This window comes from Pelophylax lessonae (genome assembly GCF_965119305.1).
Source record: "Pelophylax lessonae genome assembly, chromosome: 13".
Taxonomy (NCBI): Eukaryota; Metazoa; Chordata; class Amphibia; order Anura; family Ranidae; genus Pelophylax; species Pelophylax lessonae.
The window spans coordinates 122,727,943-123,213,369 of record NC_138780.1 but is presented as its reverse complement, the minus strand read 5'-3'; the positions used below and the strand labels follow the sequence as shown (position 1 = coordinate 123,213,369).

At 43.1% G+C, this 485,427-nt stretch overlaps 2 protein-coding genes across 2 annotated transcripts in view; one reads left to right on the top strand and one right to left on the bottom strand.

Annotated features, from left to right (window-relative positions):
* The first annotated feature begins 3,493 nt into the window (after positions 1-3,493).
* LOC309569260 (putative N-acetylated-alpha-linked acidic dipeptidase) lies at positions 3,494-260,264 on the top strand. The gene is made up of 18 exons (XM_082275019.1): positions 3,494-3,780; positions 22,061-22,260; positions 44,786-45,074; positions 45,283-45,408; positions 45,492-45,675; positions 48,094-48,184; positions 52,338-52,433; positions 119,175-119,260; positions 121,542-121,661; positions 140,045-140,127; positions 158,520-158,583; positions 169,877-169,944; positions 209,679-209,779; positions 218,184-218,274; positions 220,828-221,080; positions 224,443-224,524; positions 245,995-246,087; positions 259,980-260,264. Exons 1-18 carry the CDS (start codon positions 3,778-3,780, stop codon positions 260,206-260,208), a joined length of 2,259 nt encoding a protein of 752 aa, XP_082131145.1. The 5' UTR covers positions 3,494-3,777; the 3' UTR covers positions 260,209-260,264.
* A 224,075-nt stretch (positions 260,265-484,339) lies between these two features.
* Positions 484,340-485,427, bottom strand: part of SSTR1 (somatostatin receptor 1) — a 1,786-nt gene continuing 698 nt past the window's right edge. Inside the window, exon 1 of the mRNA XM_082275207.1 lies at positions 484,340-485,427. This exon is cut by the window's right edge and continues 698 nt beyond it. Within this exon, the coding sequence (XP_082131333.1) occupies positions 484,348-485,427 (1,080 nt within the window). The 3' untranslated portion in view covers positions 484,340-484,347.

The window sequence follows — 485,427 nt, the reverse complement described above, 5'->3', positions numbered from 1 at the left end:
CCCCTTTGTTTATCGTTGCACTTTATTTCAGCCTCCGTTTTGGCAATCATACTTTTGCCAACTATTTATTATCTATTTATCTTCACTTCTTGCACTGAATTTTTTACTATTTTTGCACTTTATTTGCACCTTACCATATTTTTATACCAATGCATCTTAATTTATTCATTGTAAGAGTTGTATGATCTGCATTTGTTAGCATTTGATTATTTCCTTTATCATTTTACATACCTGATTCCTTTATTTAACAATTTATTTGTTTTAAGCTTGTGTTTTAAGGTCTTATATACTCTACGATCTTACCACTATATATTTTTATATTAATTTACTCATTTATCACTGGCAGCGCCATTTACCTCACTTTTGTTTATTTTCTTTTGTACACCCCTTAGGGGGTTTACTTTTGAGGTGGGCAGCAGCCTGACTCTGTTTTTTATCCTAAGTGCGGATTTCTACTCCTTCCGGCTTCCTGATTGGCCAGGAGGAGGAACAGTGTGACAATAGGGAATTTTCATTCGCTATTGTCACACAATGGGTGGGCTTTGGGCGCACTGCTCTGCGCCCCGGGACCACCCTTTGCATCACCCTATTAGAGCCTCTGGCTCTAATCAGGTGATTGAAAAAAAAAATATTAAGCTCCATGCGTCCGGCGCCCTGCATGCAGATTAGGATGGGGGGGGGGGGGGCGGCGCCCTTGCGCCCTCAGTACACCGGCCGCCACTGGTGAAAGACCCCGCAGCACATGTGCTCTTGGCTCTTATACAGTATCCCAGAATGCACCAAGACAACCTGTCTCCGCCAATCACCAGGACTGTATCAAAGTCTATGCATCCATTGGTCAGGTTTCCTCCCACTGTCCAACATGACTCCCTATTGGACCAGAATGAATCACATACTAAGCACAATGAGCAGACCTAACTCACAGATCCTGCTCCCTGTTAAGCACAGAGCAATATATAATTTACCTGCTGCTCCTCTGATAGGCAGACAGAGCCAAAACTATACTCTCCTATCTAGCACCTACCTACGAGCAATGCCACGTGTGTTACTGTGCTATGTGTTAATACATCACAAGGAACCACAGTAGTCTAAATGTGCCCTATGGAAAAGAAAAAAATTCTAAATAACAGCATTGTCCTTTATTACCTGGATCGCTTGAAGTTGTTAAAAAGCAGTATTAAACCCTAAATCAAAAATGTAACAAATTGCAGCATACCAATCACTAAATGTGGTGGCTGCATTCATTTTCTTTTCTTAGAAACTTTTATTTTCACCTGGTGATCTGGCAGGTAATACATCTCTTGTATTAGAGTGCCCCCACTCTGGATGAAGGAGCACAGAGGGCACCTTTGGACAGCAGCATTGTAAGTCGGGGGGAGAGGAGTGTTAGATGGACTAGCAGATTTAAATACATTGCCAAATTGAGGCCAAGCTCAGGTTAAAACTTTATAAGCAGTTACAGCCAACGGCTTTTCTTCTTTTCGGATACAGGCAGTCCCCTGGTTACAAACATCCAACTTACAAACAAATCCTACTTACAAATGGAGGGAGACAAAAGGAAGTGAGAGGAAATCTACCCCTAGGAAGGGAAATTCACTGCTGTAAGAGTTCTCATGGGGAAAAAGGGGTCTCCACTGAAGCTTTATCACCAATCCTTGTTTCCACAACAACCCAAAATTTTCAAAATCCAGTTGTCATAGGGACAGAAAGTGAGGTGCCAGTTTAGTGTAGCAGAAAATGTATTGGGGATAAATAACAAGACCCTTATAGTAAGGGGTCTGTTAGCATAGTGGGTGGATGAAAGTTCCTCTGCTGCTGTCCTATAAAGGCTGTGACGAACGGTTGAGGCGATCCTGTGTAGGTGCTGATGGCAGTCAGTGTCTTCCAGCAGTATGTAAACCGCAGCCGTATTCCGGCTACAAGGCAGATAACGTCACGTCCGGGTGAGAGGTCAGCAGGAAGTGCGCGCATTCAGAGCATCCATGCTCCTTCCTCAGGCTGACTACCATCAGCACCTAAACAGGATTGCCTCAACCGTTCCTCACAGCCTTTATAGGATGGCAGCAGAGGAACTTTCATCCACCCAATATGCTGACAGACCCCTTACTATAAGTGAGTGTCTTGTTATTAATCCACAATAAATTTTCTGCTACACTAAGCTGGCGCCGCTCTGTCCTTTTGTCATTTCTCCAGAGCTTCTCCTCGCTCCAGCCGCAGAGTATAGCCTCTCCACCACGGATTATGACTGGACTTTTGTCTATCATTTCATCATGTCATCCCTAATAATTGCTTACTGAAACTACCTATCTTTTACTAGTAGTGCACCATGACATATTGTTTGACAGAAAGTGAGGTGAAATCTTCTGAACAGGGGTGCAGACAGCAAAACAAACATTACAGGGGTGGTAACCCTTCCCTATGATATCCAACAAACGTGGAGCTACACTTAAAAAATGTACCTATCCTGACCTACAAACAAATTCAACTTAAAGAGTTCCGGCCTCAAATACCTTTTTAACTAAAAATACCCCTATAAGACTAATCCATTGCCCTTTACAGAACCGTTATTCTCATACTTACAAGGTGTACAGGATTGGATTTTAGTCAAAATCTTACTTTTAAAGACGCTGTCTGGGCACGGCCATCTTGGATGTGGGCATCTGAAGCCGCAGTGTAATCTGCTGTGTCCTTCTTCCTGATTCCAGGGAGTGTTCTGGGAGTTCTTCCTGATTCCAGCCTCCTGGGAGTGATGACAAACAGCTCCCAGGATGCAATGCAAAGGCGGAAGTGATGTCGGTGGCCGTGGCCACAGAGGGGGGAGCAGGAGGAAGTACAATCAAAAATGCCCTGAAAATAAGGTAAGGGACCCCCGAAAAAAAATTGAAAATTCCCAATTGTTGATCAGCATAGCGAGCACTCCAGGAATCACTAAAGTTGCGAAATAGGCCGGAACTCCGCTTTAAGAACAAACCTACAGACCTTTTCTTGTTTGTAACCTTGGGACTGCCTGTAAAGGTTTTACATAAATTAGTAAAAGCTAATCATTGTAAGCACCACTGCTAGTGTTAACTAGCTTGTCTCATCTCTGTAACTGATACATTCTGCTGGAGTGCTTGGTTGAAATAAAACAGACATACTGGCTGGATCACCAGGTGAAAATAGAAGAAAGAAAGTCTAGAAAAAAAAAAATGAATGCATCACAGCCATCACATCTAAGAAGTGGTAAGCTGCAATATAATAAATGTTTGCTTGTGGGTTTATTAATACTTATACTTTATGTAATGAACACTTGATAAAATTATGAATAGATCCAGTTGAGTTTTAAGGACTTTAGGAATGTCTTTCTTAAGTACATAACCCGTGACTATAAGACATTCTTTTGTATCTTGAGGATAGAGCGCTCAGGTTCTAATGAAGGTGTGTCACCTTCTGTCATTGTAAAGTATCATTTAATTGTGAAATCTGGCTTTTATTCCCCTGGATGCCTCCTCCCTGTTTACCAATCTGTTTCATTTGGGACTCCTGTCTCCAGTCAGCTATCAGTGCTGCAATCTAATAGCATTTCCTGAACTTTGGCTACATCTGAACAGTTGGGTAGTAATAAACACTAGAGAAAATAAAAGTGTTCATAAATCAATTACTAAGAGATCAGCAGAGGTGACTTCAGGGAGAAGAGGAGGCAGGAGCCACTGCAGAGCAACTGTGATCCTGGGACAAGGACGCGTTTACAAGACTGCCGCAAGGATATCACATCTGATGTGAAGAGACCTACACTGGATGGTATTTACTACTAACAATTATTATTCTTTTTATATAAAGTGTAAAATTTTATATAGCAATTACATATTATTTAACTTTATAAAGGTCATAGTTTTTAGAATTACAAATTAACCACTTTAGGACCGGAGGATTTTCCTGCTTTACGTCCAGGCCACTTTTTGCAACTTGGCACTGTGCGAATTTAACTGACAACTGCGCAGGCATGCAATGCCGTACCCAAACTAAATTTACGTCCTTTTTTTCCCACAAACAGAGATTTCTTTTGGTGGTATTTGATCACCTCTGCGCTTTTCATTTTTTGCGATATTAATAAAAAAAGAGCGACAATTTTGAAAAAATAACAATATTTTTCTACTTTGACAGTTAGAAAATATCCAATATATTCAATTTTTGTCATATATTTAGGCCAAAATGTATTTAGCTACATGTCTTTGACAAAAAAATTCTCAATGAGCATATTTTTAACCGCTTTAAGACTGGAAGATTTTACCCCATTCCTGACCAGGCCATATTTTGAGATTCGGCGCTGCGTTACTTTAACGGACAATTGCGCGGTCGTGCGATGCTGTACCCAAATTAAATTGATGTCCCTTTTTCCCCCACAAATAGAGCTTTCTTTTGGTGGTATTTGATCACCTGTGCGATTTTTACTTTTTGCGCTATAAACAAAAAAAGAGCAACAATTTAAAAAAAAATAACAATATTTTCCACATTTTTTTATATGAAATTCCCCCCCAAAGAAATGTAAAAATCTAAATTTTTTAGGCCAATTTGTTTTCTGCTACATATGTTTGGTAAAAAAAATCGCAATAAGCGTATTTTGATTAGTTTGCGCAAAAGTTATCGCAGCTACTAACTACGGGAAAGATTTATGTCATTTATGTCATTTTTATTGTTTTTTTTTTTTTAACGAGTAATGGCGGGGATCTGCGATTTTTTTTGCAGAACTGCGACATTGCGGCGGACAGATCGGACCCTTGACTGACATTTTTGACACTTTTGGGGTTACCAGTGACATCACTGCAGTAACCAGTGCTATACATATGCACTGTTACTGTAAAAATGACACTGGCAGTGAAGGAGTTAACTGTATTGGAGAGGGAGGGGTTAAGTGTGTCCTAGGGGCGTGTTTCTAACTGTGATTGGCTGTGGCTACTAGTGTAAGAACAGAGATCAACGGTCCTACAGTAGAACCGTGTGATCTCCATTCTTACACAGGGGAGACTGGCAGGCAGCTGTGTTTACACTAGCCGCCTGCCTTTCTCCTGCTCTAACGGACGATCGTGAGTGCCCAGCGGACATCGGGTCCGCCGGGCACATGCGCAGAGGGGCCCGTGACCGCGTGGGAGCGCGCCTCCGGCGGCGCGCACTCGCTCCCTAGAGCCTCACAAGCTAGCGACGTAGCCCTACGTCGCTTTGCCTGTGAGGGGCTGACTGCCGACGTAAATAGTCATGCGGCGGTCGGCAAGCGGTTAAGGACTTAATGACCCTCATGAGACATGAATAAAGATATATAAATCTTTATTGAAACATACACATAGAAAATATATAAAAACATGAGATCCTAAAAGTCCTAAATAGGAATAGGATACTTTTAGGATCTCATGTTTTTATATACTTTCTATGTTTATGTTTCAATAAAGATTTAATAAAATCAGGACTGTTGTTAGCTATATAAAGCACAGTGTCATTTTTATTTTTTATTTCTGCTTTCTGTAACAGCCCGGTACTTAACCAGTGAAATTTCAGCATTTACAGAGCTGTTACAGAATGCAGAAATAAAAAATAAAAATCTGCCATCCAATAGATTCCTTTCACCAGACGCTTATTTGTCTGGGGGAATCTGATTGACTGCCTGCATCCTGACGTGCAAGTTTTTAAGCTTTAGTCAAGAGTGGGAGAAAGGCAGGCGGCTAATGTAAACACAGCCGCCTGTCAGTCTCCCCTGTGTAAGAATGGAGATCACACGGTTCTACTGTAGGACCGTTGATCCCTGTTCTTACACTAGTAGCCACAGCCAATCACAGTTAGAAACACGCCCCTAGGACACACTTAACCCTCCCTCTCCAATACAGTTAACTCCTTCACTGCCAGTGTCATTTTTACAGTAACAGTGCATATGTATAGCACTGGTTACTGCAGTAATGTCACTGGTAACCCCAAAAGTCCGATCTGTCCACTGCAATGTTGCAGTCCCCCCAAAAATAATCGCAGATCGCCACCATTACTCGTTAAAAAAAAAAACAACAAAAATGACAAAAATCTTTCCCTTTGTTGTTAGTAACCGCGATACCTTTTGCGCAAACCAATCAAAATACGCTTTTTGCGATTTTTTTTACCAAACATATGTAGCATAAATTAAATTGGCAGAAAATGTTAAAAAATTTTGATTTTTACTTTTTTTTTGGGGGAATTTCATATAAAAAAATGTGAAAAATATTGTTATTTCTGCAAAATTGATGCTCTTTTTTTGTTTATAGCGCATGATCAAAAAATCGCACAGGTGATCAAATACCACCAAAAGAAAGCTCTGTTTGTGGGAAAAAAAGGACGTCAAATTTGTTTAGGTACAGCGTCGCACGACCGCGCAATTGTACGTTAAACTCACGCAGTGCCAAATCGCAAAATAGGCCCTGGTCAGGAAGGGGGTAAAATCTTCTGGGGCTTAAGTGGTTAAGGGGTATTTAGACACACATTTCTTTGTGTCTTCAATTTTTTGAACATTGAACAGATGACAAATCCTCTACTGAAGTCTGCTGGGAAACGGACTCTTCGGGGAGTGTAGCTCTCCGGTGTTCTCCGCCACTCATTGGCTCCTCCTGCTGGCTTCCATATCCTTATCGTATACTATTTTGCACATTGTTCCGTACAAGATGAAAACCATTCGTGTATGTAATCTTACAGACTTTAGTAAACTGAAGACATGCTTTTTCTGGGTTTTTCCAAAGTCTTCATTTCACCTGCAGGAAGTACAAGAAACCACAAATACAGGTGATTGGTAGGTAAATAGTCAGTTATAAGAGATTTACCATGATCCTTTATGCGTTCCCATTCACATTATCAACTTCTGAAATATAATCTCATAATGCCCCGGCACTGACCTAAGTAGGAAGTCTGTGATGACATTTGTAAATATGAGCTTGGCATAATTCAATAGCAAATTACATTGAAGTAATTCCTTATCCAGCCCATTGCCTTTTCTAACCACAGGGCATATAATGCCTCTGAAGCTATTCCCTAACTGGTACTGCTGTGGACAAATATTGAGAATCATTCAAGCCATGTTTATTTTCTTAGCATATCCTGGAAACCAGCGCTGCCAATCCTTATATGTCCAGTCAGCTGCAACAAAACAAAATCAGCAGTATGTGGTATCCATTCTGTGTTCCAGCAGAGGGAAGTGGAGGGTGTAGATTCTGGAGGGAAAGAGAATTTCAGCCTGTGCAAGTTAAGCAAGAACACTACCCCATCTAGAAGCTACAATGACTCTGTTGCTTTAGGCTCGGTTCACACATCTGCGATGGCAGACATCGCATGTGATTCGGAGCGTACTGCTCTGAAAATCACATGCGATGTCTGTGCGATGCAAATTTAGCCATACAGATAGTATGGCTGAATTTGCATCTGGTTTGGCACAAACACGCACAGGACCCTTTTTTGGGTCCGCAGCAGAATCGGATCGCATGGTGGTTCACACCAATGCGATCCGATTCTTGTCCGAATGTCAGATCGCACTGCGATATGCGATCTGACATTCGGACATGAATCGGATAGCATTGGTGTGAACCACCATGCGATCCGATTCTGCTGCTCCGATTCTCCGATATGCGATCTGATCTGGGGTGTCGTTAACTTTGAATTGACACCCCCAGCGATTCGCATATGGCAATGTGAACTGCCTGTGCTGGGAATGTGATGCGGGAACCCGCAGTAGATTTGCAGGGTTCCCGCATCACATAAGTGTGCATGTATTAATGAGGAAAACTAGAAATTCTACATACAGTAGGTAACCAGGTCATTGAAGCAAACATCTGTTTAGAGAAGCAGGCTGCCTGTTAAGAGTAACCCCTTCAGGCTATAGGTTAAGTTAGGTCAGGGCCTACTATAAGGCATACCTCCCAACTTTAAAACTTGAAAATGATGGACACTTCAGGGGGCTGGTGACCTGCTGCATACATAGTGTGCCATGGCAAAACATTTTTTCTGTTAAGAATCTCACAGACACATGTAAACCCCAGCACATTCATTAAGAAAAAAAAAGCTCAAAAAACAAAACAGATGATTTGTCTACATTGAAATTAGACAAATAACTTCATTAACATCCAGGATGGGGAAGATGTCCTAAGTGCCCCTGATAATGCTCCCCTGTCTTTGCACTGGGCTCTGGGACTCTAGCCTGGACTCATTGAGTGCCAGCATTTAGTTGAAATCTCCGGATGGTTCCACCGAATCCAGGACAGTTGGGAGGTATGCCGCTGTCTGTGCAAACTACCCTCTCCTTTTACATAGTTACATAGTTAGTGAGGTTAAAAAAAGATATAAGTCCATCCAGTTCAACCTATGATGTGTGTGTGTGTGTTTGCTTTTAACCGTACATTGTATACCCCTGTATGTTGTGGTCTTTAAGGTGTCCATCCAATATTTTTTGAAACTATCAATGCTCCCCGCTGATACGACTGCTTGTGGAAGAGAATTCCACATCCTTACCGCTCATACAGTGAAGAACCTCTTACGCACTTTAAGGTTAAACCGCCTTTCCTCAAGTTTTAGTGAGTGGCCACGTGTCTTATTGTATCTCCTTTCTCTGAATAGTTTGTTCCTTATGCTAGGGTCGCCAGTACAGTATTTGTACATTGATATCATATCCCCCCTCAATCGTCTCTTCTCCAGAGAGAATAGGTTCAGTGCTTGTAGTCTTTCCTCATAGCTGATGTCCTCCATTCCCCTTATTATTTTTGTTGCCCTTCTCTGGACTTTCTCCAGTTCCAGCACATCCTTCCTGAGGACCGGTGCCCAGAACTGGACAGCATACTCCTGCGCACATTATCCCCCTCTATGTACACACTACTCCCTCCTGTGCAAATTACTGCTCTCCCTGTACACACTACCCCCTCCTGTGCACATTACCCTCCTACATGTACACACTGCCCCCTCCTGCACACATGACCCCCACCCGTACACACTACACCCTCCTGCACACATTATCCCCCTTCATATACACACTGCCCCTCCACTTCCTGTGCACATTAACCCCCTTCTTGTACACACTACCCCTCCTTAGCACATTTTCCCCCTCCCCATACACAATGCACCTTCCTGCACACATTACCGCCCTCCCCTCCATGTACACACTGCCCCCTCTGCCTCCTGTGCAAATGTTCCCCTTCCCTGTACACACTGACCCCTCCTGTGCACATTAGCCCCCTCCCTGTACACACTGACCCCTCCTGTGCGCTTTGTCCCCTTCCCTGTACACACTGACCCCTACTGTGCGCATTATCCATTTCCCTGTACACACTGACCCCTCCTGTGCGCATTATCCCCCTTCCTGTACACACTGCCTTCTCCTCAGCACATTACCCAGCTCCCCGTATACAATGCACCCTCCTGCAGACATTACCCCTCACCATATACACACTGCCACCTCTTGTGCACATTACCTCCCTCCTTTACACACTGCCCCCTCCTGTGCACATTACCAATCCCTGTACACAATGGCCCCATCCCCCTCCACATTACCCCCCCCCCCTCCTGTACATTTTGGTGCCCATCTCCCTCTACAATCCCCTATTTTCTCTTGTACACCCTGGAAATCTAAGACATCTTGTTGCTGAGACACTGCACAATTTACTGCTCAGCATGGAAATGGTTAAAGCTGATCCTGGGAAAGTGCGGTCTCAGCTCAGTCACTCTCTGCTTGCATTCCTGACATCAAGGGCCAACCTGCCCACCTTTCCAGCTCTAGTTCCCTAGTACACACCAAGGACGCCAGAGCAGTTGCAGTGCCACCTAGTCTGCAAAAACTCAGATTGGCTGCAGAGCGAGAGTCCTGATTGGAGGCTTTCTGGACATACGTTTTTTTTGTTCATCTGTGGCAGTTGGCAGTCACAGAGGGAGCAAACCAACTTCTGTTCTTCAGAGCGGCTGCAGGTCCATTACAGAGTAACTCTACTAGACTTGTAACTGCTGCCTATATGACATGTGGAGGTGCAGGACAAAGCCCAGATCTGAGGATGGTGGGATTATGTTGCAAACTCCAGACTGTTGTCTAAGGTGGAAAGTGGTAGTCCGCCCCCTCAGGAAGTGGGTTGTTAAACCAGTTTCCATGACAAGGCCTATCATGAACTATTTAGCAAGGAACGTCAGAAATCTTTAATATTGCATGTGCCCACTCTCTTTGGCCTATAGGCCTTTCAGGAAATTCACAGTTGTCTGAGCTCCATGGGGTTCAAATTCTTGTAGGTCAGGTCTATTGGGGGTGACAGCAAATACCTGGCCGAAAGCCACAGGGCAGGCTGTGGTCATGGCAAATACCAAGCCCAAAAGTAAGGGGGAAAAGGGTTATAAAGTCCAGATGAGGGACTTGTCACCACTGCCAAACTAGCTGACCCTCGTTCCTCTGGGCACCATCATTTTCCCATGCAAACAAATCCCAGCATTAGTTTCTCAGGTATTATCCATCTGATTGCATTACTAGAAGGTATTTTTGAGCAGTCTAGCAATTACAGTAGTAAGATCATCTTCCTCATCCTACTTAGCCTTGACCTCCCTCATACTGGCAAACTTCACAGGGCACTTTACAGAGACACATATTGCTTGAAATGTTAACTTGAATCAGTAACTATGTACAAAGTCCAAATAGTTGGAAACAGAAAAGGCACTTTCATGAAGAAAACACAAATGATTTCTTGCATTTGTTTCTAAATCCACATTTCTATACTTAGAGCAAAGGTGGCCATATAGGGTTATATTTTTTTTTTTTATTCATTTAGTTAGGAGGCTGAACGGAAAAAAAAAAAAAAACATTGATCAGTGTAAATCTAAAATTGGTTTAGAGGCAATCATAAGTCTTGCAAAGGAGGAAGTTCAAACAGCAGTGCTTTTATTGTCAGCGTTTCAATGAAGGTCAGTCCATCTTTCTCAAGATACATTGATCATTGGGTGCAGCTGAGTGGCTGCAGTGGTTGATCGAGCAATTTTTTTCAACATATCCCTTCAACAAAAGTCAATCAAAATGATCAACTTCTGTCAATCGGGTACAGCCGCACACTGATAGAATAATGGCCAGTCCCTGTTGAACCAGACCATTTTTGATCAGTGAATGGCCAGCTTTAGTATGTTCACCGCTGGTCAGGTGGTTTTCCCAGTCTCATAAAACCACTTGAAGACCAAGCCTTTTCTGTGACTTTTTGTTAACATGAAAAAATATATTTTTTACTAGAAAATGAACCCCAAACATTATATTTTTTTTTTTAAAGCAGAGGCCCAAACGCAATTTTTGCGGAAAAAAACACTTTTTTTATATTTAATGCAGAAATACACTATATAACTCCTAATTGTTTGGTAAAATTTAAAAGATGATCTTATGCCGAGTACATAGACACCAAACATGACATGCTTTAAAAATTGCGCACGCCTGTGCAGCGGCAACAATCTACGTACGTTTTTTTTTTATTTATTTTGCTTTTTTATGTTATTTTGACACCTTTCCTTTCATTTTTTTTTTAAATCATTTTTATTGTTATCACAGTGAATTTAAATATCCCCTATGATAGCAATCTGTAGTGACAGGTACTCTTTTTTTAAAAAATTGGGGTCTTTTAGACTCAAGATCTCTCCTCTGACCTTAACGTATCTGAGCACACCAAAATTGGCGTGATAAAATGCTTTCCCAATTTCCCAATGGCGCTGATCATTTCTGGCAAAACAGAAGTCATGAAATGCTCGTAGCTTCCGGTATCTTAGGCCATAGAGATGATTGGAGCCATTCTCATCTCCAATCAGCTCTATGGTTAATTAATTGAACCACCGGCTGCACTCTTGGGTTAACCGGTGGGACAGGAGAGCCCGAGAAAAACCATGGAAGGCAGCGGGAGGGGGGAAGTCCCCTCCCATTGCTTGTAAAAGCAGTCTAGCGGCCAATTATTCGCTAGGATTGCTTTTGCATGTAAGCCGACCGCTGGCTTTAAAAAACGATACCATGATGATGCCAAAATCTGCAGGCATCATCCTGGTATAACCACTCGAAGTCCAGCAACGTACCAGTACATTGCTGGTCCTTGTTTGGCATATAGTGTAGGTTTTTTTTTTTTCATGCAGCCTGTGGGCTGAACGAAAAAAAGAGAACCTAACAGAAATCTCCACAGGAAAATTGTGTAGTATACCCACCATTAACCGCCCAAACATCCAAACCCACTTATTTAATGGCGGGTATGACAATATTCCACGTTTACCTAAAGGTATTTTAACTGCAGCAGTGAAATCAACCTACCACAGCGCTGCCATCAGAGGTATCCATATATGCTGAGCGCAAATGCTGTTTGTGTCAGAATATATAAAATCAGTGTGGCAGCCGACGAGTACCTGCAAGGGAAACAGGTTAACAAAAGAATGAAAAACAAACAAAGTGCAGTAAAAGTACAGTAGGAAGAGTAGAAGAACATAAAAATAACTGAGACGACAACTGTTTTTGGCTTTTTTATTTTATATTTTTTTTGTAATTTTTATTTTATGTTTTATGGGGTTTTTTTTGTATTTTTTTACACTTTTTTTTTTCTTCAACGTTAAAGTTCCAGGTTCCAGGTTAGGGTCTCTCAAAATGACGATAGCCATCGAACATCTTTTGAGACCCTGTGTAAGTGTGCCCTAAACTGTGCCGTGCTGTACCCTACGCTAATATTCCACTAGTGTGTGGTAGTGACGGAAACAGTCACCGTGGCAAAGACCAGGTCGGTCAGGACAGTCGGAACAATAATTATGGGTGTCACGCCTAAATCCGCGCTTGTTGCAGACACGGCATCTTTTTAGGGGGTATCTTTGGGTAGGGGTACTCGGGAGGAATTCCGGAAAATGCCTCTCATGCAGCCAGCTCACTGCATCTGGTTGGGGAAGTTGGGCAGGAGCACCTGCTGGAAACAGAAGGGCTCTGATTATCTCTTTCTGGTAGTGAAAGAAGGACAATTTTCCGGCAGACGCTTTGTATAAGACAAAAGCGTTGTAAATAGCCAATTGAAATAAATATACAGACACTTTTTTGTACCAGCGTCTGGCCTTACGGGCAATTAAGTACAGTCCCATCATCTGGTCATTGAAGTCCACCCCTCCCATTTTACGGTTATAATCATGGACACAGAGGGGCTTCTCAACAACAACACTGGTGACCGTAGTAATTTCGACTGCCGTGTCTGGGTGAATGGAGGACAGAACGAAAACGTTCCATTTGTCCCTCCACTTCACTGCAAGCAATTAAGCGCACCTCAAGCAGGCTCTCTCTCCCGGACTCAGTGGGGCATTTACTAGCCGTTGGGGGAAGCCCCGGCGATTAGATCGCACGGTGCCACAAGTGCCAATTTGTAATTGAAAGAGGTGTCTAAAAAGTGGCACGCTCGAATAAAAATTGTCCACGTACAAGTGGTACCCCTTTCCGAATAAGGGTGACACCAAGTCCAAAACTACCTTACCGCTGCTTCCTATGTAGTCTGGGCAGTCGGGGGGCTCCACAGTGCTATATTATCCCTCGTAGACACGGAAATTAACTGTATAGCCTGTGGCCCTGTCACACAGCTTATACAGTTTGCCCCCGTATTTGGCACGCTTGCTGGGGAGATACTGTTTCATAGCATGGCGGCCAGTAAACTTTATTAGGTACTTGTCAATGCAGACATCTTGTTTGGGGATAAACAAGGCTGCAAGTGGTCTACGAGGGGCCAAATTTTTTGGAGCCGATCATATTCATGGTCTCCCCGAGGACGACAGAGTCGTTGAAATGCATGAACCAAAATATTTGTTCTTATTGAGCCCTGGACATAGAAGCAGAGAACACCCGCATTTGGTGAATTGGGTCAGTGGACTAATATAACCGCAATTCATTCTTTTTTGTAATGCCCATGTTGAAGGATAGGCCCAGAAAAGTCTTAAATTCAGAAACCGATATAGGATTCCAGCTGAATTCTCTGGCAATGGGCGAATTTGGATTGGTGGTAATAAATTGACTAGCATACAAATTACTTTGATCCACAATAGATTTGTAAAAATCTTCTGTGAAAAACAGCTCAGAAAAATGAAGGGGATTAAAACCAGCTGTTTCCACTCAAATTCCGGGTTGGGCAGTGAATGGGGAAGTACAGGCGCTGTAGAATCTGTGGGCTGCCAATTAGGATATGCCAGAGCTTCAGGGAGGGTACTATGGGCTCTACGTGCCTGTCTTTGAATACGCGGTGCCTGCAGGCCACTACTCGTGCTAGCCACTGCACCAGCTTCAACTGCACTTATGGCACTCGCCATGTCACCAAGTCTTACTGCAGTGCTGGTATGTCTAGGTCCAGGGTGTACTAGGCTTGCCAGATCACGAGAAGTGTGAGTGGCACTAGTACTGGCACTCTGCTGCATACGAGAAACATCCGGTTCTTGCATCTTAGCAACTCCAGAATGGGGTCGGGTACACCTGACCTTAGCAGGGACCCATCCATCGTTGGAGCTATCTGTCAGATTCGTATACTGACCCTGATTCTGCCAGTGAGGCTTCCCCATCATTCTCATCATCAGTATACTGTAGGCCTATGCACTACTGTACCACCGTTTGGACATTTTATCAACTAAATTTAAAGGTACAGTAGTGTGACTAACAGGTAAAAAAGCACCTGGTTGTGAAGGACTATTTGGTCGCTACAAAAAAAACTGCTAGTGCTAGCAGAGATCAGGCCTGACTCTGCTAATGCAGCGGTTTTATGTGATTTGTGTTTTTTGGAAGTGACAGTAATCTATTGATTACTGCACTTGCCTGGGAAGGGTGGGCTGGGCAGAGGGGCTAAACGCAGGTGCTGGCAGGAATCAGTGCTGATCATGCAAACACTGCGTTTTGGAAACACTAAACTATGGGGACGCTAGTATAGTTCTGATCAGATCAGATATTGATGTGTTCAAACACTATATTAGTGATGGAGGTGTATGTATGTGTGTATGTGTGTGTATGTGTGTTAGTGTAATTGCCTCTAACTGACGCTAAATAATGGTGGTGTGGTGGGACCCTGACGCTAACTAGCCTAACTAGCTTCACCCGTGACACTAATACAGTGATCAGTAATCACTGTATATAGTGAACACTGTGACAGGGCAGTGAAGGGGTTAAGTGGGGGAGATCAAGGGGTTAAACATTTTAGGGGATAGGTGGCTTAAACCTATTTGGGCCTAGCGCAAGCGCAAACTGGGGTCACAAGTGACACCAATACAGTGATCAGTAGTTAGCTGATATACTGTATATATTAGTATATATTAGTGCACTGTGTGATAGGGAGTGAAGGGGTTAACTGGGGAAGATCAAAGGGTTAAAGGTTTATTAGGGGATAGATGGCGGGTGCCCTAACACTATTTGGGCCTAACGCAAGCGCAAATTAGGGTCACAAGTGACACTAAATACAGTGATCAGTATTTACCTATATACTGTATTTAGTGCACAGTGTGATAGGGAGTGAAGAGGTTAACTGGGGGTGATCAAGGGGGTTAAAACTTTATTAGGGGATAGATGGCGGGTGCCCTAAACCCATTTGGGCCTAGCGCAAGCGCGATTTAGGGTCACAAGTGACACTAAATGCAGTGATCAGTAAAAGATCTGTATACCACTGTATATAGTGTTCACTGTGAGGGGTTTGGGGGGGTTAGCAGGGGTTAAATGTGTACCTATGTGTGTTAGTGTCAGTGTAGTGTTGGTGGAACGTTTAGCTGTCTTTCCTTCTTCCCCTGGAACCGAAAGGGCTCCAGGAGGGAAAATTACATCACTTCCCCTGCCTGTGTTTACATTACACAGGCAGGGGACACAATGCCATTGGCCAGAACCGATCACCAGATCCAGACCAAAAATCATTGGTCTGCATCTGGTGACTGATCGGTTCTGAGCCGAATCAGACCAGGATCGGCTCCCGTGCGCCCTGCGAGCCGTGAATGCGCCGGACGTAGGTCTACGTTCCTGGACCTAGCCGAGCCGCTCTGCTGCAGTAGTAGCAATGTGAGCGGTCAGCAAGTGGTTAAAAATCTTTGACTGTCATTGAGAATGTAAGCCAACTCTGTGTATGAGTGCCTCTGGCCCCTCCAAGTCTAAATCTGGCTTTGGGGGCAACCCTTGTCACCAGAAGGGGGGACTTGATGTCTCTCTGCCTACTCATATTGGCATGTTGCCTCCTCTGTTTCTTCCCATCTGAGGCCCTCAGATTCCTCTGACAGGGCCCTTACATAATCTCCTAGTTAGAGCCCATGAACATAAAGATTACCTGGTGGACATCCTCTGCATGGGACTACCTATAACATATAATGGCACAAAGTGGCAGAAACTAGAGCAGACAACCCACCAGAGGTATAACAATAGTATCCTAACACTCTGGTAATTACCAGTGCTAAACTAGTTTCCAGGTTTTTAGGCTGAAAGTCCCCCTGCAAGTTAAGAGCATATTGTGCTGTCACATACCATCACATTATGAAAGACTTGTCTTAAAATGAAGCCTTCTGCCCCAGCCGATAGAGTTTCCATCTTCCTTCCTGGTTTGCGGTCTTTGAAGTCCATTGTGGCTCCTCCTGTCCATTGTGGCTAAGCCACGATGATGTCACTCACGCGCATGCAATGGGACTGGCTACAGAAGTACTGAATATCTCCTAAATGGTACACATGAAGGAGATATTCTTTGTGCCTACAGGTTAGCTTTATTATAAGATTACCTGTAGGTACAATTGAGCAAGCGATGTTTACTACCACTTTAAAAATTTAAAATGTAAAAACATGCTATAAAATATAGATACTTAATGTGCAAGCCTAGTTAAAATTTAATTTTTAAACAGTATTTCCCTTGTATTTCAGTTGCAGCCACCATGATTTTCAAAAACTTCCAATATATTTCAACTATTACTTCCTTGCATAATGCCAAACTAGAGGGATATGCTGTACATCATTTAAAGTCTCATTTTAATACTTTTCCTAGAAGTCTTCAAAAAGCTGAAAGAGTCAAAAGTCAAATTAGAGGCATCTACCACATTACTCACCATGGCTAAAAACGGATGTGAATTATGTTCCTTTTCTTATTAAAATACAGAGCTGGTTCAGTTTATGATAATGAAGGCATTTAGCCATCATTTTTTGAAAGGGCATGGTAAGGCAGGCATCCTTTAGAGCAAAGGCAGGTAAGAATTTGCAATACAGTTTGCTAAAGTCCTTGCAGTATACAGTATATACGTTTATCTGGAGACAATATATTTTCAGCAAAAAATAAAAATATAAAATAGCAGCCATTAAGAGAAGATTCAGAGAATGTTCTCAGAACAATATGTGCTATTATGTTGTAGAAGAAAAATTAAAGTAGTTGTAAACCTCAGACATGAAATATAAACAAAGCAAGCATATCCCTCTACATAGTGTGTACTTGTCACAATTGAGAGCACATGTGTCATTTCTGTCTGCTGCTTTGTTCCTCTGCTATCAGCATGAGTCACTTCTGACAATTTTTCCTGACACCAACAGAAAAATAGTGACAGGGGAGGGACATCCAGCAGATTGACAGCCTCGGCTCTATTCCTGTGAGCTGTGTGGAGGGAGGTGTCTCTCTTGCCTCCAATCATTTCTCAGAACTCTCCTCACTGAGCTCTGAGGAGTGTAACCACAGCTCTCTGCCCACTTTTTTTCAGAACTCTCAGACAAGCTTTTTGAACAGATGTAGAGAAGGGAAGACTGCAGATAAACAAGTACATCTTATGTAGGATGATTTGTTTCATCTCTGTGTATCACCTGAGGCCAGTCACTTCACTAGGTATATGTAAAGGTTTACAACCACTTTAACCACTTCCTTACCGCACGATAGCCAAAATATGGCTACAGCATGGCCCTCTCATTCCAGGAGGGCATCCATGGATGTCCTCCCTTGGGGCATGCATTGGGAAGTATCTGTGATCACTGTGTGCCTTGGACACAACGTATCACAGATCGGGTTAAAGGGCCAATCACAGTGGCCCTTTACCATGTGATCACTGTGTCCAATCACATGCGATCACAAGTGTAAATAAAGCAGGGTCATAGGGGGTTTGACAGGTCTCTTTTCCTCACACAGAGATGGAGTATGAGAGAAAGGAGATGATCTGTGGCAGAAACAGTGTGTGCATTTATTAGAACGTGCTGCACTTGTCTTACACTGCCACTCAGTGCCTATCAGTGCCAATCAGTGCCCATCACTGCTGCCTTATTATTGCTGTCTCACCAATGCTGCTTCACCAGTCCCCATCAATGCTGTCTTATCAATGCTGCCCTAACAGTGCAGCTTATCAATGCCCATCTGTGCCGCCCCATCAGTGGAGCCTCATCATTGGAGCCTAATGAGCAACCATCAGTGCTGCCTCATCAGTGCCGCCTTCGTGAAGTCTCATTAGTGTACATCAATGCAACCTCATAAGTGCAGATCAGTGTCCATTAGTGCAGTCTGATCAGTGCCCATCAGTTCAGCCTGATCAGTGCCCATCAGCATCCATCAGAGCAGCCTCATCAGCACCCATCACTGCAGCCTCATCAGCGCCCTTCAGTTCAGCCCTAACGGTGTCCATCAGTTCAGCCTGATTAGTGCTCATCAGTTCAGCCTCAGTGCAGTGCGTTAGTGCACATCAGTGCAGCCTCGTTAGTGCACATCAGTGCAACCTCATACAGTAGGGAAAATAATTATTTGATTCCCTGCAGATTTTGTAAGTTTGCTCACTTACAAAGAAACAAAGGGTTCTATAATTTTTATCATAGCTGTATTTTTAAATGATAGAGACAGAATATCAACCAAAATCCAGAAAAAAACACATGATACAAATGTTATAAATTAAGCTGCAGTTCAGTGAGTAAAGTCAAGTTTCAGCTTCCTCCATAAATTCTCTATAGGATTAAGTTCTGGAAACTGGCTAGGCCACTCCATGACCTTAATGTGCTTCTTCTTGAGCCACTCCTTTTTTGCCTTGGCAGTATGTTTTGGGTCATTGTCATGTTGGAAGACTCCATGACCCATCTTCAGTGTTCTGGCTGAGGGAAGAAGTTTCCCTTCCAAGATTTTACAATACATGGCCCCGTCCATTGGCCCCTCAATGCGGCAAAGTCGGCCTGCACTTTTAGCAGAAAAACAGCCCCAAAGCATCATGTTTCCACCTCTGTGCTTGACTGCAGGGATGGTGTTCTTAGAGTCATAGTCAGCATTTTTCTTCCTCCAAGCACGGCGAGTCCCCCTCCTCAAGAAGGCACATGTACAGTCATGCCAATGAATATCTAAATAATTCAGAGAAGGATTGGGAGAATGAGACCAAAATCAAGCTTTTTGGCATTACCTCGACACGCTGTGTTTGGAGGAAGAAAAATGATGACTATGACCCTAAGAATTAGTTTAGTTTGGTTTCCAAATTCGTTTAGTTCTTTTTCTTTTTCATTAAATTTAGTTTTGTTTATTAATTTTCTAACAAATTCCAACTTTTCAGAATGATTAGAATTTGAATCAGTCGAAAAACGATCAACCAATTCGAATTCTGTGTGAAGAATAGCTGGTTGTTAAGTAGCAGGCTCGGAAGCAGAGCCCCCCTGTGGTATTTTTCTTTATATTTTTTTAAATAGCCGGGCCAGCAATTGCTACCGCAAGTCAATTTAAATGTGATTTGACTCTTAAGTTTTAAGTATAAAAACAGTGTCCCCTAATGTAAATCTATCATCTATCACATCGCCCACCACACCCGAAAAAGAAAAAAAAAGGACGCTCTTGCTGCCTGCCTACTGCAGGCTAAGCCATTTGACATTTATTTTATAGGTAAAGGGGGAGCCCACCTGGCTACGTCACCTGGTGGCACCGGCCCCCTTATGATGTCAATGACTGGCGCATGCTGGGTCCATGGTGTCAGAAGGGACTGTGCCACCAGGTGATGTAGCCAGGTGGCCCCGCCCCTTAGCTATATCAGAACTGTCAAACAGAGGAGCCTGCAGTAGACAGATTACCTTTTTTTTGCGGCGTAATTGATGGATTTACATTGGGGGACACTGTTTATTTTTTATTAAAAGATTTGTCAAAAACTCTGTTTTTATTGCTTTTTGACACTTTTTTGGTGAATAGGTAGGGATACTATTTTCCCTTATACTCATTTACATATGGGGGCCCACTTCTTAAAGCAGGCTTCTAGATTCCGATAAGCCCCTTGCCCGCAGACCCCCACAACCACTGGCCACAGTTGTGGGGATGAGGCCCTTGTCCCTATCAACATGGGAACAACATGCTTTAGGGAGAGGGGGGCAGAGCTCACCCCCCTTTCCTGACCTGTGGGTCTGCATGCTTGGTTAAGGGTCTGTTATGGATTTCGGGGGGGGGGGACCCCGCACCGTTTTTTTTTACATTGTGGCGTGGGGTTCCCCTTAAAATCTACATCAGACTTGAACGGCCTGGTATGGACTGGGGGGGGGGGGCCACATAATTTTTTTTTTAATTTTTCTATTGCCAGGCAAGGCATTCTTTTCTTACAATTATCTGTCAGTATGGAAGCTAGCTCACAGATGTTGAGTCATTGGGTTGGTAGGGGGGCGGCGGCCTGCTTCCCGGCCCACTGCTTAAAAACCAGCTTTTCTTCACACAGAATTAGAATCTGTAGATCTCTTTTTTCAAATCCGAATTCTAATAGTTTTAAAAAGTTGGAATTCGTTGGAAAATGAATAAATGAAACAAATTTTAATGGATTTCAACTAAATTCCTTACAATTGGTTACTGTTTCAAATAGAGTTTCTGATACATCCGAATCTCCGAATAGCCAAAAAATTAATCGGACCAAAACTAATTCCACATGTCTAGTTTTAAGGTTTAATGGTTGTGCGTATTGAGCCCATGGAAAGCTGTATGCCACATCCATTTTGTTCATGTCCCAGCTCATCTCAGCCATGTTGTCATGTGAAGGGCATAACCACAGTGACCTTGCCCCCCCCCCTTTTTTTTTCAGTTATGCAATACACAAACTGTCAACTGATGACAAGACCTTAACTGTCCATTGATCTGACACACACAGACCCTTTCCAATAACCAATCCACATTCCCATCTGGAAACCCTAATAAAACCATCACCCTTGCAAGCTTGAGCGACTGGAGTTTTCCAGACACTTGCAGCTCTTTCCTCTATCATAAACTCTGTAGCAATAAACATCCCTTAAAGACTGGTTAGCAGCCACAACTCTAACACTTCGGCATATTTCATAACTCATGAAATAATAATAGCACAGCCAGAATTTGGACATATTTACCTCCCTCAGTTAATTTACTGTACAACATTTTGACCCAAACAACGCTACTGGGAGCAGAACCAGCCCAATTAATTTCCTACCCAAACTTGGCATCCAAAACCTATCAAAAATTTTAATAATTTCAAAGCTAAATTCATGTTGGACAATAATCTGCACGTTAGCAGGCTGTACCCAGTAGGTACTCAAAGATACCTATAGAAAACTGCAATTAGGGCATAGTTTTAAACATAATGGCATCCCAGAAACCACTCAGACACTTAATCGGTCAGATGGCCTCTGTCAACACCCTCTTCATACCAAGAAAAGGGAATGCCAGGACAGTTTGAATTGACAGCTCTTGTGTACCATCAAGAACAAGAGTTCTGAGTTATGAGAGCCAAGGTGAGAAGGGCAGGGGTCTGACATCCACTTTCGTCACAGCCAGGCTGTGGAACATTCTCACACATGTGGTATTGCTATATTCAGGAGGAGTAGCAGAATGTATTTTTGGGTGTAATTGGTGTGATGGACAGTCGCTGAAGGATATTTTATTGTTATGGTCATTTATTTGTTTTGTTTTTCTTTATAATTTTTTCATAATATTTTTATATGGGATTCACTATTTTTTGATTGTTATTTTGTTTCTTTTCACATTGGATTTATTTACTCGTCTTTCACTGTGAGATTTAAATATACCACCACTATCTACTTCGACTCTATAAATTATGGTAGATACGTTGTGACTTTTTTAAATTTATCTTATCTTTCAATAGATTGTATACTATAACAAATGCCTCTGTCCCACTCTGACTTTAGTTCATCATGCATCGGATGAAAGTCTTGGGAGTAATCGCTTTGGGTGTGGCTTCTCTGGTGATCGGGATTCTAATTGGACATTTTGCTATTGCGCCAAGGTTACCCACATGGCTCCGGAGGATGAGCACAGATGGAGACCCCAAACACAGTAATCAGCTTCACCAAGAGATCCGAGCAGAGGAAATCCACAAGAACTTGCAGTAAGACGAAAGGTTTTTTTTTAAAAAAAATATCACACCACTGGTGCTGTTTTAATGTGCGTCATCCTGTGTATGTTTTATTATCTTCAAATTTCACTTGCATAAATTGTACATACCAAGAACAAACCAGTTATTACACCCATTACAAAGACTCTGCATTTCCATATTACATAATGTTAACCACATTTAGTTCTTTTATTGATTTAAATGAATGTGCTTTAATGGCTAGACATTAGATGTTAGTGACTGACATCACAGATGTGCTGTTGAATTGTTTGCAGCCTATTATTTAATCCTTCACAAAAATCAAACTCCTGCTCAGTAATCATTTCATTAGATGTACTTTTATTCAAAGTTTACTCATCTGTGTTGCAGAGCTCTATGTATTCATATACTAATCATAGATTATCTTTGTGAACATAAAAAGTAAGGCTCGATTCACACGAATGCGTTTTTTCATGCTTTTTGCAGAAATGCATTACATTTTTTTAACATGGGCTCCTATGGAACACGTTCACATCAGTGCATTTTTGTGCCTCTGCATTTTTGGAAAGGGTCTGGGACTTTTTTTCATGCAGCGAATTGCATGTAAAAGACTTCAATGGACCTGCATTCAAAACGCAAGTATTGCGTTTTTACCGCGACTTTGCCGCAATTGTGCTGCAATTTGCATTTTTAGATCTGCCCAACAACAAATTTTCCAAGAAAATCCCAAAAAAACCGCAAACCGCAATCCGCAGTATAATCTCGGCAAACGTGGAAAGCGCAGCAAAACGCACTACAGAAATGCTCAAAAGCAACATGCAGAGGTTTGAATCAAGCCTAACTGGGCACTCCAGAAGTGAGCTATTGCCTTTAGAATATTTATATTGCTGTACATGCCCCACTGGGGAGATTTTCTGTTTCATTGACCAGTATCTGTGGTACAGGAAATGGGGAAATTATCCCTAATGCAGACACTGCAATCAAAAAAACAAAGGTTATGACTCTTCCCTGCTCTATCCATAACTCTCATTGGTGGTGGACTGGTGAGGAGGGGGGGTACCTTCTGAATACAGGGGACACAAGAGTTTGAAAGTCACTCATACACTCATAATTGGCCCACTAGCCAATTAACTTGACTTGGTCACCCTAGGGGTGCTCTTAGTAACACTATGGGCCTGGAGAACCCAATGTGTGAAAAGGCAGAAGGTCACATCACCACTCTTTTTTTCTGCAGTTCGCCCCTAAGGATTAGGCCTTTTGGCTAAGTCAAACCAATCTGTTAACATTCTACGAGGAGGCGAGCTGTGAGCTAGATAGGGGGAGACCAGTGGATGTGGTGTACCTTGATTTTGCTAAGGCGTTTGATATAGTTCCCCCCAAATGCTTAATTTAAAAAATAAGGTCTGCAGGCATCGACCACAAGGTTTGCTCTTGGATACAAAACTGGTTAAAGGGGCGTGTCCAAAGGGTGGTAATAAATCACGCACACTCAGACTTGTCTGGGGTGGTAAGTGGTGTCCCCCAAGGCTCAGTCCTGGGACCAATTTTGTTCAATTTATTCATAAATAGCATTGAGGACGGGATCTTTAGCTCAATCTCAGTTTTTGCAGATGACACAAAATTAACTAGGGCAATAACTTCACATCGTGAGGCAGAAATCTTACAGAATGACCTGAACAAAATAACAGAGTGGGCAACTACATGGCAAATGAGGTTTAATGTGGAGAAGTGTAAGGTATTGCACTTGGGGACTAAAAACATAAACTCCCAATGCGCTTTGGGGGGAGAACCCCTGGAGAAATCAAAAATGCAGAAAAATCTGGGAGACTTAGTGGAAGATAGACTTGGCAATAGCATGCAATGTCAAGCTGCAGCTGCCAAAAGCCATCAGACTGTTAGCATGCATAAGGAAGGTGATGTATTCCAGAGATAAAACTATAATCCTGCTACTTTATAAAACTCTGGTCCGACCACATCTGGAGTATTCTGTCCAGGTCCGGTCGCCAATCCTCAGAAGGGATGTGAAGGAGGTGGAGAGAGTCCAGAGAAGAGCAACTAAACTGACTAGGGGATTGTAGGACCTTAATTATGAAGAGCGCTTACAAGAGCTTGATTTATTCTCCCTGGAAAGGAGACGCCTGAGAGGGGACATGATAGCAATTTACAAGTACCTCAGCTGTGATCTCAACATAGAAAAAAACTGTATGCATGAGGACACAAGGCCATACAATGCGATTAGAGGAGAAGAGATTTAACCTTAGGTAAATAAGGGCTACAAGATTGAGGAATTCTCTACCACAATTGGTAGTAACTGCGGGGAGTATGGCTACTTTTAAAAGACTCTTGGACGTACACCTCAAGGATCAAAACATTCAGGGGTATGGGAAATAATTACGTCCATACACACCTACACAGGTTGAACTGGATGGACTATTGTCTTTATTCATCCTCAACTATTATGTAACTATGTAGATCAATTTTTGCTACCAGGCTGAAATGCCTAGCCAGTACACATGCATCGGCACCATTTATTTTTCTCTCATGTTTTGTCACTTTGCACTTTTGTCTGTGTTTCTTTCACTTGGATGGAGGGTGCGGGTCGTCGGGCCTACCCTGAAGTCTAGGGGGAGGATGTGTGGCTATTAGGTTCCTTCCTCTCCTGAACCCAGGGTCTCTCTTTGGGAGCCCCTCACTAAGTTGGTCAGCTTCAGCTGATTATGGTGAGAGGGGTCCGCCATGCCTTTTGCCTAAGTGGAACAAGTTGAGCTTAGCCTTTGTCAGCCTTGTGCCCCGTGGGTCAAGGTAGAGTCCTACTTCTTTGGGAGGTGGACTAGAGATACACCCTTTTCTCTGTTTGTTTTTCACATGTGCTTTTTTGTATACTTAGGTGTTTTTTCAGTCAATTAACCTGAGAACCTCTAGAGTTCCCCCTGGAGCAGACCTAGTTGTCTGGCACTGTGCAAATGAGATAATAACAAAATGATGGAGATACTTTCATTCCCAGGCTTCAGATAAACACAGTAGCTGTAACAGGTAAACTATTAGATCACAGGAACACTTGCCTAATAGTTTCTGCTACAGCAGCAGCAGCAGCACTAGCTACTGCATGAAAGGCCGTTTTATTCAATTCTGTGTCCACTTTTTGGAAACATTCCTCCAATACCCTCCAGATCACTAATCTGGAGTTTTAACCCAGCTAGCAGGGACAATAAGTACCTGCTAAGCCTGTGATAATTATCAAGCAACAGCTGTTAACAGATACATATACTAAAGATACTAAGCTCCCTACACCAATACAGCAGCATATTTAAGCTGACCATACATGATACAACATGATTGGGAAATGTCCATCAGATCTACAATCAGCTATGTAGTACAAGGGCTTGCCTGATTTGGTACAAATTGAATTGATTCTTTAGGTGTTTCCTCATATACAGTTTTCCTAAATCTAAAGCACGATGCTAAGTAGCAGCCATAAATAACACAGCATGTACACACTATACAGGCTTGTGGGGAACCCTGCACATAAACCTGAACTCTTTAAAAAGTCCTCCCTTGAAATGGGGTTGCAATGAGGGGACTAGATACAGAAGTTTTACCTACCTGATCCTCCCGTCCTACTAGTTCCTCCACGCTGCTAGAAGGGTCTCCACATTCTCTTCTGCTCTGAGCTCCAGCTGGTCCTCTAAAGTCTTTAAGACCAATGCAGGACAGATAGCCCTGCACTTGATGTGAGAACCCCATGGGAAGGATACATCACTACCGGAGGGTAGCTGCTTTGATATCCAGAATAAAGGAATATTCACACACATATGCATTTCAGCACTTTACTGCAACTTTTCATCTTCATATAACTTCTTGTAACATATCACATTTGACATAATGGGAGAATCTTCAGGGCAGACCGCTGCATGTGGGATTAGGCATTCCGTAGTAGTCACACACCCTTTTCCTCCTCGGGAGTGCCACAGAGTTGGGACCAATTCCCTACATATAATAGTCCATTAAGCTTCCATCACCAAGTCACGAGACCCACAGCTGAGGGTCAGGGAGAACAAGGTACTTTCATTCTTATAAGCAATATATCACACAAAACTGGCAGCTATAAGGTGGACCATAAGGAATCAATAACAGGGGGGAAAAAGCAAAAAAACAAAAAGATAAAAAAGATATACTCAAAACGAATTATGTAAGAATTAGCCCATACAGTCCATAGTGGTAAGGAATATCAAGGAGAAGTCCGCAGGATGGATGGATCCACAGGTGGATGGGAATTGCACACACAGTCACCTGCAGCTCCCCAGCAGGAAATGGGAATTCCCTCAGACACAAACAAAAACAGGCCTGAAGAAGGAGGCGGCACCTCAGAAATGCGTTGCAGGCCGGCCTTTTGTGATTTGGTCTCTTGATAGCTCTGTGAGAGCGGGTGTGAGACCTGGAGACGCAGCCAGTTATATACCGCCATATGGCGGGTCCGAGCTTATCCCCACAGTGGTCTTCTCATCCCTCATGACGGCTGGCTGCTTAATGGGTGATAAACATCCACCCTGTGTGCAGCTTGCAAGATACTTTTATGTAAGTGTATCTGAATGAAGTGTTACTTGTTTTTACTATCACACTGACCCAGGTGCCCTATTTCTGCTGTTTTTGTACTTTCATTAGTATACCAGTCTCTTCCTAATGTCCCTTTTCCAGCTCTGCCCAGCCGGGCACACTGTATGATTATACACTCATTCCTAGGCTTCCCCTCCTACTCACATAAGAGTAGTGTTCATTTCGCCAACGAAAATATTTTGGTTGACGAAATTAACACTATTTTAGTCGACTAAAATAGGACTAAAACTGAATCGAAATTTGATGTAAAAATTAACACTGCACTACCACATAAGAATAAGTAGGGGGCATCTACCAAGATGCAAAAACGAAAAAAAAAAAAATTAAGAAAAAGGCTTTTCTTGTTTTAGATTCTTAATATTTAATTTTGGCAATATTTTCACCGGCGGCTTTATGCAGATGAGCACCAGACTCATTATTGCTGGATATTATTTTTAACATTGCGAGTGTCATTCCACTTTTTTTACATTAAAACTGTTATCATACTACTCAACGCTACTCGTATAGCAAAACATCACTCTTTATAAAAGTTAAATTGCAATAAAAATTTTGTTTGTCTTGCAAAACACTCGTATACCACTACTACAGCACAGATGCAGATGGCGCTGCTCTTTTTGTTCTTTGTGTCACCTGATTAGGACTTTTCAACAGAAACAACACTGTTGAATCTTTTATATGAATAAATGGTTGTGGAACGAATCATCTGAGATTCCATTATTTCTTATGGAGAAATTTGCTTCGATATACGAGTGTTTTTGGATTACAAGCATGCTACTGGAAGGAATTATGCTGGTAATCCAAGGTTACTGTATTTTAAAGTTGCACTTCTGTTTGTCAAAAAGGAATATTTTTTGTTTGTTTATGAAACTTGGTTTCATTTATAAAGATGTTATATATCACAACGGTTCACACTACCGCGACCAGAAAGTCGCCCCGTGACTTTGAAGAGACTTGTTTAGAGAGAGACTTGGAAGAGACTTGGAAGAGACTTGTGCACTACTTTGAAGAGACAGGCGACTTTGTCTGTGGGGAATGCCTGGCTAATCTCTTTCTTCTTCCTGGAAAGTCTGATAACAAGTCACTTCAATTAAGATAAGGAGGCGACTCCCATTGAAGTATATGGGACAAGTCGGATCACAGGTCGCCTCAAAGTAGTACAGGGCCCTTTTCTGAAGTTGGAGCGACTTCAGTAGTGCCAATTAAGACGGCACTGATTGATTAACATTGCTTTTGTTATGTCAAGCGACCTGGGGCGACACAAGTCGCCTCACAAGTCGTGCTAGTGTGAATGGGCTCTAAATCTCTGTCTGCAGTGCATGCTCACAACCCTAAGGCAAAATTCACAATAATGTAACAAATAAGCAATGAAAAATTATGATAATTACATTTTTGTGCCAGCTTCTAGTAGCATTTTAGCAGCTTTTAGAAGCATTTAGAAGCTTAGGAGCATTAGCATTTTATTAGTGTTTATGCAGTAAATGAAGGAAAAAAAAAGTTTTAAATAAAATCTGTTAGGAGCACTTTAGTAGCAGGTTTTGAAGAAGCACGTTGTCAGTGTGAAACGCGTCAACCTTTCCATGGTCTGTGTCCTTCTCTTGGTGGCAGTTTTATACATGTTTCAATAATCTATTGGGTCAACGGAGGTGTGCAGCCAATTTCTTTCCCATGCATTTAGAAGCAGTTAGGAACATTTAGGAGCATTCAGCTTTTTTTTCTGCTGGAAAAACTCTACAAAACATTTTTTTTCTGCTCCTAGACACTGAAGCTCAAAAAATGCTAACAGCTTAAAATAGTGTGCATGAACACATGGGATAACACTATTTAGCTTCTAAGAGCCTAAAAAAGTGTGCATGGAGCCTAATACCATAAATAATAACATGTTATTAGATTTTTACTTCAGGAGTAAATAATGATTTTGGCAATTCTAGAGAAATGTTTAAATAATGCATTACAACTTAACTAAACCCTTTCAATTTTAGTCAACTAGCATGTACTGGATGAAATCAAATATAGGGGCGCCGGCTGCCACTAGTGCTGACTGTGTTTCTCCTATTCAATATAAGGCTGCTGTCTCTTTTAAAGTGTTACCCTACCTATAGTAATACCAAATAAACAAAAAAGAAAAGGCGCTGCCCCTTTAAACCAAGCTAAAAAGTGTGTGTAAATAAATCTAATTCAAAAAGCTCATACATCATTTAAAAAATAATGTAAATGTTATGAAATAAAATACCATATCATAACAAATCATCCACAGCATTAAGGCCCCGTTCACATAGGGGCGACGCTAGGTCGCGGTGCAGCGCGCCGCGACCTCGGAGCGGCCGCCACGGACTTCATAACATTGAAGTCTATGGCGGTCGCCTCCTGGTCGCCCCAAAGAAGCTCCAGACCCTTTTTCTAAGTCGGAGCGACTTGTGTCGCTCCTATTAGAGCAGCTTCCCTATGGGAGGCGACCTGTGAACCGGGACTTAAAGTCCATATATTTTTAAAGAATAGCCATGCACTGTGCTCCTTTAAAAGTAATAGTGTTCAAATCCTCCAAATATTGTGCTCCACCAGGTGAAAAAAATGTATATGCGCTCACCAGAACCTTTTGGCCACCAGGTGACAATCAGGCAGAAAATAAACAGATCCACTTCTCAAAGGAACACATTTCACTTCTCCGGCAAACTTCTCTCTCTTCATACCAAGGACATTATCCAACTTTAACCAGAGCTGCACAGTTTTTTTGTATCTACAGGTACCCCTGACCTGCATAGACAGTTTTTGGTAACCCTTTAAGCGGAGTAAGGAAGAGAATGGTGATATTTTTTCATTATTGTCTATGTCTTCCTGTCCTGGTGGCTCCTCTCCACCCTTTCTTGTGTGGTGGTCACAGACACAGGAAGGGAAGAAATGTCTCCCTACACAGAAATTATTTGTGTTTTTTATACAGACATGCTGTACATAGTTGCACCAAAAATGGCCATATAGTATACTGGAATTAGTATTTCTGCCATTAGATGCTTGTGTCTAAGAAGGGATCAGCCATGAGTCCAGCAACATCTTTTATGGTCATATCTGCAGCATCTTCATCTCTATCGTGCAGGAAAAAACTAAAAGAAATGCTTAATGTTTCTCCACTCTATGCAAAAATAGCAAAGGCTGAGGGTCATGGAATTTGAGTTCCATGTAAGCCATATTGTAGAGTTTATGGACATTTCACACTATAATTCCCAAGAGACACAGGGGCAAGCAGGAGGAGTGGACCTGTTTTTCTGAGACTGTTCAGTTAGACCTATCTGTTGGCAACAAGAGAACGATGAGAGCTCATCTGCAGCATACTGACCAGACTGCTGAGAGGCCAGACCAGTGGACACACCCACAGTGATCCTATCTGCACTGTTGCTGCAGAAAGACCAGACTGAATCTCCATAGGCATTCTGTAGAAAAACTGAAGGGGCCCCCCTTTTTTACGATGAGAGTTTACAGCCTCACCAGGTGGACTGGTAAAAGGGCACTGCCCATTGTTCACACTGCTAGCAGGGACTCAGTTATTGGAGGCCAGACAATAAGTATACCGCACCTATACTGCATGCTGGTTTATCAAAACTTTCATTAAAAGCACCAGTGCCCCAGTGGTAGCCGGCAGAAGAACAGCATAAAGAATTGCCTCTCCTGCAAATCCATCCTGTAAAACCCCCTTGTCCCCATTCCTTAATTTCTATGGAAAGTGCACATTCAGTAGGTCCAGTACCGTTTATGCTGATCTGGATGCCAGGTGTCATCTTTTGTCTAGTCCTTATCTCTGAACACCCTGTATGCTAATTTTTGTTATTACCATTGTTAATCTATGTCTATGCTATGTCCTCTAGGAGGACTATGTTTTATGGAATTGATAGATTTGTGGGCCTTTGGAAAGGGCCCAATTTCAAAAAAGAAATCTCACAAAATGAGATCCAATGAATTCTTGGAGTGGATGCGTTGAACCCATCAAGTCTCAATAGAGATCGATTTAAATATATATATATATATATGTATATATATATATATATATATATTTTTTTTTTTTTATCGTATTTGTATTTTTTTATCAGTATTTTTTATGGACCATGTTTGCTGGGGGGGATATAATAAGTATATTTATTTGTAACCACTAGATGGAGCTATTCTAATTTTGGAAACTGGACCTGCCAACGATTTTAGTTAATTTGTATGTACATGTTCTTAAAGTGTTTTTTACAAAGCGGTATAAGAGAAGGAAAGTTTATTGTATCCTATTTAGCTTTTTTGGGAAGTGTAACCTGAATTTGCCAAGTGAATACAATTTGGCCAGCAAGTTGAAGGCTAAGTGGAGTGCATTTAATGAGCGAAGTGAACAACTGGGTACAGCTTCATGAAGACATTCAGAAAAGATGAAACGCATTGGGGCAGAGCTCCTGTTTGTGATGTCACATCCACTCAAGGTGGAATGCACATTAGCTCCATAGAGGGTAGACAGAGCAATGGGGCTTCCCCTAGAGGAGTAGGCACAGTATATCGAGTGCCAGATTAAGGCACAGGCGATGTGAGCAGGTAATTTACTTATGTTTCTGTGAATTTTATTAATTTATTTATACAATAAGATCCCTTGTTGGCCTGTGTCTTGCATATTGAACCTGGTAGGGAGGAGAAGAGCTTTTCTGGGGGATGGTGGATTCCAGGCTAAGGAGACCAGTGTAGGAGGATTTGATACACTTGGTAAAAGCAAGTGTTCTGTTCATGAATCAAGAGGGGCATTTATGAAAAAGCACTCTGGATTTTCTTTTAATTAGGAGGTCATATGTTTTCTGGTGAGTTTTCCATCCTGGTGGGGTGAAGGCACCTGAGCATTAAGATTTGGCACTGAATAGTGATTGTGTGTCATCACTTTGCACCTGATTCACTGGACATTTAGTATATGGACTGTATTCTTGAGCACAGAGACAAGAAAAATACTGGTTTTACATGTCTCTTTAATAATTAGAATCAGAGCAGCGAGTATTGCACTTTATCGCAGATTTCACATTGATTTGCCACAAATGGCAACCACCCCATTTGTTTGTACTATTGGGTAATTGGTGAGGGGACGCACCAATTTACTGCCATTGTGCTACTGCTGGCAGGGCCAGAGCCTGCCACCCCCTTTCCCTCTCCTCTACAATGCAACCCCCCACCCCCACTGTCTACAGCCTCACTGGTACTGCCGTTTTGTTGCTCTCATAATTTGATGGAGCGCAGCGTGACGGACATCATACAGCATTGAAAATTTGAGCTGTGCTAAACTGGCACTAAATGGCATTGTGTAATGAGGGAGCATTCCAGTCCCTGGCTACGGAGCAGCTGGCAGGTGACAAACTAAAACTTTGATGCTGTGCCCAGCAGGAGAGCAGACACAGTTTTACGGAATGCAAACCTGCCATCTTTTGAACTTCAGAATAAGAGACACTCAGGGGAGGACTGGGCAAGGGGGCAGGGGGGCAATTGCCCCCTGGGCTGCTCTGACACCCCATAAAAAGACATGCCTAAAGGATTCCTGGTGAAGAGAAGTAAAAAGTCCCTGCCGCTGACCTACTAAGTGTGGGTTGAAGACAAGTACAGAGCGCAGGCCTCCCCAGGGGAGGACTGGAAATGAGGGGCAGGGTGGAAATTGCCCCCCGGACCACTCTGATGCCGGGTAAAAAGGCCACACTCAGGGCTGAATTAATGTATGGGCCAGACACTATATACAGCTGCCGGTCGCCGCTACACAATGTTATATTTGCAGAGCTGCGGAGTGGTATGAGTGTGCAGAGTACGCTCCTGCACAAGGTTGCCACAATACTAACACAATACTAACACAGTCACTTCCCTGTCAGGCAGAGTGATCTCTGCCCAAAAGGAGCTTCCTAGGCCCCACCTTTGTTAAACCTCCTTTGTTGCTACTAACAATAAGTTATGTTACCACACTGCATCATGTTTTTCTTGCTTCATAACATCAATATCCGTTATAAAACCAGGTGGGCATGGATGGTGAGCTGATTTGATGGTTCAATGGGCCACTTGACTGGGCTTGCCCCCCAGGCCTAAGGCTACCAGCCCTCCCCTGGAGACACTTCAGGGAGGAAGTGACTGGCGGTTTACATAGCTTTAGGGGCATGGTTAAACAAAAGCTGGGCATCCTTGTACCTATAAAATATGCTTTTACTGCTATGCCACAAGCAAGAGTCTCACAAATACATAGAAACCTCAGCACAATCATCACAAAAACAACAACAAAAAAAGAATGAAAAGCTTCCATTACATATGGTTTTGCATGCAATGAAAATCTACAGAAAGCTAACACTTTGAGTCTATCTTAACCACTTTAAGACCGGAAGATTTTGCTGCTCAATGACCAGGCCACTTTTTTCAACTTGGCACAACTTGGCACTGCATGACTTTAACATGCAATGCTGTACCCAAGCGAAATTGACATCCTTTTTTTCCCACAAACAGAGCTTTCTTTTGGTGGTATTTGATCACCTCTGCGATTTTTATTTTTTGCGATATTAATAAAAAAAAAGAGTGAAAATTTTGAAAAAAATTGACATTTTCTACTTTGACTGTTAAAAAATATCCAATGTATTCAATTTTTGTTTTTATATTTAGGCCAAAATGTATTTAGCTACATGTCTTTGACCCAAAAATTCTCAATGAGCGTATTTTTATCCATTTTAAGACCGGAAGATTTTACCCCCTTCCTGACCAGGCCATATTTTGCGATTCGGCACTGCGTTACTTTAACAGACAATTGCGTGGTCGTGCAACACTGTACCCAAACGAAATTGACGTTCTTTTTTCCCACAAATAGAGCTTTCTTTTGGTGGTATTTGATCACCTGTTCTATTTTTAATTTTTGCGCTATAAAGAAAAAAAAAGCGACAATTTTGAAAAAAAAAAAAAAAAAACAATATTTTTCACATTCTGATATATAACATTCCCAAAAAAAAATTAAAAATCAAAATTGTTTAACATTTTAGGCCAATTTGTTTTCTGCTTCATATTTTTGGTAAAAAAATTTGCAATAAGCGTATTTTGATTGGTTTGAACAAAAGTTATAACGTTTACTAACTAGGGGAAAGATTTATGTAATTTTTATTGTTTTTTTTTACTAGTAATGGCGGCGATGTGCGATTTTTTGCGGGACTGCGACATTGCGGCGGACAGATCGAAACCCTAACTGACATTTTTTACACTTTTAGGGGGCCAGTGACATTACTACAGTAATCAGTGCTAAAAATAGGCACTGTTTGTAATAATGACACTGGCAGGGAAGGGGTTAACACTGTTGGTGATCAAGGGGTTAAATGTATGCCTCATGCTTTCTGACGTGTGTGGGGGGAGGGGGGTTCTGTGACACACACGGAGATTGCAGGTTCAGCTATGCTGAATCCTGTGATCTCTCCTTGTCTATCACAGAGAAGATCCTCCTGCTTTGTTTACACAAGCAGGTGGATAGTCTCACACTTTCCCCGATGATCGGGGAAGAGAGGCGGCGATCGACGCCTCTCCTCCTTTGACACAGCGGGAGCGAACCTCAGGCAGCGGGCATGCCGCCGAGACCACTAGGAGTCCAGCAAAGTAGGTCTACGTCGCTGGACCCAGGGGAGCCAACCTGCCGCAGTAGTATCACTGTGAGCGATCTGCAAGTGGTTAAAGACCTTCTTTAAAATAGCTAGGGACTGCATAGCAACCAGCAACTGTTAAAGACAACAAACACTTTGGAGAGAAGTATAAAATGTACAGTATTGTGTATATAGTACAGGAGTGTGTAAGGCGAGGGGTCGGCTATGTACAATGCACAGGGTGCTGCAGTTAATGTTAGACTTGCAAAACGCTGACGACAAGGGTCCAGGGTGTGTAAGGCAATTTGCTCAAGGATCAGGAGTATGTAACACACAGAAGGCTGTAGTCAGTGCTGAGTTTGTAAAACATGACACACAGAGAGCACGGCCCAGCAAAACATAATGCACATAATGTAGGGGAGAGGAATGTGTAATGCACAGAATGTAGGGGAGAGGAGTGTGTAATGCACAGGATGCAAGGGACAGGAGTGTACTGCACAGAATGCAGGGGACAGGAGTGTACTGCACAAAATGCAGAGGACAGGATTGTAATGCACAGAGTGCAGGGCACAGGAGTGTAATACACAGTGTAGCAGGAAGGAGAGTACAAAATCATCCCCCCGCCTTCACCCTTTTATCATAAATCACAACTTCATTCCCCCCCCCCCCAAAAAGAAATCCAGCACTAACTTGTATGCCACCCTCCCCAAATCCCCAGGCCCAGCACAATCCCCCCTTCTTCCCCATCCTAGCACTTATCCCCACACCCCTCAATGCCCCCACCCAGCACAAATTCTCCCCCCCCCCCCAATACCCCTCTCAGAATAAATCCTCTTCCCCCCCTCAAATCTTTCCTCCCAGCTTGTCGCCCTCACCCTCCTTCCCTGTGTTCCCTCTCCCAATACCCCCTGCAAGTGTCATTTATAGTGTATTAATCACAGATCTCAGATTATGGTGACGCATGCTTAGCAATGTCTTTCCTGGCTCCTGTCTGTGTACAGGAAAGAGGAGGAGGCTGCGGCTTCAGTGCGCTCTGTGAAAGGAGACCAGAGAGTGGGAAGAGATGCCGGGTGCCATTAGGAGTGGAGATCACAGCGTGTGTGACACTAAACACCCTGCACAAGCTGCGAGGTGGGTGACACTGGTGCCCACACTAGTGCGCCCCTGCCGGGCAAGTGACTGGATCTAAGTGCCAGAATCTGTTCCAACACCTAGCTCTGGTCCAGGATTCAACCTGGATTTGCTAGGACTCCAGTACTAATCCAGGAGCTATGGGAATTTACCACCCCCGTCACCCTGGCCCCCGCAGGGGGCTGCCTGTGTGGCTCTATGGTGGCGCTGGCCCTAATTGCTGGGTGTCCAGTGTTTCCCTTCATCTTTAACCACTTAAGCCCCGGAGGATTTGGCTGCTCAAAGACCAGGGCCTATTTTGCGATTCGGCACTGCGTGACTTTAACGAACAATTACGCGGTCGTGCGACGTCCTTTTTTTCCCACAAACAGAGCTTATTTTGGTGGTATTTGATCACCTGTGCGATTTTTACTTTTTGCGCTATAAACAAAAAAAGAGCGACGATTTTGAAAAAATAACAATATTTTTCAAATTTTTTTATATGAAATTCCCAAAAAGGAAAAATGTAAAAATCTAAATATTTTAATATTTTAGGCCAATTTGTTTTCTGCTACATATTTTTGGTGAAAAAAATCGCAATAAGCGTATTTTGATTGGTTTGCGCAAAAGTTATTACATTTACTAACTACGGGAAAGATTTATGTCATTTTTTTTTTTTTTTTTAACTAGTAATTGCGGGCGATCTGTGATTTTTTTTGCGGGACTGCGACATTGTGGCGGACAGATCGGACCCTTGACTGACATTTTTGACACTTTTGGGGGGACCAGTGACATTACTACAGTAATCAGTGCTATAAATATGCACTGTTACTGTAAAAATGACACTGGCAGGGAAGAGGTTAACTTTATTGGTGATCAGTGGGTTAAATGTATCCCTAGGGACGTGATTCTAACTGTGGGGGGGTGTGGCTTGTGATGTAACCACAGAGACATACGATCCTACATACCAGGATCGTATGATCTCTGCAGTTACACCAGGGAGAATGACAGGCGGCTTTGTTTACATTAGCCACCTGCCTTTCTTCCTCTCCAGCGGGAGATCGCGAGTGGCCGGCGGACATCGGAGCTGCCGGTCACTCGCGCGGGGATGTTAGTGACTGAGCGGGGGCGGGAGCGCGCCACCGGTGGCGTGCGCTCGCCCCCTAGAGGCTCGTGGGCGAGCGACGTAGTACTACGTCGCTTTGCCCAGTAGGGGCTGACTGCGGCAGTAAATAGTCGTGCGGTGGTCGGCAAGTGGTTAATGAGGAATGGGCTCACTCCAGGCATACCTGCCCTTAACCAGTTCGGCTTCAGAGCAATTTGTTTTCTTTTACACATACATGTATAAAATCCCAAATTTTTGGCAATAAAATTACTTGTGCCCCCTGGCTGTACTGGACAGGAAATGGTGCATCTGAACCTGGAAGTGACATCACTTCTGGTTTCATTGTTTGCATGCGAGATTGAGCAAAGGCTTTGAAAGGCTTCGGTCTGTGAAAGTGGTCGGCAGCTACTTTGACTTCATCATTTTCACTTTGAAGCCAGGAGCCGGCAAAACAAAACCTGCATAGGCTGATGCAAAGTTTGGAGACTCTCAAAATTTATAGCATTAGGACTGCAGTAAACTAGGGTGCCATGAAGTTGCCCTGCAGCTTACGCATGTATTTGTAAATGTGTGCTAACTAAACCCCTGATTTTAACATGAACTGTTAGACAGGACAATTCAGTTTGTTGCAGGCTGGCTGGTAAGTGAGTTGGGAATTTTTCTTTGTTGTTTTTTAATATGTGTCATCCTTCCATGTGTTCCTTGCTGCAAAGACCAGTTGTAGGTTGGGGTGGTTGCCATTTGTTTGTACTGTTGGTGAATTGGTGAAGGGATGCACTTGATACATTTGCTGCCATTGTGCTTTCCTACACTTTAAGGCGAGGTGTGCTTCCTCCAGGCATACCTTCCCCCAATCTATTCATTATTTATGTGCTCCAACATTGGAGACTCTAAAAAATTATAGTTAGGACTGCAGTACACTAGGGTCTTGTGAAGTGGCCTCTGCAGCTTATGCATAAGTTTGTAAATGTGTGCAAACTATACTCCTGGTTTTATTATGAACTGTTATATAGGACAATTTGGTTTGCTGCAGGCTGGCTGGTAAGCCACCTTTGAATTTTTCTTTGTTGTTTTTTGACTTGCGTCATCCTGCCATGAGCTCCTTGCTGCAATGGCCAGTTTTAGGTTGGGGCGGTTGCCATTTGTATGGACTGTGAAGGAGAGCAGCGAAGCTGGCAACAAGGGAGTCAGGTGCCTAGACATTTTTGTTTGACTGTTGATATTGATGTGGAAGAACCCCTGCGTGGGCAACTAATGTCTAAGTGAACATTCTGTTTTATTAAAAAAAATCGACAGAAGCCAAAGTTAACTAAAAATGATATAGGACTTTCATTTGACCACAATCACATATATGTAAAAATGTTACATAATAAATACAAAAATATTGTTAAAACATGACATTCACAAATAAAAATCGGTCAAATTGTTCATCATCTGGTACACAGTCTTGGTGTTAAATCCTACATTTAATAACTTTATACGGTCATATACAGTATAAATAGCTTATTACTTCATCCCATATACAGCATAGATAGCTTGCCACTTTCTCCAACGTGTTTCACGGGTCAACACCCGCTTCTTCAGGAAGATACAAAGCAACAGAGGCTCTAGTATGGATGAGAACACAGATCAAAAAATCAATAAAGTAGAATCAGTAACTGAGAGAGCAGATCCACGAAATTCAGGTATTCGGTAAGGTTGAAAAAATTGATAGATATAAATTTACCACTCAATTCAATGGAATAAGGCTGTGAGCCAAGTATCAAAACATGCTCCATAAGGCCAATGAATTGCCCTCGGTTTGAAAAAATTTGTCAGGTTGTGTGTGATGTTCTTTGTGATTTATTTAATAAACGTGGGCTACCATGCTGTAAAATACAGTTTGATCTGGGGCATCTAATTAAAAAGTACGAGTTTAATCTCCCCAATACCACAACTGAATACATATACTATATATGAGGAAGTGGTTGATTACATTTATTTTCTGACAACAGGGTCTCTTTAACAGACAAATTCAATTTTAGTGAAAGTAATTGTGAGGTTGCTTTAGTTGCCATTCAAATCTGTCTCACTGTATGATTTGGCTGTATTAATAAGCATTTATACCGTTTGCTTTCCGTTGGTTTTGCAATGTTATGTTTACTTTTGAAATTACATTGCTCAGACATTGCTGACTTGATCTTCTAGTTTTTCAACATTTTTATTTTTCAAAGATTTATTTCTTTCATTCAGTTCTAAATTGCTGAATTAACTAGGAAGGCCCAGGTCCTTTTGTTATGCTGTAATATTATTTATAATACCCATATACCCATGAATAGACTCGTCCTTATGTTTGACTTTAGATTTGAACAACAAGATCATTCTTCTTGATTAGACAGAAACACAATGACATCCAGCTCTTCAGGTAATTAGTTGGATCTTTTCCACCTCCAGTGGAAATGACCCAACTATTTAGCTGGAAAGGATACTGTTCAGTGACATTGTAGATATAACACTACAGTGTATCCCAAATGCCAACTACCATTGTACTTTCACACTGATGAAGACGTGGCATTCATGATGAAGGTTAGAACTAGCGATAACACAGTTGTTTTTGTTTTTCTCGACCTCTCGATCTGTAACATTGTTTTATTGCCTTTTGATTCAGCCAGTAAATCATTTAATTTCATATGTTCTTTTCACGTGGTGACTGTTCCATACTTTTCAACTATCCTGGATTTGCCGGGACAGTCACAATATTTAATACGTTTTCTCTGCATCAGGGCCGTGGGAACAGCAACAGTCTCCTAAAAGTGAAATATGTAATAGGTAAGCTATTATCTATTATATCTAATAGGTAAGCCGGCAGATGTTCATGTTAGGAAGGATTTCTTTTTAGGGAGGAGAGGAAGCAAGTTAACATGTCAAAGAAGGTCAGGAGAGGAGGGAGCCAGCTAAGTCTATAGGCAGGCAGTGGGCACTGTGTGCAGCTCCTGCATACTGCTCACCAATCACCATCAAACCCTCCAAACTCCTCTTCTACACATACTGCTCACCATCATACCCTCCACACTCCTCTCTTGCACATCTGGCCGTCACCATATACTATGTATTTCATTCCTACTCATTAAAACCATTAAAACATTATATCAAATATACACAACGTTCCTTTTTCTGGATTGGACACACTTGCTAGTTCAGATAACGAAAATCTTCCATATCTCCAATTTCTTTCTGCCCATTATTAGTATTCATTTATTTAATAATTTCTACTAAAAATAATTGTGAATTTTAAAAGGAAAATGGCGTTGTGTTAAACAATTATAGTTCCCTGGGTTCAACTGTGCTAGGTTTGTCAAACACTAATACAGCAGATGTTTTAGATGAACGGGACAGCTTCATTGCTTCATTTTTATGCATGTAGTGTTTTTCCATAATTTCTTTACTGTGCAGAATGATTATTTACATTAATGTTTGCTCCTTGCAAGACTTGGGATTAGTGTAAATCTTTGCTTTTACTGTTTTCTGTTGATTTTGTTTTTCTTTTACCATGATAACTACAGCTTTGTTATATATGTTAAATTAAATAGAGGCATTAGGTTAATAGTATGCCTTGTGTAAAACCATACCCATTTAAAACGAATGCCCCACCCCTAATTAAAGTACATTCTTCACCTAAACTGACTATATGCTCAGCAAAAAAAGGTGTCCCTGGCCTTTATAGTACAGGTTTAAATATAATCAGAAGTACTTACAGCCCTCCTACCTATCCCTATCAATACAATCAGCTGTGTCAACACCCTTCACCCCACAGGTTCATACTTACCTTCCCTGACAGTTGTGGCCACTCGCACTGTCTGCAGCTTGGCTGGTAAAATTCTAGCAGCAGGCTGTCCACGCCTTCGTACTAATGTCCCATAGACTTGAATGAAGTGTACCCGTACGGCAAGAGCGACCTCCCATTCAAGCTCATGGGAGGTAATGTGCAGGTGCGGCAGTAGGGTTGCTACCCTTTCTTCAAGCCAAACCCTAACACTATAGTGGAGAACAGCAATTTTTCTTTCTTTTTGTAATACACACTATAGGATTGTAAAAGACCTTTGACACTTTTGGGTGGCTTAAGGAGAGTAACAGCATGCCACAACGAACAGTGGTGTGGCCAAATGGCATTAACAGTGGGAGGGGCTTAAAGTGGCCCACCGTACATACAGCACCCCTTACTACTCACTGCACCCCAAAGCAGATCAACCTTCCACTGACAGTCCAAAGTAGTCCACCCTACCTACAGCAACCCAAACTATCCACACCACACCAAAACTGCCCATTCTATCTAAAACACCCCAAATCAGTCCATCATACCCATGGCACCCCAAAGCGAACCACCCTAACCACAGCACCCCAAAGAACCCCACCCTACTCAAAGCACCCCAAAGAATCCCACCCTACTCTCAGCACCCGAAAGCAGACCCACACTTCTCCTGGCACCCCAAAAAATCCATCCCACCTACAACACCCTAAACTTCCCCCTGGCATTCCTTAGTATTCCACCCTACTCCTGTCAGTAAACAGCTAATAACCCCACACCAGCCACCTCACCCCCACCTCTGTAATACTGCCACAGAGAAGCAGACAGGGATGACTCTCGGTTTCAGGCGAGGAGAAGAAAAAGTGCCAGGCTCCCCTCTCTGCCAGCAACCGTCACTGCGAACACAGCTGTCCCTGTCCCCATGACAATGCCACTCCTGCCAGTCCAGCCAATCACAAGTGGAGATGGGAGGGCCTCCCATCACACAGCAGTCGTGAGCCTTATCTCCCGTGAGTGTGCAGTCACCTGTCACTATCTACTAATGATGCACAGGTGGGTGGACAGGGGGCAGTAGGATGGACTCAGGGTCAGTGGGGTGGATAGGGGAAAATAAAGTGAACTGGGGGACAGTGAGATTGAAGAGGGGCAGCAGAGTAGACAGGGGGACAGTGAGGCGGATGGGGGGCAGTAGTCAGGTGGACAGTGGGGTGTACAGTGAGGAGACAATGATGTTCAGTGGTGGACTGTATACCTTCCTCATGCTGTCCTGTTCTGTAGTCTGTAGGTTTCTCCTTCTACTGAGGCTGTCATAAATGGGCTTCTGTCATGTGGTACAAGCAATAAGTGATCAGCTGCAGTTGCTGCTCCTTCTGCTGGGCTCATGTTAAGCCCAACAATCTTTTTAGCACAGGAGACCCACAGACAGGGACTTGGTGTTGGGGAGAAGAGGGGTCCTTTAGCTGCTGGGGGTCTGTCCTAATAGATGCCTGCCGTTTTTGGGCACTTAAAGCTTTGAAGCGTAAACTCTGAACTTTAGTGAGGGACGACAGAAGCTGGCACTAGAAAAGAGAGAAGTGTGGGCAGTGTGTGGTCACTGGCCTGGGGACAGAGATGAGAGGCAATATAATGTTAAAACTACCATCACACATGTTCCTAGGTCAGGCTCAAAAATAGCGGGTGCAGCAACATCCAGCGGGCAACTGGAACAATCATACATCAACGTTCATATTTTCCAGCACACCACGGATCCCCAATGTCATCCGAAAAGCTTTTTTATTGAATAATGATCACATCACAAAATAAGGAAAAGTGCAACGTTTTGGAGCTGCGCAGGACCCTGCGAGGTTCTGAAACGTTGAAACACATTCTTCATGCGCCACAGGCTTTTACCTGCCCCAAGTGTCCCTCATTCTCAAGTTTGAAAGTCGGGAGGTATTGTTATTAAATAAATGTTATTTTAGAACCTAATGTTGTTTACAGCCAGATGTCACCACAGCTTTAGCCTGTGAAACACCACATTAAGAGTTTGTCTACACTTGAGGACATCAATACTGCCCCTCTGAAAAGTAATTTGTGGTGGATCGCTTCCTTAGAGGCATGACAGACAGTTCAGAGGGGATATGTTGCCTCCTGGATGCCTGTTTTTACCTTTGATAACCTGAAGCATAGTTTTGCAGCCACATACATTACACGGGTATAACACTAACTCCAAAAGAGCTGATGATGATGGTAATTTGGGTTCTCTGTTCTGTGCTTCGACTCCAAGAAAACCCTCAAACCCTCTGACACACCTGGTTGAATAAAAATTACTGCAAGCCCTTATAAAAACATGAAAACAAATACCTTTAACTCAGCTGTGAATTAGCACAAGGAAATAGACACAAGACTGTTTACCCAGATAGCAAGGATAACTTTCCACAAATTTGTTGCAGTGTTGAATTGTAAGTCTGTTAACCACTTAAGCCCCGGAGGATTTTCCTGCTAAACGACCAGGGGGTATTTTGCGATTCGGCACTGCGTGACTTTAACAGACAATTGCGTGGTCGTGCGACGCTGTATCTAAACGAATTTGGCGTCTTTTTTTTCCCACAAACAGAGCTTTCTTTTGGTGGTATTTGATCACCCGTGCGATTTTTACTTTTTGCGCTATAAACAAAAAAAGAGCGTACATTTTGCAAAAATAACAATATTTTTCACATTTTTTTATATGAAATTCCCCCCAAAAAAATGTAAAAATCAAAATTTTTTAACATTTTTTACAATTTTTTTAACAATTTGTTTTATGCTACCTATGTTTGGTAAAAAAAATCGCAAAAAGCGTATTTTGATTGGTTTGCGCAAAAGTTATCGCGTTTACTAACAAAGGGAAAGATTTCTGTCATTTTTGGTGTTTTTTTTTTTTTAACGTGTAATGGCGGCGATCTGCGATTTTTTTGCGGTACTGCGACATTGGGGCGGACAGATCGGACCCTTGACTGACATTTTTGACACTTTTGGGGTTACCAGTGACATTTCTACAGTAATCAGTGCTATATATATGCACTGTTACTGTAAAAATACACTGGTAGTGAAGGGGTTAACTTTATTTGGGAGGGAGGGGCTGTGTGTGTCCCTAGGGGCGTGCTTTCTACTGTGATTGGCTGTGGCTTGAGCTGTAAGGACACTGATCAACGGATCTACATAGTAGATCCATGTGATCAGTGTTTTTACAGCGATGAGAATGACAGGTGGCTTGTTTACACAAGCTGCCTGACATTCTCCCTCTCCCCCGCCGATCGCCGAGTGACCGGCGGACATCGGGTCCGCTGGTCACATGCGCGGGGGGGGGGGGTCCGTGACCGCGCGGGAGCGCGCCTCCGCGGGCGCGCGCTCGCTCCCCAGAGCCTCACAGGCGAGCGACGTAGACCTACGTCACTCTGCCTGTGAGGGGCTGACTGCCGCAGTAAATATACTGTGAGCAGTCGGCAAGCGGTTAACTTGCTGCACATTTTCACTGGCAAGTTGTAGACTTGCAGAGCACTAGAAGCACAAGTTCCAGTTGGCACTTTTCCAATTTGTAGAAAATTTGCATGGCAAGTCTCTAGCAAGAGCAAAGTTGTAGTTGTGAGTCTACCGCAAGAGCTCTGCAAGTCTACAGTATGAAAATTCAGCCACAGTGACCCCTGTGGTGGGATGACGATTGAAAAACATAACTGAACTTGCAGCAGACTTGCAGAATGTTTTCAAAGAAGTTGATCTAAAGTCATGCAAATGCGGATTTGCTACAATTGTGCAACAAACTTGTGAAGCCTGGTAAGTCTAGCAATTACTTAGCAAGTCAATTCCAAACTTGCAGCACAATTGCTTGCTATCTGGGTAGTGGTAAATTAACTTTTTAGGTTAGAATAATGGCAGGATTGAGCATAAATGAAAATACAGAAGGTAGGTTCAGACATAAACATTGCATATAAGCATTCATTGGCAAGCACCTGGCTGCACACAGTTACAGGTTTGCACTGTGTCCCTATTTCCTTAGAATGGGTCACATTTGGTCTTGCAAACACAACCTATGGTATAATTTTTGCTGTGCCACGTCACAACCTCGGCAGTGTGTACTAACATGGATATGGTAGTCACGTTAACTTGCAGCTGAGTGGTTGGGGGTGGTAAAAACATGTCTCCAATGATTATTTCTTTCTCCTCCCTCCCAACTGCCCATGTAAATGAGGCCTAAACCTGACCAGAAATAAATACAAGAGCTTATCACAAAATCTAGCCTGCATTAAAATGATAATTGCATTTTTTCAGCTTACAATATCAAGTAGTTATTTCCACACTAAACACCTGGAACGTGTTTTTCTCTAGGTTTTTCGCTGGCAAGCCTCATATTGCAGGAAGCCACCAAGAAGAAGAAGTTCTTGTCGACTATATGTACAAGACATGGCAGTCAAATCTACATGGAGTAAAAATATACAACTATACAGTTCTCCTCTCTTACCCTAATGCAAGTGATCCCAACTACATCGCCATTGTGTCTGCTGATGGTGTGGAAAGTGACATATCACAAAAAGTCGAGAAAATACTTAGCCCTGATCAGAATGATTCCACTGTGGTTAACCCTTTCAATGCCTATTCACCATCCGGTGTTATTGTGGTGAGCTATTCAGAAAAACATGTTATCTTTAATGATAAATATATGATAAAAAAAAATAATAATAATGAATTTCTAAATATAATCTATTTAGATCTCAAAATTAAGCCTTTTTTTAATAATGCAAATATTGTATTATTCTTAGTTCCATTTTACTACATTCATGTAAATATAAAGAACCAACCTTAATGCAACCGTTTTGTTCTAACAGGGAGATCTAGTATATGTTAATTATGGTACTGTGGAAGATTTTCATTTTCTGACCCGCAATCTGTCAATGAATTTAACTGGTACTGTGGCAATTGCTAGATATGGACAAATATTCAGAGGAGACAAGGTCAGTAGAGTCAAATAAACTACAGCAGCTTTGCAGGGGTATAAAAGAAAATAAATATATTGTCAAATCTCAATCTTTATTAGGTGAGAAATGGAGAGTTATTTGGCTGTGCTGGGATGATAATATACTCCGATCCAGCGGACTATGCATTTGGTGACCAGGAACGAGTATACCCAGATGATTGGTGGTTGCCAGGCACAGGAGCTCAGCGAGGAACAGTTTTAAGAGGAGATGGAGATCCATTAACCCCCTTCTACCCCTCAATTGGTAAGAAGCTTAAAGTCAAAATGCCTATTAACACAAAATATTTTTTAAGTATGGATAAATTGAGAACTACATTTTTTAATTATGGTCAGCGAAGTAGAGATTTCACATTTTTATAGCTATATTTCTGAACAGATTGTACAGAGATTTTTGATCATGTTTGAAGAGGTTTTCATTGTGACATTTAAGGTATTTTTTGTCAAATTGTACACTGCCTAATTATTTTTAGAGATACTCAGATCATGTTTGAATTTGGGTGATTATCGCCAGACAGAAATAAAACAAAAAAAATTGCATCTGAAGGGGTTACTATTAACATGCATGAAAGCACCACTATGTCTAAATCAGTTGATTGTGATTCATCCTCTGGTCCACCATGTGACTGTAAAGGCCCGTACACACGTAGCGATTGTCGGCCGTAAATATTCGGCCAACGTCCGATCGGCCGATTGTCGGCTTGTTAGTATGATGCTTCCGACAACTGACTGCGACTTTTCGGCCGAACAGAATCTGGTGTGCAGGCTTTAAAATTTTTGTTGGCCAACACCAGAACGGCCGATTGTTCCTCAGTCAGTACAGAATTTGGCCGACAAACAGCAGATGAGCAAGACTGGGCATGCTCAGAGAAGAAAAAACACACGGAAAGTTAACCATCACATTACATCACTTCTGCAGTCGGCTGTTGTTGGCCCACAAAATTCGTGTGCTGTCTTTAGCACTTTTCAACCGACAGGACAGCACCGGACAAAAGACGGCCGATCGTTCGGCCGACAATCGCTACGTGTGTACGGGGCTTTAGGGTTCGGCATGTTGCCTCCACAGTTGATAACTCTTCAGTTGTGGCAAAGTATGTACTGTGCTGCTTTCCACTCTGCTTTCAGAGTTTGAGATTGTCCATTTTTTGCCATGGTCATAGTGTAGCAATATTTGAAGTTGGACATGATTTTATGCAGTTCTAAAGTATTTACACAGTCAAGAAACAAACCTAAACTTTGCAAATTGATATTTTAAAAATTTAACCAAACCTGCATTTCCTAGTTTTGGATAGAACGGAGAGGGGTTGGAAAGTTTAACCTTTTTTTTTTTTTTTTTTTTCTGTCTCCATTGTGGAGACCTGACCTTACTCTTTGTCCTGATGACCACTGACACCAGGAAACAGTGATAAGGAATGCAACTTATCACATTTTTAGTGTAGCCTGTGAGCTGCTATAATATGTTAGTGTGTATGCTGCAATCACTTTGTGTTTTCTCTATATACACATACAAACAATATAATATAGTTATAGTGCTGTGCATATACAAATACGACCAATGGGTGAATGAGTTGGTGGTGTTACATTGTAGAATATATTAATAATCCATACAAAAATAATCCCGTGCTTTAAAATCAAAATACATAGAAAGTTACTATTCCAAGTGTTTGCCTTGGTGTGCCAAATAGTAAATATTAAAATACGTAAAACTTTATATCAAAATGATCAATTCGAAAAAATCTACAGTGCAACAGTGAATAATATATATAACAATGTAAAAAAGCAATGTGACAATAATACAGTTCGTGCGATTTTTATAAATTATTTGCTGCTCTGTGCTCTATGGGTGTGACATCAATATTAATAATAAAAATGATGTCACATGCAACACGTGGGATAGTAACTTTCAATGTATTTTGATTTTAAAGCACGGGATTATTTTTGTATGGACTATTAATATAATTTACAATGTAACACCACCGTCATTCCCCCATTGGTCGTATTTGTATATGCGCAGCACTATAACTTTATAAACTTATCACATTTGTTACTGGAACAGAATTTTCCAATGGGTATACCTGTTTCAGTTAGAACTCTCAGAGGTGAGATTTATTCTAATTTTTGAGGAATTTCCAACAGATTTCTGCCCCTGTCGAGTATATCTAAAAGTAAATGTTTAGGTTTACAAACCAAGTTTTCAAAATGTAATTATTATTATTATTATTATTTTTTTTTTGTAATGATCAACACTAATTATGTTGTTTTTTGAGTATTTAAAAGGAAAATATTGGCACTTTACGCATCTGCACCAAGATAGAAAAGAGATATGCTAAAATGTGCACTGTTTGTATAAACAGAGTAAAGTTTTTACCCACTAAAGATTTTTTTTTTCCATTTGTTAATATATGAAGCATTCAAGCAAAATGATCCTACAATTTTTATCAATGATCACCAGAATAAATGTAATTGTTGCCTATAGTTTTGTATAGAAGTAAATAATTTGCAGAAGTCAACTTCTGGAAAAAAAATCAATGTTTTGCAAGACAACATAAGGAAAATATTTCACCCTGTTCTGTTCTAGTTTCAAATTGTTTCCTCAGCTTGATCAATGACTGAATGATTTTATGAGTAGGTCATTAGTAAAAGCACTATCCAATTTCATTTTTAGGCTCTGCGTTTTACATGGATGAAAAGGATGTACCGTTACCAAAGATCCCGGTGACTCCAATAGGCTACAATGATGCAGTCAAGTATCTCGGGTACTCTTATGTAACAGAGCCATTAAATCCAAATGTTGGGGTATTGTTGGTTATGCCCAGCAGAGTAATGCTGGCCATACACAGTTATATTTTTGTTCAAATGTTTGTAAAGAAATGTAAACAAAAAAAAATCTTCTGTCAGAACATTCTTTCTTGCCATGAGAAAACAAATTTCCTTCGAAAGCCCTTAAAAATTAGTTCAAACCAGCTTTTTTTAAGTAGAATCCCAGATGTATTAAGCAGGTTTCATTACAATATATACAATTTTTCCAGAACAAAAACTTCATTCACAGTTAGAATGTCGTTCATTTGAGAAACTTTTTCCATCCTGCACCTGTGAATTTTTTCATCACTATAGTTGAAAACAAAAATTGGCCCTATTAATCATTAGAAAATCAAATAAACATTCCAAAAATGAAAATTTTCTAACTAAATTCTACTGATGTTTGGCAAGCCTAAAGCAGGCCATAGATTATGCAATTTTCTTTCCTTCCACCATGGGTGGAAGATTTCTGGATTCCCCCATAAACACAGTCAGTGCTATTGTATTCTGCCAGTGGGGAGCCTTCCTTGCTGGCAAACAGTATGATTGATTAGGGTTGCTGGCTATAGCCGTCAGCACTAATCGTTAAGGAAAAATCTGGCATACTGGTTGTACATACATGGATCAAAATCTGTCCGGTCCCTGCTGAATTTCGATCCATGTACTGTATAGCTGGCTGAAGCAAATTAATAATAACAGTGGTCTCTTTGCTACATACAATTTGCAGTTTATATTCATATATAGACTGACAAATAGACTAATAAACAATGATATTTTGAAAATGACAGTAACCCATAGTAGCAAGATTTCTATTTATTCTTGTTGCGAAAGGAGAGATTAATTGTGATTGGTTGCTCTGGGTAAAGGTACACTTCTCACTTCACTCTAATGTATTAGGTAGATGATCAATAAAAAAGATAAGCAATTTATATTTGTCTGATAATAAAATACAAACACAAGGTTAAAAAGTAGAACCAAGCTTAGGACTTAGTCAAACACACAGCTCATCACCTCTTTTCTTCACACATTTCTCTATGGTAGATAGAGCTGCCCTTCACATAGAGTACTGAGTAGTACTGTATTAGGTATCAGCATGATATTTTATGGATAGTTCCACTAAATTTGGTTCAATGTATAGGGAAAGGTGTAAGCCCCCATTCACACTTGAGTTTGTTAGTTTTAAGGTGATTTTGGAGCACTTTTTTTTTCTTGCATTATAGTATGTGTGTTTTAGGTTTGAGTACGTCTTGTTTTAGCCAGAAACTAGGCGAGGGAGAGGCAAGGAATTACATGAAAACAATGTATTATGCATGTTCCTGAGTGGTTTTTAGGCACTCCTATTGAAGCCTCTAGGAGCCAAAAATGTGTGAATTTGCCCCAAAGAAGCTCCTTTACTTTTTCCAGAAAATGAAAAGTTTTAAGTGACGTGACATTCAGGCGGGAACAGGGCCGGATTAAGAGCATCATGGGCTTGGTGCTGAGGATTTTGAAGGGCCTTAAGGGCTGTGCCTTGGCATGCACCCAGAGGAGGAAGGGTGCAGCCATGCATGCCTAATTCAACATGGGATGCTGTCTCTGAAGCCCATAAACACATCCATGCATCGGCAACTGTCCCTCCTTGTCCGGCCTTCGTGCTGTGTGGGGAGGTTCTGAGGGAGCTGCCTGGGGAAGCGAGCATAGAAGCCAGACTTCTGTGTTTACAAGTGACAGAAGAGCGGTAACAGTGAATATGGCCAACCCGGGGCCTATATTAAGGTAGGGGCCTGGAGCTGCAGCTCCAATAGCCCCTATGTTAATCTGGCCCTGGGCGGGAACATGCAATTGAATGTATTACATTGAATGTATTGAAAATCTTGATGTTGAGCGTTGAAGGTCTTCGGGAAACATACCTAAAAATCACTCAAGTTAGAATGGGGTCTAAAGGTCTTTTAACCACTTGCCGACTGCCTAACGCCGATCTACGTCGACAGTCAGCCCCTCACAGGCAAAGTGACGTAGGGCTACGTCACTAGCTTGTGAGGGTCTAGGGAGCGAGCGCGCGCCCCCGGAGGCGCGCTCCCGCTCCCGCGTGGTCACGGACCCCCCCGCGCGTGTGACCGGCGGACCCGATGTCCGTCGGTCACTCGGCGATCGGCGGGGGAGAGGGAGAATGTCAGGCAGCTTGTGTAAACAAGCCACCTGTCATTCTCCTTGCTGTTAGGATACTGATCACTCGGATCTAGTATGTAGATCCGTTGATCAGTGTCCATACAGCTCAAGCCCCAGCCAATCACAGTAGAAAGCACGCCCCTAGGGATACACACAGCCCCTCCCTCCCAAATAAAGTTAACCCCTTCACTACCAGTGTATTTTTACAGTAACAGTGCATATATATAGCACTGATTACTGTAGAAATGTCACTGGTAACCCCAAAAGTGTCAAAAATGTCAGTCAAGGGTCCGATCTGTCCGCCCCAATGTCGCAGTACCGCAAAAAAAATCGCAGATCGCCGCCATTACACGTTAAAAAAAAAAACAACAAAAATGACAGAAATCTTTCCCTTTGTTAGTAAACGCGATAACTTTTGCGCAAACCAATCAAAATACGCTTTTTGCGATTTTTTTTACCAAACATAGGTAGCATAAAACAAATTGGCCGAAAAAGTAAAAAAATTTTGATTTTTAAATTTTTTTTTGGGGAATTTCATATAAAAAAATGTGAAAAATATTGCTATTTTTGCAAAATTGACGCTCTTTTTTTGTTTATAGCGCGTGATCAAAAAATCGCACAGGTGATCAAATACCACCAAAAGAAAGCTCTGTTTGTGGGAAAAAAAGGACGCCAAATTCGTTTAGGTACAGCGTCGCACGACCGCGCAATTGTCCGTTAAAGTCACGCAGTGCCGAATCGCAAAATACCCCCTGGTCGGAATGGGGGTAAAATCTTCCGGGGCTTAAGTGGTTAATTATACAGATCCCCTCATTTTAAAACCATTTTGAATTCCAGCATCCTCTTGACTTTCTACTTTGCTCAGTTTGAGACCCATATAATAGTTACATTGATGCAGGTTTAAAATAGATTGGGGATGATTGTGGCAGATTTGGTCTTCATTCAAGGCTACTTAAAAGGAGGGTAGACCTCTCTGATGGAGGTCCTTTGTATCTCTAAATATTTCAAAGTGTAAGAAAGCCAACTACAAATGGTCTGTAACCAGGATTTTAAGCAGGGCCCTGATTTGCTGCCAATAACAGCCATGCTGGCTAACAGCACCTCCTGCCACCCTCCTTCAACATGAACAAGATAGGGTACACACACCTGTAACATGGTGAAATGCCCCCGTCTTTGGTCGCTGAAATTCTCCATGCCTTAGGCCCACCTCTGGAAATAAGAAATACGGTATCTACACGTCTAGCCTTTCAACAATTTTACTATAGTAGAAGTATAATGAACAGTTCTTTGCAATACAACTTTTATCTCCGCTCTCCCCCAGACCCTGATATATGTATTCCACACATATCCAACATTAACACAGAGGATGACTGCCCAGCTCTTCCACTGTTCTCACTGCAGGTCCCCTATAAGTGTCTTCTCCAACTGGGACTGTCACAACCCTACCTCGAAGAGTTCACTTACTAAGGCTACAGGCTTACATATCAGTATACCAGGAGTAACTTCTTCCCATCACTCTCTGCTCCCAGGTTCTTCTGGTTCTGTAATATGAAAGGCCATACTAATCCCACCCTCCATACCCACCCAGAGGAGGGATCTGACCAAAAGGGCACCAACCCCTACTTACAGGGTGATTACAATTTTAATACTTTTATTTGCTCAGATCTTCATGTAACTTGCCAAACACAGGTTTGCTCCGCTAATTATCCTGTTTTTTTTAGACCTTTGTTTTTGGGGCTCCTGCACTTAGATATACCTAAATTTGAGAGACAGATAAGTTTCTAGGAAGTCTCTGGAAGCCAGACTGGTTGTTATAATATGATAAATATAGCATAATAATATGATTTTTATAGCATACTTTACAATGTCTTATTACTTAAAAGGGCAGTTCACATAATTTAGGCTAAACGCATAAAACTCCTTGAAAGTGAAAGCTTATAATGCTTTTGTATGTTTTTCTAGAAAAATGTCTGGAATAGAGGCACCAAACTCATGGAAAGGAAAGCTAAATGTCATATACAAATTAGGACCAGGCTTTGCACCTCCTTTGGAGAACAGGTAACTTATTCAAAAAAGTGTATTAGTTGTATAAACAAACCTAGTATGTAGGCCTTATGTTAAGTAAATATAAAATCTAAGAGAATGATTTGCAAAGTGTTCTTACTGTGCATCTGTAATCTCTATAAATCAAAATGTATCTGTATGCCGATTTGTAACACTGAGTAATGTAAGTTACTGATTTACAGATCTCAGAAATTCTGAGATCTGTAAAACCTCTACAGTGTGGACAATTTTAAGGTTTTATAATATATTTGTTCAACTAGACATCTGCACAGTAGTCGCTAATGGACTATCTTACAATCAGAGCCCATCTACTAGATTTTATTGTCTATTATACTATAAGTACCGGGCAGACTATTGCTTACAAAAGGCATGGGCTGGCAACATGGCATCAAAAATTCTGTTGAAAATAGTAAGTAGGAGTATTCCCTACTTAAAAGATAAATTCACCTTTCGTAACATGCTACACCCAAATTCAGAGCAGAGTGTAACATTTATCATGTTACAGATGCAGCAGCCCCCCCCCCCCCATTATTAATCCCACCACTCAGCCCAGGTGGTGCATGCGTAATGCAGGACCGGTCAGGCCAAGGGAGATCTCTCCCTGTCAGCCCTTGCTTTCCATGCATGGCCTGTTCTTTTTGGATGGCTTGGCCTAGGACCACAATATAGGGTGGGCGTGGCCAAATTGTACAGCGGGAATGTCCTAAAAAAACATTGTTTAATAAAACCATTAATGCATAACAGACAAGCACAGGGTTCAGGAGAGCGTAATACACAGAGTGATAGGTTCAGGACAGCAAAATACACAGAGCGCTGGGCTCAGGACAGCAAAATACACAGAGCGCTGGGCTCAGGACAGTGTAATACACAGAGCGCTGGGTTCAGGACATCGTAATACACAAAGCGATATGTTCAGGACAGCGTAATACACAGAGCTCTGTGTTCAGGACAGCATAATACACAGAGTGCTGGGTTCAGAACAGTGTAACACACAGAGTGCTGGGTTCAGGATTGCGTAATACACAGAGCGCTGGGTTAGGAGAGCATAATACACAGAGCGCTGGATTCAGGACTGCATAATACACAGAGCGCTGGCTTAGGACAGCACTATACACAGAACTCTGGGTTAGGACAGCGTAATACGCAGAGTGCTGGGTTTAGGACAGCATAATACACAGCGCTGGATAAGGAGAGCATAATACACAGAGCGCTGGGTTAGGACAGTGTAATACAGAGTGCTGGGCTAGGACAGCATAATACACAGAGCGCTGGCTTAGGACAGCATTATACACAGAGCTCTGGGTTAGGACAGCGTAATACGCAGAGTGCTGGGTTCAGGACAGCATAATACACAGAACGCTGGGTTCAGGACAGCATAATACACAGTGCTGGGTTAGGACAGTGTAATACACAGAACGCTGGGCTAGGACAGCATAATACACAGAGTGCTGGGTTAGGAGAGCATAATACACAGAGTGCTGGGTTAGGAGAGCATAATACACAGGAGAGTGTCAGGCACAGAGTGCAGGATTCAGAGGTTTGCTATGCAGAGAGAGCACTTCTGCCCCCACATCCAAAGCTTACTCTGCACCCTACTCTCACACATCTCTGCAGTCTGCAGCTACTTCCTAACCCTCCCTCAACACCTATGTGCTGCTTTCTGCTGCTTCAGCTTTCAGCCCTGCTTTCCCACTGCCCTCATCTTTGCACAAAGAGACCCCCCCCCTTCCTCACCTTACCTTACCTTGGAAGCAGCCAGTCTAAGACTCCCACACAGCCCATTTGTGTCTCTGCCTCTCCTTCTCTGGGCAGTGGCAGTGGGATCATGCAGCAGAGGGCATCGTCATTCGAGCACCAGGCTGTTTCTCAGCAAGATAGCCCTCTCTGATGCCCATAACACATCAGTGCCCTGGCAGCTGTTTCTCTTTGTCCGTCCTGAGTGCTGTGCTGGGAGCTTCTGAGTGAGTCGGGCTTCTGTGTTTACAAGTGACAGAGAATCTGGCTAACCAGGGCCTATATTATGGTAGGGGCCTGGGGCTGCAGCTCCAATAGCCCCTACGTTAATCCGGCCCTGCAAGCACCGTCAGCCTTAGCAACTTGTAGTTCTCAATGAACTACCTGAGAGCTGTTGAGCACTCTAGGTAGTTCATTGAGTTTTCCTGTCAGCGTGTAACTGCCTGCTCCTACAAAGTATGAGCAGACAGCTTACACAGACTATCTGCAAGAGCCCTGCATTGCACCCACAATCTGCTGATTGCGGGTGAAATGCTTTGCAGGCTCAGAGAAAAAAATAATAAATGCACTTTTTTTTATCTGTAAAAATATGTGCATTTATTTTTTACAAGGGTGAACGTAGCCTTTATTTCCCAGCTCAGCTAGTTTGTCTTATAAAAGTAGTAGAGGATATTCATTTTTCAGAGTAATTGTTTAATTAGCTTAGTAAATAAGGAGAACATGTTTTTACTTTGAATGCCAGATTTTGTACAAATTAAATTAGACGAAAAAAAGTTTTGCTTGCACATGATTGGATGAATGAAGTGAACACCACTTTACTGTATTCACTAAGATAAGCAAAGATTCACCTTGTAAAATGTACAGTCTCTAGTCTATTCCTTTATTCAACTTTAGTCACAATATGTAACATTTTTCAAACCTGTAATTGGTTAACATGTACATCTACACTCAAAACCAAAATGTAATACATTGCAGCTTACTAGTTGTTGGTGTGGTGGGTGCATTCGTTTTTTTCAAGCTACTTTTGCTTTTTTTCTCCTTTGAATTGTAGAAATAACACACTTCCTGTCCTGAGTGGCTACATCACTCCTCTAGTGCATCTAAGGAGGATACCATGATTGCCACCTTATGCTGCTCTGCTGATATGGACTATAAACATGTCCATGTCTCTTCAGTTCTATTACATGGGTTGCAGGGAAATTGGTGGCTTACAGAAGATAGGTAGGAAGAAATATATTCTTCGGTACAGCTCACAGGAAGTGAAAAGTACACTGCATTTCTTGCAGGATCAACAAGTATTTTCTGTAGATGCTAAAAATGTTCTTAGGTTGAAAAAAAATGAATAAAACTAATACAGCTACTACTTCTAAGGACTGTGGGTGGCCATATGTTACAATTTTGTTCTTGGTTTTAGTTATGCTTGACTACATACAAAATTGTGATCTGGGGCCTCTCACGGGCCAAATATCGGATGGCATCAGCTGGCTTAATAGAAACCGCCCAACATTTGGCCTGTGTGTACAACACTGATGAAGTGCCATGATCGAAAAAAAAAGGTCTGCCTATCGATATCTAATGGCTGAGAGCGTTGAGTGGTGTGTTCTGCACAATAGCTCAGTGGGGGAGATCGCTGTACTAACATCCCTCCCCTAGTACAGTGACTCCTCCCAAGCTCTTGTCTTTTTTTTTTTTTTGGTTCAGCCTGCTTGGTTCAATAAGAAACAAAAATAATAGTGTGTACTAGGCTGAACCACTACCTGATCGGGCCATAGCCTACAGTGTGTTCAGGACTTCCTCCCAAACTCGTGCTTCCCACGCGCCCTGGTGCATGTACCTGGAAGCGTCCATGATCAACTGGTTCTCCAGATATGGCGCATCATGGATCGGGGTAAAGGTCCAATGACAGCGTCCCTTTACCATGTGATCGCTCCGTCCAATGATTGAGTGATCACTTGTCAACAAACCGGCGCATGTTCGGTTCAGCTCTCTCTTCTCCTCACTCGCGATCGTACAGTGTGTGAGAAGAGAGAAGAGGGGGGAGCTGATGAAGCAGCACTGTGAGCTAAATGTGAAGTGCCCACAGCGCTGATCTGTGCCCATCTGCGCCTGATCCATGCCCATCAGTGCCTCATACGTGCCCATCCATGTCTCATACATGCCCATACATGCCCATACGTGCTTCATACATTCCCATCTGTGCCTCATCTATGCCCATCCATGCCTCATATGTGCCTCATACATGCACAGCCATCCATGCCTCACCCATGCCTCATATATGCACAGCCATGCCTCATCCGTGCCCATCCATGCCCATCTGTGTTTCATGTGTTTCTGGGGCATGTACCTGAAAGCGTCCATGATCACCGGGTTCTCCGGATATGATGCATCACGGATCGGGGTAAAGGGCCAATGACAGCGGCCCTTTACCATGTGATCCCTCTGTCCAATGATTGAGTGATCACTTGTCAACAAACCGGCGCATGTTCGGTTCAGCTCTCTCTTCTCCTCACTCGCAATTGTACAGTGTGTGGGAAGAGGGGGGAGCTGGTGCAGCAGCGCTGTGAGCTGGATGTGAAGTGCCCACAGCGCTGATCTGTGCCCATCTGCACCTGATCCATGCCCATCAGTGCCTCATACGTGCCCATCCATGTCTCATACATGCCCATCCGTGCTTCATACATTCCCATCTGTGCCTCATCTATGCCCTTCCTGCCTCATATGTGCCTCATACATGCACAACCATCCATGCCTCATCTGTGCCTCATACATGCACAGCCATGCCTCATCCGTGCCCATCCATGCCCCATCCATGCCCATCTGTGTTTCATCCGTGCCTCATACATGCCCACCTGTGCCTCACCCATGCCCATCCATGCCTCATTAGTACGTCATCTGTGCCCACCCATACCTCATCTGGGCTCATCCATACCTCATCTGTACTCCATCAATGCCACATCGGTGCTCATCCGTGCCTCATCCATGCCTCAATCGGGACCATCCATACTTTATCCGTGCCTCATCCATGCCACATCTGTGCTCATTCTTGCCCCATCCATGTCACATCAGTGCTCATCCTGACAGTGCTCCCTGAATGTTGGGCCTCTGTATGTGACCACGCTGTGTAAAAGTCTCACACATGTCAAATCGCCAAACTCAGGATTCAGGAGGAATAGCAGAATGTATTTTGGGGTGTCATTTTTGCTATGTACATGCTATGTGATATAAATATCTTATAAATAGACAACTTTGTTAAAAAAAAAAAATGCATTTTCTTTCCACGTTTTCCAAAAACTTGTGGAAAAAATTACATGTTCAAAAGACTCATCATTATGCCTCATAGAATATACATTGGGGTGTTTGCCTTCCAAAATGGGGTCATTTTGTGGGTATTTCCATTGTCCTGGTGCTCCAGGGCCTTCAAAATGTAAGGGTCCTTTCACACCAACGATCCGATCAGATCCACCCGTCAGTTTTTTAGGTGGACCTGATCGGATCCTCCATGCATCCCTATAGGGCAGCGGATGTCAGTGGAGACATCTCCGCTGACACCCACTGACACCCGCTGCTATCCGCTTCCAATCCTATCCGTGAAATGTGGACGGATGGAAACCCTATTTTCCATCCATCCAGCGGATCGGATCAGATGAGAATGGACAGGCGGTCCGTTCTCATCCGATTCCCTCATAGAGGACAGCGGGAATCTGACAGCTCCATCCCCGCACACAGGGCGTAGACAGAGCTGTCATCCGCCTGCTCAGCGGGGATCGGCGAGGCATGGGCTGCAGATAGGTACTCAGGTACATTGATCGGCTTCAGAAAGGTACTCGGGTACTCTGATGAACTTCACAAAGGTACTCGGGTACTCTGATGAGCTTCAGAGAGGTACTCGGGTAATATGATGGGGTGCAGATAGGTACTCTGGCACTCTGGGCTGGAGACAGATACTCGGGTACTCTGATGACAGGTACTCGGGTACTTCGATGACAGGTACTCGGGTACTCCGATGTCAGGTACTCAAAGTACCTGAATACCTGTCATCAGAGTATCCGAGTACCTGTCATCAGAGTCACCGAGTACCTGTCACCAGCCCATTAGAGTACCCGAGTACCTGTCATCAGAGTACTCGAGTACCTGTCATCAGAGTACCCGAGTACCTGTCACCAGCCCATCAGAGTACCCGAGTACCTGTCATCAGAGTACCTAATAGGCTAGTGACAGGTACTCGGGTACTCTGATGGGCTGGTGACAGGTACTCGGGTACTCTAATGGGCTGGTGATGGCTGTTTACCTTGATCGGGGATGGGCTCAGTCCAATGGACAAGCCTCATCTCTGATGGACCCCGGGGGCACGCGGTAGCGGCGAGAGCGGGCCACCATCATATGACGTCGGCCCGGATCGGATTTTCAATGACGCAGTATGGAAGTGGTTAAAATGACCAGGCCATATTTTGCGATTCGGCACTGCGTTATTTTAACAGACAATTTTGCGGTTGTGAAACACTGTACCTAAATAAAATTGATGTCCTTTTTTTCCCCACAAATAGAGCTTTCTTTTGGTGGTATTTAATCACCTGTGCGATTTTTATTTTTTGCGCTAGAAACAAAAAAAGAACGAAAATTTTGGAAAAAAAAAATATTTTTCACATTCTGCTATATAATATTCTCAAAATAAAAAATGTTAAAATCACATTTTTTTAACATTTTAGGCCAATTTGTTTTCTGCTACATATCTTTTTTATTTTTTACTAGTAATGGCGGCGATCTGCGATTTTTATCAGGACTGCGACATTGCGGCGGACAGATCGTACCCCTAACTGACATTTTTGACACTTTTCGGTCGGCCGATTGTCGGCTTGTTAGTATGATGCTTCCGACAACCGACTGCGACTTTTCGGCCGAACAGAATCTGTCGTGCAAGCTTTAAAATTTTTGTTGGCCAACACCAGAACGGCTGATTGTTCCTCAGTCAGTACAGAATTCGGCCGACAAACAGCAGATGAGCAAGACTGGGCATGCTCAGAGAAGAAAAAACACACGGAAAGTTAACCATCACATGACATCACTTATGCAGTTGGCTGTTGTTGGCCGACAAAATTAGTGTGCAGTCTTTAGCACTTTTCAACCGACAGGACAGCACCGGACAAAAGACAGCCGATCGTTCGGCCAACATTCGGTACGTGTGTACGGGGCTTTACTTTCAGCCCACGTTCACATTGGTCTGATTTGCCATGCGATTTGACATGCAATTGCACTGTCCGAACCGGTGCGCTGCCTACTTTGCGGTGCCGCACCGATTCCCAAAAGTAACTTGTGTACTACCTTTGGCGACTTCGGGGGACAATTTCAATAGACATCTGTGCAGGAACCCGCACAGATGTCTGTGAAATCACCCCCGAAGTAGAACTGAAATGCCGGCTTGAAATTGAGCTAGTTCAGCTGAACTCCAAAGATTTCAAAATGGCCTCCGTGTGATCCTAGGCTCACAAAGACCAAAAAATATATACTGATTATGGTTATTTTTTACCAAAGATATGTAGCAGTATACATTTTGCCAAAATTTGTGAAGAAAAATTACTAATTCGCAAAATTATATAACAGAAACAAAGAAAAATGCATTTTTTTTAACAAAATTTTCAGTCTTTTTTTTAATTTTAGCGCAAAAAAATAAAGAACCTAGTGGAGATTAAATACCACCAAAAGAAAGCTCTATTTTTATGGAAAAACAAAAGACAAAAAATTTCATATGGGTTCAGTGTTGCATGACTGAGTAATTGTCATTCAAAAGGTGAGAGCGCTAAAAGCTGAAAATTGGCCTGGTTAGGAAGGGAGGAATTGCCCAGTGGGTAAAATGGTTAACCTGCAAGAGTTTCAACTTACCACTAATAAGGCATTGTTTCTATTTTTCTGTAGTTGATAAATGCTGATATCTAGTGGATTGTTGTGAGATATACTGTGGGGTCACATCCAGTAGCTGTAGACGCTAATTTACAACTATTTGTTATTTTATCTCATATATATTATTTTTCTCATATAAAAATGTATTCACACAATAAAAAATAACATAGATGTGCAATCATCCTTGCACTTAAAAGATAAATATTAAAAGCCTCTATTCATCTTGAATTGATATTTTATCTCATGGAACTTTTCTTTTTTTTTTTCAGTTAGCTGCAGGAAAAATGTAATTCTTTGTAAATGTGACCATTTTGCCACTAGAGGGCAATGGATAAAGATGTTCAATGCAAGTAACGTTGCTATTCGGATGATATACTTATCTACTGAACAAACAGTGTTATTGTTCTTATAGCACACCTAAAGTAATAGAAGATTCTTCTTTGCCCTCTTGCTCACCTTAGTTGTAATTAAAATAATTTTACTGAACTCTTGAAATACTTAACTGTTACAATGAAAAGATCAATCTTTCACACTTCTTATGTTTTAGATTCATAGGCATTTGGTCAAATCATCTTTGTTTGGAAAATGTGGCATTGTAAACTAGGTATTGGCGCCTTGGGTGGAATGCCAGAATACCCCTGTATTTTGAGTTGTTATTTTTGTTTTTACGACTAATATATTTTTTTGGTTTGATTCATGTGAACAATGTGGCTGTACAACATAATTGAGCCATCTGGAGCTGTAGTACAGCTTCTTTGACTGGTAGGGTTGCCACCTTTTCTTCAAGCCAAACCCAAACACTTTAGCGGCACACAGCAACTTTTTTTCAGTAGTATACACTAAAGGATTTTAACCACTTTAGGATCGCTCACTGTGCTGCTACTGTGGCACAGCGGCTCCCCTGGGATCAGCGACGTAGACCTACGTCGCTGGACTCCTAGTGGTCTTGGACTCCTAGAGGCTTGCTCCTGCTGTGTTTAGACACATCGGGAGTCGGGCCGGAGGAGGAGAGGCGGCGATTGCCGCCTCTCTTCCCCGATTGTCAGGGAAAGTGTGAGAAGATCCGCCCGCTTGTGTAAACAAAGCAGGCGGATCTTCTCTGTGACAGACAGGGACAGATCACAGGATTCAGCATAGCTGAATCTGCGATCTCTGTCTGTGTCAGAGAACCCCCTCCCCCCACACATGTCAGTAAGCATGAGGCATACATTTAACCCCTTGATAACAACAGTGTTAACCCCTTCCCTGCCAGTGTCATTATTACAGTAACAGTGCATATTTATAGCACTGGTTACTGTAATAATGTCACTGGTCCCCCCAAAAGTGTAAAAAATGTCAGTTAGGGGTTCGATCTGTCCGCCGCATTGTCCCAGTCCCGCAAAAAATCGCAGATCGCCGCCATTACTAGTAAAAAAAAACCCAATAAAAATAACATAAATATTTCCGTAGTTAGTAAGCGCAATAACTTTTGCGCAAACCAATCAAAATATGCTTATTGCGATTTTTTTTTAACAAAAATATGTAGCAGAAAACAAAATTGGCCTAAAGTGTTAAAAAATGTTGATTTTTAAATTTTTTTTTTGGGAATGTTATATATCAGAATGTGAAAAATATTGTTTTTTTTTTTCAAAATGGTCGCTCTTTTTTTCAAAAATTAAAAATTGCACAGGTGATCAAATACCACCAAAAGAAATTTCTATTTGTCGGGAAAAAACGTTTTAAATTTCATTTGGGTACAGCATCACACGACCGCGCAACTGTCCTTTAAAGTAACGCAGTGCCGAATCGCAAAATATGGCCTGGTCAGGAAGGGGGTAAAATCTTCCAGTCTTAAAGTGGACAAAAATATGCTCATTGGGAATTTTTTTGTAGTCATGTAGCTAAATACATTTTGGCCTAAATATATGACAGAATATATTGGATACTTTTTAATAGTCAAATTAGAAAATGTAAATTTTTCGCTAAATTTTCTCACATTTTTATTAATATCGCAAAAAATAAAAAGCGCAGAGGTGATCAAATACCACCAAAAGAAAGCTCTGTTTGTGGGAAAAAAAAGGTTGTAAGTTTCGTTTGGGTACAACATTGCATGACTGTGCAATTGTCAGTTAAATTCGCACAGTGTCAAGTTGAAAAAAGTGGCCTGGTCATTGAGCAGCAAAAAGTGGCTAAAGTGGTTAAAAAAACCTGGGACACCTTTGGGTGTCTCAATGAGAGTAGTAATGCAGCATTCGTAATGCGCCACAGTGAACAGTGGGTGTTGCCACCAGCTCCGTGCCCCCCTCTCCCTAAAAAAGGTACATACCCAACTCTGTGCCCCCCCTCCCCGAGAATTTGCATACTAAGCTCTGCCTTCCTCCACCTCCAGAATGGTACATAACCAGTTCTGTGTCCCTTTCCTCCCTCAAAATGGTACAGCTCTATGTTCCCCCTTTCCCCAGAATTATACATTCCAAATCTGTGCCCCCCTCCTTCAAATGGTACATGGCCAGCTCTGTGTCCCTGCAATAGTGGTTTATACATAGCTCTCTGCCCTCCTTCCCTTCTCCCCCAGAATGGTACATACCTGTAACGCTCCTGCGTTTTTGTAGTAGGCTGGATTTGCAGCTGCAGAATCTCCACTCAGTAGTCATGTAGAGATGTGTTGAATAACCAGATCCAACTCTCCAGACTCATCACTGTGGGCCTGTCAGCTTCAGCATACAGATATACACACTCAATAAGATGTTCCTGGAGTGATAGGATGTATATGATAGTATGAAGATGATGTGCTGAAGGGACAGGTGTGAACAGTGACAGAGATGGTAAGCACTTGATAGAAATGTTCAGGAGAGTATTAGATGGTATTAGGTAGAATGCAGATAGGTTAGTAATCGAGTATGGTAACAGGTGGTAAGGACAGCAGATGACAAATTCAGGATAGACTAACCCAGTGCAAGGATAGATGGTAGTAGACTCAAGAGCTAGCAATCTATGTAACAGTGCAGATGATAGAATTAGTATGCATAGATAGTAACAGTCCTTAATGTGCAGAGGTAGATAGTGTAAGTAAGGTTATGGAGGATTCCCCTGTGGGGTACTTATCACTAATAAGGTTAGTAGTAGAAGGGTCCAGTAGTGAGGGAGTGATCCAGTAGCGAGATACAGGGATCAGTAGCGAGGTTCCGGTCTGTTCCAAGTAAAAGAGAATAGCTGGAGGTTCCGGCAGCAAGACAAGCTTGTAAGCATGTGGACACACAGGCAGGCTGAACGAACAACGTGAGAGAGAATGCCGGCGGTTGAAATAGCCGCTCTGCGGCGCTCGGCGATGACGTCATCCGTCTTAAAGGTGTATGCGTACCGCCTAATTAGAAAGGTGGGACGCATATTGAAAGAAAATGGAAAATAAGGGTACCAGAGGTACCAGAATCTTACAATACCCAGCTTTGAGCCCTCTGTCCTTCCCTGTAGTAGTACATACCCAGCTCCTCCTCCCCGAAATGGTACATACACAGCACTGTGCCCCCCCCTTCAGTATTTGTATATTTCATGCTCTGTACCCCATTCTTCCCCAGAATAACACATATTCAATCTGTGCACCCCTCCACCCCTATAGTGGTACACACAAAGCTTTGCCCCCCTCCCCGAGAATGGTACATACCCAGCTCTGCAAACCCTCTATACTCCTCCATAGTGCTACATACCTAGCTCTGTGCCCCTATTTTCTCAAGAATGGTACATACCCAGCTCTGTTCCCCCTTCTCCTCCATAGTATTATATATCTAGCTGTGTGCCCCCTCCTTCTCCCGAATGGTACGTGCACAGCTCTGTGCCCTCTCCTCCATGATGGTATACACCTAGCTCTGTGCCCCTCCTCCTCACCCAGAATGGTACATACCCAACTCTGTAAATGGGCTCCTGCAGGACATGATCTTGATAGAAATAAGCACACAGACAGCCATCCCCTACTCCAGCCAACCAGAGAAGCAAAGGCTTGTGTGACTGACTGCTTCCAATCCACAACCAGCACTGGAGTCGGATTGCCAGAAACTGGGGGTGAGGGGCCCAGGAAAGAAGGGGAAACACAGACTATTCATCCCATCACCACCAGCAATGGGCACCCCAGCACTGCCCATTCCCTAACCATAGTCTGAACCGAAACCTGGACACATGATTCAAAACAAGGATTGTCTATGTGAATTCCATACAGGTGGCAACCCTAATGATTGAGGCAGCAGGACAGAAAAGGATGGGCATAGTCTGGCTCTCTTGAGTAGAGCCTGTGAAAACCCCTTGGTTGTATTAACTCCTAACTTAACACAAAAAAAAAGGCATCAGCACAAAGGATCTATCCTACGGGTTGTACATAATGTCACTTGTGCTGATTTTTCTAGTTCTTATTTTATCTGCACTTAGGCTTTAAGAGAATGCACAACAATGTTTTTGGTGTCATTATAGGGTTAGTGTGAAGAGTGGAAACTGACTTGTCTTACTGACCTCTTGGGGGGATTGTGGATGAGACATCCCCATGTAGATGGTGTTTAGGGTTCCCCACCCCTGGGGAAGTATGGCATAGTTAGTTGTGCTTTTTGGAGTACTTGGAAAGAATAAACATTTGTAATAAAGTTTCATAAGTAAGCACATGGAATGGTAGGAGTACTAAATAGGGACAGCTAGAGCTAATAAACAGCATGTCAAGAGCTGGAGAAGTGATCGTCTGTAACTAGTGATGAGCAAATCTGCCAGGGCTCAGTTCACAGAGGATTCGGCAAAACCTATTTAAAATTTGGCATCGTCCATTGAAATTTATGGGGGCAAATCCTGTAAGTAAATTCTGGCTATTTTTAGAGCTAATAGGCAAATTATTGTCTAAAAAAGGTGTGAAGAGCTGAGTATTGCCATGGGAGAATTGTACCAATGGCAATTTTTTTTTTTTTTTAAACTGAAGAGGGTTTTAATGAGGCTTTCAGGGCAACTTTGAAAATCCACAAATCCTTTAAAATGCAGGCTTGGGGGAAGCCCTAAAACTGTACATGATACTATGGAACAGTATGGTTTTCACAAACAGCCTCAGAGACAGTAATCTGGCAGCACATATTTGGTTGTGAAATTATTTTTCTTTCTTTGCAATTACCTTAGCTTTCATACGGCACCAACACACCATAAGGATACATTTTAGCTTGGAAAAAAAGTGATTTTCTCAGGTTTTCTCTGTTTTAGCAGTAACACATGCTTTTTCAAGTGGCAACAGGCCCGCTTTGGCTGCATGCAAATTGGACAGTAGTATACTGAGACTGTCCATGTTTTCACTGGTGAATAACTGACCTGCTGCTGGCCATTTTCTATAAAGCTATCATTAAGAATAATAAAAGATGACAGATGATATCGTAGTGTGGAATTGACCAGCAACAGGACATTTTAATTAGTAAGAATCAGCTAAATGAGACCCAGGAAGATAGAGCAGTGTAAAGTTGGCAAACAGCAAGACAATTTTAAAGAGCTAGACTAGGCTCAAATGTACTAGGCATTAAAGAATTGTTTCTAGGCATTAGCATGTTATATATTGTTACATTGGTCCAGCTTGGCCGATGTTCTTTGAAGCTGGAAATCACAAATGTTTTAGCTACTCCAGTGATCTCTCCTCTTGCTTCCATGTTCTGCGCTGAGAGGCTGGCCTGATACATTGTAAATTCATGAGGTCAGCTGCCATTAATTAGAGAATGCTTTGCAAAAATTCAGAATGAGCAAAGCATTCTCTCAATGGCACCTGCATTGATTGGCGACCTCCTGTGCTCACAATGCAGAAGAGCAACCGCTCAGCACAGAATCCAGATGCAAGTGGAGCCTACTGAAGTAACAATGTCTACTTGAGTGATTTGCAGCTTCCGGCAACATCGGCCAGGTATATCGTATACATCTCATATGCATAGTTACATTGGTCCAAGCACACAGGCAGAGGCTTTTTTATTACATAGTTACATAGTTACATAGTTACATAGTAGGTGAGGTTGAATAAAGACAATAGTCCATCCAGTTCAATACTGCATAGGATACAAAAGTGTAAAATTAGCAGCAGGACAGGTTTAATTAAGGCCTAACCAGTGCTTGCCTAACTTTTATTTTTACTATAGGAATTGGGGGGGGGGGGGGTGTTAATTGTGAGCAGGGCTGGCGCCAGCAAAAGGTGGCTTAGACAGCTGCCTTAGGGTACCAGGATAGGGAGGGGCAATCAAATTGGAATCCCCAGATTCTGATTTTTATAATAACAGTCTTCAGTTCCCGTTCTGTTCCCCTGAACACTGGAGCCCCAGCCTCAGCAGCAATCAGTCCTTGTCAGAGAACTGGAGAGATTACCATTGAAGAAGGCAAATGTGACAGGAGACTAGCAGTGTGGTTGCTAGGACTGCCAGCTTCCCAGCAACCACTGACATGCTTTTCAGTTGCGCACAGCAGGAGAAAACCTCGTCTGCACAGCTGCTCCAACTCTGGCTCCAGATTCTTGCAACCACATATCTCCTGCCACCAGGTAAGGTAAGAGTAAGGTAAGAGCCCTTTCCTGCAAAGAGTGCGGTAGCCTGCAGACAGACACTGTACATTCTCTGCCACAGCAAATTCCTGGCTCTGGAGGAATACACAGTGCCCAGCACCTGATTGCCTTTAGTGTGTGTCCAAGTGTCCTACTGTCACACTGCCCCCCATCTGTCACAGTGCCTTCCGCACCTGTCACACTGCCCCCCTCCTGTCACATTGCCCCTCACCTGTCAACTGCTCCCCCCCACCTGTCACTGTGCCCTCCTCCTGTCACGCTGCCCCTCACCTGGTACACTGCCCCCCTCCTGTCACTATGCCACCCACCTGTCACTGTGCCCTTCTCCTGTCACACTGCCCCCCACCTGTCACACTGCCCCTCACCTGTTTCACTGCCCCCCTCCTGTCACACTACTCCCCCCATCTGTCACAGTGCCCTCTTCCTGTCACACTGCCGCAGTGCCGCCCACCTGTCACACTGCCCCTCATCTGTCAAACTGCCCCCCACCTGTCTTAGTGCCTTTTTTCCTGTCATACTGCCTCCCACCTGTCAAATTACCCCTCAGCTGTCACACTGTCCCCCACCTGTCACAGCGAGTCACATTCCAGGAGTGCGTTCCAGACACCAGGAAGTGCCGGCAACCACCGGCAATTACTCTGAGGATCGTGACCGCTCGAGCCATCCTGACCATTGCACCGGAATGATGGACCCTTTTTACACATATGGATACCCCCATGCTCATTCACATGGTTTATTGTGAGTACCCATGAATCTGATGTCAATAAATCTATATACTGCACTTAGAGTGGCGCCTGTGTTCTCCCTACAGAAAAGAGGTGCTGAGCAGCCTCCTTTGCCGAGTGGGGGTGGGAGGCCGCCGGCTGGGAGTGTCAGGCAGAACATGAGGGCCCTGTCCTCTCTAAGCCATGCAGGACACAAATATAGCCAGCCAGAGGATGCAGAGACACAGGGGCAGTCGGTAGTGTTGGTTCCAGAGTGATAAAAGGAAGGATGGCGGTGCTAGATGAAGGATTCTGCAGGATTCCCGGTGGAGCTCTCAAAGACACATCTTTGACACAGAAAGATGCATGCCTCGCTTGGCCACAGCCTGACTACTCATATTCTTAATATAACTTGTTATCATACTCCAAGGTTTCGAGTTTCATTTCAGGGGGACCCTGAGGCATTTACCAAACCTTGTCAATTTGTGTTTGTTGACGGGTAGTGTTGACCGGTGTCAGAGATACAGAGGTCTTTGTAGAGGTCAAGGTAAGAACAGAGGACCCAATTCAACCAGCAGCTCCTGTGGGGGTAGCACCACATGTGGGGGCTCATCCAGGGTATCCTCTTTTTTGTCAGTTAGACCCAAAGACAATGAGCCAAAGACGATCGACATGGATGCTGCTGCTGCAGCTCAGTGGTGGGAGGAGGAAAATGGCTGCCTGGAGTTAAGCCTGGTGGCAGAGATTCCCACGACTGCATGGGCGGAGGTGCAAATCCAACAAGCAGTGGGGGCTTTAGCTTCTGGGTGGAAGGTGTTGGTATTGGATCTGAAGATGAGTCAGGACTTTTCCCTCACTCTTGTGTTATTGGAGTGGAGGAGGGGAATCCCTGTCGGCTTTCAAAGGTCAAACATCCAACTAGCTGGCATTGAAGCTCGCTTAATGCAGTTGGGGGGGGGGGGTCAGAAGTAAGTCAGGAAGGCTCAAGTAATGAAGGCTTAAGCCAAGAAGGTTCAAATCACACTATCCCAGTCCATGAAATGCCCACATCTATGACCTGAGGTACTCTGGGCGCAGAGATTTCCACTGCTCTGGGAAACTTCATGACTAAGTGTAATCAGACCACTCTGGGGCTGGATAAAGAAAGCTTAGGCTCTTTTCGGGAGAACAGCCACTGCCAAAAGGGAAGGAAGAGTATGAGACTTGGATGGAGCAGGCTCTGCAGGCCCTCGAGGAATGGGATGGTCCTAAAGAACAGAAGAAACAGCAGATCACGAGAGCGTAAGGGGAGCTGCTGCTGACGTCATTAGAAATCCTAAATTCAGCGAAAAGGCCTGCACAGCCTATGATTATCTTATTATGTTGCAAGAAGAGTTTGGTCGAACAGAAAAAGCTTCTAAACTAATTTATCAATTCAAGCACTCCTTTCAACACCAAGGTGAACCTTTGTCTGAGCACATCAGAAGACAAAACAAGATACTGTATCAAATTGTATTAGCGAAGGGGATGGAATTTATAGCTCTAGACCAAGCCAGAATAAAACAGATCCTGAGAGGCACTCTACACTTCAATCCAATATGGATCCAGTTAAAAACCTCTGAGCAATGCCAATCCTTAACATATCCGGAGCCTATTAAGATTGTGAGGGAAGAGGAAACTCTGTTGTAAAAGAAAGACCTGAGCTCCTGCATCACAACAAAACAAACATCCAGGAAAGAGAAAACTCATACATGCTCTACCCAAGCAGGGGGGGGACCTTCTGGATAATGGAGATGAGACAGATTCTGGGCAGTCCAAGAGAACTACAATCCAAACCTCATCCACTACAGCAATGCCTGATATTCTAGCTCAAGTAATGCAGGCGCAGCTTGAGATGCACAAAACCATTATGCAGGTAGTGGAGACCCAGGCCAACTTGTAGAAGTCTCTCTCAGATGTCCAACAGGAAATGTCAGGGAAGAAGTCTGAGAAGAACTGGCAAATATGGCAATGCCCAATTTTGCCACGCTAATTCATGCATGCACATTAGCAAAAGGCGCACAATGGCGAATCGTCATACGCAATGGGGCATTGGCATACGCAGAACATGCTAATTGCCAGTGTTCACTGGCCTATATAAAGACATCAGTGGCTATCATACATTGCTTGATTATCTTCAGCTTGTATCCTGTGTTCCCGTGCCATGTGCTTTTGTTCGATTACTAGTTACCGATCTGGCTTATCCCTGACCTGCTCTGGCTTCTCTTCTGGCTCTGAACCCAGATTGCTTCACAGATCTGCTCCTGTCTATTCCAGATTTTCTTCCTGTGTTTGACCCTGGCTTGACCTTGACTACTCTACCTGCCTCTGTTCCTGATTTACTTCCAGTGTTTGACCCTTGGTTTGGCTTCTGACCTTGCTCTTGTTTTTCCTACTGTCAAGACCCACCAGCACCTCCAGAGAACCATTGGCTGTGATCACCTTCTCTGCCATGGGTGTCCTCGCATCTGGCTTCATCAGGCAGCTTCACCTGTAGGCAACCCATGCATCTTTGAGCATACCACCCTCTGTCACCACCTTCAGGGGTACTCTGCACTCAGCCGCAAAGTGGAGCCCTCTCGTCAGCCTCCAGTCAGGTACGTGACAGGCAATGGTGGGTTTGAAAGAAAGAAAGTATCTGAAGAAGTCAGGCCTAGTTCCACTTCAACCTCATCTAGTATGAAATGCTATGGATGCAGTGAAGTCGGTCACTTCAAAGCACAATGTTTCAATGTGGAGAATGTGGCCGACCTTACAGCAGAAGTTGTGAAAGCATTAAAGAAGCTGTTCCTCGGGAAACAGGAGGAAAACTTCAGGGGGGGGTCTCATGGAAGAACAAACTGAGGAATAGAGCTGCATTATTCTGGATGAAAGGAAAATCACAATTTTTTTGCTTAGAATAAAGATCATGATTCTCTCACGATTCTCAGCGTAACATTATCTTTTACATTATACAAATAATTTGGGCTAACTTTACTGTTTAGTTTTTTTTAAATCCATTAAGTGTATTTTTTCCCAAAAACTGCGCTTGAAAGACTTCTGCGCAAATACAGTATGACATACAAGAGTGCAATGATCGCCATTTTATTCTCTAGGGTCTCTGCTAAAAAATATATAATGTATGTATGTATGTATATATGTATATAATGTTTGGGGGTTCTAAGTAATTTTTTAGCAAAAAATACTGATTTTAACTTGTAAGCAACAAGTGTCAGAAAAAGGCTTAGCCTTTAAGAGGTTAAACTGCCCTCACTTACAGACAGAAGTTCAATCCTTTGTTCTAAAAGAACGAAATGATACATTGTAAAGCATTGTGTTTATAGTTATCTAGCAGCCTTAACAATGTTGATAAACATTTGTGGAGGCTCTTTTTTTTGACAGCTGTGAGTGAGCAGAGAACAGCTCTGTAAGAATCAAGAACATGCTGTTTTAAGATCATGGGGGGGGGGGGGGGGGGATGAATCAAGATTGCGATTTTTTAGCAATTAATTGTACAGCTCTACTGAGGACCCACAGTCTGAAAGCTCCCTGACTAGAGAAACTCAGACAGAGATGGAGATTGAGAAGCCGGTCCCAGAATGCCCACCAGGATGCAGCCAATTTCTTGCAAAATGCCCTTAGGTGAACAGACATGGGTACTCGATGCCTACCATTTTGCCAGGCTCAAGGAAAGGCATCAGCAGAGACAAATAGGAGGCAAGAATAATGTGCGGGTGCAGAATACAGAGCCCATTTCCAACAAACTGTCCGAACGATTAGTGGGCCCCTCCCCAGTAATCTCTATTCAAGTTGAAGGAATATATACAAAAAGCTCTGTTAGATACAGGCGCCCAAGTGCCACTGTTGTATCGAGATTTTTATGATAAATACCTGAAACACATACCTCTCCAAAAGCTACAGGAACTAGAGATTTGGAGAATTGTGACACAGAAGTTTCCTTATGATTAGTACATCCCCGTGAAGCTGACCTTCAGCTCTCTAGTGACAGAGAAATCTAAGACCTTTGACACTCTAGCGATTGTGTGATTGTATTGCAATCTGGTGAAATCCCCTGTTTGAGAGCCACTGCTAGGCTAACCTGGGATCAGCCGGGGCCCTTCATTGCCCTTGAAACCGATTTCCAGGGAGGGGATGCTGGGATTGAAGTGATTCCAGAAACAATCTTGACCAAGGCTCGGAATCAAAGTTGTGGGAGGATACCAGCGTGAGGAATATCACTAAATCTCCATTTAGACTGATGCTACTCGGACGCCGGATGCTACTCGGACGGGTGAATGCAGCAACCGCAGTGGGAGCTGCAGATATAGTGGGGGGGGGGGGGACTCAAGAGGAGTGGGTGAAGATTACTTTTCGCCTAATGACTCCCCACTGTCAACAGAATGGAAGGAAAGGGTTAGGGAGAGACTCTCGCAATGGAAGGAGCTGTTTTCAAAGAGTGACTATGATGCACAGCGCCCAACATAGAATTTGACTCAGCAAAGATAAACCCTTTAGGGAGAGTGCCCAAAGAATTCCTTTGAGGAACTTGGAGGATCTTCTAGAACAACTGGCCTGAGCTGAAGCGGACAGGTGTTATTAGAGAGTCTCAGAGTCCGTATACCTCCCCTATAGATGTAGTGAGGAAGAAAAATTGAACCCTCTGCATGTGTATCAATTATAGTACCCTTAATCGGAGGACGATCCCAGACCAATACACCACTCCATGAATTGAAGATGCCCTTCAAAGTGTGCTGGACGTGAAGAGTGGGTATTACCAAATACCCATGCAACCCGAAAATCGGGAAACAACCACCTTCATTCGCCTTCTGGGATTTTTCTAATTTAATAGGATGCCGCAGGGTCTGTCAGGAGCTCCAGCCACCTTCCAGCGTTTGATGGAGCGTACAGTGGGAGACATGAACTTGATCAAGGTTTTATTGTACTTGGACGATATCATCGTATTTGGGAGAACTCTAGAAGAACATGAAGAGAGACTAGAGAAGGTGTTGCGAAGGCTACAGGAGGAGGGGTTGAAATTGTTCCTTGAAAAATGCCAGTTTTACCAATCCTCTCTCCTGTACTTGGGACATGTCGTTTCTGCTGAAGGAGTCGCTACAAGAAGATTGAGGCTGTTGCCACTTGGCTCAGATCCAGAAATGTTACTGAACTGAGATCCTTCCTGTGGTTTTGTTCATACAATCAAAGATTTGTAGAGGGATTCACTAAGGTCGCTTCTCCCCTCACTGAATTACTGAATACCAACGAGGGAGACACAGAGATGTCTGATTCAATGAAACCAAACAAGGGTCCTCATAGGCCTCAGGGACCCACTTGTGACCAATGGACAGACCAGTGTGAGCATGCATTTAAACAGCTGAAAAGATGTCTAACCAATGCACAGTGTTAGCATATGCCAACCCCTCGAAGCCCTATGAATTACATGTAGACAACAGCAGAGATGGGCTAGGAGGAGTGTTATACCAAGAGTATAGAGGGCACCTACTACGAGTAGAAGTCTAACTCCAGTTGAAAGGAACTATTCTACCCACAAATTGGAGTTCCTGGCTTTGAAGTGGGCTGTGGTAAAGACTGACAACAACCTGCTAACCTATGTCCTCACCACTACTAGGTTGGATGTTACCAGACCGATAGCTGGCTGCGCTATCTGGATTTAGATACAGCCTGAAGTATCACCCAGGGGTCGGCAGTAAAGAACAATTTATTCTGACCCTTCTGAACATGCTTGGCACCCACTCAAGTGAGAAGAAGCAACAGTGGAGTTGACACATTGCCGCAATGGTGCCTGCATACAACAGCACTGAGAATGACGATACCGGTTATTCGCCATACCTACTAATGTTTGGCAGGGAAGCCTGTCTACCGGTTGATTTGGCTTTTGGCACTTCAGTTGATCATACAACCACAGCCACTCACCGAGGATATGTAGAACATTTAAAGAAAAACCTAGAATCTGCTTATGGGAAATCTTTGGAATCATCAGATGTATTGAGAAAAACAAAATGAATTTTGTTGCAGAGCGATAACAGTCTGAAAGCATTTAGACACATGGATCACCTAAGGCTACCTAAGGGAGCAGGATAAGCTAGCATTGATTTCATCCTCCTATCATTCTGTCATGGTGCAGCTCTGCAGCAATGAACCAGAATAACTGGATTCACTATGCCTTGATGGGTAACTTATCTAGAAGGATTTAAAAAGAAAACACACTGGAGGCATTACTGCCTACAATATCAGACAGCCTGAAAATAAACATTCATAATTGATTTATCAAGTGCATTGATCAAACCTTTTAGAATAACAAAACAATCTTGGCAGCACTTATTTCAATGTGTACATCATTTTAATAACGACCTAATTTATCACAGTAGAGCATGTTTTCATTCTCTGTAATTATATTTCAGTTAGACAAAAAAGCCATTCCAGCTCTCTGTTATTGACATGCATTCGCCCAAGGAGATAAAGAAGATCAAAGGCAACACATTATGCAGGTTTAAAGGAAATGTACAGTAAACATGAGCCAAGAGATAATTTTCTGACATATCATGTAGAAGAGGTAACTGATGCCGCCTTTATCATCAATAAATAGACACACAGGCATTCTAGGTGCAATTAGAAGGAGAAGGCATAATGATTGCAGGATTCGGACGTTGGTTGATGTTACCGTGACTCTAACACGGTACATTTATTTCTGGCATAAAAAATGGTATGGGAGCTTTGAGTAGATCAGTTTAGACCAGCCTTTTTCAACCAGGGTGTCCAGGCACCCTGGCATGCCTTGGGGTTTCTTCAGGAGTGCCTTAAAAATTGATCAAACATTGTATACAAGCCAGCAGGTGGATCAAGCCTACCTTTTATTCAAAAATACATTTTTATTAAAGTTTTGTGCATAATAGATATAGTACAAGTAATAAGTACATAAGAGTACAAAACAGCAGTATAAAGTAGATGATGTTGAAATATAATACCATAACAATGTGGTCTAGAGAACAAGAAGTGACCAAAAGTAACCATAATGACAAAAATAACAACAATAATACCAAGGGGAGGGTGTGTCAAAGGAAATACTGAACAGCACACCCCCCTCCAGGTTCAGAACCGACTGCTTAGATGCCCAATCCGGCACACCCTTCAACCGCTTCACATTTACGGTCCCGGAGGGCACGCCAGGTCGGCTAAAGACCACACAATACAGAATCTCTAATAACAGCAAAAGCACTATTCAGCAGTAAAGATACATAACAGTAAATCAACTTTCAGAAAATATCGCTATATTAGACCATTTGCAATCGCAAGGTACCAATGGGACCAATTGGTTAAATATGTAAGGACATTGCCTTCTTTATAGGCTAAAATTATTTCGTATTCAGCTACAATTTTTATATGGGATACAACTTCTGTCATGGAGAGGGTGTCATTTGTTTTCCATTTGCGCATAATAACTGATCTAGCTGCAAATAAGATTTGCAAGATGATAGATCTGGAGTTCTTTGGGTATGAGGTTATATTTATCCCTAGTATGGCTTGTTTTATCGTAGGCGTGATACGGGTGCCCGTAATTGTGGTAATCAGGTTGAAAACATCCCCCCAGAAGCTGCGCAGACGAGTCAACGTGCCCACCTGCCCGCATCCCCGCCAGCACTGATTCGAGTTACTATTAGAGAATTTAGCTGTTATGTAAGGGGTGTAGTGCCACCTAGCGAGGAGTTTGTAGGACAATTCCCAATAATTAGAACACCTGGAGTATTTGTAAGTGGTCGATATCGCTGTTGACCATTGTCGATCTGTAAAAGTCTTGCCTAGATCTGCTTCCCATTTTATATATGTAGTCGATTTAGAAAATGTGGTTTTAGAGTTAAGCATATTGTAAATTAGGATGATACCCTTGGTTTTCGTAGAGTTTGCATGCCAGAACTTCCAGAGATCTTCCGGTATGGGAACATGCGTGGCGTGCGATGTCTTGTAAAAAGTGGAGATTTGATTATATTTAACAAGCCTACCTTTTAGTTACACAAAGCAATACATTCTCATTATGCACCATTGTGAGTTTCTGGAGACTGGCATCCTAACAACCAATGAAATCATCAGTTGATAAGGAGGATGTCTCTTGCCTCCACAACATCCTTGTTCGACTATTAAATATAAAATAGTGTTGCGCAAAAATAAAAAACCTAATAAAAAAGAATATATTGGTGATAAAATCTGTGAATAAATATTAAACTGGGTCCTATTTAAAATTGTATAAATCTCTGTGCTCACATAAATAAAATAAATACCTATATTTCCTCAAATGTGTTCAATAAATATTTCATAAAACCAAAAATCCTTGTTCAACCGTGGTAGTGAATAAATTGTGGTTCATAAAACAATATAATAATGATAATAAATGTACAATATCACCAGTAAAAATATTTGTGCAAATAGTTAGCAATATACCATTAATAGTACAATATCACCAATAAAATTATGTGCAAAAAGCAAACAATATCATAAACGAATATGTATACATAAATTAATAGTGTCCAATAAATTCCGTGATATAAAGTGCCAATAAACAGTCCACTATATGTGCTCAAGCCACCAGATGTGTGGCTGTGCTCCCGAAAACCAAGTGAGTGACCAGGGTGTCACAGCTGTTTCCTAATTGTGCACCCCCTTGTGATTGGGCGCTCACCTTGTGTATAAAGTAAATACTCTTTAGCAATCTCGTATTGGATATGATTGGGTATAAATGCTAGATATCCGGCAGATCCCGGTGATCTTATCCCCTTAGATATACCATATATCCTCACAATGATCTGCAGAGATCAGACAGCTAAGCTTTACTTTATACACAAGGTGAGCGCCCAATTGTTTTATGAACCACTATATATTCACTACCACGGTTGAACAAGGATTTTTGGTTTTATGAAATATTTATTGAACACATTTGAGGAATTATAGGTATTTATTTTATTTATGTGAGCACATAGATTTATGCAATTTATGCAATTTTAAATAGGACCCAGTTTAATATTTATTCACAGATTTTATCACCAATATATTCTTTTTTAATAGGTTTTTTATTTTTGCGCAACACTATTTTATATTTAATAGTTCAATTGCACTTGTTTATGAGAAGTGAAGTGTCTGCGGCAATTTTAAAAAATCTACCATAAAAAGGTTGCTCGTAGGAATTCATATAATTTTATCCTTGTTCGACTCTCCTCAGCCCCTCTCCCTCAGCACTGGGGTCACATTAGCTGACTTATGGAGAGAAATTGAGGGGGAAAATAAACATAGGTATATTAGTCAGTACCAGTGTGCAAAAGTATGTTGGCTTTGGAAAAATAAATCACCTCTAATGTTGGGTGTCCTACGTGTGGATGTAGCTGCATTATGTAAAACTATCGGAATAGTTTTTTACATTTTAGAATGGGGTGTCTCGAGACTGTCCATAATTTTAAAGGGTGCCTACTGCCTTGAGATTGTCTATGATTTTAAAGGGTGCCTTAAAACACTGGTTTAGACAATATAAAATGTATCCTACCCAAAAATGGAATTTATCACAACCAAAAGAGCAGGTTAATCAAACTTGGTAAACTATCCTCAATGTGATTTTTGACCTAACCCCTAAATTTAACCCCTAACTTTTTACTGCCACCATTATAAGTACAGCATCAACCCCCTTGTGATACCAAAAGGTTAGGTGAAAAATGAAATTATTTGAAAAATGCTTTAAAGGACCTATGGAGTGAGAAGAATATTTCTAGTGCTATCATTTATGGTTATCTCTAATTGATGATCTGTAGAGGTTATTAAAGTGGCATTTTGGGCATTGACAATTTTGGGTACCATAGCTTTTTGCTGTTTCACAGGCCAGAGATGTCCTTAGCACCAGGCACCTGGGTCATATGCCCCTCATCTTTTAGTGAGTGCCCCTGATTCTTATGCTGTGCATTATTTCCAACTTACTCCTGCACTCTGTATTTCAAACACACTCCTGACCCATGCACTCTGTACAATACACAGTCTTCTCCTCTAAAACCTACTCTTTGTGCGTTATACTCTTCTGACCTCTGCACTCTGTGAGTTACTTATTTCTGACCACTTTACTCTGTGTATTACTTACTCCTCAACCCTGTACTCTGTGCATTACTTACTCCTCATCCCAGCATTGTCTATTACACACTCGTGCACTGCATTGGATACTTGCTCCTGACTCATTTACCCTTTGTGTTACTTATTTTTTACCTGCAATTTCTGAGTTACTTATTGTTGACCCCTGCACTTTTTGCACTACTTACTCCTGACCCCAGCAATCTGTACATTACACACTTCTGATGCCTGTACTGTGCAGGCTATTTACTTCTGGCTTCTGTACTTTGTACATGACTCAGTCCTGACCCCTGCTCTCTGTGCGTTACTTACTCTTGACCACTGCACTCTGTGTATTAACCACTTAAGCCCCGGAAGATTTTACCCTCTTCCTGACCAGGGCCTATTTTGCGATTCGGCACTGCGTGACTTTAACGGACAATTGTGCGGTCGTGCGATGCTGTACCTAAACAAATTTGGCATCCTTTTTTTCCCACAAACAGAGCTTTAAACAAAAAAAGAGCGTAAATTTTGCAAAAATAACAATATTTTTCACATTTTTTTATATGAAATTCCCCCCCAAAAAAATTTAAAAATCAAAAATTTTTAACATTTTCGGCCAATTTGTTTTATGCTACATATGTTTGGTAAAAAAAAATCGCAAAAAGCGTATTTTGATTGGTTTGCGCAAAAGTTATCGCGTTTACTAACAAAGGTAAAGATTTTTGTCATTTTTGTTGTTTTTTTTCAACGCGTAATGGCGGCGATCTGCGATTTTTTTTGCGGTACTGCGACATTGCGGCGGACAGATCGGAGCCTTGACTGACATTTTTGACACTTTTTGGGTTACCAGTGACATTACTACAGTAATCAGTGCTATAGATATGCACTGTTACTGTAAAATTACACTGGCAGCGAAGGGGTTAACTTTTTTTGAGGGAGGGGCTATGTGTGTCCCTAGGGGCGTGATTCTAACTGTGATTGGCTGTGGCTTGAGATGTATGAACAGTGATCAACGGTTCTACATAGTAGAACCGTATGATCGTCATTCATACACCGGGGAGATTGACAGGCGGCTTGTTTACATTAGCCGCCTGCCTTTCTCCCTCTCCACCGACGATCGCGAGTGACCGGCGGAAGATCGGGTCCGCCGGTCACACGCACGGGGGGGTCTGTGACCGCGCGGGAGCGGGAGCGCGCCTCCGGCGGCACGCGCTCGCTCCTGAGACCCTCACAGGCTAGCGACGTAGACCTACGTCGCTCTGCCTGTGAGGGGCTGACTGCCGCAGTAAATATACTGTGAGCAGTCGGCAAGTGGTTAAGCACTCCTGACCTCTGCTCTCTGTGCATTACTTACCCTTGACCACTGCACTCTGTGCACTATGCACTTCTGCCCCTTCACTGTTTGTTGCATACTCCTGACCCATGTAATGGTGTGCTTCTAACACCTGTACCCTTCACTCTGTAGTTTGCTTCTAGTTTACTACTAATGCCTTCACTCTATATTGCCTACTCCTGCCCCCAGCACTCTGTGTGTGACTTACTCCTGGTCCCTATACTCTTTGCATTTCACACTTCAGACTCCTGTATTCTGTGCAATACATACTCCTGTCCACTGCATGATGGCCATGTCCCCTACTCTCTGTGTTACACACTTTTGACCTCTACACCTGCGTTACCTACTTCTGACCCATGCACTTAATGCATTACTTATTCTGAGAGTAGGGTCAAGTTTTTTTTTTAACCATCTCTCTTTAAGCCCCTCCCCCTGTGGGTACAATTTGGCCACCCCCACTACTCACCCCCACTACTCACTGAATAATTATTCTACTCAGTGTGCCCATTGGTGACCTAGGTCTTTCTCAAACCTTGAAATGCCCCTTGCGCTAACACATACAAGTTTAAATCCTGAGATATTTGGTATCTATTTACAGTCTTATATCTTATATTTACAAAAAAAAAAAATTGTGTCTGTGTGCACTCAAATAATTTTGAGTATGTTTTACTGAAAAATATACATTTGATAAACAGTTGACAAATATCAATACATTCAGAGTAAAAAATTTCAGTACAGGAAATGAGACTGTACTACTGCAAGACTGAAGGTAAGATGGGAGTCCAGCTTTAAAGTGTTCTTAAACCCATGAGCATTAAAACGAAATGTGGCTGCATAACTCATGTGCATGGTGGATTGCTTTCTCATTTCTTCTTCAATCCTTCCTTTTAGCAAACAGATCTCGTTAAAAACGTGAAAATTACCAGTGATAGACTGGCACCCTTATGTGCGCATTGTCAAGCGGTGCTACTGCTGTATGTTAGGAAGCTCTGTGATCTGGCACAGAAAATAGTGCATGACTGGCAAATTCAAGCAGTGTGGAAGGGGTGATGGAACATGTAGCCCAAATGTAGATGCTGTGCACAGTGCATGCTTGTAAGCAAGGGTTAGCATATCTTTTAGGGAAACTCCTCTCCCTAATAGATACTGTGGGTGGAGCAAGTCTCTCCCTATATAATCTGGGACTGGAAGAACTTTAGGGCAGGTTACAACACAAGTGAAGTATACCTTTCGTGGTTGGCCCGGTATAGGCTTTGTAGCCTGGTCGCAGGTTTCATCTGGAATTGTTCAGTTTGTTCTGTTTTCATTATTAAAGTTTTTATAAGGCAATGGACCATTGAATTATGAGAAATGTAGTTCTGGGAGGAGTAAAGACTGTGGATCATCTGTTTGGCTGAACTATCCTCCCAGGGAGCATTGGGACTCACAGGGTCAGATAGGAGTGTCTATATAAAGGGGGCGGGACCAAGATTCACTCTCTTGCCTCGAGGACAGCGCCCTGCGAGGAGGGGAAGAGCTGCTGCGGAGTGCAGAGAAGGATAGGCCGGAGGCCTAGTGGACAGACAGAGAGAGAGAGAGAGAGCGGTGTGCGGACGGAGCTTGGTGGCAGGCCAAGTGGAGAGACGCTCAGAGAGACTGCGAGTGCTTCTGAGGAAAGCTGGACGCTGGTGGTGTAGACCACGGGACACTAAGTTCGTCATATTGGGTGAGAGACATCCAATATAGAGTGTACTGTAATTACTGGACGGAGCCAGGGTGGGCCTGAAACACAGTTTGAACAGAAGGCTGCACTAGTTCTATAACGGTCGCCACAGGACACTGCAGAGCTGAATAGTGCATGGTGGATCAGAAGGCCTCACCCCGCCTTACCAGTGTTATAGATTGGGTACTATTTGTTTGGGCACAGGAATCTATCTTCCTTTTCAGTTTGGATTACAGTTAATTGTTACTCTTCAGTGTGGATTACAACTGATCATCACCTTTAGCGTGGATTACAAATACTTTCCCTGGATTGGCTAAGGATACCTTTGCCGGTGAAGACTAGCAATGCCTTGCTCATTCAGGAGACTCTTGCAATCTAAAGGGGGCCCCCTATAGGATACAGAGTGCACTCTGATATATATATATATATATATATATATATATATATATATATATATATCATAATTTCAGGATATTAGAGTCACTAAGATTGGTTAGAAATAATTTGGAGTTATTCCTTCTTATAGTAAAGCATTGATTTTGGTTGGTCACTCTCGCATTGTAATTGAGGAGTAATCTATTTACAGATTATTGATACATTAATCCTCAATTATATAGCAATACATATATACAGTGGGTACGGAAAGTATTCAGACCCCCTTAAATTTTTCACTCTTTGTTATATTGCAGCCATTTGCTAAAATCATTTAAGTTCATTCTTCTTCCTCATGAATGTACACATAGCACCCCATACTGACAGAAAAACACAGAATTGTTGACATTGTTGCAGATTTATTAAAAAAGAAAAATTGAAATATCACATGGTCCTAAGTATTCAGACCCTTTGCTGTGACACTCATATATTTAACTCAGGTGCTTTCCATTTCTTCTGATCATCCTTGAGATGGTTCTACGCCTTCATTTGAGTCTAGCTGTGTTTGATTATACTGATTGGACTTGATTAGGAAAGCCACACACCTGTCTATATAAGACCTTCCAGATCACAATGCATGTCAGAGCAAATGAGAATCATGAGGTCAAAGGAACTGCCTGAAGAGCTCAGAGACAGAATTGTGGCAAGGCACAGATCTGGCCAAGGTTACAAAAAGATTTCTGCTGCACTTAAGGTTCCTAAGAGCACAGTGGCCTCCATAATCCTCAAATGGAAGACGTTTGGGATGACCAGAACCCTTCCTAGAGCTGGCCGTCCGGCCAAACTGAGCTTTCGGGGGAGAAGAGCCTTGGTGAGAGAGGTAAAGAAGAACCCAAAGATCACTGTGGCTGAGCTCCAGAGATGCAGTCAGGAGATGGGAGAAAGTTGTAGAAAGTCAACCATCACTGCAGCCCTCCACCAGTCGGGGCTTTATGGCAGAGTGGCCCGACGGAAGCCTCTCCTCAGTGTAAGACACATGAAAGCCCACATGGAGTTTGCTAAAAAACACCTGAAGGACTCCAAGATGGTGAGAAATAAGATTCTCTGGTCTGATGAGACCAAAATAGAACTTTTTGGCCTTAATTCTAAGCGGTATGTGTGGAGAAAACCAGGCACTGCTCATCACCTGTCCAATACAGTCCCAACAGTGAAGCATGGTGGTGGCAGCATCATGCTGTGGGGGTGTTTTTCAGCTGCAGTGACAGGATGACTGGTTGCAATCGAGGGAAAGATGAATGCGGCCAAGTACAGGGATATCCTAGACAAAAACCTTCTCCAGAGTGCTCTGGACCTCAGACTGGGACGAAGGTTTACCTTCCAACAAGACAATGACCCTAAGCACACAGCTAAAATAACGAAGGAGTGGCTTCACAACAACTCCGTGACTGTTCTTGAATGGCCCAGCCAGAGCCCTGACTTAAACCCAATTGAGCATCTCTGGAGAGACCTAAAAATGGCTGTCCACCAACGTTTACCATCCAACCTGACAGAACTGGAGAGGATCTGCAAGGAGGAATGGCAGAGGATCCCCAAATCCAGGTGTGAAAGACTTGTTGCATCTTTCCCAAAAAGACTCCTGGCTGTATTAGATCAAAAGGGGTCTTCTACTAAATACTGAGCAAAGGGTCTGAATACTTAGGACCATGTGATATTTCAGTTTTTCTTTTTTAATAAATCTGCAACAATGTCAACAATTCTGTGTTTTTCTTTCAGTATGGGGTGCTATGTGTACATTCATGAGGAAGAAGAATGAACTTAAATGATTTTAACAAATGGCTGCAATATAACAAAAAGTGAAAAATTTAAGGGGGTCTGAATACTTTCCGTACCCACTGTATATATGCTTTTTAGGTTGCTCTCTGAGATCCTGAGTGCTAGCTCGCATCCAATTCTGAGTTGAGGATTCAGGATCTTTCCTGTATTATTGATCCTTTACATTGAATGTTTTATTGAAACTTTTTGTTTGTTCTTTTAAACACAAGTCAAAGACAAGTAAATTTGCTTATTTACCGCATTCTGGTAGTGTCTAATCATTCAATATGTCAGAGGCAGAGCCTATAGCAGGGATCCTCAAACTTCGGCCCTCCAGCTGTTGCAGAACTATACATCGCATGAGGCATTGTAAAACTCTGACAGTCACAGATTTGACAAGGCATGATGGGAATTGTAGTTCCTGAACAACTGGAGGGCCATAGTTTGAAGACCCCTGGCCTATAGTGTCAAGTGGTTTGGACAACACTCAGGGCAACAGAAGTGAGGAGGATGTGTGTTCACTTTGCCAGTCCCCAGGGGGCAGGGCTACAGTTTCATTAGAGAACTCATCTAAAGCAACGTACAGCGAGGGAACTGGGAGTGCTGGTTGGCATTCCTGTGTTAAATTTGAGCTTGAACTGTACACTATTGTTAATTTTGGGTACATGGAGGAAAAGACATATTTGCATTGTGGAAAGAATTGTGCATTCTGATCATGCTACAGTAAAACATTAAAGCGACCGAACGCATGGACATTCCTTTATTTCTGGAGGTGGGCTTTGGGCTAGCAGTATGCGAGTAACCAAGATGGTTAGTTCCTCCACATTATAGGTGAATGGTACCTCTTTCTGTTCCTGTTGCAGGAGGACGGTGGGAGGTGCCTTTGACCACCACAGCCGCTGCTGGTAGGGATTTAGGGTCTCATTTACGTGCTCCCTGATCAGAAGTTTAGGGAAGCACCTAATGATTCACAGAGTGATGAGGATGCTCTTTAACCTCCCTGGCGGTATGATTCTGTCAGGAATTCTGTTCCAAAAGCGGTACAATTCTTTTCATGGAAATTTGGCGTTATGTATTATAGGCCTACAATTCTTAGTAATTACTGACTTAAACCTGACCAAAACAAGACTCTAGTAGACATCCCAGATGTGATAAATTTGAAACACAAACAAGTGAATTATAATTGAATCAATAATATTATTTTATTATTTAATATATAATATATAATAAAATTATATTATTGATTAGATTATAATTCATGCGCTATATATTATATATATATGTGTGTATATAGATATATATATATATGTGTGTGTGTATATATATAGGTATATATATATATACCTATATATATATATATATATACATATATATGTATATATATATATATATATATATATATATATATATATATATATATATATTTGCATAACGCATGAATCATAATCGAATCAATAATATAATTTTATATATATATATATATATATATATGCATATATATATATATATATATATATATATATTTGCATATAGATATATATGCATATATATATATATATATATATATATATATATATATATGCATATATATATATATATATATATATATATATGCATATATATATATATATATATATATATATATATATATATATATATATATATATATATATGCATATATATAATATAAAATGTGTTATGTGCAACGTTTTTTTTTTTTTTTTTTTTGATTTTCCCTCCCTAGTTCCGCTCCCATGCAGCATTGCTGCTGCAGGGAACGGAACTAGGAAGTCCTCCTACCGACAGACGAGCGGCGGAGATCTCGCTGGCGGTCACAGCAATGAGAGCTCATCGCTGGATCGCCAGGATAAGGTAAGAGAAGCTCCGCTGCGCTGTCTGCACGCTCTGCCCATTGACCCCGAGCGTGACTCGGGGATACCGCTAATAGCAGAAAATTCCTACCCCGAGTCACGCTCGGGTTTACCGCTAAGGCGGTTAAAGACAAAATTAAAATTTCTAGCAGCATCAACAGTTATTTTTTGCACTTCTCAAACAGATATATAAAACACTCTCAATGGTATATTTAACAGACGGAAAGGAAATACCAGAAGTTAACTGCTAGGGTTTACATACACTTAACAAAATTATAAACGCAACACTTTTGTTTTTGCCCTCATTTTTAATGAGCTGAACTCAAAGATCTAAAACTTTTTCTAAGTACACAAAAGGCCTATTTGTCTCAAATATTGTTCACAAATCTGTGTAAATCTGTTTTAGTGAGCACTTCTCCTTTGCCGAGATAATCCATTCACCTCACAGGTCTGGCATATCAAGATGCTGATTAGACAGCATGATTTTTGCACAGGTGTGCCTTAGGCTGGCCACAATAAAAGGCCACTCTAAAATATGCAGTTTTATCACACAGCACAATGCCACAGATGTCGCAAGTTTTGAGGCAGCATGCAATTGGCATGCTGACTGCAGGAATGTCCACTAGAACTGTTGCCCGTGAATTGAATATTCATTTCTCTACCATAAGCCATCTACAAAGGCGTTTCAGAGAATCTGCCAGTATATCCAATCGGCCCACAACTGCAGACCACATGTAACCACATCAGCCCAGGAACTCCACATCCAACATCTTCAACTACAAGATCATCTGAGACCAGCCAGCCAGACAGCTGCTGCAACAATCTGTTTGCAAAAACAAAGGATTTCTGCACAAACTATCAGAAACCGTCTCAGGGAAGCTCATCTGCATGCTCGTTTTCCTCATCGGGTTCTTGACCCGACTGCAGTTCGTCGTTGTAACCGACTTGAGTGGGCAAATGCTCACATTCAATGGCGTCTGGCACTTTGGAGAGGTGTTCTCTTCATGGATGAATCCCGGTTTTCACTGTATAGGGCAGATGGCAGAAAGCGTGTGGGTGAGCAGTTTGCTGATGTCAACGTTTTGGATCGAGTGGCCCATGGTGTCAGTGGGGTTATTGAATGGGCAGGCTTATGTTATGGACAACAGACACAGGTGCATTTTATTGATGCCATTTTGATTGCACAGAGATACCATGCTGAGATCCCGAGGTCCATTGTTGTGCCATTCATCCATCACCATCATCTCATATTGCAGCATGATAATGCTCGGGCTCCATGTTGCAAGCATCTGTACACAATTCCTGGAAGCTGAAAACATCCCAGTTCTTGCATGGCCAGCATACTCACCAGACATGGAATAGAGGCAAAAACAAAAGTGTTGCGTTTATAATTTTGTTCAGTGTACAATTTAAAGTGGAGTTCCACCCATTTTTAATAAATTGGATTACATAGATGTATGTAATCCCCTTTAAAACGACTTTTACCAATGGAAAGTTAGGATATAATGCTTTCACTGAGCTCACTGAGAGGAGGCAGGGCGGAGGCGAGGCAGAGCACGCAGTACAGCTCATCTCCTGTGTAATAATGCGAGATTTCTTGCCCTGAAATACATCCCAGCACACACTGAGAATCGCCGAATGACGTAATCGTCGACCGGACCCGGAAGTGAGAAGAGGATAAATAAAGCAGAAAATAAGGTATTTACTAGCAACAAAAAAAAAACTTTCCATTGGTAAAAGTCGTTTTAACCACTTAAGCCCGGAGGATTTGACTGCTAAAAGACCAGGGTTTTTTTTGCGATTTTTTACTGCGTGACTTTGACGGACAATTGCGCGGTCGTGCGACGCTGTACCTAAACGAATTTCACATCCTTTTTTTCCCACAAACAGAGCTTTCTTTTGGTGGTATTTGATCACCTGTGCGATTTTTTGATCATGCGCTATAAACAAAAAAAGAGCGTAATTTTTGCAAAAATAACAATATTTTTCACTTTTTTTTTATATGAAATTCCTCCCAAAAAAAATGTAAAAATCTAAATTTTTTAACATTTTCGGCCAAATTGTTTTACGCTACATATGTTTGGTAAAAAAAATCGCAAAAAGCGTATTTTGATTGGTTTGCGCAAAAGTTATCGCGTTTACTAACAAAGGGAAAGATTTTTGTCATTTTTGGTGTTTTTTTTTTTTAACGAGTAATGGCGGCGATCTGCGATTTTTTTTTGCGGTACTGCGACATTGCGGCGGACAGATCGGACCCTTGACTGACATTTTTGACACTTTTGGGGGTACCAGTGACATTACTGCAGTAATCAGTGCTATACATATGCACTGTTACTGCAAAAATGACACTGGCAGGGAAGGGGTTAACTTTATTGGACAGGGAGGGGTTAAGTGTGTCCTAGGGGCGTGTGTCTAACTGTGCAGGGACATGGCTATTGGTGTAAAAACAAAGATCAACGGTTCTACATAGTAGAACTGTCTGATCTTCATTTTTACACCAGGGAGAATGACGGGCGGCTTGTTTACATAAGCCGCTCCGCCTTTCTCCCTTCACAGGAGCGATCGTAGTGTGACAGGCGGACATCGAGTCCGCCGGACACACGCACTGACTTGTCTGTGAACGAGCCGCGGCGGGCGCGCACCTCGGCGGGCGCGCGCCCGCCCACAATAGGCTCGCAAGTCAGTGACAGGCGAGTGACGTATCCATACGTCACTCTGCCTGGCTGGGGCTGACCGCCGCAGTATATAGTCGTGCGGCGGTCGGCAACCGGTTAAAGGGGATTACATACATCTAAAGTGACTAAAATGGGTGGAACTCCACTTTAAGGGGTCTATTTTTAATGATTTCACACAAGATTTACACAACCTTCATCCAGGATTTTACAGATTTTGCCAACAGCCAATTAAAAAAATCCGCGAATCCTAGGTGAAAATTGGGTGAATCTTGTGTGAAAAGCTTTTAATTTATTAAAAGACAGCATTGTTTTTTATCAAACAGACCTGTCTGGTAGACTCACACTTGCACTAATTAGAGCTCATGCATTGTACAGAACTTCTAAGCAGGAAGCAAACATGGTTGCTCTCTATACATATATGCTTACAAGCTAGAGTATATACTGTACATAGGACAAACAAATTAATTAAGATTTCTTTTCATCAGACTCATATACTAATGCATTTAGCTTATAATAGAATTAACGGGACTACAAATTTCACAGTTTAAAACAATGATGAAAAACATAATTCTGTGCTACACTTTAGTTGCTATATATCCTCCCTATGTATTGATTAATTACACTGTGTGTATTTAGAATATAAGGGCTAGTTATGCCTATTGAAGGAGACGGGCTCCCTGGGCTCATTCTGCACATTACAGAAATTATTCCTAAAGGTTTAAATTCTTATGATCACTGGCCTTTTTTTTTAGAACTGTAAACCTCTATGTAGGACTGCTGTGCAATCTGCCGAACAAAGAAACTAGGCAATTACTTGTGGCTTCTGTGTCTGTCTTATTTGCCTTTGCTTCCATAGGAGGATCAGATTTGACTGTTCAAACTATAGGGCCAGTTTGCTAAGATATGAGTTACTTTGTAAATTCAAGGGTCACTACGCAAACATTAATATTGCATTGGGCATATAAAGGAATTAAAAATAGGTATACAAAGTGTATCTAAAGCCAAAGCATTTTTCTAGTTTTGTATAGAGTAGGGAAGGGTTAGAAACTTTGTTATTTTATTGCTATCTGTGTCCCTGTTATGGCCAGCCATACACGGTTCAAATCTCGGCCGGTTAAGCAGAAACTGTCCGAGATTAAAACCGGTAATGGGCAGGCTGAATGTACCAAGTTGATTGATCAACCTGGGTACAACCAGCCTGCCCGATTCTCTTGCAACTATCGCTAGTGGCTGCTACAGCCGATAGCAATTATCACTGTTTTCTATTGGTGGAGGGAACGGAAACTGTCCCGACAAGTTTTAAACCTTCCCTACCCCATCCAAAACAAAATTGGCTGTAGATATAACTATTAAAAAAAATATATAGAATACACTGGATTGCATAGATTAACTTTTAATAATGACAGGCTCAAATCATTACACTTAAAAAATAATTTTGAAGGCCAACCATATCCCATAAAGGAAACAGCAGGGTTAATCATTACTGGAGTAACCTCTCCATCTGCCGGTCAAAGAGCGAAGAACCTGATAGATATAGAACCATAGACTGAAAGTCTGTTGATTTAACAACCAACGTATCGCTCTCCTCGAGAATTGCAGAGAATCTGGTGTATTGAGTAGTATGTGCCCAATATCCTCTGGCACTTCTGCATTTCAGGATTCATATTCCATCATCAGAGAGGTGGGCATATTGGAAGTACAGGGATGTTAACCAGAATATTTCTGATGAGTGACCTGGGGCCCTTAAGCGGGGCATTCAAATAGCACCCAAACCAGTGTAATAGAAGAATCCGACAACAATGACTTGTATTTTAGTATCGTATACAAGCAAATATTTGCCTGTTTGGTGGCAAATAGCACAGAATAGTACAATGGTGGTGGAGTGCTGGGGTGTGCATTGATGTATTGGCGTTGAGCACAAAGGCAGGCTTTGATGCAGTGGCAAGTTAAGAAGGAACATGTAGGGAAGGTGGTAAGAGCAAGGTGAGAGGATAAAGGTTAGACACAGTGGTAGGTAACAGTTGAGGATGGCATGCAGGTGTGGTATGGGCATGTGGTGAGTTGTGCTTCTGCAGGAAGCTGTCAGCAGTTACTTGAGATGCAGTTCTTCCAGAAAGCAGCAAAGGTTGGACAGGGACAGTTGATGGTGTAATCTGGCAGGCCAGAGAGATTACTGTATCACAGCAGAAGCACGGAATAGGAAGGATATGTGTGATGACTGGACCAGAAATTTGAAGGCCATGTCCCATTGCAACAAGGACTCACGTGCTGCAGGGACCACTCTGGATGTGCCTCCTGATGTAAATGACTGCTGTGGATGGTGCTGGTCTACATTTTTATGTGGATGCTATTGTGCATGCATAATAATGACACAATGACCTTCCTGTTGCTATCACATATGCAACAGGTATTTGCGCCATTTTGGCATATCCCAAAAACTCTACACTACCCCCATTGTGGACCTGAGGAACTGGCAGTGAATGTTGCTGATCTCCCCTAATGTGCAGCAATCTTTGCATTTACCAGCAATCAGCTCTTAACATGATCTACTAAAGAAAGCTACAAATAAGTTTGGGGAGATCCCCGATTGCTGGGATTGCAGAAGAGTACAGGAGATTGGCAGCATTGTCACTAAAGCCTAGTACACGTGGGAAAAATGTTGGGCGGCATTGGCTGGTTCAATAGAAACCAGCTGACTTCCATGTGTACTGCAGTTGATATGACAGAAGCTGGTTGTTGCCTTGAGTGTTCTGGCGGTGAGGGGGGGTAGCTATCCCCTGTCTGAACACAATAGAACAACAGGGGAGATTGCTGTACTAACATCATATAGTTAGTACAGCGGCTCCTCCTGAGCTGTCAGTTTTCTTTTATCGTTCAGCCCTGCTGGGTTGAACAAAAACAAATCTACTAGTGTGTACTAGGCCCAGGTCCAGCTTCCTATGCATGCACAGTAGAACCCCATAAACTTCCATAGGGCCAGGAGACAGATTAATCTCCTGGTCCCATAGAAGTTTATGTAGTTCTACAGCACACGCGCAGGAAGTAGAAGATGCAGGTAAACACTTGCAGACACTAGTAAATATGTAAAATTAATTTGGGCACATTTGTTGCATGGCCGAGTAATTGTCAGTCAAACTGTCATGTCATTGAAAACAAAAATAGCCTAATGCAGAGGTTAGTACTAAAGTGGTTATGAAAGGGTTCATGATCTTTTTTGGTTTTGAAAATGAAGCCATACAGGGAGAATAAAAGAAGAGATCAAATGTTTTGTCTTGGGAGAAACAGAGAAAACTAGAGGTGAAGTTCAAAGATAAAATACAGTGCAAAAATAGTAGGTGTGATACTATAAACAGACTAACGTGCATCTTCAGATTCAGTTCGCCTTTGACTATTGTATGGTGGAAATAATACATAGAATAGGTTCAATTGTATCTGACAGAATCATCTCCAATTTTACTAAATCACCCTCATTCCGTCTAATAGTTTGCAACTGCAATGTGTATGATATAGCTAAACATTACTTGCTTGTCATTATTAATATTATTATTTTTACTACTAAAGTGATAAAGTAAAAAAAAAATAAAAACTTAAAAAAAGGCAGCTTACATTTTGGAAATGATCAGAAAGTTTTAAGGCACAAATAGAAACGTCAAAAAATATCAAACCATAATTAAATGCCCAGGAGTGAATTACTCATAATAGTGTTTGCCGCAGTAGCAAAGGCCTTTTGTATCCATAGTAACCAGGAACAATCTGTTAACAATTCACTCCCAACAGCCCCCAAAACAAGACTGAGAGATTTATAGTATATAACAGTCTACAACACATGCTCTGGGAAGGATGAACTGGATTTTTGTACTTACCGTAAAATCCTTTTCTCTGAAGTTCATCGACAGACGCAGCTCCATATCTTCTTAGACCATTGGGTTATGCTCCTCCAATCAGGAAAAGGCACTAGGCAGGAAAAACTTTACCACGCCTATGGGGGCTGTCCCTGCAGGCATAACCCCACACACTCTGCTACAGCAGCCAGTTTCGTTGCAAGCAGTGTTTAGAAGACAAAGCAACCCCATTCATTTAGAAGCATAGGGGCGGGTGCTGCGTCTGTTGATGAACTTCAGAGAAAAGGATTTTACGGCAAGTACAAAAATCCAGTTTTCTCTATCGTTCATCGACAGACGTAGCTCCATATCTTCTTAGACCATTGGGATGTCCCAAGCAGTATTATTATGAGGTGTGGGAAGACAACGTAAAGAAGAATGTAACTCCCCAAAGATTAAACGTAGCCAACCAGGTAATATGGAGCTCAACCAGGAAAAACTGGAGCTCACCTAGGAAAAGCATACACCCCCAAAGAGAACAAAAACTATTCTATTTAAACAGCAGCCTACAAAACCTTGCGGCCAAAAGAGGCATCCCCAGATGCCAACACATCAACTTTATAGAATTTTTTGAACTTGATCTCTGACGACCAGTCACCGCCTTGCAAACTTGCGTCACTGACGCCTGACGATGAAAAGCCCAAGAGGCATTTAGCGCTCTAGTAGAATAGGCCGTCACTGGGAAAGGAGGAACCTGACCCTTCAGCGAATAAGCCTGAACAACTGTCTGCCTGATCCACCTGGAAATGGTTGCAGCAGTCGCAGCCAATCCCTTAGGAGGTCCCTCAGTAAGGACAAAAAGAGCATCTGACTTTCTGAAAGACTCAGTAACAACCAGGTAAACCCTGATCGCTCGAATCACATTCAAAGCATGCAAGGCAATTTCCTTAGGATGATTGGACTTGGAACAGAGTGAAGGCAGCAAGATGTCTTCATTCAATTGAAAATCAGAAACCATTTCAGGGAGAAAAGATTGAATTGGTCGGAATACCTCAGTATCTCTGTGGACCACCAGATAAGGTGAACAGCAGGACAACGTCGCCAATTCAGGCAACCTGTGGGCAGAAGTGATAGCCACGAAAAAGGCAACCTTCTGAGACAATGAAAGCAGAGGAATCTCCCAAATGTTCTCAAAAGGAGGCTTTTGAAGAACAGATAATACCAGATTTAGATCCCACGGAGGTAGCGGGGACCATCTCGGAGGAGCCATATGGCCCACTCCCTGAATGAAGGTACCAATCAAGACATATGTAGCTAACAGGCATTGAAAATATATCGCCAAGGCCTACACTTGGCCTTTGAAAGTGCCCAAAGCCAACCGCTGTTCAGCCCCTTTTTGCAGAAAGGCCAAAACCCTAGCAATCGAATATACGATTTCCACGTACAATGATATATCTTCCTGGAAGTCAACTTCCTAGCCTTCAAGAGCATAGGAATCACAGAGTCAGAAAGACCTCTATTTCTTTAACACCTGACTTTCAACAGCCATGCCGTTAAAGCCAGCGACTGTAAAGCAGGATGGAAGATCGGACCTTGAGACAGCAGATCTTCTCTGAGAGGAAGTCTCCAAGGAGCATCGGCAACCAACCTTACTAGGTCTGCATACCAAGACCGGTGAGGCCAGTCTGGAGCCACCAGAATGACCAGAATCCCTTCCACCTCTATTCTGCGTAGAAGCCTCTGCAGAAGTTTCAGCGGAGGAAAGGCATAAATCAGCCGATACCGATCCCAAAGAGCCACCAGTGCATCTGTGGCGTTGGTCAGAGGATCTCAAGATCTGACTACGAACCTCTGCACCTTCTTGTTGAGACATTAGGCAAACAGATCGACCTTGGGTGTCCCCACCTGACACACAGGAGATGAAACACCTCCGGGTGTAGGGACCACTTCCCTTGATCCAACACCGACTCAGGTAATCCACTTGCCAGTATGCCACACCTGGGATGTGCACAGCAGAGAGGGCTGGGACAAACTGTTCCGCCCAGGCCAAATTTACGGCCACCTCCCTGGCCGCCAAGACACTCTGGGCACAGAACTTCACCAGCGCTCAGTGGTCATCACCGTCCAAAACAACGGGAGGAAGAACTTGCCCTGGCATAGTGCTGGAGAGTGAAACCACCATAACAGAGCAGATCTGGTGTTGCGGCTTAACCAAGTCAAATTGTCTAAAGACTTTGGATACTTGTTCCATTTGACCAGAATCTCTCTTTGCAAAGGGCTGGTATGGAACTGACCAAAAGGAACCGCCTCGAAGGTTGATAACATCAGACACAAGGCCTGCATGCAAGTTCGAAGAGAGGACAGATTGTTTGCCAACGACAACTGGATCGCCTCCTGCCACTTCTGCAGCTTGTCCGGGGGAAGAAAGACCCAGATAAGCCAGTCTCAAGGAAGGTATCAGGGCGGATTTCTTGAAATTGATGGTCCACCCGAACTGCTGCAGGGAGCTGACCATGATCGACAGGTCGCCCAACAGGGCTGAATGGGAGTCTGCTCACAATAGAAGATCGTCCAGATACCCCAGTACCGCAATCCCCGGTAACCAAAAGGTCCTGCAGCCACTCCAAGGGGGTCTATAGGTGAAATAGTATCCTGGGACTCCATGTTACACTGATATAAAAAAAATGCAGTGTCACTTTAAAAGTGCGATCCAATGCAAGCCGATAACAGAGTGGGTGAGTAAAACCTACAAGGGACCCCAGAAAACATTATCAGACCGCACAGAAGACTGCCAGCACGATCTTGTGAAAGTGAAAGTAAAATGTTCCTTCACAGGAAATGACAAGCCAGCCTGTCATATATAGATTTTTTAGGTTACAAGCCATTCCCCTGTCCAGCATTGTGGATTACAAGAAAATGGCCGCCCCATGTATTCCTATGGGGAACTAACAAAAAATGGCTGCCCGTGTAATTCAATGAGAGAATAAAAAGCATGAATCTACAACAAAATGGCGGCCCCCACGACAAGCCATATGGTCTCCCGAACCCCCCCCCCCGAAGGGGTCCAAGACAAGAAGCATCAGAGGGGCCCTAGGAAGGGACCCCACCAGGACAAGGCCACCCCCGAAGAGAAACGCGGCCGCGGCCGCAATTTTTCCGCCTTTCCAGAGTTAGGACCTACTATGGGTAGGGGAAAGGGGGAGGGGGTAGGCCTAATATCCCAGAGCACAAACAAATGGTTACCGCCAAATTGTTACTGCTAATAACCCATAGGCCAAGGGAACCGAGGGAGCCCGAAGGTCCGACTATTCCAGGGAGGGGGCCCATGTCCACCCCGAGACCGCCAGAGGATTGGGGGGGGGACAGTATTACTCAGCATACCATGGTACCAGGTGGGCACACAGACCACCTCGCACCCGAGGTGGGGGTGCACGAGCCAGGGGGTACGCTGCGACTCAGGGCGTTCCAGGTCGATCGCGTCTCAGCGAGACTTTCCACTCACAGGTTCATCCCCATCCATTGGGGCTCTGTTGTGGTGAGGCCTAGTTCTGGACTATAACCTGCTCACGCTTGTTGGCCAGGCTGGGAGACCATAGGGATCTAGCATATCCAGTCCAAAACCACAGCCGGCTGTTGCTTGTAGTTCTGCAGGAACTCTAACTAGTGAAAATAAAAAATCACAATATAACAATTTCCCTATTAATAGCTAAGACCGAAGTCCCAGCAGGGAACTAGGTCCTATTCCTAAACTAGGCAGAAACCAACTGGCTGCTGTAGCAGAGCCTGTGGTGTTATGCCTGCAGGGTCAGCCCCCATAGTTGTGGTAAAACTTTTTCCTGCCTAGTGCCTATTCCTGATTGGAGGAGCATAACCCCATGGTCTAAGAAGATATGGAGCTGCATCTGTCGATGAAGGATAGAGAAATGAGTTCCTCAAAACTTTGTTATGGCAATACTGTAGCTTAGTTTAATTAGGCTCCGTTCACACCTAGGCGTCCCGGATAACGGGCAGAATCACTGCGATCACCACAAATAGCGGGACATGTTTGCGATCCCATTATTTTGATTGACACCCAAATCGCGGCGTGATTCGTTCAGCGGTAAAATCGCACAATAGAATTTCCTTAGAGAAAATTAGATAACTATTAAAACTAGGATCTTTCTGCTTTCACACTGCTGCACTGCAGTTTAACCATGGTTTCCTATAGAATTTCTGTTATGTCCCACGTTTTCGGAATATTTTCTGAAAGCGCACCAAAGATGCAGCATGCAGGACTTTTAGTGTGCTTTCAGAAAAAGCACCAAAAACGTGGGACATAATAACAAGTCTATAGGAAACTGTGGGTAATCCACACTGCACCTGTGCTGCAGCCAAACCGCAGTAGGCCAGCGTGAAGCAGCTCTAAGGACTTTTGCACATGACCCTCGCACATTTAAAAAAAATGTTCTTTGCATACAACTGTACACTGTACTCATCTTTACAATATCACCGCCTAATACACAAGTATGGCAGCGCACAGCTATCCATGTCAAATTCGGGGCTATTGCCTTCACCTAGGCTGCCTGGGAGGGAGAAAATACACCAGCAGTTATGCTGAATAGGCTCTGTCGGCCCATGTGCAAGAAACCTTATTGTTTTTTTTGTGTGCTTAAAATTGGAGTGCAAACAATTCTCCTGTGAGTTAAGATGTCAAGTGACTTTCCTCATTTAGGAGGGGATTAATCAATTAGCTTCAAGTGTTAATAGTCTAAATCCAACTGTTGTAATAGTGACTTATCCCTTGTTGAGACCTCTATGCCTGGCCTGCATAAGCAGATATAATCACCGCAGACAGCCATTATCAGATAGCTGAACTCACCAAACACCATTTCATCAGCGTGGGTCTTACAAGATGCAGGTATAGCAGACAACAAGATGAGGTAGATGAATAAAAGACATTTTTGCAGGTAAAAACATAGTAATGTGTTCCCGGATGCAAACAGATTCATATCTCCCAACTTTTGAACTTCAGAATGAGGGACACTAGAGTGAAAAGACCTGCGGCACGCTACGGCGCAATAAATTGTGGGCATGATCAAGCACCTAGCAGTGGGAGAGGCTTAACAGATATGTTTAAACAAAACCCCGGCTTCCTTGTACCTATAAAATATGCATTAATTGCTTTGTCTGAGCCTACCAAAAGAAGAACTTCATTAAAATAATCAGGGACTGCATAGCAACCCGCAACTGTTAAGACAATAAAGAGTTTGGTGAGAAGTATATAATGTACAGTATTGTGCATATAGTGCAGGAGTGTGTAAAGCAGAGCACAGGGGTTGGGGAGTGCTGCAGTCAGTGATGGGTTTAGGATACATAACGCAGGCTGTAGGGGTCCAGGAGTGCATAATGCACAGAATACAGGGTCCAGGTGTGCATAGTGCACAGTATGCAGGGTCCAGGAGTACATAATGCACAGTGTGCAGGGTCTAGGAGTACATAATGCACAGTGTGCATTGAACAGGAGTGTGTAATGCATAAAAAGAGTCAGGAGTACAAAACAGAGTGCAGGAGACAGGGGTGCATAACTCACAGTGTAGGGGTAAGGAAAGGGCAAAATTCATTCCACATACAAGAGATGGTCAGAGACTGTGGGCATAATACAAGAGACTGTTGGAGACTGTGGGAATGATACAAGAGACTGTCGGAGACTGTGGGCATGATACAAGAGACTGTCGGGGACTGTGGGCATGATACAAGAGACTGTCAGGGACTGTGGGCATGATACAAGAGACTGTCATGGACTGCGGGCATGATACAAGAGACTTTCAGGGACTGTGGGCATGATACAAGAGACTGTTGGAGACTGTGGGAATGATACAAGAGACTGTCAGAGACTGTGGGCATGATACAAGAGACTGTCAGGGGCTGTGGGCATGATACAAGAGACTGTCAGGGACTGCGGGCATGATACAAGAGACTTTCAGGGACTGTAGGCATGATACAAGAGACTGTTGGAGACTGTGGGAATGATACAAGAGACTGTCAGACTGTGGGCATGATACAAGAGACTGTTGGAGACTGTGGGAATGATACAAGAGACTGTCGGAGACTGTGGGCATGATACAAGAGACTGTCAGGGGCTGTGGGCATGATACAAGAGACTGTCAGGGACTGCGGGCATGATACAAGAGACTTTCAGGGACTGTAGGCATGATACAAGAGACTGTTGGAGACTGTGGGAATGATACAAGAGACTGTCAGACTGTGGGCATGATACAAGAGACTGTTGGAGACTGCGGGAATGATACAAGAGACTGTCGGAGACTGCGGCCATGATACAAGAGACTGTCGGAGACTGGGGGCATGATACAAGAGACTGTCAGGGACTGTGGGCATGATACAAGAGACTGTGAGCATAATACAAGAGACTGTCAGAGACTTTGGGCATGATACAAGAGACTGTCAGACTGTGGGCATGATACAAGAGACTGTTGGAGACTGCGGGAATGATACAAGAGACTGTCGGAGACTGCGGGCATGATACAAGAGACTGTCGGAGACTGCGGGCATGATACAAGAGACTGTCAGGGACTACGGGCATGATACAAGAGACTGTCAGGGGACTGCGGGCATGATATAAGAGACTGCAGACATGATACAGGAGATGGTCAGAGACTGCAGACATGGTACAGGAGATGGTCAGAGACTGCAGACATGATACAGGAGATGGTCAGAGACTGCAGACATGATAAAGGAGATGGTCAGAGACTGTGGACATGGTACAAGAGATGGTCAGAGACTGCAGATATTGTAAAAGATATGGTCAGAGACTGCGGACATGGTACAAGAGATGGTCAGAGATTACGGACATGGTACAAGAGACGGTCAGAGATTACGGACATGGTACAAGAGACTGTCAGAGACTGCGGGCATGATACAAGAGACTGTGGGCATAATACAAGAGACTGTCAGAGACTGTGGGCATAATACAAGAGACTGTCAGAGACTGTGGGCATGATACAAGAGACTGTCAGAGACTGCGGGCATGATATAAGAGACTGCAGACATGATACGGGAAATTGTCAGAGACTGCGGACATGGTACAGGAGATGGTCAGAGACTGCGGACATGGTACAGGAGATAGTCAGAGACTGCAGACATGATACAGGAGATGGTCAGATACTGCAGACATGATACAGGAGATGGTTAGAGACTGCAGACATGATACAAGAGCCTGTCAGAGACATAGACATGGTACAAGAGATGGTCAGAGACTGCAGATATCGTAAAAGATATGGTCAGAGACTGCAGACACGGTACAAAAGTTGGTCAGAGACTATGGACATGGTACAAGAGACTGTCAGAGACTGCGGGCATAATACAAGAGACTGCGGGCATGATACAAGAGACTGTCAGAGACTGTGGGCATGATACAAGAGACTGTGGACATAATACAAGAGACTGTCAGACTGTGGGCATGATACAAGAGACTGTCAGAGACTGCGGGCATGATACAAGAGACTGTCAGACTGTGGGCATGATACAAGAGACTGTCAGAGACTGCGGGCATGATACAAGAGACTGTCAGACTGTGGGCGTGATACAGGGGTTGTTGGGGACTGTGGACATACTTCAGCAGTATGTGAGAGACTGGAGACATAGTACATGACATATTATAGATAAGTGTTTGTCTCCTAAAACATAAAATGCTGTTAAAGTCCAATTTGCTAGAAGTTGAAAAGAACATGAATGATTCCTTCCAGTGAATATGTGCCAGCAGTGTAAGGGTTACCTGCAATGTACTCTCCTCTGGCAGACGATCCCCGGTCAGGCAGTGATGTACCTCCTCCCCCCGCCTCCCTGTAGAGAAAACCATCACAGCAGGAGGAGGAGGGGCGGCTTTGGTGTACTCCCACACACACTGACTGCAGAGGCATCCCTTGAGACATCCGGCTGCAATGCAAAGTGTTGTCCGCAGCGTGCGAGAACCAAGACATCTCGCACATGCTGCGGGCATTCCGGGACTCAGCCCTGATTGGCCGGGATCGCGGGCCAGGGATCACTTTGTGGGACGGTCCCGGACAATCAGGGACAGTTGGGAGGTATGCAGATTGCATGAGGCCTATACAGAAATGGCCATCTTCATCCCCACAAGCATAATGGAAAAAGGAATAGGGAATCCATCACAGGTGGGAGGGAACACAGAAGGGAAAGACAGAAAGGGCAGGTGCAACAACCACAAGATGGCAGTATAAGAACCAATTACAGTAAAACCTTGGATTGCGAGCATAATTTGTTCTGGAAACATGCTTGTAATCCAAAGCACTCTTATATCAAAGCGAATTTCCCCATAAGAAATAATGGAAACTCAGATGATTTGTTCCACAAGTCCTTCGGTTTATAGTCTATAAACAAAGATTATAGCAATGTGATAGGTTGTGTAACCATAAAATGTCCACCCACAATATGCAGTCTCCACAAGGGGATTAGAAGCAAAATCTAGCAGAGCTACAGAATAAAGGAGACATGAGAGGCGCCTCTAAGTGTAGCAATATGGTTACATTTAATGAAGATTCAACATTTAGCAACTCACTTGGTTGATGATTAAAATAGGCACATCTAAGTATGCAGGCATCGGGGGTAAAGCTGACCATCTTCTGAACCGCCAGCTCTCACCACTGTCAGTCTGCAATCCTGACCGGAAAGAATAGCCTGCAGTAGAGTGATCTGAAAGTGAGGCTTTGAATCACTCATGGAGTGCAGCGGGGGAAGGGATAATGAAGATGACAGTGCAGAGGATGGTCTATGTGGACAGCTTTACCCCAGATGCCTACATACTTAGATGGGCCTGTTTTAATCATCAACCATGTGAGTTTCTAAATATTGAATCATCATTAAATGTAACCATATTGCTACACTTTAGAGGCTCCTCTCTTCTTTTTTATACATGACGCTACTTGTATATCAAGACATCGCTTGTATATCAAGTCAAAATTTATTTAAAAAATTTGCTTGTCTTGCAAAGCGCTCTCAAACCAAGGTTTTACTGTATATAGAAGTCAAATAAAGTTCACTTTTTTTTTTTTTAAATCCAGCTCCTCTATGTACTATTATACTATTAATGTACCTCCATTGCAGAAAAATAAAAGCTTTTTTGATTTTGAGAACAAGGCCTTACCTTAGCCCTTGCTGTATTTCTTAGATAGCTTCATTACTTGCTGGTATGTAGATTGGGACAGAGAAACCAGTAAGACACAGCAAGGAGTTTACCAGGTGACCAGATTAGCACACACCCTTCACCCATCAACTATGTTTGCTCAGCATCCCCGGGATCCCTTCAAACATGCATTTGCCTGGCTTCCCCAGTGTACCGCCAGACTGGCTCAGGCCACATACTAAACTCCCTGGGGCCACATGCAGCCCATGGGACACCCCTGCTGCAGTGCAAGGGCCTGTCTGATTGGATACAGAGTGATTGGATTGATGGTGTGTCCTCCTATTATAAAGTTTTGTTAATACTAAAGAAGATTGTACAATCAGATTGTATAGTGTATGGCCACATATATACACCTAAAATTACCTACAGTAGTTGCGCTTTTAGTGTCATTTATTGTTAACAACACACCAAACACAGAACACAGAAGCAAACACACATTTTGCCACATAAAAAAAGCGAGTGACAAACGATGCAAAACGTAAAAAAAAACAGCACTGCGCCAAAATGTCCCATGAACTACTTTGTCACATGTAGGGCAACCCACTAAAATCAACAGGCTGCCCTATGTGTGCCACTGGAAAAACAAACCAAAAAACATGCGTTCCCACTACTCTAGGTGTGAATGGGGCCTGAAAGTGAAATTGGTTCGTTTACACAAGAACAATGAGGCTCCATTCACATCTGTGTGTTTCCAAACGCATGGCAAATTGCACAGAAAATGTGTGCTTTGCCATGCGTTTCAGAAACACTGCAATGTACATGGTGTTTGTTTTGTCATTACATGTTAAAAGCTCCCCAAGTGTAGCAAACGCACCGGAAACTGCAAAAACGCACAATGCACCGTGCCAAAAAAAAGTTCTGGAGCGTCATGCATAGGGCAGCCCATTCAAGTAAAAATGCTCCAAAACACCCAAAGAAATCCATGCGGGAATGTAAGTTTTCCCTACGTGGCGATGTGAACGAGGCCTGAAACTGAGTATCTTCATCCACTCCCTCCTATTTTCCTCTTATAAAGATGACCATACACTATGCAATCTGATTGTACTGTGTGCTCCCCTGGTCTCCCCCCCCCCCCCCCCCACAATGTGCTCCCTCACCTCTCCTGCCAGCTGCTGCAGGGGATGTGTCACAATAGAGAACCAGGAAGGGGTCGGTAAATATGTAATTTACCCGCTCATTACTTTTCTGAATGGACAGAGTCATAGTCAGTGACATTGTAAAAAATGAAATAAAATGATAAAAAATAATACAATTAAAGTACCAAAAAATGAAAACGACTGACACCAGTGGGTGAACTTCCAGGATCGCAAAGGTCATACTTGCAACCGGGTCCTGGCATTTCACCACCGTGGGGAGGCCCCATGATGGCAGGAAAGGGGCCCACAGCAGAACTTGTGAAAGGGTCCCGCTGTGGCCCCGCAATGAGAGTAAAGGGCCCCAGTATCAGTGGGAAGAGCCCCAGGCTTGAAGGGAAGGGCCCCGGACAGGGGTCGGGGGGGGGCCCTTCATGGTTTCTTGCACTGGGGCCCTGAAGGTTCTAGTTACACCTCTGTCCTGTGGATAAGGTAAGTGAGAGAAAAGTACATTGGGATGGCCGGGCCAGAAATGGCATTGGAAACGCTTCTATTTATTATGAAAAGTGAAATTCTACTTGAAAAGGTGAACTTATCCTTTAAGTACCATATTTAACTGCTGAAAAGCTAGGTGAAGAGCTTTATGAAAGTTTAGGGAGAGATTAGACTTGATCAGTTGGGAGTTTCGCTTCTTTTCTAACACAAGTTCACTAATAAATGAATTTGGCATTCACATTTTCCCTAAATATACACCAAATTGATTTTACTTAAAATGTTACTTAACTCAGGGCCCTACATTCACTATATCTGGTCTCTCACAGTACAGAGAACATGGAAATGCAATTATATTAGTAAATATAAACTGCTAAATACCTTTTCTCATCAGCAGTACATAGCAGTCTTGTGACTTCTATCAGTGTCCAGCCAAGCAATGGTTAAAGCTTGTAGGAGGAGTTTTCATTCTCCTCTGACTGTCCTTTTGAGGCTCCAGGACCCCTGACATTCTGTCTGGACAGTGCTGATTGGCCCTGTGCTGATCACATGCACCCTTCCAAAAAAAACTCTAGCAATACACACCAAACTGAGCATGTGCAGAGTGCTTCCTAGGGCTCTGTTCTATCAGCAGATGAATTGAGGACAATAAAAGAAGGGGAGGATCAGGGAAGACAGGATCAAACAGCCTTTTTACACAATGTGGAGTATTAACCCCTTAGGTTCCACAGTGGGTATAACAAGCATGTTTTACTGCATATACAGCCTCATTTTACTGTTTTGGGTTAACATTTTAAGCATTCAATGGTTGCACTTAAATTTGTGGGTTTAGTAACATTTTAAAATCATAAATAGTAATGGTCAAGTGGTTCGGGCCAAGCAGCGCCTGTTCAGGTGTTCGTCGAACACCTAAATTTGCAGGGCACTCAGCGCCGAGCTACCCACAATACACTGTGTGCTGCACAGTGCATTGTAAGCCCTGATTGGCCTAAGCACAGTAAATAGCTTTTTGTTAAGAAGCGGGCTAGGAAACTGGCCACTGCATCCTTAACAACAAATGAGTCATCAGCTGTCAGTAGACTTCCCCACTGGCAGCTGAATGGAGAAAAAAACTTGTGAAAAAATGGCATGGGGTGTCGTCAACCCCCCCCCCCCCAAATCCATATTGGGCCCTTTGTCAAGGTACGTCCTCCCGGCATTTTAGGCCCGTGCTGTAGCCAACCTTCGGCTATAACGTGGGAATGAAGTGGTTAAAATCCATACACCAGTAAGCAACTGTGAACTGTCATTTACCAGCAAGTAAAACTAATTTTTTCTTTGTAAATGTCTATTTGCTGTAGTAGGTTGTGAACATTATGTAGATGTTGCCATTTCACAGGCAGGCTAAGGGCATCGCCCATGCGTGTTATTTAAAGGAATTTAGCATTTTTAATGTTTCACTTTAGGGATCAGCGAATGTTTTGCTTTGGTACATGTTCCTTAGGGCAGTGTCCAGCTTCCCAAACCATATGTTGACAATCCTTTGTCTATTAGCCTAATAAATGGCCATTACGGATTTTGCCAAATTCCCTCCCATTGACTTCTAGGACCCAGATTTGGTATCTAAACTTCAGTAAAGTTCACTGAACCTTCCCTGGCCAGGTACATTTGACTCATCACTAATTCTAACTTGCTTAATTCTCTAGGGGCTAGAGGAAGATGTGTTTAGGCAGATTAACTGAGGTGAATGTATAGGTGAATGAATGTATAAGGATCTCACTGGTTTTTGCTTTTGGCTAATGTTGACCATTACAGGTATCTAAATGCATGAAAATTAGTGTCTCCTGTTCAGTGTATTGCCTTTGGTTTCAATATATTTTTGCATCATTTTCATTTTTTTTTTCAGTAATGGCCTAAATGTTTTTCTTAAATTGCAAGAAATAAATAATTCTGGGAAAAAAAATGATTTACCTATAATGTGATGCTAGATTTGCACCTCTTTGGGAATAATTATATATATATTATATTTGATCCTATTGTATGTTAGGTCCTTGTAATTCCGTTCACTGGTTACTATTTCATAGCTCTGTTCATAATAATTAAAAAAAAAATCATAACTATTATTTTTTTTCTTACCGGTGTACAGCAGTTTCCTTTTCCAGCTGCTGTATTTTATCCTAACCTTTCACAATCCATGTAAAAGGCACGAGTAGGTGTCTTAATAATTATGTGGTTTTAATTAACTTGCGGCTATATTTGTACAATGCATTATGTTTGGTATCAAAAAAGCCTATAGTAATTACATCGGAAGTGATTTCACATTTAGAATAGTTTGTATTACGAAAATCATTTTGTTTCTGGCTACAGATTACATTTTCATCAAGCGGCAATAGAAAATCAGATTATGCAATGGTTGTCTATTGCTGTATTTAGCTCAGGCAGAGAAATGTAAAAAAAAATGTAATGTAAATGTAATAATGAGAAAAATGTAACTGTAGTTTGTGTGCATTAAACATAACAGCAAAGTTGCACATTAGTCGAACAGCTAAATACATATAAGGCTCCTTTCACACAGGAGGTGCAATCAGGTCTGCTTGTCAGGTTTTCGGGTGGACCTGATCAGAAGTGATACGTAAAGCCCCGTACACACGATAAGAAATTTGGAAGGGGAATTTCGTCCGACGACCGATCTGCCGATTTTCGGATTGTTAGTATGATGCTTTCGACAGCCGACTCCGACTTTTCGGCCAAAAAAATCCTGGTGTGCAGGCATTGAAATTTTTGTCCTCCGTCAACACACGTCCGATTTTCGTCTCATTAGTACAGATTTCGACGGGGAAAAATCTTATGACCAAGACTAGGCATGCTCAGAGATGAAAGAACACATAGAAAGCAATCCAACACATGACATCACTTCTGAAGTAGAATTCTGTCGTACGGAAAATTCGTGTGCAGTCTAGAGCACATTCCAACCAACGGACACGACTCTGGACAAAAGATGGATGACCGGTTGGCAGAAATTCATAGCGTGTGTACGGGGCTTCAGTCTACTGGCAGGCTGATGTAAACAGATGTGTGTCCTCTTCTCTTTTTTGCAACCTAAAAGTGACAGATTGGGGTTACAGATTTAAATGGTCCATATACATCAAGTCACCTATAGATCTAATAGCGGTCCAGAAAGCTTTATTGTTTAAATGTAGTTAAACACCAAATGGACACAACTGTCACAAAAGTGACATCCATCCTGTTCTCCTCTGATCTGTTCATGGGTCCCCTCCTGAGTGGACTGGATAGCGTCTGTGAGAAAGGAGCCTAAAATAATTTTTTTATCACAAAAGATTTGGATTTCTGTCCATAGGGTCCTGAGGTTTAGACAGCCAGGTTTTGGTGACCTGGCTGTTCTCTACTGCAGACTATTTAACCACTTAAAGACCAGGCCTTTTTCTGACATTTGTTGCTTAAAAGTTAAAATCAATATTTTTGGCTAGAAAATTACTTATAACCCCCAATCATTATATGTATATATATATATATATATATATATACTTAGAGTGAGAGCAATAATTCTAGCACAAGACCTCCTCTGTAAGGCCCCTTTCACACTTGCGGACCTGTCAGTTTTTTAGGCGGATCTGAACGGATACCCCATGCATCTCTATGGGGCATCGGATCTAAGCGAAGACATGTCCGCTAACATCCGATCCGATACTGTCCATCAAATCCGGACGGATGAAAACCCTATTTTCAATCCATCTGACAGGCAGTCCGTTCTCATGCGATTCCCCCATAGAGGAGAGCGGGGATCTGACACCCCTGTCTCCGCACACAGAGCAGAGACGGAGCTGTAATCCACCTGCTCAGCGGGGGATCAGAGCCTTGTGAAAGGGGCCTAACTCTAAACAGATAACCACAAAAAATTTTTAAAGCGTCTAATATGCAGGTTTTTAAGTACCGTAGTTTGTTGCCATTCTATGAATGTGCGCAATTTTAAAGCATGACATGTTAGGTATCCATTTACTCGGCATAACGTCATCTTTCACATTGTATCAAAAAAATTGGGCTAACTTTAGTGGGGGACATAAAAAGTTGCAATGACCGCCATTTTATTTCCTAAGCTTTCTGCTAAAAAAACATATAAAACATATATAATGTTTGGAAAAAGGAGAACCCCCAGATTGGTTGGACTATATAGGTGACTGGACACCCAACAAAATCAAAATTGTTTGTAAAACATAAATTGCTTTATTGATAACAACATAAAAATTGATAAGGAAATGTAACAATCAAAGACATACACATTAAAAATTTTGCATGCAAATCGCGGCTTATACAAGGTATGGGGAACCCAAGGGTACATATGGTAAGGAAACAGACCCTACACGTTTCAGGTAGAAAACCCTTCTTCATGGGTCAACAGAATTCAAATCCATATGACTTCACCACTTGAGTATCCAAATATACCAAGAGGAGCCATGCAAGTTTAAAATCCAGTAGAGATTACCAGAGGATAGAAGGATGCCTGGTTTGGGGTTTCCATGTAGTGTGAGCTGGAGTACAAAGAAATATAAGGAAAAGGCCGCAAGACTGCTGACCAGCAGGTACCACAAGGATGCAAGTAGGTCCAAATTGTAGTTAGAGTAAGAGAGAAAAAAACAATCCTGTGGTATGAAGCTACCCACACAAAAAGAGATCATATAGATCAAAATAAATGTTTTTTTTTTTTTGGAGTAGACAAAAGTTCCATGTTGTTCATTTATGCAGCGTAATAATTTGCAGACAGTATGTGTGTGTAATCACCATGGCATCCTCTGCTAAAAAAATTTTAATGTGTATGTCTTTGATTGTTACATTTCCTTGTCAATTTTTTATGTTGTTATCAATACAGCAATTTATGTTTTACAAACAATTTTGATTTTGTTGGGTGTCCAGTCGCCTATATAGTCCCACCAATCTGGGGGTTCTCCTTTTTCCTATCAAATAGGGATGATAGGAAACTGGCACCTAGGTACTAAGTGATAGGGGACCATACATATATAATGTTTGGGGGTTCTGAGTAATTTTCTAGCAAAAAAATTATGATTTTTAAGTCATTGAAGTGTATTTTTTCCAAAAACAAATTGTGTTTTAAAGACTGCTGCTCAAATACAATTGCCTTGTACACACAGCCTACAGTTATTCTTCACATTCCAGTGTCAGAAGTTTCTTATTGTGTTCAAACATGAGGCATGCTGTATGATACTGCACAGATAATGCATGACCTCTGTCTGTACTCTGAGAACTGACATTTACTGTGAAGAAACTATGTACATATCCCACAATCCTTGGGTCTCTCAGTCTAGTGCTGGTGCAGGTGAGATCTTCACAGTAATTAGATCTAACAGCCACAAGCAGGCAGAGCATTCACAGGCACACAAAGAGCTCACTATTGCAGCTGGAAGATGTTTATTACATTAGCACTTCCACATTTGTGATACAATACAGAGCAGACAGCATTGCATCTGTTGGAAGTTGTGTGACCTGGAACAGGAAGCAGACTTGTCTTGGTAGATAGGGACACAATCTTTTGCATCTCATGACCAACCGAATTATTTCTAAAAATAAAAGTTTGGTATATGCAGTATAAAAAATAAATGGGGGGGCGCTATAGGTGTAGCAGAGGAGACTGGAGACTGTAATTGGGCTTTTAAGTGGAACTAAGGTCAACTAATAAAAAAAGTGTGAGCAGGCAGCACTTCTCTATCGTATACGATTATTATATACAAAAATTGCAGCGCTTGTTTAAAAGACAATATTTGAAATAACAGTGATATTCTCACAGAAACATATATCCTATGTACCAATATAGTGCAAAAATGTGAAATAATACCATTAGTAAGAAAAGAATTTCAATACATAAATATAAAAAAAAACTCCAAAGTAGAGAAATTCCAGGTGTAGTTGAAGTGATTATAGATGGCAATAGTAACAGTCCATATATAACACCCGTATGTGAATATCCACCACCAAAATGGGTGATGCGCTTACCGAAACATATGGACTCAGATACTGTAGTACTGAGTCAAAAAAGCATGTGTAATCCAAGTATTGATTAGGGAAGCAGTTCAGAGGGTCTCACATCACCACCGCACAACAGGATTACCACTCACTTGATTATTTTGTGCATTCCGATGGATCATGAAAACATAAAAGAGCCTCCACATAAAAAAGGTAGAACACTTACATCACATCCAAAGAAAAAGAGCCTGTCATGAGATCCAACAAGGAAAGGACACGTAGAATGCAATGGGCTGGATAGAACTTGGAACTAACACGTTTCGTCTGCTAAGACATAATCTTAAACCCATACGAGACAAGCTATGTCACCTTTGCACTAACAAACACCCGCATGCTTGTCGTCTTCTCCTAAATGCATGTTGAGCTTCTCATGCGCAGCTCACTGCATATTCCTGGAACACTCCTACTGCACCGGAATGATGGACTCGGGATGATGTGATTCTGCCACCGGCCAATGAAGAGGCCGTAAACCTGACACCTGGAAATATTCTGGGAGAAGATGACAGTGGCTGGTGGAGGACTTAATCACTGCATCACTGGAATGAGGAGGTCAGTATTTGTTTCAGTTTAGTTCAGTTTTAGGTAATACAACTTGGCTGCCTTCCTTCACCAGCCTATGATTGGACAGTAAAAGAATGACATAAGGCTGATGAAGTCACCATTCTCCTATTTCCCCTCCCCAGCATAGATGCCTGTGGCAGAGCCTAATTGGCTCCTACTAGTGCCTCTCCCTTTTACAGCCTGAGTGCTACTGCAGGGTAATATGAATACAGATTAGGCTGCTTACACTGGCTGCCTTTAAAGTGTTAGTAAACTTTAAAAAAAAAAGATTTCTCCCTGCAAGGTTAAGGCATAATGTGCTAGTATTCATGGCACATGGGAATCGTGGCTGCGGCATAGAGCTCTGAAGGAGCGGCACGGGTATGTAATTTCTTCAGAGCGTATGCGCTGGTGACACCACTGGCTGCTGCTCACTATAATATCTCCTAAACAGTGCGCGTTTAGGAGATATTAATTCAACCTACAGGTAAGCTTTATTATAAGCTTACCTGTAGGTAAAAAATAAAAACCATAGAGTTTATTACTACTACTACTACTACTACTGCTACTACTAGATACTGAAACCTTGCCATGTAGGGCAAAGTGACATTCCCTGGCCCAATTATTCTGACCTTAGCTGTCCTCCCTCGCAGCTTCTTGCTCCTCTGCAACTGCAGCTTTAATCAGCGGCATCAGTGACCCCGGCAAGGTGTGATGTCACTGCAATAAATGATGTTGTATATGTGCCTGGAGTTTGACAAGAGACTTGTTTGCGAATTTCACAAAGAGGTATTTAATTAGTCATAAAAATAAAGCAGAAGTGCCGCACAAATGTAATAACAAAATGTACTGTGTCCTTGTGCACATCTCAAAGACACTCAGTTTAATCTATTGCAGAATTATCAGGGCATGTAATCTTCCACCAGATCCAGAATTGCACACATTTGGATAAAGCTGGCCAATATCCAGAATAAAATCTCTATAGTTAGTTTTAGGTCAATTGGCAGCTTGTGCTGGAATTCCGCCACAGTGTAGAATAGTACTGTGAATATTCTAATTTGTTATACAATGTAATTATGGCTTTTTTTCCATTCACAAGCAGTTTTAAATAGTTCTTTTTCTATGCCTGTTTCATTTTTACCAGAGACCTTTAAAAGAAACCTTTTATAAGAAAAATAATTAGGATGCCATTGTTGGTTTCATTCTGTTTGCTAGTTTTCTGGCTGTTATGCCGATCAAATTGCTTTTTTATTTGATGGATAAGAGAGGAAACCTAAGTTCTCAGAGCTTTTCAGAGCTCTATTGTTGAGGGAACATGATCAAAGGAGATACGCTATTGCCCAATCATCAGGCTGGGGCTTGTTTTTGGCCAGGTCGTATTTTACTGCAGAGTAGTCTTCACTGACCTACGGTAGGTATGCTGTCTGGTCCATGCGTCTAGACAAGATATGTGAAATCATATATAATCAGCACAAATACGTACTCAAATAAGTGCAACAACCAATAAAACCAATAAGTGATGTATATAACATATAATAACCAATGGCCTATGCTAAAGGCCTACTGTGATTGCTGGCAACACTTATTAGAGCATGTCCACCAGTGACTCTATAATCTTCAAAACTAATGATATAAATGTTAAGTGCAGCACAAACGCGAGTATGAATAATCATTAAAAACAAATCAAATCATAAGTCCAGTGTGCATCGGTGAAAAAACAGCCCAGAAGTCTGTAGAAATCTGTTCCACTTCTATGAAAACGCCATGTGACAGTTCAAATTATTAGTCCAGTGTGTTCAGTGACCACCACCTATAGACAGAATGCCTGCTCACCTCCCAGGTATGACCCCATGTTGGAACACTCCTGTAGAGAACACCCTTGAGCCCCGTTTTCCACTTCTAAGAACTCAACCATTCATATATGACCATGTAAGGTGGAAGGAGCCCTATTCCAGGATGTTTTATACTCTTGTATCAGCATAGTGAGCTGATAATATGCTTGATATTAACTTTTTTATATGAGTGTTTTTAATCCCTTTGTTTAGTTTTTAATAAATGATTTTTAGAAGAGAGCACTATAGTTTTCCATTTTGTTTTTATGGTTATATATGGATGATCAAGTTCTTGGCGTAACGTGGCACAAGGGTGTTCTCTACAGGAGTGTTCCAACAGCTTCCTATAAAGGCGGCGTACCAGGCGTACCAGGCGATTGTGACACTGTTATGGGGTCATAACTGGGAGGTGAGCAGGCATTCTGTCTATAGGTGGTGGTCACTGAACACACTGGATTAATAATTTGAACTGTCACGTGGAGTTTTCATAGAGGTGGAACAGACTTCTACAGTTTGGACTGTTTTTTTTTTTTGTCACTGATGCCAATTGGACTTATGATTTCATTAGTTTTAATGATTAGAATTCATACTCACGGTTGTGCTGCACTTAACATTTATATCATTAGGTTTGATAAGATATGTTTTGGTGGAGCCTTGGACTCCAGAACAAGCAGATGTTGAGGTTAAAATACACATTTTAGAGGCAGCTCTTTGTCACTTGGTGTGTCCTAGAGGATCTCTGGAGCAGGGGCGTAGCATGGGTTTTCAGCAAGGTCATTTGTGCCCCCTAACCCGTGGACTTTTAGCATTCCTTTCCACTAGTACAGTAGTTCTGACCTACTTGATTCCTACGCTGACCTACCTGATTCCTACACTGACCACTAAACGGACCTACTCGATTCCTACACTGACCTACCTGACCATTACACTAACCTACCTGACCCCTACACTGACCTAGCTACACTTACCTACCTGATCCCTACACTAACCTATCTGACCACTACTGTACACTGACATACCTACACTGACCCCTACACTAACCTACCTGGCCATTACACTGACCTACCTACACTGACCTACCTGACCCCTATACTAACCTATCTGCTCCCTACACTGACCTACCTGACCCTACACTAACCTACCTGACCACTACACTGGCCTACCTACACTGACCTACCTGACGCCTACACTGACCTACCTGACCATTACGCTGACCTACCTGAACCCTACACTAACCTACCTACACTGACCTACCTGACCCCTACACTAACCTACCTGACCACTACACTGAACTACCTGACCCCTACACTGACCTACCTGGCCACTAAACTAACCCCTACACTAACCTACATGACACCTACACTGACCTACCTGACCCCTACACTAACCTACCTGACCACTACACTAACCTACCTACCCTGACCTACCTGACCCCTACAGTAACCTACCTGACCACTACATTGACCTACCTGACCTCTGCACTAACCTACATTAAACATACTTTCTGCACTACTTACACCCCCACATCCCCCATACACAGTATGATGTAGATGGTGGATCCATCATCCTCCTTACCTCTCCATGGCCTCATCGTCCATTTGATCAGAGCTCCCCCCAGCGCCGGGTGGGCGGTATTGTAGGAGACCCTGCCATCCACCCGCTCCTTAGTATCCCCTCCCCCGGGAGGTCAGCTAGCAGCCACTGCTTTCTCTCATGGCCATGATCTGCTCTGAGCATCGCCCCTCCACCTCCACTGTTTCACAGGCCGTACCAGAGGGACAGGCTGGACCAAAGTAGCCGCGAGGCAAGTGGTGCTGGAATAGGATGCAACGGAGAGGAATGCCTTAATGCCCCACCGGAGGTATAGGGGTTCAGGGGAGGCAACAAGCTGCAGCACAGACCCTCGGGACAGCAGGGGAATAATTTTGCGCCCCACCTAAATTTCACACCCGGGGCGAGATGACCAGTTTCCCCACCCCCCCCCCCCAATTGCTACGCCACTGCTCTGGAGTGATTTGGAGAACATGGTGAGAGCACCACAAAACTTAAATGCATCCAGTAAGATTTTATTTTTTACAAAAAGAGGTCAAAATGCGTATGTGTTTGAGGGATTTGACCCCCTAACCCCTACATCAGAGTTAAAGTGGTTATAAAACCTCCAACATGAAAAATGAACAAAACATTTCTTTCTCAATCCAAAGCACTGAGTGTCATTTCTCTCTGAGCTCTCTACCCTCTGTTATCTGCATGAGTCAATGATAATACTTTATGCTGACTCCACAACCAGCTCCCAGCCCCCGCAGCACACAGCAGGTGACTGACAGTCTCGGCTCTGAATGTTTCCTATCACAGTGTGTAGGGGAGGGTGTATCCATACCTTCCACTCAGGTTTCATAGAGCTCTGCGCTATAGCGCTGCAGTGAGTGTGACATCAGTGTGACATCAGATCCCTGCCCCCTGCCTTTTACTACTGATAAATAGCCTTTGATCTGTACTTTGAACTGATATATGCAGATAAACAGGTACAACTTATGTAGGATAATTTTTTTCATCTCTGTGTATCACCTGAGGCTAGTCTAAGTCTAGACACTTCAATGTGCATATGTAAGAGTTTACAACCACTTGTAAAAAAGACAACATAAAATAATATAAACTAAGGACCTAAAATTGCAAAGACTCAATTAAGTTAATTTACTAAAGACAAATAGACTATGCACTTTGCAAGAGAATTTACCCCGAGCACAGTGAATGAGGTGAAGCTCTACTGACGTTGATTATCCAATCATGTGGAAGCAAAAATAATGTTTCTTGCATGTGATTGAGTATTCTTGCAAAGTAAATTTTGCCACACTCACTTAGCTCTGCGGAAAATTCTCTTGCAAAGTGCAGCTTCCCTTGCAAAGTAGGCATTCTTTTTGCCTTTCGTAAATCAATTCCGATGTATTGTAATATAACCTAATGCAAAAAAATGATTAAATTACAGTATGTAAATATTAAATGCACTGAAAATAATCACTATAATCGCGTGGGTAAACAATACATACCAAAGGTGATACAAAGAATAACCTGAACATGGAGGTAAACATCACATCCTACGAATTAAAGTTATGAAAATATATAATATTATTATATAGATAAAACATATATCTGTTATTATATTGATTAAAAATGTACTGTACTTATACATACATGTAAAAGCAATCATGCATATATTTATATTAAAAATTACTAAAATATATCTATGTAGAAACAATTGTGCCCAACAAATCAATGAAACCAAAAATAAGACTATATCTAGTTATGTGATCCAATAAATCCCTAAGATATTTGAAATGTGTTGTTCCACAAAATAACATAGTTAAAAAAATTATATAAAATTAATTTAGAAATACTACCATCAGCATGACGTTAGTATTAACCACTTAAGGACCGCAAGCCGCAGTTATTTTGCAGCAGGCAGCCCCTCCTGCACAAATCAACGTAGGTATACGTCGGTCGCTCGCCTGCAGCTATAGGGCGAGCGCGTACCGCCTGACACCCGCGATCATTCCCCGCTGAGAGAGAAGAATGGTCAGCTGTTGTAAACACAGAAGGAAGAAAAATATTGACTATGACCCCAAGAACACCATCCCTACAGTCAAGCATGAAGGTGGAAACATTATGCTTTGGGGTTGTTTCTCTGCTAAAGGTACAAGCTGACTTTGCCTCATTGAGAGGCCAATGGATGGGGCCATGTATTGCAAAATCTTGGATGAGAACCTTCTTCCCTCAGCCAGAACACTGAAGAAGGGCCGTAGATGGGTCTTTCAGCATGACAATGACCCAAAACATACCGCCAAGGCAACAAGGGAGAGGCACAAGAAGAAGCACATTAAGGTCATGGAGTGGCCTAGCCGGTCTCCAGACCTTAATCGTATAAAAAATGTATGGAGAGACCTAAAACGTTGAGTTGCTAAGCAACAGCCAAGAAACCTTTAGGATTTAGAGAAGATCTGTAAAACTGAGTGGACCAAAATCTCTTCTGAGATGTGTGCAAATCTGGTCACGAACTACAAGAAATGTCTTACCTTTGTGCTTGCCAACAAGGGCTTCTCCACCAAGTACTAAGTCATATTTTGCTTGGGGATCAAATACTTATTTTACTCATTGAGCTGCAACTCAATTTATAACATTTCTATCGTGTTTTTTCTGGATTTTTGGTTGATAGTTATTGTCTGTCTTTTAAAATACACCTATGATAGCAATTATAGTCCCTTTAGACTTGATCGAAATTCCTAGCACTAAATAATGCATCTAGTGCTCACACATAAAAAGTTGACAAAGCTCAGAGATGCTCAGTCCCAAACAGAGAGGTCCAGGGCAGGCTATCCCAAAACTAGAGAGTGGTGTATCATTGGCAAATACAGCAATCAGGAACCCCCCCCCCCCCAAAGGGCAGTACACCTCCTAATAAATTATAATAATAAATATAAAATTCCTATATCCCAATAAGGAGATTCAAACTAAATAAAAAAAATCATCTGTGCAATTATGTTTGTCTTTAGTTCAGTTTTTAACAATTATGGTTTTTAATTTAGAAAATGAAATGCGCATTTCTTATAAAGTTGTTTTTTTCCGCTTCATCATCTCAATATGTACTGTAAGTCTTCAACTCTATGTTAATATGTTTTAGGCTCAAATGATAACAATAAAAAAAGATTGTTATTTAGCTTAAAGTGGAACTTTAGGCTAAGGAAGTAAACTTGGCGGACAGGCAGGATATTTAATGCAGAAGAGACATGCTTTGTCTCTTCTGCATTAAAGCTACTTACCTGCCTGTCCATTCCTGTACAGTGAGACATGCGTGCGCAGCCAATGATAGCGGCCAGGGATCGAGACCTGGAAGCCGCTCACCCGAAGATGTCAGCGGGGCGGTGCATCGCTGGAGCTGAGGTGAGTATTATTCTGCTTTCATTTTTATGCATTGCTGTACTGTATATTTCCACTGTACACACTAGATGGTTGTGTACTTTTTGCTTGACCTACTATTAAAAAAAGAGTATGTGGATGCTTTAAAGTATACAGTGCCTTGCGAAAGTATTCGGCCCCCTTGAACTTTTCGACCTTTTGCCACATTTCAGGCTTCAAACATAAAGATATAAAACTGTAATTTTTTGTGAAGAATCAGCAACAAGTGGGACACAATCATGAAGTGGAACGAAATGTATTGGATATTTCAAACTTTTTTAACAAATAAAAAACTGAAAAATTGGGCATGCAAAATTATTCAGCCCCCTTAAGTTAATACTTTGTAGTGCCACCTTTTGCTGCGATTACAGCTGTAAGTCGCTTGGGGTATGTCTCTATCAGTTTTGTAAATTGAGAGACTGAAATTTTTGCCCATTTCTCCTTGCAAAACAGATCGAGCTCAGTGAGGTTGGATGGAGAGCGTTTGTGAACAGCAGTTTTCAGTTCTTTCCACAGATTCTCAATTGGATTCAGGTCTGGACTTTGAATTGGCCATTCTAACATCTGGATATGTTTGTTTGTGAACCATTCCATTGTAGATTTTGCTTTATGTTTTGGATCATTGTCTTGTTGGAAGACAAATCTCCGTCCCAGTCTTAGGTCTTTTGCAGACTCCATCAGATTTTCTTCCAGAATGGTCCTTTATTTGGCTCCATCCATCTTCCCATCAATTTTAACCATCTTCCCTGTCCCTGCTGAAGAAAAGAAGGCCTAAACCATGATGCTGCCACCACCATGTTTGACAGTGGGGATGGTGTGTTCAGGGTGATGAGCTGTGTTGCTTTTACGCCAAACATAACGTTTTTGCATTGTTGCCAAAAAGTTCGATTTTGGTTTCATCTGACCAGAGCACCTTTTTCCACATGTTTGGTGTGTCTCCCAGGTGGCTTCAAGTCTTGTGGCAAATTTAAACAACACTTTTTATGGATATCTTTAAGAAATTGCTTTCTTCTTGCCACTCTTTCATAAAGGCCAGATTTGTGCAGTATACGACTGATTGTTGTCCTATGGACAGAGTCTCCCACCTCAGCTGTAGATCTCTGCAGTTCATGCAGAGTGATCATGGGCCTCTTGGCTGCATCTCTGATCAGTCTTCTCCTTGTATGAGCTGAAAGTTTAGAGGGACGGCCAGGTCTTCGTAGATTTGCAGTGGTCTGATACTCCTTCCATTTCAATATTATCGCTTGTACAGTGCTCCTTGGGATGTTTAAAGCTTGGGAAATCGTTTTGTATCCAAATCCGGCTTTAAACTTCTCCACAACAGTATCTCGGACCTGCCTGGTGTGTTCCTTGTTCTTCATGATGCTCTCTGCGCTTTAAACGGACCTCTGAGACTATCACGGTGCAGGTGCATTTATACGGAGACTTGATTACACACAGGTGGATTCTATTTATCATCATTAGTCATTTAGGTCAACATTGGATCATTCAGAGATCCTCACTGAACTTCTGGAGAGATTTAGCTGCACTGAAAGTAAAGGGGCTGAATAATTTTGCACGCCCAATTTTTCAGTTTTTTATTTGTTAACAAAGTTTGAAATATCCAATAAATTTCGTTCCACTTCATGATTGTGTCCCACTTGTTGAGTCTTCACAAAAAATTACAGTTTTATATCTTTATGTTTGAAGCCTGAAATGTGGCAAAAGTTCGAAAAGTTCAAGAGGGCCGAATACTTTCGCAAGGCACTGTATGTGAACACTTACCCATTCAGGTTACAATAAAAAAAGTTTGCTTATACGTATATTAAAAAAAAGAAAAACCATTATAAATACCTTTTTTTTCCCCTTTTTCTATAAGTCATCGCATACCCTCTTTTCTCAGCTGCATAAAAGCACAGGAGACTTGGGGAGGGGAGGAAAAACAGCAGCACAGGGCATATCAGCATAAAATCTAATCATCGGAGGAGAGCAGGCTGGATTTCCAGCACAGCCAGAAAGTTAACGATGTTGTGGGAGAACCATTACTAGTGTGGTCAGTTTTTTTGTAAATAGGAAAGCAGAGAGACTGGCAGGAAGACCAGATATTTCACACAAAGAAAGCAATACAAGGAGACAAGGATACCTTTTCATACAGGTACATGGAACGGCAGACACATATCAGGAATATGAAATGTTGGGGTAACTTTCTTTAAATGTGTCTATTGTTGATATGGTTTAAAAATGATTTTTATAGTGGCAAATATTTAAAGCCAGACGTGGACCTCCACTGTTACTAGGCAGTTCAACTTGATCCAGTACATACAAAGAAATAGTGCAGCGCTTCATAAATCAAATCAAACATAAATATTAAAAGTAAAAAATGAGTTGAAAAAAGTCCATGCAAGACCCGCGGGAAGGAGGTGAATCAGACTGATCCTAAATGGGGCACAGGTGCTATCCAGTGCACGATCGACCACCACCATAAAGATTGGCCTCGGCTCTCACCTCATATCAGTTAAAAGCAAGCCCAACTATCCTCTATCAGTATGGAAGAAGCAATCCTGGATCGGTTTTAGACAGACCTCCACAGCTCCACTTAATAGCCTTTAGAAGCACAGTATGACAGCCAGAACTCTCCTCTCCCAGGATAGAAGCAGTGAACCTGGATCAGCTTGGACCTCCACAGCTCCACTCATAACCATAGGAGACATAAGATGGGCAAACACATAGTGTAATCCTGATAACAATTTTATTAAAACGCAATATAAAAGAGCCTCTTACTCTGTGTTGAAGATAAACAGGCAAAACGAATGTAACAGGCGGCGTGACGTCAATGTTCCAGATAACAGCGGGTGACGTCAATGGCTCCACCTTTCCCCCCGCACGCGTATGGGCGGGGACTTCGTCAGCGGTGATTGGAGGCTCAAAGAAACGTCACCCATATAAATGTGCTGAACTAATCGCTGATTGGCCACACTGTAACGGTCTCTTGATTGGCTAATCCGGTTGCCATAGCCGCAAAGACGCCGCTGTACCCGAAAGTGGAAGTCAGCGGGCTTAAACAGGGATTAACAAACGCAACTTGTTAATTGGCTAAGCTATAGCAGGCTCGTGATTGGCTATTCCCAATTGCCATAGCCACAAGGACGCCGCAATATGCAACGGCGGAAGTCAGCGGGCTATACAAGCTTCTAAGGGGTAAATAGCCACTATAAACGTAAAACTCAACAATATAGAAAGTATACCATATAATATATATTTTATAAAATCATATGCTGAAAAGGTCTCTGAAAAAAAGAGAGTCAGGCTCCAAAACCTATTTCCTCTCTAATGGACCAAAGTAAGCTCTATAAAAAACAATATAATAGACAATATATAAATAGTAGACATATAAATATGTTAAAACTATAAATCCCATAAGTTAGGGATTAAGCAAAAGATCCTAAAAATGAAGGATAAAAATCTATATTAAAGGAGCAATCAATGCAAAAGCACCCGCTGTCATCTAGATTACAATGTTAAACATAATAAATCACAAAACTAAAAATGACAAATTATATATATATATATATATATATATATATATATACATACATAACAAAAAACAATTAACGATCAGAAATAAAACAATTTCCCACAACCCCTTCCAACTTGATCCAGGACTCACCACCAACCTGGAGATAGGACACTGAAGGAGCAGCAGCGCACTGATGGGTCATTCTGCTGTTCTTTCCTTGCATATCAAGTGTTAGACTGACAGCACTGTGTGCTGCAGCAGAACCTCATTGGCCCCCGGCATTGACTTCTCTCCAATTCCAAAGTCTTACTGTGCAGGGGACTCAGAATGTATTCAGGAGGCTGTAATACTGTCTAATTCTGGTATGATTTGCCTTTAGAATAATTATATTTACTTTTAACAAATTACAGTTATTGATCTTATGTTTACATATGCTTGGAGCTTAGCTTTAAATTACACATTTTATGAATATCTGATCCTTTTAACAGGCATGGATGACACAAAAGCTAAGCTATGTTAATATAAACTAATAGTTACATGCTATGTTTATATATATATATATATATATTATATTTTATAATTACAGTAAAATAAAGCTTTATGTGAAGACCTACAATGTAAAGAAAACCATAAGAAATGTCATTGGATTCATTGAAGGACAGTTTGAGCCTGGTATGTAAGTGAAATATTTGTTTCATATTTACCTTTAACCAGGACTTTGTTTCTAAGAGAATATGTACAGGAATGCCCCCCTTCTGAGTAATTTCTTGTCTCTGCCCCCTACCCACCTCTGGGCACCGTTGCTTCGTTCATCCCCCTACCCACCTCTCCGTAGCACCCCCATCTAGAGAATACAGAGCCAAGTATCCTTTTGTGGTGCAAGGTAATTTGTTAATGATATTAAGAAAAGTAGTAAAAAAGATCCCCCACAGCCAGCAGCAATAGACCCCCCTAGCAACAATAGATTTGCCCACAAACAGTAGACCCCCAGCTACAACAAAATACCACCCCAGCAACAGCAAAAGATCTCCCAACAGCCAGCATCAACAGACTCTCCTGCAGCCAGCAACAATTAAAAGAATGATGTCAGCGCCCAATAGGAGTGTCAGCAGCATGCAATTAGTGTCAAAATACAAACGCTAGTGTACATATAAAAGGAGAAAGATTGCAGGGCTATTAACAAGAATGAATGCATCACAATAAAGTATGCAACGTGAGACAAAAAAAAATATCAATGCAATAAAGTGTCCATTATTCATACACAAATGTTCATATCTGTGAATAAAATGTGACAAAGAAAGTGCTAAGTAGCTCAATAAAGCATAGAAAACAGGTGTAATGAAGTGTCCTTGATTATAAAGGTGTCCAGTTAAGATAAATCCAAGTGTAAAAGATTGAAGGGCTCTATAAGAAATCATTAGTGCACAGTATGCCTCCACCGAATGACTGAAATGCAGACTCACCAGAATTAATTGCTGTCTAAATTATAGGACAGCAATTATGGCCCCAGATGATGATATCTTTCCTCTCGGACTGTGATCAATATCCCAAAGCCTCCAGAAAGAGGGCGAACAAAGATGTCTCAGCCAGTCACACCGGATAAATCATCAGATGCAAGAGAAAATGCTCATAGTGTAGTATTTTTTGTAAAACAAATGTAAAAACAAACTAAAAAAGTATATTCCCAATCCTCAAAAAGCAACAAACAGGAAAAACTGTCGATATGGTAAAAATAAAAGGTCCAATAAAGTGTAATAGAGAACTGGTAGTGCAAAAATAGACTTACATCTGATGCTGCCAATCTAGACAGAATGGCGGCTGGACCTTGGTGATATGCCTGAGGTCCAGCCGCCATTCTATGTCTAGATTGGTGGTATCAGATGTACAGTAAGTGTATTTTTGCACAAAAAAAAAAAAAGTCTGCCTCTTCCATTCATAGAAAGCTTTTAATTGATTGAAGCTAAACTACAGCTTTTATGAATGAAGGAGAATGGCTGAAAAGGTGGTCATAATTGGTATTGTTGAAGAGTACCTATGGCAGGTCTAAGTTGTATTAACCCCTGCAACACCAGAAGATTAGAGCTGAGGGGGTATGGGGGCACAGAGGACTTTGGATTTCAAAGAAGCCTACAGCACAAGGGACATTTCTCATCGAATGTAAGTAAAATCCCTTGTTCTGAATTGTAAAATTTAAATAAAGCTTTAACCACTTTCCTACGCAAGTCCCGTTACTGCATCTCATACACACATACATATTGTATATACACATGTTATCTTTGTCTTACAAATAAACATTTAATACGTGACAAATGAATACCTTACCAATATGAATTATTAAAGAGAGAATACAGCAGAAGTCAACAGACTTGATGAAACAATATAACTTTTAAGGTGTTTTGAGGATGAGGTAGATAGGGTAATTGTTTACTACTCTGGCCTATCCACTAGTGTGTGTAAATTACAGCTTGAGTTACTGTAGCCTGTAAACATTTTTTTTTTTTATAGAGGGAGGTAAAAAGATATATTTGAAACACAGATTAAAGCTCAACCTGCTAGCTGAAAAGGAATGCAAAAACATTTACAGTTTAATATTTCAGCTTTACCTGACCTAAAATGTTTAAATCGTATTCTAATTTAAACACTGAAAATATGTACAAAATCAGTAAATGTTACTTTTAAATTATATTAATAAAAAAAAAAAAACATTTTAATGTAGTAGGCTCTTCAAAGAACAAAGTCAGGCACTAATAAAACCAAAACCTAACTAGCAATTCCCACAACCCCTTTCAGGCAGATTCAGTAGGGCTATCAGACTGTTTGTGCAGGAGGCTACAGCCACACACATTACCACATTATCACATTATTCTCAGGCTATTTAGGAGGGAGTAAAGATCAAGGAGTAGAACTGTAAATTGCAAAATGAGGCTAACAATATTCTATATTTTCTTTACAGATCGCTATGTCGCTTTGGGTAACCATAGAGATGCCTGGGTCTTTGGAGCTATTGATCCATCCAGTGGCACAGCTACCATGATGGAAGTTAGCAGAGCAATGGGTGAACTTCTCAAAAAAGGTACGTGCACAGATTGATTGATCAGCCTGGTTCCTCTGCACATGTTATTGAAATGCCAACTCCAAAAGTCTTTTTATGCCTAATGAAGATGTTCCAATGTGCACACTAAATATAAAGGATCAAGATGATTTTAACCACTTAAAGTCCTTTACAGGTGTAGCGCTATCCCCTCAGGAGCTGCTTGAATTCTTGTTTGCCCAGGTCTCTCACTAATTACGCCACAGCCAGACACAGGGTATTTTCCACAGCCTGGTGCACACACTCACCCTGGTGCACACACGCACACAGACCAGTCTAGGGAATTTGTTTTGATGTTTAATTTGGAGACCTTGGAGAGGAGAAAGGATTTAGTAGGATACTCCAAATTAACTATTCACAGGTGAGGACAACTTTCTCAGTAGAACTGTGTAGCAGATTATCAGTAGGACCATACAGCAGCTGTTCGGAATAAACAAGTCTCTTTGTAGCAGAAGGAACTTAGTGAACTTTTCCTCTTCAAGACACTAGCCAGTGTCCCCTTTAGCTTACACCCAGAAATTGACTTCTAGCACCAGGAGGGGGATTTGCACAAGTCCCAGGGATTTCCTTTAGGGGGTCTTTACTCACAAGGCTTCTGAAGTACCAGTGGCAGCCTACCTCAGTAGTAACAGACAGGATCTGTGGACATCCTCCCTCAGTCAACTCTCAGAAGAATCATGGGTTTCAGCTTCAATGTTTCAGGCCCTCAGGTTGCCCACCTGAGGTCACAAGGCAGGCTGTGCCTGAGGAGGAGAGGCAGGCCCCCCCCTCCCCACCTGGACCTCTCTCTGTAGAGGAAGACCCAGAGCCCATGTGCTCATCCAATATAAATACTGTTACCCAACATGCATTGGGGCACATCCCCTTTTAATTGGCCAGGGCTGTATGCTCTCATCTGCAAGGTTTCCTCTCATTGTCCAGTACATTCCATAGCTACTAGACCAGTGTAAAACTTCTCAAGACAGCATGAGCAGCACCAGAGCACACTAAGCGGGCTCTGCTAAACAATCACAGCCTCTGTTAAGCAGACAGCACATACATTTACCTACTGTCTCTCTGTCAGGCAGAGAAACCAAAAATGATATACATTCACTCTAGCACCTACCTAGGAGAGCGCTACACATGGATTTACTAAAGGCAAATAGACTTTGCACTCTGCAACTTTAGTTGCTCCAGAGCTTAGTAAATGAGGCAAAGCTTCACTTTGCAAAAATACACAATCACATACAAGGAAAATAAAAAAAACTGCATTTTTTCTTGCACATAATTGGGTGATGGAAATCAGCAGAGCTTCACCACATTTACTAAGCTCTAGAGCAACTGCACTTGCGGAGTACAACTTATATAGTTACATAGTTACATAGTTACATAGTTAGTGAGGCTGAAAAAAAAAGACACAAGTCCATCCAGTTCAACCTATGTGTGTGTGTTTGCTTTTAACCGTACATTGTATACCCCTGTATGTTGTGGTCTTTAAGGTGTCCATCCAATAGTTTTTTGAAACTATCAATGCTCCCCGCTGATACGACTGCTTGCGGAAGAGAATTCCACATCCTTACCGCTCTTACAGTGAAGAACCCCTTACGCACTTTAAGGTTAAACCGCCTTTCCTCTAGTTTTAGTGAGTGGCCACGTGTCTTATTGTATTCCCTTACTCTAAATAGTTTGTTCCTTATGCTAGGGTCGCCAGTACAGTATTTGTACATTGATATCATATCCCCCCTCAAGCGTCTCTTCTCCAGAGAGAACAAGTTCAGTGCTTGTAGTCTTTCCTCATAGCCGATGTCCTCCATTCCCCTAATTATTTTTGTTGCCCTTCTCTGGACTTTCTCCAGTTCCAGCACATCCTTCCTGAGGACCGGTGCCCAGAACTGGACAGCATACTCCAGATGTGGCCGGACCAGAGTCTTGTAGAGTGGAAGAATAATCTCTTTATTTCTGGAGTGAATCCCCTTTTTTATACAACCCAGTATTCTGTTGGCTTTGCTTGCAGCGGCTTGGCATTGCATGCCACTTCCAAGCCTGTTGTCTACCAGTACCCCCAGGTCCCTTTCCGTCCTAGACTCACCCAGAGGTTCCCCCCCTAGTGAGTAGCTTGCTTTCTGGTTTCTGGCCCCCAAGTGCATTACTTTACATTTTTCTACATTAAATCTCATCTGCCATGTAGTTGCCCACCCCGTTATTTTGTTCAGGTCTGCTTGCAAGATTTCCACATCCTGCATAGAAGATATTGGCATGCCTAATTTAGTATCATCTGCAAATACTGAGATTGTACTAGATATCCCCTCCTCTAGATCATTTATGAATAAATTAAACAGGATTGGTCCCAGGACAGAACCCTGGGGGACCCCACTTTCCACACCCGCCCAATCCGAGTACTCCCCATTAATCACCACCCTCTGTACTCTCCCCTGGAGCCAGTTCTCTATCCAGGTACTCACCTTATGGTCCATACCTACCTTCCTTAGTTTGTACAGTAAGCGTTTGTGGGGAACGGTGTCAAAGGCCTTTGCAAAGTCCAGATACACCACATCCACAGGCTTACCTTTATCTAAGTGGCAGCTCACTTCATCGTAGAAGGTTAATAGATTGGTTTGGCATGAACGATTTTTCATGAATCCATGCTGATTACTACTTATAATACCGTTTTCATTACTAAAGTCTTGTATGTGGTCCCTTATCATCCCCTCCAAAATTTTGCAGACTACAGATGTTAGGCTGACCGGCCTATAGTTACCCGGGATATATCTCGGCCCCTTTTTAAATATTGGTACCACGTTGGCTTTTTTCCAATCAGCTGGCACCATACCCGTCTGTAAACTATCCTTAAAGATCAAGAATAATGGTCTGGCAATCACCTGACTGAGCTCATTTAGAACCCTTGGGTGCAAGCCATCCGGTCCCGGGGATTTATTTATGTTAAGTTTCTCTAGTTTAGCTCTAAGTCTATCCTCTGTTAGCCATGGCGGCACTTCCTGAGGTGTATTATTTAGTTCGGCCTTACAAGCGGGGTTCGTGTAGCCCCCCGATTCCTTTGTGAAGACTGAAGAAAAGAAATTATTTAACACTTCCGCCTTTTCTCTGTCCTCAGTGGCCATTTTTCCTTTATCATCTTTTATGGGGCCAATGTGTTCTGGCCTCGCTTTCTTACTGTTTATATACTTAAAGAATTTCTTGGGGTTCTTTTTACTCTCCTCCGCTATATGTCTCTCGTGTTCTATTTTAGCCGCCCTGATTTCATCTTTACATTTCTTATTACACTCTTTGTAATGCTTAAATGCTGCCAATGACCCCTCAGTCTTGTATTTTTTGAAGGCCTTTTCTTTAGCTCTAATATACATTTTTATGTTGGAGTTTAGCCACCCAGGGTTTAGTTTTGCTCTTTTAAATTTATTTCCCTGTGGAATGCACTGGTCCACCCCCTTGTTAAGTATGCTCTTGAAGCACTCCCATTTTTCCTCCGTGTTCTTTGTTCCCAGGGTTCTATCCCAATTGATATTTTCTAGCAGCGAGCGCAGTTTAGGGAAATTGGCTCTTTTGAAATTCAGTGTCCTTATATTACCCTTGTGTTTCCTATTACTGTAATTAATACTGAAACTTATTGACCTATGGTCACTGTTCCCTAAGTTGTCCCGTATTTCTATATCCGTGAGCAGGTCTGTATTGTTGGTAATCAGTAGGTCAAGTACCGCATTGTTTCTTGTCGGTGCATTCACCATCTGACCCATGAAATTGTCCTGCAAAACATTTAGGAACTGCCGAGCCTTGGCTGAATGCGCGGTTCCTTCTGCCCAGTCTATATCAGGATAATTAAAGTCCCCCATTATAATGACATTTCCCATCCTTGCTGCCAATCCTATCTGTAACATGAGGTCCACCTCACCCTCCTCCCTCTGGTTTGGGGGCCTATAGCATACGCCCAATATTACCTTCCCCACCGTGCCTTTCCTTTGAAGCTCTACCCATAGGGATTCTGCCTCGTCCATAGCTCCATTATTAATATCATCCCTCATATTTACCTGTATACTGTTCTTAATATACAAACATACCCCTCCCCCTTTATTACCCTCTCTATCTCTGCGATAAAGGGAATACCCCTGAATGGTCGCCATCCAGTCATGAGAGCTGTCAAACCAAGTCTCAGTTATCCCCACAAAATCTAAGTCCTCCTCAAACATCAGCAGCTCCAGCTCTCCCATCTTGTTGGCCAGGCTTCTGGCATTGGTATATAAGCCTCGTAATTTTGATGTTTTTAGGCTGCTCTCTTGATTTTTCCCCGTACCCACCCTGGGTATAGGGGCTCCGAACACCCTACCGCTAATGCCCCCATTTCTGCCCTCTGAAACTTGCTTTCCACTGGCTAATTCTACATCTGTACCCTCCCCCCCATTCCCTAGTTTAAAAGCCCCTCTAACTTTTTGGCCATCCTCTCACCCAGTACGGCTGCACCCACCCCATTTAGGTGCAATCCGTCCCTACCAAAGAGCCGGTGACCGACTGAGAAGTCGGCCCAGTTCTCCAGGAACCCGAAACCCTCCTTACTACACCAGCTCCTCAGCCACTCGTTAACTTCCCTAATCTCCCGCTGCCTCTCTGGTGTGGCTCGAGGTACCGGTAGTATTTCGGAAAATACTACCTTGGAGGTCCTAGTCCTCAACTTAGCGCCTAAGTCCCTGAAATCGTTTAGGACTCTCCGTCTTCCTCTGCCTATGTCATTGGTACCCACGTGTACCATGACAGCTGGGTCTTCCCCAGCCCCACCCAATAATCTGTTCACCCGATCCGCGATGTGCCGGATGTGCAAACTTCATTTGCAAAGCACACAGTCTATTTGCTCCTAATAAATCAACCCCCTTGTATGTTATACAAATGACCGCAAACTATGTGTAGGCGGAGCCTATATTAGGTGCTTTACTTGCGAGCAACCACTATCACACCGTGTACAATGTATAAGTATCCTTCATCTAAGCCTTTGGCAGATTCATTAAATGAACAGATAAACTGGTCTTTGGCACAGATACATTTACAGTGATGCAGAATAGTACAATCCCAGCATTAATTCAATGCATTACCAGAGGATAGGTTCAGTTAGCAGGGGAAGCATCTCTTCCTAAGGCCTTTTAAGTATAATTATACAGTTTGCACCGGCTCCTCACCTCTGTAGCGGCCACTAGAGTATAAGCAATAACCAAGGAGCCTGCCCTAACCTATCCCTTCTCTATTAGGTACCTTTCCCTAGGATGAGTACTGTTCCTCACAAGTGGGTTTCTATCCTTGACCATCTAGTCACCAGAAGCGTGTCAGAATTATGTGGGGTCCCTTATTTAAAAGGTTCCCTCACCCAAAATGGCTGCCAAAGTCTTGAGAGTTCAGTTTCCAATCAGACCACTTAACCTCTCTCAAGGCACTGTGTGGAATCACCAGGGGACCAATTCTGTTATGAGGCTCCCCTTTCCACACCAAAATGGTGTGAGGCCACCTACAGGTGGAAAGGCTAACTGCCTATGCATGCCTAACCTGCCTACATGTGCTTCTAAACTGGAACTAATGCTAATTTTTTTATTCATTTTTTGTTTCAGGCACAGTGGGGATGTGTGTCCACATTGGGGTGATTTCCTCTCACTACTTGTTCGATGACAGGGTGTACAGGGGAGAAAAAGTGATGGGAAATCTTTGCAGTAGGGACAGGAACAGCAATAAAACATTTTAGTAAAGTGGGAAAGCAAAAGACCTGCTGTGAGATTTCTGTTTCTGACACCTGTTATTATCATTTATTGATTTGTTGTCCAGGATTTTCCCAGCAAGGAAATAAGTGGAAACAGTGGTTACAATGAGCAGTAAAACACAGAAATTGTTTCTAACCCTCCCTGTGATATACAGAATATACAGTATGTGTGTGTATAAATAAAAATATATATACATACAGTATATACACTATTTTGTCAAAAGTATTTAGACACTGGGGATAAATACCCATACCAAACTCCACTTGCAACAGCAGTTCCCCTATACCTGGGCCACACAATCTATTCCTTACCTAGGAATTCAAATTGCCGCTGATACGGGCAAAGTCGTTGACCTCAACTTCAAGCCTTTAATCGCCAAGATTCGGCAAAATCTCGTTTGCATGGCTAAGATTGAACAGTCCTGGTTGGGTAGAATAGCCTCATTCAAAATGATAGAACTACCCAAAATCCTCTATCTATTTCGGACCATACCCATCCCTATACACCATAAATATCTCAAAGAATTGACGTCTATTCTAAAACATTATGTCTGGCTGGGAAAGCTACCCAGGTGTTCACTGGCTCATCTGGGGAAACATAAAAAAGTAGGGGACGTGTGTTGGCCAGTCCTGGCAGACTATTTCAATGCTTCTATTTTATCCCAAGCTAAAAAGTGGTTCCTCGACTCCCCAGAAGCATTGTGGGTGAATCTGGAAGCTGCTTTATCACACTCGCCCTCGCTGCACCCAGTGCTGTATCTTGGCCTAGGCCAACAAGGCCCAGGCCTAGGGCGGCACTTTGAAGGGGGGCAGCAAAAAAGCTGCACCCCGCACGAAAAATAAACAACCTACTCCCGGCTCCCGCACGAAAAGGGTCCCCACTGGCTTGCGCTACACTTTTAGTATAGTGCCAGTCTTATGGGGCAAATTGGGCCAGAGGGCAGGGTCCAGGAGGCAAATCGGTCTGGCACCCCCATAAAGCAGTCACACTGCTACCTGCGCTGTGATAATATCCACCGGTGAGGACATTCGGACAGACCACAGACAGGAAGGGGTGGGTCGTATTTAAATTAGGGGGTGCCCAAGTTTAGTCAGGCCTAGGGCAGCACAAAACCTAAATACACCACTGGCTGCACCTGCTGCTTCTGGCGGACGCATGGAAACCCCTTACCCTTCATTCGTTCCCTCCCACTACACAGGCAACTATTCTAGCCTGGAGGAAACTAATCTCCATCACTCCCCATCAGCCCTCGTTGTCACCCCTAAGTATCCCTTTTCAGACTCTCGAAGTCCAGATCCCTTACCTTAAGACTGCCAAGTGGACAGACCACGGGATCTTTTGGGTGGACGATCTCATATCATCCCAAACTATCAAACTGTGGTCAGATCTCGTAGAGCAGTTTCAACTACCCACCTCTATGTCCTACTCATATCTCCAGATCAGTAGATTTCTCCTTAAATATCCTCCCATGATTCTCCTCAACGAGCATCTATGGGTATTCCTCACCACCCCTGTTGAGCAACGGAAGGGTATCTCCCTTTTCTACAATTCCTTAGGAGACAAAATGTCCTTTTCCAAAACTCCACCCATGACCAAGTGGGAAAAAGACCTAGGGACGCAATTCTCGCCGACCATTTGGTCCAAATCATTCCAAGCAGTTGCTGCCGCATCCCACTGCACAAATCATTGGGACCTTGCCCAAAAATTTGTGGCGAGGTGGTATAAAACCCCGGTTATACTAGCAAAATGTATTCCCTCATACTCGCCCCTCGGCTGGAGAGGCTGCGGCCAACCTGCTAATATCCATCACATCTTTTGGTCATGTGTGGGCATATCTAGTTACTGGAAGCAAATTTTCCAGAATGGCCAGAATTTCAGGTTTCCTCACTAAACCCAACCCTGCCCTGGCCATCCTCCACCTAGGAATTCATGATTACCCTAGAGAATTCCGCTCCATTGTGATCCACATACTTCTGGCTGCTAACCTTATTATAGCTAGACACTGGAAAAGCAGCATAGCCCTGAGCCATAAAGAGGTGTTAGCCCAAGTTAACCTGAACCACCAATATGAACGCTTATTGGCTCTCAGGTCAAAGGACTCAGTTGCATCTTTTGACTTCCAATCGGCAGCATGGGTGTCCTGGTACGCCAAACAATCTGAGGGAGACATATTCTATACTACCGCTGTTAATGTTAAGGTTGTAACTATGCACATATTTATGGTTGTATCCTTGACAATTCCCTTAATGTTCATTAATCTTTGTCACTGTTTAAATATACCACCCCGGTGCGATTGCATTACTGCTGTACAACGTATTTTCTCTTTTGTTTTGTTGAAATTTCAATAAAAACTATTTGGAAAAAAAAAAAAAGTATTTAGACACCTGCCTTTACACGCACATGAACTTTAATGGCATCCCAGTCTTAGTGCGTAGGGTTCAATATTGAGTTGGCCCACCCTTTACAGCTATAACAGCTTCAACTCTTCTGAGAAGAAGTCCACAAGGTTTAGGAGTGGGTCTATGGGAATGTTTGACCATTCTTCCAGAAGCGCATTTGTGAGGTCAGGTACTGATGTTGGACGAGAAGGCCTGGCTCGTAGTCTCTGCTCTAATTCATCCCAAAGGTGTTCTATCGGGTTGAGGTGCAGGCCAGTCAAGTTCCTCCACCCCAAACTGGCTCATCCATGTCTTTATGAACTTGCTTTGTGCACTAGTCTAAATAATTTGATAGGATGGGGGGGGGGCGTGGGGGTTGGCAGGGTATTATGGTGTGGGGTTGTCTTTCAGGGGTTGGGCTTGGCCCCTTGGTTCCAGTGATGGGAACTCCTAAGACGTCAGCATACCAAGACATTTTGGACAATTTCATGCCCCTAACTTTTTGGGAGCCGTTTGGGTAGGGCCCCCTCCTGATCCAGTGCACAAACAAGGTCCATAAAGACATGGAAGAGTGAGTTTGGAGTGGAGGAACTTGACTGGCCTGCACAGAGTCCTGACCTCAACCCGATAGAACACCTTTGGGATGAATTAAAGCGGGATGCCATTAAAGTTCATGTGCATGTAAAGGTAGGCAGGTTGACAAAATATTGTATATAGTGAGTATAGATTGTGGACAGTGTATATGTGCTACCTATGTTTCTTGTGGTAAGGGGATCCAAGTTATGACTCAAAAGGAGAAAACAAACCTTTTTATTTTATCTGATTTTTAAAGTCCTGTTCTGAGTTCTGGAGGTTTTGTAGAGCTTTGGATCTGATAAAGCTCCTATTCCTAGGTCTACATCGTACATGGGAGCCACACCTCCATCATTAATAATAGCTGTCCACAGGCCGCTATGTATGTTAGCTGATTGATGCACAGAGTTCTCTCTTGCTCTCTCTGCAGCCAGTAGTATGAACCTGCACTGTGCGGACAAGGCCAGGACAAAGAGGGGCAGAAAGGGAACAAGCCCTGGACGCACTGGCAATATGTGAAGAGAGGGGCATTGAGAGCCGGTCAGTACTCTCTCTAATTGCCTGAATAACAAGTGATGCTGCTGTCACTGTCATTCGCAATGGTGCACACTGCAGAGGCTGCAATAACTGCTAGAGGAAGGATTCCTCTCTCTTCTCCCTCCAGCACGGTGTAAAGTGGATGGGAGAGAACTTGGTGGATGCCTGCATGAGAGTGAGGCAAGACTGCATTTCTTGCTACCTCCTCTTGTCATGTGACATATCACATGACCAGAAGAGGGGGAAGAAGACAAAGCTGCCTTTAATCCCAGGTCAGTGCTGCTAAAGCTTGATAGATCCAGGGCCGGTGCTTCCACTAGGCAAACTAGGCAGCCGCCTAGGGCGCATTGCCACCTAGGGGCGCAGCCATGAGACAGCACTCTATCTCCATCATGAATGATCCTTGTGAGCTGAGGGGAGGGGCGGCCGTGGGGGAGGAAGAAGTGGCAGTGGTAGATGCCAGGTGTCTTGGGCAGTGCGGAACTACCAGGCCCTGGCTTTCCAACACTGTTAGGGGGCCCAAAGAGGCAGGAAGTGAGTCCACCAGCGTGCTGCCTGAATGAAGATCCTCTTCGGCTGGAGCTGAATGGCCTTAACCCAGGGCAGAAATTGACTCTCTGCACTGAGCTGATGGGCAGCCGTTCATTTCCCTGGGTCGGTATTAAGCAGGGAGCTGAGGAGAGCTGAACCTGAGCCAGAGCTCGGCAACGGAGGGCTGAACCTTTACTGGAGCAGAAGCGACGAGGCCCTGGAAGGGTCTGAGGAGGTTGGCGATGAAATAAGTATGGAGCTCTCTGACTGCTGCTTTTCCCTCCACTAGGAGCCAGTTGGAGCTGTGGTGAGCACTGTGGTCCAGGAGAGGAGTGTCCTGGGAGAAGGAATCAGCAGAATCACAGTGAAGGAGGGCAGAGTGCGGGCCACTCTCTTCATACCGCCCAGTGAGTGTGCCCAGAACAGGGGATCGGGGTCCCTGGGTGTTACATGGAGCATCCCTGGTATGAAAAGGAATCGGGGTCATCAGTTGTGCCATGGGGAATCGGAGTCACCAGGTGTGACATGGGGGATAGGGGTCACTGGGTGTAACAGGGGTTCGGGGTCACCAGGTGATCCATGAGGAATTGGGGTCCCTGGGTGTGCCATGGGGGAATGGGGTCCCCAGATGTGACACAGAGAAACATTAGGGTCCCCAGGTGTGACATGGAGGAACATCAGGGTCCCCAGGTGTGACATGGAAGAACATCAGGGTCTGACATAGAGGAACATTGGGGTCACTGGGTATGACAGCATGACATGGAGGAACACGGGGTCCCTGGGTGTGACATGGAGGGACATTGGGGTCAGTGGATATGACAGCATGATATGGAGGAATATTGGGGTACCAGGGTGTGACATGGAAAAACATCAGGGTCCCTGGGTGTGACATGGAGGGACATCAGGATCCCCGGGTGTGACATGGAGGAATATGGGGGTCACTAGGTATGAGAGCATAACATGGAGGAAGCATCAGATCAGGGTCACTGGGTATGGCATAGAGGAGTTTTTAACCATTTCCCTTTTTTTTTCTTTTTTGGGGGGGGGCGCAAGTAGCTGGTCTTGCCTAGGGCGTAAAATAGTCTAGCACCGGCCCTGGATAGATCATGTTTGTCTGTGGTCCTGGTTTTGAAGTTTGACTTATTGGCGGTCTTATTCACTGATACTGATGACACCTGGGTGGAAACTTTGCATCATATGTAGATTTGTTCTTTAATAAAAAGCCCAGTAAACTTTAATCTATTTTCAGAAAAAAAATAAAGTGAAAACTCCTAGGATCGTGTTTGACATAATGCTCAGTCTTACCTGGAAAATTACAGCTGTTGTCTGCAGCATTAAATCTGCAATAAAGGAGTTCGCTTGTTAATAATCTGCTCTTGGGAATGGATCTGTAAAAGCAAGGAACATATTTAGGCAATATTTTCATCTTACAATGAAAAACAAGTTATTTTATCTCTGTCTTCAAAGATAATTCACTCAGGCAACACCACAGCAGGAACAAAAATCACTTGGAAGCAGATATTGTCAGATATTGAGAATTTATTACATTCATTACAGAAAAATAATGCTAAAAACAAGCTTGGCTTTAGCTGGCATGAGAGAAGCAAGCGTTATGTAATTCATTCTGTACTTTTCACCAAATATATTGGTAGAATAATCTTGATCTGCCCACCAATGCTTGTAAACAGGACATTCAGAAAATGTATAAATTGCCGAAGGATAATGGATCGGCTGCACCCCTTTTTATTTTAAAAGGTCAATGTACCCAAAACGAATAATTGAAGGTGGTGGCAATACTGTAGTACAGGGGTCTCCAAACTTTCTAAACAAAGGGCCAGTTTACTGTCCTTCAGGTTTATGAGGGGCTGGACTGCGGCCAGTGGAAGTAAAGAAAGTCCCGAAGTCAGTGAGAATAAACAATGCCTCATCTTTGGTGTCAGTGAGAGGAATAGCACCCCATTGATGATTCCATTGGGAGGAATTTTGCTCCATCATTGGTTTCATTAGGCCCCATTGTTGGTGTCATTGGGCGGAATATTGCTCCAATATTGGTGTCAATGGGGGGAATTATGCCCCATTGCTGGTATCAGTGCATGAAAATAGTGCCCCAAGGCCCGAAAAAAGCAAGCAAAGGGCCGCATCTGGCCCCCAGACCGCAGTTTGGAGACCACTGCTGTAGTATTTTAAGTTTTGAAATATTACGTTTTAAATGCCTCTGGGAAATCCACTTGTAAGATTTCTGGGCCTAAAGGAAAACTGTGCAGAAAAAATAGGAGGATGCATTTACTGAACTTCCCTTTCTTAGCTGCTGCCATGACTGAAGGGGATGTGTCTCCACCAGAGGAGAGGCAGCTATTTAAAGGAACACTTTGAAAACACATCAGATCTCAATGGGGAAAAATATCATGCTGGATATCTATACTTATATGGACTGGGTAATGTGTTAGGAATGAAAGGATGACACATCATTTTATGAAAATTAAAATTATCAGAGGTCTGAATTCAAAGACACCCGAAAATTAAAGTAAAAAATGATGCAGCAGGCTAGTCCATTTTGCTGAAATTTCATTGCAAAAACTCAAAATGGTACTCAGTAGTTTGTATGGCCCCCACATGCTTGTGTGCATGCCTGACAACATCGGGGCATGCTCCTAATGAGATGACTGATGGTGTCCTGGGGTATTTCCTCCCAGATCTGGACCAGGGCATCACTGAGCTCCTGAACAGACTGAGGTGCAACCTGGCGGCGTCAGATGGACCGGTCCCAGAGGTGTCCTTTGGATTTAGGTCAGGCGAGCCTGGGTATCAATGGTATCAATTCCTTCATCCTCCAGGAACTGTCTGCATACTCTCCCCATATGAGGCCAGGCATTGTCGTGCACCAGGAGGAAGCCAAGACCCACTGCACCATCATAGGGTCTGACAATGGGTCCACTGATTTTATCCCAATACCGAACGGCAGTCAGGGTGCCATTGTCTATCCTGTAGAGGTCTGTGAGTCCCTCCATGGATGTGCCTCCTCAGACCATCACTGACCCACCAAGAAACCGATCATGCTGAATGATGTTACAGGCAGCATATCATTCTCTATGGCTTCTCAAGACCCTTTCAAGTCTGTCACATGTACTCAGGGTAAACCTGCTCTCATCTGTGAAAAGCACAGGGCGCCAGTGGCAGACCTGCCAATTCTGGAGTTCAATGGCAAATGCCAATCAAGCTCCAAGGTGCCAGGCAGTGAGCACAGGGCCCACTTGAGGACGTCCAGCCCTCAGGCCACCCTCATGAAGTCTGTTTCTGATTGTTTGGTCAGAGACATTCACAAAAGTGGCCTGCTGGAGGTCATTTTGTAGGGCTCTGGCAGTGCTCATCCTGTTCCTCCTTGCACAAGGGAGCAGATACCGGTCCTGCTGATGGGTTAAGGACCTTTTTCCAGCCCTGTCAAGCTCTTCTAAAGTAAATGCCTTTCTCCTGGAATCTCCTCCATGCTCTTGAAACTGTGCTGGGAGACACAGCAAACCTTCTGACAATGGCATGTATTGATGTGCCATCCTGGAGGAGTTGGACTGCCTGTGCAACCTCTATAGGATCCAGGTATCGCCTCATGCTACCAATAGTTACACTGACCCTAGCCAAATGCAAAACGCATGAAAAACAGTCAGACTCCTACATCGCTGATGTTGGGCTATGGCAGGAATAGCTGTGGACAAGGAGGCAGATTTAGCCACTCTGGTATATGCAGTGGACTGCGCACTAGTCTCTGCTTGGTTGACGGAGGATGAGGATGGTTTAGTAAGCAAATCCACTACCTCCTCTGCATGCTGTGGCTGGATAGCATGGGCAACATATCTAAACAGAGGAAATGAGTCCCTGCCTGAGGACTGACAACATCCACCTTTTCCTTCAGACACAGACACTGCTGGCCCACTCAGAGTGCCATGAGAACGTTTGACTCTCCTTGTTGGCCTCCCAGACATGATGGGAAGGTGCTTATTAACAAAATTGTAATAAAGATGTGGAAATATGTACGCGGATGCACTTTAATTAATTGAAAGTGGTGTTTGGTGCATTTTAACCTGAGTACGCACTACACAGACACACTCCTCCGACAAACTACAATATAATGCAGTAAAACTGCACTAACACACAGAAATATGCTGCGTTAAACATGCACTAACGCACAGAAAAATACTGCATTAAATGTGCTCTAACACACAAAACTATACTGAGTTAAATGGCACGTAACGCACTGAAATATACTGCATTAAACTGCATGAAACACACAGAATTATACTGCGTTAAAAGTGCAGTAACGCACAGAAATATACTTCGTTAAATGCGCACTAACACACTGAACTATAATGCAGTAAACCTGCCCTGACAAAACAAACTGACACTAAAGTAAAAATGAATGGTCACTACACTCACACTGGCTGAACTATCGCTAGATTCACACTAAACTGATATTCTTCACTAACAATCAGAATAGCACACTATAACACTAACTCTCCTTTAGCACTGCACTGAACAGAGTCTTGTTCTATCTCTCACCACGCCGATATCACACTACAAATGGCCACTATTGAAAGAATACTTTTATAGTGTGGAGTGGGACTAAGCGCAATGACCCATGATTTGATAGAGTCATCATTACTTTTTCCAATCATGGCTCTGACAGTGCTATGTGCCCTGATTGGGCAAAGCTTTCATTATTTCAGCCAATCAGGGCTTCCATTGCACTGTGCAGCAGCGCAATGCATTGTGGTCATTCGGCGGGCAGAACAAACGGTCGAAGGCCCTGATAGTTCAGGTGTTCATCCATCTCTACTAAGGAGTGAGCAGACTAGCATTTTAGAAGATCAGCACAATCAGACTCGATATTTTTTTCTCAGTACATGCTTCTTTTAAAGTAACTCTTTCTATTACATTTTGGTGTTAAAGCTGACAGCAGCACCTAAATGTAGGTTCTCAGTGGTGCTTGTACAACCCCTCAGTTTTCATCCATGGTCTGAATATTTTTTGGATTCCTGCCTTTTCCTGGGGAAATGGGTCCAGATGGTGGTGAGAGAGCTCATACATAGCCTGAGGCCTGGCAAGCAGCAGCATGGTTCCTTGGTTCAGTTCTGCTGGAGGAGACCCCTGTGCAGGGGCTCTGCCCCTGGGGCAGCTTTCTGAAAGGATCTGTGAGGAAGACACCAAGGTCCCAGCTAGTGCAGGCTGACAAACAAGTATCAAGTAGGATCTGGAGAAGCTCAATGGAGAGAGCCAGGAAGAAGTTGGTGAGAAGGAGTCCAACTGTCCTATGGTGGTGAAGAGAGTGATGAATATCAGCAGAAGGCAACCGATGATTCTGTGGCTAAGTGAGTAAGCAACCCTATTGCTGAGGAGTTATTGACTGTATGTAACTTTTAAACTATGGAAGGGGTATAGGTCACAGTCAGCATAGAGATCCTATGGGACATTCGGCAGTTGTGCAGTACAGCCAGCAGTTGGTGAAGTGAAGCTTACAATCTGTGAAGTGCAGACAGAAATTGAGGAGTCCTTAAGTTATCCAGTTCTACAGTTTTTAGAGTATCCCATGCTCATTTTCCCTATCCCAGTTCATTGTTCTCAATAAAAAACCCAGAGCCCCTGAATAGCAGTAAATCTTTAGGCTGTCAGAATATCAGCCTCTACATTTTCAGCACAGTGTCAAAAAACTGAGAGCAACTGAGCATGTGTAGAGCAGACACATGGGTGGATTTACTAAAGGCAAATAGACTGTGCACGTTGCAAAGTTGCACTCTACAAGAGCAGTTGCTCCAGAGCTTAGTAAATGAGCACAAGCTCTTCCGACTTCAATCATCCAATCATGTGCAAACAAAAATGCAGTTTTTTTTTATTTTCCTTACATGTGATTGGGTATTCTTTGCAAATTTAATCTTTACCTCATTTAACAAGCTCTGGAGCAACTGCACTTTGCAATGTGCACAGTCTATTTGCCTTTACTTAATTAATTTGACAGTGTATTAGTGCCGGTTCACACTAATATGACTTGTCAGACGACTTGGTCAGCCTGGCAAGTCGTGCACCGTCGCAGTCATTGAGTAGTACAGGACCGGTTCTAATAGGAGCGACACAAGTCGACTTAGAAGACTCTGACTTAGAAAAAGGGTCCTGTATTACTTTGGGGCGACCTGGAGGTGACTTGCATTGACATTCATTTTATGAAGTCCGTGCAAGTCGCGCTGAAGTCGCGCTGCACGCGACTTCACAGGTCGCCCCCTAAGTCGGAGCGACCTAGTGTGAACCGGCACTTACTGGATTTTAAACAGTATACAATAGTATTTTTTTTTTTTATTGTTTTACATAGCTATACCTGGCTTTAGCCTGAAGTGATTTAGCAAGACTTAATTTTCTGTTTAAAGTTCCACTTTAAGAAAATATATTTATTTTTTATTTTTTGTGACAACTGTTTAGTTAAAATTTCTAAATATTAACTATAACATCATCTTCACTTTTTGCGTTCAGGTCTATTTTAATATGTAGGTACAGAATTGATATACATTTATGTGTGCATGCACCAGAGATAGGGCTTACAAGGATCCCGGTACCATTTTGCTTCCTTTTTAAAAAAAATAAAAGATTACATTTTTTTAAAAATATATTTTTTATATAATGTATTAAGAATGATGACAATTCTATTGTAGTAGGCAACATGAAACTCTAAGGTGGGAGGGACCAGTGATAAATATTGCTGTAACAACTCAAAATGCAGTATGTGTTCACAGAAAATTCATTTTATATATATATATATATATATATATATATATATAGGGTTTAAGAATCTGTGGTGTTATCCGATGTCTTATTATCAGAATTTAAATCCTCCATTCTTCTGGGAATTAAGCATTCCTTAACTCATTCATTGTTACTACCCTCTTATGTGCTGACACGGAGAGAACTTGGGAATAAAGCACAGTACAAGCAATAGTGGACGCTTACAGTAACCTCATACTCCAGGCATACTACCTTTGGTGACTATGTTTGCCCATTTCCATCCAATACTAACAGAATGGAGGACTCCCTTAACCCTGCAGCATGAAAAAATAAATTTTACAAAAACAACATCTTTACTTATAATCCTATAGTCTTAAATATGAACTCTGAAGGAAACAGATGTATTGATTTGGAATGCTTTAAAAGAACAATTTCAGCTTAAGGGCTGAATGGAGATAGTTGACAGTCTTCGAAATCCTGGCAGTGTCAGCATCCTGTTAGTCTATTTTCTCTGCGTTATGTAGTAGACATTCTCACCCAGCAGCTTACAATAACACCAGGTGGTGGTTTTGCTCGTCTTGGATCCTCCAGTATGGATGTACCATACAAGCCTTTCGTGTTTGCTCATATATCTAAACATGTATACTGCTAAGAGAATGAGCCAAATGTGTAGGAATATGCCATTTAAAACTGGTACATTCCAGTGCAGGAGCACTTAAAGGATAATTCCACTTTCTTGGGGAAAAAAATAGCAAATAAAGAAAAAATAATATAGTGCATACAATTGCGACACAAGTCATATTGTTATTAAAAATTACCTTTCCTTTTTAAATCTACAACTGCGGTAATTTTTGAAAAATGCAATGCAATATGGCTAATTAGAGGTGTTCTGTACACAGAATGTGCACTGACCACACCCCAGAAACATCTTCTCCTGCTTGTGTGATTGGCTCACTGATTTCTCCAGAAGTCTGCCTAAGATACAAGTGTTTATTGTACCTAGGTGTTCAGCAGCTTTGATTTTACCTATTTATGCTATATTTTTGTGGTCACTTTAAGATACAAGTCAGATTTCTGGCATCCCCTGGAACAAAAATTTTATTTTTGGTGAGATACTGCCAATAGGAACACATCTAAAGGGATGCAGGCCCAGCAGATTTTCTCATTAGTGCTCTGCAGCTGCCACAGCTGATTTATAATTATGAAACCACTCCCATTAGACCCACTTAGCACAGAGGAACAAGCAGTGATTTCTTCAGAAAGACAAAAGGTAGGAATCTGCAAAAAAGTTTGTTATAATCCTTGTAATGTACAGAGATCACCCAGAGGGGAATGCTTTTTTTTCAACAAAACTGGAATTGCACTTTAAAGTATAGGTAAACCTTAACAAGTAACCTCTCTTAATTGCTTCCCTTTAATCTATTAAATGTAGCATTAAAAGCATGGTGTTATATCTGTTTGAGAAGTGCAAAAATACCAGTTGATCCTGCCAGAAATCCATAAATATGCAATTATCATTTTCATAAATGTATGATTTGTTTTTCTCTTGGGTGTCTAAATATAAAACATAATTGCTGAATGACTTAAGCATTCGTACAGAAGTCAAAAATAATTGTGACAGTGTGTATGTTTATTTCCTAGGACCGTCAACTCCATCTAGTCGCTATAATTTGACATTTTCTTGAAATACCTCAATCAGTAAAATATCACATTACAGCCATTAGCTGAAGCTGGCGATCATAGTAAATAAAAATATTCAAAACACAATACAATTATTATTTGAGACTGCTGTATGAATGCTTGAGGCATCTGCACAGTGAGTGTATTAAATTATTAGACCTTTGTGTATTTTCTGCATTGACAGGTTGGCGCCCAAGAAGATCCATTTTATTCTGCAGTTGGGGAGCAGAGGAGTATGGATTAATTGGATCAACAGAATGGGTAGAGGTGAGTAACCTATCCCTCAAAAATTGCCATCGATATATACCGATTTAGTCCCAACAGAAAAGTTTAGTCTTAACGTCCGATCGGCCGATTGTCGGCTTGTTAGTATGATGCTTCCGACAACCGACTGCGACTTTTCGGCTGAACAGAATCGGGTGTGCAGGCTTTAAAATTTTTGTTGGCCAACACCAGAACGACCGATTGATTCAGTCAGTACAGAATTCGGCCGACAAACAGCAGATGAGCAAGACTGGGCATGCTCAGAGAAGAAAAAAACACACGGAATGTTAACCATCACATGACATCACTTCTGCAGTCGGCTGTTGTTGGCCGACAAAATTCGTGTGCAGTCTTTAGCACTTTTCAACTGACAGGACAGCACCGGACAAAAGACGGCCGATCGTTCGGCCGACAATCGCTACGTGTGTACGGGGCTTTAGAGACCAGTATTCCAAGTCATTATATGAGCAATCTGAAAATACTGATCATTGGAATTTGCACTTGTCCACCGACAGTGGTCTTAAAACATGGTTTCACTAGATTTTTGGTTCAGACAATAGGCAGTAATTCAATATTGTATTGGAAAATGGCAAGGGGTGGATAATTAATTTTCCCAGGGGGGCACATGATAAACTGGGAATGTTGTGGAGGGCCAAACTTAATTCTGCACAATACTAATTTTGGACCTGGGAAGGTCCATAAGTATGTAAACATATGGAAAACAAACACCTGACAATTGTAATAAAAAGGTACAACTGTTCATGAAACAGATCTCTTTCAGTTGGGTGGTCAACGGTAGTAAAAATGGACAGCTGAACCTTGGTTTTTGCCCAGTTCTGTAATATGGCATGAGCCAAATAAAATATCGCACTGCTGAGGTAATCTTGTTACAATGAAAAGCTCCAATCATGTAGCTACCCAGGGACCCAGCTGTGGATCATGGCCTGAAGCCTGGTTCCATGAACCACGTACAGACAAAAAACATTAAGAGGTAATCAAGGAGATAAAATTAGCACACATGCGTGGCCCCAGAGCACAAACTGCTTGATAAAAGGGGCATATAAGCTCTTTTTTCATCTGTAATCATTAGTACATTTTTACATACATTTTTAAATGCAAATAGTGTAAGGCCGTCCTAATGCCCCGTACACACGCACCGATTATTGGCCGGGAATTTTCGGCCAACGTCCGATCGGCCGTTTTTCGGCTTGTTAGTATGATGCTTCCGACAACCGACTCCGACTTTTCGGCCGAAAAAATTCTGGTGTGCAGGCTATAAAATTTTTGTTGGCCGTCAACACAACGGCCGATTTTCCGTCAGTCAGTACAGATTTCGGCAGACAAAAATCTGATGAGCAAGACTGGCCATGCTCAGAGAAGAAAAAACACACGGAAAGTAAACCAGCACATGACATCACTTCAGAAGTCGATTTTTGTTGGCCGAGAAAATTCGTGTGCAGTCTAGGCACATTCCAATCAACAAAACACCACTCTGGACGAAAGTCGGACGATCGGTCGGCCGATAATCGTTGCGTGTGTACGAGGCAATAGACCAAGCAAATTTCATACACAGCCTTCCCCACGAGAGAAGAACCAGATTATTGCCAGCGGCTATAAAAGCAGCTAGCAATAATCGCATGTAAAATCTGTCAGGCTGGTTGTACCCAAGTTTATTGATCGATCAACTTGGGCACATGCAGCCTGCCCATACATGGTTTGAATTTTGGTCGGTTCTTGGTGAACTGGGATCAGATTCAAACCATCTATGACCGGCTTAAGTACCTGAATTTGACCTGGTATCAGCCTTTTGCAGTCCACTGCATAGCAAAGCTGGAGTGTGAGAGGAAACAGCAGCACAAGGAAGCAACTCAGATCTGCAGTTGCAAAAATAAGTAGTGATCTGAATTTTTAAAACTGAAACTCTAGTTTAGGGTTATGACATATACACAGGGCCTTTTTTCAGCGGGAACATGGGGGAACGCAGTTCCGGCACCTCCAGTACTGTATGTAATGGAAAGGGGTGCTGGGGTGTGCTGCAGTGTCTATTGATGCTGGCTGCTATGGGATCTATTGTTGCTGGAAGGGACTTGTTTTTGCATAGTGATCTATTGTTGCTGGTTTGCTGGGGGAGGAGGCGCATGTTGCAAGAGGGTCAATTGTTGCTAGAAGGGATCTGCTTTTTAGGGAGGGGTCTATTGATGCTGGCTGCTGTGAGATCTGTTGTTGCTAGGGGAAATCTATTGCTGCTGTGGAGGGTCTATTGTTGCTGGAGGGTCTACTGCTGCTGGCAGCAGGGGATTTATTCTACTGCTTATCTTGTTATCATTAACAAATGTCATAGAAATGACTTAGCATCATAAAAATACTTGGTTCTATATTCTCTAAAAGGGGTGGCACTGAGAGGTGGGTGAGGGTGTAATCAAAGAAGGGTGCGTGAAAATGGGCAGGGGGCAGAGACAAGAATTAACTCAGAAAAGGGGAGTTCCTGCACCTATTCTCTGAGAAAAAAAAGCCCTGTGTGTGTGTGTGTGTGTATATATATTTATATATATATATATATATATATATATATATATATATATATATATATATATATATATATATATATATATAGGGTCTAGACAAGGGGTGGGCAGGAGGGGGCAGCTTCCCTGGGCACTATGGTATCATGTAAGGTGAGGTAGAGGGGTTCTATAAGGAGATTGGGGATTTGTGTTAAAAGGAGGATTTTGGGGGGGGGGGGGCTATAAGGTAAGTATTGTTCTAGGAAGGGAAATTTGGGTTGGGGGAGGGTGCTAAAAGTGGTTATTTAGGGGGATTTGTGCTGGGAGGTGGGATGGGAAAAGAATATTTGTGCTAGGAGGGGGGGATTTTGGGGGAAGTTGTGCTGGGAGGGGGAAATTTGACAAGGTGGAGAGAAGATGTATACTAGAAGGGGAAATGTTAAGGGTAGAGGATTTGTGCTAGAAGGGGGGAATTTTTTGTTTGGGAGGGCAGTTGAGCTTGGGGGATTTGGGGGATGGGGGCAAATATTTGTGCCAAGAGGGGAGATTTCAGCAGCGGGGGGAATTTTTCCTGGGGAGGAGGGGGAATTTATACTTAGGGGATAAGCATGCAGATTAGTGATTATTGCTGATTATTGCTGACACATGCTCATACCTGTACATATTGGGGGGGCATGGTTTGGCATGTTTGTCCTGGGTTCTAGATGACCTTGTCCCAGCACTGTGTGTGTGTGTGTATATATATATATATATAATTGTGGAGACAATTCCCTGTGACAGTTAGAATTGTTTCATGATTTGATAACAGATTTATTGTGGTGAGTGAAGAGTTGTGTTTTCCATCTCCTGTATGGAATATATAGACATTAGAACATCCTATCTTTCTTACACATATATCCTGCCATTATGGAGTAATTTTCATCCGCCTGTAACCTAATACATTGCAATGACATTAAACTGGAAGAATGACAGGTAAAATCTAATAAGACCAATTTAGACTCTTGCTTTTTCAAGGCCTAATCTTTCAAAGAAAGGTGATATGCCCAGCTGACAGTTTGATTTATTTATTTTTTTTATCCTGACACTGAGATTCTTTGCATTATGATCTCATTTCTAAATCTTTAGTGTAGTTACGCTTATATCAGAGCACCCCTGCCCTCCCATCTCAGTCTAATACTAACCTGTCCATAATCCAGCAAGATACAGCTGGCTAGATTCCCCGACCACTTGGCAACATCTCATGCATGTGCAATCTGCAATTCTATTAATTTAAATGGACTTCTGAACTTGAGGAGGAACATGTAGTAAGAGAGCTATACAGAACTTAAAAGTGTCCACTGGGGGATACAGTAGAGTACTCACAGGGTGCAAGACGAAGGCATGCTGAGATTGAAGATGGCAGTGTGTGAGTGTTAGGTGCTAAAAAATGGGGCATAACATCCTTGGGTGAGCCTATAAGAGCTTTAGAAGGGGAGAGTGTTCCACAGTGCAAGATATACAGCAGGAAAACACATATTTGCTCTCTTTGGCATTAGAATATAGCTAAGAAGAGGGCTTCAGTAGTGAAAGAACAGGAGTTGAAAAGGATGCAGATGTAACTAGGAACCTGCTCCTGGGGGCCCATAGTGTCTACTTAGCCATATCTAAACTTCCACTCCATCACCTTGAAAAAATGTTAGGGTAAATTGATTCTCTGGTAGGAGGTAGGATTTACTGTAAAGGAAGGGCATATTAACTGCAGAAAGAGTTATAGAGGTTGGGGATGTTCGATTTGGACAGTGGATATGTTATTGAAGCCCAAGGTCCTGGGCTGAAAACTTAATTGGGGGCCACGTATGTTAAGTTGCACCATAAGCCTTCATAGTGTCAATTGGATGAAATGCTTGGTAATCTTGATTTTGTAAATGCAAAATAATTTATATTATTAATATTAGCTTTATGGACTATTTTGTTGTACATTTGTATATTATGTAGCCTAGGGACCATTCACATTAAAGAGTTCTGTGGCAGTGCGTTAATGTATGCATGTTAAACATCATTACTTTGCGGTAACCAGTTCAATATGAATGGGCTGCCAATGCATCTCACCACAACAATGAGCGTTGTGGATTTGTGCTGCATTTTACTGTACAGGGTGTTGAGGTGCACATCACAATGAATGGAACCACAACAAATAGAGAAGGAGAGCTGCCATGCATTGTGGGAATGTGCTTTAAATTGCACATTTTAGCGTGCAGTGCATAAGTGTAAATAAATGGTGCCGTGCTCCCAAATGAGAATGTGCTAGTATCCCTTTAAATCTGTTTGGATAGCAATTTTCAGAATCAGCATATCATATCAAGCCATATATAACATTAACAAAACAAAACAAACAATTTATCAGTCCATAAAGTGTCCTTTGGTATGAATTCACTTGCATATACTAAATCTTTCATAAAAAACAGGATTGCGTTCACATATCCTAACGACTGCTTCCTTAACCACTTAAGCCCCGGAGGATTTGGCTGCTAAAGGACCAGGGTTTTTTTTGCGATTTTTTACTGCGTGACTTTAACGGACAATTGCGCGGTCGTGCGACGCTGTACCTAAACGAATTTGACGTCCTTTTTTTCCCACAAACAGAGCTTTCTTTTGGTGGTATTTGATCACCTGTGCGATTTTTTGATCACGCGCTATAAACAAAAAAAGAGCGTAAATTTTGCAAAAATAACAATATTTTTCACATTTTTTTATATGAAATTCCCCCAAAAAAAAAGTAAAAATCAAAATTTTTTAACATTTTTCGGCCAATTTGTTTTATGCTACCTATGTTTGGTAAAAAAAATTGCAAAAAGCGTATTTTGATTGGTTTGCGCAAAAGTTATCGCGTTTACTAACAAAGAGAAAGATTTTTGTCATTTTTGGTGTTTTTTTTTTTAACGCATAATGGCGGCGATCTGCGATTTTTTTTTCGGTACTGCGACATTGCGGCGGACAGATCGGACCCTTGACTGACATTTTTGACACTTTTGGGGTTACCAGTGACATTACTGCAGTAATCAGTGCTATACATATGCACTGTTACTGCAAAAATGACACTGGCAGGGAAGGGGTTAACTTTATTGGACAGGGAGGGGTTAAGTGTGTCCTAGGGGCGTGCTTTCTACTGTGTAGGGACATGGCTATTGGTGTAAAAGCAAAGATCAACCGTTCTACATAGTAGAACGGTCAGATCTTCACTTTTACACAGGGAGAACTGACAGGCAGCTTGTTTACACAAGCTGCTCTGTCTTTCTCCCTTCACAGGAGCGATCGTAGTGTGGCCGGCGGACATCGAGTCCGCCGGTCACACGCACTGACTTGCCTGTGAACGAGCCGCGGCGGGCGCGCGCCTCGGCGGGCGCGCGCCCGCCCGCGATAGGCTCGCAAGTCAGTGACAGGCGAGTGACGTACCGATACGTCACTCTGCCTGGCCGGGGCTGACCGCCGCAGTATATAGTCGTGCGGCGGTTGGCAACCGGTTAATTAGTGTTCACCACTATGTGCTTCAATCATCCACATACATTGGTGATAATCCCCTCATCTGGTGTGCCCTTACCTGGGGGATAAGACCAACCAATGGTCTATATGCGCTTTTGTCCCTCTCTGGGGATCTGTTTTTTTATTGCTGTTCCACTTCTTTGGTGGCAATCTTGAGTTTAGAATCCTCCTTCCCTTACACTTATCTTTATACGCCCAAATGATAAAGAGAGAAAGCTGGACATAATACTTTATCTTTTAAAACAACCAATTTATTAAACACTAAATATAAAAACATTCACATTTTCCTGGTGCGTCGAGTGCACCAAACTGTAAAAAGAATTCAGTCCTCACAGTGCGGGTATAAGACAATCAGACAGTATTACCATGGTATGCTCACAATGCGTGCCTTAGCATGACAACAGATTGTCCCCTCCCCTACGCGTTACGCCACAGGGTCACGTGGCTTCCTCAGGAGGATATAGCTGCCATCACGCTGTGTCAACATATATATAGCCCGATTGGGCACCCTTTTCCTGAAGCTCTGATTCCACAGCAGCATAAGGTGTCGTCTTGCCTTAGTCCCCAGACCCTTTAGTGGCCAGTGTTAGCACCATGTTGCCATGGATCTGGAGCTCTGCATAATATTTTATACACAACAGAGTGGTGAGATCTGATGTACAATCCCTTCATGATCTCATCTGTGTTGCATATATGTGTCCCCAAGAGACACCCTGCCATTGTGTAAATCCAAAAATGACATACAATATACAATGAACAATATTCCATCCATTTTATGATTAACCATGTGTGGTTCACTTTTGATGTTATAGAAATCATGCTTTTGATGTTATAGTATAACACATAGTGGTGAACATGTGAACACAGGCCGGGTTTTATGAAAAATTGAGCAAGCAAGCAAAGCAAGCAAATTCATACCAATGGACACTTTATGGACTGATACATTGTTTGTTTTGTTTTTTTGATATTATATATGGTTTGATATGATATGCTGATTCTGAAAATTGTTATACAAACAGATTTGAAGGGATACCACTTTTGAATAGGATTTTGCACATTGATACACATTTAGAGAGTGTATATAGGTGTGAGCGATCCACTTTGTACATTTTGTAGTCTTATAGCACTCAATAGCACAACATACAGTACATTCGGAAAGTATTAACAGCGCTTCACTTTTTCCACATTTTGTTATGTTACAGCCTTATTCCATAATCGTTTAAATTCATTATTTTCTTAAAAATTCTACAAACAAAACCCCATAATGACAACATGAAAGAAGTTTGCTTGAAATCTTTGCAAATGTATTGAAAATAAAAAAGAAACAAATCCCATGTACATACGTATTCACAGCCTTTGCTCAATACTTTGTGGAAGCACCTTTAGCACCAATTACAGCCTCAAGTCCTTTTGAGTATGATGCTACAAGCTTGACACACCTATTTTTGGGCAGTTTCTCCCATTCTTCTTTACAGGACCTCTCAAGCTCCATCAGGTTAGATGGGGGGCGCCAATGAACAGCCATTTTTAGATCTCTCCAGAGATGTTAAATTGGGTTCAAGTCTGGTCTCTGGCTGGGCCACTCAAGGACATTCACAGAGTTGTCCCACAGCCACTCCTTTGTTATCTTGGCTGTGTGCTAAGGGTCTTTGTCCTGTTGGAAGATGAACCTTCACCCTAGTCTGAGGTTCAGAGCACTCTGAAGCAGGTTTTCATCAAGGATGTCTCCGTACATTGCTGCATTCATCTTTCCCTCAATCCTGACTAGTCTCCCAGTTCCTTCCACTGAAAATGGTATTTTTCCAGGTAATGAGCGGTGCCTGGTTTCCTGAAGACATGATGCTTGCCATTCAGACCAAAGAGTTCAATCTTTGTTTCATCATGGTCTGAGAGCCCTTCAGGTGCCTTTTGACAAACACACTAGGCGGGCTGTCATGTGCCTTTTACTGAGGAGTGGCTTCTGTCTGGCCACTCTACCATACAGGCCTAATTGGTGGAGTGCTGCAGAGATGGTTGTAATTCTGGAAGGTTCTTCTCTCTCCACAGAAATGCTGGAGCTCTGTCAGAGTGGTTATCGGGTTCTTGGTCACCTCCCTGACTAAGGCCCCTTCTCCGCCAATCGCTCAGTTTGGCCGGGCGGCCCGCTCAAGGAAGAGTCCTGGTGGTTCCAGAACTCCTCTATTTATGAATGATGGAAGCCACTGTGCTCATGGGGACCTTCAATGCTGCAGACATTTTCCTGTACCCTTCCCCAGATCTGTGCCTCTATACAATCCTGTCTCGGAGGTCTACAGACAATTCCTTGGACTTCATGGCTTGGTTTGTGCTCTGACATGCACTGTTACCTGTGGGACCTTATATAGATAGGTGTGAGCCTTTCCAAATCATGTCAAATTAACTGAATTTACCACATGTAGACTCCAATCAAGTTGTAGAAACATCTCAAGGATGATCAGTGGAAACAGAATGCACCTGAGCTAATTTTTGAGTGTCATGGCAAAGGCTGTGAATATTTATGTACATGTGATTTTTTTTTTTTTTTTTAATTTTGCAAAGATTTCAAACAAACATCTTTAACAACGTCATTATGGATGATTGTTTGTAGAATTTTGAGGAAAATAAAGAATTAAACCCATTTTGGAATAAGGCTGTAGCATAACAAAATTTGGAAGAAGTGAAGCGCTGTGGATACTTTCCAGATGAACTGTAGCAGTGCGCAAGCACACCCATTTTTTTAAGTGTATATAAGCCCTTCCATTATTTATTTATTTTAAACAAGACATAGGATAACTAATAAACTAGGTAATCAAGACACCGTAAATAAAAAATAAACTCTCTTCACAGAGACTAAAAAAGCTCACCTTGAAATTCTGGACCTAAACCCCTAAAGTTTTCCACATACAGTACTGTACAAAAGTTTGAGGCAGGTGTAAAGAAATGCTGTAGAGTAAGAATAATTTCAAAAATATATATTTATTGTTTATTTTTATCAATTTACAAAATGCAAGGTTAGCGCAAAGAAGAAAAATCTAAATTAAATCAATATTTGGTGTGACTACCCTTTGGCTTTAAACCAGCATCAATTCTTACACTTTCACACTTTGTATACTTGTGCAAAGTCAGGGATTTTGTAGGATTAGAATCAGGTGTATGATTAATGAATTATACAAAACAGGTGCTAAGTGATCATTAATTTTATATGTAGGTTTAAACACAGTCATTATCTGAAACAGAAATCGCTGTATAGAAGGCTTAGGATTGGGTGAGGAACAGCCAATCTCTGCTACTAAGGTGAGGTCGTGGAAGACAGTTTCATGTCACAGGTCATACATTATGGAAAGACTGAACATAGCAACAAGACAACACAAGGTAGTTATATTAAATAGGCACGGTCTCTCTTAGGGAAAGATTTCAAAGCAGACTGGGGTTTCAAGATGTGCAGTTCAAGCTCTTTTGAAGAAGCACAAAGAAACTGGCAACACTGAGGACCATAGAAGCAGTGGTTGGCCAAGGAAACCTAATGCAGCAGATGAAAGACACATCCTGCTTACTTCCCTTCGACATAGAATGATGTCCAGCAATGCCATCAGCACAGAACTGGTGGAAACCAGTGGAAACCAGGTACACCCATCTACTGCCTGAAGAAGTTTGCCAGAAGTGGTGTTCATGGAAAAATTGCAGCCAAAAAGCCATACCAAAAGCCATACCATAGCCATACCAAGACATAGAAACACGGCTAAGCGACTCAACTATGCACGAAAACATAGTAACTGGGGTGCAGAAAAATGGCAGCAGCTGCTCTGGACTGATGAGGCAAAATTATAAATATCTGGCTGCAGTGCTGGGACAAGGTCATCTAGCACCCAGGGCAAAGATTCCAAACTGCGCCCTCCTCCCCCGCTCATGAAGTGCAAGCTTTTGGGATCTTACACTCACCAGTCACGTGCTTGTCAAAATCATTGCCGCTTTCACTACTCCTGTCAGCCTTGCAACAGAAGCAAGGCACCCCCCCCCCCCCCCCCAGTAAACCATTGTGCCCAGGGCAGCCGTCCCTCCGGCCTTGTCTGGCTGTAGCAGGAGACAGTTTGTTCACTGAAGGGATGGAGAGCGGTACAATAATGAGTGTGTGCAGGCAACAGTGAAGCAAAGTGGAGGTTCCTTTCAAATTTAGGGCTGCATTTCTGCAAACGGAGGTGGAGATTTGGTCATTATTAATGGTGCCCTTAATGCTGAGATATACAGGCAGATACTTATCCATCATGCCATACCATCAGAGAGGCGTTTTATTGGCCCCAAAATAATTCTGCAATAGTACAACAACCCCAAACATACAGCCAATGTCATTAAGAACTATCTTCTGCGTAAAAAAGAATAAGGAGTCCTGGAAGTGAAGGTTTGGTCTCCTCTCCACAGAGCCCTGATCCCAAACATCATTGAATCTTTCTGGGATTACATGAAGAGAGAGAAGGATTTGAGGCAGCTTACATCCACAGAAGATCTGTGGTTAGTTCTCCAAGAGGTTTGGAACAACCTAACTGCTGAGTTCCTTCAAAAACTGCGTTCCTTCGAATGTACCTTAAAGCGGTAGTATCCCGCTTTTTGACACTTTTACCTACAGGTAAGCCTATAATAAGGCTTACCTGTAGGTACAAATAATATCTCCTAAACCGGCATGGTTTAGCAGATATTTACAGTGCATGCACCCGCTCTCGCGAGCGGCGCATGCGCTCTGAAGGTCCGGGGGGACCTTCAATTAATTTGCCGGGAGCTTGCCGGAAAAATCACTAGCCCATTATGTGTAACTTACCTTAGAACGAAGCCCCGACACGGACCCCCGGACATCGCTGCGGGCGCTGCCATGATCCCTCGCCGTCTCTTCCGGGTTTGGCGGCTCCGGCGCGGTGAACCATCGCGGCTCCGGCCAATCATCACGCCGGAGCCGTCTCTTCCGGCCAATCACCGCGCTGGAGCCGCCGAACCCGGAAGAGACGGCGAGGGATCATGGCAGCATACTAGCCCATTATGCCTTTGTCTTGCAGGTTTTTTTTTTTTTTTTTTTTTTACCAAGGGTTTACAACCGCTTTAAAGAATTGATGCTTTTGTGAAGGCAAAGGTTGCTCATGCCAAGTATTGATTTGATTTTCTCCTCTGTTCATTTACTTTCCATTTTGTTAATTGATAAAAATAAACTATTACCCCTTTTATTTCTGAAAGCATTCTTAGTTTGATTCCCCGGACAATATCCCCCCTGGACAACATCCCCCCGGACAATATCCTCCCTGGACAATATCCCCATTGACAATATCCCTCCTCTAACCCTAACCCTCTAACCCTAACCCTATGTCCAGGGGGATGTTTTCCGGGGGAAAATGGTCCCGGGGGATATTGCCCGGGGGATATTGCCCGGGGGATAATGTCCGGGGGGATATTGTCCGGGGGGATAATGTCCTGATACCCTTAGTTTACAGGATTTTTTTTTTACATCTGCCTAAAATTTTTACACAGTAGTGTACATTTTAATCTGATTGTACGTTCTTGGAACCTATCAACAACTGTGTAATGCAAGATCTTACCTAAAAAGTCCATCTAATCCGAAAAGCCTGCGTGGCCGTCAGCCAATCTAAAGGAGATTTTATTATCAGATCATAATGTAAGTGGCTAGCTTGATCCTGAGTTCTTAGGCGAGGTGATTTTTTCCCCAAAACAACCAATAGGTTTCCCTTGATTAGATGAGACCCCTGTATTTCTCCTGCCAACAAAGGCTCCCACTTGTCTATACAGAAGACAGAAGAGCAGGATAGGGATGCAGTGTATTTGCAGCTGTTTTGTTTCTGAAGCCAGTAACATTGCGCTGCATGTTACCGGAACTGACACAATTACAGAGCTGGCAGCACACCCCAGTCAGGGAGCTTGCTAGCAGTAGACTCCAGCAAATTTATGTCCTTGGGCACATAGAACTCCTCCTCCTCCTGCAATTCAGCAGCACAGTGCAGGCATTGATATCACAGCAGGCAGCCCGCTGCAGGAGGGGAGCGGGCTTTGCTGCTTGTCCAGGCCACTGTGCCACTGAATAAATTTGCACCACAGAGTGGTGGTTCTGGAGCAGCAGTGACAGATTGGGGGTAAGGAGCTTTGGTAACCAGGGTTAGCACGTGCTGCTGGTAAAATATAGAAATGTAATGAGGACAGCTGGCCCTGGGTAAGCATATAAACAACATCATATAAACACAAAAGAAAATAGTTTTTTTATCAAAGCAGAAGAAGAATATGATCCGCTTAGCCTTGAGCTCCTCGATCTGTACGAGAACACAGGAGACCAACTTTAAGATCCTCACACGCTGGTACTATACGCCTGCGCATATACATAGCTTTTTCCGGAACGCCTCGGACAGGTGCTGGAGGTGTCGGGGTGCCAGGGGTACGTTATTGCTTATCTTCTGGTCCTGTCCCTTACTATTGCATTTCTGGGGGGAAGTCAGGAGAATATTGGCAATGTTTACGGAGAGAGTAATCCCGGACGATCCGTCTTTCTTACTCCTTCAGGTATTTGACATTCCATATGGGACTTTTAAAAAGTCACTGCTATGCCCCATGCTGAATGCTGCCAGAGCATGCATACCCCTGCTATGGAAGCAGACTGCCCCTTCATGACTTGCTCATCGGCTCCGGAAAATTGAAGACATTAACAGGTTGGAGAACCTGATCACGTTGTCCCAGCATAGGGGGGAGGAACACGCGGACAAGTGGAGAATCTGGGATCTCTTTGTCATGTCCAGAGAGGGGGCACGCCTGATGGCGGAGTTACCCCTGGGATGGGCGATTGCGCCTTGGACGACCTGGCGTCCAGTGGCCGTGTAGTCTGTGGCGTGGGGGGTGCAGGCCCCCCTCCTTCCCCCCTTTCCCCGTCCCCCTTCTCTCCCACCTCTCCTACCCCCTCTCCCGACCCCTCCTACCCATCACTTGCCCTGTTCTTTTCTTTACTTCCTTCATCTTTCTATTCTTTCTGCGGTTTCTGAAAGGGACCATCTGTACGTAATAATGGAAAAGGTTACGTGCTGGTGAGGGTTTCTTTCATGGCACTTATGAGGAGCATTGTTTTGCCCTGATGTCATTCATTGAGGGATTTTCGGTTGATTTGCTTTTCCAGTCGGTCATTACCAGTTATGCTGAACTGTTGTTTTTTGATCACTGTGGCTGTATTCAACTTACCTTTGTCGTACTCCTCATGTATGATTTGTGTTGTACCTGTATCCAGCTGTTCTCAATAAAAATTATATTTGCAAAAAGAAAATAGTATTTCTGCAGGTAGTAGATGTTGTCATGTTTCTTTGAAGGAACAGTTTGCATGTTCCTCATTATCTGGCAATACATCATTGCTGAACAGCATATTATTATAATATTTTGCCATATCAGTTAAATATATTGCTCCATAATGGCTCTGGTTATCAGTTTAATTTCCTTCTGTTTATTTTATTGGGCAGTTTCCTCCTATTCACTCTAATGTCTGCTGCTCATTGTCTGCAGCATGCCACCGTGCCAATTTTTTGTTCAAAACACTCTAATAGCTCAAAGGAGACACAGCTGAAAATCTAGTCACAGCTTCTCTTCCTTATGTGACAGTTCTGTGCATCTGAGTTATAAAACTGGAGGCATTAAATGATTTACGTGGCTGTCTTACTTTTCTGATGCTTAATGCTTTTTAATATGAAAGCTGAGCCAGTAATGTGGTCTACAGAATTGCAGAAACACATTTTTAGTAACCCAGTCGATGCGAAAAAAATCATTAGGCATTTAACATTCAGCGCATATTTTTTCATCTATGCGTTTTGGTAACCCATGGCAAAGCTCGCTTTTTACCACTTATTAGGGCAATGCATGTTCTAGGTTACAGTGTGCTTGTACTACCATTCATTTTGTAAGGCATCCCAATGTGCATGCACAGTACGCCACAATGTACAGGCTCACTCTAAATACGACTCTCAGCACACTGGTGTTTGAGATGATATCAACAGAAAGACTGTACAGTGTAATAACTCTGATTCCTTTAATTAAAAGACATACTGTATAACAAATTTAATTCTAAAGCTGGCCATACATGGGTCCGTTTTTCTCGTTCAACCAGCGGGTTAAACTGACCTGATTTTCTCACCCACACATTCGATGTAGATGCAAGAATCCCTCCCACTGTGTCATTGTATTCTGACAGACGGGAGCCTCCCCCACTGTCAGAATACATGGATTAGTGCTGAAGTCTATTGCCTGCAGTGCTGATTGAGTGAAAATATAGTGTCAGGGCGGTTGAACAGATGTTGATTGGTAGATCAACTTCTGTTCAACTACAGTGGCCACAGATGGATTGAAATTTGGCTGGTCACTGCTGAACTTGCTTGTAGGGGTATGGGGCAGGTTTAGGGTGACAGAGTGGTTATCGCATCCTCCATGATTCACTCCTCATTGGGTGCCAAGTAAGGGTCTCATTAGAGGCCTACCCCAGGGTGGGTTTATCTGGCTATGCTAGGCACTTTGTACAGGGTCACTGATATACACATTGGTACCTTTGCTTTGTGCCATTTTCAATAATGCCCTAGGACCAGGCTGAGGCTGCTGCATGGGAATACTTGACCTTAAAGTGGGCTTCTCCTCTTATAGATAAATGTACACCATGTACATTTACACTGCAACTGTTATGCAGTTAACTCTCGGGGCCCCGTGGCAATGCATACCTTCTCTGTAACTTGCATTTAGAAGGGACATGCCGAGCCTTGTCCACATCCACCTGTCCAGTGTTTTCCACTACCATTCCCCAGTAGGACAGTTGGCCCCACCATGTACCTTGGGTGTACTCCACATGTGTACTTAACGTGGCTCTTGAACTTCTGTACCTCTGTACAGGATGGAAACCTCTGCGATGCAAATCCACTCTCAAAGTTATGGGAGAAAGACCACTGGGGCATAAGGAGTGCGCACAACATCTCCCTTGCTGCTAAGGGCCATTCCACCTAAAATTCCATTGCTGAAAGTAACTACTTGCATCTTCATACCCCAGTGTGTTTAATACCCACTCTGTTTTCCTAAAAAGCAGCAGGCACTCCTGTCACACCACAAGCCTTGGTTAACCACCTGCTATATGTCTGCCAGACGAGCTGTTCTCAAACACTGGACTACGCCTACCCCACCCACTATCGCGGAAGTTCGTTCTGAACTACTTTCACTGTATAGTAAGGATACCTTTGACTTAACCTGTATCCCTATGCCTAATCACAAAGCCTTCCAGCGCAAATGGAACTGTTTCATCTCCTCCTTCGACACACCTCATGGTTCAACTATCCGCCATCAGGCTATAACAGGTGTCTGAAATCCTCACCTCCTGTGACTGTCCGTTATTCCTTTGTTCTATGCCAGTTACTATATTTTGGGATGTGCCACATATATTTTATATTTCAAACCTTGTGTAGTCTTGGATCCAGAGTACCAATAACCAGCCCAGTTGATTTTTTGTGGTATTAACCTATATCTTGCTATTTCCTTTACATCTGCCTCACCCCAACCCCTATCTCTCTCTCTTTCCCCCCTCTACCCATTTCCCACATCCCCTCCCCCCCCCTCCCTTCTAGGCCTCCACAATCTCACATGTTTATAATACAAAGTTTTTCTATTAATCACGGCCTGCAGGCTGTTCTGTGGTTTTGTTTGGACTTCTGTTATACTATACCAGATTTGCTATGATATTCATGAGGTTTGTCAAAGTATCTTTCGTGTATCTACAGTGATTTATCTTATACCCAATTGCTGTTTACTATTCTTGCGATACTGTATATGTAACCGTGTTATTTTGACAAACTTCAATAAAATATTATTTAAAAAAAAAAATACCCACTCTGTTCACTATGAATGCTGGTTACTTGCATTAAACCCCTTTTAGTAACTTCAGACCAGGCAAGGACAATTTTTCAGAAAGCTTAACTCAGAAAAGAGCAAAAAGGCAATTAAGTCTAATGTTGAAAAGCATACTTCTTCCCTATTTCCCTAATCCTAACTACAGGCTGTGTGCTGCCCTGGCATACCTGTGAAGGTAGTGTTCGTGTAATACAGAGTTCATCAGAGCCATTCTGATGGAATGACAGGTGTTATTCTCTATCTTATTCCCTTACGAGCATTGGGCCTGGTGCAATTCCTGAACCTCTTTGGATCTCCCAGCTCTCTAATCCTGGGCTCTGAATGCTCCAATCCCAGACTCTGAGCTCCCCTGTGTATGGACCACTATCCCTTTCATACTACACAGAACTAGTGGGTCAAACCCAGAAAAACTGTCAAAAGACCAAAGAACTGGGAAAGGCATTACCTTCTACCCTCCCATCTGGGACAACGTATAACTGGCTATTTCAACCCACTTACATGCTGAATTTTGATCCATGTACGGCCAGCTTAAATGTTTAAAGCTGTAACAAACAGTTCTACTATACCTCTCTCTTCTTCCTCCCCCACCCCCCTTTTGCCAGATCCCTCTCCTTTCCTTCTTACCTTCCCTGACCCGTAATCCCTTCCAATAGTTCCCCATTATGCTTCTCTCATCTTCCCCCTTACCGACATCCTCCCATCTTTCTCTGTTCTTTCTCTAATCCTTTCTTTTTCCTTTCTCGTTCCAAAAGCTCACATTTCCCTTTATCAGGAGCCACACATTTTCTTGCTTCTATATTTATCACTCAGTCCATATCTTGTGACATAGACCCTCTGGTTGTTTCCCAGACTTGATGGTTTATTCATTCCGATTGCAACAAAATCTAATGTTTTGTTCCTCCTGTTATAGCATTTACTTGTTTTAAACTGATGTTTATTTTATTCAAACGTTTGCTTCCTTCATGCATTTTGATTCTATATAATGTGAATTCATATGTAACCTTTGGGCTTACACTGTAAATTTGTTTTCTTCCTAATAAAGCTTTGGTAATTTAAATAAACACTTCTGGTAACTACATTAGCCCTACAGACCAACTGAACACTAGGATTCTCATTATGAAATGTGCTAAAATGTAATGAGACACCAGGATATTTTTTTTGGACATTTTTTTTGGACATCTAGCACTACATACTGTACCATATAAGCCATAAGCCAATTGCACTAAATGTGTTACACGTAATGCAGAGCTTGATTAGAAAATATTGATTTGTGGAGCCAGATGCAAAAGATCAGTTTTCTCCAATTATTCTTACAAGCCCTACAAGCTACAAAGGGTAAATGATTGGTAACACTAATGATAGGAAAATGGACTGTAAGATTTACCTTATTCCTCACTCTGGCAGGCTTCTAGCACTCCCCTCTTCTCTCTGACACTTCAAATTGTGGACAGGCTTTCAATGTCCTCATGCACAATGCAGAACTATTGGTCCTGCATTGTACCTAATAAAGTTAGCTTGTGAGCACTGGCAAAAGAGCTTTAGAAAGAAGACTTTAGGGTACCAGTTACATAGCGTGGAGGAAGCTTGCCCATCTGCCCATAGAAATAATGAACAGGTAGAAGACAAACGACTAGTTATCAGCATTGTCTGTGGCCACCCTACAGCTGATATTTTACCCATTACTGACTTACACTTAACCTAACCTGTAAAACCAGCACAAAAAAACAAACAAAAAAAAAAAACATTTAACCATTACCCCTAATCAAACACTTAATAATAACTCCTAGCAATTAGTTATAATATTTAACCATTAACCTGAACCCTAAAACTTAACCGAACAGTTATGTTAACAGTTAACATAACTATGCCTCCTAAATGCTAAGCCTAATCATAACCCTTTAATTCAAGTTACACCACACATGCCCCTCAGATGGACCTTACCTGAAGAGCCTGATGGGGAGCGGGTATGGTTTGTGCGCTGCTCTCCCCCTACCGAGGGCAGACGCACTTCATCACAAGGCCTACCTCGGACTGTTCAACTTACTTCTTGGATGATAAAACATTCTCCCCCTACCCAGCTAAACCACATTGCATATGTACGTAACTGTTCATTTTTGTACCATGTTACTCATTATACTGTACTTCTGTGTTTCTTTTGTTAAAAATTTCAAAAATAGTTTTCAACAAAAAATATTTTGGAAGAAAAAAAAAACCTTTAGCCTTTGACCATACCGTTAACACTAATCTAACCCTTAACCTAATCCTCAACTTTAATTTTACCTCTAAGCATGTGTACTGACCTTATAAAACTACAGAACTATCAGTGCTGACATTTAACAGTCACAAGACAAAAACTACCAGGGCTGAGGTCTCAGGGCTAAAAGACACTGGTCCCCATTTTGTATTGTATTTTCTTCTTAGGTATTATGTACTTATGTGGAGTGGATTAGAATAACTGTATTTTACATTCCACAGGAAATGGAAAAAGTTTTGGGATCCCGAACCGTGGCCTATCTAAATGTGGACATTGCTGTGGAAGGTAATTATGGGAGGGTAAAAGACGTAGTTTTACTTTTTTATAGTGATTTTATCAAACGCAATAAAAAATGTAACTTGATCATTTTATAACTGTCTGCATATTCCCAGGTGAAGGAATAGGAATACTGGCAGAATATTTTTTTTCACTAGCTTTTAGGTACTGCATAGAAATATGAAGGCTAGGTGAGTCAAGGAAGTTTGACACCAGAGATTTACGTCTACTTAGACATTATTTTCTGACCTTGTTGTATGTATGACTCATTTCCATACACTGCAGGGTCTATTTTTATCCACTCTGCCATCCCTCTTTTTATTACAACATATTACAGAGGCAGCAAAAGTTAAACCTGCCATATACCAGTAGATTTTGTATGAACATGTTCATTGTCAGAATGTTCATTTGATTGTCTGATAGATAATGGGATCAAATTAACAAACATTTTCAAACGTAGTGACAAAAAAAGAACTGAAAGGAGCAGGATTGAAAAATTTAAATTTTACCAGTGAATGTGGTTTTCCTTTAGTAAATTCCATTGATTCAAAAACTAAAAAATATTTAAAAAAAAAAAACCCTATATGTGACAAAGTTCACAGGGGTATATGTAACACAGGTTAAAGCAGAACTAAACTCTATCCGAGTGCCACAAACTGAAAACCTTATTTAATTCATTTTTATTATTGAAATCAAACCCGTCCATCCATCTGTGTCTCCATGCTTTATTTTGCTGAGAAACCAGTTTGAAAACACCCCCTAGCATTTCTAGCTGCGGCCATCTTGATTAAGGGCAGACAATTCATGTAGCATTTGGTTCCTATAATCTATCTGCCTTTTGCTTAGGCATACAAGCAGACTTAGCTGACATATCCCCCCCCCCCCATTCTCCAGATCAAAAAAAAAAAATGTTCTTGAAGACTTCTGGGGTGTATGACATGATTTTGGCCTAGGCCAGAAACCTGGAAGCAACTGAATAAATGTTTTAATGTTTTAAAAAAAGGTTGAATCAAGTAAATATGATATACCTTCCTACCTATTTACTAATGTTAACAGCTTTAGGGTTAAAAAAAGGAAATGCTGATTGAGAGAGTTTAGTTCTGCTTTAAGATCCACTGGGTTATATGAATGTCAGTTACTAGTAAATATTATTATAAATTATTGTTTCTATTATTATTGTAAATTCATATTTTAGGCCCATATAAATGGAAGAAAACATAGAGGAAAGAAATTGTGTGGGGATGTGCCTGGAAGGCGAGGTTTTATTTTCCCCACTCATGGTGATGTCTAGGGAAACTTTGTCCAAAGTGTCCAAACTTTTCAGTTGTGTTTGGTTGCTTTTCAAAATATCTATATCCCTCCCATTACACCCTCCAAAACATTATTCCTTGTCATTTTAAATATTATATGCTATTAAGGGAACAAATCAAATATCAAATCTATACAAGATTTAAATATTGCATGTATTCTTAATTTAGTTAAACCTATCTTATTTAGCAAATGTATTCTATTTTGCAATTTTTTAGCACTTAATATAATATTATATTGTATTATAGTATTATTTTTTATGTTGTTTTATCTCAATTAATGACAGGCTTTAACGCTGCACCAGAGTGAGATCATTAAGAATTGTGAAACAATGAAAACATTCTTAGTGGGTGGGTCTTAACTCATGGAGTGATGTCCCTCTGGTAGTGGAACAAATTATTTACATTCCTGACATTGCATTTCCCCTCTGTCTCACACTTTCTTCTTTTGACATACCAGCCACTGCAGAATTCACTGATTGTTATTTCCTACATTCCTAACATTTTAAATGCCTATACCATGAGATAAATATTTCTTTTTTAGGCAAATTGAAATTTTGCATTTTAAAAGTAATATTTTTCAATATTTTTTGATATTTATCCCACATTACATATTTTCATATTCCATAATGAATTTTCTCCTAAATTATCTCATACAATAATTTATTCAAACACAACACCAACATTGTATGTAATAAAGGTTAGTGAATTGACCCCTTTTTTGTTTTCTCTTTCATTCATCTATGGACACAGCTCTTCATAAATCATAACTAGTGGGTTATATTGCCTTCTCCAGGATACCTGGCTACGCCCATGGGCCGTCCTTGGCTGGTTCATAACCCCCCTGCTCTAGGTAATCAGTTTTAATCTGTCTAGTCAGAAGTAAGGACCTAGGCTCCCAGCTGGGATCTCTGGTCCTAGCAATTTTCTACTTCCTTACATCTTTTTTGTTTTCTCATGGGAGATCTACAATGAAATGCCGGGCTGGACGACGGGCTGGATAATATAGATCCAGTGGTCCCCCCAGCCCAGCCAGCAAGTGCGTTCAGACCGCAACTAAGCCCTAGGTCGGCCGCGACATAGCCTCACAGACAGAGGCTGACTTGCGAGTTAAACATCTCATAGGGTCGCATCTGACCGGGCTTGGGTCTGAGTCGCATCGGTCCCTTGGCCGACAGCTCCCCTACTTCGATGGTGAGGAGTTCTGCGTGGAGCGTTATCCATACCATTGAAAGGTAAGTACAGTTCCCCCTCTCACCTTTTGGTGGTTTTCTTTGGGGTGGACGTGGATAACCTTCAGGGATGGTCGAACCTGCCTGCAGGTTTCCTCCTCCAATCTTTAAATCCCTCACCGAGCTGGGCTTCTCCCACTCCCATTCCCCCCTGTCTGGACCTAGAGTCTGGTGGGGGTCCCAGGGCAGAGAATGCAGCAGAGGCCCCTGGGGTCTCCCCCACTATCCCCACTCTGTAAGGGTCCTGGGATAGTATGTGTCCCGCCCTGGTAGTCTGGAGGGGTCCCAGTGTAGGAGACCAATAGGTGCATGCCCTGCAATTTGCAGTGTGGGTATAGTGAGGGGGGGTCCCATTGCAGAGACCGGTGCAGAGTGCACAGCAGAGTCTCCTCTAAACATGTGTCCTACCTTTAGGAGGGATAGAGGTCTGTCTGGAACTCTGGATCAATGATCCCTACTATGGGGAAGGTGAGGAAGTTGTCTTCCAGCAAGATATACCATCATACATGGAAATCGTACATTTCTTGGTGTGAGTCGATTGGTGCTCATCCTCGATCCTTTTCTATGGCTCGGATCTTAACCTTTTTTCAACAAGGCGTTGATCAGAAGTTGCCTTGAGTACCATGAAAGGCCAGATGTCTGCCTTGGCAATCTTCTTTCAGTGACCCCTATCCACGCACTCTTTCGTTCGTACCTTCATTCAGGGGGTTTGACATGTGGCTCCGCCTGTACGCTCTCTTATGCTGCCATGGGATTTAAATTTAGTACTTTTGTTTCTCCAGAAACCTCCATTTGAGAATATTTGGGAGATTCCCTTGCCTACGTTATCCTAGAAGGTGACATTCTTGGTGGCTATTACCTCGGCCCGCAAGTAATCTGAATTGCCAGCATTATCCAGTCACAGTCCTGATTAGTGGTCCATAGGGATAAAGTGGTTCTTCGTCCTTATCCATCATTCCTGCCCAAAGTTGTCTCTGACTTCCATTTAAATGAGGACATTGTGTTGACTTCCTTGTGTCCCAAGCCGGCTCAACCCACAGAATTTGCTTTGCACACCTTGGATGTGGTTCGTGCGATTTGGGTGTATCTGGCAACTACTGAGCCTTTTCGGAGGTCAGACTTTTGTGATTATGGACGGACCAAAAAAAGGGCTGGCTGCTTCTTTGACTACCATCTCCAGGTGGATCAGACAGATGGTGACTCTGTCTGTCCATTAAAGTTTAGGTTCCACCTTTCCTTGTCACGGCGCATTCTACTCGGGCGCTGAGTGCTTCTTGGACCTTCCGTCATCAGGCTTCAATATCGCAAGTTTGCAAGGCGGCCACTTAGTCCTGCGTGTATACCTTTACAAAATTCTATAAGGTACATACTTTGGCATCTGCGGATGCTACCTTTGGCCGCAAAGTTTTGTAGCCTGCTGTTTAAGAGGGGCTGTTCCCTCTTGAGGGTTTTTTTTTTTTAAACCTTTATTTTTCAGACGGGGCTCCTGTGGCCCGTTTAAGGCTTCTGTGTCCTGGTTAAGGGCTCTTATGTTGAGCCTTGGGTTATTTTCCCCACCCCTTATTTTCCTTTTGTCACTGCTTTTGGACGTCCCACTAGATATGATTTATGGAGCGCTGTGTCCATCGATGAATGAAAGAGAAAAAGGGGGATTTTTGTACTTACTGTAAAATTAATTTCTCTGAATTCATTGTTGGACATAGCACTCACCCCTCTATGAAGTTCTGATACTTCAAATACTGCTTGCTACTTAACTGATTACCTAGAGCATAGAAGGGGGTTATATACCAGCTGAGGACGGCTCATGGGCATGGCCAGGTGTTTTTTGTTCCGCTTAGTCCTACTCCTGGAGGAGGCAATATAACCCAGTAGTTATGATTTATAGAGTGCTGTGTCCATCGATGAACTCAGAGAAATTGATTTTTTTCTGTAAGTACAAAAATCCAATTTTTCTGGAACAAAACAACGTACGATGCAATGCAATGAATTGACCAGCTGATACATTTCTTTTGTACTTGCTGTTTCATATTGATCCTCTGTCATCTGTTTTCTTTCACATTATCCTTTGACTTGAATCTATTGACCAATAATGCATAAGCCCTTGGAGGGTAAATTAGTCTACATGGTTTACTCTGTACAGATAAACAAATGAAGATTAATTGCTATAATCACTGCGTAAGCTTTTTACTGCTAATGTAAAAGGCTAAATCTGCATATGTTTGTTCAGCTAATTTCTGACTCTTGTGGGCCATTTATGCCTTCTTGGGAATATTGTTGACATATATTTAAAACGCCACTATAGCTTGCAAGTTTGGCCCAAGCTGTGCTTGGAAAAGAGTAGGAAGTACTTGTAACTCCATTAATGGGAAGGGAAATTGGTCTGGAAAAGTTAGATCATTAGGCCCCTTTCACATGGATCCACTTGGAGGCACTCCGCTTGCTCAGGCAAGGTCTATTTCCACTCACTGTGCAGAGACGTATATGACAGAGTCCTGCTCGCCTTTATGGGGAGATAAGATTAAAACAGACAGCCTGTCCGTTTTCATCCTATCCCATCTGACCCCACTAGCTGGACGGATTGCGAACGTATAGCCTTACGTCTGTTTTCAGGGGATCTTGTCGGATCGGATGCCAGGCGGGTGTTAGCAGACATTTGCCTCCCCTTAGAGGTCAATGGGTGGCCCGCTCGGGTCTGCCTGAAAAACGGACAGGCGGATCCAATCTTGTTGAAACGGGCCTAGGGCTTGCCCCATAACTGAAGAGGGGGAGACTTAGTTTTTACCAAGAAATAGAATCTATATAAAGTGAAGGGTAAACAGTATGTCCTGCCAAACCTTTTTCAGTTTTGGATAGAGTGGGGCAACATTCGAACCCCATCAGGTTTTTACTGCTCTCTAAAACTCTGCTACAGAGATTTCCCCTTTCATCAAACAAGTAGTGCAATAAAATCTCCAACAACCACATGGATAGAATTACAAATGTAAGGGTTTTTTTTGTTTGTTTTTATAAAGTAGGTGAAGCTAGAAGTTTTGTCAGCTGTTTATTGCTTAGTAAAGAAATAGCCAACATGCCAAATATGAAATACATGTTGGGCAGCATAGTAGCTAAGTGGTTAGCACTTCTGCTTAGCAGACTAGGGTCATTAGTTTGAATCCCAACTACAGCACTACCTGAACAAAGTTTGCATGTTCTCCCTGTGCCTACAAGGGATTCCTCCCACACTACGAAGACACGCTGGTAGGTAAATTGGCCCTAGTATGAATGTGAGCTTGGAACATTTGATTGTAAGCTCCCTGAGGCAGGGACTACTGTGAATGTACAATATATATGTAAAGTACTGCATAAATTGACAGTGCAATATAAGTACCTGTAATAATTTTTGAGGTTCACATATGGCATGCTAGATATTTCTTTACCTAGCTTCAACGTATATCACCATAAGCCATGCACCCATTATTTTTGGCAAAAGGGTAGGTTGCTGGATGGATTGGATGGTCGCTAGCTTTTTATTGCAGTTTATGATCCTATTGCAGTTTTTCCTTTCCTTCCTGTCTTGTGAAACTTTTGTCATTGTGACAGTAAGGCCAGCCATACACGGTTGAATCTCGGCCGGTTTAGCAGGAACCGGCTGAGATTCGAACGGTTAATGAGCATTTTGAATGTACCATGTTGGTCTATCGATCAACTTGGGTAGAACCAGCCTGCCAGATTTGCTTGCAGAAGACAATGGCAGAAGACAATGTCCCGGTAGAAGGGATTCCCCCATCAACACTCTGTGTTGATGGGGGAATCAAATGAATTTCTTTCCTGGAACCCGTGGTTGCAGGAAAGAAATTTGCTCCTTGTATGGCCAGCTTAAGTGAGACTCAAATAGTGGCAAAAACTCAAACAGAATCTCTAATCCTTCCCCAAAAACTAAAAAGAAGAAGTGTGGGCTGGACATAGATTTTAATACATTAAAAAAAATGAAAGAGTATGTTTTTCAAAGCATTAAAGGTCATTTTAAAAATGACTTTAAAGGAGAGGTAAAGGAAACACAATTGGAAAGTAAATTGGGGGTAATTGTATTGTTTTAGATCCAGCATTTCAAAATTGGTGAGCGCAGCAAAAATATTAGCACAAAACTTTTTTGCAGTTTCTACTTCATTCCATGGCTGTTTTATATACGGGATTAGTTGCTGCAAATAGTGGCCCCATAGATATCATTCATAAAATATTAGAGGTAAGAAGAAGAGAGCTAACAGTAACACTGTGCTCCATGCTTCATTTAAAGAGAGCTAGATCTTGGAAATGACACAGTGGGGGTTATTTACTAAAAAGGTGCAAAATCTGGTGCAACTCTGCATATAAACCAATCAGCTTCCAGGTTTTATTCCCAAAGCCTAACTGAATAAGCTGATTGGCTACCATGCACAGCTGCACCAGATTCTAAGTGCTCAAGGTTTTGTAAATCTACCCCCTTGCATTTACCTCTTGCTGTTCTTATCAGAAATAATTAATGGAACTCTTCTTCAAAGTGGAACTTAAAGTGTCTGTAAACCTCAAAAATGAAATCTGAACAAAGAACATATTTCTATAGTGTTCACTTGCCTCTCTCCAAAGCACAGAGTGTAATTTCTCTCTGTTGTCTAACTCCTCTGTTTTTAGCATGTGTCGCTTCTGATAAGTTTTCCTGACACCAAGAGCTAAAAAGGTAACTGGGGGGGGGGCACATAGCCTTTGATTGACAGCCTCAGCTCTATTCCTGTGTGCTGTGTGAAGGGGGTGTGTCCTTTCCCTCCAATCAGCTCTCAGAGATCTTGTACACTGTGTAACTGCAGCTCCCCACCCCCTGCTTAGCAAGTCTGAGAAAAACATTTTTATTCTCTGAGTTTTACATGGATGTACAAGACAAATGGGTGCAAAAAACAGGTAAAACATATGTAGGAGGATTTGTTTCATCTCCGTATATCACCTGCTCACTAGGTAAAGGTAAGGGTTAACAACCATTAATTGTATCTGAGCACCACAAACTGAAAATTATGATAAATAAATGTTTAATATTCAAATCTAACTCACCCATCCTTCCATGTCCCCATGTATTTTTTTTTGTTGAGAGATCACTTTTAGACCCCCCCCCCCCCCAACATTTCTAGCCGTGGCCATCTTGAATAAGGGCAGGTGATTAATGTAGCGTTTACTTCATTTAATCCATCTACCCTTAGCTCAGGTAGCCTATGCCAGAAACCAGGAAGCAATCGAAGAACAAGTAAATATGCTATATCTCCCTATCTATTTAATAATGCTAGCGGCATAAGGATTAACCTCTTCACGCCAAAGTAAAGAAAATATGCGTCCTTCGGCTTCAAGGGATTGTATTGGGGTGATGAATACAGCTGCAAGCATCACCCCAGTACCGTTTTTTAGAGCAGACAGTCGGCTTTCTTGTGATAACAACTGATGTGGCTAATCAGACGCTCGGTCATTATCACAAGCATCAGGAGGGGACTTCTCCCCCCCTCCCGCCACATTCCGCTGCTCCGCCCGGGTCTCCCATCCCATCAAATTTTGGCACAGATTTGGCTTTGAACAAATCTCGTAACCCAGAAGAGATGTTATGACATCACTTCCAGGTACTGAAGCCTTCAAAGCGCCAGATTTAAAAACAAATGACAGTATTCAAAACAGCCAAACTTGGGGTCTTGTAAACCCCAGATCCCTCCATAAAGAGTACATGTTACTGCCTATTATTGTCACAAGGAATGTTTACATTTCTTGTGACAGCAATAAAAGTGATAATAAAAAAAAATGTGAAGGTACGGTGTCAAAAAAAACACCCTATCCCTCGGTGCTTGGGAACAGTCGCGCCCACTAATGTAAACAGTGTTTAAAGCACACATGTGAGGTATCGCCGCGATTGTTATAATGAGAGCAATACTTCTAGCACTGGACCTACTCTGTAACTCTAACATGTAAACGTAAAAATGTTTTAAAGCACCGCCTATGGAGATTTTTAAGTATCTTAGTCTGTCGCCACTCCGCGAATGTGCACAATTCTTTTTTTTTTTTTTTTTTTTTACGTCATGAAAGTGTATTTCTTACAGAAAAATTGCATTTGAAAGACCGCTGTGCAAATACAGCATGACATAAAATATTGCAATCATCACCGCTTTATTCCTTATTGTCTCTATATATAATGTTTGGGGGTTCTAGGTCATTTTCTAGCCAAAAATACTGATTTTAACTAGTAATCAACAAGTGTCAGAAAAAGGCTTAGGCATGAAGGGGTTAAAATAGTTATTGTTGATCGAGAGAGTTTAGTTCCACTTTAACCACTTAAGGACCAGGCCTATTTCTGACACTTGTTGTTTACAAGTTAAAATCTGTATTTTATGATACAGAAACTACATATATATATATATATATATATATATATATATATATATATATATATATATTTTTTTTTTTTTTTAGCAGAGACCCTAGAGAATAAAATGGAGATTGTTGCAATACTTTGTCACACTGTAAATGCACAGCGGTCTTACAAACGCAATTTTTGTTTTGGAAAAAATACACTTTTTTCAATTCAAAAATAAGAAAACAGTACAGTTAGCCCAATTTCTTTTTATAATGTGAAAGATAATGTTACGCCGAGTAAATTAACTAACATGTCATGCTTCAAAATTGTGCACGCTTCTGGAATGACGACAAATCTGGTACCTGAAAATCTCAATAGGCGACGCTTTACAAATGTATACAGGTTACCAGTTTAAAGTTACAAAGGAGGTCTAGGGCTAGAATTATTGCTCTCGCTCTAACGATACCTCACAAGTGTGGTTTGAACACCATTTACATATGCGTCCTCTTCTGTAACATCCCTTGGAGTAGAAATAAGCAGGACAGGTCCTCTTTAATGTGAGATCTGGGGTCAAAAAGACTTAATTTTTTTAAATCCCCAATAAAATAGGCCCTTTAAGGCCGTTTGGTGGAAGCGACGTATGACGTCTCTCCGGTCCTGTGAAAGAGGACCGCCGGCTGTGTAGAGGAATACCATGGTTATGGCAGCTATCTCCTGCCATAACCCTGGTATTTAACGTCAAAGTAGCGATGAAAATACAAAAGGGGCGGTCTGGGAGTGGTTAAATTAACCTTCTTCCTGTAAACACTGCTATAATATTTTCACTATACACAATAATATGTATTAAAATATGCTATGCTTTCCCTTTAATACGCACTAGTGGGGAAGCATTAGGCTCCTTCTCTAGCAGTGGTCAGCATTGGTGCAAATAGTATATACTTGACTGCCTTTATAAAGTAACATAACAGAAGTGTTAATTTTGGTAGCAAATTTTGATCTAGTTTTATTTATAGTCTTTTGAGTCGTATTTTAGTCATCTGAATTATTTTCGTTTTAGTCATATTTTAGTCGACTAAAATCTCCAGTACATTTTAGTCGACTAAAATCTCATACGTTTAGTCAACTACAAATCAAATGGGTTTAAGTTAATTGTAATGCATTATTTAAACATTTTTCTAGAATTTCCAAACAAATTATATACTCCTGGATTAAAAATCTGTTAATACGTTATTAATTATGGTATTAAGGTTTGAACATGCACTACAGACACAGATTAAGTGTCCATTCACACTGGTATGACTTGTCAGGCGACTTGGTCAGCCTGACAAGTCGTGCACCGTCGCTCCCACTGTGTAGTACAGGAGCCGTTCTAATAGGAGCGACACAAGTCGCTCCGACTTAGAAAAAGGGTCCTGTACTACTTGGGGGCGACCTGGAGGCGACTTGCATTGACTTCCATTATGTGAAGTCCGTGCAAGTCGCGCCGAAGTTGTGCTGCACACAACTTCACAGGTCGCCCCCTAAGTCGGAGCGACCTAATGTGAACGGGGGCTTAGCCATCGTGATATATAACGTCTTTATAAATAAAACCAAGTTACATAAACAAACAAAAGTATTGCTATTTGACAAACAGAAGTGCAAGTTTAAAATGCAAAAAAAAAAAAAAAAAAGTTGTAAACTCTTTTGGCTGTGCTGTCATTGCACATATTACCTGAATATATTACCAACATTAATATTGAGAAAAAATATAAGAAAAGCCTTTTTCTAAATTTTTTTCTTTCAGCGGCTTAGTAGATGCCCCTTACTTATGCTTATGCGGTAGTACAATAGATGTTTAAACTTTAATGTACTATTATTACAGGCTCTGGATGGAATTGTGTTGCCAATTTAGAAATGGTCAGCAGAGGAGTATTTAATTTTGATGTCAATTTTCAATTTAGTTTTAGTGATAGTCTTTTGACTAAAATGTCATTTTAGTTGTTAGTCGTATTTTAGTCTTATGTCTAAAATGCCATTTTAGTTTTAGTCATATTTTAGTCATCTGAATTTAATTTTAATTGTATTTTAGTCGATTAAAATAGTGTTAATTTAGTTGACAAAAATATTGTAGTCGAAGAAATTAACACTGTATAACAGGCTGCTTGAACACAGTTAATTTAAGTAGTTTAAAATATGACGTGACCTCATCTATTTAGCAATTCCTGCTGGAACTGTATTTAATTCTAGTACGTTGTGAGACTGTTTTTGCTGGTTTTCCGTGTAGCCTGTCTGAAGTGCTTGACAAAAAAGATAATAAATTCAAAGTCTCTAATTCCATATTACCATAACTTATCTTCTTAACATTTAAGATGTGTTTTTCTTGGTTGTGACATTATTTGTTTTAGTGAAAACACTTCTTGATTCATGATTACATCTCTTCCTTACAGGAAATTCCACCCTCCGTGCGCTTGCTACTCCCATCCTGCATAAACTACTGTTTGCCGCAGCCAGAAAGGTACATCCATTACCAGGCAGTACAATGGTCACTAGGTTGTAATATACTATAGACTTTTTCCTTGCCAAATCAGTGATTCATCACGTCAGCACTTTAACAATGTTGCTGTGAGTATAGTTGCAGACTATTTATAATATCAAAGACCATACCCAGGATCCATTCCTTATTAGGACTCTGGTCCATGGGTACAGGGGCCTAAGTAAACTGTGTTAGGGGGGGGGCACCAGTCCTCCTGTAGGTGGCCCAGGCACATAGGGGGGCCCGAACAGCACAGGGAACCGGTGTGGTTGGGCGAAGGGGCAATTACAGAAGGAAGCCCTATGTGACTCTCTGCAGCAGCTGAAAGCCTGCTTCTCTCCCTCTGCAGGGAGAGACACGGACACAGGGAATTGTTCCTGTAATTGCTTCCTCGGCTCCCTCCCAATTCTGTCTGATTCTGATCCCCCCATGTTCCCCCCTGTCAGTCTGACACCCCCAGACTTTTAAACATTGTAATCAATAATTTTTTAAAATTGTAAAATAAAATTGTTTTAAAAATTGATAAAGGGTTAATTTACATAGGTTCTCTGTTATGTTTGTGTCCGCTAATAATGATTTTAGTGTATTTTAAGTGAAAATTTTGCTTTGATATATTTGGGGGGGGGGGGGGGGAGCTGCTAGGTAGGCTGTACAGGGCCCCATGATTTCCAACAGAAGCCCTGCATGTCCATAAATGTGTAACTTGCTGTATTGCTGTAACATCCTGATGCTGATGAAACTTAGGAAATATCCTTGGGGGGGGGGGGGGTGGTTACTAAAACTGATGCGCCCAGAATCTGTGCAGCTTTGCATAGTGACCAATCAGCTTCTAACTTCAGCTTGTTCAATTAAGCTTTGACAATAAAACCTGGAATCTGATTGGTTACCATGCAGAACTGCACCAGATTCTGGGTTCACCAGTTTCAGTAAATTTCCCCCTAATGTGTCTTTTTTGGGACAGAAGGATGATGACTATACAGGGACTCATTAACATTGACTTTTCCTTACACTGCACTTTCTGGTTGACCTGCAAAACTTTCAGCTGGGCAGGAATATACCTTACAGTACAAACAACCACCCCAACCTCTAACTGGCCTTTGCAGCAATCAGCACATGGAAGGGCAACACGTGTCAATAAACAACAGAGAAAAATTCCCAGCTCACAAACCAGCCAGCCTGCAACAAACCAAATTGTCTTGTCTAACAGTTCATGTTAAAACCAGGGGTTTAGTTTGCACACATTTGTAAATATATGTGTAAGCTGCAGAGGCAACTTAACGGCACCCCAGTGTACTGCAGTCCTAAGGCTGGTTTCAGACAGGGGGCGGTCCAATCATGTCCGCCTGTCAAATTTTTAGGTGGACCTGATTGGATCAGCCACTGTTCTCTATGGAGAGGTGGATGACACCTGCCAGCATCCGATCCCAACCTGTCCACCAAAAGCAGATCCATTCCCCATCCACCCAGTTAATCAGTTGACAGTGGGATGGAAACGGATAGGCAGTCCGTTTCTATTTGACCACCCCATAGAGAACAGCGGAGCTGTGTCCGTGTCCACTCTGTCACAGAGAGATCCCCTGCTGAGCAGGCGGATGTGCATTACAGAATCCGCCCTGTATGAAAGGGGCCTTACTCTATAAATTTTCAGAGTCTCTAAAGTTGGAGCACATATATAATAATGGATGGATTGAGGGCAGGTATGCCTGGAGGGAGCTCCCCTCCTTAAAGGTATAGGGGTGTGTTGGACACCCAGCAATAGCATAATGGCAGCAAAGATATCGAGTGCATCCCTTCACCAATTAGCCAACAGTAAAAACAATGGCAACCACCCCAACCTAAAACTGGCCTTTGCAGCAAGGGGCACATGGAAGGAGCGATGCTTGTCAAAAAACAATAGAAAAATGCCCAGCTCATTTTACTAAGTTAGTAAGGAACATGCCTTATCCTGACTAATCTGAGTGCCAGGTGACATAATTTCCGACACAGTATGAAGACATTGTAGTACCATTCTTTCAAGTCTTTTTTTATTCATGCAATTTGGAACGCTCCATAAATGTACCTATGCATGGTGCAAGTAGTAAGTGATCTTTCCCAATCCACATCACATTTGAACCTCATCAAGAGCAGGAAATACATGCTGAAATTCCTAAATACCATCACAGAAGCCATATAGTCTTGTACCACTTGTAAATGTGATAGGTTAACTATCGCATTTGGGAACTTGTAGGGTGGCAGGGTGAAAAAAATAGTAAAAAATATTCATAACCAATGTTGCTCTAATAGATACACACAGGGGCATTATGGTTAGCTGGCAATCTACATTGTTGCCAAGTGAAAATGCAATATAATCTCATGCGTTAGTTAACATTCCATAGTAAGCTGTAGACATTTGGATGATTCCATGCCATCAGGTTAAATATGAACTCAGCGGGGCATAATAGAAACTATATAGGGGGGGCGGGGTCTGAACATGGCCACGTGAGGACACTCTGAAACAACGAGCTCCAGACCTTTCCCCGCCGGACCCGATAATCTACAGTGTACTTACTCTGGCATGACCCCCGGTAAAGAGAGAGGAGGAAAGCGTGGGACGCGCTCCACTGCCCGTACACCAGGCAAAAAGAGGAAGGGGGAGGCGATAGCCCAATTCTTCCGAACCCCTCAACAAGCAAGCGGGGTAGACTCGGGCGCTATCCCAGTGGGAGACAGCAGAAGGGAGAAGGGTGGAGAGAGAGAGAGCTGAGCCGCTCTGAGACACCTATGTCAAACACGGCACCTATCTCCACGATGGCTACCTCCCCTGGCTCAGAAACATCAGACCTTCAAATGCAGATATCGCAACCCCAAACAGATCCAGAGATCCGGGCACTGCTAAGGGCTCTCCAGACCCGTTCGGAGATAGAGTCACTAGTGCTCCGTATTGAGGAAACACATCGGCGGGAACTGCAGGCGGTGAAGGCGGATGTACAGGCAGCTTCAGAGAGGATACAGGCAGGTGAGCTATCAGCCTCTGCATTGGAAGCAAGAGTAACAGCACTGGAAAAAGCACAGAGGGAATCAACCAGTACGGCTATCTCTATCCAGCTCCACTTGGAGGATATAGAGGACAGGAGCAGACAAAATAACTTACGGATCAGAGGCATACCAGAGACCATAGGAAGAGAGGATATGCAGGAGACAGCGGCGGCCATCTTCCAAAAAGTTTTGGGCTCGGCTACTCCGGAGACGGTTGAATTGGACAGAGTCCATAGAGCCCTGGGACCTAGATCCATCAACCCAGACAGACCGAGGGACGTGAAATGCAGAGTGCATCATTATACTCAAAAAGAAACAATACTACGGAAAGCATGGGATCTGAAGACAGTGGATCTGGATGGCGTGGCTATTAAAATCTTGCCAGATCTATCAAAAAGCAACGCTGCAACGCAGAGCCATTCTCCGTCCAGCATTAGACGTTGCTCGGCGGGCAGGGTGCACATACCGATGGGGATACCCTCTGGCAGTATTTTTGCGGAAAAGGCACCCTCACATTCACGTTGAGGATGCCATCAGAGTTACCAGCTTTTTTTGCCTTCATAGGAGTGAATCCTATCCAGATGCAGGACTGGCTGACCGTACCACTCCGCATAGAAGGAAGACAGAGGGAAGAGACATCTCATAGAGGTCACAACAACCACCCCCAAAGGCAACAGGTGGAACCCCAAGCGGAGCTGGCAGATGGGTCGTGTGAGTCATAACTTTAAATCCGATAAACTATACCGTTTGCAAAAGTATCATACTTTTTATCGTAACTATGGAGCTCGAGGTTATCTTGAGTAAAGCAAGTCTCCGGATTTGGGGGAGTGGGGTGGGATGGAGGTGAGGGGACTTGATGTCAGTTTGATGTCCTCTGATATGGAACTAGACTGTTATGAGGGGCCGATAATTGATAAGAATAACAGGACTTGAAGAATATTGCCATATTGGGAGGGAGTGGTGAAGGATGAAAAGGATACCCCAAAATAAGGCAGCATCAATGAAAAGTTAAATGTAGAAAAGGGGGACTTGTTTGTTGATCTGATTACACGTGAACTGGGGGGTGGGGGAGGGGAGGGCGGGGATTAAGATGGGGATACACTTTTTGTCTTCTTTCTGAATGCCCAGCTCCTATGGAAATGAATGCATAATAATGTGATGTCTGGGAGAGGTGCTGTGGGTGGTTGGGGGAGGAGGGGGGGGTGGTTCTCCCCCTTTTTTTTATTTCTCTTTTTGGAGACAGGGGACACCCTGGGAGGTGGGGAGGTAAATGGAGCCCTTGCCGGGAACCCTTACATCTAATGAGCCAGTAGGTACATGTGGGGAACTTAAACCGAAAGAGGATAAATATATTGGAAGGATTAAAAATAAACTAATAAAATAGATCGGACACCGGAGCCGGTGAGGGGGGGACGGGGGGAGGGGTGGGGGAATGGGGGTGTAATGTTCCGGTACCTTTGGTACCCTAAATTACTCTTTTCACAAGTGTATGCGCCCCACCATTCTCTTTTGGAAAGGTGCGCATACACCTTTAAGACTGAAGCTGTCATCACTCAGCGCCGGACTAGATGGCTATTTAAATCGACGGTTCTCACTCACATGTGTTCGTTCAAACACCCTTACCTGGATGCTAACTTGGCTTGAAGCTTTCGTGCTTGCAAGCATACCTCGCTGACGGAACCTCGCTGCGCTGATCCCTGCATCCCGCTTCCGGATCATCTGCTCCTCCTGAACCAACATTCGGCTGTATTGCTATTAGTGCTAAGTACCCCGCAGGGGAACCCTCTATAAACTTATACTAAGCTTACACTATCTAGCTCTGCATAGTAAAGACTATTTATCACATCTGCATATCTAGATTGCTAGCTCTTAAGACTACTGCTACTTATTCCTGCACTGGGTTGATCTCTCTTGTATGTCCACCTGCTACTCTGTCATCTGCTACCATACATGATTGCTAAACCTACCTGCATCCATCTGCTACTGTCTTACCTTCAAGTGTCTGTCACCTACCACCTCCACTCAACCTGTCTCTTAAATCTTCATCACTGTGTTACTACATACATAAAGTCACTCTAGGAACCAGCTTGTTGAGTGTGTGTATTTACTAGCTGAATTAAGACCTTCCACACATGATGAGTCATTGAGGTTGGGAATGGTATCTCAGCATCTCTCTTACATGACTAATGAAGTGGAATATTTCTGCAGCTGAAAATCCACACCATACATGAAACGCAGGAGCGTTACAGATTGAACGAACCCACAAATGGATTCAGCAGAAATAACCACTCAGGTGACACAATTAAAACAGCAAGTAACTGCGTTAATACACGCACTTGCTGAATTAAAAGAAGACAATCAGGCTCTGTCGCAGCAGGTAATTAGACTGACACAACTTACCTCTGCTCAGTCCCCTGAACCCAAGATAAATCCCCCTTTGGTATTTACAGGCGATCGCAAAAAATTTTGCAAATTTAAAAACGCATGTGAGTTACTTTTTTTGCTAAAACCTCGTACCTACCTTACTGATCACATTAAGGTTTGTACTATTATTTCTTACCTAACAGGCGATCCTCGAGCCTGGGCAGACTCTCTTTTTGAGAAAAACGACCAGCTTCTCAACTCCTATGCCTTGTTCCTAGCAGAACTCACTAGCCTATATGATGACCCCAATAGGCAGAGTACTGCCAATCTTCAATTAAGATCCTTGAAACAAGGAAGGAGGCCTGTAGAAGACTTTGTCGCGGAATTCAAGAGATGGACCCTTGATTCAGAATGGAATGATGCATCTCTGAAAACCCAATTTAGGCTTGGCCTATCAGAAGCCGTTAAGGACGAGCTCGCCCGAGCGGATCTACCAAATACCCTGGATGAATTAATACAACTCAGTATTACCATAGATAGAAGACTACGAGAAAGAAAGGCTGAGAAAATGGGAATGCCATTATCCGTTTCCTCTCGGATTCCGGCCGTTAACCCCGTTCCTATGGAGGTAGGAACCATACGCCCACCGCTATCAACTATGGAAAAAGCCAAAAGACGATATGAAAATCTCTGCTTGTACTGTGCATCCCCGGATCACAAGATAAATGTCTGTCCCCTAGTCAACAAAAAGAAGGGTGAGTGTTCACATGTCCTCCTAGGGGGATTGACAACTTCATTCACTAACCCTTACATTTTTGTTTGTTTGACATTACAGTGGGACCAGAACAGGATTACTACTAAGGCCATGATTGACACAGGATCTTGTGGAAATTATATTGATATATGTTTTGCTGCTTCAAATAAAATTCCTATTATTTCTAAACTTAAACCTGTCTCAGTAAGTCTTATTACCGGTGTTCCGTTATCCTCTGGTCCGATCACCGATCAGACACAAGCACTTCTAGTCACTATTAACGAGTCTCATAGGGAGACTATTACCTTCGATTTAATACCTTCACCCCACTTTCCCATTGTGTTGGGACTTCCCTGGTTACACACACACCAACCAACCATAGATTGGAAGGAACGGTCCTTGGCCTTCCTTTCTTGCTATTGCGAGGATACGTGTAACCTCCCGTCTTCCGGGAAGATTCTGTCTATGGTGACAGATGAGATTGCACCACTATGTTATCAGGATCTTTCTGAGGTTTTTCTTGAGAAAAATGCTCAAGCATTACCTCCTCATCGAGACTATGATTGTAGCATTGATCTACTCCCAAATAGCAAATTGCCGTTCGGTCATGTTTATCCTCTTTCACAGGATGAACTTTCCCATCTCAAAACCTATTTGGATGAGAATTTGGAAAAAGGTTTTATTAGACCTTCCACTTCTTCCACAGCAGCAGGACTCTTTTTTGTTCGCAATAAGGACTCAAGTCTCAGACCTATCATCGACTACAGGAAATTGAATGCTATCACAATAAAAGATCGCTATCCTCTACCGCTTATCCCTGAGCTCATTGAGCAGGTGCGTGGAGCTACCTATTTTTCAAAATTGGACCTGAAAGGAGCATACAATCTCATTCGAATCCGTGATGGACACGAGTGGAAGACTGCATTCAGAACCAGATACGGATTGTTCGAATATCTTGTGATGCCATTCGGGCTATGCAACGCCCCTGCAGTTTTCCAACGATTTATAAACGATATTTTTAAAGACTTACTAGATGTCTGTGTTGTGGTATATCTGGACGATATACTTATATATTCACGATCCCTGTCTGAACACATAAGACATGTAAGACTTGTACTATCGAGATTGCTTGCACATAACCTTTATGTGAAACTGAAGAAATGCTTGTTTCATAAAGGCGAGGTACTCTTTCTAGGCTACATCATATCCAAAACAGGAATCGAGATGGACATGAGTAAAATATCCTGCATTCAGGATTGGCCTACACCAACCACACGCAAGGTGCTACAGCGATTCCTGGGATTTTCAAATTTCTACAGGAAGTTCATTAAAAACTTTTCTGCTATTGTGAGACCCCTCACACAGCTCACTAGCATAAAAAAAAACATTCAAATGGTCAGAAGAAGCCAATAAAGCTTTTCACTTGTTAAAGACAAGGTTTACGTCCGCTCCCATATTACGCCATCCAGACCCATCCCTCCAATACATTCTGGAGGTAGATGCGTCAAACATGGCAGTAGGAGCAATACTCTCCCAACGACCAACCCACACTTCACCACTTCATCCAGTCGCCTTTTTTTCTAAACCCCTAAGTAGTCCCGAGATAAATTACCCCGTGGGTGAAAAGGAACTGCTTGCTATAAAATTGGCTCTGGAGAATTGGCGACATTTACTCGAAGGCACCCAATTACCAATAATTATATACACGGACCATAAAAACCTCCAATATCTTCAGACTAGCAAAACTCTCTCGCACCGACAGGTACGATGGTCACTATTCTTTCTAAGGTTTAACTTCCTAGTGACTTACATACCAGCAGATAAGAACAAAAAGGCGGATGCACTATCACGACTAACTGAAGAAACTACTTTGAAATCCCTTCCGTTCCTATAATACCTCACAAACGCATTATTGGAGTTGTCCGTTCCTTGAAGGAAGAGGTTTTGCATGGTATAAGTTTGGATTCACCCCCACCACAACTAAATACTGATGCAGAAGGCTTCCCCTACTACAACGACAAACTTTACATACCACCTACCCTACGCACCAAGATCTTGGAATTATCTCATGATGTGCCTATGGCAGGACATATGGGTATGACAAAGACTCTTAATTTGATTTCCCGGCAATTCTGGTGGCCTGACATGAAAACATCTATACAAAAATTCGTCTCTTCATGCAATGTCTGTGCCAGGTCCAAAATTGACACTACGAGACCATCCAGTCTACTATGCAGTCTACCAATACCCCAAACTCCATGGGAAGTTTTGTCCTTGGACTTCATCGTAGAATTGCCTCTTTCCAAAGGATTTAATACCATCTTGGTGTCAGTGGACCATCTGACAAAGATGGCACATTTCATTGCTATTCGCAGACTACCTTCGTCCAAACAAACGGCAGAACTCCTGATGAAACATGTCTTTAGATTACATGGTATCCCAAAAACTCTTCTGTCTGACCGTGGATCCCAATTTATTTCTAAGTTCTGGCAAGAACTATGTCACATACTACGGATCGAGCGGAAGCTCACTTCTCCTTACCATCCGCAGACCAACGGACAGACTGAAAGAGTCAACCAATGCATCGAGCAGTATTTACGTTGTTACACTTCTTACCAACAGGATGATTGGGTGGATCTTCTCCCTCTGGCAGAATTTGCCTACAACAACGCAACCCACAGTACAACCAAGCAGAGTCCGTTCTACTTGAACTATGGGTTTCATCCCTCTATTCTTCCACCACGCATCCTTCCTTCAAACAACCCAGTAGCCTCAGACTATCTTACCCAAATAAAGGATTCTCTGGGTTTATTAAATACTACCATTGCACACGCTCACAGTCAACAAAAGAAGTACTATGATCTTCGCAGAAGACCTTCTCCACAGTACACTATCGGGGACCTCGTTTGGCTCTCAACAAAAAATTTAAGACTGAAGATCCCTAGCAAAAAGCTTGGACCTCTGTTCTTGGGACCTTTCCCAATCAAAAAACTTATTGGAAAAGCTGCAGTACAGCTTACATTGCCAATAGACCTAAAAATCCATCCCATTTTCTATGTGTCGCTACTGAAGCCCCATGTTCCGGACCAAGGAATAAGGCCAAATATTCCACCTCCGCCTCCTGTACAAGTTGAAGGTGGAGAAGAATACGAGATAAAAGAGATTCTGGATTCTCGTATCTACAGAAGAAGACTTCAGTACTTGGTTAGATGGAAGAACTATGGGCCCCAAGACGACACCTGGCTAAACACCTCTGAAATACATGCCCCTAGATTAATCCGCAATTTTCATGCGAGATACCCAGACAAACCAGCTCCAGAGGCCTTCAGGAGCCGGCCTTAAGGGGGGGGTATTGTAATGTTCCGGTACCTTTGGTACCCTAAATTACTCTTTTCACAAGTGTATGCGCCCCACCATTCTCTTTTGGAAAGGTGCGCATACACCTTTAAGACTGAAGCTGTCATCACTCAGCGCCGGACTAGATGGCTATTTAAATCGACGGTTCTCACTCACATGTGTTCGTTCAAACACCCTTACCTGGATGCTAACTTGGCTTGAAGCTTTCGTGCTTGCAAGCATACCTCGCTGACGGAACCTCGCTGCGCTGATCCCTGCATCCCGCTTCCGGATCATCCGCTCCTCCTGAACCAACCTTCGGCTGTATTGCTATTAGTGCTAAGTACCCCGCAGGGGAACCCTCTATAAACTTATACTAAGCTTACACTATCTAGCTCTGCATAGTAAAGACTATTTATCACATCTGCATATCTAGATTGCTAGCTCTTAAGACTACTGCTACTTATTCCTGCACTGGGTTGATCTCTCTTGTATGTCCACCTGCTACTCTGTCATCTGCTACCATACATGATTGCTAAACCTACCTGCATCCATCTGCTACTGTCTTACCTTCAAGTGTCTGTCACCTACCACCTCCACTCAACCTGTCTCTTAAATCTTCATCACTGTGTTACTACATACATAAAGTCACTCTAGGAACCAGCTTGTTGAGTGTGTGTATTTACTAGCTGAATTAAGACCTTCCACACATGATGAGTCATTGAGGTTGGGAATGGTATCTCAGCATCTCTCTTACATGACTACTGAAGTGGAATATTTCTGCAGCTGAAAATCCACACCATACATGAAACGCAGGAGCGTTACAGGGGGGGGGGGCTGGGGTGGAGGAGATGCCACCTGTGTGGCCCGATCTACTTTAGATACCCCACCGGAATTAAGTCTGACACCAATTTTACCCCCTACATGGGTCTGGCCCAATCCCCTCCACCCCCCGTTTCTCCCTTTCTTTCCCCCCCCTTTTTTTGTTGCCCCTATTTTTGGGCTCAAGTTAAATTCTCCCAGATAGGGGAGTTATAAATAGTGAGAAAGGATATAGACACTAAAAGAGGATACTACTATAAAGAAAAGGTAATCCAAACTCGACATACCCAATAGGGTAAATTTAAGAGTAAGGTTTAGAAATCACAAGAGCGAGTCTTGTTGAAAGTATAAATAACCTAGATGAATTAACAGATTGTAGAAAGGGAGCCTTTGTAAAGAACAGGACATCACTATATAATTTCTACCAGGGGTGGGCTTTGTAACTTCCCCCTCTGACCCTCTCCCCCCCCCCTCCCCATCATCTTTTTTGTTTCCCCTTCCTTGTCCCTCCACCCAACCCCCCCTTTTTTTTTCTCTCTCTCCCTCCTTCATTCTGTTTGTTCCACTCCCCACAAAGACAGGGGATGGTAGCGCACAGGGTAAAATGTTGATGATAAATAAGAAGGTATTAGCAATAAGAAAAATGAAATATAGATTTAACGCATGTTTTGATTAAAACCTCGATAGGGGAAAGTCGGGTCGGGGGGGAAGGATCGGAGACTCCTCTTTGGCCATCTTCAACCTTTGCTCCCTTGAGGCACGCGTCCGGATTAAAGGTCTCTGACCAGCGGATGCCCAAAACGCCTCATTTTAGGGGAAAAAGAGAAGGAAAGGGAACTATTCTTCTTTCCTTCTTTTTTCTTTTCTTCTTTTTTTTTTTTTTCTCTCCTCTTTTCACTATTCTCTTTTTTTCTCCCCTCACCTTTTCTGTTAATTTACCTTCCCCTTTATCCCTAATTTCCAAAATCCACAACATGGATACCATAAGAATTTGTTCATTAAATGCTAAGGGGTTAAATATCCCTGAGAAGCGACGAATGTTGTTTTTTGATTTAAAAAGTTCACACATTGACATAGCTTATATACAAGAGACTCACTTTAAGGAAGTGAAAACACCACTACTCAGAAATAGGTTCTACCCTTCGATTTATCATTCTACCAGCCCGAACAGTAGAACTAAAGGAGTGTCTATAATGATATCTGGACAAGTACCGTGGACATGTTCTCAGGTTAATGCAGATCCAGAAGGTAGATTCCTTTTTTTAAAAGGAAATATAGGAAATGTCAAGGTAACCTTGGCCTCCATATACGCCCCGAATAGCCAACAAGACATTTTTTTGACAAGATGTTTGGAACAACTTCAAGAGTTTAAGGAAGGTCAATTGATCTTGGGAGGGGATTTAAATCTGCCTCTGATTCCATCAGAGGATATATCATCAGGTACCTCCTCAGTACCACCTAGAATTAGGAAAAAGATCGCGACACAATTTTATAGGGCACAATTGATCGATATATGGCGGTTATTACATGCGGGGGAGAAGGATTTTACATACTTCTCACCTCCATATGCAGCATATTCCCGGTTAGATTACTTTTTCATCCCACATGCACAATTACACTCAGTACAGTCGGTGAAGATAGGGTCCATAACATGGTCAGATCATGCACCATTGACACTCATATATAAATTACAAGAGACCCCACTCACTAGATCACAGACATGGTCCATGAATATGAGTCTGCTACAGGACGAAACCGTGGTTACAGAGATAGAAAGAGAACTCCAATCTTATTTTCACATAAATGTAGATGGGGAGACAGGCATGGGAGTGATATGGGAAGCCCACAAGGCTGTGATCAGGGGAATCCTGATTAAGCATGGTGCACGGCTTAAGAAACTCCGGACACAGCAGATGACACAACTTCTCCAAACATTACATGATTTGGAATCAAGACACAAACACGCCCCTAATGATGAACGGTTGAAGGAATTAACCACCACACGTAGACAGGTAGTAGATCTTATGCAATACAAAGCTAAAGTTGCACTCCAGAGAGGCCGTAAGGCAGTGTACGAATCGGGAGATAAATGTGGGAAGATGCTAGCACGTACTATCGGCGACACAAGAAGGAGGGCTTATATCCCCAAACTTATAACTTTAACAGGCCAAAAAGTCGAAAAACCTGAGGACATAGTAAAAGAATTCCGGAATTACTACTGGTCACTTTATAATTTGAAAGAACAGCCTGTGATTCCAGAGGAGATGGTTAATTACCTCGCCAAGTCTGGTATGCCCAGTCTATCGGAAGAGGCGAGGGAAGACTTATCTGCCAAAATATCTCTAGGGGAATTACAGATAGCAATCAAAAATACTAAGGCAGGGAAAGCACCAGGGCCAGACGGATTACCAATACAATATTACAAGACCTTTTTTTCAGCTTTAGGCCAACGGATGATTGATCTGTTTAATGAATCAAATTCAAACTCACCTATACACAGAGATATGTTACCTGCACATATATTGGTACTCCCAAAAGAAGGAAAGGATCCAACAGCATGCCCCAGTTACAGACCTATATCGTTACTTAACGTTGATCTGAAACTTTTTTCAAAAATCATTGCTACCAGATTACAAATTTACCTACCTTCTTTGATACATTTAGACCAGGTGGGCTTTGTACCCACCCGAGAGGCACGGGACCACACAGTGAAGGCTTTAAATCTTCTGCATCTGGCCCACGAATCTAAACAGGCATGTGCCTTCGTGGGAACGGATGCAGAAAAAGCCTTTGACCGTGTAAGCTGGAAGTTCATGTTTAAAGTATTGCAACATATTGGGGTTGGTCATAGGATGAGAGACTGGATATCACAACTGTACTCTACCCCTACAGCCCGGGTTAAGGCGAATGGGGTATTGTCGGAGGAGTTTGGGATCTCAAATGGTACTAGACAGGGCTGCCCACTATCCCCTCTTTTATTTATTTATCCCCTTCCTCTGTACCATTCGGAACAACCCAGACATTAGTGGCATAATAACGGCGGGTACCCAACAGAAGGTTTCAGCATATGCAGATGATATGTTATTCACTATTACAAAACCCTTAATTTCTCTCCCAAACCTATTACAGGAATTTTGTCATTACGGAGTATTGTCAAACTTAAAGATTAATCTAGGTAAATCTGAGGCTATGGGAATAGGGACACCTCCATCACTCACAACATTATTGCATACTAATTTTAATTTAAAATGTACAAAAGTAGCTTTAAAATACCGGGGACTCTGCTGCCCCCGGAACCTTCCCAGGTATATACACTTAATTTTCCACCACTTTTGAGTAAGATCTCCGATCAATTGCGAAGATGGCAAACGGGACTGAGTTCCTGGTTTGGAAGGTGCAATGTACTCAAAATGACGATTTTACCAAAGTTCCTATATTTGCTTCAGGCTCTGCCCATTTCGATTCCATCTGGATATTTTAGACAGATACAGATAGCATTTTCAAGATTTATTTGGGCCAAACGGAGACCAAGAATACAGAAATTCCTCCTCTCTCTGCCTAAAGAAAAGGGTGGATTAGCGGTACCAGATCTGTCAAAATATTACCAGGCAGCACACTTGAGCAGATTTATAGATTGGTGCCGTCACACAGAGATCAAAATTTGGCCTAATATAGAACAGGCGCAATGTGAAATACCATTGAATAGATCTCCATGGTGCATAGGTACACTGCCTGGAGACATGATGCGACATCCAACAGTGGGGACAACAATCCGGATATGTGCTAAACTTTTTTCTAAACTAGCTCTTTCTACAAAATATTCGCCATTAACACCTATATTGGGAAATCCAAGGTTTACCCCGGGATATCAGGATAGCTATTTTTGTAGCTTGAACAGGGCGGGGATATTCCAGGCTTCTCACTTCATAGAGTCAGGAGCCTGGGTATCAGTAAATACTCTGACTACTCAAGGAGGGAGGTATGGATTAGATCAGTGGAGGGCACTTCAATTAAAACACTTCTTACAATCATTACCCCCCCTAAAGAGTTTGATAAAACACCTACCCTCTTTGAGAATATGTGTCTACAAACAGGCACGATATCCCACGTACTCTCAAAAACGTACTCTTTGATAGTCACACCAAACGCAGAGTACAGACCCCAATATATTAACAAATGGGAGAAAGAATTGAATTATAAATTTTCAACTAAACAATTACAACATATAATAAAATTCACGTTTAAATCTTCCATTTGCACACAAATTCAGGAGACAAATTACAAACTACTGTCCAGATGGTACTACACGCCGACACGTCTCAATGCAATCTCGCCACAAACGTCGGAAAAATGTTGGAGATGTCAGGAAGAAAAAGGGACCCTATTACACATTTTTTGGAAATGTCCCAGGTTGGAGGGGTTTTGGAGGCAAATAAGAGAGGTAGCACAGAGATTCATTGAACAAATAATACCAGACGATCCAATATTTCTGCTTTTTCATGCACCGGACATATCAGGTAGACAATATAAACGATGAATTTTACGTCATTTATTGGACTCTGCTAAGGCGTGTATCCCATTGCGATGGCAAGATTCTAACCCCCCGACCATCAAGATGTGGAGGGATAAAGTAGAGGAAATAAACAAATTCGAAGATCTGATTTTTTCAACACAAGGCGGGACAACACAATGCATGAGCAATATATTAAAAAATGGGCATTGTTGACCCTTAAAAGGGATCATGGCGGTGAGTGGAGTCGCCTGTTTTTTTAATTTTTTTTTATATGGAAAGATATTTTTTGAGGCACTGATTCATAAATAAGACCTCGTGGGAATGATCACGACACTGAAAGGGATTGTATTATTAAAACAATTCAAGTAAGTCACTAGAAGGGCACTGAGATTACAGGGTGGAGACGTCAGTAAAGCAAAAGGGAACACATAAATAGACACAGAATACACAGAATATGTAATACAGGGGAATAGGACTATTAGGACACAAGCACAAAGAGAACACATAAGGGGGAGGGAGGGGAAGATCCCCTTTTTTTCCCCCACTCCTTCCCCCCCCCCCTTTTTTTTTGGTGGTAGTTTTTGAGGCACTGATCTATAAATAAGACCTCGTTGGAAAGATCACGACACTGAAAGGGAATGTATTATTAAAACACATCAGGTTGGCAACTCATGGAGGGAGGAGCCTGCTAATGGAGCTGATCCCGACGGCCTGCTGAGTCTCTGAGCCACCGCCCAGAGAGATGTGAGGGAATGCTCTCTCACCTAGCCTCGATGCCTGCCTAGCTGGATCCCGCTACCCCCCCCTCCCCGCTACCCGGAGGCCCCGACCCGGTCCTGGTTGCCGACCCTCCCTGAGGCTTGGAGGAGGGAGGACGAGCACCCTGGGTCCCTCCTGGAGACTGGAATCGGCTGTGTATTGGAGAGGTGGCCGCCGAGCGCAGGGGCTGCTGAGACGCTGGGAGAGCCGGCGTCCAGGATCAGGAGAGAAGGTCTGATTGGAGTGAACACCGCCGAGGGATCCAGCTTGGAGAGACCCAGCAACATTGGACATCGTAATCATCCCCACCATACCACTCTACAAGGAACGCCACAGATTAGCCGAAGGGGACTGGTGAGAGGGGAAACCCCCCAGAATTTTCATATGAACGATATCAAAACAGTCTTTCTTAAAAATACTATCATCATTTTGGAGTGTATAACTTAAGAGCTAATGTGACTGTGATGGAAAAGTGGTGTGGGACCCTGCTTGCTTGAGTGTGAGGGAAACCCCCCAGAGAGGTTGTATGTTTATTTCTCAACATCAGATCTTCTTAAAAAGCACTGTCTTATTATCATCTATGAGTATGCAGCTTAATAGAACAGAGGGACTAATCTGAAGAAAGTGCGGGACTATGCTTACTTAAGCGAGAGGGGAAATCCCCTAGAACCCTCCTGCGTTGGATCCTAAAATCAGCCTTTCTTGAAGCACTGCTAAATTATCACCCAGGAGTATATAGCTTAAGAGTTAACGAGACTGTTGAGAAAAAATGTGCGGGAATCTGTTTACCAAAGTATGAGGGGAAACCCCTATAGAATTGCACTACACTTGATCTCATTTCCAGCCCTTCGTGAAAGCATCTGTATATTTTCATTTATGAGTTTACAGTTTAATGAGTCAGAGGGATGGTTCTGAAAATTGTGCGGGACGCTGCTTACTTATGGTAGAGGGGAAACCCCCCAGGACTTCATTGCACAGGATTTCAATATCAGCCCTCCTTGGAAGTACTGCTAGATTATCTTTCATGAGTGTATAGCTTAAGAATTGTCAGGACGGTTTGGAAAAAATGTGTGGGACTCTGCTTACTTAGGGAGGGGGGAAACCCCCCAGAATCCTCCTTTATTGAATATAATATACCGGCCCTCTCTGAAAGCAAAGACATATTGTCATCTATGAGTATAAGGTCTAAGAGAAGGTGGGTTTGTGTTGAAAAGGTTCGGGACTCTGCCTGTTTGAATGAGAGGGGAAACCCACCAGAATCCTTATATGACCAATTTCAAATACCAGCTTTCTTAGAAAGCACTGCTACAGTATTTACAGTGTATGCTTAAGAGCTAGTTGAACGGTTCTGGAAAAAGTGCGGGACTCTACTCACTTGGGTGAGGGCGGAAACCCCCCAGATCTTACTTACGCGCATTGAGAAATGTGCGGGAATCTGAGTACTTAAGTGAGAGGGGAAACCACCAAAATTTTCATACGTTTGACTTCAACAACAGCTTCCCCTGGTAGCACAGCTATATTATCATACGTGAGTGTATAGCTTAAGAACTAGTGAGACTGTCGTGCAAAAAGTGTGGGACCTCTCTTACTTGAATCACTGAATAAATGTATATGATATTTAGTTCATACTGAAAATAGAGACATAAGAGGAAGCTATACTGAGGGCTTATTCCCCAGAGCCGAATCCACAATGAGAGGTAAACCGGCAAAGGAAGTGGCAGGGAAGCCTCCAAAAACTACAGCAAGCCCAGGAACAATTAAAAAATACATGACACCTGAGGGAAAAGGTCAAAACACACAGCCAGAGGATCAACCGGTTGTTAGACCCAAACAAAATACAGAGGGAACCAAGAAAACTAAAGCCCCGTACACACGTACCGATCGTCGGCCGACGGAACGTCCTACAAATGTTCGCGGCTGGTGTGTTTGTTGTTTGTCTGTTGAAAAGTGCTCTAAACTTGCCCAGGACATTTGTCTTCCGACAGAAAATGACGTCACTACGTTCCACGCACGTTCGCCGCTACAAAAGAGGAAGTGAGTGTTTGGCCGTGACCCTTCTGGGCATCTCGCGCTGATTTCGGTAGCATTTGTTTGGTTGACGACATTTCGCTATTTTCCGAGACATCGTTCGAGAATTTATTATGGCGACCGTGAATTCGTCCGTTGCTGTCGTTAGTGTTGGAGTTTTGGCTCTGAGACGACGTACGAGCAATAGGAAGAAGAAGCGGACCTCCTGGACGAAAAATTGGTTGCTTAACCGTGATCAATTTTCTCATATGTCCTTGCTGAGGGAGCTCCAGGAAAATAATCCTGATGACTTCAGGAATTATTTGAGGATGACGGATCCCATCTTTTACCGTCTTCTTGCCCTGGTGTCCCCCTATATTCTGAAGCAGGATACTTGTATGCGGCTTGCAATTACTCCTGAGCAAAGGTTAATTGCGACGTTGAGGTATCTTGCAACAGGGAGAAGCCTGCAGGATCTGAAGTTCACCACAGGCATCTCCCCCCAAGCACTTGGAGTCATCATCCCTGAGACCTGCTCTGCCATCATCAAGGTCTTGCAGAAGGACTATATCAAGGTATGTTTGATTTTTTACATTACATTACATGTATTACTAGTTTCACCTGAATTATGATGTTTTTGGATGTACAGCAATTGACACAGGCCATTATTTGTAAACTACCCTCTGTCCGCATGCACATAGTAGTAAAGATGTAGATTATCTTTAACCATTTGTAAAATTACCCACTAACCACCCCACCATTCTCTCCTATGTGTCCCTAAACGCATTGCCTGTTAACAGTATGTCGAATTTATCTAATTTTATTGCTTTCCCTCAAACAATTATTCCTTGGCCAATGTTTTAGTACCTAGTTAATGATTTATCTAAAATACATCAGTCCATCCATTCCCACCTATGATTCTGTATGTTTATGTAATGATGTTAAAACCTTCACTGACCACAAGCCCTTATTGATGTATAAATGCCCAGTTTTACTTACCCATCCCCCACCCACATGCTAAATCTCAAAGTCAGCATATACCAAAGCTCAAGTTCAGAGGTCTTCAAACTATGGCCCACCAGTTGTTCACGAACTTCAATTTCCATCATGCCTAGTCATGTCTGTGAATGTCAGAGAATTACAAGGCCTCATGGGATGTGTAGTTCTGCAACAGCTGGATGGCCGTAGTTTGTAAATCTCAGCTCTAGCTGGTGAGTATAATGGGCCATACACACTAGAAGATTGTCAGAACAATTTATCCTTCCGATTTACCAAAACCAAATAATATGAGGTCCAACAAACACTTTCAAATCCTATGCAATCTGGTAGGCCCTTGCACTACATAGAAAAGGTATATCTGCACGAAAAAGTCTTCAGAGAATCTTCTAGTGTGTATGGCCCTTTACAATATAAGAACAATAGGAGGTTGAAAATAAATGTATGTAGATGTTACATCCCCATATCCAAACCTTTGCCTTCCTGTTGTATATTTTTTTAGCAAGTTGCATAAGGATTTAACAGACAACTGTGTGTGTAATTAATAATGTGATGTGCTCAAGCACTAATTTTATTTTTTGTATTTTTTCCCCACAGTTTCCTTCAAACGCAGAGCAATGGCTGGAGATTTCTGATCAATTTCTGGAGAAGTGGAATTTTCCCAATTGTGGGGGTGCTATTGATGGGAAGCACGTCCGCATTGTCCCCCCTCCGAATTCCGGCACATTTTATTATAATTATAAAGGTTTTTTTAGTATAGTCATGCTAGCCATAGTTAATGCAAACTATGAGTTTATTTTTTTGGATATTGGCAAAAATGGCCGCAATTCGGATGGGGGAGTTATTGATCAGACGGAGTTCGCTCGTCGTCTAAAGAACGGCACTCTGAACCTGCCATCCAGGGAGCAAACTGTTGAGGGTATGAGCTTTGTGTTTATCGCAGATGAGGCTTTTGCGCTTGGGGAGCATCTCATGAAGCCCTACCCTCAGAGGAACCTCACCCCAGACCAAAGGATTTACAACTACCGGTTGTCCAGAGCTCGCAGAGTTGTGGAGAATGCTTTCGGGATAATGGCCAACCGGTTCCGGATATTCCTGACGTCCATAAACCTGGCACTGTACAAAGTGGATAATGTGGTCTTGTGTTGCTGCATTTTGCACAACTTCCTACGCAGGAATGCACAAAATTATGTATTGCAGCAACTGGATACTGACCCTGCTATGCCAGGTACAAGTGGAGAGGCCCAACCTTCTAACCAAGTGGAGTCCATGCCGTCAATGGAAGTTGGACGGTCAGCATTGGCATCACACAGGGCCCGTCAGATCCGCCAGGAATATCTGGACTATTTCGTGGGGAGAGGAGCTGTGTCCTGGCAGCAATCACTGTCACAAACACATTAATCTTGTTAAAGATTGGACACACAAGATAAATGTCAGAGATATATTATTTTTCAACACATTAAACAAAAATTGCAATGATTCTGTATTGTGGATTATAATCATTTGGGCACATATGCCAAACACAATTATTTGGGTTAATCATGTGTTATATATGTGTGACTTTGGAAGGGTTAATACATTCATCAGTGTGTTTCTTGACTGTAGTCTCTCACCAGCTGATCCAAAGTGATGATGGCCATGTGTTATTTTTTAGCCAGTGGTGTAAATACAAGGGCCTTCTGCACCCCACAAAATGTACACAAACCCTGTCACATTGAGAACTAGGTCACACCCAAGGTTCATCTAATGTCACCTTACATTGGTGTTCATTGTCCAGAAGTTGCCCATACTATATATTTCAGATAATACATTAGGGTATTAACAAAGTACCTACATCTGTTATGTTGTGTTCATTTATGACATCCTTCTCACTGCCCACCAATGTTAGGATATGTCAGTGTTATGTGAAACTTGATCATTGTTCATCTCAAAGTGTTGTATATATATAGGTAATGGAAAGTGAACTAGAGCAACGAACAAGCAATACACTATAGATTACACTGATCTCCCTACACTGATTGCTACTGGCAATATCAATGCCATATTGAATCCTAGGACTGCTAGTACCTTGAGTGTTGAGTCACACTTATGCGATGCGGGAAGTCTGCGACTTTGCAGCCTTCCAGCATTGCATAAGGGTGACCCGCCACTTACTTTTTCCACAGGATTGTATTCCACAAGTGTTAAGCACTGTGCGATCCAATCCAGATACATCAGAAATAAAGGGTCATGTGCGACTTGTATGCGTGTTCAGTGCGAATGTAGCCATACAAAGTGTATGTCTCAATTCACACTGCACATCTGATGGCATGTAATATCGTAGCGCACTGCTCCTTTATTACATGCGATCAGATGTTCATGCGAAAATCAGCTATACAGTTTGTATGGCTCAATTTGCACTGCACTCGCACAAAAGTCGCACATGATGCATTTATTCAGCCGCATCAGGATAGGATCGCACAGTCGTTCAAACTTGTGTGATCCGATCCTGTGTGAAATGTCAGATCGCACTGTGATATGCGTTAAAACTGGGGGTATCTTTAACATTTCATTGACACCTCCAGCAACTTGCATATGGCAGTGTCCAAAATGCTTTCATTAACATGTAAATATGTGAATAGGACAGCCATCATACATTTAGTGCTTCTTTACACAGCTTTAGACCTCGACCCCCCAACGAAAGTCTAATAAAGAATTGAACACACATTGTTGAATGTAAAAATGTTTTAGTATCAAACATTCACAGGGTTAGGGTTAGGGTTAGGGTTAGGGTTAGGGTGTTGGAAAGTGCTTTTCCCAAACTTGGGTACACTCTTTAACATCTGAGTGTCATAAAACTGGCATAAAATATTATATAAAAATGGGAACATCCCAATACAAACAGTAAAAAATTTTAAAATAATTTTTTTTAAAATTTGGCAAGCATGTCCACAAAATCACGCATCTTTCCTTGCAATGCCGTTGCAGTCTCTTTTATTTGCTCGAGGTCTGAGCAGCATTGAAGAGCCTCACGGGTCAATTTGGCCAATGTGCAAGTATGTAATACATGATCTGGAAAATAAAATACAACGGAGTCAATGTGAATCACCTACATGAGGTCATAATATAGAAACATTTGGTGTGCAGGTAATCTTTAAATTCCTCTCGAGTTAATACCTACCCTGTTCTTATGCTCTTTTGCCCTAGGCTCTTCATCTTCCTCCTGACCTCCTCCAATGCTGTTGCTGATGATTCTGTCGGTCTCCTGAGCTTACTATATATTCATTAGGGGTGTGAACGCATGATGACGTCATTGTGAGGGCATGGTTGTAATGTATATATATTAAGATGCAGAGACCAGAGACGGGCAGAATGCACGGCAACAGCATTGGAGGAGGACAGGAGGAAGAAGAAGAGCCTAGGGCAAAAGAGCAGACAACATAAGAGCAGAAGATTGGACAGCAGAAGACTGGAGAGGAGAAGATCCAAAGAGCAGAGTGGAGAAGACCGGATGAAGATCTTTAAGAACATTTCATAAACGTCTCCTGTCGTTATTCACATACACTTCCATTTATGTGGTTAATGTGTAGGGGTACTATGTACCCCATACCCATTCACATAGTGATTGGGGTCTGGGATCTGGGGGCCACCCTTTGTTAAAGGTTGCTTCCAAAGTCCTAGGAACCCCCTGGCCGCATGACCCCCCAAAACCACCAGACAGGGTTGTGGGGATGAGGCTCTTGTCCTCCTCTACATGGGAGTAAGGTGCTTTTGGGTGTGCGGTGCAGAGGCCCCCTGGCCCAAAGCAACAAAACCCCCCCATGTTGAGGGCATGTGTCCTGCTGTGGTCCAGGGGGTGTTTGGTCCGCTTGCTCGTTCTCTTTCCTGGCCTGACAAGCTGCATGCTTGTATAAGGGTCTGGTAGGGGTTTTGGGGGTAACCCACGCTGTCTTTTTGTTGTGGGCATACCCTCAAACTCAATACCACACACAAAAGGCCTGGTTGTGAACTTGGGGGGACACCCACGGTGGGTTGTTCAATTTTTTGGTGTAGTTCCCCCTCAAAAATCTTCACAACGCAAGTGGCCCCGCAAGTCAGAGCATCCTGATCCGACTTACGGTGCGACTTCCATTCAAATAAAGAGGCTCCCATAGGGAACTAGTGTTGTAAATTGGAGGCTAAAAATAACACTGATAAAAATCATTCTGCAAAAACCTACGTGGGCACACAATTGGCTCTTGGACACTTGGTCCTGGTTCCTCCACAGTTTCGGAACTGGCTTCCATGCTGCTTGGCAAGTTGCCAGGAGATCGGGCTTCTGACCTGGCTGGGGATGCCACATCCTGGCATGATGCAACATCTGCAATGTAAATTTGTAAGGGAATACAAGAATATAAGGTTAAACAATCATTGCAAATACACATATTTCTATGATCCCACTACACAAAAATCTGTGCCTACAAACCTTCATGTTGCTCTGGTGTCTCATCACTTGTTGGCTCCACCAGGATTATTTCCGGAATAATGTCTTCATCTACATAATACAAAACATTGGCCATATCATAAAAGTCACAAGAGGTACATTTGTTAGGACATGGTGCCCTGCTTGATAGCTCTTTTAGTAACAAATATGAAGACATGTACATGGTTATCTACGAAAAATATGGTACATTAATGTTTGACAGTGCATAGGAACCAATTACCTTTAGTGGAATCTGTGCCACCTTCTGTGCCCATGTCCTCATCTTGTTCGGCAACTGCCGATGGAGCTGCCAGACCTCTCCTCCTCCTTTCCCATAGTTTGGCACGGAGTTTACGTTTTTCTCCTATTTAAAGGTTTGAATAATAATCTGTGATTAATAGGAATGTTTGCTGAGAAGATTCGTGCAGGAAAGAACGTTCGTTGCAACACAATACATATATTTTTAACTATGGCTTCCTGACTTTTAATGTCATATACTAAAACATCAACAATAGATCGATCAAATCACGACATGACAACTAAAATGAGTAATCTAACTTTTTACATAGACATTATAATCTAGACATGTTAATACAACATACACCAAATTATAAAAAACATATTGCATGATTAAAAAAATAAAGAAAAAATAAAACTTACTTTTTTTCAAAATCCGATGGATTTGGGAAAGCTGATCCTGCTCACGGTGTTTGAGGTCAGACCACCGTTTCCGAATCTGATCTTTCGATCGCTCGACACCGAATTTTTTGACCAAACAGGCCACCACCTTGTCCATGATGCCATCTTTCCTGGCATTGGGCCGCTCGTAATTAGCCAACTTGCCATCATAATCCATTTTTTCTAAAATGGAGACCATCTCCACCATTTCTGGCTTTGACATGGGTGTAGCCCTTGATTTTCGGGTGGCCCAATCACTTCGGCCCCCACTTGATGAACTCTGAGATCTTTCAGACATTCTTCTTGATTAAAAGATTGTTCCTCTGCTTCAGGTGTGAGTGTCGCATGTAGGCCTGATCTTCGGCACGTACACACCCCTGCACAAGCCCGCCACTGGAGGAGGAGTTGACGCCTGCGCTGTATTTAAAGGACGCCAGATCGTTCGGCCGACGATTCGCTAGCGGACATATCGAGAGTTGGAGCACGATCGAGCGGCGAATCACGACTTTTCCCCACAAACAAAGGTACGACTCTTTTAATAGAAAGTGTGTGTTTTGGGCCCTATACAGCTTTTATTAGGAATATCTTTATTATGTGCCAAAATACATGCTCTTTTAATATGTTTTGTGTTGTTTTGTGTCTTGCAGGCATATACTGTCCTGCAATATGGTGGACAATTTCACCACCCACAACTTTCTCATCAGTTTCATTGATGAGTTCAGGCAACTGCCCTGTTTGTGGCAAGTCAAGTCCGCAGATTATAAAAATAGAAAACTCAGAAAACAGGCCATGGAACATTTGGTGGCCTTCTACAAGCCCGTCTGTCCTGGGGCAAATTTTGATTATATCCGCAAAAAAATAAACAGTATTCGCACTGCCTACAGGCGGGAGTTAAAAAAAATAGAAGATTCCACCCAGTCTGGAGCAGGGGCATGGAATGTATATGTACCACGGCTGTGGTACTATGATAACATGCGGTTCCTGGCAGACACCATGGAATCCAGGCCGTCAATTTCTACGCTGCCTTCGACTTCGGCAGAGGGCTCAGTGTCTGTAGATCCAAGCCAGGATGAGGATTTCCTGGAGGAGAGTTTTACTCAGGTATGGCATTTCACAATATATTGTCTGCTAAAATGTAATCATGTAACAAAATTATAAGCTAAACCATAATTGACCCTTTATGTAAACGGGCATAGCAAGGGGTTGGCATGACAGGCAACCGCCAGGGGCGCAGGCCAAGGGGGGTGGGTCACAAAAACATTGGCATTGTTTTATTGTTTATTTTAACAATCCACTCAGCCTGCACACCCCAGAACCCCCAGTTTGCAGGCGGATTCATGCAGGTGTAAAACATTGAGAGCAGCTTCATGCAGGTGTAAAACATTGAGAGCTGCTTCATGCAGGTGTAAAACATTGAGAGCAGCTGAGCCAAAAGACCAGGAGACTGAGACTGCCTCTCACTGCATCCCCAGCACACCTCTGGTCTTACAAACACTGCTGCATCCCCAGCACACCTCTGGTCTTACAAACACTGCTGCATCCCCAGCACACCTCTGGTCCTAACAAACACTGCTGTAGCCTCAGCATTCCTCTGGCTCAACCTTTTTTAATACAAAACTAACAGCTCCTGCAAATGATCCATCCATCCTTGCTTCCATGTCTCTGGTCTCTCACTCTGGGTCAGCAAGGCAGGTGGCTTCCTTATTCATGTTTCCCTGCACTGCTTCACCCTCAATGCCCTACATCAAGTCCTCTGCAAGTTCAGGCCCCTCTCTCTCTGCAACCCCCTCCTCTCTCTCTCACACCCCCTCTTTCTCTCCCTCTCTCTATCTCTCAACCCTCTCTTTCTTTTTCACACCTGAGACAATGATTGCCCACTAGAGAGCTCTACACTGGGCAAACAAGGGGCAAATTAGAAACTTTTAATGCCCTTTAATTTTTTTTGGGGGGGGGTGGGTTACAGTTTTACATTGATCTTGGGGGGGGGGGGGGGGGGTTGTTGCCAAATACAGCTCCTCAACAAGGGCACTGGAGACCCTAGATACGCCACTGTATGTAAAGTCTGCTATTTGTTCACAATAATATAACAAACATGACTTTTTATATACACTATAACATTCTAATCAATTGTTCATTTCATCAACAGGGAAGTGTCACTGAGGAGGAGCCAGGTTGCAGCCAGGAGCCTGGGGAGCCTGCGGAGCCTGAGGAGCCTGTGGAACTATTTCCACCACCACCTCCTCCTGCCAAACGGAGGCAAAAGAGGAAGCACGTGGATGATATCACCGACGAGTTTATCCAGGAGGCCACCATAGCCCTACGTCGGAAACCGGAGGCCAATGAGTCCTTCGGCAACATGACGGCAAAAATTTTAGATAAGGTGGACCTCAGGCAGTGTCAGTATGCCAGAAAAATCATCCTCGATGTGCTGCAAAAGGCTGAAAACGGCATCCTTACTGAGCACAGCCATGCATGCCAGGAGCACCCGTGCCCTCCACCTCCACCTCCACAACACCCACCACCTCGCCAAATGCCACATGGCCAGTGGCAATATGGCCAGCAGGATCCAAACCTGCCCTCATGGCAACCTGATTTCAGTTACCAGCAACTTTAATTTTTGTAACCCCCTATTATTTATTTTACCCCTGTTTGCCAGTTTCTAGTTTAATTTTGTCCAAATGGACCTTTTTTATGTTTAGTTATACGGAAAGTATTGATGTTTGCTTTGTTTTTTTTTTTGCTGAGATCCAAAAAATAAAGAAAATTGAAAATAAAAAATGGCCTATCTGAATTTGTTAACATGTTTAATATTGTGCATAACCTGAAAAATATGTTTTAGACATTAATTCATACAAGAATAAAGGGTCATATCAATAGTTAGATCTTTGGTGTGAAAATACAAAAATAATGGTGAAGAGTTCAAATTATTTAATTATAAAATTTGATAGAACAGATAGAATAGACAAACATTATCTTCATCATAACAGAACACATGCCTTTTTATTAGAAAAGTATGGCATTATGAGCAGCATCTTCCTTCTTCTCACATTTATCAAGATGAGCATGTGCTCCGCATTTCACCTATTTCTTGGACTTCCGCGAGCCGAAAGTTCTTTCTGAATAAAATGTTGAGTTTACTAGAGAAAATTCTTCCGGGAACTCATTTGGTTTGATCATGCGTGTTGGGATTTGTAGCTGTGTGTCGGCAGAATTGTGTACTGACAGGCGAACAATCGTCCGTTCTGGTGTCGGCATACAAAAATTTTCATGTTTGCAAGAAAGACTTTTGTCCGCGGATTGTGCGCAGACATCTGTCGGAGGCACCATACTAACACGCGTACAATCGGCAGATCCTTCGTCCACCGACGTTTGTATGACGACGATCGGTACGTGTGTACGGGCCTTAAGAATCAAAAGCATATAGGAGTAAGTGGAGAAGAAAGCCTACAAGTGTCAAGAGAAAGCAGTATAACAATAGAGGATGGAGACATGAATAGAGAAGACGAATTCAATGAAAAAGATTATCCACCATCAAAATCAGAAATGCGGGAAATGTTTGCCAGCCTTGAAAGATCCATCAAAGCCGAAATGGCTACATTACACGTCGACTTTAGGCATATTCTGGGCAGAGTAGAAGAAACAAAAGAAAAGGTGGAGTCCCAAGGAAAAGAACTAAAAAATCTAAAAGAACAAATGAGAAAAATGAAAATGGAGCAGAGAAATATGTTATACAAAATCGAAGACCAAGAGAATAGAAATCGAAGAAAAAATCTGAGAATAAGAGGATTACCAGAGAAAGGGCCAACAGAAAATTTTGAAGAAACCCTGGAGAAGTTATTTAACCCTCTGCTGGGAAAGGCGACCACAGATAAAATTGAGTTTGAGAGAATTCATAGGTTGCGTAAACCAACCAATCTACCAAAAGAGAAAACAAGAGATGTGATTGTAAGATTCCATAAATACGAGACAAGGGCCCAGATCTGGGGGAAAATGAGAAGTAGACCGGAATTAAAATATGACGGGGAGGACATTCAGATTTTCCCAGACCTGGCAAAAGAGACAATTAACAGAAAACGCATTCTTAGACCAATGGTAGAAATATTAAAGAAAAAAGATATACAATACTTTTGGAACTTCCCAGCAGGCCTAGGAGTGAGAAGAGATGGGAGGACAGTACTCCTTAGATACCCAGAGGAAACCAAAGACTTTTGTGAAGCAGTAAAAATCCCACTTATGGATATTCCAGGCTGGACAGACCAGGAGTGCCCAGAGGAAGAAGTTGATGAAGGAGAATTGAATCAGTGGAAACAGAAGAAAAAGATGAAAACAAAAGGATGAAAAAGGACTGGGGGGACCGGGGGGATTGGGGGAGGGGGGGGGAGGGCTGGCGGGAGAAGGGGAGGAGGGGAGGAGGAGCAAGTAAGAATAAAAAACGGGTGGCCCTATGGAGATCAGCGGGCCGTCACCATTAGACCCTACGGTAGGGAAGATGGGAGGGAACGGTGACCACTAGCAGAGCTCGACAAGTCGATTGGAAAGGGAGGAAGGAGAATCGACAACCCTGATGGAGGGACCGGGAATAGTTGGGGGAGGGGAGGGTAGGGGTGGGAAGAGGAAAGGGGAAGAAAGAGGGAAAAAGAAGTCAATAGATCAAAACGTCTCCTATAAGAAAATACAAGAATTAAGAGAACTCACAAGACAAGAAAAATCAGAGGGATTAATGCCATCTCTTAGGGATCCCTGGTGTTGGTTGAACAGTTTTTATGGCCACTTTAGAGTTGAAGAGATGATAGAGAAAGATAGTAATGAAGATTAAGAAACAATGGTTATAGTTAACATATTATCTTACAATGTCCGAGGTTTAAACTCTCCAGAAAAAAGGAAAAAAAAATTAAAAGAAATTAGTTATTTGAAAGCAGATTTGACATTCTTACAGGAGACTCATTTATCTCATGCATCTAATATCAGATTGTATTCTAAGAGCCATCCTACCTGGTATTACGCGGACTCACCCGGGAGGAAGTCCAAGGGAGTAGCCATTGGCATTTCTAGGGGCCTTGGATTTGTTCTAGAGTCGAGAAGGGAAGATACCTCTTTTTAAGAGGAAAAATAGGAGATGAAGATTTGACCCTAGTAAATATATATAGTCCTAATGAGAGACAAGTAGACTTCCTAGGTAAAGTACTGGGAAAATTAATGGAGTTTAAAAAAGGAGGAGTCATACTGGCAGGGGACCTCAATCTCTGCCTTGACCCTAAAGTAGATACCACATCAAAAACCCTACGGATAAATAAAGTACAGGCAAAGAAAATAAAGGAAAAATTATTTACAAATCAACTGGCAGATATTTGGAGAATTCTCCATCCGAAAGATAGAGATTATACATGTTACTCAAGTGTACATGGAACATACTCAAGATTGGATTACATACTAATCGAACATAGGTGGATCGAAAGGGTAAGCGAGGCAGAGATTGGGGTCAAGACTTGGTCGGACCATACCCCCATTATGGTAAAAATAAAAATGGCGAAAGAGCGACCTAGGATGGATGCTTGGAAAATAAATGAGGAGATTTTTGGAGATAAAAAGTGGGAAAAAGAAATAGTGAAAGAGTTGGAATTCTATTTTCAAATAAACGATACAAAAGATGCACCAAAAGACATAGTATGGGAAGCTCATAAGGCTTATATGAGGGGCATATTTATCTCAAAGGGGACCCAAAGGAAAAAAGAAAGAATAAAAGATAAGATTAGGCTAATGACAGAAGTACATCAATTAGAGCAAAAACATAAAAATACACAAGATATATTAATAAATAATTTACTTGAGGTGAAGAGAGAAGAATTGAAAGATCTGCTAGAACAGGAAATAAAGCAGGAAATGAAAAGATGCATAAAAGAAAAATACATTGAAAGTAATAAGGTTGGGAAAAACCTAGCAAAAATCCTGAAAAAGAAGAAAGGAAAAAATTTTGTAGATAAAATTAAAAATAAAAATGGGGAAATAATTCAAACAACGACAGGAATAGCCAAAGAATTCCAAAACTATTATGCTAATCTTTATGCAGTAAAGAAAGGTGAGATACAGGGGAATGAAACAGAAAGGAGGGAGAAAATCAAAAAATACCTTGTAGATGCAGGACTGACAAAGATAGATGAGGAAAAGTTAACATTCTTAGAAAAACCAATCTCAGAACAAGAAATAGAGAGAGCCATTAAAGAAACGAGCCTAGGTAAAAGCCCAGGACCGGATGGGTTTACCATAGGTTATTATAAAAAATTTAAGGACATTTTAATCCCAAGATTTAAAGAATATATAAACGGAATAGGGACTCAGTACGAGATGAGTAGAGAGGCCCTGTCAGCATCAATCACAGTTATACGGAAAGAGGGAAAAGACCTGTTACTATGTTCTAGTTTTAGACCCATCTCCCTACTTAATGTTGATACTAAATTATTCACAAAAATTTTGGCCACTAGAATGAAGAACCTAATGGGGGAGTGGATACACAATGATCAAGTAGGATTCATCCCGGGGAGACAGGGACGGGACAATGGGATAAAAACTATACTGTTGATAGACCATATGGTAAAAAGCAGAGCTCCCAGTCTACTCCTGTCAATAGATGCGGAAAAAGCATTTGACAGGGTAGACTGGGAGTTCATGATAAACACCCTAGTGGAGTTGGGAATAAAACCTAGAATGTTGGCCTGGATCAAAACTTTGTATAATCAACCAACTGCAAAGGTAAAGGTCAATGGAACTTTGTCAGACTCGTTTAAAATGCTCAATGGAACAAGACAAGGATGTCCCTTGTCTCCGATGTTATTTGTCTTATCTTTGGAATCACTACTGGCAACTATTAGAAATAGTGTGGACATCGGGGGCATAAAGGTGGGACAAGTGGAGCATAAGGTATCTGCCTTTGCAGATGATATCCTGCTTTACATAAGTAATCCGAGGATCACTTTGCCCAACATAATTAAAATAATGAAACAATATGGAGAACTATCCAATTTAAAAATTAATCAAAAAAAATCAGAAATATTAAATATTAATGTCCCTAAACAAGAAGAGGAGATGTTAAAAAAAGAATTTCAGTTCAACTGGAGAAAAGATGAGATTAAATATTTAGGGATAAAATTAACCCCAACTCCAGAAAAACTCTACAAAACAAATTTTCTAGAACTTCTGAATGAAGTAAGATCAGAATTAAATAGATTATCCCCGAGAATCTTTTCCTGGATAGGGAGAATAAATACGATAAAAATGATAATCCTGCCCAAAATTATATATAAATTCCAGATGATTCCGATTTCATTACCTCAAGTATTTTTTAAAACACTTAAAAGATTAATATCCCGCTTTATTTGGAAATACAAAAAGCCAAGGGTAAAGTACACTACACTATGTAAAGGTAAGGGACAAGGGGGACTAGCCCTACCCGACTTTAAAAATTATTATTTTGCAGCAATACTCACAAGGGTGATAGAATGGACAAAAAAAAATAATGATAGAAATTGGGTGGTAATAGAAAGCACGATGAGTGGTACACACCTAGCAAAAGTTATATGGATACCTGAGAAGTTTAGAAATCTGGACACTAACACGCATCTAATCACAAGACATGCTATTAAGGTTTGGGATAATATACATAAAAAAGAAAATTGGAAACACAATTCACCACTGATCCCGTTACAGGGCACAACATTTTTTGCACCAGGGGAAGAGAAGGAATTAGGTAAATGGATAGAAGAAGGAGAAGCACAATTAGGGGATATAGTAGAGAAGGGGAAAATTATAACCTTGGCGGAGCTGAAACAAAGGAAAGAAAACTGGAAGATAAATGAGTGGAGGTATATCCAACTAAAGCACTTCACATTGTCACTACCGCAGCCATTGAGAGATATAAACGACCTCCGCCCTTTTGAGCAATTATGTCTTAAGGATAAGATAATAAATAATATTTCGAATGTGTATAAAATACTGTTAACAATAACAAAAGAGAGAGGAATATCATTAAAAGAAAAATGGGAAAGAGACCTCGGCCCGTGTAGTAACAACAAACAGTGGGATAAGAGCCTTCAATTAGTACATAAATCCGCGATAAACACCAACACGGAGGAGATGAACTATAAACTGATCACAAGGTGGTACAACACTCCTGATAAGATGGGAAGAATTCAGGTGGAGAGTTCAAGACTTTGCTGGAGGGGATGTCAGATGGTAGGGACTATAGCCCATATATGGTGGGAGTGCCCAAAAATTAAAGTATTCTGGAGTGAAGTTATAGAATTAATAAGTAATATTACTAAAATAGATATTCCCTTGGATCCTTGGAAATGCATGTTTCATGGAACCCATATGTCAGTGAAGCAATATAAAAAAACATTACTCCCTCACTTATTAAACTCAGCTAAGAGCTTGATTCCCTTTAATTGGCAAAAAGAAGAGGCCCCCTCCAGGAAAGATTGGCTGTTAAAAGTAGAGAAAATAAGAAAGTTGGAGCAGCTGAGGACCTGGGAGGAGGAGGAACAGGGGAATGAAGAGGAGATTTGGGATGAGTGGCAAGAGTTTAAGGACACAAGGGAATACAGAGAAATAATAGGAGTCGAATGATAAGAAGAGACGGGGGGGGGGGGGGGGAGGGATAAGGAAGGGAGGGGGGGGAAAAAAAAGGGATAAAAGGTAATATGTGTAAAATGTATATGAAAAAATTCTCCAGCGATTGGAGTGTTGTAAATAATTTTTTACCTGGAAAATTTAATAAAGAAATATAAATAAAAAAAAAAAACACATCCAAGTAAACCACTAGAAGGGATTAGGCAGATATCCAAGGGCACTGAGATTATAGGGTTGAGACGTCAGTAAGGTAAAAAGGGAACACATAAATATACACGGGAAGATAACACAAAGGGGAGGAGAAGGGGAGGGAGGAGAAATCCCCTTCCCCCCCCTTTTTTTTTTTTTGGGGGGGGGGGGGGGGGACGGGACTACCACTGATGGAATGCTTTAGTTGCCCTTTAGTAATAATGTACATGGGAGTGGACGGAGGTAGGACGGGGGGTCTTCTTCTTGCTCCTGTCTGATGTCTGTGCATCTCGAAGAGAGGTCGGGTGGGCAGGCATCGGATAGAGGAGGGAGGAGGGATAAGTTCTAAAGAACGGGGTGATGGCTGTACGAAGTGAGATGGAGCCAGAGATTTTCTGGGTGGTGGTGTTTCATCTTGGAAGGATAAATGAGTGATGAACGAAAATATAAATGTGTAAACAGTTGTGGTAAATTCCCTTGCCCTCCCTTGCTTTCCTTTTTTTCTATTTTTCCTTCCCCACCCCCCCCCTTTTTTTTTTTCTTCTCTTCTTTTCCTCTTTTTGTCCTTTTTACTTTCCTTCGTTTTTTTCTTTAGAATTTATTAGAAATAAAAGTAAAAAATGTATATTTGAGACATCAGAGAATCTTGACGGAGAGTATAAATAGGTTCAAGTCAAGTATGAAAAACGTTTTTCTTAGTTTTGTCTATGCATATGTGAAAAGTAAAAGTATACGTTGGTACTGTATAACTGGAAAATATGAATAATGTTGTAAAATTTCTCCTTTGCTCCATTTATTATAATAAATAAATAAAAAAAAAAAAAAAGAAAAAGAAACTATATAAGTATATTAGGGCAATATAATATTAAGTGTACAGTTGATTATTTTTTTGTGCTGACTCAGAATATTAAAGGAGATGTTCAGCCAAAGCTTGTTTGGCTGTACTTCTCCTGTGGATCAGAGGAGTGCACTCCTGTGACCCATTTTCAGCAGAGAGAGGGCTGAAGCCGCTGTTGGCTGACATCACAGAGCCAGTCCAGGCTCAAGAAAAATCACATCAATGAAGTCGAGATCCACCCACATGCTTGGACCAGCACCCAGGTCAACCTCTCTGAGAGCCTGAGCTAGCCGCTCCCATTCCTGCCCCCTCCACAGCACCGGGCACGGAAGGGGGGGGCAGGACAGAGAGCCAATGAATGACAGTCAGCAGGGAGCTCAGGAAGCTTTGAGAACTGAGAGATCGAAGGTGTGCGATCACTCAATTCTCAATCTTAGAGGCGCCAGGAGACAGACTGATGCTGCATCCACCTAGGTAAGGATGATTCTTAAAAAAAAAAAAAAACATACATCTCTTTTAACTTAAGTGTATAAAAGTGGAGTTACCTTTTACACAAAAATAGTGTGCTTACGGACCAGCGTGCAAACAATGTAAATTAATGATGTATGTATAATTTAAAGTGTTAAGGAAAAAAATGGTCATAGCTGAATTGTACTTTTTTACTCCATTCCCACCTAAAATAACAAGAGGCAGATGAACCCCTATTAATTGGTGAGACCTCCAGACATGTTTGTATGTTTTGTATACAAAATAATTGTAGCATATACAGCAATTTATATGAATTCCTGGGGTGACTTAATGCCTGTTTTTATTTATGATATTTGTTATGCTGCATACAATTTTTCCTTCAAGAGATATACTCTGTATGACAGCACTCCGCTCCCCCAGTATGAAAACACAAATAGAAATAAAAAAAAATAGTACAAGTCACATTTATGCTCCATTGAGTTTTCTCTACACATTATGCCTATAACTGGATAATCTGTTTTCTTTTTTATTTATTTATCATGATCATATGGATAGATTAATTCCAGGTTAAAGTAAGCTTATTGCTAAAAAAAAAAAAAAAAAAAAAAAACTTGTAAAAGAATATGAATTCATGCCTGTCTGAATGTCTGTTGCTGACATTTTAAACATAGAAACATAGAAAGTGACGGCAGAAAAAGACTCCATCGAGTCAAGTAGTCCATCGAGTCTGCCCCTTTTTTTTTTTTTTGTCTTGACACTTTCAGGTGTGTTGTATGCCATGTCCACCACTGGCCAAAACTGTTGGACACCAGCAGCAACAGTAGCTTTGCACCAGATTGTCTGTCAGACAATGAAGTATTATTTTTCTTTTTTTTTACAGGCTTACTCTAATTTTCTATGTTTTGCTAAAGTAATAAAGGGTTATAACCCCTTTCAGTTTTTTTTTTTTGCCTTCTGTGTCCCATTGGGGAGATTTCCCTCAACTTCCTGGCCCATAGCCAAAACAAGAAGTGAGAGGAAGCCCCTCCAAAATGAGGGAATCTTTGGTTGCACACCAGGGTCACCATAAAAAGTGTTCCCATTGGAGGATTTCCCCTTGAATACAATTCTGGGGGCAACCCGAAATTTAGGATTTTCTTTTACTATTACTTTTGGTCATAAATGTAAACAGGACAAATAGAGAGGGTGATTCTTTCTAATGGGGGGGGGGGGGGGGGGCATGGACAGCAATAAAACCTGACAGGTGTCCTAATCCTGCTCCACACTATCTAAACCTAAAAAAAATTAATAAATAAAAGAATTAGCCTATATTCACACCTTTTTTGTTATGTGGTGCTGTTGCACTATGGTAAATGGATGGGGTAATGGGACTTTAAAGGTGCCAATAAATATATAATGATGGAGAAAAAAATCATTTTTTGTAAAAAATACAAATAAATTTTATTGAAGAATACAAAAGCAATACTTTTAAAACATATAAAAGCAACAAGAAAGCACTTGATTATGTCTGCTCAACATGTTTCACCATCTTCAAATGGCTTCTTCAGGAGTCCGACGAACATCTTTCACAAGTGAACATTCTCAAAAAGGACTTGGACCCATAAATGTTGAAGGAGGCTGTAGATGGATTGGGCCCTTAGGTAGGAGGAGAGGTGGAGTCACCCGCTAAGCATGCGTCACACCACTCCTATTAAATGCTTTTATATGTTTTAAAAGTATTGCTTTTGTATTCTTCAATAAAATTAATTTGTATTTTTTACAGAAAATGATTTTTTCTCCATCATTATATATTTATTGGCACCTTTAAAGTCCCATTACCCCATCCATTTGCTCTTGAATACTACTTTGGGATGTGGTGCATCTAATATGTTGCACTATGGTGTTTTTTAGATGCATTTTGCATTTGTTATTTTTTAACACACTAAAACATATATATGTGAACGAAGCCCAAGGCCGGCCATATGCAGTGCAAATTTCTTTCCTACAACTAAAGACAGTGTTGACAGGGGAATCGGCAACTGTCTTCTCTGGGTGGGGGCGGGAGAAGCCGTCCCTGCCAGGAGGAGACAGTGATTATCGCTAGTAGCTATAGCAGCTGCTGGGTATAATCATAAGAGAATCCGGGAAACTGATTGATCGATCAACTTGGTACAATCAGTCTGCCCATTAACGGTTCAAATCTCGACCAGTTCCTGCTGTACTGGTCGAGATTCGAACCGGGTATGGCCAACCCAAGTTATGGCTTTGAGTCAATGTCCTCTCTCACTGTCTAAAAGTGTTTCTAGTATATCCTGAATGACACCATGAATGTGCCTTTTCATTGAATGTATCCCAAATCTGATTATATCGGTCTTGTGATTCTTTAGCAGTCTACAATAATGAGTATTTATTTAGTTAAGAGAAAAGTTCATGTTTGGATTTGTTCCAGTCTGCACAGTAATTGTTCTACAGTGAGATAGCTATGTGTTCAATCACTGAGCCGGATTTCGTCTTATAATAATTTATACCTGTTAGCATAACAATATCAATTCAATTTTTTAATTTCTTGCTTATTATTTACATATTTTATAAGAATTATGTTCCAGATATTGTAGTGTGTAAAGTGTGTGACTGGTAAATTACTATCTAAATGAAAAGTGTTACATGCAGTATGTTCTAATATAATCAGAGTAAAAAAACTGTTCATAATCTGCAGTCTTCTCTAAACGTGAGTTACTACTGCTTAGCAAAATATCTATTATAAATCTTAACAACAAAACTGTTATCTCAGTAATCTGGAAAATACAATTTTCCTGTTTAAATATTTAGACTAACAGAGCTTGCCCTTTAAAACTGTAATGTAGTAATATGCAATACCAAACAGTAATGGTCCATAACAATGGTCTAGACCCCTGTTGTGAACCACTTTCTGTTCAGGTTCATCCTGTTGATCACCAACTGATCATCTCAGTTACAGAACATTGTTTAGTCCAGGGCAGTGGCAGTGGCATTTACCACTATACATTCATGCTGAGAAATTGTAACATCGGTAAAAGGTCACACAATTATTGCTGTGCTCCTAATACTGCAGATACAAAAGCTTTTCTAACTGTCATATTTAATTAGTGATTTCATATGTTGCTCTTATAGAAATGGCTGATTTAGAGGTATGAGGAATGAGATTAAAGGGTCAGTCGATCCATAAATGATACATGTCAATGTTGAGTTGATGTTGGAAAGTTAAGTAGTGATGGGTACACACTATGAGAAAATCGGAAGAATACTGTACTAGACACGATTGTTCGATTTTTATATAGTGTGCTCAACTTTCGACATCTGGTTCAAAATTTGCAAATTAAAATTTCAAAGGAACAAACTCTAAAATGTTTCTTGTACGTGAACAGAACTAATGATTTTTGTGTAATGTGGAATGTTTTCATACAGCTTTCGTAAGAAAAATTGGATACGAAAGATTGCGCATGACCAGAAACAATAACCAACAACAACACAAAAAGCCTTTGTCATATGAGAATTTTCATACATTATTTCCTTTCTCAGTTCTGACTTGCTGTGAAACATTGAGGAAAACGGGAAGATGGTTTGCCCGCTTTTCTTATGTTAGGTCTAAATTTGTCAAGGGTGCAGTTAGTGAGATCTCTGTACCTAAATTCTTGGATTCACACACCTGATCTGGCCATTAGGAGGGGGTCTCCCTACCGGTGTTGGATTTTTAGTTTCTTATATTTTATGGATGATGGAGCTGGCATGTATGAATCTATATATACAAAAGGGCAACGCCAATGCATGATAAAACAATAATAAAAGTTCATATAAAAGTCTAGATGAAGAATGACCAAGAAAATCCTCCACACACCAGTGAATGACATTGAAAACAATGAAGATGGCGTCCTGTCACCAAACACCACATGGATATAGGTGAACTGCTTACCAGATGTTGTTGACTCCCAAATTATAGAGAAGTCAGCACTAGCATGATTACACAGGAATATGAGCCGTTCCAGCGATATTCTCAAGAAATTAATCGAGGTCCATAGGAATGTATTGATGAATGACCGTGAACCTCTCAAGTCCCCCAAAATCCAAACACCTCTCTGGTCTGTGCACCAGATGTACAAATCTATGCAGAGTCTGGATTTATGGCAGAGAGATTGCTCTGTTAGAGGATCTAAAATATATAAAAGTTCAGACACAGTCCACTAGGCTCCCTTAAAACCCAAATCTACCTTTATGGGGAACTGGCTCTTTAAATTTGCTCCTATTGGATTGTTGTTGGAATTTTCATTGCAGAACCGATAGACCAGCGCAACCTCCAAATGATCATCATTGACCTAAATTTTCTTCATTTTTTCACAGACCTACTTCTTCTGATGAGGGAGTAATACTTAAGGCATATCGAACCCCCCAAAATTGTATATATTGCAGTTTACAATTCCTTAGATGTGGTGATTGCATTCATTTTTTACCATCTTTTTCCCTTTATTTTACCTGTTAATCACACTTCCTTCCTATTCTTAGCTACACTCCATTTTCCATTATGCCTATGGAAGAGGACATGCTTGTCACATGGTTAACAGAGATGCCTGCTAACAAGCTGCAATATATTACATTTTTGGTTTTGGGTTTAGATATCCTTTAACCTCCCTGGCGGTATGATTATGTCTGGAATTACATACCAAAAGCGGTACAATTCTTTTCATGGAAATTTGGCGTTATGTATTATAGGCCTACAATTCTTAGTAATTACTGACTTAAACCTGACCAAAACAAGACTCTAGTAGACATCCCAGATGTGATAAATTTGAAACACAAACGCATGAATTATAATCGAATCAATAATATTATTTTATTATTTAATATATAATATATATAATAAAATTATATTATTGATTAGATTATAATTCATGCATTATATATTATATATAGATATGTGTGTGTGTGTGTGTATATATATATATATAATATATAACGCATGAATTATAATTGAATCAATAATATAATTTTATATATATATATATATATATATATATATATATGCATGCTTATATATATATATATATATATATATATATATATATATATATATATATATATATATATATATATATATATATATACATATATATATATATGGATGCATATGCATATATATATATATATATATATATATATGCATCCATATATATATATATATATATATATGCATATATATATATATATAATATAATATAAAGTGTGTTTTGTGCAACGTTTTTTGTTTTTTTTTTTTGAATTTCCCTCCCTAGTTCCGCTCCCATGCAGCATTGCTGCTGCAGGGAACGGAACTAGGAAGTGATCAGACCGACGGAGGGACGGAGGAGCGGCGGGACTCTCGGCTGGCGGTCGCAGCAATGAGAGATCATCGCTGGATCGCCAGGATAAGGTAAGAGAAGCTCCGCTGTGCTCTCTGCAATCCACCCCGAGCGTTACCGCTCCTGCAATGAAAAATCAACCCCGAGTCACGCTCGGGATTACCGCTAAGGCGGTTAACTGTTCTCTGAAATTTTTCTTTCCTGAGTGCCTATTACTTATTTACTGTATATGTCATTCTTATTTACTGTATACTGAATATGCATAGCGATGCTTGGACTGCTAAAGATCAGCCTGTGTATGGCTAGCTTTAGAGTGTAAAAGGCACCTGTAAAATTTGGGTTTATGCTCATGGAGTCCAGATGCATAGGCCCAGACAATACGAGGCCCTTGAGAGTAGCCTTAGAAAGTCAATAACTGTTTGTGACGTTGAAAATCACATATCTACTTTCCATCCTCCGATATTTAAAGCCAGTTGTGACTGTAGAATTTTTACAATTCTAGATAAATAAATAATATTAACATAATTATCCGCCTAATATTGAAATTTTGTTTCTATACATAAAAGGTAGAAAATCCTAACCCTGATGAAATTCGAGCAGGACGAAGATCAGTGTTTGACACCTGGGTTAAGAATATACCATCGTCTCATGATGCAAATCTCCCACAGTATGTACAGAAAGTGGATACCTTACTTATAGGAAAACAATATATTATACTACAGTTATCACAAGGCAGTCATATACACAGCTGGTACACTGGATTCCATTTACGGCATCATACCTAACACATTTTTTCCCCATGTTGAAACGCGTGAAAAAGGATTAGAACCCCTTTTTTTCTTTTTTTTACAGCTGCTGGGTTTGACTTACTGTCACCGTCACTGGTTTCACCAGACAGGAAAGGAGGTCAAATCTGCAATACAGACAGCAATAAAAAAAAGATGGGGGTTCTAACCTTACCTTAAGCCAAGTACACACTGATATTTTTTTTTTAGTTCAACCTAGCGGGCTGAACTATAACAAAAATGGCTGCTCAGGTCAGAGCTGTTGTACTAACAATCCAAAGTTAGTGCAGCGATCTCCCCTGGTGCTCTATTGTGTCCTGACAGGGGGACGCCCCCTCCCCCCCTCCGCCAGGACACTCCAGTTAGTGCTCTCAGCCACTGGCTGAGAGCCCTGATCGGAAGCCAGTAGGCAGACCTTTTATGGTCATGCCCCTTCTACAGTGTCAGACTGGCTGCAGGACACATGGGCGAAATGTCGGACGGTTTCTGTTGAACCGGCCGATGCCGCCCAACATTTGGCCCATGTGTACAGGGCTTTACTTTACTAAAAAAAATCTGAAAGTTGTTTTACCTGTTGGAAATTTTTCTTTCTTGGCACATTTAAATCTATATACAGTGGTATTAGGTTCTGCTGCCCTAATTTTATAGAACTGATCATTTATAAATTAAGAGAACAATAGCAGTCAAGTATTCTTCAATTCAGTATAACCTAAATACATTTTCTGCATCCCAACCGTGTTATTTAATATTTCATTCCCATTGTATGCTGTCATGATGCATGGTCATCATGTAGGCAGATGGGACCACTTACAAGCCCAATGCTTTGAAAATAGTAGTGACAGACAAGAGGTATGCTGCTCTCCAGTAATACACTTAGTAGCTTAAAGTGATTGTAAAGTCTCATTTTTTTTTTTTGCTATTAAAATAACAAACATGTCATACTTACCTCCTCTGTGAAATTGGTTTTGCCCAGAGCAGCCCGAAACCTCCTCTTCTCGCGTCCTCCTTCGCTGCTCCCGGCCCCTCCCTCCAATGGGCAATGGCGCCGCAGCTGTTTCTCAGCCAATCAAATAGGAGAGTCCTGGAGGGCCGAGGGACTCATTGACATCGCTGGATAGAGATGGGGCTCAATTAATTATTACCCCTCATGCACACTGGAGGTTATCAAAATGTCAGTAGAAAGCTGTAGCTGTAGAAGGTGTTTTAAGCAAAACTATATTCCCAAAAAAGCTTATAGCTCAAAAACATTGATAAATGCCAAATTGCTAAGTTTTTGGCATTTTTCAGCATTTTTAAGCTTTTATCAAAGTTAGAGCGTTTTTACAGCTGAAAAACGCCTCTTAAAACCCACTAGTTCTTTACAACTCCTTTAACCACTTTACCACCGGAGGATTTTGCTGTCTTACTTCTGGGCCACTTTTTGCGATTCGGCACTGTGCGACTTTAAATGACAATTGCGCGGTCGTGCGATGCCGTACCCAAACAACATTTTTCCCCACAAACAGAGCTTTCTTTTGGTGGTATTTGATCACCTGTGCGATTTTTACTTTTTGCGCTATAAACAAAAAAAAGAGCGTACATTTTGAAAAAATAACAATATTTTTCACATTTTTTTATATGAAATTACCCCCCAAAAAATGTAAAAAATCAAAATTTTTTTAAAATTTTGGCCAATTTGTTTTCTGCTACCTATGTTTGGTAAAATTAAAAATCACAATAAGCGTATTTTGATTGGTTTGCGCAAAAGTTATTGAGTTTACTAACTAAGGGAAAGATTTCTGTCATTTTTGGTGTTTTTTTTAACGAGTAATGGCGGCGATCTGCGATTTTTTTTACGGGACTGCGACATTGCGGCGGACAGATCGGACCCTTGACTGACATTTTTGACACTTTTGGGGGTACCAGTGACATTTCTGCAGTAATCAGTGCTATATATATGCACTGTTACTATAAAAATGACACTGGCAGGGAAGGAGTTAATTTTATTGGAGAGGGAGGGGTTAATGTATGCCTGGTGCTTACTAACATGTGTGGGGGGAGGTGACTGAGTGACACAAGGACAGATCGCATGTTCAGCTATGCTGAACCCTGCAATCTGTCACTGCTTGTCACTTAGGAGATCCGCCCGCTCTGTTTACACAAGCGGGCGGATCTCCAGACGCGATCGCCGCTGCTCCTCCCCTGGCCCGACTCCCGCTGTGACTCAGTGGCGTAACTAGAACCCTCAGGGCCCCGATGCAAGAAACCATAAAGGGCCCCCCCCCCCCCGACGGGGCCCTTCCCTCCCAGCCTGGTGGCGGAACGCCAGGGCCGGTCGCAAGTCCAATGTTTGTGTGGTAGTTCTGCCATTAGTGTCGGTAGTTTTTTATTTTAATTACATTTTTCTAGAATTTGCTTAAGGGCTCTTTCACACGGTCCGCCTCCGTAGGCGGATCCATGCTGCTCAGCGGGGATCGATCCGCCGATCCCCGCTGAGCCGGTGGATGACAGCTCCGTCTCCGCTTGCAGTGCGGAGAGGGAGGTGTCACAGCTCCCGCTGCTCTCTATGGGGGATCGGATGAGAGCGGACCGCCTGTCCTCTCTCATCCAATCCGATCCCTGAACGGATGGAAAAATAGGGTTTCCATCCCTCCGGATTTCACAGACAGGATCGGATACGGATGGCAGCGGGTGTCAGCGGAGGTGTCTGCGCTGACATCCGCTGCCCCATAGAGCTGCATGGAGGATCCAATCAGATCCGCCTGAAAAACTGACAGGCGGATCTGATCGGATCGCCCGTGTGAAAGAGCCCTAATTCATTTTTTTTTTTTACAATATGGATAGTAGGAAGATGACAGTGGGGATGAAGATGACAGGGGGTGGGATGGTAGGAAGATGACAGGGGGTGGGATGGTGGGAAGATGACAGTAGGGATGAAGATGACGGGTGGGATGGTAGGAAGATGACAGTAGGGATGAAGATGACGGGTGGGATGGTAGGAAGATGACAGTGGGGATGAAGATGACAGGGGTGGGATGTTGGGAAGATGACAGGGGGATGAAGATGACAGGTGGGATGGTGGGAAGATGACAGGGGGATGAAGATGACAGTGGGTGGGATGGTGGGAAGATGACAGGGGGATGAAGATGACAGTGGGTGGGATGGTGGGAAGATGACAGGGGGATGAAGATGACAGGTGGGATGGTGGGATGGTGGGAAGATGACAGGGGAATGAAGATGACAGGGGGATGAAGATGACAGGGGGATGAAGATGACAGGGGTGGGATGGTGGGAAGATGACAGGGGGATGAAGATGACAGGTGGGATGGTGGGATGGTGGGAAGATGACAGGGGGATGAAGATGACAGTGGGTGGGATGGTGGGAAGATGACAGGGGGATGAAGATGACAGGTGGGATGGTGGGAAGATGACAGGGGGATGAAGATGATGGGTGGGAAGATGACAGGGGGGATGAAGATGACAGGTGGGATGGTGGGAAGATGACAGGGGGATGAAGATGACAGGGGGATGAAGATGACGGGTGGGATGGTGGGAAGATGACCGGGGGATGAAGATGACAGGGGGGATGGTAGGAAGATGACAGGGGGACGAAGATGACAGGGGGGATGGTAGGAAGATGACAGGGGGATGAAGATGATGGGTGGGATGGTGGGAAGATGACAGGGGGATGAAGATGACAGGTGGGATGGTGGGAAGATGACAGGGGGATGAAGATGACAGGTGGGATGGTGGGAAGATGACAGGGGGATGAAGAATACAGGTGGGATGGTGGGAAGATGACAGGGGGATGAAGATGACAGGGGGATGAAGATGACGGGGGGGATGGTAGGAAGATGACAGGGGGATGAAGATGACAGGGGGATGAAGATGATGGGTGGGATGGTGGGAAGATGACAGGGGGATGAAGATGACAGGGGGATGAAGATGACAGGGGGATGAAGATGACGGGGGGGATGGTAGGAAGATGACAGGTGGGATGGTGGGAAGATGACAGGGGGATGAAGATGACAGGGGGATGAAGAATACAGGTGGGATGGTGGGAAGATGACAGGGGGATGAAGATGACAGGGGGATGAAGATGACGGGGGGGATGGTAGGAAGATGACAGGGGGATGAAGATGACAGGTGGGATGGTGGGAAGATGACAGGGGGATGAAGATGACAGGGGGATGAAGATGACAGGGGGATGAAGATGATGGGTGGGATGGTGGGAAGATGACAGGGGGATGAAGATGACAGGTGGGATGGTGGGAAGATGACAGGGGGATGAAGATGACAGGTGGGATGGTGGGAAGATGACAGGGGGATGAAGATGACAGGTGGGATGGTGGGAAGATGACAAGGGGATGAAGAATACAGGTGGGATGGTGGGAAGATGACAGGGGGATGAAGATGATGGGTGGGAAGATGACAGGGGGATGAAGATGACAGGTGGGATGGTGGGAAGATGACAGGGGGATGAAGAATACAGGTGGGATGGTGGGAAGATGACAGGGGGATGAAGATGACAGGGGGATGAAGATGACGGGGGGGATGGTAGGAAGATGACAGGGGGATGAAGATGACAGGTGGGATGGTGGGATGGTGGGAAGATGACAGGGGGATGAAGATGACAGGGGGATGAAGATGATGGGTGGGATGGTGGGAAGATGACAGGGGGATGAAGATGACAGGGGGATGAAGATGACGGGTGGGATGGTGGGAAGATGACAGGGGGATGAAGATGACAGGGGGATGAAGATGACAGGGGGATGAAGATAACAGGGGGATGAAGAATACAGGTGGGATGGTGGGAAGATGACAGGGGGATGAAGATGACAGGGGGATGAAGATGACAGGGGGGATGGTAGGAAGATGACAGGGGGATGAAGATGACAGGTGGGATGGTGGGAAGATGACAGGGGGATGAAGATGACAGGGGGATGAAGATGACAGGGGGATGAAGATGATGGGTGGGATGGTGGGAAGATGACAGGGGGATGAAGATGACAGGGGGATGAAGATGACAGGGGGATGAAGATGACGGGGGGGATAGTAGGAAGATGACAGGTGGGATGGTGGGATGGTGGGAAGATGACAGGGGGATGAAGATGACAGGGGGATGAAGATGACAGGGGGATGAAGAATACAGGTGGGATGGTGGGAAGATGACAGGGGGATGAAGATGACAGGGGGATGAAGATGACGGGGGGGATGGTAGGAAGATGACAGGGGGATGAAGATGACAGGTGGGATGGTGGGAAGATGACAGGGGGATGAAGATGACAGGGGGATGAAGATGATGGGTGGGATGGTGGGAAGATGACAGGGGGATGAAGATGACAGGGGGATGAAGATGACAGGGGGATGAAGATGACGGGGGGGATGGTAGGAAGATGACAGGTGGGATGGTGGGAAGATGACAGGGGGATGAAGATGACAGGTGGGATGGTGGGAAGATGACAGGGGGATGAAGATGACAGGGGGGATGGTAGGAAGATGACAGGGGGATGAAGATGACAGGGGGATGAAGATGATGGGTGGGATGGTGGGAAGATGACAGGGGGATGAAGATGACAGGGGGGATGGTAGGAAGATGACAGGGGGATGAAGATGACAGGGGGATGAAGATGATGGGTGGGATGGTAGGAAGATGACAGGGGGATGAAGATGACAGGGGGGATGGTAGGAAGATGACAGGGGGATGAAGATGACAGGGGGATGAAGATGATGGGTGGGATGGTGGGAAGATGACAGGGGGATGAAGATGACAGGGGGATGAAGATGACAGGTGGGATGGTAGGAAGATGACAGTGAGTGGGGTGGTAGGAATTTTACATACACCCCCCCCCCAGCTTTACACACACCTCCATCTCCATACCCCCCCCCCACACACACACACACACACACCTCCATCTCCATACCCCCCCCCCCACACACACACACACACCTCCATCTCCATACCCCCCCCCCACACACACACACACACACCTCCATCTCCATACCCCCCCCCCCTGCAAGTTAGTACAGTATTATATTAGTTATAATCATCACAGACCTCAGATCAGAGCGATGTTGTAGAGAGTGGAGAGAGCTGGTCCCGCCCCCTCTCCTCCGTGTACTGTACAGTCAGGAAACACACAGGAAGGGGGAGGGGCGGGTTCAGTGCTCGTCTCTGCTCAGTCTGCACTCACACACAGGAAGCTGGAGAGAGAGATCAGCTGCCTGTGTGTTTGTGTAACTCGCTGAGGATCGGGGAGCTCCGGTCTCAGCTGCGCTTGCCGCTCTCCTCTCTATACATACAGGGGGCCCTCTCGGGCCCCCTGCAGCACGGGGCCCGGTCGCCATGGCGACCCCTGCGACCCCTGTACGTCCGCCCCTGCTGTGACTGAATACAGCAGGAGCGAGACTCCGGCGGCGCGCGCGCGCCGCCAAGAAGGGGGAATGTCTGGCGACGTAGGTCTACGTCGCCAGACGTTATCGAGCCACTTTGCCGCAGTAGTGCTCTAGTGAGCAGACGGCAAGTGGTTAATATGTTTAATATGCAGTTCAGTTTTGGGCACCAGTTCTCAAAAAAGGATATTGGGGAACTTGAGAAAGTGCATAGAAGATCAACTAAACTGGTAAGAGGTATGGAGGACCTCAGCTATGAGGAAAGATTAAAAAAAATTTTTTCTCTCTTGAGAAGAGGAGATTAAGGGGGGATATGATCAACATGTATAAATACATAAGGGGTCCATATAGTGAACTTGGTGTTGAGTTATTCCCTCTAAGGTCATCACAGAGGACAAGGGGGCACCCTTTACGTATAGAGGAAAAGAGTATTAGTCCTCAAATATGGAAAGGTTTCTTTACAGTAAGTGCTGTGAAAATGTGGAATAGACTCCCTCCAGAGGTGGTTCTGGCCAGCTCAATAGATTGCTTTAAAAGAGGCCTGGATTCTTTCCTGGGTGTACATAATATAAATGGTTACTAATATTTATAGGTAAAGTTGATCCAGGGAATATCAGATTGCCTCTTGGGGATCAGGAAGGAATTTTTTTCCCCTCCCTGCTGTAGCAAATTGGATCATGCTTTGCTGGGGTTTTTCACCTTCCTCTGAATCAACTGTGGGTATAGGATTGTGTATATGGGATTGTATGGTTGTGTTTTCTTTTTTGTTTTTTATTGGTTGAGCTAGATGGACTTGTATCTTTCTTAAGCCTGACTAACTATGTAACTATGTTGCAAATATTCAAACAGCAACAAAACCTCATTAAATGGCAGAGATTTGGGTTTTAGATGGGCATTGATAGGTTTTACCATCTGGAGGCTCTAATGGTGACTCTCTTGGAGACACTAATAGAGCAATTTCCCACTGTACTGTGCAGATCTCATGTCTCACAATGATGCACAAAAAAGACCCAACCCACCCTGCCCCCATCTGAACTCCAGGGGACTGTGATATCATTATTTGACTTTGTAAGACCTTACACTTTTATGTGGAAGTGATCATTCTAATGAAATTATCTTGCCACTGAAATTTCAGATAAGATCGCATGCAATGCAACCTGCTAGCAACTACACAAAATGGGGCCTTAAAGTGTTACTAAACCCAGAACCCTGCATTCACTATATCTGGTCTCCCAAAGTACACAGAACATGGAAATACAATAGTTTTAGTACATATAAACTTCTAAATACCTTTTCTCATCAGCAGTATATAGCAGTCTTATGACATCTGGTTAAAGCTTGTTGGAGGAGTTTTCATTCTCCCCTGATTGTCCCATGAGGCTTCATGACCCCTGACCCTCTGTCTGGATAGTGTTGATTGGCCCTGTGCTGTTCACATGCACTATCCCATAAAGAAAAAACTCTCTAGCAATACACACCATCTGAGCATGTTCAGCTTGCCCCCAAGGCTCTGTTCTATCAAGAGATGGTTTGGGGACAGTGGAAGAAGGGGAGAATCAGAGAATACTGGATCAAACAGCCTTTTTACACAATGCAGAGAATTAACTCCTTAGGTTCCACAGTGAGTATAACAAGCTTGCTTTACTGTATACACAGACTCATTTTACTGTTTTGAGTTTAGAAACACTTAAAGCATTCAATGGTTGCCCTTATATTTTATATACAGTACTGCAAAAAATAGCAGTGCAATCTCTGCCATCTGTTTACAATCTGTAAGACTTGGCCTTAATTGTAGCAGAAACAAAGGGAGTCAAATAATTCAATCACTTGTAGATTGGTAGCATATGTTCATAGTCAGAGAATATTGACTAGTTTTAATGGAATAATATTTAAAATATCTTTCATATATTGCAGTGTGAAGAGCTTGGGATCGGGAAGTGATTATTCACCTTTCCTGCAAATTACTGGAATTTCTGCAGCGGATTTGCTTTACACATATGACCAGGTACTGTGAAGAGAGATAAATAATGCAAAGCTTTTTTTTACACTTACTGCATGCTAAAATGGAAATGTCTTTCAGATAGAAGTTTTAATATTATATGCAAATGTATGTTAATATTTATGGCAGATTTTAATATAATTATTCAGGCACATTGCTTTAAAGATAAGCTCTCAGTACCTCAAGTGGCATACCCTAGCGATGGCATTAGGTAAGGATCTTACAGTATCTCCTAGACCAGAGTTCTCCAAACCTTCTAGGGCCAGTTTATTGTCCTTCAAACTTTAGGGGGGCCAGACTGTGACCAGCGGGAGTGGAAATTTTCCTGGCATCAGTGGGAATAAACATTGCCACATTTGGTATTGAGGGAAGGAACGGTGCACCATCATTGGTATCATTGAGATAATAATACCCCATTGTTGGTGTCAGCGGTGAAAAAATATTGCCCCATTGTTGATGTCAGTTGGCAGAATAGTGTCTTGTATCAGTGGGAAGCATCAACTTAACTCGCCGTGTTTGGAGGAGGAGAAATGCTGGCTATGACCCCCAATGTCAAACATGGAGGTGGAAACATCATGCTTTGGGGTGTTTTTTCTGCAAAGGGGACAGGATAACTTCACTGCATCAATGGGACGATGGACGAGGCCATATACCGTCACATCTTGGGTGAGACCCTCCTTCCCTCAGCCAGGGCATTGAAAATGGGTGGTGGATGGGTATTCCAGCATGACAATAACCCAAAACACACGGCCAAGGCAACAAAGGGGGTGGCTCAAGGAGAAGCACATTAAGGTCCTGGAGTGGTCTAGCCAGTCTCCAGACCTTAATCCCATAGAAAATTTGTGGAGGGAGCTGAAAGTTCGAGTTACCAAACGTCAGCCTTGAAACCTTAATGACTTGGAGAGGATCTGCAAAGAGGAGTGGGACAAAATCCCTCCTGAGATGTGTGCAAACCTGGTGGCCAACTACAAGAAACATCTGACCTCTGTGATTGCCAATAAGCCTTTTGCCACCAACTACTAAGTCATGTTTTGCAAAGGGGTCAAATACTTATTTCACTTATTAAAATGCAAATCAATTTATAACTTTTTTTAAATGTATTTTTCTGCATTTTTTTTTTTTTTTGTTGTTATTCTGTTTCTTACTGTTAAAATAAACCTACTATTAAAATTTTAGATTATTACATTTTTGATCATTTTTTTTTGTCAGTGGGCAAATGTACAAAATCAGCAGGAGATCAAATACTTTTTTTCCTCACTGTATATATTTATACAAAAGTAAAATAAGGGCCAAACTCCCCACAATGGCATCCCATCCCTGAAGACAATTGCAGTTACAATAAGCCCATACCTACTAAAGGCTACGTACCAGTCTGAAGCCCGGTACACACGGGCCGAAAATTGGCCCGTTCAGAAGGAACCAGCTGACTTTTGGTCCGTGTGTACAGATGTCTAATGACCTGCTTCTGTTGAATGAACATACTGGAAAACAGTATTAAATCAGTGCTCGCGGGTAATAGCTGTGAAGGCTTATCAGTGTAATTTGGCTGGGGGTGGGGGGGGGGGGAATCCCCCTGTCAGAATACAATGGGGTTTATTTACTAAAACTGCAGAGTAGTGCAAAATCTGGTGCCGCTCTGTAAAGAAACCAATCAGATTCCAGTTTTTTTTTAATCAAAATTTGATTGAACAAGCAGTTGGAAGCTGATTGGCTACCATGCAGAGCTGCACCAGATTTTAAACTATCCAGTTTTAGTAAATAAACCCCAATGTCTCAGTAGGAGAGATCCCAGCATCAAAAAAATTTGGGTTGATGCAGTGATCTGTCAGTTTTCTTCGCTCTACCCATTGGTTGACCAATACAAACTGTATGTGTGTACCCAGATTTAGAAAAGAGCAATTTACTAAAGGTATACAGAATGCCTTTTTTTTAGTTAATAATTAAGTGGGAAAGAAACTGTTTTAGTCTTAAGACATAATTTTAATGTAATCATTCATCCTTGGTGTAGTCTGAAAACACCCGAAAGTTTATCTGGAAGGCTCTGACTTGGTATCCTGGTTCACCTCCCCTTCCCAGTAGCCTCTGTATTTAAGAGGGATAGGTGCTGAGGAATCTGGGTTGGATTGTGAGATATGAGTGTCTCATAGCCTCTTTGGGTTAGCCACAGAATAAAAACATGTCAGAGATCCAAGTCAGAGCAAATTCAGTGCCTTTCAACAGAGCTCAGGCAAGTGGGTCAAGCTTGGAATTGTGGGAATGAAATGCAACCTTTTGCCCACATTCAAATACTACCACTAAAAGAATAGGCTCAATTCACAGAGCTAACAAACCAGGATTATTTTCAACAAGTGCCAATACAATTTAAAATGACTTTCAAACAGATCCTTATTATTGTGGTAATGCTTTTTGAAATCGAACCTAATATATAAAAAACGGTGCTCCACTGTGATTGTTTCTTCTGATCGCAAACAAAAAAAACAAAAGAACAGGTGAACAAATTATTTTTCTTTCCCGAAGACTTTCTGTTACATTCTGAAAACTGTATGCTTTCAATTTCAGAAATATACTATAGCTTCGTATCCTATGTATCATTCTGTTTATGAAACCGTGGATCTGGTATCACGTCTTTTGGACCGTGGATTTAAGTATCATCAGGCTGTTGCAAGACTTTGGGGTGAATTGGCTCTACGTCTGGCTGATGATGTCATCTTGAATTTTGACTGTCTGCAGTATGCAGAGACACTACAGTCAATTGTCAGTGAATTACAAACCATCTATGGACATACATTTCAGGAACATAACCTATCTTTGGGTAAGCATTAGGATATCAGTACTGAAATCTAGCCAAAACTTTTTTTTATTTTTATTACAGTACAGAACGGTTAGCACATCTGTATTTGTAAGTGAAGTTTTTCCTGCTTTCTGTGAGTCCATTGAGGAGACCCTTTTGTGACTCCAGAACAAGAAATATAAGGATTTGACTTACCAGTAAGTTTTTTTCTTGGAGTACAGTACAGGACATGGGCTCCCTTAACCAATAGACTCTTGGATATGCACAACCACCTTCAGGTGATTGGACACTGGCAAACAGAATTGTGGGACAGCCCATAAAACCCCTCCCACTTCTAGAAATCCTGTTTTGTAGCAAGCCATTAAAGAAAGTGCCAGGACAATGGGGAGGGTATTTTCTTGTTGTGTACAATTCTCTTAGAAAAGGATTTACCAGAAGAGTCAAAAATCCTTATTTCTTCATTGTACAGTACAAGAAAAAGGCTTCTTTAAGTCTTGACCGTGGAACATCCCTGAGAAATAAAACTGAGGGGTGGGCAACATGGCAACAATACCAACAGGCCCAAAAACAAAGGGAATCAGGTCCTGAACTCATCCCAGCTTTAATCACCTTTCAGTTGAAGCCAGTGGCGGCTGGTGCTCAAAATTTTTGGGAGGGGCGCAAACAGAAAAAATCGAATAGGCATTGCTTTGTGGCAAAAAACGCGGCAAAAAATTGTGTGACTTTGAGGTCACAAAAGTGTGAAAGGGGCCTTCAGTAATCAAAGTATAGTGTGCCCCCCTTCAATGCAGAGTTACTACAGCGTGCCCCCATTCAATGCAGAGTTACTACAGCATGCCCCCATCAATGCAGTGACCAGCATGTCCCCATCAATGCAGTGACCAGCATGTCCCCATCAATGCAGTGCCAGTGACCAGCATGTCCCCATCAATTCAGTGACCAGCATGTCCCCATCAATGCAGTGCCAGTGACCAGCATGTCCCCATCAATGCAGTGACCAGCATGTCCCCATCAATGCAGTGACCAGCATGTCCCCATCAATGCAGTGCCCGTGACCAGCATGTCCCCATCAATGCAGTGACCAGCATGTCCCCATAAATGCAGTGACCAGCATGTCCCCATCAATGCAGTGACCAGCATGTCCCCATCAATGCAGTGACCAGCATGTCCCCATAAATGCAGTGACCAGCATGTCCCCATAAATGCAGTGGATGAGGCAGCTGGCTGGATGTGGCTGCAGGGGAGTCAGCTAGCAGCAGTTCCGGGGAGACTATAGGGGAAGGGGGGCCCCGGGCAGGAGAGGTGCGTACCATATGCTGGCTGGGAGAGGGACCCAGTTTCAGTGGCTCCAGAGGTGTACTTCCCGCCCGCCGTCAGACTCAGCGAGGAGGAGCAGGTAAGGGAAGAAGCCGCGGTGGCCTGGCGATGGCGCTGTAAGGACCTGTCACCTGCTGCCTAGGAACTTCGTGACCAGCGGTCTCGAGGGATCCAAGATCAGTGGCGGCCGGCGGCAGAGGAGACTGAACAAGGTTTTCTAACAAAACAAGTTTTCTAATCAACATAACAGTCCAGGTGGTGATACATGCACTGCAGTGTTGCAAACTGCATCACTTACTTACCGGTGGTGGTCTGGACGGATCGATCCGATTCCGGTCCGGTGACTCCGGTCTCCTCTCCGCTCTCTGCCGGTGCCGCCGTCATTCCCGTCTCCCGCCGTGTCCGTCCACTAGTCTCCGACTCAGTGCGGCAGCGTGACTGACGCACGCGACGTGACGTCAGCGGGGTCAGTATGGGGCCATGGGATGTCCTGGATGATGATTGGTCCAGGCTGTAGACTGGACCAATCACAGCCAGGATATCAGAAAGTGGGGGTGTCCAATCGCAAAGACTTGCGCTCAGGTTACGCCCCCAGAAGGCAGCCAATCGGTGCCTCTTCTGGGACGTAACCCCACCCCCCCCCCTAGCCACCAGTTCCTTCACAGAGGCCGGCGAACCCAATTTTTTTTTTTACAACTTTATTTGTTCGCTTTGTAATTTTTTTTTTCTTTTTTTTCTTCTTTTTTTTAGGGGTAGGGGGGTGGCGCCCTGGCGCCCCCTATGCACGGGCCGCCACTGGTTGAAGCTGTCATGTGGCAAAGGCCTAAATATCTGCCTGGTAGATATTCAAAAATGTGTGCACCACCAGGTTGCAGCCTTGCAAATCTGAGAAACATGACTGGTGCTGAAAAACCCAAGTGGTACTGCCTGAATGGGTCAAGTGAGCCCTAACAGGAAAGGGAAGAACCTTCCCCTTCCAGGAACACTGCGGGTGAAAAAACCATGCAGGCTCTAGTGGCTGAGGAAGTGTACCTGCAAATTGCCTACTCAAGGACAAGGCCAGGACATGCCTTTCAGCCTAAGCCAAAATTCAGTCTGCCTCTCAAGGGGCCACACGACTTCTTAAAATGCCCTGATGGGTTGCTGTAAGCCACTACTGTGGTGTTGTCCATCTGAACTCCTAACGATTGTCCCTGAAGCTGGTTTGGTCACTGATGAAGAAACAGGAGAATACCTCTTACTTACAAAATGTTAATGGGAAGTCTGGACTCCCTCGATGACCAAGTCCTTTGGATCATCTCTGTCCCTAGGACTCCTCCCCAACTTAACAGGCTGGCATCCATCATGGGAACCGTCTAGATCAGTTATGTCCAAACTATAGCCCTCCAGCTGTTCAGGAACTACAATTCCCATCATGCCTAGTTATGTCTGTGAATGTCAGAGATTTACAATGCCTTATGGGAATTGTAGTTCCTGAACAGCTGGAGTGCCATTGTTTGGACAATACTGGTCTAGATCAATGGGAGAAATGACTTCCCTGATTCCAATGCAGTCCTGGTCAGCCACTAGGCTTGCTATATCCTGGCCTTAGAAGACAGGGGCATGGACTGGTTTAGAAACTGAGAAAGCCAGAGCTGCATAGAATTAAGGTAAAACTTATAAAACATCATTGCCTCGAAGGAGTACTATCATTCAAAAGCAAACCAATGGCATCTCATTGGAGTGGATATATTTAGATGTTTAGAAAGGTTCCTTTATGCTCATCACTAATTAATAACTTTTTGTAGCCTCCAACAAATTCGCACTTTGCACAGAAATGTTCACCAGAGGTTAGTGAGTGAGGTTCCATCATCAAGACATATGCAAGTGAAAATGCTGTTTTTTTTTATTTTTCTTGATGTGATTGGATAATCTTTGCCAAGTAAAATGTTAGCACACAGTTCTGGGAAAAGTTCCCTTGCAAAGTGGATTGCTTATTTTTTTTATTAAATCAACATTAATAAGTAGACTGCAGGTTAGTTCACACATAACACTGTACTTCTAAGTTCTGTTGCACTTCTTTCTAGATGCTGTGAAGGATGCAGTTGAAGGATTTCTTAAAGCAGCTAAAGCTCTGCAAGAAAAGGCAGAAAAAGCAAACAAAGAGAAGTGAGTATCTCAGCTGTCTATGTAAATGGATTATATAGTCATATAACAAACAGAAATGATTTACAAGACAGCAGAAATGTCTTGCTATATAGCAATAAATGCAAAGGAAAACAGTTTCATAAGATTTAAATAACATTTAATGTGTAAGTCTACCCTAAAATCCCTGCATCTACAGACATCCACGATTTAACACTAACCTATCTAGCCATGAAAAGAAGAAATCAGTATACATACCCTTTTTTTTAAGCCGATCCGACACGGCCGACAACAGCTGTGAAATTAATGGGAAGTGAAGTCACCCATAGACTTACTATGGGGCTTCCGTTATCGGTTTTGTCCTCTGCACCCACCTTCAGAGTAAAGCCGCAGATGACAGCTCAGTGTGGGATCAGCTTGGATCGGCTTCAAAAAAGGTATGTATACTGTATTCTTCTTTACAGGGTTAGATAGGTTAGTGTTAGATCATGGATGTCTGTAGATGCAGGGATTTTATTGTTAGGGTGGATTTACACTTTAAGGCCTTACATTCCAAATTGTTCCAACCTGCTTCATAAATTCATGTCAGAATCTTAAAAAAGCATGTGTATACCAACCATTTACTATGGCTGACATCCATAGCCATTAAGAATGTTTGATCGTTTTTGGTTTTTCATCCCATGAAGCCGCACATCAATGCAGACCCACTGGTATTGGAATGAATGGCAGTCTCAGCCTGGGCTCCCACTAGGCCATGTCCCCAATGCATTTTCCAATGATCAAGCTCTGAAGGGTGGAGTAAAACACATTAGGGGCATGACTACCAGTAGGTCTGCATTTATGTGTGGCTTCATGGGATCCATCCTTTGCTCAACTATTGTTTGGAGCCAAGATGAGCTCCTTCCCTGGCCTGCACTCACAGTGGAGGACACAGAATTGCTTTCCCTTGTAGCCTGAGCGGCACAAATTTTGCATTACCATCTTTAATTTTTTATATGTCATTTTTATAGCACCTGCTGACCCCCAGAGGCATGTCAGGTACTCTCAGAGACAGGGTGGGTTAGCATTTTTCCAGGGTTGGGTCTATGGCTGAATGATGGGGGGTGTGTACTGTGTGTACTAATTGAGCACCAGTCACTTTAAGGATTTTTAAAGATCTTATTCCTCACAGCAACACATGGGAGCAAGGGTTAAGGAATTCAGAACAACCATGCTGCCTTGAAGATTCACAGACTCCATCCATAGACCTCAGTACAGGTAAAAAGGGTCTTTATGCTGAAACCAGCAACCTGTACCTTTTCAAGAAGCAGTAGTATCTCTAACAGCAACATCAGCCTCAGTGATCTTCTTGATGATTTCCAGAGAATCACCTCTGGTACTCCATTCCAGGCATCACTCCTTCTACTAGACTCCTGTCCTCTGTGAGGCTCACTGACCCCAGGACCTCTATCAGCAGGACCACTTTGGACAGGCAGGCTTCTTCTGCTCCTTGGCATTTTCACCGAGCACGTGGGTGGGGGTCACTCGCCCTGCATGTGGGGGTGACTTTTGCGTGTGTGTGCGCCCATCAATGCATGGGACCAGGTGGGGACCGCGTTCATGTGAGAATCAAACATTATGACAGTTCCCCGACTCAGAGATGAGCCATACACTGTGCGCAGTAATTAATTACATAGAGTCCCTCCATAGAATGCTGTCCCATTTTACTATACACCTTAGCTTTGTAGATCTTGCAATAAGGAAGGGTCACTGCTGAGCCCGTGCCCCCTTCACCAGTCCAGCGTACCTCTGCCACTTCACTCCCAGTGACAGAATGGGGTCCTGTCGTGCACCTAGTGTGGATCCTAATGCATGCACCTAATTAACTCTTTCCATTCTTCCATAACATGCGGCTAAGCTGTGGGTCTCTATAACGTGGGTTCAGTCCCAGTACTTTCGGGAAACCAACTGCTGGGGCAGGAGCTAAATCACCGACCTTCCTAGCAGAGGACCTTTCTCCATGCCAGGTACCATACTTCATGACCGGCTGCAATATTGCTTGCACTAGTTCTTGGTTACGCATAGCAACTGCTTTCTTCCCCATGCTTGTCTTGGAGAGTAAATTCTTTGTAGTGGTTTGCTTCATAACCCACATGTGCTTCACTGATCCTTGGTCTTTCATACACCAGAAACCATTGTGCACCCCTTTAAAATGACTTCAGACTAGGCTTAAATGGTTAATGCACTTTTACTGAATATTTGCAGTAGTCCAACAAGTACATTCCAATGGAACATTCCCTATCTAACTCAACTAGGCTGCCCACGCATACCTCAACAAGGTAGTAGTCCATCTTCCAGGGTTTGGCAGGTCTCCAAACTCCCAGTGTCTTCCAATGGACTGCTGGGTGCAGCAGCCCACTCAGTGTTCCATGTCAGTAAACCGTCTCCAAGAACAGGGATGACAGCCCACGAATCCGGCTTTCCCCATCAAATTTTATCACAGGGCGGATAGGCAAGGTCTTAAAAGCCCGGGAACAGAGGTGCAAAACATTAGCCCTTCCCCAGCATGGACCAACCAACTACCCAAATATTATACAGTACACAACCTGCCTAAAAGCACATGCAAAGGCCTCCTAGGCTTTAGACCTAATCACTCAACTGCATAACACATACCCTCCCAAGTCCAAAGCCCAGTAGTCAGAGAGAGCTAACAAAGTTCACCCAAAATTTGTATTCTCTTCCCCAGCATGCACCAGTGACAATAAACCTCCTACTGGTTGGCCGGGGGACAAAAATATTCATAACTGAGCTTAAGTAGAGAACCAAATAAGTATAATAATACTACCAATCAGCATGGACTGTCTACCACCCAAAACTAGCAGGGTGGCTACATAAAGTATGTTGTGTATTTTGAAACCTAATCTCCTATACTACTGGGCTCTGTGCGACTGACGTGCTCTGCGACTGACGTGATCTGCGACTGTCTGTGCGACTGACGTGCTCTGCGAATGTCTGTGCGACTGACGTGCTTTGCGACTGACGTGCTCTGCGACTGTCTGTGTGACTGACGTGCTCTGCGACTGCCTGTGCGACTGACGTGCTCTGCGACTGCCTGTGCGACTGATGTGCTCTGCGACTGTCTGTGCGACTGACGTGCTCTGCGACTGTCTGTGCGACTGACGTGCTCTGCGACTGACGTGCTCTGCGACTGTCTGTGCGACTGACGTGCTCTGCGACTGTCTGTACGACTGACGTGCTCTGCGACTGTCTGTGCGACTGACATGCTCTGCGACTGTCTGTGCGACTGACGTGCTCTGAGACTGTCTGTGCGACTGACGTGCTCTGCGACTCTGTGCGACTGACATGCTCTGCGACTGACGCGCTCTGCGCCTGACGTGCTCTGCGACTGTCTGTAGGTGCGACTGTCTGTGCGACTGACGTGCTCTGCGACTGTCTGTGCGACTGACATGCTCTGCGACTGTCTGTCTGTGCGACTGACGTGCCCTGCGACTGTCTGTGCAACTGATGTGCTCTGCGACTGTCTGTGCGACTGACGTGCCCTGCGACTGTCTGTGCGACTGACGTGCCCTGCGACTGTCTGTGCGACTGACGTGCTCTGCGATTGACGTGCTCTGCGACTGTCTGTGCGACTGACATGCCCTGCGACTGTCTGTGCGACTGACGTGCCCTGCGACTGTCTGTGCGACTGACAAGCCCTGCGACTGTCTGTGCGACTGACAAGCCCTGCGACTGACGTGCTCTGCGACTGACTGTACTGTGAAACTGACTGTGCTGTGCGATTGACGTGCTCTGCGACTGACTGTACTGTGCGACTGACGTGCCCTGCGACTGACGTGCCCTGCGACTGACGTGCCCTGCGACCGTGAGTGTCAGTAAGTATTGGTGAGTAAACAGAGTACCAGAGGGTGAGAAAGTAGAGTTAGGAAGCTAGGAAACAACCACACAGGACAGATTTAAATTACTGAATCCCCATTAGATTAGATTAGTGGGTACAATGCCCGGCGGGTGTGGAGATGCGACTCGGTGTACATCTTGTGGTATGTATACATTCCTCGATCATGAGATCGAGGGCGAATACAAATGCACAAAGTGTAAGCACGTTGTTTCCCTGGAAGCTCAGGTCCTGAATCTAGCGAAGCAGCTGGCAACACTGAGACGTATGTCCATACTGAAGGAGAGCTGGGATCGTACCCGCCAGGTGCAGGCTGGGGCCTGCACAGAGGTGGGCGGATTGATGGAGGTGCAGGCATCAGAGCAGAGTAGATGGGTGACAGTTAGGAAGGGTAGAGGGGAAAAAGGCAAGGAGGCTGATCCTGGGCTGGAGCACCCCAATAAATTTGCCCCGTTGCGTGATGTTGGGGAAACCAGTCAGGGACCAGCATTGCTGGAGCAGAGCGACGCCCCTAGCTGCCAGGGGAAGAGCTCCTCCAGTGAGGCCGGGAGAAAGGGAAAGGAAAGACAGGTGCTGGTGGTAGGGGACTCAATTATTAGACGGACAGACAGTGTAATCGGTGACAAAGACCGTGTGCGCCGAACAGTCTGTTGTTTACCGGGCGCTCGGGTTCGGCACATCGCGGAACGGGTGGACAGATTACTGGGTGGGGCTGGGGAAGACCCAGCTGTCATGGTACACGTGGGTACCAATGACATAGGCAGAGGAAGATGGAGAGTCCTAAACGATTTCAGGGACTTAGGCGCTAAGTTGAGGAGTAGTAAGTAAAATATACCTGGACACACACTGTCAGCAAGATATCTTCGCGCTTTTTTGGAGGAGTCAGTAAATATACTGCTAAAATATATATACAAGCTGCTGCTACTTTAACAAATAACGGAAAATATTTGAGAATGCATGTAAAAAAGATTAGTAGCGCAAAAAGTCACTGTTTAGATGACTCAGAGTGTAAAATCTGTAAGCATACTAGAAAATGTATGGATGCAAAAACACTCTAATACAGAGGGTACAATGTCCTTGAAATGTCCATAAAACATCCAGGAATTCGTGAAGTAACTACTGGATCACCATCCACCACCAAGTGTCACATCTAGAGGTTAGTAGAAGTGGCAACTCACCAGAACAAATGGCTCAGGTGTTCTCACACAAGAGCAAAATAAGCAGGATTCATAAGCTGAAAAGGTGCATATGGAAAAACTGGACTGTTCACCACTGCTGCATACACATCTACAGGTCACCTCTTGTTACTCTGATGATAGAGAGCCTCCATGGCTCCAGCTCCTGTCTGCAACCACCACTCAGCGCTCGGCACTCGATTACCATATGCACCTTTTCAGCTTATGAATCCTGCTTATTTTGCTCTTGTGTGAGAACAAGAGGACATAGTATCCTCTGTATTAGAGTGTTTTTGCATCCATACGTTTTCTAGTATGCTTACAGATTTTACACTCTGAGTCATCTAAACAGTGACTTTTTGCGCTACTAATCTTTTTTACAAGTTGAGGAGTAGGACCTCCAAGGTAGTATTTTCCGAAATACTACCTGTACCTCGAGCCACACCAGAGAGGCAGCGGGAGATTAGGGTAGTTAACGAGTGGCTGAGGAGCTGGTGTAGTAAGGAGGGTTTCGGGTTCCTGGAGAACTGGGCCGACTTCTCAGTCGGCCACCGGCTCTTTGGTAGGGACGGATTGCACCTAAATGGGGAGGGTGCAGCCGTACTGGGTGAGAAGATGGCCAAAAAGTTAGAGGGGCTTTTAAACTAGGTGACGGGGGGGAGGGTACAGATGTAGAATTAGCCAATGGAAAGCAAGTTTCAGAGGGCATAAATGGGGGCATTAGTGGTAGGGTGTTTGGAGCTCCTATACCCAGGGTGGGTATGGGGAAAAATCAAGAGAGCAGCCTAAAAACATCAAATGAGGATATATGTAATCGGTCAAAATTAAGAGGTTTGTATACCAATGCCAGAAGCCTGGCCAACAAGATGGGAGAGCTGGAGCTACTGATGTTTGAGGAGGACTTAGATTTTGTGGGGAAAACAGAGACTTGGTTTGACAGCTCTCATGACTGGATGGCGACCATTCAGGGGTATTCCCTTTATCGCAGAGATAGAGAAGGTAAAAAGGGGGAGGGGTATGTCTGTATATTAAGAACAGTGTACAGGTAAATATGAGGGATGATATTAATAATGGAGATATGGACGAGGCAGAATCCCTATGGGTAGAGCTTCAAAGGGAAGGCACGGTGGGGAAGGTAATATTGGGAGTATGCTATAGGTCCCCCAACCAGAGGGAGGAGGGGGAGGCGGACCTCATTTTACAGATAGGATTGGCAGCAAGGATGGGAAATGTCATTATAATGGGGGACTTTAATTATCCTGATATAGGCTGGGCAGAAGGAACCGCACACTCAGCCAAGGCTCGGCAGTTCCTAAATATTTTGCAGGACAATTTCATGGGTCAGATGGTGAATGCACCGACAAGAAACAATGCTGTACTTGACCTACTGATTACCAACAATACAGACCTGCTCACGGATATAGAAATACGGGGCAACTTAGGAAACAGTGACCATAGGTCAATAAGTTTCAGTATTAATTACAGTAATAGGAAGCAGAGGGGTAATATAAGGACGCTGAATTTCAAAAGAGCCAATTTCCCAAAACTGCGCTCGCTGCTAGAAAATATCAATTGGGATAGAACCCTGGGAACAAAGAACACGGAGGAAAAATGGGAGTGCTTCAAGAGCATACTTAACAAGGGGATTGACCAATGCATTCCAAAGGGAAATAAATTTAAAAGAGCAAAACTAAACCCTGGGTGGCTAAACTACAACATAAAAATGCATATTAGTGCTAAAGAAAAGGCCTTCAAAAAATACAAGACTGAGGGGTCATTGGCAGCATTTAAGCATTACAAAGAGTGTAATAAGAAATGTAAAAACGAAATCAGGGCGGCTAAAATAGAACACGAGAGACATGTAGCGGAGGAGAGTAAAAAGAACCCCAAGAAGTTCTTTAAGTATATAAACAGTAAGAAAGCGAGGCCAGAACACATTGGCCCCATAAAAGATGACAAAGGAAATATGGCCACTGAGGACAGAGAAAAGGCGGAAGTGTTAAATAATTTCTTCTCTTCAGTCTTCACAAAAGAATCGGGGGGCTACACGAACCTAGCTTGTAAGGCCGAACTAAACAACACACCTCAGGAAATACCGCCATGGCTAACAGAAGATAGACTTAAAACTAAGCTAGAAAAACTTAACATAAATAAATCACCGGGACCGGATGGCTTGCACCCGAGGGTTCTTAAAGAGCTCAGCCAGGTGATTGCCAGACCATTATTCTTAATCTTTAAGGATAGTTTACAGACGGGTATGGTGCCAGCTGATTGGAAAAAAGCCAACGTGGTACCAATATTTAAAAAGGGGCCGAGATGTATCCCGGGTAACTATAGGCCGGTCAGCCTAACATCTGTAGTCTGCAAGATTTTGGAGGGGATGTTAAGGGACCACATACAAGGCTTTAGTAATGAAAACGGTATTATTAGTAGTAATCAGCATGGATTCATGAAAAATCGTTCTTGCCAAACCAATCTATTAACCTTCTACGATGAAGTGAGCTGCCACCTAGATAAAGGTAAGCCTGTGGATGTGGTGTATCTGGACTTTGCAAAGGCCTTTGACACCGTTCCCCACAAACGCTTACTGTACAAACTAAGGAAGGTAGGTATGGACCATAAGGTGAGTACCTGGATAGAGAACTGGCTCCAGGGGAGAGTCCAGAGGGTGGTGATAAATGGGGAGTACTCGGATTGGGCGGGTGTGGAAAGTGGGGTCCCCCAGGGTTCTGTCCTGGGACCAATCCTGTTTAATTTATTCATAAATGATCTAGAGGAGGGGATATCTAGTAAAATCTCAGTATTTGCAGATGATACTAACCTAGGCTTGCCAATATCTTCTATGCAGGATGTGGAAACTTACAAGCGGACCTGAACAAAATAACGGGGTGGGCAACTACATGGCAGATGAGGTTTAACGTTGAAAAATGTAAAGTAATGCACTTGGGGGCCAGAAAGCAAGCTACTCACTAGGGGAAGAACCTCTGGGTGAGTCTAGGATGGAAAAAGACTTGGGGGTACTGGTAGACAACAGGCTTGGCAGTGGCATGCAATGCCAAGCCGCTGCAAGCAAAGCCAACAGAATACTGGGATGTATAAAAAAGGGGATTCACTCCAGAAATAAAGAGATTATTCTCCCTCTCTACAAGACTCTGGTCCGGCCACATCTGGAGTATGCTGTCCAGTTCTGGGCACTTGTCCTTAGGAAGGACGTGCTGGAATTGGAAAGAGTTCAGAGAAGGGCAACAAAAATAATAAGGGGAATGGAGGACATCAGCTATGAGGAAAGACTACAAGCACTGAACCTATTCTCTCTGGAGAAGAGACGCTTGAGAGGGGATATGATATCAATGTACAAATTCTGTACTGGCGACCCTAGCATAAGGAACAAACTATTCAGAGAAAGGAGATACAATAAGACACGTGGCCACTCACTAAAACTAGAGGAAAGGCGGTTTAACTTTAAAATGCTTAAGGGGTTCTTCACTTTAAGAGCGGTAAGGATGTGGAATTCTCTTCCACAAGCAGTCGTATCAGCAGGGTGCATTGATAGTTTCAAAAACTATTAGATGGGCACCTTAGAGACCACAACATACAGGGGTATACAATGTACGGTTAAAAGCAAACACACACACACATCATAGGTTGAACTGGGTGGACTGATGTCTTTTTTCAACCTCACTAACTATGTAACTATATACCATTAAATGTGTCTGTCATATACAGTAATTATAGTCCAGTTCTGGACTTGTTTTTACTTACCTTGGTCCTGGATAAAATTATTTTTAAGTCATCGCCTGTGTAGGATCATCTTCCACCTGTGTGGGGAGGACATTTTATTTAAAAGAAAAATGGCTTTAGGTCCTGGGATATTTGACTCTCTTCTAGCGTTGATTGGAAAATGCAGTTTGCTGTCATGTGCATTCAGCTTGCAGTTGACATAAGTTTAAAATGATTTACAGATCTTTCTGAACTAATTGACAGATTCATTTTTTATGTAGTTTATCTCCTGTTCTGCACTTGACCTTCTTTTAGGGTCCACACGCCCCACATGCAGTGCAGTGCTTTGTTTCTGCATCAAAAATGCATGGAAATTAGGTTATATGGGTTCTAATGGCATAGTTTACACCAGCGCAGTGCGTTCTGGTGCTTTTTAGTTCCGGAAAAAAGTACAACATTCTGCTTGTGTCCTGCACAGAACTATACTGGAACACAGTAAAAAGCTTTAAAAAAGCACCAGACCCCAGTACAGTGAAAAAAAAAAAAGAAGGAAAAAAAAAAGCATCCGGAATGCAGCATAAACGCATGAAAAGCGCATAAAATAGTGCATTCAGAAAAGCATCTGGAATGGATCTGGAGGACTTTTTTTGTGGCCCTTAAACTGCGTCAACCTGCTTCAAGCTGTTTCTTTTGTTTCTATTGACTTGTATGGGGAGAGAAGCAGTTATGATGTGAAGAAAAGCCTATTGACACAGGACCTAAAGCCCATACCTCAAATACTGTATATAATGAATTCCATTGCATTTGTAGATGGTTTGGCTGTGGGAAATTCAAATGGTATTTGCAGTGATGCTCTCAGGGAGCTGAAAAGATGATGTATGTAGAGGGAGAACCATTCTATAAGCAGGTGACAGATCCCATATTTCTTCCTGCCTGCTTTTGCTCTATAATATCATAACATATTGCATTTGTCACTCCTAACCTCCCTGCAATTTAACTTCCTGCAGCTGCCACAGTAACATTCAGTTAGCATCAATGTTCACAGGACTATATACACTATACTCCCAAAAGTATTTAGACGCCTGCCTTTACACGCAGATGATTTTTAATGTCATCCCATTCTTAGTCCGTAGGGTTCAATATTGAGTTGGCCCATCCTTTGCAGCTTCTGGGAAGGCTGTCCACAAGGTTTAGAAGTGTGTCTATGGGAATGTTTGACCATTCTTCCATAAGCGCATTTGTGAGGTCAGGCACCTATGTTGGAGAGAAGGCCTGGCTTGCAGTCTCTGTTCTAATTCCTCCCAAAGTTGTTATATCGAGTTGAGGTCAGGACTCCGTGCAGGCCAGTCAAGTTCCTCCACCCCAAACTCGCTCATCCTTTATGAACCATGCGTTGTGCATCATTTGGTGGAGGGGGGATTATGGTGTATATTTGTTTTCCAGGGGTTGGGCTTGGCCTCATAGTTCAAGTTTGTGGGAACAGTTTGGGGATGGCTCCTTCCTATTGCAACATGACTGCGCACCAGTGCACAAAGAAAGTCCCATAAAGACATGGATAGGTGAGTTTGGGGAGGAGGAACTTGACTGGCCTTCACAGAGTCCTTACCTCAACCTGATAGAACATCTTTAGGATGAATTAGAGAGCAGACTGCAAGCCAGGACTTCTCGTCCAACATCAGAGCCTGACCTCACCAATGCGCTTCTGGAAGAATGGTCAAACATTCCCATAGACACACTCATAAACCTTGTGGACAGCCTTCCCAGAAGAGTGTAAGCTGTCATAGCTGCAAAGTGTGGGCCAACTAAATATTGAACCCTACGGACTAAGACTGGGATGTCATTAAAGTTCATGTGGGTGTAAAGGCAGGTGTCTCAATACTTTTGGTAATACAGTGTAAATCTTAAAAGGGTATGTATAGTGCTTTGTATGCATGTTTAAACATAAAAAGATGTTGCGCTGTCCCCTTTAAATCACATATTAACCAACCGTGTATAATCAAGATTTATTGCGAACGTGATAAAAAATTCACGGAAATAACACCAGTCAGTGTTAAAAAAAAAAAAAAAAAAAAAGTGAAAAAATGTCCAATAAATGATTAATTAGAATGCAGTGACATTCCTAAGTGTAATGCCTTCTATGCTCCGTCACAAATGCAAACTTTCACTGCTTATAGGGTAGTTAGACCCAAAATATCTAGAGGTCTAACAGCAGATATGTGTACCAGGACACTCCATCAGAGAGCTACTGAACTGGATTATGCACAATTGATTAATGATTATATGATTTAAAGAAGCCAGAGTTTGTTTATATATTTCTGTATTCAGGTATAGGATAAATCTGCTGTCAGGTCTTTGTGTTTATAATAATTTGCAATCAGCGCAGAATTCTTTATAGATCAATTTTCGTATACATGTTTCTTTCATTATTACGTTTACGGCTGAAAAAATGTTTTTTTTTTTTTTTTTTTTTTTAGACAAGTATTTATGAAAAATTGCCTGTGTATTTCATTATCTTTGTAGTCAGTATGTGATAGACTCAAGTTTGCTCTCAACTTCTTTTACTAAATCAGTTTATAGCTATGCTTTGAATAGCCTGTATAGCCTAAAGCTGGCTTTACACAGATAGGTGTCCTTTTATCAAACGGAGATGAGCAGTGATCCTGCTGATCACAGCTCATTTCCGATCATTCTCAGTTTATGAAACAGAGATGATCGGGGGAGAACATGTTCTCCGCTGATCATCTCTTCACACGGGAATCTGTCATTGACTGACACAGAAACAGCCAGGCTATGAAGTTGCGATCTCCGCACTTCACTGGCGATCTGTGCCAGAATTCACACTCCCGGGTTCACCAGCCTGGAGCTTGTGAAGCGGGGAGTGAAGACAGAATCGGGGGAGAACTGAGGGGGAAAAAGGAAGATTATTGACATCCTTCTTCCTCGTTCAGACCCCCCAACACAGTAATCATGTCCCCCTGCCATATTTATGTATATATATACATGTATATATATATATACACACATACATGTAGATATATATTTAATGTGTATATACATATATAAAATCTATGCGTGTGTGTATTCAGTGTATATATATTTATGTAAGGGGACTATTATTTATTAACATTAGTGGGGATCGTGTACTCAGCAGTGATAATCTATCACTGCTTATTAAAGAGCGCCAGTGATTTTCATAGTACGGTAATCTCGCTTTGTCTCACGAGATTACAGGCACTCCCATTCACTGCTACACAGATCTTGGCTGTTCACCGAGAAAACAGTTCTCCTCTGATCACCCTGGGAGAACTAAAGTTCTCCGCTTCATAAAAAGGATGCCAGAGGAGATAATTTTCCCCGGAGAACTGCAGAGAAGCGAACAGAGAAAAAAATTCACCCTTTCATAAATGTACACCATAGTTTTTTTTATTTTTCTGGCTGAAAAAAAAATGAACAGATTCCTCCATCCACATAAATGAGGTGTATCAACCCCATTAGTTTAGACACTGGAGATCAACTTCTGTTGAGCCAGGAGGATGGCCACACGTTGATTGGAGTTTGGCTGGTCCCTGCTGAACCAGCTGAATTGTGATCAGTGTATAACTTTGATCTCCAATTTATTGACTACTTACCAGAAGCTGAATGAGTCAGAGCAGGGGGTTCAGCTGAGGGGGCGTTTTTTGGAGCATCAATTATGCTCTGAATACTATTCATGAAAAAAACATTGTATTTTACATGTTAATTTCAAACATATTTTATATCATAATGTGTAATATATTGTTTAAAGTACATGTTCACCGTAAAAAAAAAAAAGAAAATCCCACCAACCTCTCTTTTCCTATCCTCCTAAATACACACAAACGTGTAATCCTCCCTTACCTACCATGCTGGCGGCACCTGTGCACTAACGTCTCATAGATGTGAAAATCTGCAGTATGGTTATGCCCCAATAAAGTCCAGGCTTCCTCCATACTTCTTTGTCTCTCTTCTTGTCCAGCATTGAAGTGACTCAGGAGTTGAATCATGTAATGCCTGAAGCTCCTACCAAGAAGCTGCAAATAATAATAATAAAAAATAAAAAAAAGGTAGAACACAAATGTCCATAGTGATGTCACCTTCCCAGTGTCGGGACTAGGTCATCTAGAACCCAGGGCGAACATACTAAAAAAACGCTCAGCCCCTAAACATAAATTCCCCCTCCTCCCATTACAAATCTGCCCCTATTATAAAATTCCCCATCCCTGCACAAACCTTTGCCCCCCCCTCCATCTCTTCAGCTCAAACCCTCTCTCTCCCCATATGCCCCCAACACAAATCCCCCCCAAAAGAAAAATTTCCCCCTCCTAGCACAAATTCTCTACACTCCAGATCCCCCCTTCCGGCACAAAATACTCTCCCCCAATCCCCCATCCTAGCACAATACCCTCCCACAAATTTCCCCTACAAGCACAAATACCCCCAACTCATCCCTACTAGCACAAACCCCCCCCCCCCAAAAAAAAATCCCCTCTACCGTTTTACTTTTATAGCACAAACCCCCCAAATCCCCCCTCCTAGCACAAATCCTCTTCCCCCCATCCCCCCTCTCATCCACCCAATCTCCTTGTGGTGCCCCCCCCCCCACCTCATATGATACCACAGTGCCCAGTAATGGGCCGCAAACTGATGATACACAAAACTGCTGGAAAAAAATTTTGGGAGGCAGCGGAACCCATGGTAGGGCCGGCCCTGCCAAGGCTGGTATCAAGAAAGATTCAGATAACTATGCCTACTGTATCTTATATACATTATACAATTATTTTAAATAATTATTTAACTATATTATTGGTGTTTTTTTAGACTTATTTGGAGTTCCACCTTAAACCAGCATTCTGTTGGTTATAAAATCATAACATCTCCTCTGACTTGGGAGAGAGGAAATATCAGTGCTATTGTTATATTTTACATTCTGCATTTCGTTTTATTCCCCTATTCCCATTTCCATCGAGGAGTTTCCCTCCAGGAAAGCACACTGTTACCTAAATTAGCATAACCTTCATAGCTGTGAATTTCTTGTCCTTGACAGCAAGTAAGGCTAATTTCCCCAGCATGGAGGATAGGGTGCAATAGTCCAAGTATCATTTTTCTCATTTATGTACAACTGCACCCATTACTGCATTTGGGAAAACACAGTCATCTAGAACCTAAAAATGTATCAAAGATATCAAACAAAAAGAAAACAAAAAAGCTGTTAACACAGGTTCACAGATACAAAAAAACAATACAAAACATCAATAAATAAAGTGCAGCGCTATCATATAAATGTAAAACAATATTCAATACCATGTGTATGATAAAAAAAAAAGGACTTTTCCAAACCAATCTGTGCTCAAGTGGTCAAATAAAAGTCTACACAAGTGCCGGTGCGCCTAACGCTCCAGTAGGACTGAGCTTGCAGAAAAGACATCAGGAATCCAGAAGAAAGGAAGAATGAGATTGGATGCTTACTGAATCCAATGGCTTCCAAACGAATGAAAAGCCAACAACGCTTTAGGAATAAATCCCAAACAAATCTGTAATGAATGATGCTATAACTACCAGCTCCACTTAGCCTTCACTCCCATCCATTACAAACATATAGAATACAAATGTCCATATTGCAGTATTTCCTTATATTAAAGATTTTTAATAAATAAAATTGCACTCACATTTGGTATAAATCAAATCGCCATTAAAACTCCTTATGCTGTAGCAAGGATAACATCACAGCATGTTCCTTCTGGCTTACGACCACTGTGCGTGGTGACGTCACGTAAGGCACGCCCGTGCATGAATTCCAGTAAGCACTCAATCTCGCTCTTCCCTTCTTTTAGATTGCAGAGGTGTCCTTTCTGCGAACTCAGTCCTATTGGAGCTTTGGTCACACTTTCTGGAGTTTTGGAAACACCTCCGGCACTTGTGTGAACTTTCAGTTGAACACAGATTGTTTTGAAAAATATATATATATATATATATATATTTTTTCACACACATGGTATTGAATATTGTTTCACTTTTATATGATACGCTTCACTTTATTGTTATTAACTTTTATTGCACAGCATGCTTGCACCACACCCTGCAGTATGATGAAACATAGACTAGATATGTGCTGGTTATTTTCGCAAAATTTATTTTGCAGTTGATGAAATTTTGTGGAGATGGTAACTAAATTTTGCTAGTTTTGCTGATAGATGACATTTGCTTGAGATAAAAAAATATATTTCCAGTTTTAAAAATATTATTTACAGTAATACGTTTTTTTGTTTGGGGGGGGGGGGGTGTATGTAGATTAGTTTAGTTAATTTTGTTCACACTGTTAAACTGCAGTAGCGCACATGTTTTCACCCCTATTGCTGCAACATATAAAAGAGTATGTATGCACCTTGGTGCATTGCGGTGACTTAATTCTTCAAAGAACTCCAACTAATATTACTCATGCACCCATGTTGCAGCGCAACACATTGCTTTGTATTTTGGAGTAACAAACGTACTTTTCAATGGCAAATGAAGGGCAGATAGTACAGACACCAATGCCTCCCATCCCACACTACATATATTTGATCATCTGTTGGAAACATAGCATTTAGTAATAAACTAATGGATCCTCCATGGCCTATTCGAGAGTTTGACCATCTGACAATTTCTTTGAATTCTTGGGGATTCTATTGGTAATATCTCTGTGCTTGATTTTCTGGGTCTGCACACCTGCCATGTCAATTTTTAGGGCTCTCCACTCCCCCTGTTGGATTTTTAATCATTTTATTAGCTATGAAGGATGCAGCAGGAAGAGTTAAAACATGAATGGTTGGAACAATCCAAAACTCTAACCCTATAATCAAGATATATCTTTGGAGTGGGTGTGTCCTTTTTTAGTTATCACCTGATGAAAATCTTTTTGAAATATATACTATATTTCCAAAAATAATTGATTAAAAAACATCTTCTAATTTTAATATGAATACACACCAGATGTGCCATGCCAACTTTAAGGGTGGAAATCTTGTGCCCCAAGATTCCTTTCAAATAATTCCAATTAGAATCCATCACTCTCCTTCATTATGGCAGTACAGAAAGGTGGTGTTGGCACAGTTGCTATTGTTTTTATTTCTCTTTTTTGAACAGTTATTATTAGCTATGGTATTGTTAAGGACCATTGGAAAGTATCTGCACAAGCTACACAATCTCAGCTTATGTAACCTTGTATGAAAAGAAATGTGGTTCTTCACTAGTAAATATTTTGCATAACCAGGACAGAACACTAGGGAGGGACATTATATAGCGGTGAAGAGTATTTAATAATTTTCCCTAGTCATGTGATGTAAAATTATACAATGACTTATTTTGACATATTGGGGTTAGTGAGAGAAACTAGCCAATAAATTAAATATAAATAGATAAGGTGAGTTCTGCATGTGCCTTTATCAAAGAGAGAAGACAAGGGTTTTACATAAATCTTTTAGCAATGTTTTCCACAAGGTCCAGTTGAACAGAAGTAGTTAAAACAAAACTCCAGACAAACTGCTAGGTACAAAGCTGGAATGCAAATAAGGGAGCTGTTTTTCCTTATCCAGTCCTAGGATTTACATAGCTCTATCACACAGGCATGAAAGGAATCTTGCATGTCTTTTCTGCAATTCACTAACACTTCCAGTTCTAGTCTCCCCCTAAAATGGGGGACACACTAGTAGAAAATCTGCCGAAAATTTCCATCGGAGGTAAAATCGTACGATTTTCGGCTAGTGTGTACACAACTTTCAGCAGCTGATGCCGACATTTTCAACGAAAAAAAAAACGGAGGGACAAACACCAAAATTTTTATCGTCCGTCCCCAGACGACCAATTTTCGTTTAATGTGTATGCAGTACGTCCGTGAAAAATCGGATACGAAAGACCGCGCATGATCTGAAGTTGCTGACAACCCCCGAAGTCTAGGAACAAATGTGCCAAAAAAAGAAAATCGGACGAGAAATTTTGTGAACATTTATGCACTGTCAACTAAAAACGGTTATGAACGCTGAGCAAGAGAGAGATATTTCGTCCGATTTCCATCAAGTGTGTACGGGCCTTAAGTCTGTAACTTGACAGTGAAAGGAGAAGCTTGAGACTGATAAGCTCATCTCTATGTCACTCTGCATGCTCCTTGCGCTGCAGCACAACTGATTGACTTCTTGTGCTGCTTATTTTTTCTCCCTGTCTGAGCTCTGCTGTGCAAGGACTGTGTGAGGCTGATACCAGGTCAAATTCAGACTGCTTGTATTTTAAAATACATTTATTGATGTAAGGCTAAAGCAGAGCTGCATTAGTCAGGGTTTTTATATCTATCTGGAGTTTAGCTCCAAATAGATCTTTAAAGGACCTGCTCATAGTTACACAGTTAGCCAGATTGAAAAATACACATATATCCAATGAGTTTAGCCAACAAACAAAACAAAATAAAAGCCTACAGCCACAGAACTCAAGACTCATATTTGATCCAGATGTGCAGCTCCAATGTGAAGAATCCAATGCCATAAGGCGCCTCCAGTGATCTCCTCCGTGTTGAAATCTGCACTGCTGTCAAAATTATTAAAAAACTTTTTTCGGCCTAATGGACTTCTGTTTGTGATTTTTTTAACACAGAGAGATCAGCAGCAACATAATCAGTGAGGAGAGAAGGTTATGGCAGGAACTTCACTAAGGTGTACGTTTAGTAAACTGAGAAGTTTTCTCTCAGTTCAATTCTCGGCAGTTCTCAGAGAAAAAATATCTCCTCTGGCACCCAGTTTAGAAGGCGGAGAACTTCACTTCTCACAGGGTGATCAGAGGAGAAGTTTTTTCTCTGAGAACTGCCGTGATCTCTGTATAACTGGGTGAACTGCCTGTAATCTCACGAGATTTTGTGAGATTACAGGCACTGCTAAATTTAAAAAGTGAAACTAAAGTTTAAAAGAACTCGTAATGACATGTTCTGACACATGAAAACATATATATACACACACACACACACACACATGCACGGTATATATACATACAGTATATAAATATATATATATACACATACACACACACACACATATATATATATATATATATATATATACACACATACATACAGTACATACATACATACATGCCAATCTGTATGCAATTGCACTGTGTGTTGGCAGATTGCATGCAGATTGTACACCAGACCACAGGCTATCGTTTGTGGTGTGTGGGTGTGGGGACAGTGGGAAGAGTGATCAACACAGGGGTTCTGGCTTGTAGGATAGCTGGAGGAATCCTAGTAGTGTGTGGTAATTGCTAGACTGCTCCCCAACCCTTAGAGTGCATCAGATTGTATGTAAGATTTGTATCTGCCTGTGTGTGGTCAGCCAGCTGGATTGGATTGGAGTCTCCCTCTAGTGGTGACCGAAGGCAGTGCAGGCTGTGAAAGTATTGCAACCAATCTAATTACTTAAGCCCCGTACACACTTACCGATCGTCGGCCGAACGATCGGCCGTCTTTTGTCCCCGGGCTGTCATGTCCGCTGAAAAGTGCAAAAGACTGCACACGAATTTTGTCTGCCGACTGCAGAAGTGATGTCATGTAATGGTTAACTTTCCCTGTGTTTTTTCTTTTATGAGCATGCCCAGTCTTGCAAATCTGCTGTCTGTCGGCCAAATTCTGTACTGACTGGCGAACAATCGGCCGTTCTGGTGTCGGCATACAAACATTTTAATGCTTGCACGACAGATTCTGTTCGGCCGAAAGTGCGCTGTCGGCTGTCGGAAGCATCATACTAACAAGCCTACATTTGGCCGATCGGTCATCTGCCGAATCTTTTCTGCGACAATCGGTACGTGTGTACGAGCCTTTAGTAGGAATTTTCTTTATTTCCGTTATCCCCTTATACTGCCCAGTCACGATTCATCACGTCTCGTTTAGCTAGTCGCCGTGGGCATGGTTGAATCGTGACTGATTGGTTTCCTCCCACACTCCAAAGACATGCTGGTAGGTTAATTGGATCCTGTATAAAAAATTGGCCCTGCTGTGTATGTATGTGAGTGATGCCTCGTACACACGTACCGATCGTCGGCCGTAAATATTCGGCCGACGACCGATCGGCCGATTGTATGCTTGTTAGTATGATGCTTTCGACAGCCGACAGCGCATTTTCGGCCGAACAGAATCTGTCCTGCAGGCATTAAAATTTTTGTTGGCCAACACCAGAACGGCCGATTGTTCGCCAGTCAGTACAGAATTCGGCCGACAAACAGCAGATTAGCAAGACTGGGCATGCTCAGAAAAGAAAAAACACACGGAAAGTTATTCATCACATGACATCACTTCTGCAGTCGGCTGTTGTTGGCTGACAAAATTCATGTGCAGTCTTTTGCAGTTTTCAGCGGACAGGAAAGCCCTGGACAAAAGACGGCCGATTGGTACATGTGTACGAGGCATTAGGGACCTTAGATTGTAAGCTCCTTGAGGGCAGGGACTGATGTGAATGTGCAATGTATATGTAAAGCGCTGCGTAAATTGACTGTGCTATATAAGTACCTGAAATAAAAAAAATATATATATATATATATACATACATACACACCAGTACATACAGTATATATATATATATATATATATATATATATATATATATATATATATATACACACACAGATATATATGTGATTGTATAGTTAATGTGTTTCTAACCTGCTGTTGATGTATATTTCACTGCAGTAGGGAGAGTTTTTACTTTCACTTTTGGGCACTGGGACATTCACAGCAGAGATCTCCTATTTCTTCCTGCTATCTCCACCTCTGAGCTGGAGAAGTAGGAAGAGGAGATCTTCAAAGAGAAGCACAGTGATCAGGTGACATCATGTGTTTCTAAACTGGCCGTTTCTATTGCAGTGAATGCAAGCCGTTTGTGTGCTGAGATGAGAAGAGAAGACTATGTTCTCCACTACTCTTCTCAGTATTTTAAACCTGCAATGCTCTGAGACAAGCCGTGATCATCCAGATCTCGGCTTATCTCAGTTTACTAAACGTACACCTAAGATTGATCTCAATATGTTGGCTACATGTTTCTATAAAACATTGTCCATCAGGAAATTAGGTTGGCTGTACAAAGGGCATTCATCGTCAACATACCATAAAATGACCTATGCAGGCCAACAAATAAATCATTTAAAACTACAAACCTTTATTATATATCTTTAAACTTTTTAAAATGATCAAAAGGCCCTATTTCATCTATTTTACTATGTATGATTTGATCCAACAATGCTGTAATACTATTAGGATTTTACTTATCCAAAGGAGGGCACAGCTTTACTGATTAATACATTCATAGCAATTTAGGGAAAATAGGGACTGTCTGGTTTTGGTATCTGTTAAGCCATGTTCTTGAAGACAGCACCCACATTTCCCCATGGCCACCAACTAACTGCAATACCATGGCACACTTTGTATGGTGCTCAGCAAATGGACCTTATCATGAAAGGGCCACGTGATTGTATTTACCTCACTGGCCAAAGTACCCAGTTCTCTCTTTTCAGAGTGTCTAGGCACCACTAAATAAAGATCAGAAGTAAATGGGTAGGGTTGTCACACAAGGCAGTCACAGGGCCTCGCTGTCAGTTGCTGTCCACAGTTGCTGTGGGCAGGGCCGCAGATAGGGGGGGACCACCATCCCTCTTGTAGGGGGCCCCGAGCACACAGGGGGGCCCACACAGAGAGGGGGATTAGTGATAGACAACAAATACAGAAATCTTCCTCCAGCACCTGAATCTGATCTATCCCTCTCCCTGCTATCAGCTTTTATCTGTTGAGAAAGAGACAGTTGTCCCTCACTAATCCCCCTCCCTTGTGTGGGCCCCCCCTCCCAGCACTTATCTCTACTCAGGAGTTTATTTGTAAATTGTAACTTTGTTTCTCTCTCTCTGTCTCTCTGATCACTGAGCTCCAACTGCCCAGCCTGTATATTTTTCTCATCTCATCTTTTTTATTTAACATCATTTTTTTTTTAGATTTAGCAGGAATTATGCGAGTTATGTTATATTTGTGTCTGATAATAGTGATTTTGTTGTAATTTTAGCTAAATATATCTTTAATACTTTCTTGGGGGGGCAATTCCAGGTAGTCTGTACGGGGCCCCGCGATTTATAACAGCAGCCCTGGCTGTGGAACAACTTCTATACCATTCTACTTGACTGCTTAAGATCAGATATACATGGCAGTAATCTTAGCTGGCATCTGTAAGCTACAAATTACTACAGAATACTAGTAATTTAGCTTGCTTTATAAATACAACTTGATGTTGCGTTTAATGTAAGGTGCATCAAAAGGACTATTTATAAATGTTTTCCTACAAGATCTGCGCAACTTTCACCCAGGATCGAAATACTTTTTAAATGAAGTCTATTTAGAAAAATCTGAAAATCTTGGGTGAAAGTTGTGTGCATCTTGGGTGAAAAAAAATATTAGATATGCCCCCAATTAAAGATTAATTTGACCTAAATAGTTATCCATAGCTACCCTTTTACAATTACAATGATTAAGCTCCAATCTGACATGTTTGGGCATCATAACTCTCAGTGTTATGTACTTTTCACATTTCCCTTGTTGGACTCCCACTAACATATGAATCGTATTATGAAATAAATATGTTTTAAACAGATAGGAATCTATAAATTAATATTTTATGTTTTCTTTTCATTTCCAGTCCACTTGAAGTGAGAAAAATTAACGATCAACTAATGCAAATTGAAAGAGCGTTTATTGATCCTTTTGGAGTAGGCGGCAGCCTAAACTACAGGTAATTTGGTTTGATCAATTTTTTAAATGTATTATAAAAAAATAGGCAGCATGCAGATATGGATTACAATTGTTCCATATGTATAGAGCTTCTGCCCTTCACTGTAAGCTTGAAGTGACTGGATGATTACACAATTCATAGCTCTGCTTTTCTGGCTAAATTGTAGTGCATTCCATCAATGTGATTGGTGGTAATCACAGTAAGTGGGACTAGGGTACATATTGCTATTTTAGTTTCCAAAAAGCTTTAAAAAGCGCAGTCAAATGTTTGTCAAAAGAAAATGATATTAAAGTAAGCAATATTTCTAAATCACATAATGTATTTCTGTATATCCTGGAATATCAGGTAACTTTGCAAATGTACCCACTTTCCTTCTTATCCCTGTATTACAAGAACTGTCATCACAGGCCCAGGTAAATGAAATATTGCTACATTTACATTTCTCTGCATTCTAACTGCTGAACAAGACTGAGAACAATGAAGATGCTGCATGCACCTGTTTGATTCAATGGGATTGATTTACTAAAACTGGAAAGTGCAAAATTTGGTGCAGCTCTGCATGTTAGCTTCTAATTTCAACTTGTTCAATTAATCTTTGACAAAAAAAAAAAAATGAAAAACTGGAAGCTAATTGGCTACCATGCACAGCTACACCAGATTTTGCACTCTCTAGTTTTAGTAAATCAACCCCCATGTGTCCTGTGCCAGGAACCATAAATTATGATTTATGTGTTGCAATTATCTAACAAAATATGGTTGGATGTAACCTGTGAGGCACCTCCATCCCCATTCAGTTTACACAAGAAAACATAAATTGCCTGTTGGACTTTATATGAGGCGCAACAACACTAAGTTGGGATTTATTGGTAAACACAATTTCAACAGATCAACAGTAACATAATGCCATGTAGTCAAGCAGATTGGTCAATATATGCATACTTATCCCGTAGCCAGGTACAGTGTTACAAAGATCAATCAATAATAGTTGTAAACTTGCATCTACATAACCCAACGCATTTCGTGACATGGCGCCACTTCCTTAGGGGTTGATGCACACACAATTGTAAATCTGCAGGATATTACATGCTTATGACCTAATGGTAGTCGCCTGAAAATGTCTGACCCCGGGAACTGTGGGTGTGGGATTCCAGGGGCCCAGCAGTGCAAACAGGACAAGATGGAATGGCTGGCATGGAGAGCAATCCAACAAGTCCTCCACTGTGATGGCATAGTGAGATATGCTGACAAGGAATGAGGAATAATGTAGCTGACGTGGAGAGCACACAGGGCGACTACCATTAGGTCTTGAGCATGTGATGTCTTGCAGATTTACAATTGTGTGTGCATCAACCCCTGAGGAAGTGACACTATGTCGCAAAACACGCTGGGTTACATAAATGCAAGTTCAACCTATTATTGTTTGATGTTTGTAAACACTGTACTTGGCTACAGAATTAATAAGGATATATTGACCAATCTGCTTGACTATAAAGCATTATGTCACTGGTGATATGTTGAAATTGTGTTTATCAATAAATCTTTACCTTGTTGATTTTACAATTGAATGTTTTCTTGATTTATGTGTTGCATTGAAACCATGTACTACTTGGAGAAACAGATGTCAAATTGCCCGTGAGGAAGCTCCTGTAGAAGTTTAGTTAAACATGTTTTATGGTCAACAAATACCATCCTTCCTGAAGAATCCACTTGGCAGCACCTTTTTTTTAAAATAGGCGCCTCTACTGACCACACACTGGTTCCATTTTGGGGCCTTCTCCTCTTTACCATTGGTCACCAGATGCGATCATAGCCTAGTGCAGTGCAAGAATATTCTCTACAGGTGCTAAAGTAGGTTGCTTGACCTTTGGACAGGTATCCATCAATCTTATGAATGTGAGTATATGCTAACTACACTTTTTTTATCATACGTTCCATACAAGTACAACTGAATACTTCTCTGGAAGGTGACTATATTCATTGATCAATAATGTATAATAAGGCCCCTTTTCCTGTGGGAGTAAAATGCATTAGTAATGGCATTAATATCCATTAGTAATCACGTTTAATAAAGCCCTTGAAAAAGTGGTAGTAACAGATGACTTATGCCGACCTACAGGTTTTTACGTCTTTATTCTATCTGGCCAGTTAGGACTCATTTACACTTGCTTTGGTCTCTGAAGAGTGATCTGAACATGGAGTGCATTTGACAGGTGGAGAGGAGGCGTTGTATTACCTCACTGTCTCTTTTAACCCCTTGAATCTAGCCCTAGCATGCTGCAACTACGAGCATTGCACATGGTTTTGGGGTGCTTGGGTAGTGCTCGGAGGGCGCTAAGTCCACTAAGAGCGTAAGGGGGTATATTTCCTGCTTTGCAGCCACAGCATGTGTACACCCCTGTCCACTGCCTCTGCAAATAAACAGGAAGTGGTTGGGGTGGGGGGCATAAAAATGCAGCTTAAAGTGGTTGTAAAGGCTCAAGGTTTTTAACTTCTACATTCTATGTATAAAGGTAAAAAACCTATGTGCAGCAGCCCCCCTCCAAGTCCCTCCTAAAAATTACTTAAGCCCCATCTCAATTCAGCGACGTGCATGAGAGCCTCGGCTCTCCAGGGACTCTCCCTCCTCACTGGCTGAGCCAGTTAGCCAATGAGGAGGGAGAGGGGACAGGGACGAGTCACGGCTCTGTGTGTGAATGGACACGCAGAACTGCGGCTTGGGAACAAGCCTGCTTGGGTGCCCCCATTGCAAGCTGCACTTGGCAGGAGGGAGGGGCCAAAAATGCCGGCGAGGGACTGGAGAAGAGAAGGATGCTGGTTGCTCTGTGCAAAACCACTTCACATAGCAGGTGACATGTTTGGTATTTAAAAAAAAAAAAAAGCTTTTAATATCACTTTAACCGCTGGGTTTTTACCACCCTTTTTACCACCCTTCAACTGTTTATGTGAATGAGTTGTAAGTGGTAAAAAAGGAGAAAAAAATCACTAATTTTGAGTAAGGTCAGAGTTTCTGCTTTGTTTCCATTGCCATTATTTGCGATTTTGAATAGCTAAATCTATTGCACTGCATCTATTCAGAATGGCTTGGCAGCTGCACTTGCTGTTTCGACTATAAAGAATCCTCCTCAACACTCTTCTGACCCCTGATACACAACTTAAAGTGAGCGCTAGGTGCTATAAAAAAAACTTTTGCTCATAAATAATAATAAAAAATCCACAAATAAAATTAATCTACACAACTCAAGCTGTGAATGACTCTTTGCAATGTGCAAATAATACTATGATCCCACGTTATTGTCTGCACATTGTAAAGAGTCAGTTACAGCTTGAGTTGTGCAGAATAATTTTATTTGTGGATTTTTTATTAATATGTATGATCAAAATTTATTTTTTTTTTTTTAGCACCTAGTGCTCACTGTAAGTCGTGTATCATTTTTTTAGTACTGTGTAAATTACACAGGAATTGTGTAAATTGATTTGGTTTAATACTCTTCTGACCCTGCTGCTTCTTCTGTAAGCTCCTCCTATCCAAACAGCTTCCACTGGTCCCCAGTGCCTGAAATACAATATAAAATAGCAGCACTATGTAGCGCAACAGAGTCTGATTGGCTCGCTGTTGATTTACTAAAACTGGAGAGTGCAAAATCTAGTGCAGCTCTGCATATAAACCAATCAGCTCCCAGTTTCTTTTTTTGTTAAAGCTTAAAGAGGTTGTAAACTTGTTTAAAATTTTTTTTTTTTTTTACAACCTGCAAGAGAAAGACATAATGAGCTAGTATGCATCGCATACTAGCTCATTATGAAATACTTACCTTAGAACGAGCCCCCGCCGTGCCGCTCTCTTACCTGTATGACGGGCGACATGACATGTCGCTCGTCTTCCGGGATCGCGGCATCCGGTCATCTGATTGGCCGGAGCCGCGGTGACGTCACTCTGCGCACGCGCGCGGGAGCCGACGGTCACGGCACGGGGCTCTGAAGGAACGGCACGATCAGCCGTTCCTTCAGAGCGCATGCGCCAGTGACGTCACTGGCTGCATTAAAGGTAAATATCTCCTAAACGGTGCATGTTTAGGAGATATTTACAGTACCTATAGGTAAGCCTTATCATAGGCTTACCTATAGGTACAACTTCCTGAGGAGGGTTTACTTCCTCTTTAATTGAACAAACTGAAGTTAGAAGCTGATTGGCTACCATGCAGAGCTGCACTAGATTTTGCACTCTCCAATTTTAGTAAATCCACCCCTTACAGTGTATATCTTTAGCTTCTCCATTTGATTTGGCTGTACTAGGGATTGGAATGGAACTGCACCGTGACTCATATGTGTTCAAGTTGATTGTGGAAATGTGCAGTAAAAAATTTGTTTTATCCCATGTAACCTTAATGTATCAGTGTAACTAGGCCCTACATGAAATCTCCCAGGGGTATGTAATCCTCTTTTTACCATATATCCAGCTTTGAAAAGCACAGGAATTTGACACAGCTGATAATCAGTGTACTTTCTCTAATATACGTCCCCGCTGTAATATATTGTATATTGTTATTGTGTCATACTTTGTATTATGTATTTGTCAATCTTGCTAAAGGCCCTTCATTATTAGGTAACACAGGTTTTCATTTACCCCTCAAGCCTTTCATGCTAGCTAAATAGCATAGCTGTTTTCATTGCTTCCTTTGTATTTTTCCCTAATCTTTATCTATTTTTACCCAGCAGTGTTTTGTCCTGTGCAGAAAACAAGAACCATCATTAGTAATAGCAGTTGCATGGCACTCCAGTCTTTCCATTATGCTTTAACTGCACCATGGAGAATCATTCTGTGCCATGAAACAAATCTATCCTCCGTCTCCGACAATGTAATAGTAGCCAATTATACCGGCTGAATAAATGACAGTAACAAAAAGGCAGACTACAGAGAAAAAAAGGAACATTGTTTATGGGATATAAAGCAATGTGTGTGGTTGAAATTACCTTGGTAATCCTCAACAACATTAAAAAAAGGAGGATAATGAAACTGAAAATGCAAGATTTTCCTATAGTTAAGACCATGCATACACTGATGGCTTTGAGAAGATTCGCCTTGGTCCCTGGATCTTCAGCTGCTGCTAAGCCTGATGTATTGGCCCTGAAGAGTTTTGTGCCACAGAAAATCTATATTACTTGTTTGAGAACTGGATCAGTACGAGATCCAAACAATTCTCCGGGAGAGAAATTTGAATATATATTTGACAGTAGGATTGATTTATTAAAGGAGTAGCCAAGGTTCACTTTGCAAAATGGATATTTCACTAAGCTTAGTGAAGAAGGTGAATCAGTGCTGACTTTTTCTATTCAATTATGTCCAAACATAAATCCAGTTTTTCTTTCCTTTTCACATGTTTGGCTTCACTTTGGAAAGTGGTTATTCTTTATTCCTTTTCTCTAGCCCAATGGTCCAGACTGTGGCTCTTTGCTTGTCTTTATACAACCCACACAGCACTATTCCCCCTACTGATGTGAGGCACTATTCCCCCCACTGATGTGAGGCACTATTCCCCCCACTGATGTGAGGCACTATTCCCCCTACTGATGTGAGGCACTATTCCCCCTACTGATGTGAGGCACTATTCCCCCCACTGATGTGAGGCACTATTCCCCCCACTGATGTGAGGCACTATTCCCCCCACTGATGTGAGGCACTATTCCCCCTACTGATGTGAGGCACTATTCCCCCTACTGATGTGAGGCACTATTCCCCCCACTGATGTGAGGCACTATTCCCCCTACTGATGTGAGGCACTATTCCCCCCACTGATGTGAGGCACTATTCCCCCCACTGATGTGAGGCACTATTCCCCCCACTGATGTGAGGCACTATTCCCCCCACTGATGTGAGGCACTATTCCCCCTACTGATGTGATGCACTATTCCCCCTACTGATGTGAGGCACTATTCCCCCCACTGATGTGAGGCACTATTCCCCCTACTGATGTGAGCCACTATTCCCCCCACTGATGTGAGGCACTATTCCCCCTACTGATGTGAGGCACTATTCCCCCCACTGATGTGAGGCACTATTCCCCCCACTGATGTGAGGCACTATTCCCCCCACTGATGTGAGGCACTATTCCCCCTACTGATGTGAGGCACTCTTCCCCCCACTGATGTGAGGCACTATTCCCCCCACTGATGTGAGGCACTATTCCCCCCACTGATGTGAGGCACTATTCCCCCCACTGATGTGAGGCACTATTTCCCCCACTGACACCAATGATAAGGCACCATTTCTTCCCCTAACACCAACAGTGGATCATAATTTCTCCCACTTACACCAGTAAAGGAGCCCTGGTGGGTCCTGTGACCCCAACGATGGGGCATAATTCCTCTTACTCTTATAAACAACTAAACATTATTCTTCTCCCTGGCACCAAAAATAGGGTTCTATTCCTCCCGCTCATACCAAAGATGGGGTACTATAGTGAAATATTTAAAGCTGAACTCCCTTTTCCACCAAACTTCCCTCTCCCCATAAGTTCTTATTTCTGTAGCAGGAAAATGGCATTTTAATTTTCTGTGACTTCACCGCACTTTTACCAAGCCCATGGTGATGTCCGGCTGCTGGTAGGAGTTTCTTTTGAGGAGCCTACAACACAACCTATGGAAGAACATGGGTGGGGAAAGACTGGGGTGATCCATTGACTGCAGGCAGCATTGACCCAGGGTTATAAAAAAAATCCAAGGGCATGGTGACAAAACCATAAAGAGAAGGAGCAACTGCAACTGGTCATCATTACAGGAAACCACTACACTGAAGCTGTTACTTGGACATAACTGAGGCAGGGCACAGAATATGCTGAAAGAAAATGAAAACTGATATTAGATTGTGTCAGGATAGTAGTTTGCCATTAGAATATATTTGTGCTAACTGGAGTTCAGTTTAACCACTTCTGGACCGGAAGGTTTTCCCCCTTAATGACCAGGCCATTTTTTGCGGTTCGGCACTGTGTTATTTTAACTGACAATTGCACGGTCATGCGACGCTGTACCCAAATAAAATTGATGTCCTTTTTTTCCCCACAAATAGAGCTTTCTTTTGGTGGTATTTGATCACCTCTGCGATTTTTTATTTTTTGCACTAGAAACATAAAAAAAGCGACAATTCTGAAAAAAAAAAAAAACAATATTTTTTTTTACTTTCTGCTATATAACATTCCCAATAATAAAAAAAATCTATTTTTCTTATCATTTTAGGTCAATTTGTATTCATTTTTATTTATTTTTTTCTGTACTAATGGCACTGGCAGGGAAGGGGTTAACCCAGGGGCGATCAAAGTATTAAATGTAGGCCTAGGGGGTGTTTTCTAACTGTGGGGGGGGGGGGGTGGGATTATGGAATAAACACAGGGATCTGTGTTTCTAAATAGGGGGAACACAGGAGCCCTGTGATAATTGCTGAGAGAACAATGGTCTGCAGTGTTTATAACAGCAGACCGCCATTCTCTCGTCACGGGGAGCGATTGCGGGTGCCTGGCGGCAATCTCGCCCACTGTCCCGGCGGGTAAGCTTCCCCGCTGGTGAAGCGCCTTACATGTACAGAGATTCGCGGGAACCTGCCGACCTGCCACCTTATATCTGCAGTGACTGTTTGGCAAGTGGTTAATAAAAGGGCTTTCCATGTAGTATACACCCCAGCATTCAACAGTATGCAGTGGCATGCCTAAAATAATATATGTGATTTTTTTCCTAATGGTTCTGGGTCTGTTAGGGGTTTTACATTCGCATCGCATGTAGTAACAAAACCGCATGAAGTGTGTACTATCTTAAAAATGTGTTTACCAAGGTATTTTTAAAAAATGCCTTGGTACTAAAAGGGTTTAACAAGCTAACAGCTGCAGCAGTGTTAATAAAATGTAAATTATAATTAAAAATAGCAAAAAATTGTGAATGAACCCCATCTCCCTAGGCACATATATGACTGCAAACCTCCACATGTGTATGTAAACAGCAAATGTGCAACAAACATTAGGCATCACCAAAAATATCAAATTGAAAGCCGTAATTCTAGAGCCATCATTCGTTGCTACCTCTCAATTGATGACCTGCAAAAACTTCTAAAGTGTTGTTTATGGACAATTTTTGGTACCAGTTTTTGGCCATTTTACAGCTGCAGGTAATTTAAAGGCTTGACATGTTTGGTATCTATGTACTTGACACAGCCCTATCTTTTACATTTTACAACAATATTGAGTTTTATATTGTGTTTGTGTGCACTACAATTCATTTTAGTTATTTTTTTTCTTTAAAGTGTAGATTTGATACGCAGTTATGCAAACATCATGTAACAGATAAAAAATTGCAACTACCACCATTTTATTCTATGGGGCCTTTGCTTTTAGAAAATATATCATTGGGTTTAGGTAAATTTTTTTAGTAAAAAACAAAAACAAATGCAGAACATGTGTGCAAAAAATTGAAAAAATGCTAAATGGTTAAAGGAAATTGTAAAAAAACAAAAACAAACTATAAAAAGTTAAAGTATATATGTTATAAAAATGGAGGTATCACAGCACACATACGCATATATACCCTTTGTGGCCACAATTTAATTCACTGCTGTCTCTGAAAAACACATACAATTTTTTTTTTTTTTTTGCTCTGACTCTCACAAGGTTTTTTTTGGCCTGCTGGTTTGCTTGGCACATGAGCCTTTCATTTCCTGGTAAGCTGTTTACATCAGTTGTTATTCATTGCGCTAGGTATAATTTTGACACAAAACAATCATTAGTGCACCATATAGTAACAGAAGACATAGAAGCAAAATGATTCAATGTGTACTGCATAGTGCACAATAAATATCAATGTACAATATGCTAGCCAGGTTCAGAAATCATGTTTGATATATATGCGTGTATCAGTACATTCAAAGAAACCCACAATGCAAGGGTAGTAAAGTGATTGAACTACCCTTTCTTATATTGCTTTATTACAGGTCCAGTGTATACTTTCTATTGTATTGCTACACTCTTTTTCAGCACAGATCATATCAGATAAAAGAAAGTAAAAAGAAATCTTTTGTATGTTCTTTTTTTTTTACTGTCTGTTTCCCTTTTGGGGAGATTTCCCTTTATTTGACAATTGCTTTGGCAGGCAGCAATACAAATCTGGAATGAACTGAAACAGAATTCTGAACAACCCCTTAACCACTTAAGCCCCGGAGGATTTGGCTGCTCAAAGACCAGGGCCTATTTTGCGATTCGGCACTGCGTGACTTTAACGGACAATTGCGCGGTCGTGCGACGCTGTACCCAAATTAAATTGACGTCCTTTTTTTCCCACAAACAGAGCTTTCTTTTGGTGGTATTTGATCACCTGTGCGATTTTTACTTTTTGCGCTATAAACAAAAAAAGAGCGACAATTTTGAAAAAGTAAGAATATTTTTCACATTTTTTTATATGAAATTCCCCCCAAAAAATGTAAAAATCTAAATTTTTTAACATTTTAGGCCAATTTGTTTTTTGCTACATATTTTTGGTAAAAAAAATCGCAATAAGCCTTTTTGGATTGGTTTGCGCAAAAGTTATTGCATTTACTAACTAAGGGAAAGATTTATGTCATTTTTATTGTTTTTTTTTAACTAGTAATGGCGGCGATCTGCGTTTTTTTGTGGTACTGCAACATTGCTGCAGACAGATCGGACCCCTGACTAACATTTTTGACACTTTTGGGGGTACCAGTGACATTACTACAGTAATCAGTGCTATACATATGCACTGTTACTGTAAAAATGACACTGGCAGGGAAGGGGTTAACTTTTTTAGTGATCAAGGGGTTAAGTGTGTCCCTAGGGGCGTGATTCTAACTGTCAAGTGGCGTGGCTTGTGATGTAACCACAGAGATATACGATCCTACATAGCAGGATTGTATGATCTCTGCAGTTACATCAGGGAGAATGACAGGCGGCTTTGTTTACATTAGCCGCCTGCCTTTCTCCCTCTGCAGCGGGAGATTGCGAGTGACCGGCGGACATCGGAGCCGGCGGTCACTCACGTGGGGAGGCAGGGGAACGAGCGGGGGTGGGAGCGTGCCTCCGGCGGCACGCGCTCGCCCCTAAGAGGCTCATGGGCGAGCGATGTACCAGTACGTCGCTTTGCCCAGGAGGGGCTGACTGCCGCCGTATCTAGTCGTGCGGTGGTTGGCAAGTGGTTAATGGGAGAAGGTGCACAGCTAAACAGTTGTCAGTTAAAATTCCAGTAATAAAAAGCCAGCAAATCAGTTGAAGATCCAGATGGAGGGTTTACGGAAGTCCCATATCAGCAGAAAAGTTAAACCTAAGTATACCTTCCATCTGGATCTATAACTAATGCGCTGGTCCTTTCTAATCCTTAGCTGACATAGGTTCTAATCCTGCTCCAATATCCAAAATGGAAAAAAAAAAAAAAAGAGTTTTTGCTGAAGGTACACTTTATTATGAACATGGAATTTCCTTGCACCATCATATCTATTCCATCAGTATGTATCTTGGCAGCTGATTTAATTTCATGATGTGGCTGCTTCTCTAAAGGTAGAAGGTTCGACCTCTTCCTTTGTACTCTGCTGCTATTACTGAAAAATCTTTTAATTATTTCTAATAACAATTCTAGGATGTTTCTAGGTCTCTGTGTGCCTGTGATGTGTAGCATGGAAAGTGCGAGTTTCCACACTTCCAGCTTCCCTAGGTGTGACTCATGATAACTGGGAAGGAAAAAACTCCATGCCATGTTCTCACAGCGACTAGCGTGCTTTATTGTTTCAGAACAGTTCTATTTTTACTGTAAATTCAGCTAATGTTTTTTTTTTTTTCTTTTTTCTTTTTTTGACTGAATGTCTATATCTTGGTGGTATTGAAACAATTGTAAGTAAAAAAGTTAGGAAAATGCTGGACATTTATGTCAGGGACCAATGAATAGTAAGTTCATTGAGCTGTGCAATCAGTGGTCATGGGCACCATGGTCAGGTGTATGTAGATCAAGGGTCTGTAGTATTCGAGCATTAAAGCGGAGTTCCGGGCAGAAAAACGTTTTTTTCCTGAACATACCCCCGGGACAGTCAGGGCTAGCACATTCCACAATGGCTAGCCTCTGATCTGTCCCGGTTCGCACTTACCTTTTAGAAGAAATACTTACTTAGAAATTTTCTTCCACAGCGTTTCCATCTCGGTTGTGGGCAGCTGAAGCCGGCGCGGTCCTCTTCTCTGTCTTCTTCCGCGTCTTCGTGTCCCAGAATGCACTGCACCGGCCCCTCTCGTCACTTCCGGTGCGGCGCCGCATTCCTAAACAGCTTCTGGGCATGCCCAGAAGCTGTTTAGCAGGGGAATGCGGCGTTGCCCGGAAATGACGAGCGGGGCCGGTGCGGCGCATTGATTCCTGGGAGCTATGACGTTTAGCTCCCAGGAATCATCGCGAGGCAGGAAGTGCCGGAGTGAGCCTCGGCCCTGGAGGAGGAAGCTGTCATAGGTGAGTATTTACGATCTTCAATAAAAAGGTGAGTAAACAAAAAAAAAAAAATAACTATCCAATTCCTTTTCAGGTGCGGCATACCTAGCGGAGGGGCACAAAAAAAAAATCTTTTTTGTGCCCGGAACTCCGCTTTAAGCAATTGGTCCTATAGACCGGACTGTGATGTTCTGCTGGATCTCTTGCTGTTTTCTGATGTCGCACCTTCTATTTTCCCTGCTTGTCCACCCCTTGCTTGAATTTGGCTTGCCTTGACTTCACTGAGACTCCTTGCTTCCACTCTATCAATTTTAATGCTTGTTTCCTATTATTACCTGCAATAATCTCTGGCATTATCCCTGTCTACTGTTCTATCCCATTTAGTCTACCACCAGCTGGCTTTCTCCACTGCTAGTTATATAGTTACTATGTGTATTACCTTCTGTCTTAGTTCTGCTCATCTTGGTTTGACCAATTAAGGCACTTTTCCACTGCAAGTACCGGCTCGGCTCTACTCGGCCCTGCTTGGCCCGGTTTGCTTTTCCACTGCTGGTACCACATGGTACGGTGTTGGAACGGTACGGTACGGTATGGTTTGCTTTTCCAGTAAAGTAGTACTAAAGTTAAGTGGGTGGGATAACAACGGGGTGGGTGGGATTTTCTGACCAATCAGTGGCTAGTAGTGACTGCATGCAAAGGATTGTGGGATATGGTACCGGGTATGGTACCTCTTGGAACCACAATCGAGGTGGTACTGTTTTTGAGAGCCGTACCGTTCGTTTCCATGCAGTGGAAAAGCGCCGCCGTACCGTACTGTACCAAACCGTTCCTACACCATACCATGCGGTACCAGCAGTGGAAAAGCACAAAAGCGAACCGAACCGTTTGGTTCCATGCAGTGGAAAAGCGCTATTAGATAGCCCTTAGTTGTCCCCTATTGGGCTATGGGTACAAGCGTAGGCTCCGTAATCCACTACATAAGTTTCTTGGGACATTCAAACACAAGACCATGAGATAATAACTTATCCGAAAGTAGACTTCTGAGACTCTGTTCCCCCCAAGGTATTATAGGTATATTCTGAACTCAAACACTGGATATACCCTTATAGTGACATGTACAGTCGGTATTGGCAAACGCAAGTAGAGAGACTCCCCAGCCAGGACCCGGAAAGTCATGGAGAAGCCTGATACCCCTTCCCAAATAAAGTGATTTTTTTTAAAAATAAAAAATCATTACTGCAGGATGGTGGAGGTAGGTTTTCCATGCTGGGGGTCTGGGGAGTTAAAGAGCTTGTCCAATGCGCCAGTTTATTTGCCTCTCTATAAGGATAGAACTCCCCTCTGAGGTAATTTTTACTTATACAGTATCACACAATAGTAAGTACACCTCTGAAATTGCTTGCTGAAGAAGCTGAGGATAAAGGTGATGGACGGGTCAAGCATGTCTCCAGACCTAAACCCTATTAAGCATCTGTGGGGCATCCTCAAACGGAAGGGGGAGGAGCGCAAAGTCTATAACATCAACCAGCTCCGTGATGTCCTTTTGGAGGAGTAGAAGAGGACTCCAGTGGCAACCTGTGAAGCTCTGGTGGACTCAATGCCCAAGAGGGTTAAGGTAGTGCTGAAAAAAAAAATGTTGGCCACACAAAATATTTCCACTTTGGGCCAAATTTGGACATTTTCTCTTAGAGGTGTACTCACTTTTGTTGCCAGCAGTTTAGACATCAATGGCTGTGTGTTGAGTTATTTTGAGGGGACAGCAAATTTACACGGTTATACAAGCTGTGCTACTTTACATTGTAGCAAAGTGTAATTTCTTCAGTGTTGTTACATGAAAATATATAATAAAAAATTTATAAAAATTTGAGGGGTGTACTCACTTTTGTGAGATACTGTATATTATGTAGGTCAAACGCAGAGTAAACGGTCAGTCATAGATTTCATCATTTTGACCAGTCTGCCAAAAAATTATTGGTTAATACACCAAGGATCCATGTGGTCATTTAATTTGATTTTCCATAAGGATTGATGATTCTTTTTTTTTTTTTTTTTTCTTATGACAGTGATTACATTGCCCAGTTTCTGAAAAATGAGTCTTTGATGAGAACGATCATTTTGAATTGTACATTGGACTTTACTGAGTGCTTACACAGATTGCACAGTGATTTTTCTGTGTGGTTACAATGAATGCACAGAGGACTTTATTGTATGTTCATATTGGGGCACAGATTAAAATTACAGCAAGATTTTGGACTTCATATTTACACCGGATATATTGATTTCACTTTTATACACGATTAATTGTTTTTTGTATATTTAGATTGATAGCGCAACTGATTGATGAGTTAATTTTAGAAAGCATTAGGTCTCCATGTTACTTATGTACTCCCTGTTTATTTTCATTTTTTGTAAAACATGAATATATATTTTTTTGTGCTTTTCAGGCATGTGATATATGCCCCAAATCAGCACAATATGTATGCTGCCTCCAGTTTCCCCGGTCTGGCCGCCGCTATGTTTGATATTGAAAATGATCCAGATCAGGAAAGACGCTGGCAACAGGTCAAAAAGGAAATTTCCATCATCGCCTTTACTATATCTTCTGCTGCAAGCACCATGGAAGACCCTGGCAGCATAGGCGGAGGCCACATGAAGGACCAGAGTGCTCTCTGACAAGGAATTCTCAGGATATAGACATTAGCCAACAGTAATAAAATGTTTGCAAATCTATATATGGAGAGAGATTGTATTTTATTCCTAGTTTGACCACTTTCTCTGATAATGTCCATGTCTTATATACAGTTCTGCTGGTAGATAGACTTCTATTGTTTGGTATTGAGCGATTAATCTGTCTGTTTTTTATAGTCTATGAGTCTGGTGCCCGAGGGCAACATGCACCCTAGTTATGATCCATATTTTATCCCTTTTAAAATGCAGCAAGTACAGAAAAATACTTAATGATCTGCCAGAAATCCTGTGTGCTCCTAACTTCCTGTTTAAGATGACAACATCTGTTGCATTTGTTGAACTGAAATCCAAAATAGTGTTGTCACCTGTGCCTGCTGGACTGCAAAACCCCACCTTTCACCCACACCTCTCTTCCCCACTTCACATTCATACTTTTAAATCTTTTAAGTTCTGATTTTGTGATTAGGAAGAGCATGCCTATACACTGCATGTAGTTAAAAGGGCCCATCTAGGGGTCATGCCTACATCAATAGGAACTGGGCTTCCAGCAACTGTCCCTGCAAGAATTTTTTCAAGCTTGGTGATGAGGCAACAAATAGTAATAAAAGCTTTTCTTGCACCAGGAATGTAAAAGAAAATAATTCAAGGACATAATCTAGAGGGAAAGAGAGGCTGTGGGGTAAATTTGGATTATGCCTGGACATACGCTTTATTAAATTAGCTAAAAAGGTTTTAGAATGGAATGCACAGTAGCACCATTTAGCAAAGAATTGAAGTAAAATTTTGTACAACCTAGAAAGCATTATAAACATGCAAAACGTATCCCCCAGGAGGCAGATACATACATGCTTTCACTTAATGCCATGGCACCTGTAAAGGATATTCAATAATGATTCACTAATATTTTAACCACATTCTCAACCCATTGTACCCTGTGGGAATGTAGATACAACGCCAACAGGGCAGTCGTCACCCCTTCCATAAACCAACAAAACTTGAAATCTCAAGAACCTTTAGTCTTACAGTCTCGCAATTCTCAACGACATCAATTGTTTACTTCTTAAACGTGCTTCCAGTTCCCACAACTAAAATCTAATTTATTGCAAATTACCAGTCCTTTGATGTGCTGGCTGCATTGTTTCTCTTTTTTTTTAGGCTTTTGTCCATATATTATTTCCTGATGACAACACACTTTCTATCCCTTCATTGCTATATTTCTCTACTAAATCTATGGAATGAGCCATGGTTGAAACACGGGATGGCCTTTAAACATATATGCTTATATTTCTACATTTCTATTGCATGTTAGTTAATAGGATTAGTAGTTATACATATCACATATTTTTTGTAAGGTCAGTGGAAGAAACAAGGACATAGCATTTCTGGCAAGTTCTATAGGTATTTTCTGTACTTGCTGAAGATACTTAGCCTGAAAGAAATGAATGCAACCACCACATATATGGACTGATAAGAGTTTTTGTTTTTTAGTTCAGATGCACTTTAAATACATTTCATTGCTGTGTTGCCAGAAAGGCACTCCTCTCTTTAAAGTGGTATTAAAGCTTAATTTTTTAACCACTTGCCTACTGGGTACTTTTACCCCCTTCCTGCCCAGGCCAATCTTCAGCTTTTAGCACTGTTGCACTTAAATGACAATTGCGTGGTCATGCAACACTGTACTAATTTTTTGAAATCACCAATGGGTTTTTTATTTTTTGCTAAATAAACGAATAATGACCAAACATTTTGGAAAAAAAAAAACCTTTTCATAGTTTGTTATAAATTTTTGGAAACAGGTAATTTTTCTCCTTCACTGATTTGCGCAGATGAGGCTGCACTGATTTGCACCGATAGGCTGTACTGATAGGCACTGATCAGGCAGCACTGATGGGCATTGATCAGTACTGGTAAACTGCACTGATGGGCACTAAGGAGGCAGCACTGGTGGGCACTTATGAGGAGGCACTGGTGGGCACTGATAGGCGGTACTGATGGGCACTGGTAGGCAGCACTGATAGGTTACACTGATGAGAAAGCACTAATGGGCACTGATTGGCAGCACTGATGGGCACTTATTGGCAGCACTGGTGGGTACTGATTGGCAATACTGGTGGGCACACATTGGGAGCACTGGTGGGTACTGTTTGGGCTGCACTGATAATCAGAACACTGATAATCAGTGCTCTGATTATAAAAACACTGATAATCAGTGCCCTGATTATCAATGTACATGTCCCTTTTAGAGAAGCTGGTTATCGGCTCTCTTCTCCTCTGCTCATACTGTCAGCATGAGGAAAAGAGTGCCGATAACCGGCTTCAATATACACCTGTGATCAACTGTGATTGGACACAGCTGATCACGTGGAAAAGAGCAGCTGATTGGCTTTTTACCTCAATCTGTTATCAGCAGTGTTCCCTGGGAACTGTAATCACAGAGCGCGCCACCCAAGCCCCACAGCTGGCGCGATCACGGGTGGCCATCATATAACGGCCTCCCAAAGCTACCCATCTGCGCTGTAGCCGTTATTCGCTATAGTGTGGTCGGCAAGTGGTTAAAATAACAAACATGTTATACTTACCTGCTCTGCGCAGTGGTTTTACACAGAGCAGCTCCGATCCTCTTCTCTTCAGGTCCCCCGCTGGTGTTCCTTATCCCTCCCCCTCGAGCAGTGCCCCATGAGAAAGTCACTGGCCCTGGGGGCACCACTGTGTGCTCAATCCCGAGCCGCTGCTCTATGCGTCCATAAGACATTGGTAGACACATATAGACTCAGATTGGCTGACTCGGATAAGGACAAACACTTCTGTATGAATAAGTAGACACTCCTGGACATCAAGTAAAATTGGGATTTCACTGGCCACATTGGTACAGTAACTTTCTTGACAGGGAAATGGGCACATGACATTTTACTGGAGTATCTGAGACCTATTGCACAATATCAAAGGTAAGTTTGGTCAAGGCTTAGATTGTGCAAAACGTACTTGGAACAGCAAGGATTCACCCAATTAATTTGATCTTTTGTTGTAACATGTCCACAAGATATGTAGGAAGATAAAAAAGATACAAAAGGTGGTCAGAATTTTATACACTGTTGCCCTTTTTTTTGTCTTTTAAAGCTAGACACAATTGAATTCAGTTGCATTTTCCATGATATATAAAAAAAAGAGAAACATACTGCACATGCACACCTAGATGTATACTTACCTGTATCAGTGCAGTTGATCCCCATATAGATGGATTTATTGGGACTGGACAAGATTTTGTTCAGAGGATGTAAAGATTATTGGGGTCTGTGGCTGTCTAATTCAGTGAAGAATACATCTGGAGTGAGACCAAAGACAGCACACTAGTGTTGTTGGAAGAGCAGATTTTGTATAGGATCTAAATATAAATCTACCATTTCTGCTTTACTAGTCCATTGAGCTTTTATAAGACTGTGCACTTTTTCTTTTTGTTCCATTCATCTCATTGTCAAAGTATTGAATGAGCAATAAAATAGCAGGAAAAGCCAACAAAGCAAAGAATTTACACTAGGACCACATTGTTAAATAAAATACACAGCCACTGCTTGTAAGTCTGCTTCTTTTCTCTAATCAAATCCAGGAAAGCTTATTAAATTACAAAAAACAGTAAACTTGTGCTTGTCTACGTTATTCATATTTATTTGCCTATGCCTACTGATGGTAATAGTGTGGGAGAATCAGTCACTGGGTTATGAATAGTTATCTTACATTATCCAAAACCTGGGGGTCTTGCCTGTGGAAGCTCCTCCAGAGAGGTAGGTACCTTTCCCCTGAAGCTCCAGGTACAGAACTGTTCATTGAGTAAGAGATGCCAGAGATCGTTGCTTAACCACTTGCCTACAGTGCACTTTCACCCCCTTCCTGCCCAGACGATTTTCGGCTTTCAGCGCTCTCACACTTTGAATGACAATTACTCAGTCATGCAACACTGTACCCATAAAAATTTGTGTCCTTTTTTTTCACACAAATAGAGCTTTCTTTTGATGGTATTTAATCACTACTGGGTTTTTTATTTTTTGTGCTATAAATAAAAAAGACTGAAAATATTGTGAAAAAAACACATTTTTCGTTGTTTCGGTCATACAATTTTGCAAATTAGTCATTTTTCTTCACAAATTTTGGCCAAAATTTATACTGCTACTTATCTTTGGTAAAAATAACCCAAATAAGTGTATATTATTTGGTCTTTGTGAAAGTTCTAGAGTCCACAAGTTATGGCGCTAATCATTGAAAATTGATCACACTTGATCACACCTGATGTACTGAAGGCCTATCTCATTTCTTGAGACACTAAAAAGTCAGGAAAGTACAAATACCCCCCAAATGATCCCTTTTTGGAAAGTAGACATTGCAAGGTATTTAATAAGGGGCATGGTGAGTTTTTTGAAGTTGTAATTTTTTCCCACAATTCTTTGCAAAATGAAGATTTTTTTATTTTATTTTTTTTACAAATTGACGTATTAACAGGTTATTTCTCTCACACAGCATATATATACTTGCAACTACACCACAAAACACATTCTACTACTCCTCCTGAGTATGGCGATACCACATGTGTGAGACTTTTTCACAGCCTAGCCACATACAGAGGCCTAACATCCAAGTAGCACTGTCCGGCATTCTAGGAGCATAAATTACACATATAATTTCCTGACAACCTATCGCACTTTTGAAGGCCCTGAAGCACCAGGACAATGGAAACCCCCATAAAATGACCCCATTTTGGAAAGCAAACACCCCAACGTATAATTTTTGAGGCATAATGAGTCTTTTGAACGTGTCATTTTTTTCCACAAGTTTTTGGAATCTGTGGAAAGAAAATGAAAATGCATTTTTTTTTACACAAAGTTGTCCATTTATGAAATATTTCCAACACATAGCATGTACATAGCAAAAATTGCACCCCAAAATACATTCTGCTACTCCTCCTGATTATGTCAATACCACATGTGTGAGACTTTTTCACAGCCTGGCCACATACAGAGGCCTAACATCCAAGTAGCACTTTACACAAAGTTGTCCATATATCCACTTTAAGACTGGGCCTATTTTTGACACTTGGTGTTTACAAGCTAAAATCATTTTTTTGCTAGAAAACTACTTAGAACCCCCAAACATTATATATATTTTTTTAGCAGAGACCCTAGAGAATAAAATGGAGATCGTTGCAATATTTTTTATCACACCATATCTGCGCAGCAGTCTTCCAAATGCAATTTTTTTGAAAAAAATTCACTTTTTTAAATTAAAAAATAAGAAAACAGTAAATGTAGCCCAATTTTTCTCCATAATGTGAAAGATAATGTTACGCTGAGTAATTAGATATCCAACGTGTCATGCTTCAAAATTGCGCACGCTCACAGAATGGCGCCAAACATTGGTACCCCATAGGCAACATTTTAAAAAATTCTACCAGCTTAGAGTTACAGAGGAGGTCTAGGGCTCAAATTATTGCTCTCGCTCTAACGATCACAGCGATACCTCACATGTGTGGTTTAAACACCGTTTACATATGTGGGCGGGACTTGCGCATGCGTTCGCTTCTGCACGTGAGCTAACGGGGACAGGGCGCTTTAATTTTTTCTTTCCTATTTATTTTATTTATTATTTTTTTATTTTTACACAGTTTAAAAAAAAATGTTTTGATCATTTTTATTCCTATTACAAGGAATGTAAACATCCCTTGTAATAGAAATAGGCATGACAGGTCCTCTTTATTGTGAGATCTGGGATCAAAAAGACCTCAGACCTCACAACTACACTAAAAAAGATAAAAAAAAATTGTTGAAAAAGAAAAAAGAAAAAAAAAAAAAGTGGCCCTTTAAACCGGTTGCTAGGCAACGATTTTTGACATAGCTCCGGTCCTCCAAGACCATCGAGTCGAGTGAGGGCCATCTTGCCCTCACTCGACTTCCTGTCTCTGAGGATCCGGTGTTCCGTGAGAATTACCTACCCCGTGAGAAAAACCTACCCTCGTCACTTCCGGCCAGGAACAGCTGAGCAGCGCAGCAGTGCCCATGCTCACAGCCCCGGATACCTAATGGAACAGCTGAGGAGCTGACTAGTGCGCATGCGCACTAGTATGAAAAGATCACGGTGTACCGTGAAAAAAACCTACCCATGCGGCGGTTACATATAACAGCTGTGCTGCAATACGAGTCATCCCCGCTCCTGTCCCTGTGACTTCCCTGATCTGGGCTAGTAAATATAAAAGCGGCTCTCGGCTCCGTGATTTATTTTTTCATACACCCGCTGCCGCTTTAATATTTACTTGCCAAGAGCAGGGAAGTGACAGGGACAGAAGCGGAGATGACTCATATTGCAGCACAGTTGTTTTAATGTAACCGCTCGCGTTACACACACTGCCGTGCACCAGAAGTGACGAGGGTAGGTTTTTCTCACGGGTAGGTAATTCTCACGGAACACCGGGACCGGATAGTTTTCCCCGCTGCCAGCGGGTCCGGTAAGCTGGGAAAACATCTGGGACGAGGCGGGAGGGGGGGCACCTCTTCCCCTGCACCGTAAGGGTAATTCCACGGCGAATCCACCACTGGGACCACGCTTATCTGAAAGCCGACCGCCCGCCGTTTAAAAAAATACTGGGGTTATGGCAGCTATCTGCTGCCATAACCCCAGTATTTAACTTTTAATGGCCGACGTACATAGTCGTTAGGCGGTCAGTAAGTGGTTGCATGTATATAGCAAAAATTGCACCCCAAAATACATTCTATAAAGGAAAGTGTACAGGAATAGTCCGAGTCCATTGATTCGGATACTGATGAGAGCTCCCCGGTGCTCTCATCAGTCATGGAGAGGACCTGAAGGGCCTCCTCGTTGCTGTACATCCTTTTTGACGTGCTGGCTGTGATGGGCTGTGCGACGGGTGACGGTTGACTGCGGATGATTACTGATGGGTGGCAGGTGACTGATAGGTGGCAGGTGACGGTCACTGATGGGGTGACAGATGACGATGACTGATGCATTGACAGGGGACGATGACTGATGGGGTGACAGGTGACGATGACTGATGGGGTGACAGATGACGATGACTGATGGGGTGACAGGTGACGATGACTGATGGGGTGACAGATGACAATGACTGATGGGGTGACAGGTAACGATGACTGATGGGGTGACAGGTGACGATGATTGATGGGTTGACAGATGACGATGAGTGGTGCGGTGACAGGTGACGATCACTGATGGGGTGACAGCCAGGTGACGATGACTGATGGGTTGACAGGTGACGATGACTGATGGGGTGACAGGTGATGATGACTGATGGGGTGACAGATGACGATGACTGATGGGGTGACAGATGACGATGACTGATGGGTTGACAGGTGACGATGACTGATGGGGTGACAGGTGACGATGACTGATGGGGTGACAGGTGACGATGACTGATGGGGTGACAGGTGACGATGACTGATGGGGTGACAGATGACAATGACTGATGGGGTGACAGGTAACGATGACTGATGGGGTGACAGATGACAATGATTGATGGGTTGACAGATGACGATGAGTGGTGCGGTGACAGGTGACGATCACTGATGGGGTGACAGCCAGGTGACGATGATTGATGAGGTGACAGATGAGGATCACTGATGGGGTGACAAGTGACAATGAATGATGGGGTGACAAGTGACGATCACTGATGGGGTGACAAGTGACGATGATTGATTGGGTGACAGGTGACGATGACTGATGGGGTGGCAGGTGACGGTGATTGATGGGGTGACAGGTGACGGGCGATGGTCACCGATGGGTGACAGGTGACGGGCGATGGTGCACAGCGGTACTGATGGCAGTCTCTGGTGACAGATGCACTTTAGGCTACGTTCACATGTGGGCGTAGCGGATCAGGGCAGAATCACTGTGATTCTGCCCGCATTCCGGAAATCATTGCAAATCACGGGACGCCTGTGCGTTGCCCGTGATTTGCAATAGCACCCCAAACGCTGTGCGATGTTGCCGCGATTTCCGCCTGCCGAATCGAGGTAATATCACGCAAACAACGCATGAAGCCCCAAAGAGCTCTTGTACCTTTTTTGGGCGTCATGCGTTGTTTGTGCAATGTTACTGCGATTCGGCAGGCGGAAATTGCGGCAACATCGCACAGCGTTTGGGGTGCTATTGCAAATCACGGGCAATGCACAGGCGCCCCGCGATTTGCAATGATTTCCGGATCGCGGGCAGAATTGCTGTGATTCTGCCCGCGATCACTACGCTCACATGTGAACGTTATGGGTGGCAATTTCTGGGCACTGATGAGGTGACTGTTGGGCGACACGTGCAATTGGGGGGGGCTGAGGACTGTGTGGGGACCTTTATTGGTGTGCTTTTACATTGTGACAGGTGTACAGAGCAGTAATTCACTGTTTCTGGCTCTGCTCTCCTCACACTGGAAACTGTGTGAGGGGAGAAGAGCTAGTAACAGTGAGCTACTGCTCTGTGTTTACATTTTGTGATCGGCTGTGAATGGCTTCACAGCCGATCACATAGTAAACAGTCACTGTCAGTGACTGTTTACTACCGCCGGTGACTAGCTGTGTTCCTAGGGAACACAGAGCCACCTCCCGATCGCGCATGCGCGCTCCCGATCGAGCATGCGCGGTCTTTTTGTGGGCTCCTCTATTGTGATCGGCTGTGTCATTGGAACACAGCCGATCACGTGGGAAACAGCCATGCCCATTGGCTGTTTCCCCCCTGCCGGTGACGGGCTGTGTCCCGGGGACACGCCGACACCGGCAGTGCAGGGCGGCGCGCACACGATCGTGCGCCTGCCCTGCTTGAATGGGCGGACATCATATGACGTCCGCCCAGAACAATGGCCGCACCGTCCCGCCATCATTTGACGGTGGGCGGGCGGCAAGTGGTTAAGGACTGTGACTGTTCTAGAGCTGCACAATTCTGGATAAAATGAGAATCACAATTTTTTTGCTTAGAATAAAGATCACGATTCTCTCACAATTGTCAGCGTGACATCATCTTTCACATTTACAAGAAAATTGGGTTAACTTTACTGTTTAGTTTTTTTTTAATTCATTAAAGTGTATTTTTTCCCAAAAAATTGCGTTTGAAAGACCGCTGCGCAAATACAGTGTGACATAAAATATTGCAATAACCGCCATTTTATTCTTTAAGGTCTCTGCTTCTATGCTAAAAAAACACATACACACATATATATATATATATATATATATATATATATATATATATTGTGACAGGAAGTCAGGTAAATCTGTGGATGTAGTCACAGACAGGAGATACATTTCCACCTGGTTTAGAAAATTCACCAATTAGGGTGTCGGCTGCAAAGGCAGCAGAAAGGTGTAAAGAAGTTGAAAACCATTCAGCTGTTCGGAATGAGGAAGTTAAGGCCTCTATAATTTGTCCAAAGGAAGTCTAAGGATTGCTGCCTCCTGACGCTGTGTGAGCTGGGGAGAGGAGGACAGTCATATGTGTGCCTCCCGACGCTGTGTGAAGCCTGGGAGAAGGACTGCTGCCTCCTGACCCTGTGTGAGCTGGGGAGAGGATGACAGTCAGATGAATGCCCCCTGAAGTTGTGTGAGCATGGGGAAGACCTCCTGGAGCGATGTGTGATGAGGAGGGTAAAAAGTGTGAAGACCTCCTGAAGCGATGTGCGCTGAGGAGGGTAAAAAGTGTGAAGACTTCTCAAGGTGAGAAAATGAACTATTTCTATGTGAAGAGTGTGAAGAGAAAAACGAATGGATGTTTTCTATGAGAAAGGAAAGTCCAATGAACATGTGCTGTGTGAAGAGAAAGGGGACATGTTCAATGTGAAGAGAAAAGGGACATGTTCAATGTAAAGAGAAAAGGGACATGTTCAATGGACATTTGTTGTGTGAAGAGATAAAACATGGACTATTGAGAGTCTGCTGTATGATCAGCCAAGTCGGCCCAACAGTAGGTTGGGGACAGACTTCTTTAGATAGGTTCCTGTGTGTGAGAAGGTAGCGGGTAATCAGCTGGAAAAAAGTCTTCAGTCTTTGGAAGCTACAAAAATAGACCTGCAGGGGGTGCAGGAACAGAATGTCTCTCTGAAAACGACATTGTCTCTCAGCAACAAGGAGAAAAGTGAGAGAGAGGCTAAATTACTGAGTACTGTGTATGAGCTCACCACTTTAAGCAATGTGGTAGATGAATTACGTACGGACTGTGAAAGTTGGAAAGATGAAGCCCAACGTGTCCAGCAGCAGTTAAAGGAGAAAGAAGCCTGTGTGGCAGAATTACAGTCTCATTCCCAGAAACTAGCCAATGAGGTGAAGGCTCTTATGCAGGGAAAAGGAGATTCTGAACACCAGAGAAAAAAAGTAGAGGCACAGCTGCAGGAATCGCAAGTCAAGGTGTCAGAAGGTGACCGATTGTGTGCTAAGCTGTCAGAGAAGGCAAACCGACTGCAGGTTGAGTTGTACAATGTCACAAATCAGCTTTCTCAAGCAGACAGCAAATCTAGAGAAATTGCCAAAGATTTCTCTATCTTGGAATCGCAGATGCAAGACACTCAGGAACTCTTACAGGAAGAGAGGTGTCAAAGGCTGAGTTTTAGCACAAAACTCAAACAAATGGAAGATGAGAAAAATGGCGTCCTGGAACAATTAAAAGAGGAGGAGGAAGCCAAGAAAAACCTATCAGAGCAAGTCGCAACATTGCAAGCTCAGATAGCGGATATGAAAAACGCATGGAAGAAAGCGTTGGTTCATTAGAGTGTGTTGAAGATGTGAAAAAGAAGTTTGATCAGATGCTTGGAGAGGAGAAGACTGTGTCTGCAAAATATGCAGAAGAACGCGACCATGCAGAAGCGGAGGCGCGTGATAAAGAGAGCAAAGCCCTGTTCTTGGCTCGCTCCTTGGAGGAAGCTCTAGAGTGTAAGGTTGAACTAGAAAGAGTTAACAAACAGCTGTGTACAGAGATGGAAGATTTGGTCATCTCCAAGGATGATGTTGTGAAAAGCGCTCAGGAGCTAGAAAATTCTAAGCGAGCCTTAGAACAGCAAGTAGAAGAAATGAAGATTCAGTTGGAAGAACTTGAAGAGGATCTGTCCCAAAGAGGGGATAGTGTGCCTGATGCAGTTTATAAAAGGATCAGTGTTTTGGGGTCTGTCCTGAGTGAGCATCAGAAATTTGATGACATGTTGCTTGAATCACCCCTCTGGAATAAACAGCTCCTTCAAATACTTCAAGCATTGGAAAATGTATCATTAGAGATTCAGCAAACAAAGGAGCTGTGTAAGAAATGTGATGATTTCTCAGTTCAGGCTGAAAACCTAGTGGAGAAAACTAAAGCGGAGAAAACTAAAGCAAGTGATGTAAAGCTTGGAGAAAAAAGCAAACACCACCTAGTGGAGAAAACTAAGGCTGTTGGTGAAAACGTGAAGCAAATTAATTTCAAGTGCCTTTCAGGGAATATTTCCAAAATGGAACTGGTGAAAGACATGTGGAGTTCAAAGAAAGAAAAGGAACTAGGTGACCTTGAGCGGTCAATGCAATTCAACCAAAGTAAGGAAATACTAAAGGAGCTACAAGGGAAAAGTAGTGCAATTGCAGAAAGTGCATTGAAGAAACCTGTAATAGACTGTGTTGTTGCCTTTGACCCATATGTTGGTGGAAGGAAAGTTGATGATGTCGCTGGAAAAATGAACAGGGGTCACTTTGAAGAAATGTGTGACAGCCTGTTGTCGAAAATGGAAGGCCTTCTGCACAGCATCTTAGAGCAAGCTAAGCTCAAGAAGGCATCTCTTGGAACACAGTTTTGTGGAAATCATTTATTGATTGCAGAGAGATGCAGCTCAAGAATGTTAAAGACTTTAAGACTAGCACAATTGAGTTGCCTATGGATCATGGTCCTCCTTGGTGGATAGGACAGACGGTTATGAGGGACAAGCTGTCTGACATTTATGAGAAATCTGTCAAGGAAGATGACAGAAACAGTTTCATCCTGAAGCTTGAAGATACTAGGAGGCTTATCAGTGAGAGTCAAGAGCAGTGCCAGACACATGCGTGCCTGGAAATCTGTGTCCCAACCCTAGGGTTTAAACAAGAGGGGGGGGGGTATGTGACAGGAAGTCAGGTAAATCTGTGGATGTAGTCATAGACAGGAGATACATTTCCACCTGGTTTAGAAAATTCACCAATTACTATAGGGTGTCGGCTGCAAAGGCAGCAGGAAGGTGTAAAGAAGTTGAAAACCATTCAGCTGTTCGGAATGAGGAAGTTAAGGCCTCTATAATTTGTCCAAAGGAAGTCTAAGGATTGCTGCCTCCTGACGCTGTGTGAGCTGGGCAGAGGAGGACAGTCAGATGTGTGCCTCCCGACGCTGTGTGAAGCCTGGGAGAAGGACTGCTGCCTCCTGACGCTGTGTGAGCTGGGGAGAGGAGGACAGTCAGATGAATGCCCCCTGAAGCTGTGTGAGCATGGGGAAGACCTCCTGGAGCGATGTGCGATGAGGAGGGTAAAAAGTGTGAAGACCTCCTGAAGCGATGTGCGCTGAGGAGGGTAAAAAGTGTGAAGACTTCTCAAGGTGAGAAAATGAACTATTTCTATGTGAAGAGTGTGAAGAAACCAATGGATGTTTTCTATGTAAAAGGAAAGTCCAATGAACATGTGCTGTGTGAAGAGAAAAGGGACATGTTCAATGTGAAGAGAAAAGGGACATGTTCAATGTGAAGAGAAAAGGGACATGTTCAATGTGAAGAGAAAAGGGACATGTTCAATGGACATTTGTTGTGTGAAGAGATAAAACATGGACTATTGAGAGTCTGCTGTATGATCAGCCAAGTCGGTCCAACAGTAGGTTGGGGACAGACTTCTTTAGATAGCTTCCTGTGTGTAAGAAGGTAGCCGCCCACAGTGGCAAGGATTTATTTTGTGTTTTATTTTATTTTGGATGTTTTTGACGCTTGCAGTCTGGTGAAGAAAATTGCATGAATAAACCAAACTGTTGTTTGCAACCACTTCTCGGCTATCTCCTTGTGTAACGAACCCCCCAAGGGGTCATCCACACCCGCCACCGAGCTAATCTCCCACAATATATATATATATATATATATATATATATATATATATATATACACAGAATCTCACATAAGTGATTACACCCCTCACATTTTTTTAAATATTTTATTATATCTTTTCATGTGACAACACTGAAGAAATAACACTTTTCTACGAACTAAAGTAGTGAGTGTACAGCTTGTATAACAGTGTAAATGTGCTGTCCCCTCAAAATAACTCATCACAAAGCCATTAATGTCTAAACCGCTGGCAACAAAAGTGAGTACACCCCTAAGTTAAAAATGTCAGAATTGGGCCCAATTTTCCCTCTCCGGTGTCATGTTACTCGTTAGTGTTACAAGGTCTCAGGTGTAAATGGGGAGCAGGTGTGTTAAATTTGGTGTTATCGCTCTCACTCCATCATAATGGTCACTGGAAGTTCAACATGGCACCTCACAGCAAAGAACTCTCTGAGGATCTGAAAAAAAGAATTGTTGCTCTACATAAAGATGGCCTAGGCTATAAGAAGATTGCCAAGTCCCTGAAACTGAGCTGCAGTGCAGTGGCCAAGACCATACAGCGGTTTAACAGAACAGGTTCCACTCAGAACAGGCCTCGCCATGGTCGACCAAAGAGGTTGAGTGCACGTACTCAGTGTCATATCCAGAGGTTGTCTTTGGGAAATAGGCGTATGGGTGCTGCCCTCATTGCTGCAGAGGTTGAAGGGGTGGGGGTTAGCCTGTCAGTGCTCAGACCATACACCGCACACTGCATCAAATTGGTCTGCATCGCTGTTGTCCCATAAGGAAGCCTCTTCTAAAGATGATGCACAGGAAAGCCCGCAAACAGTTTGCTGAAGACAAGCAGACTAAGGACTTGGCTTACTGATGAGACCAAGATAATCTTATTTGGTTCAGAAGGTGTCAAGCATGTGTGGCGGCAACCAGGTGAGGAGAACAAAGACAAGTGTGTCTTGCCTACAGTTAAGCATGGTGGTGGGAGTGTCATGGTCTGGGGCTGCATGAGTGCTGCCGGCACTGGGCAGCTACAGTTCATTGAGGGAACCATGAATGCCAACGTGTACTGTGACATACTGAAGCAGGGCATCATTCCCTCCCTTCGGATACTGGGCCGCAGGGCAATATTCCAACATGATAATGACCCCAAATACACCTCCAAGACGACCACTGCCTTTCTAAAGAAGCTGAGGGTAAAGGTGATGGACTGGTCAAGCATTTTTCCTGACCTAAACCTTTATGAGCATCTGTGGGGCATCCTCAAACAAAAGTTGGAGGAGTGCAAGGTCTCTAACATCCACCAGCTCTGTGATGTCATCATGGAGGAGTGGAAGAGGACTCCAGTGGCAACCTGTGAAGCTCTGGTGAACTCCATATGCAAGAGGGTTAAGGCAGTGCTGGAAAATAATGGTGGCCACACAAAATATTGATACTTTGGGCCCAATTTTGACATTTTCACTTAGGGGTGTACTCACTTTTGTTGTCAGCAGTTTAGACATTAATGGCTGTGTGTTGAGTTATTTTGAGGGGACAGCAAATTTACACTGTTATACAAGCTGTACACTCACTACTTTACATTGTAGCAAAGTGTCATTTCTTCAGTGTTGTCACATGAAAAGTTATAATAAAATATTTACCAAAATGTGAGGGGTGTACTCACTTTTGTTAGATACTGTATATATACTGTACATATGCACACGCATGTGTGTTTGAGCTTTGGGGTGCACTCCCTAATGTAATAGCCTGCTCGCACCTATGGTTACATTGTTATGAAACAATTCATCTTTAATTTTCAATAACTGTACGGTCATTTCCACTGATCAGCACAACTCTAGGCACAATTTGAAGGTTAATCGGGAGGTTTGAAATATAACAGTGAACATGTAATGTGTTATTTTACTCTATATAAAAGGAAATTAAGTTTCCACTGCCTGTGTGTAAAGGTTAAATGTAGCCTGAGTCAGGTTATCAGGATGGTGAGGGTTCAGTAGTCTCCAAGAGGGCAAGAAAAGCTGTCATTTCCTGTCATAATTAATAGAAAAATGCTGGAAGGACATTTTCAGACATTACCTTACCTTCCGATTGGTCATGTAACCATACACATTATTAGCGATGCAACTTCTCAAGCGTAGATATTGCATAGTTTAAAGCCAATCTGTGTTTTAGAGCAAACTATACAAAGCTACTTCTTTCAACAATTACAAATACATTTTAAACAGCCCTTATCTGACTAATTTTCTGATTTGTAAAAGAACAATAATACATTTCAATGTTTCCTTGTAACATATGACAGTGCTTATTTTTATTTAAAGCAGGCATGTCCAACATGCGGCCAGGGGGGCCACATGCGGCCCAGAACCCCAGGCAATGCGGCCCACTGCCCCCTGACAATGTTTTTTTTGCTGGGGAGGAAGGAAGTTGGGTCGGGGGCATGGCCACAGCGGCCTCCAACTAACGGTAGGCAGAGGCTGCCTCGAGGGGGGGGGGGGGGATGTGAGCATGTGCAGTGTTTCTGACTCCCACCACCATGACCACCAAATCACTGAAGTGGTCATGGTGGTTAGAGTGTTCCTTTAATATCTCTCAGAAGAAGTAATCCTCTGTATACTGATTCCATTTCATTTGATCATCCTCTAGTTGTGTTAAATTAGTGCAGGGGGTGCGGCCGCGCTGGAAGGGTGCGGCGGCATTTTATTACTTATATACCTTAACAATAGTATATATTTTATATGCGGCCCGAGAAAATTTCTCTACACTCAATGTTGCCCAGAGAAGCCAAAAGGTTGGACTCCCATGATTTAAAGCATTTGGAAGAAACATGTTAACATCTAGGATAATTCTGTACATAAAGTCATTTGTTCAGCACTTACAGTACAACTTATATTTCTCCTTATCTGCCTAATATTGGGGCAGCCATGCTGTCTTTCAGGATTAAAATAAATGATTTAGTATAATAATAGTTGTAACATATTGTTGTCTCTTCTTTACCTTACTAGTCACCATATATGCAATGTAATCTCTTAAGTTCCATATAGTGTTGTCATTAACTCTTCTGCTTACATTGCGATGTGCATGATGCATTTAAATGAGAGAAAAAAACATGAGAACAAAAGAGTTTTGAATGGCAACCAAAATTTTACTCCACAATGTGACCTGCATTTTACAACTCATTCATAAAAATGCAAGCTTCGGTGCTCTTTGGTACCCCTGGTGCATAGTGGGTGATGTTTGTAATTGGGCAATTGGGGGGGGGGGGTTATTTACCTTCGCCTCATGGGACTTATGGACATTTGCTAACTCCATGGAAGTCAGCATGTTCCTTGTTAGCACATGTTCTTCAAATCTAACTTCTACTGTACAGGGGACTACGAGTGACAGGTCAAAACCAGGTAATTGTACTGGGTAAATTTAAAAAATATTTTAACAAATGTTCAGCTACAGTAATTGGTGTTATCTACAGCTAACTTTAGTTTAGGTTTAAACCAATAGTAAAATACTTTGCCAGACAGTCTGTGACAGATTGACTCTTTCCCCTATTGACCCTGCAATGAAAATGGTAGTTGAGGGACAAGGGGATACGTATATAACAGGCAGTAACCAATATGACTCCAGACCCCTGAAAACATCCATTGTGATGAAACATGTTTGGTGGAGCTTAGGCTGCTAAAGACATGTCTGCTGGTGCCTAGAGCAGACATTGCTTTTAATGCTGTTATATTCCCTGCTTTGTGTGTACCCTTTTTACTGAATAAATTAAGCTATTTTTACAATATTATCCTATCTGATCTGCTTTCCTGGTCTTCTGCTGCTTATATATATTGTGCAAGTGTTTGAGAAGCTGACTGAATTCTTCTACATGACATTTTCAGAATCTGTGATCCATACCAAGCTGGCCAAGTTCACCTTCATGATATCATCAATATGTGCTTATAACCTCAATTGGTAAGGGGTCATATATCGCTGGTAAGAGGCTTTTTAACACTCGGTGGTAGCGCACAGAATTTGGCTCCTTTTAGGAGCGGATCTACACAAGAAATTTCTCACTTGATAGATGCTGATTTTACTTTTTTTTCACTCACGGGATTATATATGTAGCATTGCCCCCTTAAGAATTGCTGAATTTTCACACTTTCGGGTCCCCCTGGGTTACCGTTAGCAACATTGACATTCACAGTCTATCACTTTACTTCTTGGCTCAGTCAATAATTAATCCAGGGGTATGTTGTTGTTTTGTTTTTATTTTATAAATTAGGGATGGGAGAAGGGATTAGTGGGATACTCCAGATTAACTATGCACAAAGTTTGGAGGACATCTATCTGTTGATACAGCCAGGCTGTTGATCCACCTAGCCACCCAGGTGGATTTAGGATTAAGACTCTTCCTAAATGACTTGATGTTCTAAAGATATCTTCAAGACACTCTCCTAGCATTCTCTTTCTTGACCACTGACACCCGTCCACCGACTATTCTACTCCGGGGTGGTCCCTCTCAGGTCAGGCCCCTTGACACGATCCTCTGTACTCACAATACTGTTTTTCCAGGGTCTCCAGTGTCTCCCCCTCAGTCAGCTTTCCTGGACCTCTGGGTTCAGCTCCATTCCCCTGGCCCTCAGGACGACCTCCTGATGCCACATGCCACTGCTACAGAGGAGGAGGCAGCCGCCACTCTCCCTCTGGGACTCTGCTCACCAGCCAAAGCCCCCACAACACATGTGCTCCTGGCTTTTATACAGTATCCCAGAATGCACCAAGACAGCCTGTCTCTGCCAATCATCAGGACTGTATCAAAGCCTATGTATCCCTTGGTCAGGTTTCCTCCCACTGTCAACATGTCTCCCTATTGGACCAGTGTGAAACACTCTCTAGACTCAATGAATCACATACTGAGCACACTCAGCAGACCTCACTAACAGATCCTGCTCTCTGCTAGACAAAAAGCAATATAGATTTGCCTGCTGCTTCTCTGATAGGCAGACAGAGCCCAAAACTATACTTTCTCACTAGCACCTACCTAGGAGGGTGCTACATATACGGTAATTGTGTTTATTGTTTTTGGATTTATTATTAACCATGTTGATGTGTCGATCTATTGGTTTATTATGTGTATTGGTGATTGATATATTTATTTTAAGGGGTAGCGCAACAACAATGTTTTCTAGTCCCCAATACCAGCTGATGGCATGCCAAGTTAGTTGACTAACAGGCTGTTGCTAAATTAGAAGAGCAAGCAGCAATTCACATCCTTGACACCACTTGCATATTTCCTCTTGACAGACTAGTGGAAAGATTATATTAATTTAGCAAGCAGGTAACCTGTGCTGGCATCTGTGATCAGCAGTGCCACATTGGACAGGGAACCATTTGGACACTGACTGGATTACAAAGATGGCCACTAGGGGAGGCACATGATGGCCAGTACAGCTATACTATTGTAGATAGGATGCACATGTGTTAACATTGAAAATGCATTTGAGTTGCTATGGAAAGATTGTTATGGTGGTACACAACTCATCATGTCTGGAAAACACTGCCCAAGTATCAGGCATGCAGGTACACAATATGACTCAACAACAGATTTAGATTATTTCCAGTAACAGTTCAGTTTTTCTGAACATCCTGTTTGTAAAGGTGTGATAAAGTCATTCCAAGCACAAGCTTTTTGATGACTACCGATTTACTGCAAGGGTCATTGTTTGATCCACATTTTGTACAAACATGGAAAAAAAAAAAAAAACCATAAGACCCCTTTGTCTTAGTAAAAGAAGGATACAGGAATTACTGGGTAAAATATGATAAACACTCTTTCCAGGTCACCGAGTCACTTAAATTTAAAAGCATGTTATTATTTTTTTTTCCAGCAAAATGTTGGGAAATCACCATTTTATTCCATGCAGTATAAACAGGCTTAAAAAAAGTTTTTAGAGTGTGCATCCACAAAATAATTAGTCAGTGGCATCAGACCATTAAAAATGTACCCAGGAGCAGTGAAATTCCACTGTGAACCCCACCCAGTTTGCCAGAACCCATCCAAATGCTCAAGATCATACAATTGCTAAAAGCTAATAATGGAATATATGAATCCAAGGAAATAATAAGAAAATCCTTGGGGGGGGTGGCCTGGTGTCGGTAGAGAATGGCTGCCTGATTCCTCGGCTCCCACTCAACAAGGACTTTGCACCTCTAATAAGCTGAGACTAGACAAGTCACAATGGGCAAGGGAGGCAGGAGTAACTTGGCAACCAGGTCCCGATAACCTCAGGAGGGCGAAACCCAGCTGAGCCGCAACATCACCTTGATCTTCAGGTCCCAGCAGCGGGGCACACAGTTCTCCTCACAGGCCTCTGCCCGCTCTATGCGCACTGCTAACTCCAGCCCCGAACGTGACAGGCACAACCTTCCCACCCACACGCCAGTAACCAGGCACAACCTCTATGCTTGGGAGATATGCAAGCTATAGCACAGGATATAAAAATACCCTACCCTCCCTTGGATGTACATGATATAACATAAACAAAAACCACACCAACATCATGTATTTCACCATTTACATACAACTCCACTTCCCCAATAAACCTTCATGATGGCCTACAAACACCCCCCCCTCCTTCATCCTTGGAATCCCGAAACTCCCCATACATACCTGATATCTCAAAAGTCTGCTTACAGGGTTTACATATATTCACACACATTATTTGATAACACTAGCTTAGAGCGATATTGGTGTCATGGTTAAATACTTGACATGGTAATCATGGTTAAATACGTGTTAAGGATTTTCTAGAGTCTTCTGAAACATAGATATGTATATTGGTTGTTTTGAGATTATGTGCTTTGAGCTGCTTTCTTGTAACAGTAATTACTATCTTACCTGTCATTCCCTATACCTCATAGTGACTTGTTCTTCTCCTCTGACATAAAATCCTCAGTCCTTCACAGCAGGACTATGTTTTTCCCAACTGACCCTCCTACCTCCCCACCCAGCGGATTCTTCGACCTTCGCTGACGATAGCCAGACTCCCTCTGTCTTCTCAGGTAACATAGCTGACCTGTCTTCAACCCCAGTTCTACCACCACCCACCTACCAAAACACCCCTATCCCTCCCACAACACCAATTAATTTCCTTCCCTCTCCCTGCCCTTACTGTCTCCCATCTCACCCCCTTTCCCCTCTCTTTTTTTTTTTCTTTTTTCTTTCTCTCTCCCTCTCCCTCCTTCCACTCTTCCATTACTCCACTTACACCCACCCAAAAATAAATAAATAAAAGGCCTAAACTCCAACTGCAACCCCCCTTCTCTCTAACAAAAGGTTGCACCCCAACCCAAATCACAAACCAAAAATGCCCTCCAAAACTTCACCGACACCTCTCACATTGAAACTCCTCTGCCTAAATGCTAAGGGCCAAAACATCCCTGAAAAAATTTCACAGGTTCTTGCCTTAATGAAAGGCCATAAAGCAGACATCATCTATCTGCAGGAAACATTTATTCCCTGAATGTGAAACAAGTTCCCTTCTTCCACAAAATCACCTCCCTTCTCTTCTCTTTCCAATCTGGGATACTGATCCTTGGGGGTGACTGCAATGTCACCCTCAACCCCATCCTAGACTCTTCTACAAGCTCCTCTTCCCTTACCTACCGAGCTCTACGTTAAATACACACTTAACTTCACAATCTCCTACTACATGATACCTGGCGCACACTACATCCAAGAGATAATGACTACATTTACTTTTCCTCTCCACTCCAAAGATACTCCAGAATTGATTACTTTTTCTTAACTCAACAGGACCTACCTCTTTTGACCAAAACCACGTTTGAACCCATGTTCCTATCTGACCACCATCCTATCTCCATGTTGCTAACCTTCCCCGAGACAGTTGAAAGATTGAAAGTGTGGCGTCTTGATGCTTCACCTGTCCAACCGCACAAGTGAGAGTCAATAGCCACCTGTTGAATGCCTTCTCCGTACGAAATGGCACTTGCCAGGGTTGCCCTTTATCCCCGCTTTTTTATGTTCTTACCCTGGACCCCTTCCTCAACCGAACTAACCCAAATGTCAAAGGAATTCCAGTTTCTGGACACAAATTTAAAATTGCAGCTTTTGCAGATGACACCTTACTGTTCCTTTCTGATCTGCACACTGCCCTCCCAACCCTACTGAGAGATTTTGCCCTCTTCCAATGTATCTCCAACCTCAAAAATAATTTTGAAAAAGCATATGCCTAAAACGTCTCCCTATCAAAGGACACAGTATCTCACTGTCAAAAAAATTTCCCTTCATTTGGAAAACCATAGCATCTACATATTTAGGGATCCAACTACCAACACATCTTACCAATTTATACTCTCTGAATTGCACACTGCTCCTGACTTTAATAAAAGAAAATTTACAAAAGTGGGATGTTCCCTCCTTTTCCAGGTTTGGAAGGGCTGCTATACTAAAAATGAACATTCTTCCTAGACTTCTATATATCATGCATGGGCGTTCGCAGAACTTTTTTCAGGGGGGGGCATCATTTTAAGGTCACCCATGCTCCACCCCTTTTTGACAATGTCATGAAGGCGACGTCATTTATTTTTAAATCGTTTAGTAACCTAAAAAAAGAAAAAATATTGATCCCGTTCCCTTAACCACTTAAGCCCCGGAAGATTTTACCCCCTTCCTGACCAGGGCCTATTTTGCGATTCGGCACTGCGTGATTTTAACGGACAATTGCACGGTCGTGCGACACTGTACCCAAACGAATTTGATGTCCTTTTTTTCCCACAAACAGAGCTTTCTTTTGGTGGTATTTGATCACCTGTGCGATTTTTTGATCATGCGCTATAAACAAAAAAAGAGTGTCAATTTTGCAAAAATAACAATATTTTTCAAATTTTTTTATATGAAACCCCCCCCCCCCCAAAAAAAAATGTAAAAATCAAAATTTTTTAACATTTTCGGCCAATTTGTTTTATGCTACATATGTTTGGTAAAAAAAAATTGCAAAAAGCGTATTTTGATTGGTTTGCGCAAAAGTTATCGCGTTTACTAACAAAGGGAAAGATTTTTGTCATTTTTGTTGTTTTTTTTTTTAACGCGTAATGGTGGCGATCTGTGATTTTTTTTGCGGTACTGCGACATTGCGGCAGGGAGATCGGACCCTTGACTGACATTTTTGACACTTTTGGGGTTACCAGTGACATTTCTACAGTAATCAGTGCTATACATATGCACTGTTACTGTAAAATTACACTGGAAGTGAAGGGGTTAACTTTTTTTGAGAGGGAGGGGTTATGTGTGTCCCTAGGGGCATGATTCTAACTGTGATTGGCTGTGGCTTGAGGTGTATGAACAGTGATCAACGGTCCTACATAGTAGAACCGTATGATCACTATTCATACACAGGGGAAAAATGACAGGCGGCTTGTTTACATTAGCCGCCTGCCTTTCTCCCTCTGCACCGACGATCACCGAGTGACCGGCGGACATCGGGTCCGCCGGTCACACGCGCGGGCGGGCCTGTGACCGCGCGGGAGTGCGCCTCCAGGGGCGCGCGCTCGCTCCCTAGACCCTCACAGGCTAGCGACGTAGTACTACGTCGCTCTGCCTGTGAGGGGCTGACCGCCGCAGTAAATAGTTGTGCGGCGGTCGGCAAGTGGTTAAAGCATGGTATACAACACAGGGCTTGTGCTGTGTAATTTGGCCCCTTCTATCACCTAAAATACCTGGCTGATCCTGCCTGGCTATCCCCACCCTGTAAACTGACCACGGTATACCATGGCTGCTGAACCCTGACACTGTGGTCAGTCTACGTGCCTCCGTCACCAACAGCCCTCCTGTCCTCCTCTGTCCTCCCCCCTCCTCCCTGCCTGGCTGCTACTGTGTCAGTGCCCCCCCCTCCCCTACCTTCCGCTCCTACTGCTGTAGTTTAATTTACAGTTTCATATCCTATCTACAGTCTGTTTAATAATCCTGTGTGCTCCTGTGTATGAGTTTTATAAAAATAAGACGTTCTTTTCCAGTTTTCAGAGCGACGAGCGCCGCTAACGTGACCCGCTGCCTCTCTCCTCCTCTCCTCCTCCCCTCCTCCTCCCCTCCCGACTGACATCAGTGGGGAATCCTCAGCCCCACTCACTGCAGGCATCTGTCAGATGGGGAGAGAAGCGAGCCGGCGAGTCACGTGAGAGGCGATCGGTGCTCTGAAAACTGGTAAAGAACGGTTTATTTTTTTAAAGCACATACACAGGTGCACGGGTACACAGGATTTTTAAACAGACCAGACAGGATGGTATAAAGTGGCTTAACAACCACTTTAAATGGGAAGTTGAGATTCTGGGGGTGGCCCTGCTCCTCTTTGCCCCCCCTTTTGGACGCCCATGATATCATGCAAGCCATCCCTATTCCCCTACCATCAACATTTTTCTCTACCCTCTACCCATCTGTAAAAAATGTCTCTGGTGCAACAAACGTCCGCGCATTAAATATGAACACATAGGCGTGCGCACAGGGCACACCCTAATCACCTAGGGCACATTAGCATTATCGCTCAGCTTGCCAGTGATTAGATGGGAAAGATCTCCCTCGGACCTGCTCTGCCATAAGAGAAGTGCCACACACTTCTATTTCACTTTGCCAGCAAGGAGAGTAATATACCGGGCCATATACATGTAGGCAAACTTTGGGGTGCACACCCTAATGCAATAGGCTGCGCACACCTATGTATGAACATCGGGTACTGCCCAAAAACAAAGGAAGCAAAGGCCTACCAGACTTACTATAGAGCTTGCCTTCTGACCAGAATAGTGGATTGGAACATCAATGCATCTAGAAAACAATGGGTTACAATAGAAGAATCCATATCTCTGTTACCCCTAGCTATTACACCCTGTCTACCCCCCAAACACATTCCACCCGCTTTCACTGATCACCTGCTCTTAGGACCCACCATACGCTGCTTCCACGAAATGAGCATTTAATTTTCCCTTTCCTCTTTACTGGGAACCTATACACCAGGTCCCATAACACCACTCCACCTTAAACCCGAATTCCCTCCGGGGATGTCAAAACAATTTCCATCTAACTCATTGCCACATAAACATGCTCTGGCTAAACATTTCTTTCACGGAGCTATATTCCTAAACCGCGAAAAACTGGCTTCCCAAATGACAGGCCACAAGTTCCCATTATGGACTTATCTTCAAATACGACACCTTTTCTTGGGTCTGAACCAAAGACCCCACTGGTCCCGTCGACTTACTCCCTTAGAATCTCTTTGCTTCGAGAAGACACCACAAAGACACATAGTGTTAACCATCTACCTTTTACTTTTTGCCAAACACTCCATGAAAAACAAGACATGTCAATTCTGGGAACGAGAACTGTCCTTAGACCTCACAGATAAACAATAAGGAACAAATATTTGAAACCATCCTTAAGGGATCATTAAACATTTCAACCCAGGAAAATGGTTATAAGATCCTCATGCGCTGTTACAGAGTCCCGACCTCTCTCCACAAACTCATACCACCTGTATCCAACCTATGTTGGAGATGTAACTCCGAACCAGGTTCTCTCATCAACATCTGGTGGTCATGCCCCATCATGCAAAAGTTTTGGAGAGTACATACCATAATATAAAGAGTCTCTATATTCACATTAGAATTCTCTCCCGCGCAATTCATCTTACATCACACCTCAACACTCGCTAACCTCAAATCTCTAGCTATGCAAGTGCTAAACGCAGCTAAGCTATGTATCCCAGTCCTGTGGGACAAAACAGATGCCCCTCAATCAAAGATTGGTTTCCCGGGAATAGACAAAACAGCCAAAATGGAGAAACTCGTAGCCATTTTCCATGACAATATCTCCAAACACACCTACTGGTTTTGTTGGTATCATTTTAGAACCACCACTAAATATATCCAAACCATGGACCCCAAACCTAAATGAATAAGGGCAATACCCAGGATACCTTTTCTTCCTTTACTGGTGACCCTACACTGACCTACCCTCTGTTGACATCTGGGGGTAATAGAGTGTGAATGGGCAGTAAACCAGGGTCCAGTAGGAGGCACTAGCCCCTACTCCACTTTCAGCCTACTCAACTCCTATCCCCTATTACCAGTGTTGGAAGTAACTGCGTTTAAGTAAACGGCGTTACTTAACGCAGTTACTTTTTAGGGTAACGAGTAATCTATCAGATTACTCGTGCTTTCCCTTTAACGCCGCTGCCGTTACTTTCGGCTGCGTTACTGCAATTACATCTACCGCCGCTAGATGGCAGTAGATGTAATTGTATTCCCCTCTCCTCTATTACCGCTGTCCGTGGTACTGGAGTGGAGAGAGAAGAGGAGGAGACTCAGGAGTGAGCAGGGGTCTTCAAGGTGTCCGCACACCGCCACTGACTAGTACTACTGGAGTCTCACTGCAGGCTCTGCGACGGCTGAAATGTCAGTTACCGACATTCTTTCACTGAAAAAAAACAGTCTATAGCTGCTCCGCCTCTCCACTGCCTCCTCAGCCAATGGGAATACAGTGTACACGCCCCCTTCCCCAGCGCGCCTTGTTTAACATCAGAGGAGGAGATGTGGACAGCTGGAGAAGAGAGGAGAGGAATGTACACAGCCTGCAGCCTCATAGAAGAAGGTGAGCTGGGGCAGATAAACTATATGTATTCCTACTGAGGAGGGGGAAGGGGAAGGGGAGAGGGTGTGTTTTTTCTAGCAAGCAGGGCTCCTCCTGTCTCTGAGGCTGTTAGATGGATTAGCTGTGTGAGGAGCAGTGCACTGCTTCTAGAGGGAGGATATCCTCTAAACTTCTCCCCCAATCTCTGCTACACCTCCCTATTCATTACCTGCCCACCCCCTCCTCTATTACCAGATCCAATGTCTGTGAGCTGCTGGAGCACCACAAGTACCAGCATGCCAGGAAATTGGGGCAGCAGCAATGTGTTCAATCAAGCGGATATTCAGATGGAAAGTGCTGGTGTGTGTGTGTGTGTGTATACTGTGTATGCAGGGGAGGACTGGCAGCCTTGGGCCTGGGGGGCAAGTCCAGTCAAGTGGCCCATTGAACCACCGAGCTCACCATCTATGCCCACCTGGTTTATAACGGATATTGATGTTATAAAGCAAGACAAATATGATACAATGTGGTAACATAATTTAATGTTAATAGCAACAAAGGAGGTTTAACAAAAATAATGCATCAATGCAGCCTCACCAGTGCCCATCAGTTCAGCCTCATCAGTGCCCATTAATGCAGCCTCACCAGTGCCCATCAGTCCAGCCTCATCAGTGCCCATTAATGCAGCCTCACCAGTGCCCATCAGTCCAGCCTCATAAGTGCCCATTAATCCAGCCTCACCTGTGCCCATCAAGGCATCCTGATCATTGCCCATCAATGCAACCTGACCAGTGCCCATCAATGCACCCTGATCAGTACCCATCAATGCAGCCTCACCAGTGCCCATCAATGCAACCTGATCAGTGTCCATCAGCTCAGCCTCATCAGTGAAAGAAGATTATTGGTGAACCCAACAAAAACTGCGCAAAATGAATGTGATGTATAAATAAATAAACACTACTCATATCTATAAATGTGTTTAGGGTGAAATTGCTTCCACTCTGCGAGCTGCAAAATCAACGTAAATAACGTGACAAATGAAAAAGTGAAAAAATGTGGCACTCAACAGTTTGATAAAACACAAAGTAAATTATTCCAATGTGCAAACGTTCGTGCAAAAAAACTGTTTCTAGTGTCCAAAAAAAAAAAGGGTTAAGCAAACAGCCAATGATGGAAACACAGACTTGATAGGAGTGAATCTCAAAAAAGCCTCCACCTCCACACGATCACCCAGTGAAATGTATAGGTACCGCTTACCAGAACCACTGGACCCCTTAGTTATAGGGGGTCAAACATGCTTATTGATCCACATCAGATCCGACCTTGCACATCCCCCTCTCACACAGGCGAGATAGGAGCCGCCGCTCCACGCCTGCGTTCCTTAGACCCTTAGATTGGGAACGTGAGACCGTAAACTTCCGGGTCTAAGGAACGCAGGCGTGGAGCGGGGTCTCCTATCCCCAGCAAACTGAAAATGATCCTTTGATGAGTAATACTGCACCATGAGAGCCTGTTTGTCATTTCTCTCCATCTATGACTTGGTTCTTTAATGCTCCATCGATTTGGCAACACACTGTCGCCTGTGTGAGAGGGGGATGTGCAAGGTTGGATCTGATGTGGATCAATAAGCGTGTTTGACCCCCTATAACTAAGGGGTCCAGTGGTTCTGGTAAGCGGTACCTATACATTTCACTGGGTGATCGTGTGGAGGTGGAGGCTTTTTTGAGATTCACTCCTATCAAGTCTGTGTTTCCATCATTGGCTGTTTGCTTAACCCTTTTTTTTTTTTGGACACTAGAAACAGTTTTTTTGCACGAACATTTGCACATTGGAATAATTTATTTTGTGTTTTATCAAGCTGTTGAGCGCCACATTTTTTCACTTTTTCAGCCTCATCAGTGTCCACCAGTCAGTGCAGCCTCATCAGTTTCCATCCATGCAGCCTCATCAGTCCCCAGCAACGCAGCACCACCAGTGTCCACCAGTGCAGCCTCATCAGTGCAGCCTGATCATTGCCCATCAATGCAGCCTCACCAGTGCATATAAGTTCAGCCTCATCAGTGCTGCTTGATCAGTGCCACCTATCAGTGTCCATCATTGCCACCTACTAGTGCTGCATATCAATCCAGCTTAATCATTGCTCCTGATCAGTGCTTACCATTGCCGCCACATTCTCTGCCCTGCTGACCCCGTCATATGTCCCACTGACCCCCATCCTCTGCCCTCATGTCCCAGGGTCTGATAAGGAAGCCGCAGCCATTCATTGTGAACAGCTGTGGCTTCCTCATCAGACCCTGAGACAAGAACAGTATACTGTGGCTGGGGTGGGATAAATGTAGATGGGGGTGCCCGATTTAAATCTTGCCTAGGGTAGCACAAAAATAAAATACACCACTGGACACTGATGCATAGTGACTAGTGGCAGTCATTAACCCCTTTGTGCTGCATTAGTTGTACCAGTGTCAGTGTTTATTAACCATTTCATGCTGCACAATACAGGGGTTAATTAACACTGACACTGGTGCCACTGTCACTAATGCAGCACAAAGGGGTTAATTAACTGCCACTGGTCACTAATGCATTAGTGGCCAGTGGCAGTACATTAACCCCCTCCATGCTGCATTTTACAAACAGCATTGTAAATTAACTCCTCGCCTCAATGAGTTAATTACTTGAGCCATTTCACACATCTACAACACTGACATAACATTGCCTTATGTAAGGTGTATTATCAGCCTGAGCAGCCTCTGAAAACTCACTATTCCACAGGGCTTCACTGGGCTGGCTCCTCGCAGTTCCTTGCAGAAGCACTCTCCTCCGTCCTTTCTTCCCGCCTCCTGGCCTCTGGATGACATCACACTCGGCCGGGACTAGAAAGCATCTGTCGGGTGGAGATCACTCCGCCTGACAGGGAAGTGACTGGACTCACCAGTCAAAAAGGCCACTCGCTCCGCACCGATTCCACCCCTGCAGACAGGCATGACACCCGCCGGCCGCCGCTACATTATAGTATACTTGCAGAGCTGCAGCAGAGCAGTGATGCTCCGCAAGTATAACACAATGTAGCGGCGGCCGGCGGGTGTCATGCCTGTCTGCAGGGGTGGAATCGGTGCGGAGCAAGTGGCCTTTTTAGGAAGCATCAGAGCGGCCTGGAGGGCAATCGCCTCCCTGCCTCCCGGCCCAGTCCGCCTCTGTGTGTATGTATGTATATTGTGTGTGTGTGTATGTATGTATGTATGTATGTATATTGTGTGCGTGTGTATGTATATTGTGTGTGTATATATACTGTGTATATGTGCGTGTGTATATACAGTGTATGTATGTATGTATATTGTGTGCGTGTGTATGTATATTGTGTGTGTATATATACTGTGTATATGTGCGTGTGTATATACAGTGTATGTATGTATGTATATTGTGTGCGTGTGTATGTATATTGTGTGTGTATATACTGTGTATGTGTGCGTGTGTATATTGTGGCAGGGCACATGGATCCGTGGTCGACGGAAGATACGTGTCACCGAGGTTCCTGGCCTCGGTGAGATAAGAGCCGGTAATTCTGTGTCAGCAGCAGCTAGTGCTGTTTGACATTTTTCTATTTTAGTATGGCTGCAAAGCCGAATCCGGGCCGGCTCTTATTGGGAGCAGTTAAGGTATGGGTGGGTGGCTGCTCCCCACGCTCCAGGCCAGGTCTTGCCTGGGGTTTATAAGGCAGACAGCCTAACAGGTGATTGAGATTTGTCTCCAGGCACCAGAAGGCTGTGGAAGTGAGTGTTGAGGCTGGAAAGCTTACAAGCAGATGAGCTGACCCATTGCTGTGTGTGAACAGCACCAAAGAGACACAGGTGAATGGACTTGTTGCTGTGCTTAAACCTGCCTTTAAGACTGTCAGTTTTCCTTTTTGTTGGGTGTGAGTTAACACCAAGAAAGACTGTTACTTTTGTGTTCCTGAAGTGTAAATAAAACACTCCTGATTTACTTTGAAGAACCATCTGTTTTGCCTCTATACTGCACCCGCAAATCCTACCTACCAGAGCAAATCCCCACATTTGGTGCTCGGATGCGGGCATGCGCAGTGAGGCTGGCGTAAATCGCCAAAATATTTTTGTTCTGCTGAATGTGACTGTACATGTCGTATATTAAGCCTGCTAAGCTGCAGCCACAGGAAAAGATGGAGGAATTGATAAGGCAGCTTACCCAGGCCAGTTTAGGACAACAGCAGGCCATAGAGCTACAGCGGGAGACTAACCTGCAACAGCAGAAAAGACATGAGGAGGCTATGCGTGCACAGCAGGAGACTAATCAACGGCTGCTGCAACATGTGTTGGCGTTGGAAAAGTCTGGGGTGCCTCGGGGAGTGCATGATGCCCGGAAAGCGGTCCGTGCAGCGATACCCAAGATGGCTCCCACGGATGACGTCGAGACGTACCTCGCCATATTTGAAAAAGTGGCGGTCCGGGAGAAGCTACCCCGTGACCAGTGGGCTGAGGTGGTCGCTCCGTTCCTGGCATCCGGACCCCAGCAGGTGTTTTTCGATTTGACAGATGACCAAGCTGCCGACTACCCGACCGTAAAAGGTGAGATCCTGGCGAGACTGGGCGTAAATGTCTTAGTCCGCGCTCAGCGAGTGCATCAGTGGGGCTACAAAGCGGCCGAACCGGCCAGGCCACAATATTACGATTTACTGCACAGACTGCAAAAATGGCTGCAGCCTGATCTGTTAAAGCCCACTGATATGCTGGACCGCTTATTGGCTGACATGTTTTGGAGGGCCTTGCCTTATCCCCTCCAGCACTGGATCGGCCAGGCTTCTCCTGACAATGCTCTGGATATGGTTGACCTGGTGGAGCGCTATGAGGCCACCAAGAACTTGCAGGGATGTACAGGGGGGAGGGGGCCAGTCAAACCCCGGAAATCTCCGCCACAGACCCAACGCTTGGTGGCAATGAGACACACTCAAGACGTACTCCCTGTACGCCCGGCCCCAATAGTCTGCTGGCGGTGTCAGGAGCCAGGTCACGTGAGGGCTGAGTGTCCCCAACAGGACGAGCCTATGGAGACTAACTATGGACACCGCCACTCGTTGTATGCACGAAAGCTATGCGCCACAGGCACTGGTGAGGTGATAGACAGTAACCATCTGTGTCAGGTGGAAGTGGGAGACACTTTTGCGGTGGCTCTGCTGGACTCAGGAAGTCTGGTGTCCCTGGTGAGAACGGCGTTAATACGGCCTGCTGAATATACCGGCCGCAGAGTCGGGGTCGTATGTATTCATGGAGACTTAAAGGACTATCCCACAGCGCTGGTAACTTTGTCTACAGCGGCCGGCAAATGGACCCATGAGGTGGCTGTCGCTACCAAGTTGCCACATGAACTAATAATCGGAAGGGACTTTCCAGGTTTTCCGGCACTGTGGCCTACGGTTAAAGGGTCTGACAAGCCTGAGACAGGGACAACCCTAGCAGAATGGCCTGGTTCCAGTGTGAGGCCAGAGCCCTGGGAGCCTGAGTCCGAAGGGCCCTCGGTAGGGGTGACCACAGCTTCTGTGATAGAGGGGGACACCACCCCACTAAATGTAATGGTGGGAGACGTGGAGGACTTGCCATCCGGCCCTGAGTTGGCAGACCTCAATGTCTCCGGGGAAAATTTTGGGACCGCACAACACCGGGATACGTCCCTAAGCAGGGCCTGGGAAAATGTTGTAATCATTAATGGTAAACCAAAAAAACCTGGGGCTGAATTGATGTTTCCACGTTTTATTGTTCAACAGGAAATGTTATATCGAGTGAATCAAATCCGGGGTGAACTGGTTGAACAGTTGGTGGTGCCCACAGCGTACCACAAGCTTGTTATGGAGCTTGCCCACCAACATGTTCTTGGGGGACACTTGGGGTGGCAGAAAACACAGGACCGCATACTACAGAGGTTTTATTGGCCCGGTGTGTTCAGAGAAGTGGAAGAATATTGTAAGTCATGTCCGGTCTGTCAGATAACTAGCCCCCAGCCCCATTTCCGTAGTCCCCTGATACCTCTCCCAATAATTGAGGTCCCATTCGAACGAATCGCTATGGATCTAATCGGCCCTGTTCCAAAATCTGCCAGGGGTCACCAACATATTCTAGTCATCCTTGACTACGCCACTCGCTACCCGGAGGCGATACCCCTGCGACATACATCCGCCAAACTTATAGCTAAGGAGTTAATGGAAATGTTTTCCCGGGTGGGACTGCCTAAAGAGCTCCTGACTGACCAAGGGACACCGTTTATGTCCAAGGTTATGAGAGAACTCTGTAAGCTGCTCCACATAAAACAATTACGTACATCCGTCTACCATCCCCAGACGGATGGTCTGGTCGAGAGGTTTAACCAAACATTAAAAAACATGTTAAAAAGAGTAGTTTCCAGGGATGGTAAGGACTGGGACCTGCTTCTACCCTATCTGATGTTTGCAGTGCGAGAAGTACCTCAGGCTTCCACGGGGTTCTCGCCCTTCGAACTGTTATATGGTAGGCATCCTCGCGGGTTGTTGGATATAGCCAAAGAGGCCTGGGAACAACAACCCACCCCCTACAAAAGTGTTGTTGACTATGTCACCCAGATGCAGGAACGGATGGAAAAGGTGATGCCCTTGGTCCGGGAACACATGGAGGCAGCCCAACGAGCCCAGAGTAGGATCTACAATCGACAGGCTAGGGTCCGGAACTTTAACCCGGGTGATCGGGTAGTGGTACTAGTACCAACAGTAGATAGCAAGTTCCTAGCTAGGTGGCAAGGTCCCTATGAGGTGCTCGAAAAGATAGGAGAAGTAAATTACAAAGTACACCAGCCAGGGCGGCGGAAGCCGGAGCAAGTGTACCACGTAAATTTACTAAAGCCGTGGAAAGATAGGGACTTGTCCGAGAACGACAGCCCCCAGCCAGGGTTTCTAGGTGAAAAGGGTCCAGCCCCTCCTCTTGAAGCCTGTGAAGCAGTAACCAAGGTAAAAGCTGCAGATAGCCTGTCCTCCAAACAGGTCCAGGAAGTCAGGGAGTTCATTAGTCGGAACACAGATGTGTTCTCTGACCTCCCTGGACGTACGTCTCTAATCCTACATGATATCGTCACTGAGCCCCGGGTCAAGGTCCGGGTAAAGCCATATCGGGTACCCGAGGCTCGGCGACATGCTATTGAGGAAGAAGTACAACTCATGTTAAAACTCGATGTTATTGAAGAGTCTAAAAGTGAATGGGCCAGTCCTATAGTCTTAGTACCCAAACCAGACGGGACGTTGCGGTTCTGCAACGACTTTCGTAAGCTAAACGAGGTCTCCAAGTTTGACGCGTACCCTATGCCCCGAGTAGACGAGCTGATCGAGAAATTAGGCCAAGCCCGATATTTTTCAGTGCTAGACCTCACCAAAGGGTACTGGCAAGTACCCTTAACGGAGTCTGCCAAGGAAAAAACGGCTTTTGTTACTCCTCAGGGCCTATATCATTATAAGGTGTTACCCTTTGGCCTGCATGGCGCCCCTGCCACCTTCCAAAGACTAATGGACATAGTGTTGCGACCTCATCGTCAGTACGCCTCGGCTTACCTGGACGATGTCGTCATCCACAGCCGGGATTGGGAAAGTCATCTGCCCAAAGTGCAGGCGGTAGTGGATGCCCTTAGGAAGGCCGGGCTGACCGCTAATCCAAAAAAGTGTTCAATAGGATTAGAAGAGACTAAATACCTGGGGTATGTGGTTGGGCGAGGAGTCATCAAACCCCAAATAAACAAAATAGAAGCCATACGTAGTTGGCCCCGACCAGTCACCACTAAGCAGGTCAGATCATTCCTGGGAATGCTGGGATATTATATGAGGTTCATTCCCCATTTTGCCACCTTAACTGCTCCACTGACAGGGCTACTAAAAGGACGAAAGTCCGTCATGGTTCACTGGAATGATAAGGCGGAAGAGGCCTTTTCCGCTTTAAAGTCGGCACTATGTGGGTCCCCAGTCTTGGTCACCCCAGACTTCAAGAAGGGATTTATAGTACAGACCGATGCCTCGGAAGTAGGTCTAGGGGCTGTACTATCACAGGAGGTCAATGGGGAGGAGCATCCTGTCGTGTACCTCAGCCGGAAGCTCACCCCAGCAGAGACCCGATACAGTATAGTGGAGAGAGAGTGCCTGGCTATCAAATGGGCACTCGAGTCTCTTCGCTATTATCTGTTGGGGAGGAAATTTCGTCTGGTGACCGACCATTCCCCTCTCCAATGGATGAGCCAGGCCAAGGAGAGAAATGCTCGGGTCACCAGATGGTTCCTGTCCCTTCAGAACTTCAAGTTCTCAGTGGAACACAGGGCAGGCCGCCTACAGGGAAATGCGGATGCCCTGTCTCGCGCACACTGTATGACATGTGTTCACCCCCTGAGGGTTGAACAAAGGGGGGAGGTATGTGGCAGGGCACATGGATCCGTGGTCGACGGAAGATACGTGTCACCGAGGTTCCTGGCCTCGGTGAGATAAGAGCCGGTAATTCTGTGTCAGCAGCAGCTAGTGCTGTTTGACATTTTTCTATTTTAGTATGGCTGCAAAGCCGAATCCGGGCCGGCTCTTATTGGGAGCAGTTAAGGTATGGGTGGGTGGCTGCTCCCCACGCTCCAGGCCAGGTCTTGCCTGGGGTTTATAAGGCAGACAGCCTAACAGGTGATTGAGATTTGTCTCCAGGCACCAGAAGGCTGTGGAAGTGAGTGTTGAGGCTGGAAAGCTTACAAGCAGATGAGCTGACCCATTGCTGTGTGTGAACAGCACCAAAGAGACACAGGTGAATGGACTTGTTGCTGTGCTTAAACCTGCCTTTAAGACTGTCAGTTTTCCTTTTTGTTGGGTGTGAGTTAACACCAAGAAAGACTGTTACTTTTGTGTTCCTGAAGTGTAAATAAAACACTCCTGATTTACTTTGAAGAACCATCTGTTTTGCCTCTATACTGCACCCGCAAATCCTACCTACTAGAGCAAATCCCCACAATATACAGTGTATGTATGTATGTATACTGTGTGCGTGTGTATGTATGTATACTGTGTGCGTGTGTATGTATGTATGTATATTGTGTGTGTGTATATACTGTGTATATACAGTGTTTGTATGTATGTATGTATGTATGTATACTGTGTGCGTGTGTATGTATGTATGTATGTATGTATGTATATTGTGTGTGTGTGTATATACTGTGTATGTATGTGTGTGTGTGTCTGGCAAACTCTAGGGGGGATCTATAATGGGAGGGGAACCCTGGCCTGCTCTAAGGGGGATCTATATGGGGACTGTCACCCTGGCCTACTCTAAGGATGATCTATGAGGGACCTGCCTGCCCTTGCCTGCGCTAAAGGGAGATCTATGGGGGACTGTGGACCTGCCTGCTCTAAAGGGGATCTATACATATGGGGGACCCTCACCCTGGTCTGGCCTGCTCTAAAGGGGATCTATGGGGGACCTGCCTGCGCTAAAGGGGGATCTATGGGGGACCTATCTGCCCTTTCTTGCTATAAAGGGGGATCTATATGGGGGACCTTCACCATGGCCTGGCCTGCTCTAAAGGGGATATATGGGGATAGGGGATCTATGGGGGACCTGCCTGCCCTTGACCGGCTCTAAAGGGGAATCTATATTGGTAACCCTCACCCTGGCTTTGCCTGCTCAAAAGAGGTATCTATGGGGGGATCTGCCCTGGCCAAAAAATATAAAGTACGAATTTTGAAAATCTTTTAAACCGTTTATAACAGTATACCACAAGTAGTCTTTATATAAATGTTATTTTAAACATATTTGTACTTGTAGAACTAGGCCAGAGAGTAGACAGAATGTGTTTTTTGATGGTTTTAATTTGAAATGTACCTCGGTGTCCTTCACTAAGGTCTGTACTTCGGAAAATGTCCGCCACAGCCTTGGTCCGTGCCTATCCCTGGGAGTGAGTCACGATCGTCTCGTCGGGGGACAGTCACAGGAGAACAGCAACAGGCAGAGCGCCATAGAAGAGGGCAGGCCATAGAGTCCGGCGGGCGGGCGGCGGATCGGCGACCCGACCAGGCAGGTAAGCGGCTTGTTGCAGCCAGCCAGTCAGTCATCATCACTCATCTGTACTGTATATAACACCACCGGTCCGGTCCACCACAACAGGGCAGCAGGAAGTCCACCACCGACTCCACCAACGCACATACCAGAAGAGGAGAGAGCCTGAGGCCTGGAGGAGGACGGAGCCAAAGGCCCAGAGGGACCCGGACAACAACAGTGTGCCACACACCACCAGCACAGCAGGTACCAAAAAAAAAAAACTCACAGACTCAGTCACTCACAGTCACAGTCAGGACCTCCACCAGCCACCCACCCACCCACCACCAGTGTGCCACCGACACCAGCAGCCAGCCAGTCCAGACTGAGACAGCAGCAGCCAGCAAATACCAGAAAAAAAATTAAGTCAGGTCAGGAGGACCCCCACAACCAGTGTGCCACGTCACCACCATTGTGCCACGCCCACGCCACCACAAGTTTGCCACGTCACCACCAGTGTGCCACACCACCACCAGTGTGCCACACCACCACCAGTGTGCCAAGCCACCACCAGTGTGCCACGCCACCATCAGTGTGCCACATCACCACCAGTGTGCCAAGCGCCCACGCCACCACCAGTGTGCCACACCACCAGCCAGGCAGCCGCCCAACACCAGCAGCAGCCACCCAGTCCAGAGACAGCAGCAGCCAGCAGATACCAAAAAAAAAAAGTTACTTAAGTCAGGTCAGGAGGACTCAGACCCCCACCACCAGTGTGTTATTGTGTTATAAGATGTTATAGAACGTAATTGCATTATAGAATATTAAAAAAAAAAAAGTCAGTTACTTTGCTGAGTAACTAATTACTTTTTCTATGTGGTAACTGAGTCAGTAACTCAATTACTTTTTGGGAGAAGTAATTTGTAACTGTAACTAATTACTTTTTCTATGTGGTAACTGAGTCAGTAACTCAATTACTTTTTGGGAGAAGTAATTTGTAACTGTAACTAATTACTTTTTTAAACTAAGATGAGCAACACTGCCTATTACTTTCACACACATTTCCTTCATCACCTCCTACCCCCATCTCCAATCCCCTCTCCCCCCTCTTCCCTGCAGCCACCTTCTCTATCACACCCCATCACTACCCCAAACCCACTGATGTATCTAACAAGGTTGACAGCAGGTCTGTCAACCATGGAAAAACCCTTAGAAGCATGTCAATACCACTCTGTGTCATTTTCTACCCCACAGACTACTCTCATCCATTACCCTACAGAGATCTCCCTAACTAATCTGTCTTATCGCAAGAAACCAGCTCAATTCACAACATTGTCAACTCCAACATGGACTTGACTTCTATATAAGTAGGACCCTCTTGGCCTCCGAAATACGACTTATATACATACCCACTTCTTCACCTTAGCCACTCTCCTTTATATATGTTATCACACTAGAGTTTTGTTATACAACCTTCGATCTATACATATTAAATGTTAAACCACTTATACAGTTATGTTATAAATGTATTTTTATAGGCCATTGGGCTTGTGTAATTCCTGGCTTACCATGTTCTTCCTTTCTTTGTAAACCTACCTTAAATATCCTCACTAAAATATTATGAAAAAAAAACAAAGGCCAGCCCTGGGAGTCAGTAAGAAACAGATTCCCTCCTGTGTGGCAAAATTGACAAAGTTGCCCAAGGGGGTTGTTTTTCTTTCCTGTGACATTATGAGGGGTTCAGCTTGGTGTATGTCAGTTTTTTTTTTTTCAACCTGGCTATACGTATAGCTATATTGGAAACAAAGAAAAAAGAATAACTTTTGATAACGCCCTTTTGAAGAGTCTATAATCCATTACTATACATTTGTGACAAACAAAGCTGGTTGTTATGCAACAGACACAATTGCAACAAACTTTGAAGCTCTGCAGGTTTTCTGGCCATGTACATAATAAAATAGTAATAATAATATTTAAACCCTAATTTACAGAATTTGAATTTGACCACATTTTTTTAAATTGATCCTAAAAAATTGTTTTGAGTATGGGACCAATTTTGATGGTCACTTTTGGCAAATTGGAGAGTTGCTAGACAAGCTGTTGTCATCCAGTGACACTGGCTTTTTCTATGGTTCGAAGGTGGCATGGTAAATAAATAAATGCACTAAACAACAGGTTTGAAGGATGCCTTTAAGCTGTAGATGGTGTTATTGAACCAGTATGGTTTTCAGAGACAGTATTTGGAGTTTTGCTGCTCTCTATAAGCAAAGCTAATTGTAAAAAAATTTAAATAATAATCCCACAGCAAAATATTTCCTATGTTGCTCTTGAAGTTGTATGAAAAGCACCCCCCCGACCCAATTCTTTTTTTTTCTTGTTCAAACATTTTGTTGAAGTACAGAATAAGTATACAAAGGTAAAGAACAAAAGAGACATCTCCCCACGATAGAGGGGGCAAGACAAGCTATACAATAATACAGTGCGATAAAAGGGACGCAACCCTTATAGAAATAAGGTTCACAAGGCGGTACATTCAGGAGGATCATAAAATATCTAATTTCTTAAAGAGGAATAACGCTATAGGTAACAGAGCAATGTAGTTACAAATATGTATGGTAGCAGGATCACTGCTTAACCTCTCATAAATTAAGACACAAGAGAGAGTGAACCTAGTGTGAAGCAAGAAAGAGGATACTAGGGTCTCTGGTGATAAAAACGGGAGAAAAGGGGAGGTGATTACCCCACGTAGAAAGGACCATGGGTCTTGTAAAATAGTCGCAAATGGCATCCTGTCAAATAAGTACATGCTAGTAAGCCTATGCTAATAAGATAGGTCCCTAGTAAATGAGAACTAATGGGAATAAAAAGTTGTAAGAGAGAGAGAACTGAGTGGGAAAAAGAGGATAGAGAAAGGAGAGAATCAGTAGGGCAAGAAGAGACCAGGGCTGGCCCTGAGGGGAGGGGGGAGGGAGTGTAGAGAGTCCTGAAAGAGGGCTCTGATTAACCATAATGGAAATAGTCAGGAAAGAAGAGACCAGGGCTCCCCCCGAGGGGAGGAGAGAATCGGTAAGGCAAGAAGCGACCAGGGCTGGCTCCCGAGGGGAGGGGAGGGGGGGGGGTGACGGTGTAGAGAGTCCTGAAGGAGGGCTCTGATTAGCCATGATGGAAATAGTCAAGGAAATAGTGGTGTATTGTCAAAATCAACAGGATGGTAATGATCTACCAAGGGTTTCCACAGGCTCTCATATTTCTTTACCCTATCAACCAAAATTGGTTCAACTTAGGCATGTATCATGGCTCTGGTTATTCTGATTTTAGTTTTTGCAATGCTAAGGTAAGGGGTTTCCGTGCCTTGGCTGTAGTTTGCTTTGTGGCGGTGGTGACCCGCAGGAGAAATTTTAATTGTCTAGTCACAGCTAAAGGTTTTTGGTTTCACTCAATTCACTACTGCTATATATGTATGGTGACCGTATTTGGTTTATGATTATGAACATTTGCATATTTTCTAGCGCTGCACATAATTGTCACGTGATTTGATGCTTTGCCAAAGCATTGTGACAGCAGCTTTTCTACTTAGCTAGGGGCCTTTACCACATGAGTTTTTCCCTTTTTTGCAGTAAAGGTTTTTGGTTAAGTATAGTCGTGGCTGGATCAGGGTCAGAGTATATAGGATGCAGAAAATCTCACCCCCAAAACAGTTGGACTGTCGGGCTCAATTATTTTTTGATTAGCAAAGGTTCTCACAACTTTTAATGCTGTCTGAGTGTCAATAGCTTGTCAAGCAGCCTTCCAATGGGCCAAAATTGACAATTAAAACGACCCCATGTTGACCTATAATGCAAAACAAATGTACAATTTGAGTTGAATCACATTTGCCACATTCCCTCATACTACTTGCTATTTTTGCACAGTATATACACAGTAAAACACTGTAACACCTAAGTTCAATCACCACCTACAATATGGGATTTACAGTATATAACTCTGTACCTGTAAAAGGCAGAATAGGAATATTTATTTTATTGCCTTCTGTTATCTGGGCTGCCCATCCTTGTGAGTCATCTGAGCAATGAGGCATAAATGTTTTCATGTATAGCTGCGTAATCACTGCGTACACACAAGCAGATGTCATGTAGTTTATCTCAATAGCTCAGAACATATTACACACCACACAGGTAACTGCTGTAAAAAAAAAAAAAATGGCCAAACTGTGGAAAAAATATATTCCTTTTTCCAGTAGTTGAAACCATTAATTGCCTAGCTATTACAGTATGTACTTCTCAATGAGGTCAAATAAATATTAATAAAAAAAATAAATGAAATCAGCCAAAGTCAGGTGGTTGAATTTACGCAAGCTCCTTTGTGTCATGCATGATCCTTAATTCTCCTTCATACCACATTCCATGTATTCCATGTATCATTCCATGTATTGCTAACCTTTTAATCCAACCTTAAAAATTCCCTATATCCTTCTTTTCTCTGTAACAATCTCATCATTTCATGCTGTTATTATTTATCACCTTGGCTATTGTTGCACCTTGCTAACTGGTTGAATAGTACCTACCTAAGTGGACTCCTCCAGCTAGTCTGAAGTCATTAGTGTCAGGGTTGGCTGTCTACTGTGACCTCCTTTTTGTTTCCTAGTTAATTTGTTTGCTGCAGTTTCCTCTCTTCCTCCAAGTACTAGTTTCTCTCGACCTGTTGTCAATAACTTTTTACTGCTCCTTATGTTCTTTTCTCTCTGTTCATCTGCATTGTAATTTCCTTTGCTGAGGCTATACAAGTGTATTCGTATTATGCTCTCAAGTATAATACATGTAAGGCTACATTCACACTTCGCGCGTTTTTTACTGCGATTTTACCGCGATTTTTACCGTGATTTTTACCGCGATTTACAGGCGTTTTAACAGGCGTTTTTTGTGTAGGCGTTTTTAGATTGAATAGAAACTAATGGAAAACGCCTGTAATCTGCCCAAAAAGAAGCTCATGTACTTTTTTGAGCGTTGGGCGTTTTGCTTACAGCGTCAAAACGCTGAGATGTGAACAGGGGCCATTGAAATGAATAGGATTTCTCTTGTTGGGCGTTTTGAGAGCTGATCCTAGAGCAGAAAAACTCCCCAAAAACGCCCCAAAACGCCTAGATGTGAATTGTCCTCATTTCAGCAAGCTTAGTGTACCTACTGATTGCTCTAGCCTTCTTTTTAAAGTTAGCTCATTCCACTCTCTTGTTGCCCAATGTAACACTTATTTGCTTGTGGGTATTACTCTGCTTGCTGTTTACTGCTGCAACTGCTGTGACCCCTGCTAGTTAACTGATTACTCTCTATGTACCAGCTGGTAAAATGATTCTGTTCATTGCTCAGATTGCTGGTCGCCATGATAGACCTCACCTGCATCAATGGGTATAGTTGCCCTTCCCAGGCTCCAATAGTATAGCAAAACAAATGGAGGATACAGACTAGTATTCTTCACCCTGGATACTCCAGTCTTACCCCTAACTGGTGAACTCGGTAGGCTGTACTGTACGTATGTTAGATACTCTTGACTTCTGTACTTGAAAGCTGAACTGTACATTAGATACTCCTGATCACTGTGTAGGCAGGTTGGAGTTGACTGGCCCAGATTCTGCACATTTACTATACACAAGTGGCTATTCTCTGAGTCAGGAACTGTATTAATGTTTGACTTTTCACATGACCACAGCCGCCGCCTGGTCCTGGGCATTGAGCACACTTTTGGGTGAGGTGTTACCTCACGTGCAGGGGGAAGTGACCTCGTTCATTACCTGGCATAGCCCAAGAACCCCTGGGGCACCCAGGGATATGCCACTGTAACGTCCCACCTACTCCCACATTTGATGCCCAACATGGGCTACACTTATCACATGTACCTGAAGACCGGTACTAAAGAGACCATGGCTGTAGTTAGTTTTCTATAACTTTCCCAGGCTTGCTTAGTGATACTCCACATGAACAGTACTTGTCTACTTCCTGACTGAGTCCTGCACAAGGTACCCTCACTGGACTGGCGGAGAAGTTGATAAGTAGTGTAAATAGCAACTGATCCCAGAACGACACTTGGATCCTCCCCATGAGTGCTACGACACAGCATGCCTCAACAGCAGCTGCCATGGAAGAATCCGGTCACCACGACTCAGGGATTCATTGCGTGCCTGCAGTCTGGTTTGCTTAATGCCGCATGGGCACTCACGAGGAGCTCAGAGGCATCTGCTCCACTTGTTGGAGACGCCTGTCCCTTCTCCACCTGTTGGCTCACTGTCCTCAATGCGTGAGGTTAAGTCCCCAATAGACCTCGACACCAACAGCCTGCCTATGACTCCTGACTCCCCGAGGGCACCTGAGCCACCACATCACAGGAACCCCCAGCCAGGATCCTGAGGCCAACCTTGAGAGGATCTTCTGGTATGGCCTCCCCACTGGACCCAGAGTCGAGCTGCCACCTGCTCTACCCTTGGAGATCATCCTGGAAGAGGTTCTGCCACCACCAGCATTGGACTTGTCCATCATGTACCTTCTGGACAGCGCGAACAGAACCTTGTTGGATTCCCCCTGTGACGGAGGAAAGGGTCTCTCTCCCAGACCCAGTATATTATGTTTAAAAGACTCTACTGTCCTACCAGTTGCCAGTTCTTGTAATGTTGTTGCATTACCATTGCACAGTTGCTTTGTCGCTTTGTATGCATTTAGGCTATTCATTTTTCATATGTTCTTATTGTATGCGGTGTACTTACCTAAAGTTAGTCGCAGCCATGACAGCTTAGGAAAAGGGGAGAGCGAGAGTAGGCAGGTTGAAGTTGGCTGGCCCAGGCTATTAAAACCTGTTTCTGCAGTTTCCTGCTTTTTCTGGGCTACAGGCTATATTATACAAAAATTAATTAAATGAGGAAGTACCTACATCCCAATTATGTATAGGAAAAACAATGGAGAAACGGGGGCAAATAGGAGGAAGGGATTTTTATGGTACAGTACTTGGACAGATAGTCAGACCTAGTAATGTATATAAAAATATCAACATTTTTTATTGTATACAGAGTAAAATAAAAATTTAACAGAAAGAAAACATCATCAAATACATCAAAATATAATATCTTTGATCTCAAAATCTTAACATCTTTGATCTTTTTTATGTATTTGATTATTACATTTTTTGATTTATTTGATATTTTTATATACATTAGTAGGTCTATCTGTCCAAGTACTATACCATAAAAATCCCTTCCTCCTATTTGCCCCTGTTTTCCTACCTACCTTCATGTCTGTGAATGTGTCTTCATTGCAGCATGGCAGTGGGCGCCAGTGAGGCACAGCCGAGAATGAGTGCCTTTGCTTTAAAAACCTCCACCCAGGATAACAGTGCTCCCACCCGGCCTATCGCAAAATGACTTTATAAAATAGCTTTATAAAAAAGCAGTTGAATTTGAACGAAAGATCCTCATTCAGCATTGACTATTTTTAATTCCTCTGCTGCTATAATTATGAAATAGATAGGAAGGTGTATTATATTTCTTTTAAACCTTTTTTTTTTTAACATTTCTTTAGTTATTTCCTTGTTTCTGTCCTAGGCCAAAATTATGTCAAACATGCCAGGAGTCTTCAGGAGGCTTTCTCAGCCCCTTCTATATAGCACAAACTGTTAGTGCAAACTGTTGATACAATATAAATCCTGTATTATAATATAATAAGCACAAGCTCCTGCCTGCGTGCCTGAGCCAAGGGCAGATGGATTCCAGTAAGTAAATGCTACAGGAATCATCTGCCCTTACTCAAGATGGCTGTGGCCAGAAATGCTAGGGAGGTGGTTTTCAAAGTGATTTTTCAGGAAAATTAAGCATGGAGACATAGATGGATGAGGGAGTTTGCTTCGAATATTAAAAATTAATGAAATAGCGTTTTTGGTTTGTGGTGCTCAGATGCAGTATAGTTCTGCTTTAAATTTTATTGAGCATTTTTTTTCATGGAGTTGGAGCTACAAGATAAGCTGACCTCTCATTTTCGTGCAAAGTTTGCTTAAAAAAAAAAAAAACAGGAAAAAAAACCTTGTTGTTTTGTAATGCACTTGGCACACTAATCAGCTTTGAATTGACCTATTATACTTTTGTAGCGCTGAATACAGAACAATGTGTTTCTCGTTAACAAAATTATAAATTGATTAATATTCATTTTTAAATGGAGGGAGAAGGACTTGGCCATCATTTGGAAACTTTGATTTCATTACAAAGGTTTTTTTTTTTTTTTGTATACAAACTTTTATTGAAAGGAAACAGAAGATGGTGGTACAAAGAGAATTGGTACAATAATATGACAAATATTGGTATCACATAGAGTAAACAGAGATATAACAATCTTAAGTCATTTCAAGTTAACTCTATTCAAAATGGGAATTTGATATCAAAATAACAACAAGGGTATCGAGAATATAGTTCCTGGATATAGGTACAGAGCAGAAAGAGATTTCCATAACACTAAGCGTTAGGCCGGAGACACGATGTCAAATAAAAGGGTTTTAAATAGTTAGTCACCTGTACAGTAATTAGAAAAAAAAATATCTGAGTGTGAAATCCATGGGTCCCATTTATTAGTGTGAAATTTAATAGAGTTGTAAATAGTATGAAAATTTTTTTCCATAATATAGATCGAGTTTATTCTTGTTTTAAGTTGTGAAACCGGAAAAGAGTTTGATTTCCAATGTATAGCAATTAGCCATTGTATAGCAACTGAGATAGTGTGAATTAATCTAGTGTGAGGTATGGATAAATTAATAATTGGTGAAAAAAGTAAGCAATTAGATAGAGTGAGGGTGATGTTCGTATCAGCGATTTTTGAAGAAAAAATTTCCAACTGGCGCCAGATGAAAGAAATTTTATCACAATACCAAAATATGTGGGTAAGGGAACCAGGAGAGGAGCAGCCTCTGAAACAATTTGAGGGAGCGGAAGGGAAAATGGCGTGTAGTTTAAGAGGTGTTAAATACCATCTCGTAAGCAATTTGATCGGTGTTTCTCTAATAGTGAGGGATTTTGTACATTTCCTGAGATTGTCAATATTCACAAAGGTTTTTTTTTATGATTTAAACAATGAGTAGACTTTGATAAACCTGCATGCCTGCCAAATAAACAGGAAATCACAGCAATTTATGCAAATGTTCTCACCTGTCCTGATTCTAGGATCCCTGATTGAGGCATCAGAATTCCATTCTTCCTTCCCTACACACAGGGCCTATTCTGCACGCTAGGCAAGACCAGCTACTTGCGCCCCCCCCATAAATTAATAAAAAAAACTTTAAAATGTCCCTATTTTCCTATATACGCAGCACACTCAATGCATTCTCCATACTCCCCCCTATACTTGTATCACTCATAGTGTCAGGGAGGGGGAGCAGTGTGTCAGGGTGGGGGGGGGGGAGAGCAGTGTTTCAGGTTGGGGTGGAAAGCAGTGTGTCGGGGGGGGGGGAGCAGTGTGTCAGGTGATTGGGGGTAGCAGTGTGTCAGGTGAGGGGGGTAGCAGTGTTTCAGGTGGGGGGGACAGTGTGTAAGGTGAGGGGGGGGTAGCAGGGTGTCAGATGAGGGGGGGTAGCAGTGTGTCAGGTGAGGGGGTAGCAGTGTGTCAGGTGGGGGGAGTGTGTCAGGTGAGGAGGGGGGGGTAGCAGTGTGTCAGGTGAGGGAGGGTAGCAGTGTTTCAGGTGGGGGGCAATGTGTCAGGTGAGGGGGGGTTGCAGGGCTTCAGGTGAGGGGGGGTAGCAGTGTTTCAGGTGGGGGGGACAGTGTTTCAGGTGAGGGAGGTAGCATTGTGTCACGGGAGGGGGGGTAGCAGTGTGTCAAGTGAGGGGGGTAGCAGTGTGTCAGATGAGGGGGGTAGCAGTGTATCAGGTGAGGGGGTAGCAGTGTTTCAGGTGGGGGGCAGTGTGTCAGGTGAGGGGGGTAGCAGTGTGTCAGGTGAGGGGGGTAGCAGTGTTTCAGGTGGGGGGACAGTGTGTCAGGTGAGGGGGGTAGCAGTGTATCAGGTGAGGGGGTAGCAGTGTTTCAGGTGGGGGGCAGTGTGTCAGGTGAGGGGGGTAGCAGTGTGTCAGGTGAGGGGGGTAGCAGTGTTTCAGGTGGGGGGGCAGTGTGTCAGGTGAGGGGGGTAGCAGTTTTTCAAGTGGGGGGGACAGTGTGTCAGGTGAGGGGGCTAACAGTGTGTCAGGTGAGGGAGGGTAGCAGTGTTTCAGGTGGGGGGACAGTGTGTCAGGTGAGGGGGTAGCAGTGTGTCAGGTGAGGGAAGTAGCAGTGTGTCAGGTGAGGGAGGGTAGCAGTGTTTCAGGTGGGGGGACAGTGTGTCAGGTGAGGGGGGGTAGCAGGGTGTCAGGTGGGGGGGGGGTAACAGGGTGTCAGGTGAAGGGGGTAGCAGCGTGTCAGGTGGGGGGTAGCAGTGTGTCAGGTGGGGGGTAGCAGGATGTCAGGGGGGGTAGCAGGGTGTCAGGTGAGAGGGGTAGCAGGGTGTCAGGTGAGGGGGGTAGCAGGGTGTCAGGTCAGCGGGGTAGCAGTGTGTCAGGTGGGGGGGGGGGTAGCAGGGTGTCAGGTGAGGGGGTGTAGCAGGGTGTCAGGTCACAGGTGAGGGGGGTAGCAGTATGTAAGGTGAGGGGGGTAGCAGTGTGTCGGGATCCCACAGGATCTTCTTGTGGGAGCAGGACCCCTGTACAGTAATTAGAAAAAAAAATATCTGAGTGTGAAATCCATGGGTCCCATTTATTAGTGTGAAATTTAATAGAGTTGTAAATAGTATGAAAATTTTTTTCCATAATATAGATCGAGTTTATTCTTGTTTTAAGTTGTGAAACCGGAAAAGAGTTTGATTTCCAATGTATAGCAATCAGCCATTGTATAGCAACTGAGATAGTGTGAATTAATCTAGTGTGAGGTATGGATAAATTAATAATTGGTGAAAAAAGTAAGCAATTAGATAGAGTGAGGGTGATGTTCGTATCAGCGATTTTTGAAGAAAAAATTTCCAACTGGCGCCAGATGAAAGAAATTTTATCACAATACCAAAATATGTGGGTAAGGGAACCAGGAGAGGAGCAGCCTCTGAAACAATTTGAGGGAGCGGAAGGGAAAATGGCGTGTAGTTTAAGAGGTGTTAAATACCATCTCGTAAGCAATTTGATCGGTGTTTCTCTAATAGTGAGGGATTTTGTACATTTCCTGAGATTGTCAATATTCACAAAGGTTTTTTTTTATGATTTAAACATTGAGTAGACTTTGATAAACCTGCATGCCTGCCAAATAAACAGGAAATCACAGCAATTTATGCAAATGTTCTCACCTGTCCTGATTCTAGGATCCCTGATTGAGGCATCAGAATTCCATTCTTCCTTCCCTACACACAGGGCCTATTCTGCACGCTAGGCAAGACCAGCTACTTGCGCCCCCCCCATAAATTAATAAAAAAAACTTTAAAATGTCCCTATTTTCCTATATACGCAGCACACTCAATGCATTCTCCATACTCCCCCCTATACTTGTATCACTCATAGTGTCAGGGAGGGGGAGCAGTGTGTCAGGGTGGGGGGGGGGAGAGCAGTGTTTCAGGTTGGGGTGGAAAGCAGTGTGTCGGGGGGGGGGGAGCAGTGTGTCAGGTGAGGGGGGTAGCAGTGTTTCAGGTGGGGGGGACAGTGTGTAAGGTGAGGGGGGGGTAGCAGGGTGTCAGATGAGGGGGGGTAGCAGTGTGTCAGGTGAGGGGGGTAGCAGTGTGTCAGGTGGGGGGAGTGTGTCAGGTGAGGAGGGGGGGTAGCAGTGTGTCAGGTGAGGGAGGGTAGCAGTGTTTCAGGTGGGGGGCAATGTGTCAGGTGAGGGGGGGTTGCAGGGCTTCAGGTGAGGGGGGGTAGCAGTGTTTCAGGTGGGGGGGACAGTGTTTCAGGTGAGGGAGGTAGCATTGTGTCACGGGAGGGGGGGTAGCAGTGTGTCAAGTGAGGGGGGTAGCAGTGTGTCAGATGAGGGGGGTAGCAGTGTATCAGGTGAGGGGGTAGCAGTGTTTCAGGTGGGGGGCAGTGTGTCAGGTGAGGGGGGTAGCAGTGTGTCAGGTGAGGGGGGTAGCAGTGTTTCAGGTGGGGGGACAGTGTGTCAGGTGAGGGGGGTAGCAGTGTATCAGGTGAGGGGGTAGCAGTGTTTCAGGTGGGGGGCAGTGTGTCAGGTGAGGGGGGTAGCAGTGTGTCAGGTGAGGGGGGTAGCAGTGTTTCAGGTGGGGGGGCAGTGTGTCAGGTGAGGGGGGTAGCAGTTTTTCAAGTGGGGGGGACAGTGTGTCAGGTGAGGGGGCTAACAGTGTGTCAGGTGAGGGAGGGTAGCAGTGTTTCAGGTGGGGGGACAGTGTGTCAGGTGAGGGGGTAGCAGTGTGTCAGGTGAGGGAAGTAGCAGTGTGTCAGGTGAGGGAGGGTAGCAGTGTTTCAGGTGGGGGGACAGTGTGTCAGGTGAGGGGGGGTAGCAGGGTGTCAGGTGGGGGGGTAACAGGGTGTCAGGTGAAGGGGGTAGCAGCGTGTCAGGTGGGGGGTAGCAGTGTGTCAGGTGGGGGGGTAGCAGGATGTCAGGGGGGGTAGCAGGGTGTCAGGTGAGAGGGGTAGCAGGGTGTCAGGTGAGGGGGGTAGCAGGGTGTCAGGTCAGCGGGGTAGCAGTGTGTCAGGTGGGGGGGGGGGGTAGCAGGGTGTCAGGTGAGGGGGTGTAGCAGGGTGTCAGGTCACAGGTGAGGGGGGTAGCAGTATGTAAGGTGAGGGGGGTAGCAGTGTGTCGGGATCCCACAGGATCTTCTTGTGGGAGCAGGACCCCGGGATTTACTCGAAAACTCAGGACGGTCTCACACATTCTGAGGCGGTTGGGAGGTATTGTTTATTGGGTGAAGGTACCTGCGCTCAGGAAAAATATTGCACGATGTGTGTCAAGAAGCTGCTGCTGAGAAAAAGGGGGTTCCTTTTAGAAGATATGTGTATACATGTATCAGCGCTGCTCAATTACTAAGTGTCCAAAGTGCAATAGAATATATCTTAAAGGATCAAAGTGCAATATTCAATAAATAAAAAAATTTATATTTATATATGCAATAATATACTGATATAATAAAAAAAACAAGTAATTTGTGCTTAGTATTCTAATAAATACAAATAATGTAAAGTGCCAAATATCACAATATATAAAGTGCAATGTGAAATAACCAATACATAGGGACAATCAATATGTTATAACTTAATAGTCCCACAAGTATCTCCTCCACAGAAATCCAAAGTGCTCAATTCTCAGTGCTCTCGTGGTATATATTGCTGACAGTTCCACAAATCCACACAAATGTACATGAAGGTGCTCTGCGCTGGGTGCCTTCGTTGTGTGCTCCCCTTTTAGTCCCCCAGACAACCAGAGTAAAACAGCTTGTCAATATCACTCCCCTTCTGGGTCTAGTAGATGAGTGCCGGCTGATGCTGGGATACACACACTCAAAATTAAGGCAGCAGTAGCGTGGCTCTGGATTCCCGGGTCTATCCTATAGCTCCTCCATGGGTGTAGCCATATAAAGAGAGAAGGTCCTCCATAGTGTAGTATTTCAATAATAAGTTTATTAAGTAAAATCGTAGTACACTTACAAACAGACATGTTCAATGCGCCTATCTTCCGGGTGGCGGGTGCCGCTCTCACCGCTTGCGTTCCAACCACCAGAACCAGATGTGATGTCAGACGTACGAGCAACGGCTTGATGCGTTTCGCCCCTCCCACTAGGGCGTGGGAGGACCGTTCTATATAGGATCACAGATCCTTCTATATAGGATCACAGATCTCCATGGTCATTTCAGAAGCCACGCCCCCCCCACAGTTAGAATCACTCCCCTAGGGACACATTTAACCCCTTGATCACCCACAATGTTAACCCCTTCCCTGCCAGTGTCATTATTACAGTAACAATGCATATTTTTAGCACTGATTACTGTAGTAATGTCCCTGGTCCCCCCAATAGTGTCAAAAATGTCAGTCAGGGATCCGATCTGTCCACCTCAATGGCAGATCACCGCCATTACTTGTAAAAAAAAAAAAAACAATGAAAATGACATAAATCTTTCCCGTAGTTAGTAAACGGAATAACTTTTACGCAAACCAATCAAAATAAGTTTATTGCAATTTTTTTTACCAAAAGTATGTAGCAGAAAACAAATTGACCTAAAATGTTAAAAAATTTGATTTTTACATTTTTTTTCTGAGAATTTCATATAAAAAATGTGAAAAATATTATAATTTTTTTCAAAATTGTCGCTCTTTTTTTGTTTATAGCGCAAAAAATAAAAATTGCACATATACCACCAAAAGAAAGCTCTGTTTGTGGAAAAAAAAGGACGTTAATTTTGCTTGGATACAGTGTCGTACGACCGCGCAATTGTCCGTTAAAGTCATGCAGTGGCAAATCGCAAATTAGGGCCTGGTCATTGAGCAGCCAAATCCTCCGGGGCTAAAGTGGTTAATATCTTTATAAATGATATAGGGTCTGAGATTAAAAGTACCATTTCAGTCTTTGCAGATGACACCAAGCTATGTAATGGAATAACTTCCTTATAGGATGTCTCCAATTTTCAAGCTGACCTCAATGCACTGTTTCTTGGGCAACTATGTGGCAAATGAGGTTTAACTAGTTCCCGCCCGCGTTATAGCCGAAAGACGGCTACAGCTCGGGCTCTAATTTCCGGGAGGCCGTCTTTAAACGGCCTCCCAGTAACAGGCTCCCGGGGCATCGGGGAAAATCTGTGTCGGCCGTGTCCCTTGGACACAGCCAATCACAGATCGTGGTGAAAGGCCAATCACAGCGGCCATTTGCCACACAATCGGAACATCCAATGAGAGATGATGTAATGGACCGTTTCAGCAGACAAGGGGTTAAAATCCGTTTAGGCGATATGCCCCTTTCTGAGAGACAGGCACAGCTACTGCAGAACACCAAACTCCCGAACTGGATACAAAAGAGCACTCCAACCTGGAACCTCACGAATAGCTGCTAGCAGACGAACAGGAAAAGCATACATCAGCTTACACTCCTAGCAATCAGTCTCCAACAGCATACAATGAATCCTCCCCAAGAACGAGACAAAGCTCCGCGTTGAGGGTAAAACAGGAACAACAACAACATTTATTGGAAGAACACAGCACACTTTTATACAGAAATTGGAACATCCTTCCCCCAACAACCGCTTTCCCATTGGTCAGTTGCACAGTACCTGCAGTTCCCATTCAGGTCCTCTTTTAGCCATGCAAATGAGGAATTGAAAATGAGTCAACAGGGATTGGTCAGATAGCTTTGACCAATGCAAGGAGACAGAAGCCCCAGGGGGCAATCAATGTACACAATAGTCAGACACAGAACAATGGTTCCCTAACGAGCCCTCAATACACATTACCCTGAGTGTCAATACATCCCTTAGCAGACAACAGGTGAGGTCATTAGCACGCCTGACAATAGCTGAATGGAGAGCCACCTCAGACAGCCCGTCTCCTCAGAACTTCCTGTAATGACCATATTAGGAGTTGACTTCCTGTTCAGAGACCTCATGGCAAATGGGAACAAAAATCTTCATATTACCAGGGAGACATTTTTCCTGAATATGACTGTCTCATTTGTAGTAGTCCAAACCATATTTTCAGTGTTCAACACCCTCCTGGTCACCCTGCATTCACCAAATCCATACGAATTAGAACCAGGGGCTGTTTGTTCGGTAGATAGAATCTACCGAACGGCTGTGCAGAAAGGGAGAAATAAATCCTTCTGCATCGTAAAATTAACCCTTTAGCTGCCGGTCCATAATCCAAAGGCAGCAGACGGGCAACCAGGCTCCTCCAATGCAATGTGGCGAGGTTGGTCTCGTCACAGATGATCTCAAATGTAAACATATGAGATCATCTCTCATTGCCAGCTCTCCTTCTGGCTCACACAGAGACTGTGTGTGAGGAAGAAGAGAGCCGATCAGCGGCTCCTCCTCATAGGGGACACAGAGAAATGTAATCAGGGCACTGATCAGCAGTGCCCTGATTACACAAGAGGAAAATAAAATGCCATAACTGCCCACAGTGCCCGCCATCAGTGCCCCCCATCAGTGCCCACAATCAGTGCCCATAGTGCTGCCAGTCAGTGCCCATCAGTGCCTGCTCATCTAGGCACTGATGGGCACTGACTAGCAGCACTATGGGCACTGAGTGTGGGCACTGATGGTGCTTCCCATCAGTGTTCATCAGTGCTGCCCATCAGTGCTCATCAGTGCCACCCGTCAGTGTCCATCAGTGCCACCCATCAGTGTCCATCAGTGCCGCCTCTCAGTGCCCGTCAGTTCCGCCCGTCAGTGCCGCCTCTCAGTGCCCAGCAGTGCCACCTCTCAGTGCCCAGTAGTGCCACTTCTCAGTGCCCAGCAGTGCCACCTATCAGTGCTCATCAGTGCCGCCTATCAGTGCTCATCAGTGTCGCCTATCAGTGCCACCTATCAGTGCTCATCAGTGCAGCATATTAGTACCTCCTCATCAGCGCCACCTCATCAGTGCCCATAAGTGCCACCTCATCAGTGCCCATAAGTGCCACCTCATCAGTGCCCATCAGTGCAGCCTATATGTGCCCTTCAGTGCCGCCTCATCAGCGCACATCAGTGAAGGAGAAAAATGTATTTATTTTCAAAATTTACTCACAGAAAATAAGAAAAACTTTTTTTTTTTTCAAAATTTTCTGTCTTTTTTCTTTTTTTTTTGTAAGAAATAAAAAACCCAGAGGTGATTAAATACCACTAAAAGAAAGCTCTATTTGTGTGAAAACAAATGATAAAAATGTCATATGGGTACAATGTAGCATGACCGCGCCATTCAAAGCGTGAGAGCGCTGAAAGCTGAAAATTGGCCTGGGCAGGAAGGGGGTGAAAGTGCCCGGTAGGCAAGTGGTTAATGTTGATAAATGTGAAGTTATGCACTTGGGGGCTAAGAATATGCATGCATCATACATACTAGGGGGAGTACACCTGGGGGAATCCATAGTGGAGAAGGATCTGGGTGTTCTGGTAGAACATAATGTGAAATAGACTCCCTCCAGAGGTGGATCGGTCCAGCTCAGTAGATTGCTTTAAACCAGGCCTGGATTCTTTCCTAAATAAACGTAATATAACTGGGTACTCACATTTGTAGGTAAAATTGATCCAGGGAATAGCCGAATGCCTCTCGGGGGATAAGGAAATCATTTTTTCCCCTGGTGTAGAAAATTGGATCATTCTTTGCTGGGGTTTCCGCCTTCCTCTGGATCAGCTGTGGGCATAGGATTGTGTATATGAGATTATATGGTTGTGTTTTCTTTTTTGTTTTTTGGTTTTCTTATTGGTTGAGCTAGATGGACTTGTGTCTTTTTTCAACCTGACTAAGTACTGTACTGTATGTAACTATTAGAACACTACACATTACACATAGGCTTCTTGTTGCAGATGTAGTTACTTAACCAGTTCCATACCGACGCATTATAAAATGACGTCGGCAGGAAAACTGTGTCGATCCAGGCGGGCGTCATATGACCTCCTCCCGGATCTGCTGCTCTCCCGCCCCCCGGGGGCGCACAGCCCGGCGATCGGGGATGCGGCGTGTCCGTCGGGACACAGCCCATTCCCGATCGGTGGAAAAACCCATTAAAGAAATGGCTCTTTACCATGTGATTGGCTGTGTCCAATCACAGCCGGCCACATGCACTTACCTCGTTCACGCTGCTCGTGCGCGCCCCCAGGGTGTTACCGTGTTCTCCTCCTCACACACTGACCCAGCTAGTTACCTCTCACAGTGCACCTGAAAACACACTGATTGCCCCCCCCCCTACCCCAATAAAGAGTACCTGTCACTAGCCCATTAAAGTTCCTGTCAATAGCCCATCAAAGTACCTGTCACCAGCCTATCAGAGTACCTGTCACCAGCCCATCAAAGTACCTGTCACCAGCCCATCAAAGTACCTGTCACCAGCCCTTCAAAGTACCTGTCACCAGCCCATCAAATTACCTGTCACCAGCCCATTAGAGTACCCGAGTACCTGTCACCAGCCCATCAGTTACTCTGATGACAGGTACTCGGTACTCTGATAGGCTGGTGACAGGTACTCGGGTACTCTGATGACAGTTACTAGGGTACTTTGAGTACCTGCCATTAGAGTACCTGAGTACCTGTCATCGGAGTACCTGTCATCAGAGTACCCAAGTACCTTTCATCAGAGTATCCCAGTACCTGTCATCAGAGTACCCGAGTACCTGTCACCAGCCCATCAGAGTACCCGAGTACCTGTCTCCAGCCCAGAGTACCCGACTACCTCTACTCCACCTCGCTTTTATCATTGGGACGTCACTGGTTGCTAGATGCCGAGCGGCTGGCTATCCTAGCAACCAGTCTACTGCACACCAATACGGCGGGACGGAGGAGAGGAACAGGTCTCGGGGGCGGCCAGCACGTACATTAAACTGAATTGCTGCTGTGGCAGCATCCTGGGGGGATCACATCTACACCATGCAGAAAGACAGCCCTGCTGGGCCCCCCTGAGCCCAGGCCCTTGGGCAGTGCCCAAGTGCTTGAATGGTCAGTCCACCCCTGGGAGCTACAGTTCATTGAGGGAACCATGAATGCCAACATGAACTGTGACATACTGAAGCAGAGCGTGATCCCCTCCCATGATCCTCTCTTATTCCAACATGATAACGACCACTGCCTTGCTAAAGAAGCTAAGGGTAAAAGTGATGGACTGGCCAAGCATGTCTCCAGACCAAAACCCTATTGAGCATCTGTGGGGCACCCTCAAACAGAAGGTGGAGGAGCGCAAGGTTTCTAACATCCACCAGCTCTGTGATATTGTCATGGAGGCGTGGAAGAGGACTCCAGTGGCAGCCTGTGAAGCTCTGACGAACTCCATGCCCAAGAGGGTTAAGGCAGTGCTGGAAAATAATGGTGAACCACACAAAATATTGACACTTTGGGCCCAATTTGGACATTTCCACTTAGGGGTAGTGATGGCTTTGGGGTTCGCACGACGGTCGGTTTGCGGCAAATTTTGCTTGTTCGCTACCCGCCAAATTTTCGGACACATGGTGTCGTTCGCGGCGGGCCATATTTCTTTACATTGAGGAGAACTTTGACCCGTGACACAGCCGTCAGGTGTAACGGGACAGCCAATTGAAACATTCTAGCACATGGACAGTCCCCCTATCCTATAAATAGACCTGATCTGGTGGCCATTTCACATTCCGCTTTCTGCCAGTGTAGGGAGAGGTCTGCTGTGCTCATCAGGAAGAGTTTGCTAGACACATATAGCGTTGTGAAGATCCACAAAAGTCCTTTACAGGGCTGGTATTTTTCAGTATAGGTCTACTAGTATCTTTTGAGCTTAGGGAGAGGTATCCTGTGGTTGCTGTAGGGGCAGTTAGAGATCGGCTGCCGTCACACAGAAATCGCTCTGTCAATGTCCACAAAAGTCATTTAAAATGCTCCAATGTCGTTTTAGGGTCTATTTGTAACGTTCATGCGTTTTTGTTAGTGGATGGATTTTCAGCTGCAGAATTATTACACTCAGTAGCCTTGTAGAGAATCTGTTGAAAAAACATATCCAACTCTCAGGACTTCATCACCGTGTACAGCCTGTTATATACCATATATATTAATAGATGTTTAGTGGAGGGATAGAATATATGAGGATATATAGATGAGAGACAGGCTATTATATGGTGAGCACTAGAAGTAGTAATAGGAGAGTTGTAGGTGATGTCAAGTATAGTGCAGATGGTAAGAGGACACAGATGGAGTATACTTAGACAGAGTAACCTAGTGCAAGGATAGTTGAAGGTAGTCCCAAGAGCTAACAGTCTATGCAGATGATAGTGAATAGATAGATACAGATAGTCTTGGTAATTGCAGTAGATGACAGTAGGAGATTGGTTAGTAAGAATCCCCTGCGGGGTACTTATCACTTAGAAAGGTTTAGTAGTAACAGTGTCCATTGGAGAAGGGTGATCCCGTAGCGAGATACGGATCACCAGCGAGGTTTCCGGCTTCAGGTTCAGCGAGGGAGAATGTCAGCAGCTCCGACTTCACAGGAAGAGGTGCGGTGAGCATGTGGTTTGAACGAGCGATGAGTAGAAGCAAACCGGCGATTGAAATAGCCGCTCATAGCGGCGCTCGGCAATGATGTCATCCGGTCTTAATACAAGATGGGACGCAATTAGCAGAGGAGAAATATGGAGACAAGGGTACCAGAGGTACCAGAACATTACACTATTACGGTCTCTTTACTATAGGGAGAGGTATCCTGTGGTTGCTTTAGGGGCAGTTAGAGATCGGCTGCATTCACACAGAAATCGCTTTGTCAATGTCCACAAAAGTCATTTAAAATGCTCCAATGTCATTTTAGGGTCTATTACGGTCTCTTTACTATAGGGAGAGGTATCCTGTGGTTGCTTTAGGGGCAGTTAGAGATCGGCTACAGTCACACAGAAATCGCTTTGTCAATGTCCACAAAAGTCATTTAAAATGCTCCAATGTCGTTTTAGGGTCTATAACAGTCTCTTTAATATAGGGCCAGGTATCCTGTAGTTGCTTTAGGGGCAGTTAGTGATCGGCTGCAGTCACACAGAAATCGCTTTGTCAATGTCCACAAAAGTAATTTAAAATGCTCCAATGTTGTTATAGGGTCTATTACAGTCTCTTTACTATAGGGGCAGGTATCCAGTGGTTGCTTTAGGGGCAGTTAGAGATCGGCTGCAGTCACACACAAATTGCTCTGTTAATGTCCACAAAAGTCATGTAAAGGGCTGCAAATTTTTTGGTATTGCTGTGCAGTGCACTAAAAAGGGGGGGGGGGAGGGTGTAGACTACCTGTGACAGTGTAGACTACCTCACATTTATAAAAATGAATGAGGCATGGATCTCTGAGGAATTCAACACATGTGACCAGTAGACCAGGTTTCATCGAAATTCCTCCACCCACAACAATTCCTGGTCCTTGGCTCCGCTACATACATCGGCATAAAAGGCATTTCATGTCCATTGAATGGCAAATTTTAGGGGACTTTCAGGGCCGACAATTATTTTTTCTGTGAATGCCTAATGTACCTCCAGCCACCAAATACTAAGTTATATGCTGTCAGTTCAAACCATGCGAGCTAATTTTTGGAGCCTATGCAGGCTGACACTTACGGTTCTGTGTACTGTGAACGCCTACCGTACCTCTAGCCATCAAAAACTAAGTTGTTTGCTGTCAGTTCAAACCATGTAAGCTAATTTTTGGAGCCTATACAGGCCGAAACTTACTTCTGTATCATGTGAATTCCTAATGTACCTTCAGCCACAGAAAACTATGTTCTTAGCTGTCAGGTAAACGCATGTGGGCTAATTTTTGGGGCCTGGAATGGCCAACACTTACTTCTTTATCCTGTAAATGCCTAATTTTTCAGACTGGAAATGAAAAACAATGGGTCTGTAAAGGTTCCGCCAAATTGTGGAATGGATGCGGACCCATTTTACAGATGTGTGAATGGACCCTATATGTATTACAATGTATTTACCTGCTGCTGTCAGTTCTGGCTGATTTATGAAACAAAAATATATATTTTGTGCTGTAAAAAAAAATAAAAAAAATAAAAAATTAAAAAATACTTCTGTTATGACATTGTCCATGTGCTGGGACTATTTGTGCACAGCTAGTACGTCTTTTGTGGCTGCAAATATGACCTAAAGGTTTTTAAAGTTCGCCTCCCATTAAAGTCAATGGGGCCCGCCACGAACTCGCGGTTCGCGGACTTTTGAGAAAATTTGCATCTGACGTTCACGAACCGCCCCGGCCGATGTTCGTCCATCACTACTTAGGGGTATACTCACTTTTGTTGCCAGCAGCTTAAGCATTAATGGCTGTGTGTTGAGTTATTTTGAGGGGACAGCAAATGTACACTGTTATACAAGCTGTACACTCACTACCTTACATTTTAGCAAAGTGTCATTTCTTCAGTGTTGTCAGATGATAAGATAGAATAATATTTACAAAAATGTGAGGGGTGTACTCACTTTTGTGAGATACTGTATGATAGGGCAGCCACAACTAGATATAGTTAGGGAAAGGACATGTATTCTTGTTGTACATTAGTGATGTCGCGAACATAAAATTCGCTGTTCACGAACGGCGAACGCGAACATCGGCGAATGTTCGCGAACCGGCGAACATTGCGAACCGCCATAGACTTTAATAGGCAGGCGAATTTTAGAACCCACAGGGACTCTTTCTGGCCACAATAGTAATGAAAAAGTTGTTTCAAGGGGACAAACACCTGGACTGTGGCATGCCGGAGAGGGATCACACAAAAAAAAAGTTCTTAAAAATTTGAATTTTTTGATAGAGAGCCAATTATTGGAAAAATTAAAAAAAAATAAAAATAAAAAATGTCTTTGGATTTAGCATCTGGGGGGTCTAAAAAGTGTACCTGTGAAGTTTCAGCTCTGTAGCATGTCCGGAACCAGAAAAAAATACGAATTAGGGTTAGGGTTAGGGTTAGGGTTAGGGTTAGGGCTAGGGTTAGGGTTAGGGTTAGGGTTAGGGTTAGGGTTAGGGTTAGGGTTATTTTTATGGCTAGGCTTAGAGGGTTAGGGTTAAGGTTAGAGGGTTAGGGTTATGGTTAGAGGGTTAGGGTTAGGTTTAGTGTTAGGGGCTAGGGTTAGGGTTACGGTGAGATACTTAGGGTTAGTAGCCCTACCCCTCTAACTCTAACCCTAAGCACTAAAAATAACCCTAACCTTAGCCCTGACCCTAACCCTAGCCCTAACCCTAACCCTAAAAATTTAGGGTTTCTATTTTTTTTTCTGGTTCTGGACATGCTACAGAGCTGAAACTTCACAGGTACACTTTTTAGACCCCCCAGACAATAAATCCAAAGAGATTTTTTTTTTTATTAAGTTTTTTTTTTTTTCCAATAATTGGCTCTCTATCAAAAATGACAATTTTTAAGAACTTTTTTTGTGTGATTTAGTGTCTAGGGGGTCTAAAAAGTGTACCTGTGAAGTTTCAGCTCTGTAGCATGTCCAGAACCAGAAAAAAAGATAATTTTTCAGTAGAGCAGGGATGGTGGGAACCCCTTTTACACCTATATGATCTTTTTTTTCTGGTTCTGGACATGCTACATATATATATATATATATATATATATATATATATATATATATATATATATATATATATATTAAAAAAATACTCAAATACCAGCCCTCAAAGGGGCTTTTGGGGACAATATATATATATATATATATATATATATATATATATATATATCACAGAACAAAAAAAAATACACAAATACCAGCCCTCAAAAGGGCTTTTGGGGACAATATATATATATATATATATATATATATATATATATATATATCCAAAAAAACTCAAATACCAGCCCTAGGAAGGGCTTTTTGGGGTGCTGTCCTTACAGCAGGAGTGTACCAAATACACTGGCTAACAAGACCGGGAACTGTCCCCAGCTATAACAGCAGCAGCAGCACCAGCACTTTCCCTGCTCTCAGTAACACAGAAATGATCTAAAATGGATGCTGCCCTTGCTTATTTATAGGAGGTGGGAGGGTGTGGGAGGGAGGTATGCTGATTGGCCTGGAATGTGTCTGCTGACTGTGATGTTCAGGGTCAAAGTTTGCCTCAATGATGATGTATAGGAGGCGGACCGAACATCGCATATGTTCGCCCGCAGCGGCGAACGCGAACGTTCGAAGTTCGCCGGGAACCGTTCGCCGGCGAACCGTTCGGTACATCTCTATTGTACATGTTACGCTGGATTCTCAGTAAAGTTGTTTTAACTGCACTAAGCCTGGTCTGAATTTATTCAAAGGTGGGGCATGTTGGTTTTGGCATATTCCTAAGACCCTGAGTCTGTAAAAGCACAATAAAGTATGTGTAACACAACTACAAAAGGTTAACTGGCAAAGCAAAGAAAAGGAGGTAGCTGCCATGGGTAACTCCCTATCCATCTGTCTCCTCCAATCACCGGGAGCAGACTAGCATTATGGAGGTGTAAGGCCTGATCAAAATGTACTGGAGGGAAAGCATTAACAAGCACACATGGAGCTCCATTCTGTTATTGGGAGTAAGGTAACAAAGGTACGCTGGACTAGTGGAGTGGGCAATGGCTCTGCATGTCCCTCTGAATGCATCACCTACATTTGTTCAAGTGTGTGGTGACAGCCGACAGAACATCTTAAGGAGGGACTCTGCACATTCACTATATACAAGCAGCACATCTCTGAGTCAGGGACTGTCTTAATGTTTGATTTTCCACATGACCGCAGCCTCTGGACCCACGCCAGGTCCCTGGACTTGGTAAACATGCCTTCTGTGTTACCCCACATGCAGGACAAAGAAACCCCCTTCATCACCTGGCATAGCCCAAGAACCCCTGGAGTAGTCAGCAACTTGGAGTTATCAGCAAATATACACCACCCTCCCTTCTAGAGGCTTCTAGAGCATAGGGGGTTGGGGGATTGGGAGCAGCTTGAATATTTATTGTTCTGCAGCCAATTCCTGGGGAGGTGTGCCCAGTAGGTGGCTGTGGAGAACATTAATAGTGGGGTCTGGAGCAGACATGTTTCTGTCCTGCTGGACAAGTTCCCAGCCTCAGGGGTTATTGCCCCCTTGGAGCAGCTTGAAGTAGTTGCTACAGTTCATCAAGATCCCAGCTGTGGTAAAGCTGAAGGGCCTATATCTAATCAACTTTGGAGCTAAGTAAACAGTTTCACCTCAGGATCTGGTCTGGAGAGCTCACTGAAGAATGCCTGGTGGAAGCTGGAAGGTGTGTACCTCTCCTGAGGCATTGGGACTGGGAGTATCAACTTCTCCCTCACTGAAGATTGTCTGGTAGAAGGTAGGAACTGAGCAGTTGTCCTGTGACATGTCTGGAAGAAACTCGGTGAAGGTCAGCTGTCCTGGAGAGACATTAAGAGAATAGATATGGGCTCAAGATCCAGGTGATTATGTGCTATTTTGAATGATAAGTGCCAGCAGTGGCTTTCTCTTTGGGGTTTATTTACTAAAGCAATCCGCTTGCAGGTTTTTTTTCCTAAAGCTTAATAAAACAAGCTGAGGTTAAGAGCCTATTTGTTTCTCTGCAGAATTGTGACTAATTTTGCCCTCTCTAGCTTTAGTAAATAAACTCCTCTGAGACAGGTCACACAGGGTCTTAGTTTTGGCCTTTCCCCTTTTATTCCTGACTTAAAGACTGTTCAAAAAAGTTTAGCCTTGGAAAGTGTGTTCCCCTGTTACTGTGCAGCATTTCTAGAGTATGGAGTGGTATGGAATACTCTAGAAATACTCTAGAAATGCTGCACAGTATCAGGGACACACACTTTCCAAGGCTAAACTTCTTTGAACAGTCTTTAATCCAGGAATAAAAGGGGAAAGGCCTAAACCAAGACCCTGTTACAAGTTATTTAAGCAATAAATTGTAAAAAGACATCCCCTAGACTGTTTCGTGGAGCCAGAGTGAGTGGACTGTTGCTTGGGTGATTGGTAGCCTTTGGATTTTTTGGGGGGAGAACCAGTTAAAATCAGCAGCTGTACTGTATGTTAGATACTCCTGATCACTGCACTCTATGAGCTGTGCTGTATGTAGATACCACTGATCACTGTACTCTGTAAGCTGTACTGTATGTTAGACGGGGCCGGTGCTACCACTAGGCAAAATAGGCAGCTGCCTAGGGCGCAACCATTGCTGCTGGTCCCCCGATGTCCCACACCAGGGCCACAATCAGGGGGGGGGCAGCCCATAGACATGTAGGAAGCCGAGGGGCCCCAACCAACAAGTTGATGCTGGGTTCAAACTCCCCCAGAGCACGCTGCTCAAATACCCAGTCGATGTCCCTGCTGCCACATCCGTTCCACTCAGCAACAGTGCAGGCTGTGTAGCAATCAGAGCTGTCCTTGAATTACAGAGGCTAACAGCGTCCACCACTGTTCTCAGGGCTAGGGTTTGTTTGCTAGGACTGGCAATGTCCTAGCAACCAATCACATGCTTGCCCCTACCCCATGCCCCAGCATTCAGAGGAGGAAAAGGAAGTTCCTCCTCCAAACATATCTGGTATCAGTGCCCCGCCTTCCAGCTTCCACCTGTCCTGTAGCCGACTGCTGCAATGAGAAGGAATGGATCCTGAAGTAAGCTGAGGTCTTCACAATACTCCCTCCTTCCCTTCCACTACCCCAGCTATTCTCTGAAACGTCTCCACTCTCTGTACCCCACTCTGCTCTTCCCTTCTAATTTTGGGGATCATATGGAAAGAGAATAAGCTCTACGGACCCTGATGTAAGGTCACTTTAGGGACCTTGATGTAAGAGGACTCTGGGTACCCTAATGTAAGGGGGGCTCTGGGGAAACTGATGTAATGGGGGTGACTTTGGGGAGTCTAATGAAAGGGGGACTCTGATGTAAAAGGGAACTCTGGGGTCCTTAATTTAAAGAGGGGAGACTCTGGTGACCCTGATGTAAAAGGGACTCTGGGGGCCCTGATTTAAGAAGGGGGACTCTGGGGGACCTTTAGGTACAGGGAACTATGGGGAGCATGATGTGAGGGGGGATTTTGGGATCCTACTGCAGAGGAGACTTTGGGGACCCTAATGAAAGTTGGGTCACTGTCATAAGGGCGAACTCTGAGGACCCTATATTAAGGAGGGGGACCTCTGGGACCCTGATGTAAGGGGGGGACTCTGGCGACCCTGATTTAGGGAGAGGTGACTCTTGGGACCCAGATGTAAGGGGTACAACTATGAGGACACTGATGAAAGGAGGGGGGACGCTGGGGACACTGATGTAAAGGGGGGGCTTTGGGGACTCTAAAGAAAGTAAATGCTGATGTAAGGGGGTGAGGCCCAGGGGGCCTAGGCCTACAGCTGTGTAAGGGACCCCAACATTTCTGATGGCTTCCCTGTTCCCCACACACTGCACAGATATACTGCATACTGCTGCAGGATTGGATAGTGTTAGCTGTAGACAAAGTCGTCCCCTGCTAACTTCAGCCAATCCATGAAGAAGAGGTATCCATCCAATAAGGCGCCACGCAAGCCGTGGGCACAACATCACTAGCTCCCCAGTCAGTCTCCACACAGAGCACTGATGGGCACTGAAAGGCAGCACTGACAGGCATCACTAATGGACACTGATTGGTGTCACTGATCGGCAATGATTCGTGTCTCTGATGGGCACTGCTGGGGCTGTACTGTAATCAGGGCGCTGATGATTGGTGCCCAGATTTCCTATACAGGTCTCCCCTGCGAGGAGAAGCAGCTGGTTCTTCTCGCCACACACTCTGTCAGTGTGAGCTGAGAAGAAACGATAAATGGCACTTCCTTTTTTACATGTGACCGGCTGTGATTAGACACAGTCAATCGCATGGGTAAAGAGCGTCATCGGCTCTTTACCGAGATCGGGGTTGCTCCGTGTCCTATGCGGGCACGTGAGAGCGGCAGTTCTGAGGCGCCATTGTATGACGTTGTTCCAAAATGAGAGTGCATCCTGCTCTCCATCATTTTACTATACGGCAGGTGGGAAGTGGTTTAAGGAGTAGTAAAGGCAGAAGTTTTTGTATCTTAATGCTTTCTATGCATTAAGATGAAAAGCCGTCTGTGTGCAGCAGCCTCCCTCAGCCCTCATAATACTTACCTGAGCCCCATCTATATCCAGCAATGTCCACGAGATCCTCGGCTGTCCGGGACTCTCTCTCCTGAGTGGCTGAGACACAGCCGCTGCACCATTGGCTCCCGCTGCTGTCAAAGTGAGTTAGCCAATCAGGAGAGAGTGGGGGCAGGGCCGAACAGCAGCTCTGTGTCTGAGTAGACACACAGAGCTGCTGCTTACTGTGGGGGCACTCGACACGAGCGAGGAGCCAAGCACATTGAAGAGGGACCCAAGAAGAGGAGGATCCAGGCTTTTCTGTGCAAATCCACTACACAGGCCGGGTAAATAAAAAATATATTTTTTTTATTTAAGAAAAAAAAAAACACCACAAGACTTTACAAACTCTTTAAGCTTGAAATGGTCTTTATACAAATAAATATTTCCTATTCATATCACCCTTCCCCCATTTCCATTAGAATGAAAACAATTCAGGACAAGGCCCTCCTAATTTATGCATTTTCCTTTTAAGAATTTTCCAAATATTAAGCCAACCCCTAAGGAGCTGCATGTAGAAAGGGATCCCCCACCCTGCAAAGCCAGGCACACCGCATCTTCACAGCACACTTGAGTCAGAAGAACAGTCCAGTGCTTTTTTAAATGTTTTATTGAGGGGAATAAACTTGGATAGGGATAGGGATGTCACAAGATACCCACTTGACTTTTAGCAGAATAACTCTTCAGGGACACCTCTCCTTTGCCTCCTGCACAAATCTTGATTGCAGAACTACAATTCCCAGAACCATCTAACACACTGTTTGATAATCTGACAAAGAGGCTCAGTCAGATAGGTAGAGCAAGCCCTTTACAGGCAGGGGTTGCGGGCCCCTTGTTTGTGTAACAAAGTCCTAGTGCCCAGCTGTTCTCTTCCTGTGGCTACTGATCCCAGCACCACCCCTTCAGGCACTGCAGGCCCACCCGGCTGCAGCTGTCCCTTTCTCCAGACCTCTTGGCTAAACTTCCACAGTCCTCCGAGACTGACTCTGCATCCATCTCAGACTGCTCCTTCCGAGTCCTCTTAGGCATGCCTCTCAGTGCTCTCCTGACTGTCACATTCACCAGCCCACCTGGCTGTCTTCCTCCCTGGAGATTTGCCTGGTAGTGTTCTCCTGCTGTCCTTCTCCTGCTCCCATGCCTCTGGTCAGGACACTTCTGTGTGTCATAAAGAGGGTCCCTTCCAAATCGAGGCCTGAGGTCACCCCCCCAGACAAGGAGGCTACCCTCAAGGGCCCCCACAGCCTAACACTCCATCTCCAGCTTCCACCTGAGCTCCACTGCCCCAGCTGGACTGACGCAGAATATTTGAGGGACCCCCCTGCCAACCCTTCTGTTCTGGTCAGGACCCTCAGAATACTCCAGACAGTTCCTCCCCACCTCCACTCCCATTCTTCTGGAAGTTTCCAGCAAATTCCATAAGTAGGGGGAGGTCTCAGAGATGTTGCCTGTGAGTCATCCAGCCTTCCCTGAGTCACTCACCCTGACCCAGATAAAACAACACAGGCTTGGTTGCCAGCCAAGCCTGGACAAATTTCCTTTAACTACAGAAATGTTTTTCTAGAACACTAGAGGGTGCTATAAAAGCATCACATAATATATGGGCAGTAATAATACAGGAAGCATATAGGGCAGTCAGAGTAGACAGGGAGCCCTCTCTTTCATTCCTGATTATCTGGGTATCACAAAAGTACTATACAACAATAAGGCTGGCTAAGGGCTACGGCACTGGTTCTAGTTAAAATTAGGTGGTCACCCCTAGCTATTTTATTTTCGGGAGGGAACATCTTTTCTGGTGTTGGGATTCTCTGACCTTTTTCCTGAACTATATCTAGTGTTTTCTAGAAAAAAACAACAACTTTTTATTAATACAAAAGACCCACCTGACCATACCTGTTATTACAAGCTCACAATTGTAGACATTCATCACACATCTGCCAAACTGCGACTCTCACAACTGATCAGAGTGCATGTAGGCAAATCCAGACAGGACAATACCCCTAAAATGCATTTGCTAATAGTAAACATGCCCCTAAATAAATACGCCTAGGCAATTAATTTGGATGCAAACACCAACTGAGTGTAAGAACCATAAATCCCTTCCATTCACTTTGCACCCTCATAACAAACAACACTGACACAGTTTTTATGTTGGAATGATATATATTTTGTATAACTGTGTATATAGGCTTCAATATACAGCTTCAAAAGATAACAAACCATAGACATTGATGTCCAAAACATACAAGTACTGAAACAACTCCTTTTTGGTTGATCAAACCTACTTGATTCTACCAAAAACTAGGGATCGATCGATTATCAGCAAAGCCGGTATATCGGAATCGGCCCCTGAGGTTACAGATATTGCAGATATTTCGGGAAAGTGCTGTACCAGAGTGATGCCTGCAGCTAGAGGCATCACCCCGGTACCGCCGTCCATAGCCGACGGTCGGCTGTCTTGTAATGGCAACCGATGCGGCTGAGAAGCCACTCAGCTGTCATTCCATGGAGCAGGAGGAGACGTCCCCCCTCCCGCCGCCTTCCGTGGCTCACCCGGATCTCTCGTCCCACGGGGGGACCCAGGCATCCAACCTGCACAGCCACCAAAGACCTGATCAAAGCCACATTTGGCTCTGATAGGGTCTCCATGTAAAAACCTGGAAGTGATGTCATGACATCACTTCCGGGTACTCGTGGCCAAAAAAAAATGACAGCATTCAAAACAGCCAAACTTGGCGTTTTGAATGCTTTTAAGAGCAGAGGAGGGGTTTGGGGGTCTTTTAGACCCCCAGATTGCTCCACAAGAGTACCTGTAAAAAAATATATATATATTTTTTAAATGTCCAAAAATATCGGCAGATATCAGCAGATACTGATATCCGATGACCAAAATATTGGTATCGGCAATAAAAAAACGATATCGGTTGATCACTACCAAAAACCACAAAGACTTATTTATGCCTGAAGCCAATCCTGCCCCAATTCTTTATTCTGGTTCGGGGGCTTACCGGGTCTTCAGTCATTCCGAAAATGTGCCATAAATGTTAAAACATGACTGCCATATCTAAGAGGACAACCATTTTTATTCCATTGCTATTAGTGGGACTGATAAGTCGACCATTTTTCGCGCTGATTCTAGCCCCCATCCATATAATCCAAGCTGCGTCACTCCGCCACCCCGCCAGCCTTTTTATTGCCATCTCAGTTAGCCAAGGGACACCGCTTGCTGTGACTATAATGCCTACTAAAGGAGAAAAAATGTAAACACAAACATATACAAGGTAAGAACAAAGAGCATTCAAACAAATGTAAGGATTAAAAGACAAATGAAAAGGCATTTTTTCTTTTTTCTTTTTGTTTGTTTTTATTTTTCTTTGTTTTTTTTTTTGAGCATCAAAATAAAAAACATTCAAGGAAAAAGCATGTGCACCTACTAATGCTCATACACAAAGGAAAGACAAATGAAACAAAACAAAGTGACGAAAAAGGGGAGGGCAGGCAGGGACCATTTTCCTTCTGCTGTAATGAGTTGAATGCAACAACTTCCGTTGGCTATGGCAAGATTACATTTACGACCCACCCCTCACCTCTCTCTACAGGCCACCACTGGTCCATTCACTCCCACCACAGTCATGTCATGCTGTGCTTAAAGGATAACCCCACTTTCGTGGGGAAAAAAATCAGCAAATAAAGAAAAAACAATATAGTGTATACAACTGCGACACAAATCATATTGTAATTGAATTAAAAAAAAATGACTTTTCCTTTTTATTCTGCAGCTGTTGTAATTTTCTGAAAATGCAATGCAACATGGCTACCTGGAGCTGTTCTGTACACAGAATGTGTATTCACCACACCCCAGAAACATCCTTTCCTGCTTGTGTGATTGGCTCACCAATTTTCCCAGAAGTATGCCTAAGATACAAATCAGATTTGTGGCATCCCATGCAACAAAAATGTCATTTTTGGTGAGATACTCCCAATTGAAACATGTCTAAAGGGATGCAGGCCCAGCAGATTTCCTCATTAGAATCCTGCAGCTGCCACAGCTTATAGATAATCATGAAACCACTCCCATTTGACCCACTGAGCACAGAGGCACAGAAGAACAAACAGGGATTTCTTTAGAATAACAAAAGGTAGAAATCTGCAACAAAGTTTGTTAAAATCCTTGTAATGTACAGAAATCACCCAGAGATTAATGTTTTTTTCTCAACAATAGTGGAGTTACGCTTTAAGGGCACATCGTGATCATGTATATTTCATCTTTTCACATTTTGTTTTCATTCTTTGTTGCATGTCATAGATTCTTATCCCCCTATCTATGTACATGCTCAGTAGCCATGGTTGTATAGCATTTTTCAGTGTGGGTTTTCTTATGGTAAAAACATTCACTTAAATTGATGAAACAGCCACTAGTATTCTCCATTGTTGATGGGGCAGCACAGGAGCCCAATTGGCACACAAGGACAGTACTGTCACCCTATAACAGCAAGGACGAGGACCTTCATGGCAGGATCACCAGGTATTAGTTTAACAAAAAATGCAGATTTAATATGCTAAAAAAAATTTGGAAAGGAGTGTCAAGATATGAAAATATATTAAGAGCCTATCGTTATAGTCAAAGTTATATAGTCAAAGAGTCCCCTTTAATATACTAAAAAAAATATATATTCTTCTTAATGCTTAGAATTCTAGTTGGTATGTTTTAATTACTGTGTCTCACGTTGTCCCAGAGGATATGAAATGTTCTGCCAAAAATGTTAAATTTCCTTATAAAAGCTGTAACCAAAATGTAATCTGGATCACATATCTGTTGGAAGATGTGGACCCGCTATATGGTGTTATACTCTGAAGTAAACATATGGAGACGAATGCAAACCTGATTGGTGTAGATGTCCTTTATTTCAAGGCTCAACTTAACATTGGTGACCCCGAATCGTGTCTTCTTGACTGCATCTCCACCACCGGCAATCACTCCGCAATAGGATGGACGGCAGCAATGAGGCTCCAGGTGAGAAACCTTTTATTTCTCATATTGATACTGTCTGTTCTGGAGCGGTGATGAGGTGCCAGGTGGGGATTGCAGCTACAGAAGGTAACACGTTTCCTTTGAATTTATTTTTGCATTCTGTCTGTGTATGATTACTGAGACTATTATATGGTACCAGATATAAATTGTGCATGCAGATATAATTTTATGTAAAGTTTATGTTAGAGGTTTTTAGAAGTACTTCTCCTATTTTCTTCTTATCCTCAGAAATTACAATATATATAGTAATGTATTAAGGGATGTATTTAAGCAGGTACCACTATTTTCTGAAGTGTGTATAAGTTGTTGAATGACAAGGGGGGTGGTATTAAGGCAAGACTTCCTTAAGCCACAGTGCTTGTGACCTGCTGAGTGTTCTTTGGATTAGGGAGTCAGAGAAAGGGTAAGAGACTAGCCTATTTCCACTCACAAAAGAGACGTTTTTCTGAGCATAGAACTGATGAGATATCTCAATTAATGTACTGGGCTGCTGGTACACAGCCGTAACGAATGTACTGGGCTGCTGGTACACAGCCGTATCGGTAAGAAGTGTGGGTGTTCTTGGTCCCGGAACTCCAAATATTGTCATTTCTGGAAAGGGTAATAAGAAAAATAATAAATTATGGGAAACGTATTTGGTAAGAAAATTTTGCCCATCATGAATGACTTTGGGTTCACAAAAACTAAAGCTAAGAAATTATTTAAAATAGCAAAAAAAAAACAGGACTCAATGTTGCTAAATTACATCCCACCGCACCTATCATTAAGATGATGGTAGGTGGGGATCCGAGCGCTCTCAAACACCATGTAAAATGGTGTAAAATTACTAAAAAGGCAAATAGGGAAGATCCCTCTAAATGGTGGCCACCAGAGGGATCCCTTAATACCCCAATAATTGATGCATTGTTAAAGTTGCTTTGTAAAATGTCTGATTGTGGGGAAATTGAATGCTTAGCAGCTTTGAAGGAAGCATCTAGAAAAGAGGTAAAAACCGCTCCCTTATAAAATGTGTTCAGAAAAAGCTGCTTTACAAATAAATGAGGAAGAGTAATAGTTCACTGTAGTCGGCAGGATACTTTGAGGTTATTTTATATAGAATTATAGATAATGAGAAATTACATTTTGCAAATAGGTCACTGTGTTAAAGGGAGCTCTGGTGCAAAATTTTGAAAATTGGCTACTTGCCAAGAAAGAGTTTAAATGTAAATATCTTTGTTCCCGTTATAGTTATGGAATTTATTTTTGGACAGAAAGGGTTACCGCAATTAGCGTGACCGTTGGACTATGTTGGCACCGAGCCAAACGTTTCAAATCAGATTAACTTTTTATCTGATTACAGTTTTTGAGTGATATTTTAGGAGTGTACTCTATTGAAGGAGGGGAGACCAAAGAGACCAAAAGTTTTTTTTTGTAAGATTGGCACGGAGCCAAAAAGTTTTTAGTTTTATCTGATTGTAGCATACAAGTGGTATCTGATGTGCCATCTCTACTGATGGCCATACCATCCGATGCTAAAATTGTGCTCTTGGTGGAAATTCTAAATGAGTGCCACATCCCTAGGAATCTCTGCCTGCCAGGAGCCTGGATATTCCCTTTGTTTGCGTGTGTCTATACAAGCAGGATCTCTAGCCCTGTTGGACTCCAGCTGCCCCCACTAGCTCATGCTGGAAGCACACACCTGTGATAACCATTTTGGGACCACTACCTATCATCTATCCTTTGTTGCTCTGGCCACGGTTTACCAGTCAGGCTCTCCAAAACCTGGTTGATTTTAATTCTCGCAAGCGGTATAACTCCACAAAAAAGCAAATGATAAAACCACCCAAGGTTACCCCTGAAGAAGAAGTTGTTTGTCACTTCGAAAGGCGTTGGGTACTTACCTCCTGTCTACTGTGGTTATCTCTTGCATTTTGTGATCTATATTGTACACTGCTTGCTTATTTTTAACATTGTCATTTGTATATTTATTGAATAAAGTTCCATTTATATTATTATAATTTGTTTCTAAGTTTGAAGTGCCTACAAAGTCCCACCACTAGGGGAATCCCCCTTGTTTTGTTCTACCATCCGATGCTACCCACTTTACAGTGAAGTAATGTGTTTTTTTTCAGCGTCCTAGTGGACGAGGAGACAAAGCCATCTTCGTTTCTTGTTAATGTCTCAACAGGAGGGATGTGTCGGGCTGTGAGCAAACAGTGGTGGGAACCAGGTTTTTCTACATATGCTGCTAAACAGGTTAGTGCAAAGCTGTGCAGTATGCCTACAGCATAAGCAGAATCACTGTAGATATTTGCCGTATCTCATTCTGCTGGCTCCAATGCAACACAGAGAGCTGTAAGTTCCGCAGCCTGCGCTGAATTAGAATTTAGCAGAATTTCAGTATGCAGTAGTTGGCTCTCACCGTTTACTACTGTACAAGCAGCTAATGTTAACCCATCAGGTCATCTAAGGGATGAGCCATCTACAAACAAGTCTGCACATAAGGGCAGGCTTGCAATAGGCTTATCTCGCAGATCAAGTCTGGGTTTTGTTACTTCATCAAAAGAGGTAGCACAGTTAATTGATCACTGTTTGATTAATTGATCAATTAATTTTAACGTCAAACAAATAAAATATTATATTTTTTATACATATGTCCTGTTTTGGCTGTTAACTATTTATATTGCACCAGTGTTAATTTCGTCGACTAAAACCGACTAAAACGTTTTCGTCGACTAAATTAACACAATTTTAGTAGACTAAAATACGACTAAAACGAAAACAATTCAGATGACTAAAATACGACTAAAACTAAAATGGCATTTTAGTCAAAAGACTATAACTAAAATTAAATCGAAATTTGCTGCCAAAATTAACACTGGTGCATGCTCAAAGCTTAATACCATAAATAATAACATATTAGATTTTTCACTCCAGGACCAGCAGTAGTAAATAATGAGTTTGGAAATTGTAGAGAAATGCTTAAATAATGCATTACAAATTACAATTGAACTACACCCATTCGATTATAGATGACTAAAATGAGTTTTAGTCGACTAAAATGTAGGACGTTTTAAAATGTCCTGGAGTTTTAGTCGACTAAATACGACTAAAACTAAAACACTTGCAGAAGACTAAAATGGGACTAAAACTAAAATGCCATTTTAGTCCTAAGACTAAGACTAAAACTAAATTGAAATTTGCTGCCAAAATTAACACTGTATTGCACCTTCAAACCCTTTAAAGTCCATCACTTTTACTAGATGTGGCTTGGACCAACTAGTTTGGACCATTCACATCTGTATTTTATTCATTCTATTTCTAATTGGGATGTGGATGTGATTTGGTTCAATGTGTTTCGTACACCCAAGGTAATCTATTTGTGGAGGTAGCACAGTCATTGTATCAAGTATTCAGAGTCTTCAATCTCCTCACTGTCAGCTTTTGGTAACTTGCATAATCATTATTTTAATCTTTTCTTTCCTTTCTTTTCTTTCCTTTCTTTGTTTTCCTTTCTTTTTTGTAACACTTCACAAACTATCTGTGCTATGTCAACCAACTCACGGACAGGTTTAATTCTCCAGCCCGCTTGTGTGGAGCTCTATTTCTTTTCCAATCTTTAGACAACAATCCACTTACAAAAATATTTATCACTTTAGGTCGTTTCATGTCATCTTCACTTTCAGTCGCCCAATCAGTGTGCTTCTGTATAGCATCTTTGAATCTATTCCAAAAGATCAACACATCCTCACCTTCCTGCTGAACAACATCCAATAACATTTGCATATACTGTCCTTTATCAAACATGCTTGTTACCCATTCCTTTAGAATTTCATTCAATCTATCAATTTTTGTTTCATACGTATTTTGGCCATCTGCCTTTATCTTCAATATCCCTTATTCATGCGCACCCTTATTTCGGGCAAATGTGTTCCATACATTTTTTTAATAGTAGACTAACCTGTCACTCTACATCCTTGTTGGGTCAAGATGACCCCATGTGTAATTGGAATTTTCCACAAGGACTGTATTGTGAAATCTTGTGAAACCTTGTGTAATCTGTAACTTGGGCTTGGGCCTGTTTATGTACTATAAAAGCTGTAACCAAAATGTAATCTGGGTCACATATCTGTTGGAAGATGTGGACCCGCTATATGGTGTTATACTCTGAAGTAAACATATAGAGACGAGTGCAAACCTGATTGGCGTAGATGTCCTTTATTTCAGGGCTCAACTTAACAGGAGTATGACATTAACATGCTAAAGCTTATATAAGTTTAGTGGTTGGGTTTACATGTACTTTACATTTTTAACAGAAATGTACCTTCTGGTTTCATTGTTCCATTTCTTAGCACTGTTCTTCCCATCAGAGCCAGAGGTGATGATATCTTAATTATTCTTTATGTGACGGCAGTGTGTATACCATAGTCCCTAAAGCTCTGTATATAAGTCACTGTTTGTGTCATTGCTGTACGCAAGTGACAAACATGAATTGCTTACTATATGACACTGACCTTTACAACTGTCACATAGGATATTCCCTGTAAGTGGGGTGACTCCACGCCATTTTTTTTATCTTTATTGCTGGAAGCCAACAAGACATTACAGCCACGAGCAAGTTTAAATTACATTTATTTCCTTTAGAAATGTCAGTATTGCTGCAGCTGGCTCCATACATCGTACAGATGCACCACTTTACAGGCACATTGAGGGGATCCAGTCCACCCAGGCACGATATTTAAGGAATTTTTCATTTTTATTGTTTCACTTTAAGCATCATTAAATCCACTGCTTTAAAAACGATTGTTTAAAAAAAAAAATTGCATTGACCAGTGCCAAGGTCCCCATACACTTTTTTTTATAAAAATAACTTGCACATAAGCCTTTAAAAAAAGGACTTTTGATTTTTCATGTTCGTGTCCCATAGACTTTAAAAGAGTTTGCATGTTCGCTAGAACATTTTCCCTGTTCGAGATGTTCTGGTGCGAACCGAACAGGGGGGTGTTCAGCCCATCCCTTTCAGATGGCTACAACTGAGGTTTCAATTAGAGACCCACTCTCTGAAAGGAGATAATTACTGCTCTGCTTTCTCCTTAGAAGACCCTTAGTGCTCTGAACTCCTTTGTTGTGCAATATGTTTATTTGCTGTACAAACTCTTACAATTTGTATTATTTAAAAATCAGCCACAGCCTACACAGAAAAGCCTGTCCTCTGCCAGCATGCTGTAACCACTTCAGCTCCAGAAGGTTTTACCTCCTTCATGATCAGGCCATTTATTGCTATGCGACGCTTTGACAATTGCGCAGTCATGTAACACTGTATCTAAACAAAATTTATATCATTTTTTTTCCCACAAATAGAACTTTCTTTTGGTGGTATTTGATCACCATTTTTTTTTTTTTTTTTTTGTTATACAAACGAAAAACACAGACAATTTTAAAAAACAACATTTTTGTACTTTCTGCTATAAAACATCTCCCATTACAAAAAAACAAAAAACAAATCTCTGAATACATTTTGTTCAAATAGTATTCTGCTAACACGTCTTTGGGAAAAAAAAATCCCAATAAGTATATATTATTTAGTTTGTGTGAAAGTTATAGCGGCGGCAATCAGCAACTTATAATGGGACTGAAATAGTACGGCGGACAATCTGACACTAAGCCTGGGTTCACACTACTGCAATGCAGAAACCAGAGCAATTCTAGTGCATCTCCCCTGCTGGCAGTTCACACTGTCCTCTGCGAATGGCTGCAGTTGTCAATATAATGTTAACGACACACCCCGATCGATTCGCAGATCGCAGTGTGAACTGTGAAAGCAGACAGGAATCAGATCGCATGATTGTGAACACCCATGCGATTCATTTCCAGTGCAGGAAAAAAGGTTCCTGTACCATTTTCATGCAAATAGGATGCAAGTTCGGCCATACAAACTGTATGATTGAATTTGCATGGCACAGACATTGCATTTGATTTGCACAGCAACGCGATTTCTGTGTTTGAAGGTGAAGTTCAGAGCCGATCACAGGGTACGGGTGGTTAAACATTAGCTGCGACCCAGTGAACGACGTGCGCACACTCACTGTCCGGAAATGCAGATTCATGTATATGTATATACCGTAAAGTAGTGAGTGTACAGCTTGTATAACAGTGTAATTTTGCTGTCCCCTCAAAATAACTCAACACACAGCCGTTAATGTCTAAATCGCTGGCAACAAAAGTGAGTACACCACTAAATCAAAATGTCCAACTTGGGGCCGATTGGCCATCGTGCTGCAGCTAATTTTCAGGGTCTTGGCAATCTTCTTATAGCCTAGGCCATCTTCATGTAGAGCAACAATTTTTTTTTTTCATATCCTCAGAGAGTTCTTTGCCATGAGGTGCCATGTTGAACTTCCAGTGACCAGTATGAGAGAGTGAGAGCGATAACACCAAATTTAACACACCTGCTCCCCATTCACACCTAAGACCTTGTAACACTAACGAGTCACCTGACACCGGGGAGGGAAAATGGCTAATTGGGCCTACTTTGTACATTTTTTAATTAGGAGTTTACTCACTTTTGTTGCCTGCGGTTTAGACATTAATGGCTGTGTGTTGAGTTATTTTGAAGGGACAGCAAATTTACACTGTTATACAAGCTGTACACTCACTACTTTACATTGTAGCAAAGTGTAATCTCTTCAGTGTTGTCACATGAAAAGATATAATAAAATATTTACAAAAATGTGAGGGGTGAACTCACTTTTGTGAGATACTGTATATATATATATATATATATATATGTGATTCTATGCACAGTGGCCGCCCTGTAGTAGTAAATCTACAGGAGGAGGTCGTTAAATGGGTAAAGAAAGACCGTTGCTCTTTGTGGGCAAGCAATGATCTCATTGTACAGGTCCAAAACACCCCAGAGCAAGAGCTTTTCAGTTGGAGGGGAGCATAAGCTGTGCTGATTGCAAACCTTTAGGTCTGACTAAGTAGGGGGCATGCCGGACCTTTTCAAAAAGATTACTGCTCCTGGGAGGTTGCCGGAAAGTGTGTAAATCGCACCTTTTCCCACACTCACAACCACAGCCAAAATCCGCTGCTCTTTTGCAGGGGTTAGACTGCCATTTATTCTTAGCTCTTTGATGCTGGCCGCACGCATATATGCAGCCGCTCTGCGGGTGGGCCTTAACACCGAGTGCCAGCATATATGCAGCCCTGTTTAAAGAACTTACCATGTTGAAAGTGCGCTCCTTGCTCGCACCCAGCACGGTAGCCGGCAGGTACTGGAAAGCTCCCGGTGCATGCTAGCAATCAAAAGCTTGCTGATCATGTGACCAATGTGACAGCCAATTATGGTGGTCACATGATCAGAAACCCCGCCTCTCGGCATCTGAAACTCCTTAAAGAGCTGGGAGGTGCTGGCGCCAAGGTCTAATGGCACCCCCACGCATCTGAAAATACAGCGCATTTTCAAGTGTGGGAAATCACATGGTAAAAATGCACCATATGATTGCCTGCAGCTGCATTTAAAAATAAAAAAAGATGCAGGGGCCTTCAAGTGAATGGGCTGCTGTGCAAGCCACAGCAAATGCATAGGGGTGAACCCAGGGTAAATCAGCTATGGCCTGAGTGGGAAAGCCAGTTCCCTGCTAGCGGATGCAGAGAGAAAACCTTACTCTAATGAACAGCTGTAGAAACATTCATGCAAAATCTCATAGTACATTTGATGACTTAACAATGTAGTTTAAAAGTAATGCAAAATGTTGCTTGCTTTTAACATTCTGTTTTGGAAAGAAAACCACAAACACTGTTAGAAATTTGTTTGTTCGAGAAAAAATTTTCATTCTGCTCCTTTAAATTTTCTTGTCACTTCAGTCGAAAACATAATCAATTTGAATGGATGCTTCTAATGATTAAGCTGGCCATACATAATTCCGTTTTTTCATTCAGACAGCAGGGTGAACGAAAAAAAGAACTTAACCGATTACTCCATCCACATATTTGATGTGGATGGGGAAATCCTTCATGCTGTGTCATTGTATCCTGACAGCGGGACTCCCCAGCTGTCAGAATACACTGATTAACGCTTCAGCCGGTTAGCTGCAAGTGCTCATTGAATGGAACATTTTCAGCAGGACTGTTTATGAGAAGTTGATTAATTGATCGGCTTCTCATGAACAGGAATGGCCATGGATGGATTGAGATTAGGCAAGTTCAAATACATATATAACCAGCTTTAGAAATGTCTAACCTAATTCTGCTAGTGCATGGCTTACTTTACACAAGACTATGTGTAGGCAGGTTGAAAATTTGTACATCTTAGTTAGCCAGCAGCTAGCCCAGGCTGGGGATGGGGTTAATTGCTTTTTGCTCCGTTCCAGGGCTTTTGGTGCTAGCCGGCCCACCTGTGCTATAAAAAGGGAGACAGGTAATGTCTGGAGAGCTTGAGCGGGAAAGTCGGTACAAGTGGGTTCAGGAGCTGCAGTCTCATCTGCGAGCACGATCGTAGGGCTGCTGAAGGAACCAGGATTTGCGGAGGTCATACCATGGCCAATGCCATAATGGACTCTCACCTCATGGAGGTATGGTTGAGCACTACATTATTCTAGTTAGAATTAGGGACAGGGTTGTTCTTTTTTTTTAAATTTTGACAATTTTTATTAGTATTTTTATATACATACAAAACATACAATTGAAACAAAAAAGGGAAGATATTAGGACACATACAGTGGGTACGGAAAGTATTCAGACCCCCTTAAATTTTTCACTCTTTGTTATATTGCAGCCATTTGCTAAAATCATTTAAGTTCATTCTTCTTCCTCATGAATGTACACATAGCACCCCATACTGACAGAAAAACACAGAATTGTTGACATTGTTGCAGATTTATTAAAAAAGAAAAACTGAAATATCACATGGTCCTAAGTATTCAGACCCTTTGCTCAGTATTTAGTAGAAGCCCCCTTGTGATCTAATACAGCCAGGAGTCTTTTTGGGAAAGATGCAACAAGTCTTTCATACCTGGATTTGGGGATCCTCTGCCATTCCTTCTTGCAGATCCTCTCCAGTTCTGTCAGGTTGGATGGTAAACGTTGGTGGACAGCCATTTTTAGGTCTCTCCAGAGATGCTCAATTGGGTTTAAGTCAGGGCTCTGGCTGGGCCATTCAAGAACAGTCACGGAGTTGTTGTGAAGCCACTCCTTCGTTATTTTAGCTGTGTGCTTAGGGTCATTGTCTTGTTGGAAGGTAAACCTTCAGCCCAGTCTGAGGTCCAGAGCACTCTGGAGAAGGTTTTTGTCCAGGATATCCCTGTACTTGGCCGCATTCATTTTTCCCTCGATTGCAACCAGTCGTCCTGTCCCTGCAGCTGAAAAACACCCCCACAGCATGATGCTGCCACCACCATGCTTCACTGTTGGGACTGTATTGGACAGGTGATGAGCAGTGCCTGGTTTTCTCCACACATACCGCTTAGAATTAAAGCCAAAAAGTTCTATTTTGGTCTCATCAGACCAGAGAATCTTATTTCTCACCATCTTGGAGTCCTTCAGGTGTTTATTTAGCAAACTCCATGCGGGCTTTCATGTGTCTTACACTGAGGAGAGGCTTCCGTCGGGCCACTCTGCCATAAAGCCCCGACTGGTGGAGGGCTGCAGTGATGGTTGCCTTTCTACAACTTTCTCCCATCTCCTAAATGCATCTCTGGAGCTCAGCCACAGTGATCTTTGGGTTCTTCTTTACCTCTCTCACCAAGGCTCTTCTCCCCCGATAGCTCAGTTTGGCTGGACGGCCAGCTCTAGGAAGGGTTCTGGTTGTCCCAAACGTCTTCCATTTGAGGATTATGGAGGCCACTGTGCTCTTAGGAACCTTAAGTGCAGCAGAAATCTTTTTGTAACCTTGGCCAGATCTGTGCCTTGCCACAATTCTGTCTCTGAGCTCTTCAGGCAGTTCCTTTGACCTGATGATTCTCATTTGCTCTGACATGCATTGTGATCTGGAAGGTCTTATATAGACAGGTGTGTGGCTTTCCTAATCAAGTCCAATCAGTATAATCAAACACAGCTGGACTCAAATGAAGGTGTAGAACCATCTCAAGGATGATCAGAAGAAATGGAAAGCACCTGAGTTAAATATATGAGTGTCACAGCAAAGGGTCTGAATACTTAGGACCATGTGATATTTCAGTTTTTCTTTTTTAATAAATCTGCAACAATGTCGACAATTCTGTGTTTTTCTGTCAGTATGGGGTGCTGTGTGTACATTCATGAGGAAGAAGAATGAACTTAAATGATTTTAGAAAATGGCTGCAATATAACAAAGAGTGAAAAATTTAAGGGGGTCTGAATACTTTCCGTACCCACTGTATATGCCAATACATATTAGTTTTATGCCATCTGTTCCCAATCACCCAAAAAGAAAGAAGAGAAAAAAAAAAAAAAAACCCCAATCACACGAAATTGGGGGAGAGGGGAGGAAGAAAAACATACCCCAACCCATTCTCCGAGAATGATAAGTATGGAGTGTACAATACCCCTAATTATCTAGTGTATATCAAAAAAACAAAACACTAATAACCATTGCGTGCCATTCACCAAATCCCCATGTGTCTACACTCTAAAAAATCGTGATATATATTTTAGAGCCAACTCGTATTCACTTAAACTAAAAAAAAAAAACAAAATAGTGCCCTATCCTTGACAAAAAAAAAAAAAAAAAAAAAAACCCAAACGTGAGGAGGAAGGGGAACAAGCCCCTACTAAGCTCAAAGTACCATTGCATTTCATATACAAATGGGTATATATGTGAGAGGAAAAAAAAAAAAAACCCAGACGTGGGGAGGAAGGGGAACATGCCCCTACTAAGCTCAAAGAACCATTGCATTTCACATACAAATGGGTGTAAATGTGCAAAAAAAAAAAACACCCCCACCAATCCCCCAAGCAACCAAACAGAGAGAAAAAAAAAAAAAAAAAGCAAGAAAAAGAAAACCCTCCTCCTCCACTTAAAACGAGGGAGGTATCGAAAAGTGGGGAGAGGGGGGGAGGGGACGGGAGGGATCCAAACGAGTCCAGGCGATATTTCTTTAGGCTGCTTCCATAGCGATGAAATGTACCCATGGAAGCCACCTAGCTCTGGTCTCCTCCTCTGTATTTTTCAGGGAGGATGTTAATTCCTCCATCTTGTAGATCTCTTTTATTTTAGAGTACCAGAGCGCACTGGTAGGCGGTTGGGTTTGTCTCCATAAGGCAGGAATGCACGCCTTAGCAGCGTTCAAAAGTCTGAGTGTCAATGATTTTCTATATCTTTTAAGAGAGCTTTTCGTAAGATGAAATAAGCAGAGGGCAGGGTCATCTCGAACATCAACCGCTGTCAGTTGTTTAATAACTGATGCAATTGTTGTCCAAAACACCTCCAAAGAGGGGCATGACCAGAATATATGTAGCATAGACCCTTCACCCGAGCCACAGCGCCAACATCTATCCGAGCTGTTCTCGTCCATTTTATGCAAAACCTCAGGGACTCTATACCACCTAGTAAGTATTTTGTATCCTGTTTCCTGGATTTTGTTATCTATTGAAGACCTATGGACAGTAGTCAAGATCTTATTTACCTGTCTGGCAGTCAAGGAAACGGCCAGTTCACGTTCCCACTGACGCATAAACGGCAGCTGTTTAACCTCTTGGTCCTCTGTCAGCCATGTATAGAGTAAGGATATTAGATGTTTCGGTGGAGTGTTAGAAATGCAAATCTTTTCAAAAGGGGTTAAGTTACGTGGAACATACCCCTTTTGTTGGTATGTCTTAAGGAAATGCCTCAATTGATATATACTGAAATAATCCAAATCGATATCTGGCCATGCTGTTATTTCCTCTTGAGTAGGGATATTACCGTTCGGCCACACATCAAATATATGGGTCTTTCCAATCTGTGCCAGACGCCGTATTTTTGCATTCATGCACCCTGGGGGAAATTCCGGATTACCCAATATGGGTATCAACGGGGAAGGAGCAGGAGCTATTTTAAAGTGCTGTTGGATATGTCGGGTTTCTCGTATTGTCGCCCCTATAGTGGGGTGTGTAAGTATCTTATCCGAAGAAGAGTATATTGTCCATGGTGCTGGTGGGGGTCAATTGACCTACCTCACCAACTTCCAAACCAACCCAGCGTTTATTAGCAGTATTACAGTTCCAGTCCACCACCCGTGTCAGGTGGACTGCCCTGTAATATCGAAACACGTCCGGCAATCCTATCCCCCCCTGGGATTTTTTCATGGTTAGAATCTGTAGCCGAATCCGCGGGGATCTAAGGGCCCATATAAAGGAGCGAAACATCGCCCTAACCTGATGAAAAAAAGTGCGGGGAAGTGCTACTGGGAGAGCCTGCATTACATACAGAATCCTGGGTAGGATATTCATTTTAAGTGCATTGCACCTACCAAACCAGGTTAAGGTTAACTGCTGCCATAACCTCAAATCAGCTTTGATCTTCCCTAATAAGGGAAGGAAGTTTTCCCTATAGATATTCAACGGGTCAGCTGTAATTTGAATCCCCAAATATTTCAATGACCCCTCGGCCCAATGGAATGGAAAAGATGAGCGTAATTGAAGTTCTTCTTGCCATGGCATAGAAATACTCATTGCAGCCGATTTAATTAGGTTAGGTGTCCTTTTATGAAACGGAGATGACCAGTGATCCTGCTGATCACAGCTCATTTCCGATCATTCTCAGTTTATGAAACAGAAATGATCGGGGGAGAACAGATTCTCCGCTGATCATCTCTTCACACGGGAATCTGTCATTGACAGATACAGAAATGGCCAGGCTATGAAGCTGCGATCCCCGCACTTCACTGGCGATCTGTGCCAGAATCACACTCCTGGGTTCACCAGCCTGGAGCTTGTGAAGCGGGGAGTGAAGACAGAATCGGGGGGGAACTGAGGGGGAAAAAGGAAGATTATGGACTTCCTTCTTCCTCGTTCAGACCCCCCAACACAGTAATCATGTCCCCCTGCCATATTTATGTATATATATATATATACATGTATATATATATACACACATACATGTAGATATATATTTAATGTGTATATATATATATATACAATGTATGTGTGAGTGTATTCAGTGTATATATATATATATATATATATATATATATATATATATATATATATATATATATATTTATGTAAGGGGACTATTATTTATTAACCTCGTGTACTCAGCAGTGAAAATTTATCTCTGCTTGTTAAAGCGCGCCAGGGATTTTCATACTACTGTAATCTCGCTTTGTCTCACGAGATTACAGACCCCCTATTGACTTCTACACAGATCTCCGAGAAAACCGTTCTCCTCTGATCACCCTGGGCGAACTGAAGTTCTCCGATTCATAAAATGGGTGCCAGATGTGATCATTTTCCCCGGAGAACTGTAGAGAAGCCAACAGAGAAAAAAATTCACCCGTTAATAAAAGTACACCTTTATCTTATAATTAGCTAGTGCTCCGTATGTTCTGAGTGCCTCCAAGATATTTGGGAGTGTCACAACTGGATTGGTGACGAAGAACACCAGGTCATCCGCGAAATCGGCCACCCTGTGCTGTTCATCACCAATCTGCATCCCTGTAATATCTGTCGATCTACGTATTAAGCAGAGCAGGGGCTCAAGTGTTAGGATAAAAACAAGAGGCGATAGAGGGCACCCCTGCCTAGTCCCATTTGAGATAGGGAAGTACTCTCATCTCCATTCATTGACACGTACTGCGGCTGAAGGGTTAGTATATAGCAACAAAATAAAGGTCAACATCTGTGGCCCCAATCCAATGTATGACAGGGTGGCCTCGATAAAATTCCAGGCCACCCTGTCAAAGGCCTTTTCCACGTCTGTTGAAAGTATCACCATTTTTTTATGAGATTCGCGTGCCGCGTAAATAATATCTGTTACCCAGATCGTATTGTCCCTTGCCTCGCGTGATGGTACAAAACCCACCTGATCAAAATATATCAGATGGGGGATGTGGGGCAAGAGGCGATTTGCCAATATTTTGGCCATAAGTTTTATGTCACAATTTAAAAGTGAGATGGGGCGGTAGCTGCCACATAATAGAGGGTCTTTCCCCTCCTTGAGTATAAGGGTAATGTACGCCCTAAGAGAGTCTGTAGGCAACACTGTCCCATCTAGCACTGAGTTCATATGACTAAGAAGGGGTTGTATTAGGTGTGTTTTGAAATGTTGATAATAAGGTAGTGTAAGCCCATCAGGGCCAGGGGCTTTATGTGTTTTAGCCTGTGATATTGCCGCCACTAACTCATTCTCTGTGATCTCTCCCTCCATCTCTGTTGCTTGTTCTGCCGATAGTACGGGCATACCTGAGTCTCTTATGTATGACTCTATCTTCTCTAATTTTTTCCTGTGGTCGAATTGTCCACCCTCTGATATCTTTAAGTTGTATAGAGAATGGAAAAAAGCATAGAATTTGCCTGCAATCTCAGACGAGGTATGCACCTCTCCTCCCCCCGCCTTCTTTAAACGTGGGATGTACGTTTGTTTCCTTGGGCCCCTGAGTGCTCTCGCCAACATCACTCCTGGTTTATTTGCAAATTCAAAAAAATATCTTTTAGACCATGTCAGTTTCTTATTTATTTTCTGAAAAAGAAGATCATTCAGCTCCTCTCTCGCTCGGGTGAGAGGGGCTAAATGTTCAACAGCTACTGATCTTTTGTGTTGTCTACTGAGATCATTTACTTTTTTATCCTAAATTTTTTTACGCTGAGATGCCAACCGCATTAACACCCCTCTTACCACGCATTTGTGAGCCTCCCATATTATTGAGGGGGACAGATTTTCGTCCTTATTTTCCGCAAAATAGTTCCCCAGAGCCTCCTCTATCTTTGCCCTAATCTCCACAGACTGTAACAATGACTCGTTCAAGCGCCACGAAGAAGGTCTGGGTGGCCTAGCGTCCCATTCCATGCAAACATGTACTGGGGCGTGGTCTGACATGGAAAAATCACCTATGCAGGATGAGAGAACTAATGGTAGATCTGACTGAGAAACCATAATACGGTCAATTCGGGTATATGCGTTATGAATCGAAGAGAAATAGGTGTAATCTCATTCGTTCGGGTGCGTTAGCCGCCAGGGGTCAACCAAGTTAAAGATAGATAATTCTCGCTGCAAGCGTCGTATCCGGGCATATGATATATACAAAGTCTTCTTTGATGTATCCATAAGGGGTTCCGGGACAAAATTAAAATCGCCCCCCATAACCAAATGGCCTTCTCTAAAACCCAGGACAACAGGTACTAGCTGCTGCAGAAATGTCAGGTGGTCTGAGTTGGGCAGGAAGACATTTACCAGCGTGAGTTCTGTATGGCCAGTACTTCCCTTCACTAGCAAATATCTACCCATAGGATCTGCCTGAAGGTCTTTAATTGTCCATGGCATTACTTTTGATATGAGGATACTGACCCCCTTTGATTTGGGAATAGGAGAGGGGGCGTGATGTGCCCAAGGGAAATCTTTATTACTTATTTTAGGTAGAAAGTCCTTCCTAAAGTATATTTCCTGTAGGAATGCTATTTGTGTATGGGAGCGTTTTAAATCCTGCAATAGGCGTGCACGCTTCTGCGGAGTGAACAAACCTCTGACATTGAGAGTGGTGATCTTACAACCGCCCTCTCTGGGGACAGGGTTGTTCATATTGAACTGTATGCTGCATCATATTCAGTAAAATTACATCAACCATAATACAGTAATCCTGGTCTGAAGGTATTCAAAGAGGTGCATGTTGGTTCTGGTGTATTTCAAAAGAACTAGGGTCTGTAGAGCACTATGGGGTATGAAGTAATACTTTATGAGGTTAACTCAGCAAAATGTGAAGAGGAGTGTAGTTGCTATGGGTAACCAAGGGAAGGAACAAGCTACAAGCAAGTAGTCATTAAGCATGGTAAAGGTGACAGGTTCTCAGCTAGCAAGGGGTTGATGTTCTGGCTTCCTCCCTAGCAGTCATTATCAATTAGTAACCGGTTCCCAACCTACGTTATGGAGATCTATGGCCTTGTCATGAGGTACTGGAAGGAAAGAGTTAAGTAAGAGCGTGCATGAGGTCCGAATTAGGTGCTCGGCAGGACCCTATCCTGTTACTGGGAGTGAGATAACAGAGGTATGTTTGACTGGTGGAGTGGGCACAGGCTCAACATGTCCCTCCTAATGTAACATACATCAGATAGCGTGTGCAGTGATATGGGATAGCAGGAACTCTGTATATAGTGTACGGCTCATCTCTAAGCTAGGGTACTGCCATAATGTTTGACTCACCTGGTCCTGAGCATTGATGAGCATCTCTGCGGAAGTGGTACCTCATGTGTACGGGCACATAAAACCGCGTCCACACACTTGGCGTAGTGGAAGAAGGGACACCACCTACACTGACACTGATACCTAACACTGATTGACCCTATGCTGTCACATGAGTTAGTTACATGCGTCCTCCTGAATGGGCAAAGCACAGGTTTACTTTAGGGTTTGTTCCATTTTACCTACATTATCACCCTGCATGAGCTTTTATAGGAACCCTCATTTTAATACTTGCACCTGCCTAGTTTCGACATCTTATTACATGGTTACAGTGAAAGCTTTTTTTTCCGATTATTTTCTTTGTGAAAGGACTAATTTACAGGCTATGAAGTTTCAGTCAGGAATAACAATAGTGTCGCTTCCTGCTGGTCATAAGCCAGATTCCGATGTTTAAAGGTGGTCTGTTTTGCTTAATCGTTTTACGCTAGTAAATATGGTTAATAACAATGTTACCATGGAAACCAAGCCCCATACGGCCATCATTAAGATGTGCAGTAAAACAGATGTAACAAGGAAAGTAAGACATAATAACTACCACAGATATTCCTAATATTTTTAACATACCAGTTACCATTTACTGCCTGTGTTACGAATGGAGAAGGAGAAGCTTCAGTGAGTCATAGGTCTTTGGAGCATGCTACCAAACCAACAACCAATACTCTAACATGGACCCTAGCAATGGCACATACCCACAGTATCTCACAAAAGTGAGTACACCCCTCACATTTTTGTACATTTTTTTATTATATCTTTTCATGTGACAACACTGAAGCCATTACACTTTGCTACAATGTGTAAATTTGCTGTTCCCTTAATATAACTCAACACACAGCCATTAATGTTTAAATTGCTGGCAACAAAAGTGAGTACACCCCTAAGTGAAGATGTCCAAATTGGGCCCAATTAGCCATTTTCCCTCCCGGTGTCACGTGACTCATTAGTGTTACAAGGTTTCAGTCGTGATTGGGGAGCAGGTGTGTTAAATTTGGTGTTATCGCTCTCACTCTCTCATATTGGTAACTGGAAGTTCAACATGGCTCCTCATGGCAAAGAACTCTCTGAGGATCTGAAAAATAGATGCATGGCTGTTGTCCCAGAAGGAGACCTCTTCTAAAGATGATGCACAAGAAAGCACGCAAACAGTTTGCTGAAGACAAGCAGACTAAGGATATGGATAACTGGAACCATGTCCTGTGGTCCGATGAGGCCAAGATAAACGTATTTGGTTCATATGATGTCAAGCGTGTGTGGGGGCAACCAGGTGAGGAGTACAAAGACAAGTGTGTCTTGCCTACACTCAAGCATGGTGGTGCGATTGTCATGGTCTGGGGCTGCATGAGTGCTGCCGACACTGGGAAGCTACCATTCATTGAGGGAACCATGAATGCCAACATGTATTGTGACATACCGAAGCAGAGCATGATCCCCTTCCTTTGGAGACTGGGCCGCAGGGCAGCATTCCAACATGATACCAACCGAAAACACACCTCCAAGACGACCACTGCCTTGCTAAAGAAGCTTGAGGGTAAAGGTGATGGACTGGCCAAGCATGTGTCCAGGCCTAAACCCTATTGAGCATCTGTGGGGCATCCTCAAATGGAAGGTGGAAGGGCACAAGGTCTCTAACATCTACCAGCTCCGTGATGTCGTCATGGAGGAGTGGAAGAGGACTCCAGTGGCAACCTATGAAGTTCTGGTGAACTCCATGCCCAAGAGGGTTAAGGCAGTGCTGGAAAATAATGGTGTCACACAAACTATTGACATTCTGGGCCTAATTTGGACATTTTAACTTAGGGGTGCACTCACTTTTGTTGCCAGCGGTTTAGACATTAATGGCTGTGTGTTGAGTTATTACATTGTTATACAAGCTGTACACTCACTACCTTACATTGTAGCAAAGTGTCATTTCTTCAGTGTTGTCACATGAAAACATATAATAAAATATTTCCAAAAATGTGAGGGGTCTACTCACTTTTGTGAGATACTGTACATGGTCTTGTCTTTTGTTAGTGACATCATTGTTGAAGGTTGACAAGTACCACAGCCAATCTGCACAATCACATTGAATAAAATGAGAGCATGGGTACAGCAATGAACATACCTTTATTTCTTTTTAAGAGAAACTATGATGGTTTTGCGTCATATTTATATTTGTTTTTTTAGAGTTTATACATTTTAACACTGTCTTTTTATATGTTTAATTTCATATGCAGTACACTTTTTTTTTTTTTTTCAAATGCCCTACCATATAAAAAAAACGTTGCTAAGTGATGCCTATCCTCTCCAACCCTCATGTCTTCTTCTGTGATCCATTGCCATCCTCTTTCGGGTAGTATGATGCACAGAGTCATTTAACCAACTTACTGTGAGCCCAGAGCATCAATGACCTGCCCTTGGGCGGGTGCATCATTAATCTGACCTGCCCCATGTCAGATTGATAATGAAGAGAAGAAAAGGATAAAAGGAACCATGATGTCTCATGACAAGACATCAGGAAAAGGTATCTATAAAGAACAGCATTATCCAGATCTTTCCTCTCCAAGATGTGGGTGTTAGCTAGGGTGGTTTGGCATCTGCCTATGAAGATTTTAGATATTTGCGCAACTCCTCCTGAAAGTTGGCCAACTGCTTGTATCGGGGCTAAGGGCTGTGGAGAAAACAACAGAGGTAAGATGCTGTGATGTTTACAGGAGCCTATGCACAAAGAAGCACAGAAAAGGGATCTAAAAAAAGTATATGATAAAAACAGAAAGGTTCTATTTAACCACTTAAGCCCCGGAAGATTTTACCCCCTTCCTGACCAGGGCCTATTTTGCGATTCTGCACTGCGTGACTTTAACGGACAAATATCGCCCTGTCGTGCGACGCTGTACCTAAACGAATTTGATGTCCTTTTTTTCCCACAAACAGAGCTTTCTTTTGGTGGTATTTGATCACCTGTGCGATTTTTTTTGATCATGCGCTATAAACAAAAAAAGAGCGACAATTTTGCAAAAATAACAATATTTTTCAAATTTTTTTATTTGAAATCCCCCCCCCCCAAAAAAATGTAAAAATCAAAATTTTTTTAACATTTTCGGCCAATTTGTTTTATGCTACATATGTTTGGTAAAAAAAATCACGAAAAAGCGTATTTTGATTGGTTTGCGCAAAAGTTATCGCGTTTACTAACTAAGGGAAAGATTTTTGTCATTTTTGTTGTTTTTTTAAACGAGTAATGGCGGCGATCTGCGATTTTTTTTGCGGTACTGCAACATTGCGGCGGACAGATCGGACCCTTGACTGACATTTTTGACACTTTTGGGGTTACCAGTGACATTACTACAGTAATCAGTGCTATACATATGCACTGTTACTGTAAAATGACACTGGCAGTGAAGGGGTTAACTTTTTTTGAGAGGGAGGGGTTATGTGTGTCCCTAGGGGCGTGATTCTAACTGTGATTGGCTGTGGCTTGAGGTGTAGGAACAGTTATCAACGGTCCTACATAGTAGAACCGTATGATCACTATTCCTACACAGGGGAGAATGACAGGTGGCTTGTTTACATTAGCCGCCTGCCTTTTTCCCGCTGTAACGGACAATCGCGAGTGACCGGCGGACATCGGGTCCGCCAGTCACACGCGCGGGGGGGTCCGTGACCGTGCGGGAGCGCGCTTCCGGGGGCGCGCGTTTGCTCCCTAGACCCTCACAGGCTAGCGACGTAGTACTACGTCGCTTTACCTGGGGGCTGACCGCCGCAGTAAATAGTCGTGCGGCGGTCGGCAAGCGGTTAAAAATAAAATTAGCATGTACAACTTGTACACCTTCCATTATACCTCCTAACTATAGAAGGCCTACTTGCATCAAGTTGACTAAAATATTTTCGCTCTTGTATCTCTGGGCTTATTTAATATTCACGGCAATCTTTTTTTCTGCATCACTGGCAACCAGTGTCACTTCAACCTATTTGACAGTGTCAACCCACCAAGCAGTTGCTCCTACTTGATGTCTGCTAATTGGGTCTCAAATCAAAAATGTGTTGATGTTTTTTCCAACATTACCACCAGAGTACCATTAGTACTCTGTTTTCAAATATTTAATTAGTGAACATTTTTATATATCAAGACTGAGGCTTTATCAGGCTTTCCTTTGGGAGGAGATTTGTTTAATATGGGAGTGAAATATTTCCTTTGCCAGGAAAATGCAATACTGTGCACAAGCTTAGACGGTTGTTTTAGAAGTTGATACTGGCAATGGCAAGAACTGTGTGACCATGGTATTTCATGGCTTGGTTCAGTGTTAAGCAAACAAAGACAGCTTAGTCCTTACAACTGTAGCCTGGCTATCCACAATCAAGTATCTGAAGTGAAAAATAGCTTTAAAATATACCCTAACTGACCTCTGTAGCTGTAAGCATTCATTTGATATTAAAATTAATGTTTTCCCCTAAATCAGATAAAAATTACAAGCATTTTTTAAAATTTCCTCTTCAGAGCTTCTTTTTTCAATAATACCCTGGCAGGCCAGGCCGCTATATTTCCATCCTTTCTGTGTCCCTTGTGGGATCTATGGAATCCTGTGTGTGGGTACGAGTATTCAGGTAACTTTCTCAGCAGCTCAGCTCTCCCTACCCATAATTGGCCCAGTAGCCTTCTAATGTCTAATGTAAACACAGAGCAGATGTTATGCAAGCAATGAGCAAAGGGAGCTGAGCTCCTGAGAAAATGATGTAAGTGCTTCTGCTGGGAACTTTGAGAATGACTTGCTCCACAGTGCCTGCAGTACAGAGGTCAGTAAGAGATTGTTTCAAAGCTCATTTACTGCTTGTTAAGAACCTGTAAATATTTGAATGTCTGTAGCCTGGTCACAGCTTCACTATAAAGAGACCCTGTTGCAAAATTATTATTTTCAACAACAATCTTCGCATAAGATTATATGTAAATGTATATGTATGTATTTTAGGAATGTGATATATCTGTAAAAGTCTCACTTGTGTAGACATCTAAAAGCCCTGAGACTGCTGATGAGAGCCTCCATGTTGGAGATTATGTTAGCAGTAGTGTTGAGCGAACACGGACTGTATTATTCGTGTTCGTACCGAATAATTGGATTTTTTGTACCCGAACACGGACACGGACACTTTACTGTATGTTCGGGTAAAAATCCGTGTTCGGTCGTTTTATTTCCGGGTTTTGCATGCTTTGGCGCTCTTTTCATGGCGGGCTTTCAACAGCCAATCAACAATCGTTTAACTGGTGTGCCTTAAGCCATCCCAGCCATGCCTGCAAATGTCTCAGTAGCTGTGATTGGCCGTCTGAAGCATGTGACCAAGTCTTTATAAGTTCGAGGCAGCCGCAGCGGCGTCATTATGCTGCTTAGATTCAGGGACAGAGCACACATCAACGTGCTGGCTGCTGATTAGGGAAAGATAGGCAGGAAAAAACCATTTGTGTCCGGATAGAATTGAGGGACAGATCGGAGTGTTTAGGCAGGGCGAGTTGTAGGCATTTTAGGGATAGAGTCTGCTGAATTATATAGGGTCAGTGTCTTCTACAAACTACAATCGATATTGCTGTGTGGGGGGTGGGGTCTGCACTCAATCCTGATCTACGATCTCTTCTCAATCCTGTTAGGGACAGAGTCTGCTGAATTTTAGGGAAACTGTGTTCTACAAACTACAATCGATATTGCTGTGTGGTGTGGGATTGGAGATAGGCAGGTGTCAGTGATCCACATCCATTTTTCTGTGTGTGAGCTGCAGTGAACACAATCTTTTTGGGCTGCAGTGAACACAATCTTTTTGGGCTGCAGTGAACACAATCTTTTTGGGCTGCAGTGAACACAATCTTTTTGGGCTGCAGTGAACACAATCTTTTTGGGGTGCAGTGAACAAAATCTTTTTGGGGTGCAGTGAACACAATCCTTTTTGGTGTGCAGTGAACACAATCTTTGTGGGGTGCAGTGAACAAAATCCTTTGTGGGGTGCAGTGAACACAATCTTTTTGGGGTGCAGTGAACAAAATCCTTTTTGGGGTGCAGTGAACAACATCCTTTTTGGGGTGCAGTGAACACAATCTTTTTGGGGTGCAGTGAACAAAATCCTTTGTGGGGTGCAGTGAACACAATCTTTTTGGGGTGCAGTGAACACAATCTTTTTGGGGTGGAGTGAACAACATCCTTTTTGGGGTGCAGTGAACAAAATCCTTTTTGGGGTGCAGTGAACAAAATCATTTTTGGGGTGCAGTGAACACAATCTTTTTGGGGTGCAGTGAACACAATCTTTGTGGGGTGCAGTGAACACAATCTTTTTGGGGTGGAGTGAACAACATCCTTTTTGGGGTGCAGTGAACAACATCCTTTTTGGGGTGCAGTGAACACAATCTTTTTGGGGTGCAGTGAACACAATCTTTGTGGGGTACAGTGAACAGAATCTTTGTGGGGTGCAGTGAACACAATCTTTGGGGGGTACAGTGAACACAATCTTTGTGAGGTGCAGTGAACACAATCTTTGTGGGGTGCAGTGAACACAATCATTGTGGGGTGCAGTGAACTCAATCTTTGTGGGGTACAGTGAACACAATCTCATACTGAAGGTTTGAGGGTGCTGCCTGTTCCATACTCCCCCTACTCCTCATCTAGCCTTTTAGGGGTACAAACAATAGTAATTGGGGCCTAGTGTGGTTGTGTACGTGTGATATACATACACTTTTTTGGGATCATATTTTCTATTCCGCTATTTAATCAAAAACCTTTGGGGATCAGTTAAATTGGGGGATAGTCTGTGTTGGTACGTGTGAGAGAGATCCACCTTTCCAAGTTGTTGGGGTTCATCTCATACTTCTGAAGGTTTGAGGGTGCTGCCTGTTCCATACTCCCCCTACTCCTAGCCTTTTAGGGGTACAAACAATAGTAATTGGGGCCTAGTGTGGTTGTGTACGTGTGATATACATACACTTTTTTGGGATCATATTTTCTATTCCGCTATTTAATCAAAAACCTTTGGGGATCAGTTAAATTGGGGGATAGTCTGTGTTGGTACGTGTGAGAGAGATCCACCTTTCCAAGTTGTTGGGGTTCATCTCATACTTCTGAAGGTTTGAGGGTGCTGCCTGTTCCATACTCCCCCTACTCCTAGCCTTTTAGGGGTACAAACAATAGTAATTGGGGCCTAGTGTGGTTGTGTACGTGTGATATACATACACTTTTTTGGGATCATATTTTCTATTCCGCTATTTAATCAAAAACCTTTGGGGATCAGTTAAATTGGGGGATAGTCTGTGTTGGTACGTGTGAGAGAGATCCACCTTTCCAAGTTGTTGGGGTTCATCTCATACTTCTGAAGGTTTGAGGGTGCTGCCTGTTCCATACTCCCCCTACTCCTAGCCTTTTAGGGGTACAAACAATAGTAATTGGGGCCTAGTGTGGTTGTGTACGTGTGATATACATACACTTTTTTGGGATCATATTTTCTATTCCGCTATTTAATCAAAAACCTTTGGGGATCAGTTAAATTGGGGGATAGTCTGTGTTGGTACGTGTGAGAGAGATCCACCTTTCCAAGTTGTTGGGGTTCATCTCATACTTCTGAAGGTTTGAGGGTGCTGCCTGTTCCATACTCCCCCTACTCCTAGCCTTTTAGGGGTACAAACAATAGTAATTGGGGCCTAGTGTGGTTGTGTACGTGTGATATACATACACTTTTTTGGGATCATATTTTCTATTCCGCTATTTAATCAAAAACCTTTGGGGATCAGTTAAATTGGGGGATAGTCTGTGTTGGTACGTGTGAGAGAGATCCACCTTTCCAAGTTGTTGGGGTTCATCTCATACTTCTGAAGGTTTGAGGGTGCTGCCTGTTCCATACTCCCCCTACTCCTAGCCTTTTAGGGGTACAAACAATAGTAATTGGGGCCTAGTGTGGTTGTGTACGTGTGATATACATACACTTTTTTGGGATCATATTTTCTATTCCGCTATTTAATCAAAAACCTTTGGGGATCAGTTAAATTGGGGGATAGTCAGTGTTGGTACGTGTGAGAGAGATCCACCTTTCCAAGTTGTTGGGGTTCATCTCATACTTCTGAAGGTTTGAGGGTGCTGCCTGTTCCATACTCCCCCTACTCCTAGCCTTTTAGGGGTACAAACAATAGTAATTGGGGCCTAGTGTGGTTGTGTACGTGTGATATACATACACTTTTTTGGGATCATATTTTCTATTCCGCTATTTAATCAAAAACCTTTGGGGATCAGTTAAATTGGGGGATAGTCTGTGTTGGTACGTGTGAGAGAGATCCACCTTTCCAAGTTGTTGAGGTTCATCTCATACTTCTGAAGGTTTGAGGGTGCTGCCTGTTCCATACTCCCCCTACTCCTAGCCTTTTAGGGGTACAAACAATAGTAATTGGGGCCTAGTGTGGTTGTGTACGTGTGATATACATACACTTTTTTGGGATCATATTTTCTATTCCGCTATTTAATCAAAAACCTTTGGGGATCAGTTACATTGGGGGATAGTCTGTGTTGGTACGTGTGAGAGAGATCCACCTTTCCAAGTTGTTGGGGTTCATCTCATACTTCTGAAGGTTTGAGGGTGCTGCCTGTTCCATACTCCCCCTACTCCTAGCCTTTTAGGGGTACAAACAATAGTAATTGGGGCCTAGTGTGGTTGTGTACGTGTGATATACATACACTTTTTTTGGATCATATTTTCTATTCCGCTATTTAATCAAAAACCTTTGGGGATCAGTTAAATTGGGGGATAGTCTGTGTTGGTACGTGTGAGAGAGATCCACCTTTCCAAGTTGTTGGGGTTCATCTCATACTTCTGAAGGTTTGAGGGTGCTGCCTGTTCCATACTCCCCCTACTCCTAGCCTTTTAGGGGTACAAACAATAGTAATTGGGGCCTAGTGTGGTTGTGTACGTGTGATATACATACACTTTTTTGGGATCATATTTTCTATTCCGCTATTTAATCAAAAACCTTTGGGGATCAGTTAAATTGGGGGATAGTCTGTGTTGGTACGTGTGAGAGAGATCCACCTTTCCAAGTTGTTGAGGTTCATCTCATACTTCTGAAGGTTTGAGGGTGCTGCCTGTTCCATACTCCCCCTACTCCTAGCCTTTTAGGGGTACAAACAATAGTAATTGGGGCCTAGTGTGGTTGTGTACGTGTGATATACATACACTTTTTTGGGATCATATTTTCTATTCCGCTATTTAATCAAAAACCTTTGGGGATCAGTTAAATTGGGGGATAGTCTGTGTTGGTACGTGTGAGAGAGATCCACCTTTCCAAGTTGTTGGGGTTCATCTCATACTTCTGAAGGTTTGAGGGTGCTGCCTGTTCCATACTCCCCCTACTCCTAGCCTTTTAGGGGTACAAACAATAGTAATTGGGGCCTAGTGTGGTTGTGTACGTGTGATATACATACACTTTTTTGGGATCATATTTTCTATTCCGCTATTTAATCAAAAACCTTTGGGGATCAGTTAAATTGGGGGATAGTCTGTGTTGGTACGTGTGAGAGAGATCCACCTTTCCAAGTTGTTGGGGTTCATCTCATACTTCTGAAGGTTTGAGGGTGCTGCCTGTTCCATACTCCCCCTACTCCTAGCCTTTTAGGGGTACAAACAATAGTAATTGGGGCCTAGTGTGGTTGTGTACGTGTGATATACATACACTTTTTTGGGATCATATTTTCTATTCCGCTATTTAATCAAAAACCTTTGGGGATCAGTTAAATTGGGGGATAGTCTGTGTTGGTACGTGTGAGAGAGATCCACCTTTCCAAGTTGTTGGGGTTCATCTCATACTTCTGAAGGTTTGAGGGTGCTGCCTGTTCCATACTCCCCCTACTCCTAGCCTTTTAGGGGTACAAACAATAGTAATTGGGGCCTAGTGTGGTTGTGTACGTGTGATATACATACACTTTTTTGGGATCATATTTTCTATTCCGCTATTTAATCAAAAACCTTTGGGGATCAGTTAAATTGGGGGATAGTCTGTGTTGGTACGTGTGAGAGAGATCCACCTTTCCAAGTTGTTGGGGTTCATCTCATACTTCTGAAGGTTTGAGGGTGCTGCCTGTTCCATACCCCCCCTACTCCTCATCTAGCCTTTTAGGGGTACAAACAATAGTAATTGGGGCCTAGTGTGGTTGTGTACGTGCGAGATACATACACTTTTTTTGATCATATTTCCTATTCCGCTATTCAATAAAAACCTTTGAGGATCAATTGAATTGCGGGATAGTCTGTGTCGGTACGTGTGAGAGAGATCCACCTTTCCAAGTTGTTGGGGTTCATCTCATACTTCTGAAGGTTTGAGGGTGCTGCCTGTTCCATACCCCCCCTACTCCTCATCTAGCCTTTTAGGGGTACAAACAATAGTAATTGGGGCCTAGTGTGGTTGTGTACGTGCGAGATACATACACTTTTTTTGATCATATTTCCTATTCCGCTATTCAATAAAAACCTTTGAGGATCAATTGAATTGCGGGATAGTCTGTGTCGGTACGTGTGAGAGAGATCCACCTTTCCAAGTTGTTGGGGTTCATCTCATACTTCTGAAGGTTTGAGGGTGCTGCCTGTTCCATACCCCCCCTACTCCTCATCTAGCCTTTTAGGGGTACAAACAATAGTAATTGGGGCCTAGTGTGGTTGTGTACGTGCGAGATACATACACTTTTTTTGATCATATTTCCTATTCCGCTATTCAATAAAAACCTTTGAGGATCAATTGAATTGCGGGATAGTCTGTGTCGGTACGTGTGAGAGAGATCCACCTTTCCAAGTTGTTGGGGTTCATCTCATACTTCTGAAGGTTTGAGGGTGCTGCCTGTTCCATACCCCCCCTACTCCTCATCTAGCCTTTTAGGGGTACAAACAATAGTAATTGGGGCCTAGTGTGGTTGTGTACGTGCGAGATACATACACTTTTTTTGATCATATTTCCTATTCCGCTATTCAATAAAAACCTTTGAGGATCAATTGAATTGCGGGATAGTCTGTGTCGGTACGTGTGAGAGAGATCCACCTTTCCAAGTTGTTGGGGTTCATCTCATACTTCTGAAGGTTTGAGGGTGCTGCCTGTTCCATACCCCCCCTACTCCTCATCTAGCCTTTTAGGGGTACAAACAATAGTAATTGGGGCCTAGTGTGGTTGTGTACGTGCGAGATACATACACTTTTTTTGATCATATTTCCTATTCCGCTATTCAATAAAAACCTTTGAGGATCAATTGAATTGCGGGATAGTCTGTGTCGGTACGTGTGAGAGAGATCCACCTTTCCAAGTTGTTGGGGTTCATCTCATACTTCTGAAGGTTTGAGGGTGCTGCCTGTTCCATACTCCCCCTACTCCTCATCTAGCCTTTTAGGGGTACAAACAATAGTAATTGGGGCCTAGTGTGGTTGTGTACGTGTGATATACATACACTTTTTTTGGATCATATTTTCTATTCCGCTATTCAATAAAAACCTTTCTAGGGCAAGATCTTAAATTACAGAAATATGAGGAGACCGTCAAATAAGGGCCGTGGCCTGGGTCGTGGTGCTGCTGGTAGAGCTCCTGTTGCAAGGAGAGGACATGGTCGATCTGTGCCAGCTACACGCACAAGTGAAACACCTTCCTCAAGTGTGAGTAGGCGACAGAACCTGCATCAGTATTTGGTAGGGCATCAAACGCCCCTAGAAGTGATGAGGCCAGAACAAGTTGAGGCGATAGTAGATTGGTTTGCTGCTGACAGTGCCTCCAGTTCCTTCACATTGTCTCCCACCCAGTCTACTGCAGAAAGGTCAGAGTTGGCACCTGCAGCCAATGTCCAACCGTCTTTCACCTCACCCCCTTGCAAATCAGGCCAGCAGTCTGAGCCCCAAGCCATACAGCAGTCTCTTATTCTTTTTGAGGACTCTGTCAGCAGGGTTTCCCAGGGCCATCCACCTAGCCCTGCCCCAGAAGTGGAAGAGATTGAGTGCAGCGATGCCCAACCACTTATTTCTCAAGATGAGTACATGCAAGGATCATCGCAGCACGTCTCCGATGATGACGAAACGCAGGTGCCAACTGCTGCGGCGTTCAGCATTGTGGAGACCGACAAGGAGGGCAGGGGTGAAGACTGGGTGGAAGATGATGTGGAGGACGATGAGGTCCTCGACCCCACATGGAATGAACGTCATGCAGGTGAACTGAGTAGTTTGGAGGAAGAGGCGGTGGTCGCACAGAGCCACCAGCACAGCAGAAGAGGGAGCAGGGTGCAGAAGCGGAGCGGCCGTGCCCTAGACACTACGCCCGCTACTGCCCAACGCAGCAAGGGAACGAGCGCACCAAAGTCAGCTCAAAGGAGTTCTCTAGCGTGGAAGTTCTTTAGAAAATGTGCTGATGACAGGACACGAGTGGTTTGCACCCTGTGCAATCAGAGCTTGAAGCGAGGCATGAACCTTCTCAACCTGAGCACAACCTGCATGATCAGGCATCTAAGTGCAAAGCACGAGCTGCAGTGGAGTACACACCTTCAAAACCAAGAAACGTCTCTGGCTCATCCTGCTTCCTCTTCTGCTGCAGTCTCGGCCGCTCCAGCCACATCTGTAGTGATACCGGCACCTGCCACCCCGCAAACAGACGATCTGTCAGCAACACCACCACCTGGGTCACCAACAACCATCTCCACAATGTCCCGTGGAAGCGTTCAGCTTTCCATCTCCCAAACACTTGAGAGGAAGAGGAAGTACCCCCCTACCCACCCGCGATCCCTGGCCCTGAATGCCAGCATTTCAAAATTATTGGCCTTTGAAATGCTGTCATTCCGTCTGGTGGAGACGCACAGTTTTAAAAACCTTATGTCGGTGGCTGTCCCACAGTACGTCGTGCCCAGCCGCCACTACTTTTCCAGGCAAGCCATCCCTTCCCTGCACAACCAAGTGGGGGAAAAAATCAGGTGTGCACTGCGCAACGCCATCTGTGCCAAGGTCCACCTAACTACGGATACGTGGACCAGTAAGCACGGTCAGGGGCGTTATATCTCCCTAACGGCACACTGGGTAAATGCAGTGGCGGATGGGCCTGAGGCGGATAGCAATTTGGCGCATGTCCTTCCACCACCGAGGATTGCAGGGCGCTTCAGTTTGCCTCCTGTTCCTAACTCCTCCTACTCCGCTTCCTCATCCTCTACCGCCTCCTCATCCGGACAGCGTAACACCTTCACCACCAACTTCAGCACGGCCAGGGGTAAACGACAGCAGGCAGTTTTACAACTTGCCTGTTTGGGGGACAAACCACACACCGCGCAGGAGTTGTGGAGGAGCATGGAACAGCAGACAAATGAGTGGTTGCTGCCAGCGAGCCTCAAGCCCGGCCTGGTGGTGTGCGATAACGGGCGAAATCTCATAGCAGCTCTGGGCCTAGCCGGTTTGACGCACATCCCTTGCCTGGCGCATGTGCTGAATTTGGTGGTGCAGAGGTTCCTTAAAAACTACCCCGATATGTCAGAGCTGCTGCAGAAAGTGCGGGCCGTTTGTGCGCACTTTCGGCGTTCTCACCCTGCTGCTGCTCGCCTGGCAGCGCTGCAGCGTAACTTCGGCCTTCCCGCTCACCGCCTCATATGTGACGTGCCCACAAGGTGGAACTCCACCTTGCACATGCTGGAAAGACTGTGCGAGCAGCAGCAGGCCATAGTGGAGTTTCAGCTGCAGCACGCACGCGTGAGTCGCTCTGCGGAACAGCACCACTTCACCACCAATAACTGGGCCTCCATGCGAGACCTGTGTGCCTTGTTGCGCTGTTTTGAGTACTCCACCAACATGGCCAGTGGCAATGACGCCGTTCTCAGCTTAACTATCCCACTTCTATGCCTCCTTGAAAAAACAATTCGGGCGATGATGGAAGAGGATGTGGCACAGGATGAGGAGGAGGAGGAGGATGAAGAGGTAACATTTCCAAGGCTTTCAGGGCAGTCATTCGCAAGGGGCTCCGAGGGTGGGTTCCTGCACACGCAAACGCCAGGGACGCAATTGTCCAGCAGGGGCACAGTTCTGGAGGATGAGGAGGATGAGGAGGAGGAGGAGCTGGAGGAGGAGATGGAACCATGTTCACAGCAGGGTGGCACCCAGGCCAGCTCATGGCCATCACTGGTGCGTGGCTGGGGGGATACAGAGGACACGGACCATACACCTCCCACAGAGGACAGCCTTTCGTTGCCTCTGGGCAGCCTGGCACACATGAGCGATTACATGCTGCAGTGTCTCCACAACGACCGCCGAGTTGCCCACATTCTAACTTGTGCTGATTACTGGGTGGCCACGCTGCTGGATCCCCGTTACAAGGACAACGTACCGTCCTTAATTCACTCACTGGAGCGCGATCGCAAGATGCGCGAGTACAAGCGCACGCTGGTAGACGCCATGCTGCTGGCATTCCCATCTGACAGCGGGGCCACAGTGGAAGCACAAGGCAGAGGAGGAGGAGGAGGAGGTCGCCAACGCAACCAGGGCACCGCCAGCACCTCAGAAGGCAGGGTTAGCATGGCCGAAATGTGGAAAAGCTTTGTCAGCACGCCACAACAAACAGCAGCACCAGCAGCTCAGATGGAACGTCTTAGCAGGAGGCAGCATTTTACCAACATGGTGGAGCAGTATGTGTGCACACGCCTACATGTAGTGAATGACGGGTCTGCCCCCTTCAACTTCTGGGTCTCCAAATTGGGCACATGGCCTGAGCTTGCCCTTTACGCCTTGGAGGTGCTGGCGTGCCCTGCAGCCAGTGTATTATCTGAACGGGTATTTAGCACGGCTGGGGGCGTTATAACAGACAAGCGCAGCCGCCTGTCCAGAGACAATGTGGACAAGCTCACGTTCATTAAAATGAACCAGGCATGGATCCCACGGGACTTTTCCGTACCTTATGCAGAATAGCAATGGATACCGACCTTACCCACCCATTGTTCCATTTTTGCTCTTTCTCACTCTTTTGGGGTGTACCCTCATTTAAAATTTGTGAAAAGAAGCAGTGTTGGCTACCTCGTCCTCCTCCTCAGGGCCAGATTAATGTAGGGGCTATTGGAGCTGCAGCTCCAGGCCCCTACCTTTTATATAGGCCCCGGGTTGGCCATATTCACTGTTACCGCTCTTCTGTCACTTGTAAACACAGAAGTCTGGCTTCTATGCTCGCTTCCCCAGGCAGCACCCTCAGAACCTCCCCACACAGCGTGAAGGCCGGACAAGGAGGGACAGTTGGCGATGCATGGATGTGTTTATGGGCTTCAGAGACAGCATCCCATGTTGAATTAGGCATGCATGGCTGCACCCTTCCTCCTCTGGGTGCATGGCAAGGCACGGCCCTAAGGCCCTTCAAAATCCTCAGCACCAAGCCCATGATGCTGTTAATCCGGCCCTGGTCCTCCTCCACCGCCGCTTCCACCTACACCGCCCATAGGTGTGCGCAGCCTATTGCATTAAGGTGTGCACCCCAAAGTTGAAATACACATGCATGTGTTTGCCAGCAGGGAGAGTAATGTATCGGGGCCATGTACCTGTAGGCAAGGAGAAATAGAGCAGAGCAGGTCCCAGGGAGATCTTTCCCATCTCCTCACTGGCAATGCTATGTGCCCTAGGTGATTAGGGTGTGCCCAGGCACACCCAGCACACCCTGTGCGCACGCCTATGTCACCGCCACATCCACCACCACCTCAACCTCCCTCCTACTCCATATGGGCCTCGTCCTTCAGAGATGAAGAAGAACATTGTTTTATTTTTCTGTTTTTTTTTGTTGTTTTAAGTTATTTCCCTATCCACATTTGTTTGCAGAGCACTTGCCATGCTCTTAATTACGTTTTGCTGCCATTTGCAGCACTCTAGCCCTTTCCTTTGGTGTTTTAGAGCCATTTTAGTGCCTTAAAGTTCGGGTCCCCATTGACTTCAATGGGGTTCGGCGTCCGGGAAAAGTTCGGTAAAAGTCCGGGACACGGACCCGGACTTTTTTTTAAAGTTCGGCCGAACCCGTCGAACACGGACATCTAGGTGTTCGCTCAACCCTAGTTAGCAGCCCCAGCAGACTCAGAGCTGTCACTTAAAGTGGTTGTAAACCTCAGACATGAAATATGAACAAAGCATATCCTTCTACAGTGTGTACCTGTCTTAACTAAGGACACTAAGGGGTTGATTCACTAAAACTGAATAGTGCAAAATCTGGTGCAGCTGTTCAAGGTAGCAAATCAGCATCTAACTTCAGCTTGTTCAAATAATCTTTGACAATAAATCCTGTAAGGAGAAAGATATATAATAGATAGATACTCAGCAATATCCCTATATATATATAGTAGCGCAAACTTGTCAAGAAGCAAGTGCCAAAAAAAATACTGTGCCCACTGCACAAAAGTCCGAAATGCAATAGATGTCACATAGGCAGCAGGAAAAAGTTCAGAAATGACTCAAACAGTCCATAATCCTTCACTCTATCTCCTGGGATGATAATGTACGAAGACGTGTTTCTCAAAAGGATCACCACCACCACCGTGCTCCAAGGGGGGAGGAGAATTGCCCACTCACCAGATGCTGTGGCCCAACCCACTTTCGTGTTTGAGCATTCAGGCTTATAATGATGGTCACTGGTCCAGAGTATCCACAACAGGAATCGCACCAGCGCAGTCAAAAAAAGCTCAGCAGCATATGGGGAGGAGAGAACATAATCCCAATAGACGCTCCCGGGGAAGAAGTGGAAATCACGAAACGCGTCGGGGCGTGACCAGGCGATGTAACCAGGCTGTGTAAGAGGAGTTCGGATTACCCAGAAGGCGCGGCGTCCACGGCGTGGAGCCTGGACATCATCTCCCGAAGGGCATCCCTCCCCTATTCGTGACTGTTTTTTTGCGTTGGATGACATATAAGACATGTGAGTGTGTTACCTTATGTTTTATTTTATTTAATAAAACCCTTTCAAACGGTATCACGCTATTGGGATTATGTTCTCTCCTCCCCATATGCTGCTGAGCTTTTTTTGACTGCGCTGGTGCGATTCCTGTTGTGGATACTCTGGACCAGTGACCATCATTATAAGCCTGAATGCTCAAACACGAAAGTGGGTTGGGCCACAGCATCTGGTGAGTGGGCAATTCTCCTCCCCCCTTGGAGCACGGTGGTGGTGGTGATCCTTTTGAGAAACACGTCTTCGTACATTATCATCCCAGGAGATAGAGTGAAGGATTATGGACTGTTTGAGTCATTTCTGAACTTTTTCCTGCTGCCTATGTGACATCTATTGCATTTCGGACTTTTGTGCAGTGGGCACAGTATTTTTTTTGGCACTTGCTTCTTGACAAGTTTGCGCTACTATATATATATAGGGATATTGCTGAGTATCTATCTATTATATATCTTTCTCCATATGTTTTAGTTAAGTAGCTGCATAGCCAATTTATTTATTGGTGAGTGGTCCTCATTTGAAGCGCTTGGGATAGCTTATACCTTTATTTGGTTTTCGTTGGGCATTTAAGCTGTCATATTATATAAATAAATCCTGTAAGCTGATTGGTTTCTATGAAGCGCTGCACCAGATTTTGCACTCTCCAGTTCAGGTAAATCAACTCCTAAGTGTAATTTTTGTCTGCTGCTTTGTTCCTCTACTGTCAGCATGTGTCACTTCTGGCAAGCTTTTCTGACACCAAGAGAAAAAAGGTGACAGGGGATGGAGCTCATGCTGATTGACAGCCTCAGCTCTGTTCCTGTGTGGAGGGGGGGGGGGGGGTTAACTCCCCCTTCACCCCCCCCCCCAATCGGTTCACACAGCTCTCCTCACTAAGCTCTGCAGAGTGTAACTTCAGCTCAGATAAGCTCTACAAAATTTGGACATTGAACGGATGTAAAGAAGAGAAGACTGCAGATAAACAGGTACAACGTATGTATGAGGCTTTGTTTCATCTCTGTTTATCACTACCCCCGCAGAAGCCACTGGATATTGAGTCCCTCTCCCCATTCATCTTGCCTCCAGACACAAGAAATCAGTTCATGCCCTTGCTTATGTTGTTTTATTGGGGAAAACAACTTGGATAGGGTATAGGAATTATGTTATGTCCAACTTGACTTGAAGAACAGCAGATGAGGACAAACTTCCTTCTCTATGTAGACAGAAATTAAGATCCTGGACTGTACTCCCTCCGGACTAATCTCAGTCTCTATGGATCAGTGGCAAAGTTCTTTATCAACAGATCCAAGAAAAGAGGACGCTTCTCCAGGTAATAGTGATCCAAATAGATTGGATGGGCTGAGTGCTAGCCTTTGCTAGCCACCATGGTATGAGGGAAAAGAAAGGAAGATACGGCTGCACACCACTATCTATCCAACAACAATTTATTGTGTCAACATAGACTGCCACCAGGACATGGGACACAGAAGACAGTTGACGCGTTTCACACTTAACTCGTGCTTCTTCAAAACGTTGAGTTAAGTGTAAAACGCATCACTCCCATTAGAGGATAAGGCTATGACATGCAAGGAGGGAGGGGTTTTGCAAAGGAATTGACTAGTCAAAAGGCCATACAAATAAGCTATAGATTTGAAAAACATTGTATATAAGCATTTACCAAATTTTATCTTATCACATTTTAATACTGGTGTCAGGGCATCTTTAAACTTGTTTTTTTTTTTTTTTTTTTTTTCCAATGGTGTTCACCAGGAGTTGCCACACATTACTAGCAGCTAGTTTCCCCCCTATGGAACCTTAGTAGCTGTCTGTTAATGTTTTGCAGTGTCGGCAGAGGTTTACCTTCAGTGTCAGTTTCAAGTGCCTTCAACAAAATCATTTTTTCATAGCTAAATTATGGTTTCTGCACTCTATAAAGTTTTAAATCTCCTTAATTTCACAGCCTGTCAACAGACCAAGCCAAAACAATATTTCCAACTTATTACAATATGAAATGAATAGACTGATTCCAAGTCATCTGCCAGAAGCATGTATACATCATACATAAAACCGCTTCTATAGGGCGCTTTGTAAAAGTAAGCGTCTTTAATCTAAGCCATGCTCTCCTTCCTTCAGAACTGTAAGGCAGCCAAAGTTGTGCGTTATACGTACTCATCAATCAATTGATTGTTCTCCTAACTGAGGTTTGGCTTGATGAGCTGTCACCTATCCAGAAGATAAAAGGTTATTTCTCCTGGATATTTATAGCTATGAAACTTTTAATGTTAAGTCGCAACATTCCAGCTCGTAGAGTCGTAGCTACAGGTCATTTTTCTCTCTTTCAGATCATTGCCTTGCTATAATGAATAGAAAATAAAAATGCTGGAAGTGTTCCGTTTGACTTTTGTTTATTGGAAATAAATCCTCGCGAGTCATGAAAAGAAGGCGGCAACAAATATTTAAATATTGTGTTTTGTTTAAGTGCTATATTTTATCTATTGATATACAGTCAGTGCCGGTTCACAAATATGCGATGCGGGTTCCCGCATCGCACTCGACTCGCTGGGGGTGTCAATACAAAGTTAACGACACCCCCTGATCAGTTCACATATCACATGCATGCAATCAGATTCTTGGGCGCACCAAAAAAAGGGTCCTGTGCGACTTTGGTCTGAATGCGTTGCGAATTCAGCCATTCGATCTGTAGGGCTGAATTTGCAGTGCACAGACATCGCATGTTATTTGCAAAGCAGTGCGCTGCGAATCAAATGCGATGTCTGACATTGCACATGTGTGAAACGGCACTAACCCCTACCAAAGGGCTTCTGTACATTTGCACAAACACAATCTGATTCTTTGTTTTATACATAGTTCCTTCTTAAGGTCCGTACACACGAGTGGAAATTCGGCCGGGAATTTTCGTCTGACGACCGATCTCCCGATTTTCGGCTTGTTAGTATGATGCTTCTGACAACCGACTCCGACTTTTCGGCCGAAAAAATCCTGGTGTGCAGGCTATAAAATTTTTGTCGACCGTCAAAACACGTCGGATTTTCGTCTCATTGGTACAGATTTAGATGGGGAAAAATCTTATGAGCAAGAATAGGCATGCTCAGAGATGAAAGAACACATAGAAAGCAATCCAACACATGACATCACTTCTGAAGTAGAATTCTGTCGTGCAGGAAAATTCCGTGTGCAGTCTAGGCACATTCCAACCAACAGACACCACTCTGGACAAAAGACAGACGACCGGTCGGCGGAAATTCGTTGCGTGTGTACGAGGCTTTAGGCCCCGTTCTCATGGGGCTGGTCTACTCGGCAGACTCCGCTTGCTCAGCGGGGATTGCTCCATTGATCCCCACTGAGCAGGCGGATGACAGGTCTGTCTCCACTCACTGCGCAGAGACAGACCTGTCAGTCAGAGTCTCGCCCTCCTCTATGGGGAGATCGGATGAAAATGGACGGCATGTCCATTCTCAACTGATTCGACCCCCTGGATGGATGGCAAACGTTTCGCCATCCGTCTGTTTTCAGCGGATCTTGTCGGACACATGTCCACTGACATCCGCCTCTCCATAAAGGAGAGTGGGTGGCTCGATCAGGTCCGCCTGAAAAAAGAACAGCTGGACCTGATCCGTCCGATCGTGTGAAAGAGGCCTTATACTATGAAACATCACAAGACAAAACCCCATGTAGTAGTAAGCTGTTTAGCTAAACAGGGGGACCATCCACTACAGGAGACTCAAGGATAAGTGATCAATATTGGACAAAGAGAATAGCGCTAAAAATGAATGTTAACACTGGACGCAAAGACTACCAATAAATTTAAAGTGATACTAAACACACTGTTTCATTTACATTGTGCCTTCTATTTCTGTAAATGGATAATAGCACTGTAATTATTTTAATTAAAAAAAATCTAAGTACCTTTTTCCTAATCAATATACAGCTGTCACATGACCCAGATCTTTCCATGCCTGTCTGCAGGGAAACATAAACAGAAGGACCTTCTAGTCCTCTGCTGCTGGTCACAGATTCAAAAAACTATCTGTGCTGCCTGTCATTTGCTCATCAGTGCCACATATCAGTGCCCATCAGTGCCACCTATCAGTGCCCATTAGTGCTGCCTATCAGTGCTCATCAGTGACACATATCAGTGCCACCTATCAATGCCCATCAGTGCGGCATATTAGTGCCTCCTCATCAGTGCCCTTCAGTACCACCTCACCAGTGCCCATAAGTGCCGCCTCATCAGTGCCCATTAGTGCAGCCTATCAATGCCCATCAGTGCCTCCTCATCAGTGCACATATCAGTGAAAGAGAAAAACTACCTATTTAGAAAATTTACTAACAGAAACTAAGAACATTTTTTTTTCAAAATTTTTAAGCAAAAAAAAAAAAAACCCAGCAGTGATTAAACATAAAAAAAAAAGTTATTTTTGTGTGAAAAAAAATGAAACAAATTTAATTTGGGTACAGTGTTGCATAACGGCACAATTGATATTCAAAGTGTGACAGCGCTGAAAGCTGAAAATTGCCCTGGGCAGGAAGGTTGTAAAAGTGTCATGTATTAAAGTGGTTAAAATCTTCATTATGCTATTCAAAATAAAAAATTCTCAATTCTGAACCATATCATTTCATTGCGGCCCGCAACCAGTTACCAAATCACTCAAGTGCCCCTTGGTCTTCAAAGGGTTGAGCAGCCCTGGTCTATTCTAAACTAAAAACAATATTTTGGCTAAACATACATTTTAATTAAAAAGAAATACAGTATTAAAGCATCTCTCCATCCTTTAAAAAAAATGATTTTTTTAGCCCAGTCTGAACATTTTTTGCGGGTTTCAACCTTTTCCCACCCAGTGGATCAAGCTGTATCCTGTAGAATGCTCTCAGAATTCTGCGCCTGCTTGTTCCTATGCCGCCATCTTCTTATGTGACATCATTGAGAGGCCCTCTGGCTCTTATGGGTTCAGCCACTAGGCCTCACAATGACGCGGCACTATACCCATCCCCTTCCTCCTTTCTCAGTGAAGGACTATGCCTCCAGGGATATGTGACAGGCGTATCCCAGGAGGCACAGTGGGTATAATCTATGCCATTTTTAATTAAAAACTCATGGGTCACAAAGCAAAGTTAAAAGGATAAAGTGGAGCTGTCAGTAACTTTACAAGTCTTCATTAACCACTTGACCCCTGGAAGGTTTTACCCATTCATGACCCCTTCAGGGTCCTGCAAAATTTTACGCATATGAAATCGTTATCATTTTTTCACACAAATAGAGCTTTCTTTTGGTAGTATTTAATCACCACTGGGTTTTTCTATTTTCTGCGATATAAACTAAAAAAACCTGAAAATTTAGAAAAAATTTGAATTTTTTCATAAATTTAGGCCAACATGTATTCTGCTACATGTCTTTGGTAAAAAAAAAAAGTGTATATTAATTTGTTTTTGTGAAAGCTATATCATCTACAATATCTTCATATACGTACACTGGAATTTACACAGATATGACTAGATACTATACTGGTAATTGTAGGTTCACATCAATGTGGGCTGTGCTTGATGCATTTTTCAGGTATGTTTTGCAGTGCGTTTTGCATTTTTAAACCCTCGTTTATGCGTTTTTGCATGCGGTTTTCATGCATTTTGCGTTTCACGTTTTGTTTTTTTTCTTTAAACACACTGTATATAGGTGCCGTGTCCTTAACAACCGATGAGTCATCAGCTGTCAGCGGAGCTCCCCGCTGAATCCCCTCTGAATGTAAAAAAAAAAATTATTGAAAAAAAATTATTGAAAAAAATTATTGAAAAAAAATTGTGGAAAAAAATGGCATGGGCCCCCCCCCCCCCCAAAAATCCACACCAGACCCTTATCCGAGCATGTAGCCCAGCAGGTCAGGAAAAGGAGGGGATGAGCAACCTCCCCCCCTCCTTAACCATACCAGGCCACATGCCCTCAACATGGGGGGGTGCCCCCCCCCGCAAAAGCACCTTGTCCCTATGTTGATGAGGACAAGGGCCCCTTCCCGACAACCCTGGGAGGTGGTTGTGGGGGTCTGCAGGCCAGGAGCTTATCAGGAATCTAGAAGCCCCCTTTAACAAGGGGCCCCCCATATCCCCCACCCCTATGTGAATGAGTATGGGGTACATTGTACCCCTACCCATTCACCAAGAAAAAGAAGTGTAGTGCTACAAAACACAAGAGATGGTTTTTGACAAGTCCTTTATTAAAAATCCTGTCTTCTTCCTCTGGTCTTCTCCCTCCTGTGTTTCTTTCCCCTCTCCTCTCTTCGGTGGCTTCTTCTTCACCTGGTCTCCAGTGTTTCTTATCTCTCTTCTATCTCCAGTGGTTTCCTCTCCCTCCAGTGCTTCTTCTCCCTCTTCTCTCTCTGGTAATGTCTTCTTCGTCCACCACCCCTGCCTGCTAAAAATATAAAACTCGGTCTTCCTCCGATAGCGACTGCCTCCATTTTGCCGGGTCCGGTGTTTGCCATTTCTTATATAGCCATGGGGCGTGGCCATTCGGTGATGTCACCTGGAGACCCTGCCCCTGGTGACGTAATGTGACAGAGCTTGTCCCTCCTCTTTCCTGACCTGCCGGGTTACATGCTCAGATAAGGGTCTGGTATGGATTTTGGGGGGATCCCACAGCGTTTTTTTCAGCGCGGGGCTCACCTCAAAATCCATACCAGACCCGCAGTGCCTGGTTTTGAACCTGGGGGGGACCCCCACGCCGTTTTTTTTCCCATTTTAGTGTGGAGTCCCTCCTGATCCGATTTGTGATGCGACTTCCATTCAAATCAATGGGCTCTCATAGGGAATCATTGATTTTTAAAAAAATGTATAATGTGGCTTAACTCTGTATAAGCAACATTAAGCAACGTTAAGCAGCCATTAGCAGCATCAGACGTTTTTACAGCTTGATGCTGCAGCTCCAGAACGCACTGGTCCTGGGTTTTTTATGCAGCTCAAAAACGCCTATGCCACTTGGAGCTCCTAAAAGCCTGTGTGTGCATGAGGCCATAGAATAACATGGAGGGGCATTTTTAAGCTGCAAAAAAACGTCTGACGCTCCTAACAGCAGCAGCAAAAATGCCCTGTGTGCATAGGGCCTTACCAAAGTTCCAGCTTTTTAAATAAAAAGCTATCCATGAGCTCCATTGAGTGACTTTGCCTAGGCCAAGAATGTCCCATCAGTCTGAGACAGACAGGACAAAACATTTCCTCAGTTTCCTCTCTCTAGTAATCAGACTGCAACATTTCAACTTTGTAGCAAGTCACAAGGCGGCAGGAGGGGCTGATTTGTGTCAGACATTTAATAACACAGTCAGGAACTGCATAGGCATCAGGATTTACATAACTTGATTCTGACATCTCTGAGCTGACATCTTAATCGAGAAAGTAAATGCTGATTGTGGATGATGAATGAAAAAAGATGGATCCGTCCTTCTGGAGAGAAAGCAGATGAATGGATTGTAAGGAGTAGTATTGTGATGTCTATGAAAGGTAATAAATACCTGGAAGTGTTACACTGGCTTATTACTTAGCGTATAACATACAGTATATCTGTCGCTAGATCCACCTTAAGAACAAGCATGAGACTACAGAGATAAAATAATGATCCTAACCACTGGGCACTTATACCCCCTTCCTGCCCCGGCCAATTTTCAGCTTTCAGCGCTGTCGCAATTTGAATAACAAGTGCGCAGTCATGCAACACTGTACCCAACTTTTTTCCACACAAATAAAGCTTCCTTTTGGTGGTGGTATATCACCACTGTGTTTTTTATTTTTTGCTAAACAAACAAAAAAAGACCAAAAATTTTGAAAGAAAAAATATTTTTCATAGTTTGTTAAAAATTTTTGCAAACAGGTAACTTTTCTCCTTCATTGATGTGCACTAATGAGGCTGCACTGATGGCCACATATGGGCACTGATCGGCACTAATGAAGTGGCATGGATGAGGCGGCACTAATAGGTACTGATAGGTGGCACTGATGGGCACTGATAAGGCTGCGCTGATGGTCACTGATGAGGTGGCACTGGTGGGCACTGTTGAGGAGGCACTGATGAGGCTGCACTGATAGTGGCACTGATGGGCACTGATAGGTGGCACTGATATGAGGCACTGATAGGCACTGAAAGGTGGCACTGAAGGGCACTGAGAGGTGGCACTGATAGGCAGCACTGATGGGCACTGACAGGTGGCACATATGGGCACTGATAGTTGGCACTGATGGATACTGATAAGCACTGGTAGGCAGTACTGATAGGCAGCACTGATAGGCGACACTGTAAATGAGGCACTGAATGGGCACTGATGGTCACTGATAGGTGGCACTGGTGGGCACTGATTGGCAGCACCAGTGGGCACTGATTGGCAGCACTAGTGGGCACTGATTAGCAGTACTGATAGGCACTGACAGGTGTACTGGTGGGCACTGATTAGCAGCACTGGTGGGCACTGATTAGCAGCACTGGTGGGTAATGTTGGGACAGATGTCATGCTTGGACAAATGTTCCTGTAACAGAAGCCGGTTACCAGCTTTCTTCTTTTCTTCTCACTATCAGAATGTGGAGAAAAAAGCCGATAATCGGCTTCTATTTACTTCCCTGATCAGCTGTCATTGACTGATAGCTGATCATGTGGTAAAGGGCCGCTGTGATTGGCCTTTTACCCCGATCTGTGATCAGCCAAGTCAAGAAGGACTTGGCGATCACAGATCGCGCCGACAAATGAGCAACACGATCACTGGAGAACTTCTGTGGATGCCCTCCCAGCACTGGAAGCCCACACTGTTGTCATCTTTTGGCTATAGCGTGGGCAGAAAGTGGTTAAAGTATTACAAAATCCACAACAGTCAAATCAGACTGTATATGCGGTAAGAAGTTAATCCTCCACATTGTGTAAAAAAGCAATTTGATCCTGTCTTCTCTGATCCTCCCCTTTTTCCACTGTCCCCAGTCCATGTGCTGATAAGACAGGGCCTTTGGAGTCACTCAGGTAGGAATTTGCAACACAGTTTGTTAAAATCCTTGTAATGCACATAGAGGGGAATGTTTTGCTTTAACCCTTCCTCTTCTGAAGCACAAACAGCACTCGAATCATGGCACATTCACTGCAAACATCTCCCTCAAAATAGCAGATGTCCACTACTGGCTCACTCCCTCTGAAGTTACACATAACACCAGCAGAATTCACTGTAGTGCCCTTGTCACTGGCTGCATCCACTGAGCTGAATATGTTACTGGCTGCATTTTCTGTAGCACACATGTCACTGGCTGCATTTGCTGTAGAGCACATGTAACTGATTGTATTCTCTGAATACTAGCTCTGGCCATCTTCCTTGACAATGGCTGCCTGTGCCAGGCAGGAATCCAGGAACGAGCCCCTACGTGTAGTGCACAGACTGGATTGGGCTGGTGGTTTGATCCGATCCCTGGTTCCGATCTCTGACAGGCACACTGCAGCCAGGCACACAACATTTTCCATTCACTCAAGTCGTCAGAGACCAGGCTGAGCATGTATTTGTTTTTGTTTTTTTTGGGGGGTGGGGGGTAGAACTTGGATAGGGTGAGGATGAGTGACAGAACAGTAGCTCTATGGGTTGCTACAGATAAAACAGTGTAAAATTGGTGAGCAACAGGATATTGTTAATAGAGGGGAAACTGGCTGAAATGCACTAGAAATATGTGCACATGCAAGTGCTTTATTACAGGTTTTAGAGATCACAGATGACACAACATTTTAAAATTGGCTGGAAAATCAAAAAATGTCACCCACTTTATGACTGCTCTGTGCCCTGCCTTTTAAAGTGAGGATGTTGGCTGATACAAAAGCCTCTTACTGGCCCTTCTAGGGCTGCTGGCCATAGTTCAAAGGCCATTCAGTTCACTGTGGTTTAAAATAAAAAATCTCTTTAGTGAATTTGCACAAAAGATTGTAAATTGGGATTGGGATTGTGAATCTTGACCCTGCAGGAACTGTCAAAAACTCATGATAACTGTGAACTCACACCACATTCCTATTCCTACAATCTGCTTTTAAACCGATCTATACCCAATATGCAGTTTGATTTTAAAATATCCCATTTGGGTTCACCTATCAAAAAGAGAAAATGTTAGGCCAGCAATGAAGGAGCTAAACTCTATTTTTAAACACATAGTTACATAATCGAGTTAGAAAAAGAAACAAGTCCATCTAGTTGAACCAATAAAAAAAAAATCATACAACCCCATATACACAGTCCTATACCCACAGTTGATCCAGGGAAGGAGAAAATCCCCAGCAAAGCATGATCCAATTTTCTACAGCAGATGGGAAATATTCCTTTCTGATCCCCCGAGAGGCAATCTGATATTCCCTGGATCAATTTTACCTATAAATGTTAGTAACCAGTTACATTATGTACATTTAGGAAAGAATCCAGGCCTTTTTTTAAAGCAATCTGCTGAGTTGACCAGAACCAGGAGGAGGACATGTATGCAAATAATGTGAACTAAACTACATTTGGCATGTTACTACATCATGTTTCCTGTTTCTGTGTTTTGTTCCCAAGCAAAGCAGTCATATCCTCTCTAGCTTCCAGGAAAGTGCATATCAAGGGATGCAGAAGGGGAGCTGAGCTAGTGTGCTCATGAGAAAAGCCAGGGATGTGGCACTCTTGGCTTCTACTGTTTGCCTTGTCGTTGGGCTTGATACTTGTCGTTTTTGGGGATGATAAGAATATTTGTTTCCCGACTGGTAATTGCTACACTGTCAACCCTACTGCACTGGTATTTGATAGAGCGAACATGACATGTGGCTTCAAAGGATTACTGGCAACCATGAAAAACCAACAGGAGAAGATGGAGATCTTGGATGTTGTTGCTCGGTTTCAGGACCAGAGAAACATAAGCACCTTTTGGCTTGGACTGTACCTACCAACATGTGCTGTTATTGGCAAGGAACTATATGGCTTTGTTTGGGTGTCTGGAGAAGATACTGCAGAAGTCACTGAATGGAGGAAGCCTCCTAGACTATCATGTGTAACAAAGAGGAAATGTGTCATTCTGGAAAGCAAGAAAAATAATCCCAACAACAGATCTTCAGCTGTCACCTTATTTTGGAAAGATGTTAGATGTCAACTAAGTTTTCCATCCATTTGCCGTTCTAATGAATCTAGAAATGTTGTGCCTAGAGAAGAGCCAGAAGTGGTTGCCCAGTCTACTACAGATCAATATAGGAGAAATGCTACTGTCACAAATCAATACAAAGCACATACTTCAATCACAGCCCAACATACAGAGATATCTTCTTCCACAACACATGTGCCAAGTGACTTGTCTAATTCTTCGGAGTCTCCTCAATCCCCAAGTACAGACCTGCACTCTGCCAGCAGTACATCTGCTCCACGGATCGAAGATGACAACTTATTAGACCGACTGATAATTCCTTTAATTCTTGGATTGGTTGCTTTCGGGATTTTAGTAATGCTTCTATGGGGTGGAGTCCAAATGTGTATCAGGAAAAGAAAACCAAAGAGGAGAAAATCTATAATACCAGCCCCACCAGAAGCATTAGAAGGCAGTGAGACAGACTCTACAGATCACTCATCCAGCGAAGAAGAGGATGATGACGAAGAAGGGGATTTACAGGACAGGACAAAGGACCCATGACAATGGAACACAACTGCAATTATGCTTGATACAGTTGTGAATTTGGAGTGTGAATACATAAATGCTTGTACATATCGCCGAAAACTTTTACACTATTTGAATAAATGAATGCATTTGTGTTCTAAAGATATAGGTGAGTTGACACATGTTTGTTTAATCAAGGGTATAACTGTAGCCATGGCAGACTAAGTGACTGTAATGGGGTTCAGAAGTACAGGAGGCCCAAGACTACCTGGCAAACAGTTATTTATTTATTAACATCATTAGCATTTGAAAAATTAATTTAGATGACATAATTGTATATAATGTTAGGTAAACTTTATTCAATTGCTATAAAAACAGTAATTTGTATCACTAAGGCCCCTTTTACACTGGCGCAGTCTGCCAGCGGATCCGCTTGTTCAGCAGGGAATCTCTCCACTGAGCAGGAGGATGACTGGTCTGTGTCTGCTCTGCTGATGCAGAGCGGACACGGACACAGCCCACTGTCCTCAATGGGCTGTCAGATGGAAACGGACCGCATCTCTGTTTACATCTGACTGTTATCCGATCTGCCAGATGGATGGGGAACATCCCCATTAGCAGACAGGATCGAATCAGATGTCGCGGCGGTTGTCAAAGGACACATGTCCATTGCCATCCGCTGCTCTATAGAGAGCAATGGATGGTCCGCTCTGGTCCACCTGAAAAACCGACAGGTGGATCCGGTTGGTCTGTTCATGTGAAAGGGGCCTAAAGGACTTTTAGTTTGAGAAGGAGATTAAAAAGACACTGTGGGAATTATTTACTAAGATTGGAGAGTGCAAAATTTGGTGAAACCAACCAGCTTCCAGGTTTTATCGACAAAGCTTAATTGAACACGCTGAAGTTAGAAGCTGATTGGCTACCATGCATAGCTGCACCAGATACTGAGTGCACCAGTTTTAGTAAATCTACCCCAACATGTAAACCTAAAACGTATTTTTCATTATATTAAGCCTTATGTCACACTGTATACAGTTTTCTTAAGAAAATATTTTTTTGTGAAAATATTGCTAATCTGTTTTACCTGCAGACCCTGTAATAGGCTAAATAAAAATGAAACCACTGCATTGCAATTGGCAGCAGTGTTGGTAGAATGTCTTGCAACCTCCTTCAGTTACCCTAAGACGTGCTTATCAGATTTATCAGATAAAAATGTTAATAGTTTTGCTATGGGACCAAATCAGGCATAGTTACAGCTCTGTGTTCAATGTGCTCTGAGTGAAGGTTTATAAGCTGCTTTCAAAACAAAATGCTGATACTAATGCAAAGGTTAGGATCTAAGAAGTCTAGTCACTGTTTTTTCGATGACCTCACATTAAAACTAGCTAAACTAACTTTATTTTGGAGGATATTGATGTGTCAGTAATGTTGTGTAGTTATAATGTTGTGTAGTTTTCGTTTTGTAGGTTTTGAAAATTCTTGCAGTTACAACTACAGTTCTGCCTACCTCACAACTCCAAGTTCCAAATTCCGCAGGACTGCTCATACATGTTAACAAACAAAAGAACAAATTTCCCAGTAAACTTAGTAAAAAAAATACACGAATAATTTGTGTTTAAAAGAAAGGTTTCAATTGTGCAAAATATGCAAATACACTATATTGTCACATGAAATGTAATGGCATCCCAGATTTAGTCCATAGGGTTCATTTTCGAGTTGGCCCACTCTTTGCAGCTATACCAGCTTCAACTCTTCTGGGAAGGCTATCCACAAGGTTTAGGAGTGTGTCTATGACAATGTTTGACCATTCTTCTACAAGCACATTTGTGAGGTCAGGCACTGATGTTGGACAAGAAGGCTTGGCTCCCATTCTCCGCTCTAATTCATCCCAAAGATGTTCTAGTGGGTTGAGGTCAGGACTATGTGCAGGCCAGTCAAGTTCCTCCACCCCAAACTTTCTCATCCATGTCTTTTTGGGCCTTGCTTTATGCACTGGTGTGTAGTCATGTTGGAACAGAAAGGGGCCATCCCCAAACTGCTCCCACAGAGTTGGGAGCATGAAATTTTCCAAAATGTTTTGGTATGCTGACACCTTAAGGGCTCCCTTCACTGGAACTAAGAGCCTAAGCCCAATCCCTGAAAAACAACCCCACACCATGATTCCCTCTACACCAAATGATTTGGACCAGTGCACAAGCAAGGTCCATAAAGACATGTATGAGCGAGTTTGGGGTGAAGGAACTTGAGTCCTGACCTAAACCCGATAGAACACCTTTGGGATGAATTAGAGTGGGGGCTGTGAGCCAGGCCTTCTCTTCCAACATCACTGCATGACCTCACAAATGCGCTTCTGGAAGAATGGTCAAACATTCCCATAGACACACTCCTAAACCTTGTGGACAGCCTTCCCAAAAGAGTTGAAGCTGTTATAGCTGCAAAGCGTGGGCCAACTCAATATTGAACCCTACAGACTAAGACTGAGATGCCATTAAAGTTCATGTGCGTGTAAAGGCAGGTGTCCCAATAATTTTGACAATATATTGCATATGTGGATGCCACGCTGACTCGTCAAGGCCTCTCTGCTTAGTACAGTCCTAACTCTATTCTATGACCACCTCCAAATTGCAGCATATAAAGAAAAGGATCAGCTGGCCACACATTATACATTTTTCTTTTCAATTTCCTTTAGATTTACCTTCAACTATGTAGTGCTAGGGTCTACCTGATTGCATACAAATTGAAAGTGTTCAGGTTTGACCTCATATTATATGGTTTTTGGTAAATCTAAAGGAAAATTGTACAAGAAAACTGTATAATGTATGGCCAGACATGGACAGGTAAGACTTGAAGGCAGATTCCTGTGGATCCAATCTGAGTTCTTCTAGTGGCCAGATGCTGTCATGCACAAGAAATGTCAGCCACTCTATATTTAGAGTATGCCGCACCACAATATGTCTGAGCTAGTAATAATTTCCACTCCATTACCCAACCAATGTGCAGCTTGCAAGCAGCTGATGGTGGGGGGGCTAAGGAGTAAGGCCGGCCATACAAGGAGTGAATTTCTTTCTTGCAGTCAAGGGTGTTACAGACAGTGTTGACAGGGGAATCCCTCCTGTGGAACCATTGTATTCTCCTGGTGGGGAAAGCCGTCTCCACCGGGAGAAGACAGAGATTATTTCTAGCGGCTACAGCAGCCACTTGCGATAATTGGGTGTAAATCCAGCAGGCTGGTTGTACCCAAGTTAATTGATTGATTGATCAACTTGGTACATTCATCCTGCCCATACACGGTTTGAATCTCGGCCGGTTCAGCAGGAACTGTGTATGGCTGGCCTTAGTCACTAGCCTCCTGCCCTGTTTTCCAGGATGGATAATCTGCGCTCTGACCTATCTAACTACCAGAGGACTCCCTAAGCTGTGTTTTATGCACACATGTAATGTGGAATGGCCGTTATGCAGCTCCAGAGCTAGACACTTCACAGAGCAAACAGGTCCATTAAATAGACCCTGCCACTACCCCATATTAATGTTGGTATATTTTGTAAATCTACATAAAATTGTTGTGGCACACTCTATTTTTAAATGTTCTACTTATAATATCATGCCAACAATACTGCTTTTTCACACTTTCCCCAACACTTCTGGGACTGTCAGAGACTTCTGAAGGGAGCAGCCTCGCATGATCTGCTTAGACCAGTGGTCTCCAAACTTCGGCCCGAATGACAGATGCAGCCCTTTGCTTGCTTTTATCTGACCTTTGGGGCACTATTCCTTTCAAAGCCACTGACTCCAATAGAGGGCATAATTCATGCCACTGATGGGGCACTATTTCTCACACTAATATCAATGATGGGGCACTATTCATCCCACTAATTTCAATGATGGGGCATTATTATTCCCACTAGAATCAATGATGGGGAACTATTAATCAGACTACTATCAATGATGTCGCACTTAGCCCACTGATACCAAAAATGGGGCATTACTCCCTCTACTACAACCCTGAGGCCATATTTATTCTCAATGATGCTGGCAGAAGACATTTTCAACCCTCACTGGCTACAATCTGCCCCCCCCCCCCCGCCCCAAAGTCTAAATGATCGTAAACTGGCCCTTTGTTTGAAAAATTTGGAGACACCTGGCATAGACTATTTTGAAAATCACATAAAACTTCCTTGGCTGCTGCAAGGAGCACAGGTGACATTAAAAAGAATAAGGGCTACTGCAGCATCAGGCTGGAATGCAGAGCCTCTGAGCATCTAGAGCAAATTAAAATTACCATCACTGTTTGCAGAGCACTAGAGGTGTCCTCGATATAAAGATAGTGCTGCTATGCTATTTCCTCTCTATCCTGGAAAAAAGGCCCCGCTCTTTGGTCCTAGCCTTTTTTTTTCATTTTTCTTTCCTTTTTTTAGGAGTAAGGATTGGGGGAAACAAAAAGGACCTGGGGCAATATGAGGTGGAGTACCTATGAGGCAGGACACTGTGGCTGCCCTCTTCTTTTCCCTGGATAGAAGTGATTTTATGAACACAGCACTTTGTATTGAGGACCAACTTGTGCATACAGTATATTCTCATAGTAACTGTAGTTCGGTCTCAATTTGAGATCCCCACAAATATACACCTTAGACGAAGATTGAGATACTCACACCAGGCCGCACACCATACCCCCCCCCCCCCCTTGCCGGCTCACCCACCCTGCCTGGACATGTGGAGGGAGAGCAGGCAGCAGCAAATGACGGCGGCTGCTCTGGCTTTTTCCCCCTCTTCTGCATCTCCTCCCTCCTCCTCCATGGTCAATGGCATGGCTTCTCATTTCAGCCAATCAGAAAATGGGTCTCAGGACCCGCTTCCAGATGGGCAAGGATGAGGATCCGTGTGACAATAGCGAATATTCATTCACTATTGTCAACAACTGGGAGGGCTTAGGGGTGCAGTATTCTGCTCCCAGAGCCCATCCTTTTTTTTTTAGCCTATTAGAGCCTCTGGCTCTAATCACATGGTTAAAAAACAAAAGCCCCATTAAACTCCATGTGTCCGGCGCCCGCGCCCTGCATGTAGATTAGGGGGCCGGACGCATTGATGGGGGGGCGGCGCCCCTGCGCCCCCAATGCACAATGCACATTACTTCCTGGTATCTATCTGCCCAGACATGCTAGTAGGAGGTAGTGCTTAGCTGAGAAAGCCATTCTTTCCCTCCTCCAGAGAAAAGTAAAAAAAAATCCCTATGAAGGCTTCTGGGATGTATGATATAATTTGGCCTAGGCCAGAAATCAGAAAGCAACTGAAGAAATGTAAAAAAAAAAAGTTTAAAACCATAAATATAAAATACCTTTCTATCTAATTACTATGGCTAGCAGCATACAAATCAAAAATAGTTCATGTTTGAGAGAGTTTAGTTCTGCTTTAGCGTTGGCTGATTTAAATACCATCTACATAGTTACATAGTTAGTCAGGTTTAAAAAAGACACAAGTCCATCTGGCTCAACCAATAAAAAACCAAAAACAGTAATGAAAACCCAACCATACAATCCCATATACACCATCCTATACCCGCAATTGACTGAGGAAGGTGAAAAACCCCAGCAAAGCATGATCCAATTTGCAACAGAAGGGGAAAAATATTCCTTCCTGATCCTCCCCGAGAGGCAATCGGATTAGTACCCATTTATATTATGTACACCTAGGAAAGAATCCAGGCCTTTTTTAAAGCAATCTAGTGAGCTAGCCAAAACCACCTCTGGAGAGAGTCTATTCCACATTTTCACAGCTCTTACAGTGAAGAAACCTTTCCGTATTTGGAGAAGAAATCTCTTTTCCTCTAGACGTAAAGAGTGCCCCCTTGTCCTCTATGTTGACCATAAAGTGAATAACTCAACACCAAGTTCACAATATGTACCCCTTATGTATTTATACATGTTGATCATATCCCCCCTTAATCTCCTCTCCTCAAGAGAGAATAAATTCAGTTCCTCTAATCTTTCCCCATAGCTGAGCTGCTCCATGCCTCTTATCAGTTAGGTCACCCTTCTCCCGATATGCTTTTTGAGAACTGGTGCCCAAAACTAAACTGCATATCCAGATGAAGTCTTACTAATGATTTGTACAGGGCAAAATGATATCACTGTCTATGGAGTCCATGCCTCTGTTAATACAAGAAAGGACTTTGCTTGCTTTGGAAACTGCGGTTTGGCATTTCATGCTATTATTAAGCTTATGATCTACCAGGACACCCAGATCCTTCTCCACTATGGATTCCCCCAGTTCTACTCCCCGTAGTATGTATGATACATGCATATTCTTAGCACCCAAGTGCATAACTTTACATTTATCAACATTAAACCTCATTTGCCACATAGTTGCCCAATGAAACAGTGCACTGAGGTCGGCTTGTAGGTTGGAGACATCCTATAAGGAAGTTATTCCAGTGCAAAGCTTGGTGTCATCTGTAAAGACTGAAATTGTACTTTTAATCCCAGACCCTATATAATGTATAATTATAGTTATAATTATAAAGATATTAAAAAGTAATGGTCCCAACACTGAACCTTGGGGTACACCACTGATAACCTTAGACCATTCAGAGTAAGAATCATTAACCACGTCTCTCTGAATTCTATCTTTTAGACAATTTTCTATCCATTTACAAACGGATCTTTCCAAGCCTGTAGACTTTACTTTACAAATTAGCCGTGTGTGGGGAACTGTGTCAAACGCTTTTGTAAAATCCAAGTATACTACGTCCACAGCCACCCTTCTGTCCAAGGTTTTACTTACCTCCTCATAAAAAGAAATCAGGTTTGTTTGTTAGTCTTTCGTGAGTCCATGCTGTCTGTTGCTAAAAATATTTATTTCCAGTTTTTTCATGTTCTCTGAGGAAAGTGGCCCATGAAACGCATTGAGAGACTTCAATCTGCCTAGTGGAATTCAGTGGAGAGATTTCCCCACCCATCCTAAAGATTCTATTTGTTTATCAAGATGTTTATGTAGATGGAACTTGAAAGGAGATACTTTAAATTGCATAGTATAGTAAGCTGTTTGTTTAATTACCTTTAGAAAATATGCCAGTTACATTAATAAAATGATATTTTTAATACATATATTTACTGGTATTGTATGTTTACCTTAAAAGTCCTGCAATTTGGTTGATTTTTGCATTCTTTGTATGTGTAATGAGATGTTGGTTGATGCAAATCATACAGTGGTGCTTGATGAGTCTATTTTTTCACCAAGATTGGGAAATTTTTTTCCCTCCCCTTGACCTCTGATGCCAGACATATTTTTCTCCTTGTCCATCAACGCTGATCATTTTTTTCTCCCACTAAACACCAATGGCAGCCATTTTTTCCTGCCAGTGGCCACTAATGACAGACATTCTTACACCACTGGTGCTAGGCATTTTTCCCCCTCTGACCACCAACACGGACCTTTTGTTTTCCTCCAATTGATCAGCAATATAAAGGGCACTATGATATATACTGCTGACCACTGCATTCTATTTATTGGGGCTGCTTTTCTAAAACTAGAGTGAAAAATCTGGTGTAGTTATGCATTGAATCTAATCAGCTCCCAGTTTTATTGCCAAAACTAAACCACTTCCTGCCCACGCTATAGCCAAAAAATGGCTACAGCACAAACTTAGTTTGCATTCGGACTCAGCTGATCATAGATCAGGGTAAAGGGACAATCACAGCGTCCAATAACAGCTGATTGCGGAAGTAAACACAAGCCAGTAATCTGCTTTTCTTTCCTCACGCTGACAGCGTGAGAAGAGTAAAAGAGAGCCGATAACCGGCTTGTGGTAAAGTGACATCGGCACTGATTATGAGTGTCCTGAATATCAGTGGAGTCCCAACAGCGCCCACCAATGCTGCCAACCATTGCCCACCAGTGCTGCCAATTCAGTGTTTACCAGCACTGCCAATCAGTGCCACCTATCAGTGTCCATCAGTGGCGACTATCAGTGTTGCCTGTCAGTGCCCTTCAGTGCTGCCTATCAGTGCTCAGGGTAAAAGTAGTTACCCGCCAAAACTAAATGCAGCGCTATAGGGGCGGGTCCAGGAATAGCTGCAACTGCTCACCAGAAAGGACAAAAAGCCACAGGTGACAAAGCTACAAGTTTATTATTTGCTCCTATTAGGCTATATGACATATGAAGTAGTTCACCCCTTACTCTTACACTCATTTGTGGCACCAGCTGGCTCCTGTTACTAGCACTTGTGGCTTCTTGACCCTTCAGGTGAGCAGTTGCAGCCATTCCTGGACCCGCCCCTATAGCGCTGCATTTAGTTTCGCGGGATAACCACTTTTAGATAGGCTGAAGAAGATTTGACATGCTTTGAAACACGCCTCTATCTCCCAGCACACTCCCAGGGGTGGCAGGCATCCTCTCCATCCGGGTTCCGGCTTACAACCCTGGTCAGGCTGTCCCCCTGCAGCAGCTCCCTCCTGCCTGTGCTCTTCTCCCCCTGCTCATGGCTGAAGGAGGGAAATTCCACAACAGCTCCAGAGGCAGCAGCTTTGACTTTTACTGCTTTGCACAAGCTCCTCTTTTGTTAATGTGTTTTTAATCACACTATGGAGGTTGCGATTGGCTTTTCCCTTTTGTTTTCACAGTGTCCCAGCAATCACCCATGGCTGCTTAAAGCTGCACCTTCTAGCTAGTAATCAGTGGCAATGTTTATAGTCAACTGGGGTACCCGTCTCATTGTGTATATTTTGTCTTTTGGTTTTTTACTTTGTAACTTCTGCAATCATCTTTATGGTTTGTTACATTGCCACACATACATTTTCTTGAGACCCTTTGACATTGGGAGGGCTCGTGGAACACAACCTACCTTAGAGAGGTTGGAAAATCTCTCTCTTAGCCCCCTAGGCCCCTCTTATGTTTAATTTACCCTGTGTCTATTAGTAACACAGGGTGTCCAAGAAGTCCGGTCTGGCCTGCCCAAACCAGACTTCCACAGACTGATCAGCTATGAGAGCTCCATTCGCCTTGCTAGGAAAACTTACAAACTATGTGGAACTTTGTCAAGCAAGCTGCCATGATGGATTGACTCTTTGGGACTTGTTACCCGACTAACTCAGGCACAGACCGATTGGAGGTCTGGTACCTGGTTAGTCTACCTTTGGAAGATATGTGACGGTACCCACCGTCACGGTACCCACCGTCACTTTTCTCCCTCCCACCTGTTCCCCCATCCATCCATTAGCAGCCATGTGCTCCCAGTGTGGAGACACTAAATTAGGAAGTGTTAGGACTGCAGATAAAACAGGGTGCCGTGTAGTGGCTCTGCAGCTTACACATGCGTTTGCAAATGTGTGTCAACTAAACTCCTGTTCTTTGTATCATGAGACAGGTCTAGTTGATTGGTGACAGACTGGAGGGTGAGTACATCAGACTGGGGGCTGGCTGACTTCCATGCACCTCTTATAATCCTTCAACCTCATTTTTTTCGTAATCAGGGAGAAAAACAACAAGATCACTTAGAAAAAGCAGCACATAATACATACATTACACATTGTTATGCACACAGTTAACCCCTTGATTGTTGCTAGATGTTTTTTTTTTTTTTTTTTACACTGCGTTTTTATAGAGTGTATTACATAAAGAAAGTACAGCTTATACAGCACAACATGTGCATGACATACATTTCCGTAGAAACAGTCACCCTTTCAGGGAGAATGAAACAATAGGGTAATACAGTACAATGTTGACCATCTGTCCTGGTTAGGTTGAGTCAGAGCTGCACACAAGAATACAATAAGTGCCGGTTCACACTAGTACGACTTGTCAGGCGACTTGATCAGCCTGACAAGTCGTGCACCGTCACGGTCCATTGTGTGGTACAGGAACGGTTCTAATAGGAGCGACACAAGTCGCTCCGACTTAGAAAAAGGGTCCTGTACTACTTCGGGGCGACCTGGAGCGACTTTTTATGAAGTCCGTGCAAGTCATGCCGAAGTCGCGGTGCACGCAACTTCACAGGTTGCCCCCGAAGTCATGCCGCTTCAGTGTGAACCGGCACTAATATATGCTATATAAGAGAGAATGTAACAGATGCAAAGGAAAAAGCAAACAAACCAAAACAAAATCTTGTATATTTGTATAAAAGAGAACCTCCAGGATATAAAATATGTAGCAGTAGCTTAAAACTGTGTAAACCGTTTCCTTTCAGAGTTGGAAGCTTCAGAGGTCGACAGGAAAAATTTAACTTTCCCATCTTTGATTACCCGCAATTTAGCCGGGTATAAAATGCTAAGCTGAGTTGCTTATCCCTAAGGCATTTCTTCACTGATGTAAATGCTGCCCTCTGTTTCTGTGTAGCAGCCGAAAAGTCATGTAAAATAGAGATGCGGTTACCATTAAACTGGATCTCAGGAAGATTGCGAGCGGTCCGCAGAATGCTCTCCTAATCTCGAAAATGAAGCATTTTTGCCAACAGGGCTCCTGAAGGTGGTGGGCGTGTTGGTACCCTGTGGGCCCTCTTAATTGAAAACAAAAGGGAATAAAACCTCGTTGCCAATCACTAATTTCAGCCAATTTTCAAGAAACAATTCCAGTTCTTTTCACTCTGCTCCCTCTTGGAATCCTATGAAGTATATATTTTTTTCTTCTAAGACAATTCTCCAAATCACCCAGCAGAGTGCACAGTGTTCTTTAAAGTGGAGTTCCGGGCTAAAAAAAAATTTTAAGCTAAAAAAACCCCCGGGACAGTCAGGGCTAGTGCATTTAAGCAACGATAGCCTCTGAAAGGTCCCCTGTTTCACTTGCCTGTAAGAAGAAATACATACCTTGAAAATGTCTTGTCCACCACTGCCATCTCAGCTGAAGCCGGATCTTCGTGTCCTCTCGGTGATGTCAGAGTCCCAGAATGCCCTGCTCGTCACTTCTAGTGCAGGCGCATCATCCCTGAACAGCTTCTGCGCATGCCCAAAAGCTGTTCAGCAGGGAATGACATGCCTGCACTGGAAGTGACGAGTGACTCCGGTGCAGGTGCATTGACTCCTGGGATCGATGATGCTCATCTCCCAGGAGTCAATGCAAGTTGGAAGTGACGTCGTGGGCCATGGCCGCAGAGGGAGGAAGAGGAAGGAAGGTAAGTATATTTTCATTAAAAACAAGACAAGTGAAACAAAAAAAATGTTTAATTATCCAATTTTTTTTCAGGTTCATCTAAGCTAGCGGACATGCAAAAATAGTTTTTAGGGTGGAACTCCACTTTAAGAACAGCTTGTTGGGAGTGGGATTCAGCAGAGAGAGGGTTCACTACATCCTCAATATTACTGATCCATTGTCCTGCATTAGAAATCCTTGAGCGGATCTTCTGCAAATCATGCTTAACAAAGGAGAGATCCAGCCATGCTGTTTCTTTTTGTGTGGTTACGGCTGTTTGGCAAGATCTAATAGCATCCATAATATGCTTCAGGGTGAGCTCCTGCTCCCCTTCCTCCTGAGCCATCCAGTGAAAACAATGGTGGAGAGGCACCCTCATTCCGCTCCTCTGCATCCCACCTGCCATTTCTCTCCCAGGTGTCTGTCTCCTCTGGGGCCGGAGGGATAGTGGGGGGATTCTGGGTTGCACAAGACTCAGTAAAGTGCTTCTTAATAGTGATAGGGCGCCTAGTTTCAGTGGGGGACCTGTGTGGCTTCATTGCCGTAGCTTGTGACTCACCCGGTGGTATCTTCTTGGGCTTGTCACATAGCGGGAGAGGTCCCAAGGCGGTGGGGAACTGCTGTATATATACGCACATGTGTGTGTGTATATATACCCCTACACAGAAGTACAGATGTTATGCCTGCCTCCAAAGACGCCCAAAAAATGCCCAAAAAAACGCCAGCTACAAAAACGCCCAGGTGTGTTTTTGCAGCAGGCGTTTTTTTTGGGCATTTTTTGGGGGTCTTTGGAGGCAGGCAAAACATCTGAAATTCTGTATAGGGGTATATATACACACACGCTTATATGTATTTATACACATACACATATATAGGTGTTATAGCAGAGAAGCCATATGGGTGTTAATTATTTCATTAGCGCAAGCATAGGTTTCTGCTACTTTCACACCTATATATGTGTATGTGTATATATACATACATGTGTGTGTGTATATATACCCCTACACAGAAGTACAGATGTTATGCCTGCCTCCAAAGATGCCCAAAAAAACGCCAGCTACAAAAACGCCCAGGTGTGTTTTTGCAGCAGGTGTTTTTTTTTGGGCATTTTTTGGGGGTCTTTGGAAGCAGGCATAACATCTGTACTTCTGTGTAGGGGTATATATACACACACACTTATATGTATTTATACACATACACATATATAGGTGTTATAGCAGAGAAACCATATGGGTGTTAATTATTTCATTAGCGCAAGCATAGGTTTCTGCTACTTTCACACCTATATATGTGTATGTGTATATATACATACATGTGTGTGTGTGTGTATATATATACCCCTACACAGAAGTACAGATGTTATGCCTGCCTCCAAAGACGCCCAAAAAATGCCCAAAAAAACGCCAGCTACAAAAACGCCCAGGTGTGTTTTTGCAGCAGGCGTTTTTTTTTTGGGCATTTTTTGGGGGTCTTTGGAGGCAGGCAAAACATCTGAAATTCTGTATAGGGGTATATATACACACACACTTATATGTATTTATACACATACACATATATAGGTGTTATAGCAGAGAAGCCATATGGGTGTTAATTATTTCATTAGCGCAAGCATAGGTTTCTGCTACTTTGACACCTATATATGTGTATGTGTATATATACATACATGTGTGTGTGTATATATACCCCTAAACAGAAGTTCAGATGTCATGCCTGACTCCAAACATGTCCTCAAAAAAGCCCTATAAACGCCTGCAACAAAAAGCAGGGTGACAGGGGCGAAGCCACTATCCGGTTCTATAAGTGTTCTAAGAGAAACAATCTTTTCTCTATAGCGGTCACCCTGACATGGAAGGGTTTTTTCACCCTGCCATAGCAGTCAGAGTCAGTTAACCCTACACTACACTACGGTCCCCTTACACTTAACACTTTCCCTACAGAAACTCGATTACTAAATCTAACTATAGTGGAAAATAGTACCCTAACTACACTAGATATCCCTTTCCTCACACTAATAATTGCTAAATGACACTTTGAGAGCAGAAGTAACAGAACGGCTTCCACTCTCTTCCACAGCCCTGTATTAAATTGGTAGAGATTTGGTGGGGCTATCTTATATACTGGGGGGCGTATTCACTAATGATTGGCCTCTGGACCCCCTAGTCACTCCAATCACATTCCTAGCATTCTCCTGCCCCCTCAATTGGCTTTTGCTAATGGTTCTGGTCCAATCATGGGCTTTTAAAGCCCATTTCCTGTCCCATTGCATTTTGGTCAGTTCTGGTTGCCGAATTCCGAACTTTTTGGGCAAAAAGTTCAAAATTCGGCCGAACCTCGAACAGCCAATGTTCGGGTCGAACCGATGGTCGACCGAACCGTTCAATCATCCCTAGTGACCAGAACTTGACAGAATACCCCAGATGAGGTCGGACCAGTGATTTATAAAGTGGAAGGATTATAGTTTTGTCTCTGGAATACATCCCCTTCCTTATGCATGCTAATATTCTGCCAGCTTTGGCAGCCGCAGCTTGACATTGCATTCTGTTGCTAAGTCTATCTTCTACTAAGACTCCCAGATCTTTCTCCATTTTTGATACCCCCAGAGGTTTCCCCCTAGTGTGTATTTTGCTTTTACGTTATTAGTTCCTAAGTGCAATACCTTGCACTTATCCACATTAAACCTCATTTGCCATGTAGTTGCCCACTATGATATTTTTTTCAGGTCATTCTGCAAGATTTCTGCCTCCTGATGTGAAGTTATTGCCCTGCTCAATTTTGTGTCATCTACAAAAACTGAGATCAAGCTACTGACCCCGTCCAACGCTATTTATGAATAAATTGAACAAAATTGGACCCAGAACTGAGCCCTGGGGGACCCCACTTACCACCTCAGACTAGTCTGAGTATGCATTATTTACTACCACCCTTTGGACACGCCCCTTTAACCAGTTCCATATCCAAGAGCAAACCTTGAGGTCGATTCCTGTAGACCCTAATTTATAAATCAACCGTTTGTGGGGAACTGTATCAAACGCCTTAGCAAAATCCAGGTACACCACATCCACAGGTTTCTCACTGTCTAGCTCACAGCTAACCTCCTCGTAGAATGTTAACAGATTGGTTTGACAGGAACGCCCCTTTGTAAACCCATGCTGATTACTGCTGATGATAATATTGATTTTAGCAAACTCTTGGATATAGTCCCTTATCATCCCCTCCAGAAGTTTACATACTATTGACGTCAGACTGACTGGCCTATAATTACCCGGGATATGCCTCTGCCCTTTTTTGAATATGGGTATCACGTTAGCTTTGCTCCAGTCACCAGGTACAGTTCCTGTCATAATACTGTCAGTAAAGATCAGGAACAGTGTTTTAGATATAACCTTACTGAGTTCTTTAAGTACTCTCGGATGTACACCATCTGGGGCTGGTGATTTACTGTTAATTTTATCTAGCCTTTCCTTGATTTCACCCTCTGTTAGCCATAGAGTCCTTTGAAGTACTGCTAACCATACAGTCTTGGTCAGTATACCCCTCTTTTTCCTGTGTAAAGACTGAGGAGAAGAAAGCATTAAGAACAGTTGCCTTTTCCATGTCCTCTGTAACCATCCTCCACTTATTGTTAATTATGTGTGCCAACATGCTCTGACCTCGTTTTTTTGGTGTTGATATATTTAAAGAATTTCTTAGAGTTCTTTTTACTATCCTCCGCTATTTGTCTCTCAAAGTTGATTTTAGCCCTTTTGATTTCGTATTTACATTTCTTAGGTAATTCCTTGTATTGTTTGAAAGCCAATAACGTCCCTTCCGATTTATATTTCTTGAAGGCCATTATCTTTTCTCTAATAAGGTTCTTTACATTATGGCTAAGCCAGCCAGGTTAGGCTTTGGCTCTTTTAAATTTATTTCCCATAGGAATTCATTGCGAGATGCATTTGTTTAGTATATTCCTAAAGCAATCCCATTTTTCCTCCATGGTTAGTGATCCTAGGGTTTTGTACCAGTTTATTTCCCCCATCATTGAACACAGTTTGGGAAAGTTTGCCCTTCTGAAGTTTAGGGCTCTTATGTTGCCATCATGCCTTGCTATGTTGTAATTTACACTGAATGCGATCGACCTGTGATTGGTAGAACCCAAGTTGTCCCGGACTCCTACATCTGAGATTAGGTCTGGGTTATTAGTAATTAATAGATCCAACACTGCATTCATTCTAGTAGGAGAATCCACCATCTGAGACATGTAGTTGCCCTGTAAGGTTTCCATGAAGTGACGGGCCTTTTGTGAGTGTTTTCAGTTTCCCAGTTAATGCCAGGATATTTTAAGTCCCCTAATATGATGAATGGTCCCAGCTTTACCACTTTACCCAACAGTGCCATAAATTCCAACTCTACCTCCTCCCTTTGGTTGGGTGGCCTATAGCAAACCCCCACAATTATTTTCCCCTTATCAACTTCCCTGTGGAGTTCTACCCACACAGATTCTAACTCCATACGTATCCCTTCCATAATATCACTCCTCACCACCACCCTTACATTATTCTTGTCATATAGAGACACCCCCCCTCTTTCCTTCCCTGTCCTTCCGATACACAGAATACCCTTGGATATTGGCCAACCAGTCGTGTGAGGCGTCAAACCAAGTTTCTGTTATTCCCACAAGGTCTATGTCCTCCTCATGTTCTAACATTTCCAGCTCTTCCATTTTATTAGCTAGGCTCTTGGCATTTGCATATATCCCTCTTAATTGAAGACGATATTGCATAGTGCTTAATTTTATTTCTATATGGTCTGTGGTTTGTCCGGACAGCCCCCCTAATTTTAGACACTACGGACCTGCTGTCGCTACCGCCCCTAATAATACTCTCTACCCTTAGTTTCCTCCTTACTGACTCTACCACTACCCCCCCTCCTCCTAGTTTAAAAGGCCCTCCAACTTTGTGGCTATCTTCTTCCCCAAAAGAGCTGTACCATCCCCATTAAGGTGCAGCCATTTCACACAATTGTATTGTGACTGGTTCCATTAACCTATTTCCATGGAATCTATATGCTAAAGCCATGGCATCTATTTCCTTAGATTTTTTATTTAGTGTTTTTTATTTAGTCTTTTATGTTTTTTATATATGTATGTATATATATATATATATATATATATATATATATATGTAGCACCACCCCCGCAGGAGCTGCTGATTAGATTATTGGGTCTACGTCCTGCCTAACAACCCACAGAATTGGCTCGAACCCTTCCTATGCACAACTGACCCAGAATAGGACTGGAATACCAAATGGCTACACAGATTGGAATATAACACTTCAATAAATAATAATGACCTGTTATCTCTCTCCAGCTGCAGTCCTTCTGGGTAATACAAGGTGACCACACACAAGCTTGCTTTTAAACAGGAAAGTTATTTACTGTAAATCAAATAAACTGTTTCGATACAGTAAAATATGACTTTGTAAAAGGATATACTGATTAATTAATCAAAGATAAGATAAATACTGTGATATCACTCCTCAAGGGCACATTAATTGTTTCAGGAAATGTCTCAGAGCCTATAGGACCACCATCTTAATCACTATTATACTTTTGGAAATAAGGCTCAGCATTCAGTTAGACACAGTACCAGAATGTCAGACCTATCTGAGTCCGCTGTTTCTTCTCTATATCTTCGCTAGCAACGTTGGTGCACTCGCGATTTGTAATCCACATTGAGGATGGGTGATCAATAGAGAGAATGGCAGCAAACAGTTAGTAATCACCGCGGGGTGTCTGTGCAGGATTGGCGGTAAAACTTCTGTGAGAGATGTACTGGGCCACCTGGTATATTGCCTTCTACTACTCTAAGGCTAATCCTGACTAAAGTTACTTCTTTGATAGATAGAGTCAGTTTTTGGGCAGGTGCCCTCTCACCAACAGGACTGTCTCCCAGGAAGCCTCCGCTGCGGTCTCAGTCTCCGGCCTCTGTCACCAGCCGCGCTAGGTATTTGGGGTGGATGAGTCTGGTCTCTGTAGAACATCGATGGGACCTCCAGGAGGGATCCGCTACTGGAGATGAAACACTGCAACTTAGTCACTTAAGGCCCAGGAGTTTCGGCCTAGCATGCAGCATCAGCCCACAGCGCTGGCATCCTGCTTGTCTCACTGTGTCTTTCCCAAGAGAGTGAGCCTGGCTCCTCCCTTCCTTTATAAAGCTTCCCCCAGAAGGCTGTGCGGTGCAGCAGTGCACCCTGGTACTCTCAAAGCACTATGGGCGATGAAGACTGCTCAACTTCCTGAAAGGAAAATAACATCAAAAGAAATTCCATAGCCGCTGCAATGTGTCCTTTTGGCCACTAGATGGAGCCGAGTTCCTCTCAAATGTCAAGCAGCAGTCTTTTAGAACTTGTATAATGGAAGACCCCGCTACATATATATATATATATATATATATATACACACACATATATATATATATATATATATATATATATGTATATATATATATATATATATATATACACACATACTGCACATATATATATATATATATATATAGTCCTTTAAATAATTCCTTCACAAATAGTTTAATATTCCAATCGGCCCCTAATTCCCATATCATCCACTTGCTGATACCCAATTTACCAGGAGGATTTCATCCACTTTCCCATGCCCCCCCCCCCCCTTTTCTTTCTTGTGTATACTTTGGATACTACCCATTACTAATATGAAGGGGGATATAATACCATATCCCCCCCCCCCCCATCTCTAACAATCCCATTAAGTTACATCTTTTTTCTTATTCATAATCATTACAGCACATCCCCTAAGGGTACAAATCATGGTTTCTTTCTCCTCTTTTCTGCTGTAATAATAACTCCTCATGCCCTTAGCTTTAGTTCAGTTGTTGTTTCTATATACATTGCAGTCTCCTATACCAGCGTCCCTGCCACGCTTTGGTTGCCATGACAGTGTGGGGCGCTGGCGTCGGCCTCCACTACTGCCTTTATTCTCCTCCCTCACCTGGTAGCCTAGCAATGCCTGAAAAAGGAGCACGCATGCCTTGAACGTGAGCACCCACCTGCCACCGCCAGATCTGACGTGGGATACACAGAGACACCAGGAAGTGCAGGACACCACCGACACCAAATAATATACGCTTATTTGGATTTTTTTTTTTACCAAACAGGAGTTACTGTTGCCTTTCTAACATCTCAAACCAGTCTTCCCATTCTTCCCTGACATCAACAAGGCATTTTTGTCCACACAACTGCCACTCACTGGATGTTTTCTCTTTTTTTGACCATTCCCTGTAAATCCTAGAGATGGTTGTGCATGAAAATCCCAGTAGATCAGCATTTTTTGAAATACTCAGACCAGCCTGTCTGGCACCAAAAACCATGCCACATTCAAAGGCACTTAAATCCTCTTTCTTTCCTATTCTGATGCTTGGTGTGAACTTCAACAAGTCACCCTCACCACATCTAGATGCCTAAATGCATTGAGTTGCTGCCATTAAATTGGCTGATTAGCAATTTGTGTTACCAGGCAATTGAACAGGTGTACCCAATAAAGTGGCTGGTGAGTGTAAATTTCCATTGCGTATGTTGCATTACCGTACAATTGTCAGTTAAGTCTCAAATAGCAAAAATTACCTGGTCATGAAGGGGGTAAAACCTTCCGGTGGGCAAGGGGTAAATTAAGCAGCCCATAGGTGGGTGCATGTGGCCATCTCTACTCAACAGAAGTCATTCTAACGTTTAACTTTCGTTCGAACATAAATGGTGGAAAACTTTTCAAGATCTTAGCTGCAGTCAGGGCTGGCCCAAGACATTGTGCTGCCTTGGTCCAAGAATGAAATGCTGCCCCCCCTCCCCCCATAAAAAAATTCACGCCCTCCAAAAGGCCCCCACATTCTATAGGACTATGAAAGCAGTCAGAGGGGTGTGAGTTTGTTACGGAGTGACAGCAGGAGCAGGACAGAGCAGTAGACACTGGGCAGATGAGCACACCAAGCTTTCTCCTGTCTACGGTGCCACAGTGTCCTGCAGTGCTGCAGGCATGGTACAGGAGAATGCAGGGCTGTGGGCATGGTATAGGAGAATGCAGGGCTGTGGGCATGGTACAGGAGAATGTGGGGCTGTGGGCATGGAACAGGAGAATGCGGGACTGCGGGCATAATACAGAAGAATGCAGGGCTGTGGGCATGGTACAGGAGAATGCAGTGCTGTGAGCATAATACAGAAGAATGCAGGGCTGTAGGCATGGTACAGGAGAATGTGGGGCTACGGGCATGGTACAGGAGAATGTGGGGCTGCGGGCATGGTACAGGAGAATGCAGTGCTGCGGGCACGGCACAGGAGAATGCGGGGATGCGGACATGGTACAGAAGAATGCAGGGCTGTGGGCATGGTGCATGAGAATGCAGGGCTGTGGGCATGGTACAGAAGAATGCGGGGCTGTGGGCATGGTACAGGAGAATGCGGGGCTGTGGGCATGGTACAGGAGAATGAGGGGCTGTGGGCATGGTACAGGAGAATGCGGGGCTGCAGGCATGGCACAGGAGAATGCAGTGCTGCGGGGATGGTACAGGAGAATGCAGGGCTACGGGCATGGTACAGGAAAATGCGGGGCTGCAGGCATGGTGCAGTAGAATGCGGGGCTGCGAGCATGGTACAGGAGAATGCAAGGTTGCTCGCATGGTACAGCAGAATGCAGGGCTGCGGACATGGTACAGGAGAATGCAGGGCTGCGGGCATGGTGCAGGAGAATGCGGGGCTGCTGGCATGGTGCAAGAGAATGCAGTGATATGGGCATGGTAGAGGAGAATGTGGGGCTGCGGGCATGGTAGAGGGGAATGCGGGGCTGCGGGCATGGTACAGGAGAATGCAGGGCTGCGGGCATGGTACAGGAGAATGCAGGGCTGCGGGCATGGTACAAGAGAATGCGGGGCTGCAGGCATGGTACAAGAGAATGCGGGGCTGCGGGCATACTACAGGAGATGCAGTGCTGCGGGCATGTACCATGCCCACAGCACTGCATCTTCTGTAATATGCCCGCAGCCCCGCATAATGGCAGGTAGTGTGGCTGTTGAATAGTCTCACTTACCTGTTCCTAAAGGCACCTTAGGATTTAAAAATGGCGCCGGCAGGCGCCAACACGTCACAGTGCATGTGCCGCCGCTCTGGAAAGCCCGTACATGTTTGGCTATTCCCGGAAATAGCCGAACGTGTACGGGCTTTCCCGAGCGGCAGCGTCGCATGCGCAGTGTGCATGTCAGGCCGGCCGCGGACCTTTTTTTTTTTTTTGACTCGAGTATGAGCCAAAGAAGAGAAGAGGCGGCGGAGGGCTGCCCCTCTCTAAGGGCCCTGGCTGCAGTGCTGGTTAGTGTATTCTAACAACTGAGAAGTCACCTTGTCAAAAATACAATAGCTTAGTGGGGAAGGATTCTTCCATGTTCATTATCCCAACAGTTGCTGTTTTAATAAAGTTCTTCTTTATATTAGGCTCAGTCAAGAAAAGTGATATATTTTTGTGTGCAGAAAAGCATATGTAAACTAAATTTAGAATTGTTTAAAAAGATCCTTCATCCTGAGGTTTATGTACAGAATATCTGTGAGACTGTCACTTGTGGCATATTAATTAGGAGTATTTTGTGGGTACAGGGACTAGGGCATATGTGTATACAGGGACTAGGCTCAAGTTCTGTTTAATCATCCCCCTTTAACCCACTCCCACCGGTAGGCGCAATCTGACAACGACCACCATTTGCTATGGCGCAATATGTGCACAACTGGACCTGTTTTCTGCCTAATATCAGGGTTCCTCAGGTCTTTCATAATCTAAGGCTGGGGGTCAAATTTCTTTCGAAAATTAGAAATTGTGTGCACTTTGCCATTCGATGATGCCACCATTGATTTAGAAATTTGACCAACCAAGCCTTCAATTTCACCTCATATTGCTAAAGAAAATCATTTTTGTGGCTGGTAATCTTTCTTTCTTTCAGGGAATTTTTAACTTCTTGCATTTCTTTTTCGATTATATTTCTCGCACAATTTTCCCATCAATGATTAGAAAATCGTTAGCTTTTTCTAAAAATTTGCAACATGCCCGATCACTTAAATTTGATGACTGCACGCAAAATGTCCATTGCTGCGACCCACTAATGGTGCAAAATTTGAACGAAAATTCTTAGATAAGATTTTCGAAAGAAAATTCTTTCGAAATTCGACCCATGTATGATCAGCCTTATGCTGGCCATACACTATATGAAAAAAATCGGCCGAAATACGGTAATTTGGACAGTTTGTTCCTTTTTTCGGCCAGTTAATGGGCAGAAATCGGTAATCGGTTGTGTTTTTTGAGCCGAAAAAACAAAGGACAAGTTTGGAAATTTTCTGCCGAATGAACGATAAATTGAAAGGATAATGTGTTTCTCGTCCAAACTGTTTGCACTAGGTATAAAAAAGGAACAAAAAAATTATTAATTTTGTTTCCATTGAATGATTTATCGGTCATTACATGAGGGCACTATCGTTGGTTCTCACAGCCGAGTGTTCGTTTTTTATAAATGAGTTTGAACTATTTTTCGTATAGTGTATGGCCAGCATTAGTTATGCTCACATTTTGTCACTCTGGACAAAATGTGGATATACTAAAACAGGAAAGTGCAAAATCTGGTGCAGCTCTGCATAGAAATCAATCAGCTTCCAGGTTATTTAGTGGAAGCTTACAGTAATTTAACAAAGAGAAAACAAGGGCGCCAGGTCACAGGGGATGTGTAAAAAGCAATGACTTTATTGCAGCAACTTACATGTAAAAAATCCAAAATCAGCCTGCTCGGTAACGAGGAAAGATTCTCACAGTGAAGCCAGGTGGTGTGTGATCAGCTGAAAACCTCAGCGGCGGTCCTGTGCTGTATGAGGGGACTTCATAATTTATATATGCGCAGCATATTCCCCAATTTTTTTCCCTGGATGAGCAGCCTCGCGGATGCCCGTGGCCGGAAGTTACGCGATAACACGCTGATGGTTCCTCCACGGAGTCCAACAGGGGTCATGCGGCAGAGCAAATAGTGGAGGGCGAGCCACATTGTCGTTTCGGAGGTCCACCTCCTTCATCAGGCCGGCCGCCCCTCCACCATCAGTGAATATTTATGTGGGGCAGTGACCTATAACCTAATTGGGGCAAAAAAACAATAAAACAATCCAATAAGAAAAAGGCATCAAAATAGAAAAATAGAAAAAAAAAAAGAAAAAAGGGGGAGGTTTCCTCCCACGGTCAATTGGACAGTGGGAGGAAACCTGACCAATGGGTGCATGGGCTTTTGATATAGTTCTGATGATTGGCAGAGGGAAAGTCACCTCGGTGCATGTTGGGATACTGTATAAAAGCCAGGAGCACATGTGCTCAAGATCTTTCATTGGGGAGCGGAGTCCCGGAGGGAGGGGGCGACTGCCTCCTCCTCCGTAGAGGTGCCATGCATCCTCAGGGGGTCGTCCTTAGGGCTGAACCCAGAGGTCCAGGGAAGCTGGCTGAGAGGGGAGACACTGGAGGTGCTGTTCTGCAGTATTATGAGTGCAGGAACACGTGTCAAGGGGCCTGACCGGAGGGGCCACCCCTGCTCCTAGAATAGTCAGTGGACGGTTGTCAGCAGAGAGGGGATGCTAGTGAGATTGTCCTGAACATAAGATATCCATCACCAAGTCATCTTGTCAGAGAGTAAAGAGGGCAAGAGACTAAACCCCATCTACACTTGTGGCAGTGTGGATTAACAGCCTGGCTGTTCCTGATCACTAGAGAGGTTTTATAGATAGAAGTCCTCATCTATGTGAATAGTTCCGTTGGAGTATCCAACTATTCCCTTCTCCTATCCCAATTACCAATAAACAACAAAAAAACCAACACCCCTAGACTGTTTATTTCTGTGAAGAGCCAACAGGTGCCATGAGGGATCCAGGAACTTTATCTAATTATAACCGTGAGCTGGTAACCAGGGGAGCTCACAGAGTTAATATTCAGCAGGCCCTGAATATTATTCATTGTTCATTTTCTCTTGCAAACCATTCTCTTGTTTGAGCATCTACTTTTCAGATGTTTTTTTTTTGTATGTATTTGCACGTATTTTCATATTTTTGTATGCAAATGCACAAAAAGTTTTTCTCGCATTCTTGTTCAGCACAATATGTAAATGGACAAGGGTGTGCAATCGCACGTATTTGCATGCATGAGGTGTAAATTACTGACCAAAAATGCAGATTTTTCTATTTTGTTTTTACTGAAGAATGCACGGCGCTCGTTTACGCGCCTGTTTGCATAGACACATTACAATTAAGGGCTGTATTTTAGCTCAGTATAAAAGAAAAACTGTACTGAGCTTTTTCAAAATACACACAAATACACACACAAAAAAAAAAAAAAAAACGGCTGAAAAAGTAGATGCTCAGACAGGAATATCCTGTGCAAGAGGCCGTAAGGGGAATGCAAAGATTTTTTGATTTTTTAATATTTACATGTAAAACGTTTAACCTGATGTAGGTATTCTTATCAGTGTGAGTCCTTGTTATTGTGTCTATCTTGTAAATACACATGTACATGGGGGTAGACAGATTTGCTCAAAATGCAAAATGTAATAACAGTATATCAGTTGATGCTCCCCTTGAGTATTAATAATTTATTCCATAGACCAATAGTGGAAGAGATACAACAGAAAAACAGTGGGGATTGAAAGTTTGGGCACCCCAGGTAAAAATTTGTATTAATGTGCATAAAGAAGCCAAGGAAAGATGCAAAAATCTCCAAAAGGCATCAAATTACAGATTAGACATTCTTATAATATGTCAACAAAAGTTAGATTTTATTTCCATCATTGACACTTTCAAAATTGCAGAAAACAAAAAAATGACGTCTGCAAAAGTTTGGGCACCCTGCAGAATTTATAGCATGCACTGCCCCCTTTGCAAGGCTGAGACCTGCCAGTGTCATGGATTGTTCTCAATCATCATCTTGGAAGACCAGGTGATGTCAATCTCAAAGGTTTTAAATGCCCAGACTCATCTGACCTTGCCCCAACAATCAGCACCATGGGATCTTCTAAGCAGTTGTCTAGAAAACTGAAACAGAAAATAGTTGACACTCACAAAGCTGGAGAAGGCTATAAGAAGATAGCAAAGTGTTTTCAGATGTCAATATCCTCTGTTCGGAATGTAATTAAGAAATGGCAGTCATCAGGAACAGTGTAAGTTAAAGCAAGATCTGGAAGACCAAGAAAAATATCAGACAGAACAGCTCGCAGGATTGTGAGAAAAACAATTCAAAACTCATGTTTGACTGCACGATCCCTCCAGAAAGATCTGGCAGACACTGGAGTTGTGGTACACTATTCCACTATAAAGAGATACTTGTACAAATATGGTCTTCGTGGAAGAGTCATTAGAAGAAAACCTCTTCTACGTCCTCACCACAAAAATCAGCGTTTGAATTTTGCAAATGAACATATAGACAAGCCTGATGCATTTTGGAAACAAGTTCTGTGGACCGATGAGGTTAAAATTTTACTTTTTGGCCGGAATGAGCAAAGGTACGTTTGGAGAAGGGGCACAGAACTTAATGAAAAGATGTTTAACCTGATGTAGGTATTCTTATCAGTGTGAGTTCATGTTTTGAAAACCTTGTTATTGTGTCTAGCTTGTAAATACACATGTACATGGGGGTAGACAGATTTGCTCAAAATGCAAAATGTAATAACAGTATATCAGTTGATGCTCCCCTTGAGTATTAATAATTTATTCCATAGACCAATAGTGGAAGAGATACAACAGAAATACTGTAGCTCTACTTATTCATATTCTTATATACATTTGTAAAGCTCAGAGAGATTCAGCTGGGAAGGTTCTTCTCTATGTCAGTACATCTTTTTCCTTCTAGTTTAGCCAGAAGTCAAATAACATGCAATATCCAATGGATAAATATGCATGGTAAATCCTGTAGGACCTCACAGGTTCTTAAAACGGAGACAGTAATGCCAAAAGAAGTTTGTGTGCAATACATTGGGAAACCCTCAGCACATGTACAAGTACATGTTAGACTCAGTTTTCAATATTCTAATCTTTCCCGTAAAGGGAGGTCCTAAAAAAAAAAAAAAAAAACATTGCCATCTATTAACTAGTGGTGATCTGGTTAAAAAATGTATTTCTCCATATCCTCAAAAAATGTACAGAGAGGCAAAATAATCATGCACCATGATGTCACCTGGAAGTCAAATATGGGTTTAGACAGGGCCTCGCCAGGCATGCATAAATGTGAGCCCTATGATTTTTTACAATTTATGATTGAGGGTCTAACTTTCGGTCCCGAAATTGTCTACGAGAAGGCTCTTCCGGTGCAGAAAATATGTGGACTAGAGCACTACTGGTGTTGTGCATGTCATAACCTGCAATTGCAGGGCTTTCTATATTATAAATCTATCAGACCAGTCCACAAAAGTTTGCAGGAACACGTGAATGATATTTAATTATATAACCTGGGATCTTCCATGGCCAAACACTTCTGTCTTGAACACAATGGCGATGTGATTTTTTTAACATGTTGTTTCCTGGAATATGTCTCCATAAGTTTATAAGGAGGCAACTTTGACCAATTAGAGGTTACAAATCTGCCTGGTTTAAACAACAGCGCGAGCTTTACTCCCTTTCTTGAGCAAAGAAAGGTTTTTTTTTAATTGTATTCATAATTATATGTAATGTGCCATGGTCCAAGTTCCTCAATTTGGGAATAATCATTTTGAGAGTATAATTTATTTATTTTATTTGTTTGATGATTTATTATTGCTTCATTCCCACATACAAGATGGAATATATGTATATACATTGACATTTGGGACTGTGTATATTTGTTGTTTATGTATCTTTAAAAATGTATATTTTTACCTGCACTAGGTCTCTGGGATTGCGTAGAGTAGTGGCGGAGCCTTTTTTTGTGTTCTGCCCTAGGTGGATGCTGGCATGGGTGGTGGGATAACTATGCTCCTGCTCAGTGATGCCATCAGATGTTTGTTCGCGTGGTGATGTTGCCGGGCATGTGCACCTTGATGTCATCACTTTCATGCAAGTGATTCCGAAGGTTCAATTACGTCATTGTGCTGATCCTGTCTGACACATGGGCGCCATCCGCTCTCCTCATTTTTGGTGGCCACATGCATAGGATACACAAACCCCTGATGCAAGAGAAACCAGTCAGGGTATGGTTCCATGGTTCTGTCATCACCCCCCCCACCCCCCCTCCCAGCCATATTCCTTTTCCCACTAAGTCATCTAAATAAAGAAAGTGGACTGATAACTATATTTTTATAAGTTACATGAATATTCTTTCTTTGAAACCACCTATTCTTTCACAGTGACACTTGGACATTTATTGCTAACCAAGTGCAGACCTGATTCACACCTGAAGATAATGACATTATTGCCCCACCCTGCCTCTCCATCTTGTCCAATTATTAAATGTTGTCTGCATGGGGGCAGTGCCAAGTGAGGGACCCCCTATGCAGAACTTCAGCCGCTTGGCACTGGACCTGGAAGTCTGTTGATGTCACAGTAGTGGCGGCGACTGCTAAGAATAAACTTTTGAGAATAAAAGTGACCTCTAGGATTTTCACACCCACTGCCACCTACCACGTAAACGTGCTGGCATGCTATGGGTTAGGTCAAACGAGGTGCATGCCACCTCATAGATTTATGTATTTAATTTACATCAGACAGTTTTATGAACTCCCAGAGCACACTCCAAGGGCTCTGATAGGAGGGATGGTGCTCCCTCATACAGGAGCCGATGTGCCTACTCCTCCCCTCCACCATTCATTCACATAAGCCTTTGTATTTTGTGAATGAGTTCATATATTACAAAGTGATTGGGCAGGAGAAGGAGGAGGGGTGGACACAGCAGCTGCATGTGACTCTGCAGCTGCAGTAGCTGAGACCAGAAGGTTCAGAAGAAGTATAGCAATAGCTATGCTGCCTGCACTCAGTAAAAATATAAATAAGTTAGGAGATAAGTCCATAAGTTAGGAGATAAGTGGCATGCACCTCACTGAACTTAACCACCAGGAGTCTAGCACATTGTAAAAAGTGGCATACATTCCCAGAGTTTACCTTTAATTTTTTTTTTTTAAACTAATTTAGTTTATTATTGGCACCCATAAATGATTAAACATTATAACAGAAAGGCATCCAAATGAAAAAGAACAGCTGGGCTTTCCTACACAAGAAAAGTTTGTTTTCTAATATATTGCCACACACTGGTAAGCACCAATGTTCATGCTGACTCTGAAATGAGGTGAATATAATATTCAAATAAAGGAGAAAATAGAATGTGATAAAGCAACGCAAAGCACACAGATTTAACAAACAAGAAATGCATACAAGGAATGAGTCACAAAACAGAGCATGTTGTCTTCTAGTCGTATTATACAGGTCACCAGCTTGTTCTGCAGACAGATGTTCTTAGTACTATTTCTGTACTATTTGTGTGCATTTACGTGCCAAGTGCAGCAAAAAAAATATATATATATATATATATATTCCTTTTTAAATATTAAACCTTTCTGTAAAAATCACTCAGTCACTATTTAAATTAAAATAGATATTTTTGCAACTATTTATTTAAAATTTATGCAACAAGATTTAAAAAATAAATTTACTGGGTTTTTTATGCAAGTCTTGTTCAGCCGTGTGGATTCTGGGTCCAGATTAGGAGCCAAAGGTAACCTAAGACAGTGGCTTTGATCGACTGGAACCTGGTGATTAAAAATAAACTGCCCCACACAGTTAGCCAAGCGCTTAGATGTTTTTGTTGTTAGGCAGATTAAAAAAAAGCAAAATGCATCAAAAATGCATTAAAACACACTACATTCATGTCCCTATCATTTCCCTACTATTTTTGAACCTCTCCCTGCCGCTAATCACTGTCCCTGTCAGAGACAGGACTTGAACCTGGGACCTCTACTGAGTCTGGCGATGAATCTTCTTGCTGAGCCACCAGCAACATTGGACTGTTTGCTGGACAGTTCCCTGGATAATTCATTGAATGATCCGGCCTTGAACCTTGTTTGTCTTGAACCTTGAACTCTTTGCTCCTCCCACAAAACCTTTTTTCGCTTACACCTTACCTGTGGCCCTGGTTGGAGTCTTCGATTTGGCCCCAAAGGACTGCCCACATCCCCAGTCCCTGCCTATGGCAGAGGTGGGGGAGGAGGGGAGTATAGAATAGGAAGAGAAATAAAGAAAAATAACTTAAAGCGGTGTTCCGGCCACAAAATCGACATAGTCGATTTTGGGCCATCCGCTTGCTCTAGCTCACCTGAAAAAGAAATGGGTAGTTAGTATTTTTTTTTACTTACTTTGTAATTGCAGAAAGAAAATACTCACCTCTCTTTCACTTCCTCCCTCGGCCGCATGGCCCGCGCCGTCACTTCCGCTTTGCAATGATTCCTGGGAGCTGAACGTCATCGCTCCCAGGAATCAATGTGCCTGCACCGGCCCCGATGTCAGTTCCGGTGCAGGCGCGTCATACCTTGCTAAACAGCTTCTGGGCATGCCCAGAAGCTGTGCAGGGATGACGCTGCAGACCCAGAAGTGACGGCGGGGCCAGGGCAGTGCATCGTGGGACTGGAGAGGACGGAAGAGGACGCGGAAGAGGATCGCGCTGGCTTCAAGCTGCCCACACCTGAGAAATTTTAAAAGTAAGTATTTCTTCTAAAAGGTAAGTGCGAACCGGGACAGATCAGAGGCTAGCCATTGTGGAATGTACTAGCCCTGACTGTCCCGGGGTTATGTTCATTGAAAAATTGTTTTTGTGGCCGGAACTCCGCTTTAACTACATTAAGATTCCTCACTTATAATGTAAGCGGGCTAAATACACCAGTAAAGAGGCAAAAAATACTGAAAAAAATCAAACAATATTCTGCAAATATAGTATTTCTTCAAGAGACACATAAAGGTCAAGATACAAATGTTAGACTGGATTCAAAACATCATCCGACATGGTATTATGTGGACTCCCCAGCAAAAAGAGTAAAAGGAGTAGCAATAGGAGTAGCAATAGAAACACAGTTCCTATTAGAAGATAGGAAGGTGGACCCTGAAAGCCAGTATATATTTCTGAAGAGGAAACTGCAAGAAATGGAATGCACACTGGCTAATATATACTGTCCTAATAGACATCCAGTGGGTTAACTATTAGATATATATATTAAGAAGGGTCCAAAGGTAGATAGTACCTCACATACACTGGGGATTAGGAAGGACCAACTGAGGGCGGTTAGGAAGAAACTATATCAATGTCAACTGATAGATGTATGGAAAGCCCAGCACCCTGAGATAAAAGATTACACCTTCCATTCCTCAGTGCATGGGGTGTATTCAAGGTTGGACTATATAATGGTGGAGCACAAATTGCTGGATTTAGTACACTGAACAAAATTATAAACGCAACACTTGTTGCCACCCATTTTTCATAGGCTGATCTCAAAGATCTAAGACTTTTTCAATTTACATAAAAGGCCTTTTTCCTCTCAAATATTGTTCACAAATCTGGCTAAATCTGTGTTAGGGAGCACTTCTCCTTTGCCAAGATAATGCATCCACCTCACAGGTGTGGCATATGCACCTGTGTTTGTTGTCCATAATCCCGGTGAACAATATTTGAGAGAAATAGGCCTTTTGTGTACATAGAAAAAGTCTTAGATCTCTGAGTTCAGCTCATAAAAAATGGGGGCAAAAACAAAAGTGTTGCGTTTTTAGAATTTTGTTCAGCGTAGTAAAAACATCTATAGAAATAACATCAATATCAGATCAATAGTAAAGGAACTAAGGCTAACAGGTAACCATGATAAAAAGAGTACTTGGAGATTGAACGAAGAACTGATACAAAATAAAGAGGTAGAGGATAAAACAAAAAAATAACTTTTTTTTGTTTTTTCCAGCTTAATGAAACCCCCGATGTATCAGAAGCCACGGTAAGGGGGGCCAATAAAGCATATGTTAGAGGCATATTTATTTCTATAGGGTCCAGGAGAAAAAAAAGGAAAGGATAAGGGAAATGAATAGATTAATATCAGAAATCCATGAATTGGAACAACGACATAAAAATAAAATTGACAAAGAAGTGCAGCATTCCTTAGTATTAAAAAGGCAGGAGTTAAAAGATCTAATGGAACAAGAAACAAGACCGATATTTAATAGAGTGGCCAAAGACAGATATAAATGGGGAAATAAGCCAGGAAAATATTTATCAAGAATACAAAAAATAGAAAATCGATCAATTTTATTGGAAAAGTTAAAAATGGAAAAGGGGAGACAGCACACTCCACAACTGAAATAGTTAAAGTTTTTCATAGCTACTCTAGTGCCTTATATGCAGTGAGACAAAAAGGTGCATAAGAGGAGGAGGTATGTAGAACACAAAAAATACAAGATTATTTATGGGAAGCATATCTGCCTAAAATATCAGTAGATAGACTACACATTTTAGAAGAACCAATAACAAAAGAGGAGATTATTTTAGCACTCAAAAATACAGCAACAGGTAAGAGTCCAGAACCGGACAGACTCACAATGTATTATTACAAAAAGTTTGAAGAGCAATTAGTACCAAAACTAAGTATATATATATGAATAGACTTGGAGAAGGAAAAGAAATGAGGAATGAATGACTGCAGGCAAATGTCACAATAATACCCAAAGAGGGGAAATATGTAACATTGTGCTCCAGATAAAAAGCCAATAGCATTATTAAACACAGATACAAAACTATACGCAAACGTATTAGCTACTAGATTGAAAGAACTGATGCCTGAATGGATCCATGTGGATCAGACGGGGTTTATTCCAGGGAGGCAAGGTAAAGACAATGGGGCAAGAACAATACTGCTGCTGAATAAACTGAAAGATAGTAGGTCCCCAGTGCTACTTTTGTCAATAGATGCCAAAAAAAGCATTTGACAAAGTAGACTGGGGATATATGATGAGTACAATAGAGTACATGGGAGTTGGACCCAAGATGATGAGATGGATTAAAGCACTTTACAATCACCCTACTGCGTCGGTGAAAGTTAACGGGAGCTTATCACCAACATTTGAAATGTTTTGTTTTAATCAGATATTTTTTATTGAACTTTTATTAAAACAACATACAAAAACAAAATCATTACACCGCTACACAAAGCAAAACAGAGCCTTTACAGAATCTTGGATGAAGCCAATAGATACAGTGCATGAATTATTCATATTAAATGTAGCACTACAGATTCAATATCCAGTATAACATCAGTCAGTGCAATGCCACAGTGCAGGAACAAAACAGGCACAGTAAGAAAGAAAAGAAAAAAAAAAAAAAAAGGAGGGTCTAAAGCTCCAATATCATAAAATGCTGTAGCTAATGGTGCTATGATGACACATAAAGACTGGCAATGCAATCGTGATTACATGGAGCCTACCCCCAACAGTGTTCCCCCACAATAGTAATATGTTTACCAACCTCAGGAGAAGACAAAACCGTAATATCTCGGGGGCAAACCACAAAATCAGTAGGAGTCTCATAAAAGCGGCAGGTCACCACAAGAAAAAATACATACAGCATGTAATACTGTGGCTCAAAACAAAAACAAACAGAACCAAAAAGAGAGAACAAAGCAAAAAAAAAAAAAAAAAATGGACTGTCTAAGGCTAATCGCTGCAAAAGTAGTATAGCTTATATCAGAAGTAACTGTGCCACAATGCTATTTCCCCACATCTGCCCGTATAGGCATAGATAGAACAGCACTGTCTGCCCACTCTCTCAGCATTTAAGAGGCGGTCGTCACCCCACCTAGGATCCTGTTCGTCACTAATGGTAGAGGAGCTAGTCCAGGGACATCCAGCCACGGAGCCCAAATACGTTCAAATTTTTGAGCAGAACCCCTATGTTTATAAGTAAGATTTTCTCTAGTCAGCACCAGGTTTACCTCATTCTCCCACCCTGCATGTGTGGGAGCCGCTGATGGTATCTACTTTCTCGCCAGTAATTTCCTGGCATAAACAAAACTCTGAGGATAGCAGTGTGCACACCAGGAGCATATAATTCCTCATCCAACCAACCCAAGAGACAGATCTTTGGGTCCATAGGAAGAGTAAGATTCCAAATAGTATTCACAGACTGCATAACAGCCATCCAATAATAGGTCGATTTGGGGCATTTCCAAAGCATGTGCAATAAAGTTCCTGTGTGTACTTTGCATCGAGGACACAGAGGAGAATCCCTCCTTTACCAGCTATGCAATTTCTGCGAAGTACGATACGTGCGGTGGAGGATAAACTGTTGAGTGAGTTTCTGGGATGCGGACAATGATACCTGCGGAACATTATCAAGGATACCTGCGCATTCCTCAGCTGAAATGGGGCCTAAGTTCTCCATCCACCCATATCTACACTTAAAGGTCATAGCTGTGGAAACCTGAGCCATAAATGAAGTATATAAGGATGAAATCTGTCCTTTTTTAATGACCGACTGCCACATTCGCGTAAGTAGAACTGGATCGCAAAGTTTCCATGAAGGGTCTCCTGCCTGAGCCGTGAGAGCGTGTCTCAACTGTAGGTATTGGGAAAAAAAAGGGAATTGGGGAGGCCAAATTCCGCTCTAAGCGTCTGGAAATCTTTGAGGGTCCGACATAATTGATGATATAATTGATTTGAAATGTTTAATGGGAAAAAGACAAGGGTGTCTCCTCTTGTTTGTATTTTCACTGGAACCACTTTTGGCAACAATACAAAACAGCTCAGACATAGGAGGGGTGAGGATCAGAGAGGAGGAGCATAAAACAGCGGCATATGGCGATAATTATGTCTTGTTCCATATATCAAATTCTAGAACAACCTTACCATACTTAATAAAAGAGCTAAAAAGATATGGAAAGTTGTCCAACTTGAAGATCAACCCAGTAAAGTCAGAAATGTTACATTTAAGTCTGAGTAAAAAAGAAGTTAATGTCTTACAGAGAGAATTTCCTTTTACATGGGCGAAATCTGAGTTAAAATAAAATTAACATCTTCTGTAGGGAAGCTGTACCAAGTAAACTATATTTCATTATTAAACGAGATTAATTTAGAACTTAAAAAAATAGCTACAAGGCCACTTTCCTGGATAGGACGGATAAATATAGTAAAGATGGCAATAGTACCAAAAATCCTATATAAATTCCAGATGTTGCCAATAGAACCTCAGTTATATTTTAAAACTTTAAAAAACAATAATGACATTTATATGGCAGAATAAGAAACTAAGAATACAGCTCTCACTACTGAGTAAAGACAAAGCACATGGGGAGTAATTAAAAGATATTACAATGCTGTAAATTTAGCACAAATGGTTAAATGGACAAAGAAAAAAAGTGATAAAAGATGGGTAAAGAGTGAAAACTCATTTGGATTCCACATGATTATAGAATGTTGGATGTAAACACGAATTAAGCAGAAATGTATTTTGAGTATAGGATAAAATACACAGACTAGCAAATTGGGAATACAATTCACCTTTAATTTTATTATCGGACACAAAAATCTTTTTTCCAAGCAAAGGTGCATAATTTGGGGATTTGATTAGGAACATGCCGTTAAAAGACATTATAAAGAACGGAAAGATATGTTCATTCCAAGAACTAAAGCACAGGGGAGAATTGAGGATGCTGAATGAATGGAGGTACTTGCAGCTAAAGCACTTTGTGACATCATTACCACAGCCTATTAGATCAGGAAAAGACTTGAATCCATTGGAACAGCTGTGCAATTCACAGGGAAACGTAAAACACTGTATTGCACAGATATTCACCGGGCTGGTGGAGCCAAAAATACCTCCATTCATTGGAAAATGGGAAAGGGAAAAGGGAGCACATTTAACAAAACAACAAGTGGGTAAAATACTGAAAGCTGTGTACAGTTTTTCAGCTGATATAAAGACAATAGAAATGAACTATAAGAGCCTTGCAAGATGGTATATAACTCCTGTTCAGGCACAAAAATATCAATCAGAGAAATCCCCACTGTGTTGAAGAGTCTGCAATATAAAGGGCACTATGACCCACCTATAGTGGGAGTGCCCAAAAATACGAAAATACTGGCAGGAGTTACAGCAACATATAGAAGAGATCACGGGTACAAAGATTCCCGATGATCCTTGGTGTTGTTTATTCCATAATACAAATGAAACTAAAAAACAGTATAAGAGTACAGTGTTGCTGTATCTCCTAAAAGCAGCAAAAGGAGCAATCCCAACAAAATGGTTAGATCCAGAAGGACCCACAATAAGAGAATGGTTTAGGAGAGTGGGTTATATATATAACATGGAGTACCTGAGTAGCAGAGAAGAAGTAAAGACAGAAAATGTATTTGAAATGGGGAAAAAGTGGTCTGATTTAAAAAAAAACGAGTACCGTATATACTCGAGTATAAGCCGACCCGAGTATAAGCCGAGGCCCCTACTTTTACCACAAAAAGATGTGAAAAATGATTGACTCGAGTATAAGCCTAGGGTGAGAATGCAGGGTACTGGCATGGTGCAGGAGAATGCAGGGCGGTGGGCATGGTACAGGAGAATGCTGGGTACTGGCATGGTACAGGAGAATGCAGGGTGACTGGCATGGTACAAGAGAATGCAGGGTGACTGGCATGGTGCAGGAGGTACAGGAGAATGCAGGGTGACTGGCATGGTACAAGAGAATGCAGGGTGACTGGCATGGTGCAGGAGAATGCAGGATGGCTGGCATGGTGCAGGAGAATGCAGGGTGGCTGGCAGGGTACAGGAGAATGCAGGGTACTGGCATGGTGCAGGAGAATGCAGGGTACTGGCATGGTACAGAAGAATGCAGGGTACTGGCATGGTGCAGGAGAATGCAGGGTACTGGCATGGTGCAGGAGAATGCAGGGTACTGGCATGGTACAGTAGAATGCAGGGTGACTGGCATGGTGCAGGAGAATGCAGGGTACTGGCATGGTACAGTAGAATGCAGGGTACTGGCATGGTGCAGGAGAATGCAGGGTACTGGCATGGTGCAGGAGAATGCAGGGTACTGGCATGGTGCAGGAGAATGCAGGGTACTGGCATGGTACAGTAGAATGCAGGGTGACTGGCATGGTGCAGGAGAATGCAGGGTACTGGCATGGTGCAGGAGAATGCAGGGTGACTGGCATGGTGCAGGATAATGCAGGGTGACTGGCATGGTACAAGAGGATCCGGGGTTGTGGGCCTACTACAGAAGATGCAGTGCTGTGGGCATGGTACAGGTGGACCATGCCCGCAGCACTGCATCCCTTGTAGTATACCCGCAGCCCTGCAGAATGGCAGGTAGTGCAGCAGTTTCCCTTACCTGTTCCAGAGGCGCCTTCATTTTAAAAATGGCGCCGCCCAGCCCGACACGTCATTGCGCACGCGCCGCCGCCGCTCGTATACTTTCGGCTATTCCCGGGCCTCTCCCGAGCGGCGGCGGTGCGTGCGCAATGACATGTATGCGCCGGGCGTCGCCATTTTTAAAACTCAAGCACGTCGGAGCGGCCGGGAACTTTTTTTTTTTCTTGACTCGAGTATAAGCCGAGGGGGACGTTTTCAGCACAAAAAAATGTGCTGAAAAACTCGGCTTATACTCGAGTATATACGGTAAGTATGCAGAGATCGGTAGGGAATATGAAGCTGGGGGGGGGGGGGTGGAGATGAGAGAGGGTATCTGGCACAGGAGGGTAGGAGAGGGAGGGAGATATGGGGGGAAACGGTAATATATGAATATAGATAGGGGGGAAATGTTTTGTTTTTTTTGTAAATTTTATATATTGAAATTGAATAAAATTTAAATAAAAAAAAAAAGCCTGGGAGCCAGGGCCCTAAATAAAATAGGCTCTGTTTGACCAATGATGGCTGCTGGAGTCTCATGGGGTGGCAGCATCGTATGGGATAGCTTCCCCAGTAATCAAGGAAAACATGGAGGAACCATGTTCCCCTTGACTTCCTCTCCTCTGCAATGTTGCTGCAGTTTAGCGCCACCTGCAGTGGAGAAAGTAGACTGCACCTTCCTACACGCTGCTTAAATAAAGTACATAAAACCCCAAACACAAATTACAGACGATTCTCACACGCCTGTGCACACATATATGCCTGGCTTCTCCCTTGCAGCCACATAGAATCCATGGGTAGGGAGGATTGATGAACAATAGTCATGTCTCTAATATAAGCCCTGTACACAATTAGTGTGCTGGTTATCTGCACAATTTAGACCCAGGTTTGGAGACCATATCCCTCCCAAGTCTGTACAGAGCCTTCAGACTTCAGGTCCCAAACAAAATATTACCAATCTCTGAGGAAACTGGAAATCCATTTCCATGTATGAGATAAGCACCCTGGAGCCCCTCAGCCTGGGTGAGAACTCTGGGTGACTATACTGTATATATATATATATATATATATATATATATATATATATATATATATATATATATATATATGTATATTGTGACAGGAAGTCAGGTAAATCTGTGGATGTTGTCACAGACGGGAGATACATTTCTGCTTTGTTTAGACAATGCACCAATTACTATAGGCTGCAGAGGTAGCCAGGAAGGTGTAAGGACGTTGAAAAGACTTCAGCTGTTCAGGATGAGGCAATTAAGGCCTCTATAAGTTATCCAGAGGATGATTACTGATCATTGCCTCCTGAAGTGATGTGCGCTGAGGAGAGCAGTCAGCTGAAGACTTCTCAAGGTGAGGTCATGGATTTTTCTGTGTGAAGAAAAACAAATGGACATTTTCTGTGTGAAGAGAAAATAAATGGACTATTGATTGTCTGCTGTATGATCAGCAGTGTCTGCCTAGCAGTAGGTTGGGACAGACTCCCTAGGTAGGTTCCTGTGTGTGAAGGTAGATGCCCACAGTGGCCAGGGTTTATTTTATTTTATGTTTGTTTTTGAATTATGCTGTTTTTAATGCTTGCACTTGTGTGAATAAAATTGCAAGAATAAACCATAGACTGTTGTTTTCAACTACTCCTCGGCTATTTCTCTGTGTAACAAACCCCCCCAAGGGGTCATCCACACCCGCCACCGAGCTAATCCCTCACATATGGTGGAGGAATGCATTGGGCAGAAGCAGAGATCCTGCAAGAGAGAGAAAAGCTACTTGCTTTAAAGAGACAGTGCTCTCAAATTTTTGCTGGACTTTGAAAAATGTATTGTGGAGTGACTAAAGATGGGGCGGTCAAAGTTCCAGAAAGAAGCAAAGATGGCTGAGATGAGAGACCGAATTCTATGGTTGGAGGGGATGTTACCGCCTGAACGAGCCCCATACATGCCTGAACAGAGTCTGCTGAGGAGAAAGGCTGTTGTCCCTAGCAACACTGGTGCAAATGGACCAGTTATGGAGATGCAGTGTTCTCAGATGGAAAGTAAACCCAAAATGGAGGAGATGCTGAAACAACTGATTATATGGAATGCAGCTCAACAGCAGGGAAATGCGGATTTTCAGCGGAGCTTTGCAGCTCAACAACAGGCTCACCAAGAGAGCATTGCAGCTCAACAACAGGCTCACCAAGAGAGCATGGCAGCTTAACGAGAGGACATGGTAGGCTTGGAACAGAGACACCAGCAGCAAATGGAGGCCATCGTTGTGGGGGAAACCGAGTCTTTGTGCATGGCTGAGCTGGATGTCTGGAAAAGACCACTGGAAGAAAGGGAAGTCCTGCATGTTGCAGAGATTGAGGTTCGGGAGACAAATTTACAAAATCTACAACAATCCTCTAGGCAGAAGGAACAAGCCCTGGAGTTGCTTAGGATGGAGCAGGAAAAGAGTGAACGACTCAGGTCTCAGGTGTTACAGTGGGAAGAATCCACTGCTCTTCTTTTTGTCGAGTTGCAAAAACGTCAAGAGACTATAAGGGAGAAAGATACCATCCTCATGGAAAAGGAAATTGAAGTTCAGACTTTGCAGGAGCAAAATATGAGTGATATGTTTGAGTTGCGTAATCTGCTGGCACAAAGTCTTCAGTCTTTAGAAGCTACCAAAGTAGACCTGCAAAATGTACAAGAACAGAATGTCTCTCTGAAAACTACCTTGTCTCTCAGCTCCAAGGAGAAAAATGAGAGGGAGAAAAAACACAAAGCAGAAAAAAAAAGCTCAAGCAGCATCTTAAAGAGTGCAAGGACAAGTCTCAAAAACTTGTAGAAGAGGTGCAGACACAGACTGATATTCAGAATATGGCCTCACTGGAAGCTGGATCAAACCTGGCTACTTTGAATGAGCAGGTGAAAGCTGCAGAGCGTCTAGCAAGTGCGATAGAGGCTAAATTACTGAGTACTGTGTATGAGCTCACCACTTTGAGAAATGTGGTAGATGAATTACGTACAGACTGTGAAAGTTGGAAAGCTGAAGCCCAACGTGTCCAGCAGCAGCTAAAGAAGAAAGAAGCCTGTGTGGCAGAATTACATTCTCATTCCCAGAAACTAGCCAAAGAGGTGAAGGCTTTTATGCAGGGAAAAGGAGATTCTGAACACAAGAGAAAAAAAGTAGTGGCACAGCTTCAGGAATTGCAAGTCAAAGTATCAGAAGGTGACCGATTGTGTGCTAAGCTGTCAGAGAAGGCAAACCGACTGCAGGTTGAGTTGGATAATGTCACAAATCAGCTTTCTCAAGCAGACAGCAAATCTAGAAAATTTGCTAAAGATTTCTCTATCTTGGAATCACAGCTGCAAGACACTCAGGAACTCTTACAGGAAGAGAGATGTCAAAGGCTGAGCTTTAGCACAAAACTCAAACAAATGGAAGATGAGAAAAATGGCATCCTGGAACAATTAGAATAGGAGGAGGAAGAAAAGAAAAACCTATCGAAGCAAGTCTCAACACTGCAAGCTCAGATAGCGGATATGAAAAAGCGAATGGAAGAAAGTGTTGGTTCGTTAGAAAATGTTGAAGAGGTGAAAAAGAAACTGCAGAAAGACCTTGAAGCGGCTAATCAATGCTATGAGGAAAAGGCAGCTGCTTATGACAAGCTTGAGAAGACTGTGTCTGCAAAATATGCAGAAGAACGTGACCGTACAGAAGCAAAGGCTGAACTAGAAAGAGTTAACAAACAGCTGCATACAGAAATGGAAGATTTGGTCAGCTCCAAGGATGATGTTGGGAAAAGCGTTCATGAGCTAGAAAAGTCTAAGCGAGCCTTAGAACAGCAAGTAGAAGAGATGAAGACTCAGTTGGAAGAACTTGAAGAGGAATTACAGGCAACAGAGGATCTTTCCCAAAGATGGGATAGTTTGCCTGATGCAGTTTCTAAAAGGATCTGTGTTTTAGGGTCTGTCCTGAGTGAGCATCAGACATTTGGTTACATATTGCTTAAATCATCCCTCTTGATTAAACAGTTCCTTCAAAAACTTTAAGCACTGGAAAATGTATCATTAGAACTTCAGCAAGCAAAGGAGCTGTGTAAGAAAAGTGATGATTTCTCAGTTCAGGCTGAAAGTCTAGTGAAGAAGGCAAGTGATATAAAGCTTGGAGAAAAAAAGCAAACACCACCTAGTGGAGAAAACTAAGGCTGTTGATGAAAACGTGAAGCAAATTAATAAGTGCCTTTCCGAGAATATTACCAAAATGGAACTGGTGAAAGACAGGTGGCAGAAGTTTGATCGTGATCTTGAGATACATTCCATGTGGAGTTCAGATAAAGAAAGGAACTAGGTGACCTTGAACGGTCAAATAGTTCAGCAGAAATGCAATTCAACCAAATCAAGGAAATACTAAAGGAGCTACAAGGGAAAAGTAATGCAATAGCAGAAAGTGCATTGAAGAAGCCTGTAGTAGACTGTGTTGTTGCAGTTCCATGCTTCTTCACTGATGCAGAGAGGAGGTCTGTAATAAATACCACACAGATCGCTGGGCTCAACTGTCTACGGCTAATTAATGAAACTACTGCAGTGACCCTTGTAGATGGAATCTATAAACAAGATCTACCAGCACCAGAAGAAAAGCCAAGGATTGTGGTTTTTGTGGACCTGGGACATTCTGCATATCAAGTCTCTGTGTGTGCATTTAACAAAGAAAAACTTAAAGTACTAGCTACTGCCTTTGACCCATATGTTGGTGGAAGGAAAGTTGATGATGTTCTGGTTGGCTACTTCTGTGAAGAATTTGGCAAGAAATATAAACTGGATATCAAATCAAATATTAGGCCTTTACTGCGACTCGCTCAGGAGGGCGAAAAACTTAAGAAGTTGATGAGTGCAAATGCTTCAGATCTGCCTCTAAATATTGAATGTTTTATGAATGATGTTGATGTCTCTGGAAAAATGAACAGGGGTCACTTTAAAGAAATATGTGACAGCCTGTTGTCGCAAATTGAAGGCCCTTTGCACAGCATCTTAGAGCAAGCCAAGCTCAAGAAAGAAGATCATTCCCTTTTACAACAAAGAGTCAATGATTGTGTACAGCTGTATGAAGAAGCAACTCAAGTCACAGAAAGACGTCAAGAATCCCTGTCCAAATTAGGAGACTTCTTAAGAATACATGCGGACTCTCTAGGAGTCCGTCAAACCTTAAAAGAAACAGTAGTGGGAGCAGTCAGCGTGGATAAAGACATAACAGATCCACTAGAAAAAGTACAGACATTACTTGGAACAAAGCTAAGTGAAGCAGAGGTTCTCAAAGTTTTGTGGAAATCATTTATTGATTGCACAGAGAGGCGGCTCAAAACTGTTGAAGACATTAAGGTTAAGACAATTGAGTTGCCGATGGATCACGGTCCTCCATGGCGGATAGGACAGACGGTTATGCAGGACAAACTTGAGAAGGAGCGAAATGATGCCAAAAATGCAGTTGAAGAATGTGTATATGAGATGAGGGACAAGCTGTGTGGCATTTATGAGAAATCTGTCAATGAAGATGACGGAAACAGTTTCATCCTGAAGCTTGAAGATACAGAGAATTGGCTATATGAAGATGGAGAGGATCAGCCAAAACAAGTGTATATAGACAAGCTAACGGACTTAAAGAAAGAGCCAACCCTACAAGCATTCGAACAAAGGTTAGCATTCGTTAATGAACTGGAGAGGGAAATTAATTCATATCAGCATGAAAGACAGTGGCTGATGGAAAAAGCAAAGCAGATTGCTCAGAAGGATTTCTCTCTGGCAGCTGAAGCAGACAAAGAATCGAATGGACTGAACATTACTTGGGAAGATACTAGGAGGCTTATCAGTGAGAGTCAAGAGCAGTGCCTGACACATGCGTGCCTGGAAACCTGTATCCCAACCCTAGGGTTGAAACAAGAGGGGGGGGGGGGGGTTATGTGACAGGAAGTCAGGTAAATCTGTGGATGTTGTCACAGACGCGAGATACATTTCTGCTTTGTTTAGACAATGCACCAATTACTATAGGGTGTCGGCTGCAGAGGTAACCAGGAAGGTGTAAGGGCGTTGAAAAGACTTCAGCTGTTCAGGATCAGGCAATTAAGGCCTCTATAAGTTATCCAGAGGATGATTACTGATCGCTGCCTCCTGAAGTGATGTGCGCTGAGGAGAGCAGTCAGCTGAAGACTTCTCAAGGTGAGGTCATGGATTTTTCTGTGTGAAGAAAAACAAATGGACATTTTCTGTGTGAAGAGAAAATAAATGGACTATTGATTGTCTGCTGTATGATCAGCAGTGTCTGCCCAGCAGTAGGTTGGGACAGACTCCCTAGGTAGGTTCCTGTGTGTGAAGGTAGAAGCCCACAGTGGCCAGGGTTTATTTTATTTTATGTTTGTTTTTGAATTATGCTGTTTTTGATGCTTGCACTTGTGTGAAGAAAATTGCAAGAATAAACCATAGACTGTTGTTTTTAACTACTCCTCGGCTATTTCTCTGTGTAACGAACCCCCCCAAGGGGTCATCCACACCCGCCACCGAGCTAATCCCTCACAATATATATATATATATATATATATATATATATACGCACACACACACACAATATTTCCAAAAGTATTGGGACGCCTGCCTTTACATGCACATGAACTTTAATGGCATCCCAGTCTTAGTCCCTAAGGGTTCAATATTGAGTTGGCCCACCCTTTGCAGCTATAACAGCTTCAACTCTTCTGGGAAGGCTGTCCACAAGGTTTAGTAGCGTGTCTATGGGAATGTTTGACCATTCTTCCAGAAGTGCATTTGTGAGGTCAGGCACTGATGTGGACAAGGTCTGGTTCGCAGTCTCTGCTCTAATTCATCCCAAAGGTGTTCTATCAGGTTGAAGTCAGGAGTCTGGGCAGGCCAGTCAAGTTCCTTCACCCCAAACACGCTCATCTGTGTCTTTATGGACCTTGCTTTGTGCACTGATCCAAATCATTTGGTGAAGGTGGGATTACGGTGTGGGATTATTTTTCAGGGGTTGTGCTTTGCTCCTTAGTTCCAGTGAATGGAACTCTTACGGCATTAGCATACCAAGACATTTTCAACAATTTCAAGCCAAATGTTGTGGGAACACTTTTGGAGTTGGCCCCTTCCTGTTCCAAAATGGCTGCGCACCAGTGCACAAAGTAAGGTTCATAAAGACATGGATGAGTGAGTTTGGGGTGGAGGAACTCAAATGGCCCACACAAAGTCTTGACCTCAAGCTAATAGAACACCTTTGGAATGAATTTGAGCCGAGACTGTGAACCAGGCCTTCTCATCCAACATTAGTGCCTGACCTCACAAAAGCACTTCTGGAAGAATGGTCAAACATTCCCATAGACACACTCCTAAACCTTGTAGACAGTCTTCCTAGAAGAATTTAAGCTGTTATAGCTGCAAAAGGTGGGCAAACACAATATTGAACCCTACGGACTAAGACTGGGATGCCATTAAAATTCATGTGTGTGTAAAGGCAGGCATCCCAATACTTTTGGTAATATAGTGTATATAAGGCACAATATGCAGCACTTTACCCTTTATTTTTAATCTTCATAATGCTTTTATTAGTAAAATAGTTTTGGACTCCAAGGATCCTTCATTAGGTACAGGAAGCATAGAACAGCAAAATACAAACATGCTTTTAAATGATATCCTCAGTTGACCGGGAATAGGAAGCGACTGACATGCCTTTATTCATAGATATTGCTTAGTTGAGCCAGTTAACAATTCCTAGATGATTCTACGTTACCAGCACATTCCATCTGTACCCCAAATTCAAGCAAAAAATAAAACCAATATAAGCAATATGTAAACAAAATATAATTAATATGTATCCAATAAAAAGAGGCAAATCATGATATAACAGATTAGATCCCCTAAATCTGATCTGCCGGTTTCATGGCATTTCAAACAATGTGAACATATTACAGCCCACTCAGGTTTATGGTAACCGATCATGTACCTGTTTTGAGGACAGGGAGCAATAGAGAGTTAAAATTAAAACAAACAGAACTAAGATGGATTGTGCTCCTCGACACTTTAATGCCTAAAGGTTTGAATACAAATTATGATTTGCATCTTTGCATGATTTCCCCTCAGGTAACATTGTTTATTTTGCAAAAGTTTATAACTGATTTTTCTGAGGCTATCTTATGACAGGTTGCCCTTTTCATTTACGGATTTGCCTACTGGTGTAATCCTGAACTTTTGTTTTGTTCTTGCACCGTGTGCTTTGCTTTCCATGCCTTGAGCAACTCCATTTTGTTTTTGCCTTTCTCTCCTTTTGCTTCTTCATTTGTTTCCATAGTATTTAAACTGTGCTGCTATAATTTATAGTAGGAGATATCTGTGATTAATTCTAGTTAAATGTTGTATTACTTTTAATTCTTTTTCATGCACTCATTTTTGGTGATGTCATCACTGGGGATTGGTGATGGGAGAGGTTGTGGGATTTTATACCTGTGTGTGTCACTACTGGGGAAAGGCAGGCTGTGCTCTGACAAAACATTGACATTGATTGAACTACATTGGATAATTCCTCCAGCTGTAAGTCCCGTTGAGTGCACCTACTGCTTGCTGCATATTCCACATATTTTTTTTATGAATTGTACCCAGGCCAATACCCCTACAAGTGTGTGCAGCTGCCCATCTCTACATTACCTACCACTAAAAATAGACATATTAAGTAATGGAGCATATTTCCTCTGTGATGTCAGCACACAGATTAGTAGTTGCTCAGCAATGCATGATATGTTTGACATCAGAGCCGGAAAAAATTAACATTTAAATAATTTCAAGTGTGACTTTTTGTAATAACTTGGCAATGCAGAAAAAGCTTTATATCAACTGGCTGAACTCATTTAAATAATAGGTAAAACGTCTCTAAGTAATCATGCACTTAACTATATAAAAGTATGCCTATCTGATGAAGTATTGGAACATAAAATATTTTTTTTTTTTTTTTAGATTACTGACAGGCACACTTTTCTTAAAGATGTAACAAATTTTGTTAAAAGTTGAAATATGGCTTCTAAGTCCTGTATAAACACTTCTATCATTGAGGCAAAATGCAAAGTGCTTTTATGATGATATCTGCTACCTACAAAAATTGCTTCTTATGTCCCAGATGCCTATGTGCTTCAGTGGATGTGGACAGTGGGGCACAGAATATCATAGACAGCCATGGCAACATTTTTAAGAATGATACAAATATGTATTAATTTTCACAAAGTCTGCTGCCTCAGTTGTTATGATGACAATTTGCATATACTCCAGAATGGTATAAGGAGTGATCAAATGACTTGTAATTAATTGCAAAGTCTCTCTTTGCCATGAAAATGAACCTAATCCCACAAAAAAAAAAACATTTCCACTACATTTGTGAAGAAGGCTTCAGGGCACCCAGGAAAGTCCAGCAAGCACCAGAACCATTGTCTACAGTTGATTCAGCTGTGGGATTGGGGTTCCACCAGTGCAAAGCTTGCTCAGGAATGGCAGCAGGTGTGAGTACATTTGCACACACAGTGAGGTGAAGACCTTTGGAAGATGGCCTGGTGTCAAGAAGGGCAGCAAAGAAGCCACTTCTCTCCAGGAAAAATATCAGGGACAGACTAATATTCTACAAAAGGTACAGGGATTGGACTGCTGAGGACTGGGGTAAGGTAATTTTCTCGAATGAATCCCCTTTCAGATTGTTTGGGGCATCTGGAAAAAAACTTGCCTGGAGAAGAAAAGTTGAGCACTACCATCAGTCCTGTGTCATGCCAACAGTAAAGCATCCTCTGACCATTCTTGTGCCATGAATAAAGAATGATACAAAAACATCCTCCGAGAGCAACTTCTCCCAACCATCCAAGAAAAGTTTGGTGAGGAAGAATGCCCTTTCCAGCATGATGGAGCATTGATTATGCAAGAATGTGTTGCCATTAGCCCCAATGTGGCCCAGAAGTTGATCAACAGCACGCCAGGGGGAATCGCAGAGGTCTTGAAAAAGAAGGGTCAACACTGCAAATATTGACTCTACATAACCTTGATATAATTGTCAATGAAAGCCTTTGACAGTTATGAAATGCTTGTATTTATACTTCAGTATACCACAATAACATCTGACAAAAAGATCTAAATACAAACAGTGAAGCAGCAGATTTTGTGAAAAACATTATTTGTGTGATTCTCAAAGATTTTGGCCACGCCTATATGGTGGACTTGTCCGAGGGTTAAGAGATTCGGGATTAGAGTCTGCAATTTTCTATATTCCTTGACAAAATCCTCACAAAATCCCCTTGAAAAGCTTTATTAGGGAACCAAAATCGGATGTACGGAAATATACCAGACAATTGATTTTCTTCATATTCTTAGACGCTAGGATAGAAATCACTAGATCATGGAGGTTTTCATCTATCCTGTTCACAATGATAAAAGCAAAGCTATCATGGATAATGGTAAATGACAAAATTATTGCCAGCTTTGAATGATAAAATGCCCTTTTTTGAAAGAATATTGAACCCACTGGTATAATACATTTCAGCAGAACACTGATTAGTGTGGTACAGTACACAGGACAGATGAAGCGGCGGGACACATCTCTTCATATGCTTTTTCTTGTCTTTTCTTGTTTCTTTCTTGTTTTTTTTCTACTGTTATTTTCTTCTCATTTTAGGTATAGCTCGTCCTATACTGTATACCAAAATGCAATACAGTTTTGTTACCATTGTATACAAGTATAATGTATAATGTATAATCTGTTTTAGATTAACTTGAGGAATGGTTTCTTAATACTGCTATGTCCTTAACCACTTCCATACAGAGCAGTTAGACCCCCTTCCTTCCCGGACCAATTTTCAGCTTTCAGCACTCTCACACTTTGAATGACAATTGCTCAGTCATGCTACACTGTAACCAAACAAAATTTTTATCATTTTTTTCACACAAATAGAGCTTTCTTTTGGTGGTATTTGATCACAACTGGGTTTTTTTTGTTTTCGTGATATAAGCAAAAAAAGAGCAAACATTTTGAAAAAAAAAAACACTTTTTTTAGTTTCTATTATAAAATTTTGCAAAAAAATTAATTTTTCTCCATACATTCGGGCCAAAATTTATACTGCTACATACCTCTGGTAAAATTAACCCAAATTAGTGTATATTATTTAGTCTGTGTGAAAGTTATTGAGTCTAGAAGCTATGGTACCAATTACTGAAAATTGATCACATCAGATGTACTGACGGCCTATCTCCTTTCTTGAGGCCCTGAAATGTCAGGACAGTACAAATACCCCCCAAATGACCCCTTTTTGTAAAGTAGACAGTCCAAGGTATTTAGTAAGAGGCATGGTAAGTTTTTTGAAGTTATATTTTTTTCCCACAATTCTTGGGAAAATGAAGAAAAATTTTTTTTTCTTTTTTTTCCCACAAAGTTGTCAATTTATAAGCTATTTCTAACACACAGCATGTACACAGCAAAAATGACACCCCAAAATACATTCTGCTACTCCTTCTGAGTATGGTGATACCACATGTGTGAGACTTTTACACAGCCTGGCCACAAAAAGAGACTCCACATCCAAGTAGCCCCTTCAGGCGTTCTAGGAGCATAAATACACATAAAACTTTCTTACTACCTATCACACTTTTGAAGGCCCTATAGCACCAATACAATAGAAAAGTCCACAAAATCACCCCATTTTGGAATTATGGGTCGTTTGAACATGTCATTTTTTTCCACAAGTTTTTGGAAAATGTGGGAAAAAAATGAAAACTTTTTTTTTACACAAAGTTGTCAATTTATAGGATATTTCTAACACATAGCATGTACACAGCAAAAATGACACCCCAAAATACATTCTGCCACTCCTCCTGGGTATGGCAATACCACATGTGTGAGACTTTTTCACAGTCTAGCCATATAGAGGGACCCGACATCCAAGGAGCACCATCATGCATCCTAGCCACTTGCCTAGGCCTATTTTTGACATTTGGTGTTTACAAGCTAAAATCAGTTGTTTTTGCTAGAAAACTATTTAGAACCCCCAAACATTATATATTTTTTTAGCAGAGACCCTAGAGAATAAAATGGAGATTATTGCAATATTTTTTATCACACCATATTTGCGCAGTGGTCTTCCAAACGCAATTTTTTTGGGAAAAATTCACTTTTTCAATTAAAAAATAAGAAACCAGTAAAGTTAGCCCAATTTTTTTCCATAATGTGAAAGATAATGTTACACCGAGTAAATAGATACCCAACATGTCATGCTTCAAAATTGCGCACGCTCACGGAATGGCGACAAACTTTGGTACTTAAAAATCCCCATAGGCGACATTTTAAAAATTTCTACAGATTGCCATCTTAGAGTTACAGAGGAGGTCTAGGGCTCAAATTATTGCTCTTGCTCTAACGATCGCGGCGATACCTCACATGTGTGGTTTGAACACCGTTTACATATGTGGGCGGGGTTTCCGTATGCGTTCGCTTCTGCGTGCGAGCTCACGGGGACAGGGCGTTTTAATTTTTTTTTTTTTTACTATTTATTTTATTTGTTATTTTTTATTTTACGCCGTTTAAAAAAAAAATTGATCATTTTTATTTCTATTACAAGGAATGTAAACATTCCTTGTAATAGAAATAGGCACGACAGGACCTCTTTTTTGTGAGATCTGGGGTCAAAAAGTCTTACAAGTACACTAAAAGATAGAAGAAAAAAAAAATAAAAAATAATAATAAAATAAAATGAAAAAAAAAAGAGACCTTTAAACCGGTTGCTAGGCAACGACGTTTGCCGTAGCTCCGGTCCTCCAAGATCATAGAGTCATGTGAGGGCAAGCTTGCCCTCACTTGACATCCTGTCTGTGAGGATCCGGGACCGGGTTGTTTTCCCTGCTGCCGGCGGGTCCGGTAAGCTGGGTAAAGGACCGGAACGCGGCGGGAGGGGGGGGGCACCTCTTCCGCCATCCCGGAAAGCGTATCCCGCGGCGAATCCGCCGCTGGGACCACTATTATCGGAAAGCCAACCGTCCACCGTTTAAAAAAATACCAGGGTTATGGCAGCTATCTGCTGCCATAACACGGGTATTTAGGTTTAAATGGAGGACGTATATAAACCTTTTTGGACTTGGACATGGTGGCTGTATGAAGGGTTACAGGTACTCGGGTACTTTGCTGGGCAGGTGACAGGCAGGTGACAGGTACTCTGGTACTGATGAGCAGGTGGCAGGTACTCGAGTACTCCGATAGGCAGGTGACAGGTACTCGGGTACCCTGATGGGCAGGTGACAGGCAGGTGATGGGTACTGATGAGTAGTACTGATACTGATAGGATATACTGATACTGTACTGATGGGTACTGATGATCAGTACTGATACTGATAGGTGATAGGTAATGATGGGTACTGATGAGTACTGATGAGTAGTGATGGGTACTGATGAGCAGGCGGCAAGTACTCGGGTACTTCAGGCATCAGGTACTCCGATGAGCAGATGGAAGGTACTCGGGTACTCTGATGGGTAGGTGACAGGTACTCGGGTACTCTGATAGGTAGGTGACAGGTACTCGGGTACTCTGATGGGTAGGTGACAGGTACTCGGGTACTCTGATGGATAGGTGACAGGTACTCGGGTTCTCCGATGACGGGTACTCGGGTACTCCGATGATGGGTACTCCGGTGACCTGTACTCAAAGTACCTGAGTACCTGTCATCAGAGTACCCGAGTACCTGTCATCAGAGTACCCGAGTACCTGTCATCAGAGTACCCGAGTACCCTTCATCAGAGTACCCGAGAACCTGTCATCAGAGTACCCGTGTACCTGTCATCAGAGTACCCGAGTACCCGTCATCAGAGTACCCGAGTACCTGTCATCAGAGTACCCGAGTACCCATCATCAGAATACCCGAATACCTGTCACATGCCCATCAGAGTACCCGAGTACCTGTCACCAGCCCATCAGAGTACCCGAGTACCTGTCATCAGAGTACCTGATGGGCTGGTGACAGGTACTTGGGTACTTTTGATGGGCTAGTGACAGGTACTTTAATGGGCTAGTGACAGGTACTTTGATGAGTTAGTGACAGGTGCTCTTTATTGGGGGGGCAATCAGTGTGTTTGGGGTGCACTGTAATTGGTAACTAGCTGTTACCACAATCTCCTCCTCACACAGGATCAGTGTGTGAGGAGGAGAACACGGTGACAGCTAGTTACCGTGTTCTCTGTTGACATTTGTGACCGGCTGTGATTGGACACAGCCGGTCACGTGGTAAAGAGCCAATTTCATTGGCTCTTTACCTAGATCGGGGATGGGCTCTGTCCGAGGGACGAGCCTCGTCCCCGATCGGCGCGCTGCGCGCCACCGGGGGGCACGCATTAAGGAGGGAACGAGCGGCTCGCGCTGGAGCCACTCATGTGATCGGCTGTGATTGACACAGCCGATCACGTGGTAAACAGCCAATTTCATTGGCTGTTTACCTTGATCGGGGTTGGGCTCAGTCCGAGGGACGAGCCTCACCCCCGATCGCCACGCTGCGCGCCCCCGGGGGCGCACAGTAGCGGCGAGACCGGGCGGACGTCATATGACGCCCGCCCGGATCTAGAAAGCCACCCTGCCGGCGTCATTTGTCTATACGCGGTAGGGATGTGGTTAAAATAGGGTGTGCACTTTGACTCAAGAAACCTTGTGACACACCTGTTTGTGAAATGTAACATGCAAAAGTATATATGTTGTGCTTTGTTTTTGAGCCGCTGTATTCCAAACAATACAAATGATTGGAAAGAAAATTTATAAAATCATTTTTTAACCACTATTTACGTCGGCAGTGTGGCTCTCCCAGGCAAAATCACGTGAATAGGCATCATCTGCCTGGGAGGCCACTAGGGGGCAAGTGCATGCCCCCGCTTGTTCCTGGGGAAGCCAGTGCGTGTGTCAGGCTGCTCCGATTGTCGTCTGACACCCCTGATCTCCCCCGCTGACAGAGAAGGACAGACGGCTGATGTAAACACAGCGATCCTGCTATAAAGGGTTGCATGTCTGTATGATCATATCAAAAGCCCAACCCCCCCACAGTTAGAATCACTCCCCTAGGCTTACATTTAACCCCTTGATCACCAATAGTACTAACCCATTTCCTGCAAATTGCATTATTACAGTAGCAGTGCATATTTGTAGCACTGATTACTGTAGTAATGTTTATGGTACCCCCAAAAGTGTCAAAAATGTCAGTTAGGGGTCCAATCTGTCTGCCACAATGTCGCAGTCCCGCAAAACATCGCAGATCGCCGCCGTTACTGGTAAAATAAAAAACAACAAAAATGACATAAATCATTCCCGTAGTCAGTAAACGCAATAACTTTTGCGCAAACCAAACAAAATACGCTTATTGCGATTTTTTTAACCAAAAATGTGTAGCAGAAAACAAATTGGCCTAAAATGTTAAAAAATTTTGATTTTTACATTTTTTTGGGGAATGTTATGTAGCAGAATGTGAAAAATATTGTCTTTTTTTTTAAATTGTCGCTATTTTTTTGTTTATAGCGCAAAAAATAAAAATTGCACAGGTGATCAAATACTACCAAAAGAAAACTCTATTTGTGGGAAAAAAAGGATATCAATTTCGTTTGTCCGTTAAAGTAACGCAGTGCCAAATCGCAAAATAGGGCCTGGTCATTAAGCAGCAAAATCTTCCGGTCTTATAGTGGTTAAGAAAAGTCTGTGTTTTAGTGCTGGTTCACACATATGCGATGTGGGAACCTTGCAAATCCACTGCGGGTTCCCGCATCGCACTTGACTCGCAGACAGTTCACACTGCCATATGCGAATCGCTGGGGGTGTCAATACAAAGTTAACAACACCCCCAGATCAGTGTGCATATCGCAGTGTGAACTGTCAGTTCGGACATGAATCGGATCGCATAGGTGTGAACATCCATGCGATCTGATTCTGGTGTTGACAAAAGAAAGAGTCCTGTGCGACTTTGGTCTGTATGGCTGAATTTGCAATGCACAGACATCTCGTGTGATTTGCATAGCAATGCGGTGTGAATCACATGCGATGTCTGACATCGCATTTGTGTGAAGTGAACCGACACTTACACTTGTAGCCCTCTTTAGAAGGAGGGGGCTATGACAAATGGTCCTCCCCAAACAGGATAAACTTGTAGGTAAATAAGAGAAGCAGAATCTTCGCTAAGTGGAGAAGTGGGATTGATAATAAAGTTGGCAGTGCCTCCAACCGGGACAGGGCTTCTGTGAACAGAGGGGATTCCAATCCTGGAAAATCAACCAGCATTCTAATCAAAGTAATTGGGAACTACCAGCATATAACATTAACCATAAATATATAGATGCAATGGAAATAATACAAGGTTTATATAAGAAAAGAATAATAATAGTAAATACACTGCCCAGGCAAAGAAAAGTTCACACACTCTAATATTATGTTGGCTTTGATTACGTAACGCATTCCCTGTGGCATTGATTTGATAAGCTTCTGCAATGTCACAAGATTTATTTCCGTCCAGTGTTGCATTAATTTTTCACCAAGATCTTGTATTGATGATGGGAGTGTTGGACCACTGAGCAAAGCCTTCTTCAGCACATCCCAAAGTTTCTCAATGGGGTTAAGTTCTGGACTCTGTGGTGGCCAATCCATGTGTGAAAATGATGCCTCATGCTCCCTGAACCACTCTTTCACAATTTGAGCCCGATGAATCCTAGCATTGTCATCTTGGAATATGTCCATGCCATCAGGGAAGAAAAAATCCATTAATGGAATAACCTGGTCATTCAGTTTATTCAGGTAGTCAGCTGACCTCATTCTTTGGGCAAATGCAGTAACTATCCAATAGGATACTTACTGCATGCTAAGTTTAGTTAGTTGCTTAGTTAATTCCAGGTGGTGACTTTTTTTTTGGCCAGGCAGTATATATCCAATGTACAAACAGGTAATCAACAAAGACCACAACATGGGTCCTGGTGCAACTGTGCACATATACCAGGATACATAAAGTTATTAATAAAGATACCTCTATCCAGATGAATGTTGTAGCAAAGTTCAGTAGCAGGATTCCTTGGGGATGATTATGATGCAGCATTTGTCTTTGTGTCAAAGACCCGAAGATGAGATCTACAGTGTTGAGGAGACCCTCCAGCCAATGTCCAAACAGCCTGAAATGCAGCTTTTTACGAATAGAAACAATGGCTTCCGGTGTGGCACTGGAACCTAAAGTCAACCTATCTACTCTGTGCTTAGTCCCTAGTACCATCTAATCTGTCATGCAATTGGACCTCTAACTACCAGAAGTGGCCATTGGGTGCCTAACCTTTGTCTAGCCTATGCTGGGTATTGAGCCCTGAGCTAAAACTAAGGGAACGGTTAACTAAAATATCAGGAGCTGCATATAAACTCTACTGCAATAAAAACGACTAATATTCTGGAAGGTGACGACTGCACACATATAGTGGCACATTCCTAACTATCTTGCACTGTGCATGGGAGATAATAACAGTAGCACAGAGATGCTCTGTCTGATGCAAGGATTTAGATAAACACTCAAGAAGCTATGGGCAGCTGGAGTTAAACTATTATCTAAAAAAAAACGCAAATTGCATTAGCACCCTAAGCGTACTCAGGTGCAAGAAAAGGTGGGGGCACTAGTGCAACTGCCAAAAATGAGAATTAACATAAAATTACAAGTAACATAAAAAGAAAGTATACTGTTAGTCCTTCCTTGGGAACAGTCCATATAAAAAAAACGCTGTGACATAAAGTTCACAATATGGCAGCGTCACCAGGCTCTTTTTCAAGCAGGATCTAGGAAAGCTCCCACCAGCAAACCCTGTATAAATAAAAAGAAGAATTAGAGAAAAGTTGTGCTACCTAAGCGTAGTACTTATTAAAACATTTAATTTTAACAAAATAAAAAACAGTAATTATACATGTACATGTATGAGGTATTGACAAAGGTTTGACAATGGGCGAAACGCATAACCATGCTCATTTACATCACATATTACACCATCAAGGCTGTCTGGTTGGCCTGCAACACTTCTTTGCTGTCCATAAAGGTTGTCATCCAGAAAGAAGGGGTGATGTTTGTGATATCATTGGCCTAAAATGGCAACATGACCATATTTGGTCTTACTGCAACGCTGGTGTTCCCTCTATTTTTAATAATATATATTTTTTAAGTTTTTTAATTTGTGTAAGTGGCATTTCCCAATTGTACACAGTTGATAGTGCACCAAGCATCACATTTCATTAAATAAAGTGCATCCAATCACCCATTTCCTATTATCAAATACATTTTTGTAATAAGCCACCCCATCATGGGAGGCCAACAAGGAGAGGCAGATGTTCCAATGCCACTATGAGGGTGCGAGTAGAGTCTATGTCCACAGGCAAAGGTGGATGTGGTCTGTCCTTAAGCAGGGCATGTTTGTCTCTTTTTACTGATGTTGGCCATGCTATCTAGCCACAGCCTGTAGGGGAGCTGGTGGACTGGCTTACTAAACCATCCTCATCCTCCTCATCCTCTATCACCCAAGCTTACACTAGTTTGCAGTCCACCACAGCTGCCACAGCTACTCCTGGCATAGCCCCACCATCATGCACAGAGGAGTCAGCTGAACTATTTGAACACAGGGTCAGACACTTGCCTCTTGAGGATGCACAGCCATTACTTGTTTCTGATGTTGGTTCTGAGGTTGAGGGAGGGGGTAACATAAGCCTACAGAGAGGGGATAACACTGATCAACAACAAATTGGCAGTCATGTTTCCCCAGCCGCAGCGTATTGCCAAGTTGGCTCCAGTAGTGAGGATGGAGGGGATGATGATGATGATGAGGTCACTGACTCTACTTGGGTGCCTGATAGTGTGGAAGAGGAAATTGAGGGGGAGGCAGGGTGTCCGCCAGAGGCAGCAATCATGGAACAGTAGGAAGCAGCCACCCAATCTACCAGCCCACTTCCCACAGCTCAGCTGTGTGGGCCTTTCAGTGCCATCTTAAGAGCCTTATAGGCCCCTGGGCAATGCAGTGCACTGGGGCCCCCTGCCTACACAATCACCCACGCGAATAAAATGCAAATTATCCCTGTAATATGTATATAGTAAGGTATATACTCCAGGTAGTAGTTGTACTCTCTTGTAGTATATAGTGTTCCCTGTAATGTGTATATAGTCTATATACACATTACAGGGAACACTATATACTACAAGAGAGTAAAACTAATACCTGGAGGATATACCTTACTATATACATATTACAGGTACCAATATATACTACAAGACAAGAGACAACTACCTGGAGTATATACCTTACTATATACATATTACAGGGAACACTATATACTACAAGAGTCTCTTGTAGCATATAGTGTTCCATGTAATATGTATATAGTTAGTAAGGTATATACTCCAGGTAGTTGTCTCTTGTCTTGTAGTATATATTGGTCCCTGTAATATGTATATAGTAAGGTATATCCTCCAGGTAAGTAGTTGTACTCTCTTGTAGTATAGTGTTCCCTGTAATGTGTATATAGTCTATATACATATTACAGGGAACACTATATACTACAAGAGAGTACAACTACTACCTGGAGTATATACCTTACTATATACATATTACAGGGACCAATATATACTACAAGACAAGAGACAACTACCTGGAGTATATACCTTACTATATACATATTACAGGGAACACTATATACTACAAGAGTCTCTTGTAGCATATAGTGTTCCATGTAATATGTATATAGTTAGTAAGGTATATACTCCAGGTAGTTGTCTCTTGTCTTGTAGTATATATTGGTCCCTGTAATATGTATATAGTAAGGTATATACTCCAGGTAGTTGTACTCTCTTGTAGTATATAGTGTTCCCTGTAATATGTATATAGACTATATACACATTACAGGGAACACTATACTACAAGAGAGTACAACTACTTACCTGGAGGATAATATATACCTTACTATATACATATAGGCCAGGGACCAATATATAGTAGGTAGTATATCCTCCAGCCAGGACAGCCAGGTAGTAGTTGTCTGACTGTCTCTTGTGTCACTGTCACATCGATTAGATCCCATCATCATACATTCATTATCACATCATGCCATGAGAATTGAGAATGAGTTAAAAAAAACTGGCAGGCTGTGGCAGTCTGGCAGACTTACCTTACCTTACACGGCTGCACATGGCATGGGAGGAGGAGGTGGGAGGAGGCGGAGGCGGAGACAGTCTTCTTCTAGGGTCGACTCGAGATGGACGGAGCCGGAGGAGAGGAGTGAGGAGGAGAGCCGACGAGGAGGAGGATCCTCCTCCGAGTCCTCCACTGCGGCGGTGGCGCTGTGCATCCTGGGTCTGCTCTGCTGCTCACGTCACTGGTTGCTAGATGCCAATCGGGCTGGCCTTAGCAACCAGTGTGTGCAGTGCAGACTCGAGCCACCCACGGCCGCCGCCGGACTCCGGACTGGAGGGGAGGAAGCAACGGGGGGGGGGGGGCCCTAGACCACCAGGGAGTGGGACATGCCACCAATCCATCGATCCATGTGGGGCCCCTTGGCAAGTGGGGCCCCCGGGCAACCGCCGGGTATGCCCAGTGGAAAAGACGGCCCTGAGGCCTTTTTTAGCACATGTGGAGCCGATCGCACTGTTGTAATTTACAATCTCTGCTGCAAGCAGATCAAGCGTGGCAAACACACCAGCCATTTGGGTACCACGTGCTTTGCAAGGCATTTAACCTCCCACCCCTCAGCCATTGGCAACAGCTCCTGAAAGCCACACAAAAGGGACACACTTCTTCTCCTCACTGCTCACCTTTTATCTCTACCCCCACTATATAACATAATGAGTGACCTCTCAGCAGTCTCCACTGAGAGGGATGATGGCATAACAAAGGCTGTCACAGGTTCTAGCGACAAGTCTGCCAGCAGCACACCACTAGGGGTTCAGGGGTTGGTATTGTTCCAGTGAAAGGAAATCTGAAGGCATCAGCATACCAAGATATTTTGGACCATTTCATGCTCTCAACTTTGTGGGAACAGTTTGGGATGGTCCCTTCCTGTTCCAACATGACTGTGTACCAGTGCACAAACAAGGTCCAAAAAGACATGGAAGAGTGAGTTTGGGGTGGAGGAATTTGAATGGCCTGCACAGAGTCCTGACCTCAACCCGATGCAGCAGCTTTGGGATGAATTAGAGTGGGGACTGTGAGCCAGGCCTTCTCGCCCACATCAGTGAGTGACTTCACAAATGTGCTTCTGGAAGAATGGTCAAACATTCCCATAGATACACTCCTAAACCTTGTGGACAGCCTTCCCAGAAGAGTTGAAGCTGTTAAAGCTGCAAAGGGTGGGCCAACTCAGTATTGAACCCTACGGACTAAAACTGGGATGCCATTAATGTTCATGTGCGTGTAAAGGCACGTGTCCCAATACTTTTGGTAATATAGTGTATTTCGTTCAGAGCACACTGGGTACCTGTGCTTGCAACTAGGAAGGATGCCAGACAGGGCTCAGTGCTGGAATCTGTTTTGCCACCATATCTCCATACAGTTGGTGATGATGATGCGAGATCTGTTAGCTCATCCCCCTCCTCTTCTTCCTCCTCAATGCCCTCTTTTGCTGAATGGCCCTATGAACCACCAGTACCCCCTAAGCATTTTAAGGGGCTATTCAACAAGTCAGGCTAAAAGATGTCACACAGCTGCTCTGTCTAGGGTACAGGTGCCACACCAGAGCAAAGATTCTTTCAGCTTTGCATGGGCAGGCCCAGAGGTGGTTAACGCACCTTGAGCCAGAAATGGTGGTGTGTGATAATGGCACTAACCTTCTGTCCGCCCTTCGACAAGGAAAGTTAACACATGTACCATGCCTGGGACATGTTCTCATTTTGGTGGTGCAGCATTTCTTAAACAGGTAAGCATCAGCTATCAAGCCCCTGACGTGGATGTTGCTAATTAAATCTGTTAGAAATCTGGAATCTCTGCAAGACTGTATAGGCTGCCTAGCTTAGGGGCTGTATAGGTTTCATGGGCACAATTAACACCCAGGGCCAAATGTTTTTGCACTTGTGTGATAATTGCATATCATTTTAATTTCTTTACATCAGGGTCCAGTCCTGAGCTCCCCAAGAGTAAATTTGATGGGCTACAATGTGCAGGCACTGCCAACATTTAAAGCCCAATTTCTCCTGTTTGACAGGTGCATATAATTTCATTTTTTTACAGCAAGGCCAATTCTTGCTTTATTTAAGAGTACCTCTATAGGGTTATGGAGCGAAGGCACCACCAACACTCAAGACCCAATTTTTCCTCACCTGTGTGACAGCTAGGTGCATATAATTTGAGTTTTCTCTAGCGCTCATTGACAGACGTAGTCCTCGGTGATACACCACCTTCGGGTTATGTTGCCTCCACAGGAGCAGGACTAGACAGGAAATTAAAAAGCTCTGGCCACACCCCAGGGGCAGTCCCAGAGGGTATATCCTCTCTCTCTCTGCCTCAGCAAATCAGTTATTTTCTGTCTAGTTAGGAGTAAGGACCTAGACACCTTGCTGGGATCTTAGGTCCTGGCAAGAATTTTTTCTTAAAGGATTTTTTTAGACAGCTTTTTTCTCCAGTGTTCCTGTGAGATCTTCAAGCAAGAAAGCTGAACTGGGCGACGGGCTGGATGTTGAGATCCGGTGGTCACCCCAGTTCAGCCTACGAGCGCGTGCAGGCCATAGCTCCGTGCTGGGTCGGCCGCGACAAAGTCCCATTAAAGGACTGTCCACGCGAGTTAAACGTCTCGCTGAAACGCCAAAGACCATGAGTCACGGCGTCCGTATCGGTCGACAGCCCTCCCGCCCCGGTGGAGAGGGGTACTGTCAGGAGTTGGTGCCCGCCTGGTTCCGGTATGGTGAGTAGTATGTTCCCCCTTTCCCCCTGACGGGTTTTGTGGTGAACGCGGGCCCCTCTCTGTATGGTAAGATAGAGTCCCTTTCTATCCTACAACATGACACAGATCCTCCTACTTTGAGTGTGATTTTATGTGTGCAAAAAGCCAGGAGGCTTGGTTTGGGAGCTAACAATCTAATTGTATACATGTTTTAAAGATGTAATCTGTGGCATTCTGGGAATCTTATGGGTTAAGAATAAGCTACCTACCAGTCAGAAGCCACGGACATGTAGACTGCCTTCCTAATCAGATCTCCAGCTATTAGCAGGCCTCCCGAATGGCCATGCGGTCCGCCAGGGCCGGTACCGCCAACCACGCCATATCCCCATGCAGTGAGAGTGTTGTGTGCCCTGCAGCACACCGCTATTCAGTACGGGCCGCCGCCATTTTTTTTGCTGGATCGCACGAGCCGCCATTTTGGCGTAGCCTCGTGTCTCCAGCATGGGGGCGGCCATGTTTGAGGTGATCCAAACACCTCGTGGAGCTTGGGGGAGGCGCCGGAAGGCGTACAGAGGGGCGGAGCCGCCTCCTTTCTTCCTGGGCAGCCAGCCAAAAGACTTCCTGTTTGTTAAGACAGCGCTGTAACCTGTTGCAGTTAAACTCTGAGCATCAAGTGGTGAGCCTGGGGGTCTATCTCTCTCTCGATCGATAGGGATCCCTAGCAGGTAACACTAAGGGGCTTTTGTGGCGCTGGGGGTCGAAAAAAAAAAAAAAGAAAAGTTTTATTTTTGAATTATATTATCCAGGAAGTAACTGGAGTTATCATGGACCCTGCCACACATATTCCCCCACCTGTTTCCCTCGAGGGGGCCACGGGACCCGCCGGTGCACAGAGTATAGAGTCATTTACAGCAATTTTGGAGTCTATGGTGGCTCGGGTGGAGGCGGCCTGTCAGGGACGGGGGTCAAGGAAGCGACCCCCGCCTACCCCTATACCATCTGACACCTCTGACTCAGATTCAGAGGTGGTCACGGCAGTTGCAGGTTCCTCTGCAAGGGCTGTTATCCCAGGTAAAGCCCCCTCAGACAGTGAGGAGGACGCTTCTTCTCCTGCTATTATTCAGGAAGAAGCATTGGTGGACGCACTAGTTGTGGCAGTGCAGGAAACCTTAAAACTTGAGGCTTTACCGGCAGAGGCAACTGAAACAGAGATTCCTTTTGGTACTAATAAGCCCATCAAGACGATGAAGGCTTTTCCTGTACCTAAATGTTTCGGTAATCAGATTAAAGGAGAATGGGAGCATTCTAAACGTACCTTTACTATTTCCAAGCGTATTGCTAGACGCTATCCGTTTGAGGAATCCATCATTAAGAAATGGACGGTACCACCAGTCGTGGATCCGCCTATTTCCAGGCTAAATAAAGCCACGGTTATTCCAGTGGAGGACACTTCGTCCTTTAAGGATCCGGTGGATCGAAAGATGGAAGCAGAGTCCCGCACCATCTTCTCTGATAGGGTCAGCTTTTAGACCAGTAATTGTTATTGGTCTAGTTTCCCAGACACTTACGGAATGGGCGAAAATGGTACGCCAAGATCTTAGGGGAAAAGATATTCCCCAGGAGACATCTGATTTGATGGAACAGATTATACAAGGGCTACAGTTTATCTGTGACGCAGCCTTGGACACTACTCCCTTATTAGGGTATGCATCTAAGACAGCGGTGATCCTCAGACGTGTGCTATGGTTAAAATGCTGGTCAGCTGACCTAGGTTCCAAGAAGACCTTGACAAATCTCCCCTTTCAGGGGAATCGTCTATTTGGGGCCAACCTAGATGAAATCATTAAGGATGCCACTGGGGGCAAGAGCACTTTTTTGCCACAGGCTGCTAAAGCTAAGGGACCTCGCAACAAGCGAGGACCTTTCTTTACCGCCCATAAAGGGCGCCCGGCTGGTACTAGCGGGAAAGGCAAGACTCCTCCAGGAGGGTTCAAGAAGGGCTGGTCGGACAAGCAAAGGACCAACCCAGCCAAACCCGAAGCAAAGGAGTACACAGCCTGAAGGTGCGCCCCCACCCGGTTTCAGGGTGGGGGGACGTTTTCACCGGTATTCAGGACATTAGATCGAGCATCAACCACTACTACCGGTGTGATTCTTCCCTTCCAACATTTAAGTACTACAGGAAGCGGTAATTACCGTTCCCTGAATAGATCTTTTCCTTTACCTTTTCCTAAGATTAGTCCCGATACCTCACAGGAATCGGATCTGGTTGACCAGATAGGCCAAGTAGCCTCTAGTCGGGTGACTTCGGTCCCTGAGGTTCAACCAGAAAAGATCACCTTTCCTGATAACTATCAGGTATCTGATAAATGTGTGGGAACAGAAAACGACCAGACTTTCTCGGATGGTCGGGGCCAGATACCTCTAGGGACGCCTGGTTCAGATCCAATCAGCGCCAGTGGTCCTAGAAATTCTAGGCTGGCCTCCTCAAGCCGGCCTGGCCGACTTGGACATGTTAGTCGTAGACGTTCCGTGGGAACTTCGTCTCAGGGAGTGTCTGTGGTCTCAAGGACCAATTTACCATCATGCTTTACAGTCGCTGGGTTTAATGGCCTGGCCATTGAGACCCAAGTACTGAAGGACAGAGGTTTGTCAGCTTCAGTCATTCCTACCCTTATTAAAGCAAGGAAAGCGACTTCCAGCAAAGTCTATTATCACACATGGAAAACTTATATTGCGTGGTGCGAATCTTTAGGATTTCCTCCACGTACCTATTCGGTGTCTCGAATATTGGCCTTTTTTGCAACAAGGGGTTGAGCAGAAGCTAGCCTTGAGCACCATCAAGGGTCAAGTTTCAGCATTAGCAATCTTCTTTCAGAAGCCTTTAGCTACCAAATCCTTGGTGCGGAATTTCATCCAGGGGGTGCGGCACCTGGCTCCTCCAGTCCGCGCGCCCTTACCGCCTTGGGATCTTAATTTGGTTTTGTCGGTTCTACAGAAACCTCCTTTTGAAAACATCAGGGAGATTCCCTTGCTTACTTTATCCCAGAAAGTGGCCTTCTTGGTGGCTATTACTTCTGCTCGCAGGGTGTCAGAACTGGCTGCATTATCATGCCAGTCCCCATACCTAGTGATTCATAGGGATAAGGTAGTACTTCATCCTAAGCCATCTTTTCTTCCCAAGGTGGTTTCAGATTTTCATCTGAATGAAGATATTGTACTACCTTCCTTGTGTCCTCAGCCCAAGCATCATCGGGAACATGCGTTGCATTCCTTAGATGTGGTTCGGGCAATCAGGGTATACCTGAAAGCTACGGAATCATTCCGTAAGACGGATTCACTTTTTGTGATCACGGATGGCCCCAGAAAGGGTTTGCCTGCATCTGCCGCGACCATTGCCAAATGGATTAGACAAACGGTGGTACAGGCTTATTCTATTAAGGGTCAGAGTCCTCCGTTCCCTGTTAGGGCGCACTCCACTCGAGCGCTCAGTACTTCCTGGGCCTTTCGCCATCAGGCGTCAGTGGTCCAGGTATGTAAGGCGGCCACCTGGTCGTCAGTACATACCTTTACAAAATTCTATAAAATTGATGTGACGGCATTGGCGGATGCCTCATTTGGCCGCAAGGTTTTGCAGGCCGCAATTTGAGGAGACCGGTGGTCTACCTCGAGGGTTTTTTTCTGTTTGAAAAAAAAAAAAAAAAAAATTGTTTTCTCTTTTTTTGTTGAGTCTCATCATTAAGGATGAGCATTGTAAACTTCTAGTTGGCACCGGTTGGGCCTTCTAGATTGGGATTTGATTTCCATTTTCCCACCCCTCAGTTGTGATACTGCTCTGGGACGTCCCGAAGGTGGTGTATCACCGAGGACTACGTCTGTCAATGAGCGCTAGAGAAAAATGGATTTTTGTAAAATCTTACCGTAAAATCCTTTTCTCTTAGCTCATTGACAGACGTAGTCCCCGCCCCTCTGTTTTTTTGAGTTGGGTTAAAATCTCTAAAGACTGCTTTTTCACATAACTGATTTGCTGAGGCAGAGAGAGAGAGGATATACCCTCTGGGACTGCCCCTGGGGTGTGGCCAGAGCTTTAATTTCCTGTCTAGTCCTGCTCCTGTGGAGGCAACATAACCCGAAGGTGGTGTATCACCGAGGACTACGTCTGTCAATGAGCTAAGAGAAAAGGATTTTACGGTAAGATTTTACAAAAATCTATTTTTTTTGCAGCAGGGTCTAGTCCTGTGCCCTCCAAGAGTAACTGTGAGGCGTTACAGTGTGCAGGCACCCCAACACCCAGGGCCCAATTTTTACGCAACTGTGTGATATGATTTTTAAGAGCAGAATCCAATCCTGTGTTTGCCAAAGATAACTGTGAAGGGTGATGGTGTGAAGGCACCACCAAAACCCACTTTTTCCTCACCTCTGTGACATAATTTTTAAGAGCAGAACCGAATCCTGTGTTTGCGAAAGATAACTGTGAAAGGTAATGGTGTGAAGGGACCACCAACACCCAAGTCCCAATTTTTCAGCACCTGTGTAACAATATTTTTAAGAGCAGAGTCCAATCCTGCATTTGCCAAGGATAACTGTGAAGGGTTATGGTGTGAAGGCACCACCAACACCCAAGGCCCAATTTTTCTGCACCTGTTACTTCTATCCAAAGTCTGTGAAAGAGACACCAGACTTTATCATAAAAAATAATAATCTTGGCCTAAGTGTACTATACTTTGGCTTCTTCACATAAGGTTTACTCACTATGGTGCAAACCTTTGTTATTTCCATCCAAAGTCTGCCAAAGAGACACCAGAAATTAAGAAAAAAAATCTCTTATTTTTTTTCCAAGTGCACAAAAATGTGGCCTCATCATACAGACTGGCTCCCCAAGCGGTTGTTTAGAAAATAAAGGAATCTTGCAGGAAAAATATAATTTAAATGTCATTTTTTTTCCCTTATATGTCAGTTTTGCTGCAGCAGGTTCTATACACGGAACAGATGGGCCACTTTACAGGCAGACTAAGAGGACCCCCCCAGACACTATGGTTAAGAGAATAGTTCAATTTTACTGTTTTACTTTAAGCATCATTAAAATCACTGCTTATTTAAAAACTATATTTTTTTTAAAAAAAATTGCATTGATACATGTCCCCCAGGGCAGTACCAGGGCCCCCATACCCATTTTATGGCCAATAACTTGCATATTATTCGGTAATGCAAACATCAAAAAAATTAATCAATAATGTGCAAATATAGTCCATAAAGTGCAATATGCGCAAAAGGGCTGACAATATTAATTTAACAAAAAAGAACATCAAGAAATAAAATCAGTTAAGTGCAAAAAAAGTTCATGTCCACCCCTACTGTAGAAGTCCATGCCGACGTAACGCATATAGGGGGCATAGCCTGTTTGTCCATTTCAGACTGTGGCCACGAGATTTACCTGATGCCTGTTTAGTTCTCACAGCTGATTGTGCCTGGTTTGTTAGTACCTACTAATTTAATAAACTGTACAGTGATTTGAATTCACAGAGAGCACTAGATTTTCCTTTCTGCTTTATTTGTTGACCTTCATCGTTTTTTCCATGAGAGGGATCTGAGGGATTATAGCTAGAGATCTCCATCTGAAAGTAATTATCCCCATTGGGGAACTGCTTAATTTGACCCATTGGTTAAACAGGGGTCAGATTGTGAGCACTTTGCATTTTGCGCTTTGCATTTTGCGGATTTTGCACTGAAGTTCCACCCATGGGGAACATCACTCTATTTTACATGGAATTTTTTTTTTGCACTTTACTGATTTTATTTTTTGATGTTATTTTTTGTTAAATTAATATTGTCAGCACTTTTGCACATGTTGCACTTTATGGACTATATTTGCACATTATTGATTGATTTCTTTGATGTTTGCATTGCCGAATTATTAATTATTTTTATTTAAGCACTATTTGCACTTTTTCTGGCGCAGCATTATTGGATATTTATTATGTTTATGTGAAGTGGTATGCACATTTAGTGTTAGCAGCCAGATATTTATGCATTTATATTTTGGAGTCACTTATTTAGTATTGTTTTGATTGCACTGATTGATTTTTTTTTTTTTTTAAATAATTGCACATAAGCCTTAAAAATGGGGACTTTTGATTTTTCGAGTTCTGGTCCCATAGACTTTATAGAGTTCTGGAGTTCTTTTTTAGAACAGGACCCAGGAGTGTTTGGCCCATCACTAATTGCAGATTTTAGGAGACATAGAAAGACCAACTATGAGCCAGTTCTGATTGTGGGGTGGAGGCTGAGAGGGTACAGGAGTTCAGTTTGTTGGAAACAAAAATTAGGAACCATCTGTCAGGGCACATATCCTATCAGGTGGGCAAGGCTCATCACAAATTGAATTTCTTGGAGGACAAGCTTTTTCGAGATGGTCCTCCTCAGGTTCTTTAAGGTTGCCTTTGAGAGTGTGCTGATTTATCACATCTCTCTGTGGCAAGGGATGTGCACAGTCCATGACAGAAATGGCATACAGAGGGTGATAAAACAGCGCAAAGGGACATGCTTACTGAGTATTGAAAAACTGGGGGAGGGTGGTGCTTTCAAAGATCTAATAATATCCTGAAAGATATCTCCCACCCTGCAAATACCTTGTTTACAGTGTTGCCTTCTGGCAGGCGATTAAGGAGTATTTCCTCTCATACCACCAGGCTGAAAAACAGCTTCTTTCCACAGTCCATACAGTTTTTGAATGCTAGAGGTTTTTTAGGGTTAAATGAAATGTGCAGTGTGCATTTATTATGTGATGTATGTGTTGAGTTTATGACGATAGTATCCATGTGAGGTATGTGATGTATTTTATTATGCTGCATGTGCATTTCATTTTGTGATTTTTATTGTAAAAGGATTATACATTTTTATGATTCTGATTGTAGTTGGCTATTTAGGGGCAGCAATTATGTTTGTGCCCCACTTATCCTCTTTTTGATAGAAAGGTATCCACAAAGAGTTTGCCTAAAAACAACAATCTGCAGCCTCTGTTAACATGAAACATTCGTAATACTCCTGGCTGCCAGAGACTTTATTTTAGCCTAGGTTAGATAAGGCTGAGGCCATTGTTTTTTATTCCTGGAGAGCAAGAAGAGCAAAAGGCGCTTTTTGACTCAGAATAATAAAGGAATTTGGATATGCTGAAATGTGCACTATTGATTTCTGAGTAATGCCAATGTTAATGATAGGTTAATTTTTATTGAATGACGGCACTGTACACAGCACAATGTAAGAACCTTGACCCACCTACCTTTTAAAAAAATTTACAAACCTATTATTTTGCCGTTCTATATGAGAAATGACTAAAGGAGGCGTAGATGGTCAACTCAGCTGTTACTTACACAACTCAGGATGCCTCTGACTACCATCAGAGCAGGACAACAGGTGGACACCACATGCCACAGGGCTACAATTACACAGTGTGCTTGAACTAGTATGCCCCCTCTATAATAGACAGGACCCCACCAGAACTCTCTAACGCATTGTTACTTCAACCTAGCCCCTGTCTAGGTTGCAGACATTCATTTTCTACCCATTCTTTTAAAAGAGTAACATGGAAATGAAGCAATTTCCATCTGGAAGTCACCACCAGCTATGGTGAAACCCAGCACCACGTTCTGCTTAAAGTGAAAATAGAAAAAGTAGATGTACAATGACATCTGTAACAAGGATGGACTTTATAGGCACATCATGAGTCAGGAAATACACACAAGACCTAAAATAATACATTTATTGGTGCCATATTAAAAGCCAAAAGACAAAATAACAGAGCTGCTCCTAGAAGGTGCAGCTAAACGGTAAAAGAGCATACATAGGAAGATATTACACTTGGTAAAGGTCATATACATAAAGGCATTAAATTGAGTACATATCTGAATCACATAAATGAAGAAATGAGTCTTTTCCAGATTGACGCGTTTCGCTCAAAGCTTCACCAAGACCATACAGATGTACAGACAAATATGCTCTTAAAGTAAACAGATAAGTATTAGTGCTTCATTGCTAAATATATTAGACCTATAGGTATACATGTCTTAGTGCATCAAATTTAAGCTTACTAGTAAGTGATCCTCCTTCAGAAACCGGACAAAGGACCAGGTTGGGGCAGACACAGGGGATAACAGGACCAAGGGTAAATCATAAACAAAAGGAAAGCCATAATGTGTATGGTGTATATAATAATACCACTTATTAAAAATAGTATAAAAGACCCCACATATGATATTCACCCTATGAAGTTATTGGATAAATAAGTCTTCACAAAAGGCGACCAACAAGCCGTGTCGTTTGTGAATAGCAGATGGGAGTAATAGTCAAATACTCAGGAAATGGTAATTTCCTAATTAGGACCTAATGGGTGTATAACATAGAGAGAGATTTAGCAATAAAAACTAAAGAGATGAAAAAACGAAATAACTATATATATAGTTGTTAAGGTGGTATGAATATACCTGTAAGGTGGAAACTATCTTTATATGGTGTGCCCATAAAAGGCCGGATCATATAATGGATGTATCCAAAAGCATTTATAAAACAAGATAAAAACACCTTGTGATTGCAGCTCCCCCCGCAGCCCACCCCCCCCCCCCCCAATACTTACAGGAGCCCCATTTTGATCCAGTAATGTGCATGAAAGCAGCAGTTCTCCTGGATATTTCTCTTCTGATTGTCTCCCACAGCAGCAGGAACCTGGTTCCTGCTGCTGTCAATCACAGCCAGTGAGCCAATGAGGAGAGAGTAAGGGGGAAGGGACTGAGATGGGCTCTTCGTGTTCATTCATACACAGAGCGTGTCTCAGTCCCGGGGTCAAGAGGCTTGCTATTGGGGGCACTCAGCAGGGGAAGGAGCTAGGACTGCCAGTGGGGGACCCAAAAAGAAGAGGATCGATCCTGCTCTGTGCAAAACCCTTACACAGAGCAGGTAAGAATAACATATTTGTTTTATATTTTCTTTAAAATCTATTTAACTTAATGCATCTATCTAGAACTCAGCAGTCTCTGGACTCCCTTTCACCTCAATACTGTCAAAATATATATTATTTTTATTGAAAAGTCTCTTTTCCGCAATAAACATAATATTCTTTGAACCTGATAAGTCAAGTATTCTACTTGTTTTACAATTGGTGACAACAGCAGATGTACTCTCTCTCTCTCTCAGGCCACTAACTCCACATGGAGGACCAAAACCCATTTTCCTCATATTAACTCCACCAGGGAGGAGCTGTAGCAATTAAATGGTGACTTCTCATCCATGATTTTCTCCAAGAAAGTAGGTTAATATTGTTGCTTTTCAGCACTAAAGGCCCTGGATTCAGGTCTTTATCCAAAAATGTTATCTCTATAATGCCATGAAATTCCTCTGGGTACCCTCACTGATTCCAAAACCACCTGGTTATAATCTCTAGGGGAAACATCTGAGTAACTCAGTATTCTTATGTAAGTGCTTCATAAAAGAATAATATATATATATATATATATATATATATATATATATATATATTGTAAAGTTTGGGGGTTCTAGCTCCACCGGATTGAGTGCACAACCGTTTAAAACATAAACAAAAAGGCTTTATTTCAGCAAACTTTAAACAGGCTTCCAGCAGTGCATAAATCAAACACAAAATAAAGTCCGCTTTTCTTCAGCACAAAGGAATAAAGTAAGAAAAAAGGCACATACGGTTTTGTGGATGGGTCTTCACCCCAAGGTTTGTAACCGTCCTTAATAGACCTCTCAGCAGCTTCCAGCAAACTTGCAGCTCCTTCAGACAGGTGCAACCACCAAACTACTCCTCCCCCACACTCACCTATTGCTGCTTCCTGTCTCTTAAGGACTGCTTCTCATGGGTCTTAACCCTGTATGTGCTGGAATCCCTTATGGTCAGGGGTGGGGGCTCTTTCCCACCCGAATATCACTACAGAGCCCCCCAAATTCCGGGTCCCAAATATCGCTCTATTCAACACAGAGAGCACTGCGATTCAGTCCTCCTGATTTTAGCTATTTCCAGGAATTTCTCACCCGTCTTGGGTGACCCCCTGAACATTTCCCAACTTCCCTTAAAGAGACCACAACCCAAACACAGGAGATATATAGCGATTGTCCAGGACCCAACCTTGGCGTCCTGTACAATATATATAAAATAACATTAGACCTTTTCACATTTACAAATGACCCCATAACTCTGTTAGTTTTTTCAACACTTACATGCAGACATTTTAAAACATAAAATGTTTGCATGCTGAATAGATTTCATTCGGGTATAAATACACATTGACCTCATTCTTTCTATGGAACAGAGGTTAAATTGTGTTTTACACCTCTGGTTTATTTATTTAAAAAATGTCAAAGCATCATAATCGCATTCCTGCTAACATTTCTATAGAACACTTGTGCTTGCTTTATGTAGTTAAAGACTATAAGTATGGTGGAACATTAAATAGATATGCTTCAATAGATTTTAATGTGCATTTTAAGTGTTTCTGAAAGGTCAAAATCCATCGGATTAAATCAGATATTGTGCAAATACTTGAAAAAAAAAAATCATGGTTTCCTAAAAATGCATCTTTCAAAGCACAGGAATAAACAATGCAACATACTGTGACACAACACAATGCTCTGTCAGTATGCAAGAAAATAACACCTACGCATTCTCAGTGTTACTTTGCTATTGCTGCTGAGGATATATTACCTAAACCAGTAATATAAGTTTTGGTGTACTTTGTAAGTGCTAAGGCCTGCTGTCATCCTGTGTGCTTCTTTATTATTTTCCTGCTCTCAGGGTAGCTATCCTAAGAGTGAAGTGTGATGGTGGATTCAACCACTATTGTGTTCATAGTTTGGAGATATTTTCTATCCCCCAGAGAGATAACATTACCCCTAATGACAATGCCTTGCTCTTCTGCTCAGCATAACTTCCTGGCTCAAGATGCTAGCACAAGGATGACAGTGTAGCATCCTCCTAGGTAGGGGCTAGAGAGAGAGTGTAGTTTTGGATCTTTTCAGCTTACCAGAAAGTTTGCCAGGTAAATCTATATCGTTCTCTGCCTACCAGAGAGCAGAATGTGCTTGTGAGGTCTGCTCATGGTGCTCAGGAGCAGCTCCGTTTGTCTGAAGTGTTTTATACTGGTCCAATAGGAAGGCATATTGGACAGTGGGAGGAAACCTGACAAATGAGTGCACAGGCATTTAGCACAGCCCTGGTGATTGGCAGAGGAGTGCGCCTCGGTGCATACTGGGATACTGTATAAATGCCAAGGGCACATGCCTGGAGAGCAGGTTCCCAGAGGGAGGAGGCGGTTGCCCCTCCTCTGTAGAAGTTGCCATGTGGCCTCAGGTGGTTGACCTGAGGGCCTGAGAGTTAGAGAGGAACTGAACCCAGAGGTCCTGCAGAGCTGACTGGAAGGGACAAACACTGGAAAGGACCTGATTCTGCATACAGTAAGTACAGACCTGTGTCATGGAGCCTGTCCTGAGAGGGCCATCCCTTCAGCTAGAAGAGTCAGTGGATGGGTGTCAGTGAAGGGGATGCTAGAGAGTATCCTGAAGATAATGTAGTGCATCAAGTCTGTTTCTCTCGAGAGAGCAAGACGACTTAACCCCTTCCATACAAGTGGCAGTATGGTTAAAGCAGTGTGACTGCTTCCACAAGTAACCTGGTGAGGTCAAGTGAGAGTTATCCTTATCAACTGTAAATAGTTCAAGTTGGAGTATCCCACTATTCCCTTCGCCCATCCAAGTTCCACAATAAATACCAAAAATCAAAACCCCTGGACTGTTTATTGAGTAACGAGCCACTGGGAGTAAGGATGGATGTGTGAACTGTCCCTAAGTGACTGTCTGCAGGTAATGAGAAGAAGTCATCACACAGCAAGCCCTAAGGGGACAGTGCTACATTTGGGGGCGTCATCTGGGATTACAGCAGTGGTTGCTACCAGCAACAGACGGATATTTGCCCAAGTAACTCTATGTCTTCTTATGAAAAGTGCTGGAGTGTCAATGGAGAAAGTAATGTCTGTTTTACAGTAATCAGCGCAAGTATGCTTTCAAGTTATGGTCAAGAAAGCAGTGACCCGGGACGCGGGGATCGGCGCATCAGGGGTTGTGACGGTACATGTGCTGTAGAAGAAAATGTCTGCCATGCAGTCGGTAACAGCAGGACAATTTCTAACAACGGTGAGGGAGTTTGGTTGGCTTGTGAATAGTGAAAAGTGCAACCGAATCTTTAATTTCGAATGCGTGTGCAGAATCCTTTATTTTCTAGACCAGTGTTTCTCAACCTTTTTCCAGTTGGGGCGCCCTTGAAAAATATTTTCAGTCTTGAGGCACCCCTATACACTGCTTGGTTCACGTTACTGTGTGTCGCGTAACACGTGCAAAATTGCGCTGGTTCCTGACACACAGACAAATGCTCTGCTCTTTAGGAGTGCCATTAACTCTTAATTGTACCCCACAGATTGGCAAACATAGGGGGCTATTGGTGCAGGGACTTCTTTCCCTGCATGTCTGCGGGTAAGGAAGCCCATTGAAATGAATGGGCTGCCCTACAGACAGCACGCAGCCACACTGATGTGAACCAAGGGCTTGTCCACACTTCACATGCATAGGCAGCAGCTGAGGGGGGTACACATGCTGTGGTTTCAGCTGGAGGTATACCCAGGGTGAAAGGGGCTGCACTGCAACCACCCCGCAACTGTGCATGGTTGTGGTTTGGCAATGCTGCATTTACTGGTTTAAAACAGGTGGTGAGTAGGCAATATATTGCCTCTTTACCACCTGTTAAATGCCTCTGAAAAGTGATCTGATCATGGATTGTTTTAAGAGGCGCAGCAGTCCTTGTTGCTATCAGAAACAAGCCCTACAAAAGCAGTTCTGTTGGCACACACACACAGACACACATACAGACACATACACACACACACACACGTATAAAGTTCTTTAAAACATTGTAGCACAGTACCTTTCTTTTTTAGCCGGGTACTGCACTGTAGGGGAAAGCAGAGAGTACAGCACACTCCTACTCTCTTTACTTTCACTTTTGAGGCTGACGGAGCCGACTTACAGTGCCAATGTACAATTCGGCAGGGGATCGGGCTTATCTGGCAGCCCTTCTCTCCCATGATCCCGCGGCACACCTGAGGATGTCTGGCGGCACACCAGTGTGAGAAAAGCTGTTCTAGAATTTGTGACTCCCTCTGCTCTGTTTCTTGTCTCTCATAGCTCAGTTTGGAAAATGAGGACATCCATCAAAATTATAAGCAAATAGTGGGGTGCATGAGGTGGGAAGGAGGGAGTTAAAGAAATCAACATGGGAGGTGGCTCTTTGAGTGTCCAGCATGCTGGTACCTGGAAATGCCTTTTATTCAGCGTGGGTAGGAGTTTGATCTGTGCAGACACAAATGTTTGTCAACAGTATCTGTAGGAAGAACTGCTGTGTTTCCTATTGTAGTGAGATTCTACAAATGAACAGAATAATATGATTGGATGGTAGGAGCAAAATCTTTTCCCCATAAGATGCTTTTTTTTTAACAAGAACCATGAGAGTTGTTTTATTTGAGAAAACTGTCAATGAAAAGTATCAAAATATAACAAATATCAAGTGTTTATTTTGCTCAAAATGCTAATTAAACATTTAATTACCATTAAACATAATATAGTAATCATAAAGGTTTAGATATTTTAATATGTTTGTGATATTGGAAAAGTAATAAAAACATGCTCCTCTCTCAATTTTATTGCACTTACACAAAGCAGCAGTAAATAGTAGAAGACATCCCCAAAATCCCAACAGTTCTTTTAGGGTGTGTTGTCTTTACCTAAAGAAGAGGTCTGCCCATAATTAATAAACGGAGGCAGTTCCCATTCCTGGTGTATTTGGATGAAATACTGTAATCATGCTGCTGACTACAAACAATTGAGTAAAGACAAATAATGCTGTTACCCACAGGAAGCATGCAGATTTAAACTTTGCATTCAGAAATGCAGTTTTTCAAGGGGCACCACTGGAGTCTGTAGGTACACAACCACTTGCACCCAAAACATCAACAATCTTCTAGGATTACCTCTCTTGTTTTGTTTTACTGGTCCTAACCTGGTATAAAACCTTTGTAACAGTGTACATCTAGCCCTTTTTTTTTTTTTGGGGGGGGGGGGGGTTATGAAATACCCCCCCTCCAAACAGGATATTGTGCTAAACCTAAAGGTATATAGCGGAAAATTTGGCAGAGCCTCCCCCCAGAACAGGGCCTCTGTGAACAGATGGGATTTCATAACATACTAAAATTAATCAGTTATCTAGACAAAGTAACCGGAAGAAGAGGAATTACTGCAACCAGCATTTAACTTTAACCATAAGAATATAAATGCACACCAGTATGCAAAAATACAAGCTTTATTTTTTATTTTTTATTTTTTTTGTATTAATACAACATTTTATTGAAAAAAAGTAATAACTTACACTTTAAAAGTAGACAGTTCAGCTCGGCAAAGTCACGGTAGCAGATAAAATAAGTACTTCAGGTCACAGACGTAGACCGGAAGTAATATCACCCAGCTCCTCCCGACGCGTTGCATCACAACCAATCGTGACTTTCTCAAGGGTATAAGCATGGGGGACGTACGCCGGGCTCCCACTGTGGTATTATTATTATTATTTTTTTTTCAAATTCTTTATTTATTTATGGGAAAAGAAAAAAAAGAAATCATACAGATAACAATGCAGCAGTTAACAATAGGAACGCAGCAAGTAAGTGTCTTGAAAACATAAAATCAAATCAATCATAATATCAAAGATATCCATCAAAACGCAATTAATTAAAGTCCAAGTACACATCTTAAGACAATAAGTAAATCCAACTCCCGCACACAGAGGTGGGAGGTGGGCCAATAGTCTCAGAGAAGGGCCAGGGGGGAGGGGGAAAGACAAGACTAGGGGCTAAGGGGTCCTAGTCAGAAAGGGAGGTAGAGCTGTGCAAAAGGGGGAAAAAAAAAGCGAAAGAGAGAGAAAAAAAGGGGTGGAGGGGGAGGGGAAAGAAAGAAAGGTTGTGATAGTTGCATCCAAGCAAAAATACAAGCTTTATATCAGAAAAAAATAATAACAGTGCATACATCCAATGTACAAGCAGGTATTATCAGCAAAGAGCAAAACAAGAGTCCTGGTGGAATTATGCATATATACACGTGCATACAGTGGGTATAGAAAATAATCACCCTCCTCTAAAATAATCAAGTTTTGTTGCTTTGCAGCCTGAAATGAAGACAGACACAGATTTTGTTTTATCCAGCTGTATTTACTCAATTTACATATGACATCTATGTGAAAGATATAACAACAAAATGTCAGAAACATTTTTTTTAAAAATTCACCTTCTCAATGGCACACAAAGCCATTTGACTTTCAACTGTGATCAGCTATAGTCATTTTGATTAGCTCAGCATGAAAAGAGCTTTAATGGAGTATTTCAATCCCTGGTAGGGCAACTAAAACAAACAATCAACTATGGGTGGCAAGGCATTTTCAAAAGATAAAGTTGTGGACAGGCACAAGTCGGGAGACAGATAGAAAAACATTTCAAAGACGTTATTAGTTCCTTGAAGCACAGTAAAGTCTATTATTAAGAAGTGGAAAAAATTTGGTACAACACAGACCCTCCCTGAATTAGGACATCGCTCCAAACTGGATGAAAGAGCCAGGAGGAAACTAGTCAGAGAGGCTACCAAGAGGCCTTCAGCAACTTTGTAGCAGTTACAGGAACTTATGGCAAAAAATGGTCACTGTGTGCATGTTACAACAATATCACAACCTCTCCACAAATGTGGCTTGTATGGAAGGGTTGCAAGAAAAAAGCTACTCCTCAAGAAAGGCCACATGCAGTCATGACTGAGCTTTGCCAAAACGCACCTTCAAGATTCTGAGGTCACATGAAAAAGGGTGTTATGGTCAGATGAGACTAAAATGTAATTATTTGGCCTCAACACCAAGTAATATGTCTGACAGAAATCCAAAACAGCTCACCGTCCAAATAACACCATGTCTACAGTAAAGCATGGAGGTGGTAGTATCCTGTTATGGGGGTGTTTCTCTTCAGCAGGGACTGGAGCACTTGTCAGGATCTATGTAGAGGATCAAAGGAAAAATGGATGGGGAAAAATACTGTCAAAATTCAGAGGAAAATCTGTTGCACTCTACCAGAAGGTTGTCAATGGGAAGATGGTTTGCCTTCCAACATGAGGATGACCCACAGCACATAGTAAAAATGACCACACAGTGGGTGAAGGCGAAAAAGGTGAATGTCTTTGCATGGCCTAGTCAGAGCCCAGATTTAAACACCATTGAAAATCTGTAAAATGACTTGAAGACTGCAGTCCACAAATGGTCACCATTACATTTAATGGTAGAATACTTCCAATTTGAACTATTCACATCGAGGAATCTGACTTCCTTTCCTAGTGAAACTTGACTGAAGTTCTTGCAAAGGCACATGCAGACTTCTTCACAGGAGAACAGAGCAATTTCCCTTAATAAAGTAGTGGACAAGTTAGCAAAGTTCTGGACAAAACTCTAAGAACACTAGCCAGCGTTCTTCTTTGTTTGGGCCCTCAGCTGACTTAGAGCACAAGAGGCTTCTACTGTCTAAGGATCCTTAGGGTGCCTGTAATCATGAGGCTCCTGCATGTAACGCTCCTGCGTTTTATGTATGATGTGGATTTTCAGCTGCAGAAATATTCCACTTCAGTAGTCATGTAGAGAAACGCTGAGACACCAATCCCAACTCCCAATGACTCATCATGTGTGGATGATCTCAATTCAGCAAGTAAATACACACACTCAATAAGATGTTTCCTAGAGTGACTTATGTATATAGTAACACAGTGATGATAGGCTGAAGAGACAGGTTGGGTAGAGATGGTAGATGACAGACACTTGAAAGGAAATGTTCTTGAAAGTAAGATAGTAGCAGATGGGATGCAGATAGGTTTAGCAATCATCTATGGTAGCAGATGACAGAGTAGCAGGTGGACATACAAGAGAGATCAACCCAGTGCAAGAACAGGTGGTAGTAGGCTCAAGAGCTAGCAATCTTAGATAATGCAGATGTAGTAATAGTCTTTAGTATGCAGAGCTAGATAGTGTAAGCTTTAGTATGAAGGTTATAGAGGTTTCCCCTGTGGGGTACTTATCACTAATAGCAATGTAGCAGAGGAGAGGTTCGGCAAGAGCGGATGATCCGGTAGCGGGATACAGGGATCAGCGCAGCGTGGTTCCGACAGCGGGTATGCTTGCAAGCATGAGAGCTTCAAGACAGGTTAGCATCAAGGCACAAAGCAGTTTGAACGAACACATGTGAGTGAGAGCCGGCGATCTAAATAGCCATCCAGTCCGGCGCTCAGTGATGACAGCATCAGTCTTAAAGGTGTATGTGCACCTTACCAAAAGAGAATGGTGGGGCGCATACACTTATGAAAGAGTAATTAGGGTACCCAAAGGTACCAGAACATTACAGTACCCCCCCCTTAAGGCCGGCTCCTGAAGGCCTATGGAGCTGGTTTGTCTGGGTACTTCGCATGAAAGTTGCGGATTAATCTAGAGGCATGTATGTCAGAGGTGTTTAGCCAGGTGTCGTCTTGGGGCCCATAGTTCTTCCATCGAACCAAGTACTGAAGTCTTCCTCTGTGGATACGAGAATCCAGAATTTCTTTTATCTCATATTCTTCTCCACCTTCAACTTGTACAGGAGGAGGAGGCGGGATAGTAGGCCTTATTCCTTGGTCAGGAACATGGGGCTTCAGTAGCGACACATGGAAAATGGGATGTATTTTGAGGTCTATTGGCAATGTAAGCTGTACTGCAGCTTTTCCAATAAGTTTCTTGATTGGGAAAGGTCCCAAGAACAGAGGTCCAAGCTTTTTGCTAGGGATTTTCAGTCTTAAATTTTTTGTTGAGAGCCAAACGAGGTCCCCAAAAGCGTACTGAGGAGAAGGTCTTCTGCGAAGATCATAGTACTTCTTTTGTTGACTATGAGCGTGTGCAATGGTAGTATTAAGCAAACCCAGAGAGTCCTTTATTTGGGTAAGATAGTCTGAGGCTACTGGGTTATTTGAAGGAAGGATGCGTGGTGGAAGAATAGAGGGATGAAACCCATAGTTCAAGTAGAACGGACTCTGCTTGGTCGTACTGTGGGTTGCGTTGTTGTAGGCAAATTCTGCCAGAGGGAGAAGATCCACCCAATCATCCTGTTGGTAAGAAGTGTAACAACGTAAATATTGCTCGATGCATTGGTTGACTCTTTCAGTTTGTCCGTTGGTCTGCGGATGGTAAGGAGAAGTGAGCTTCCGCTCGATCCGTAGTATGTGACATAGTTCTTGCCAGAACTTGGAAATAAATTGTGATCCACGGTCAGACAGAAGAGTTTTTGGGATACCATGTAACTTAAAGACATGTTTCATCAGGAGTTCTGCCGTTTGTTTGGACGAAGGTAGTCTGCGAATAGCAATGAAATGTGCCATTTTTGTCAGATGGTCCACTGACACTAAGATGGTATTAAATCCTTTGGAAGGAGGCAATTCCACTATAAAGTCCAAGGACACAACTTCCCATGGAGTTTGGGGTATTGGTAGACTGCATAGTAGACCGGATGGTCTCGTAGTGTCAATTTTGGACCTGGCACAGACATTGCATGAAGAGACGAATTTTTGTATAGATGTTTTCATGTCAGGCCACCAGAATTGCCTGGTAATCAGATTAAGAGTCTTTGTCATACCCATATGTCCTGCCATAGGCATATCATGCGATAATTCCAAGATCTTGGTGCGTATGGTAGGTGGTATGTAAAGTTTGTCGTTGTAGTAGAGGAAGCCTTCTGCATCAGTATTTAGTTGTGGTGGGGGTGAATCCAAACTTATACCATGCAAAACCTCTTCCTTCAAGGAACGGACAACTCTAATAATGCGTTTGTGAGGTATTATAGGAACGGAAGGGATTTCGAAGTAGTTTTCTTCAGTTAGTCATGATAGTGCATCCGCCTTTTTGTTCTTATCTGCAGGTGTGTAGATCACTAGGAAGTTAAACCTTAGAAAGAATAGTGACCTGTCGGTGAGAGAGAGTTTTGTTAGTCTGAAGATATTGGAGATTTTTATGGTCCGTGTATGTAAGTATTGGTAATTGGGTGCCTTCGAGTAGATGTCGCCAATTCTCCAGAGCCAATTTTATAGCAAGCAGTTCCTTTTCACCCACGGGGTAATTTATCTCTGGACTGCTTAGGGATTTAGAAAAAAAGGCGACTGGATGAAGTGGTGAAGTGTGAGTTGGTCGTTGGGAGAGTATTGCTCCGATGCCATGTTTGACGCATCTACTTCCAGAATGTATTGGAGGGATGGGTCTGGATGGCGTAGTATGGGAGCAGAAGTAAACCTTGTCTTTAACAGGTGAAAAGCTTTATTTGCTTCATCTGACCATTTGAATGTTTTTTTAATGCTAGTGAGCTGTGTGAGGGGTCTCACAATGGCAGAGAAGTTTCTGATGAACTTCCTGTAGAAATTCGAAAATCCAAGGAATCGCTGTAGCGCCTTGCGTGTGGTTGGTGTAGGCCAATCCTGAATGCAGGATATCTTACTCATGTCCATCTCGATTCCTGTTTTGGATATGATGTAGCCTAGAAACAGTACCTCTTCTTTATGAAACAAGCATTTTTTCAGTTTCACATAAAGGTTGTGTGCAAGCAATCTCGATAATACTAGTCTTACATGTCTTATGTGTTCAGACAGGGATCGTGAATATATAAGTATATCGTCCAGATATACCACAACACAGACATCTAGTAAGTCTCTGAAAATATTGTTTATAAATCGTTGAAAAACTGCAGGGGCGTTGCATAGCCCGAATGGCATTACAAGATATTCGAACAATCCGTATCTGGTTCTGAATGCAGTCTTCCACTCGTGTCCATCACGGATTCGAATGAGATTGTATGCTCCTTTCAGGTCCAATTTTGAAAAATAGGTAGCTCCACGCACCTGCTCAATGAGCTCAGGGATAAGCGGTAGAGGATAGCGATCTTTTATTGTAATAGCATTCAATTGCCTATAGTCGATGATAGGCCTGAGACTTGAGTCCTTATTGCAGACAAAAAAGAGTCCTGCTGCTGTGGAAGAAGTGGAAGGTCTAATAAAACCTTTCTTCAAATTCTCATCCAAATAGTCTTTGAGATGGGAAAGTTCATCCTGTGAAAGAGGATAAACACGACCGAACGGCAATTTGCTATTTGGGAGTAGATCAATGCTACAATCATAGTCTCGATGGGGAGGTAGTGCTTGAGCATTTTTCTCAAGAAAAACCTCAGAGAGATCCTGATAACATAGTGGTGCAATCTCATCTGTCACCACAGACAGGATCTTCCCGAAAGACGGGAGGTTACACCTACCCTCGCAATAGCAAGAGAGGAAGGCCAGGGTCCGTTCCTTACAATCTATGGTTGGTTGATGTGTGTGCAACCAGGGAAGTCCCAACACAATGGGAAAGTGGGGTGAAGGTATTAGATCGAAGGTAGTGGTCTCCATATGAGACCCGTTAGTAGTGACTAGGAGTGCCTGTGTCTGATCAGTGATCGGACCAGAGGATAAAGGAACACCGTTAATAAGACTCACTGAGACAGGTTTAAGTTTAGAAATAATAGGAACTTTATTTAAAGCAGCAAAACGTATGTCAATATAATTTCCACAAGATCCTGTGTCAATCATGGCCTTAGTAGTAATCCTGTTCTGGTCCCATTGTAATGTTAAGCAAACAGAAAGGTAAGGGTTAGTGATTGAAGTTGTCAATCCCCCTAGGAGGACATGTGAACACTCACCCTTCTTTTTGTAGACTAGGGGACAGACGTTTATCTTGTGATCCGGGGATGCACAGTACAAGCAGAGATTACCAGATCGTCTTTTGGCTCTTTCCATAGTTGATAGAGGTGGGCGTATGGTTCCTACCTCCATAGGAACGGGGTCAACGGCCGAAATCCGAGAAGAACTGGATAATGGCATTCCCATTTTCTCAGCCTTTCTTTCTCGTAGTCTTCTATCTATGGTGATACTGAGTTGTATCAATGCATCCAGGGTTTTTGGCAGATCCGCTCGGGCGAGCTCGTCCTTAACGGCCTCTGATAGGCCAAGCCTAAATTGGGTTTTCAGAGATGCATCATTCCATTCTGAATCAAGGGTCCATCTCTTGAATTCTGCGACAAAGTCTTCTACAGGTCTCCCACCTTGTTTCAAGGATCTTAATTGAAGATCGGCAGTACTCTGCCTATTGGGATCATCATATAGGCTAGTGAGTTCTGCTAGGAACAAGGCATAGGAGTTGAGAAGCTGGTCGCTTTTCTCAAAAAGAGAGTCTGCCCAGGCCCGAGGATCGCCTGTTAGGTAAGAAATAATAGTACAAACCTTAATGTGATCAGTAAGGTAAGTACGGGGTTTTAGCAAGAAAAGTAACTCACATGCGTTTTTAAATTCGCGAAATTTTTTGCGATCGCCTGTAAATACCAAAGGAGGATTTATTTTGGGTTCAGGGGACTGAGCAGTGGTAAGTTGTGTCAGTCTAATTACCTGCTGCGACAGAGCCTGATTGTCTTCTTTTAATTCAGCAAGTGCGTGTATTAACGCAGTTACTTGCTGTTTTAATTGTGTCATCTGAGTGGATATTTCTGCTGAATCCATTTGTGGTTCGTTCAATCTGTAACGCTCCTGCGTTTTATGTATGATGTGGATTTTCAGCTGCAGAAATATTCCACTTCAGTAGTCATGTAGAGAAACGCTGAGACACCAATCCCAACTCCCAATGACTCATCATGTGTGGATGATCTCAATTCAGCAAGTAAATACACACACTCAATAAGATGTTTCCTAGAGTGACTTATGTATATAGTAACACAGTGATGATAGGCTGAAGAGACAGGTTGGGTAGAGATGGTAGATGACAGACACTTGAAAGGAAATGTTCTTGAAAGTAAGATAGTAGCAGATGGGATGCAGATAGGTTTAGCAATCATGTATGGTAGCAGATGACAGAGTAGCAGGTGGACATACAAGAGAGATCAACCCAGTGCAAGAACAGGTGGTAGTAGGCTCAAGAGCTAGCAATCTTAGATAATGCAGATGTAGTAATAGTCTTTAGTATGCAGAGCTAGATAGTGCAAGCTTTAGTATGAAGGTTATAGAGGTTTCCCCTGTGGGGTACTTATCACTAATAGCAATGTAGCAGAGGAGAGGTTCGGCAAGAGCGGATGATCCGGTAGCTGGATACAGGGATCAGCGCAGCGTGGTTCCGACAGCGAGGTATGCTTGCAAGCATGAGAGCTTCAAGACAGGTTAGCATCAAGGCACAAAGCAGTTTGAACGAACACATGTGAGTGAGAGCCGGCGATCTAAATAGCCATCCATTCCGGCGCTCAGTGATGACAGCATCAGTCTTAAAGGTGTATGCGCACCTTACCAAAAGAGAATGGTGGGGCGCATACACTTATGAAAGAGTAATTAGGGTACCCAAAGGTACCAGAACATTACACTGCAGCACCACCGGCAGCCTTCTCCCTCTGTGATACCAGACCAGATGCACTGTAGACTCTCCCTCTGTCAGCTATGGTAGGACCAGGTTTGCCACACAGTCTTCAGGCACTCAGATCTCCCATCTGAAGCCACATGTCAGCAATTCAGGCCTTTTAGTCGCACACCTGAGGTCACATAGCAGCAAGTGCTGGGGGAGGCAAAGCACCTACCTCCATCCTGGTGCAATCTTCTCCAGGAATGATCAAGAGACCATGTGCTCCTTGAACATAAATACCAGCAACCAGCATGCCTAGGGTCACCTCTCCTTCCAATTGGCCAAGGCTGTATGCATATTCATGCTGCTTATCTGCCTAGTCTCCACCGGTAGCCAAAAACCTTACTAGGTTGCTAAGCACAGGGACACTTAGACAGGATAGGCTGAACCAGAGCACACTGAGCAGCCCACACTAACTGATCACAGCTCTCTGTTAAGCAGATAGCACATATATTTACCTATCTGTCTCTCTGTTAAGCAGAGAAACCAAAAACTATAATACACTCATCTTAGCACCTACCTAGGAGGGTGCTACATGAATTTCTAGGAGGGAGGGGGAAAAATGTGAGGCTGATAACTATACAAGGAAAAGCTGCTTTTCTTCCACTGATCCCTTTAAGCACAGGGCTACTGTGTCTAATGGTACTAATGGTAAGTCCAGCCCTGATTATATTAATGACCCTGAAATTGAATTCCATTTATCTGAGAAAATAAATCTAAGTTTGTTTGGATGTATAGGTTATTGGACTTTGCACATCCTCTTTGTTCTGCATTGTTAAAGCAGATGCTTAACAATTTCCTTAATCTGGTCTCCTTCCTCCCCCTTTACTGCTCGCTCAACAGCTATCAAGTACTTACCTTTGAATTCAAAAGTGAAGCAACAGAAAACGGTATGCAGTCTGATATACATTGTACCAGCAACTCAATGTCCTACACTTACCTCCACTTTTCTGTTACATCAATTGTTTCATAAGTCTTAGGGTCCATGCACAGTGGCTTAAAAAAAAACTTTGCTTCTATGGGAGTGTTGGAAGGCAACATGTTTTTCTTATTATAATATCAGATGTTTCTGGATGGTTGAAACCTGATTACACCTGGCCTGAAATGCCAGCAGAGCAGGTTTACCCAGCAGAGTATTCGTGAAACTGAGTCATAAATGGGAATTCATAACCTCACAGTATGTTCTCGCATAGGCCTCCTGTTGTGAGGTATGGGGGTAGAGGAGCCTCAGATAGGACCTCCTGGGGAGGTTATACCAACACCAAAGGCCAGCTGTTACTGAAAGATGACCTGGGTCAAAAACAGTGATTCATGGAAGAATGGCACCCCTAGTGGAGAATATACCATGCTTCCTTGAAGGATGAGATGGATGAGATACTTCCTGTTGGTTAGGAAGGGTGACCTCTTATGAGTTGTCATTGGACAATCAGACAGTGGGTGTTTATGTGGGTCGTGTCTTAGTGGACTTTAAAAGCAATCACCAGCTAGAATTCTCTCTCTTTTGCGCTTGATCCCAGCTGAAAGATACCGAATACAGAGGACGCCCATGTGTAAAGTATTATTATCTGTGCTTTTGTCTTATATGCTCTGTAATATCCTTTTAGTGTTTTATGTTAGCATTTCTACTTTCTTTATAATAAATTAGATCCTTGCCTTTTTAAGCAGTGTGTTTATGTTTATAGCTAGCATTGTTATTTTACCCTCCATTAACCTTATCAGAACTTTGATAGACTATCATAGGAATAGACAAAACCACCCCACATTTATTTCAGGGAGTTTTGTGTTTTGCCTGTAGAAGCAACTAAATATTATCCGAGGTACATTAGGACGGTAAGGCAGGCCATACATGGTGCAAATTTCTTTCTTGCAACCACGGCTTGCAGGAAAAAAGAAATTGCATGATTCCCCTATCAACACAGACAGTGCTGACAGGGGAATCCCTCCTGCTGAGCAATTGTCTGTCCCCAGAAAAGGTGGGGGGGGGGGGTAAACCTTCTGATTTAGAACAAGTTCTAAAATCATATACATTTTGAATGCATCCAATTAATAGGACCTCATTTACAAAAGAAAATTGTTTCATTAAAATCTGTGAGTAGAGGTAAGGCCTCCTTCTCTTCTTCATAACAGGGGGAGGTGATTTGTAGTTCATGGGGATTATAATGCTAACTGATAACAGTCCAGAAAGCTCATAGTCATGTAATGGCCCATACTGGAAAGATTTAGCAGCAGTGGTAACAAACTCCTGCTAAATCCTTCCAGTATGGGCCATTACATGATCCATTCCTTCCCTTCCCTGGCAAGCTGGTAATGGAGGGTTGCCAAGTTCCACTCACCTTTTGTGTTCGCAGAGCTCTGGGGATTGACTGGGCTGAGAGCTCCATCCCGCTCTCTTGCTGTCCTGGCTGGCTGGTTGGCTGCCCTGGTATCGCTGTCCTGTCCTGAGTCCAATCGGTCGGTCCGACCTGTCCTCAGCATCCTGTCTGTGTAGCAGTCTAGCATAGATGATCATGAGACTGAGAGAGACAATGGATGAATGGAAAGACATCTGGGGTGAGGCTCAGGTGGCGGGAAGCAGACAGAGTGATGCCCGAGTGACGCCCAAGCACTGCCCCTAAGACGTCGGACGTCCTGGACCAATCACAGGACGGCAATCATGAGTGGGAGTGTTCGGGGCAGAGCGATGCGCCCCAAGGACACTCTAAAAGGCAACCAATCAGCTTACAAGGAAAGAGGCACATGATGCCAAAACCCCCACCCCTCACATAGCCAGCAGTGTTTCCGGCGCCCCACTGCCATTAAAGGTGCACATTTTTATTTTTTATGCTGATGTTACGGTGACTAACCTTGGCCTATTGACCAGCCTATTGACCAGCCGCCACTGCTGAGAAGCAACCCCACACATGAATGGTCTCAAGATGCTTCACTGTTGGCATGACACAGGACTGATAGTAGCGTTCACCTTTTCTTCTCCGGACAAGGTTTTTTTCTGGATGCCCCAAACAATCAGAAAGGGGATTCATCAGAGAAAATAACTTTACCCCAGTCCTCAGCAGTCCAATCCCTGTACCTTTTGCAGAATGATAGTCTTTCCCTGATGTTTTTCCTGGAGAGAAGTGGCTTTGTTGCTGCCCTTCTTGACACTAGGCCATTCTTTTAAAGTCTTCGCCTCACTGTGCTTGCAAATGCACTCACACCTGCCTGCTGCCATTCTTGAGCAAGCTCTTGCCAACTGCAAAGTACAGTACCTTGAAAAGGTATTCATACCCCTTGAAATTTTCCACATAATGTATATCTGAAAAGTGTGGCGTGAATTTGTATTCTGCCCCCTTTACTCTGATACACCTAACTAAAATCTAGTGGAACCAATTGCCTTCAAAAGTCACCTACTTAAATATATAGTAAATAGAGTCCACCTGTGTGTAATTTAAACTCAGTATAAATACAGATGTTCTGTGAATCCCTCAGAGGTTTGTTAGAGAACCTCTGAGAAACAAACAGCATCATGAAGGCCAAGGAAGACACTGGACAGGTCAAGGCTGAAGTTGTGGAGAAGGTTAAAGCAGGGTTAGATTATAAAAAAATATCCCAAGCTTTGAACATCTCACGGAGCACTGTTCTATCCATTATCTGAAAATGGAAAGAGTATGGCACAACTGCAATCCTACCAAGAAGAGCATTATTCAGAGAAGCAGCCAAGAGGCCCATGGTAATTCTGGAGGAGCCGCAGAGATCCACCGCTCAGGTGGGAGAATTTGTCCACAGGTCAACTATTAGTCGTTAGGTCATGCACTCCACAAATCTGGCCTTTATGGAAGGGTGGCAGGGAAAAAGCCATTGTTGAAAGAAAGCCATAAGAAGTCCCGTTTGTAGTTTGCGAGAAGCCTTGTGTTGGACATAGCAAATATGTGGAAGAAGGTGCTCTGGTCAGATGAGACCAAAATTAAACTTTTTGGCCTAAAAGCAAAATGCTATGTGTGGCAGAAAACTAACACTGCACATCACCCTGAACACACCATTCCCACTGTGATAAAAGGTGGTGGCAGCATCATGTTGTGGGGATGCTTTTTCTTCAGCAAAAAGTTGGTCATGGGAAGATGGATGGAGCCAAATACAGGGAAATCTTAGAAGAAAACCTGTTAGAGTCTGCAAAAGACTTGAGACTGGGGCAGAGGTTCACCTTCCAGCAGGACAACGACCATAAACATACAGCCAAAGCTACAATGGAATAGTTTATATCAAAGCATATTCGTGTGTTAGAATGGCTCAGTCAAAGTCCAGATCTAAATCCAATTGAGAATCTGTGGCAAGACTTAAAAATTGTTGTTCAGAAGCTCTCCAACCAATCTGACAGAGCTTGAGCTATTTTGCAAAGAAGAATGGGCAAAATATCACTCTCTAGATGTGCAAAGCTGGTAGAGACATATCCAAAAAGACTTGCAGCTGTAATTGCAGTGAAAGGTCAATACTCTACAAAGTATTGACTCAGGGGGGCTGAAAACAAATGCATGCCACACTTTTCAGATATTTATTTGTAAAAAAAAAAATTGAAAACCATTTATCATTTTCTTTCCACTTCACAATTACAGTATGTGTCACTTTGTGTTGGTCTATTACATAAAATCCCAAAAAGTACATTTACGTTTTTGGTTGTAACATGACAAAATGTGGAAAATTTCAAGGGGCATAAATACTTTTTAAAGGCACTGTATAAGTAAAATTAAAAAAATAAATAAATTGTTTAGCACATCTCTGCTATACATGCATATGTTGCCATATTTTATCCATTCAAACAAGAGACTGTTATACAAAGATACAAAATCCCAAATTTGCATAACATTTGGGACCCCTAACTCAACCACTTCAATTTCAATTGATGTTTGCGAACTCCCCCCCCCCCCCTCCATTTTTCCTCGTTCCCTCTCTTAATTATTTCCTACTCCCTTTCTTATTTTACTATCTTCTTATGAATCAATAGACAGAACCAATAAACTTACAAATAAATAAATACAATACACACACATTTATGAAGAAAAATTGTCCACGGTCCTTTATTATTGGATTATAAGTAATGGAGTAATTACATTTTATAAGGATAACTACCAACTAGCATACTTAAAAGTTTTACTTAGCCATCAGCCATTACAGCTCGAGCGAACCAACTACACCATCAATAAATGAAGAAATTGCGCCCTTCAGTATTGAAGGGTCACAGCTACATAATGAGAGCCATGACAAGAGAGGGAGAGCAGGATGCTCTGTTAACTCACTGTCGACACATCTCCTTTTGCTTTAATAGGTTCTGTCTGGCACACATGAAGAATGTTACACCAGTCCTCCTCACGCCAAAGACTGTTGGAGAACAGTTTGACCAAAATACCTATTTAGGTCTGCAGTTTTCCCGGAGTGACGCAAATATATTTTCTCCCCCCCCCCCCCCATCTTACATGGAATCATAGGTAGAGCCAGTAAAACTATAAAGAAATAAAAACAATACAAATTTATGGAATACAAGTCATTTATTATTGGTTTATTAAAAAAAAAAAAGGACTTCCGGTTCCGGCGCCCATGTAAGCAGCAGCGCGGGACATCGGCTCCAGACATCGCCAGCAATATAATCGGCATTTTCAGCCCTATTGAGCCTGCGGACGCTGCATCCCACCATCGATTCACCCTGGGGACCAGGCGGCCATGGATCGTTTTCTGCAGCACGGCGGTACTCCACCACATCCACAAATCAAGCCCCTGGCTTCACTTGCGGCCTCCTCTGAAGTGGCCATGGAGGACGTCGCCACCCACTCCGGCACTGCAGTGATCAGCCAGCAGCCGAATCCTATACCTGAGGCACAGATAGCCTCTTTAGCTCAGGTAGTAGCCACACACCTTTCTCCCACCATCAAAGAAGCTGTGGACAGAGCCGTCTCGGATGGGATCACGCAGCTGAGGAAGGAGATAGGCGATCATGCACACAGGCTGACCGAAATGGAACACAGGATGTCTGACCTGGAAGATGAACTGCAGGGATCCTTTGCTATGGATCAACAGGCCAGGCAGACCCAAAGGTATTTACTGGACAAAGTGGATGATCTGGAAAACAGATCCAGGAGAAATAACCTCCGGATTCTAGGGCTACCAGAATCCTATGGCACCAACACTCTCTGTGACATAGCCTCCTCTCGCCTGCCCACGGCCCTGGGGATCCAGTCGGCCTGCTCGGTGGAATGAGCCCACTGCCTGGAGGCCCCTTCAAACGACAGACGCACCCCTCACGCTGTTATCATGCGGTACCTGAATTATATGGACCGGCAGAATATCCTGAAATCCTTCCGCAACTCCAAGGCCCTACAAGTTGACGGTCACAAGCTTTTAATCTTCGCGGACTACTCCCAGGAGGTATCCCGTCGCAGGAAGACTTTTCGGCCAATTTGTCAGGCTTTGTTCCACAAATCCATCAAATTTACTTTGGCCTACCTTGCTATTTTACGCCTCGCGGATTCATCTGGTGAACAAAAGTCTTTCTCCATACCTGATGAGGCCTATCACTTTTTGCAACGCCATTTTAACATCACTCTGGACCCTCCCTCCATGCCTTCCCCCCAGCGCCCTCAAGGCGCCAGGGAACAACGGAGCCCCAGAAGAGACCCCGCAAAGAAACAACGAGTGTCAGGTCCTTCTTCACGAAACAGGCACCGCTGACTGTAGCCCGGACGCCAGCCTTTTAGTCTTTCATCCCCTCTTTTGAGGGCAATGACGCGCATATCCTGTGTTCACCCGCAGCTGTACCTCTATGTACTCCTGGTAACTATGCATTAGATGTAAATGTACTGTATCTGTTGTTTTGGATTGCATGGTATGCTTTCTTGTTTCGTGCCCAGGTGCACTGACATGTGTGGACGCGTAGTGCACCCATGGCACTGTCCTCCTTTATGCCTTGCGGCTGTTTTGGCATTTTATTGTTCTGCTCATCCCCCTTATAAAGGTTTTGTTTGGCCGCTCGGCTTGCACACCTTTGCCAGTCCTAACATCTTCGGCCGTCTTGCCGGTGCAGGATTCCCTATACTGGATCCATTGCAGCGCCCGCCAGATGCAGTGTTGTATGTTACCGGCTGAAAGGGCTAGATGACAGAATCTGGTAACGCTGTCCAATGCGCAAGCGAACTCCCATGAGGAAAAAAGAGAAGTCCGATACTTTTATTTGCACTCTGTTCCCCATGAATTCCTGTGAAGGATGCCCTTCTATGTCTGTTCGCATGTTTCCTCTCCCTGCTTGAAAGGCCATATGGAGTATTCGTTCATATGTCTGTCACAAATTCCCCTCTTTTGAGTTGCCACGAATACCTGGAGAGGACTACTTGTCAGCCTCTTACCATGTGATCTGCCATTCAGTAATAATGTGCGCTCAGATCTAAGCTCTCTGGGGATATGTTGAATATACCTGTTTCATGCAATAGCTGCATAGTTATATAGTTTCATGTATTTTGCTGTATTTTGCTACTATGTGGCTAATGGAGTCTTGCCTCTGTCCTTGGGAGATGAGTGGATCACTTCTCAATTGTCTCCAGGACAAAAGACTGTTTAGAACCAGTTTTGGGCAGACAAACAATGAGTCCAGCCAGGCCAAAGAGACTGGTACTAACTTTAGAACCGCTGGACCGATTCGTGCCATTTTTTAATATGTTGTTCCCCTGAATGGATTGACTGTGAATATGTAATTGTGTAAAGATTGGATGTATAGTTTTAAAGTTACAGCATGTGGGTAAAACTGCATTTTTCCCTGCCTGTGATAATTATGTTAACCATTGTTTACCATAATTACCTCACAGACAGAGGGGGGGATTTTATGTGGATTTTAACCTTTGTGTTATTGGTTAATGTGTATTTGTTGTGAGTGTCTCCCTTGCATGGGGGCAGGAGATAAAAGAAATTGTAGTTAAAAAATGCCTGTGTTGCTCCAGAAAAAGAGATATTCCAGCTTTCAGCTTTGGCTACTGTGTGGAATTATTCAGCGATACCAGCGATTTCTTATTTAGCGAATTGGGGATTCTTCAACTATTGGGGATTAAGGAATTACAAGGCGGTGAGATACAGTGATACCGTCACAATTCCTATGCCCCAGTTGGGCTGTACCCTTTACCTCACCAGATACTTATAGCACCAGCACCTCTTAGCCTCTGGTTTACCACGGCTACTTCTGCACCATGGGTCACTCGAATACCTACAAACACCCAGGCACACACACTCATTAACACTAGAGTTGAGCGGACACCTGGATGTCCGTGTTCGGCGGGTTCGTCCGAACTTGAAAAAAAAGTCAGTGTCCGTGACCCGGACTTTTTCCGAACTTTACCCAGACACCAAACCCCATTGAAGTCAATGGGGACCCGAACTTTCAGGCACTAAAATGGCTCTAAAAAAACAATGGAAAGGGCTAGAGTGCTGCAAAATGTAGTTAAGAGCATGGCAAGTGCTCTGCAAACAAATGTGGATAGGGAAATAACTTAAAACAACAAAACAAACAGAAAAATAAAACAATTTTCTTCATCTGTGATGAGCCCCATATGGAGTAGGAGGGAGGTTGAGGTGGCGGTGGATGTGGCGGTGTAGGTGGAAGCGGTGGAAGGGACGAGGTAGCCAACACTGCTTTTTTTTAGTCATTTTAAATTAGGGTACACCCCAAAAGAGTGAGAAAGATCAAAAATATAACAATGGCTGGGTAAGGTCGGTATCCATCTCTATTTTGCACAAGGTACAGAAAAGTCCTGTGGGATCCATGCCTGGTTCATTTTAATGAATGTGAGCTTGTCCACATTGTCTCTGGACAGGCGGCTGCGCTTGTCTGTGATAACGCCCCCAGCCATGCTAAATACACGTTCAGATAATACACTGGCTGCAGGGCATGCCAGCACCTCCAAGGCATAAAGGGCAAGCTCAGGCCATGTGCCCAATTTGGAGACCCAGAAGTTGAAGGGGGCAGACCCGTCATTCACTACATGTAGGCGTGTGCACACATACTGCTCCACCATGTTGGTGAAATGCTACCTCCTGCTAAGACGTTCCATATGAGCTGCTGGTGCTGCTGTTTGTTGTGGCGTGCTGACAAAGCTTTTCCACATTTCGGCCATGCTAACCCTGCCTTCTGAGGTGCTGCGGTGCCCTGGTTGCGTTGGCGACCTCTTCCTCCTCCTCCTCCTCTGCCTTGTGCTTCCACTGTGGCCCCGCTGTCAGGTGGGAATGCCAGCAGCATCGCATCTACCAGCATGCGCTTGTACTCGCGCATCTTGCGATCACACTCCAGTGAGTGAGTTTAGGATGGTACATTGTCCATGTAACGGGGATCCAGCAGCGTGGCCATCCAGTAATCAGCACAAGTTAGAATGTGGGCAACTCGGTGGTCGTTGTGGAGACACTGCAGCATGTAATCGCTCATGTATGCCAGGCTGCCCAGAGGCAACGAAAGGCTGTCCTCTGTGGGAGGTGTATCGTCTGTGTCCTCTGTATCCCCCCAGCCACGTACCAGTGATGGCCATGAGCTGGCCTGGGTGCCACCCTGCTGTGAACATGGTTCCATCTCCTCCTCCATCTCCTCCTCCTCATCCTCCAGAACTGTGCCCCTGCTGGACAATTGTGTACCTGGCGTTTGTGGGTGCAGGAACCCACCCTCAGAGCCACTTGTGAATGACTGCCCTGAAAGCCTTGGAAATTATCCCTGTTCTTCCTCCTCCTCCTCCTTCTGTGCCACATCCTCTTCCATCATCGCCCGAATCGTTTTTTGAAGGAGGCATAGAAGTGGGATAGTTAAGCTGACAACGGCGTCGTCGGCACTGGCCATGTTGGTGGAGTACTCAAAACAGTGCAAAAAGGCACACAGGTCTCGCATGGAGGCCCAGTTATTGGTGGAGAAGTGGTGCTGTTCCACAGAGCGACTCACGCGTGCGTCCTGCAGCTGGAACTCCACTATGCTGCTGCTCGCACAGTCTTTCCAGCATGTGCAAGGTGGAGTTCCACCTTGTGGGCACGTCACATATGAGGCGGCGAGCGGGAAGGCCGACATTACGCTGCAGCGCTGACAGGCGAGCAGCAGCAGGGTGAGAACACCGAAAGTGCGCACAGACGGCCCGCACTTTCTGCAGCAGCTCTGACATATCGGGGTAATTTTTAAGGAACCTCTGCACCACCAAATTCAGCACATGCGCCAGGCAAGGGATGTGCGTCAAACCGGCTAGGCCCAGAGCTGCTATGAGGTTTCGCCCGTTATCGCACACCACCAGGCCGGGCTTGAGGCTCGCTGGCAGCAACCACTCATCGGTCTGCTGTTCCATGCTCCTCCACAACTCCTGCGTGGTGTGTGGTTTTTCCCCCAAACAGGCAAGTTTTAAAACTGCCTTCTGTCGTTTACCCCTGGCTGTGCTGAAGTTGGTGGTGAAGGTGTTACGCTGACCGGATGAGGAGGCGGTAGAGGATGTGGAATCAGAGTAGGAGGAGTTAGGAACAGGAGGCAAACTGAAGCGCCCTGCAATCCTCGGTGGTGGAAGGACATGCGTCAAATTGCTATCCGCCTCAGGCCCAGCCGCCACTGCATTTACCCAGTGTGCCGTTAGGGAGATATAACGCCCCTGACCGTGCTTACTGGTCCACGTATCGGTAGTTAGGTGGACCTTGGCACAGATGGCGTTGCGCAGTGCACACCTGATTTTTTCCCCCACTTGGTTGTGCAGGGAAGGGATGGCTTGCCTGGAAAAGTAGTGGCGGCTGGGCACGACGTACTGTGGGACAGCCACCGACATAAGGCTTTTAAAACTGTGCGTCTCCACCAGACGGAATGACAGCATTTCAAAGGCCAAGAATTTTGAAATGCTGGCATTCAGGGCCAGGGATCGCGGGTAGGTAGGGGGGTACTTCCTCTTCCTCTGAAGTGTTTGAGAGATGGAAAGCTGAACGCTTCCACGGGACATTGTGGAGATGGTTGGTGACCCAGGTGGTGGTGTTGCTGACAGATCATCTCTTTGCGGGGTGGCAGGTTCCGGTATCACTACAGAGGTGGATGAAGAGGCCGAGACTGCAGCAGAAGAGGAAGCAGGAGGGGCCAGAGACCTTTCTTGGTTTTGAAGGTGTCTACTCCACTGCAGCTCGTGCTTTGCATTCCTGATCATGCAGGTTGTGCTCAGGTGAAGGTTTATGCCTCGCTTCAGGCTCTGATTGCATAGGGTGCAAACCACTCGTGTCCTGTCATCAGCACATTGTCTGAAGATCTTCCACGCTAGAGAACTCCTTTGAGCTGGCTTTGGTGCGCTCGGTTCCTTGCTGCATTGGACAGTAGCAGGCGTAGTGTCTAGGGCACGGCCGCTCCGCTTCTGCACCCTGATCCCGCTTCTGCTGTGCTGGTGGCTCTGTGCGACCACCGCCTCTTCCTCCAAACTACTCAGGTCACCTGCATGACCTTCATTCCATGTGGGGTCGAGGACCTCATCGTTCTCCACATCATCTTCCACCCAGTCTTCACCCCTGCCCTCCTTGTCGGTCTCCACAATTCTGAGTGCCGCAGCAGTTGGCACCTGCGTTGCGTCATCATCGGAGACGTGCTGCGATGGTCCTTCCATGTACTCATCTTGAGAAATAAGTGGTTGGGCATCGCTGCACTCAATCTCTTCCACTTCTGGGGCAGGGCTAGGTGGATGGCCCTGGGAAACCCTGCTGACAGATTCATCAAAAAGAAGAAGAGACTGCTGCATGACTTGGGGCTCAGACTGCTTGCCTGATTTGCAAGGGGGTGAGGTGAAAGACGGTTGGACATCGGCTGCAGGTGCCAACTCTGACCTTTCTGCAGTAGACTGGGTGGGAGACAATGTGAAGGAACTGGAGGCAATGTCAGCAACGCAATCTACTATCGCCTGTACTTGTTCATGCCTCAACACTTGTAGAGGCGCATGATGCCCTACCAAATACTGCTGCAGGTTCTGTCGCCTACTCACACTTGAGGAAGGTGTTTCACTTGTGCGTGTAGCTGGCACAGATCGACTACGTCCTCTCCTTGCAACAGGAGCTCTACCAGCAGCACCACGACCCAGGCCACGGCCCCTATTTGACGTTCTCCTCATATTTATGTAATTTATGATCTTGCCCTAGAAAGTTGTTTATTGAATAGCGGAACAAAACAACAACAGTATCGCACGGGTGTATCTCACAGTCAAATATGCAAACTATGCCGCAATTTAATTTTTTTCACCCCAAAAGGATGTATATTGAATAGCGGAATAGAAAAAAGTATATAAAACGGTGTATCTCACACGTACAAAAACAGACTAGGCCCCGATTACAATTTTTTGTACCCTAAAGGGAGGATGAGGATGAGGAAGAGGAGTAGGAGGAGTTCGGAACAGGAGGCAAACTGAAGCGCCCTGCAATCCTCAGCGGTGGAAGGAGATGCACCAAACAAATTTAAAAGGTGTATCTCACACGTACCAATACAGACTATGCCGCAATTTTGTTCGGAACAGGAGGCAAACTGAAGCGCCCTGCAATTTAATTTTTTTCACCCCAAAAGGGTGTATATTTAATATCGGAATAGAAAAAGGTATATAAAAAGGTGTATCTCACACGTACCGATACAGACTATGCCGCAATTTAATTTTTTTTACCCCAAAAGGGTGTATATTGAATAGCGGAATAGAAAAAAGTATATAAAAATTGGTGATTTTTCAATAGCACATGTGAACACAGCAGTGTCTTATGTTTTATGTCACGGTCAGCAGCAGGCTATGAAGGGGAAAAAAAAAATTCCCCTTTAAATTTGTAATTTTTAAATAGCAGATTAGAACAGCACTCTGTAGTAAAATATAGCTGAACGCTGCTCCTCCTCCTCCTCAGTGGGCTCAAGTGAGGGCAAAAAGATTGTTCACTGCACCACCCCCCACACAGCAAAATCGATGTAGATCGCTAACGGACGATTGTTCTGTCCTGTGTCTCCTAATCTCTCCCTGCCTACTCTCTCCAGCCTGTCCCTAAAATGCTCTTCTATCTTTCCCTGCCTACACTCCGACCTGTCCCTGCATTCTTTTCGGGCACAATGTTTTTTTTCCCTGTCTGTCCCTAATCAGCAGCAGCCAGCACCGTTGTGTGTGCTCTCTCCCTACACTAGAGCAGACTGACGCACAGCGCGCGGTGTCTCTAGCTTATAAAGACCTGGGTCACATGCTTCAGCTGGCCAATCACAGCCATGCCATTAGTAGGCATGGCTGTGATGGCTTCTATGGCACACCAGTTAAACGCTTGTTGATTGGCTGTTGAAAGCCCGCCATTAAAAGCGCGCCATTACATACAAAACAGGAAATAAAATTACCGAACACGGATTTTAAACCCGAACATACAGTAAAGTTTTCGGGTCCGTGTCCGGGTAACAAAAATCCAATTATCCGGTACGGACCCGAATAATACAGTCCGTGTTCGCTCAACACTAGTTAACACTAACCGGCTCAGATCATACTCCCCCTGGAACCCACCATGAGTGTGATTTCATGGAATGTTAAGGGCCTCAGATCCCCCAACAAGCGAATGGCAATGCTCAGACACTTAAAACGTTTGAAAGCTGACATCGCAATCCTACAGGAAACACACCTGGAAGCCAAGGACTTCCATCGCATGTGTAAATTGTGGGTAGGGCAGGTTCTAGGATCCTCGGCAGTTAAGGGCAAGGCGGGCGTGTTAATACTCCTCAACAAAAATCTTACTACTACTCTGAAATCCTCTGTTACGGATGATGATGGCCGGATAGTAGTGTTATACTTGGCGACCGCTCATCATGAATGGGCGCTAGCTGGGATATACGCTCCCAATATACCCTCGGATTCTTTCTTCCAAAAGGTTACTCGCACTCTAGCCCCGTACCTCCATCTCCCGCTACTAGTGGCGGGTGACTTCAACCTACTAATGCACCCCACTGAGGACACACCTACACAGACCCCAACGTCACTCCCCCCTGCTGAGAGACTTTGCGGATAGTATACATCTCTCCGATGTCTGGAGACTTAACAACCCAGATGGTAAAGAATATTCATTTTACTCTCACCCCCACCAGACACTTACCAGGATTGATTACATATTTGCTAACCCAAAAATGCTTCCCTGGGCGGTGTCCCCGTGTGTACACGACATAGCTGTGTCCGACCATGCTCCAGTGTCAGTCACTCTCACGATATATTCGACAATATCGGCTGCCAAATGCTGGCGGTTCCCATCCTTTCTAACTAAAGACCCAGGGATCGCCTCACTCATCAGGGATGTCTGGTCGGATTTTGTCTTACACAATGAGTCGCCCACGGTCTCCCCCGTACTCCTTTGGGAGTCGGGGAAGGCCGTGCTCAGAGGGCGTATCATTTCCTACGCCGCGACATATAAGAAAACTATTGCCAAGGTATTTGTGTCAGCCAGCTCCCTGCTGAGAGACGCACAATCTGCGCTGAACACCCGAAATTCCGATGAGAATAGAGAACGTTGGCGCACTGCCAAAGCAGCCTTGGGAACAACTCTATAAATCGCACCAGGATTGGAAATACCACTTTTATGGGAATAAGCCGGGCAAATTGTTGGCCTTTCTATGCAGAGGACCCTTTACTCTGACGCAAGTCTCCGCCCTTAGGGATGCCGACGGCAATCGGGTGGAGGACCCCCAAGGTATTAATGAGGTCTTTGCAAAATGTTATCAATCCCTGTATAGTCACGAACATATGAACGAGGTCACAGCCTCGGACTGGCTTTCCAGAGTTCCCCTCCTGCAGGTTACCCAGGAACAACTGTCGCACCTAAATGCGCCCTTGTCCCTAGAGGGAATTATCAAGGGCATCAAATCTCTCACTCCAGGCAAGTCGCCCGGCCCCCGACGGGTACACACCTGATTTTTATAAATTAGCAGTAGACACGGTGGCACCGATGCTACAATTAGTTTTCAACCACATATTGAATGGCAACCCCTACCTCCCTACAGGTCATCAAGCACATATAAAACTGATATATAAGAAAGGGAAGGACCCACTGGATCCTGGCTCCTACAGACCAATCTCTCTGCTGAATGTGGACTCCATGCTGCTCTCCAAATTAATGGCGGACAGATTGGCGTCCATTATGCCCTCTATCATACATCCCACGCAATCGGGGTTCACAAAAGGCAGATCGGCTACGTCAAATATTAGGAAGGTATTACTTGCTATTGAGGCTTCCAAGGCTGACCGGAACACAGACGCGGCGATAATCACCCTTGATGCTGAAAAGGCGTTTGATAACGTGAATATCCAATGGCTGGACCAAGTTCTCACTAGAGTGGGCTTCTCGGGTAAATTTTTACATTTGATTAGGATGATGTATGCAAGCCCGAAGGCGCAGGTGGTGATAGCGGGTCACATCTCTCCCTCGTTCCGCTTATACAAGGGGATGAGGCAGGGGTGCCCGCTCTCCCCTCTTTTGTTCAATCTCGTTCTAGAGCCCCTCTCCAGGTTTTTGCTGTCCCACCCCGATCTTCGGGGCATAAGAGTGGGCACAGAGGAATTACGCACCGCCATGTTCGCGGACGATGTGCTTATTTTTACGTCTGATCCAAGCCATGATCTCCCCTTGATCCAGACCATTTTTGCTGATTACCGTCTGTGTTCGGGTCTCCGTATCAACTTCCACAACAGTGAAATATTGCCCCTAAACACTATGCGCACCCCACAGTGGGCAACATCGTCGAGCCTGCGTATAGCTTCCACACACATCACCTATCTGGGAGTCAAAATAGGCCTCTTCCATATATCGCCTAAACTACACACCGGTCCTCGACAAAATGATAGCCGAGCTAAAATCCTGGGCCACATTACTACTTTCCTTTTTTGGCAGGTGCCACCTCTATATAATGACCACTTTCCCGAAGTTGTTATATCCTATGCAGATGATGCCGGTTTTATTAAAACATTCGGATGTTAATAGGCTCCACAAAGAGATTTCCCGCTTCATATGGCAAGGGAAAAGACCTCGTATCTCACTCAACAAGCTGCATATGTCTAGAAGGGATGGGGGGGTTGATCTTCCAAACACAAGATTATACAACCTAGCATGCCTCTTGAGAGGTTGCCTGGACTGGATCAGCAGGGAATCACGGTATACTAACCATTCTCTGGAATCTCAAATGGTCACTCCTTATGACCTGGCCGCATTGCTGCACTGTGGGACTGGGGATGTCCCCACCGCTCTCCGCCACAACATCCTGATTAGGGATATGGTGTCAGCTTGTAGAGAGGTGCGGAAGAAGTTGGGGTCCTCCCAACGTCTGTCGAGATATCTTCCTATTCACAACCACCTCAGATTCCCACAGGTGCAGCAACACTCGGCTTATGGGATATGGCCCCCTACGGGGGATAAAGTTGATGTCGCAGCTTTTTGACTTGAGTTCTGGGCTTCCTCTAAGCTATCAATCTTTTGCCGAGACATATGGTATACTGAAAGGTCATTATCTTTATTTCAGGCAATGTATGAGCTTTGTAAATGATATATGTCGTACCCCCTCTCAATGATTCCGCCCAAACCTGGTGGACCAATGGATTATGCAGGGTAAACACAGGATATCGCAACTGTATAAACCTCTCCACCAAGAACTCTGTCAGGGGACTGTACACTCCATTGCTAAATCCTGGAATAAACTACTCAACTCGCCCAACGCTCAAACTAGGATCTTGAAGGGTTATCTTACCACTCGTCAACACGTCTCCTGTGAATTCTGGAGGGAGCAACAGTTTAAAATTCTCCATGGAGCATACTATCCACACATCCGCTGGTCAAAGGACACAGCACATCATTTCTGCACCCTTTGCAAGGGTCGCTATCCATCTCTCCTGCATAAGTTGTGGCTTTGCCCCCAGATATCATCTTTTTGGAACAAAACAATACGCTATATTGCTAGAATGACGGGGGTGTCCATCCCTAGAGACATCTACCCCCTAGTGTTTAATTGCCTGGATGGGGTCTTCAGCTGCCGAGAGACTCCAGGAAGCTTATGTCTCAATACAAGCCATGGTTAGTTAACTGTCTGATTGTGGTGCGCAGGCTGATTCTGAGCCACTGGATGTCAGACATCGCCCCCACTATAGCGGAACTTTCCTCTGACCGCTCCACTTTAAGAAACACTGAGCTAGTGGGACCCGCAATAGATCCGCGCCTGCTCCGATCGACCATTGATTGCAAGTGGAACTGGCCTGCTCACACTCTCCCACCCCTGACAGGATCACTGCCACTTTCCTCAAACTGATCTGAGACCTCACTACTGACTTGGTGGACAGGTGCACACCCTCAACCGGCTGAAAAGTCATTCATTCTACTCTACAATGCATATACCGGTGTGCCACACGGTTACGGTGCCTTACTATGTGTATCTTTTGGTGTAGAGGTAGTGATATCAGATCCTTATCGGTGCAGCGTAGATACTATCCGGCTTTGAACAATCGCATGGTGCCCCCTACCCCCTTCTCCCCTCCTCCCCACCCCCTTGACCCTTCTCCAACATGACTCTACTCAGGCTCTATTGCCCTCCTCCAAGTTAGTGATCACCACCTCCCCTCCCACTTACCTGGTCACCCCCCCCCTCTACCCACTCCTTATCTCCCTTGGTTGATGTAAATGAAAACCTTAATGTTACCCTTTTTATCCAAGCCAGTCTGTATAGTCGATGAAATTCCTCGACATTGTGATTCAGTTTGGCGGAGCAAGTTGCCTCTCCATTTTGGGTTTGATGTTATATATGATGCTGTTATTGCTCAATACTCATTTCTATGTACTGAGTTTGAATTTCAATAAAACATTGTTTAAAAAAAAAAAAAAAAACAAGTAATTTAATTTTATTAGGATAAACAACAACTTATAATTGGAAAGATTTTACTTACCCATATACTTAGCTCAGCCATTACAGCTGACAATTGTATACATGTTTGTGGAAACAATTAACAATAGTTATTCCAATGTCCGATGAATTAACTTCATCAGAGCAAAAGTTAACCTGGCAAACCTGCTTGGAGCTCCATATGTCTAAAAGACAAATCACTAATGGATATGATAAAGTTATAAATAGACATTACTATGCTTACATATTTTATTCAAATGGATCAGTTTCCAGTAAAGCCAGCTACGTTATATATGGCATCATATCTGAAAACACCAAAATAGTGTTAGGCAAAGTGTGGTGTAAGTTAAAAGAAAATCAAATACATTGATAAATAATATCCATGTAAGTTTTGCCGAACCATAGATCATTCCATTAGAAATAATGTTGACTGAACCAAAAAAATATATACCAAAATCCAAACAGTCATTCTTAAGTATCAAAAAATCAGACACATGTTAGAGCGAATGTATGATTTATAGCAATCAAGCTTCCCACCACTCACTAGCTTTATGGTAGACTTATTAAGACCAAATTTTGCAGTCTCAGATGCTACATTTTTCATTGAATTGAATAGGATCTAAATGAATTTCCAGAAATGAGGTGGGCATAAACATCCCAATTCGTCTACTTCTGGTGCCAAAGGGCAAAACGCAGTCATTTGAAAACATGATGCTTTGCAATCAAATGTACATGGTACATAGGGAGCTCTTATTCAAATGTTAACTTCTAAACACCTAAAATACTAATTGTCAAAAATCAGCAATAACAAGCAGGGATTTGGAAGAGACAGTGTATTGCATGTACCACACCCCTATTATCCAATAGGAACATAATCTTAATTATATGTGTAGCAGGTTTTCCAGACCTGTGGCCTGATGTGGGTCTGCCATCGTTACCGGTTACCCCTCCAGCCCATGTGAGCTGCGGCCCTGGGTGTGAGAACTGACACATGGACAACTCCGGCATCTTTGTTTTGTTGATTTTATTGTATTTGAAGGGGATGTGAGAAGGGAATGAGTGGGATACTCCTTTCGGCTCAACTAAGTACAACTTAGGACTTTTTCCTGAAAAATGTCTAGCGCTGTCTTGACGCCAGCCGACACTAGCCAACGCTCATTGACGCTTGACACACACTGTATCTTAAAAGAAGTGCTGAATCCTCGACTTTATGTCCAGAAGACCCAGGACTGTGAAGTATTGAACTACTGACACTGCTGCACTGCAAAGTGACTGACTACTCCCTCCTAGCCTTGCACTGGCTTGAGGTAGCTTGACGTGAATTCCTGTATGGCTGCAACTCTTTCTCCTGGCACTCTGCACAATTCAGGGCCCAAACTGCCAGTGCCCCCTTTAACCTTGAACTCTCTGACTATGTACCCTCTCAGTAACTACAGGGTCCTCAACCTAGGTATCCCCTTTCCTCAGCTAGCTGGCACTGGATCCTAGAACATCCTCCAGAGTGGCCTCTCTCACACTTTAGGCAGACCCCTAGGGGCAATCCTCAGTACTCACAAACTGTGTAGGCTTTCCTGGGACTGGACCCCTCTCGCTCTCCACTGGTTCTCGGCACACCGGATCCCCTCAGCTCAACTCAGCACTCTCTGGATTTCTCCGCTTCCCCAGACAGGAGGAGAGACAGCCGTACTCTCCCCCCTGGGACTCTGCTTCCCGCCAAAGACCGCGAGTCATGCCCCCCCTTCAGACTTATACCCCTTCCCAGAATCCTCTGTGGCAGGATCTGCCTTCTGGGGTAGATACAAGTCTGAATGTATGTCTGATTGGGTTTCCTCCGCTGCCCTATCAGAAGCCTCTAATAGAGCCAGTGGGGAGACTCCCCTCTCAGTAGACACACTTGGAAACCATGACAACCTACCTAGCAAAAGAAACCTGGTCCTGCTGTTAGGCAGACAAGGCCCACTATGCATTTACCTAGCACCTACCTGTAGGGTGCTACACATGATTACAGAAATGAATACCCCAAAGCTCAATGGCAACCAAAACAGGAAAAAAATCAAATAATACTTTATTTTTAGCGAGATTCCTACATGCAGCACTACCTCTTTAGGATCTGTCTTCACCTGTGAAGCCCATTAGATCTTACCAGATCTCTTACTACTGTTTGCAGTGCATGGTGAGGATGGTTATCTAAAGCGGAGTAGTCTTTTAGGGTGGTGTTGGCTTCATTCTGGATTTCTACTTACACCCCATTCTAACAGGTCTGCTGTTGGAGCAGTGGAGATCTTTGGGAGACATCAGAAGCTGAGCAGCATCCACTAGATAGGGCCAAAATATAAACCAGAGGCTGATCACTGAGCTGACCCGACACAATCACTGAATAGGAGGCAGGACAAGGTAGCTCTTCCAGAGCAAAGGCGGTGCAATGAATGGTAATAATATTTAGGGCAGTATGCGCCCTTTGACAAATGCCCAGATTGCAAGAAGTTTGCGTTCTGGGCATTTGTCCTGGATGGTATACAGAATGGTACCAATATTTATGGCAGCATGCGCCTAGGGACAAATGCCCAGAACACAGACTTCTTGCTTTCTGGGCATTTGTCCCAGGGCCCATACTGCCCCAAATATTATTATCATTCAGTGCACCGCCTGTTCTCTGGAAGAGCTACCTTGTCCTACCTCCTATTCAGCGATTGTGTTGGGTCAGCTTCAAGATTACATTATTCCTGCTCATGCACGGGAGTGAGTCATCTCAGCACACAGGGACCATGCCAGTGATGTAAGCTAAGGTACACAATCACAGCTTAGTTTAAATGCTGAAGAACACTGTGAGCAGGCAACTAGGTGTATTTTATTGTGTGTCTCTTCTGCAATGAAGAGCCTGCCTGCCTGCTCGCAGTTTGTAACAGTGGAGCTTTAGTTCCACTTTAAATTAATCAATTAAATATTTTAAGAAACTTGTTGTGATTGCAATTATGTAATGTAGTGTAATACACTGATCGATCAGGACAGTCTGATCATAAATGGCACAAAAGAGAAACACATTTCCAGTCCCTGCGCAGATCCTGGAGATTAATTCTCAAGCTGGGGAACCTTGTAGTTTGGCCAGTGGTGAAACACATGAGTAAAAGCGTGGCAGCTCTCTTAACCCTCCATGGGATATAAGGCAGAGAAACTAGGCAGAAAACAAAAGAAAGAGAGCGTACACCGCCCTAGTGTAACACCATTTAATGAAAATAATTAGAGCCATAAAAACAGGTACTCACAAACAAGTATAGTGTCATGCATGGAAATGATATCCCCTGATCTGATGTGTGTAGGGTACGCTCCTCCTTGCCGGCAGCTCAGCTGTTCGTTCCCGCACTGATAAGTGGACAACGTCCAGCTAAGGCAACCACCTCGGATGACTCAAGGTAGCTCAATGCGGAGCGCCTGCACACGGTCCAGCCGCTTGCTGCACGCTCTGCAAGAGCCCGATACTGTAGCCGACAGTGCGGTTACACAGGATCAGGACCCAGGACATGACATTCATGGGGTTGCTAAAGACAACGTTTCGGAGGAGTGGCCTCCTTCTTCAGGTCTCAACCTGGAGGAGGAGAGTACCCTACACACATCAGATCGGGGGATATCATTTCCATGCATGACACTATACTTGTTTGTGAGTACCTGTTTTTATGGCTCTAATTATTTTCATTAAATGGTGTTACACTAGGGCGGTGTGCGCTCTCTTTCTTTTGTTTTCTGCCTGATCATAAATGGCTGCTGTTACCTAAAACTAATGGGGTCCACACTGATGTTATTTCACTGCTGGAAAGTAGTACAATGCACTTTGACCACCAAAAAAAAAAAACAAACAAAAAAACATTGCATAACTAGTATTGGAATCAGGATGGATGGAACCTTGAAAAAAGCTTTGAAATGTTCTTTGCTTTATAGCAGACACCCTGCTATGAAGAGGATGGATAGAGAATATTTTCTGCTTGTTTGTTGGCAATGAATACTATTTTGTATTATGGATGCTATTGTCCAAACCCCTTCACAGACTATTTCATTGCTCATAAATGCACACTGGGTTTCACAAAATGTAATTCATTTAATTTAATTTTACACTTTTTCAATGGTACATGGTTAAAACTCTATAAGGTTTTTATTACCACATGTGAGACCTAAAATATACAGGTTTCATAAGTTATAGCAAATATATTTAGAGTCACAAACAAAAGTTAGTATGCCCTGTTCTTAAAAAAATATACATTGCTCAAAAAAATTAAAGGAACACTTTTTAATCAGAGTATAACATCAAGTCAGTTAAACTCCTGGGATATTGAGCCGGTTAGTTAAGTAGCAGAGGGGGTTGTTAATCAGTTTCAGCTGCTTTGGTGTTAATGTAATTAACAATAGGTGTACTAGATGGGCAACAATGGGACAGCCTCTAAAACAGGAATAGTTTTACAGGTGGAGGCCACTGACATTTTTTCCCATAATCTTTTTTTCTGACTGTTTTTCACTAGTTTTGCATTTGGCTAGGGTCAGTGTCACTACTGGTAACATGAGGCGATACCTGGATCCTGGACCTGGATGCACAGGCAGTCCAACTCCTCCAGGATGGCACATCAATACGGGCCATTGCCAGGTTTGCTGTGTCTCCCAGCACAGTCTCAAGAGCATAGAGGAGATTCCAGGAGACAGGCAGTACTCCAGGAGAGCTGGGCAGGGCTGTAGAAGGTCCTTAACCCATCAGCAAGAGCAGTTTCTGCTCCTTTGTGCAATGAGGAACAGATTGAGAACTGCCAAAGCCCTACAAAATTACCTCCAGCAGGCCACTGGTATGAATGTCTCTGACCAAACAATCAGAAACAGACTTCATGAGGGTGGCCTGAGGGCCCAACATCCTCTATTAGTCCCTGTGCTTTTCACCGACACAGTGGAGCTCGATTGGCATTTGCCATTGAACACCAGAATTGGCAGGTCGGCCACTGGCCCCCTGTGCTTTTCACAGATGAGAGCAAGTTCACCCTGAGCACATGTGACAGACCTGAAAGGGTCTGGAGAAGCCATGGAGAATGTTATGCTCCCTGTAACATCCGTCAGCATGATCGATTTGGTGGTGGGTCAGTGATAGTCTGGGTAGGCATATCCATGGAGGGAGGCACAGACCTATACAGGCTAGACAATGGCACCCTGATTGCCATTAGGTTTTGGGATGAAATCCTTGGTCCAGTTGTAAGACCCTACGCTGGTATAGTGGGCCCTGGGTTCCTCCTGGTGCACGACAATGCCTGGCCTCATGTGGTGAGAGTATGCAGACAGTTCCTGGAGGATGAAGGAATTGATACCATTGAATGGCTCCCACGCTCGCCTGACCTAAATACAATAGGACACCTCTGGGACATTATATTTCGGTCCATCCAACGCCACAAGGTGGCACCTCAGTCTGTTCAGGAGCTCAAAGATGCCCTGGTCCAGATCTGGGAGGAAATACCCCAGGACAGCATCCGTTGTCTCATTAGCAGCATGCCCCGACGTTGTCAGGCATGCATAGAAGCACATGGGGGCCATACAAACTACTGAGTACCATTTTGAGTTGCTGCCATGAAATTTCAGCAAAATGGACTAGCCTACTACATCATTTTTTCACTTTGATTTTTGGGGTGTCTTTGAATTCAGACCTCTGTAGGTTCACAATTTTGTGGCATCCTTTAATTCCTAACACATTATCAAGTCCATATCAGTATAAATATCCATTCAGCATGATATTTTTCCCTTTTGAGATCTGATGTGTTTTCAAAGTGTTCCTTTAATTTTTTTGAGCAGTGTATATCTGTATATATCAATCTATTTAAAGGGTAACCCAACTTCTGTGTGAAAAAAAATAGCAAATAAAAAAATAAATAATATAGCTTATACAATTGTGACTCAAGTCATATTGGAATTGAATGTTATTAAAAAATACCTTTCCTTTTCAATCTGCTCTGTATTTTCTGTAAAATGCAATGCAATATGGCTACTTGGAGGTGTTCTGTACACAGAATGTGCACAGAACATCCCCCAAAAACATAATTTCCTGCTTGTGTGATTGGCTCACTGATTTTCCCAGTAGTCTGCACTAAGATAAAAGTCAGCTTTCCGGCATCCCTTGCAACAAAAATGTCATTTTTGGTGAGATACTCCCAATAGGAAAACACGTCTAAAGGGATGCAGACCCTGCAATTTTAGAGCCCTGCATGTGCAGCAGCTGATTGATATCTAAAACCACTCCCAGTACATTTACTTTCCATATGGACACATACAAACATACAGGGATTTCCTCAGAATAACAAAAGGTAGGAATCTGCAACAAGTGTAATGTACATAGATTACCAAGAGGTGAATGTTTTTTTCTCAACAAAAGTGGAGTTACTCTTTAGGTATAGTCTTGCTAAAACCAATAATGTTTAAAACAGTCATGCATTATTCGACAAATATATGGAAAAACATATTTTCAACAACATTTAAAACATAACAGAGAGCTTGTGTCCAAATAAGAAAAAAGGATGCTGGGCCCTGTGTTCCTTCTAATTGTTCTCAGATTCACGTGCTGTCATATAGGACAAGAAGTGAGGAGAAATCCCACATAAGGGACGCCGATGATAGCAAAAACCTGACAATGGTTGAAACTTTCCTCTCATGATCTAAAGGTAGCTTACACTATTGTGCTGCAGAAATGCACATTTCACTTAGTAGGTGACATGTTGCCATTTACTGTAATGTCTTGTTGAATTACAACTGATCTGATGCAGAAATTCACCATTGGCCAACCTGGTATTTTTGCTATTGCAAAATTGTCCTATTATTTACAATCCAAGTAAGACACAAGAAGTGAGAAGAAACCTATTTAAAATTAAGAGAAACCCACCTAGGTTTCTTTTAATGAGACAAAGGAGAAGCTGTAAAAACAAATGGTGAAGCCATGGTTTTACTGACCCCCTGACCACCTAGCCACAAGTTAGTACCCACTGCCTCCATCGTGGTTCAGAAAAATGTATACTACAGGTCTCATTAGGCAGGCAATTCCACCACAAAACATGGCCCATTTCAGTGAATTGCGATGCACTGTAACTTGTCTGCAACCAGGTTTGCGGAGGGGTGTAACAGACTTTCAATGGTTATCTCTGGCAGTTAGCAAGCACCCTCTAAGCCGCCTGTCAATGTTTCTGAAAAACAGGGCCAGCAATGATGGCCACACAGGTAAACAAGCCCTTAGATGTCAACAGACCCATTTTAACATTGGAATATTTTTCTTACCCACTGTTTCAGTGACAACGCTAACATTTTGGATTTCATATCCTTATCTATACCAAACACAATGGTCAGCAGAGGACACACTGTATATAAACGTGTGGGTGTTAGATATATTGTAAAAAGACTTTGTATCAAAATGCAAGGTCAGCTTATTTTTTTGATCTACCACCCCAATCCTCTCCATGATGAAAAAAAAAAAACATTAACAGAAAAAAGTAAACAATATTTACCTTACACCCCGCTTCCAGCTGCTTCTTTTAGGTGACTGCTGTTTTGCTTGGTGTCTATTAAAGGTTCTTTGCGGTAGAAGACAAGGAAGCTTTGACTTCTAAGGCAGTGTTTCTCAACTCCGGTCCTCCGGCACACTAACAGGCCAGATTTTAAGTATTACCTTGGGGAGATGCAGACTAGGATACTGCAATCACTGAGCAGCATATGATATCACCTGTGATGTATTTCAGTTTTCTTGCAAACCTGGCCTGTTAGTGTGCTCTGAGGACCGGAGTTGAGAAACACTGCTCTAAGGTGTATTAATACTTTTACTAAACAGAAAAGCTGCAGGATACACAATTTATAGCATGCAGTTTTTTTTAATATGCTTGCACCATACACAACACAAGCCAATTATCTTTTCTAGCAAAATGAGCATGTACAATATGTATGCAATGAGTAAGCTTAACAGTTACTCAACTTGGGCGCTCCATGGATAAAATCTTCTTCATGGTTTTTTTGCTCAGAGTCTGACTGCTTTCTCCAAAGTCCCCCAGCTTCCAGCACACGTTACTCCTTGGTCCCCAAAAAACAACTCTGTCCTTTGTCTAACCACATGCCTATTAAAAAATTCCTCCCCTCCCCCTATCTTCCTCTACATCATAGCCTATAAAAGGCTTCCTCTGCTTAGCTCATAAACCAGTCAGACTGGTTCATTTGCATATCAATAGGGGAGGCTTGGCTTCTTAAAACAGCACATGGTCTTAAAATCTAACAATACTATAAAATCACCCAAAAATATCCATAGAAAAATGAATACCCTCCTTATTTATGGGATTATTAGAATGGCAACACAGACAAATAGGCTCCTAACTAACATAGAAAAAATGAAAACATTTTTATTACATGAAACATTGCTAAAAAAAATATGTTTAAAAACATTGTAGCTAGAAACAGTGCACCATATTCACAGCATGAGTGTATAAACATAACCTTGATATAGCAAAAAGAACTAAAGAGACATCTGCACACTCATGCTGTGACTACTGTACACTGTTTCTAGCTGCAATGTTTTAAAATGTTTTTTTTATTAATGTTTCATGTTATTTTTTTAATATTAGTTTGGAGTCTGTTTGTCTGTGTTGCCCTTCTAATAGTCCCATCAATAGGGAGGTTATTCTATATAATTTAGGGGCGAAGGCACTCCTACCCTTCCACTATACTTCCACTCCACCCTTCCCTATGAAAATTTGCAGGAAGCTAGGGAAATTGTTTACTTTGCTCAGCTAATAGTGCTTTTATGTAACTTTGCTTTATAAATGGGGGATGGGGTAGTGCAGTTAGATCTAAAAGATAAGTGGGCCTCGAATTATGACCCAAAGTCACTTCAAAGTAGATGCAAAACCTTACTAAATGACATTACTTATGACATTGCTTGAGGACATTTAGTTTGCTAAAACAGTCTGAGGAATTCATAGAATTTAGTCGGGGTGCAGGATGGTGCTTGCTCCCGATTCATGTAACTGTTAGAATCATAGGTTGGCGTGTCCTCAGTGCAATCATTCCCTCCCCTCCCACTGTGCCCATACACTAGCAGGTGCATGAGGAGTTTTGTACTAGGGGTGGGCGAAGCTTTATGAGGAACTGAGAGACTAGTTCCCCATCAGACCTGCATTCATTTTGATTGACAGTGCAATGCATTGGGTGAATCCATAGCCACTATTCAGAGCAACAGTGGCTTTCTAATCCACCGGTAGCCATGTCCCATCAATCATAAGCAAGGCAGACCTGATGAGAAACTAGTCTCAGAGTTCCCTATCAGGTTCTGCCCATCCAACAAACACAGTGGCCATTTATTTATTTCAGGTACTTATATATCGCTGACAATTTACGCAGCACTTTACATATACATTGCACATTCACATCAGTCCCTGCCCTTAAGGAGCTTACAATCTAAGGTCCCTAACTCACATACATGCACAGTAGGGCCAATTTTTTTTTGTTATACAGGATCCAATTAACCCATCAGCATGTCTTTGAAGTGTGGGAGGAAACCGGAGTACCTGGAGGAAACCCACGCAGTCACAGTGAGAACATTCAAACTCCAGGCAGGTAGTGTAGTGGTTGGGATTCGAACCAGCGACCCTCTTGCTGCTAGGCAAAAGTGCTAACCACTACACCACTGTGATATTGAGTTGTCAGGTTGTCAGGATGGCAGAACCTGCAGAACTCTAGGATTAATTCCCCATCAGGTCCGCCTTGCCCATGATTGACAGCAGATGGCAGCAGAGTTCAAAGCTATGGAATCTACCCATCTTCCCATTGTCTCTGAGTTCCCCATCAGGTTCCACCAACTGTCAGTTCAGTGTGACCTGAATCCTTGCTTGTTAGGATGCGGGCAGCCTTTTTTGTAGCAACCAATGATATAAATATAAGACATATTAAACTTTATTAATAGAGTATTGAACACACAACACCTCCCCCCACACTCACATTAACAGGGTGACAACAACGAATGCTGCAAATGAAAAAATACTGAACATTACTTTTTAAATTATTTTATGCGTTAAAACATATATGAGATTTTAGGGCTAGGGTGTACGTTACTTTAATATCCCCATTACTTGAAAATCCAGTAAAAGGCATTGCAACCTGGAATGTCATTGATTTACCTAACTTAGAAGCAAAAGCAGTTAGACTGATACAAAACAAAATACATTTTCCTGTGTCCAGGAAACAGCATGCAAGATTCTTAATTTGAACTCATAAAACCAGGTTATGTATTGTTACTTAGAACAGGGGAATCATTACATCATTCTCTAACCTAGTACCTCTATAGAACACTCTTTTACATTATATCTATATATATATATATATATATCATATATGTATATATTTATACATATGTAATATATTTTGTACACAGTATATAGTATACAGTATATATATATATATATATATATATATATATATATATATATATATATATATATATATATATATATATATATATATACACACATTTATTAGCTATATATTTTATATATCTGTTTTTTGTGTTTCATTCACTTTTAAACACATTTTTGCTTTTAATTATAACATTGGTATGTTTTGAATTGCAATATGTTTGCTGCAATTAATATGAAAATGACAATCACAATTCTAAAATGAAACTTTATGAATTAATCCAGACACACTTGAGTATGCAAAATCGATTTATGTTTAATAATGGATAGCATGTCAATACTTTAGCTATGTAATTGCAAGAAAAAGCATTTGTTTGCATATGTATTTCTTATACTTTCTAAAATCTTGCAGCAGCACCGACACAGGTGTAACAGAAAGGACTGGAATTGGCACAATGCGTGAGGCACATCAAATCACTTAACCTTTTATGACCAAACGACAAAGTACATTTTCTCCTATTAGAGCATCAGCTCTATCACTAAAGCACCAGCGAAAACTTTGTATGAATCTCTACATAGCAGCAGCTAAATTATGTGCATTATGAAATCTTCCCTAATGCCTAATGGGTTTATTTTTCTACACAAATGATAATTTTTCCTGTGTGGAGCTTTAAGAGTAAGGATAGAACCTTCAGCCGATCCACATGAGCTTTGCAAACATCAACTAGATTTGTCTGCAACAATCAGTAATTGAGCTTACAGCAAAACAATGATCCAAATTCCATCGTGGACAAACAAAATAACAGAGAAATCAATTTTATACATGCTAAATATTCATGAGGATTTTGTGCTGCACAAAAAAAAAAAAAAAAACTGAGATGTTAGTGTATGTCAAGTCAAGAATACAGATGATGCTCTCGTTATCCTGAAATTACTAGGTCACCCGCCACTTACTGGTAATGCCAGCAGCTTTACTTTGTCACCCGCCACTTACTGGTAATGCCAGCAGCTTTACTTTGTCACCCGCCACTTACTGGTAATGCCAGCAGCTTTACTTTGTCACCTGCCACTTACTGGTAATGCCAGCAGCTTTACTTTCTGAATTCTAAAGTGTTTTTCCACCCTTTAAAACAAAAGAAATTGGTGTAGTTAATATATTAACCTTTGAAGCCTCTGTTCGTGCCAAAGACATAATATTAAATTATTAGTTCTATTGTCATTTGTCTTTGATGAAAAGTATGCTAAATACGGTATCACAACCATAATTACAAAAAAATGCTCTAACATGAAATAGTAAACAGAGCTGAATAAGGCTAAGTTTAGTTACCCAAAGCAAACATTTTCAATTTACCTTATGTTGTTCTGGCTGCTTTAAAGTTTCAAAGGTAATTGTTAATTGGTTGTTATGGGTTACTGCTCTTTGCACTGGCTTATTAATTAGCATGATGTTATTATTAGAATGACCGTAATCTTAAGCATATAAGTACAAAATGGTATTTTGGTAACACTATAAAATGCAGTAAAATAAGTCCCTTCTAACTGCAGTTCATCTGTTTGCACTAGTGTAGTTATTCCAATGAATGTTCATTGTCATGAAAGGCGTAGAGTAAATGAATCAATAACTTCATTTAAGTGTAAGTGTATTTCCTCTAATGAGTCCTGGAGCTGCAGGTCCCATTTTGGTACATGCTGTCTGTTGTCAAAATGCCATTCTGGAGATCTTCAGCACTGTAAGCTCTGCTTTTTAATGCCGTGGCATAGTAGTCCACTGGTTCTTCTGTGGCATTTTCCATCCAGCTAAGGCACAAGACCTTCTGAAAGGACCGTCTGAAATTGTCTGATAGGACACCATAGAGGAAGGGATTGGCACAACTGTTGGCATAACCAAGTGCAACAGAGAGCTGGCTGATTGTAGTGTCCCCCCTCCTGGCAAAGACACCCACTAACTGCACTACATAGAAAGGCATCCAGCAGACCACGAAAACTGTCACCACTACAGTTACCATAAGTGTCAGCTTACGCTCAGATCTGCGTCGTTGCTGCCAACCAGCCTTCAGAGCCACGACCCTCATTTTAGTGATAATGAGAATATAGCAGAGACAGATGGCAGCCATAGGCAGGAGGAAGCCCATCAAAAATGTATAGAGTACAAAGACCACAACCCATCGTTGAGAAGGTTCAGGCATATGTACGTTGCAAGCCACTGTCCCGTCAGTGTTAGGCGCTGTACTGGAGAAGATTACAATCGGCATAATGATAAGAATCGAAAAGAGCCAAACTCCAAGGTTCACCATCTTTGCCACGCTCGGCCGTCTGTAGCGGGCAGCACTTATGGGATGGACTACTGCCACATACCTGTCCAAACTAAGAACCGCCAAGCAGTAGACACTGGTAAACATGTTCATGGCGTCCAAACTCAGAACCAGCCTACAGAGAAGAGAGCCAAATGGCCAGTGCCGGAGGAGAGTAGATGTCACCAAAAAAGGTACACTTAGCATGAGAAGTTCATCGGCAATGGCCAGATTTAAAATATAGATGTTTGTGGCAGTCTTCATTTTGGCATAACGCAAGATGACATAAATCACCATAGAGTTGCCACACAATCCCACAATACAAACTAACGAATAGACAAATGAAATAAAGATTGCAATTCCAGGAGACTCCGTAGAAGTGCTATTCCGGGTGCTGTTGCCCAAAGTCAACTCTCTTGCATTGTCCAGTAATCCTAT

Coding starts and splice junctions, on each gene's coding strand:
- LOC309569260 (XM_082275019.1), top strand. Junction 158,584..169,876: donor TGTGGACATTGCTGTGGAAG/GTAATTATGGGA, acceptor TCTTCCTTACAG/GAAATTCCACCCTCCGTGCG. Junction 209,780..218,183: donor CATGATGCAAATCTCCCACA/GTATGTACAGAA, acceptor CATATATTGCAG/TGTGAAGAGCTTGGGATCGG.